General features: G+C 39.8%; 29 protein-coding genes and 1 long non-coding RNA gene across 65 annotated transcripts in view; 7 read left to right on the forward strand and 23 right to left on the reverse strand.

Moving 5' to 3' along the window:
* LOC144031804 (uncharacterized) overlaps nucleotides 1–7,213 on the reverse strand; it is a 10,800-nt gene extending 3,587 nt beyond the window's left edge. Inside the window, exons 1-5 of the mRNA XM_077539230.1 lie at nucleotides 7,096–7,213; nucleotides 6,527–7,017; nucleotides 5,741–5,747; nucleotides 5,231–5,644; nucleotides 3,324–3,596 (exon numbers count right to left, since the gene is read on the reverse strand). Of these exons, the coding sequence (XP_077395356.1) occupies nucleotides 3,324–3,596; nucleotides 5,231–5,644; nucleotides 5,741–5,747; nucleotides 6,527–7,017; nucleotides 7,096–7,138 (1,228 nt within the window). The 5' untranslated portion in view covers nucleotides 7,139–7,213. The remainder of the gene's footprint in view (nucleotides 1–3,323; nucleotides 3,597–5,230; nucleotides 5,645–5,740; nucleotides 5,748–6,526; nucleotides 7,018–7,095) is intronic.
* A 1,423-nt stretch (nucleotides 7,214–8,636) lies between these two features.
* slc2a1c (solute carrier family 2 member 1c) lies at nucleotides 8,637–25,783 on the reverse strand. Of its 4 annotated transcripts, none has more exons than XM_077539103.1 (11): nucleotides 25,062–25,783; nucleotides 23,833–23,901; nucleotides 22,730–22,828; nucleotides 22,502–22,662; nucleotides 22,188–22,428; nucleotides 21,948–22,110; nucleotides 20,009–20,193; nucleotides 19,613–19,714; nucleotides 19,424–19,525; nucleotides 9,467–9,670; nucleotides 8,637–9,370 (listed from the first exon to the last, which is right to left on the reverse strand). In XM_077539103.1, exons 2-11 carry the CDS (start codon nucleotides 23,845–23,847, stop codon nucleotides 9,191–9,193), a joined length of 1,452 nt encoding a protein of 483 aa, XP_077395229.1. In that variant the 5' UTR covers nucleotides 23,848–23,901; nucleotides 25,062–25,783; the 3' UTR covers nucleotides 8,637–9,190. The 4 variants fall into 4 exon arrangements, with proteins under 4 accessions (XP_077395229.1, XP_077395230.1, XP_077395228.1 ...); XM_077539104.1 differs by having other exon boundaries at nucleotides 23,833–23,904; XM_077539102.1 differs by lacking the exon at nucleotides 25,062–25,783 and adding an exon at nucleotides 24,020–24,986.
* Nucleotides 25,784–29,242: 3,459 nt separating this feature from the next.
* On the reverse strand, nucleotides 29,243–60,053 carry smoc1 (SPARC related modular calcium binding 1). 7 transcript variants are annotated; one of them, XM_077538475.1, is made up of 15 exons: nucleotides 59,733–60,053; nucleotides 52,019–52,184; nucleotides 51,537–51,623; nucleotides 49,289–49,401; nucleotides 49,108–49,207; nucleotides 46,805–46,855; nucleotides 45,509–45,556; nucleotides 44,063–44,119; nucleotides 43,669–43,749; nucleotides 40,605–40,797; nucleotides 39,900–39,982; nucleotides 38,602–38,707; nucleotides 37,608–37,852; nucleotides 36,686–36,719; nucleotides 29,243–32,186 (listed from the first exon to the last, which is right to left on the reverse strand). In XM_077538475.1, exons 1-15 carry the CDS (start codon nucleotides 59,853–59,855, stop codon nucleotides 32,063–32,065), a joined length of 1,611 nt encoding a protein of 536 aa, XP_077394601.1. In that variant the 5' UTR covers nucleotides 59,856–60,053; the 3' UTR covers nucleotides 29,243–32,062. The 7 variants fall into 7 exon arrangements, with proteins under 7 accessions (XP_077394601.1, XP_077394606.1, XP_077394600.1 ...); XM_077538480.1 differs by having other exon boundaries at nucleotides 36,666–36,719; XM_077538474.1 differs by having other exon boundaries at nucleotides 44,063–44,152.
* An 8,534-nt stretch (nucleotides 60,054–68,587) lies between these two features.
* ccdc177 (coiled-coil domain containing 177) lies at nucleotides 68,588–76,123 on the forward strand. Its single transcript, XM_077538890.1, has 4 exons — nucleotides 68,588–69,080; nucleotides 70,536–72,533; nucleotides 73,342–73,943; nucleotides 75,837–76,123. Exons 2-3 carry the CDS (start codon nucleotides 70,542–70,544, stop codon nucleotides 73,669–73,671), a joined length of 2,322 nt encoding a protein of 773 aa, XP_077395016.1. The 5' UTR covers nucleotides 68,588–69,080; nucleotides 70,536–70,541; the 3' UTR covers nucleotides 73,672–73,943; nucleotides 75,837–76,123.
* Nucleotides 76,124–76,228: 105 nt separating this feature from the next.
* Nucleotides 76,229–85,200, reverse strand: plekhd1 (pleckstrin homology domain containing, family D (with coiled-coil domains) member 1). The gene is made up of 13 exons (XM_077538891.1): nucleotides 84,834–85,200; nucleotides 84,195–84,288; nucleotides 84,029–84,118; nucleotides 82,557–82,633; nucleotides 81,761–81,852; nucleotides 81,646–81,698; nucleotides 81,015–81,109; nucleotides 80,568–80,661; nucleotides 80,246–80,448; nucleotides 78,730–78,862; nucleotides 78,505–78,649; nucleotides 78,284–78,427; nucleotides 76,229–76,772 (listed from the first exon to the last, which is right to left on the reverse strand). Exons 1-13 carry the CDS (start codon nucleotides 84,986–84,988, stop codon nucleotides 76,603–76,605), a joined length of 1,545 nt encoding a protein of 514 aa, XP_077395017.1. The 5' UTR covers nucleotides 84,989–85,200; the 3' UTR covers nucleotides 76,229–76,602.
* Nucleotides 85,201–87,191: 1,991 nt separating this feature from the next.
* slc39a9 (solute carrier family 39 member 9) lies at nucleotides 87,192–94,055 on the reverse strand. Its single transcript, XM_077539775.1, has 7 exons — nucleotides 93,558–94,055; nucleotides 92,951–93,059; nucleotides 91,436–91,654; nucleotides 91,190–91,258; nucleotides 89,995–90,080; nucleotides 89,077–89,211; nucleotides 87,192–87,774 (listed from the first exon to the last, which is right to left on the reverse strand). Exons 1-7 carry the CDS (start codon nucleotides 93,651–93,653, stop codon nucleotides 87,538–87,540), a joined length of 951 nt encoding a protein of 316 aa, XP_077395901.1. The 5' UTR covers nucleotides 93,654–94,055; the 3' UTR covers nucleotides 87,192–87,537.
* A 1,761-nt stretch (nucleotides 94,056–95,816) lies between these two features.
* On the reverse strand, nucleotides 95,817–107,643 carry rbm25a (RNA binding motif protein 25a). 2 transcript variants are annotated; one of them, XM_077539198.1, is made up of 18 exons: nucleotides 107,447–107,643; nucleotides 107,060–107,183; nucleotides 105,852–105,901; nucleotides 105,593–105,751; nucleotides 103,546–103,603; nucleotides 103,256–103,416; nucleotides 102,979–103,164; nucleotides 102,802–102,885; nucleotides 101,988–102,268; nucleotides 101,464–101,575; nucleotides 100,775–100,864; nucleotides 100,616–100,689; nucleotides 100,365–100,515; nucleotides 98,542–99,244; nucleotides 96,927–97,234; nucleotides 96,749–96,847; nucleotides 96,304–96,351; nucleotides 95,817–96,218 (listed from the first exon to the last, which is right to left on the reverse strand). In XM_077539198.1, exons 2-18 carry the CDS (start codon nucleotides 107,163–107,165, stop codon nucleotides 96,126–96,128), a joined length of 2,763 nt encoding a protein of 920 aa, XP_077395324.1. In that variant the 5' UTR covers nucleotides 107,166–107,183; nucleotides 107,447–107,643; the 3' UTR covers nucleotides 95,817–96,125. The 2 variants fall into 2 exon arrangements, with proteins under 2 accessions (XP_077395324.1, XP_077395326.1); XM_077539200.1 differs by lacking the exons at nucleotides 105,852–105,901; nucleotides 107,447–107,643 and having other exon boundaries at nucleotides 105,593–105,718.
* Nucleotides 107,644–109,297: 1,654 nt separating this feature from the next.
* On the forward strand, nucleotides 109,298–116,262 carry arg2 (arginase 2). The gene is made up of 8 exons (XM_077538554.1): nucleotides 109,298–109,683; nucleotides 109,777–109,849; nucleotides 113,331–113,505; nucleotides 113,579–113,738; nucleotides 113,824–113,918; nucleotides 113,986–114,090; nucleotides 114,158–114,294; nucleotides 115,497–116,262. Exons 1-8 carry the CDS (start codon nucleotides 109,570–109,572, stop codon nucleotides 115,691–115,693), a joined length of 1,056 nt encoding a protein of 351 aa, XP_077394680.1. The 5' UTR covers nucleotides 109,298–109,569; the 3' UTR covers nucleotides 115,694–116,262.
* A 589-nt stretch (nucleotides 116,263–116,851) lies between these two features.
* vti1b (vesicle transport through interaction with t-SNAREs 1B) lies at nucleotides 116,852–126,070 on the reverse strand. Its single transcript, XM_077538555.1, has 6 exons — nucleotides 124,994–126,070; nucleotides 124,852–124,910; nucleotides 123,113–123,292; nucleotides 120,575–120,748; nucleotides 118,975–119,036; nucleotides 116,852–117,941 (listed from the first exon to the last, which is right to left on the reverse strand). Exons 1-6 carry the CDS (start codon nucleotides 125,088–125,090, stop codon nucleotides 117,848–117,850), a joined length of 666 nt encoding a protein of 221 aa, XP_077394681.1. The 5' UTR covers nucleotides 125,091–126,070; the 3' UTR covers nucleotides 116,852–117,847.
* Nucleotides 126,071–126,381: 311 nt separating this feature from the next.
* Nucleotides 126,382–131,592, forward strand: rdh12 (retinol dehydrogenase 12). 2 transcript variants are annotated; one of them, XM_077539321.1, is made up of 7 exons: nucleotides 126,382–126,550; nucleotides 127,848–127,966; nucleotides 128,091–128,246; nucleotides 128,321–128,425; nucleotides 128,489–128,698; nucleotides 129,830–130,019; nucleotides 130,985–131,592. In XM_077539321.1, exons 1-7 carry the CDS (start codon nucleotides 126,477–126,479, stop codon nucleotides 131,085–131,087), a joined length of 957 nt encoding a protein of 318 aa, XP_077395447.1. In that variant the 5' UTR covers nucleotides 126,382–126,476; the 3' UTR covers nucleotides 131,088–131,592. The 2 variants fall into 2 exon arrangements, with proteins under 2 accessions (XP_077395447.1, XP_077395448.1); XM_077539322.1 differs by having other exon boundaries at nucleotides 126,389–126,550; nucleotides 127,851–127,966.
* A 926-nt stretch (nucleotides 131,593–132,518) lies between these two features.
* zfyve26 (zinc finger, FYVE domain containing 26) lies at nucleotides 132,519–165,875 on the reverse strand. Its single transcript, XM_077538994.1, has 41 exons — nucleotides 165,764–165,875; nucleotides 164,774–165,059; nucleotides 164,618–164,693; nucleotides 163,294–163,380; nucleotides 163,079–163,207; nucleotides 161,550–161,883; nucleotides 161,349–161,473; nucleotides 159,231–159,395; nucleotides 159,055–159,143; nucleotides 158,475–158,623; nucleotides 158,195–158,389; nucleotides 156,526–157,053; nucleotides 156,153–156,277; nucleotides 155,837–156,077; nucleotides 154,211–154,474; nucleotides 152,862–152,984; nucleotides 152,621–152,794; nucleotides 152,111–152,350; nucleotides 151,938–152,043; nucleotides 150,298–151,115; nucleotides 148,934–149,136; nucleotides 148,760–148,864; nucleotides 148,551–148,673; nucleotides 146,544–146,964; nucleotides 145,425–145,526; nucleotides 145,166–145,341; nucleotides 143,765–143,901; nucleotides 143,008–143,036; nucleotides 142,726–142,862; nucleotides 142,413–142,633; nucleotides 142,079–142,226; nucleotides 140,586–140,795; nucleotides 140,194–140,388; nucleotides 138,948–139,145; nucleotides 138,665–138,745; nucleotides 138,464–138,594; nucleotides 138,195–138,330; nucleotides 137,532–137,591; nucleotides 136,074–136,256; nucleotides 135,949–135,999; nucleotides 132,519–134,634 (listed from the first exon to the last, which is right to left on the reverse strand). Exons 2-41 carry the CDS (start codon nucleotides 164,977–164,979, stop codon nucleotides 134,407–134,409), a joined length of 7,449 nt encoding a protein of 2,482 aa, XP_077395120.1. The 5' UTR covers nucleotides 164,980–165,059; nucleotides 165,764–165,875; the 3' UTR covers nucleotides 132,519–134,406.
* Nucleotides 165,876–166,470: 595 nt separating this feature from the next.
* Nucleotides 166,471–170,548, forward strand: LOC144031463 (galectin-related protein B). Its single transcript, XM_077538640.1, has 4 exons — nucleotides 166,471–166,774; nucleotides 166,910–166,995; nucleotides 168,164–168,377; nucleotides 169,587–170,548. Exons 1-4 carry the CDS (start codon nucleotides 166,679–166,681, stop codon nucleotides 169,728–169,730), a joined length of 540 nt encoding a protein of 179 aa, XP_077394766.1. The 5' UTR covers nucleotides 166,471–166,678; the 3' UTR covers nucleotides 169,731–170,548.
* Nucleotides 170,549–170,601: 53 nt separating this feature from the next.
* plek2 (pleckstrin 2) lies at nucleotides 170,602–178,048 on the reverse strand. Its single transcript, XM_077538641.1, has 9 exons — nucleotides 176,776–178,048; nucleotides 176,540–176,704; nucleotides 175,130–175,329; nucleotides 174,839–174,930; nucleotides 173,649–173,836; nucleotides 173,195–173,296; nucleotides 173,030–173,113; nucleotides 172,848–172,926; nucleotides 170,602–172,027 (listed from the first exon to the last, which is right to left on the reverse strand). Exons 1-9 carry the CDS (start codon nucleotides 176,956–176,958, stop codon nucleotides 171,900–171,902), a joined length of 1,221 nt encoding a protein of 406 aa, XP_077394767.1. The 5' UTR covers nucleotides 176,959–178,048; the 3' UTR covers nucleotides 170,602–171,899.
* Nucleotides 178,049–178,364: 316 nt separating this feature from the next.
* On the reverse strand, nucleotides 178,365–183,081 carry LOC144031465 (uncharacterized). Its single transcript, XM_077538642.1, has 9 exons — nucleotides 182,886–183,081; nucleotides 181,956–182,101; nucleotides 181,715–181,824; nucleotides 181,265–181,421; nucleotides 180,590–180,682; nucleotides 180,415–180,498; nucleotides 180,009–180,103; nucleotides 179,855–179,942; nucleotides 178,365–179,710 (listed from the first exon to the last, which is right to left on the reverse strand). Exons 1-9 carry the CDS (start codon nucleotides 182,944–182,946, stop codon nucleotides 179,564–179,566), a joined length of 981 nt encoding a protein of 326 aa, XP_077394768.1. The 5' UTR covers nucleotides 182,947–183,081; the 3' UTR covers nucleotides 178,365–179,563.
* Nucleotides 183,082–183,957: 876 nt separating this feature from the next.
* Nucleotides 183,958–186,632, forward strand: oip5 (opa interacting protein 5). The gene is made up of 5 exons (XM_077538643.1): nucleotides 183,958–184,336; nucleotides 184,408–184,474; nucleotides 185,153–185,275; nucleotides 185,350–185,431; nucleotides 186,451–186,632. The coding sequence occupies exons 1-5, from the start codon at nucleotides 184,150–184,152 to the stop codon at nucleotides 186,526–186,528; spliced, it is 537 nt and encodes a 178-aa protein (XP_077394769.1). The 5' UTR covers nucleotides 183,958–184,149; the 3' UTR covers nucleotides 186,529–186,632.
* A 616-nt stretch (nucleotides 186,633–187,248) lies between these two features.
* LOC144031918 (uncharacterized) lies at nucleotides 187,249–191,653 on the reverse strand. Its single transcript, XR_013287628.1, has 2 exons — nucleotides 191,075–191,653; nucleotides 187,249–190,712 (listed from the first exon to the last, which is right to left on the reverse strand). It is a non-coding gene; the product is annotated as an uncharacterized LOC144031918 (long non-coding RNA).
* Nucleotides 191,654–191,995: 342 nt separating this feature from the next.
* On the reverse strand, nucleotides 191,996–198,114 carry chp1 (calcineurin-like EF-hand protein 1). Its single transcript, XM_077539568.1, has 7 exons — nucleotides 197,682–198,114; nucleotides 197,172–197,244; nucleotides 196,615–196,695; nucleotides 195,431–195,558; nucleotides 195,291–195,352; nucleotides 193,705–193,827; nucleotides 191,996–193,059 (listed from the first exon to the last, which is right to left on the reverse strand). The coding sequence occupies exons 1-7, from the start codon at nucleotides 197,746–197,748 to the stop codon at nucleotides 193,006–193,008; spliced, it is 588 nt and encodes a 195-aa protein (XP_077395694.1). The 5' UTR covers nucleotides 197,749–198,114; the 3' UTR covers nucleotides 191,996–193,005.
* A 767-nt stretch (nucleotides 198,115–198,881) lies between these two features.
* lgmn (legumain) lies at nucleotides 198,882–207,283 on the reverse strand. The gene is made up of 14 exons (XM_077538337.1): nucleotides 207,128–207,283; nucleotides 206,729–206,880; nucleotides 205,107–205,204; nucleotides 203,598–203,679; nucleotides 203,451–203,533; nucleotides 203,276–203,351; nucleotides 201,961–202,023; nucleotides 201,824–201,890; nucleotides 201,638–201,756; nucleotides 201,337–201,426; nucleotides 201,049–201,252; nucleotides 200,805–200,975; nucleotides 199,273–199,340; nucleotides 198,882–199,194 (listed from the first exon to the last, which is right to left on the reverse strand). Exons 2-14 carry the CDS (start codon nucleotides 206,870–206,872, stop codon nucleotides 199,155–199,157), a joined length of 1,305 nt encoding a protein of 434 aa, XP_077394463.1. The 5' UTR covers nucleotides 206,873–206,880; nucleotides 207,128–207,283; the 3' UTR covers nucleotides 198,882–199,154.
* A 590-nt stretch (nucleotides 207,284–207,873) lies between these two features.
* Nucleotides 207,874–247,920, reverse strand: pcnx1 (pecanex 1). 4 transcript variants are annotated; one of them, XM_077538334.1, is made up of 35 exons: nucleotides 247,549–247,920; nucleotides 245,213–245,427; nucleotides 243,126–243,225; nucleotides 240,786–240,822; nucleotides 239,551–239,613; nucleotides 235,864–237,429; nucleotides 233,387–233,516; nucleotides 232,081–232,277; nucleotides 231,528–231,621; nucleotides 230,018–230,075; nucleotides 228,197–228,411; nucleotides 227,966–228,119; nucleotides 227,861–227,893; nucleotides 225,014–225,185; nucleotides 223,868–223,978; nucleotides 223,628–223,719; nucleotides 223,414–223,523; nucleotides 222,381–222,486; nucleotides 221,626–221,718; nucleotides 221,396–221,546; nucleotides 220,057–220,198; nucleotides 219,800–219,977; nucleotides 218,741–218,849; nucleotides 218,406–218,535; nucleotides 218,276–218,334; nucleotides 217,990–218,205; nucleotides 217,507–217,760; nucleotides 216,105–216,335; nucleotides 215,749–215,849; nucleotides 215,256–215,637; nucleotides 213,494–213,768; nucleotides 213,233–213,411; nucleotides 211,570–212,051; nucleotides 210,384–210,524; nucleotides 207,874–209,958 (listed from the first exon to the last, which is right to left on the reverse strand). In XM_077538334.1, exons 1-35 carry the CDS (start codon nucleotides 247,699–247,701, stop codon nucleotides 209,818–209,820), a joined length of 6,870 nt encoding a protein of 2,289 aa, XP_077394460.1. In that variant the 5' UTR covers nucleotides 247,702–247,920; the 3' UTR covers nucleotides 207,874–209,817. The 4 variants fall into 4 exon arrangements, with proteins under 4 accessions (XP_077394460.1, XP_077394459.1, XP_077394461.1 ...); XM_077538333.1 differs by having other exon boundaries at nucleotides 228,197–228,426; XM_077538335.1 differs by lacking the exons at nucleotides 207,874–209,958; nucleotides 210,384–210,524; nucleotides 211,570–212,051; nucleotides 213,233–213,411 and having other exon boundaries at nucleotides 213,652–214,803; nucleotides 228,197–228,426.
* Nucleotides 247,921–248,726: 806 nt separating this feature from the next.
* On the reverse strand, nucleotides 248,727–251,793 carry med6 (mediator complex subunit 6). 2 transcript variants are annotated; one of them, XM_077538844.1, is made up of 8 exons: nucleotides 251,682–251,793; nucleotides 251,056–251,215; nucleotides 250,756–250,847; nucleotides 250,535–250,617; nucleotides 249,834–249,942; nucleotides 249,631–249,746; nucleotides 249,487–249,514; nucleotides 248,727–249,202 (listed from the first exon to the last, which is right to left on the reverse strand). In XM_077538844.1, exons 1-8 carry the CDS (start codon nucleotides 251,701–251,703, stop codon nucleotides 249,069–249,071), a joined length of 744 nt encoding a protein of 247 aa, XP_077394970.1. In that variant the 5' UTR covers nucleotides 251,704–251,793; the 3' UTR covers nucleotides 248,727–249,068. The 2 variants fall into 2 exon arrangements, with proteins under 2 accessions (XP_077394970.1, XP_077394971.1); XM_077538845.1 differs by lacking the exon at nucleotides 251,682–251,793 and adding an exon at nucleotides 251,477–251,661.
* A 2,533-nt stretch (nucleotides 251,794–254,326) lies between these two features.
* Nucleotides 254,327–259,328, forward strand: ttc9 (tetratricopeptide repeat domain 9). The gene is made up of 3 exons (XM_077538685.1): nucleotides 254,327–254,989; nucleotides 256,110–256,292; nucleotides 257,305–259,328. The coding sequence occupies exons 1-3, from the start codon at nucleotides 254,470–254,472 to the stop codon at nucleotides 257,385–257,387; spliced, it is 786 nt and encodes a 261-aa protein (XP_077394811.1). The 5' UTR covers nucleotides 254,327–254,469; the 3' UTR covers nucleotides 257,388–259,328.
* On the reverse strand, nucleotides 258,209–273,252 carry map3k9 (mitogen-activated protein kinase kinase kinase 9). The gene is made up of 11 exons (XM_077538684.1): nucleotides 272,590–273,252; nucleotides 270,670–271,083; nucleotides 267,837–268,017; nucleotides 267,456–267,604; nucleotides 265,794–265,969; nucleotides 265,474–265,714; nucleotides 264,973–265,095; nucleotides 263,745–263,877; nucleotides 263,378–263,490; nucleotides 261,427–262,044; nucleotides 258,209–260,048 (listed from the first exon to the last, which is right to left on the reverse strand). Exons 1-11 carry the CDS (start codon nucleotides 272,975–272,977, stop codon nucleotides 259,678–259,680), a joined length of 2,907 nt encoding a protein of 968 aa, XP_077394810.1. The 5' UTR covers nucleotides 272,978–273,252; the 3' UTR covers nucleotides 258,209–259,677.
* A 362-nt stretch (nucleotides 273,253–273,614) lies between these two features.
* On the reverse strand, nucleotides 273,615–324,512 carry slc8a3 (solute carrier family 8 member 3). Of its 6 annotated transcripts, none has more exons than XM_077538470.1 (8): nucleotides 323,999–324,512; nucleotides 317,613–318,252; nucleotides 316,405–317,501; nucleotides 290,497–290,603; nucleotides 280,981–281,105; nucleotides 280,629–280,728; nucleotides 277,986–278,255; nucleotides 273,615–276,392 (listed from the first exon to the last, which is right to left on the reverse strand). In XM_077538470.1, the coding sequence occupies exons 2-8, from the start codon at nucleotides 318,183–318,185 to the stop codon at nucleotides 276,016–276,018; spliced, it is 2,649 nt and encodes an 882-aa protein (XP_077394596.1). In that variant the 5' UTR covers nucleotides 318,186–318,252; nucleotides 323,999–324,512; the 3' UTR covers nucleotides 273,615–276,015. The 6 variants fall into 6 exon arrangements, with proteins under 6 accessions (XP_077394596.1, XP_077394595.1, XP_077394594.1 ...); XM_077538469.1 differs by adding an exon at nucleotides 319,376–319,489 and having other exon boundaries at nucleotides 316,405–318,252; XM_077538468.1 differs by having other exon boundaries at nucleotides 316,405–318,252.
* A 5,064-nt stretch (nucleotides 324,513–329,576) lies between these two features.
* Nucleotides 329,577–333,247, reverse strand: cox16 (cytochrome c oxidase assembly factor COX16). Its single transcript, XM_077539902.1, has 4 exons — nucleotides 332,713–333,247; nucleotides 331,766–331,843; nucleotides 331,370–331,438; nucleotides 329,577–330,893 (listed from the first exon to the last, which is right to left on the reverse strand). Exons 1-4 carry the CDS (start codon nucleotides 332,770–332,772, stop codon nucleotides 330,780–330,782), a joined length of 321 nt encoding a protein of 106 aa, XP_077396028.1. The 5' UTR covers nucleotides 332,773–333,247; the 3' UTR covers nucleotides 329,577–330,779.
* Nucleotides 333,248–334,161: 914 nt separating this feature from the next.
* On the reverse strand, nucleotides 334,162–374,845 carry actn1 (actinin, alpha 1). 5 transcript variants are annotated; one of them, XM_077538298.1, is made up of 22 exons: nucleotides 374,406–374,845; nucleotides 353,844–353,958; nucleotides 353,465–353,584; nucleotides 351,515–351,601; nucleotides 351,273–351,360; nucleotides 348,752–348,830; nucleotides 348,522–348,603; nucleotides 345,776–345,861; nucleotides 343,515–343,607; nucleotides 342,844–343,074; nucleotides 342,551–342,698; nucleotides 341,311–341,461; nucleotides 340,868–340,976; nucleotides 339,287–339,427; nucleotides 339,020–339,202; nucleotides 337,537–337,671; nucleotides 337,273–337,452; nucleotides 336,378–336,524; nucleotides 335,865–335,945; nucleotides 335,643–335,708; nucleotides 334,696–334,854; nucleotides 334,162–334,606 (listed from the first exon to the last, which is right to left on the reverse strand). In XM_077538298.1, exons 1-22 carry the CDS (start codon nucleotides 374,502–374,504, stop codon nucleotides 334,448–334,450), a joined length of 2,739 nt encoding a protein of 912 aa, XP_077394424.1. In that variant the 5' UTR covers nucleotides 374,505–374,845; the 3' UTR covers nucleotides 334,162–334,447. The 5 variants fall into 5 exon arrangements, with proteins under 5 accessions (XP_077394424.1, XP_077394423.1, XP_077394428.1 ...); XM_077538297.1 differs by lacking the exon at nucleotides 345,776–345,861 and adding an exon at nucleotides 347,786–347,871; XM_077538302.1 differs by lacking the exon at nucleotides 335,865–335,945.
* Nucleotides 374,846–380,261: 5,416 nt separating this feature from the next.
* Nucleotides 380,262–389,726, reverse strand: dcaf5 (ddb1 and cul4 associated factor 5). The gene is made up of 10 exons (XM_077539179.1): nucleotides 389,654–389,726; nucleotides 388,948–389,361; nucleotides 388,081–388,224; nucleotides 387,788–387,824; nucleotides 387,572–387,711; nucleotides 387,358–387,487; nucleotides 385,934–386,147; nucleotides 383,343–383,409; nucleotides 383,144–383,265; nucleotides 380,262–382,107 (listed from the first exon to the last, which is right to left on the reverse strand). The coding sequence occupies exons 2-10, from the start codon at nucleotides 389,153–389,155 to the stop codon at nucleotides 381,031–381,033; spliced, it is 2,139 nt and encodes a 712-aa protein (XP_077395305.1). The 5' UTR covers nucleotides 389,156–389,361; nucleotides 389,654–389,726; the 3' UTR covers nucleotides 380,262–381,030.
* A 744-nt stretch (nucleotides 389,727–390,470) lies between these two features.
* pacs2 (phosphofurin acidic cluster sorting protein 2) lies at nucleotides 390,471–432,756 on the reverse strand. Of its 5 annotated transcripts, none has more exons than XM_077537870.1 (25): nucleotides 432,369–432,756; nucleotides 407,109–407,286; nucleotides 406,567–406,692; nucleotides 406,217–406,379; nucleotides 404,988–405,061; nucleotides 404,815–404,895; nucleotides 404,237–404,293; nucleotides 404,007–404,161; nucleotides 402,835–402,925; nucleotides 402,701–402,760; nucleotides 402,506–402,630; nucleotides 402,240–402,372; nucleotides 401,032–401,136; nucleotides 400,833–400,939; nucleotides 399,968–400,122; nucleotides 399,611–399,721; nucleotides 398,012–398,120; nucleotides 397,477–397,509; nucleotides 396,122–396,166; nucleotides 394,604–394,646; nucleotides 394,469–394,511; nucleotides 393,703–393,838; nucleotides 393,009–393,241; nucleotides 392,738–392,851; nucleotides 390,471–391,452 (listed from the first exon to the last, which is right to left on the reverse strand). In XM_077537870.1, exons 1-25 carry the CDS (start codon nucleotides 432,485–432,487, stop codon nucleotides 391,334–391,336), a joined length of 2,715 nt encoding a protein of 904 aa, XP_077393996.1. In that variant the 5' UTR covers nucleotides 432,488–432,756; the 3' UTR covers nucleotides 390,471–391,333. The 5 variants fall into 5 exon arrangements, with proteins under 5 accessions (XP_077393996.1, XP_077393995.1, XP_077393997.1 ...); XM_077537869.1 differs by having other exon boundaries at nucleotides 404,237–404,296; XM_077537871.1 differs by lacking the exon at nucleotides 397,477–397,509 and having other exon boundaries at nucleotides 404,237–404,296.
* An 896-nt stretch (nucleotides 432,757–433,652) lies between these two features.
* On the reverse strand, nucleotides 433,653–441,098 carry srsf5a (serine and arginine rich splicing factor 5a). The gene is made up of 8 exons (XM_077537874.1): nucleotides 440,953–441,098; nucleotides 439,291–439,419; nucleotides 439,037–439,107; nucleotides 438,829–438,948; nucleotides 437,221–437,290; nucleotides 434,770–434,843; nucleotides 434,532–434,636; nucleotides 433,653–434,430 (listed from the first exon to the last, which is right to left on the reverse strand). Exons 2-8 carry the CDS (start codon nucleotides 439,414–439,416, stop codon nucleotides 434,085–434,087), a joined length of 912 nt encoding a protein of 303 aa, XP_077394000.1. The 5' UTR covers nucleotides 439,417–439,419; nucleotides 440,953–441,098; the 3' UTR covers nucleotides 433,653–434,084.
* A 4,145-nt stretch (nucleotides 441,099–445,243) lies between these two features.
* LOC144031272 (phospholipid phosphatase 2-like) lies at nucleotides 445,244–467,191 on the reverse strand. 3 transcript variants are annotated; one of them, XM_077538238.1, is made up of 8 exons: nucleotides 467,025–467,165; nucleotides 462,426–462,591; nucleotides 462,271–462,352; nucleotides 449,698–449,849; nucleotides 448,114–448,376; nucleotides 447,061–447,118; nucleotides 446,805–446,981; nucleotides 445,244–445,751 (listed from the first exon to the last, which is right to left on the reverse strand). In XM_077538238.1, exons 3-8 carry the CDS (start codon nucleotides 462,329–462,331, stop codon nucleotides 445,614–445,616), a joined length of 849 nt encoding a protein of 282 aa, XP_077394364.1. In that variant the 5' UTR covers nucleotides 462,332–462,352; nucleotides 462,426–462,591; nucleotides 467,025–467,165; the 3' UTR covers nucleotides 445,244–445,613. The 3 variants fall into 3 exon arrangements, with proteins under 3 accessions (XP_077394364.1, XP_077394365.1, XP_077394363.1); XM_077538239.1 differs by having other exon boundaries at nucleotides 448,168–448,376; nucleotides 462,271–462,591; nucleotides 467,025–467,191; XM_077538237.1 differs by having other exon boundaries at nucleotides 462,271–462,591.
* Nucleotides 466,676–485,000, forward strand: part of stxbp5b (syntaxin binding protein 5b (tomosyn)) — a 34,250-nt gene continuing 15,925 nt past the window's right edge. For all 6 annotated transcript variants that reach the window (XM_077538231.1, XM_077538233.1, XM_077538234.1 and 3 more), the window contains exons 1-17: nucleotides 466,676–467,218; nucleotides 467,965–468,062; nucleotides 472,625–472,706; nucleotides 473,050–473,150; nucleotides 473,822–473,956; nucleotides 475,374–475,437; nucleotides 475,761–475,844; nucleotides 477,797–477,920; nucleotides 478,010–478,088; nucleotides 479,177–479,331; nucleotides 479,428–479,648; nucleotides 479,718–479,785; nucleotides 479,863–479,903; nucleotides 481,024–481,244; nucleotides 481,542–481,747; nucleotides 482,784–482,909; nucleotides 483,060–483,202. In XM_077538231.1, coding sequence (XP_077394357.1) covers nucleotides 467,081–467,218; nucleotides 467,965–468,062; nucleotides 472,625–472,706; nucleotides 473,050–473,150; nucleotides 473,822–473,956; nucleotides 475,374–475,437; nucleotides 475,761–475,844; nucleotides 477,797–477,920; nucleotides 478,010–478,088; nucleotides 479,177–479,331; nucleotides 479,428–479,648; nucleotides 479,718–479,785; nucleotides 479,863–479,903; nucleotides 481,024–481,244; nucleotides 481,542–481,747; nucleotides 482,784–482,909; nucleotides 483,060–483,202 — 2,086 coding nt within the window. In that variant the 5' untranslated portion in view covers nucleotides 466,676–467,080. The remainder of the gene's footprint in view (nucleotides 467,219–467,964; nucleotides 468,063–472,624; nucleotides 472,707–473,049; nucleotides 473,151–473,821; nucleotides 473,957–475,373; nucleotides 475,438–475,760; nucleotides 475,845–477,796; nucleotides 477,921–478,009; nucleotides 478,089–479,176; nucleotides 479,332–479,427; nucleotides 479,649–479,717; nucleotides 479,786–479,862; nucleotides 479,904–481,023; nucleotides 481,245–481,541; nucleotides 481,748–482,783; nucleotides 482,910–483,059; nucleotides 483,203–485,000) is intronic.

Raw genomic sequence — 485,000 nt, forward strand, 5'->3', positions numbered from 1 at the left:
ATGCGTCAATAATCATGCCCAAAGATTAACCAACAAATTGCTTTATGTGTAGAATTGAAGAAGATGAATAATCTTTAACATAACTAGGCTGGGCTGAAACATTTCTGATTTTCACTCTTCTTTTTTTAAGTCAAATTTGGTGTCAAACAAAATAGCTTACCACCAACTACTGCACAAAACTTTTTGAGCTCCGCAAGTTCAGAGAAACTGAATTGGCTCCAATTTTAATGACACATTGTGAAAACAACCGATTCCCCTTTTTCAGAATATATATTTCCCCCTCACTTTAAGCTTATTTTCATATTAGTAGTATGTCGGAAGCAAAACAGACTTTTTGTACAATCAGGTTTGCATTTGATACAGTGGATTTTCTTGAGTGTTGATAAAAATAAAAAATAAAAACAAATAAAAAAATAGAATTGTGTCCTCTTTTCAATTTTGGGTTCTGATCCATCCATTGATTTTTAAAGAGGATTTCTGTTGATTTACACCAATAGTCCATCCTAATGAAATTTATTTTGCTAGTACTTCAAATGTATTATTTAAGTGTGTTCATTTTAAGTTAACAACACTTGTAACATGGCTCACAATAGTGACCAACACTAAAAAGAAGACTGGATTTACATTGCTATCACATCAAATTGATCGACTACATCACATTATTTCTTTAACAATCCTATCATGATGAATGTTGTTTTAATTCTAAGCTCACTGCGTAATGTTTTAAGCTAATTCCACAGCATATTAATGGCAAACATGTAGAATGTTTTGCTCAAGAACAGTGCACAAACTAACTCAGCAGTAACTGTTGGGAAGAGCGTTGCATTCATCATGTCTATAAAATGAATGCACACTCGAAATGAGAAACATTTTTAATTGTGACGTTTTCTTCTTACCTAAGACGGTCAATTTAGTTCCTGGTCCAAAGTATGTATTGCTGTATTGCACGTTGACGTTACCCCACGACTAAAACTCTTCCCCATGTTAAACGAAGACTAATGACATAATTATTTTTTTTAAATCATCTTTACATTACTACAACTTATTCACATTTATTATTCTATTGATTTTCCATGCCTAGATTTTTTTGGAATATGCTCATATTTTCTAGATTTAGCTCCTGAAGGCAGCCAAACACAATCATTACGTGACATAAAAAAATAATAGTAATAATAAAAAAAATTCTTACCTAGCACACTTAGCATTGCTCCACTGTCAAAGCAAAGCTCTGAAGCTTTGGTGGCACAGTGCACGTGTTCTTTGCGCCAAACCATCCAGGATGCAATTCTGCACTGAATTTTACATGCAGTATGCTGTACTCAATTTCAACTACTGTACTGGGATGATACTGATGTAAGATCATGTTTTGTGCCCTGTTCAGAGAACCTTCTAAAGCTGACTTTCCAGTTTCCTCACCCAAAACGTCCTTTTTGACACTTGAGCCTGACACTAAAAGTATTATGACAATATACGACACTATCGACGTACTCACCTAAAACTGTAAGTCTGGTCCCAGGTCCAAAGTAAACTCGCTGGCCATAGCTCGCACGGTGCTCCCGCTTGAGGCTGAATGGTTCCTTCGCTTTTCCCACTGAGACTTTTAAGTTTGGCCTCTCGTCACAATTTTACCTCTTAAAGCTAGTTTTGCTTAGCAAGCTGTAATTTGGTATACCAATCTATCATGATTAAACTGACAGAATGACTCAAAAAGCCACGCCATTACGTTTCGACATATATATGTAACTGAAACCTTGCTGCTGTTGTTACACTAATCCGAAACTCAAAAAAAAAAAAAAAAGTCTCCAGGTTTAAAAAATAAAAAAAATAAAAACTATGCAGAGGATGAAGATGCTTTAAAAAGGTCCAAAAGTAGCCTCAAAAGGTCCTTGTTTTTTCCCTTCATGAGAGTAGAACAAAAATCCACATTATGTACTAACAAAAGTGTGAGGCAAGTAAAAAGTAGACATTTGTCACACCGAGGCAAGGCAGGGAGGTTTTTGTACAGCCCCTCTACGAGCTTGTACCACCGTGTGACCCTGTTCCCACAGTGTTAGCGCTTTGTTCAAAAACACTGCACGGTTTTTGCATGTATCTGCGGCCACGAAACAGATCGTATCTTGGCGGCTCATCTGGAGAAACGTGAGAGCGACGAGTTGGGTGACGCCACCTGTGTCGAAGCTAAGAGACCATCGGGGAAGTCGGTGAGAGGGTGATGCGTCTGATGACTTTAGAACAGGGGTGTCCAAACTTTTTCCTCTGAGGGCCACATACAGAAAAATAGAAAGCTGCAAGGGCCACTGTGATTTTTTTTTGAAAGTTATTTATTAACACATTCATTGCCAGACCAGCAAAAAAAAATGCATCATTTGACGTCTTTTTCCGTCAATGGCAGTGAATGAGTTAAACATGGTAAAAATTAATGAAGCATTTCTAAATTGTTGATATAATGTACAGTTACTTATTGAAAACTGCTAACAGTCACAAGGCAAATAGTGACCCCTGTGTGGCACTATCATAGATACGCCTCTCCACTGAGCAGCAGCTGAATCCCAACTTGACATTCTGAACCACAACAAGAACAATCTGTAGTAAACAGACCACACTTAAGAACCATTAATTTAATGTGATGTTTTCACAAATTGGACCTTGACACTAAGCAACAAGTGGATGAAACTATTTTTTATTTCTGAAACTGAATTATTAGCTGCAAGGTTGTCTTTACGTAGCTAGAAATGTTTAATCCACCCTCTTTTTTTTTTTTTTTTTTTTTTAAACAGCATTGAAAAATTATTTTTAGTATTTGCCAGGGGCCGCCAAAAAATGTATGGCGGGCCGCAAATGGCCCCCGGGCCGTAGTTTGGATAGTAGATTGGTAGTTTAGAAGATGTCTCCTCGGACAAAACATTTGTAGCGAGGGGGGGAAGGGGGGAAGTGACGTAGGCCGTGAAGCACTCCATATTTGTAGTTTTTTGTGTGGCAGGGTTCCCGCCACACCCCCCCAAAGTTGCCTAGTGCCAGTAAAAGTGATACAGACCCCCTCAAACCATGACAACGGTTCCATTCAACTAGTAGTCAGTTGATCAGAAGAGTTCTGAAGATATTTTCGGAAGGCTAAAAAGTTTCATTTCAATTCTATTTAATTTAGTGTAAATTTTACAAGCGTTTCTAGAATCAAAGTGGCACCACCTGTGTTGATCATCCTCCATGAACCAAGAAGCGCTCCCGAGCGGTTAGCCCTGCTGCATTTGTTGCCTAGCAAGGCTTTTGAGAGCGCCTTGCCGTCTTAGCATGTCACCGTGTGCTAGTTGCGCAGAAGTACACACCTGTGTCTGACGCGTTGACAGTGTGAATGCTGAGAGAGCCTCTCTGCGTGTCCACACGGCTTATTTCTACGCGAGGGTCGTGCCGCTGGTACTCAGGCTCGTTGCCCACGTGGCTGAACCCGACCAGCTGAATGGGTCGGCGACCTTTGCCCTGGTGGTACCACAGCATGACGTACTGCCCGCCGTCGTCATGGCTGCACTGGAAGTCCACCCGAGATGCCGCGTGGACTATTTTGGATCCAGGTTGTTTAAAGCGTATGCCCGTGACTTGACCTGTGGGCCGAACATAGTGTGTCAACAATTATTGACAATTCAGATGTCTTTGAGAATGTTATTACTTGGAAGCAAGATGAGAAATCCAATCAGGGTGGTTGACATCGTTGTGCTGATTCAGTCGAGTCACAGTCTGAAACCGTCTCATAAGAACACAGGACAACACTTCAGCAGTCACACTGACCTTGAGAATTCGGAGCGAATCCGTCGCTGCCAGGTGCTTCGTCGCCCTCTGTTGGTTGAGGCCAATCAATAATACGGTGAAACCTCAATATTTATGGAGGTTAGGGACCAAGACCTGTTGCGAATAGCAAAAATTTCACAGCGGAAATTTGTGAGCACAGCGGCTCCTTGAGATTTAGTTTAATTTGTTCTGTGACAATGGCCGTAACTTGAATCTCAAATCATCATTTCCCATTGACAATGTTGATCCTTGATTGAAATGATGGGAATGCCAAGACTGGCAACCGGTCCAGGGTGTACCCCGCCTACTGCCCAATGCCAGCTGAGATAGGCTCCAGCACCTCCCGCGACTCTTGTGAGGAATAAGCGGTCAAGAAAATGGATGGATGGAATGCCAAGATCTTGTTTGTACCAGAGGATCGTTGTGTGGCAGTGTGAATTCAAACCTCCAAAAAAAATACAATTTTGCAATGTTTAAAAATGAACAATTACACAAACAGAATTTTGTTACACTTTGTCATTCAATTCAATGCACCATATGTTGCTCATTCTGGCGTGCAGTTTGACCACCAGGGGCAGTATTAAGGCTAATTCCTACTGAGTTCACACCTGCCTGGATGCATCAGCCAATCTTATTGCAGTGGGGCGTGACCTGCCTAGAAGTTGAGTAGGGTTCATGCAGTCGTTATCCATCCATCCATTTTCTTGACCGCTTATTCCTCATAAGAGTCGCGGGGGGTGCTGGAGCTCAGCTGGCTTTGGGCAGTGGGCGGGGTACACCCTGAACTGGTTGCCAGCCAATCAGACGAACAACCATCCACACTCACAAGCACACATTCGGAGCGCCCAATTAACCTGTCATGCATGTCTTTGGAATGTGGGAGGAGACCGGAGTACCCGGAGAAGACCCACGCAGGCACGGGGAGAACATGCAAACTCCACCCAGGAAGGCCGGAGCCTGGACTCGAACCCGAGTCCTCAGTGCAGTTGTTATTTGCAGAGAATAAAGAATACACTCCAGTATATGATGGAGTACTGTTATATTGCTTGTTTAAAGGGTGATAGCACAGCCACATACAGTAGAAGTTAATCGCCGATGTTAGCATTAGCCTTAATATAGCGGCGAGTAGGTGCTTTAAAACATGTTCTCTTTGTCTTATATACTGTATATAAACAACCTTCACACCTAAGGATAATTTAAAGTCCTCAAGAACTGAAGTGCTGAAACTCTTTTGGAATGTGGGAGGAAACTGGAGTAGCTTGAGTAAACCCACGCTAGCATGGGGAGAACAGACTTTAATCAGGAACGACAAAGACCAGATTTGAACCCCAAACCTCAGATTTGTGAGATAGAGGCGCTGACCACTCTTCCACTGTGCCACTTATAACAAATAAGACTAAAAACAAACTATACCAGTGGTATTTTGTCAACATTTTGGAAGACGTTTTGCCTTGTGAGACGATGGAGCCGGTGGCAACAGGTGTTGATTTTGATATTAAATCCAGATAAGCGAGGGTTGCCTGTTTTTTGACGGCTGAGGGGCCAATACGCAGCACCGTGCTAGCTGCGCAGAAATACACCGCAGTGTCGTTTAAGGACAGGTTGGCGATGGCCAGTTCGGACCGCTGGCGGCCATCTCCGCTGATGTTGATCTTCCCTGCCAAGTGGTCCTCGGGCTCAGGGAACTTCTGATTGAGATAACCAAGAAACTCCATCGTGCTGCCCCGACCTTGTTTGTACCAGAGGATGACGTCGTAATCTGTAATGCTGTGAGAGCAGCTAAGTTCATTGGCGGTACGTTCCCCGACTCTTTTTATTATGAACGCCGGCGTTTGGTGCACCGTTACGGCGTCTTCTGTTGCTGCTGTGGGAAGGAACACACGAAGTGTTAACTAAGCAATGCCATGTGTGTGTTTTGTTTTTTGTTTTTAAATCCTGGATGATGTTGCTGGTTCCTCACCTTCAGTCTGCAACAGGATAAGGACGAGCAAAGCGATCATGTTAGTTGCTCCACTTTGATTACCAGAAGAGGTCTGACCGATTTCTATTTATCAACAGAAACAGTACCCAAAATGCTCCTTGACTTTTGAGCTGATGTTTGGGGGTGGGCCTGTTGAGGTTAGGTGATTCTCAAAGTGTGGCATGCAGGCTCCCTCTAGTGGTATGTGAAAGAATCCCTGCCCACGTTGTGTTTGGTTGTCATTGAACTTTTACATTTCATATTTAAAGTGGAAGGTCAATCTTAAACGTTTTTTGACAATAATATATGTGACCTCACTAGTCTAAACATGACAAGCTGATTGATATTACATTTGTGGAATATGAGTTATGGAGCAAAATCCAGCCTTTTTTATCCATCTCATGGGGCAGCCATTTTGCCACTTGCTGTCGACTAAAGATGACATCACAGTTGCTCAGGGCAACAACCAATCAGAGCTCCCCTCTTTTCTGAAGCTGTGCTGTGATTGGTTGTTACCTGAGACCTGAGCAACTGTGATGTCATTTTCAGTGGACAAGTGGCAAAATGGCCACCCGCTAAGATGGATAAAAATGGCTGGATTTTGCTGCATAACTCATATTCCACTAATGCAATATTAACCAGATTACTATATTTAGTGGGGCTGCATACAACATATTGTCAAAAAAGAATATTTAGGGTTGACACATTATGTGCAATTTTCATTTAACGCATGTGCATGTGAAATCGTAGACATGCTTGAAGTGTTGTATTTGTGGGCGTGGCCTAGTGGGTGATGTCAGGAACATGGCCGATTAGCGTTGTGCCGACATTTGGGTGTTGTTCTTTTGCCAAACGTGAGAATTCGCAACGCCAGCGTTGGAGGCAGCTGCCGCAGGTGTTTGGTTGTGATATTAAACCCAGATAAGCGAGCGTTGCCAGTTTTGTGACGATTCGCGTGCCAGCCTGCAGCACCGTGCTAGCCCCGCACAAGTACACCGCGCTGTCGTTTAAGATCAGGTTGGCGATGTTCAGGTCACAATATTGGCTGGCGTCTCCGCTCAAGGTGACTTTCCCTGTCAAGTGCTCCTCGAGCAACGAGAACGTCGCACTGAGGTGCCCCAGGTACTCCATCGTTCCATCTCGGTCTTGTTTGTACCAGAGGATCACGTTGTAATCCTTGATGCTGTGCGAGCATCTTATTTCCTCGGTGTTATCCCCGAGTCTTTTTATGATGGATGTCGGTGTTTGGTGCACCATTACGGCGTTCGATGCTGCAGCTGTGGACAAGAACACACCGAGTATTAAATGATGCCACGTGTTTGTTTTTTTTCTCCGAGATGTTCCTGCTTCCTCACCTTTGGTCTGCAGTAGGATAAGTAGTAGCGTTGTCGCTATCATATTTATTAAAATTTACGAGCTTCACTTTACGGAGAGCTCAGACGCAGTCTGATTTTTCAGGAGCGGAGACACAGATTCCCTTTTATGGACAGAAAACAGTACCCAGAATGCACCTCGATTTTCGAGCTATTTGGCACCGCCCGATGCTGATTCTCAAAGTGTGCAATGGCTCCCTCCAATGGTAGGCAAAAGAATCAAATGTCAATTTCCAAGTATAATTCAGTTCTGTAGAACGGTTTGGTTTTAAACATTTAATTAGATACAATGTTTACAAAAGCTTTATGATCAATGTTGTGAGATAATATTTCAGCAGCTGTTAATTACTATGTCCACCATTATCTAATACGAGGCTTAACAGTTTAGTGCTTATATGTTGGCACTAACTTATGTTCCATATTTCAGTTTAATAGTGCTCTGCTTCTTTGACTTTAAAGCTGCACTCTTTAACAATTTGCCCCAAATATCTTTACAATGGCCATTTTATTTTTTACATTTATGACTGACTGAAACATTTTTAATTAGTAGATTAACACGTTAGTTGTTCATAACCCCTGCAAGCCTGTGGCCAATAGTTTTCAGACTGGAATCGGGTTCAAGTTTTTTTGTTTTTTTTAAATCACTCATTCACACACAAGCTCACTTCATGTAAGCCACATGGATCTCCCAGACGGAGGAGCGAACCCACGCCAACCGGCACCAAAGGCAAGTGGTGCCGGTTCCACTCCTCCCCCCCTCTGTCTGCGGGTGTGACGTCATGTGCGTGTTGTGTATGTGAAGAAGGGCGTGTGCAGTTTCACTTTTCATCAAAAGGTGGTAGTAGTAATTCAAAACAGAATTTTCTGCATTCTGTATCTTTAAGTTCCTTATTTCATTTTTCTTAAAAGACTACCTTCTCTCTTTTTGTTCGACTGTGTGCTTCCATTGCTTTTATTGTTACTGTGATTAGAGTATCTTCTTTCATGGAAAAAAAAAGAAGTATATTTCTATCTGTTTCTGTTTTGCAGCAATTAGCATTAGAATATAGCTAAGTTTCATCATTATTCACAAATCTTAGAATTGTGGGCAATTTTTTTTCATCCATTCTCTACAGTTGGGAGGCTGCATCAAAGCCTTCTGTATGCTCTAGCATAAAATAACAATAATAATAATAATTTAAAAAATGTATAACTATATCTTTGGGACACTTAATACATTTAAAATAGAACATATTTATACGTTTTTGGGAGGAAATTAGTTTTAATGGTACCATACTTTGTGTGTTATATCTATTTCTGTAACGATCAGGATCTACATTGTACATGAACATAAATTATTTTCATGTACATTATAGAGCCTGTGTATATGATATTGTTTACGGATTATTGATATATCATCATTATCATTTAGTCTATAACACATCAGCTGATTTGTTTCATTTTTTAAATGTTTTTTTTAGCCCCAAATATACTTGCACAAGTACGTAGGTATCGGCATGAGCACAAAAATTCCATATTAGTCCTTGTGACACTTCAGTGTGTCTCTTTATTTGGTTGCCTCGTTTGTTGTGTCTCTTCGTTTCCTTCTTTTACATTTTGTCATCGACACGGTAAACACCGGTCGTCGCTCGTCTTCGTCACTTCTAAGCACCTCAACGCTTCTTCTTGCCACCTCACTATGTCAAGTCACCTTGCAATTACACTGCAATTGTCATATATATATATATATATATATATATATATATATATTTATTTATTTATGATCAATGCTTTGCACTTACTAATTGATTTAGTTTGGAGCAAACCAGGCTCTTGTCTGCTCCAAAAATATTTCAAAACTATCAACTGAATCTTGCATGGTGTTTTCAAACTCTTACTTCCATCCACTAGGTGGCAATATTCCCACATGCTATTGAGACAAAGGGTACTGAAATTCAGTCTTTGGTTCCTCTGTGCAACTTCCCAGCTTCTGGTACGTCCAGTGGAATGCGGTGACATTTTTTGGATGCTTGTCAAAAAACAATTGGGCTCACCCACTTTTTTGTAACCATACGGAGACGTCCACCAAATATTCTGTCTAGGTGAAGGTGTTGAATCCGTTCTTAGTGTGCAAAGGGAGGTTTTCTGCCCCTCGGAAATGCTCTGCGATCTCGTCGAACGTCCGACCTTTGGTCTCGGGAACTCGAAACCATGTAAAGATGAAGCCAATCACAGCCAGGATCATGAAGAGGAGGTAAGAGTAGCCGCCAATGACTTTCTACGTGCGAGAGAGAGACGCAAAAGTGGTTTAAAAAAAAAAAAAAAAAAAAAACGTACAAGAAATCCTCCCCAAGATGTAGGAGTGGACACTCACCAGTAGGGGAGGAAAGAGCAGCGCCAGGAGGAACTTCCCCCCCCAGTTGAGCATACTGGCGAAGGCCATGGCGATGGACCTGCTGGGCTGGTCGAACAACTCGCCGGCGATGAACCAGGAAATGGGGCCCGGCCCGAGCTCGTACGCCGAGATCAGGCAGAACACCAGCAGGACTTGCAAGCTCCGCAGCGCAGGCACCATTTGCTGCACGACGGCAGACGCAAAAGAAAACTTTTTCAAAACAAAAAAAGATGATTTGATATGGAATGATATAAAACATTTTCTTGAGTTAGAATGCATCATGGCGTATTATCGTCAGAGCGGGATGTTTGGATGGGGTGTCCCGGCTCCCTTCTACGTGGAGAGACAAACTAGTAGGGATGTCACGATAAGGGCAATATCGTGCTATTAAAACTGTCACAATATCGTCGTCGTCATGTTCACAATATTTAAAAGGAACACATCTATTACAAAACTCAGGTTGATTTCCATTTGTGCAGATCTAGCACCCTCTAGTGGCTATTTTATTATTGCAATCTAATTTTCATTAGGGATGTTTTGGCCTTCTATGTTTAAAATCTATGCTAATTGTCAGATGAAGGGGAACCAAATTTTTTTTTGTGAAGCGATCAATGTGTGCTTGCAATACCAAGTAAGTGCCTCAATATTGTTATTAGAGATTGTAGGTGGACATTTCCCATCGCGAGATGCTGTGACTATCGCGTGACCGGTAGCGAGACTGGGAAAATCTAACATGGCGGCGCTCTGCTGCTAAAATAGAATTAGCTTTATATTTCTAATTAAACCCGAATTTAATGATTAGATAAATTCGATTTTTTTCTTTTCTAAGAAAGATCGGAAATATTATCCAGTGTGGACGACCTCGAACGTTTTATTGACGATCATTTTTATAGCTGCGCGATGGATGAGCCGGCGGCCAGTCGGGATAATCCTTCGAAAAAAAAAAGGAAAAATGACTCGTCAACAGACACGGACGATTTAGCAACCGCCGACGTATCGGTGAGTATGCTGGATTCCATAAATAAAAAACTTGACGTCCTCTGTCTTATCCGCGAGGACGTCAAAGAATTAAAGGCAAGTTTGGAATTCGTTAGCCAACAGGTAAGCGATCTCCAATGCGATAACTCCGAGCTACGCTCCTCTCTCGTCGCTGTCACAGCCGAGTTGGAGACGATTAAAAAGGAAAATAAAATGCTAAAGGAAACGGTCTTAGATGTTCAATCCCGTAGTATGCGGGAAAATCTAATATTCTCAGGTATATCCGAAAATTCTCCAGATAATCCAGAGGGTGAGATAAAAAAATTCATGACATCATCGCTAAAGATCCCACAGGAGACGGTAAATAATATCTCTTTTCACCGTGTACACCGGCTCGGAGCTCGTAAGGGCAATAAGCCCCGTCCTATTATTGCTAAGTTCGAACATTTTAAACATAAAGAATTGGTAAAAAGTAAAGGACGGGAGCTCAAAGGGACATCTTTCGGGATGAATGATCAATTCCCAAGAGAGATAAACGAGCGGCGAAAAGTACTGTTTCCTATCATGAAACAAAATAGACAGGAGGGTAAACGGACTTCGATGGTCGTTGATAAATTATATATCGACGGCCAGCTATTCCGAAACCCAACCTCGACCCCTTGGCTGTTCTAACTGACAATTGGTAGAGCCGAGCATTGTGTGATTATTTGACGTAGGTATATGTATATGTATGTGTATGTATATGTGTATATATGTATATATATGTATATGTATATGTATGTATATGTATGGATAATGGGTTACGAAATAGAATATGAATTTATATTATGCATAGGCTATAAAGTAATAATAATAATAATAATAATAATATAGAAATATATTCTTAAAAAAATAAATTAATAATAATAATAATAATCTCGCTTAGGTCACCATTTACTGGTGTATTGTTATGTTGAATCCCCCACAGATTTCCTTCACACTCACTTCCCCCCACGTTTCTTCACTATTATACTTATCTACTTGCTATCTCTCTCTTTATATAAATTATATAAATTGCCTAATTACTCTTTTGCTATCCTACAATATGTTAATATTAATAAGCAGCTTATATAGATGTATACATAAGACTGAGTCTATATTGCTTGTATGCAGAAATTAGCTCTGGTCTCCTGGAATGTGTGTGGCGCTCGCTCCCAGGCAAAAAGAATAAAAATTTTAGACCATCTCTCAAAATTTAAGGCAGATATTTGTCTCCTACAAGAAACCCACTTACAAAAATCAGAAGAAAAATTATTTATAGATAAAAATTTTAGTCAAGTTTACTCTGCCTCCTATAATAGTAGACAAAGAGGTGTCTCTATACTTATACATAAGAATTTATTCTTTACTCTAAATAATATAGTAACAGATTTAGAGGGCCGATATATTATTATCCAGGTAACTATATTTAATAAAGTATATACAATTGGTAATTTATATGCCCCAAATAATGATGACCCTGATTTTTTCCATGAATTTTTCTCTCGGTTACTCGATTTAGCAACAAATTCTACTATTATTATTGGAGGTGATTTTAACACGGTCTTGAACCCGTTAATAGATCGTTCTAATAATACGATATATACAAGGCGATTACGATCCGCTAAAGTAATAGATGAGTATATGGAGGATTTTGGCCTCAGCGATGGCTGGAGACTTCAAAACCCAACTAAGAAGGAATTTACTTTCTTCTCTGCTGTGCACCGATCATTCTCAAGAATTGATTTTTTCCTTACAAATAATTCTATTGTTGATAAAACTGCTATAAAAATACATTCTATAATTATAAGTGATCATGCACCAGTCTCCCTCACTCTACAAATTGACTCTACCTTTAAACCTCCCCCGATATGGCGTTTTAACATCTCATTACTGAAAGACGTAGAGTTTGATAAAATTATTAGAAGGGAGTGGGCAGATTTTTTGGAAATAAATGACTCTCCAAATATATCTCCATCTCTTCTCTGGGAAGCAGGGAAAGCGGTAATTAGAGGGAAAATTATATCATATTCAACTTATAAAAAGAAACAGGATCAAAAATTAGAAAAATACCTGGAAGATAAAATTAAACAACTAACGGATGAATATGTATTAAACCCAAATAATCAAATATGGATAGAACTACAGAATATAAAAATACAGTTAGATAACATGTTATCTAAAAAGACAGAGTTTATAATACAACAGTTGAGATATAATAATTTTGAACATAATAATAAATCAGGTAAATTCCTGGCAAATCAACTTCAACGGAATCGGGAAAAATCTCTTATAACGGCTATTAAAGATATAAATGGTGAATGCACACAATCACCAGAAGAAATTAACCATATTTTTTATAACTATTATCGAAATCTATACACAGAAATTAATAGACCTAACCCTGAATATATTGAGGAATTCCTAAACAGCTTAAATATACCTCAGTTATCTATTGAACATAAAGATATTCTCGATACCCCGCTTACTATAGATGAGTTGTATCGTGCTTTAGACAGTATGCCTAATGGCAGAGCACCTGGTCCAGACGGCTTTCCGGCTATATTTTTTAAACATTTCTGGTTAATGTTTGCTCCATTATTTCTAAGAGTAGTAACTGAAATTAAAAGTAAAGGTGATATACGTCAAGATATGAATATAGCAGCAATTAAACTTTTATTAAAGCCAGAAAAAGACCCTACCCTCCCGTCAAGTTACCGACCGATATCACTAATTAATACCGATATTAAAATTATCGCTAAGGCCTTGGCATCTCGATTAGAGACGGTAATCTCGACAATTATTCATAGTGATCAAACAGGTTTTATTAAAGGTCGTCATTCTACTAATAATATTAGGAGACTCTTTAACTTGATTAGTATGTCACAGCGGCATGATAAAAAGGCAGTTGTTATTTCGCTGGATGCAGAAAAAGCATTCGATAAAGTTAACTGGTCCTTCCTCTTTGCTGTCTTAAATAAATTCGGCTTCGGGGAGTCATTCATTCAATGGGTCTCAATATTATATGATTCTCCTAAAGCTACAGTTACTACTAATGGGATTACATCACAGAGTTTTACTTTACAAAGGGGAACAAGACAAGGGTGCCCAATTTCTCCTTTATTATTTGCTATATTTATTGAGCCGCTTGCATTAGCTATACGTCAGGATAGACGGATCCAAGGAATCCACTCCGGGACAATAGAACATAAAATTAATCTATATGCCGATGATATATTACTCTATTTAGAAGAACCTGCTATTTCGCTAGGGGAAGCATTTAAATTAATAACTAAATTCTCTCACTTATCAGATTACTCTATTAACTGGACAAAATCAACATTATTACCTATTACAGAAAATTCATGGAATCCTACAAGTCAGGATCCACACTACTCCTTTCCTACAGGTAATTTAAAATACTTAGGTGTTAAAATTTCACCTAAGTTAACTGAATTAACTTCTTTAAATTTTTCACCATTATTGGATAGTATCCGTAGTGACCTGGAACGCTGGAATAATCTTCCGATCTCTTTAATAGGACGGATAGCTACTATAAAAATGAAAGTTTTACCAAAGATTAATTATTTATTTTCAATGATTCCATTTAAACCTACGTCTAACTGGTTCCAATCGCTGGACTCTGCTATCATAAAATTCTATTGGAATAAAAAAAAAGCCAAAATTAGTCTATCTACTCTTCAGGAAAGTAAATCTAAAGGAGGTTTAGAGGCACCAAACTTTATGTACTATTATCTAGCTAATCAACTACAATATCTTGTGCTATGGACACAACCCAACAGAGATACTAACTGTTGGTTGGAATTGGAGCAGAAGGATTGTAATAATCTTAGACTGTCAGATTTACTCTTTATTACAAAATCAATAAGACGACATAATTGTTTTAAAAACCCAATGATAGCCGCCACCCTGACTGCCTGGTGGAAGGCATTAGAAATTACAAACTCCCAATTGGCGCCCTGTGGGCTCTCTCCCATTTGGCATAACCCCGACTTTCAACTTAATAATCAGTCGTTCCATTTAAGCCTATGGGAGCAGAAAGGAATTACACACCTTCATCATCTTTTCTCAGATAATAAGTTTATATCATATACAAACTTGGTCCAGAAATATGAAATAAAAAAGGGAAATTTCTTACATTATCTGCAAGTTAAAAATATGGTTAAGAAACAAATCCCAACACTTCAAGATACGCTCCAACTGCCTGTCTTAGCTAAAGATATTATAAAGCTTTCTCCAACAACAATAAAGAAAATATCAAAAATATATAAGTTATTTTTATACACAAATAAAACGTATTTACCGACTTTAAAATGGGAAAAAGACTTGTCTATAGTTCCGGAACCAGACTTTTGGACCCAAATCTGTGAAAATGTATTTAAAATGACCAAACAGACAAATTTGCAACTTATCCAATATAAGATACTTCATAGAACATATATTACACAATATATGATGAAAAAAATGGGACTCTCTGACTCCGACATTTGTCTCCAGTGCTCACAAAACACTGCCGATACTTATCTTCATGCTTTATGGTCATGTACTCCAGTGCTGCATTTCTGGACTAAAATCTTGGAAAAGCTCGCTGATATATTAAACTGTAGGCTTCCTTTATCTCCAAGACTGTGTTTACTAGGTGACTTAACAATAACTGAGCGACCATGTAAACAATCTCAATCTATATTTATAGCCCTTACTATTGCTAAAAAAATAATCCTTGTCAATTGGAAAAATAAACAATCTCTAAATATCGACCACTGGTTAAACTTACTAATAAATTATATCTCAATGGAAAAAATCTCTGCCTTAAATAAAAATCAAGTATCAAGATTTAAACAAATATGGTCTATGTACATAGAATATTTTAATCTCAATTTGGCAACTTAATCCTGCCAAGATTCTGCCTGTTAACGAGAGCCACCACATCGTTACAACTTCTGTTTTCGCTGCTCCTGTATTTGGTATTTTGTATCTGATTGTTTTTATTTTTATATAGTCAGGAACCTAGTTGCTGCTAGTGGGCTCGAGCATACCACACTATACGACACTATACTCAATAACTCCTTAAGATCTATTTCTAGTGGGCACTAAGCATCAACACTTGGTGTTACTGCATGCTAATTAGTCAATTTTCTTGACGCCGTCCCCTGTGGTCGGGCGGGGGTGGTTCTGCCCCCCCCCCCCCCCCCCCCCGTTGTCTGCTCGGTGGCGGTTGCGTCTTGGCCGCTCCCTGGGCCCCCTGTGGGGTGCGGTGTTGGGGTGCTTCCCCTGGTGCCCGGGGCGGTGCCGTCCCGGCGCGGTCCGCTGCTCCGTGCCCGGCGGCGCGGTTCGGGGTGGGTGGGCCTCCGGTGTGCCCCGTGGTTCCCTCTCCCCTCCCCCTTCCTCCCCCCCGTCGCCTCTCCCTCCTCGCCTCCTCCCGCCCATCCTCCTCTGCCTCCCGGTCCCTTTTCCCTTGTCGCCCTCCCTCCTCCTCTCCCCCCCCGCCTCCTGCCCTGCAGCCGCCCTTTCGCCTTCTTGTCGTCTTCTCCCCGCTTCCCCCGCCCCCCCCCCCCCCCTTCCCTGTCTGCCCTGCGGCCCCTCCCCCTCCCTCTCCCTGGGCCTGGGGCTCCCTCCCCGGCCCGGGCGTCGGGCTCCGGGGGCCGGGCGAGGGTTTGGGGCCTGCCCCGCTCCGGTATAACTCCTGGTGCCCCGGGCGGGCCCCGGTGGCTGGTGGGCTGTCCGGTAGCCCTGCTGCGCTGGCTGTCCGCCCATTGTGGTGCCGGGTGGATGAGGTGGGGGGCGGCGGGGGGTGGGGGTGCTGGGGGGCGGGCGTGCCACCTACACCCGCCGGGTTGGGTGAGGCCCCGCTGGTCGCTCCTCTTACTCACTTCACTAGCTTGCACTATACACTTTGTAAATATACACATAGGGCACACAACACATTTCTTGGTGGGGTGGGGAAGGGTGGAAACACCGTCTTCACCCTTCAACTCCCCTCCAATTTTAATGCACCTCACGTCCAAGGGGAGGGGTGAGTTGGGGCGGGGAGCCATCAGAGGGGATGGACTGCAGTGCCTGGCAGCGCTGTGGTCCCCCCCATTTGTGTCCCTGCCCCACCACTTTGTCCCTCCATTCCCTTTTTTAATGCACCACACATATACATATTCATTTTTTGGGGGGGGATACGGGTGTGTCGGAGTAGGGGAAATTTTTTCCCTCTGCTCCGACTCACCTGCTCCCAATTTTAATGCACCACACGCACACACTTGTATATACACTGGGTGGGGCCACATTCACGGTGTAAGGGTAGAGCTCGCCAGTCGGCGAGCTGGCGGACTCAGTAACAGGGTTAGGTGTCACTTGTACTCTGGCGTGACGACCGGGGCCTCTCCCCACCGGGCTCGGTGTTCTGGTGTCCCGCCTTCTCCCCTGGTGCTTCCTCCTCTGCTTCCCCCCTCCCGCCGCGGTGCAAATCTCGCGCGGCTGGAGGTGGGGTGGGCACATCTTCCCTCTCTGCGCTGCTGCCCGGTGCCGGTTTCCGGGGGGGGGTGGGGGGTTCTCGCGGGGGGCCGGGTTCGCGGGGGGGGGGGGTGGCGGCCGTCGGGGGGGGGCGGCTTGTTTGGGGGGGGGGTGGAGGTATGGGTGGGTGGGGGGTTGGGTGCTGGGGGTCGGGGTGTGTTCGGGGGTTTGGGGGTCGGGGGTGGTGGGGCCTGGGTCGTGGTGGATGGCGGGTTTGGGTGGGGTGCGGGGGGGTCGTGGGGGGATGGGGGCTGGGGACCGGTGGGGCGCTGTGGGGGCCCGCTGGGCCTCGTTCTGCGGCCTTGGGCTCGGGGGTGTGGGCCGGGGCTGGGGCGGGGGTGTTCCGGGTATCTGGGTCGGCTCGCTGACCGGTGTCCGCTCGGGTGGCTTGGGGGTGGCCTTGGTGCTGCCGCGGCCTGGGGATTTCGGGGGGGGTGGGGGGGGGGGGGGTGCTCGCTTTGCTGGACCGCGGTTGACGGCTTCTCTCTTTGGTGGTGGTCCTTATGCATGCCAGATCCGTCGCACCAGCATCTACTGAAACTCAACAGAAGTACCCTCTCCCTCCCACAGCCCCTTGAATCAGTTGGTGCTGGTGTCTGTGGTTCTCACTTTTCTTTATCTATCCTTCCCTCCTTCCTCTCTTTAGTTTTTCCTCTGGTCACTTGAGATCTTAATTTATTAGAAGTATGAGGTTTCTGGGGTTGGCATAAGACTCCGGTTTTGTAACCACGCAGGAGGGGTCTTGTTGGTGCTGGACTTCACTTTGATGGATTGGATGTACTGGCTTCTATTGATCTCACTCTGCCTTATCGATCCTTCCCTCCTTCCTCTCTTTAGTTTTTCCTCTGGGCTCTTGAGATCTCGCTAAATTTGCTGGAATTTAGAGGCTTCCGGGGTTGGCGTAAGACTTTGATTTTGTAATCATGGGGAAGGCAGGAAGTGTTTGGTCGGTGCTGGATGTCACTTTGATTTACCTTTCTTTTCTCTTTATTTCTTTTTTTTCTGACCTTTTCTCTGGTCTCCTGACCATTTAAATCTCACGACTCTGGCAAGATTCTGAAGTACCTGGTTAAGGCGAAGGGTAATGGGATATTTATAAGGTTTTAGGTGAATGAATGAGTATAAATTTATACGTATTTGCACGCACGCACGCAAACGCACGCAAACGCACACACGCAAACGCACGCACGCACGCAAACGCACGCACGCAAACGCACGCACACATACACACACACAAAAAAAAAAAAAAAAAAAGAAAAAAAAAAAAAAAAAAAAAAAAAAAAAGGAAAAGAGCAATGATGACAAGACGTTGAATCGGTAAGACTACCGAATGAACAATTCTGAGCTCTTCAAAAAAAAAAAAAAAAAAAAAAAAAAAAAAAAAAAAAAAAAAAAAAAAAGAGATTGTAGGTGGTTTATATGGATTGCTGTTATGTACAAAACCACAATATTGTAAATATTTTTTGTAAATATCGCCAACGCCCCCACAATATTGTGATAATTATCGTATCGTGACCATCATATCGTGATAATATCATATCGTGATGTTTGGATATCGTTACATCCCTACAAACTAGCTTAGCGCTAGCTAGGACGAGGCTACGTAACGGGGATCGGTTTAAAATGCACAGTAAATTTTGCTCAAAACAGTCTTGTTTGGTCCCACTCTAAACAGAGTCAAATTTACAATTGGAAGAGAGTAAAACATTCAGTTTAAAGTATATTTACTGTGTATGAGAAAATTTGCCGATACCATGACAACAAGTACTAGTAATTTTTCTCCACTCAGAAATTTTAAGTACATTTTTTTTTAGTTTATTAAAAATAAAAAATAAAAAAAAGGATTGAGGAACAAACTCATGACCTTCAGCTTGAGAGACTGCCACTCTACCACCTGAGCCATGCCACTCCTACTGTTTGCTAATATCCAAAAACGAGACCAAAAATGACTTGGAGCTACAAAGATTCCAACTGACTAACACACAGTAGGTGCGGCACGGCTCAGGGAGTAGATTGGCTGTCTCACAACCTGAAGTGGTGGGTTTGTGCCTCAACCCTTGAGTGACTTGATTTTTATTTTTGCTTTTTTTAATTATATAAACTAGTAAAATTTAGTCTAAATCTCTCCTGGCAACATTTACTTAAAATACTGAGTGAAAAATATTTAACAGATTTTTTTTTTCCATGGGATAGTCAAATTTTCTCATACACAGTAAAAATACATTGAGTAAAATGTACTCTGAATATTTTACTCTTATAAGTGTAAATTTTACTCTGCGAGTGGAACAAAATTGACTGTGTGCGACCAAAGATAAAACAACATTCGAGAGTTCTGTCATCGGCGCACGATCCTTGTGGTTAAAGTTATTGGTTCTAGATTACCGTCCAAAAAGAACAATTCCAAAAACTGAAGCTCACCACCACCAAATCCACGACGGTCATCAGGAGGTTGCACACGGCGATGATGACGAAGCCGATCAGGAGCAGTCGCCTCCTTCCGGCCTTTTCCATCAGGAAGAACTGAAGATGGAAAAAAAGGAGAAGGTGACAAAGCGACTGGAAAAGCACTTGAAGTGTTTGTGGCGATTTGAAGCGACGTGGACTCACCGCCACCAAAGTGAAGATCACGTTGACGGCCCCCACGCCTAAAGTCAGATACTTGGCCTCCTCGAAATTAGCCTGGAACATGCTGGTGGAATAATTGATGATCTGCAAAGACGGCGGAGATTCAAGTTAGGATCTCAAGCTGGGGTTTGGGTTTCAAAGGAGGCTTTCAGTTCGCATTTCAAACGTGTATTTTTTTTAAAATATATATATATATATTTTTTATTCTTTTTTATTTTATTATTGCATTTTATTTTTATATTATTATATATATTTATTATTATTTTTGTATTATTATTATAATATTTTAAACTACAGTTTAGGTTTGAAATTGTGGCTTCAAGACGGGAATGGGGTTCAAAACAAAGGTTTCGGTGTGAAATGGACGTCAATCGTTACCGCGTTGAATCCTGACAGCTGGCTGCTCAGGGTGACAAAGAGGACGATGACGATTGGCTGCTTGTAGCTTCGCTTCTGGAAAAATGCCAAGACGCCGACGGACGCTTGAGTGTGAGCGGCCTCGCTTTTCATCTCCTCCAGCTCGGCCAGCACCCCCTCGGGACTCCCTCGCAGCCTGAGCAGGGCTGCGGGACGCTCGCAATGGCATTAGTTAGACTGTCAGTGTGGTCACTATAGAATATTTCTAGAATCGATTAATCGATTGATTATTCAATCGATTAATCTGATTCATTTTAATTTTACATTAAAGTGTATTACAAGAGAATTTTCCCCCCTGATGGTGGTTGTGGTTATTTCATACTTCATATTTGTGTAGCGATAAAAAAAATAAAAAAATAAAAAAAAGGAGATTGTTGTTGTACTGTGTTGTTTTCCAAAGTAAATTTGCAAATGTCTTATTTTGATTTAACACAGATGATACATCTTCTTTCATGAAGGACTACAGAAATCAGTGAACGAGATGTGCAATTTCTGGAGAAATTGCGTGGGAATGCTGAAAGCTGAACGCTAAGATTTGAATGCATGTGGAATGCTTATGAAGTAAATGGAGAGATAAATTATGAAATTATGACCTCCTGGTTACTGGGCAATGCACTTCACCAACTGTGCCACTCAGCAGTGTCAGACACCTGATAATAAGTTATATGTATGGAAGTGGACGTGGACAGTGATACTTAGAAAGAGCCTATCCCATTGAAAATGAATGGGGAAAAGTTGATATTAAACGTTTAAAATTGTGCAAATACTGTAAGTAAATGTGGAATCAGGCGATTATATACCCCGGGAGGCGTCAATTTTTGAAGGTAGTTGAAATTTGAACAGTGTAAATTGGAAGTATTATGTGGGAGTTGTTACGCGGGAAAAATGTGTGGAAAATACAAATCACGATAACATATGTGGGAATGCTTCAGCATTCCCACAATTACTGTTGATATGCTAAAGTCAGAGAATTTGGACTAGTTGAAATAAAAAAAATGTCTCCAAATTATTACTCGATTATTAAAATAGATGTCAATTAATTTGATAACTGATTACTTGTCAATTGATCAATTAATTTTGACAGCTCTACTGTCAGAAAAAAAGGGGTCAGGTACGATTTTGTTCGACACTTTTGGTGATGTACACGACAGGGATCACAATATATGTCCTGGGTACAGATAAGTAATATTTGTGATTAGATAAGATATGTAAGGTAATGTTCCAAAGTGACAAAGGGGCCATGACGGTACCTTTTTGTTATATAAGGAATCAAACAAGTGCTACAGACTTCAAACGAACTGTCAACAATTATTGTGAGAGGGGAAAAAAACAATATTGCTGCTGTGTGTGTATTTTTCGGCCATTCTTTGGTTCCCAGAATGCAGTCCAAATGATTTCAAACTTTCAAACTAGGGTTACGGTTTCAAATTAGAATTGCAAGACTGGGATAGGGTTTAAATGATTCAAGCTAGGGAAAGGGTTTTAAGTAGGGGGTTACAAATATGAGTTGGTGTTTCAAGCAAAGGTTAGAGATTCAAACTAGGATTTTGGTTTCAAAATATGGTTTCAAATCTGGGTCAGGGTTTCAAATTGGGGTACTGTTTTAAATTGAGAGGTTCAAGCAAATGTTAGGGTTTTTTGAGATTCAAATTATGGATAAGGGTTAGGGTTTCACACTAGTGTCATGGTTTTAAATTATGCTCCAAGTCACAATTAGGGTTTCAAATTAAGTATTAAAAGCAGAGTTAGGATTTAGTAGATAAATTAAAGCTAACCCTTAGACTATAAAGTTAGGGTTTCAAACTATGCTCATGATTTTCAAATGAAGGTTTCAAGTCTGTAAGTTTTCTGGTCTGAAGTTGGGTTAAGGTTTTGGACTTTCAAGTTAGGGTTTCCCCACCAGCGTCGGCCATGCCCTCTTGCCCTTTGTTAATGAGCAGGTATCGAGGGCTCTCAGGGCAGAAAGGCAGGAAGAGGTACTGCACCAGCGCCGGGATCAGGGACAGGGACAGCATTATGGGCCACAGCTCCTCCGTGCCCAGCATGGTCTCCAGTCCCGACACCTGCAACGAGCCTGGTAAAAACCCTTCATCTTGTCTCGTCTCTATGGCAACGGCGCCGCCGGCTTCGTCCTCCTCACCATCCCCAGCAGGATCCCCGAGGCAAAGGCCACCTGGTTGAGGGTGGCGAAGGCGCCCCTCAGCACGGTGGGCGACACCTCCTGGATGTAGAGCGGATTGAGGCTCATCACCAGGCCGCAGAAGAGACCGAACAGCAGCCTGCCCAGGATCAGAGTCTCAAACGACCGGATGAATTTGGACACCACCATCAGGGACGCGCCCGCCACCGACAGGAAGTTGACGAACAGGATGGAGTTACGACTGGAGAGGGCGAGATGAAGATTTAATTGACGTGTATCGGAGACTTAACGGAACAAGTTATTTTCATCCTCACCGTCCATAAGAGTCTGCCAGGTATTTGACCCCCAGGCAGCCCAGCAGGGCCCCAAAGTCCTTGATGCTGACTGAGAGGGACCACAGCAGGGTGAGGCTGTCGTCCGGCATGCTTTCGTTGTATCGGTCCCTCCAGGTCTGGTTGAAGAACCCTTCGATGATCTGAAACCCGGACACGCTGCGATTGGTCCGGGAAAGCCGTTTTCTAGTTTGGTGGGGTCTGTCTTACCTTAGCGGGCGCATTGACGTTCCCCGTGTGGTAGCCCACCTGCAGCGAGCCCAGAATGGCCGCCAACACCGAGGTCAGGAGCAAGAACGTCAGGTGGCACTGGAACAGATGGCGAAAAGCATGACGGGGAAGTTGTCAGTCAGTTTTGAATGTTGTCAAGCAAAAGGTAAGTGTCTTAAGAGTAGGGTTTTAAAACAGGGTTAGGGTTTCAAATTGGTGTTTGCAGGATTGGTTATTTTCAAATTAGACTGTCAAGCCTAAAGTTTCAGGATTTCAAGGCAATATTAGGGTTTCAAGTTAGGATTAGGGTTTTAAGTTCAGGTTTTGAGCCAGTGTTATGGTTTCAAGTGCCAGTTGGGAGCTCAAGTTTGGGTTTCAAGCAACGGTTTGGGTGTAAAATTAAAGTTTCGAAAGAGCGAACTTAAAATCAGGCTTTCAAGCCTGGGTTGGGGTTTTAAAGCCAGAATTGGGCTTTCACGTCAGGGTTAGGCTTCCATATTACGGTTTTAAGATTGGGTTAAGGCTTTTCAATTAAGGTTTCAAGACTGGGTTAGAGTTTTTAATTGTGGTTTAAAGGCAGCGTTAGGGTTTCAAGAAAAGGTTAGAGTTTAAAAACGGGGATTCAAAGCTGGGTTATGGTTTCAAGGCCACGTTCAGATTTCAAACAATAAAATTATGGTGTGAATCCAAAGTTAGGGATTCATATTAGGGCTTTGAGCCAGTGATAGCATTTCAAATTAGGGTCTCAAGCCTGGGTTTGGGATTCTGAAATATGGCTTCAATGCAGGTTTAAAGGACTAGTTAGGCTTTGTTATCAAGGTTTCAATACCCAAGTTAGGGTTTCAAATCAGAGTTTCAAGGGGGTTTAGGATTTCAAAATATAGTTGGAAGCTAATGTTGGGATTCCAAGCCGGAGTTGGGGTTTAAAATGACGATGCTTGGTATGCACATAGTAGCAGAGGACAGTACAGTACAGGTTAAAGGTGCTGTCAAGTATTTTCACACAGTGTTAACATGTTGACTTCGTATTTACATCAAGCAAGTGTTAGTGTTCAGCTCTGGCGTGTTTGGAGGGTGAAGAAGAAGAAGAAGAAGACACAAACCTCCAGTATGGCCATTTGTCAGCTTCAGATTAGCTTCGTCTCGCTCCGGGTGATCGATGCATTTATTTACTGCTGAGGAACAAACACAACATCACAATTGCCATTCAAAGACCTCCACCAAGGAACAATCCTTGGGTCCCCATACTGTCATGGTCTGGGTTGGGTTTTGGTTAGTTTTTTATTTTACTTTTGTGCCGGTTCAGGTTTAGTTTGGGTTTCGTCTTTTTGAAGTTTCAGTCATGATCTGTGTTTTGTTTTGTTGTCCTGGTGTGCCTCCCAAGTCTTGTCAAGTATTGTCATGTCCACCTGTGTTTGCCTTCCCTTCCTCATGTGTCAACCAATCAGCATCCTCTCCCACTTGTGTCTCGCCCAGCTGTGTCTAATTGTCAATTAGTATGTGTGTGTGTATTTAGTATCTTGTCTCCCCTCTGTCCGCGTCGATTCATTGTTGTTTTCACCCAGTCATACTGCTGTTTTTTTGCCTTGTTGTTTTGGGTTTCGCTTTGGTTTTGGTTTAATTAAATTCCCTTCTGACGTCACCTCTGCCCCCTCGCCCCGCTTCTCTGCGTTTGGGTCCACAACCTCACCTAAAACTTGTCACGTGCGAAGTGGACTGTATCGGCCAACCATAGCCCTGGTTTGAAACCTTAACCCAAAGCTGAAACCCAAAACAAGCCTTCAAAAGTGAACTTGAAATGCCAACTTGCTCTTGAAACTTTTAACTCTGGCTTGAAACATTAACTTCAAACCCTCACACAGGTCTCAAACCCAATTTGAAATCCTAACCCAGTTTTGAAATCATAATTTAAAAAAAAAAAAAAAAAAAAAAGCCCACCGTCAAAACTAACAAGTCTTGAAAACTCAACCCAAACTTCCAAACTTTGAAACCTTAAATAAACTAACTAACTTGAAACCCTCATTTAAAACCGTAACATAGGTCGCAACCCTTAAGTTGAAGCTTTAACGCTGTCTTTAAACCTTAATATAAAACCCCAAACCATGACAGGTGTAAAAAGTACAACTTGAACCCAAACCGAGTTTTGAAATCCTAATTTTAAGCAATCGCTAACCCTGACTTGAAACCCTAATTTGCAGTCTTAACCCTGACCTGTAACTCTAGCTTAGTCTTAAATACCTAACCCAGAAAAGGGGTTAACCCTTAACCCAAGAAAAACGACTCAATCACTCAACTAGACAAAAACAAATATACGAAAAAAGTGACTACTCACCTGTACTGCCAGGTAAAGCTTGTCCAAGGCAATCACAATGGAAAGTAAGTATACACCTCTTCTTATTTACCATCCCCGACCCGTTGCCATCCTGATCCCGTGCGATTCAAGTGCAAGTGTGCACTCCACCCCTGAAACCATCCGCGTGCACAAATAGAGCAAAAACACACAGAAACACACCTCCCGGACCAGTTAGTCCACTGACGAAGTCGCACGCAGCCGCTGAATTTGCGGCCGTCCTGATAAAAATAACAGCCGCGGGCCTCCCGGGACGCTTTCCCATGTAACGGCTGAGCCCAAACATGGTTTCAGGGGCTGACCCGGGATCAGTCAACTTGTTCTGCTGCCGCTTTGGTGTTCCGTTTGCAGCCGATTCCAAGACTTTTTGGCGATGAGCCATACAAGACACGCGCTCGATTGTTTGCGTAGATGCGGACGATGTTGATCATATGAAGATTTTATTGACGACTTGCATCTTTCTAGGAAATGAAACTGCTGACGTTAGAATGAGTGGGCTGAACACGTTAGCGGCTAATGCTAATTATATTAACACGAGCCCGTCTGCTAAAATACTCGATCGCGTCGGTCGTTCGCGTCTTCATCCGTAACGATTTAGTCAAGCCGTTTCAAAGTGTAAAAAAAAAAAACTTGCCGATGCGTGTCTGGAACATGAACTTCGACCTCGCCCAAGCCGGGGTAACTCTGTGACCCCTGCGCAGGTTCTCACCGACCCTGACCCCCCCCCCCCCCCCCCCCCCCCCCCCCAGGCGGTGTTAATGGCCCTTTACAATTACTCCTCACGGCGCGTCATGTGGTTTTAAGTGTTTCAATGCACACAACCAGCGTAGCGTATCCCAGCTGCCTTTGGGCGGCAGTAGAGAAAAAAAAATTATCAACCATTTTGGACAAAAGGGTAGAAGTCATTGTTGATATTACAAAAATATAAAATAATACCAAATGTTACACAGAAAAGATAAAAATATTAGCAGAAAAATAGAAAAAAAATGTGAACATTGTTTTATTTATTACATCACGAATGGCTCTAATTTTGGAAAATCAATTCTTCTTAACTCTACAAACATAAAATAAATTTTGTAGGCAGTAAATGATTTAGTTTATTAATGAAAGTAAAACGTGTTGTAATATTTTAACGGGATACGTCACTTATTTAGCCCATTATAGCAATAAAAAGTTAATATTTTGTCTATAATTAATTTGATACTTTCATTATTTTTCACGTACAATTAGTACCTTTAAAAACACATTTTGCAACTTGCTGTTTTCTAGGTTTGGTCATGTGACATTCACAAGCTGAGCTGTGATTGGTTACCTGAGCCCTTGTGATGTCATTTTCAGTCGACGGCAAGTTGCACAATGTGTTTTTAAAAGGTACTAATTGTACATAAAAAATAATGAAAATATCAAATTTATTAGAGGCAAAATATTGATGTTTGACTGACAAAAAATAAGTAAAGTATCCCTTTAAGTGTGACACAAACAATTGACATGAACAAAGACGAGATGAAAATAATTCCATAATTCTAAATTCAATAATCTTAAATGTAAATTAAAAAGATTCTGCAATAAGTCAGGTCTTTCATAAATGAAAGATAATACTTGTGAATTCATGTGAACAGTAAATTTCAAGAAAACTGTAAGATACAAAAAAAAAAGGTCTTTAAAATTCTATTTTCTTATGAATTTATGGGAAAAGAGATATTAAAATAATCAATTCAAACCAGTCCTACCTAAGACATTTGAAAGGGAGTTAATTAAACCTCTGTAACCCAAAATCGTCCACTTTTGTAAAACTTAACTTTAAACATTTTTTTGTTGGGTCAGGGGGTCAATGCGAGCATAGATTTTGACATGAGCAATTTTGAAATTGGTGTTTTTGTTGTTGTTGTTGTTTTTTTTTAGCTTATTAATTCAGCAATTGAACAGGATTTTGGGGTTGTTTTGATGTTGGTGCACAACTGTAAATGCGTTGAACACGTGTCCATGACCTCTTCGCCTTTCCAGTGACAACTTGAATGAATGCATTTTTTTTTTTTTGCATTTCCTGAATACTGCTCTACTTTGGAGATGTTAAGAATTTGCTGAACAGCGACGATAAAATACACAATGAGCAAGTTCACCACGTAAAGTGCCTCGGAACTTCTGTCGCGATTTGGCGCTAGATAAATAAAACCGACTTGACGTTAGGTCACGAGCCCCCAATTCCAGTCGCCACCTGTGAAATCCACACGGCGTGTGGATGTGTCATCACAGAACTCTTTTGAACTCCACACCGCGAGTCCAATGTGCCACATGTGTCCGTGGATGAGCCAGATGCACTGCAGCTGCCTCATAGGCTCCAATTTCATCAGCGATATGAAGCTCAAACCAGACCACGCCCACCTGCGCCGACCACATCGGCGCTTTTTGAAGTCTCATCTGTGCATCGCAACGAAAACAGAGCGTGTCTTTGTCAAGTTTTTTTTATTTTTTTTATTTTTTGAGGGGCTACTCCGCGCATGGAAGCTATTAACATTGATTGTGAGTGCACCTTTTTAATTGCATGTCAGCGTCAAACAAAGGCACCTGGTACCGCCACGTTCACGCATGCAATAAGTAAGCGAAGATTCGAGTTCTCTGCGGTCAGGGCTCCGAAGTCGAATATACGTGGTTCAAATTGGGTAGCAATCGGTCAAACGTTTCTTGGAGGAGTTTGAGTTGGGGGAGCTTACCGAGGAGAAGTGGCCTCTTGTGAGGAATCTTGGCTTCAGACTGACAGTCGTCTTTTGGGCCTGCTTCTTCGCGGATCACCAATCGCGCCATTAGCGGTGATTGCTTTCGTCTTTACGGTGTCTGGAAGCACTTGAGCATACACACACACACACACTTACTTCAGGGTTCAAACCCAAGGATGGACACATTCCCAATCTGTCCCGTTCAAATTAGACCCTGAAGATTTGAGGAAAAGTAATCACCTAAAGCTCAACATTCTGTGACAATTTTTGGACAGGTTTTGTGGAATGTAGTGCAACGGTTCAGGGCCGGAGGAGTCGTTCACTGGTGCCAGTTAGTTCATGCAACGCAGATGTGAAGCAGTACAATGGAATTGAACAAGTAAACATGACTTCAAGATTGCTCAAATAAAATCTTTTGACATTTAGTGTTGTCGGTTGGTAACAATTGGATAACACCTGGCAAAAAAGTTTTATTGTACCAACTAACTTTCTATCATTTTATTTGTTCAATTTTTAATATGTTTATTTTTTATTTTACTTATTGTATTTTATTGACTTTTTAATAATTTTATAGTTGGTTTTACAAGATTTTATTTATATAATAGAGTGTTGATCTCAACGTGCAGCACTTTGGAAACGCTTGTTTATAAAATGTGCTATAGAAACTAGACAACGTGCAATTTCTGGAGAAATTGCGTGGGAATGCTGAAAGCGGAATGCTAATAGCTGAATGCTAAGCTGAATGCTTATGAAGGACCATTTTCTGAACCGCCTGCTCCTCACAAGGGTCACAGTGGGGTGCTGGAGCCTATCTCAGCTGGCTATTGGCAGCAGGCGGGGTACACCCATCTTATTGGGCATAATTGGAGACTTTTTTTTTTTTTTTTTTGTTAAGTGAGTCTGCCCATCATAATGAAGTTCCATGTTCTGTAGGGAAACCGATTTCAAGGGCTGAATTTATGTTTCTAAAAATTACAGCTAGCTGCTAGAGTCAATTTCATACGTTTTTTTTTTATTATTTATTTATTTTTTGTCTTCTGAATAACAAGGAATTTCAAAAGGTTCCTAATTATACAGTAACTGTTATTCTAAGCAATCATATGCAATACTATAGATAATCTCACATCTGAACACAAAAAACACCAAAAACAATCAACGTGTTGACTTTAGATATTTATCAGGAGACTCAAATATTTATTTTATGGATTGTGGTTTGCATAACGTCACAGGTTGTGTACAAAAAGCAGGATTAACCAGAGCAGGACGGGCCAATATTAATGGACCGAGGCATGTAAACACAGTATTCCATTTTACTGCTCGTGTTTAGTCACCGTTATTTCCTGGCATTGCGAAATCTTTAACAGTTGAGTGGATTGTGCGGGTGGCGAGCCGATACAGTTGAAACATTTGTGCTAGTTTGTATTTAAAAACTCACAAAAAAACGTTGCGTTAGGTTTTAATCGTTTTTATTTATTACCTTTAGTCGGCACGAACTCGAAAATTGACATAAAAAGTTAGCAAAAAAAAAAACATTGATCTTTCAAGCATCGTGTGCAGACAAAATGCTGGCAAATGTTGGGTTGCACTTCAGGGGCGAAGTAGCACAGACTAAACGTCATCCGCCACTTGCTTATGCCTGATGTTAGCGACAGTTACATTTACGTTTCATACAAAGATAAATTGGGCATTAACTGGGAGAATGGATTTCATTTTGCCTTTTATGTCTTAATATAACTTGTAATGTATTATTTCGCAAAAATGATGATACATCACGACCGCGACTTTTCATCGTCAGAAACTACTATCAAAGTAAAAGGAAACAAAACTAAAAACTCCTTTTTAAAAAATACGTCACTGCATTTTGGATTTTTTTTTTTTAATAACAATTTTTGTACAACATAACAGGCAAGCGAAGTGAATCGTGAGTCTGTGCTAACTCCCCCCCGCCACAATGCAAGTCAGATAACAAACTTTCAAAAACCGCTAATGTTTCTACAAAGGCTGCTTACAGTTAGGGTTGCAAAACTCCGGGAATTTTCAATGTTGGAAACTTTCCGTGGGAATTAAAGGTGAATTCATGAGAATCAAACAGAAAAGAAAAAAACAAAACAAAAACTGGATCTTACAGACATTGTTGCTGCAATTGTAGCAATGAAATAATTTTATTGGTTGGTGGGAATCCGAAGAATTGATTTTGAGGTAAATGAATGTAATATTTTGAGTTAACACTACTATAAGCTACTGACTTTTTGGAAGGATTTACTGTACATACACAAACATGTACTAAATATTTACATGAGCGTCTTGAGGATGATAAATTAGAACAAAAAATAGAAAGCTGTAATCTTATGTGATGTAATTATGCTCAAATGTGCTTAGTTAGGACCCTTCTCTATAATACTGTACTTAACAGTTTTATATTATCTGTTTAAAAGTGTATCGATGCTAGCTAAACTAACTGTTAGCATGTTAGCTTCAAGCTAGGCGGACTTTTTCAGAAGGCAAAGCTACGTTGCTTGAAACACGCAAGTTCTCGTTTTCTTTGCTTTATTTTTAGTGTCACAGTAAATGTAAACAGCTTGAAGTTTTTTTTGTTTGTTTGTTTTTATGAATCATACAATATTAGCCATATTGAGTACAGTGAGTCGAGTTTGTGATCGTAAGTTGGGTTACTCGTATCTTAACAAAAGAAAATGTGTATCGTTAGTTACACTTGATAGTGATACCTCCCATCAATTCCCAATAATTCCCATGAAAAGCGTCAATAAAATTTACTGGAATGTTTCTGTAAATTTACTGGAAAATGTTCCATCCCTTTGCAACCCTATTTACAGTGCAAGGGGATCCATACAGCTAAAATTCCGTGCTGATGAATTCAACTTGGGTCACAGTTTAATTCTAATGACATGCAACGTTCATATGTACAACAAACATTCCTTCGCCGTTGCTAGTAGGGATGGGCAAGCCACAGCATTTCTCGGGAGAAAATTACAGTCACAATGCTCTGAACTCATGTTGCGACAACCTTGGCTGGTGTTATGTTTTTTTGTCTTTTTTTTTTTGTAAAAGAATGGGAGAATCTCTCTGTATGTTCTGAACTCCCATTTTCAAACACATTGATGACATCACGTTGTCCGTTAGCCAGCGAGCTCGTAGTGCAGTCCGTTTTTTTTTCTCAGTCACTTTGAGACACGAATCCACGCAATCGTCACATTACGAACATGTAGGCAGATTCCTACTCTGAATGTTCTATACTCCCGTTTCAATGCCAAATACGAGTATTGAGTGTCACCGATACATACCAAGTACAAATACTACTAGTATTTACTATAAACATGATGGATAATTGACCTTTGTGTCTTTCCGACGCACATGATGATTAACCAATGTGTCAAGATTTATTTAACTCATTTGCTCCCAAAAACGTATAAATACGTTCTATTTTAAATGTTTTAAGTGTCCCAAAGACGTATTCATACGTGTTTTATGTTTTTTTTTGGGGGGGGGGGGGGGGGGGGGGTTATGCTAGAGCATACAGAAGGCTTTGATGCAGCCTCTCAACTGTAAAGAATGGTTGAAGAAATGGTAGTTATTACACAAATGGCCAGCAGGTGGAAGCAAAGTAAAGGAGCTCAACCAGGGCCATGTTGGAAAAGAAGCTCAATTACTCACAATTCTAAATAGATTTGTGAATAATGATGAAACTGCTATATTCTAATGCTAATTGCTGCAAAACGGAAACCAATAGAAATACACTTTTTCTGGATGAAAGAAGAGATTCTAATCTTTCTTTTGATAGGTTCCATGTTTTTAGAGCGATAGAACAGAATATTCTGTGGGCCTTGCAAAATCAGTCAAAATCCAGTAAAACAGCCGGAATGAAGGGGGTTGCTTCTGTGAAAATGGCCAGGAGTAAATGAGTTAATGTCAGATTTTTATCCCCTTCTTAAGTATCAGTGGCTAGTATCAACATCCTTCATGAGTACCCGATTGGTATCGGAACTCGCCCATCCCTAGTTGAGAGCAATGTGCAGTTTAGCCTGCTAACTGCTAACTTTGTGCACATACTACACAACTTTTACATATAAATCCTCGCGCGCCTTTTCACTCACTTCAAAAGCACATACAACCCAAAATACAAACATAACGTCAAAAAACACAGGGAGGAGAAAGTGCAAATATTTTGGCGCTGCTTGGTTTTCTTCTGTTTTTGTGTACGTGCGTGTACTGTATGTGCGTGCGTGTGTCCGTATGAAACAAGTCAGGAAGTTATTTTCCCTCCGATCTGTCTGTCTTTTTTTCACCGTCAAGCGAGCGTGCCGATGCCTTCCTTCTGTGCCCTCTGCTCTCGTCTCGGCTCCTGGAACGTTCTCCTCTCACACCAGACGACCTACTGCAATCACAACAGCATGGAAAGACGCCGTTACGGTAAGCGTGACACGCGCTAATGCTAGCATATAGGATGGGGGTATCCAAACTAGGGACTGGGGGTCTTTTGCGGCCTGCCATCCATTTTTTTCAGTGGCCCGTGTCAAAGGTCATTTTTATGACATTTGACAAGTAGTGTCAAAAAAATAAAAGGGTGGATGTCGAGGAAAATAAAAACAGGTGCCACTACTACTAATACTACCACGTAGCTCTACCATTGATGATTATTGGTTCAGTTTGATCTCTATATTGTAAATGGATGAATGGGCTGGTCCTTCTAAATTGTGGGCCGGTCTCTCCAGGTGAAATGGAGGCAAAGAATAATTGAATAGCATCACATCGCCCCTAAAGGACACTGGCCCACCGGGCATCTGCCCTGTATGCTAGATGGCCAGTCCAGCCCTGCTAATAAATTAGCAGGCTGCAGAGCTTTTGTAGATACGCAAAGATCCAAATAAAACTTCTCTTCAAAACAATGGTGACTAAAGATAAATAAATTTTACAAGCAAAAATGGTTTCTTCTACTTTCTGCTATCACATTAACAATCCTCCAGTAAGTTTTTTGGGGAGTGAATCTAGCCTAGTGGGATACAGAGCTTAAAATCTTGACAAAACCCAAAACTATTTGCCTTATTATTGTTAACACAAAACTGCTATGTAGTCATTTACCAAAAATAAATGGAAAATATAAACAATAAAGATCTATAATTGCTTACTTGATTGATTGATTTATTGTGTTTAATAAATTAAAGTTGAATTTTTATTTAAAGTGGACAAACCCATATTTGTAGGAACCCTGCAAAAATTATGATAAAATGGCCGCTTCCTGTGTCTGATGTTTTTTGTGGACCTGCTTATGATGAATGTCTATAACATTTTGGGTGCTGAAATGTAATAAATAAATAAGTCAAATCAGACCCAAAAATGCCTGTTTTAAAACACAGTGGCATAACTCATCTCATTTTTATGGGCTTGGGTTGTTTAAAAACTTTTTTGTGGGTCTTCTCCGGACTAGCAAATTGCGTGGGCCTACAGAATACACCATAAAATGTCCGCTTCAAGCAACAATGGGCTGACTTCAAATATATATAATTATTTTTTTCCCCTTTAGACATGGCTTCTGGAGAATTTTTTTGTGGGTCTCCTCTCGACAGACTCGGGGATAATGGCTTAGGGGAGTGAATTTTCAAAAAATGTTTTATGGCCAGTCAAGGCCTAAAATGTCTCTTGAAACCACAATGGCTGACTTCCTGTTTCTTTTCAGACATGGGTTATTGAGACTTTTTTTTGTGGGTTTCCTCATGACAGACAAGCTAATCAAATTCAAGGTGCCCACGGGATACTCGCTTTGAGGGATGATTTATTTTTTTATTTTATTTTTTTTTTAAATCATGTTTTATGGCTGGTCAGACCTTAAAATCTCTGTGAAATCTTTTTTTTGGGGGGTTCACCCATGATACCAAATGTACATTTTCAACACACTTGCAACATTTTGTGAGTTTTTGAATTGATTTGGACTAAGAATAACAAAAAAATTTTCAAGAAGGCCTTAACAAAATTAAGTACCTCATTAAGGACAGCTGGAATTCAGCTTTTTTTTTTTTTTTTTTTTTTTTTAATGGACATATGGAGGCCTGGGAGAAAAGGAGATGAGCTTTGATTGCTCACAGATGGCCACATTATAGTTCCGCTGTGTGCGCATGTGTGCGTGCGTGTGCATGTGTGTGTGTTACATGTTAGGGAACATAGTGTGCACGTCAGTCTGTGGAAATTTATATTTGTAGACGACATTTTGAACGCAGGTGCTCTCTTCGTAGCTCCTGGATTTAGCGTTCAACGTCTCTCGGCGGGGTCATAAATCTTCACACGCGCGGCACATCGGAGTACACTTTTACGCACATGAAAATAAAATATCACGGCCAACTATTTACGACGAACGCTGGTTTTCGGACATTCGATACGTTAAATATGGTTTTTGTTTGCCAAAAAGAATAAGACGACTTATGACTAACAACCCAGAACTTTGGCTTGGATCGACATACACCGCAGGTTAAGTACCCAATTCCCCATTTAGTGCCGATATAGAGTTTTATTTGACTATCGACTATAAATAATAGTAGTTATTTGACTATAATTATAATTTACATGGATTTTCAAGTCGTCCATACCCAATAAGACTGTTTTTACTGTGTAAATGTGTTTTTTAGTGTGTGTAAAATGTGGACTTTGGCATTCATGACATGCAGGGGTGGGCCGTCATTCCCGACATGTACATTATATATATATATATATATATATATATTTTTGCCATGTCAGTCTAATCTGCCCAGGGCCTTCATGCTGATGTAACCTAACCTATATTAGTAATGGGACTGTCTCTTTAATCAATCAAATTTCATATGTAGTACGCTTTTGCTTTAAGTGTGTTGTCTTTTCCTGTCTTGTGATGCTCAAAAAAAAAAAAAAAGAACAGAACTGGGCTCACGAGAGGACAATTATGATACGTTTGCACGGAAACAGGTTTGTGTTTAATTTAGTTTTTTGGGTTTTTTTAGAGCGGCTTACTGGTGTGTAAATAAAACATTTTAGAAAAGCAGCGACTCTTGTCAAAAAAAAAAAAAAAAAAAAAGCATGGCATGCAGTTAAGCGAGGTCAAAATGTGCAAAAAAAAAACAAAAAACGTACATGGACCAGTCCTACCGGAACGGTATGTAAATAACCTGAAGGTTTATTGCTAAAATGATATTAATAAATGCACAAGCATTTCCGCGTGATCCACAGCCTTTAGCTACTGTTGCCAATCTTAGCTCGTAAGATGGCGAGGATAGGAGCTGGGCCATGCCTTTATAGTGTAGCGTTAGTATTTTCAACTAATATTTAAAGTGGTAGCAAACCGGTTAAGTGTGGCCACTAAATCGCGACCTACTTTTAGAGAAGTTATGAACAGTAAAGAAAATGTACTCTTCAGAATTAGCATGTGAAATTATTCTTTACTGTATGTAAAGTGTTTTCCCCCCCATAAAGCTACAAATCCTTTGCACCCTTGCTATAAAAGCAGATTTCTAATACTATTTATGAATATACAAACACTTCAGTGTTGGTTAAAAATTGTATTTTGCTCCTCCATGTGTCTTAAAATAGCAGTCTGAAGCCGCAGAATAATCATAACATCTACTCTGTATATAGTTCACCGAAATAATGATATTCTTGTATAAATGACAGTCAGGATACAATAAACAGGTTAGTTTATGCAGTTAAGAAAATGAATGAATGGTGAATTGTACCTCCTGCCATCTAGTGGAAGAGCATTTAATTGTTCTGTCAATATGTCGCTGGTTAGAGAAAGATGAAGAACGATACATTATTCCTTGTAAATTATGATTTTTGGCCCAATTAAGTGAAATTTTCTACATCACACCTGAAGTACGTTGATCAATTTCTATTTATTTATTTATTTTTAAATAAATTCCTCTTTTAATTATTCTCTTGGTGGTAGTTTGCCATGTTTACCAGCAGGAACTTTACAATGTTAAGCAAATTAAGTCATTTTACCGCACACTAATGTCACAATGGTTGGGAATCGCTGCTTAGCCAACAGCCTGTTGCGAAAGGACCAAATCTCCCGACTACATAAAAATGTGGTCATGTTCATTTGCGGGACCGAGCGAACCGTATTACCAGCACGCCTGCTGACTTGGCGGGAGGCTGTGCGGCGAAAACGGCCTCCTTGGGACCTCTCATCAAAATGAAAAGAAAAAAAAAAAAAAAAAAAACGCCACAACTTCAGCACTTCAAGACTTTGCAGGGTTCTACAACCCCCCACCCCCCCACCCCCCCCTTTACTCGGATATGTTGCGTTTCGCCACCACATGCTCTTAATAAGCCTGCTCAATAAAACAGCAACCCAACATTGCGACATGTAGTGCAAAGTCACGGTGACTTAAAAGGATGCGGGCCGTTTACAATTATTGAGGCATGTCTGAACACAATGGGCCTCGTTAACTAATAAATGCGTAGAAATGCAAAGTGCAGGATCACTGTTGGATTGACGACACGTGCACGCCGGCCAATTTTCTTCTCACCGCCGTGTGGATGTTTGTGAATCAGGATTCATTCTAAAGGCCTTTTCACACTGCACTTTGCAACACATAATTTATACATTATGTGCTGCGAGGGCGCTGAGATGGAATGATAAAAAAAATAAAAATAAATAAGTGCAGTGTGAAAAGGTTTGGTGGTGGAGGACTACATTTTAAAACCTACCACGAGGTGCTACTGAGATAATTTTGAGTCAAAAATGGCACCTGAAGAACACGCTTGGCCTCAAAATATGAATGACTTTTGTGATTAATGTGCATATTAATTGTGTTAAAACATAAACTATTGATTTTGACACTATTGACAGAGACATATTAGTAAAAGTAGTCGTATTAGTTGCGCTTACTGAACACATTTGTCCCTTGCCTTGTCCCGTAGCTGCTGCTTGCTGTTGAACCACCTGCAAAAGTCATAAATAAATAACAATACTATATTAAAGCGGAAGTTGGCAACATTATGTTTTATGTGACCTCACTTGTCTAACATGACATTCTGATTAATATTACATTTTTGGAAAATGAGTTCTGAATCAAAATCCAACCGGTTTTTAATCCATCTCAAGGGGCGGCCATTTTGCCACTTGCTGTCGACTGAAGATGACATAAAAGTTGCTCAGGTATCGAACAATCAACGCTCACCTGTTTTCTGAAGCTGCTCTGTGATTGGTTGTTACCCGAGACCTGAGCAACTTTGATGTCATCTTCAGTTGACAGCAAGTGACAAAATGGCCGCCCCATGAGATGGATAAAAATGGCTGGATTTTGCTGCTTAAAGTCATATTCTACTAACGCAACATATAATATATATTTATAATATAAGATATTGAAAAAAAAAATGGGGTTAACTTACCATTTAACATGACCATTTTAGGTTAACAAAACTAATCCCTTAAACCAGAACATTGCAATAGGATAATTTAAGGAGCATCACTTGATGAATCGTTGGTGCATTCTGGCAACAAGCATGTTACCTTACGCTACCGTTTTTTTTTTTTTTTCTCACCCACTTTGGAAATTTGAGTGCGATGACCCGATAAGAGCCAAATCCTCCTTCCAGGTTGATGTTTACACATTTTTGCCTATCCGCCTTTATACGTTTCTCACAAAGAAGCTCTTAAAAACTTTATGAGATGGTCAGCAGCTTGAGAAGCTCATAGTGAAACCCCTCAAGTCCAATACAGGAAATAATCTGTATAAGGCAGGACTGGGCAAGGCATTAACTTCCATCAACTTCCACGGATATACTATGATTTTCCTCGGGGGAAAAAAAAAAAAAAAAGTATCCTTACCGTCCTTGCCGACTCCGAGGCAGCCCTTGAGCTCGTGCAGCGAGATGGCCTTGTCCTTGTTTAGGTCGCAGTAGTCAGTGAACTTGCGGGCGCACTTCTTGGGCTTGGCCTTCTTCTTCAGGTACCTCTTGAAGGGCTTCAGCTCCTTCTTGCCGACGTCCTGGCTGCCGTTTGCGTCCAGCTGGGCAAAGTACCAGTGAACCACCCGCTCCTCCAACGTGTGGCTGGGATCCGGCTCCACGAACCTGTGTGGCGGTCATTGTTAAAGTGAAGGACAGAAATAATGTTTTGTTTGTCTGTAATCTACAATAAAAGATTGGCATCTTCAACCCAAATGTCTTTCGATGACCATCTGAAATCGTGCATATGTGTGAGAGTGTGAAATGAAAACCATGAGCCACTTCCTGGAAACGCTTGAGTTTCAAGGAAAGCAATATGACAGCTCGGAAGAAGGGGATTTGCGTTGCAAAGTAATGGATTGTGATCAAGGGGGACATTAGCCATGAAATATGGATTTTAACGGAAATGCTTTTAAAAAACAAAAAACAAAAAGTAACTGAAACTGCATCTTACATTTATGAAACTAAAAAAATGTCTAGTTTTGAAATCGTCTGTCAATATATCATACAGGACATGAACTTTCAGGGTTCATTAAAAATAATAATATTTTTTGGGGCTATTGCTATACAGAAAAAGGAAGGTCAAATAGATTTTCAAGAATATTCCCAATACTTGTTTATTTATTTATTCATTTATTTATATATTGTGCACTTGACAAATAGCCCATATAATTAAAAAAAACAAAACCTCAAAACTAAACATTTTCGAAAAAATAGTCTAAAATGTTTTTTCCCATATTTTATATATGTATGACCATTCTATAACTCATGTGAAACACCTTGTGAGTCCGATCTGTGAAAAGTATTACTGTATGTGCTTACAAAACTTCCTAATGTACCATAATGTATTCAGTATTTTAGTTGTTGTTGCCTACCTCCCGCCACCAGAGGGGGCTGGTGAGTTTATGGCTTGAACCATGTCTGTGGTCAGGGCATCTAACAGGCTCGTAATGAATTCCACTTTTTTCCCCTCGGGGCAACCTGGAAAAAAACAAAACAGTAATGTCTAGCATGACGAGGAAAGGAGACGTTGCCAAAGCTTCACACAGACTATAGGTAAATGTTTTGTTTTTTCCCCAGAGGCAACACACACCCGTAAATATTTTTTATGACACGATTCCATACACCTGGGATAGCTCCGACATGTATGACACTCACAGTGAACTAAAGTAAAGTCCATTTTGTCAACTTTAGACAAATACTTTTGCACACACCCTTCCAAATTCCCCAAGACCAACAGGTGCTTGTTTCCGAAGGGGGCGGCCATTTTGCCACTTGCTGTCGACTGAAAATGACATCACAGTTGCTTCGGCAACGACCAATCACAGCTCACCCGTTTTCTGAAGCTGAGCTGTTATTGCTTGTTACCTGTGTTCTGAGCAACTGTGATGTCAGCTTTAAGAGGCAAAATGGCCGTCCCCTGAGATGAATAAAAATGGCTGGATTTTTGCTGCATAACTCATAGTCCGCAAATGTAAAATAAATAAATAAAAAAAATAAAAAAAATAAAAATAAAATAAAAAAATACAAATTTGTTTTTGTTGTGGGTACAGTGAGTTGGCAATTTTGTAGTGCTGTTTGAACATGTAAGCCTACTGTGTTTTAAAGTGGAAGTAAACCAAAAATGTTATTAATAACACACTAGTCTAAACATGGCTAATTAATAGTGTTTGTGGAATATGCACTAAGCAGCAAAATCCACCCATTTTTTCATCCACCTCAGGAGGCGGCCATTTTGCCACTTGCTGTCAAATGAGAATGCTGAAAATTGCATCACAGTTGCTCGGGTAATGACCAATCACGGCTCACCAGTTTTCTGAGTTTGGTCATGTGATGCTAGCAAGCTGAGCTGATTGGTTGTTCCCTGAGTCCAGAGCAACTGTGATGTTATTTTCAATCGATAGTTTCAGGCATAATTAGATAAACAAATGTAGTTTATTGGTAATAAATGAATAATCGTTTTCAGACCAGATTACAGCCCTGAGATGCTGGCTATATGTTAGTCTTACTAACCAACGTCCCAAACGTGGACGTCGCACATAAAGAATCTCTGGAACGTGACAGTGACAACACAATCACATTCTCGCTTTGAACGTGGCTCATTGTAAGGCCATCAAGAGTTTAACTTTGACTGTGGGAGCAAAAAAAAAAAAAAAAAAAGTGAAGGAAAAACCTATCAGGTCTCGGCCCTGGAACAGATCTTCGATGTCAGAGCTGCGAGAACGTGCGGTGCTGTCACATTCTGGCGTCTGGTACCTGTTGGGACGAGATACACAAGAAGGAAGCTGGATGAAAAGGGAAGACGTCAGCCGTCTGTGGAAAGTGGGGAAAACCTGCAATGATTAAATCAATAAGCTGGCTTCCAATCTTCGAGTCTGCTGGACTCCCAACTTCTTAGAAGCTCCAAAAAAATGTAGCAGGTACAACGCTAACAAAAGTGACTGCAGTCGGGAGAAAAAAATGTACAAATACTTTATTAGTATAACAGCCATTAAGCCTATTGCCATCAGGGTTTTTCCGCCCCCCCCAGACTTAAGTAAACATTTCACCTATTTACAGATTTTTTGGGGGAACCTATCTTCTGTTATTGTCTGAAAAACTAATTTTTAAGGAAGCCCAAGGAACTTTGTGGCTCTGATGATGAGATTTACTTAAGTACAAGAGTTGAATCAGTACTTTTACTTTTGCCAGAGCCTGTTTTTACCCAAGTACTGCATCTGAACTTCTGCTTAAATACAGAATGAATATTTTTTTCCAGCCCATATATATGTCATGACTGTTTTCTCTGCTCCAATTGAATGGAAAGTTATAATTTGCTCTCTACAGTCCTAAACCGCATTTCTAGCATGGCACTGCCCACAAAGGCGACGTTTATTACCTGGTGGAGGTTCCCGGAATGGGTCGTCCGGTGTCGACCAGCACGCACCAGCAGTAGCCGGTGGACTGGTGACATTGGACGGCCTTGTATAGGCCGCCGGGCCCGCAGTCGGGGATGAAGACGGCCTCGCGGGGGTTCTGCCGGGCCTCGTCCAGCGCGCTCTGTCGCTCCTGATCGCAAGAGGGAACTTTCTCTAGAAGCATGACAAAAGAAACTCACAAAGTGCTCTGGAAATAGGAGATGAACTTAGCCCCTGAAGCAAAAGCCACGCAAAAAAAAATAGTCATAATATAAATATATATTGAAAAAAATAATAAAAATCTAAAAAAAAAAAGAATAAAATATAATAATAATAAAATATATATATTAAATACATAAATAAATATTTGGAGAAAGTGTCCAATGAAGCCAGTATGCATGTTTTTGGACTGTTGAAGGAATCCTGTCTATCCTGTAATTCTGTGCTTTTCCCGCAGGTGTTACGGTGTTTCTCCGAAACCAAACTTTGTCATCATGAATGACACTTTAACAAACACCGTTATAAAATATGATCATATTAGTGTCCAGGGCTCTTGAAATGCTTCTGCGACATCTCGTCACTGTCACGCAGTATTTACGCTTGCATCCATTTGGACCGTTTCTCACTGAAGACGACGAGCACAGCAACGTGCCATGGCGTGCTCCTGGTCCATTTTGGCCCGAACAAACGTGAGATGTGAGGCCTTAAGCTGCAACTATTTAGAGCATTTCCATTTCAAGATGGTGGCAATATGGCGTTGGTAACAAAAATATGGAGCTGATTATTCCAACTGCAGCGCCGGTGGTCTCCGCGTGCAATTAAAGGAGAATTAGGACAAACGTTTTGCTTCTTTTCCTTGAAGATGTCATAACAGCGAAGCAGCTTCATGTTTTCTTCTCTTGTTTTTTTTTTCCATTGAGTCACATGTCGCACCTTCAAAGCTTCATGTTTTTGGCATTCGGACGAAACCTTGTGTTCTTCATCAGAGCGTTTCTAGTCACGTCCATCGGCTTCAACAAACAAAAATGTGTTTTCGCCAAGGTCAAAAATAAAAGTGGCGTCAAAATGTTGTCTCGTGCCAGTGAGACTGAGAAAAAGCAATTGAAGGCCCTTGACAAGGTTTGAAATGATGAGCTGGGATTGTAAATAAACAGTAAAGGAGATATTTGTCCAATATCAGAGCATAGGGACATCTTTGTCAATAAGTCAGTAATTTCCTGCTTTCCTTCCACTTTGATAATTGTGTCACATTTTGTATCATGGGGTTCAGACATACATCAAGGCGTATGGTTACCCCGGGCTTCCTGTGATTGTGTGATTATTTCCAGTATTTCCATCTTATAAAATAAGCCAAGATGTCTGTGTGTGTGTGTGTGTGTGTCACCTGGCTAAAGTTGTGTTAAATATAACGACATTACACTGGCGCCAAGCAATTAGGATTCCCTGAAGAAAATTTTCGCGCAAAAGACGGGAGTGTAATTCAATCCAGCGTTGTACTGATTTCTATTTAGTACTTCTTTGATTGTATTACTTGTGTTCCTTCTCTTCCCTTGACAGGAATAGAACAGCCCGACACCCGAGACCCACAAAGGCATTTTAAGTGTGGAACAATTTTGCTGCTTCTTGATGGCGTAGAGAAAAGATGACGTGCTGAGAACAGACTTGCTCTATTTTATGCTTTTCACTCCTCCAGGCGCCGAGCCAAGTAAATTTTTAAACCCCGGTCCGTATCCTCATTCAGGCCTAACCTTTCCTCCTCCTCCTCCTCCGTCGTCGTCTGATTCCCTTCATCCTCAAAGCCTCCTTGCCGGAGTTAACCCCCACCCAGCCCTCTCCTGTCCGCCCGCCTCACCAATGGTTTTCAGCTGTGCCATAATCACTACAAAATTCTCTCAAAGCAAGCAGTTAAATTAGGGGAAATGTTGCATGTTGGTCTAGATGCGCGTTCACATTTATACAGACAAAATGGTTATCCTGTAAAATGAAACTACATCGCGTTTCTATTTGAAGCACCTCGTACACAAAATTGTGGGGCAAACAGTCTACTGGAACATACAACTTTGTGGAGCGGCCATGTCAACCTACTGGAAAAAACTAACGCATGCAACATTATAGAGCATCCATACATCAGAGTTTACTGAAATATAAACATGGGTGCGCATGACATTGTGGAGTGGCCATGTCAGAATCTACTGGACAATAAACATTGATGCACACAACATTGTGGCACATTCTTATGTCAGTCTACTAGAACAAACATTGATGCATGCAACGTTCTGGGGTGTCTACTTGGGAGTCGACGAGACACCACAACATTGTGGAGCAACAACACCAGTCTACTAGAACATAAACACGGATGTGCACAACATTGTGGAGTGGACATACATCAGAATATACTGGAAAATAAATATGGACACTCACAACATTGTGGAGCAACATAATCAGTCTCCTGTAGCATAAGCAAGGATGTGCACAACATTGTGACACGTTCACGTCAGTCTACTGGAACGTTCACATGCAACATAGCCAGCATCCACAAAATCAAGTGGATTACAAACAAGGATGCAAACAAGGCTGTGGAGTGGCCACATGTCAGCATCTACTGCACACAACATTTCGGAGCATTCACATGTCACTCTACTAGAAGAAACATATGTCGACTGGAACATAAACATGGATTTGCAAAACATTGTGGAGCAACCACGTCAGTCTACTAGAACATAAACATGGATGTGCACAACATTGTGGGTGGCCTCAAATCAGAATCTATCGGGACATAAACATGGACACTCACAACATTGTGGCACGACCACATGTCAATCTATTGGAACGTTCACATGCAACAGTCAACATCCACAGAGTCTAGTGGAATACAAACAAGGATGCAAGCAAGGCTGTGTAGTGGCCAGATATCAGAATCCACTGGAAAAATAATTATGGACATGCACAACATTGTGGAGCTACCAGACATCAGTCTACTTGGACGCCCGCAACAATGTGGAGTGTCAGTGTCTACTTAAAATGATTTATTTTTCTCCATCTCACCTTGCTTCCTGGACGTGGAGCTGTTCTGCTTGTTCTCCTTATAAACCAACTGTTTGATCCACAGCGTGGGGGCGGTTATCTCTGCAATGACAGATGGACGTCATGTTACTGACGGCAACATGACTCACAATGAACACTACCAACCATTACAGCAGGACCAATTATTCAGGACAACTCATCACTGATTCAGAAAGCATTCACAGACCCAAATTTATATGTAAAGATTAAAAAAATAAAACAAACTGTCTTTGCAGTATCCTGACTTTAGATATCAAAAGCGATTTAGGTCTCCGTTAAGGATCCGGAACACCTGCCTCAAATATTCCTTTTAACCGTCAGACCCCCTGAGGTTGAGTGAGCACTTGTGGAAATTCCGACACTTGAGGACCCTTACCGTCGCCTTCGGCGGGCACGAGGGTCTCCATGGTGGTCGTAGGCTTGGAGCCGTCGTCTGGATTGAGGGTGAGAAAGAAACGGAAAGAGACTACCATTATTGAGGTTAATACAATCTACTCTCCACAAGTGTTGAATGGTTGGGATTTGCACATGGCCCGGGCCAAGGTGGACACAAAAACGAAACACGCACGCACGCACGCAGGCACAAGAAGAGCGGAACAAAGCATGACCACCCACGTGTTGTAGATGTCCCTCGCACTCACACACATCATTAAACAGCTCTCACAACAACATCAAACAACTTCACAGTTCACATTAACACCATTTTTCTTTTTGTGAAGTACAAGACGCTCACACACACCAACTTACATCAGAAGACCCCCACACCCCCCCCATCAAGGGGCAGGACGTGTCAGTGAAGACCACCCACTCTTAATAAAAGTGTGCAATATTAAACTATTTTAATCATTCCTAAAAGAAGACTCATCTTTTGTGTATCAAAATAATACATTTGCAAACATCTGTTTTTCTTTGTAAAACAATGACCGAACCAGTAACGTAGAACATCATCAACCCTCCATTTTTGTTTTTTTAACCACTATACGAATATGATGCACGAAATAAACACCAATCACTGGTTTATAAACAAAATAATCAAAATCAAAATAAAGTAATTAGGGTAACAATGCTTTTGTAATACACTTTAATGTAAAATTCAAATGAATTTGATTAGTTGAAGTCTAATGGTGATCTAGTGGAATAGATCCACCACATCTCCAAAGTCATTTCCTCTATAAAATGTATATTTTAACAATATTGGTCTGTTTTTTACATTTTTTTTTTTTTATGTGGGCCAAGGAAATAGAGTGCCATTCATAAAGGCGTCATTTGCATTAAATGTGTCTGATATAACAAAAAATAAAGTAAAATACAGTAGCTGTAACTTTTAACTAAAAAAAAAATTAAATAAACCGTAAATAAAGGTGTCAATTACAATAAATTGAGCATGGCTTAAATTGTGGCAACGATACATTTTTTTTGTTTTGAGGGATTCACTGGAATTTGAGCTTTAAAAAAAATAAAAATAAATCAAGGTCATGAAATGAAAGTGACGGGGTGCGTCTTACGTAACGTTGAACGCCCCCCGGAAAATACTCACCCACATGCTGCTTTGGAGCATCTGGAACATTCCTTTAGGAAGCAATTGAGTCAAAAGCAAAAACACAGACAACCTGCATTGGATTTAGTTGATACATTCTAGATTTTTGGGGGAGAAAAACGTAAAGTCGTAGAATCAACTGTGATATCAAAACACTGCCACGCTGCTTACAGAGCAGATCTCAGACCAGTAGACATTCAGTGAGGAAAAAGTTATCACTTTCCTTTTGGTTATTTTTCCACAACTGAAGATAAAGAAATGAAACAATTCTCGAGCTCAACTCACCTTTTCGACCGGTGTTTGCCTGCCCAGGCGGTCTGTCGGTCACGGACCCTGCGGAGCGAAAACACAAAACGTGTGCAAAGCAGAAAACGTCACAGACGACGACTACGTTCTTGTAAATAAACGCGAGTATTTGGAGTCCTTTCGTGATGGAATCGATCCTGAGCTCAAACGGGCCACAAGCAAACGAAACAACCTGAATGGTTACGAGAACATTCTGCGAGTACTGTGCGGTAAAGTTTCGGATAGTAGTGTAACGGTACATGTATTCAGATTTTTCAGTACGGCACATACAGTGGAACCCTTGATTTAACAAAATAATTGGGGGAAGGGGTCATCTGTGTAAGTAACTTTTTGTGGCCTAAAAACACCTAATAAATTATGCTTTTGTACCTTTTTTCATAGCCTGAAAATGCCGAATACAGTACAAAATATTTGTATAGAAATATTTTTTATCAACTATATTGCATATCGTGTATTTTTCTAATATCATGCAGCCCTAATCCATAGCTTACCTTGTTGTTGTTTGGGGGGGAAGATCATGGCGTGCGTACATGAGCCACAATGTTAGCATTTCCTTTTTTACCTCCATCCCGAATAGATGCCATCAATAAGGGCTTTACTAAAAAAAAAAACAACTAACTGTGTACTGTACAAAAAATAGCACCATCGAGAGACGTGTACACTATTTATGCTGGTAAAAACAACAGCAAAATATACGGGTATATAAATAAGTTGAAACAAGATGCTCCTTTTGACTAGCCGCGTGCCAAGATGCTAAGCTAACGTCAATGCTCCGTTACTGGTACATTTGAAGGGCCGCTCTCCCCTGCAAACATGGCCGCCACGTCTGTCCATACTTTGTTTTGATGGGAAAGTCGCCCCTTCCAACATGGCCGCCACATTAACGCACACTTGATTTCAAATTGAGGCTGGCCTGACCTATTCTTAGTGCGCAAAAGTACGGTGACTGACTTGAACTGGAGCATATGATTTAATTTCCAGTCACACCGGCGCACCACTAATGCGCACCCCTCGTTATAAACCCTACCGAGGGTTCTTCTGTATGAACCACGCCGTGATTTCTGCCTCAGCGATATACCCCAAGCCTTGAGGGATTATCCCATCATAACGCTGCCGAATGGGTAAACCCAAAATTGTGACGCACTGAAAATCAAGTCGAGTTCGTGGTCCCGGTCATGCAGGGGGTGACATGCTTTGTGGATGCAAAAAGCAGGACAAAAAGAAGAAGAAAAAAAAAGGCAGAAAAACGATGAGCATTCGCGGAAGATGTACTACCTGTCAATGCGCTCGTCCCGGTGTGACTTCCCAAAAACTCATGGAAGTTTCCTGCAAACGTATACGGCACATGATTGATGCCTGTCACATGTCGGTGAATGTCAATCGCTGGCTGGGAGGAAAACACGAAAGAACGGTCGCCACGAAAGTTTTGTTTCTACTGTTCTAGAGTGTCTTATTACGGCAATGATTTTGGACATCATAGCATTGAGCACCGCATATTTCATAGCATTGGCAATTTCTTTTTTATATTACTGATTATTTTAGCCTGCAACAATCATAAAAAATGCCTGTGAAATTCGTAATATTTAGAGAAAAAGTGTTTGAGTAACAAAAAAAAATGCAACTTTTATTGCTACTTTTAGAAAAATTGCCGCAAAATCAGGCATTTGAGCCCGCAACAAACATAAAAATGCCTGCAAAATTCTTAAAATTTGTAGAAAGTGCTTGATAAAAAAAAAAAAAAATTACAACTTTTATCACAACTTTTAGAAAAAATGGCTGCGAAATCAGGCATTTTAGCCAGCAACAATCATAAAAAATGCCCGCAAAATTCTTAAAATTTGCAGAAAAAGTGTTTGAGGAACAAACAAAAAAAATCTCAACTTTTATCGCAACAATTAGAAAAATTGGATGCGAAATAATGCGTTTTAGCCTTCAACAATAATTAAAAAATGCCCGCGAAATCCTGGAGGGACTGGTATAGGACAACAGTCTCCCATATACTTCAAGAAACACACTGGAGACACTCCCTCCAAAATGCATGAAAAGACGAGAGAGAAAAAAACCATTCCATAGGCTGCTAATAAAACTATTGGCTACATCCTACATGGGACAACAATCTCTCATGTTCTTCTTGGAATTCGTTGAGGACAGTCTCCCTATAATAGAAAGCTGGTGAGAGAGGCTACTAACTGAGACTGACAGCAACATTAAGTAAGTGATGGAAATTTCTGGCAAGTACTGGCTGGGTCCTCCTACACGTGACAACAATCGCCCATATTCGTCACAGAACACAGTCCCTTTAAGACAGATGAATATACTGGTCAATGACGCTGGTAACATTAATGGGCCTTTGGTAATTTCTTACTAGTACTAGCTGTTTCCTCCATTGGACAACAATCGCCCTCTTCACACAAGCTGGTCATTGAGGTTACTATCAGCAATCTCCAGTATTCTTCATGGAACACAAGAAGTGTATTCCCTTTAAAATCAACTGGTCAAAGAGGCTGCATAAATGGCCTACAGCGACAGTAATGGTGCTGCCATAATTTCTTGCAAGTCCTTGGTGTCCTACATGTGACAACAATTTGCCAGTATTCTTCATGGAAGGCCGTCCCTCTCAAACAGATGAAAAGATGAGAAGTAAACTAATCAGGGAGGCTTCTGAAGGAGGCTAAGAGTGATATTTAAGGAGCTTTAGTAACTTTGGGCAAGTATTGTCCTAAATGTGACAACAATCTCCCTTATTTTACATAGAACACAGTCAAGACTGTCCCATCAAAATAGATGAAAAGGCGACAGAACAAACAGTCAGAAGGGCTGCAAAAATGAGGCCAAAAGCAGCATTAAGGAGGACAGCTGGAATTTCTGGTAAGTACTGTCTGTGTCCTACATGTGACAACAATCTCCCATATTCTTTCCGTGTGTCCTGACAATGGGATAGGATAGGGAAGCCTTTTAAACTTCCAGATCAGTGTACATTTATCCGCAAAATACATGCGTGGAGATTTTGCAGCCAGCCAAGAGTAGATTGCGCACCAAAAGCCATTTGGTAACAACAGTTTACAGCGATGCAAAAGACTTCAGATATGTTGGCGGTGACAAGAATGAGTTTTTGTCGTCGAATGTGGGCAGAGCGAGGCAGCCAGGTTAGTAATTTTGTGGTTGTGCAGCCTGGGAATTTGGGGGAAATTCAAATTCAACATCCGTGCCATTCATTAAGTGTGCAGTAAGGAGTTCTCCAATTTTATTTACCAGTAATTGGTCTGAAAATGATGTTTTATTGACTAAAATAGAGTTGAAAAATTCTGGGAATTTTTAAAGCTGGAAACATGGGGATTTGTGATTTATTCTAATTCAGTGCTACAATCCAACTCATTGTGCTGCTCCTTCTGGTGTGCCCACCTTGACCACCAGGAGGCAGTATAATATTGTGCAGACACAAACAAAAACAAATAGTGCTTCTTCTTCTACAGTACTACAAAGTGACTCTGCTGTAATATTAGTCAGTTTTTTTTAAGAGGATAAAGAAGTACACAAACGAGTCCCTCTAACCCCCGCCAACTAATTGCCGGCAGTACCTGAACACACCGGAGTCCTGTTGTGCACCGAGGAGCCGCTCACCGGCTTTCCGTCGGTGGTGACGCACCAGCAGTATCCTGTCAGAGTGTGACACTGCACCTGTGTAACCAGCCAACACTTACAATACGACTAATTAAACCATTCTTTCATTTTCGACGTTGTCGCGTCATCACCGCACACCTGCGCAAACGAGCCGTCCTCGTTGCATTCCGGAACGAACATGGACTCTTGCGGCCTCCGGGCTTGCTCCAAAGCCTGGCTCCGCTCCACGCGACACTTGGACTGACCCTCATCTGGAACCAAATACCATCTTAAATCATTTCAAAGTCATTTCAGCCGTCTACCACAAAGAAAAAGAAAGACCAAGATTAGGGCTGCACGAAATGCTGAATATAGCGATATCAATATTATTGCGATATTTAACATGTACCTCAAGAAATGACATTTTTATTAGCTAACGAAAGAATTAAAAAAAAATTTCATGTGGCAAAATAATCAAACTCTACCTCTCGATAATGTTCAACTATTGGATGGCAGTGCACATTTTCGTTAAGTACACTGTGTTCCAACTATGTTTTGCATTTGCATTATTAGGGTTGGAACATCCATGTAACTAGGGGCGTGGAAAACAAATAAAAAGAGAGGGTGAGGAGGGGATTTTTTTCAGAGTGCAGTCGTGAATTGTTTCAGTCAGTTCCTCTCCTTGCGAGCTTTGAACAGAGTGTCTTCTCTACTTTTTTGTCATGTTTAATAAATGTCAAACAGGTAAACCTGACGGTCTGACTGGTCAAATTCAGATAAAAGCATAAAATTCCATATCAAACTTATTGCATGTCTTTGCGATATGCATACTGCATAAGCCAATATCGCAATATCGATATTTTTTCGATATATTGTGCAGCCCTAACCGAGATCCACAAAACCCTTTTGACGTCTAAAGTGAGAAAGAAAAAAAAAAAACAGCACCTTGGCGAACGCTGGTTTTATTTTGGGTTTCTACTTCCTGTTTACCAAATCAAATCCGTCATCTTTTTGGTATTGTTTTCCACTTGCAGTTTGGTGTTCCTTTGTGTTTAAAATGTCCAGGCAGCGAAGTCCAGCGAGGAGCGTGAGCTGCCGGCTCCAATCGAAGCTGCTACAAAGCAGAGCCGTGGCATCTGCGGCAACGTGTGATCTTTGCCCAGCTTTCCTTCACGCACGCATGATTTTATGGAACAAAACTGCCTATTACCGTCGGGAAAGACGACACCGCTTTACCAAAAATGGATCTGGTGCAAGGTGCTGTTTCCCTAAAGGTCACAGGTGGGGGGGTGTGGGTAAAGGAGAGCGGCGGGTAAGCAGATGCCAAGCTCCGACCTTTTTTACTCCACACCGTTCAATCTGTGCAGTGAAGCGAGTGAGTGATGGAGGTCTGTGAAAAATTACACGCCAGCTAAGACGTGGAAAATGAAAGACATCTTCTCATTCACTTCCCTTTTTTCTTTTTGCCCAAGCTAACGAGATCGTAAAAGGTTCATTTGGATTGAACGTCTGTTTCTTGAATCTCTAAGGGAGAACTTTTATTTGGAAAAGTAACGGTCTTTTGTCTTTGGCCATGTCCATAACCAACAAGGTTTATTTTAATATGTCCTGCTGATTTTTATAAAAGCCTTTTGTTTTACAGTATTTTTACTTTTTTTTTTTTTTGTAAGGAATGATTAAAATAAAGCAAACATGTATATTGATCAAAAAATTTTTATTTTTTTTTTTACCAAAAAATGAAAAGATATTTCCCCCAAATTACAAAATGCATTTTATATTTATTCATTTTAATGCATTCAATATTTTTGAAGGTGTTTATTTGTATGTGCATTTATTTTCTAAGGCATTTTGTTCTAAGGCATTTTTTAATAAATATATTTTTCACCATGTTTTGGCCCATTTCTAATGGTTAAAATTTGTTTTAAAAAATACTAACTAGAGAGAGCTTTTTCAGGGTATTTAAAATGTGTATGACTTACTTTTGTTACTTTTGCAATTAAAAATATATATTTTAATTAATTAGCTTATTTTAAAAGAATAAAGAAATGCATATTTCTCAAGGAATTGTTGCCTTTTGTCTATATTGCTTTTGACATTTCATATTTTATTTTAAATAAATAATATTCATAAATAATAAATAAAGTTTATTCTTCAACCAGTTTTGGTACGTTTGTAATTGCTGTGTTAAATTTTTATTTTTACTAAGAAAAATATTCTAAACGCAAAAAAAATTTCCCTATGTGTTTTGCTTTTTGCCTTATTTTTGTATTTATTTATGTAACCTATATTTCTAAAGGCATTAGAAACATTTTATTAAATAAATCCATTCACCAGTTGTGCCTTTTCCAGAAATTATTTTCTTCTGAAATGTGATTGGTTGAAATATTCTCATGGGCACAGTGCTTACCTGTTTGCACAGAGTCTCTACCCACAGATGGGGGCGTCGGTGGAAGTGCCGCCACCGCCGACTGCTCAACTTTCGTCCAGTTCCTTCCTGAAAGCCAAAACGTGAAACTTAGCACATGACTGCCCCCCAGTGGCCAGGAGGCCTTGAACTGGCACATTTCAGTATATGCGTTTAAGGTTTTGCATTGTGTAAATGTTTTGAATCAAACTTTAGAAAAATCTCCTCGAACACTACCAAAAACAGAACCCACATGTAATTGACACCCACCATAATACTATTATTCTGATATCTGAATAGCAACAAGCGGACGAACAAATTAATTTTATTCCGAGTTGAAAAACAAGATGAGCGTTTATCCTTGTCTAAACTATAAAACCCAAACATGTATGTATGACAAAACAATCACAATGAAATTATTTTTCAAAACCATTCCGTTTGGTGTTTGGGAACCACTGGTGTCATTTCGTTTGCGGTGCATTCACCTCGACAGCGGCCGCGGTGCGCCAGCGTCAGCGTCTTGTCTTTGCAGCGCGCCCTCTGCAGCTCGCATCCGTTCTCGTAGCTCCGTCCGTCCGAGCCGCACACCGGCTTGGCCTGCGGTCGCGTGCAGGCTCCGCCGCAGTGGTTGTCTCTGTCGCCAATCAGCCACTGAAAACCACACACCAATTCAAATGAAAACATTTTGGTTATTATGTCACAATTTAAAAGAAATTCACAGAGGTCTTAATAACTTGTCTGTGATATGGTAGTGGGAAAAAAATAAGGATCAAGAGTTAATCACATATTTTTACATTCTATTTCTTGCCACACTAATAAACCAACTATGCAGACGACCACATAGCTTTACCCAGAGGCCCGCAAACTCTGAATTCAATGAGGCGTCGTCAGGAAATTACCAGACCTCTGCTCTGCACTATTAGTGACGGGTGTATGTATCCTAGCAAGCAACATTGTTCACATTCACGTAGACAAGTGACAATTGAAGAACTGCACTTTAAATTATTTTTTTTTGTATACACCTGCTCCGTGTCCTCTCACGCAAACCACAACTGCCAAGTCTCTCGGGCAACGTCCATGCTATAAGACCACAAGATTTTAGACCGAAAGGTTGAAAAACCACAAACCAAAGCAGAAACAACTCCTGGGAAAGACGTGGAGCGAAAATGTGAGTGGAGTGGACAGAAGTTATAGACTGCCTGGCAATGCAAACAAAGCGGGAGTCGTCTGCTGCCACAGGAGCGTTTGTATAAATTAACCCGTGCAGAAAAAAATGCCAGAAAGTGACAAATGTTTGGAGCAAAGGTGCTACATGAGAGCAATTTGCATGTCGGTTTTGGCATGCGGCTCAATGTGGCATTTGTTCAATAAAACTGGGAAATGATGAGGAAAGACACGACTGAAGCCAGAAATAAAACCGGAATAGCGCTCCCTACTGTACAGCAGTTAATTTACAGTTACGTCGTGTCAGTCTACAAAATCAGGTTGCCTTAAAAACGTTAAAGCAGTACTGTCAAACAGTTACTTTTCTTTTTTAAGATATTTCCAATAGCGTCCCACAGGATAAATGACGAAGGCTTTGCAAAAACTCTACTTAAAAATAAATAAATAAATAAATACATAAATAAATACATAAATAAATAATAATTATAATAATAACAATAATAAAAACATTCGCGAAATCTAATCAAATCCTGCGATGAAATTTCAAAAAGTCGTATTAAATCCTTTTCTTTTTAGGAAAACGCAAACTCAAAAGTGTTGAACAATTAAAACATCCATAATACAAAAAAAAGAAAAGGCCATCCCCCCCCGCGCCCCCAAATATCCCCATGATCATACCCACAGACACACAGGCAAACCACAACATGGCGGGGCACAGAAGAACCCTGTGAGGAAAAGAACTCAGGAAGAGTTCATCCACACTGAGAGGGATCATTTACAGTATCTTCTTTTCAGAAAAACAAAGGGTGCAGATAAGTGTAACAGAAACCGTGTGAGTAGGCAGTAATGTATAAAAAAATAAAATAATGTGTACAGTAAATAAAAACATATAGTATGTACTTAAATATATAACCGCTAATTTTTTATTTATTTTTTTAAGTGCAACACAAATTTTGTCTTTTTCAAGGAGAGGACAGAGTGCGGCAGGAGCAGCAAAATATAATGGTCTTAAACCTGTTTCTTTATTGGTGTAGCCTACTAGCATCAATTGTTTGTCTTTCTTCAGAACGTTAACAGTAACAGCAGAAATAATACAGAACAGCTCAAATATTTTCTTTTTAGGAAAGTGCAATCTCAGCGTCTTCTTATTAGCAAGCAAACTATGCAGACAAGTGTGACAGTAACGCAACTCAACTATATTTATGGAGAACTTTAATTAAAACTCATTTGCTCCCAAAAACGTAAAAATATGTTTTATTTTAAATGTTGTAAGTGTCCCAATTACGTATTTATACGTGTTTTATGTTTATAAGGCTTTGATGTAGTCTCTCAACCGCAAAGAACACAAACGGTCAGCAGGTGGCAGCAGAGCAAAGGACATCAACCAAGGCCATGCTGAAAAAAGCTCAATTACTCACATTTCTAAATAGTTTTGTGAATAATGATGAAACTTAGCTAATGCTAATTGCTGCGAAAAGGACAAAATATATATACTTTTTTTTGCCTGATGAAAGAAGAGACTTTAATCATGATGGTGTTCTAGATCCTGAGTCCCAGTTTCTCCTGATGCTGCATCATCAGCCGATGAATCAGAATATTAAAGCACTTTTTTTGTTAAGATGGAAAAGCGCTGTGCAAGTGAAAACCCAGTTACCGTTAACTCACGAGCCACAAAGTCTGGCCTCTGCCCACACACCGACTGAGCTGTCCCACCTTCCCCAACGCCTGACTCAGCGCCTTAATGGACGCAGCCTTTCTTCTACCTACGCCAGGATAAAAAAATAATAATAAAAAAAAACATTTAATCTCACATCAGATTTTTGAGACGCCATTAAATGGAAATAGCGTTTCAGCTTAGTCATACGTTTCCGCCACCCACGGAACTGACCTGAATCTCATGAGGATGAAAGAAACAAAAAGGAAAGAAGACACTTTCTCATTTTGGGTGAATATTTAAAGAAAGGTTTCAAGGTTGGGTGTCAGTCAGTGAAATACACGTGACTTGCCCGCAGGTCTGCTCGACTTAACACACTGAATATAGACCCATGAGTCACTCAAGTTCCACAGAGAATGTACCAAAATCATGCATCTTTAAAGGGCTTTTCCATAATAAAAAAAAATGAATTGCGAAGGTGTGATGGTCCTGGTAAAAACTTTACATAGAGCAGGCACCACCAGAATTGAAAAACATAAATAAATAAACTAATTAATTAATGAATTAAAACCATGAAAAACACAAACTTTGTTGGACATGTCTATCATGTGTAGACCCACAAAAAAAAATTTAAAAAAAGTCTCAAGAAACCATGTCTAAAAAGACACAGGAAGTGTCTTCTCTTTTGTCTTTGAAGGAAAAAAAAAATGTAACAAAGATGAATTTTGGTCGGCAAGTCTATCATGAGTAGACCCACAAAAAGTCTCAAGAAGCCATGCTTATAAAGACAGGGGAAGTCTGTCATTTTTGGTTTGAAGCAGCCATTTTGGCTTGACAACACCCCCGCAATTCTGTTTAAAAAAAATCCAGCTCAAAATTTATCAAATATAATTTGAAGGACAATTGTTATCATGGCTAGACCCCATTGCACCCACAAAAAAAAAAAAAAAAACGTATAAAGAAACCGATCCTAGAAAGACAAAGACTTGAGAAATTTGCCATTTTAGTTTGAAGCGGCCATTTTAGGGTATTTTCGTTTTCCAGGTGACCTTCAAATACAAACTTGTCCTACATATTTTATCTCATTGCTCCCAAATTTGAGTGTTGCGTCCACTGAATATGCTGAACTGTCAAATGTCTATCAAATGCCACTACTAAGAATCGAAAAACGGGTGTGACTATATGTACACCCATGCTAGGCTAGCTAGGCTTTCCGCGCTAGCCACCAGCTAGCTTGCAAGCTAACATGCTTCGGCCTAGTTTATAGTAACTCGCAGTTGCGCCGGATAACCACTAATGTTCTTAAATGCCAAAGCGCATCGCTAGGCACTGTTTTAGCCGCGCCGTAAAAATAAAAATGAAAAAATGAATCTGGTAAATTTAAATGAATTAATATAGCTCCATAATCGAGTACTCCATACCTCTCAGTGTTTGCACCTTTTCAGAAATAATCAAACAAGTATTTATAAAAAAAAAAAAAACATTGAATAGAACACTGAATTTACTTTAAATGATCTTTAAACATATTTGTAAAGTAATGCTCAACATGAGTACCAGTCATGAAACGAGCAGAGCCCGGAGAAGCTTCCATGCAGCGCCAGCAGAGGCAAATGTCAGATCTGGCTTTCATTATCCTGATTGGAACGGCAGACAATTGAGCATGAAAAAGGCATTTTCCGAGGGTGAACTCATGTGTGATTGGTCGCCGATGGAGTCGGCGTCCAGGACATCTGTCAATGGCCCGTAAAAGCCCCCCCCTCCCAAAAAAAAAGTGGAGCCCCGGCATTCCTAATGAGAGGTTTTGGCTCATAAAAGGCGCGTATGTGTGTGCTTTGGAGCGCACGCCTCCACCAGGATAAAAATGATCCGCTGGCATGTCACGGAATTTGGACATTATGATTTGTACGTCTTTGAGTATTTCCGCCTCGACCGCGTTTTTCGCCTCGCCGCTTTTATTCTTTCCCTGAAATGGCTTTTCTAGACACCTAATAGGATCTATGTGGGTGTAAAAAAAAAAAAAAAAAAAAAAACTCTTTGAAAAATGCTGTGCCAAAGTATTTGACTGAGTTACACTAAGGTGCTGATGACGCCGCTACTTAAAGTGGTACTTCATCACGTTTATGACACAATTGGATCTGTTTTTTAGTAGGGGTGTCAAAATGAGTACGTTAATTCTGAGTTAAAGTTTCTTTAACGCCACTAAAAAATAAAAAATTATGAGTGATTAATGAGCGCCCCTTATTTGGAAAGCATGTACTGAGGGAATTCAAGTCGCAACACAGCAGACACGTCCGCATCAAAATTTAGCACTATTAAATGTAATAATAATGCATATATTTGTGGAGACAGGCGTCAAGTTGTATTTTACAATTTTAAAAGTGTGCAGAATATCACAAGTTACTTCATGTTAAAGATTAGATAGCTCTTATTAATATGACAAGAAAAATGCACTTAGCTGTCACCATCTTACAAATACAATTATGCCATCTAGTGGCAGAGAATATGACCTGAACACAAATTAATATCACACTCGTTTTTAACTTTAATTCATCCATCCATCCATCCATTTTCTTGACCGCTTATTCCTCACAAGGGTCGCGGGGGCTGCTGGCGCCTATCTCAGCTGGCTCTGGGCAGTAGGCGGGGGACACCCTGGACCGGTTGCCAACCAATCACAGGGCACACAGAGACGAACAACCATCCACACTCACGCGCACACCGAGGGACAATTCGGAGCGCCCAATTAACCTGCCATGCATGTCTTTGGAATGTGGGAGGAGACCGGAGTACCCGGAGAAGACCCACGCGGGCACGGGGAGAACATGCAAACTCCACCCAGGAAGGTCCGAGCCTGGACTCGAACCGGAGACCTCAGAACTGGGAAGCGGACGTGCTAACCACTCGACTTCGATCGTGAGTTAAATTTTGAAGTCATGCGATTAATTACGATGAAAAAATGTAATCTAGTTTTTAAGGCAATGAGGATGACTATTCCTACTGCGATTTCGAGGTCATTTTGTTTTAAAGTGGAACAATTTGATTTGGTTTGATTCATTGGGATGATGATTCGATTCCGTAGGAATCAGTTTGACAACAAACAAACAAAAGACGATTAAATATATTCTCGGTATTTTAAATCGATTTCCTGATTCAAATCATTTTGTTAGACTACTAATATATATCTGTAGCATATATTTACCAATATTAAAAAAAGATGCGTGACATGAGCCACATCTGACTCATGAACTAACTGCACATTTGTCCATAAAGTCTTTATTGCTTTTTTCTTTTCTTTTTACTATAAACAGCTGTTGACTAATTTTTACACTAGTATTTACACTTAATGTTAAAATTGTCTGTGGTTTTATGACACCGATAATTTGACCCTGGGAGAGCTCGTTTGTGTTTATATCATTTCCTATGAGGAGAAAAAAAAAATGTCATCAGTAAACCGGTGTTGTCATCCTTCCTCTTCAAAATGCCGATATGCTGTAACATCCCGCATAAACAGACTTTCCCTCAAGGCGTACCTGCATCCACACACCTGCTGCCATTTACCTCATGCCAATAAAACATCGGCCCTGTTACACTTTTTCCCCGAAAAATGAGGGAATGCGCTTGTTTGTTTGCACTTTGTTTTGTGTTGTTCTGTCACGTTTACGGCACCGTCTATTAGCCGGTCACTCGGCAACTTGCAAGTAATAAACCATGTAAGGCTTTCTTAAACTTCCCGTTATCCCGCTTCAGGGGGGAAATTCCGGGCACCGATTGCATCACAGGAGAGGAGTGTTGCCTTTCACTTTTATTTGGGAATCGTCCAAGAGGCAAATGATGCATTCAAGTGCCCTTGAATAGCTTTTCCTTTCATTCTCCAGACTGACCGCCAACCGCAACTTAATCAGCCAAACTTGTACTATTATTATCGTATTATCGTTATTATGATGCTTGGAGGCCGGCAGATCAATGAAACCGTTACACAAGTGCTACGTGCACCACAAGCGACTCTTCTTTTTTCGGGGTTTTTTTTTAACATGTATTGCGAAATTCCTCCAGTGTGCGACAAGTATGATAGTTGACGAATCATCGCAATAAAGCACTTATGATTATTCAGCAAAATGATTCAGCAACCATCCAAAAGAAAAGAGTAGGACTCAGCAAGTAGCAAAAAATTTGTGAAGCCACGTTTTTCTCTCCGGCCAGCCTCATCTTGCGTTCCATAGCGTAGCGTCTTGCAAAATGGGAGGTCGTAGCCAGGCTCCCAAAATAATTAGCATTTCTTAACTTTTTTTCTTTATTTGAGGATTATGCTACATGTTTTTAGCATACATACGGTCATATTCTCGTACTGCAGCAAGTGTTTACAACTCGTAAAATGTAAAGCAAGCATCTTATTCGAATTGTTCGGCATCGGTTGAACTTGAGAGAACACTTAAAAAAAATACTGGTAGTGAAATGAAATTGTACTGAAAAGATGTGGTATTGTATAATGTAGTGCTGTCACTATCGAATATTTTTAGATTAGATTAATCGATTACTCACACAATTAATCGACTAATCGGATTCATTTTGACTTTGCATCAAAATTCATTACAAAAGCATTTTTTTCCTTATTACAGTTTATTAACCGGTGATTGGTGTTTATTTTGTAAAAAAAAAAAAAGGGGGGGGGATTGATGTTGTACTATGATGGTGGTTTTATTTTTGTTTCTCAAAGTAAAAATGTTTGCAAATGTCTCATTTTGATTAAACACAGAAGATAATCAGTCTTCTTGCATTAAGGACTACAGAAATCAGTGAAGAATTACTGATTGACATGATGAAATCAGAGGATTTGGACTATTTTTTTATTAAAAAATGGCTCCAAACGATTCCTAAAATAGTTATCGATTAATTTGATAATTAATTACTCGATTAATTTTGACAGCTCTAGTATCGCATCTCTTTTAATGGTGAAGTATCACGGTACTTTTACTGGTGCCAATTTCCCCACTGCAAGAAATATGCCGTGAAAATATTTCCAGAATTCTTGATGGTTTGGGTGCTTCTGGCAAAATCTTGACTTAATCTGTTGTTAAGACACCTGATAACTGTTTTGATGTGTAGAAAAAAAAGCAGCTTGTCTCTTTTATTCTTTCATATTTTGACCAGTCAAAAATATCCTCACAATAATTAGGCCCCTATCTATCAAATTATGAACTTACAAATTTGCCTGTCTAACATTATTAGGTGAAAACGGTTCATCTTTGACCGATATGTAGTTTTTCTGTTTTACAACCACTTGTTTATGGATTAAAAACATTTAAAGGTTAAATAATGAGATTTCAGATATATATATTTTTTTATGGTGTCAAATATCAACAATTGGAGCAGGTCGGACTCACCCTGTTGGCAGGCTTGTTGTGACCGGCGTGGACGTGGGGCAGGTACCACAGGAGCAGCAGGGGCACCATCAGGTGACAACAGGTCGCCGCGACAAATACAACAACAATGCGCGAAGACAACATGGCAGCAGCGGTCTCAAATACGTTCGTCGTCTTCTTCTTCTTCTTCTTCTTCCTCGCGTCAGCAGTCACATAATAGTGGCACGCGCGGACGACCGTGGCCGCCACAGCTCGTGTGTGTCCGAGTCCCGAGCGCTTGTGTCCCCACAGGTTGATGTTTCTCTCCCCACCGCCCACCTTGCCGCTGAAGAAAGAGAAAGAAAAAAAAAGAGAAAAAAGAGAGAGCCCGGCGAGTGATTGACGTTCCCGTTCGACCAATGAACGGCCGCGTGTTTGGGTCGAAGCCACGCCCCACTCAATATTTCAGTCTGTAACTTAATGAACAGCCATTTTGAGTAAAAACGTTGATGCATTGTGTTAACTTTTTGGTTAATGTTTAGGTTTAGCCAGTACCAGAACTTTCAACGAGATACATAATTTATAATATAATAAATTTCTTATCAAAACATAAATTAGTGCCAGTGGTCAGTCAGAACAAGTTGACAGCAGAATTACTGTTGGCATCAATTTTAGCATTTGGCAAGATTGTAGCAAGCAACAAGGTTCGGCTGGCTACAGCTGTGGCTAAACATGTCACTCCAACAATCACTCCAAAGTCAGTCATCGTTGCCTCCATGGTGGCTAAATAAGCTTCATTTCTGACAAGTATTAGTCTGACAAAGGGAGAAGACATGCTAATTGCTAAGCTAACCTAAGATTGACATGGCTAGCACGTTTAAAAATTAAGTGCTTTTTCTATAAGCAAAGGGCTGGGGGGTCCATTGAAATTTAAAATGTGATTTTTGTGGGGTGGCACTATGTTGAAGATTTGTTTTATATAACTGAAAACAATACAGTTGTTCAATTTGGTGCTGATCCAGCTAGTCGCGCCTTGGCGGAGGTCCGATCCGAGTGTCTCTGTTGCGGTTGAAGAGCAAACACGTCAGCGTCGACCATCAAGGACATTTTTAACTGATTGTTGTTTAAACGTCGGCTATCGTGTGACATAAACACAGAGAAGCTCCACGCGGCCCGCGGGAAAGGCAGCAGTGCAGTGCAGGTTTTCTTTTTTTTTCTTTTTTTTAAATACATATAAATAAATAACAGAGACATTAAAATAGCACTGTTTATTTGGCTCGAAAGCTTAAAAAGTATTTTGGATCGCACGCAGGTACTTTATTATTTTTTTGGGTGGGAGCGAGGGCTCAATACATCGCATAGCCAAAGAACTGTCACAGATGCTAGACTTCTTTGTGGACTGTTTTTTTAACCCTAATACATTGAATAACTATAAGTCTTTTAAGTTTCTGGCCAAGTAACTCTTTAGTGAGCTGCCTATTTCCTCGAACGTATCTGTAACATCATAATTTGGCTCATTTGCATATTACCGCCCCCACACCAAGTTTCTCAGGCTACAACTTGATAGCTAGGCGGGGGAAAGAGACGCTATTTTTAAGTGAAACCTGGTTAAGTGGCACATACTCGAATGTTCAACAAAATTCTTTGTGGTAGTCCTTTTTGGCGATATGACCGCTGTATGCGCCTCGTACACAGATCAGAACTAAGAGAATGAAAGTACTTAAAGCTACTGAACACAGAAAATTGAATGTCAAACCGCTACTGCCACCTGTGGCCAAAAAATGAAACTGTATTGAAAAATGAAATTCTCTTAGCCACCATTCTTTGTTAGTTATATGCCGTATTTGTAATGTAAAGTACTGTATGGGAAACACTGTTTTCTGAAAGAGCGTAGACGCCAAGATGGCACCCAGCATCGTAGTGTGGACCTGACTGGTCCTGTGAAGAACGAGACCTCTGCTTGCCCCCAGTTCACATTTCCAGCTTTGCTTTGCCAACAGAAAGCTTTGCTGGACACTTTCAACAAATCCCCCCCCTTTTGACCCTTTCTTCAAACACCAACAAACCCCTCCCTCACTCAACTCCCTCTTTTTACCCTCCCTGGCGGTCCCATGCCGAGACGGAGCTGTTAATTCAATCAGCCGAGCACTACGCTCAATTGGGCATCCACAAGGGCCCGGGATGGGCGGCGGGGGGCCCTGCGGAGGGTCGGGTGCCCTCGTCCTCGTTGATAATTACGGTTGACAGTGTGTAAACATGGTGGTGAATAGCGCGGCGCAGGTGCAGGCCCGTGTGCTGACGCCGGCTGGTGCAATAGTTCACACCCGCGCCTCCCACTACCCCTTCCAATGCCGCACTTTGTTTTTAGCCTCGAGTGGTGCTTTGCCTACAACAGCTTTACACCCGACAAACTTCGATATCTGTGGGGGCCGCTCGGCGGACTGTGGGGGGGATCACTTAAGGTGATCTCGTTAACATTCCTTCAGACACTCCTGTTGGCCCACACTCATCCTCACGTCCCAGAACGCCTCTACACTCCAAGCCTGTCACCAAATAGGCGCTGGGTGGCATAGTAGGGGTTCGGACTGAGGAACGGGAATATCCCTCAACTAAGGATTCTTGTCTTAATTGTAACAACCACAAATCCACATGCTTTGTCTTCAAGTCATCGAAAATCCTCCACACACCATCTATTTTATCACTGGAACCAGAGGGTGATTCCAGTTGAGGAATGGTGGTAGTCTTTAGTCTATGGATCCACCCCATCCAGGAACCAGTTGAGGAATGGTAGTATCCCTAGACCTAGGGATATTACCATTCCTCAACCGGAATCACCCACGCCCTCTCAGTGCCTCTCAGTCTATAGACTGAGGATTCTTGTCCTTGTCTTGCCAACCAAGAATGAAGCACCATACGCTTTTTGGTTTACAATTTAAGGATCTCAAAACTCTCTGCTCCACTTCTCTTGGTCTCCTTCTCGATCACGGGTAGGCAACTCCGGTCCTGCAGAAAACATCTCAAATATGAAAGATAGTGGCTCTCGGGGACTGCAGTTAGCCACCACTGTTTGAGGTCCTGCCAACACATGGTGGGGAATGGTTGGAATGGTTGTGGTTCAAACTGAGGTAGGAGAGCATACCTTCAATACGGATTCTTGTTTTTACTGTCTGAGAATAAAATAAATCTAGATGATTTTCCAAACTCCAAACTGTCCCTCAACCCCTTAGCTAGTCCTCTCCTGGTTCATGGAAGGGGTGGACCATAGACTAAAGATCCTTAGTCAACTCGGTTTGGGTTTAAGTAAAGGCTGTCTAACAACCTAAAATCTAGATGATTTTGGTTCTTGGGTTCATCAATAAAACTTCAAACTGTCCTGCAACCCCTTACTTGGTCTCACCTTGGATCCTTCTGGCACGGGTGGTTTGAACTGAGGAGGGGGAGCATCCCAAGACTAAATCTTGTCTTAACCATATTGCACACAAGAATATTGAAGATGCTTTGTCTTCACACTGTCCGGCCCGCACTCTAAACCGACGAAGGTTAGTATCCCAGGACTAAGGTTTTTTCTTTTTACCAGCCTACAACCAAGAACCCTGATGATTTTCTGGTTTCACTTTATTAAAAGGTCTCCAAAGTGTCTAGCCCCTCTGCTTTCCTTCTGAAATCTGCTGGCACCAAGTGGGGACTGGGTGGCATAGTCGAGGTTCGGCTTGAAGGGGAGCCTCCATAGACTACAGGATTCTTGTCTTTACCGTTCCACAGCCAAAAATCCAGATGGTTTTCTTTTTTTCACCTCATTAAAGGATCTCCAGACTGTCTTCCCCCCGTAGTTCTGACTGCCACACCGACCTCCCCTTGCCGCTGCTTGCAATCATTCATGCTGACCCTAATTGTGCCAATTCCAGCAGCTCAATAGCTCTAATTACGAGGCCTCGGCCGAGGCTTTCCACAAGCTGCTGAACCGTCACGGCCAACAAGTAGAAAACATCTACAGGGACAAAGAGAGTGTGGGTCGAGCGGGGGGTACTGAAAGGCGTGAGGGGTGGGCGGTGGGGTAAATAAAGGTTGACCCGTTGGCCCTTTTCAGTGCTTAAAAGCTGCATTTGTGAAGCTGAACACCTGCACTCAGAATTGAGTGGCTATTCTGTAACTGAAAACGGACACAAGCAGCGCTCGCTTTAAGGTAAAATGGAGGAGGGCGTAATTGAGTATACATCGCAGTTCCTTTCAAATAAAATTCCTCTTCCAAATGACACTTTTCTAGTAATTAATGAGTACACTGCTTTCAAGAAAATTCTTACAAAAATGTCATCTGAGCAGACTGTCCAAAGATGATTATCTATGTTGTAATTCTTGACAGTGACACTGCCACCTATTGGCCTGGCATGCACATTACACTGTTTTAAACCAGGTTTTTGTTTTGTTTTTGTTTGTTTGTATGACAAGTATTATAGAAAAGTAACCAAATATTCATGTTGGCTGTCGTCCTAAAAAGAACAGATTTTTACAATTTGAAAATCCACCATTTTTTTTCAAATGTGTGTACAGTATTACTGCAAATTTGGAATGACATAACATTTGGTGGACATGTTGGTCATAACAGGACACACAAAAAGGTTTCAATGACTCGTGCCTGAAATGGAACAGGAAGTCATCCATTTTGGTTTGTGGCAGCCATTTTGCGAGAATTCCAGAGCTTGTACTCACAGAGTTTGATCATGATGAAGATTTGCGAAATAGGGGGTGTGGAAAATGAGAAAAAATAGCCACCCCACACCAGTTTCATCAAGCAACAAAAAAATTGGTGGACTTGAAGGACACAAGAAAGACAGAAAAAAGTCTCAAGGACCCATATATGAAATGGAACAGGAAGTCGGCCATTTTGGTTTAAAGTAGCCATTTTGTCCTTGTACCAAAATAATAAAATAAGTGAAATTACTTGGAGAAAGCTGCTTTCATTATTTTTTTTCTTGATCAAATGCTCTGTATTTTTGATCAATAAAAAAAAATATGAAAAGAGGCTTTTCATTTGACAATGACAATATAATAAACCTTGTGAAAATCAGTTGAGAAAAAAGCTAATTTTGATTTATTTTCAAATGTACTTGCATTGCCTTTGTTGGGAACGTCGCCCCCACCAAGGTGGCCGCCACGCAAGCACATCGGTTACACTCAAAGTAACTGTGGTCGCTCCACTAACTACCCTGTATGAATGCTACTCGCTACGCTAACTTTTGAGTTCACCTCTACGTGAACCCGCCAGTCCAGGCTTCCAAAAACAACAACAATAACAACACAAAACTTGACCTGACCGCCACTCAGCCTTGGTAACAAGCCAACCACCACCTTCGTTGTTGCTGATAAAATTTAATTAAAGTGGCACTGTTCCCCTCGGTTTGTCACAAAGTTTAGTGGGTCACCATGAAGGGCTCAATAGAGAACACAAAGCGGATTTACGACTATTGCTATGTTTATTGTTTATTTATTTACTTTGGACATATATGACAATCAGAAGTATTTAACTCAATAAATATAGGATAGATAGATCGATAGATAGATCGATAGATAGATAGATAGATAGATAGATAGATAGATAGATAGATAGATAGATAGATAGATAGATAGATAGATAGATAGATAGAGCTATGCATAATCTGAAAACAATGCAAATGTACACTTAACTCATTCACTCCCAGCCATTTTCACTGAAGCCAACCCCTTTCGCTCGCTGTTGTTTTTGCTGGATTTTGATAAGATTCATCAGGGAAGAAAATGTACATTTCTATCTATCAGTTTCTATAGCTCAGACTATAGCTCAGTTTCAACATTATTCACAAATCTGTTTAAAACTGGCGAAAAGAGCTTGTTGCAACATAGCCCCGGTTGATCTCTTATACTCTGCTGCCACTTGCTGGCCGTTTTTGTAATAACTACCATTGCTTCAAACGTTATCTTCAGTTCAGAGGCTGCATCAAAGCCTTCTGTGTGCTCTTGCATAAGAAAAAAAACAAACATATAAATATGTCTTTGGTACACTGGTAATATTTAAAATAGAACGTATTTATACGTCTTTGGGAGCAAATGAGTTAACTGCAACATCACTGGCATTCATAATGCAAACAATCAAATACCCATATGAAATGAAAAGCACTACACAAACGCATGTCTCACATTAAAGGGGGGAAAAAAAGGAATTCACAAGCGATGCTTTTCTGAGAACTGTAGCTGTAGATGTATAAGGAATCCAGAAATGTGTACTCTGCTACGACTTCCGACCTCAAATGAGGACGCTATAAATTTAAGAAAAGGTCAAGGACCTTTTGTGACAAGTCAAATCCACATAAATGGTTCACATTGTCCAATTTGAGAGCTATTAATGTTTAACTGCATGATTTCCTGTATTGCCAATTCGAGGGAAAAAAAAAATTTTCACAGGCATAAATGAACATTTTTGTTTCCTAGTAGACAGAACACCTGTTTTATGAAGCTGAGCCATGATTGGTTATTACCTGAGCAACTGTCATTTTCAGTCGACAGCAAGTGGCAAAATGGCCGACCCCTGACATGGAGAAAAATGTGTAGATTTTGCTTCTAAACTCATATTACACGAATACAATATTAATCACAATACCGTGTTTAGAATTAGAACTAGTGGGTCTGTTAGTATGAAACATATTGTGAAGAAAGGTTTTGGGGTGACTTCCCCTTAAACCAATATTTATCAATTTTTTTCTGGCTCCCATAGTATTTTTTTTTATAGTTTTTTTGCAGCCATTTTGAGAGTTTAAGTTCAATGTTATCATCGCTGCCTCTGGCAGCCGCTTATTTGAACTGTCAGTGCAGAAAAACACACAATTGGACATTAATATTGCTCAAATTGGACAATGTTAGCCGTTTATGTGAATTTGACATCACAAAATGTATTTGACCTTTTCATACTTTGGGTCATTTGAGGTTGGTTGGATGCATATAAAAGTATACAATTTGAATTCAGTGAGACAAGACGAATAATTTTATATGCTTAATGACACAATTGGGGCCTTTTACAAAAATAACCCCCATTTGACCTTTGAAGGCCCCTCCCGAATATGCCCGTTTTGCTAATGTTCAGAGATGGGCACAGGTAGAGATTTCCACATTAATTTTGGTGACAATTAGTTTTCTGACATCAGCTGATTAATAAAAACAGGAAAATGAAATTGTAAACATATTTACAGATTTTTTTTTTTAAGAGAATGGACAATTTGAAACCAATTTAAGAAAAACCCTTCACAAAAACATTTTTCAAAACAATATATTGATTTTCAACACTTGGTTATAATATCAAACCCCAATTTTGCCATTTTTGGCCAAAACAAAACCACTCTGTTATGTATACCATGTAATATAAAGTTAGCAAAAATTACAAAGCACTATACAACATCCATGTAAGCACACAAAATAAATACTGCTCAGGTCAGCAATACACGTCATGGCCCGATTAAGTATTTTTAAGAAAAGTGGAGCTGACTTTGGCAAGGAAAAAAAAAAATGCTGAATACTGTCATCTAGTGTTCAAATGAACATATGACAGACATATGAGATTGGATTAAATTTCATCAATTTTTCAAAGTACAGGAACATTACTAATAGTAAAAACATTGTTAGATTAACGAGGCATGCACATGATAACACTTGTCCACTTCACTTTTTGTTACCGTTTTATTTTGATTTCTTGTACTCAGCGTAAATGTAATAGAATATTCTTTTTGACATTGAATCGCTTTAAAAGTCACAACTGATAATTTATCTACTAACTAAAATTAACAACAATAAACGCCCAAGTACAAAACACAAATATTGCTTGCTTGTCTCAAAAGTTCTGCCATCCGACTCTGGTCAGTGAACAATATGAAACACTGCCCCTTAGTGGTTGGAGGTATAATGAACAAATGAAACAGGGGGGCTGACAACAATTATGATTCAGTTCCTGGTTTGGTCCGTAAGATGTCAGAAAACAAGCACAAATGTTGATCTTTGTTTTCCATAGCATTAATTTTTTTGATTCAATACAAAGATAACCAGTTCACTTTCGCAGATGACAACAGACATTGGAGAATATTTATTGCTGAGAAGCTAAAATTGCTAGCTTTTGGACAATTGTAAATAAATTAAAAAAAGTAAGCAATTCACTGGTTATCAAGAATACTATATTAACTTGATAACTGACTAATCGTTGCACATCTAGTCTATACATTGTAATCTCACAGAGGTAGAAGCAGAGAAGTTTGAGGGAGAGAGAACACTGACCTTTGACCTCAAATCAGTGCAAATCATGCGAAGATCAAATACCATTGTTAACACACAAAAGTACAAAATATAAATTATCTATAAGACATTTCACCAATTTAAAACCACAAAATTCATACAGGATTGCTTGCAAATTAAACATGAATTTACACGTTCCATTCGCAGATTAGCTGGCAGCTAAACTACGATACATGCTAGCCAAACACACCAAACATCTAACCTAATCCCACATTATTGCATTACAGAGGGGATAATTAAATAATAATAATGAGAGAAAGGACCTCGACGTACCTGTCCGTGTGCAAGAAGTGCGTTAAAGTGCAGCAAAAATGCAACTAAAACCGTATTAGGAGTGCAAACTAGAGAATGCAATTTCTGGAGAAATAGCGTGTGGAGTCTGTGAGGCCGAATGAAAAACTGTGGAATGATTTGAAATGAAATGATGTTGAAGGATATTGAATGACATGACGCTGAATTTTAACACTGGAAATTATAGTGTTCTACTTCCCTCTCGTGGCCATCGGGTGTATTACATTATCGTTGTTTTTCTTCCGCGGTCGATGACAGCTGCTACCTTTCAGTATCATTTACATCCACTCATATCACGCGAGCATTTGAAAATTGCATTCAAATGCTCTACTAAGATGAATTGTTCTCACTTTTAAGGTAAATATACGCAAGATAGTACAGTGTCAAGCTCGCGAAGAAGAAGCCGCACACTCATTGGTCCATATTGCCGTCACTATTTGTGAGCATATTGGGTTGAGAGTAGGCGGGGCCAACTCGGAGGCTGAGGCGAAGAGGGGATGTTGCAGCACGAACGACGATTCTGGACTTTATCGTAAGAAAAAGCAGATATTTTGCTGGATTATTATTATTATTATTTTTGCTATTTTTTGGAACATCTCTTGGTTCTACCCATCCGATCCGTCGCCACCTGCGAGTCCGGGTGTCGTGATGCTGAGGCGGCGTGAGGCTGCGCGGAGGTGGGGGAGAGGAGGGCCGTGTGCCAGCTGATGTTATAATGCGGGGAACGAGGCCCGCTGGACGGATTAAAGAGGAACAAAGCACCGCTTCAAGCGACGTCTTGTGCGCTGGCAGGTCAGCATATATTTTGAATTCAGAATCATTTGGAATATGAAAATGGACTGTACGCTTTCCTCATCTTTAGTCAGTGGGGGTGTGGGTGGGGGTCGGAGGCCTTCATTTTGTTGTAGCAGGTTCTAGTAACGTATGCTAGGCCTCTCTAATGTGACATATTCCGGTCGAGTTTGGGAATTTTCTGTAGCATTATGAATTCGCTGTGGAGTTTTAGTCAGACATAAGTAGTGCTTTGCCGTCACTGACAATTACAAACCTTTTGGGTGTGTCAAACCCTATGTCCCTTCTAATAGATCATTCCCCAAAATGCATACGTGATCGCCAGGATTGCTGATGAAGTGCTGCTTCCACCAGTGAAAATACAATCCATGTTTGGACTATCAATTTGGGAGCGCCTTTTTTTCCCCTTCAAATCTTGATACTAGTAGAAGCCACTTGTGTAGTTAACACCTTAAGTCTGCGGCCCGTCATGGCAAAGAAAGTCATACTTGGCATTGACCCCGCAATAGAGGGAAGCAGGGTGAGCCGAGGTTCAATTGCCTGTAACAGGGGCATCCCGTCAAAACAGGTTAATTTCAGGTAAAAATAAAATCTCTTTCTTTCTGTATTTTTGATCAATTGGGTTGAAAATAACCCAAATTGGGTGACAAAGGGACGAACCAAACAGAGTTATTCATTTAACCCAAAATGTAGGTCAATGAATAATCCACAAAATACCAAAAAATTGGGTCAGTTTTGTATATAAAAACCCACAAAATTAGGTTGTTTTGTGGGTTATTCATTTGATACAACTTTTTTATTATTATTATTTAATCCAATTTAGGCAATTTTTGACACAACTAACTAAGAGCAGTTGGGCCAAAAAAATGGACCGATCCACAACTTGGGTCAGTTTGGCACACATTTTTGGGCTGTTATGGAAAAAATTGATTGTTTTATACAAAACAACCCAACAAAATGATCAAATTGACCCAAGTAGTCGATCGGTCTGGTTTTCACCCAAATTGGGTTATTTTGGACGCAACTGTATTGAACCCATTAAAACTCATTTTGACCAAAATAAATTTTTGGTTTGAATTATTAAAATTGGGTTGGCAGTTTTTTTTTTTTTTTACCCAAATAAGGTTATTTTTTGGCTGTTTTTAGACATGGTACACTGGTACTGAGACCTCTTGGTGCCGTTTTAGATTGTGAAGCGAAAAAAACAAAACGGCTAGCATGTCTCATTTCTAGTAGAGTGAACAACATTTTTTCAGAATTCACTTGACCTAGTAACTCTGCCCAAAATAGAGCTTCTGTTACAGGATGGAGGCTTGTGTGTGACATCATTTCCCTGGAGGCAGAAAGTCTCATCTGCTGTAAAAGAATCACTTGGTGCAAATGTGCACGCATGCATGCAACCCTCCCCCCACTGACCACCTAATTGAACCCTCTTCCTGTTTCTCCATCGTATAGCCAAACATGGTGGACCCCTCAGAGGCTGAGGAGCAGACCGTCAAGTCCGTCGCCCCGCAAATGGGTGCCTCCGCCGTGCAGGTCCCCGGAGACCAACAACGCTTGCCGGACCAGGCGGACGGCGCCATCGCAGAGGAGGAAGGTGACGTCGGCGACTTCCAGACGCCGCCCATCGGCAGCTCCGAGCCCAGCCCCTGCCACACCTCCTCTCCGGCGGTCCCGTCGCCGCTGCCGCCGCCGTCTCCGGAACCCGATGGCGACCTGGGACCCAAGCTGCACCTGGATTTGTACAACTTCGACTCACCGGCGGCCGAGGGCAGCCGTTACGTGTTGACCAGCCCGCGCTCGCTGGAGGCCTGCGCCCGCTGCGGCGTCAAGCCCGTGGAGCTGCTCTCCCGACCCCTCTCCGACTTCGCCCGCGAGGCGCCCGGTCGCTCCATGCGGGTGGCGACGGGTCTGTTCGAGGTCTACGAGCGGGAGCGTCACGCCAAGTTGCGCCACTGCAGGGAAGAGCGGGAGCGGATCGTCAGGGAGGAGAAGCGGCGGGTGATGCAGGCGGCGGTCAACAGTTGTGCGGCGGCGGCGACGGAGCAGCACAAAGTCACCGCTCAGACCTCCGGCTCTGCTCCTGATTCGGTTTCAGCTTCCAAACCGTCTTCGCAATCTAAACCAACCAAAGTCGGTTCCACAGGTCCCAAGCAGTCCTTTGGTAAAACCTCGCGGCCAGTATCCTGTGGTCCTCCACCGGTAGTCTCTAAGTCTACTGAACGCAAACCCTCTAGTACGTTCCCCAGACCCGCACCGAAAGCACCGGTTTTCGTCAGAGCCAAAACCACCTTGGCGCCGCCGGTGTCGAAACCGCCAAACGGTTTGTTTACGCAGCACAACGGACACTTTCACCCCAAGGTACGAGCGAAAAGCCACTCCTTGGAGTCCCTGCAGAGGAAGACCGAGCCCGTCTGCTCCTCGTCCAACACCACCACTACCACTTGCACCTCCTCAGAGTCCGGAGCCTCGTCCTACAGCTGGGACGGGCCTCGGGACCGCTGGGCCAAAGTGTCGAGCCCCCGCGCTCGCACCCTGGCCGCGTTCAACTCCCTGATGGGCCGCAGCCTCAGTCTGGGCGACCTGAGCCACTCGCCGCAAACCACGCAGAAGGTGGAGCGCATCGTCAAGGAGGTGAAGCGGCGGGGCCTGAACGCAGTGTCGGAGCGCGACCGCAAGATCGCGGCGCTGATGCTGGCCCGCTACCAGGAGGAGGACATCATGAGCCAGACGCGCTACGTGGCCCACCTGCAGTGGGACAGCGAGCGGCGGACGGAGGAGCTCCGGCGGGAACAGGACGAGCGCGACAAGCGGCGGGCGGTGCAGCACGGCCAGCGGCTGTGGCAGACGCAGGTGTCGACGCGGCAACGGCGCCTCAGCCGGGAGGAGCGCCGCTCGGCCGCCGCCAAGATGCGGCAGGCCGAGGAGAGCGAGAGGCAGTGGCGCGAGCTGGCGGAGCGGCAGGAGCGCCACCGCCTGCGCAAGCTGCAGCAGGCGGCGCGCGAGGAGAAGCACAAGAAGTCTCTGCAGGAGCAGAACCTCAAAGCGCTGGAGGAGGAACGGGCGGCCGTGCTGGAGCAGGAGCGCCTCCTGCTGAAGGAGAAACTCACCATGGCCGAGCTCAAGCGGCAGGAGAAGGAGCACCAGGCGCAGGAGGAGCGGCGGGGCCTGAACAAGGCCGAGCGGCGCCGCCACGCCGCCCTCGTCCAGGAGATCACCCGGCGCGAGCAGGAGGAGTGCGAGGAGGCCAATCGGGCGGCGCGCGAGAAGCTCAGCCGCTCCCTGGAGAACTACGAGCACATCGTGGAGCGACGGGGCCAGGAGCTGCGCGAGAAGGCCAAGCGCGAGGAGGAGCAGATCCAGCGAGCCCGCCGGGCCGCCGAGAACCGCGAGCGGCAGCAGCAGAGGCAGCTGGAGGCTCGCGCCCGCCAGGCCGACGAGCGGGCCCGGCAGGTAGTGTTCATTTGATCCGCCATTTTAAATTTAGTCTGTTTGACCCTGCCTTCACGTGCTATGGGAAAGATGGACGTTACCACTCGGAAAGTCTTAATTACGACCGAGTTCTGTTCATGTGATTTTGTTGTTATAGCAAAATTGTGCATGCTACGTAATTGTGTAGATTCCAAAACAGCTTGTTGTGCTAGCGGACGTTAACGCCCTTATAAGTGTTAATATTTTAGATTTTAGTCCATCCATCCATTTTCTTGACTGCTTATTCCTCACAAGGGTCGCGGGGGGTGCTGGTGCCTATCTCAGCTGGCTCTGGGGAGTAGGCGGGGGACACCCTGGACTGGTTGCCAGCCAATCGCAGGGCACACAGAGACGAACAACCATCCACACTCACACGCACACCTAGGGACAATTGGGAGCGCCCAATTAACCTGCCAAGCATGTCTTTGGAATGTGGGAGGAGACCGGAGTACCCGGAGAAGACCCACGCGGGCACGGGGAGAACATGCAAACTCCACCCAGGAAGGCCGGAGCCTGGACTCGAACCGGAGTCCTCAGAACTGGGAGGCGGACGTGCTAACCACTCGACCACCGTGACGCCCTAGATTTTCGTCCATTTTTGAAATTTAAACTAGGTATATTTTTGCCTCGTCTTCATTAGTCTATGAAAACGCATACTGATTTAGTCCCAGATATTGTTTAGTAACGAGGGTTTTAGTCTAGTCTCGTCTAGTTTTAGTCCGGTGAAAAATGTGTTTTGACGAAATGATTTTTGTTTACTTTCCGTTGACGAAATTAACTCTACCGGCAGGCGGCGCTGGTGGCCGAGGAGCGCGCCAAGGAGAAGGCCCAGCGCGCCGTGCAGAGCCGGCGGGAGAAGGAGCGGCTGCAGCGGCTCAACCGGCAGCGCGTGGAGGAGGAGGAGCGGCAGCGGCGGCGCGAGCTGCTGCAGTCCATCGAGCGCAAGCTGGAGAAGAGCGAGCAGATCTTCAAGGAGAAGCGCGCCGTGCTGGAGAGCGCTCGCTCGGTGGCGCTCGCCTCCTTCCACGTGCGGGACAAAGTGCGCGAGGAGACTAACGTGCGCACGTTTGATAAGATGGCGCTGGAGGCTCAGCTCAAAGCCGGCCTGGATGACAAATAGGAGCACTTCTTCTAAGCTTTAACTCCCCCCTCGCCCCTCCAAAAAAAAAAAAAAAAAAATGTTTTGTTTACTTCCATATCATCAGAAACTGCATCCATCCCTCTTTTGATGACAGGCTCTTAAAGAACTCTCTCAGGCAACGGCGCAGCATTAAAGGACAGCCCATAAAAAAAGGAGGAATTCATCTGGAAAATAACGCTCCAGGCCGGATGATGAATCACCAGACGCCCTCATTCACGCTCTTTTGGCCATGCACAAGCTAAGGGCTACAGGTAAGTAAGCACTTTGACCAGGAAGTGCTGAGAAGCTCTTCCTTAGCGACAAGATTTAGGCTAAAACAATAATTTTGGTTTCTGAAAGAAACAGATCATGAAAAGGATGTGAACCATTTTCTGAGAGCACATTGACTGAATGGTACTCTAGCTGACCTCTGATGCTAATGAGCTCTCAGCGAAGTGATTAGCTTAGTGTTACATTTAACTCTTTTACTGCCACACGTTATACACAATTTCATCAGATTTCATCATGTTTCATTGTAATTTCATACGCAATGAGCCCATTTAAAAGAGATACAATGCTGCCATCTACTGGCCATAGATAGTGAGTGTTTTTGATTCCACAACTCATTGACCAGGCAGCGCATGCCGCACTTAGACGGTGAACTGCCAATTGTTAAAAAACAAAACAACAACAACAACAAAACATTTGACATCATTTAACGTTTATGGCGGCATACATTGTGATTTTACTAATCGTTATGAACGTTTTTGGCAGGCAAAGAGTTAAAGTGTATCTAAGTTATTTTATATTTGCTAAAATGCTTCACACTCCGATGAACTTTAAGTGAACTGCTTTCTTCAGATGAACTGTACCAGACAGTGTGGCTGTGTTTAAAATGAGTCACACCGTCTGGACAGAGGCGAAAACGTTGCTAATCCATCATTGCTAATGGATAATCACATGCTTATTTGCAACACACTTTTTCAAAGATAATGCAGCGTTGCACTATTGCACTATCCCCACCCCTTAGTAGTGCAACTCTATTTTTTGTAACCGTCCCAATAAAAACAGAAGACGCAAGAGAATTGCCAGAGCATCTTTGACAGCTTGTACCTGGCAACTCTGCTCTTCTCGCTTACGAATAAAAACGATTAAGTCTTGTCTTCTCGTCCTTGTGTTGTCATTCTCATATGTTTTGGTGTATAAACCTAACATAAATTTGGTCCTTCGAGGAGAATTCCAAGGATCCCAGTTTCGGAGTCGAATTCCAGGAAGTCCGTGCATGGCAACACAGACCCGTTGAGGGCTGGTCTTCGATCTCTCTAGCTGGGATCTGACGGTTGATGGAAATCAGAGGGACGAGAAGACAAGACTTATTCGTTTTTACTTGACTCATTTTAAAGAGCCACACTGTCTGGTAAAGTTCATCTGAAGAAAACAGTTCACTTAAAGTTCATATGAGTGTGAAGCATTTGAGCAAATATATAATAACTTAGATACACTTTAAATGTAACACTTAGCTTAGCCATTAGCTTCATCAACCCCCATAAAATATTCTTGCCAATAATTACATGCCCCCACTATTTTTCTGATAACTGTATTTCGTTTATAGAATATGAATAAAGCAGCAAAATCCACCTGTTTTTATCCATTTTAGGGGGGGGCGGCCATTTTGTCACTAATGTCAACTGAAAATGACATCACAGTTGCTCAGGGCTCAGTTCACAACTAATCACAGACTCAGTTTGAGATCATCACATGACCAAACTCAGAAAACAGGTGAGCCGTGATTGGGCTGTTACGCCGAGCAACTGTGATGCCATTTTCAGTTGACAGCAAGTGACAACAGGTGGCAAAATGGCCGCCCCGTGAGATGGGTGAAAAGGGGAGGCTTAATTCATATTCCACTAACGCAATATGAATTGCTGCATTTAGAATAGTTATGGACTGGTGCACAGAACATTGTAAAGAATATTTTTGGGTCGACTTCCCGTTACATTTCACATCTTTGCACCCTGCACTGTGACGTTTTTTATTTTTTTATTTTGACCCGTTAAGTGTAAGCCGCACAGCTATTCCTTGCTTATCACGTATGATGAAGACATTGTTGACAGCTAGCGGATACTAGCATTAGCTGCTAACAGTGTTCCCCTGTGTCGTTTCAGGTCCAAGAGATGATGAACCAAGTCGTCCCGGGGAAAGAAGAGCTTTCAAACCGCACAAACGCAAATGAAACAAGTTTTATCCTTTTTTTTTTTTTTCTTTTGGGGTGCAAGGTTCAAAGAGAACTTTATTAGCATAAAGGCAGTTCTTTTTTCTGTCCCCGACCCAACAACTGTCCTCCATTCCTGTGTACACATGTTCAGTTCAAGTGTGGCTACAATTCAAAACAAAACCGGTTGTGGCAAGAAAACAATCAAAACCAGAATAAAACGATTTCTTTCTCTGATAATGGATTTACCTCATGTCAATTTACCACCGCCATTTTGGACCCTAAACATCCTCTCTCTACCTCAAACACATCAGACCCCATAGTGTATTGTTCTTAGCTTACAACTTCTTTTTTTTTTACATTTTGGTTTACATTTAATTAAAACTGTACGATTTTTAAACAACTCGCCTTTTGTTACTATGGTGACAAAGCTTCAAATTAAGGGTTCATATCACCACACTAAAAAAACGCTAGGCTGTTTTCCGAACCAACTCGCTGGGTAGTTGAGTATTTTGAGCAGATAGGTATAACTCTCCAAGGGTCCTCGCACCCCAAAGTTCTACTAGAATAGACTTAACTACTAGAATAATCCGCTACAATGCTAACGTCGGCCATGTTTGTTGTTTAAGTCCCGAGCTAACATGGCGTTGTTTTCCCTGATCTGAACACAAACGTGGCCACGTCTACCTCTGCGTGGGGAAAGTAATCCACCCCCGGCGTCAGTCTTGGTCAAAGCTGGTGGCGGCGTCCTTGCGCGCTATGATCTTGTAGACGCTCTCCCGGAAGCTGCTGTCGGCGGTGAGTCGGCGCGCCGTCTCCCTCAGCTCCTCCATGCTGCTGCCCACGCCGCCGTCCAGGCTCGCCGTGGCAAACGACTTGGAGTGTTTCACTGTGAAGAAAGGGAGTAGCATAGTCACGTTGGCGCACCTCCAGTGGACCACATTTATTTATTTGAGAAGGAAGTAGCATTAATATACCATGTTAATCGGCTGACAAAGCTGACACACCTCCAGTGTACCGTATTTATTTATTTTAATGTCAGACGCACCTGGAGTGTGACAAATTAAACATTTGACAGATCTTCAGCGTACCATATTATTTAAACATTTTGGGCTCCATTTTCGTGACCGACACAAATTTGGCGCACCGCATTGCGTTAACCATGTTGGTATATCGAAAAAAGAAAGAAAGGGAAAAAAAAAAAAAGGGTCGGCATATATGAATGGTGTGCACCAACTACAAAAATAGAGCACTTCATTTCTGGACCAAATTTAACAGTTCTATTTTCATAACCGTCACAAATCCGGTGCACCACATAGTGTTAACAATGTCAGTATATCAGGGGAAAAAAAAAAAAAGAGGTCGGCATATTGGGGGGGGAAAAAAATGATGGTGTGCACCAGCTACAAAAATAGAGCACTTAATTTCAGGACCAAATTTAACAGTCGGTGCACCTCCAGTATGCGAAATTAAACATCCGACACATCTTCAGCGTACCATATTATTTACACATTTAGGGCTCTATTTTCATAACTGGCACAAATCCGTTGCACCACATTGGATTAACTATGTCGGTATATCGAAAAAAGAAAAAAGAAAGTCAGAATATTGGAGGGAAAAAAGCAGGGCACCATGTTTAACCATGTTGGCATATTGAGAGAAAGAGAGAGAGAGAGGAAAAAAAAAAGAAAAAAAAAGGGGGGTAGTTTGCATCATCTACGAAAATAGAGCACTTAATTTCTGGACCAAATTTAACAGCTGGTGCACCTCTAATGTGCCCAATTTAACATCCGACTTACCACCAGTGCACCATATTTATCAGTTGAATGGACCAAATTTAACGTCTGGCATCTCCAGAATACGATATTTACATGTTTAACGTCTGAAGCACCTCCAGGGTATCAAAGTTAAATATTTAAATGTCCAACGCACCATATTTAATGGCTGACGCACCTCTAGTTTGCCAAATTTAGCAATTGACACACCATTGGTGTACTTTATTTACAAATTTAACGTCCACCACAGTTCAGTGGACTACATTATCAGGCGACACACCGCCAATATCCTGTATTGACAAATTGGCTCCTCCAATGCAACAAATTTAAAAGTTGACACACTTATGTGCCAAATGTAACGACCGATGCACCTTGAATGTACCAAATTTTGCATCTCCAATGTAACTTTCTGACATACCTTCAATAGAGTATTTAGCACCAACGCACCTCCAACTTATCATATTTACATAATATTGAAAGCAGTATATTTCCAATGTATCATATTTACATCATATTTATGGCGGTACATTTCCAATGTACCATGATTTACACAATATTTATTTGCGCCGTGCACCTTCAATCTTTCACTGTACTTTAGTAACATGTAGTGAATATTGTTACTTACACCAGTGTCGTCTTGAAGCTCTCCTCTGGACGCGGCAGCTCTTGATCCTGCGCGCCGCCGCCTTGTGGAGGTAGACGGCGTTCTTCATGATGGCCGGCAGCTTGGCCTCGATCTCGGCCGCGCAGATGCACTCCTCGAAGAAGCCTGGCCGACACGGCGACAGACGTCAAGGCGACGTTCAAAGCGCGCGACGTCGACGTACGTACGCCAGCTCGACTCACGCCTCAGCTGAGTGACGTCGCCCCTCATCCGCTGGTCTCGCTCGCTGGTGCGATCCAGAGAGTCCAGGCCTTTCTCCAGGTCTTGCAGAGCCTCCTCGGCCTGCTTCAGCCTCTTCTCCAGCTCCATGCGGGACTCCATCTCCGCCTGGCAGCGAGGAGATTTTACAGACCAAACCGTTTAAAAGCAGCAAGACATGAATGCACCACACCGTGTGTGTTTGTCACCTGCAGCTCGGCTTCCGTCTGCTGCTTGTCTGCGGTGAGCTGAGAGAGCGACTGCTGCAGCGTATTGGCCTGCGACGAGTAAAACTCTCGCTCCTGTTGCAGGACTTCAGCCCGCTGTTGGTTCTCACGCAGCCTGAAACAATAAAACTCGGATTGTGAGATTAAAAGCCACCAAGATAGTACGATCAGATAATTACATTACAATTTTAGTCAAATTTACATTAACATCCGACGCACCTCCAGCATATCAAATTTAATGTACAAGTCACCTCCAATGACATATTTATGACCAACGCACATCCCACAGTACAGTACTGCCACTCTCCTAAAATAACGGGCTAAGTCATTTTTCATTAATTCACTTTATTTCTGAAATCATAAAAACCCAAACCAAATATTGATTAGATTAATAATTTCATTTCAGGGATAGAATTGAATGATGTGTTTAAGGATGTGCAGATTTTAGCTGGGGTGGCCAGCATCCGAGGGTGCCATAGCTATCTTGAAAAATTACCTTAGTTACTTTACTGATTACGTGATTTTAAAAGTAACCAAGTTAGAGTTGAAGTTACTTTATATAAATTACTACTTACCCAAGAAAGTGGCCATTTTTGAGTAATGCGTTACCTCCAACTTATGTAATTGGAAGTCTGATGTATGATGAAAGGGGGCCATTAGTGAACAGTAGCCTAAAGATTAGGTGGACTTCTGGTTCCACCTACTGGCGGATCTACAAACCTGCACGCGTAACGACCAAAACAACAACAACACGATGAGGCCATCCCAGTCGATATAAACCTGCCTGGAAGCTGACACTCGATGCTTGCGCTTCAGTAGTGATCAATGCACTTTTTTTTTTTCCACCTGCATTAGCGGCTTGTGTTGTAGATTTTGAGCAGGGGTGGACGAACGTTTCAGTTGAAGGACATTTCATTTTTAGGACAGATAGATGGGCAAGATCAATCATAGAATAAATAAATAAATAAATAATAAAGTTAAAATTAATTACAATATTTTCTTATTTATGCTAAAAATAATTTATTTATAAAATATTTACCATTTATACATTTTTTTAATCATTTAAGCTCTGGAAAAAATAAATAAAAATAAGACCATAACTCACTGGAATTTATTTGTAATTTTGGAGTTATGTTCTCAGTACTTTATAGAATTAATTTTAAAAAATCATTTTATTAAAAAAAAATAAAATACCTACAAACAATCAAATCTGATCATTTTGCAGTGGCCTCAATACGCAAAACGTTTTTATTATTTATGTTATTGTTTACAATAAATCAATTTACCCAGTCGAAATTGAGATAAATTTTCAAAAACATGGCTAAATGAATGCAATCAATTAAATTGTTTTCGCATCATAACTCATGCTTATAATTTATCACTTATGAACCATTTACTTCATACAATATAGAATTATTTGATAATTATTATGTACAATAAATCAATCCAAAAAAATAGTTACTAAATAAAACCAAAATAACACCGAATTAACTCTTACTTCTCATCCGCCTGCTCTTTCTCCTTCAGCAGCAGCTTCATCTGCTCCTCGATGTGGTGCAGATCTTGTAGGAGGTCCACATTTCCCAGCTCCTTCCTGTTCTCCACCACCACCTCCTCCTCATCGTCCACCTTCTCCTCCTCTTCCGCCTCCTCCTTGGCCTCCAGCAGCTCCAGAGTTCTCCGCTTCTCCTGGGAGAGTTGCTGCCAAAACACTCGAGAGGTTCGGAACCCTTTTGCCACCGTTCTCATTGATCCTGAACGTCGATGTTTGTTGGCTAACGCGTTATATGACAGTGCTGTCGATAAAAGTTGGCACCTACCTCGATGGACTTCTGCAGCATGACGGTCAGGCCGCTCAGCTCCTCCTTCTCGCTCTCCACACCTCGCAGGGACTGAGTCGTGCCGTCCAGGTCGCTGTCAGAACCAAAAGCAAATGGGCAGGTATAGCTTACGTTTATAGAACTACCTAAAATCAACTATAATTTTGTTTTCATCAATGCCAAGAGTTTTTGGGATTCATTTCCAGTGTATCTTGGTCTAATTTGTTTGCCAGCCAACCTAACTTGTTTGTAGGAAACACATAAGCAGAGATTAAAAATAAAAAATAAATTGCAATGAACTAGCATCCATCATATGCAGATTTTCAATATTTGGGGTTCCCTCTTCACCGGTAATATATAATCGGGTCCACTTCTAATGTATATACAGTAAAAACAAATCTGTTTCACTTTACAAGGTCATTAAATCTGCCAATGTTACATCCTTACAATTTAATTTGCTCCTGCTCGGCCTTGAGTTCCATCACTACTTCCTCGTACTTCATCTTTTCCTCTTCTAGAACTTGATTGAGACGCTCCAGCTCCTGTTAGATAAAAAAATAAATAAATATGGCTGCACGAAAGAAGAATGGTTGTTAACTCATTTGCTCCCCAAAACGTATAAAATCCGTTCTAGTTTAAATGTTTTAAGTGTCCCAAAGATGTATTTCTAAGGTTCTTTTTTATGTTAAAGCACACAGAAGGCTTTGATGCAGACTCTTAACTGCAAAGAACGGTTGAAGAAATAGTAGTTATTACACAAACGTCCAGCAGGTGGCAGCAGAGCAAAGGAGATCAACTCGGGCCATGTTGAAAAAAAACTCAATTACTCACAATTCTAAATAGATTTGTGAATAATGATGAAACTTAGCTATATTCTAATGCAAATTGCTGCAAAACGGAAACAGTTTGAAATATATTTTTTTTTTCCCCTGATGAAAGAAGAGACTTTAATCTTTCTTTTCCATGTTTTTAGCGCAATAGAACAATATTCTGTGGGCCTTGCAAAATTACTCAAAATCCAGTAAAACAGGCTGGGAGTGAATAAGTTAACAAAAAATAAAAAATAAATAAATCTTACTTCTCTTTGCGCTCGCTGGTGGGTGAGCTCCTCCGTCTCCTCCATCAGCTTGTCTGCAGGTGGAACACACTGGATCGCTACATGCTTCGAAAAAGACTTACAACGCACAAATTACCCAAGTATTCCTGCTTCTCCTTGGCCAACTGAAGACCCTGAGCCTCCAGACTTTCGATCATGGCTTCCCCCAGCTGAGCGTTCTTCCACGTGCTGTGGACAAAAAAAAAACACAGAAAATAACAAAATCATGTACCTGACTTTACCTTAAGGTCTTGTTAGCATATGGAGTAACACACGACAACATGTGACTATAATTAAGTCAAACGTGTACCTCTCATCAATTAAAAGTTTCAATTTCATGAAATAAAAATTGGCATTACTCAAAATAGAAGTCAGCAATTATCTCAAAATATAGAAACTAATTGCATAATTCCACGCCAAAATCAGGAGCAGCAAAATGTCCAATGATTGAAGTAAAAAACAAAAACAGAAAAAAAGTCACAAAAACTGCTGAATTCTTTACATTAAAGAATTTTAAAATAAAAAATAAATAAATGGTTAGGGAAAGAAAGTATTGCTATTTCCTTTCATTTCAACGGGGAAATGTAATTTGAGAAGTGAGTGTTTTGTGTTACAAGAGTGGTCACAAAGCAAATTAAAATTGTATCTCAAGGCATCATTGTAAGGGGTATATGCCACGGAAGAGGCGGGACGTGATTTTGCACATCAGTTTGGTCCCGGTCCGGGTTGCGAACACGCAACCGAGGGGCACAAAGTCGGAAGCACAAGTATTTTGACGCAGCCCAAACGTCGCAAACCGAACCGGAACCAAACTGATGTGTAAAAACAGTCCCGCCTCTTCCGTGGCAATATACCCCATACTGTATATGAATTAACGTAAAGGAGTTTCTTACACTTTGCCCGACTCCTGCAGCATCTCCATCCAGTGCAGCTGCTCGTCCTCAGACTCAGCAGCCACCACGATGGTGCCCTGCTTGCCACAACGATGTTGCACATCATTTAGAAAGAAATCTTACAAATTTATTCCATCACTATTAATCATTTTCGAGCACGCTTGTTTTTATTTATTTTTTCCAAGTAAATTTCATTTCTTTTTTTTTAAATTAGTTTTAGTCTCTTTTTTTTTATATATATATATTTGTCAAGTGCAACATTCAAATATTAAATACCTCCATATTCAGAATGTTAAAATTGCAACTGTTTTATTTTCAACTGATTTTATTTATATTTTTAATAAGAGTGCAATTCAGAACTGTAAATTTCAAATTCATAATTTCATTCCCTTGGAAAAAAAACCCCAAAACAAAACAAAACAAAATACCACATAACACATTTTACAGTGACTATGTGATGATTTTGCACCTGAAAGGGATACTTGACTCATTGAGCCATTTTCAGCAGTAAGAAGTCAATATTTTGTCTATCACTAATGTGGTAACTTCATTATTTTTCACGTACAATTACCTTTAAAAAGTATTTTTTCCCACTTGCTATCAACTGATGATGACGTCACCTGTGCTGAGGAAGTAGGTCATGGCCAATGATGGCTCATCTGTTTTCTGGGTTTGGTCAGTAAAATGAGCCTTGATTGGCCGTTACCTACTTCCTCCGCACAAGTGATGTCATCATCAGTCGACAGCAAGTAGAAAAATTACTTTTTTAAAGGTATTAATTGTACATGAAAAATAAGCAATCAAATTCATTCTGGACAAAATATTCACTTTTCACTGCTGAAAAATGCATCAAGTATCCCTTTAGCTAAGAAAATAATTCTTTAAAAAAAAAAAAAATTACGTTTAAAGCAGTGCTTGCTTCTCAATTGTTTTATGTTAAGTTGCCCCAGGAAGAAAAAAACATTTGCACCCCCAACTCTCTATGCCTCGACTATAAATAGTATCATTTGTCGATAAAATTGCTATATGTACACCTCAGCATTTCTTTTATCCTTATTAACGTTAACTAAAACCAAAAGGAAATATAAGATTTGAAGTGCCTCAATTTGCGTGAAATTAAAATAAATAAGAGCATCACTGACACCTACAGTAGGGGATGGGCAATTACACTTTATTCTTGTATTGGGAAGGAGGGTGGAAGCATGTTCCCCAGGTCACATGCCATAGGCCCCACTATTTGAGAACTTCTTTAAAGAAATCTGACTAATTAAAACATAAAAAATAAAATAAAAATCTGACTATTCTAAAACAATAAAATTAACACGTTCAGCCATAAGCCTTCAAATGAATACAAAATATACTATCGGAATGATGCATTCAAAAGCAGCATGGATTTTGAATTTTCGTTACTATTTAGAATCAGTCCTTGCCAAATCGTTAGCATAAGACTATGACATAGTTAAAGTGCTCACCGAGAAGTCTTCCAGGCTGATCATGAGGCCAAAGGGCATGCCCATGTCCTCTGTGGCCGTCACCACGCATCCTCCCAGAGGAATCACTCCCTGAAGCAACAGAAACACACACGCAGTGAGTGAACACGTCATACCAGTAGGAGGCCTCAGGGCGACAGAAGTTGACCTTTGGGTGGATGTTGAAGATCCTGCTGCTCTCAAAGCTCCTCTTTTCACTTTCAGCGTAGTACAGCAGAAAGCTGTCTTTGATCACGAAGAACCTTTGCAAGACAGAAAGTAACTGTCACTCAAGTAGCAAGTTAATAATAATAATAATAATAATAAAATGTTTTTTAAAAAGAAGCAATTTTTATGGTCGACAAATCAAATAGTTTGAAACCAAATTGTTTTTTTATTCCATGCTTTTTAACTTTTTTTCCACTCAACTAAATTAATTAAATATGTGGTACATGACCTTCGACCATGTGCTGGTCTGCACAACACAAATTGACAAAATATAAATACAAGCTGTGACCTTCACCACCGGCACAAAACGATCGCAGAGCGTGTTGCATGCAAATTGACTTAGCTGTGACGCCTAAACGGTTACGTCACCAGGAAGCCGCGTTTACATCATCAACACTCTCAGCACCATATTCACAATTAAGACATAAACTCGGCCATTTGCTTGAAGAGTATCCCTCAAACTCGTCAATAATTGATACCAAAGTCATCACAAACCCTAGAGAGAGCAGTTTCTAGCGTTTTGAAGCTCTTAAGTACAACCACGCACACACAAAAAATAATAATTGTGGAAGGTTCTGACCTGCGAGACCACTTGGCCGAGGGCCGTCCGAAGGGTCTCTTCCAAAGGACGCCATGCAGCTGCACCTTGGCGCTGATGTCCAACGCTTCCGAGTCCGACTGCTCCATGGACGACCAGGGAGAGAACGCCGAGCTTCTGGAAGAGGATGGAAACATCCTGCCCTGCTAGAAAGAGGAGGAGGACGAGAAGGGGGGGGCTGGAAACTGAATCAGATTCGTGAATCCATTTGAAAGAGAAAACAGTCGATAACAATTAACCCGCTGCACACGAGCATGCTAACAAATCCTCAATAAGTCACTGAGGCAGAAGGATGCAGATGCCAATACGCTCATCAGCTAGAGGCAGGAAGGGAGGGAGGGAGGGAGTGAGGATCGAGGAGGGGTTGGGAGGGGTGAGCGTGGACGCTGGAAAGTCAATTGCGCTCCAGCCAGTAAAAGCTGCGCTTCAGATTACTGCACGGGAGCAGTTTTAAGAGCAGCATTATGACTGCGCTGAGGCTCAACACATGCAGTGTCAGATTAATGCTCACAACGTAGACGAGATGTCAGAACACGGGTCAGAAAAAGTGTCTTTTTGTACCAAAACATATTTGAACATGTGGAACAACATAGCAAAACATGGGCCGGAACTCATCAGACCGCGGATGCTAATGTGTTAATGAATATGGGCCAGAACATATTTGACCATGTGGCGGAAACAAATCAAAGCTGAGCCAGAAAAGGGGTTATAATATATGATGTGGCATGTTATATCAAAACACAGGTCACAAATCAGAATGTTTTATATTGAGAACAGAACAGAACGTGTCGACGAATATAAACGTGTTAGAAATTTAGATTACGCTAGAATATATCAGAATAGATGTGTCAAGACCAAGAAATTAACATGCTAGAATATCTGAACACATGGATCAGAACATATTTGAACATGTGGTGGTTCATATCAAAACATGAGACAGTGTTAACAGGTTGAAACATGGGCCAGAACAGATTGGAATATTTGTCAAACAGCGGTTATTGTTTGTTAGAATATTTTAAAATATGGATGGGAACAAGGGTTATAATCAGGGCTGGACTGGCCATCTGGCATACAGGACAGATGCCCGGTGGGATGCCGTCTTTTGGGGCCGATTCAGTGCTTTTTAGTTATTTTTTCCCTCCATTTTACCCCAAGAGACTGGCCCACAATTTAGAAGGACTAGTCCATTAATCAATTTTAAATATAGACAGCAAACTGGACCAATACCAGTCAAAATATCAGTGGCAGAACTATGTGTTAGACAGGTATGGTCAAGAGTCGTGCCGGCCCAGTAGTATTAAGACAAAATACCAGGGCCGATTTTTTTGTACCAGTCCAGCCCAGGTTATAATGGTTTTGGATTTTTCATTATAGTCCCCACCCCCTCACCCCCCTTTTGACCTTTGCGCTTTAAACTCAGTAATTCATTTTATAGAGGTTTGTTCGTTTTTATTTTCCCGAAAAGGCTTCATTTCAGATTGTTTTAATTAGTTAAAAAAAGAAAGAAAAAAAAAGTCAGTTACTATTGCATAATAAACTTCAAATGCAAAATGACTGATTGACCTTCCTTCTTCAGTGTAGACATAGAGCAATACAGATAAACATTTAAAATTAACCCCCTAAGTTCATCTATGATAATTGACAGATGAAGAGCAATGTTGAAACATGTGAGAACATCGGTTGGAACCAAGAGTTGCAATGCGGGTCAGGAAGTACAAAAACATGGTTCAGAATTCAGTGATTCCCAACTTCACATCAGTCCATTCTGAAAATGACCACAACTGTATCTTTGTTCATCTAAACTAAATAATAGCGAAAGCCAGCGCAATTGATTGCTCTTCCATTAGATGGCGGAAGATGACAAGAAACGGAACCCTCTCCAGCAACTCACGGCAGCAATTGAAAAGCTCTGTTGGTGAAGCGTAAAGGTTTTTTTTTTTCTCACCCTTGCTTTTGTCATCACTCGCCAAGTGGCCAAATTTGGTCAATTTAAATTTTTCCACACAGGTCTTTTTGTTTTTTCATACAAAATTGACCAACCTCAGCTGAAAGTGACAACACACTCCACTCAGGCTGTATTTCCCTAACATGTGCTACCTCTGAACACTTTTCACGACACCTTATTTGTGACGATAAGAGATGAAGGGATGGACACGACGGGCGAGCCTATTAAATGAAGTGAGGAGTGACACTTTTGTTGCACCAGTTTAAAAAAAAAAAAAAAGACATTTAATTTAGTCATAAAACATGTCGCTTTACAACCCACTTTGCACCATCAAACATGAGGCAGACTCACTGTGGAATGACAAAAAAAATATATGTACACAACACCGCCTTAAATGTTTGGAAAGGTCCTTAATCCCAATTGGGAAAACGTCACAATTTTATTTTACAGATTAAAGTGAACTCATCCAATCAAAGTCCAGAAATAGGCATGATCTATTGTACTTGCGTCTACGGAATATCCTTGCAAGGGGACCCAAAGAAACCTTGTTAATCGTGAAATTACCCCTTAAAGAAAAATGTACGTTTCCCGGAAACAGGAAGTAGCTGAATTCCAGCTACTATGGCACTGAATGTCACTTTAAATCTGCATCTAAGAGATCTGTACAGTTTAAAAAAAAAAAAAAAAAAGTTGTGACCATAACAGTTCCACGTTTGCAAGTCTTTAGGTGTCGCCGTCCCCCTAATGGTGATGGCCGACCGACAGCAGCAGCGGGATGAGGCAGCCTAGCACCAGCGCGCCCACCTCTACCTTACTCAGGCCCTTTCCGCCATTGGCGCCCGGCGCCCCGTGGCTGTGGCCCGCCACGCCGCCCACCTCGGGCAGCACGTGCACGGTCGCCACGTACAGGAAGGTGCCGGCCGAGAAGAGCATGGCCACGCCGGTGGCGTTGATGTCGGACAGAGCCTCCTTGCTGCTCTGTGGACGGGGAGGAGAGAGACTGTCATTTATTTATTTTTAGTTTTTTTTAAATTGCGTTATCAGGCTAGGACATACTGAAAAAATAGTTTAACTCATTAACTCCCAGCCATTTTCACCGAAGAACCCACTTCGCCCTGTTTTACTGGATTTTGACTGATTTTGCAAGGCCCACAGAATATTGTGTTCTATTGCTAAAAACATGGACCTACCAAAACAAAGATTAGAGTCTCTTCATTCACCAGGAAGGAAAAGTATATTTGTATCTGTTTCTGTTTTGTATCAATTAGCATTAGAATATAGCAAAGTTTCATCAATATTCACATTCCTGGTGAAAACACTGACAACAAGAGCTTGTTGCTTCATGGCCCTGGCTGATCTATTATACTCTGCTGTCACCTGCTGGCCGTTTTTCTTTTAATAACTACCATTGCTTTAAGCCACCTCTTCATGTCAGAAGCTGCATCAAAGCCTTCTGTGTGCTCTTGTATTCAAAAACAAACAACCGTGTAAACACGTTTTTGGGACAGAAGGACAAAGTATTAAAAACCTTTTTACATGTTTTTGGATTGAATGAGTTAATAAAAACAGGTAACAACCAATCATGGCTCAGTTTGCTGACCAAACCTAGAAAGCAAGTGATTGGCCGTTACCTATTTCCTCAGCATGCGTGATGTCGTCGTCAGTCAACAGCAAGTGGAAAAGGGAAGTCAACCCCCCACCCCGAAATTTTTTTTGGACAATAATTAGTTGTATGCAGCCCCACTAAGTCCAAATATGGCATTGTGGTTAATATTGCATTAGTGGAATACGAGTTAAGCAGCAAAATCCAGGCATTTTTATCAATTATCAATAGCTGTCGACTGAAGATGACATCACAGTTGCTCAGGTCTCAGGTAACGACCAATCACAGCGCAGCTTCAGAAAACAGGTGGGCTCTGATTGGTTGTTACCTGAGCCCTGCGCAACACTGATGTCATCTTTAGTCGACAGCAAGTGGCAAAATGGCCGTCCCCTATGATGAATAGCGGCTGGATTGTGCTTCATAACTTGTATTGCACAAATGTAATATTTATCAGAATGTCATGTTATATGTGGCCTCACTAGTCTAAACATATTATTGTCAAGAAATGTTTAAGGTTGACTTTCACTTTAAAGGTGTTACTTGCACATGAAAAATAATGAAGTTATCAAATGAATTCTGAGCAAAATATTTTCTTCTTACTGCAGAAAATAGCAAAATTAGTTAAGTATGAAGCTGACCGGAAAGAGCCGCCGCCTCACAACGTCATGCCGTCATACCTGGCTGAGTCCGAGGAAGGTGAGCATGGCCAAGACGGGCGCCGCCAGGGCGAAGACTAGCAGGTGCTTGCGGATCCGATTCCTCTCCAGTCCGGCGTGCATGAGGAAGGACACCAGGCCAAACGCGGCGGGGGCCTGTGGAAGAGATGCAGTCACATTTTCCATAAAAGTTTACACCAAAGCGGCAGACAGACTAGGGCTGAACAATTTTGAAATTTTTTCCCCCCTTAAAACTCATTCACTGCCAGTCATTATAGAAAATTTTTACATTTCCAATACTCACGTGATATTCCATTCAATAATTATATATAAACCGAATCTACCAAATAACAGAATAGACTCCCTACTTTTTGTCCCGTCCCGTTCTTTTATAATTGACAGCAGAAAAATGTAGGTTTGCCAAAATACAGCCATTTCTCCCATGGACTCTGAAACTGTGTTTATTTCCTATAAAATGGGGCTATGATGTCATCTACCGGTGGTTGGGCATCAGTAAAGTTGTTTCCAAGTTTGATATTTACAGTGGAGCATGCTCAGATTCGCCCCCATTTAGCACCGCTCTAAAAAATACAATTGACAAGTATACTTGTCAAAGGCAGTGAATGAGTTAATAGACTGATGATGATTTAATATGTGATTTTTTTTTTGTTCAAGATCCACGTCCCATGTATTTTTTAACAAACCAATAAATTAATCTGTATCAAAATACCAGTTTCATTTCATATATTTTGGTCTCATGGGTTGATTTTACACAAAAATAAAGACAAAATGTTTATCTATTTCAAAACAAAAACGACCAAGCAAAATTGAGTTTTTTTTCTTCTTGCAAAATTGCATTCTACTACATTGTGACGTTAAATTGAATTAGATCAACTGTTCAGCCCTGGTCCAGATGCTGACCAATCATGCTTGGTTTACCTTGTGTAGCATGATAGCGACAAAGACGATGAGCTGGACGCTGGTTTGAGAGGTGGAGGCGGCAGCCCCGAGGGCCACGCCGTCAGCTGGAAGCGACACACCGTCATGATTAACATCTCAAAAACAGATGCGCTCACTGCCCATATTAGCTATGCCTCAATATTAAAATGGGATATAATATCAATAAATAAACACCGTATCATGACTCAATGAACAATTTTCAGCAGTGAAAAGCTATTTTGTCCAGAATGATTTTGATAACTTCATTATTTGTCATGTAAAATTAATACCTTCAAAAAGTAAATTTTTCTACTTGCTGTCGACTGATGATGACATCACCTGTGCTGAGGAAGTAGGTAACAACCAATCATGGCTCACCCGTTTTCTGGGTTTGGTCAGTAAACTGAGCCGTGATTGGTCATAACCTACTTCCTCAGCACAGGTGATGTCATCATCAGTCGACAGCAAGTAGAAAAAATACTTTTTAAAAAGGTATTAATTGGACATAAAAAATAATTAACTTACCACATTAATTAGAGACAAAATATTAACTTTTTACTGCTGAAAATAGCTCAATGAGTCAAGTATCCCTTTAAAGTTACAACTCTAAAATGACTTTTTTTTTTTTTTAATATTTGGGTAAATAAAAAAAAATTTTCCCCATTGAACACAATTTGTTTTATTTTTAAACTAAATATAAAATACTTGGTACAGAATAAATGTTTAACATTTTAATATTCAATAAATAAAAATAAGTTAACAGTCTATTTTAATTCTTCTTAGTAAGTCACAGTGCCCCATCACTGGTGAACTATTTTTAGAACCTGGGCTACTCAGGTGATCCTTGGGGCAAACAAGTACCCACTGACACCATTTTTCTTTTTCTTTTCTTTTTTTTTTAACAACATTGAGAGTAAAAGGCGTCTGCAGTGTCTTTCTCACTCCCCCCCAAAAAAAGTTAATTGGAGGCAATTAACTTCAGAGGTGATTCGTTAACTAAACTCTGTAAGCAGCCAATCATAGTGTGCCCTGCTTGGAAGGCCCCTCAAAAAAGAAAAGTGCTCATACTGGTGACAGCAGTTATTGAAAACTTGACGTTTGAAAACATGGTAAACTGTTAAACCGTTAATTGGCCCATGCTTTGCCCACCCATGGGATAGTTAGTTGGAAGGTGAAGAACCACAAGTTGACTTACCAGCAGCATGCACCACTAGACCCAGGGTGGTGGTAATTTTGGAGGCCCCACCTCTGGCCGATTCTGCATCTGTTTCACACACACGAATATGCAAAACAACAACAAAAACAACAACAAATTGTGCTTGAAAAATTGTGCTTGTGTTATTCCATTCGTCGTTGCCGCCCGACATCTCACAATACATCAACAAAAACAAACCCTTGGCATTATTTTTTATTTATGTATTTATTTATTTTTGCATCTTACCCTCAGCGCTGTGCACATGCGACGAGCCGATCTGGTCAACCAGCAGCATGAAGACGAAACCCAGCACCAGCGAAACGCCGATGCAGGCGTGCAGCTGCTCGTGGCCGTGCTCGTGGTGGCCGTCCGCGCCGAGCACCGCCTCCGCCGCCGCCACCTCCACCTTGGCCTCCGACGCCTCGGCGACAACACCCACTTGGCTGGTGCTGTGGTGCCCGCCCCCTGCGCGTAAATAGTAGGAAACTCTTGCTCCGCATGTTTGACATCAAAGACATTATTAACGGGGCAATAGGAGTTGCTTTTGAAAAATGGTGATTTTCTTCTAATTTCAGGTAACGACATCGTTATCATAAAACCAATATTTGCGTTTCACAAATGTTACTCAACTTTATTTACTTTGGGAGAAAAAAAAACAAAAAAAAACACACCTGTAACAAAGTGCTCTACATGACAAACACAATACAGATGGAATATTTAACTCCATACACAGTAAATACAAATAACATCAGGCAATGAGACTCTAAACGATGCTCCCGCTATTTCTTCAAACACGTTTTTATCCCCCAGGCAGTCAATACATTCCGTTTGACTGAATGCGCTTCATGTCTACAAACTGCTTTAAATTGCAAAATGAACGAAACACATGACAAATACAAAACTAATATACTGTGTATAAAAACCACGTTTAAAATGAAGTTTAAAAAAATTGGTAAATTGGCACTTAATATTGTTTTTAGCCCCAATTTTTTTTTTCCCCCAAAAAAATTTGTCATAAACCTCCAATATAATGTTAATCGCAAATAACTGGCTTTCCCAAAAATATTGAGTAGGCGAGGTGAATCTCGCCAAATCGCGAGTGTGGGGGGGTCCTCTGTACAAAATAGAAAATGATTCATAATGGAAAACAAAAACAAAAAAAGAACTAAAGAGGAGACCCCACACAACCCTTTTGTAAGTGAATTTGGACACTGACTTCAAACTGTTTCTCTTTACTGCAATTGCTACAATTTTCCATTTAAGAAAAAATACTGGTTTTCAACTATCACAAGTCTTATTTCAAAGATATATATTTGTGAATACTGTATATTTTTAAAAAAACTGGCATTCATGTAAATTAAAAAAAATAAAAAAGTGCAAATGAATAAAATGTTTGCATTAATTTTAATCAAATTAATGGATGGATGAATGGATATAGTTGCATAAAAAGTAGGCAATTAAAAAAAAAAAAAAGTGTTCAAGGTACAACAACAAAAAGGAATTTTTCTGAGTTCAAACTATTGTAGAGTTCTGAAGGGAACTGCCACTGGTTCTTTTATTTAATGTTCGCTATACTAACAACACCGAGGGCAACTCTTCTAGCCCATGTGACAATGTGTGACTCGAAAACACAACAAACACTTGCATGCATCATTGCGGTTGAAGCAGCACTTTTGAGCAGGTGTGGCATCTCCCCCCACTAGCAAACCTCTTCTCAATGAAGCTCTAACTGTGTTTATACTATTTTTTTGTTGAAGTTACCTTCCAGGATCTCCTCGTAAAGTGCGTGAACGCCTTCGGGAATGATGACAGCGAGGGCTGTGCCGCACAGGAGTCCCGCTCCCAACACTGTGACCAGCTTCAGCTTCTCCTGATTGGATGCATTACAACAAAAATTAGGAGAAGAAAAAATTGAAGGCAGTGCATCCATCCACCAGTTGCCACTCATACAACAGAAAAATTGCTTAGCATTAGGGTTGAATGAATTAGAAAAATAATGTAATTGTTTTTTTTCCCCCCCTCCATGACATGATTGCAATATAATATGCAATTATTTTTTCAAGAGTTTCTTCCCATATTTTTTTTTAAAAACATAACAAATGTAAATCAGATTAAGGCTGCAACTAATTATTAATCAATTAATCTGTTATTTTCTCAATTCATCAGACAAGACATGTTTTAATGCCCATCCCTTTATTCAAAAACATTTCAAATTGACAGTGCAGAAAATGTGCAAGCAATCATGTTTGGCCTGTAACATGTCGGAAAATAGGCAAAAATGTTTATCAAATAAATAGAACATGGAAAAAAAATAAGCAAACCACCTGACGGAAATGAAGCTGTTGACACACCTGTAGTGAAAGCTTACCTCTGAGAAGTTAACTGCCAAGGGAATGGTTCCTGCCACATAGCAGCCCACCAGCATGGCAAGAGACAGCAAGCTGATGGAGCCGAAGTCGTCCATGGCTGCAGTAAATCGAATCTCCCCAAGATAGATGAAAACTTTTGGAGGCAAAAGACACACCCAAAACTCTCACCTCCGGTCTTCACAAACGAGTTTAGCAAGCAGCCCGCAAAAAAAATGACGACGTGTAATTTAATTGCTGGCCTCCTCGCTAAGCTAACTAGCTTCTGGAAACTATTGTCCGGCCCACGGTGGCGTTTCACGGGTAAGGCGACTCGACGTGTCGACGTCCAAGTAGGCCACGCCGGGCTTCATGTCCTCCACATGGGTCCCGTCCCAAAATTTAAAATTTATTGTGTGTTTCGCCCACCGGAGACGCGTCTAAGGGGACCAAACAAACATGCTAATTAGCTCGGCCACTCAGACAGCAGTGAGACAGTACTTCCGGGTCACGTGTTGTTTTACTGCCACGTCACTGCTGCAGGTGGCAGCTGGCTGTGGCGAAGAAGCTGAATTTTTTTGGTTTTGATGGGGGAAATAACATAGCGAAAGTACTATGTGATATGTTCAATTAATCTGCTGTGCTAATAGTGGCTATATTTCATAGACATCAAAGTAAGTTTGTAATATGGAACGACAGTCACGACTTACGTTTCAATTTGGTTTTATATTCATTGACCAAAGGTGTTTTTTCCCCCTCACAAACATTTACTGTAAATATATTTTACGTTGAATTAACTTACATTGATTAACATTTTATATTTTTTGGCATAACCATAACTGCAGCAGCAATCCATGACTTAACCAGACTTATACTTTTTTTTTTTTTTTCCAGGCCTCTACTGCAGCCTCTTTCACTTCCTGTTTGTTTCTCGGGTTTCTCCTTTGACTTCTCCTCTTCAGATTAAAATGCATGCACGATTGGGTTATGGTGCAATAATTGACTTGGCAATTTAAGGCCTTCCACTAGTTAACATATTACACAACAGAAGGCTTATGAGAGAGCAGGAAATGGAAACGACTAAAGAACAATAAAGCGTTGTTGCGATATTGTTCCATGATGCTGTTCACAGCATTCAAGACACATGATTGTAAACTGAGCTAAAGTGTATCTGCAGGTTGCCCATTGTTCAATGTCGGGGTGTCAATCAAATAAGCCATTTCCCAGCATGCTTTGCTGTCAAAATTATTACCTTGCCCCAATGCTAATGCCCCTTGATTGTGTCATTTTGTATAGACTCTGCATATCAGTTAAAATGGTGGTTATGGTATGAACTAGTTAACTCATTCACTGCCAATGACAACTATAGACGTAAAAAATCCAAGCAAACGGCCAGTGTTAATTTGGGGAAAAAAAAAAAAAAATTTAAATTAAAATTTTAATAAAAAAAGAAAGAAATTTCAATTTTGTTTTAGTTATAGTCTTCTGACTAAATTTAATTAAAGCCTTAGTCATAACTTAGTCTCCTAATTGTATTTGAGTTTTAATCCAACTTTAGTTGACAAAAATAAGGAGCAATTGACTTCTGGAGGTCGAGACCCAGTTTGTGGTCTCAGTAAGACCAAGACCAATCACTATGCACGATGGTAGCACTTCGCAATGAAATTGTTGTCATCGTTATTAATAACTGAGGATTAATAACTATGAATGAAAAAAATGAATAACTAAAACTAAATTCAAGTTTCTTGTCAAAATTTGCACTGGCTGATTGCTTGGATTTTTGACGTCTATAGTCGTCATTGGCAGTGAATGAGTTAAACTGGTGGTGGCGAATTACACACTGGACACTCGCATCATAGTGCGAGTCACGTGTGTTAATGTTAGATAAAAAGGATGATGTCGCTTCTGTTAAAACTAAATACATTTCGATAGAAACATTAAGTAGACAGATTTGATTTACTTTAGTAGGCCACATAAAATGATTTGGCAGGCCTGACCTGGCCCCGCACGCCTTGAGTTTACCACCTGTGACCCAAGGCAAGTCCTCCCTTCTGTTTTTCATGTTTTTAAATTTAATCTGCTGTAATGGAGTGTCGCACAGACCTGGTAATTAATATCAGAAATTTGTTCTTGACCAGTGAGCATACTGCGCTAGCAGAGTTTAGCAATACACTACGGCATGTTCCGACTTTTTCGGATGACAAAAATTTGACAATCTTGGATTATAACAAAAAGGACATTACATCCTTAAACCGAGGACTCCATTTACAACAGAGAGCATGTCCTTAAAAAAAAGCTGACAGTATTTATTAGGTAACACAGTTGAGCAGTGCTTCACCATGAATGATTTACTGGAGAACAAATGGGGAAAACACAGTTTTGTCTTTTTTTTGTGTTTTTTTTTGTTTTGTTTTTTTTTGTTTTGGGGGGAGGGTGGGTTTTCTGTTTTTTTTCCTAAACCTCAACAAAAATACAACGTAAGGTTTCTTCATGCAATATCGTGATGTAGTCATTTCTTTCCATGTTCGCAGCTCCCGTCTTCCGGGGGCTGGCAAGCTGGAACTGTGAGCTAAGCGGTTCAGAGAGAACGTTTATTTTGCTAGTCCGATCTTCTTGAATTCCGTTTCAAATATTAACAACCGCCACATTTTGACTATGAACACTTCTGCTTCCTCGTCGAGAACCTAAAAAGACAAACAAACAAAAACAAAAACAACTTTGGTCGGTGGTCTTGTAAAATGAAATAAAGTTGTAAAGCGTCTGACTTACCATGGCGACATCATCGAGAATTCCCTGAGGAGTGCTGTGGGCCATCACCTATATGGGGGTGAAAAATCATTAGAGGAAACATGCATTTTTCCCGACAACCCTGTGGAAATCAGACAATGCTCACTCCGCCCCTCAACAATGAGGAGGACAGCTTTGTGCTATCATGGGCTGCCAACAAAAAGGTGCAAAAAAAATATGTTGGAAGACATAAGTTGTGACGTTACAGTTGGCCTTACTCCCATCCCGCCTTGTAGTCATTGTGTTCCTTCCTTCCTTCCTTCCATCCTGTACTATTTTCTACTCATCACTTCCCATTCACATAGTAAAATAGTTCCATACTGCTGTCTTGTTCCACCCTAGGTCTGACCAATGAATAGGCATCCCGTTTTCAACCACACATTTCGTCACAACGAGACCCGCCACACAGCACAAGACAATTTCGAACCTTTGAACAGACGAAATCGACCAGCGTTGCTTCCTCCTCGCCAATGTATTCAATGATTTTCTTGTTGATCCACGGTTTAATGCGACGATCCATCAGTGTCTGCCGTGACGACAAGTTTCAAGCGGTTAGTCAATGTTCCTAACTAAATATTTACTACAAACATTTATGTTTATTATACCGAATCGACCATGGACCAGTCCAGCGGGTAGGTGAAGAGCTCGGGCCGGGCGGTGGGAATCTTCTCGATGAGGCTGCGGATGTTCTTGCGCTTCTCCTCAGTGTTGACGCTGCCTTTGGCGCCCGACATGTCGGCGCCGTCCAGGCCCAAACTCTTGTCGTCGTCGCCGTAGTCCAGGGGCACTAGCTTCCTCTTGCGCGGCTGCTCATCGGCCTCCTCTTCGTCGTTGAACTTGTTGAAGATGCTATCTGCCGCTGACAACTTTTTGCGCTTGGCAGCGTGCAGCTGGCTGGGACTGTTTGTAGCACCTGGAGGAGAAGACGTAGTGGCTTAAATGTGTAATATGTCACATATGCAAGTCATAAGTCCCAAGTCTTAACCTGCGCCAAATTACTGTGGCTAAAATCAAGTCAAGTCCTTATGAGATTTTAAAAGGGAAGTCAACCCCAATTTTTTTTTGACAATATGTTCTCTGCAGCCCCACTAGTCTAAATACGGTATTCTGGTTAATATTGCGTTAGTGGAATATGAGTTAAGCAGCAAAATCCAGCCATTTTTATCCATCTCTAAAAACCAATCACAGCGCAGCTTCAGAAAATTGGTGAGCTCTAATTGGTTGTGGCTTGAGCCCTGAGCAACATCTTCAGTCGACAGCAAGTGGCAAAATGGCCGCCCCTGAGATGGATAATAACGGCTGGATTTTGCTTAATAACTAGCGATGTAACGATATCCAAACATCACAATACAATATCACGATATGAAGGTCACAATACGATAATTATCACAATATTGGGGGTCAGCGATCTTTAAAAAAAGGTCACAATATTGTTTAAAAAAAAAAAAAAAAAAAAAAAGCTCAGTCTTGTGCTTTTGTACTTAACAGCAATGCATATACACCCTCTACAATCTCTAATAACAATATTGAGGCACTTACTTATTAATGCACGCACACATTGAGTTCCTCCACATATAGACTCGCTTCACCAAGTACATTACGTTCCCCTTCACCTGACAATTATTGTAGATTTTAAACATAGAAGGGCCAAAACATCCCTAATGAAAATTAAATTGCACTAATAAACTAGCCACCAGAGGGTCCTAGAACTGCACAAATGGAAATCAACCTGATGTTTTTAACAGATGTGTCCCCTTTAAATATTGTGAACATGACGATATTGTGGCAGTTTTAATATCACGACATTGCCCTTATCGTTACATCCTTCATAACTCATATTCTAAACATGTAATATTAATCAGAATGTCATGTTTAAAATAGTGAGGTCCCATATTATTGCTAAGGAATGTTTAAGGTTGACTTCCACTTTAAGTAAATTGAGGCAAATAATTGCACGATTAACTGTTCAGCACATCCTAAGTCAAGTCATACACTCACAAAAATTTAAGGATATTGAGCTCATGGGTTAATTTTAACAATGAATCGTTTCAGTATATTTTGTACAAGTTGGCTGTTTTCTACACTTAATTCTAAACAACAAAATGAGCAGTCAAGTCAAATCACCAGATTTAGCCAAGCAAGTTGCAAATCCTAAAATCGGTCTGACTCGAGCCCCCCACCTCTTACAAAAGGGCGGCTTTGGTTCGACGGATTACCCACCCAGCTTGAGACTGAGGCCAATCTTGGGCCGGTGCTCCTCGAGAGGCTGCACCTCAGGCGTTTGCTCGCCTGGAACGCCACCGCCGCGAGGGGAGTCGTTGCCAGGCGTGTTGGGCGTGGCATTCCCGCTGGCAGAGGACACAGAGGGAGCGGTGTTGATTGGTCGCATGAGGGCTTTGAGGTGCAGCCCAGCCTCAGGTGAATCCCCACCATTGTGGGCCACATGCTGTTGCTGCAGTTGCTGCTGCTGCTCTTGTTGTTGTTGCTGTTGTTGTTGCTGTTCGTATTCCTGCTCCATCTCTTCCTCCACCCGCCTCCACCGTCGCTGCCGCTCCTCCATCTCGTCCTCTTCGTCCTCTTCCGAATGTGGCGGAGGGTCTCGAGGCGTGGGCTCAGCGGGCTTTGCTGATGCCCTCTTCTCCCGATCCCGGTGGGACTCTCTGTGGGACTCTCTATGAGACTCTCTATGCGACTCTCTGTGGGACTCTCTGTGGGAATCCCTTTGGGAATCCCTTTGGGAATCCCTTTGGGAATCCCTTTGGGAATCCCTTTGGGAATCCCTTTGGGAATCTCTTTGGGACTCTCTGTGGGACTCTCTGTGGGACTCTCTATGGGATTCTCGATCCTTTTTCTCCTGCTTCACTTTCTCCTCGTTTTCCAGCTTTAAAGGCGGCTTCCGTCTTCGCTCGGCCTCTTCCTCCATCTGCACAGAGCGAAACACTTAAAGGTTAGGAACTTTTTACGAGGAGCTTTCCTTTCAAGGCACAGCTCGGAGATGAATCCCTTTTTTCTTGCTGTTTTTTGTACGGTAGTTTATAGCGAGTTACATTTTCAACATGGCTGCGAACAAGGTGGAGGTATCTTACAAAACCGCTGCCAGTTTTACCAATTACGGTGGTGACCTTGCCTTCTTGTACAACTCTACATGAAAGATAGTAAGAGAGCTAGAGCGATGAAAAATGGTATTGTTCGATACATACAATTCAACGTCCCTTTTTTTTTGTTAAATTGTTCAACATTTAAAATGGTAATTAAAGACCCTGACTTTTTTTTAACAATGCATTATAAGACAATACAAAGATATTGACACACATTCGGCCCACCCCCCAATTTTTAATTTTTATTTTTTTAAAGTTTAACAAATACTAAAGGACAAAACACTGAAAAATAGTCAAATGTTCAGCTTGAAATTCTTATGTTGTAATCGTTAAGTGGCCAAAAAATACGATATTTTATACACTCTACCGCCCTGTATATAATTTTTTTTTTTAATTAACCCACAAATTTTTGTGAGAGTGGGAAAAAGAATATTGTATTTTAAATAGTGTTAACTAATTAATTAATCACAAAAAATACTGCATTAATCATATAGCAACACAGCTTAATCACACTATTAATTTTGATGATCCTTTAGCTAACAGCTGATGGTTACGGTTAAAGGTAGCACAGGTTGTGTTTGAGCAATAAACATAACTACATGCATTAAACTAAAGCATTTAATAAATAAATGTTTGCGTATGACATTCAGGATATTTGTTCATGTCAAACTATTGGGGTCATTTTTTTTCTCTTTTAAATCATGCAAGTAATTAACTGATTAGAAAAACAGGAGGATGAAAAAATTTGAAGACGTTCTCATATTAAATGTTGAAAAAATAAACAGGTGCTCCTTAAATTTGGCGGGAAAATAATGTGGCTAAAACAATTAATCGTGATTAATCAAAATTGTAAGATGTGATTGATCTGATTTTAAAAAAAAATATCGTTTGACAGCTCGAATTTTAAAGCCATATATGCCCGCTCAACTTCTGGGATAGACTCACCCTTTGCATTTCGGCGTCTGGGTCAGGGTGACCCTCGGCCAGGAGCCTTTGTCGGATCTCCTCCAGTTCCTCCTTCTCCCTCTTGCGGTCTCGCTCGTCCATCTCCATCTCCTTTTCTCGGTCGCGGAGGCGCTTCTGCAGAGCACTGCCCCTGCAGGGAGGACATTGATTAGACAAATGAGAAGAAGACAAAGCCCATCATGTTAATAATAAAAAAAAAAATTAAAAAAAAGTTATCGAAAGGCACCAACCTGTAGTATTTGGGATCATCCCGGTCATCGTCATAGTCTTCAAGGAATTCTTTTAGTCTTTTGGCCTCTTTCATCTGACGGTGACAAACAATAAATTCCTTTAGATTAAACAATCAACCAGTGAAATAATAAAATAAAAATACTATGAGTTTGTCTTACAGTTTCGCGGCTCCGCTCGTCCTCCCGCTCCATTTCCTTGCTGTAGTCGCGGGACTTCTTCCTCTCACGCAGTTCCCAGTTTTTCAGCCGCTTCCCGAGGGGAAACAAAGACTTGTTAATCAAGAGAAACACACTGACGAGGTGCACTATTTGGAGTCGCCACGTTGATTGTTGTGCAAAGAGGTTGTTAACAGGAATAATTGGCGGGAGGCATGAAGGCACAGTCTTACTGGATTCAGCCTTGGACTGAGTTTATTCCTATTGTGCAAAAAGCATGTGTGTGTGGTGCGGAGGGGTCACATAGAATAATTTGAATTTGGCACTATGTAGCACATGTCAATTTTCAAAACTTATTGAATGTGTTTTATGTAAATCTGCAAGGTTTTTTGTAGTTATCATGACTTTCTGAAGATGTTTTATGTAGACTATGTCCATTTAAAGGAGTTTTACAAGGAAAAATACCCGTTTTAAAGACTTGAAGGCAAATTTGAGAAGGCACATTATGTTGAATTATGTACATTTTAAAGAATAGTTAAAGGAATTTTATGTAGAATGTCAATCTAAGAGTTAGAAGGAATGTCAACAGTGAAAAAATTTCAAGTGGTATGTCCATCTTCCAAAGAATGTTACTTTAAGACTAAGCTCTTTTCATGTAGAATAGCTCCATTTTTTTTTTTTTTTTTTATTACCTCCTGATAGGCGGCCTCCTTATCTCGGAGTCTCCTCTCCAATCTCCTGCGCTCATATACGTCGTCCTCATCTTCATCGCGGTCCCGTTTTTTGTCATCTCTAGTCCTCTCTCTGCGTACAATAAACAGAATACAACAACACAAAATGACAAAAATTGATTTTTAATGTCAACAATTTAAGACCAGGAGTGTACAAATGTATGGCCTGCACTGAGAAGTCCATCTCCCCACGCTCACTGAAAGCATGCAAGAGCGTGCGTGGCGTCACCATTGCTACAATATACTTCATATAGCATATTTTGTGTGGCTTGTCGGCGCAAGTCTGAACATTCAATCAAATCTCACTGGCTCTCAGCCCAGAAATGTATTTTTAGTGTGCCTGTGCGAGTGGGTGAGATCATTAGGCTGATGTGCGTACGCTGCTGCGTTCAGATGCGGCATGGAAAAATCACCAACTTAACAACAAAAAGATGCGCTTCGGATGCGAAACATGGTACCGTTGTGTTTGGATGCAACAAACTAACCTGGAGCGGCTGCGGGCTTCGCTGATGTCTCGACTCTTCTCCCTCTCGCGCTCCCTCGTCCTCTCCCGCTCCCGTTCACGGTCCCGTTCGCGCTCCCGCTCCCTGTCCCGGTCCCGCTCGCGTTCCCGATCTCGCTCGCGCTCCTTGTCCCGCTCGCGTTCCTTCTCTTTCTCCCTGTCGCGGCGCTCCCTTTCGCGCTCACGCTCCTTGTCCTTCTCTCGCCGCTCTTTCTCCAGGTCCTGTCGCTCCTTGTCCTTCTTGCCTTTCTCCTCTTCCAATTTCTTAGGTAGAGCAGAAAACCCGATGGTATTAGGTACATTGAAGTTCATATCATCAAGGCTGATGTGGTAAACAAGTGGCTAAGAAGTAACAAGTAGTAATCTATGTTGACCACCTCTATTTCTAAAAATTTCTCAATTTTCAATTATGTAGATTTAACATATTTCATACTTCTTGAAGATATTTTACATGGAATATGCCAATATTTACATTTTATGGAGACACTTTTTGGAGGAATTTTATGCTGAATACCTCAAAAACAATTTCAGGGAATGTTGAATGTCCGTCCATTATCAGATGTTCAAAAATCACTTGTTTAATTTATTCTTACAACCGCACCAATAACTTCTCATTTAAATTTACTTTTAATATTAATGCAACATTAAATAAAGCCTGCATTTTGTGTTAATTATATTCAATGTATGAAAATATCTCAAAACTAATTCAATGATATCATGAAAACCAATTAATTGAACATTAATTTCATTTTTATATAAATACAGTAACTAAATAATAAACAACTATGAAAGTTCACCTTGTGTGTGTCACGGAATTTGCTGATCTCTCTGGAAATCAAGTCCCTCTTGTCGTCCTCAATCTCCATGGCGTTGATGTCATCCTGACAATTCACACAAAAAAAAAAATACACTCACAAACACTTATTACATGACGAGCAAGGGCCTATGAATTGTTGCCCCATTGTGGCCAATACCTCATTTAACTTGTCTTTTCTCTTCTTGCGAAGTTGTCCGTTGCCGTCCGCAGAATTGGCGTTGAGTTCACTGGAATACTCCCGGATGAGAACTTCAATGGCGCCCTTTGCCGCCTGGTCTCGACGCAGCGTTTCTTCATCCAGCACCTCGTCCTCATCCTCGTTCTTACTATCGCCACTTTCTCCCTGTGGAGAAAAAAAAACAAAAAAAAAAACGGGTCATTTTTAAATTGAATAGCATTGAAGTATCCTTGACATGGGAGGTTGCTGCGCGTACGCCATTAGCGCTCTTTTTCTTGGCCTTCCACTCGTCGAGCTGCGCCTTGGTCTTAGCGTCTACTTTGACTAGCAGCTTCTTGTCACCCAGCATCAGCTCATGCAGTAATCGCAGTGATCGCAGCGTCGATTCGGGCTCCTTGTACTCGCAGAAGCCAAACGCTTGTGGAAATAGGGAGGAAAAACAAGTTCAACACACCGAATGTATCCTCGTGAGTGAAGACAGTCATTTTGTACACACTGAAATGAGCTCACTGAGCTTTGTTTAGTTTTTTTTTTTTTTTTTTTTACCTTGAAGTTTCCCAGAGGCGCCTTGGACTCGCTTCCAGCTTAGAACGATACCACATTTCTTAAAGAAGAGACAACACAGTGACAATTAACATTAGTATGACTGAATCTTCACAGTTATTGGGCATGCGCAAAAAAAAAAAATCTAATTTATCTAATTTTTATTTTATTTTTTTATTTTTTTAAGAGTTTAGATTGTAAACATTATCTTTCATACTGTGAATAGGCACCACACTTGAGTTCCACCGAGAGACCATTTAATATGTGTATGTATATGTGTATGTATGTATTGTTTAGAAATGTAGCTGAAATGGTCAAACGTAAGAAAAAAAAATGCGTCTATCTACTGAGATGATTATTCCTACTTGCTTTTCCTGAGGGGATAAGGGAAGCGTCAATTTGAGGGAGTTGATTAGCTTGTATTAATTGAGGGCATGGCACTATTTGGGGAAGTACTGCACTCGTATTCGGCATAAAAGATTGTGGAGCGACCACACATCTAGTGGAACATTAGTCGTTACTAAAGACGCTGACTCGACAAGCAGTTTCTGTAATGTGATTAACTGCCATGTTAATTGATTTCAGAACGTTAAGGTGCTACTGTTTTGGTTAGCAACAACGTTCAAATGAGGAGTTGGGGCACTCATTTGTCTTAATAAAGGCACAACCACAATTTGGTCAAATACTACATGCCTATTAGAATGCTAATAATAGTCATCATCATCTGCATATATAACCTGAACGATTGTTTAGATGCTGCTTGAGTTAGTCATGGCTTTTAAACAGGCTAACGTCCATGTGTGAACAACAGTGTCATGGGAAAAGAGGAATCTACGTGAGGGCAGTGTTGAAGACGATGTCGCACACAGCGACTAAGATCATAAGCCATTTAAAGCAGTGATTCTCAAAGTGTAAGAGAACCAATAGTGTTACGGGGGCTCCCTCTAATGGTACGCGAAACAAAACGTTAAATGTTCAAACTGCATAATGGACACATTGTCCAGTAATTTTATTTTTTTCCAATCCATTTGTATTTAAAAACACAGTAAGGAGGAAGGGGTTCCCAATCACCAGGCCGCTCAATGCAAAAATGCCCTGAAGTTGCGAATCAGAAGTGCAAATGATCAGGATAAATTTTGGACCATTCCTCTTGACAAAATGGCTGCATTTTAGTAGAATTCCTGAGATGTCTGGTGTGAATAGTATCTTGACATCATGCTACAGCATGTTACAGCATTTCAAATCAGGGTGAGGTCAGGACTTTAGATATACACTTTTGCATAAAGCTGGAAAAGGTAATACGTGTCGATCAATAAAGGACTCTTGATGTTATTGTTAGACAAATTGTAAATGCAGTAAGTTCTTCACTGTTCTTCACTTCTTCTAAAGGAGTAACTGTCCCGTGAAGATGACAAAGTACAGCGTATAATGCTCAATGACATAAAAAAAGAAAACCCTAGAGTGCTGGCTCAACATTTACAGTTAGAAAATGCCAACATGTTGACAAATTTACCACATGTAAGGCATAATTAAACTAGATTGAGGTTCATGGGAGAAAAAGGAAAAATACGCTGCTGTCTAAACCTAACATTGCTGCACGTTTGACGTTTGCTAAAGAGCACTTGGATGTTCCACATAACTACTGGCAAAATGTGTTATGACAGAAGAAACCATGTGTGGAGCAAAAATGTCGAAGTACACCAACATCAGAACCTTATCCCAACTGTGACGCATGGTGGAGGGAGTATAATGGAATGAGTGTGCTTTGCTACCTCAGGCCCTGAACAACTTGCTATCATCAATGGAAAAATGAATTAACAAGTTTAACAAGATATTTTGCAGAAGAATTTGGTGCCACCTGACAATTGAAAAAAAGGATGAGTGTTGCAACTTGACACTGATCCAAAACACAGAAGCAAATCAACCCCAGAATGGCTTCAGAGGAAGAATATGCAGACACTAAACTTTTATGTGAGTACCTCTTTTTTTCAAGGCAAATGTTGCCATATATAGCTTTAGTAAGGTTTGCATGTTTCTGTTCCAAACTCACTGCCAGCAGCTGCCTGACCAGCATGTCGGACGCCTTCTCGGAAATGTTGCCCACAAACACGATGGTGGTGGGGCCGTCCTCGGGTTCCTTGGCACGGAAGGCGATCTTGTTTGGAAGCATCGGCTTCTGCGCAACAGAAACTGTGGTTGGGACAAGAACCTGCCCGAAACAAACAAAATGTAAACAGAAAGCCAAACAACAACTGCAGGTCATCTCATTTACAATAGGTAAAAGGTATAATAGGTCTGCTGTTACTCACTGAGGGAGAGGGGGTCACGACACCCATGTGAACTGGTATCATGGGAGTACCTGAAATTGGGAGGGGGGAAAGTATATATTAAGGCCTAGATACACCAATCCGACGGCATGCGTCATCTGATCAGTGTATAAATTACTTATAACGGATCGAGTTGGAATAAGTCTGGGGCATTTCCAGCAAATTCGACATGTTAAATCGGCGTCGGTGCATTTGATCACGGAGATCGGCTATTATCTAGCGAATTAGTGCACGGGGCAAGAAGAGTAAGTGACGAACGCGGACAGACCGTACTCAACTCAACGTTATGGTTTTTCAGGACAGCACACATGAATATTAAAGTCCCCCATAAAGCGGATATGATCATATTTTAGTATGATTTCGGCAAGATATGCAAAGTTTGAATAAAAAGTCCTTATTGCATTTTGGAGGTCGGTAAATGACACAGCACAGTGACAGTTTGGCCGACGTCAAAGAAGGTGGCATCAAAGCTGTTGATGGACGTGGTAAACAGACAGTTTACAATTAAATTAAGCACAGCCAAGCGGTAGTAATTTGGATTAATGTTACGTTATAACTATAATTTACTTCTTTTTTTTTTTTTTACTTTTACCATGAATCCAGCACCTGTCTGTCCCATGTGTTTGTGCATGTTGCACTCGCTAGTTGCAGATTTGCTTTTTTTTTTTTCATGAACTAAAACATCCATAAATTTTAGTCCAGTTTTTATTAACTGATGTACATTTTCGTCTCATCTTCATTAGTCGACGAAAATGCATACTGATTTAGTCCCAGTTATTGTTTATTATTAAGGGTTTTAGTTCGGTGGAAAAAAAGTGTCGGCAAAATTATTTTTGTTTAGTTTTTATTGACGAAATAAACACGAGCGGGTGGTACAATAAAACCGGTGCCATCCAAGCAACAGAATACGTCTTTCCTGCAACAACATTGTCTCTCTATTCAATTAAATAGGTCCAGATTTTACACTCAATGGGTTCATTTGTAAGTAATTTGCAACAAGACCATCATTACTTTAATATTCAGACTTTTTGTGACATTTTTGATTGATGATTGGTTTGCCTTGAATGTTTCCTCATCTAAAATGGGTGCCTCGGGTCACCTTAAGGTTAGGAAACACCAGCATGAGGCACTGACAGTTTCAAGGGTGTCTATCGGTCCAAAGGTGTCTCGCGAAGTTCCTAATTGGATACCTGGTGGGACGGGCGGGCCGAATGTGCCAAACTGGGGCGGGGGGAGGCCAGGGGGCAGCTGGGGGATGCTCAACGGCTGGCGGTTAAGCGAAGGTGGGAACGACATCGTGAGGGAAACAGGAACCTGTGACGAAAAGACGACATTCCAGCTCAACGCCAACTCGTTCACAAATACACCTCAACTACTTGTTTTAGTGTCAATACAGTAAGGGACCAAGTTATTGTGGAACAAGGCAGCTCCTCTGTCCAAAAAGAAGAAGAAAAAAAACCCGCGGCCTGCCATGTTACAAGTGTGCTAGTTAGCTTTAGCACAGATAGCTCGTGTTAGCTCCGTGGCCTTGCTAGGTTACGTTAGCGAGAGGGAAGATAATGTTCCGAGTTACTCACCTATAAAAGGAGGTTTAAAAGGGACGAACCGGCAACAGTGCGCGTTCGCCCGAACCCAAGCCCATTAAATGTACACCACGAAAAAAAGTGTATTGCAAGTGCGACTTCGGCGTTTGCAATGACACCGGTACTCTTCAGAACACAAGAAAATAGAGGGACCCTTTTTCTTCTCGAAGAGGATCATGGGAAAACGGTGACTACTAGGGAGCAGTGATGCTCTCACAGTCGTCTCGCAGGCGGAAGTCCGAAACCTTTTACTGAAATAAGTTAGCACGGTGGCTGAGGTTATAAACAAACAGAAAAGGAGATACAATTTTAGATATGTATATATAAATATATAAATTATTCTTCTTTTTTTTTTTTTACATACATTTACAAGAGTTTTTTTTTTTAATTTATATAAACAAAACAAAAAAAACGTACAGTTGAAGAAACCGACAATATACGAAATATGTAACTTTAATAATCTAGTATTTCATTATTTTTTTTTAAATTGAGTACTTAAAATATGTCATGAACATGTAACAAAAAGAAATAGGAAAAAAGGGCACTGAATCAGAAAAATAGTACTGTATAATACTGCACTTTATTAAACTTGTAGTAATGGCATAATTAAGTACAATGTAAAGAAACTTTATTACAGTTTTGTTTTTTTGCTTCAATTCAGTAAACATTGTGCTGCTCCTTCTGGTCGGTGCACATCTTGGCCACCTGGGGGCAGTATAATACAGACATACAGATACAATATACAGTGCATGGAGACGCTCACTCCTCAGTAAGCAGAAGTAATTGTCGTTTTATGCAGAAGACATTTATTATCTGTATATGTGTTTGTTGTGAAGTGAGTTCAGTTGAGTTCACTGCTACCAAGAGCATAACTTTATCTCACTTTAGAGGACCTTCCCCTCTAAAAGGGCCTCATGTTCTGGCATGTCTGCATGCATGCTGTTGCTGTAACAAAAATGACGTGTACGTTTGGTATGTGAATATATTATTATTATTATTATTATTATTATTATTTTAAAGGCCAGTCTTCAAAGTGTACATTCATTCATCGTTGTCTAATCCACAGTTCACGTTCATGTTGTGACATGTATGCTTATTCACACTTATTAGGGGGACTAATATGTAACATGGGGTACATGTATATGTTTTTACTTTTTCATACTCCTTTTTGAATATTTGTATTAAGAAAAATACCAATGTATAATATTATGCTTTATAAAAACATACAGTAATGACAATTATGAGTCAATATGTGTAGGAATTCAATGTGAGCTTTAGCACGTAAGTGCCTCAACATTATATATATATATATATTTCTGATGTCAAATATTTGTTTTGGCTAAATAACGGTTGTCATATAGGCCCTCAGTGGGAAAATCGGATAGCACCCAAGTTATAAATAATCAGTCAGTGAAGGGATAGCACCTTCACAGCGCATGGATAATAACTAGTGGTGGAAAAAAATATTTTCCTGTGTAACTCGACATAATATAATGTAAACATTATGCTGCTGTGGTTGTCTGTGGCTGTGTGCGAGATAGAGCAGCGCGAATCAACAGGTGAGGTGTTTGCGTGTTTTATGTTCATGTGATCCTCTGTTTTCGACCAGCACGTTAAGCTGCGTTCGAAACGGATGTCACAATGTAAACAATCCAATCAATCCACGCTCGGTTGCGTCCGTCCGTGGAAATTTCCACTCTAATCTCCACTCTCACGCAGTTTCCTCCCCTTCAGCTTCCGAACAGACCACGCCCACAACCCCAACCCTCGTAATTTGCCGCGTCTCATTGGCTGACGTGAAGGTGTGTCACGGGCTGACGTCACGGCAGTGGAACGCGCACAGCATATGGACATAAGTAACGGCAGCGGGCACATTTTACGACGCACGACCGTGAAGCATCCAGCAAATGCGATTGAACAAAACAAATAATTCAGGACGGCCCTGAATTTCTCCCGCCTGTTCATCTCATGAATATTAAGTAGCTGGTGGAGGCTTCCTTCATACCGGAACTTGTGACGGGACGGGGCACGTTTGACGTCCAAACAAGAAGCAACATCCCGCCGGTATTTCGTCAGACAGACTGCGGTGACTCAGTCAAAGAGAGGCGAGGAGAATCATGGCTCTCAGAGGACATCTGCTAAGACTTGCCCGCACTCGGACGCTCGCAGGCGGCCAACCTAGCCGAGCCCAGTCGGTGGCCGTGCTTGGGGCGCCTTTTTCACGAGGGCAGGTAAAAAAACGATCAATTTGATATTTTGAAGACATCAAAGCAAACACTGTGTTACATTTATTAATATTTGTTAATATGCTTTATTTTGTCCAGAGAAGGAGAGGCGTGGAACACGGGCCTAAAGTCATCAGGGATGCGGGGCTCATCGAGCGGCTCTCCGGTTTAGGTGAAACACCGGCGTTACGTAACCAGATTTGAAACGTTACCTCACCGCGGTATTTATACACACGCGTATATATTTTCCGCGTACAGGCCGTCAGGACTGTCGCTCTCTTTACAATATATAATTTCGGCTAGATTGTAATTCGCTTTAATTTTAAATAAACTGCAATGGCGTCTCATCCGCACGTGTTTGCTCTGCGCATGCTCAGAAACTGCAGACAATGAAAGTGCACACTTCTTCCTATTCCGCAGTCTGCAAGAGGACAATGTGTGCATTTTTTTCCGTTGAAACTTCAGCTAATTAAATGCATACATCCTACTGTATATATAATACATACTGTATGTATAATACATCCCACTCACGCGTCGTAAAGGGGATTTATGGCTTGGGGCCCAAAAAAAGCATTTAACAGCTATGGATATGCGGTAGAGAAAAATTAATTGTTCTCTGTAATTCAGTGATGCCTAGTCCAAAAAGACAATATCAGATATCCGTAACTTGTTCATATCCAGTTAGAAATTACAAAATTTGCCAAATCCCATTGAGTTGAGAATTTGAAAACTACCCATGCTGATGCAACCAATGTTTTGTAATGTTTTGCATCAGTGTAGAAAATCCAGATATCCAGCTAGTGGTTTGGAAAACCCAAAACATTTTTTTTCATTGTGTAATAACTAGTGAAGGAACTTCAAATATTCCCTGTTTCTTATAAACAGTCAATCTCTATAGGGCAAAAAGCAACTTAGTAGTATCGTAGTAATATGCTTGTAAGTTAACTGTTAAATTGAGTATGGTCGAATCATATGCTTGCAGGCCTTGTGGTACTTTAGATTTGAGTTATGTAATACAGAACAAGCAAGTGCGGTTGCTATAATTACCCTCAAAATGGAATGTGGCTGGCTAAAGGCCATACTCGACTCTCGTGTGTACGTGCTTGCACTGTTCATCCGCCAACATTAAGGTTGTGGTTTTGATCCTCAGCCCTTGTAACGCTGTCGAAGTGTCCATGAGCAAGATACTGAACTCCTAGTTGCTCAGGTGAATGATGACACCGTGTTAAAGTGCTTTGAGTGCCTTGTAGTATAAAAGCGCCATATACTAGTGAAAGCCCATGTAATTTTTCTAAAGATTTTGTTTGCTAATATATTAACTCATTAGCTCCCAAAAACGTATAAATACGTCATATTTTAAATGTTTTAAGTGTCCCAAAGACGTATTTATGCGTTTTTTTGTTGTTTTTTTATGCCAGAGCATAGAGAAGGCTTTTATGCAGTCTCTCAACTGCAGAAAATGGTTGAGTGGCAGCAGAGTATAAGAGATCAACCAGGCCATGTTAAAACTCCCACAGTTGTCCCACAGTTCTAAGCAGAATTGTGAAAAACGATGAAACTTAGCCATTTTCTTTTGCTAATTGCTGCACAGTGGAAACGGATAGGAATATACTTTTTTTCCCTGATAATAGAAGAGACTCTAATCTCTCTTTTGGTATGTTCCATATTTTTATAGCTATAGAACATAATATTTCACGGGCCTTGAAAAATCAATCAAAATCCAGGAAAACACTTAGGTGAAAATGGTTGGGAGTGAATGAGTTAATAAGAGGTAGCGAATAGAGAGTATAATAGAAAATTTTGCAACTGATTGGGCATCTACAGGTTAGTTTTTTCTAGTGGTCCATTAGTTATTGTTTATAATTGTACAAGCATATAGATGTGTTATGTTCAATACTTTATTCAACTCGTTTCCAAGGCAATGCTTGAAATGTTTATCATTTGTTTGCGTAACATCATCTCTGCAGATGCCACATTTTTTTCTCTATGTGGCACATCGCGATGGTCTCAGTGATAATGTCGCAGCTAACTCGTGGCGCACCATTTATCGAGGGCGCGGTGTCCATTAAAAACTCTCAGGGCCACCGCGTCAGCACTATTTACAATGGCAACCTTGTGTATTAAAAGGAACACTTGAGAATTGTCCTTCACCGTTTATTCCTGTCGTGTCTACAAAAAAAGCATTACCTCGACATCCGTCAGGTCGGAGAATGCGCTGCTTTGACATTCACCGCAAGATGCTTTCGACTGAAATCCAAGATGGAGAGTGGGTCAGTGGTGCTGCGTAAGAAATGCTGGCACAGAATGACTCATCAGAATGGAAGCTACGCATGTAGATGTTGCATCAATGGGTTTATGGCATCGGTGCACTGAAAAGGGCTGGAAGAATACGATTGTTTAGTATACGTGGTTCAAATTTGGTCACAATTGTACAGAATCTCTAGTTGCTGGCTACTAACCAAAATGGCAGACGGGTATGTATTTTGACTCATTCACCTACTGAGGCAAAATTGGGGGCTCAGTGGCTTGCTCAAGGACACTTCGACATGGTCACAAGGGATTGAACTCACAAACTGCGGGGTGGGAGACGACCACTCTACTACCTGAGCCATGCCGCACCATATGTTGGCCATGGTGAGCAATATCATGTTAAGGATTTGGGAGTAGAGTTAAATTTAGAGGGTGAAATCAAACCAAAAATAACACCCAAGAAAAAAAAAATGTTATTTTTTAGGCAAGACTGAGATTTTTGTTGTTTTTGTGGATACTTACCAAATTTGATATAAACTAAAACGGGCTTCAGGATCTAAATTCTCAAAAATTTGTAATACCGAAACCAAATGAAAAAAAAAATCCCCAGGATAAATATCTGAAAAAAATTGGTGGGTACGTTAAATACCTCAAAATAAAATGGAGCATATGTGACATAATGCCTAAAAGCTAGATGGAAGTGAAAGTAGTATCATTTAGTTAAGTTAGAGCCTTGCTAATAGAAAAACAGCTTAGGCACACCATTTTGTGGCTTCAATTACTTTTTTTTTGTTTAGTGGCAATTATTCACTGTATATTATTAGGCTGTCTCGGAAGAACTTTTAAAGTGGAAGTCAACCTTAATCATTTGACAATAATATGTTATATGTGACCTCACTAGTCTAAACATGACATTCTGATCAATATTACGTTTGTGGAATATCGAGCTATTTGTCTCCATCTCGTGCGGCGGCCATTTTGCCACTTGCTGTCGACTGAAGATGACATCAAGGTTGCTCAGGGCAACAACCAATCACAGCTCACCTGTTTTCTGTAGCTCAGCTGTGATTAATGGTTACCTAAGCAACCTACCAGTGATGTCATCTTCAGTTGACAGCAAATGTAAAAAATGGCTGCCCCCTGAGATGGATTAAAAACGACTGGATTTTACTGCTCAACTCATATTCCACTAACGCAATATGAACCAAAATACCATATTTAGACGAGTGGGGCTGCATAGAACATAATATTATTGTCAAAAAAATATATATAAAAATTGGGGTTGACTTCCCCTTTTAGTGGAAATAATGAATCCGTGTGGCATGTTTGTCCTTCCATGTAACTTGCACTGGAAACATGGTGGAAGGCGACCTAATTCACATCCGTTTTTCCCTTGGTCTCAGATTACGCCGTGCACGACTTTGGTGACCTCAACTTCCACTACCCGGAGATGGACGAGCCCTACATGAACGTGAAGTTCCCTCGCACAGTGGGCGCCGCTACAAAGAAGCTTTCGGGCGCTGTGAGTAGAGCGGTGGGCGCCGGCCACACCCTGGTCATGCTAGGCGGAGACCACAGGTAACCCACCAAAAACTACTTAGGTGTCCTCCAGCTACCGTGTTTTATAAGTCACTTTGTTTTCCCCGCAAAGCCTTGGTATTGGATCCGTGGCGGGCCACGCCCAACAGTGTCCTGACCTGTGCGTCATCTGGGTTGACGCTCACGCCGACGTGAACACGCCCGTGACGTCGCCGTCGGGGAACCTCCACGGACAGCCGGTGGCATTCATGCTCAAAGAGCTGCAAGACAAGGTATGACGCAGTCAAGAATTTAGATTAAGATGACTCATCTAAGACCGTCCCAAGTCAACTTCACCTGTTTCGACATGTCTACAAGGTGCCGGATCTCCCGGGGTTCTCTTGGGTGAAGCCGTTCCTTTCCTGCAGGGACCTGGTGTACATCGGACTTCGGGATGTGGACCCCGGCGAGTAGTAAGTATTGGTTGATAACAGCTTGACTTTACCCTGTGTTGTTTGTGACATTTTGTGCGCTACACAGCCACATCCTCAAGAACTTGGGGATCCAGTACTTCACAATGAGAGACATCGACAGACTCGGCATCCAGAGGGTCACGGAAGTCGCTCTCGATCATGTGCTGGCAAGGTAACACTCACACTTAAATAATCCATCCAAGTTGGTTCTTTAAAACTCTTCTCACCTTCCCCAACAGAAAACAAAGGCCCATCCACTTGAGTTTCGACATTGACGCATTCGACCCGTCTCTGGCACCTGCGACGGGAACGGCGGTGAACGGAGGGTTAACCTACAGGGAGGGCATCTACATCACAGAGGAAGTTCACAACACAGGTGTGTACGTATACTTATCAATACCCCTCACGTATGATCAGCAACTCTGGGTCATTCTGTATGTAATGGACGAGATCAGGATACACGTGTGTCTGGACTCATTCAAGCGTATCAGACTCAGAGCAGCCAGAATAAGTTGAGGTATCTTTGGCCATCTCTGGAAATGGATGTTTTCACTCCCTACTTTAGTAGCAGTACTTAACTAGTGATGGACTTATGGTAATTTTCTGCCTCTCTTCTTCTTTTGGACATTTTATGGCTATTTATTTTTTGATATTAATTTTCAAATTACCTTTTTTTTTAATGAATTTTGTGGACATTTAAATGGTAATTTTCAGGATTTCTTCTTTTTTTGGACATTTTATGGCATTTGTATTAATTTATTTGAGCAATTTTGTGGACATTAAAGTTATTTTCATCATTTCTTTTGTTTGTTTGGACATTTTATGGTTATTTTTGAACATTTTATTTCCTGCCTTTTATTAAATTAATATTCTGACTTTTTGGTGGCAATTTTCTGTGCACCTGTGGTAATTTTCGGGATTTCTTCTTTTGATTTTGGATATTTTATAGTTACTTTTTAAAGGTTTTGTGGCTTTTTTTTTTTTTTTAATCAATTTTCTGACTTTTTTTTGGGGCAATTACAAAGACATTTTACAGTAATTTTCTGCCTTTTGATTTTGGACATTTTATGGTTACTTTTTGAACGTTTTCTTTTCTTTTTTTATTATTCGGTCTTCTAACATTTTTGACAATTTCATGTACATTTTATGATAAGTTATTGCTTTTCGTCTTCCTTTTCAGAGATTTTAAAGTCATTTTTTGGCATTTTTAGATAAGTTTTATTTTTTTTTCATCCATCTCGTCTCTTTTCTGAAAACTTAAAAATTTGGACTGACATTAAAAAACCCCATTTAATTTATTTATTGAAATCAATTAATCTGAAGAATATTTTTAGCTGAAACAAAAAATAAATGTAAAAAATATATATTTTTTTAGAGAAGGGCAGACAGGACCAGCTGAGGTGGCACAGGGATGAAGAGGGATATAAGTAATGTCTGATAACTAACATGAGAATGCAGCGGTTTTCTTTTCTGAGTAGAAAAAGAGAAAAGTCAGGGCATATCAAACACTTTGCACTTGAGGGACAGGGCTGACATCCTAGCACCCAAATTTCCTAACTTGTGGTTGTCAACGCGCAGGTCTGCTGTCGGTCATGGACTTGGTGGAAGTGAATCCAATGGTGGGGACGACCCGGGCAGCCGTGGAGGCCACCGCCTCGCTGGCCGTCGACGTCATTGCGTCATCCCTGGGGCAGACGAGAGAGGGCGCCCACGGGGTCATTGACGAGATCCCCTCAACAAAGGAAGACGACGACACAGAACAACTTTGCCTTTGAGAGGTCAAAGCAAACAGCCGCAGACTTTTTTTCCACCACCCCTCAAGCATTCCAGTGTTGCGTCAAAGACTACAAAAAAAAAAAAAAAAAAAACTCCAAAATAGCTGGCGTGTTCTATTTTTTTTTGGTCCACTTTGTTCTTTGTGCTGTATTTCACTGTGAAAAGTATTTGTCTTTTGTCTTGAAAGGTTTGCCATGTAAAGCTTAGACAGCAAAGCCGGGTAATTTATTTTGCTATTTTATGTAAGAAGGTATAGATGCCTGCTATTTATTTTTTGTTTGGTTTACAAGCAAAGGAGCCTGCCTCAAAGGTCTGATTAGAACCAAAAGTGTTTTTGTTTCCGTGGTTAGAAATAGAAATTCAATTAAGTATGCACTTTTGGACCAGCTGTGGTCACTGGTTACTGTACTTTCCTGATGGTTTATTTTTATCATTTACAAATGCATGTGTGGGTACAACTATTAACAAGTTTGAATTCAAAGGCTTTAAGCTACAATTTCATATTGCACGATAACCACTAAACTGACAGGCATTTGCGTTCTTGTATTAAAGAGTTTATTTTCTGGTCTTCCATCTGAATGATTTGTTGTCTGCAGGGTGCCATGTTTTGGGCGTGTCAAGGCCAGTTTTCCCTCCAAGGTTCAATATTAGAACCATCACTTTTTAAAAATAGAAAGATATTCATCACAAAGCTTGAGCATGTTATTAACAAGAGTTTCGCAAGGCTGATTTTGAAACAACTTCCACAAAATTCATCCTTAACTCATTCACTCGCAGCCATTTTCACTGAAGCAACCCCTTTCACTCCCGGCTGATTTACTGGATTTTGACTGATTTTGCAAGGCCCACAGAATATTGTGTTCTATTGCTAGAAAAACATGGAACCTACCAAAAGAAAGATTAGAGTCTCTTTTTTCATCAGTTTGTATCTGTAGCAATTAGCATTAGAATATAGCTAGGTTTCATCATGATTCACAAATCTGCTTAGAATTGTGGGGAAACAGCTTTTTGCAACATGGCCCTGTTTGATTTCTTATACTCTGCTGCCACCAGCTGGCCGTTTTTGTAACAACCACCATTGCTTCAAACATTCTCTTCGGTTCAGAGGCTGCCTTGTGTATGTTCGAGCATACAAAAACATAGAAAATGTATAAATATGGAGCATGGTAATATTTAAACTAGCACGTATTTATACGTTTTTTTGGAGCAAATGACTTAAGGTTAAAAAAAAAAATACATACATTCATCAACAAATTATAGTTTAAAGATATCTGCAATGTTCAACCTAAGAACCACCACGTCACAAAAAAAATGTTATACATTCAACAAAAGAGAAAACAGGTACTTGGTTGGAAGATTAGTTATTTTGGGAAACAATAACATTTCACAGTAATCTGATTGAATAATTCCACAGGGGGAAAAAACAAAACAAAACAACAACAACTCTGCCAACCATTTCTGGTTAGGTACGTGTGTTCGCTCTTGCAAGAAGCTCAGTTGGGCTGCGCACTTCCAAATACCAGTTTGGCTTCATACCTAGAAGGTAGCCATACCAATGCCAAACCCATACGTTTGGCCCCAGTGTCGCGTGAGCTTCAAAAGACAACGGCTCTAGCTCGGAACTGGAACTAGCGCAGTGTGAAAGGGATAACTAGAGAGATCAGTGCAGTGAAAATAAATGGCAAAACTTTTTGTTTACCAAAAAAAAAGAAAAAGAAAAAAAAAGCTGATAAAGATTAGCCAATGCTAAGGAGATCGTTAGCATGGACACGTTAAAAAAAAAAAAAAAAAAAAATCTGTACAGTGATCAAAGTGTAATAAGTAACCTGAGCAATAAAAAGCAAAGTTAAGACAGACATTGTGCTATCTTTTTATAGTGACTATTGCTAAATGAAGTACCTCATTTTAACACACTTGTCATGTTCTGAGTCCAGTACTGCCTTCAAATGAACATCCTCTCTGGTCCACAGACGCCCACATCTTCCTTTCAGGAGGATTTCTCTGCATTAAGAGTCTGATCAAATCGTGCACATATGATTCTGTGGTTCATGTGGTGAGTAAATCCTCATCTAAAAGCTGAAACTTCGGGAACACGTTGGACCCCCATGGATCCGAAAGCAGGTTCCGGACTTCAAGGTTTGTTTTCACCACCCTCATCGGTGAAAGAACTTGAGGTAAACGACAGCACCCAGAATGGCCAGTTCCATGAGAATGATGACGGCGAGCAGCAGCTTGTTTGTCATGAGCCTGACGGGGAAGTCAGCAAGATGTCAAGATAATAATATTTGGGTCACTGAACATAACAGCGGAATGTCAGAAATCGAGCGCTCTAGCCGGAACTGGTCTGAAATGTTCTGGGTTTACCATACAGTGCTTAACGTTTCTTTATATTTATAGTTATGCTCATAAGTTTACACACCCAAGCAGAATTTATGAAATATTGCCTTTTTTTCTTTTCTTTTTTTCTCCATGATCACCACACATTATTTAGATCTATGAGCACAATTGTATATATAGACAATTAATAGGGGTGTTAAAAAAAATCGATTCGGCAATATATCGCGATACTACATCGCGCAATTCTCGAATCGATTCAATAGGCGGCTGAATCGATTTTGTTTTTGTTTTTTTTTGTTTTTTTTAAAAGAGCCCAGAATTGTTCATTCGGTAGTCTTACCGATTCAACGTCTTGTCATCATTGCCTTTTTTTTTTGTGTGTGTGTGTGTGTGTGTGTATCGATTTTTAAACTTCCATTTTTAATGGAAAAATATTCAACAAAACGTCTGACTTCGGGTTAGGATTCACACCTTGAGCACGGAAGAATGTTATATGAACGGAACATTAAGCCTTAATATTTTATTTTAATGCTGTTCAAACATGAAACAGATTACAACCTCTATAAGACTGAAATTTCAGATAAATAAATAATACATTTTCATATAAATCTTACACTCTACAAGCTTACTGATTAGTATTTTCTAAATTTGAATGAAAAAAAATCGCAACAATCGACTTATAAATTCGTATCGGGATTAATCGGTATCGAATCGAATCGTGACCTGTGAATCGTGATACGAATCGAATCGTCAGGTACTAGGCAATTCACACCCCTAACAATTAAACCATCACTTTGGAGTTAACTACAGGTTTAAGGAAATCAAATCTAAGGCTTTTTAGAGACTCAATTAAGAATGAATTCAAGTGATCTGTCCTAAAAAGCCATTGCGCTCAACTTGGGAGGTTCCACTGTGACCACATCAACTCTGAGCTCACACTTACCGTCGAGACATAGAACGAAGGATTTTCCGCGAGCGACTCAGGTTCTCTCCCGTATTTACCAACTGCAAAGAAAAAAAAACAAACATACTCTGATCAGAAATGGAATTCAAAGTGTCTCGTGCTCTCTTGACACATCTAATCTGTAAAGAAACACAGAGCATCTCAGTATCTGCCAGCGGACATGGTGGCTTGCGGCATGCTTTTGGCAGTATTTGTTCAAGGATAAGTCACCCTCAAACATTTGCCCGCAAGTGGCAAAATGGCCATCTTCTGCTGTTGGATTTTGCTGCTTAACTCATAATCCACTAACAATATTAACTAAGATATTGTATTTAGACTAATGGGGCTGCATAGAACATATTATTGTCAAGATTATTTTTTTTTTGTTAACTCCCGTTTTAATTCCATCTATCAGTTCAGCATGAATAAAATAAAATAAAATAAAATAGTAGCTGGGTGCAAACAATCTACTGCAGCTTTTCACTCATTCACTCGCAGCCATTTTCACTGAGGCAAACCCCTTCAATCCTGGCTGTTTTACTGGATTTTGATTGATTTTGCAAGGCCCACAGAATATTATGTTCTATTGCTATAAAAACATGGAACCTACCAAAAGCAAGATTTGAATCTTTTCTTTCATCAGGGAAAAAAAGTATATTTCTATCCGTTTCAGTTTTGCAGCAATTAGAATTAGAATATAGCTAGGTTTCATCATTATTCACAAATCTGTTTAAAACTATGGGGAAAACAGCTTGTTTCAACATGACCCTGGTTGATCTCTTATACTCTGCTGCCAACTGCTGGCCGTTTTTGTAATAACTACCATTGCTTCAACTGTTCTCGTCAGTTCAGAGGCTGCATCAAAGCCTTCCGTATGCGCCATCTAAGTATAAATACGTCTTTGGGACACTCGTAAATTTAAAATAGAACATATTTATATGTTTTTGGGGGCAAATGAGTTAATGACTCAAATTCCTTTTTTCTTTAAGACTTTTTTTTTTTTTTTCTTCCCACCCCTAGATGTTGAACTGGTGCACATCCCTAAAAACAATACTTGGTGTTGTACTTTCCTTAAAGGGATACTTGACTCATTGAGCTATTTTCAGCAGTAAAAAGTTAATATTTTGTCTATAATTAATGTGGTAACTTAATTATTTTTCATGTACAATTAATACCTTTAAAGCGTAATTTTTTCTACTTGCTGTCGACTGATGATGACATCACCTGTGCTGAGGAAGAAGGTAACGACCAATCATGGCTCAGTTTGCTGACCAAACCCAGAAAACAGGTGAACCATGTCATGATTGGTCGTTACCTACTTCCTCAGCACACATGATGTCATCATCAGTCGACAACAAGTAGAAAAATTACATTTTAAAAGGTATTAATTGTACATAAAAAATAATGAAGTTATCAAATTCATTATGGACAAATTATGAACTTTCCACTGCTGAACATTGTTCAATAACTCAAGTTTCCCTTTAAAAGAAAAAATTTAAGATGTCATGTATTACAACTACTGTTACTGTTTCAATTGAATTTTTTTTTGCAGAATTTACTTCAAGCATTCCCCAATTTCCGCATTGCAGACTCCACTCACTCTGTCCCTGGTCCGATCCAGCTGCTCCCGCTGCCCGCCGAGCTCCTCGATGATGTCGGTGCCGATGTGCTCCGTCTCGGCGGCGAGGCGCTGGCTTCGTTCGATGCTCTGGCTGGCGTTGTTCAGCGACTCGGTGCCCTGCAGGAGCAAGGCCCGCTGCGACTGCACACGTGTCTGGACAAAGGGAGCCGAAGAACCAGTTGGAAGTCATTTTGATCATGAGCCCCTCTTGCTGTGCGATCACAATCAACAAGGTGTCGATTGTCAGATACATTTTCATGATTCTGTGTTGCGGGTGTGTTGAAAGGGATTTTCCTCCCCAATCTACTAGGAAAACGATCGTGGTCATCAATTGTAAATGTTAAGTCAACCCACTTATATATAGTTTACAGTTTACATCTGAGAAATCCTTTTTTTGGAGGTCAGCGAATGCATCTCATCCACAGCCAAAACTGTTTTTAAAGATGGTGTAGTCTACTTTGGCGCAACAAATATATCACGTGTATTCCCTCAGATTAATATTTGTATGTTAGTTGCAAAAAGTGAGTTTAATTACTGTACTTGGAAATGTTTGTGTAAAGTACATGGGTGCAGCCGGGTATTTTTCAGTGGCAAGGTGACAGAACATTTCACTGTGGCGTTGCCAGAAGAGCGCGCACGTGTATGCACACATTTGCATGCATATTCATATTATGTAACAACCAGAGTTTCATTAAATAAAATGCGCACAAATCCAGAACCTTGCTCAACACACTCAATAATCAAGTCGAAATAAAAAGTTATGTTTTGCGGAGCTTTATTTATGAGATGATGCTTATTTTATTCGCACAGCCCTCCAGCTCCATTTTAAAGGCAGGTAACATCGACATACATGGCTGCCTGTCTACCGATATGTGGAAAACACCTGCGGCATGGCTCTTTCAGCGTGTGCGAGAGGGCGGAGGAAGATGTCTTTACGCACTGAACACTGAAGTGCTGGCTGGCCGTGCACTCCTCGTTGAGGAACATGACTCACTAATTGAGTGTCATATGCAACTGTTTTTTCTTACACCTGGCTAACAGGTGTTGTGCAAAAATACTTACCCCGTAAAAGAATTGTATCCGCAAGCGCGCACGCAGAGTGGCCACGCGAAAGCACTGCCTACCTACGCATGTTTTCAATAAACACATGAAGAACACACGTGTGGTTTTCGATTTTCAGTTTTAGAAACGTTTTGTAACAAGAGAAAATGTTTCTCACGGAGAAGCAGAAGACAAAGCAACAATCACTCCTGCCGTGGACTCAAGTTGTGTTCAATGAACAGGCACACAGTAGGAAATCACAGTTATGCATAGATAAAGTTCAGACGACTGTGACGCATTTTTAACACTTCCCTTAAAAAATAAACCGAGTGTGAATTATGTTGTTCCGAGCTTGTAGTATTTGATTACGCATTCGTCTAGTTGGGAGGGGAATGGAGAAGAGCAGAGACATGCATTGCACGCACACTCAAGCAATGTTACTTTGAGTTATTGGAGTTACACTGTATTACCAATATTTAAAACGGATGACATCAAATGCAGTCAAATACAGTACTTCAGGAATATGGCATGCAATAAAGCGCAGACAGTATAAACATACATATATACAGTATGTACATAAATTAACATGTATACAGCCCAATATTTTGAATAAAAAAAAAAAAATAATAATTTGAAGTTCTTTTTATTTAATATCGCTGCTTTTGCTGCTGTTTTAGATTTTTGTCGCGGTACCGTTTCAAGGTATTTTATGCAAGTATAGTATCGAAGTCAAAATTTTGGTATCGTGACAACATTATGTTACCGGTTCGGTCATTGTTGCCCAAAGTAAAAACAGGTGTTTGCAAATGTATTATTTTGATTAAACACAGAAGATAATCAATCTTCTTTCATGAAAGACTACATAAATCAGTGAACAATTACTGTTGAATGATATGTTGAAATCAGAGGATTTGGACAATTTTGAATAAAAAAAAAAAAATGGCTCAAAACGAGCACTAGATAGATTATTAAAATAGTTGTCGATTAATTTGATAATCGATTACTCGATTAATTTTGACAGCTGTAGTCTACCATCTCATGCACTGATTTGCGAGCTAACAGCCAATCAGTGATCACTTGTCACCACTGGCCGACACCATTTTGCACACTGCGATCGATGGCCTTCATTCAAATCATATCTAAAAACCACAATGGCACAAAAATTCCTTAAATCTTGTTGCTTTTGACTAATGTTGGTTCCTGCTTGTATTGACAAATGTGCTGGGAAATGTGCTAATTTTATTTCATGACACCATGAGTGTGGTTTGTATGATAAACAATGACTTTGCAGCCTTAATTATCCGCGGGCGTTCACTGTCTATGATTTTCAGAGTTGAATTGCTTCTCTGAGAAACAAACAACAACGTGGCCTACAACGACAATTGTTTTGACTACTTTTTAAATCAAGTTTTGTGACAGTCCGTCAAGACCAACATGCCAATCTGGCGTGTCCACATTCTTTCTCCCCACACTTACACTTTGTTGATTTTGTGATGAATAGATGCTGCCGTGACTCCCGTCCGACAGCGGCATGGTCGAGTTCTTGGCGTCCCGCTGCAGCTTGGCGAGGTCGCGCTGGTACAGACGCAGCTTGGTTCTCATGGTATTCCGGAAGGAGGGCGGAGCGTCACGCAGCTCCTCTTCCATGCCCTGCAGCTAAGGTGAAACGAGGACAGAGAAGTACATTATTTTTGCATGCCAATCGCCGAGGGGAGATAACGGCTCTAAAGGGGAGATAACTGCGGGGTTAGATAGCATTCCTGTGGTGTTCTGACAACAGATTTACAAGCCATGACACATCACTTCTTTTGAATTGTGATGTGCAAACTTGGGGCTGTTAACCTTCTTTCGGAACTGAATTTTCGTTATGAGCAACTAACTATGAGCCACTCAGTTCGACAAACTCACATAAAATTGGGTGGATGATGAGTATACAGTATGTCTATATTTAGACTAAACAGGACACAAAAATATTAACATTAACCTGTATTACAATAATATCAAATTTATTATACATATGTTTTGGTCTTGACCTTATTGAAGATAAGCGGTACAGAAAATGGATGGATGGATTTACATGATTATTTTTTTTTTTCCTGTCTTATAGTTAGGGTTAAAATAAAAGGTAAACGAACCTTGAATTAATATGAAAGACAGTTTATGTCAATTAGTCTGGCAGTTTTTCAAGTGTTCACTACAAGAACAAAATTCTGCCAAACAGGTGTGGCGTAAAAATAATGCCAACAAACCTGTGGCTTTATCACGTCAACTTATATATATCGTATTACATATTGATCTGTTATGAAATGAAGCAATTTGTCCCCCTTCCTTTCCAAACTGTAGCCTTTGCGATTTGAAATTTGCATTCTACTATACTTGCAATGTTAAATTTGATTGATTGTTCCGCCATCTGAAAACTCATCACTATTTGCAAGATAATGTATCCTGCTAAAAATTGATGCATTTAAAGTCTCCAACAAAAGGCACCCAAATATCACTCAGCGGCACCCAGTTTCACCGATTAAGCGTAGTTGACTGGACTCATCCAAGGTCACAAGATGCACAAAAAAAACAAAAGTCTCTGACGCATGTCCAGATAATGAACAGAAAGTGGGCCATTATGGTTAGAATTAGAAGTAGGCTAGAAAGAGGAGGGGGGTGTCAGTGACAACCCAAGTTTGAAGTGGACACTTTGGGAGAATTCCATGGCTTGTACTTGTCAGGTGATATAGCCTGACAGGTAGTTAAAAAATTAAGCCCACAAGGGGAAGGAAGAGGGGGAGAAAAAAAAAAAAAAAAAAAAACGAGCTATAAAATCAACGTCTTTAGTGATCTTTATCCAAAATGATAAGAGGCCAAATGACGAAACAGAAGACCAAGAATAATATATATTTTTTCAATACAAAATGACAAATTAAATATTTTTCCAAAAACAGTAACAATTGATGGGGGAACAATAACAATTAACTTTTTGTTGTTATTGGGAAAAAACAAACAAACAGCCAAAACAAAACCCTATTATCAATAGTCCATTTTTCAAAAATATTTGTGTGTAAATAAATGTCCTCCAATTCAGGAATGAACCAATTATTTTGCAGTGGTGTCCGGTAAATTTCACAATACATTTTCAAATATATTGATGTTTTTCTCTCTTTTTGCTACAAACATGATGGCTTGTTAGCTAACGTTTCCAAAAACAAATCAGGGTGGCTCACAATTTCCTCCGCTTCCCCTTTCCTCTCCTCGAAGGCCCTCAACAAGCTCTTTTTCTCCTCTGCGGGGAAACAAAAACACAAAGATTGTCAATATTGCCAATGTGTTGTTGAGATAGAGAAGTCTACATTTGTTGTTTTATACCTCCATGACTTCTCAACAGCCTCTCCGGCATTAGCTTTAGCTCCTCGTATAGAGACCTGTAGATTTCGTGCAACTTCTCAAACTCCTCCGACGACATCGTGATTGACCTTAGACTCAATTATCTCTTTTTGGGGGTTTAATAAGGATTCGAAGGAGCCAAATAAAGAAGTTGGGTCAAGCGGTGACAAGAAAAATTATTTCCGCATGATGGTCCTCATGATCGAGTGGTGGGAAAAAAAGAATCCTCCAGATTAAAAATCAAACAAAGTGACTTGAAATGCCTTTTAAAAATGAAAATGATACGTTTTGTATACATTTAGGGTTTCGTATGTTTAATAATACTTGAAACATATTCTCTATTTTAGTCCAGCGTCAAAATTAGGGAACTAAAGACTATTATATGCAGGCGCATTTTGGACAACCATTAGTAGTGTTTTGTGGGTAATGTAGTACCAAGTAGTGACTGTCGTGTTAAAACGGGCTACATTACATTCATCATATGTCCGTGTGTATTAAACACCTGTATACATTTATGGCCATATTTAAAACAAAACATGACTTACCTTGTTATGCCTGTTCATATAATCTTATTTTGCCCACAGTGATGATGATGTAAAAATGTGTCATTAAATCACAGCAAGTTAAATTGGAAGTTTAGTAGAAATTAGAATAAAGTTGGAAAATCTCCTTTGAAAATTAGAGATGTTATTTTCCTAATTAACGACTTTTATGGTTTAGTTTTATAATTGTTAATTTAATATTAATCCTTTGTAGAATAAATCAGCAATTTAGCAACATAAACATAATAAAATTCCTTTTACATTTTCAGTGTGCCACTAATACTGTCGTAGAATAAAGTGTTACTTCATATATTTTTATTCCCGCTGTAATTTTCCATGTCCATAATAGTCCTAATCCTCTTCACAATAAAGTCGTAATCTTTTGATACGTGGGGTCCCTCTAGTGGTACGCAAGAGAATCACTGACTAAATTGTAAATGTTCAAATACACGAGGGTCTTATTTTTTAATTCAATACAGTACATTTGAGTATAGCTCAGTTGTATTATACTTTAAAGTATGATATATATATATATATATATATATATATATATATATATATATATATATATATATATATATATATATATATATATATTACATTTAGTCTTTTTGAACGGTTTGTTCAAACATTTATGCACTACTTTAACTTTTATGTGCAATACATTTGAATTGAATAATTAATAACAAGTGTTAATGTGCAAACTATGGATAACAGCGTGGATTTTAATTTTAATTTTTTACTTATTTTTTTAATCGGCACTAAACGTTTGATAACATGCTCGAAATACTGTCATGAGTTGGTTTGTAGCTGTTAGTACTACATATCCCGTAATGCCATTCGCGCGGCAACCCCCCCTTCGTTAAATACATCAGCTGTTGTGCTCGCAAGCGCCTACGACAGCATCCCTCCGTGCTGCAACGATGTGGCTCTTCTTACTCCTCGCCGGTCTCGCCGTGGTGACATTCCTGGTGGTTTTATTCACTCCTCACATACGGTAAGAAGCCATCTTTTGACTCTTGGGCATGGAGTCGCGTATTCCGCCTCTTTGACATATATGGCAAGTGATATTCGTGGCGCAACAAAATAAATCCCAATTGAACGTTACGTTGTTTGTTTTCGCTCGAATTTCTCTCGGTATTGGTCCCCGATTGAAAATCAATGAGATCGACTATAACGGGTTTGCACTGTTTGGGCCAATCGGAAGGCTGCGCGTGGGCGGGAACATTATCTGTATGCGCGTGGCCAGCTGCGCCATTGGCCGCGAGCCTGGCGCGCTCCATGGCGTGCTCGTACCTCCTGACGTAGTACCACGCCGTGCGCGTGAATAATTAAGCCAACCATATTTTGCACATTTTTTATTTTATTTTTTTTTAACGAAGTTTAAGCCGAAATATGATAATAATGGCATCATTTTACACACGGACAGGCACGCACACACAACTTTTGTCTCCTACGTTTTACAAATTTCTTAGCGTAGTTTTACATTTTTATTGTGGCCTAATAATTGTACAAAAATTGGGAGTTACAATTAGAAACAAAACAAAACAAAACAAAAAAAAACAACCAGCAATTTATATTTAACCGTACAGTAGTGTTTTTTTTTTTTTGTGGGGGGCATTTTCAGCACGGCCCTTATTTTATTTTTATTTTAAATGTAAAGTAGTGGTATATTTTCCAAGAATTAAAAATATACTACTTCTCAGAATGTCTTTTTTTCCCCATAAATTTACCATGTCCTTAATATTTTTCCCGAAAATAAAGGGAAAAAAAATTACAAGAAAAAGTTACTTTTGTTCCTGTAATTTGAAAATATTTTCTTACATTTCACTTCCTCTATAAAACTTGTTATACTTGTATATTTGCTTATTTTATTGAATGAATTTTCATTAATGTGTTGCTCATACCTTTTCATAGTTAGCATAAAGCCCTATTATTTTTTTTTTTTTGTTATAAGGGAAAAAAAAAAAAGATTCCATAAGTCCAGAGCCTGGATTTGAAAATACAACCTCATAATTGTGAAGCGGACATGCTAACCACGTGTCCACTATTCCACCTATTTAATTAAAGTTACACTACAGCTTCAAATTATTTTGCTTGAGGAGCGCCACCTCCAGGATCCACGAAGCATTGACCCACAGTTAGAAAGCTAGCTGACCAGCTACTTTAGTCATATCTAACAAAATATAAATGCTAAATGGACTGTTTTTTCCAGGAACATAATTGCAGCATGTTGACAAATTTTCCACGAGGGTTATCAATTTGATACTATGCCGTATGGATGTTTTCCACAGAAGATATGCGGCAGGAGGCGTATGCATGTCGTCTGCTCGTCTAGACGGGAAGACGGTCCTCATTACTGGGGCAAACACCGGCATCGGGAAGGAGACCGCCTTGGACCTGGCCACTCGAGGTTTTATTGTTTACTGAATGGGGAAATATGAAGGAAATTCACTGCTTATATACACAAAGGTTTTTTTTTTTTCTATACTGTGCTGCAGAGCTGAAAATTGTTTTCAATTATTTTGACGTGTCAGGAGCTCGGGTGGTGATGGCGTGCCGGGACGTGGACAAAGGCGAGGGGGCGGCGGCCAGCATCCGAGCTGCGTATCCTGAAGCACAGGTGGAGGTTCGGGAGCTGGACTTGGCCGACACTTACTCCATACGATCCTTCGCGCAACAATTCCTTCGAGGTAAAAAGTCTGTCAAAAGTTGTTCCATTCTTGACGCTTGTGTTCTATGACCGACGTTTGTCGTCATTCTTCAGACTTCACCCATCTCCACATCCTCATCAACAATGCGGGGGTGATGATGTGTCCCTACACCAAAACCAACGACGGCTTCGAGATGCACATTGGTGTCAACCACTTGGGTAAGACGCGGACTGCGAGCGTCACCGGATGCTTCTGGTTGACTGTTTCCCGCCCTTGACAAGGTCATTTCCTATTGACGTCACTGCTGATGGGCCTGCTGAAGCGCAGCGCTCCGGCGCGCATCGTGGTGGTGTCGTCGCTGGCGCACAACTTTGGCTGGATCCGTTTCCACGATCTGCACAGCCAGGGAAGCTACAACAGCGGACTTGCGTACTGCCAGAGCAAGCTGGCCAACGTGCTCTTTGCTCGAGAGCTGGCGAGACGTCTTAAAGGTACAAAATGCCTTTTTTTTTTTTTTTTTAATTATTTTACCCGCCACTCTCAAGCAATCATCAATTTAGCAAAGAAATGCCTCCCTCAAATAGTCAACTCAATGCAAATAGAGGCCTCCCTTAAGAAATCATCAATTTAAACGCCTCTACAAGCAATCATCTATTTAAGACAAATTAATACAGCCCTCAAACAGCAATAGTTTTGGAAATGAAGAAACAAACACCTCCCTCAAATAATCAGAAACTTACGATCACCTCCCCTCAAATAACCTTCAGAGTTTAAAATAAAAAAGTATCTCTTAAGCAATAAGCAGCTTAAATGCCTCTGCAAGTAATCACCAACTTAAGACAAACACCTCCCTCAAATAATTGGGTACTTAGAAAAGAAAACAAACGCCTCTCTCACATAATCAACCAATCGAGGCCTCCCTCAAGTAATCATGCACTAATATGCCTTCCAGAAGCAATTAACGCAAGACAAAAAAATACCTCCCTCACTCACCTTACAACAAATAAACGTCTCCCTTAAACAATCACCAAATAACACCTCTCTTAAACAACTATCTACTCAAGACAAATACAAGCCTCCTCAAACAACCACAAACTTAAGTTTTAAACACCTCCCGAAATTAACCATCAACTTATGAAAAATGCCTCCCTCAAATAATCAACTTAAGTCAAATAAATACCACAAATAATCAGCAATTTAAGACACAAATACCACCCTCAAAGAATCCGTAAACTTAGAACTCAAGACAAGCCCTTTAAGCAGCATCAACTTGAGACAAATTCCTACCTGAAGCAATCATCAAATTAACACCTCCCTCAATTAACCATCAACTTGAGACAAAAATAAACTCCTCCCTCAAAAAAAAAAAAGAATCAAGTAACTCTTCGTTTTTTTACCATCAAGTATTAAAAAATAAATAAATAAATAAATAAATAAATAAATAAAACAAGACACACAATGAACAGCCTCAGTTCACACATGGACATGAAAAAGTGAACCAAAATGGCAGCAGCGCCTACAAAGGCCCATGAATAATAAGGCACATAAATAAGTCACGCTCTCTCTCTCTCTCACATACAAGTAAATAAGAGTGGCGTTTACCTGTGTGATGATTTTTCTAGGCAGCGACGTGACTGTGAACTCGGTACACCCCGGCACGGTGAACTCGGACCTGACCCGTCACTCTACCCTGATGATGATCTTCTTCACCGTCTTGTCCGTCTTCCTGAAGACGCCCCACGAGGGAGCTCAGACCAGCATCTACTGCGCCGTGGCCGAGGAGCTGCACACCATCTCGGGGAAACACTTCAGGTACTACTACAACAAAAACTCCATTCCAGCCCACTCCTAAAAGTATTGCACACTACGTTAAAGTGCTAGAACTAGCGATGAGAAAACATTTTTTTGTCTGTTTTTTTTTTAAAATCACATTTACAAGCTCTGAAATGTTTACATTTTCCATAATATATAGTTACACGTGTGTGTCTGCATATACATCTATATGTGCATTTTGTGTCAATGTCATTATTTTTTTACATATATATTTAAAACTTGAAATTCAAGATCATGGTCCTTAGTATTTTAAAAATATTTTAAAAATTAATTCAATATTAATAATTATTTAATATTTTTACAATTATTTTATTTAAAATGAATAAGTAAAATAATTTAAAATGAATAAAGTAAGTGCACAATTAAATCATTATGATTAAATTAAAATAAATATATATTTTTAAAATAAACAATACCCAAAAACATGATCTTGAATTTATAGTTTTAAATATATATGTTAAAAAATAGAAATTCCATTAAAATTCCTTATTTTTAATTTTTAAAATTAGAATAAAAATAATTTTCTACACAGTTATACAATTTTTAATTAAAAAAAACATTGAAGTATGAATTGTGAAATTAAATAATTTGAGAAAAAGTAAAAAAAATAAAAATAAAAAAAATTGTAATATAATATTGGAATACGAAAAAACAATTCAGTATTAAATGAAAATATTTATACATTTCTACAAAATTCAATACAGTATTGTAGTTAGACCCATTAAGCCAAAAAATACAATGACTTCAAATTTTGTGTTTTTTTTTTTTTTAAATGAATAATTATATACATTAACAATATATTTCTTAATTAACATGTAAACATATATGAAAAGAAATTGAAAATTGCTTATCAAAAACAACCATGATTATTAAAATATACACCTTTTGAAAAAGTGCAAACGGTCTTTTTTTTTTTTTTTTTTTTTTCTTTCCCCGCATTGCAGCGACTGCGCCCCCGCCTTCGTGGCCCCCCAGGGGAGAAGTGAGGACACTGCCCGGCGTCTGTGGGATGCCAGCTGCGAGCTCCTCGGCATCCAGTGGGACTAATTGAACACTTTTATTTATCATTTCATTAATAATATAGCGTAATATTTTTCAAGCAAAAAAAATAAAAAATCCCAAGAACAACACGTTTTGGTGACCCAAATGTGAAGGCAGGGCATCTGGAATGGATGTATTTGCCATCCTGTGAGCGGTCCAAGCAGGGTAAAACGACCAGCATCTCTTTTAGCCAATTTACCTGATATTTCATCTTATTTTTAAGCATATTTGCAGCTAAAACTGCTTCACGTGTGTGCCAAAATCTTGCAGGGCTTTTTATTTCCAAACAATTAGTAAGCTAAGTGTTATTTTATGATAATGACAGAAAACAATAGAGTACCGGTCGTGTTGGACAAACTACCTTCCTTGTGTGCGTTGACGCTATACGATGCCAAGAGTTTACGTGTGGCTTTTATATACCAGTCAGGTTCGTTTGCCTTTTGAACCACACGTAATGTTCACGTGTAGAGTTGAATGTTTACATTTCATGTAAATAAACCGTTACCGTTTGGCCCTGGTTACTCATTTCAAACAGGTTTTGAAGTCTTTCAAATATTAACACTGCTTAAAAGATATGCAGTGGACCAAGATGAATCATTAAAAAAAATCCATTATTAATGTGACCTATAACCTTTCTGACTCAAAAGTAAGAAAGAATAAATAACTCCGATAAAGTTGCGCAAGTGCGCAGACCCTCACAAGTGGGGATGTGGCTGTATTTGAAATAACTAATCACATTCAAACAACATACCTGCCACCATATAACGTACCCCTAATAAAGCTCAGCTGTTCTAGTAGGCCTTCCCTGACATTTGTGCAATCACATTATTTCAGTTGTTTATTTTAATTTCTCCTTGAAGTTCTGTATTTATTTTATCTTGTTTTTTGTTTTTGTTTTTTTAATATATCATAAAAATCTGGAATTTTCAAAAAGAAGAAATTATACATTGATACAAACTATTTTTATCATCATGTATACAATTAATTACTTAAACAAAAAAAATTACCTGAAAACAATAAAATAGAAATATTTTTTAAAAAGAAATTAAAACATTTAAATAATAAAATGTCATTATTCATTTTAAATAAAACTGTACATATATTAATTATGAATATTGAATTCAAATATTTTGTTTAAAAAATATTTTTAAAATAAACAATACAAAGGTCCATGATCTTGAATTTAGTTTTAAATATATATTTGTAAAAATAAATTAAAAAAAAATACAACTTTCATTCAACATTTAAATAATAAAATAATTAAAAAATAATTAAAATTACTAATTTTCTTGAAAAAGAAAAAACAATTAACTTAATTATAAAAGATTGGTTAGTATATATTATTAAATAGTTGTTGTCATCTTTATTTATATAGTTGTATACAAATGATTATAAAAACATTTACATTATTTTGATTCTAAAAACAAAACAAAACAAAACAATAAAATAATGAAATGAATACATGTCTCCCTTTAAATAGACCCACACGCTGGCTGTCGTTACCTTTACTGTGAATGAGACCACCATGTGACATTGTGAGCCTTAACCACAACACTCACATACAGCCTGTGCTGAAGACATGGCACCTGTAAAGCTGACGTATACAAAAATGTGGGACAAATCATTTATTATTATTCATCGTAATTATCCAGCAAATTAAAAAAAAAAAAACAGAAAAAATTACATGTGCTTGCATTATCATCACCAAAGCAGTCATTTGACCAGCCCTTTGTGTATCCACAGAGGATTGTGATTTTTAATAATGCGATATAAAGTGCATCAGTGAGTAGATGAGAGTGCAAGTATTTCTTGGGTGCATCTCAAAAGTCTATTTTTCTTGACACGGGTAAAAGGCAGCAACAAGAGAGGAAAAAAAATATATCCCTTTTAAAGTGAAATTATTGTTGAGTCAGTCGTTGACGTAACACAAAAATGAATGTCAGCAAAGGAAATAGTACATGATCACAACATGAGAGAAAATAAAAGCAACACAAAGCAAGACAAATCATACAAGCGTGATTTTCTCATTAGAGAGAAAAAACTAGGTTATAGAGAAATAAAATTGATCCACAGCATCATTTTCAAGCGTGTCCCTTCTGCGCCTTGAAGATACACAGAAACACTTTAAAACTCTACATCACCATATGGACAAAAGTAATGGGACACACCTTTTCATAAAGCCATGAATTAATTCAGGAGTCACCAACATGGTGCCCGTGGGCTTGTTCTAAAAATAGCTGACCAGTGCTGGGACAATTGTGATTTACCGGAATGTTGTAGTCAGTGATCATTTGAAAATGTTGCAGAGATTTGCAGAACTAAAATGTTGCAATATTTCCTAATTATAATGAGACCATTATGAGACCACAAGCTCTAGAATTTGCCTAAAATGGCTGCTTTCCAGTTCAATTTCAGGCTTGGGTCGTTTGTTCGTTTTTGTACATTCTGTCATAATAAACATGTACATCCAATTCCGCATTGATTGCTGAAACTGTAATAAAAAAAACAAAAAACATTTTTGAACAAAATGGCTGCTTCAAATCAAAATGGCCAACTTCCTGGACTTTATGTGCGTCCTGTTATAAATACATGTCCAAACAACTTTGTGCTAATCAGTGAAACTTGTGTCAGGGGTTGATTTATTTTTATTTTTTTTCAAAAATTTCAAGCTCTAGAATTTGACCTGAAATGCTTGTAAACCATAATGGACCACTTCATGTTAAACTTCAGATGTGGGTTATTGAGACTTTTTCATTTATTTTATTAGGATAAACATGGCCAGTATTGATAGGTGAAACTCGTTTCAGGGGCTATTTTTTTCTCTAACTTTCGAGCTCTAGAATTTGCCCCAAAATATTTTTGCTGCTTCAAACCAAAGTGGCCGTCGTGTTGTTCCATTTCAGGCATTGGTCTTTCAGACTTTTTTTGTTTATCCTGCTATGAGAAACGTCCAACAAATTTCATACAAATTAGGTGAAACTGGTGTCATGGGCTGATTTATTTTATTTTTTTCCCCCAACTTCCCGTGTGTGCTACTGAGTGACTTTTGGGGATCTTGTATTCACGCTGCACTTCCTGTAGGTGTCCCAATACTTGTGTCCACAAACTGTATTTGTCAAGCGTTTTGTAAGGCAAGTTGAGATGTCATTTTTTTCCCCTTTTTCGTTGAGGTAGAGATTGATTCTGTCACAGGAGTGACTCAAGTGCACCGCAGAAGGCAGTGTTGTTGCGTAACAGTGGTCACATAGTTGGCTATAAAACGATTTGTTTTTATAGCTAATACAGTCGGTACTCTTCAATCCGTGTTAGATTTTTTTTTTTCCCGTTACCTGGCCAGATTGTTGGTTCGTCCCGATCCGGCTCGCTGCTTGCCGTTGCCTTGGTGGTGGTGCTCCTGCAGCCACTGGCGGCAGATGTTCTGCATCACCGAGTCCTGAGCCCCCTCCGCTGCCTGCAAGACCTTCTGCACCAGCGCGCCGGCCACGCTCGCCTCCATTTTGACGGCCAGCAGGTAGGCCGGACGCAGCTTGTTGCACAGCAGGTAGGCTTCGATCTGAGGAGGATGATAGCTACTTTTACTACTTCAGTTATTTATTTATTTATTCATTAAATCATTCATTCATTTTTTTCTTGAGTGCATGAAAATACTTTGGCAGCCTGAAGAGCACATGCCAGGGGAGGCTAAAAATAAATATTTCAACCAATCAGAAGCTAGAATAAGGTAACATACGGACAATTAACTCGTTGACCGCCAAAAACGTTTAATAATGATTACTAAAATCACAATGTAAAGGACTGTCTCAGAAAATTAGAATATTGTGATCAAGTCCATTATTTTCTGTAATGCAATTAAATAAGCAAAAATTCCATCCATTCTGGATTCATTACAAATCAACTGAAATATTGCACGCCTTTTATTGTTTTAATATTGCTGATTATGGCATTTTTTTTTCTACTTGGTCTGAGGAAATATTCTAATATTTTGAGATAGGATATTTGAGTTATCTTAAGTTGTAAGCCATAATCAGCAATATTAAAATAATAAAAAGCTTGCAATATTTCAGTTGATTTGTAATGAATCCAGAATGTATGGCATTGTTGCTTATTTAATTGCATTACAGAAAATAATGGACTTTATCACAATATTCTAATTTTCTGAGACAGTCCTGTATGCCACCATAAACGTTAAATGACGTCAACTACGCATTTTTTTTATTTAATCAATGGGGTAGTGCAACGTCTAAGTGCAGCGCTGCCTGGTCAATGGGTTGTGGAAACAAAAACCCCCACTAACTATGGCCAGCAGATGGCAGTATTGTATCTCTTTTCAATGGGCTGCCAGTATATGGAATTACAATGAAACATGACGGAATTTGATTAAATCTGATGAAACAGAACGTTTTCAGGGATGACGTGAATGATCAAAGCCTTTGTCACATTAAACCTAATTCACAGTGTCACTAAACAAAACATATTAGTGTCCAAGTGGAGAAAATGTATCTTCACGAAAAGCTTGTTTTCTCCTTCTCTTTTCAATTTTCACTCAATTTCATTTAAATTGCCTATTTTTAAATGGTGATTACTAAAGAAAAGAATAAGGTAGAAACATACCTTTTTTTCTAATGAAAGAATGGAATGCGATCTTTCATTTGGTACCCACATTTTATATGTAGTAAAAGCACACAACAGTCTGTGTGTCTTGAAAGACGAGTTAAAATGCTCAAAATCGGCTGGCACTGTAGTAAAAGAGTTAACAAAAGAAGCCAATGTCTTCTACGATTTTACGCTATTTATGGTACATCTTGATTCTTATCCCCGCTCAAACAGTTGTACCATCAAAATGGCGCACACATGCCCAAAAGCCTACCTTAATTTCCGCGCTCTTGGCCTCCAGAATAAGCCTTTCCACTTCTTTGGCCTGACACGAGCACAAGCAAAAACACAAATATCAACACGGCATCTTTTCCGCTATCATCCCAATCTGCGTCTTACGTCGGCCGCTCCCTTATCCGCCGCCTCCACGCAGCTGAGGATCAGCGCGTCGCCGTCGCTCTTAGTGGCCGTGCCCGACTCGCTGACGCACTTGAGCAGCTGGCGCGCCGCTCCGAACTTCCTGTGGCGGACCAGACGCTGTCCGGCGCGCACGTACACCGCCTGTGACTCCAGCTGGAAGTCCTGCACAAAAACAACTTATTAAAGGTGGTACAGCGGTGCTTTGAGATACGAGTGACACAACTTAATGAGATTGGCGAATAGTGAATAAATCATGCCAAAGTGTCAAACTAAAAATAGAACAAAGAGCAAAATAAATAAACTTTAATTAATAATAATTAAAAAAAAAAAGCCAAACAACTGTCTAATGAAAGTCTCCACTAGCTTAATGCTAATGGCAATTCTATGTTGCGATGTTTTAGTTCTTTAGGAAAAACATATAACAAAATTGTTCCTAAAAACATGTAGAAGGACCAAGGTTATTGTAGTTAACGAAAAGAAACAAAATTAATATTGAAAAATCACTCTTGTTGTGAAATAAAACAAAAACAAAATTTTAGTTAATAATAGGGATGTAACGATAAGGGTTCACAATATTTAACACATCTGTTAAAAAAAGTCAGGTTGATTTCCATTTGTGCAGTTCTAGCACCCTCTAGTGGCTAGTTTATTAGTGCAATTCAATTTTCATTCAAATCTATGCTCATTGTCAGATGAAGGGGAACCTAATTTGCTTGTGAAGTGATCAATGTGTGCTTGCATTAGCAAGTAAGTGCCTCAATATTGTTATTAGAGATTGTAGGTGGTTTATATACATATTGTACTTTTATTAGTATGAGCTCTTTTTTTTTTTTTTTTTTTTACAATATTGTGATCTTTTTTAAATATTGCAACCCCCCCCCCCCCCCCCCACAATATCGTAAATTATCGTATCGTGACCTTCATATCGTGATAATTATCGTATCGTGATGTTTGGATCATGACATCCCTAGTTAATACATCTACAAAAAAATTAACTAGAAGCAAAAAATACATTTTGTTTTCTCATACATGCACTTTCAGGGGTTTATTTAAAGTATCTACTTTGGTATTACTGCACAGACGTACAGAAGAAGGAAGATCAAACAGTATTGTACTTTATTATACAATACTTAGTAAGTTTTTTTTTTTTAATGTGGCACTTGGCACATACTCCATATTTAAAAAAAAACCAAAACAGTAATAAAACTGATGATTACAGAAGAATTTTTGAAAAATAAAACTAATTAAAAAAAACAATAAACCTGCTCTAAAAAGAAATTAAAACTGATTAAACTTTAAAAACAAAAATCAAATTGAGATAAAGAACTATAATGAAAAATTCAACTAAAAAAGACAATATAAAAGGTACTCACAACTAGGTTATAAATTATGGAGCTAAAAAAAAAAAAAAATCCTCAAAACATTTATGGCGCTCACCTGTATGACTCGGTACGCAATGCCAAAACCTTCCTCGATGTTTTTACCCCCGAGCATCACCTGCAAACGTACAAACGACAACACTCATGGAGAGTAAAGGTCCGCAAAGATACGGTTTAAAAAAATATATATATATATTGGTCAAAATCAGAATTAAGACATTTTATTTTAAGGCCGTATTGCAGATCACAAGGTAATTTGTGCAATTTCTTGCGAAGATTTGAACGCATGTGCAGGGGTGGCAAACTGGGGTCCTCGAGGGCCGGAGTTCTGCAGGTTTTATAGATTTCCCTACTCGAAGTGCAGCTGATTCCAATTAACAGGCTCGTTAACAGGCTTCTGCAGAGCTTGCTGATGAGCTTATCATGAATCAGATTTGTTTTTATAGAAAGTGATACTTAGAAAAAGTTCAATGTCTGTCCCATTGAAAATGAATGGGGAAAAGTTGATATTACAAGTTAAATTGTGCAAATACTGAAAGTAATGTGTAATCAGATGATATATACCCCGGGAGGTGTAAATTTTTTAAGCTAATTGAAATTTGAACAGTGTAAATTGGAAGTATTATGTGCGAGTTGTTACGGGGCAAAAAAGTGTGGAGAATAAACATCACAATAACATATGTGGAAATGCTTCAGCATTCCCAGAATAATAGCACCTCACCTTACAGGCCACCTCCACCTTCATGGGGCTTCCTCCGAATAAAGTGGGCGGGGGTCCGGACCCAGCAGCAGGCGGCGTCTCGCGACGGTGCAGGAAGCGGGTCACCTCCAGCTGCAGCTCGATGGTGTTCATGTGCCTGAAGACAAAAAGAAAGATAACACAAAGTTACATCCGATGTTTTGTGCAGAGGATAAAGAATACATGCACGCGAAAACAGTTGTCACTTGAGGTAATTGTGACAAAACGTGCAAGTTTTTAAAGGTACAGACCTGGAAATGTCACTTGATGACATCATCTTCCTGAAGGAGCCCCCTTGGGACGACCTTCTCCTGACATGCCCGCGACACTGTTGCTCCTGCAAGTACGTCCTCAGGTGCTCTTTGGCTCGCACCAACCAGCACTGACACACACACACATTTTATTTAAACTTGTTTCGTTCTTTTTTTGTGTGTGTGCGTGTGTATATATACCTGTTGTTCACCCAGCTGCAAATATGATGTGGCTCCGTGAGTGAAGAAGCGGATGCAGGTCATGGCCGCACGCACGTGATCCTAGGGTGAAACTAGGGGTGTCAAGTTTGGCTTTTAAGACAAAGTTCAGTGTTATGGTTTTTAATTTATGGTTTCAAGACTAATGTAGGATTTCAAGTCAAGTTTAGGGTTTCAAGTTAGGCTTTCATATCATAGTTGGGGTTTTAAACAAACTTCATTTTACTCAGCTTCCCTCAACGAAAAACAACAATGAGGGACGCACCATCATGAACTGCTGCATCTGGTAGAGCGTGTGGAAGTAGCTGCGCCGCTGCAGCCACTGGCAGGAGGCGATCAGGTAGCGGCTGCATGCCTCCAGGCCCGGGTCCAGCTTCTCCAGGACGTCCTGGAGCGTCCCCAGGCGGCCTCGCTCCAGGGCCGGCTGCAGCACGCCCTCCAGGAACACCTCCTCCGGGGCATCCTAAAGGGGGAGGCGAGGAAACCAATGAATACGATCAATCCGGCACACTCGTGTCGAGATGGGGCATTTGATTATTCGAGACTGGGTTAGGGTTTCAACTTAAGCAAAAGTTAGGGTTTTAGATTAGGGTTTCAAAAGCTAAGATGAGGATTTAAAATTAGGGGTTGAAGCCGAGGTTCGGGTTTCAAGTTAGGGTTTTCAACAAAGAAGGTTGTTTCAAATTAGCGGTTGAAGCCAAGTTAGGGTTTCAAAATAGTGGTTAAGCTTGGGTTGTGTCTGCAAATCAAGGTTGGGGTTTCAAACCTGGATTGAGGTTTCAGTTTTTTTACAAGTTTCAAGTTAAGGTTTCAAAACATGGTTAGTTTTTCAAATTGGGGTTTCAAGCTTGGGTTAGGATTTCAAATCTGGTTTAAGGGTTTCAAATTAGGGTTTCATGCTTAGGTTAGGCTTTCAAAGGTTAGGCTTTTGAATTTCAAACAGTAAGTGGAGTTTTCAAATTAGGAGCTGAAACCTGGGTTACGGTTTTGACGTCTGGGTTCGGGATTTAAAAATATAGGGTTTTAAATCAAAGTTTGAAATTCTAATTAGTGTTTCAAGTCAGGCTTAGGGTTTCAAACGGAGTTTCATGCTCGGGTTAGGATTTCTAGTCAAAGTTAGAGTTTCAGGTCTGGGTTATGGTTTCAAATTAAAGTTTCAAGGAATGATTGGGGTTTTTAAATTGTGGATTCAGGTTAATCTTAGGGTTTCAAATTAGCTTGCTAGCATGCTAGCTATGCTAGGCTCTCGAAGTAAAGTTCACCATAAGGTTTCAAATCAAGTTTGTAGTTTCAAATTAAGGTTAGGGTTAGGGTTAGGATTTCAAGTCAAGGATGGCAATTCAAATTGAAGCCTGGTTTCGGCTGGCGTTTCAAATTTGGATTTCAAGCAAAGGATCATGTTTCATATTACGATTTTAAGCCAAATTTTGATTTTGAAATTAGGGCTTGAAGCCGAGGTATAGTTTTAAGGTGGGCTTTCAAGCCAGGGTAACAACAAAATGGAAGCTGGCCTTGTTGAAGAGGTACGTGAGCGCCTCCGCCATTGCGTCGTGACGCATGTGGAAGCTGACCATCGCCAGGTGAGTGGCGTAGGCGTTCAGGTAGTAGAGGCACTCCTGGTGGAGGATGCCCCTCGGGCACTCCGACCTCTCGCTGAGGGCCTCTTCCAGCTCATACAGCGACGCCAAGATGTCCTCGTTCAAAGACTTCAGGGAAAAATGTAAATAGAGTCACAATGGATATTTATTCACAATTAAAACAGTTCGATAAGACGCATGAAGGGATGGACGCTTGTTGCTAGGCAGACTTCATTGGCTAATGACTATTACCACTCAGATAATTAAGTCTCATTAGATGGCAACATCTGACCTGGTCGTAAGTCTCACAATACAGATGCATGTACCGTGGTGGTGGCGGGTCTGACGGTGGTCTCCAGGTGTTTGATGATCTCCTGCAGCAGCGTGGGGCCCATGTTCATCTGATTGCGGTCCACGGGGGCCTTCAAGCACCGCGCAAACTTCTCCCGCGCCGCCGTCAGGCTGCCCGCCTTTAACGAGGCCATGGCCCACGCTTGCCACACGGCGCCGGGGTCCAGGCCGCTTTTGGTGGACACCTTCCACAACATCCCACAACACAATGGCACATTGGATTTTTTTTTTTGGGTGCTTATTAATGTTTTTTTCTAACTAAAATGTCCCAAAAAAAAATTGAGTACTGATCAATAGGATAGTCGATTTTAGAAAGATTTGATAGTGACAGCACTACTGTCGTTATTATTGGGCCCATTTCTATCACAAGAGCATGAAGTTAATTTCATGTTAGTTGATAAATGCTATACTAACTACAATTCTAAGCTGCAGACCCCAAGTCATGAAGTTTCTAAAAATGACGAAAGATTAAAAAGGCAAAAAAAAAAGATTTTGTTGAATAACAAAAAAACAAAACAAAAAACAGCTGTTTATTTCTTTACATTCTATTGTTTTATGTTATTATTGTATGTTTTTATTATGGATGTCAGGCAATTAAAACAAAAAAAATAAATAATTGTAATAATCGCATGACTTCAAAGGTTTAACGATTAATCGCAAATTTGATATCTGTTCTAAATGTACAAGATGTTTTTTTTCCAAGTTTTCATACTCTTGTTAAAATAAAAGTGAAAAAATGTTCAACTAATAGAAACATGGCTGCACCTTTTAGTCATTGATGCAGTAATTTTCATAATATTTCATAAAATTGAGTTATAAAAAGTGTTTTATAAAAAGGTTACTAAAAAGATCTACTGCAAAAAACGATTATGATATTGATTTGTCAAGATGGTGACAGCTCAGTGCATTTTTCTTTTCATATTGACTCATTCACTCGCAGCCATTTTCACTGAAACAATCCCCTTCACTCCCGGCTGTTTTACTGATTTTGACTGATTTTGCAAGGCCCACAGAATATTGTCTTCTATTGGTATAAAAACATGGAACCGACCAAAAGAAAGATGAGTCTCTTCTTTCATGAGGACAAAAAAAAGTATATTTGTATCTGTTTCCGTTTTTCAGCAATTAGCATTAGAATATAGCTAAGTTTCATCGTTATTCACAAACCTGTTGAAAACACTGGCAAAAAGAGCATGTTGCAACATCGCCCTGGCTGATCTCTTATACTCTGCTGCCACCTGCTGGCCGTTTTTTAATAACTACCATTGCTTTAAGCAATCTCTTCCTGTCAGAAGCTGTATCAAAGCCTTCCATATGCTCTAGCATGAAAAAACAAAAACAAAAACCGCATAAATATCTTTTTGGAAGTGAAGGACACACCTAGTTTTTATAAACTAAAATTGAGTAGAGTAGCAAAATGTTGGGTGTTTGTCATGTAGTTTTGATGGTGATATAGTGCGTCGCTCACCTCCACTGCCAGCTGGTAATACTCCGCTTCCAAGAGTTGGTTTCGGAGCCGCGTGACAGCCATCGTCTCGAGGATGTCATCCAGGGAGGGAATGTGTTTGTAATTAGCCGCCACGAGGATCTTAAGCACGTCCACTTTGCTGATGTAGCTGCGGAACGACCAACGGGCGAGATGACTAAGAACATCGCCCTGCGTGAGCAGTTTCGCCATTTCTGGCGTTCACACTTGTAATGTTTGGTTGAAAGTCGATCTGAGCAATTTTGAAAAATACTAATAATATATAAAAAGCCTATTGACCAACTGAAATAAAGCGTTGTTATATATTTTCGCTCACCTGTCGCACAAGGCGAGGTCCTGATTGCGTCCCACTTTGACGAACATGAGCTTGGCGCTAAAGAGCAGCTGGCGCATGATATCGGTCAGAAGGCAGGCGTCCACCTCCGGGTTGGTCAGCTTGCGGGAGAGTGTGCGAGTGTGCTCGATGAGCTGGTGGCCGCACGCCGTTTGGTCGCCGTGCAGGGACAAGATGGCCACGCACAGGTGGGCACTGGGTGCCTTGGCAAATAAAGAAATGCTCATTTATTTTGTGATTTGCAATTATTCACAATCCAAAAATCCGACTAATCCTGTGTGATTGCGATGCAAACCTGCTCGTAGTTGAACTCGTTACGCAACTGCTGGTTTTCCACGGGATCTGTGGAGAGCCTGATCTGCTTTGGGGCAATCTCAGGTAGGTGCAGCATGCCTTCGAGGGCGTCCTCCGACAGGGAGGGGCTGCCCGCCACTGCCGGGGAGGAGAGCACACCAAGTGAAAACTTGCCAGTGCGCCGGAAGCGGTATTTTTTTTACATTCCGTGCAATTATGGAACAGTTGTATGAGCCTTTAATTATAAAACAATGCAAAATGAAGACAGTTTATCTTTATTTACCTTCACTTGGTTCCAGCTCATCATCAGAACTGCAGAGGAAAAAGAAATCAAGTTTGACTTCATATTAAATACTAAAATATATCTATAGTTAATAGTTATCCATTTCAAAGTTGAATTAATTTCTTTGTATTCACATACTACATATTAATTTCATATTTATGCTATTTAAAATTAGACAAAGAAAATGGTTTCAAAACCTTTTCCAAGAAACAAAATTGAACAACTGATGAAATGTGGTTGCAAATGTGTTCACACCCTCATATACCTGAGGATGTGGTTGTGTTCAGAATTATTCAATCGCACACAAACTTCAAACAGCAAAGTTCAGCTATTCGAGTAGGCTTTTCCTGACTTTTTTTTTTTGAACTCTCAAGCAGACATTAAAAATGAAATTGTTATGTAAATCATTTGCATTTCTTTATCTAAAGCATTTTAATGTAGTCATGTATAAAAATGTTTGTAACTGTTTCCCTTTGCCCTTTTCCTTCTGACCCTCGCCCCTTTTTCAATTGTCTTTTATAGATTGATCTTAATAATGCACAGTCTCAATGAGTTTTACTATGCATAAAACTAAAATAACGCTGTTATTCAGATGCCAAAGCCACATTAATGACAAATGGATTGAAGAATACATAAACTACACAGAATAATTGACATCCATTAAAATCTTCCCCCCCAAAAAACTAAATAAATACAAAATTAAAAAAAATAAATAAATAAATAAAAGAAGGTGCTCTGAGCATCAACTTATACTCACTCTGGGTGAAAGTAGACATAACACTGGTCACACACTCTGACCTCCTCCCCGGGACATCCCTCTACGGCCATCTTACGCTCCGAGCAAGCTTGACACACCAGACGGCCGCAACGCCGACAGTGATGCCGCCGGTTGAACTGAGGACAGAGACTGTATGTTTATTATTTTCGCAGTTATTAATAGTTTATTATATATTATTTAGGGATGTCAAAATTAGTGTGTTACTTTTGAGCTAGTTCCTTTAACGCCACTATTTATTTATTTTTTTAATGCACGATTAATGACCGCACCCTACTTGGAAAGTCTGTACTAGGATAATTGCAGTCGCAACGAGGAGACTGAGGTCAGTCAAGTTGTATTTTACAATTTTAAAAATGTGCAGAATTTCTCAAGTTACTTCATGTTAAAGATTAGATAACTCTTAATATAAAAAGAAAAATGTCCTGAGCTGTCACCAATGTCTTACTAATGCAATTCTGCCATCTAGTGGCAATGACCTGAACACAAATCAATATCGCACTTTTTTTTTTTTTACAGTACAGGACATCTTTTTAATTTTAACTCAATTTTATGAATTATTATGAAATTACTGTATCAATGACTAAAAGATGCAGCCATATTTATATTAAACATTTTTTCTACTTTTATGTAAACATGAATATGAAAACTTAGGAAAAAAATTCTATTGTACATTTTGAACAGATAAAATTTGAGATTAATCATGAGTTAACTATTGAAGTCATGCGATTAATTCTGATTAAAAAAAATAATAATCACCTGACACCCCTATTGTTATGTAAGAGCAAAACTTTTATGTATAAAAAAAATCTGCTGCTGTTTATTGTAACACATGTTAATTTGTTGCTTGTTTGATCGGCCGGCTGATGTGTCCTGATTTCCTTAATTTTGGAAGATCTGTGATCGGCCGATCCCTTAAAAATAAACCGATCTTTTCCACAAATCTCATCTCTCTCCTCAGAGGTCTGAAAAAGTCAACCACTGTCCTCGTCTGCTTAGATGACTAATAGGATATTCAATTTAATTTAAGAGAACTACTTCATGTGCAGTTAAAACAACTCATTAGTATTATTTCGTCTATATTGTTCACTGTTTTCCAATAAAACCAGATTGGAAGATCGAAGGTATATGCTGCTTGCAATGAAAAAAATCGGTATCAGCAAAAAATCGGGATCGGAAGGTCAGACTTTTTAAAAGATCGGGGATCGGTAATCGGCTGGAAAATTGTGATCGGTGCACACCTAGTTTCTTGTGTTTGTTAAAAAAAATACATGGGCAGAATACTTTGGAAGAATAATCATCTATTAAATCGTAATATCATCATTGAGAAAAAAAAAACTGGAATTACATTATTTTTTATGATCGTTCAGCCCTATCGCTCACCATGGTAAACCTCTCGCGCCGGCACACCATGCACACGTGCTGTTTGGTGTCGGGCACCCAGTCCTTCCGGTCTGGGGGCTGTTCTGGCGGCTGGAATTTGGCGGGCGACGACCTCTTCCTGCCTGCTGAGCCTCTGTCGCCACTGTTAGTGGAAGAGGAGTGCGTGGGCGTGCTGCCTATTGGGGAGATGTCAACCATTGTTAGGCCAGTCAGGGAGTGTGTAAAAAAAAAAAAATCAGCATCAAAAGTGCAGATTTACTCGTGGAGGAGGGCGTTGACGAATCGAGACGACTGGACGATAAGGTGCTGCTGTCCTGAGCGGGACACTGCATCAGGGCGTCCTGCAGGCTGATGACGGAGTCTGGAAAAACAAGAAATTGTCATAAAACTGGCTTTAGGTGTTGAATTTTGTATTTGGACGTGGGTTTCTAGAGGGAATTACTAGCATTGATTTTATCAGCCATTTTTAAATTTAGCTTCCCTTTTCGTCGAATTGAAATAACACTTGTTAGTTTTTATCATAGTTAATCAATCTCATCACATTTTTATTTAGTCACATTTTAGTCGACTATAAGTCATTATTTTAGTCCGCTAATGAAATTTTTTTTATTCCGCTAATGTTAGTCAACAGAAACTGTCAACACTTTGGTCTAGTTTTAGTCAGGAAAATCATTTTTCACCCTTTGACATTTATGTTGTCAGCAGATAATATTGAACATTTCCATCTAATCTAAAACTACTTTGCACAAAATTTTCTGTCATTTTTTTTTATTTAAAACAGCTTCACACACAATTACAGCGACAAGCTAGTAAGTTGGTTAGTATTAGTTAGCGGTCACATTAACATTGTTTGAATGTTAGCCGATATCTGTTGCATCAATGTTACACTGCACTCGCTAGCTGCAGACCTGAAAGGGTTTTAAAAAAAATAAATCATATTTTTCATCTCCTCTTTGTTCGTAAACTAAAATGTCCATAGATTTTAGTCCAGTCTAACACATTTGATCCCAAAAACGTATAAATACGTTCTATTTTAAATGTCTTTGTCCCAAAGACGTATTTAAATGTTTTTATGTTTTGTTTTATGCCAGTCAAAATCCAGTCAAACAGTCGGGAGTGAAGGGGATTGCTTCTGTGAAAAAGGCTGGAAGTGAATGAGATAAGTTAGCTAAATTTTCATCTTGTCTTTATTCGTCGACGAAAATGCATACTGATTTAATCCCAATTATTTTTTTATTAATGGAGTTTTAGTCTAATCTAGTCTAGTTTTCGTCCGGTGAAAAATGTGTGATGACGAAAATATTTGTATTTAGTTTTCATAAACAAAATTAACACTAGGAGCTACTGAGCCTTCGCTTTCGACAGAACCATCACTGACCGGATCTTGACCTCTCTCGCGGCGCACATGTGAAGTCCAAGGCCTTGCGGGCGTACTCCGCCAGAAGCTTGTCGATGGCATCCGGCCCGAAACTCGCCGCCTCCTGGCCAGCCAGCAGGTTCCTCAACGTGCGCACCGTCGCGTCAGCCCAGTCCACCTTCAGGTTCATGAGCATCTGCTCCAGCATCAGCAGGGGCTCCGACAGCAGTGGGAAGTAGTCCTGGCGGGCGGCCGGTGGCAGAGCCAGCAACACCTTGGAGCCCAAATTGAGGGTGTGGATGTGGCGCCGGCGCGCCGGGGACACCTGCCTCTGGAAGTGCAGCGTCATGTAGTCGGCCAAGAAGTGGCAGGCGGCCAAGCCGGGAAGGCGGTCCAGGGCACGCTCGCACACATCCAGGCCGCACGAAAGTCCTTCAAGAAGCTAATTAGGATAAAACAGAACATGCAGGACTTTTTTTTACGGATAAATGTGAAATTCTGGAAGTTAGTCAGGTTCCGTCTTTTCTGTCTGTCCTTTAAGTAAGTACAGGAAAATGCTGTAAGTTTGACTACTTTAAGTGTGAAATAGTTTCTTTTAGGTACAACACCAGCCTAATGTTAGCAGTCAATGGAAAACCCTATTAATTAGCTAGCATAAATTAGCATGAGACGTTACAAGAGGGATTTATCGTCAACTAATGAATATTCACACAAACACTGCAGAAAAACATACATACAGGTAGTATAATAATACTACCTGTAATATACTAGAGTAAATGTTATTCTGAATTCCTAAAAAGCAAGTCACATTAATATAATAACATTTTTTGTTCTCCTTCACTATTGCGTTCCTACGCTAGCGATGTAACGCGAATACCGACTTAAGTCGAATTTTTCCATTAAAGTCTATATATCAAAATAATTTGCATAAAACAATCTAAAATACATTAAAATAGAAAAAATAAGATGCTATACGACTGTCCGACTGAAACCCAAGTCTTTGCCGATGTTCGTTAGTGTCTATCCTTTCTGTGATCTTTTTATGATGTCTGACATCGTTTCCATGGTAATTGATTTTCTTTCGGCTGGACCACCATTGATAGAAGACGTATTTTTCTTCTTTGGGGCCAAGATGTGGATAGAGACGGTGAAAAAGCCAAAGATACTCCCACAAACACAAGCGCGAGCACTAGCTAAGGGGGTTATATGGCGGACGAGGAGCCAAAATGGCGGATGGAGCCAAAATGGGGGACCGGGTGTAACCGTTGTAAAGTCGAAACGCCTTAGGTCGAGTGCGCCTTAACTCGACGAGGACTCCCTGTAGTTTTTATTTCGTTTTGAGTTTGGTTTTCTTTTAAATGTAGTTAGTTTTAATTAGTTTTCAGGACAAGTCTGTTAGTTTTTATTAGTTTTAGTTATTTCAAAACGGTTTAGTTTTCGTTTGTTTGAGCATTAATTTTTATGTTTTAAAAACAGTGTATAACTTGTGTGCAAGATTTAATAAATACCATGGTAAAATGAAAAAAAGCAACGGACTTCTTACCTAGCGTTGCGTTTTGGCTTAATTCAATGAAAAAACAGGCAAGGCGAGCCAAAATTCAAACACGCAAAATTGTCGCCTAGGAGTGATGTCATCTGAAGGTGCTTTTCTATTGGCTGCTGCTTGATGACATCACTTCTGTGCGACACACTGTCAATGTCTGTATATCAAAATAAATATACTTAAATCACATTTAAAATCAACCCCAAATGTGCTAAATTAATTACCAAAGACAAAAACTAAGGACATATTCACTATAAGTTAATTTTCGTTTTTTTTCTTTTTCTTTTTTAAGCAAAGCAAGCAACAAAAATGTTCTTTTGCGTTTTAGTCTGTTATTTCGTTAGTTTTAGTGAACTAAAATAACCTTGGTTTGCACCCTCTCAAATCAACTCCCAGCAAGGTTAGTTATTGTCTATTTCAATTGCTCTTTTTGCTTCCCTATTTCTTATCACTCTGTCCGTCCCCTCCAACCACCAAGTCAGTACCTGGAAGGCTTCATCTGTCTGTTCCTTGTCCAGCAGATACAGCAGATGCTCCGTCTGCAGCTGCAGTCTCGACTGCTCGCTCACGGGGTAAAGCTCGGCCCATTGGGCACACAGGGAAAACTCCTGCAGAAGACATACTTCTTTAGCAACATATGTACTTTCTTGATGTATTTTAATTTTGCATTCATTAAAAGGTGAATGGCACACACCTTGGCCTCCAGCATCCGGGCTAGCATGGATTCAGAGCTAGCCTTTGATTCGTCTCTCAATTCCTGCCAGGTAACCCACGGCAACGGCGGCTGTAAGGCTAACATCTGTCACCAGTGAAAAAAGTTTTCGATGAGCACCAGTTTTATCCCGGAGGCCATTTTGGATTACATTACCCGTCTGTAGATGTCCAGTTCTTTCTTTTTCCTCACGAGGTCGGCTCTAAGCGAGTCCTCCAAGTCATCGTCACTGTCCAGACAGAAGTCGAGAAACTCTGTGCAGGCCGAGAGAGGCCAGCGTTCCATGGCCTGCAAGGCCACGTGAGCACGCAGGTTGGCGTCCTGCACCCGGAATAGGTGGCCGACGCCTTCCTCGTTGTCTTCAAGGGATAAAGCTACATGTCAATGAACATCCATTTTCACCAGAAAAAAAAAAATGTAAAAACATCATTTGACTGAAGTGGTGACATCTATAGTGTTCCCTCATCTTTCAATTGCACAACAATTGCTTACATTATATTAATACTAGAGCTGTCAAATTATTACAGTGTTCCCTCACTATAACATGGTTCACTTTTTGTGGACTCGTTGCATCGCAGATTTTTTTGTGTGTGCAATTTTGTATGCATTATTTATTAATTTTTTTTACAGTAATGTACCTATTTTATCAAATTTAATAAAAATTTAACATTGAAAATGTTTAAACAAGAGAGAAATGTAAATGCCTCGATGAGAAAAGTGTATAAACCGTGTGGTGAGGTGTTTTAGAGCCTAAAAACATTTATAACAAATGTAAAACATATAGCTAACACCTTTGCGAATTTCATTTATTGCGGGTATTTTTTGGAACTAACCCCAGTGGAAAACAACGGAACACTGCACATTTTTTAATCAGATTAATCACATCTTAGAATTTTGATTACCGGTAATAATCACTTAATTTAAAAGGCTTTTTATCAACATGTTTTGCCCGCCAAATTTGAAGAGCACCTGTAATGTGTCAATTCTTTCGACATTTAATGTTATGAGGATGTCTTCCACATTTTTCTCTAATCAGTTAATTACTTGTATAGACAGCACTATATAACTCATTTGCTCCCAAAAACGTATAAATATGTTCTATTTTAAATGTTTGAAGTGTCCCAAAGACGTATTTATAAGTTTTTTTATGCTACAGCATACAGAAGAACTACAAAGAATGGTTGAGGAAATGGTAGTTGTTACACAAACGGCCAGCAGGTGGCAGCAGAGCAAAGGCGATCAACCAAGGCCATGTTGAAAAAAGCTCAATTACTCACAATTCTAAATAGAGATGTGAATAATGATGATGGCTATATTCTAATGCTAATTGCTGCAAAACAGAAACAGATAGAAATATTCCTTTATCTTTCTTTTGGTAGGTTCCATGTTTTTATAGCAAGAGAACACAATATTCTGTGGGCCTTGCAAAAATCAGCCAAAATCCAGTAAAACAGTCGGGAGGCAAGGTGACATTTTCTGTGAAAATGTTTGCAAGTGAATGGGTTAATATTTTAACTCACCCCCTAAGGCAGCCCAGGCAAGCAGGCGATCCCTGAGCTCCCCCTGCTGGCTGCAGTCAGGCCCGTAAAGTTCCAGCACCCGAAGAGCTCGGTCCACATCCTTGGATGCCAGAGCCTGCTGGAAGGCGTCGGCGGCGACCCCGCGGGCGGCTTCCTCCCGAGGCCCGGCTAGCAGGAGGGCAACCAGGGGCTTTCCGCACACCCATGCGCCGAGCCCCTCGCCGTCAGAAAAGGAGGGGCCCAGTACGGGTTCTGCCATGACGCCCAGATACGCTCGGAGCACCGGGAAGGCCTGGAGAAGCATGTTGGCCTCACGGGAGATTTGCTCGCCGTCTAGCAACGCCTCCTTACGCCCACTACGGAAGTATCCCGACCAGCCCGTGGGCTGAGAGCGAGTGCCCTCCCCTTTGGATGCACTCAGACACACCAGAACCGCCGTCAAGGCCGAGCGAGACTTGAGGAACGTCAGGGCTGATGGTGTGAGCAGAAATGATGGGCCGGGGGTGGCTGGCGAGGCAGAGAGGTTGGCGGAGGAGGTGGAGCTGATGGTGGAGGTGTCCTCTGAAGAAATGGACTCGGAGCTGGTGTCACACAGAAGTGCGGCCATCGCGAGCGTGGATGCGTGCTCCCCAGCGTGGTGTTGGAGCAACAAAGTCAAAGCGGACACACTGAACACAGTGTCGTCTTTCTTAGCATGAATGGAATCCTGGTCCTGGTCTGGGAACGTTGTCCCCACATGTAGGACCTTGCAGCATCGCTGGATGATCACCTGCTGGACGTTGAGGCCAAGCCCCGCCTCCCGCAGCAACGATAGCAGCCTAGACAGTCAACAGTTTATTTACAACTTATTTGTGTTGCTTTACAACAATGACAAATTAAGTTGATAATAGTTAAATGCTTTGCAATTAATTCATAAAAGTAAAACATATTTTAATATAGTTTAAAATAATACAGCTTGCTTTTTTTTTCCTGCTTTTTTTTTTTTTGTGTCTTTGCACAGCCGTATCTCTCAACAACCCTATGTCCTACTGGGGACATATGGGCATGTGCGGACACCTTTCCAACCGTGTCTGTCCCGTCGCTCCACATTGCATTCCGGAGATAGAAAATATATACTGTGCCGTATAATAAGTAAATGAAAAGAAAACATACTTTTAATGAAAAAAAATGACTGTAAATGGAAAAAAAAAACAAATGAAGGAAAAAAACATTCATAATAAACTAAAAATCATACAAAATGAAAAATCATGTTATAAGTAATAAGTTTGTATTAAAAAAAATAATGGAAAAAAAAAGGAATGTAAATGAAAAAAAGAACATATGATGAATGAAAAAGCATTTATAATAAAGTAAAAATCATATCAAAATGAAAAAACAAACGAAAAAATGTATATAATTAACTGTTTTTTTTTTTAAACTAAACGCGGATTTCCATTATCGCAGGTATTTTTGTAACGTAACACCCACGATAAGAGGGAACACTGTAACAGAAATTAATAATATAATAATGTTAAAAAATACAAATAGTAAAATAACAAATCTAAAACATCAATATTAAATTAAGAATACAAACAAAAATAGAAACAAGTTCATAGATTTAAATATAAGTAAGTCAACAAGCTTGCTGAGAGCAAGAATACCTGTCAGGAGACACCTGTCGCTCAAACAGCAGATAGGAGAGAAGCTGCGATGGAGCTTGAAGCAACACCAGCAACGGATTCCCCAGCTTCACCTCACTTGTCTGGTCTGAAAGAAGCAAGGAGTAAGAAAAAAAAATAGCTTCTCCTTGGATCACCTTTAATCGACCACAAACCTTCTGATCCGAGGCTGCGCACCAGCACGGCCGCTAGTGTGTCGACGTAGTGCAGAAACGTGCACACAAAGTCGGGCCTGGCCAGGTCTCCATTGGGCTCGAAGGGGCACAACTGGTCCAGGGAGTGGAGGACTTGCTTCATGCCGAAGCGCACCGGGTGAGAGTCCTGCTCGGATGCTTTCAGGCTGGCTTGCTCCGTCAGCAACGCAACGAGGGAGCTTGATGATGCTGCGATGCCCTCTACAAAGAAACAGACATTTTTCTATTCGGTGTCCACCAATCAAGTAACTGCAGTGTCTCAAGCGCTAGCCATTCGATTCTGTGGCATCGCGTTGAATTAAATTGTGCTGTTTGATTGTAGACAAACCTAACTGTACCCTTTGTGACTTTTGACGATGGAAGCACAAAGTGAAGTCGCCAGCTTGTGGTATGTAAAGGCAATTACAAACTATTTCTAGAGAGGCCTCAAGTATTTTTGCCCATTTTCACATGTATCATGACCATACTGACCCGCGACATCGGTGGCAGAGCTGAGGACATGCAGGGTACTCTCTAAACGTTGCATCAGAGCAAGTCGGGCGGAGATGCACTCCTCACTCAACGTCGGGTGGCAGCACAGAAGTACTTCCTGGATGCAGCAGCCAAACGGGCTGGCCAACAACTGCTCCTCTCCAGCAGCACCCTCTAAAAACACCGTCACTATCAAGAGCAATCTTTGGCAGGAAGTAGCCTTATGACACTGTCGACTCACCCGACATCTTGACTGAGTTCTTACTAGTTGTGGGATGGTTCAGAATCTTGCTGATCTGCTGTAAAATCAGAGGAAATCCACTGATGTTCTCGAGATGAGGCTCTCTGGGGTCTGTTCGCATGCCTGGGGAAAGCAGATGTTGATCATAATGCTTTACCCACACATGATGACAAAAAAAAAAAAGACATGACCTTAAACATAGTTGCTTCTTCACTTTCAAATTAAGCACTAGCAGACGTGACGTGCATGCTGTGACCATATCTCTGATCCTTTAAGTCACTCCTTATTTATCTATAACCACTTCAGTCAAAGTATATAGGGATGGAGAAAACATTTTTTTTTTGTTGATTTATTAACTCATTCACTTGCAGCCATTTTCACTGAAGCAATCCCCTTCACTCCTGGCTGTTGTACTGGATTTTGACTGATTTTGCAAGGCCCACAGAATATTCTGTTCTATTGCTCTAAAAACATGGAACCTACCAAAAGAAAGATTAGAGTCTCTTCTTTCATCAGGAAAAAAAGTATATTTCTATCTGTTTCCATTTTGCAGCAATTAGCATTACAATATAGCTAAGTTTCATCATTATTCACAAATCTATTTAGAATTGTGAGTAAATTGCTCTGCTTCCATCTGCTGGCTGTTTGTGCAATAACTACCATTTCTTCAATGGTTCTTTGGATTTGAGAGGCTGCATCAAAGCCTTCTGTATACTCTAGCATAAAAAAAAAACCCCATAAAAAACGTATAAATAGGTCTTTGGGACACTTAAAACAATTAACATAGAACGTATTTATGCATTTTTGGGAGCAAATGAGTTCATGTTTGTATTGTTACATTTTTATTTCACGCGTTCTATAAAGTGCTTTGTTACAGCTACAGCTGTTGTTAAAAGCGCAATAAATTTTGGTTTTATTTTGGTAGTGGTTGTTACCAAACAAAAACGCCTGCTTCAAACAAAAATGGCAGACTTCCTGTGCATTTTCCGGCAAGAATTAGAGAAATTAACAAATAAAAAGGTGCCTGTCTTAACAATTTTTGGAGGATACTGAGGTTGTTGTGAAGTGAAACTGGCTTTGGAAGTTGATTTTTCTTTTTTTTTTAGTGTTTCTCAACCCCAGCCCTCGAGTACCCCTATCCAGCCAGTTTTTCCATGTCTCCTTCAGCCAACACATCTGAGGATCGTTACAGGCTTCATGCACATCTTATTGATTAGCTGATCGTTTGAAACACCTGTGTCGGCTGTTGGAGACATGGAAGACAGGCTGGATAGGGAGGGGTACTCGAGGACCAGGGTTGAGAACCACTGTTCTAAGAGAGCTCTACCAAACTATAGTGGCTTGCGTACCACGAGCCTCCAAGCTGCTGCTAAGGCGACGCTCGGCCGTGTCCAGCAGCTGTCGAGACGTTTTCCAAAGCTGACAGTGGCAGCATGCAAGGTCAAAGGCGGCCATGGCGGGCGGACTGAGCTCCTCCAGTAGTCTGCCCACCAGCCCGGATGACTCCGATGAATACCGGCTGGTCCAGTAGCCCTCCTGCAGCGTTGGGAGAGGGTGGGAAGGCGTGCTGAGGAGGCGATCGGCTATGTCGGAGATGGAGTAAAATGCCACACCTGCGGGGGAGGCCAAGACCAAACATATGAATAAGTCAATATTTGAGTATCAATCTGAACGGGAAACAAGTACACATTGAGGGTAACAAGTTAGCTTGTAACAGTAATGTTGCTTGAACCATTTCAAGATGCACTCAGTGGCCACAACATTAGGTACATCCATCCATCCATCCATCCATTATCTGACTTATGTTGACTGACTCGAACTAAATAACAAAAACCAACTAACCAACTACAATGTTGCCCTGCATATTTGTCATTCGCAGATTCACCTATTATGTGACTTTTTTTTTTCTCACCTTGTCGCTATTTTTTACCTCAGACCAAAGCTCTAAAATAAACATTTTGCTTTCCTGATGTTTTTGTACTAACTTTGGTGAATTTAGCCGGAAAGCATCAAAATAAAAGTATTGCTTTTCTTATGGAGTTTATGGACAATTATAAACCTTTTTTAGGGGGGTGTCAGCTACTCACGGATTTTCGCTATTTGCAGCAAGGCTCAGTTCCTATCAACACTTTAACCAAGAAGAAAATTAATTAAAAGAAATAAGTAAAACAAATTAACAAAACTAACTACTAATGAATCACAAAAACTTACTAAAACAATCTAAAACAACCCCACCAAAAAACAAAAGCTAAAATTACTAAAACTAATTACGGTTCCGATTAAATTTAACTATCAATCCATCCATTGTCTTAACCGCTTGCTCCTCACAAGGGTCGCGGAGGGGTGGCTGGAGCCTATCCCAGCTGGCTTCGGGCAGTAGGTGGGGTACACCCTGAACTGGTTGCCAGCCAATTGCAGTAAATGTAACTATTAGATCTTATTAAACTTTACGAAGCAAAATTTATAAAGGCTAACCCCAAAAAAACTATAACTCATCAAATACAACTAACCAAAACTACTACAAACAAAAACTAACTCATAAACTAAAACTTACTAAGTCAAGCTAAAACAAAGTATAAGAGATCAATTAACACAAGTAAAACTAATCCAAAAAATCTAACATAATTAAAGCTAAGTCAAACTAATTATCAACAAAATAAACTAAACTAAAACAATGCTGACGAAGACTAACTCAAATTAGCCCAACTAAACAACAACAACTAAAACAAACAAAATAACTAATAATAAATAACTTAAACCAGAAGTAACTAACCATCCATTTTCTGTCTCTTTGCAAATGTCTGGAATAAACTAAAACTAACTGAAAGTACAACTTACCAAAACTGACTTAAAACAATCTAAAAGTAAGCCAATGCCAAACATGAACTTACATGTTGTTCAGGTTCCAATTCTAGTCTTGAGATTCACGATATCCACATGTCATCCAACTCCTCAGGTACACCTAAACATCTCACCTGCGGCCGCAGCGCTTCCGATGGCTTGGAGGGTGGAGAGCCCGCTGCTGCCCAGCCGGCTGCGCGCCGTCCCGGCCGCCGAGGGGCCCAAGCCCTCAGAAGATGAAGAGGACGACGACATGGACTGGCTCTCCATCTTCTGCTCCACTCGGCCCAGCTCCACCAACACTTCCTTGTAGCGCTCCATGAAGGCCAGCTCGCCACTGGAGGCCGACGCCTCCAGGTCGAAAACCAGAGATACCTGTGGGTCATTTATTGAATGGGTGAAGCAAGGACCGATTCAGTCGTCGTCAACCGAGCTCGTTGCCATAGTGACCTGATGGGCCTCCATGAAGTTGCCGCGCCGGATGCAGGACATGAGCAGAGACTCCGGAGGAGACAACATGGCGGGGATGAGCCAGCTGGGAACGGACGTAGCGTCTGCATAATCTCCTCCCACCTCTGCAAACAAATGTACATGCAACAAGGTCAAAGAAAAACTTTCGTTTCAATATATTGTACGCCTGTATGTATATTTTATTTACTAATTGTAAAGTGCAGTCCACAAAGCCTAACCTATAAGACCAAAAACATTGATCTATGATCAATCCGATATTGTTTATTGTAATACAAATTAATTTTTGACTTGTGTTTGCTGGGAATCACTGCCGCAGACTACAAAAATACTCAAATTGTATTTCGCATCTCACCGCTTCTGCTGCCTTGATTGCTAGTGATGATCTGCAGCCTCCACTGTGCCTCGGCCGTGCGTTTGGACAACCTCTGCAGGCGGGCGCTGAAGGTCCCAGGCGCCACAGAACAGCCTACGCTCTCCGCCACCTCCGCCTCCCTGGGCAGTGCTCGCCCCGTCTCCTGTCCCTCCTGCTCACCCACCACACACATGCCCTCCAAGCCCTCTTTGAGCAGCTTCAGGAAACCCTCCATGGCCTCCACGTCTGCCAGGAAGCCGTTGCAGCCGCGGACCAGGTGAGACAGATCTGGGTCCGAGTGAGGGACACTTGCGCGGTCCTCCTCGGTTTGAGTCTCGATCGCTTCAGATGAAGACGACGACGGGTTTGTCATGGTCGCATCTTTGGGGCTTTGTGCAGAAAAGTCGGCGCTAGAGAGGAAGAGCAGTGAGAAGATGTTCTCGAGCAGCTCCAGGCGGAACATGGCGGGCATGGCCTCCAAGCACAGTTGGCACTCAGACAGGTAGTGCTGGAACAGTGACTGGCAATCTAAAAGGGGAATAAGGAACAATTGAAGTCATTAATGTGCATTTATTCCACTCAGTGGGAGGAAATGTGCTATTTACGTTATTTGCGTTATTAGGGATGTAACAATATCCAAACATCAGGATATCATATTATATACAATCTACAATCTCTAATAAGACCTACTATTGCGACACTTACTTGTTAATGCACGCACACATTGAGTTCCTCCACATATTAACTCAGTTCACAAGCATATTACGTTCATCTGACCATTAGCATGGATTTTAAACATAGAAGGGCCAAAACATGCCTTGCGAAAATCAAACCACTACAAAACTAGCCATCAGAGGGTGCTAGTACTGCACAAATGGAAATCAACCTGACTTTTATTTAACAGTTGTGCTGCTTTTAATATCGTGACATGAAGACAACGATATATTGTGGCAGTTTTAATATCGCGATATCACGATATTGTATTGTCAAATTAGTGTGTTAATTTTGTGTTAAACGCACATTTAACCTATCCTTTAACCCCACAAAAATTTTTTAATGCACAATTAATGACCGCGCCATACTTGGAAAGCCTCTACTGGGGTCAGTTGCAATGCAGCAGACAAGTCCACATCAAAATTTGGCAGTAAAATATTTAATAGAAATGTATATATTTGCGGAGACTGGGGTTAAGTTGTATTTTATAATTTTAAAAATGTGCAGAATTTCACAGGTTACCGGTACTTCATGTTAAAGACTAGATAGCATTAATATGAAATGAAAAATGCACTGAGCTGTCACCAAAATCTTAAAAATGCAATTATGCCATCTAGTGGCAGAAAAATGAGCTCAACACAAATCAATATCACACACGTTTTTTTACAGTACAGTATAGCTTTGTAATTTAAAATCAATGTGAATTATGAAACTACTGTATCAATGACTAAAAGATGCAGCCATATTTCTATTAGTTACATTGTTTTTTCAATTTTATGTTAAGAATATGAAAAGTTTGAAAAAATATTTTATTGTACATTTACAACAGACATAAAAAGTCATGCAATTAATTACGATTAAAAAATTCAATCGCCTGACACCCCTAGTTAATAATAATGGAAGAAATGCAAACCAACTGCAAGCGAGCAAGCCTTCAACTATTGATGGTGCAAACCTGATGAAGTGGTAGCAAGACTTGGGTCCGTCCCCTCCCAAGCCGCTTTTTGTCTCTTGGCTTGACATTGGCCACATCCTGAGCTCTTGTGTGCGTTGATGCATAGAGCGTAGATGGCGTACTTCATGGCGCAGAAGCCGCGGAACAGAATGACGCTTCTCTGCGCCGCAGGACTCAAGACTGCCTCAACGTCGCCTGCGGGACAAAAGTCAAAACGCGGTAACAAAAAAAAAGACCAAACGCAGGTGACAGGGTGATGAAGAAAGAGCTGCACACTGACTTCCTGCTGGATTTGGGGTTTGCTGGAGCAGATCTAGAATGTGGCGCTCTTCAAAGTGGGCCAGCGGAGTCAAAGAGTGCAGAATGTAGAGGGCCGAGTGATTGTCCAGGCTGTGGAGCTGGCCCAGCAATGCCTCCGAGGAAACACTTCTGCGCCCACCAACATAACAAGTGAGGAAGCAAATGGAGGCATAGGTCAACACAATTTTATAGAACATTAGCCTAATAGCAGATTTGCCCAAGTCGCATTTGATAGCTTTTGGAAATCAGGTAAAAACACAACAAATTCACAAACAAGAATCCAGTTAACTCAATGCAACCTTTTCCGATTACATGAACTCAGACTAAATTTTTTTTTTAGAAATTGTTTGAAGCAACCACATTGGTATTTTTTATTGATATTGTGACAGTAAGTTAATAATTAAGTACGTAAAATTATTTTATTACACATTTTTATTAAGCTAAAGGAAAAGGAAAAATGAGAAAGGTATATATTCGAACAAGAAATAAAATAAAGAAATAAAAAAAACAATAAAAAGCAGCAGACAAACAAAGCAAAATGCATTTTTGAAAATACTTACGGGTTGTTTTTTTTACACCATTCCAGTATTCCAAGCTGGGAGGACAAAACATTGGCAAAGTCGTGCAGGACTGAGTCATGAGCTGACCTCTTAAGAAAACAAAAAAAAAAAAACCCGTTAATTTACTTTTCTTGAAGTTTGCATTTATCACAATTGCGAATTGTCTTTTTTCTGACCTGTTGGTGATGGAGGACGTCGAGCAGCATGTGCGCTGAGCTCAGACTACTACAATGCGTCCATCCCAGCAACAGCAGCAGACGGCACAGAGGCTGGAATTCCGACTGCAACATGTCTTTCAGTTGAGAAAACTCCTCGTGTTTCATCAAGTCCAGCGCCGTCACCTAGTATTAAGTATTAAGGAGTATTAGCTCCTCTGCAGAAGTGTACTTACAACAATTTTATAGACAAATTATACTATTTATAGTTGTGGAGGAGAATTGGGAGGGGTAAAATATGTTCTTCTTCCTGGTGGATGTGTAACAAAAAATAATGAGAAGCACTGTGCTAAGGTCACCTTTCGGCCTTAACACACAATAATACATGTTTGCTAATACAGACAAACTGTAACATTAAAGTAGACTACGCGGTATTAGTATTAGGAGAGTAGTAGAAACATAATTTCACTTTTGACGGCACACAAGGTGCATTCAAGGACTGCCAACAACAGGACATCACATACACAGATAAAATGAGGTAAACATAACATTGAAGGGTTTTTCCTGGCTCAAATTGAGGCAGCGGTGGTATCAACCTGACAATAATGGGTGACTACCGATACCAGGTATCAGTATCGGCACCAATACCAGTCTTATTTTAAGGTATCGGTACTCGCAGCAGTGACCAGTAACATTATGGGCTGCCCTCTTGCAGCCATTTTATGACCAGGGACTAGAAATGTGAAATTATATGAATACAAAGTTGCCATTAATTGTTGTCATTTTTGAAACTACAATCATTAAAAATTCATCCACAAATACATATTAAACTGTAAATATAGTTCAGGGTTGTTGTAAAACACTATCATATTTATTGTATATACTGTGTTTTTATAACTTTGGCGATGGCTGGAGCTCGCCACCTCTGCCTCACAATCAGGAAATGGGCGTGCGCTAGGGTTGCTTCATCATCGGTTTCTTCTTTGGTACATTAAAGAGATACTTGACTCATTGAGCCATTTTCAGCAGTAAAAAGTTAATATTGTGTCTATAATTAATGTGGTAACTGCATTATTTTTTATGTACAATTAATACCTTTTCAAAAGTATTTTTTTTCTACTTTCTGTCGACTGATGATAAATCACCTGTGCTGAGGAAGTAGGTAACGACCAATCGTGGCTCAGTTTACTGACCAAACCCAGAAAACATGTGAGCCATGATTGGTCGTGACCTACTTCCTCAGCACAGGTGACATCATCATCAGTCGACAGCAAGTAGAAAAATTCCTTTGTGAAGGGATACTTGACTCATTGAGCCATTTTCAGCAGTGAAAAGTTAATATTTTGTCCAGAATGAATTTGATGATGTCATCACTTTTCATGCACAATTAATACCTTGAAAAACTATTTTTCCCACTTGCTATCGACTGATGATGACATCACCTGTGCTGAGGAAGTAAGTAACGACCAATCATGGCTCACCTGTTTTCTGGGTTTGGTCAGTAAACTGTGCCATGATAGGTCGTTACCTACTTCCTCAGCACAGGTGATTTATCATCAGTCAACAGCAAGTTGAAAAATTTGTTTTTAAAGGTATTCATTGTACATGAAAAAATAATGAAGTTACCACATTAATTATAGACAAAATATTAACTTTTTACTGCTGAAAATGGATCAATGAGTCAAGTATCGCTTTAAAGTTAAAAAGAAAAAAAAAGGAAAAAAAAGAAAGCTATTTCTTCTTCGGTTGTTGCTTCAGGTGTTTCCAGTGCACTTCTGTTGATATAGCGCCTCCATAATGGCGCAACACTGCAACTGCAGTTAAAATACGTTCATGCCAAGCTCAATCAACACAGCTGGAGTGTTGTGTCGAGCGATATCAGTGGCTGAGGCTGTGGAGGTGGGGAGCAAATTAGGTGGAGGTGGACACCTCTGGATTTTGTACACAGGAAAAAAACAGAGTAATATTTCTATTGATTTGGCCTGAGTGCAAAATCAGCAAATAGCCGATATTTTCAGTGAATAACAGATAATAGGGTTCATCCGCCGACCCAAAAAAAATAACTGTCACTATGCAAATTTGCATATGCAGATTTACTATACTTGCAGATTTTCTCTACCAAACCCTATGATCACCTACCAAGACCTGCTCCAGGAAGTGCTTCCCACTGCTGAGGCACTCAAAGTAGATCATCTTCCACGCGGACGGACGATCGTCATGGCAACACAGACTGAGGGCCAGCTTCTCCGATTCGGGCAGGGGAGCTTTAAGATGACAAACAAAACGCTGTTAGTTTACAAAACTTTTGACGAAATGATTGATGAGTTGGCTTGGCAGCACCTTGCGTGTGGGGCGCGCTCCTCAACAGACGATCCCGTTGCAGCCTCAGTGCGGACGAGCAATAGGCCGAAACGAGCGTGTCGCTCTGCGGCCGAAGCAGCGAGCTCAGGACCCGCTCCTCCTTGAGGGGTCCGCCTCTGGACGCCCAAAGCGTCTCGCACAGCGCCTCCAACTGGCCACTACCTCCACATGGACTCCATGGCATCACAGCCAAGACGGAATAGATCTCCTCAATCCACTCGTCTTGCCACTCGGGATTTGTCTCAGGCTTCCCCAGTTTGCTCAGCAGATGGAGGATGAAAACATGCTGCAGGGATGCGTCGTCAATGCTTGACTGTGGATAAAGAAGATGAGCAGAAAAAAAGGCAAAAATTGAAAAATCCTTTTTTAAAAAGATATTTTTTTTTTCATAAAAAGGACATAAATTGTTTATTTTTTAAACAAAATGTTTATTTTGAGATAAAAAAAATGGGTTTTTTTTAAACTGTCACATTTTATTTGGTTAAGAAATCTGCAAAGTGAAGTCAGATTTGTTTCCAAACACATTGTAAACTAGACTAACTGCAATTTCTGGAGAAATTGCGTGGGAATGCCGAAAGCTGAATGCTAATAGCTGAATGCTAAGATTTGAATGCATGTGGAATGCTTTTGAAGTAAATTGAGAGATAATATGAAATTATGACCTCCTGGTTACTGGACAATGCACTTTACCAACTGTGCCACCGAGCAGTATCAGACACCTGGTCATGACCGTAAGTTATATGTACGGGAGTCGGCATGGAAAGTGATACTCAATGTCTGTACCATTGAAAACGAATGGGGAAAAGTTAATATTAAATGTTATATTGTGCAAATACTGTAAGTAATGTGGAATCAGACGATATACACCCCGGGATGCATGAATTTTTTAAGCTAGTTGAAATGTGAACAGTGTAAATTGTATGTATTATGTGGGAGTTGTTACGTGGCAAAAAAAAGTGGCAAAAAAGTGTGGAGAATAAAAATCACAACATATGTGGGAATGCTTCAGCATTCCCACAATGATTGAAGATAAACACTGAAAACATGCAAAAAGACATAAAGCACGAAACTGTTATTCACCATCTCAGTTAACTCTAATCAGATGTGAAATCAAGTCAAAATTAAGAAGAAAAAAAACATTTAGGAAAAAAAGCATTTTTTTAATGTAAAAAGTTGTATTTTTTTTCCAAAATATTGTGAAAAAATGTCCTAATTATATGTGAATATTGAATTTATTTACAAGATAAAACGTATTTTTAGGTTAAAAAAAAAAAAAAATGTTTTAGGGAAAAAAAAAAAACTTTTTGGGGAGGAAAAAAAGTATATATTTTTTTAATACATTTTTAGGTAAAAAAAAAACATTAAAAAATCCCACTATAATGTGGAAAAATTATACTGCAGATCATTATCAAGTATACATGAATAAAGGTGGATGTTTCCGAGATCAACATTTTATCCTATTAATTCATCCATTCTATAATTTTTTTCTGCTTTTACACAAATTTTACCTGCAAGAAATAAGTGAGCGTCTGTGCGAGTCGGGGCCTTTTCTTCTTCAGTAGCATATGCAGACAACGCTCCACGGCGGCATGTGTTGAAGTTGAAACTTTAGTGCCTGCAAACGCCTCATGCACCTTCTGCTGAAACATAGTCAGAAGATGAACACACCAACACATCCAAAGAGAATTTGAATAACTTCATATGGCAAAGGTACGAGTGTCACCTGGAGAAGAACCTCCTCGATACCCTCGGACCACAGATGTTCCAGCAGCAGCAAAAATTCTAACTCGCTTCTGACACTCGGAGAGACCTGTCATAGAGGATTAAATCAAAATCAGACATGACTCACCATCGTCATCAATTCAGCGAACATAAGTCATATTTGGGATATTTTACCGTATTCAGATCTGTTATAGGAAAAATGTTTTACTTTTCAAACTATAGTGAACATAAAATATAGTATAGTTTGTTTTAATGAAAAGTTTTATTTTTTTTCAGACAAGATTTTTGGCCATTTGAACAGGGGTGTGTGCACTCTATAGCCACCAAAAGTTGAATTTTTTTTTTTTTTTTTTTTTAAACAGCTTTTCTTTGTAATTTTTAAGTCAAACACAGGCAAGTTGAGTAAACAAATACTCCCCTTTTCAATAATTATTTCAACTTCAATGAATAACTTGTATATTGTTGAGGCCACAAACAGTATTTGGGTTGAGTGCATTAAACAAATTACTCAAGGTCATTCAAAAATATTGAAAAGGAACAAAAATATGTCAATTTCACGTGAAAAGGTCAACGAAAAGATTTTTTTTTAATTAATTAATCTATTTTAGATAAAAGGTTGTATTTTTTGCAAGAAAAAAGTAATATTTTAGGGGGGAAAAAAATCTGATTCACTTTTTTTCTAATTTAAGTTTGATTCTCAAAGAAAAACGATTGAAATTTTCAATTTTTTTTAAGTTATAAAAAAAACATTTTGTTTTTCAAAGTAAGTGGCGATTTTTGTCCTTTTTTCTTAATAGAAAGTATTTTTTTTCTAAAAAGATGAGTCTGATTTCCTCAGAAAGGTTATATTTTTCAATAGAAGTTTTAGATGTCACATTTTTCAAGAAAAGGTAAAAAAAAAAAAAAAAATTCAGCAGACTATTTTTGGATAAAAAGTCGCATTATTCAAAAAAGTTGTATATTTCATGATTCATTGAAAGTTTTTTTTTTTTTTAAGAAAAACAGCAGTAATTTTCATGACTTTTTTTATATCTGACTTTTTTTTATGGATAGTCGCTTGTTTTCAACATAAAATTTGAGACTATTTACAGATAAATACTCCAGATAAAAAGTTTGAAAAAAGTCCGTATTTTTTACAGTCAAAAGGCAGGCAAGTTAAACTTGTTTAAATTATTAATGACTACCCAAAAGGCACCGATTATCTTATTGTTGAGGCCACAACGCACGCTAATAGGCAAGAATTCAATGAACTATTTAACTAAAGGTCATTCAAAAAACATTCCAAAAAAACTCTCAGTGGATATGTCAGACGTTCTGTTAGTTACCCGCTCTTCAGTGCGTTGCTCCAAAACTTGCAGCCAAAACCAAGCCAGCTTGTGTGGACTGCCCACAGACTCCCATCTAGAAACATGCCATTTTGTCGTTCAATAAATCCCAAAGACTGCATGAAAATATCAACGCAACACGCCACTTTGACTCACTTAAAATGATAAGGATGGCAGACGGCCGCCTTGATAATCTCCCGCACTTTCTCCGAGATGCCTCCTGTGGATGCGACCAACTGCGGCACGCAGGCGCTGGCCACCTCCCACTCGCCGCACCTCAAGCACCGCTTGAAGTAGTCGAAGAGGTCCCGCAGCGAGGTTTCGGCCTCGCAGCCGAAGGGGTGCGTGGTCACTGGCTCCATTTTGGATTGGCAAGGCGGGCAAGGGGTTAAGAGAGGTCAACTTTCTCGAAGACCACGTCGGACACTGGCACCTTCTTGACCTGAAATAAATACGACACTCACTTAAAAACAATGTGACTAGATAGATGCTTTGCATATTCTTTACAAAGGGGTTTCCAAACAAATAATACCTAAAAAAATACTTAGCTTTCCATTAACGACTATAATGACCAAAATTAAGAACACTTAATTCAGTAATTCTTTCATGTACCACGCTCGGGAGCCCGCATACTACAGACTAGTTCTAATAGAACAAAAATAAAGCTAGTGAAGTGGAATAAATATTTATACATATCCTTACCTAATTAAGATATTTATTTTTGTTTCACTATTATTTATTTTTTGTTTTACTGCATTAATGATTTCTATTCCATGTATATAACATTTTGTATGCAGCAATAGTTGTTGAGTGCTTTATATATAAAGTTGAGATTTGCCTGCAGTGGCATACTTGATTATTCAAGCTACTGCTTTCAGTTTGTACCTTACGATTTTTTTTCCCAACTAAACACTATACTTAGAGCTAAAATTTCTAATAAAACAATTTTAGTGTTAATCAACTGTTCAAATCAAAATGCATTGAGGTTTTCAGTGGTTCCCTGGCAGATGCCCAAATGTCAAGTTAGCGTTAGCATTAGCACTTGCGTTGCCGACCAGTTAAAAGTTCAAGTAAACTCCAGTATCAATAAGGACACTACGCTAACAACACAGTTAGAAGGCAGATAACGTAAATAAAATGACTTACTCATGTCTTTGTGTAGTTTAACCACATAATTTGTTTCCCTTAGCTTAGCTTTCGTCGCCCTGATGCGTTCAGCTACTTCTGCGCCTGTCAATGGGCGGTCACGTGAGCAGATCACCTGACTACGTTGCAGCCAGCTGGTTGGTTAGAGGCGAGCCTCGATGCGACCTTCGAGTACCTCCATCGAAAATAAATCTTTTGATATTTTTACGAAATAGTATTTTTCATAATGGTTTAGAGAGAAATGTTCGGATCTTGTTTGATGTTTTCAACATTTTTGTTTATTAGTATTTTTGTGGATCAAAAATATTGGTTGTCACTGTTGCTTACTCGGTTAACTGAAGGCAACATGTTTTGCTACTAACGAATATGCACAAAACAATTACATTTCGTGACGATTTCAAACAAACACATTCTTTTTAGTTGTTGTCACGTCTTATCAGGTTAAGTTAACTTTTAAAGTTCCATTTAATGCACCATCTCAAGGACAAAAATGTTTTCAATTTGAAAATGTAGGTTACTAGGTTACAAGTTTTCATTACTGTGTGCTGCCTTCGGCTTTTTTTTCGTAAATAGGTACACAATAATTTTGTCAACTATGTGAAAGAAAACATGTTTATTGTAGTCGAACTGTTTTCCTGAACTTGAACACAAAATCAGGGACGTGCGTTTAAAATTATGTAAATTACCATGTTACCTGAAGGCAGCATCGGATTAAAAGATTTTTGTCTGCACAAAAGACAATGATGAAGAACGTCAAAACATAGATAGCAACCTTGAACACGCACAAACACATAGCTTTTTTCCAGACACAACTAATCATCCAAATACGTTTTACATCAATTCCCTCCTGTCTCCAGTCACCTTCTACCGAATGGTGGAGGCTGTCTCTATGGCAACAGGCGGGGTTTGCCGGCGATGATCAGTCCTCCTCACTTGGCATCCCCGCTCCAGACCTCCACAGTACTGCGTCACGCCCTGACTGGAATGGAAGACAAGGACAAGAAAGGAAATGTACGTATGCTCGCTTTTCTTTGCTCCAAACAGCATGCACTAGAGAGATGATCAATGAGGATGAGGGGGGTGGCTTAAATGACATCCGATTGTGCAGAGCGACAGTCAGTCCTGCTAAGCCATTGTCTCACACAGGAGGAGTACATTGGAGAGATAAAAGGCGGCCTTCGGCCTTCGATGAAGCTGGTCGTGATGGGGATTGTTGACAAGAAACCCAAGAGGTCAGTGTTTGGGTGGTCATTAGCAAATCACATGCTGCGGCGGCGTGCACACTGAGACATTGGAGGGATGCAATGGACTTGAACTATAATGAACCATTGCTCCATTTGCTTAATAATTCCATTAGTCCGTGCATGATTGAGAGGCAGTTTATTAAGTTGAATCATTCGATGCATTTGATATGAAAAGATAATGCGACTTTGTTCAAGAAACTGTGATTTTAATCTAAACAACTTTGACGTTAACCCAAAGAGATGTAAAGCACGTAGGAATATTATGATTCCCTCAGAAATTGCGCAAGAATGCGGAAAAATGCCAGAAAAATTAATTGATTCGAGGATGATGACGCATTACAATATAGTGACTTCTTATAATACCAGGCAAAACATTTTTTATTTAAATGTATGTTATCTTGCTTTTTTCAAAATATTTTTTCCAAAATTATTTACAATTACTTTTATTTATTTCAAATTAATTAATTTTGAGAAATTTTGCAGCAAATTTCAAATGCAATAACAACAATTTCAATGTAATTCTTTTTATTTTTATATAATCATATTATCATAGCAATTCAAATCTATTTTAAATGTGTATTACTTTTAATGAAAATGTATTTAAATTGATTGTTTTTGTTGTTATAAAATTTTATATACTGTGCATGAGTGTTTTCTCTCTTAAATTAATTTGAATTATTGTATATTTTATAAATAAATTAATACATATAATTTCCAGATATGAGCCATTTAAATTTTGTTTGAATTTCATTTTTTATTTAGTCTATTTAAATTCTAACCAGCTAAAAATATCAATATCAATTTCCAGGTACAAGGCAAATTAATTAAAAATTATTTTAATAAGTTTTATAGCATAATTTCCACAGTCATCTGTAAACTGATGGTCACATAATATGAATGAAAAATACCAAAGTGCTTGCTAAAAATTGTGTTTCTTTCATTTTGTATGTATAAATTCTCAGTCATCTAAATTATGGTAATCCGAAAAGTCAGTTTGTGGAATTTGATGTGTTCTCCGAAAAAGGTCAAAATACTGTAGCTTAGGCAAGTATGCAATATAGGTTTATGATATACATAAGACAAAAAGCAATCAGCAGACTTTTCCACTGTAAGGAACGTGCGTGATGCCTGTTGTTATACATGTGTGTATGTGTAGCATTGAGGTGGTGGTGTCCAGCGCACCTCAGCAGAAGGAATCTGAGGAGGAGCAGCAGCAGGAGGAGGCGGAGTCAGAAGGCGATGTGGGTCTCCAGTTGAAGGTCAACTTCGTGGACAAAGCGGTCCAACGAAACGCACGGCTGGCAGGAAAGTGGGGTCATGCTGAAAACACACTCTCCTTCTTCCCTTTTGCACCTGGAGAACCTTTTAAGGTACTTTTTTTTAAAAAAATGTCCATGTCATACAATAAAATGCAAATTAGACTTTTTTTATTTATTTTTATTGTCATCTTTCTCATACAGTACTCGTTATTAGTGTCACTATGGTTATCACAATCACGATCACTAATGTTATTGTTGTCATTATCACTATTTTTTTTCACTTGGTTATTGCTGCTATCATTATTGATATGATGATCATTGGTGTGTCCATTGTCGCTATCATTATTGTTAGCATCATCGTTAGCGTTATCGCTATTGTTATTGCTATCATTATCGATATTGCTAATGTGATAGCTATGCTCATCAAAATTGTGTCACGTTCATCATTGTGGGAATGCTGAAGCATTCCCACATAGGTTATTGTGATTTTTATTCTCCACACTTTTTTGCCGCATAACAACTCCCACATAATACTTCCAATTTACATTGTTCAAATTACAACTAGCTTAAAAAATTCACGCCTGATTCCACATTACTTACAGTGTTTGCACAATTTAACATTTAATATTAACTTTTCCCCATTCATTTCAATTGGACAGCCATTGAACTTTTTCTAAGTATCACTTTCCACGCCCACTTCCATACATATAAATTATCATCATTACTAGGTGTCTGATAGTGCTCAGTGGCACAGTCGGTAAAGCGTATAGTCCAGTAACCAGGAGGTTATAATTAGTGTTGTTACGATACGTTTTTTTGGCTCCCGATACCGATACCCAGCTTTGCAGTATCGGCCGATACCGATACCATACCGATACTTTTAATGTTTTTTTTTTTTAAACATGAAAAAGCTGTCCTGCCAAGGGTTCAGAGCATTCAAGGGCCAATAGAATATCTTAGATCGGCATGCAGTGAACATGTCACATATCAGTGAATGTCCTACACGAGCAAGACACAACATGCTGGATCCAAAATCCTATATTAGCTTTGGAATTAATGGTATCGGCATGTTACTTGTGAGTAGTCACCGATACCGATACCACTGTTTTTATGCAGTATCGGCACCTCTGCCGATACCAGTATCGGTATCGGAACAACACTAGTTATAATTTCATAATTTGTCTCTCAATTTGCTTTCAGCATTCCCACGCAATTTCTCCAGAAATTGCACTTAGTCTAGTTGCAATTGCTATTGTTATAGTACAGTTTTTTGTTTTTTTTATTAATCGTATATGATCATTATCCTCTCGTTCTTGCCAGATGGAGATCGTATGCGAGCACCAGCAATTCCGCATCCTGGTGGACGGTCAGCCTCTGTGCGGGTTCACCCACCGCCTCCCGCAGCTTGCCAGCTTGACGGCGTTACGAATCTTCGGGGACGTCCAACTCACCAAGGTGGCTTAACCTGACGCCACTGTCGTAAACAACAGATGTTCGGAGACAGTGTATCTGGTTAGGAGAGATGAAAGATGCGTTTTTTTTTTTTGTCAAACGGTGTCACACTTTGTAGAAGACAAAGTGCCTTCACTAACGTGCTGACTGAATGTAGCGATCGTCAGTGTCTTAAAAAAATTCAACAGAAGAATGTGAATTGAAACCAATGCTGGTCCAAATTGCAATGTTTTCTCCTTTGAGGATTTTTGTGTTAAACGGGAATATTATAAAATGTGTCCAGTGGCTTATTTATTATTAGTTGTTGTTAGAATTTCAAGAAAATAATTTCAAGAAAATAATTTCAAGAAAATAATTTCAAGAAAATATCTTCAAGAAAAGAATTTCAAGACATAGGGCTTAATTCAGTTGCAATTGAGAAAACATGCGCAATTAAGGCCTGAAAACATTAAACGACTACGATAAAGTCGTCATTTCAATATGAATGTCGTTTCCACACAAACATCTATCTCATTAAAACTGTAAATGTACAATAGCCTAATGGCACATTATCATCCAATTTGGTTTGAGTGAATTTACCTTTCCCTAATATTTAAACTTACAACTCCCCCCACCCCAATATTTCAACTTAATTCTCATAAAATTGTAAAATTTTCTTCGCTATATCCAATTCGCTTCTCATATTTCGATTTTTCTCTGACATTTTTTAGGGGGGGATTTCTTGGCTTCATTTTCATAATATTTCATTTTATCCTCAAAATATTTTGTTTTTGTTTTTGTAATATTGTGACTCATTAAACTGCAACTTAATTCTTGTAATATTGATTTAATGTCGCGAAAATTTATTTTATTTTTGTTATTTTGTATTTATTTTCATAGAAATTTGACTTTTTTCCCCGCAATTCTATGACATTATTTTCACAATATTTTAATGTTATTTTCATAATACTTTGGCTTCATTCTTGTTATATTTTGAATTTATTCTTGCAAAATTCTATTATGTGCCATTATATTGTAACTTAAAATTACATTTTTCTTCTGAAATTATGACTTAGTTCTAGTAAAAATATATCAATCTAGTAAAAATGACACATTTTTTTCTCTTTTCTCCTTTTTGTTCTCATAAATATTAGATGTTTTTCCTTTTAATTCCTTTAATATTTAACCTTGAAAAGTCTGACTTTTCTTCTAGTAGTATTCCAGTCATTCTGATTCAATTCTCATAACCAAACTACCTATTCATTTCCCAACTTAATCCACATTCTGTATTAAATACAAAACACACAAAAGCTGCCATAGCTGGACTTGTCTTCATTGTAAAAATACTTGTGATAAAAGTACTGTACTCTCAAACTTTTGACGCCAAGCCTTAAAAAGGTCACACCCATTTACCTTGAATGCTTTTTATCAACACCAAGCACTTTTTTTCCTTTGTATGACTTTACTTCCCTGGAATAAAATCCTCTTGATTGTTATTTGCTCTGTTGACGTTTTTTTTTTATTTGCATTTTTTTATTTTTATGGTGTCATTTTACGACCATAAGAGTCATTGTTGCGAATCATCGCGATGCCAAAGGCCAAACTGGGCTTGTGGGTGCAAGAGCTGCAAGCCTCTTCTCCAAACTCGTCACGCTTTTTTGCTCACAACAAACACAAATAAAGATTAAGTTTAATCTTTAAAGAAATAAACTGGGTGCATGATTAAATCTCTGTAACAATATCAATTTTATTATAGTAATCATCTGACTTGTTCATTGGAAACATTCCAACTTTAGTCTGTAAAAATTACTATTTTTTTCTCATAGTATATTGAGTTTGTTGTAATATTTTGTCTGTATTCGCAACAAAAACATATTGTAAGATCCCCCTGCAATCTCCCCCTTGTAATTCAGATTATTTATTCTTGCCAAATTACATATTACTTATTACCCTTTTCCTTCACAATTCAGATTGACCCCGAAAAGTCTATCACTTTGGAATGATAAATCGCAGTCAATCCCAGTTTCACAATAAATGTAATCTTACAAAAAAACACCCAGAGATAGAATACAAATATACACGTTGAAGTTTTCAAATACTAATCATCTTTTGACATGAGCTACATGACTACACATGACTGTCTGTCGCTATGGGCGGGATATTGTGCAACACCGTTTTTCTCTAACAGTGCTGCACGTTCGGCTACGTGTGCTCCCGGATTGCGTCAATCCACTCCATCTTCTCCCGGTTGGTGGGAGCCTGGATGAAGTAATGCGTGTCCGACTGGGTGATGATCTTGAACAGGTTCCCTTGGATGTTCCCCTTCACTCCTGGCAAGTGAAGACAGAAGACAAAACATTAGGTACATTTAAACAAGCTCACAATTTTTTATGCATCTCTTAGAGAGTTATTGCTAACATGCCGACACTATTAAGGCCCTCTCAATTCATCTGATATTTTATAGAAAACGAATGGACTTCAAAGGCTTCCTAAGGAATGCCATTCAAAATTGGAGTGGACAAAAGCGTATATTTTATAGAAAATGATTGGACCTCAAACACTTGCCTGAGGGACGCCATTTAAAATTGAACTGAAAATATTGGCACGCGCCTAAGGCTACCTCAATTTCATCCAATTTCGTTCAGGCGATATGTTATTTTATTTTATTTATTTATTTATTTATTTATTTTAAAGGACTAAGTACTGGGTCACCTGGCCAAGCTTCTGTTTATTTACAAAAAACAAGTGGACCTCAAAGGCTTCCCTGAGGGACGCCTCTCAAAATTGGAGTGCATAGAAACACTTGGACAGGTGGTCAAGTTGCCTTTGCAGTTGCAACAGCTTCCACTTGAAGAGAGCATACATTTTGTAGAAAATGATCCGAACTCAAACACTTCCCTGAGGCATGCCAACTAAAATTGAAATACTGCCCTGGCACACAGCAACTGAAAATGTTGGGCCACCCCTGTCTATAAAACCATTATAGAAAATGAGTGGACTCCTGACACCTCCCCATGGTACGACATTCAAAACTGCAGTGAGCAGAAATATTGGGACACCTGCCCATTACATAATGTGGCATTTCAAATCAGCTTTGTCTAAGACCATTAATTAACTTTAATGGCGTTTCATTTTATGAGTGAGACCTACCAGAGGGAACGCCGTTATCTTCCAGCGAGGACACCAGCGAGCCTCGGAGTGGGAAACCTCCGACGGGGCTGATATCGTCCTGAAACCAGACAGGAAGTGGCTCACAGACTGACTCAGTGTGTGTTTATGTGTGTTTTGTGTGTTACTAGGCAATAAATAACAGACAGTGTTTCTTTCTGTACCTTGGTGGGGTCGTAGTAGTGGATGAAAGAAGGTTCAGAGCGCAGCACAAACAGTCGAATCTTCCAGTTTTCCCTCCTGTGGCCCTGTGCAAGAACACTTTCACTCAAAACGGGATGAAAATGCACAAAAAATTATCACAGTGATGTTTTTTTTTCTTTGTTTACTTGTTTGAGCAGGTAGCCTCTCTTGATCACATGACCGCTCAGTTCCACTGCAGACAGTGTGGTCTCGGCCTTCACGCAGCCTCGCTTCTTCAAGCTGTCTGACTGACGATTTGAAAAGTATTTGAAAAGGATTCAATAAGAGGGATGTGCAAAACAGTTTCATAAAATAACCATGGTGCTATTTTGTGGTTATGTTTATGGTAAAAAAAAAATAATAATAAAAAAATAAAAAATAAAAAAAATCTGTAAAAATAAAAACATCTCATCTAGACATTTGGTGGGGCGCTCCTTCTAATGTCGAGCATTAAAGGGGGACCTCAAACACTTCCCTGAGGTACACCACTTAAAATTGCAATGGCTATAATGTTAAAAAAAATGTAACTGCAAAAACTATTGTAACCCAATCATCATCAACGTTAGAGGGGAGGCGTCAAGACCTTGACTCGCTACTCACAAAGCTGTAGAGCGCCGTGGAGTCGTCTATGAAGAGCTCGCTGAGGCCGGCAGTGCGCAGTGCCTCCACGCTCCGCAGGCCGATGGTGCGCAGGAAGCCCTCTTCCAGCAGGGCCGATGCTAGCGTCACCGACTCTGCTCGGGTCAGCGCCTGCTGCATGAACACCAGCCAGTCCACCACCGCAGAACCTGCACGGGAATCACACTGCTTTAAATGCTTCGTAGAATAATCCTGATATTTTACTGAGCCTAATTGTATTAAAGGGTCTATATGTAAGAATTGGGATACTGTGTGGTCAATAGAAGAACCAAGTAGCTATAAAATGTCAAAACAATAATCAGTAAAGGGTTTGTAAGTAAGAACTATGCGATTTTAAAGAAACAGTCTGTAAGGTTTGGGCTACTTTAAAGGGTCTGTATGTAAGAATCAAGCTATTTTAAAGAGTCTATGTGTTAGAACCAGGGGCAACTACAAATAAGAATATTTAAAGGGTCTGCAAGTAAGAAGTACTTTAGGCTACTTCGAAGTTTCTATATGTAAGAATTAGCTTGGGTCAATATTTACTCTAATTTCAAATATGTAAGAATCTGGCTCTTTCAAAAGCTGCACACGTAACAATATATTAAAGTGTCTGTCTGGCTAAAATCAGGTTATTTTAAAGGGGAAGTCAAACCTACCAATTTTATTTTGACAATAATATATATGTTCTATGCAGCCCCACTGGTCTAAACATGGTATTCTGGTGAATATTGCGTTAGTGGAATATGAGTCAAGCATCAAAATCCAGCCATTTTTATCTATTTCAGGGGGGTGGCCATTTTCAAACTTGCTGTCAACTGAAGATGACATCACAGTTGCTCACGGCTCAGTCAACGACCAATCACAGTTCACCTGCTTTCTGAAACTGGACTGTGATTGTTTGTTACCTGAGACCTAAACAACTGTGATGTCATCTTGAGTCGACAGCAAGTGGCAAAATGGCCGCCACCTGACATGGTTTAAAATGGCTGGATTTTGCTTCATCTTTATTCCACAAATGTAATTTTAATCACAATGTTGTCAAGAAATGTTTAAAGTTGACTTCCACTTTAACTGTAAGTATGACGGCTACTAAAATGTTCTATATTTCCAAGGAAGAACCAGGCTAATTTAAAGGATCTGTATGTAAGAATTGCGGCTCCCTTTGTGACCTGAGAAGCAGTTTGTGTACATGCGTCCTTGCTCCACGTGGTTGCTCATGTTGATTCCGCTGTGAACGTCATACATGGCCTCCAGTACTTTGCTACAACACAAGAAAACATCACACATTTTATAAAACAAACAAAATGGAGGATGTCGGGTGCTATTTTCAGGCATTTATATATAAGGATCAGTTTGTTTTAAAGGGACATATGTAAAAATGTAGCTCCTGAGAACCTTCAAAGGATGTATATTTACAAATCTTTAAAGGGTCTTGCATACTTTTAAGACACCAAGTTCACCTGAGGTTGATGTTGTGCGGCTGCGATCCAGCTGGTGTGGACGGGCTGACACTGGGCGACCCATCACCGCCGGTGTCCGCTCCTGCCTCCAGTTTGTCCGCCGCTGCCGCAATGTCGCCGGCCCACTCGTCTCGCTCCTCTCGGGAACACGCCTCCAGGAAGTGATCCACGCAGGTCTTGGTCTGAACCCGGAACACCAACTGGAAAAAGTCGCAACAATTACATTGTATGTAGTGGGCGAGGCTGGTCAGTGGTCACTATGTGACTCATAATGCAAAAGAATCATTTGGAATTGTTTACAGTAGTATAACAAAAAATCGAGGAAGCGAGAAAAGCAATGACGCTACGACTTTAATAGTACATGATTCATTATTAATATAAACTCTGATTCAATTGAAGTCTATTAAAATGTAAATAACAAAATACAATAATATGCAAATCCTTTTCAACCTATACTGCATTGAACCCACTACAAAAGACAAGATATTTACAGTTCAAATTAATAAACATATTTTTGGCTAATATTTCCCCATTTTGAAATTGACACATTCTGAAAAAGCTGGATAGGGGCAACAAAAGACTGAGAAAGTTGATGGAAATAGCAAAAGCCATATATAGCTCATCTGACTGACACAAAGTGGGAAAAGTATGTTTCGGTCTGACGAGTCAACATTTCAAATTTGTTTTTAAAGTACTCAAATCGGCTGCCAGCAGTTCAGACCTGTCTCCTATTAAAAATAAGAGGCGCATTATGAAGCAAGTGCCTATATGAAAATGTTTTTAAATAAACTATATGTAAGAGTCAGGCTATTTTAAAGAGTTTCGAAATAAAAAAGGCATTTTAAAGGGAAGGAAACGCCTTTAAATCTTTAATGGGTCTATAAATAAGAATCAAATTATAGAATATCTACATTTTAGAATCAGGCTACATTAAAGGGTCAACATGTAAAAATCAGATGTCTGAATCCAAAACACTTTCTATACATCTAATCTGAGTCACAATACTCATACTCAGAATTTCAAAATATTTCCTGTGACCCGATGAAGTGTGCGCATGAACAACAACCATAAACAATGATGTCATCGGAATGATGTCATCAGAATGACTCCAGCAGACGCTGACTCAACATCGACTCAGCTGGCTCAGCGGAAGGGAAGTGATGATATATCTGGTCACATTGACCGAGAAAAAAAAAAGAAGTAATAATCTGAAAAGCCCTCCTTGTGATCTATTAGGCATAACTCATATGTTGTTTGTCAAAAAACGAAAAACGATATATCATTTTGAGCGAGTGTCAATTTTTGGTTTGCGACAAATCATATTGTGTCATACCTCATATTGAACGCATGGTCCAATGCTTGTCAGATGTGGTAAAACAAACAAACAAAAAAGTCATTGAACAGACTCACGGGTCGATTGTCGTACTCCAGGAAGGGGCACGTAATGACGCAATCCTTCAGCATGATTTTCCCCCGCTGACATGAGTCTCTTTTCCCGCCTTCGTACTTGTAGTAGATCAGCTTGTCTGGCGTCAGTACGAACCAGCGCGCCTTCCAGTTGTGCACAAGATGACCCTGGAGGAGAATAACACTTGAAGAGGACGTTCCACAAGTGACAAATCAACAATTGTTCATTACAAACTTACTCTTTTCACCAGGAACCCCTCTCGGAGTATTGTAACTTTTTGCTGTGTATCCATTGCACCCGTGCCTGTTCCAGCCTGCTGCACTCTTGAATCAACACGCATACTCACTATATATATACACACACGGGCATGTACACACCCACTCACAGTATACACACCCACAAACTGCGTGGGTTTGTCCATCCTGTACTTTCAAACAGTGACGAGTTTTACCACCTCCCAAAAGATTAAGGAACGCTGGTGTTTTGAACGTTTTGTTTACTAAACAGACTAATGCAAGACAAGATAAGAAATGTAAATAACAAAGCAAAAATATTTGAAAGGTTTCAAATTACTAGTATAATAATTTTAAAAAGTGCTTTACAATGTGATTTCTATTACTGATATAATAAATTAATAATAAAATTGAACTATATTAACTCATTCACTCCCAAAAACGTATTTATAAGTTTTTTAGGTTTTTGTTTGCTCGAGTTTTTGTATGAAGGCTTTGATGCAGTTTCTGACCTGAAGTGGTCGCAAGCGATGGTAGTTATTACCAAAAACAAAACAAAAAAAAAACAAAAAAAACGGCCAGCAGGTGGCAGCAAAGTATAAGAGATCAACCAGGTCCATGTTGCAACAAGCTCTTTTTCTAAGTATTTTCAACAGGTTTGTGAATAATGATGAAACTTAGCTAATTCTAACGCTAATTCTAACAAATAAAAAAAATATATACCATACTTTTTTCTTTTTTTTTTCCCCCTGATGAAAGAAGAGACATTTTTCTATTGGTAGGTCCCATGTTTTTATAGCAATAGAACATGAAAATGGCTGGGAGTGAATGAGTTAATAAAAGCTTTAAAAAAAATGTCAGCTCAAAATAGAATTACAAAAATTATGAAAATGAGCAGTCTAACAAAAGTAGAAAAAATCTATTCGTGTTTAATGGTTAAAAAGGAAGTCAACCTCCCAAAAAAAATCTTAATATGTTCTATGCAGCCCCACTAGTCTAAACATGATATTCTGATTAATATTGCGTTAGTGGTATATGAGTTCAAGCAGCAAAATCCAGCAGTTTTTATCAATATCAGAAGGCCGCCATTTTGCCACTTGCTGTCGAGTGAAAATGACATCACAGTTGCTCCGGTAACAATTAACCAAGCACAGCTCAGCTTCAGAAAACAGGTGAGGTGTGATTGTTCGTTGCCTGAGCAACTGTGACGTCATCTTCAGTCGACAGCACGTGGTAAAATGGTCACCCCGAGACGGATAAAAAAAAAAAAAGTTGGATTTTGATTCATAATTTATTTTCCACAATTCTATTAGAATGTCATGTTTAGTGTTATCAAGTGTCATTTAAAACGTTTACAACTGCCTGAGCTAATATGAAGTTTCTTTAAAAAACTGCCGTAGAAAAATTTACTCAATTGATCAGCACCGTCTTTGTCCATTGCCTTTTTGAAAATTCATGTGCCTTGGCTCAGTAACTGTTGAGTAATACCACTTACACAACTTTCATAATGCTATTCATTAGTAAAATAACACATATAAAACAGGATTTTTTTAATGCTCTTTATTGGACTAAAATTGAAATGAAAAAGTGTACATACTTTTTTAATGCTGTTTAATACCACAATAGAGAAAAGTAAAGAAGAAAATTGAAAATGAGGTCAAAATATCTTAAAGGGACAGTGTGGATTTTTTTTGTTTTATTAAAACCCCAGAATTAAAGGCACAGTCTGCCGGATTGACTCAGGAAAATGCACTTTTTAAGTACAGGATGTACACTTTAAATTTCTCTCAGTCTACACATCTGTGTTTATGTTAATCTTTGGTGTTGATTTCATCCTAAAACCCCACCCCCCCAGCCTGTATTTTGCCATTTTGTGTTTGTTTTGTAAACAGCGGGACGTTTCTGTGGAAAGAGTGTTTACACCCCTCCAGCCAATCGCAGAGCGGGGGGGTGGCGTGTCGCAAACGGGGCCGGGCGAACGTGTCGGCTGCGTGACGTCACTCCCGCGGCAATTTCAAAGCACGCACGGATTTTTTTTTCTTCACTCACTCATTCACACACGTAAGCTTCTGTGAGTGAGTGAGTGAGTGAGTGAGTGAGTGAGTGAGTGAGTGAGTGAGTGAGTGAGTGAGTGAGTGAAAAAAAAAATAATCGTGATAGGATCGGGAACGAGTACATCAGAGGGACAGCCGTTAGAGGCTTTGGAGATAAAAGTCGGAGAGGCCAGACTAAGATGGTTTGGACATGTCCAGAGGAGAGATAGTGAGAATATTTGCAGAAGGATGCTGAGTTTCCAAATGCCAAGCAGAAGATCGAGAGGAAGATCAAAGAGGAGGTTTATGGATGTAGTTCAAGAGGATATGAAGGTAGTTGGTGCGAGAGCAGAGGGTGCAGAGGACAGAGTTGATGGAGGCAACTGATTCGCTGTGACGACCACTGAAGGGAAAAGCCGAAAGAAGATGAATTAATTTCAACAATATGCAAAGAAATGTTCTATCCCAAGAACGTACATTTAAAAAAACAAAACGGGGGTCTAATAATCGCTAATTATTAATCGTAGGGCTAGTAATCGCTAATTATTTTACACTGGTCACACCAACATGTTTTGCCACCAAGGAGACAAACTTACCGAACATAAATTACTAAGTGTGGTCTGAAAACTCAAGTTGTTACATTCTATTAGTTCACCACTAGATGGCAAAAATTTCAACACACAGTCCCTTTATGTATGTTTTAAGCATATACACGAAAATCCAAACAGGAAGTTTCACACCCAACGTTGCAATGACGACGTCACATCTGCCTGACGTCTATCAGTTGCAAGTCGCCATACATCGCCACATGCGTGACCGTGTGCAGGCCGACTTTGTATTTGAAGCTCAGTTTCGTGATACCGTCGGTGGACACGTGGAGCTTGTCAGCAGCGCACTGGATGCTCACCTGAACAACAAGAATGCGTTGGGTCTTCAATGCAGCTATCATGCTAACACGATTTTGGGCATGCTGCTTGCTAGCTCTACGTGCTGCCCACCAATATACATTTGATATTGTTGTAATGGAGGTGTGTGTAATGAGTCATGTAACCTCAAAGTTGCGTCCGGGCTTAAGAGGGATTAAGCGAGAGCCCACATACAGCGAGATGCAGCGATCCCCGTACAACTGGACATAAAAACTGCAACACAAAAGCACATATGCTGTCATGATAACAGCCTTGTTTGTGGGGGATGTGGCCTCGTACCCTATCGGGTCGCTGTCAGTGACTCGCCCTCTGATGGTGATGATGCTGCCCACCTTGAGACCTCCAACCAGCTCTCCACTCAGAAAACCATTCATCTGCAACGAGGTTTAAACACTAAAATTCTACCAAACAAATGCGAGATAAAAGTCAAAAACAGTATGTGGCTTTTCACTTTATCTGTTTTTATCCATCTCAGGAGCTGCCATTTTTTCTCTTGCGGTCTCCTTAAAACGACATCACAGTGCCTTGAGGTAACGACCAATCACGGCTAACACCTCTTTTATGGGTTTGGTCATGTGACATTCGCAAGCTGAGCGACTATCATTTTCAATTGACAGCAAGTGGCAAAATGGATGCCGCAAGATGGATAAAATTGGTAGATTTTGTTATCAGAACATCGACTCACCTCATTCCTTTTCATAACCACTGTGCGTGAGCATGTGACATCAGTTAGACTCTGATTGGTCGCAGTCACGTTGACGTCTTGTTTCTGTTTTGGGTGAGGGGGAAAAAAAACAAGACTCTCAGGATCATGACGTCATCCAACTTTTGATTGGTGCCAAGGAAGGCAGGACACTTACAGCCACGACCTTTCCCGAAATGGCCATCTTCCTGACAAGCTCCAGCGCCTGTTGCTCGGTAAAGTTCAACACTTTAGCGTTCTTTGGCACCATCTGAAACCAACAGCGTTTTTCTTCATTAGCTTAGCATCAGCTAGCGCTACGTGTGTTGACTTCATTTGCTTAAAGTATAAGTCAACCCCCAAAATCTTTTTAGCCCTTGGAACATGAAGCAAAATTCAAAAGCCACCCATTTTCATTCTTCTCAATAGGCGGCCATTTTGCCACGTGCTATCAACTGAAAATGACATCACAGTTGCTAATGTAATGACCAATCACGGTTCAGCTTGTGAATGTCATATGACCTAACTCTAGATGGCAAAATGGCTGCCCCCTGAGACGGATAAAAATGAGTGCATTTATATTCCACAAACATAAATCATGTAATAATTCGGATTATAACAATGAAGCAAACATAACATTGACATATAAATAATTAAGTCAACCGACGGATGAAAATGAAGCAATATTCAAAAATTAGGCTTTTGCAGTTTAAAAATTTTGATTAATTTTTCAGCCAGCCTGCTTGCTGAATGGAGACCATCTAACTTTTAGACACAGTATGTTTTCTGTAACTTTTTTTTTTAATGCCATTATCTGGTCACACCTGTTTCCTGCAATAAGAACGCCACTCACAATGTAGTCAAAGTTGCCACTCTTGCAGATGTACTTCTGCGTGGAGTTGTTGCAGTCGTAGTTATCCCAGCTTCCCCCTTTGCTGGCCACCATGGCAACACAATTTGCTCCTTGCTTGCCTTTGCCAACATTGTTCAGCTGATCTTGTCCCCAGTTCCTGCAACAAAAGCCCCTTTCATACAGAGATCCTGACAAATAGCTGCATAAGAGGCGATCCCACCGCAAGCCGCATTTGCCTTCCACATTTCAGGTTTAATGACACCCATAAAATAGCTTTCACCATAACAGTGCAGGAGGGAACGTCATTTACATTCAAGACATCATTTTGCCTGTAAACTTAATTTTGTCCCATTTATCGATCCCTTTGAAATTTACTTATCAACAAATGACCAGGAGGAGGAATATGATTCATTCTGTTTGGTTATTTTAGCACTATCTCATGCCACTCACGAGATGGATGTGTTGAAAGGATTCCCATCAGTCCACCTCCACACACTCTGTGGATCGTCTGTCAGGCCCAGCCAGGCGTTCGCCTGGCCCAATGTTGTATTCAGCCATTTCTACAAGAAATTCACACTGATTAGTGGAGAGATAAGAGCTGCGATACATTAGATGCATTAATAAAATTCAATTGGCTAAGACAAACTAGGTTGAGGTCAAATAAGTACAGCCCGATACACAGCTATCTCACCATCTCATTGATATCCAGAATGCTCGTCAAGTTGCTGTCTTGTGACAAACAGAAGTCATTCGCCTCCTTCCATGTCTTGTTGTCCTTGGAGAAGTAATAACATTTGTCCTTTTTTTCCAGCCATCCGGTCTGACACTCACATTGGACTGGAGAAAAGACAATTAAAAAAAAAATAAAAACTGCTTGACTATAGTATGGGACCTAAAATAAACACGTGTCATGCAATAATGTGGTATTTATGCTTCAATATTATTTTATTCATTTCAATAATTGTTTATTTTATAATTTTATACCATGGAATGACAAATACAATTGTAATAATGACGCACATAATTTCAGTTTGTAAAATAAAATGTATTGGTGAGGTTGTCGCGCCACATATAAGTTATTAAATGCTTTTAAAAAAAATACAGTAATGAATGCTGTTGCTGCTTTGTGTACAGTAGGCCTATATGACGATTGATATAGTACCGCTGTTGTCCACGGGATGGCACTATTTCCACGTGTTTGTTCGCACGATTCCGTCAATGCTGAAATGTATAAATTATTTACGTACACGTTCCTTCATTCGTCAGCATCAAGATTGAGAAAGGAGTAAAAGTTTTTGACTTTTTTTTGTAGAATTAGTTGTGAAGATGTTCACTACTCATAAATTCACTTTTCAAGCATTTTCTCGACCACTGCTAAATTGGTTTAGAAAATTACACGTTAAAATCGCATTACATTTAAAGACAGTTGTATTATGCCATTAAGTGAAGAAATTTCACGTCACGATATTCACATTAAAGAAACTATGCAAACTAAAAGATCTGATGAACATTCTGGAACGTTTACGTCACAGTATTAATTAGTTCTAAAATTTGAAATACATTACTGTACTTTTGTTTTGTTTTTTAGCACGTCTAAATGAACCCTAAGTAAAAATCTCACCTTGACTCAGGAGAGCACTAAACAAAAGGAGGAGTAACTCTTTTGTTTGATTGATGATCATCTTGAAGCCTTGGCCAGGCCTGTAGTCCGCGTTGCGGACAACGTCCCGACTTGGACCGTCAGCTCGAACTCTTCACCGATCGACTGCAGAGTACACCCGACCGGAGTGCTGCGTAACAATGCGATGCAAACGCATTAGGACGAGAAAATCAGCTTCACAAGGCGACGGTGTCACAAAAGACTTTTTAATAACGTAGTAGAGCGTTTATGACAAAGTTAAAAAAACAACAACAAAAAAACACATACACACGAGACATGACCCAATTACAACAATGCACATTGGAAAATCTGCCCTAAAAAATGTAATGTAGAAGCAATTTGTAGTGAACCCTGATCAGACAAATACAAACAAAAAGGTTCACTAAGTTCAAAGGCAATAAACAGGGAATGATTAAGAACAAATTGTTAAAAATTACGTCAGTATTCAACAGCCTGATAGCAGACGAAATAAACCATTTGCAGTGTGAGTTCTGCCTCATAGGGCACACAAGCTAAAAAAAAAAGTTGAAATAAACCACTGCTTATTTTATTTATTGACAAGATATAAAATACAGAAACCAGTAATCCAATTTACATGCACATACATGACCATAAACAACAAAGAATAAAATTAAGAAATTCAAATACAGTAAAATAAAAGGTACGAAAAGATAATAAATACTATTTCACATTTCGAACAAGCATGTCCGTTAGACTCTTAATAATGAATTGCTAAATTTCATTACATCTCACCCAAAAATAATGTAAATAATTGTATTTTGAAAATTACATTAATGAATGTGAAACTTTGACAAAACATACAAATTGACAATAGTGTATTTATTTAATCTTTAGAATGGAAGGCCAGTCAAAAATAAACAAACGAATTGCTTCATTTTCATTTTAGTGGGTGCGTTCGAAAAGTCTCTCCTGCCCGCTCTGCTGCACTCTAGACCGTTCGGAAACGTAGCATTGTTGGAACACTCGCACTAACAGATGTTATGTCCAGAGAGAGACCCAAAAGCAGTCGAAGGGTGCATTTGATTGGCTGTTGGGGTCAAGGATAACGCTTGTCCAATCGCAGTTGTAAACATCCGGAAACCTTCAGCCAATCGGAGAGTACTTTGCATTCCCGGGTTTTTAAACGCGTTGCAGTTGTGGCTTCCTTAAATAGTGTTTGCACTTCACTTTCGTTTCTACTTCTTATGCTTAAAAACACACCAACATGGAATTTAACAAGAACTTTCTCAGGGAGTGTGACGACGACGACGACGACGACGACGACGTTGGTGCCGAACTGTTGAAACGCGGACTGTGGGCGACCCTTCATTGCAAGCAGTGCAACACGGTCCTGGGAGACTCCCTGGCTGTGTGCGGGGAGCTTACATGTTTGGACTCCATCATATGCTGCCGTAAGAGCAAGTTTTATACAAGTCTGTGCCCCCCCCAACTGCTTCACGATATTTGTTGTTTTTGTCAGCAGGAGTCACTAACAACGTGGAAGTGAGTAGCGAAATGGAGTGTGGAAAAAAGGGACAACTGGCTAACTGGTGAGTGATTGGACAATTCTGAGATTACGTCACAAGTAAAAATGGCGGTCTAACTCGGTGAATACAAGATCTCCTCTCATTGAAAAGCGTTGGTATTGGAATCGTGAGGATTATATTTGATGTCAAAATGTGAGGAAATATTATTGACTTGTATAACAATCTGCCTGCAGAGGCAAAAGTGCGAAATGTACAGAAATTGGATATAATTGTTATAACATTACATGAATGTTTTAACAGAGGCAATGAACATCACATAATTAAAAATAATTATCAAAAAGGTCATCTCAATATTGTACAGTAAGCTAATACTATTGAAATGTACAAGTATGAGCTCTGAAAACATGTCAAAAGACTAGCATCTAGCTTGCACGAAGCTGTGTAATAGGTAGAAAATAATGCATTTTATCACACTTAAAAACCCCCCGATTCTTATTACTTCGTAAGTGCTCACTACAAAGCAGTGTGGTCTTTTGGGCTAGCCTTTATACATTCTTTATTCACAGCACTACAACTTATGAGGGTGTGTACACTTGTGCAACCATATCAAAATGTCATTCATTTTTTTTCTTATTTCTTTATCTAGTATTTGAACATGTGTGTGTAGACTTAATATCCACTGTACACAATAGAAAATAAACACTTAACACATTTTTTGAAAACTATTGAAAACCCCCCCAGCATCTTCAGTGCGCTGCTTTGCAGTGATTGCGGTTGCACAGTGGGCAAAGTGGTGCATGCGGCGCCACCGCGAATGGCCGCGGTGCGCTCCCTCTTCCTCCTCTACAAGGCGCACGTCACATGGTCAGTAAAACCGCGCTGACATGTCGCACCGTTTACATGTACACAGCCGCTAAGATGGCCGCTCCCTGTTCCAGTTATGTGCTGGACAGATGCTCCATGGTGAATGCGTCGGCCATGTCCTTTGAGATGGAACCACTCATGAAAAGCATCAATGAGGTAAAATGTCAACAAAAGACTTCCTTTTTCTTTCTTTTTTTTTTCTTTCTTTTTTTAACACGGGCTGTGTTACTCATAGATGTACGTATAATACATTAATGACCAAATTATTCCGTAAAATAAAGATATGCAGTTTAATTTTAGTTTAAATTTTTTTCTTTATTTTTTTTTTTATTGTGCTTATAATTTATTTTGTAAAATAAATTGAACAGTTATTTAATTAAATGAATTAAAGACAAATTAAGTGTTAAGTGCACATAATTTAATGTAAAATTATATATTTTTTTTAGCACTTATAATAAATGAATTAAATTGTGTAAATAAGAGTTAATTTTATATGTAATATTGTGTATTTTACTGATACATTAATTCTTTTATATTTGACAATAAATAAATATTTTTTAGATGCAAAATTGAACATTTTGCATTTTTGCTTATAGCATTTAAAGTAAATTTCACTAAATAAATAAACATGTATATTTCAAATTGTTTATGTATGCATTTTCTTTTTATTAACAATAAATGAGTTATTTAATAAAATGATCGTATAAAACTAAATAAAACAATGTTTAGTGAATTACAAATTACATTTATAAATAAAATTATTTTACTGGTTTTGTTTGCATTAATAAATAAATAAATCTGTTATTTGCTAAAATAAAACAAAAATGCATATCTGGAAAAAGTTAATTTTAAAATTTATCATTTTACAATAATCATAGGCACATTTTTCAAAGAAATAATTGTGAACTCCTTTATTGTATTTTTTTTCAATGCATTTACCAAGTATTTATTAAATGTTAAATGTATGTGTAATTTTGTTGATATTACTATTTTATTATTTTCTTGCTAACAACAAATAAATGCAACAATCATTTTAGAAAAATTACTCTCAACCAAACTTATTTATAGAAGATTGTAAAAACAACCGTCTGTACTCTTGATAAAGTAAATGGTTGGTGGGCCATATTTTGTGCACCCTGTAAATTAATGTACCCTTCAATAATATTGGGTTGCAGGTGAAGCAGCACTTTGAATTGAACTTTGAACACGTGAAAAGCTGCCTGGCGGGCATAAGGGGCAAGTTGGACGAGTGATGCCTCTGTTTATTGTTATTACTATTTTTGTTTTTATGATCATGATGGATGAGTATTATGACCTGTTTTTTTTCCCTCTTTTCATTAAAACAGCTCTTTGGCTAGCAACATCTACTTATTGACTCACACTGTACCTATGGCTGCCCTTTTCAGTTACGGTGGATATAAAAAGTTGGGCTTAACTGATTTAATTGACCGTTATTATTTAATATCAGAAAGAATCGGACAATTTTTTTATTTTTATTTTATGTTTTATAAACACATTCAAAAGTAAGATGATGATATCCAAACAATCTCCCCTAAAATATCACCCCCTCCAAAAAAAAAAAAAAAAAAAAAAAAAAAAATCTGATTTTAGTTGATTTTTCTCCCTGTTGTAAAATTAAACAAATACAAAAAAGACAAATTGAAGTATGTTAGTAGTAGATAATACCTTATCTTATTATAGTCATATCTCTTTAAGCATTAAGGGACCAAAAATGAAGTGCATTTTTTTCCCCCCATCAGAATCTTTGCAATTTTATTCTGCCAAATAAAAAAAATCCGTATTGGTCGGACCCTAATAAAAAAAAAAAAAGTCTACAAATGTGACATGAAAATATGCCGTAAGATGTGACTGCAAAAATCTCACGATAACCAACTAGAACAGCCAACTAAGGGGTTGTGTACACTTATTCGGATATAGGTTAGAGGTCACAATAATGTGCAGACACCAAAACCTTGTCATTGGCACCATGCTGCATTTTATTATCATCATCATTACTATTGCTGAGTTTGAGAAATACAATATTTTTTTTGGTTAGTCATACAAAACCATTGAACAGTAATAATAAGCATGCCCGTTTTCCTCCTCTTAGCTGCGGAGTGCATAGTTTGTACACCTCAATTAACAAACAAACCCTCATTTCCATTTGGGAACGCTACAACATGCTCGCTACCATAAGAACAACAAATCCGCCTTCACTCTCAGTCATTGTAGATTATTGCATGCATTACAATCAGATCTGCTAAAAATCATGCATATTTTTTTTTTTACCTACTGATTTCTAACATAATGTCATAAGTCCCCAAAAGGCATGATTAATGAATCCATAAACACAGGATGGTGGTTGACAAGTGCAAGGCAGAAAAGTGCTTTGAAAACACGTTTGGACATTTTTTTTTTTTTTTAAGTGTGTAAAAATGCTACAAGTATTGTACAGTTAACTATATCTTGTGTATTAATCAATAACCCCGCCAAAAAAAACTAAACAGGAACAATACAACTAACCCTCCTGTTAACTGGCGGGTCAAAATGACCCGTTAAAATGTTAAAAACAAACCATTGAAAACAAGTTGACATTTGTTTTTCGATATGAAAGGTCTTTAAATGTTTATCAGGACTTTCTTTTTGGTTTTGGACACCTTTTGGCTAACGAAACATACCCTGGGTCAAATTGACCCAAGTCAAAGTCAAATAGCAATGAAAAGATAAAGTAGGTTTTTCAGTATGAAATGTCTTAATATTTACTAAGATTTTGGAATTTTCGCTTTGGACACTTTTTGGCTAATGAAACACACACCGGGTCAAACTGACCCGTTAAAGCTAAATAAAAAGTCAATAATAGCATCTGGGATTGTTTCCTTTTTTCTGACACTTGTATAATTCAGTAGGTAGGTTGATTAAATTACACCAATCATGCACCGGGTCAAATAGACCCAAACTTGTTTAAACAACATTTATCTTTATTTTCCTAATTTCCTTTTAGGGTAAGGTTGGACACTAGATTGTTTGCGAACCGGGTCAAACTGACCCCTTTGAAATTCACCAAAATAATTTTTACAAAAAAACAAAACAGTTAATCACATTTAGTTATAAGACATTTTGGGTATGAAACTTGTCAAAATAACGTTTATTGTGATTTGACGCCCTGGATCAAATTGACCCGAACATTGTTTCTGTTCCTGAGAAAAAAAGGTGACGAGCCAGGAGGGTTAGATGCTGCTTGACCAAATCCAATTTGAAAACAGAAAGCTGCAGTAGGCAGTTGTGCCACCTGTCATGCATTTATTGCTGCTAATCTATATAATAATTCTGTACAATTTTTCTGGATTACACATAAAGTATGTACAACACAATGTCACGAAAGGGATGCAAAATCATTTCAATCCCAACACTTATATTAGTTCTATTATTTCAATCCTTTGATGCTGGAGTGCAATAATTAATAATAAACATTTAATCATGCATCTAAAGATGTTATTTTTGTATTCAGGGAGATTATTAATCTGTTGTATTAAAAGCAGGCTTCATGCATTATATGATGAGTTATATGAAGTTCAGTATGAGCGTCTAAATGCAGAAAAAGGAAGTGGATGAGACTATACAAATCTTGAATGGAAGACGTTGGTGATTTTGTTGCTTTTCAAACAACGTGTCACTTGTTTCTTTTTTTTTCTTTTTTTTGTAATATAATACACAGCATCGGTCAACAAGGTGACATGTTTGGATGTAATATTGCACATTGCCCATCAAAGTCGTCCTTGTATATAAAGGACACAATGCTAGATAGTTTTTAAGTATACTAAAATAATACATTTTTATTATACTATATACTCAAATTAGTATTGTAAATAAAATCATATTTATCTTTTGAAAAAAAATTCAGTCATTAAGATAATACGCTATAATATACTACATAAAACATAAAAACAGAAGCAAATTGTTTGGTTTTATTTTATTAAAAAATTAATTACACTAAACTTAATTCAAAATTACAAGCACATTTAGTTTTTTTATTTATTTATATAAACAACTAAAGTTGGTTTAATAAATGTAAAAAATTATATAAATAAAATCATGCTTTAATTTTTATTTATACTAAAATTAATACAACCAGATTTATTTCTTATACCAAAATAAAAATGTCCTTTACTTAATTATCGGATTTTTGATTTTTTATTATTATTATTCTTATTATTATTATTATTTTTACACCGTTTAACGGAATATTTGGAAAATAGGACCAGAGGATTATTTTTCAAGTGAGGACATATTTCGACGCCTTCGCGTATGGGAACGTTTTTATGTGCCCTTTGTGGAAATATTTGATTTAATTTGTGATCAAATACAAAATAAACACAAGGACTTAAAAAGGATGTGAATGATTAAAAAAAAAAAAAGAAAAAAGATTTCCCTCACGAGTCACAACACATATTCATGCACATCGTACGTCTCCCTCCATATACATACACACAAATATATATTAGAGCTGCAACACTTAAATCGATTAACTGACAAATTAATTGATAAATTAATCACAAAGTTTTCTGATAATCACTTAATCATTTTAGATACATTTCTCAACTCAAACGGGTCAAAATTTTCGGAATTTCAGCCTCTCAACAGTAAATAGTTTCCGATTTCTGTAGTCGGCCATGAAAGCAAACATCTGCTTTTACTCTGGAAAACAATGATCAACATTTTTGCTGATTTTCGATATTTTATGGACCGAACTAGTAGCTAATTTATGTTGACCTGACCTGCTGTTTTTTGGTATGTAAACTAACAAATGTCTTTTATTTAATGACTCAAAAAAAATAATGAACAGACTAATCGATTATTAAAATAATTGTTAGTTGCAGCCCTAATATATATACATAATATACACTCATACATATCTCAAAATGAACAACCTGCTGCTCATCCTTCTCTGAGGTAGCAAAAAAGATGAGAATCACCAATTGCTACAGTGTTGCATGTCTTGGACTATGTGCTATCGGGATTTTCATATCGTGGATCACCTTATATAGCGGATTGTGTAGGTAACTAAAACATCTGCACAAAAATCCAAAATCCCTATATTGTGATTAGGGTGTAATCCCTAATCACTATATAGGGATTTTGGATTTTCACTAAAAAGTCGTGATAGTTAATTATGTCATTTATGCCGCAGAATAGTTGTTTAGGATTACATTTTAGCTCCACATCAGTCTACTGGTTCGTTCCAAACCTGGACAGATTTGTCACAAGTGGATGGTAGGGGAGTTGGAGGCAGAGTGACGCCCCCTCCTCCCAAAAATAAAAATCAGGACCTTCATGTAAAATTCTTCTTCTTTATCCCAGTCGAGGGTGCATGTGGTTGTTCAGGAACCCGGCGGTCCACGTAAAGTCCTTCCGCTGTGTGTGCTCCAGCGCAAACATCCTAGAATTGAACATGACCGTTATTATTGTTCTATCTATGGCTGTTATTTACTGTATCTGAAAGTTTTATCCCAGAAGTAGCAGCAGCACAATGTCAATTGAATTAAAACATTTAGTTCATGATGCAAAGACTATTCTGTAGTCTGTAATTTATGTATGTATATATATACACATTTATCACGAGCAAATTTTTTCAAAACTGACCCACTGTGTGCATGGAAAATTATTTAGCTCTGGATAAATTATTAAGTTCATGTGACAATAAGGTCATTTGATGCTTTCGCCTGACACATTAAACAGAATGATTAAATAACAACACAGTGAATTGGTTTGAGGGGGGGGACAACAAAGCGAATGTCTGACCTTGGAGTGTTCCTGGTGATGAGAACGCTGCAGGGATGTCTGCCATTGGAAGCTAAACAATGGCTGGATCACTTCTTCGTATTCTATGATGACACTCGCAGGTCTGTTCGGCCACCTCTCACTTTCTCCACTAAAACATGTCGAAGAGATGTTGATACGGCAGAAAAATGTTCACTCCGCATGGGGGAGGAAAGGTGGGGGACAAAAAAAAAAAAGTGTCCCCATTCCGTCTGGCTGGGTCCAGCCGAGTAAGCTACGCCATTTTCGGTCGAACAAGCATATAGCAGAAGAGCACAATGATTGGCTGAGAAATGTGTCGAAAAGTACCGCCCCGGAAGTGCCCGGTAATCGTTGGGGTGATTTATTTATTTTTTCCCACCAGGGAGAAAACAAACGCTTAGCGAAACAATCACAGAAAAATTGAATTAAAAAAAAAAGTCATGAAGCGATTTTCAAACTAACTAAACTGATATCGCTCTACAACGCTTTGAGACATTACAACCTGGAACAAGCCGTCTACCGCCCCGAAAGTGTTCGGTAATCAAAATTTATTCCACTAGAATGAAAAGAACGCTTAAAAAAAAAACAGCGTCTACCTTGTAGAACCCGGAAGTACTCGGAGACATGCTTGAGTGCAGAGGGTTGCCAATCAAATGCAGCGCAGAAAAGCTGAGATACGATTCGCTGGGAAAAGCATCCATCAAATGATATGGCACCGCCCAGGAAAGGTGTGGCCACTTTCTATCACTGGGGGGCGCCAGAGCGAACGTCAGAAAAAAACGTTTGCTGAACACCACAAAAACTATACAAAAAACGAATTACTTACATTCAGTCATTTTAATACACGACAAACGATAACTGCAGTATTTTCAATACCAAATTTGCTGAATATTAAAGAGCACACAAAAAAAGAACAGTCCAAACATGGCACCTCATTTTATTGGATTCAAATAAATCTATCAGCAGTGAATATTTTTCAAGTCATACTTCCTGCTTCATTTCACCATAAACACCAGCTAAGCTTTGAGCTATTTCACCATTTGTATTACATTAGCCTCTATGAAGGAAAGACACTTGGATTTTAGCATGTGGAATTAGTAGAACAATTAGCATCAACTGCTGTGAATCATCAACATGCATAGTAGTTCTAATACAAAGATTATTTTAATTAAAAATCTATATACTGTAGCATGTTACCCTCGCTTTAGCTGGTCCACATTTATTATCCAGTGAGATCAATAGTAAAATATTCCTTCTTAGCACTGAACCACTGAAACGAGTCATTTGATGTGATTGGCAGTACTCTAGTTCATGTAAGGTAAAACAAAAATGGCTACAGGATTTTTAAAAGAGACATATATAACATTTATTTTTTAATGGTTTGTATATAGTGCCGTGTATACGTATTTATGTTTGGCCATGTCCGACCGCCACCACATCGCAACATTGACACCAGCGATAACGTTGTAAAAATGGCTAGAAATCATAAATTAAATAAAGTTGCACAGACAGATTGGGATTAAATAGTGGGGGAAAAAAATCCATAATATGTCTCCTTTAAAATGATGCAGTAAAAACACTTTTCCACTCCCCCTTTTGTACTTTTGATTGTACCGCATGAAGAGCAGCAGCGACTGTGGTCCTCACAGGAGGAAATTAGGCTGTACCCAACACTGGGAGGAAAATAATTGCATATAATATAAGAAATAAAAACAAACACAAAAAAATAAATCAAGGCACATGCGCATGTGTAGCAGCACAAACACGTTTCCCTAAGGTTTTTGGCATGAGACAGCGACGTTCTACGGGAGGCGAGGACCACAGTCGCCTGCTTACGAGACCGACGGAGGGGGGTTAAGGGGGTGTGGGGGATAGGTAAAAAAAAAAAACGGACGTCTTGGTGAAGATTTCCTTAATAAAAAGTCAAGTCTTCAGTGCAGGAAGCGGATGCTCATTTTCTGCTCTACGTCCACCTTCTCCAGCACCTGACACACAGAAATGCCATTAAAATAAAAACATTGATCAAGTAAAAATGACATGAAATAAAATGGTGAATATCAAATCCAAAGAAATGTTATAAAAACTGATACTAATATGAATTTAATTAAAAAAAATAGACAATTAAAAATGCGGGAAAAAATTCTGTTAAAATTTGAATTGCATAAACAAAATCTTTTAATTACAAATATTCAATAAAATTAAGAAATACATTAAATATTAAATCTAAAATTTCTTTTCAACTGCCTGATTAAAATACAATTGACATTAAATAAATGTATTAAGTATATCTAAGAAATCCATTTAATATTTAAAAGGATTATGAAGTAAACGTAAAAAATTATAGCAATACATAATATGCATCACTAATGAATTATTTGCTTTGCAAAGAAATAATTCACATTTTATTCATGTATAATAATTTAATAGTTATTTAAATACCATATATAACCAATACAGTACATAGCCAAGTTCCTCCTTTCTAATTGAATATATTCCATTATATATTTTCGTTTTGTATGCTACCTGTTAGTGAAAGAAATGTGAGAAAAAACAAGTAAGGAAATTTTTTTTTTTTTAAATCTTGACTTGAAAACAATAGCCATTATTTGTGTCCAGTGTGGCGAACTTGCCTTGATGAACTCGTTGAAGGAAATGGAGCTGTCTCCGTTGGTGTCGGCCTCCTGGATGGTTCGGTCCGCGATGCTCCCCAGCTGCTCGTCAGAGATGTTCACGCCCACCATCATCCTTAACACCTGGCAAAAACACACACACGCGCGTACAAGCATTGTAAAGTGTTTTGCATAAAAACACGGGAGTCAAGAACGTGTCGGCTTCCAGCAAGTCAGCGTCTTGTGAGGAAAGAAAACAAACAAAATGGAGCCCATTGTGGCTACTCATGAACTAAAGGGCAAAGTCGCCTCCTCGCCGCTGTTGCGTCACCGCCATTTAATTTCTCGACTAAACGCAGTGACGATGACGCGAAAAGCAAACGCAAGGAAGAAGCAAGTTAAATCGAACGAGGGTGATTCAACCGTTTTCTCAGGTGTGGCAACTTCCTGCTACCTTTCGGTGAACAGTTACACAAAAACATTTTTGACAAACTTGACGGGACAGAATATGATGACACTTTTGGTATAAACTCTGCGATTTAGAGAAAAAATTTGTAGGATTTTCTAAATAAAAAAAAATCTTAAATTGTATTTTTTTTTTTGCCCCAAAATATTTTTAATAGTACTCTCTATAAAAAATGATATTTTTTCATATTGCTTTATCTATATTGTTGTTTATTCAGTTATGAATAAATACAATTATTTTATCACATTGCATAAATATTTTCAGACAGCTTCATTTCATGTTTTAATTTTTTTTAAATATATCTATTTGTTTAAATGTAATTTTCTTGTTAGTTTTTGTACATTAAATACAAATCTCAAAACATTTCTGTAAAAATATATATTTTTTGTCCCCAAATATTTTTTAATGGTATTCTCTTTGCATTATACTATGAAAAAAAATGTTATTTTTTTTATATTGCTTTATCTATATTCTGTTGTTTATTCAGTTGTGAATAAATAAAATTGTTTATTTTATACCCATTGCATAAATACTTTCGGAGAGCTTCATTTCAAGTTTTAAAAAAATATATATTTTTTTAATAATGTATCTATTTGTTTAAATGTAATTTGCTTGTTATAGTTTTGTACATTTATATAAAAATTAAAATATAAATCTAAAAACATTTCTGTAAAAATATATTTTTGTAAATATTTCTAAATTTATTTTTTCTCAGTCCCCCCCAAAAAAACTAATAGTCAAAATGTTGTAATTCATTTGTTCATTAAAAAAAGTGTTAGAAAAGTAATTTTCTTGAACTTTTTCTTTAAAAAAAAACAAAACAAAAAAAACTTCACTCCCATTAAAAAAAAATAAAATAAAAAAAATCCTAATTGCTAAAAAAAAATTATCAGAAAAACTTTTGTATTGTGTAAAAGGGATTTTAAGGCCCGCCATTCCTTCTCTTCATCAAAAAAAACAAAAAAAAAAACTTTATTCCCCAAGTTCATTTTTTTCTTTAAAAAAAAAAATGAATTTACCAGTAAAAAAAATGTGTATCCCCCCCCCCAAATCATAATTTAATTATGACAATTTTCTATTTTAAAAAAATTACAGTATTTCTCAGCCGCTATGCTGCATATATGTTGCGGTGCACACTCACCTGTAGCAGCTCATCGCGCGAGATCTTGTCGTCTCTGTCCAGGTCGTAAAGACGGAAAGCGACTGCGCAGAAGCGACAAAATGGGTGATGAGTCGCAGTTGTCACATTTTGTGCGAGAAGCAACTCACGCATGCACTCACACAGCAGTTTGTTGGTTCTGCTGTTGAGCGGCTCGCTGGTGCTGGTGTTCTTGTTCTTCTCGCTCTCCTCGATGGGCCGAAAGTGGGCCAGCGTGCGCATGAAGCCTCGGAAGTTCACCTGGTCCTCCCTGAACACATAAAAAAAAAAAAATTGTAATATATATTTTTTTTTTATCTAAAGTTTTACCTATTCTTTATTTTTTGTACCATTACAATTTTTTTTGAAAAATATTTCCTAAAAAGTCAAATAAATCAATACTTTTCCAACATTTTTTTAGACATTTTCCTAAAACTTAAAAATGGCTAGAATATTTTTTATTTAATATATATATATATATATATTTTTTTTTTAATGGAAATGATTTTTTTCCCAACATTTTAGCTAAGTTCTTTCTTTTCTGTATATAGTTGATTTTTTTCTACAAAAAAAATTGTTTTTACTATTAAAAAAAATTCTAGCTTTTTTTTTTAATTGACCTATTTACTCATGCTTAGAGCAAAGCCCTGTTTGATTTTTTTTTTGTAATATTCTTTTTTTTTTTTTACCTTTATCTAAAATTTTACCTATTTTAAAAGTTTTTTTTTATACAAGTTACAATTCTTTGAAAAAATATTTCCAAAAAAAAAGGAAAATAAATCAACACTTTTCCGACATTTTCCTAAAAAAAACTGAAAAATGTCTAGAATATTTTTATTGAATAAAAAAAAAACATTTAATGGAAATGATTTTTTTTTAACAAAATAGTTTTTTCTTTTCTGTTTATGCTTGATTTTTTTTCTCTTTTTTTTTTGCAAAAAATTAAAAAATTGTATTTTCTATTTTTTTTTAAAAATCTAGCTTTTTTTGGTTAAATTGTTTAAAAAAAAAGATTTTTTACATTTTTCTAACATATTTTCTCACATGTTTTTTTTTTTGCCTATTTCTAAATGTAAAAGTATTACTTTGGCACAATTTGATGGCATCTTGCACCTCAACTCACTTCAACATAGTTCATGTCAAAGTAAGTTGAGGAGCTTCTTGTAGTGTTTGCTCTCAATCTCAATAGTAAACGATGGTACAGCAACTAGTCAAAACCAAACGCACAGTTTTTTTACTCAGCTATAATTGACGGCAGCAACAGCAGCAGCATCCGAACAACTTATTTTGTAGGAAGTGGCGGAACCTTTCAAAATAAAAGCCTCACCCTTCTGGGAAGAAGGCGTTGATGATGCGGTCACCCAAAGGATTGATGGCCAACTCTGGAATCCTCTGGAAGTCTTCTCGACTGCGCACAGGTACATCAAATGGATTTGATTATTTTTACATTTACATTTTTACACTTCATTATGACTACAATTCAGATGAGAATGCCAAAATCCCTTAATGGTGCTATTGACCCTCATAATAATACAATGAGGAAGATGACACCAGTCACCTTGACTGAGCAGGAACAAGAACAACCAAAACTTGTTGTGTGTAAACGGCGCAGCCTCACACATAACAGCGGTCACTTCAGGAGCTTACATGTAATCATTAACCACCTGTTCAACTATTAGTTGCTTTTGTCTTGTCTAAAGATTGATGTCTTTCGTTTGTGATTAACTGCGGAAAAATATTCCAATAAGAAATCATGGCAAAGTCGGGCCCGCCCTCGTATTTTCCATTTTAGCCGTCAATTCAAAACCCAGACACTTAGAAATGTGAGACTCAACACTTTCGCACTGCGCTGTCATACTACTTCATTGTCCACAATTGTCTCACCTGAGGGTGCCGTTCTCGCCTTTATCCAGGCTGGTGAAGCGGCTGTACAGACGAGTGATCTGGCTGTGTGAGACTGGGGAAGGACACAACGAACATGAAGTTAACACGTCACGTATAAACATTACTGGAATAAAATGTTTGGCTGGGTTGTCTTTTGAGTAATTTAGTAAAACAACACAAGCACTACATCCATTTCAGTGTCAAAAGAGGATTGAGCCGATCTAAAGAAAAGTGAATCCATTCATACAGTTATCTCAATTGCTCTGCTTTAGTTAAGGTTCTTAATTGTTTTTTTTCTACGATGGAATTTTTGCCACCCGGAAGTACAGTACATGTGACGTAACTGCCATATGACCAATTAAGTCATAAGCCCGGTGTTATGATCCCGTTATAAAAGACTACTGGAAGCCATTAAATGTGGGTTCCTGTCAGGAAATAATGCAATTTCGCTGATTCTATTTATTTCGCCACACTTTTAGCATTGAAAATTCTAACATTCTAATAACTTACAGCCCGTTTCTTTCTTGATTTCCTCAATTTCCTCCTCGCGGAGTAACGTGGAGGCTCGGGATCCCATAATGACGACTACGATGTTGAAGTTCGGAACCAATACACAGAACCAAGCCGGTTGTGGAAACGTGACTTAAGTTACCAAAAAAAAAAAAACATAAAAGAAAATAAAGGGGAAAAAAAACGGCTACCCTTGAGCAGCTAGCTAGACAGCTGTCTAGCTCGCCCGTCCAACCGTAAGGAGGACAAGTAAGACACTCGGAGAAGTTTAGGATCAACTTGAAAGTCCGCTCCGTGTGTAAAACTAGTAAGTCATTTGTTTTTGCAGTTGATTGAAATTGACGCCCTCGGGTGTTTGCGTCTAGCGAAGAGAGGACGAGTTTCGGTGCTTTTATCTTCCGTCTTCATCGAGTGGGCGGGGTTATATTGGTTGAACTGGGTAGCCCTGTGAGTGCCTGATTAAAAATGTGACCATAGGACGCATGATGCATGCCTGGTTAAAAATGGAAAATATCGTTTTCTCGGGTAAAATATGACGAATAGAACGCTACTAATTGTATTCAACTGTGTTAAATGTGAAAATAATTGTAATATTTCGTATACTAAGTAAAAACAATAATGATTTAAAAATAAATACAACACCGTTCGATTTAAAGAAAAAACACGCACACACGACCAAGCAACCTCGCCACCCTCCAAAAACATTGAACTGAATAGTAAAATAATTCAAAGGGGGGGAAAAAAACAAAACAAAACAAAAAAAGAGGAAAAAAAAAAAAAAGTCTTGAAATCATGTAATTGCACCTCTACTGCCCACCGACAGATGGCAGTGCTTCATTGTGATTTTGATGCAACATACATACTGCATTAGGAAAATTGGATGAATTCGTGGACGGGAAAAGGTCAAAGGTCAGCATTATCATCATTGTAAATTCATTGGAGTGTTTGTTACACATAATAAATCCATATATTTTCTCTGATTTCCTCATTGGGTCTCGGTGAGAGCTGGAGTCTGTCGCAGCTAAGTTCAGGTGAAAGATAGCATACATCCTTTAATTAACCATTAACCGGGAAAATAATGAAATTTTTAAGTTCAGAAAATGTCACATTTTTAGAGAAGGATAAAAGGAATTAAAAAAAAAAAAAAGATAAAAACAGCAAAAATAATATCACAAGGTGGTGAGAATGAGATGAAAAATCTAACATGTAGCAGTTTTATTTTTGGTCTGTCACCTTTTTATTGTAGCCTCAGTAAACATTCATCATTGTCACGCCAATAAAGCTGATAGCAAAAACGCATTTACACAACAACATATTCTTAAAAGCACACAATCATTAAAAAAAAAAAAAGTTATTCAGAAACCTTTCAAAAGTGCAATTCATCTTTAAATCAAACACACATTGGAAGAAAAACATAAAAATTGTTAACAGTGTGTTAATAAAAACAATAACGAAGCAGCTTTCATATTTTGTTCACTCGAAGCGGCACACGGAATCCATGGCCATCTGGATGCTGCACACACACAAAAACGACATCATCATTTTTGCTTTATTTTCAACATAAAACACATTTGTAGTCAAACGTGGCTACCTGTCAGCAGTGTAGCCTCTCTCGCACATGTTGACAAGAGCGTACAGATGTCTCAGCGCGTACTCGTACTGAAAACAACAACAACAACAACAAAAAACAGAAAACTTTTTTTTGTTTTGAAGTTTTGAAGCTTGTGTCACATGTTTATAAGTAGATGTTACATAGATGACAAAATTAATCCATAATAAAATTTAGTAGTAAATGTATAATATAAAAATAGCCTTGGAAATAAAAAATAATTTAAAAAAACAAAAACAAAAGTAAAATGTGTCATTTCTATACAAGAGAAAAAAAATCAAGCACTTTTCAAAAATGCTTTTAATTTTAAAACATTTTATTAAATTATTAATATTATGGAATTTATTGTTGACATTTTTTCCTTTAAAATTTGTATTTTATGTCACGTGTCGATAATTATTTTTGACATTTTTTTTCCTTTCTTCCTTTAAATTTTTATTTTATGTCACGATGGCAACGTTAATCCATAATAAACTTAAAATGTAGTAAACTTAAAATGTAGTAATAAATATACAATATAAAAATAGGCTTGGGAATTGTTTCATTAAAAAAAAAAAAAGTGCAACAACAATCTAACAAATTAAATTGTGGCTATTCTATACAAAAAGAAAAAAAGAAAATCAAGCACTTTTCAAAAATGCTTTTCATTCTAAAATATGTTTATATTATTATTATGAAATTTATTAACATTTTACCCTTTAAATTTTTATTTTATGTGACGTGTTGATAATTATTATTGTTGACAATTTTTCCCCTTAGTTCCTTTAAATTTTTATTTTATGTCGCATATTGATAAGTAGATGTTGCATAATTGGCAAAGTTAATCCATAATAAACTTTTAAAATTTAGTAATAAATGTACAATATAAAAATAGGCTTGGGAAATGATTCATTAAAAAAAAAAAAAAAAAAAAGTGCAACAAAAATCTAAAATTAAAATATATCGATTCTATACAAGAAAAAAAAAAATCAAGCACTTTTCAAAAACGATTTTAATTTTAAAATATAATAATAATATGGAATTTATTGTTGACATTTTTCTTTCTTTCTTCCTTTAAATTCTTATTTCATTTTTTATGTCATGTGTTGATAAGTAGATGTTACAGAGATGGCAAAGTTAATTCATAATAAACTTTTAAAATTTAGTAATAAATGTACAATATAAAAACAGGCTTGGGAATTGTTTCATTAAAAAAATAAATAAAAATAAAAAGCGCGCAACAAAAATCTAAAATTAAAATATCAAGTCTATACAAGGAAAAATAAAATAAAATATTTTAAAAGGTTTTATTATATATTATATAATTATGGAATTTATTGTTAAAATTTTTTTTCTCTTTCTTCCTTTAAATTTCTTTTTTATTTCATCTGGGTTTTTTTTTTATACTTGTAATGTGTTTAGGTTTATATGTTCAAAACCAATAAACCAAACCAACCAAAATAAGATCATATAAAAAAATAGAGCTAAAAATAAAATTCAATGTTATGGATAACTTTCCACTGTTGCTGTCTCACCTCGGTTTTGTTCCAGTTGAAGCAGTTGTGTTTGTAGTAGTCCACGGCGCTTCGGTAGCACCGGTGCTGCGTCAGGTCCCGCCTTTCGTTCACCACATCCTCCGCCTCCCAACTGTTGCCCGTCACCCTCTCGGCGATCTGACGCATGGTCGCCGCCAGCATCTCCCTGACCTACACAACCACAAATGAAAAAACACGCACACACTGTGAGTTTGTCTTCGTCAAACGGCGTTTGATCGCCGACCTTGAAGTGTGCGTCGATTTCCGCCAGGAGCGCGCGGGCCACGGTGATGTCGTTGGAGGCCATCAGCTTCCTCTTGAGGATGGCCAGGGGAACGTCGGGACTGGGCGTCAGGTCCAGCTCGCCGACGGGAGGCAGCAGGCCGGGGGCGACGTCGCCGCTCTTGCGCGTCCCCTGGAAGGCGGCCACCTTCATGTGGGCCAGAGTCTGACGACACGCCGGCAGAAGCGTACGTCAATAAGATGCAAAATATTCAACGAGGGCGTGTTTTGTTTTGTGTGCGGCCTTGACCTTGTTTCCAAACTGCTGCACGTGGCTGGTGTTGGTGTGACTCCGAACGATCCGGAACTGTTTGATCAGCGTTTCCTTGGACAGGTCTTCCTGCGGCGTCACAGTTTAGTTTTAGTTTCACTTTTAACACGTTCACTGCCAGTCCAGCAAAAAAAATTGACATTGACGTCTTTTTCCGTCAATGGCAGTGAATGAGTTAAGGTTTGTTAAAAGAACAAAAAAAAAATAAATAAAAAAATAAAAAATAAATAAAAAATAAAATAAAAGAAGAAGAAGAAGAAGAAGAAGAGTCATCCCGTACCGCATCAGAATCTTCCATCCAGTTGACGCTGTACCAATCTCCCAGGTAGGTGTCACGTTCTGCGTCGTAGTAACAAGCATACGACGATTCGTGGGAGTTGGCGGCCGTGGTAGCGTAAACTTAAAAAAAAAAAATAATAATTCAAAAATAAATCTTATTTAAAGGTCCTGTTTTTACTCAACTCACCGTCAATGTCGTCAGGCAGATCTGTCATCATCGACCCCGACTCGCATGCTTCGATGTAGAACACCATCTATAAATAACAACAAAGTGCTTGAAAAACTGACCAGCGATGACAAGATGATGATGATGATATTACACACCTTCTTGTACTTCTTGTTTTCGTGCATGTACTGGATGGTCTCCTGGAGGTCTTTGACGTGCAGCTGCAAATAGAGCAAGTAGCATATTTGACAACATCCAGGTCCATACTAAATTTAGTTATGATCAATTAATCTTTTTTTTTTTTCTTCAAAAAACCCAGATTGATTGATAAACAATAAGACATATTATAAATAAGATAATAATAGACTATGAAAAAGGGAAAACTTTTTTGTTTTTAACAAGTAGCATATTTGACCATATCCAGGTCCATACTAAATTTAGTTATGATCAATTAATCTATTTTTTTTCTTCACAAAACTCAGATTGATATATAAAAAAAATAAATAAATATTATAAACAAAATAATAATAAAATACTACATTGAAAAAGGGAAAGCTTTTTTTTGTTTTTGAATTACAAAACAAGTTTTTCTTTTTTTGTTTTCCCTATTTAAAAAAAAATAAAAAAAAATGGCACAGAACCACTGCGATTGGTTGGCAACCAGTCCAGGGTGTCCCCCGCCTACTGCCCAGAGCCAGCTGAAATAGGCTCCAGCACCCCCCGCGACCCTTGTGAGGAATAAGCGGTCAAGAAAATGGATGGGTGGATGGCACAGAACCAAGGGTGATTTCCAAAAATAGGATAATTTTCAAAACATGTTTCTTTAATTTTACAAAATGCCATATTAGAAAAAAAATTCTAAGTATTTTTTTGGGAATTAATTCTTATTTTTTTTACTTAAAAAAAAAAAAAGGTACAAAATCAAGGATGATGTATAAAAGTAAAATTATTTTATTTTGAGCATTTTACAAAATCAATCAATTTTATAAACGAGTATTTTGGCCATTTCCTTAAATCTCAAAAATAGCATTTGTTTTTTTGTGTTTTTTTTTTTTTCCATATGTATCAATATCTCGGGTAGATGGATACAAATATTTTTATTTTTCCCCCCTCTACAAAATAAAAGGTAATTCATAAAATTAAATTATTATTGTTATATTTATTTTTAAAATTTACAAAATCCCATGTTGATGTAATAAATGGAAAAAAAAAAAAAAGTATTTTGGGATTTTTTTTCCACGACAAAAATACATGGCAAAAATGTTATTTAAAAAAATATTTTTCCCCACATTTATACAACCCAGATTAATGTATTTAATAAACAATTAAATACAATGATTTTCTCCCTTCTTTCTTTCACATTTCATTAAAAAAAAAAAAAAAAAACACACACACACACACACAAACTAAATAAAACAAAACACAGCAGCCATATTGATTTTGTGCGTGCGCCGTGAAAACAAGGCAGCCAACCTCTGCGGAGGGGAAGGCCAGAATTCCAGGCGCTCCGTGGTCAGTGAAGTAAACAAAGACGTGATCGTTGGGACCGCTGTGAGGACACAAAGACAAAAGATGTTGACGAGCGATCTGACGAGAAAAACAAACAAACAAAAAAAATATGCAGAGATGTTGCAGAGTCGTCACTGGCCTCTTTAACACTTTCCCGGAGCCTCCTTTCACTTTGGAGGCGTCACCTTTCAGCACGGCCAGGAAGTTTTCTGGATTGACTTCCTGCGCACAACAAGGCGGTCAGTGTCATAATAATAAAAATTAAATTATTTCTTTTGGCACTCACTGCATAAGTGTAATCTTTAGGGACACCCTTGTACACGTCGCTACCGTTGGGCCTGTTGATCAAGATGCCGGGCGTTGGATTCCTTCAGGAGGGAACACATTGTTTACATATATATATATATAAATAAAAAAATAAATAATAATAATAATAATAAAAATCTTTCATCTTTTTATTTATTACAGAATCCAGGTTGATGTAAAATGGAGGACCAAAACTGACAAAATAAATAAATGACTAAAGAAATAAATGACTAAAAGTGAAAATAAACATGGATATAAAAAAAATATATATAATTCCAAAATTATATAAAAAAAAATATATATAAATGGAAATAAAAAGAGCAAAAATTATATATATAAATAAATATAAATATATAAATATATATAAATGTATTTAGATATAATTTTAAATTTAAAAATTAAACACAAATGCATTTATTTATATTATATATATTGCTCTTATTTCCATTTATATATATTTTTTTTTATATAATTTTCGAATTATTTTTTATATAAATTTTTATTTTCACTTGTAGTCATTTATTCATTTTTACTTTTGGCAGTTTTGGTCCTCCAGAGATGAATAAAAATAGCAACAACAACAAAAAAACACAAAACAAAAAGTATTAGTTACTATTAGTTTTATTTTTACAAAAAAACAAAAACAAAAACAAAAAAACAAAAACAATGGAAAAAAAAAAAAAGGGTTTTAAAAATGTTTCAACGCAAGCACTGATTCCTGTTTTCACCTTCCGCATCAAACTGTTTCAGTCGCCGGCAAATCAAGTCAAGATGTAACCCGACCAGTCGCACCAACTGATGATTAGTGTACAATGAGGATAGTTAACATAATTAGTTGCGCGTGACTCCTCTCCAAAAAGTGCATTTTATTTGTAAACATATTTCGCCGACTTGGCTGGAAAGTAAAAACCACGTCGAAAAAGTCTCCAAAAGACTGCCTGGGGCGTTTAATGTTAACAAACCGCTGGCCCACTTTCATTTCTCTTCAAAATATTTCCAAGCGTGTCAGAGGAGATTAGAAAAAAACAAGAGAGGAAGTGTGTGATAAAGAGCAGCTGCAAAGGGCTGACTTGAAAAATATAATCAACTGATCGGCAGATTATTTTCTTTGACGCGTGTTTTTTTGTTGTTGATTTAAGGGGTGTTTACTTTTGCTTCATTATCAGTGTTGACCTTAAAAACAGGAAAGAGATTGCAGGCTGCTGTCAACATCGACAAGGACAAAAAACAAAAAAAAAAAAAACAAAAAAAAAAAAATCGGAAAAAGAAGCTATATTATGAAATATGAAAATTGAAACATTAAAGGAATACAGTCCGAGTATCACAATAATGAAGTTATATATTAAATGTAAAAACACAGATGGGGGGAAAAAAGTCGGAATAATGGAAAAAAAAAAACATGAAAAAAAAATGTACAAAAATATGAATTGTAAAAATATATTTCAGTAAAAATTCTGCAATTTTATGACAATAAAGTGCAAGTTCTCACTCCTCAGCTTGTGCCAAGTCGTCCATCATCATGACGACAATCTGCTCGTCCGGGATGCCGTTCTTGTGCACGATCTGGTAGGCGTGGCACGCGTCCGCCTGGGAAATGGACACAAACATGGGACATTGAAGAAAAAAAAAAAAATAATAATAATACACAATATTAATTTTATGGGAATAAAGTTGAAATATCATGCAAGCTATTTGTACATTAACATGTAAGCAGTTGCATGAGAAAAAAATTGCAAGAAAAACTTGGTTTTACAGGAATAAAGATAAAAGTGTGAAATTTATGCAAAAAATTAAATTGGAGAAAGTTGTTGTCCAACAATACAAGGGGGGTTAAAAAAAAAAAAAAAAAAAAAAAAAAACACGGTTTAGCACTTCTGTGGCGTTATGTAATACGCGTGTTCACGCAACGTTTGAGTGGTTGCTTGACAGCAGTATTAGCAGTGAATGTTTTTTTTTTGTTTTTTTTTATCTTAAACTGTAGACTAGTTTTGGCAGCTTAACGATGCATTCGGATGAATGGCTGACGGAAAGACGAAGTTTCTTTAGCCAAGTATGGCTATTAATTGCGGAGCACAACAAAACACGTCTGCATTTCACCAGCCTTCAGGCTTAACACGGAAATAAAAGAAACAAAGAAGAAAAGTGGCACAAGCACAACATTACACATCAACTGAATACATAAGTACAGTTTAAGATGAAAAGAAGCAGCCATTCGCTGCTGTCAAGCAACCACTCGAACATTGCGCGCGCATGCGTATTACATAACGCCACAGAAGAGCTAAACTGTGGGTACGGTTTACTAAACTGTGGGTACAGTTTGTTAAACTGTGGGTACAGATAAGCAAAAATAAAATACAAATTCAGACCCTGACATCAGAAGGTCAAATAAAAGTTTCAAATAAAAGGGACTACAACTCAAATTGTTTTCATCATTCACAAGTCATCATTTTCAGACAAAGTTTAAATTAAAGAAAATGTTTTTCTAATTTTAACAATATTGAATTGAAACACAGCTGATATAAAGTTGCAAAGTTATAAATTACTGTGGATAAAATAATAATTTCACATGAATAATGTCAAGTAACAGTCAAATGGCGTTGCAAATTAGTGTAAAAAAAAAAGGTCATAATTTTAAGTACAAGAATAAAAGATGTAAACTGACATGAAAAACTTGAAGAAAAAAAATCCTGTTACTCGATCGAATAAAGTCACAACTTTCCAAGAAAAAGTGTCGCAATACAAGGAAAAGAAACGTAATTACTTATAAGAACAAGGTTCCAAATTAACGTGATTTCATTTATAACTGCTTCAAAACAAAGCGTATGTAGGAATGGAGAAATTTTTTGTTGGTTTGTTGTGTTGTGAATGCGCTATTATCGAAATACGAAAATTGTATTATGACCAAACTAAATTTTCAACAATATGAGAAAAAATAATAGCATGAGAATGAAGTTGAAAAATTAAGATAACTAATTCAACCTGGAAAAAAATCAGTAGGAAAAAAAAATAGTTTAAAAAAAATGTTAGCAGATTTGTACTGTGCTTGGTTCCTTCCCCACCACCAAATACCTAAAACCTATTTATTGTTTTTATTTGTGTATAAATGTTTACCTGATGTCTGTAGTTGTACCACGAATACGAGCCAGCGACGATCACCACCCAGTTCTTCCCGTTTTCAGGCTCCTGCCTGGGGAAGGAGTTCACCAGGGCGGCGGAGAGCCCCAGCAGAACCGGGAGTACCAACAAACGACCCATTTCCCTTCCTGTGTTTCGGTTAGCGAGATATGAATAAATTATTTTTTTTTTTAGAAACAATCGTATGCTGAAGTGACTTATTTAGGTGGCTGAAGTGAAGCTTTTCAGGCAAACTCGAACGACGCCACCTGATTCCTGGCTGTCACATGACGACGGTATCCATTCTCTATGCTAGCCAGGCGACTAGCTAACATTCAACCTCACCGGGGAGTTTACTCAATTAATAAAATCCGTAAAAACACACATTTCCATTACCTGTAGTTCGCTTTGTTGCAAGACGTCGAGAGAAGAGGGGATGTGGGTGAGAAGAAAAAAAATAACCAAATGACCCGGTTTATCTCGAATGTGAATGAAACGCGTCGGTGTTATTTATATGGCGAAAAAAAAAAAAAGCTGGAAAGACATTGGAGATCCAGCCAATCAGAGGGTGCAGGAGGAGGAGCTTTCTAGCTATTAAAATAAATTAAAAAAAATCATGTCTTCTCAAACAAGCTTGGACTTGATAGGTGAAAGTCGAAGGATGACGCAGTGATCTCCATGGGTAAACAAGACATGCTATATTCATAATTTGGAAACATTATAGGCAGCCCGATTGGGTTAGAAAAGCAACTTATAGCATTTTTTAATGTGTACGTGAATGCCTGTATTATAAAGTTAGAAAACATTGCAAGAATACATTCCAAATATGGTTGTAAATTTGTATGAAGAAAAAAAAAACAGTATAAAGTATTCATTTTGGAAAGTGCACAAGACACATACAAAAATTGCAGTTGAACATGAAAAATCATGATTTCCCCCCACAGTAAAAAGTTTGAGAATTATGTTCTTAAAAAAAAAAGGTTTTAAATATGAGATAAAGTACAAATACTAAGTGGGAGCAATATTACGAGAATTACATTGAAATATGAGAATGATGTAAAAATATTACAAGAATAAAGTTGCACTTTATCATTACAAAATTAACATTTAATAAGACCAACCAGCCATCACAACAACTCATCTGCAATAAATCATTCTTTTATTTCTCAATATAGAAAAGCAATTAAGTTAAATAGTTAAACAAACCATCAGAAAAAAAATCTGCATCATGTTTTCAACCCCATGGTCCTTTAATACATTAACCTTTTTATCTCAAAAAGCAGAAAGTGTAAATACTATATTCACAGTAATAAATATTTTATACACTCAACATTATACATATATTTGTGTAAATATATATACGGATATACAATAAAAAGCATTTTCAAGTTGGTAAAAGACAAAAGAAGGGTGATTGCATTTTAATCGTCGTTCCAAGGCATCGGTATAACCACGGCCATTCAGAGTCTGTCGTAATAAATAAATCATGTTTTTTTTTTTTTTATTTGTATGTTATGCATGTGTGTGTGTGTGTGTGTGTGCGTGTGTGTGTTTGATTGTAGTGCATCACCATAAATAAAAATTATAGTGCAAGTCAATGTTTTCAAACTAATCCGAGTGGAATGACTACAATAAAACGTCTTCTGTCGTTATGGCAACGGGGCGGTGCGGTGCAGGGGTGGGAGCAGAAATGACATAACCAGGCATTATTTGGCAAATTATTAACAACAACAAAAAATATATCAACACAAAAATGCATAGAAATAAATGAGCTTGACTGTCATGCAGCATTTTTCCTCAGATGATAAAAGCAAGGCAGATTGTGACAAAGAGGAAGTAGGGAGGAAGGTGCTTTAAAAAAAAAAAAAAAAAAAAAAAAAAAAAAAAAAAAAAAAAAAAAAAAAAAAAAGTCTGCCTCGGTTAGCACTTTTTCCCTGTGGTTCGATTCACCCTCAGCTGGGAGATGATACGAGTGTTCGATTGGCAGGGAACTCCCAGTTCCTGTTTTCAAACATGATGCTAGCAGAAGATTATCTGCAACTGAGCCGTTAGCTGCTAACGTTAGCAGTCGACCACATTGTGCGATTTCACAATAAGTTGATAAAGAGCACAACCTAGTTTGAAGTTAGGCGCTACCAATAGCAACACCCTATTGTGTGACGTCGCATGTAAAATAGTTAAAAGGCTCTCGTAATTGAAAATACGCACAACTTTCTTTAACAAGGGATAATAGCCGCTAATGGATATATAGCCATTAGCTTGAGCTTCTCCAACATTAGCCATTAGCGGCCAGTTAGCCATTCGTGACAACGGGCAGACATCATCCATATTGTATTGTCACGTAAAATCGTTATCAGGCTCAAACTTTAATAATATGTGACGTCAGCAGCTACGTACATGGCAATTGGCGGCTAAAGTTAGCCACATATTGGCATGCCACACGCAAAATTGCTAACTTGCTTGTTCTTTAATAATTGATGACAGGTAGTTAGCAGCAAATGTTAGCAGTTAACCCCTTTGTGTGATGTAACGCGTACAGTCTAAACCACACCTTCAATTTAACCGTTAGCTGTTACCTAGCCATTAGCCAAACCGTCGTAAACAGGCAATGGTATGACTAGTTAGCAGTCAATAGCGGTCAACCACACTATGCGATGCCTTCTATACAACCTTCCATTAAAAGGGACAATCTCCCGCTAGTTAGCCATTAGCAGCTAACATTAGCAGTCAAGCACATTGTTCGATGTCACACATACAATCGACACATCCTTATACTCAGCCGTTCTTGGCTAGCTTAACAAGCGACAGTAGCAGCTAGTTAGCGGCTACGTTAGCAGTCAACCACACTGCTCAATATCACGCGTCAAAAGACACACTCAACCTTCAGTAATGAGTGGCTAGTTAGCCGTTAGCAGCTAACATGAGCAGTTATCGACTATGTGTGACATCACACAATGTTTTGGACCGCTAACGTAAGCCGTGTACCCCTCTTTTTTCTCTTTTTTTTTCCTTGCATTTCAATCCAAGCGCTCCCGTTTTCTGTGTAATGACGTTGTTGGTGTGCTTGCTTGCAATTTGGGCTCCCGTTAAACCTCGGCGCCCAGCTCGATGACACCCGTCTCGGCGATGGGCACCAGTTTGTCGTCCACCTGTACCAGCAGGATGGTCTTGTCGATGTGGGAGCGGTTGGCCGGCTCACGGCTACAAGGCACCCACCGGTGAATCACCTGGGGAAAAAAGAAAAAAAAAAAAAAAAAAAAAAAAAAACACAACCATGACAATCTGTTCACATTTATGACACGAGGAGGAAGTAGGTCAGTGTCACATGACGCTAAATAGCAAACAAACAGGATCGTCCATCTAGGGCAAAGTCCCCAAAAATGTGGTTGCGTACGTGATGGTCCAAAAATGAGCGCACAGAATAAATCTTGGAAAAAAATGACCTATTTTAAGGACCAAAGACTTTCTTTCTTATAGTACAATGACTGTCTATTTACCTAGAAAATACGACATTTTATCTTGGAGAAATAGCACTTTTTTTTTCCAACTTTATCCTTATCTGATTAGCCTTTTTCTAATATTAGGATTTTTTTTTTTAGGTGTTATTTGGATGGCATTTTCAGGATGTGGTCCTCGGCCTCTCTCAACTCACATGTCCTTCCATGCCCTCCAGGGGGCTCCAGTCCCTCCAGCAGGTCCGCCCCGCCCGCAGTCTCACCGTCTCGTCGGGCCACTGCAGCTCCTTCCGCTTGGACACGTTGATGTTCTCCAGCACCTGACTCGGGTCCATAATCTGGACAGAACCGCAACGACGACATTGGTGGCAAGCGCAGTGTTACCCACATTCAGGGCTGGACTGGCCATCTGGCATTCAGGGCAGACGCCCGGTGGGCCGGCCTCTTTTGGGGCTGATGCAATGCTTTTTTTAAAATATTTTTTTAAAATTGGGCCAGGTCGACAGGCCTAAGTCAAAATGCCAGGGCCCATCATTTGCGGATTCTTTGGAAAAATAGAAATAATAATAAATCTGCTGGCACACCTGGGGGGGGGAAAAAAAAAAAAAAAAAAAAAAAAAAAAACTGACTTCATTCATATGTTAGGTCTTTTTAACATATTAGAATTGTTTTTTCCTGGGAGAAATACATCCTTTTACGTTAAAAATAAGTTATTCACATATAAATAGGACCTTTATTTCATATTAGGATGATTTCCTCAATAATTAAAAAAAAAAGAAAAAAAAAAAAAAAAAAAAAAACCTAAAATGGAAAATGTTTAAAAATATTTTTTTTTTAAAATGGCATAAAAACTTTTTTTCTTACCAAAAAAATATATAAAATAAAATAAATAGTACTTTTTATTTTATTTTTTTAAATAAAGACTATTCATATATAATAAGGATTTTTTTTTTAATTAATAATAAATTTTTATTTTAATTTTAAAAAGTAAGACTTTTTTTTTTCTTTTGGTGAGTTTTAAAAAGTTTACATTTGCTTAAAGGGATACTTGACTCATGGTTTTCTGGGTTTGGTCAGTAAACTGAGCCATGATTGGTCGTTACCTACTTCCTCAGCACAGGTGATGTCATCATCAATCGACAGGAAGTAGAACAATTCCTTTTTAAACTATTAATTGTACATGAAAAATAATGAAGTTACCACATTAATTATAGACAAAAATATTAACTTTTCACTGCTGAAAATTGTTCAATCAGTCAATTATCCCTTTAAAAGCATGTGGATGGGGGTAAAACTATTGAATAAATGTTTGTCTCTATATTTCAAAGTTTCATTTAAAGCCGATGGGTCTGGAACCCCCCATAAAAAAAAAATCCCACACACCTGCACTCTGTAGGAGATGTCATCCCTGCGCACCGTGGAGACGACGGGGTTATGCTGCTGCGGGTGGTGGTGGTGGTGGTGCGGGTGGTGATGATGAAGATGCTGCTGCTGGTGGTGGTGGTGGTGATGCTGGCCGAGGGGGTCCGTCGTCACCACGCCGCACAGGCCGTCGTTGCCCAGGAGGCCCACCAGCGTGTGGCGCTTGCACGGCGGGATGCTGTGGCTGGAGAGCGACGCCGACGGGCCGGCCGGGTCCGAGCTGGAGCCCAGCCGCAGCTGCAGCGAGGTGGGCAGCGTGCGCAGGGACAGCTGGCTGGTGGAGGAGCGCCGGCACGCCTCCAGACCCGTGGCGGACGTGCGCAGCGACGAGTGGCGGCTGCTGCCGCCGTAGCGGTACGACGACGACTGGCTGGCCATGGAGGCCCGGGCCGGCGAGTGGCGCACCAGGCTGGACTGGACGGACTGGGAACTCTGACTGGAGCCTGGACACCAACAAAGCGCAGCCAAACCACCTTTAGCATTGTAGCAATGTTGTAGATTGCTCACGTTAGCTTTTAATCGTTAAATAACGGCTATTGTTACTTGGTGATCAAAATATTTAGCTGCGAGTTAGCGTAACATCTCAGACATGCCTTTGATAAAAAGTGACAATAGCAGCTAGTTAGCTGCTAATGTTAGAAGTGGTCGTTCTTGAATGTGGTTTTGTCGGTTGTTATCAAAAGTTGAGTGTTCATTTTATACCTGACATCACCCAATGTGGTCATGTACTAATGGTAATTGCTAATGCTAACTAGCTGCTGTATTCACTTTAAATGTTGACTAGTTAATATTAGCGGCTAACATTAGCGGTAAATGCGCGATATTGCACATAAGTAGATATTATTCTCAACTCAACTCAACTTTATTTATAAAGCACTTTAAGAACAGGCATTGCTGTATACAAAGTATGTGTAACGTCACAAAATGTAGTCTAACGCTAACAATAGCAGCTAACCGCTAACTATTGCGTGATTTATCGTGTTGCTAAAGGCAAAATGGTTTTATTCCTTTTCTTCTTTTTTTCAATTAATTAACTTATTTATATATATTTTTTAATTATTGCTTTTATGCACAACATAACACAACAGCTAGATACCGTTAGCAGCAAATGTTAGCAGCGGTCAATTTATGTGTACTGTCACAAAATGTAGTCTACAATAGCAACAATAGAAGCTAACTGCTAACTAGCTGCTATTGTTATCGAAGTTTGAGTGTTCTAGCGACTATGTGACATCACACAGTGCCGACGGAAGCTAACGGCTAACTGGTTTTATGTTTTTTTTTTAAATAATTTATTTACTTATTTTTTTCCCATTTGTTGCTTTTGCCACATCACACAACAGCTAGATACCGTTAGCAGTGGTCAATTTTATGTGTACCATCACAAAATGTAGCCTCCTGCTAACAATAGTAGCTAACCGCTAACTAGCTGCTATTGTTATCAAAGCTTGAGTGTTTTATTGACGGTGTGGCATCACACAGTGTGGCCGACTGCTAACAATTGTTGCTAGTTTAGTTTAATTACTAGTTTGAGCGAACTCAACCAAATGCTTGATGGACTTTATATGTTACACCTGACGTTTACTGCTAATGGTTTACTCGCGCTGTCATTCAATTCCCTCACCCAGAGCGTGCGGCTGGTACGAGTGAGAGCCGCCGGGTCCGGAATTGCCGCCTTGCGAAATGGAGCTCTGTTGCGAGTCGCCCGCCGTCCCGTTCCCGCTGCCGCAGGACATCCCGCCAGCGTCGGAATCCTCGATATTCCCTCCACTGTTACAACCTGCGCCGCAGCCTTTTCGTAGCCTGAGACAATAAAAACGAGTTACAGTGGACCAAGTCCTTCCGCGTATGAAGTAAAAAAAAATAAAATAAAATAATCGCAAACCTGTGCCAAGTGCTGACCACAAAGTTGCGGATGTTGGCGACGCTGATGGGCCCGCCCAGGATGTGTCCCAGCTGCGGGTGCGAGTTGCAATAGGAGGTGGTGAGCGGCGACACGTAGATGGGATAGCCGATGGGCTGGTCGCACGATGAGTTGATCATGTTGCGCAGCGCCTGCTTGGCGTTCTGGATGCTGCCGCGCTCCGGGTTGCGGTTCCGCAGGAACACCAACTCCTGCTGCTGGCCCGCCCACAGGCCACGCACGCACTCCTTGTTTACCTGAAGCACAGCAACATTTCCATTTAGTTGTTTTGTATGTGTTCATAATTAATTTCACAATGAACGATCCATTTATTCCAAGAAGTCATGGTCCCATTATTTTTTTTCTTTAATTGACAGATGACCAAGTGGCATTCGAGTTAAAGGGGAAGTCTAGCTTAAATATTTCTTGACAAAGACATTTTTATAAATATTACACTTGTAGAATATGAGTAAAGCAGCAAAATCCAGCAGTTTTTATCAATATCAGAAAGCGGCCATTTTTCAACTTACTAACGATTGAAAATGACATCACAGTTGCTCAGGTCTCAGGTAACAACCAATCACAGGTCAGGTTAAAAAAACAGGTGAGCTGTAATTGGTCGTTGCTTGAGCCCTGAGCAACATCAAGTGGCAAAAAGGCCGCCTTCTGATATTGACAAAAATGGCTGCTTAACTCAGATTCCACTAATGCAATATTAACCAGAATTATTAACTATTATAATTAATACAATATAATCTAATAATAATAATGTATTATAAGATATGTATGAATTAATTATTAATTATATTAGGTTGATTATTAACCAGAATATTTAGACTAGCGGGGCTGCATAAAACATAGTCCAAACAAAAAAAAAATGGGGGGTTGACTTCCCCTTTTAGGAATAATTTTTATACTGTATGTGTGCTTGTTTTTTTTGTTTTTTTTTAACTTCACTCAAAAACAGCCAAAAAGATTCGGGAAGAACAGCAGGAATTTCTAGCAAGTACTGGCCCTACATCTGACAACAATCTCTCATTTTCTTACTATATTATTCAATAATAGATAATCATTCAAAGAACAACACATTACACTAGAAAAATTTAAGCGGAAACTTTGGAACTGACTGCTGACTCCTGCAAGGTGGGGCGCCGTTTGCCAAATCCTGTTGAAATCAAGTCACTTCCTGTTGAAACCAGGTCAGTTCTGGGTCACTTCCTGTTGAAATCAGGTCACTTCCTGTTTATTTTAGGCCACTTCCGGGTCACTTCCTGTTGAAATCAGGTCATTTCCTGTTGAAATAAGGTCACTTCTGGGTTACTTCCCGTTGAAATCAAGTCACTTCCTGTTGAAATCAGGTCAATTCCTAGGTGCTTGATTTGTGGACCTTACCCCCCCTTCTCCATTCATTCCTATGGGACTTTTTGGCGTTTTTTTTGGGGGGGACTTACGTCGCCATGCCAACTCGGAATTAAAAAAATAATAATTGAGCAGATTGAGCTGCATCTTTTGATACCTCATTTGTGCCGGTACGTTCAACGGGCAGCATTTTGTCTAAAAAAAATCCGGTCAATAAAGACAAAATAATGAAGGCCGTTTTCTAGGATAGTAATATGTGCCTGCTTTGCTTTGCAAGCGGTAGCTCCGCTACTGCTTTGCTCGCAGCAGTCATATAATTATGGAGACTATTCTCTGCATTTTCCAATAACATGCGACACCGATCTCCCAGTCAATGTTAGCGAACCTTGATGACTCTGAAGCTGAGATATCGGCGGTTGAGCATGATGATTTTGTACTCGTTGGTCCCCTCGTCCAGCACGTGGCGCAGAGCGAGGAGCGACTGGGCGTTGGACAGCACGGCGCTGCGCCACGCCGGGTCGCCCTCATGGGCGATGACCAGGTTCTGCTGGTTGGCCGAGATGGCCTCGAAGAGCACGGCGGGCTCCTCGTACTCGTCGGGAGAGGTGAAGTGGTCCTGGTGGAGTTTGAGGGACATCCGGATGCCGGGTACCACCACCTTCCTGAGAAGCTCCATGTCGGCGAAGATCCACTCGTCGCGCACCGAAGAGATGCGGAAATCGCCTTTAAACAGAGCGTGAAGCCCGTACAGGAAAGACTCCAGGTTGCTGTGGGATGGGACAGACTGAGGTTAGGGTTAGGTTCTGTGAATGCATCCTTTGACATCCAGTGTAAAAGGAGCTTGAGGATTTTTGCAGGTTCTAAAATGTCTGCCAAACCTGGACATGTGATGAGCTGCCGTTCCGAGCGCTCTCCTTCCCAGCACGCACAAGCCGAAGCAAAGCAGCACCAGAGGAGAGTCTCTCTCGTTGTTTAGAGGCTACAACACAAAATGTATTTAGGCGTGTCAGGCGATTAATATTTTTAATCGTAATTAATTGCATTACTTCAATAGTTAACTCACAATTAATCGCACATTTTATATCTGTTCTAAATGTACGATAAAATATTTTTTCCAAGTTTTGATACTCTTGTTAATAACATAAAAGTGGGAGGAAAATGTTCAGCTAATAGAAATATAAAATAAATTCAGCTCTAAAAATATTCAATCGTGACATGAAGACCATTTTGGTACCTTGTCCCTGCGAGAGTTGCAGTACTGGATCCAGCCCAGGTAAACGCTGCAAAAACTATCCCTGGAGACGCCGGCCAGCCGGTGGTCGTAGTCCTCGTCGATGTTGGGATTGAAGGTGGGATCCAGGTCCACGTAGTTCCTCTCGCCGCACGCCCGCAGGCCCTCCTTCATGGTCTCGTTGGACAGCCACTCCTCCAGCTTGGGCGAGGCGACCACGTAGTAGATGATACCCTGAAAGAGCACTTGGTATGTTATGCTAGGAAAAAAAAAAAAAGCGTACACATTATCCTTTTGTATCCTACCCCTGGACATGGAATGCCAAAAAATGCTGACACATTGTACTTGGTACTCCAAGGATAGGGTGCAAAGAAAAAAAATGTATGGCATGCCAGAAAAAGCGCCTTGGATACCATTTTACACATCATACCCAAATGCAATGACATGAAGAAGGAGGTCTGACATGCATTTTTGGTACCATGTCAATGAATTTGCTGGTGGTCTGACATGTCAGAAAATGTAAAATGATAAATGGACAACACACCAATGGTCGAATGCTTCCACACAGGGTGCTGCCAGCTTCATAGGCAGCAAATCAGGGTTCAGTGTCTTGCTCAAGGACACTTCACCTGGGTCATCAGGGGTGAGGATCGAACCCGGAACCTCATAGAGGGGAAGACGACCACTCTACCACTGAGCCATGCCGCCCTCTTGCACAGGAAGTAGGCCTACCAAAAAACTGGTATGATATACATCGTGTCTATCCTTTAGGAAACTTTGATATTTCCTAGCAAAAGTATGGCACCAAAAACTGGCTTTATGTGCCAAAAAATGTCTTTCACTGTATAAAAAAAGTGGTCTGACATAACAGAAAATAAACATTACATACCCTACCACAGTATTATGTACCCCAAAAATCAACTCATTTGCTCCCAAAAACGTATAAAAACGTTCTATTTTAAATGTATTCAATGTCCCAAAGACGTATTTATACGTTGTTTTTTATTTATTTTTATGCTAGAGCATACAGAAGGCTTTGATCATGATGCAACCTCTCAAATGCAGAGAATGGGTGGAAAAAAATGGTAGTAATTACAAAAAACGGTCAGCAGGTGGCAACAGAGTATAAGAGCTCAACCAGGGCCATGATGAAAACAAGCTATATTCTCATGCTAATCACTACAAAACGTAATCAGATAGAAATGTACTTTTTTTTTTTTTTTCCTGATGAAAGAAGAGAGACTAATCTTTCCTTTGGTAGGTTCCATGTTTTTATACCAATAGAACACAATATTCTGTGGGCCTTGCAAAATCAGTCAAAAGCCATGAAAACAGCCAGGAGCGAAGGGCGCTGCTTCAGTGAAAATGGCTGGCAGTGAACGAGTTAAGTAGCCCCTCCACTGACCTTGACGTAATAGGTGGTGAGGATGCGTCGCAGGTCGAAAACCTGCAGCATGGAGGCGGCGCTGTTGTCGGTGATGCTGTAGCCCTCCAGCACGTACTTGGTGACCAGCACCTCCCAGGCCAGCCAGCGCTGGCCGAAGGCGGCGTTGAAGGACAGCACGTGCGGAAGGTGGCCCGGCTCGCAGCAGCAGCAGCCCTCGTCCTCCTCCACGCCCTCCGTGATGGCCTCCACCTCCCTCTGCTGGCAGTAGGTGCCTAAGAGACGAAAGATGCCGAGGGGTTAGCTTGAGGGACTTGCACAATGCATTTATAGTACGCTATATACGCCCATATATGGTCAGCAACTGCCCAAAAGTACATCACTTGTAAATTTTCAAACAAGTTTACATTCACAATTTGTATTATTCTTTCCAAAACTATTCGTTTTTGTGCCCTGCCTCGTGAGGAGCAAAGCGGTACTACAGGATGAAGCAGTGTCGCTCACCTCGGAATTCCAGTCCTCGGAGCTGGAAGGTGACCAGGCCGTTGCCGATCTCCACCAGGTGAACCAGGGCGTTGAGGTAGTCCGAGGCCAGGATGAAGCAATCGCCTGTGCTGAAGTTGCCCCAGCGGCCCAGCAGCAGGTCGCCGCACAGGCTGTGCTGCAGCGAGCGCGTCAGGTGCTCGTAAAAGATGGAGTTGAGGTTGTTGTCGTCTGAGCCTGTCGGGAGGAAACAGCTAGTAAGAGCCTGTAAGTCACATACAAGAATGATTGACAAGTTGCCAATTACCTGGATTTCTGTCCAGCTGCGAGGCCAGCCTGGTGTTGGAGTGATCCACTCTTTTGGTGCTGTGTGGAGAAAATGAAGCAAATTCAGATGGGAGTATGGATGTGAAATGTATTTACAGTACAAGTCCTACTTGTAATCGCGCTCCCAAAATTTGACAGGCCGGACATAAGATGTGATGAAGATGGCGCTGCCAAGGAAAGGGTTGAGGGGGGTGGAGAAGATTGCTGATACCAGGGCCTGCACGAAGAGCATTGCTGAGTCTGCAGCAAACAAGGAGGTCAAGGACCACGAGGGGAAAACAGGTATAAACACAAAAACATGTCGACAATCTAACTGTGACCTCAATTAAATTCGCTGAGTAAACGTTTTCCAAAAGGGAGAATTTACAGCCGAACCTGTGACTCGAGTGCGTGACCACAGTCATAAAAATATATATCAAAAGAAGCGATGATGTGGAAAGGATACGAGGCACAGCGAAGGGCTGAGCGAAGGCGTGGAAGGCCGAGCCCCATGTGATCTGCCAGGGCGCGATGTAGGTGTAGACAAAGTGCAGCTTGTAGAACAGCTCCCACAACTGTGAACCAAAATAGCAAAGGTTAAAGTTAGCCTGAGAAAAAATAAAATTGAGACAAGATCCATTTTGTAGGTAAACAAAGCAGGTGAGTGCTTCTTCTTTTACACTTTACACCAACAAGTGGCAACACTTGAAATAAAAAAAACAACCTTTTCTTTTAATATTTTTATAATGAAATTTTATTTTAATGCTGAGCAACATACTTTGTCATGGTCAGCATAAAGTCATCATCGACAGCATTTAGCTCATTACTGCCATCTGAGGAGCAAAGAGGTACTGCAGGACAAACTGCCACCCTCAGCCTAAGCTTGATAATTTCTACTAAAAGAAGAAAAAAAAAGAAAAAAAAGTCTTTTGTCATAAAATTCTTCATTTTGCTAAGTAGCAATATATATTATATTATGAAAAATTATTTTATATGATAATTTATATTTTTCATACACATTTCTTTTTTGAAAAACTCATCACAACATACTTTCTCAAGGTCAGCATAACTTATCATCTACAGCATTTAGCTCATTACTGCCATCTGAGGACCAAAGAGGTACTGCAAGACAAACTGCCACCCTCAGCCTAAGCTTGCTAATTTCTGCTTAAAAAAAAAAAAAAAAAAAAAAAAAAAAAAGATCTTGTCACGAAATTCTTCATTTTGCTAAGCAGCAATATATATTATATTATGAAAATTATTCTAAATTATAATTTATATATTGTCATTCATACACATTTCTTTTTTGAAAAACTCATCACAACATAATTACACAACATTTAATTTATTCACATTTCATTATATTTCTTGCATGTATATAAATATTTATTTATACTTTTTTTTTTTTTTTAAATATTTAAGTATTGTGGCAGCCTACAGAGCAGGTGGAGCCTCCTTCCCCTGCATCCAAACATTTCCACTCTCCACAAACTTACTTTCCACCTACAAACGGGCGTCCACGCACCTTGCTGAAGACGATAGACATGAGGAAGAGATCCAGCAGCAGAGTCTCCGACATGTGCCGATAGTCGAAGGTGAAGAAGAGCACGGTGAAGAGGACGGTGATATACTGGTAGGTGGGGCTGCTGTAGCACGAGCGCAGCAGCTTCAGGCCGGCCACGGTGATCATCAGCGCGCCCACCCTGGACAAGAGAACGTTGTCAAAAATAAATAAAACAAAACGCCACTCAGACAAAAACGGAGTGTGGCTGTTTATCTCACTCTGTATCCAGTCGTTTGGGGCTGGCGAGCTCCCGGGCGCTGCCGCTCAGCTCGTTGAGGATGACGAGCGGGTAGAGGATGTTCCTCTCCACGAAGAGCAGCCACACGTGGAGCTTCTCGAACCACATCACGTGAGCCGCGTCTGACGCCACAGAAGACAACAAATGAGATTCTGCGCCACTTTTTCAGTTCTATATTTTTAGTTCTCCCTTTAAAACCCTTTTTACTCCCACACGTTATAAAAAAAAAAAAAAACAGACAAAAAAAAACAAAAAAAAAACAACCCCCACAGTGCCAGCCGATTTCCAGCATGTTAACTCATCTTTCAAGGCAAACAGAATATTGTGTACTTTTACTACATTTACAACGTGGGTACCAAATGAAAGATCACATTCCATTCTTTCATTAGAAAAAAAAAGTATGTTTCTACCTTATTCCGTTCTTTAGTAATCACCATTTGAAAATAGGTGATTTGAGTGACAATCAAGCGAAAATTGAAAAGATAAGGAGAAAACATGCTTTTTGTGAAAAAGATAAATTTTGACAATATTTTTTGTTCAGCGACGCCCTGTGAATGAATTAGGTTTAAAGTGATATTTAATTTGATCATTCACGTCAACCTTCAAAACGTTCCATTTAATCTGATTTCATCAGATTCCGTCATGTTTCATAATAATTCCATACACCGGCAGCCCACTGAAAAGAGACACAATGCTGCCATCTGCTGGCCATAGTTAGTGGGTGTTTTTGATTCTACAACCCACTGACCAGGCAGCGCTGCACTTAGACGTTGCACATTGATTAAAAACAAACAAACAAACAAACAAAAACAAAAAAACGTAGTTGACGTCATTTAACGTTTATGGAGGCATACATTGTGATTTTACTAATCGTTATTAAACGTTTTTGGCGGTCAGAGAGTTAAAGATATTAAAAAACAAAACAAAAAAAACACGAGTTGTACAGGTCATAATTAATGGTGGAAAAAAAGTTGTTAAATTATGTACTGTCTGATTTTTTTAAATAAAGAAAACCTAAAAAATGTTATATCAACTGAACTGAATTATAGATAATTATTTTACTTAAAAATGTGATTTATTCTCTTGCATTCAGTTTCACTTTAGTGCCAACTGGGGAAATTGAAAAAATAAATAAATAAATCCCCTTCGGTAGTTTCACGAATTTATATGAAAGTGGGTGGGCATTTCTATCACAACAGCACGTGAGAACATGTCTCATATGAATGGAAAGTCGAAAATTTGGGCTTGAAGCAGCCATTTTGGGAAAATTCCAGACCTACCAGACAGACACGATGACGTCGCCATTGTCGCGTACTCACCCCGGACTTCAAACTGGTAATACTCCTTGGTCTTGAGCAGCGGGTGCGAGAAGCAGTACCAGGGCAGCTGTTTGCGCACCTGGGGTAGCAGGTAGTGCGTGAGCAGCCCCACCGTGCCCAGCAGCGCATACAGCACGTAGCTCAGGAAGGGCTGTGGTGGGCGTGAAGGAGACGACGATGCCGTTGAGACTTTTCAAAGCTTTGTACGAACGGCGAGTGTTCGCACGTACCTGCAGGGCGATGAAGACGGTGCTGACGTGGATGGCAAAGTAGAGCACGGCGATGACCACGCAGACGATCAAGTCGGACTGCAGACGCTCGTTCTTCAAAAAAGTAATTAGAATCCTTAATAAGCAGCTTTAAGTCATTAAAGCCAGGCAATTAAAGGTTAATAATAATACAGCTGCAAATAATGATTATTTTCATAATATATTAAATTGATGATTTTGTTTTCATTAACTGATGATCACTCAGATTCTGGATTTCTGTGAGATAATTGGCAAAAGTGCTGGTCATTATTTCCAAAGTAAAAGCGAACGTCTTGTCAAAAAGTCTGCTTTCATGAGTAAGCATAATAAGCTTGTTTGTTTTCACTTTCAGACATGTATATTGTGATTTGTGAGTAAATGGAAATTATGAAATTATGCTTGACTAAATTAATAAACTGAAACGGAAGGACTACAGAAATCAGAATATTTAATATTGAATGGCTGAACTCAGAGGAATTAAGACCGTGTTATGTTAAACAAGGTCTCTAGATGATTAATTGATTATCAATATAGTTTGACTAATTTGATCATCTCCACTCTCATTTGCTGACTCCCACGTCACGCAACAGGCCATGCCCTACACTTTCAAGCCACACACATTCAAAGCCATAGGTACAGTCACCACCAAAATATTAAACCCCAAAAATTGTTAAAAAAAATTTAAATAAAATAACGCTGATAAACACTCAATATATGTTTCCGCTTCTGAAACTCACCACTGAGGCCCTCAGCTTCTCGGGCAGAGGGTCCTGCACTTCCGACAGGGGGTCCTCCGGGTTGCTGTCTCTCAGGTTGGGCAAAATCTTCGACTGTATCAGTGAGCTAGAAGATGACATGTAAGCAGGGATTTGATGGCGAGTATTGGCACTGTTGATACACTCAAAGGACTATAATATTGTGAGATCACTATAATTTATCCTGATTCCTTGTTAAAAATTATTTAATCGATGGGCGGGAAAAGTATGGCCCATGGACCACATACACCATTCTGTGTCGGTCTTTTAACTCATTCACTCCCAAAAACAGGGCCATGTTGCAACAAGCTCTTTTTCCCAGTATTTTCAACAGGTTTGTGAATAATGATGAAACTTAGCTAATTCTAATGCCAATTGCTACAAAACGTAAAAACAGATCAAAAATATACCGTACTTTTTTTTTTTTTCCCCGGGATGAAAGAAGAGACATTTTTCTTTTGGTAGGTTCCATGTTTTTATAGCAATAGAACATGAAAATGGCTGGGAGTGAATGAATTAATATTTATTGCATTAATTGAGCCGATTTGAACTAACATTGGTTAAAGTTTTCATTGATTTATTATTTTTAATTTAAAGAAAACAATTTCATACATACTTTTACCAAAAATAGTATTCATTGTATTAAATGCTTACTTAATTATACAATATTCTTCCATCTGTTCACTACTCACAACTTCATATATTTGCAGATTAATTATGGAACCTATGCTTTGTTATTTACTGAAAACCTTGGCGAGTCACTGTGGCACCACCTTGTGGCATCTACAAGCAATTATAAACTCACAGGTGTCACTACTGGCGGAATGGCTGGGTCAAAAGGACCTTGAGCAAAGTGCACACAATTTTGGCCACCGCTGACTTGATTGATTAAACGAACGAAAGTCTTTCAAACAGAGTTGAAATTTTTGCAGACAACTTCAGATTTTCTTCATTTCCTCTCAGAGAAAAGGTCACCTGTCCCTAAACTTGAGCGACTGCGGTCACGCGTGCTCACATGAGTACAGACGGGTCGCTGCTTTGCCGGCTCAGGTGGTAAGACACGGCCACCAGCAGGCCGCAGAAGACGGAGAAGAGCACGGGGATGTGATGAGGCTCCCAGTTCTCCTGAAAGAGCCGAAATGCAGCGCCCATGTCACGTCGGAATTGGAACGAATATAACGAGTGACCGTCCCAACAACAGTGCGCAACTTTCGTGCGACTTCGCTCACCTTGAGGGCGCCGTAGCAGAAACCGTACAGCAGAGCGACCGTGAGCACGCTACGGAGGACGCTGTAGAGCGACGACAGCAGGCTGGTGGAGGCTGCAGGCAGAAAAGGATTGTTAACTTATTCATCCGCATTTAGGGGGAAGGCATCTGTATTTCACGTACAGTAAAGCCAAATAAAAAGGACTATTTCTTGAGAAATTCCCTGCCGCAGAACACAACCATAGAGGCACACCTCACTCACCATTGCCCCCAAAGACGTGGATGTCCAATTGCTCAAAGAGATACATGACGAATGTGTTGACTTGTGGCAGCAGGCCCATGAAGAAGATGATGGGGAAACACAGAGTAAACACTGAAACACACACAGGAGAACATTACTAGTATTACAACTAGCATCACTACCCACTGATAGTCAGTGCTCTATTAGCTCCGTCAAATTTTCAAAACATAAATCAAGTACCTATGACATTACTTGACTAACTTTTTGGAAAAAGTGTACTTAACTGCATAGTTTTAATGAAACCGTTATTCTATACGAGGGTATCAATTTTAATTTCCTCAATCGATATGATATCAATTCACAAGAGTTCAGTTCGATTTGATTTCGACTTTTTCTGACTCGATTCACTTCAATTCAATCCTATATCGCTTAATTATAAAACATCAATTGTTCTTAAATGTAAAGGACATGACAAAAACCACAAATATTAAATTCCGAAGTAAATTTTGCAGAGGCAGTAACTGGTCAAATGATTTTGTTAATTAATGAAAGTAGCGCGTGTTATAATCACTTAAGTATTACACAAACATTAACAGGATGAGATGGAAATATTTTCATAATTCTAATTCAATAATTGTAAATATTAATTAAAAAGATTCTGAATTGTCTTTCAGTGCAATAAGTCAGGTTTAATATAAATGGAAGAAAATACTAATGTTGACAGTAAATTTCAAGAAAATATTAAGACAAAAAAAAAATCGTTTTTCAAAATTCCATTCTCTTAAGAATTTATGGGAAAAAGATTAACAATTGATTAATGGATTTATGAATCAATATAGGGCTCAAAAAGGAACATCGCTTCGATATTGATTATTCGGTTTTCTAAACACAGCCCGACTCTAAAAATTACATTTCTTGCTCGACACTTGGCAAATTTGACACTGATTTAAAAAAATGAAATTGTTCACAAGTTCTTCAGTATTTCAGTGTTTTTTTCCACTGAGTACTTACTTATTCACTCTTACTCAAATAATTATTTGGTGGACTACCTTTTACTTTTATTTGAGCCATGTTTTTTGTTCAAGTGACAGTACTAAAATACTAATTTTGGCTACCGACAACCAAGACCATCACCATCATCGCTACAACTACCACCTACTTACTCACCTATGACGAGGTCCCTGGCGGAGGCGAGGATGAGCGAGCTGGTGAGAGCGACGCCGTACAGCGTGACGCGGGAGGAGCTGGTCCTCAAGCTGGTGTAGTGCAGCAGCCAGATGAGAGCGCAGCACAGGCAGAAGTACACGGGCCGGCTGTACGCGATGATGCGATTGTGGCCCTGGAGGTGGCGACAGAGTTGATACAGTCACGTTGAGGACAGTATAAAAGTCTATACTATAAAAGTCAAGAATAGCATCTACATTTTTTTTACATTGAGCATCTTACAAGTATGCTTGACAAATGTATTAGAGACTTCTAGCATCATGAAGAGCTTTTATGCAGACTCTAATTTCAACATTTCGCCATTTTGAACAAGAACGGTAAATTTTTAACTAAATTAACCTATTTGCGCCCAAATTTCATAAATCCTAAGTGAATAAAACATCACTAATTACATTTCCTGTTTTAGTTTACCCAATGGAAAACTTTGTGGATAATGATTTCAATACCATTCAAAATATCTTGTGGACTTAATGTGTCTTAACCATTGCAGATATGTAAAAGACTATTTTAGTCATGAACAATTTTTAAAAAGAGTCAGGTTGATTTTAATTTGTGCAGTTGTAGCACCCTCTGGTGGCTAGTTTTTTTTAGTGCAGTTTAATTTTCACAAGGCATGTTTTGGCCCTTCTTTATTTAAAATCCACGCTAATGGTCAGATGAAGAGGAACAGATTATGCTTGTGAACCGAGTCAAGATGCCTCAATATATTATATTTATATATTTTTATATATAATATTCATAAGCTTTTTACATGTTTTCATTGCTGTATTGTACAAAAGCACAGTATTGTATTTTTTTTTTTTAATATGAGTTCTTTATTTTTATTTTATTTTTTCAATATTGTGACTTTTTAATCTCGCCAACCTCCCCACAATATCGTGATAATTATCGTATCGTGGCCTTCATATCGTGACATCTTATCGTGATGTTTGGATATCGTTACATCCCTAATAAATAATATATATCCTGTGCAAAAATAAAATAAACCCAAATGTTACTTAAAACAATTGTTAAACCACTGAAATATTCCTTTAGATTACTACCTAAGGGGAAAATGAACGTGAAATATGAGGTAAAATCCAAAGTTGACCAGCCTGTCATATCAGGTGTCAAAAGAGGTCAACATCTGACAAAAGATCAATTTTGCTGGGGGGTATTTTCTTCAGTTTTCATATAAGATGAGCATTCCCGGGCCCTATTTGGTAATTTAATGCATACAAATTCCGGGTACTGTTGTCGAGTGTTCTGCTCTTTAGGGGAAATTGCTGCACTTTGGGACGCTTATGCATAATTACGACAATAAATGACAGTGTAACCCAGCAAAATAAAAACTGGCTGCCGATTTGCTCTTTGCTCCAATAGCTTCCCAAAATTGTGTCAGCAATGTTATGAAAAGCCCGAGCGTGTGTGGATGTGTGTGCGCGCTCTAAACTCAGGGCAGAGGCTATTTAAAGCCACGATGCCTGCGGCCACGTGGGAGCGACATTAATAAAAGACGCGAACGCGGACGCAGACGCAGAGAAGCGATGTCGCTTTAATTGAACCAACATGAAAAGTACCGAATAATAAAGATGTATTTCATGTGGATTAAAGGAGATTATGCATTTTTATTTTGATAATTTAAAACTCAAATGTCATAATAGTGGAATGCAGTCTGTTTTGAGGAAGTTCTGTCAAATGCATAAGTCCTGTTGGGTCACCATGAGCCATGTTGTGGTGCCCTGAATATTCATGATGTGATAAATTGAAATAATTATTTCATATTTAGCATTCTTATCATTTTTATTAAAGCCTTTAAGAAAACATTATTTTTGTATAGCTGCATTTTTTATGTTGTGTGTGTTTTGTTTTTGTTTTTTTTAAGTATAAAATATAACTGAATATTTTACATTTGCCATTTGGGGTTTATATCTCATTACATTCATGATGAAAGGATTTAACCTGACATGCAAAAAAAAAATAAAAAAAAAATCAATGACGATTGATCAGTTTAAGTGGATAAAACTGAAAATATTGAATATTTAATGTTTTTTAAAAAAATACAAGAAAGCAAGGATTTCATCGCATTTATTCATGAAATCAGTGAGCTTCAGGTGGCCCAACATCCTGTTGAGTACCTGAACCATTCCCACTACCTATAAAGGTCAAAATCCACAATATGGAAAGACCCCCACCACCCCCCTAATACCTAGAAAAATATGTACCTTTAACTCATTTGCTCCCACAAACTTATAAATTTGTTTTTAAAAAATGTTTTAAGTATCCCAAAGATGTATTTATACGTTGTTTTGTTTTTTGTCTTTTTTATGCTAGAGCATACAGAAGGGCTTTGATGCAGCCTCTCAACTGCAAAAAACGGTTGCAGAAGTTATTGCACATACAGCCAGCAGGTGGCAGTAGAGCAAAGGAGATCAACCAGGGCCATGTTGAAAAAAGCTCAATTACTCACAATTCTAAATAGATTTGTGAAAATTGATTAAACTTAGCTCTATTCTAATGATAATTGCTGCAAAACGGAGCAATTTATTTTTTCTCCTGATGAAAGAAGAGACTTTAATCTTTCTTTTGATAGGTTCCATGTTTTTATAGCAATAGAACACAATATTCTGTGGGCCTTGTAAAATCAGTCAAAATCCAGTAGAACAACCGGATTGCGTCTGTGAAAATGTCTGAATGAGTTAAGAGGCGGGGCCTGGTGTGTGTGTGTGTGTGTGTGTGTGTTTGTGCGTAACCTGTGGTCAACTACAGCTGTAAAAAAATCAAATAAAAATCCGGTGAGCACCGACTTACATGACGTGGGGAGGACGAATCTGGTTGAACGCTCTGCCAATAAAAAGAATCACGTCAAGTGACAAAACGGTAAAATCAAGTCTTTAAACCCATCATATTCTTCACCTTGAGCAAAGAATACTGGCAGCTGGCGATGACGAGGCAGAACTGAAAGACCCAGATGTCGGTGAAGAAACCGTGCACCAGAAGCACCGAGCCCAGGAAGGCCACGAGGACGGCCAGCACCACAGCCAGCACGTTCTCCAGAACTTCCCGGTTCCTGGGACAAAAAGTGGCAAAACATTCAGAATGGTTGTCAATGTTGATAAAGAGGACCACAATGCCGTTGCGGCTCACCGGTCAAACAGCGCCAGCAGAGTGAGGCGGTCAAAGTGCAGCCCCACCCACAGGTACGGCATGAGCCACAGTCGGTAGTACTGCTTGGCCTTGCCGGCAGCGGCTGCCGCCGGGTCGTCGGGTCCCAGTGGGACGGCGTGGAGGTCCGGGCTCAGGTCGGCGTCCTGCTGCTCCAGCAGCTCCGGGTCCATGGTGAGCAGGCGGTTCAGGCGGATCTGCGGGAAGGAGAGCTGCCTCGCCGTCAGAGTATACTCGTACCTTGATGTCCACTTTACAATAATGCAAACAAATCTGTGGCTTTATCACATCAACTTTTCATATATTATTATTTTACTTACAATGAAATTAATTCAACACAATATTAATAAATATACAATTAAAAAAAAGAGAGCCCACCAAACCACCTGTGCATTCTGACGTCTCAGCTCATCGCGAGGATAAAGAATGTGTAAATGAGTAGGGCTGTACAATTGAAATTCAATTACAATTAATAAACTACACAATTACAAAATCAGCATAATCATAAAAAAATATTATTAATACTAATTTTTTTAGTTGTTTTAATTTATACATTTGCACCTTTTTGAAATTTGAAAATAACTAATTTAATAAATTTTGTTTCACCAAAAAGAAACTTGCATAATTAGTGTTTCAAAGATTTGTATTATATACTATGTATCTTTTTTATTAGTTTTTTACATTGAAACATTTTCTTGTATTGTACCACAAACATAAATGATCGTCCCATTGCACAGCGAACATGCTGCATTCCAACTTCAAGTTTTTGACAACATAAATAAATAAATAAATACACATTATTCTAAATATATATTTTTATAAATTCTGTTTGGTCCAAAAAGAACTTACATAATTATGGTGTTTCTATTTTTTTTTTTATTGGTCTTAATATTTTTTAAAGGGTAAACATTTTCTGTTTTGTACCAAAAAAAAAATGATCGTCCTACTTCAAGTTTTTGCCAACATAAATAAACAATACAGATAAATATAAATTATTATAAATTCTGTTTGATCCAAAAGGAACTTATGTAGTTATAAGTGTTTCTATCATTTTTTTCAATTGGTCTTAATATTTTTAAATGCTTAAACATTTCCTTGTTTTGTACCAAAAAAATAAATAAATAAATAAAAAAAATTTAAAACAAAAACAATCGTTTGAATAATCGTGATTATTATTTTTGCCATAATCGAGCAGCCCTATAAATGAGTCATATTGACTGCCTAAAAGTGATGCTACATCATTTCTGTTCAAATATCAATTGCTTCAAGATGTTAAACATGCTTTTCCCATTTTTGTTAGCATGAGCATTAAGCTAGCAGACTAAAGGTTTTAAACTAAAATTTTAAAACTAGTGCTGTCAAAGTTAAAGTGTTAACTAATTGATCACAAAAAATGATCACAATAATCATGTATTATTATATGTTTGCCTATGACAATCAGAATATTTGTTCATGTCAAAACTATTGGGGTCAATTTTTTCCCCATTTTATATTACACAAGTAATTAACTGATTAGAAAAAGAGGAGGATGAGCGTGTGCAGTGGCTCAAAAAATATTGAAGACATCCTCATAACATTAAATATCAAAAGAATGAACACATAACAGGTGCTTATTAAAATTCTAAAATGTGATTAATCTCATGAAATAATTTAATCGTTTGACAGCTCTATTTAAAACATGACAATCTTTGACTGGGAAGGGCAGTAAAAAGCTTGAAACTTTTTATGAAGAATTGTTCAATATTTGCCATAATGCTGCTTTAATGTGAAATGACACTTTGAAACAAAACAAATTCTACTCACCAGGTCATGAGGGTAGAAACGAACTGAGGTAGAACTGGAGAGGTGGGAGTCTGTGTCCCTGCACAACACATTCAATAACCTCATTATCTGTAAGAGGAGGAGCCTGCCGTATCCAATGAGCATCCCATTGGCCAAACACTCTAGTTCCCACACGGAACATATTACTGGATGAGATATGGGACAGGTCATGTGACCGCCTTACATTCTAGCCACGTACACAATGTTGGTTCCCCTCTAGCTATCGGCCATAATGGCTAGCAATAGCTGTTTGTTTTTGGTGGTATGCCAAACATGTAAGGAGAAAAAAATAATAAACAATAGCGTGATGCTTGCTAATGCAACTTTCATGTAATTGGTGTTAGGGGAACCCCAAAAATCCGATCAGTTCAAATATTTAATGTGGGACTTGTCTATATTGTTAATTCCTGAAAAAGAAGACAAACGACTGATGTTGCACTTGACCGGAAAGGGAAAAAAATAAAAAAAATTAAAAAAGCTGTCATATATTATTACTGCTGTGCTGTTGCACTTCAACCATTTACTAATAAATGACAAACAGCATTTATAAATGTTCACTACTGTCACTGTCTGCTGTTTAGTAATTTCCGAAACTGAAAAGCTCTAAGATGCTTACTATGGTACTGCTGCACATCTGTAATATTGTGAAAACAATCGGGGTACTAAAGATGTTGCACTTCCCTAAATCATCAGCTGCTAAATAGTTTTACTACTGTTATTGTTGCATTTTCATTTCCAAAAAAGATGACACATTGTTGCACTTTCCTAGAGTGAAAACTTATAAGCTGCTATATATATGTCATTCATTACTGTTAATGTTGCACTTCAATCGTTTCCTGAAAAGAAGACTGGTTCTGTTACACTATCCGAAAAAGAAACGATTTAAGCAGTTATATGTTTTTACTATTCTTAACAGTTACACTCAAAAAATGTTTCCTAAAAAGAAGACAAACCATTTGATGAAGCACTTTTTAAAAACAAGATTTAAACCTTTGACAATCTTTCATTCATGGGAAAATTGACAATGAGCCATTTTAATATTGTTTCATTTCAAAGTGTAATTAAATCTGTTTCTGTTTACACTAAATAAAAGCACAGGACTGTCTCATAAAAATAGAATATTGTGATAGTTTTTTATTTTCTGTAATGCAATTTAAAAAAAAAAAGTCATACATTCTGGATTCTTTACAAATCAACTGAAATATTGCAAGCCTTTTATTATTTTTAATATTGTTGATGATGGCTTACAGCTTAAGAAAACTCAAGTATCCTTTCTCAAAATATTCCTCAGACCACGTAAAAATAAAATAAAATACCATAATCAGCAACATTAAAACAATAAAAGGCTTGCAATATTTCAGTTTATTTGTAATGAATCCAGAATGTATGACTTTTAAAAAAAAAAAATTGCATTACAGAAAATAAAGGACTTTTTCACAATATAAAAATTTTCTGAGAAAGTCCTGTATATGGTTTTGTGTGTGCTGCTCACCAAATGTTATTGGAGGCTCGTCTGGTGGCAGGCTCAAAGTTGACCAGGGACATGTCGCACCCGACAGCCTCATACAAGGAGGGTGTGAGTTTTCCTTAAAACAAAACAAAAAACAGAATTGTTAAAATAAAACAATTAAATTGTATTATTACAAGCATGAACACAAAATTGAGATTTGCTCTACGTACAAGTATTTCTCAAAACATCCTAATAATACACGTTTGGTTTGCATAGAACGACGTAGACACAGAAAGATCTTTTGTAAACTGGAGTCATTCACAGTCACCATCAATTGCTATCATGCTAATAATCCGAGAGGAGGCTGCAGACGCTCCATCAACAAACGTAGCTAACTGGAGCATGGATAATGTGCACTCCACTTCAGGATCTGATCACATCAGTCGGATAAACGCGGTCGTCTGATTAACTGCAACGACCCCAACAGAAGGGCATAACAGTGATCCCCCCCAGCGCGATAGCACGGTTCATCATTTGCGCCTCTGCTTTATCAAGCATATTTAAAATTATAAATGGGGGTTCGTTGTTCCCCTACCGAGATCATCCTGCAAGCTGCTGGCGCCGACCGTCGAGGCCTTGTCCTGAGAGCCCTCCAGGTGTGCGCTGCCGTTCCTGGCCAGCAGGGAGGCGCTGGTGCTCAGCACCGTCACCTGGGAGGCGGTGCGAGACGGCTGAGTGGACTTGGCCTGGCAGGCGAGAGGTTGGGTGGCCTGGCTGAGTGCCTCCTGGAGACTGCGGGAGAGATGCAGCGGGGAGGAACGTGAGAAGCCACGGAAGATGGGAAGGTGAACGGTCTCAGGTTGGGGCGATTGGCAAAACAATGTTTAAATTTTGCAGCAGCATCTCCAAATCGCTTTGGGAGCAACAGGGAAAAAAAACAAGCAAATAGATGCGATACAGCTGTACCGGCAAATCATGTGCACTTTTGAGGAGATTGATTAGGCAGGCCTGGAAAAGTTGAAAGGATTCCATTCTTTGCTTGGCCACCCAAAATGTCATTAAATAGATGACACGGCACTATAACAGCAGGAGAAAAGGATGAAAGGGATCACATGCTGAGAAAGACACAACACATGATGATCGTGTTATTTGGGGCTTGAACAATTTTGAAAAATTATCCCATTGCAATTTTTTCCCCATCAATAATGCATATTATTTTGAGATTACTTTTTCAAGGTTGTCTTCCCATGTTTTTTTTTTGTTTGTTTTTTTAAATAAACGCAAGCAATACATATTTGGTATCATTGGAAAGCTTTGAATGTCCTTGATAGAGCACAAAAGGAGTTAATTCAATCGTATACACTGGGTGGGAGATATTCGGGTTTAAAAAGGTCCACTACAGAGGACAAATTTGAATTGCTGGTAGCCATAAGGATATAAGTTAAGCTTGTGCTAAAATACAGGACTGTCTCATAAAATTAGAATATTGTGATAAAGTTATTTATTTTCTATAATGCAATTAAATAAGCAAAAATGCCATACATTCTGCATTCAATACAAATCAATTGAAATATTGCAAGCCTTTTATTATTTTAATATTGCTGATTATGGCTTACAGCTTAAGAAAACTCAAAATATCCTATCTCAAAACATTAGAATATTTCCTCAGACCAAGGGGGAAAAAAAGCCATAATCAGCAATATTAAAACACTAAAAGACTTGCAATATTTCAGTTGATTTGTAAAGAATCGAGAATGTGTGGCATTTTTGCTTATTTAATTGCATTACAGAAAATAATGGACTTTATCACAATATTCTAATTTTCTGAGAAACTCCTGTAAAGGCAAATGAACCATGAGTTAATATGAAAGACACGTGCACAGGTAGACCCTTCGCCGTACCTGAGGGGAGATCCAATGAGGGAGGATGGCGGCGTGGGGTTACTGCCAGCGTTGTGCCGCCGCCGTACCGCCTGCCGGCGAAACGTGCTCCGCTCGCGACGGAATACCACCGTCTCCTCGCTGCCAGGGGCTGTGATTGAGAAAAAACTGGGTTTTATGGCAAAAGTGATTCTCTGCAGGCTTGAGGCAGTTATTGCAGGTAAAGATTAGGTCACCAAATATTAAATGTTATTCTTAATTTGTTTGTTCCAATACTTTTGCTCACTTGAAAAGTGTTTGGGTTCAAAGAAAAGGTGCTCTGTCCTACTTGTTTGACACGTACAGATGTAAATACCATGAAATAAAAGCTGCAATTGTTAACTTTAGTCTCATTCATCTTTTGATTTGAAATCCAAATGTCTTCAGCATACAACAACACAAAAAAAAAAGGAATTGAATTTGCCATTCGAGTACTTTTGGAGGGGACTGTATGCAATCAGGCTAACAAAAAATTGTTTTTGTCACATGCGGAGAAAAGTTTCTTAAAATCTTTTTTAAAATTTGTTTTGTTTTGGAAAAAAGTTTGCTGAAATAAATTTTTGTAAAAAAAATATATATATTTTTTAATTTGCACATTTTTCTCCTCAACCTTTTTCTTTTTTATATATTTTTATTTCCACATTTTTTCCCAGTAAAATGTACATTTTTTTTTCTTAAACAAATGCTTCCTTTTTGGTGTAAATTAATTTTGCCCAAAAATATTTTTTTATAAAATTATTTTTCACCCAAAATATTTTTTCGCCACGTTTTTGTTCTTTTACAACTGCTTGCCCCACCCACAAATTTGAAAAAAAAAAAAAAAGGAAAATAAAAATCAGAAATGTGTTTTTTCAAATGAAACAGTACCTCTCCACAGAAAAGCCTCATAATACTTAAAAAAAAAAAAAAAAAAGGAAAAAAAAAAAGAAGTCATATAACAAGAATAACGAGACAAGTGGGGGGAAGTTATTTAAAAAAAAAAAAAAAAAAAAAAAAAAAAAAAAACCCTATTGAGAAAGCATTTCTTTACCAATAACTAATACACACTGCAGCATATACCAAATACCCATAAAACTTTGGGACACATGACATTAAGTGAAAATGAAAGAAAACATGGCGTGTCTCGTTTACAGACTCCATTCTTGTTCATCCTAAAAATGTTCTTTCACACCAAATTTCAACCAAGCATGCCTTTAAAGATCATGTTTTGTGAGCCGGGGACAGAAAAGGACCTTCTCCAAAATGCTCTGGTAAATTCAGACGTTCCAAAAAGCATCCACAATGTCTTGAAAACATAAGCTATTAAAATGCAAGTCTCACAAGAACCCAAAAGCAACAAGCTTAAGATATCTGCTTTCAGATCTGCAGAATGTGGGGTGAGGGGGTAGCCCATTAGAGTGCGCGTGTGTCACAAATAACTAAGAGAGCAGCTGTTTGTCTAACCTCAACACAAAAGCACGTGCTGTGGTGTCATAAAATACACGGGGGAATGTCAGACTCATGGAAACTCGCTACGACAACATCCCTGATGTGGACGAAAAGCAACAATACATTAGGTGGGAGTCGTGGGACCAAAAAAAAGTTTTTTTCTTGAAATTATTATTTTTTTTCTTTCTTCAGAACATTTTGTTCACTCCAAAAATATTAAAAATATACATTATTCCTTAAAAAAAATCGGTCAAATTTCCTTGAAGAAAAACATTTCTTCTCTCTCTCTCGAAAAAAAAATAAATATATATAAATATATATATATATATATATATATATATATATATATATATATATATATATATATATATATATATATAAATAAAAATACTGTTAAAAAAAATCTAGAAAAATTGTAAATACCAATTTTTTTTTTTTCAACTGTAAATTAGATTGGAATATTGTTAATATAGTTGACCCCTCACTATTCTATTGAAATGCACTGGAAGAGAAATAAACAATAATAACCCAAAAATTCTTTCAAGGACACCGATAACCTCCAAAATGCCACTTCCATGAAAAACTGGAGTTGCTTCATCTTCATCTCAACTTTTTTTTTTAAATATTAAAAAATATCAACAAATAGATGAATTTTCAAGTGTTAAACTGCAACTGTGCAGTCCACTGTATTTCTCAAAAATTATTTTCAAAATGTTTTTCATCTCTCAAAAAATATTTTACTCGTTTTGTGAAAATACACTTTTAAAAAAAACTGTTCTTCATGAAAAAAAACAACTTTTTTCACAGATTTTTTTCATGGTTACAACTTTTTTCCTGAAAAAAACAGTGATTTAACAACAATAACGTCATTTTAAACACCTGAATGAAATTAAAAAAAAAAAAGCACTGCCTAAAGGTTTTAGTGCACCAACACCATATCATCATATGCTGGGTTTACGCAGCACCTCTGACCCATTTGAAACATAAACCGGCGATAATGTAGAGAGACGGGTCAGCATTTCACTACCTACCCCGAAGGCAAGCGGCGGCGGCGTCCTGAATCTCCGAGAACACGGCCTGGCTGGGCAGACTGTTCCTGGAGCGCGTCACCGACTCCAGCTGGGAGGCGCGACCCAGCAGAGAGGCGGCATCCAGGACCTCCCCTTCTTTGGCTTCCAGGTCAGATTTGGAGGTGGTGAGGGGCCGCGGGCCGGCGGGAGCGCCGAGACGCGTGGGGTCATTAAGGCAAGCGGCGGTGCCACTGTCCAAGCTCAACACCCGGGCGTGCGTTTTGGCGCTGCCCGTGCTGGGCGTACGCCGGGAGGCGCGTCGCCTCCCTCCCCGTGCTCCCGCCTCTGACGCCGCGTTGGCATGCTTGGCTTTGAGGGCCCGGTAGCGCCCCTCGGGGGAGTGGCAGGAGCGCGAGTTGGCACTGGAGGAGCTGTCCGTGCTGAGGTGGCGGGCGGAGGGGAGGCTCGAGGCGCAGCTCAGCTCGCTGTGGTCACTGGAGTCCTCCTCTCCGCCGGCCCCGGGGAACACGGCGCTGCATGGCTTGGCCAGCCCGCGCGTGGACATGTAGTCCCGGTGGCGGCTCGCGTCGAAACTGCTCGCCCGTTTCTTGCCCGTCCGCCGCCGCCCGCTGCGGCCGGTGGACAGGGAGCAAGTCCTCTGCACGAGGTTGCTCGACCCAACGGCATCCGCGGCGACCACTTCGACGGAGCCGTCGCCGGCGGTCCTGGCGTCGGGCTCCTCCGGACTCCCGCTGCCCTCGGCGGTCCCCGGCCGGTTCGCCGTCAGCTCGTTTGCGTGCGGGTTCTTGTTGGCCTCCCTTGAAGGGAGGCCGCCGACATCCCGGGAACCCGTCCGGCTGTCGGCGCGGGCCGAGGCGGCCTCTGCCCGGTCCGACAGCGACTGCAGGCTCTCCACGTGCGTGGAGCTGGTCTGCTCGCTGTGAAAGCTGCTGACGGTGCTGTTGGTGTCGCGGTCGGTGCCGCTGCAGTAGCTCTCGGTGGAGCCGCTGCTGCGCGTGCTCAGGCTGCGCAGGCTCTCGGCGCTGCGCTCGCCTCGCCGCGATTTCCTCCCGACGTTGGGGTCCTTCCCGCTGCCGCCCGCGTCCGCTTGGTACAAACCTGAGCCTCCCTCTCCGGCTTCCCTGGAGACGGAGCGGGGTACCCTGTGTGGGTCTTTGTGCCTGTAACATCCCAGCCCCGAGGTGGCGGCCACCGCTTGGTCCTGCTGGTAGAGTCCCTCGCCGGCCTCCCGCTGCGGCCTGGCCGCCTCCAGCTCGCTCACGGGATCCAGGCCGCCCCTCCTAGGTGGCGGGTAGAGCGCGAAGTCCGGCAAGCCCGGGTCAGGGAAGGCGGAACCTGCCGAGCTGGAGGTCCGAGGCAGGCCCCGCGCACGGGGCTCCTTCCGAAAGGTCTGCTGCGACTGCGAGGGCACGTGGGGGGCGGCCTCCTCGTGCGACAGGCTACTGTTGTTGCAGAGCTCGGCGGGTTCTCGGGACAGCTCGGATGGACACAAGGAGGTGGAGGGCTGCATGGAGGCGAAGGAGTCGTTGGGAACCAGGCAGTACATCTTTGTGTCTGAGAGTAGATCTAAAAACACGGAAAAGAAGGAGACACATATTTATGAATTGACATCTTGTGCAAAAGGAACTTCGTAATAGTTTGTATACAAATACAGGGAGTCCTTGAGTTACGTCGGAGTTCCGGTCCTACACTCGCGATGTAAAACAAATTTTCCATTAAAGACAATATTTAGATCCAAATAATTTACATAAAAAATCTAAAACACATTAAAAAAAAATAAAAAATAAAATAAGATGCTGTGACTGTCCGACTGAAGCCCAAGTCTTTGCCAATGTTCATCGGTGTGTGATGTCTAGCTTCGTTTCCATGGTAATTGCTTTTCTTTTGGTTGGACCAACATTGATAGAAGACATACCTCTCTTCTTTGGGGCCATGATATGGAGAGGGGGAAGAAAAAAAAAAAAAAAAAAAAAAGGGCGAAAAAGCCAAAGATACTCCCACAAGTGCACAAGCGCTAGCACTAGCTAAGGGCTAAGGGCTAAATAGCAGACGAGGGGAAAACAGTACGGGCTATATGGCGGACGAGGAGTCAAATTGGCGGACCGGTCGTAACCGTTGTAAAGTCAAAACGCCTTAGGTCGAGTGCACCTTAACTCGAGGTCTCCTTGTAGTTGGACTGCTTTTCATCTATTAATTGTGAAATAAAACAACCATTTGTAGACATATACATAACAGGCCTGGGTCACATCTTTAAAAAAAAATGTGCTGGCTGTTTGCTGATTGGTAAAACTGGTGCAGAAGTACAAAACGGCTCGCCTACAGACACATTTTCAACAACTGCCAGATGTCTTAAGATTTACTTGGTTGGGTTAGGGGTTGGGTGCTGGGGGTCGGGGTGTGTTCGGGGGTTTGGGGGTCGGGGGTGGTGGGGCCTGGGTCGTGGTGGATGGCGGGTTTGGGTGGGGTGCGGGGGGGTCGTGGGGGGATGGGGGCTGGGGACCGGTGGGGCGCTGTGGGGGCCCGCTGGGCCTCGTTCTGCGGCCTTGGGCTCGGGGGTGTGGGCCGGGGCTGGGGCGGGGGTGTTCCGGGTGTCTGGGTCGGCTCGCCGACCGGTGTCCGCTCGGGTGGCTTGGGGGTGGCCTTGGTGCTGCCGCGGCCTGGGGATTCCGGGGGGGGGGGGGGGGGGGGGGGGGGGGGGGTGCTCGCTTTGCTGGACCGCGGTTGACGGCTTCTTTCTTTGGTGGTGGTCCTTATGCATGCCAGATCCGTCGCACCAGCATCTACTGAAACTCAACAGAAGTACCCTCTCCCTCCCACAGCCCCTTGAATCAGTTGGTGCTGGTGTCTGTGGTTCTCACTTTGCTTTATCTATCCTTCCCTCCTTCCTCTCTTTAGTTTTTCCTCTGGTCACTTGAGATCTTAATTTATTAGAAGTATGAGGTTTCTGGGGTTGGCATAAGACTCTGGTTTTGTAACCACGCAGGAGGGGTCTTGTTGGTGCTGGACTTCACTTTGATGGATTGGATGTACTGGCTTCTATGGATCTCACTCTGCCTTATCGATCCTTCCCTCCTTCCTCTCTTTAGTTTTTCCTCTGGGCTCTTGAGATCTCGCTAAATTTGCTGGAATTTAGAGGCTTCCGGGGTTGGCGTAAGACTTTGATTTTGTAATCATGGGGAAGGCAGGAAGTGTTTGGTCGGTGCTGGATTTCACTTTGATTTACCTTTCTTTTCTCTTTATTTCTTTTTTTTTCTGACCTTTTCTCTGGTCTCCTGACCATTTAAACCTCACGACTCTGGCAAGATTCTGAAGTACCTGGTTAAGGCGAAGGGTAATGGGATATTTATAAGGTTTTAGGTGAATGAATGAGTATAAATTTATACGTATTTGCACGCACGCACACGCACGCACGCGCACGCACGCAAACGCACACACGCAAACGCACGCACGCACACATACACACACAAAAAAAAAAAAAAAAAGAGCAATGATGACAAGACGTTGAATCGGTAAGACTACCGAATGAACAATTCTGAGAAAAAAAAAAAAAAAAAAAAAAAAAAGATTTACTTGGTTGTTTAATTTCCCAGCGGACTCCCAACTATTTGCAGACAAACATGAAAATTACATTTTGCTTAATACGTTCCCTTTAAATGGACTTGCGCGCGTGCGTGCGTGCGTGCGTACCGTGATCGTGACTGCAGCTCTCCACCAGAGTCAAGCTGATGTCGTCTGACGTCTTTCCCACATCTGCAAAGAAAGGAGGGAAGCAATTAGGAGACGACAGCTTCAATCAATTATTAATGTACTCGGCGAGGTGCCGTTGTTGCCCTTCCTGTTTGACTGCCACCGTCTTTTGTTTCTCTGCGCAATCTACCTTTAGGTGACCTAAGTAACAGACAGTTCCGAGCACTTTTCCCAGAAACACCCCAAATGAGGCAACGCTAATTCCGGAATGTTCTCTTGTCCGTCCCAACGGTGTTTTAAGAAAAATCCTTGATCAAAATCGGCATTTCTCAATAACAGTACTCATTTGCCAGAGTGGCTTGCTTGCTCTGTGAAAAACACTTCAGCAGACAATGGACCCAGTGGGAACCTGTAGTTTTATTACCTCCACTAGCACAAAAGTGAAAGTCATGAAGTTGTGTTTAGATAGAAGTTTTTTTTGTTAGTCAAGCAGAATACGGTTTCCAACAATTATTCCCGAGGGGTGGCAACAAAACCCATTATCCATTAATAGCGCCACCAATCTGGTAGGAAGTGTGGAATTTTCAGCTCACAGTCAGTGATCCAGTCAACTTGCACTAGGGCCAAGCAGGGCAGGCACCCACCAAAAGCGGAAGATGGCGGCGCACTGGGGGTGAAAAAAAGTTTGCGTTGTGTGGATGGTTACATTTACATTGCAACTGACATTACTGCCAACTACAGAACAGGAGTGGAACAGCATTGCCCAGCACATCGAAATTTTTGCCTTCAGTTTGGTGTATGTGCAGCTGGGGTAATTTAATGATATTTTCTGCTGTTAAACTCCACCTGCATTGGGGCCAAGTTGAGCAGTACCCTACCAAAAACTTGCTGCGTGTGGCAGGTTAAACATACTTTGCAAACACTTACTGCCCCCTACATACTGCATTGGAACAACATTTACAAAATACGTTATTGCCACCTGCAGGACAGGAGTAAAACAACAAGGCCCAAGCATTCAATGATCCCCCCCCACCCCCCCCCACCCCCACCCACAACTGTCATGCCTTGGCAGATGTCTGCACACTACACGCAATCCCACTGAGCTTGTGTTGACTCTGTGGCTTTATCTAACGAGCGCCTCATCCCGTGACTGTGCCGCGAGTCAGACGGACACGTTAGCCGAGCGTGACTTAGCATGTGAGGGAGGGCGGAGGTCGCCACCACCGTTCCGTTACCTTTGGCTCCCGTTGCTCTCCCGAGGGTGGACGGCGTCTGGAATGGGAATGCAAAAGATGATAAATTGGAAGCTGTATCCTAGGAAGAGCAAAAATGTTCACGCAAGGTCAACTGACAAGGCGCGTGATCTTAATGAAGTGGAACATCCGTTCCTGTGCTGGCGGAAGCACACCGCTTTAAACATTAAAGGCACGGTCTTCCGTTTTCACTCAGGAAAATGCACTATGTACAGTAAATACAGGATTTATACACCTGAACTACTTCACAATCTACACCTCTGGGCTTCTGTTAATGTGTGGTGGTGATTTTTTCCTAAACTCACTCACTCACTCGAGTGAGTGAGTGAGTGAGTGAGTGAGTGAAAAATAAATAAATAAATAAATAAATAAATAAATAATCCGTGTGTGCTGTTAAGTTGCTGTGGGAGTGACATCTTGGAGCTGACAAATTCGTCTGGCCCGGTCTGTGAAACGACCCCCCCCCCCCCCCTCCCCGCGATAGGCTGGAGGGGTAAACAACTGTCTGTCCACAGAAACGTCCCGCTGTTGACAGAACAAACACAAAATGGCAAAATATAAGCGGGGGTTTGGGGGTTGGGGATTGGGGGGGGTTAGGAAAAAAAAATCAAATCACCACCACACATTAACAGAAACCCAGAGGTGTAGATTGTGAAGAAGTTCAAGGGTATAAATCTTGTATTTATAAAGTGCATTTTCCTGAGTGAAAACGGAAGACCGTGACTTTAAGCCAAATGACAAATGACAGGGAGGCCAAATCGAGATCAAGAAAGTCTAAAAAGATACAGTGGTACATTAAATTACGAGTTTAATTCCTTGCTTGACCACACTCTTAACTTATTTACTCTTATGTTTACGGTAATTCATTTTATCTGTTTCAGCCCCGGTGGCGAGTGGTTAGCACGTCCGCCTCCCAGTTCTGAGGACTCCGGTTCGAGTCCAGGCTCCGGCCTTCCTGGGTGGAGTTTGCATGTTCTCCCCGTACCCGCGTGGGTCTTCTCCGGGCACTCCGGTCTCCTCCCACGTTCCAAAGACATGCATGGCAGGTTAATTGGGCGCTCGAAATTGTCCCTAGGTGTGCTTGTGAGTGTGGATGGTTGTTCGTCTCTGTGTGCCCTGCGATTGGCTGGCAACTAGTTCAGGGTGTACCCCTCCTGCTGCCCAGAGCCACCTGAGATAGGCGCCAGCACCCCCCGCGACCCTTGTGAGGAATAAGCGGTCAAGAAAATGGATGGATGTATGTATGGATGGATGGGATGGATGTTTCAGCCCCATCAAAAATATAGGATTTTTCAAAATAAAGACAAATATTTCGTATAAATATATATATATATATATATATATATATATATATATATATATATATATATATGGTATATTTAAGGCATAAGAGCATATAATTAAATAAACAAGCTTAATGAAGATCTTACATATGTAGAAGATGTATAGATAGTTGTGTAGGTGTATTTAAAAAAAAAAAACAACTTGGGTCAAAGTATTGATTCAATTTCAAAAATAAAAGTTTAAAAAAATGAGAGACTAAGTGAAAAATGGAAAAAGAGTACTGTATATCCATTTAGATAAACTTCTCTGCACACAAAAAAAAATGTTTCCCTCTATTGTTCACTTGCAGAGCGATTGTACTGGGAAGAAGGAAAAAAAAACTGGGCACGCTGTTAAAATCTGTTCCTTATAGCTTTGCTGATGTGAAGAAGCATGTAACAAAAAAAGCTTAACTAGCTAATGCCTAGCTAACAACTGGAGAAAAAAAACACACACACACCAAACGTATTCATTTGTTCAGGTTTGACTGGGGGAAAAAAAAAAAAAATCATTTTTAAAAAAAGATATTGGAAGCTGCCGGTTTTTACGATAGCACAAGACAAACAATTTGCCACAAATCATTCTTGTAGCCAATACATTTAAAAAAAAAATATATATATATATATATATATCCAAAAATGAGGCTATGTATGGGGACTATTTTGTTTATCCGTATCTGTTGCATCATCGTTGTTAATGCTGGTTCAGGGTCCTCCACGTCGCTCCTTGTTTATTTTCTACCTTATAAGAGTCCAAGATTTTAATTACCGCCAATCAATTACTTTCCCGTTCTTTATTTGCGTCTTTGTTTATGTCACGCTAAAAAAAAAAAAGTAACAAGCTTATTTTGACAAAGTACGGAGTAGAAAGTAAGAAAGAAAATAAATACGCAAGTGTAGTCCACATACAGGAAAATCTATTTACAGTAATTACAGCAATAAGATATGTGTTTGTTTTTGTTGGGGTTTTTTTTAACTTCCCAGCACTACAATAAATTACCTGCTGCTCCATCCCAATGTAGGAGTTCCGCGAGCTGCAGTCCACTGGCGGCGTCTCTTGCCTGATAAAGTCGGCCATCTCGATCCCCCCTCCAGGGTCTCTGTGTACCCACACACACAAGCACACACTTGTGTTACTCACAGTCCGGGTGTGTCATTCATCACGCTAATGCTCGGTGCAACTGTCAACCGGCGTTACGCGTCATTCATCTCCATCCTTTCAATCAGTCAAGCTGATTGAATGAAGGGTCGGAGAGGTTACGCAACTCCAAAAAGGGTTTGTCTCTCACAGCCCGGATGAGTGAAATAAAGGACAGTTAATGAGATTTCAAGTGATGTAAAGTAGCCCCGGGGTCTATATTTAGCCCAGATGTGCTTTTTCAACCGGGCTGTGATGACCGAAAAACAAACCGCCTGTCAGGGATCGTCTATAAATCATTTCCATGCGCCGGGGAAGTTTTGTAACCGGGGTCAAGCGGCAAAGATAAACATCCTGGGAAACGGTCACATGGAGCGTGCAAAAAAACAACAACACCTTGAGTCAACAACAATGTTTGTCAAACAACTTGGGCTCCAGATGTGAGGCAAACAAACGATGGGTAAAGTGGGGAGCGCAAATTGTTGTGCTTCTCCAAAAGGGTCCAGCTAAAGACCGCCACTCTGGAATGTCGATGAGTCACTCAGCCCGGTTTAGGGCAATAAAAGTGCAACCTCATTGGTTTTTCGTCTTTCTGCCAGAGCTTTTGAACTTACCAGAAAAATATTAACAGGGATGCATTATGAAAAACTGTATTTTTTAATGTTTACAATGCAAAAATGAAAATACAGCAGTACCTTGACTTAGAAGCCACCTGACTTATTTCAACATACTTGTAAACCTTTTTTTTTTTTTTTTGTCTTGACTTGCGAGTAAAAATTTTAATCGTGGCATCACACTTCACAACAACCAAGTGTTTGCGTCATGATTTTTATTGCCAATCCCAGAGATTAAACATAAAACAAATAATTTGTGTAACACCAACTAGCTTAATGCTAACACACAATGCAATATGCCATTGACAGGCTAACAAAAAATAGCAGATGGTACAATATAACCTTCAAGCAATAGATAATTGAATGCCACAAATAATACTGAAAAGCGACTAACATCACTGTTTTGTTGTGAAACTCTTCTTTATTTATGATATGCGTTTTGTATTACACTGCCCTCTGGTGGGCGCACAAAGCAGAAGGAACCTAATGTAAATTGGCAAATCATGATAGACAAACTGTGTAATACTTTACATTTTGTTATTATACTTATCACTTAACATTGTATGCATTCATTAATGAAAAACAATATTGAGAGGGATTATTATGTTATTATAAAGGGCACGAAGGGGAAAGATTTGAGATACGCGTGTTTTGAGTGTGCATCAAACTTGGGAGAATTGACTGTTAACATTTTTTTTTTAATTAAGAAAAACACTAACATTTTGTTCCCAAATGTGAAGCAAACAGTGACTATAAACAAAGTACGTACGGGGCCGCAATGTTTTTTGGCGACGAGTTAATACCCCTGGGATGTTTCATTCCCCATCATCCATTATCCCTGCAAGAAAGGAACTATTGTTCTTTCTGATTGTGACCATATGCAATTTGTAGGAATTTAGAAGCCAAGTATCCCTTGTGTGGGCCATTTGAGTCTCTGGAATTTAACACCAGTGACTCTGTGGACGTTTTCCAAACCTTTTCTTCCTGAGGCCCATGGGGTCAACCGAGCTGGAAATATCTCATTCTTAAGCAAGACAGGCTTCACATGCTGCCAAAAAAACACTGAAAACATTACTTGGAAAATGCAATTTGGCAGCTTGGTGATGAAGTGTTGCCTCCGCTGGTGAAAATACTAATGTTGACTTTACTCTAAGAGAAACACTATCTTGTCCAACCCAAAAGCTATGTAGTGTTGTTGAGCTTTGAGTTACCAATAAAACAAACATAACAAACAGATTAAAAGGTCTCTCCTGTAAAGGGTCCCTAGCCCCCCCCCCCCCCCCCCCCAAAATTGCTAGCCCCTACCCTATAGACGCCAAAAAAAAAAAAACCTACCCTGGGCCATTGCTGTCCTGGCGTCGGGTGGTGCCGCAGTCGCGCGTCGCCTCGGCGCCACCTCGACCGCCCTGCGTCTTCTTGGCCTGCAGTTCCACCACCTCGCCCTCGTCCAGGGCGTGGTGCAACCGGTAGTTGACCGTCTTGAGCAGCAGGAACATGGCGGCGATCACGCCGCAGTAGATGCCCACGATGACCATGGTGGACGGCAGCGCCTGCCACGGGATGCAGACATTTGGCTGGTTAAGTGTGTCGGTAGGTGCTGCTGTTTTGGTTAGCAAAAAAGCTCCAATAGCCAAAGTTGTTAGCTGTGTTGTTGACCGTGTGTTTCCAACAGTGAGACCCTTTTGTGTCGTGAAACAACCAAAATAATAGCACCTTGAGATTTGGACTGTTTCCTATTACTGTAGCTGCTGCTGTTTTGGTTAGCAACAGAACGAACCAAGCAGAAGATAGCGAGTGTAGGTGAGCCACTTGTATCTCTATGACGCGTCAACCACGCCAACATCCAGCATCCACGTCTTCTGCCACTGCACGTGGAAAACCATCTGCATCCGTTCGGGCTGCTATTCGCTGTGGCTCAGGTTCTAAACCACCGAGCTGACCGGTGGATTTTCACTCTCGGAATAGAAGGCGAGCCACAAACACACCCTCAATATAGAAGTTAAGATGGCCGGGAAACTGACACTGGGGTGGCGCTAATAGAAATCTCAGTGCAATACTTTTCTCTTATGATTATATATATATATATATATATATATATATATATATATATATATATATATATATATATATATATATATATATATAGTACCTGACGATTCGATTCGTATCACGATTCACAGGTCACGATTCGATTCGATACCGATTAATCCCGATACGAATTTATAAGTCGATTGTTGCGATTTTTTTTTCATTCAAATTTAGAAAATACTAATCAGTAAGCTTGTAGAGTGTAAGATTTATATGAAAATGTATTATTTATCTGAAATTTCAGTCTTATTGAGGTTGTAATCTGTTTCATGTTTGAACAGCATTAAAATAAAATATTAAGGCTTAATGTTCCGTTCATATAACATTCTTCCATGCTCAAGGTGTGAATCCTTAAAAAAAAAATTGATTCTGCCGATTATTGAATCGATTCGAGAATCGCGCGATGTAGTATCGCGATATATCGCAGAATCTATTTTTTTTTAATATATATATATATATATATATATATATATATATATATATATATATATATATATATATATATATATAAAATTTTGAACAATTAGTCATTGAACTCGGACAAAGATTACAAATATTTTTTTATATTTCTCATTCTATTATTTTGAGTCTAACAGTTTCTATAGATTTAATTCAACATTTTTGCATTTTTTTTCCTAATATAGAATTAGTGCATTTTTTTTGTCTGTGTTTGTCTTTCCATTATTTTGTATTACCTTTCATTAAATGTATTTATTATTTTTTGTTTATTTCCCAACATTTTGTCTAATATTGGTATATTCTCTTAAAGTAGCTTATATGAACATAATATATCTATATTTTAATGTAATGTTTTGAACTAATAGTTTGTTTTTTTCGTTTGTTTTTCAAAAACAATGAACAGTAGTTCTAGTATGTTTATTTTTCTAAAACATTTTTCCCTAATATTTGTCATATCCTAATATAATGGCAAATATATCAATATGAAAAGGTAGGAAGCGCTACTTTGAAGAATTTAACTTTAAATTAGCTCAAAACAAGACATTTTTATATTTTTCATGCATTTTTTTCTTTGGGGGGGTCAGTAGTTTAAAATTATTAATACTTTTCTCATACTATATCATTTTTTTTAAATATACTTTCATATTATGCTGATTTTGTTCTTTGATATTACTCATAATGTTTCATTTCCATCTATTATTTTTGTATCACTGCAAATGTTTTTTTTTTTTTTATTCCCGATATTGTTTTATAAAATCGGTGTGTGGAGGGGCAGTCTTAAAAAAAAAAAAAAGTAACTCAAGGCCATTCGGCTCCAGTGTAAATTAGACGGTGTTAAAAATGAGGAGTTATTTTTAACATTTTGTTCAATAAACATAAATATTAAAAACAATGGTCTATTCAGAGGCATAAAGGAGCGTTTCGTGGTAGTGTTGTACTTTGGTGGCACATTACATTGTGTACGCTCCAGATAATAGACCAGGGAGGCTGCTATGTCGTGTCTCAGTGGCCGCTAAACTGGACCGACAGCCGGGGGGAAGGCGAGCGAGCTCCCGTGTTTGTCGAATAAAATGGCGGGGTTAAAAAAACACAACAACAAGAACAAAAAAAATAGAGGAACTCACCATATACAGCGTGAATGGGAAGCATAGCAAGAAGAGCCAGATGTAGAGATGCAGCGCGTTGACGAACGTATTCTGGTCGGGGTCGTAGTACCAACCGCCGGTGATTGAAGCCCAGACCCCCTGCCTGAGGATCTGGAGGGTCTGCGAGCCCATGGCTTGTTTTAGCGGACCGACGACGGGAACTACCGCGGCCGGCGAGGGCGACACGCACGCCGCCGCCGCCAACTAATGGACGAACGGCGCCGTGTAGTTGGTCGGAGACGCTGGCCTAGGCATCTTCTACCTCCGCTAGCTATAGCCTCAGTCAGCCAAGCCAACCCAAGCCGGGGAGCTTGGCTGCTGCTTTGAGTACTCCACTGGAGGACCGTGCTATCCCACCACGCCCAGCGAGGACGCTCTTCTTCGTGGCTTCCGACGCTAATCACGCGAAGAAGAGGATGAGGAACGCGTGTAACTTCTTCTACAAAAAGGCGTCATAATGTGGATTATTATTATTATTTTTTTATTATTTTTTATTTTATTTTTTTTTTCATTCAAATTACAAACAATTAAGGCACACTTTGTCACAAACTATACACTTCGCAGTTGAACAACAAACAAACAAAACAGAGGGCATAGTGTGGATTATAGCATGTGTACATCTACTTGAGGAAACAAGTAATAGTTTAAAAAAAAAGTTGTTACAAGTTAATAAACATAAACAGCTTTCTTGAGTTTAGCCCAAAAGTGACAAATGCCGACATCTAGTGTTACTTTTGTTTATTACGGGTGAATACTGGCGTCGGACTTTTGTGTAATTTTGACTATTTTATTTAAGTTCTACAGATATTTTTATATAGTAATAAATACATACAATTTCAAAACACATTGATTTCATACCAAGACATATTTTATAGTATTTTTTTTTTCTAATATTTTTCATGCAACTTTTTTTTCTTTTCTACTTCAAATTACCTCCTAACGAGAAACACATCATTTTTTTCTCCCATGACTCTTTAGGGGCTTCATAATTTCCCAATAATTTTGTCTGAAAATTTTTATATTTCTTCTTCTGTATATGAAGTGTAACAATCATAACAGAGGCATTTCCTGCTGAATTTGTCATTCTTCAATTAAAAAATAAATGACAAGAATGTGCAATAACAACAATATATAAACGTAATAAAAATTAACGGTGATATAATAACATATTACATTTATTACACAAAACAGACACTAAAGCGCAGTGTATGAAATACAGTTGAGGAATCTTGGGTTCCCGCAGGAGCTGACGACGTATCATCATTCCCGCATGTGTTCAAAAAAGATGAGCAGGAATGAAACTGATCCTGACTGCAAAATGCTGATGTCATCAAAAAGATCATCAAACATCCGCTGCCTCATCCCCCACCAGGGTTCATCTTATTATCATTATTCAATAATACTGTGTGTGAGGCATCCAGGCCCGACACAGGAACGACTTCCTCATCCTGATCACATCGGCGACAAGTAGCAGAATAAGTCGGCTGTCGCGATGGTGGTCACTGGAGTCTCGCTCGCTTCTCGGGAGGCGGCTTGCTGGCCGGCGCGGCGGAGGCGGAGGATTTGGTCGCCGGCTCCCTTTCTTCTTGTTTGACCGTTTCCGTGGGAGGTTCGGGCTCTTTTTTCACCTCCACTGAAACACACATTTTAAAATATATTAGTAATGTGTTAATTAGTCATAAAAAATCCAATTGTGAATTGCGTCATCTTACAGATGTGATTTACTTAGATTTGTTCCTGGTTGTGTTACGAGTTTGCTTGTGTGCTTTTTATTTCATGAAACCATGACTTTTTTTTTCCAAATCAGGTTGTGCAATTCTAAAATTGCATTCTACTTATATCGCAATGTTAGTTTGATTTTGATGAATCGTTCAGCCCAGGTAGTTAACCGATATGTCAATATAATTGAAATCCTACCTGGAATCGGCTTTTCTCCAGGCTTTGGCTGAAATTGCAGAAAGAACACATGGTAAACACACACTTTTTTTTTTCAAAAACGAGTGGTACAGAGAATGATGTCACCCGAATATGTCAACAAGTGTCTGAAGTCAGACAAAGTACCTGGTAGAAGGTTGGCGGGAACTTTGACCTAAGGTCCAAAAGCAGAGTGTCCACACGATGTCTCTGGAAGAGTGAACCCGGCTCTTCTTTCTTCTTGGACTTTGGCTTGTTTTTTTCTGTCAAAGCGTCATGCATTCATTCATTCATTTGGCGTGTTCTTGTGACATATTTGTGTGAAGTCCATGTGAGTGAATATGCTTCACCTCTCTCCTCCTGGTCTTTGAAGTGCCACCAGTATCCTTTGGAGGGATGGTAGCGACAGTAGGACATGGCTTCGTCAAACGCAGACTGGATGCCGTGAACTGCAGAAAGCTGAAAAGGGAAAAAAAAAAAAAAAAACTTTTTGTCATCGTGGAATCATGCTGTATTTGTATTTTTCTGCAATAATTTTTGAAGAATGTACGGTTGCCTGAAAAGCATTTACAATTTGAATTTTGAATATTTTTTTGTCTATGATTTGCTTATTTTTTTGTATTTTTGTCTAATATTTTTAAATATAAAAAACTATTTTATTTTTTTTATTTTTTTATTACATTTTATTATATGACTTTGTAGTATTTTGTTTTGGGGGGGGTATTCTCTCTAATATGTGTGGTTTTCCAGTCTTGGTCGGAGGTTGTTGTTGTTAGTTGTTTTTATATATGCTGATTTCTATATGAAGTTGAAATAAGTTGAGGACTTTCATTTAGAAAATAATAGTAATTTGCCTCCAACTTGTAGCATCTTATTGTCAATGAACTATGTTGAAGTGAGATGAGGAGTTTCACTTACAAGTAATGCTACCCTGGCATGAATAGGCAATTAGAAAAAAAATAATAATAATAAATTATGGGGTGCACGTCAATTACAAGCCGATTTATGCTATTCGCTCCAGGGTTCAATAATTCACTGTACCGGTCCTCACCGCTCTGGAGCTGATGACCGTGCTGAGGTCCGGGGCCTGATAGACAACTCCTATGATGATGTAATAGTCAGCCAAGGGAATCACTGGTTGATGCAAAATGAGATGAGAAGACGTTGGTCAAGTGTAAACAATACATCCTTTACTGATCCTCAACAGTGAAAATTCAGGTGTTAGCATAAAAAATATATATGTATGTTTTTTTTGGGCCACACGATGCTCACCTTGCGTGGGTGACTGCCTCTGTTGCTTCCGGATGATGTAGAGAATGGGCTCTTGCGCATGGAGAAGGATGTACTCTACTCCCACCATCTGACTGTAAAGCAAAGTAATGCGGTACAGTCACATAATCACACATTTTTCTTTCCAAAACAAAAACAAATGGAACATTATTCATGAAAAGTGCAGAGGGAGAAGGTCGTGCACTTAAGTAATCCATTGCTTTTTCTTTTGTGTGCTTTCTATAAATATTTTCCAGGCATTTGAAGCACTCGTTCCACGTATTGATAGCGAGATGAACATACTTGAGATGATCCAGGCTGAGCCGCTGCATTTTCACCACCTCGTTATTACAAGTGCGGTCATAGAAGGGGTTACTCCTCTCCGAGAAGTAGTCGAGTACATTTCCGGGGTTGAGGATGGGCACCAAGCCGCTGTCCACCCAGGAAATACCCAACAGGTTGTCTGCAAAGTAAATCAAAATACATTTAGTAAGATGCAATCTACACATCATGAAGTGTTCAAATATCATCACACGCTAGATGAATGGAAAGTGACTTAGATGGAAGTCAGGTTATCAGTTTAAAAGTGCCGACAGCCTCATTTTATAATAAAGTAAATAAAATAATGCTCCAGTGGTTACTTTACGTTCAAAGTCGATGTTATTAGAGAGCATAAATAGCATTCTCGATTAAGATTCAAAGGTAAGCTGGAGAGAACCCCCACCTTCCATTCCATCAATGAAATAAACGCGCTGCTAATGCTAGCTGCTAACACTAAAAGCTAAACAACAACAACCGAACGACAACAATACATTGATTCTTCATATCATAATAAACCTAATGTTTAACTCATTCGCCAGTCTTCTATGGCCAAACATAAATTAGTGTCTATATGATTTAAATGACAATGAAACCATTGTTTTCGCTACCTCTGAAATCCACCGACGCCATGACGGAAATAAACAGTCGCACAAAGATGGCGTGCCGAAGTCAGGTTTGTCGTGTCGCTCTATGATGACGTCAGAGATTTTTCCAGGCGCGTGTAACGCGAAAGAAGTGCATCAAGGGACCTTTTCAAGTTACATAGTCTTCATTTTAAAATAAATACAAAATATCAGATGATTTGTTCTCAAAGTTAGTATATGGCAAAATATGCAATGTAATCTCACTGCCCTTGATTCAATTATTTAAGTTTTTTTTTTAGGTACAACAAGGCTTCACTGTCTATTGGCAAATATAGAATGTATCCTGTCTGACAAAAAATGTAATAAAACGTTCTAATAAAGTCTTTAAATCCAAAGCAGTTCATGAATCATGATAGAGGGAAGGTTTAGCAGGGTTCTGTTGTAGCAAATCCAATCAATCAACATAAATAAAGCATTTACAAAATATACAAAATGGCCCGTTTGCCTAAAGTCAAACAAACACATTTTAAAATCATAATCTAGGCCTATCCTGTAGAAGAATTTCTGAAGAAAATATATAAATTTGAGGTTGATAACTGCTCCTTCTGCCATAATGATGATGTAACTGCAAGCATATGTAATTTCCAATGCAAGTGTGATAAAAAAAAAAAAAAAAAAACACCTAAAGAAATCTATGCAACTCACTGGTATATATTTTTTAAGAGTTAGGTGAGCTATTTTTAGAACAGGCTTCTGTGTTTCTTATGTGGTCCTTCAGATTTACCTGGTGAGTCCATGTTAGTGACCCCTGATTTATGAAGTGCAGCTCCTTCTGCTGATTTAGCAATAGACGAAAAATGGTGAGACAATGCTGAGAAAATGTATTTTAAAAATAAAAATACATATTTTAGGTTGTTGTTGCACATTGATTAGAAAAAATGGAAGATGAATTGATTAATTATACTAATAACAAGAACTGATGTTATTTAAATAGCAAAAAAATAAAAAATAATCTTACATTGACAGACTGTTTCTGGCCATGAACAAGATGAAAGAATAGTAAAATCCACCAAGCCTGAGGGTCAACAATAGCTACATTTGTACTTCAAAATGTCAAAGAAACTCAAAGTGTATTCCTCCGCCTCCCAAATTATGTTTGCTTGACAACAGCCAACTATTTAAAGCCACGGTATCATACGGAGACATGAAAACAGGCTTTATATAACCGCCGGCTCTATATGCACTCACACTTAACAACCCTCCCAGGCCTTAAAATGTGGTCAGGAGGGACTGTGGAATTTGAGTGACACGCCCAAAACACAGCTGAGCTCACCAGCACTGTCAGTGTGTGACACAGCAGCACACATGCAAAAAAAAAAAAGTGATTCTCAACTGGTGGGTCACGACTGCAGCTCGTAAAAAAAGACCAAAATACCACGGGCGTAGATCTGAGGGGGTGCTGACATGGGAAGGCTCAACAGAGACGGAAGTGGGGCCCAGATATTAGCAGGTTCTAAAACTTTTCTTTGCATCCCACCACACGCAAACAATGACATCATGCTCCACAAATAATGACATCATAGGCTGTCGGGCGACGGATGGAGCTTCTGGTCGCGAGTCTCTTTGATTGCAAGATGACTGTGCGGCAGTTGGGGCAAGAGAGGACAAGCCGCGAGGAGATGTTTATCTGGTTCAGCACGCAAAGGCTAAAAACAACATGAAGGGGGGTTATTGTTTGCTTCTGACATGGCTATTTTCTCATGAACTAGCAGTTGAAGAATTATGCTATCATCTGAGCATGCAAAACAAAAAAACAAAAAAAAAAAACTAGAAGAACATACAAATACACAAACATCACTTGTTAAATGTTTGACATATACTTTGCTCATATTTTACATTTTACAGCTATTAGAGAGAGGGTGGGGAGGAAGCTTTTTACACGTAATTAAAAGGCAATACATTTCTGTATAAAAAGGAGGAAAAGAAAGAATTAATACAAATAAGAAATCAGTAATAACTGTTCTATAGAGGCATGGGGAAAGTGTACAAAAATAAAATAAAATATAGATTCAAAATAGTTGAATTCACAAATACAGCTGGCCAGATGTAACAAATGTACATGCAAAAAAAAAACATACATACAAATGTGTCATAAATTAATAAATCTATCCAGAATATAAGACTGTCAAAAATAAAATAAAAAAACATAAAGAAAAATAGTTTTTAAAAAAGTGCACCAAAAAGGCAGAAGAGAAAACTTCAAAATTTAGACAGTATAATAAAACATACCCTATTTTACATTATTAAAAATGAATACATTTTGTTAATCCAGGTGAATAATCTACAGCATAAACATGTATAATAATTAAGTAGAAAATTCTTCCACAAATCATTAATTATAATTAATTATACAATATAAAACATTGTAAATAAAATTTTCGTTCACATATTATTTTAATGTATTTATCTTCATATTAGCATAATTAAAATATGAAAACATATCTTAAAATAGTATTGTATTATTTTCGTATTATAAAGTAATTGTTCAACTACAGATTAGTCATTTTATGATGAAACGTGATCACTTGGCTCCTTATTTACCAACCAATGGGCTCGTCGAGCATCACAGCGACGCTCGCGCGCGCAAATGCGCACGCGCACATTCAGAGTGCGCATCATCCAGCAGCTTTGCGCCAGAAGAGGACGCACCATCTGAGGCATCGAAGAGGAGGAGGAGGGAGGGAGGCTCAGGATGCAGTGAAAAGTCGAAGGGAGGAAGGACGATTTTTTTTTTTTTTTTTTTTTAAGATCCATGTCGAAAATGAGCTTGATCCAAGCCGGGCACGACGTGGTGGTCGGCGGCGGCGGCCCCGCCCGGGTGGAGGCGAGCAAAGGCGGCCTCGCGGCTGACCACGGCGGCGGGCCCCCGAGGCACCAGGCGGGCGCGCAGCCTCCTCCCGGCGGCGGCGGCCGGAGCAAAGATGCCCGCCCCCACCAGCGGCACCACCACAACCACCACCACGGGGGGGCCTCCAGCGGCACCTCCATGGTGAAGCAGCCGTCGCACAACGAGCCCGCCGACGCCGTGCGGCGGGCGCTGGACTTCAAGTGCCAGGGCACGCAGTGCTACAAGGACAAGAAATACCGCGAGGCCATCGGCAAGTACCACCGCGCGCTGCTGGAGATGAAGGGGCTGTGCCGGGTGCTCGGCGACCCGGACGGCGGAGGCTCCAAGTCGCTGCTGGCCGCCATCGGCAAGTCCAGCCCGCTGACGGAGGAGCAGAAGGGGGCCATGGAGAACGCCGAACTGGAGTGCTACAACAGCCTTGCAGGTACATTACTACATTTCATTACATTACGTCACGCTGCTTCACTGCGTTGTTCCACTATATTACACTAAACTACAGTAAATCAAACGACCTTATACTACCTTACATTCACATTACACTATAATTACGATAAAACTACTCAAGACATAAACTGATGTTTTTTTTCCACCAAGATGGTTTATTTTTGTACCATCAAGGAAACCAAATTTTAAACTGGTGTCTTCTTCACAGTGAGTACTTTAATTAGTATATTTTATTTTTGTTAACAAATACAAATGTCTTCTTAACAGAGACCACTTTCTGTGAATAAACTTGACTTTCTTAAATGCAACATGTCAGTCACATAGTCAATTGTTTAATTTCATATACTGGCAATTTTTTGGTGTAGCATTGCAAAAATAAAATACATAAAATTACTTAATTAAATCCAATTAAATGAATGTTCCTTAGAAATTGTGTTCTTCAAAAAGTCAAAACAAAATGTGTTTTAAAATGTTAAAATTGAAGATATAATACAGATGTTTCAGTTTTTCAGCTTACACAAGTAAAAGTAAGCTGATGAGTCTTCTGCGCCTGAACACTTGCGTACATTTCCCCGCCACTCTTATGAGGCGCTCCCCCTAGTGGGACGCCAAGTAATTGCTCAATAAGCAATGAACAATGGGGAGCCGTTATAGTGGCTACAAATATCACGATACTTATGTAGGCGTATCGATAATCTATCGGGAGACAAAGTTTCATGATTTATCGCAATATCGATATATCGTCACTCCTAATATAGATACTTTTGAAGTGTTAAATTTAACTCCGTAGGTGTTGAATGAACACTGCTAATTTTATAGCGCACTTAAAAATGTCTTTTAGTCATTCATGAATCAACACCAATTTAGTCGTAAGTGAAACCTAACATTATATTTTTATAAACAAGACGATAATCTTTCTCACAATAAAAACAACACAGAATTGAGTCCAGAACATTCTTGTTGTGAGCCATCAAACCCACCAAAAATCCACTTCGCTACATACTGCTGTTGCCAAAATACGGGAACGGTCCAGCGAGTCCTGAACTGCAGAACGAGTCGTGGAGGTCACTAACTTTCCTTCTCCACTCCACGTCACCCAGCCTGCCTTCTCCAGATGGAGCTGGTCAACTACGAGCGTGTGAAGGAGTACTGCCTCAAGGTGCTGCACAAGGAGGGCAAGAACTTTAAGGCCCTGTACCGCTCGGGTGTGGCCTACTACCACCTGGGTGACTTCCAGAAGGCCCTCTACTACCTGAAGGAGTCGCACAAACAGGAGCCTTCAGGTGAGCAACACGCACTGGGGAAAAAAAAGGATGTAAAATATATAAGAATATATTAAAAAATATTAAAAGAAAAACAGCATGGACAAATTTAATAGTGCATAATGTACATCAAATATAAAATTTAAAATAACAAAATTAGAATAAATACAACAAATTATGATCATATATATATATATATATATATTTTTTTTTTTATTTATTTTTTTTTTTATTTTTTTCATGTAAAATGTTAAACATTTTAGGAGCCCAAATGTGAAAAATATAAATGTAGAAATGATTTCAATATATAAATAAAACAGAAAATAGAATTCAAATCGTAAATTCTAAACCTAAAAAATAAATAAAATACAAAATATATTTACAAAAAACAAATTCATAAAATGTAACAAAAATAAAAGGGGAATTTGAAAAAAAAAACACGTATAAAATACAAAAATAAAACTGAAAATAGATTATATAAAAAATCAAATCAAAATTCTAAAGCTACAAAATAAAATACAAAATATATTTACAAAAAAATACATAAAATGTAACAAAAAATAAAAAGGGAATTTGAAAAAAATGTATAAAATACAAAAATAAAACTGAAAATAGATTATAAAACAAAAGAAAAAATCAAATCATAAATTCTAAAGCTAAAAAATAAATAAAATAGCAAATATATTTACAAAAAAAAAAAAAATACGTAAAATGTAACAAAAATAAAAAGGGAATTTGGAAAAAATATGTCTAAAATACAAAAATAAAACTGAAAATAGATTATAAAAATGTCTTAACTACACCGTAACATTAAAAAAAAAGGGATTTCTAAGAGGTCAAAGGGTAATTTACATCTAAAAAAAAACAACTGGATAAGATAAAACAGAAAAGAATCAATAAAACAAGCATGAAATCCAATAAAATACAAGTAAATTTGTTTTTTAAAAACAAATAAGTAAACAAAAAAACATTTGACATCTTAAAAAAATAAAACTTGAAATTTTGAGGTCTCTGTTCTGCGCTTACATTGCAGACACCAACGCCATTCGCTACATCCAGCTAACCGAGATGAAGATCCGTCGCAGCGCTCAGAGGGAGAAGAAAGACGCCACATAAAAAAAAAAAAAAAAAAAAAAAAAAAAAAAAGACCACGAACGACTTTTCCAACTCATCGCCACTTCCTGTCCCGCCCCTCACTGTGTTCCGCCCGGACTTGTCATTGTATAGCAGTAAGGAATGTTCCCATCCAACTGCCTGTGCACTTCAAAGGTTTAAGGGTACACTACAGATCTTTTTTTTTTTTTCACAAATCACTGCCAGTGCAAAACATAGCTTATGCTGGGGAGGAAGCACAGCGAACCACAAAAAAAGCGCACAGGCGTTTGTATTGTCGAGTCTCTGGTTTGAATTCCAGCTGGCTTCCCTCGCACAACACATCGTCTCAAAATGGAGGCGATGAGTAACAGCCAACCGCAAACTATTGTTACTTCGTCTGGTGCTTTCAAGGAAAATGCATGTACAGTACTTTGTATTGGCAGACTAGTACACACACACACAAAAAAGCACACCATTGCCACTACAAATTAAAAATATACATATCAATCACAGAAAAGTGTAAATACATAGAAAAATCATAGAAATGGGGGGGGAAACATTTCTTTGGTGATGCACACCTAAAACAAAGCACTTGGATTATATCACAATATTTAATGAGTACACACTGTATGTATTGTATTTATGTTGTGCTTGTTTGTATTGATGGTTGTTGTGATGATGTTGCAGCGGTGAGAGTGGATCATCTCACTGTTGCTATTATTTTTCTGGTTATACTTTCAAGTGAATACAAATGCTGATGAGAGCAATCGTGTAAATAATAAAAAACAAAAAAAAACACGTCAACCAAATACTTTCGGAGTGGAAAAGAAGAGACAGTGAAATGAGTTGAATTGTGTTTTAATGGTGTCACGCTCCACCTTCTCTTGGCACCCTTTTTTTTTTTTTCCCCACTTCTTTTTACGTCCGGCATTCATACAGAGAAACTCAGTACATCAGACACGCACGTACGTAGTGAGTCACATAGCAGCAAGTGGATCTCATGTTGACTTGGCGTTACACGCTATAGCAGGCTTTGTATGGGGTATTCAAGTCACAAAAAAAACAAAAAAAAAAAACAAAAAACCATAAATGTGGGGGGGAACAAACGGTGAAGTGACGACAACAAAAACGGAAGATTAGAAACTTTTTTTTTTTTTTGCTTACTTGTAATAAACTTGATATATAGCTTTAATTGTGTTCATTGCAAATGATAAAACACTTAAAATATTTAGAATTATAGTTATAAAAAGTCCACAATTTTTAAAATTGTTATATTTGATGTATTTTGTTTTAAATTAACTTATAGAATAAACATAAATAAACAAATAAATAAAGAGGTTGTAATGGTCATTACATGACTTTTTTTTTTTTTAGCCTCAGTCTTTCCTGGTTATTTCCTTAATTTGACAAAAAAACAAACAAACAAAAAAAAAAAAACATTTCCGCTTTTTTATACATTCTGGTGAGCGCGATATTTATATATTTATTCATATTTTTAAATCAAAATCTTTGATGCTTATTTTGCTAAACATGAGCCCCAAACTCATCCTCAAACTATTTATGAACTGAGGATCTTTGATGCGCAATTTTTTAAAACAGTTCGGCCATTTTTTTTTTTTTTTATTTAAATTAAAAACACCCATGCTCGTAATTTTTTTTGTGAGCCTCAATTTTTGTAAAACATTTGCATTTTTATATCATATTTAAAATTTTCAAGTTTGACGGCCTTTGATGATTATTTTTGTGAGCCTTAATTTTATTTTTTAATTGTGGTTCTTTGATGCTTATGTGAGCATTTTTGCAACCCGACACTGCAATTTATTTTGATAATCTTTTTGCGATTGAAGGTATTTTCATTGGTATAAAATAAATAAATAAATAAATAAATAAATAAAATAAATAAATAATAATAAAATAAATAATAAAATAATAAATAAAAAGGTTAAAAAAACCCAAAAAACATTACTGTTCAGATTGCAGTGAATCGGGTCACAAATGAAGGCAAATAAATAAACATACCAATAAATAATCTTAAACGAGCCCCACATGCATTTGAACGCTCCTCACATCTCCGCTTATGATGCACATTAAAATACATAATGGACGTTCCCTTTAAGTTGGATGCAAACTAGCTGCTGCTGCTTTAGTGTAAGTGGTGCATTTCGTGAAGTGTCAATCTACTAAAACATGGAAGCGTGTGCAGTACATTCATAATGCTTTTTTTTTTTTTTTGCGGGGGTGGGGGGGAGGGAGGTAGTGCTTATCGTGATTTTGGTATGAGGGAATGAGTGAAAGATTTGGGGGGAAAAAGTCAGTCAAAGTACCCCGCCGGGTCTTTGCTGCGAAGCGGCACGGTGCCGTCGCGGCACTGACCCTCGTCCTGCGCGTCTAGCAGGTTGCTGCGCCCCCTGCGGGGGGAGTAAGGCGTGGGCGCCTCCTCCACGGTGGGCGGCGTTCCCGTGCTGGAGGCGAGCGCCGCCGGAGAGTTGCCGCGGCCGCGCGCTTCGGGGCGGAAGGCGTCGCCACGGGGTCGCGCCGATGGGCGCGGCCGCGCCAGGATGTCCAAGGTTTTGGGGCGCTCGGGGGCGCAGCGGCGGCGAGGGGTGGGCGGGAACACCACATTGGGGTCCGGTAGGCGCGGGACGGCCGAGGAGTTGTCGGTGAAAGCTCGAAAGGCGCCCCCTAGGGGAGTGGAATGAGAAGACTGCTGAAGATGACTGGATTTAATTTAAGGGGATTTTTCTATTGTTGTGTGCTATTTAAATAAACTTGACTTGACTAGAAAATAAAGACTGCCGCTTTGTAACTGACTCAGAAGCAGGCCAAGCTCAGACATACCTGTACCTGAAAAAGCCATTTGTCACTGGTTTAGCAAAAATGGAAAAAAAATGGAAAAAACATTAATCATTGACTGTCTTTCAAAATAAAAGCAAATGTTTTATTTTGTTTAATTTCCTTTCAACCTAACTATAACCAGTCTGATTTCTTCGAAGACAACCAAATTCTGAGTGTTTACAGACTTAGTGCTGTCACTATTAAATATTTTTAGAATCGATTAATCTATTGATTAAATTGAATAATCTGATTTATTTTAAGTTTGCATTAAAGTGTATTACTAAAGGATTTTCCCCCTGATTACTGCTTATTAACCAGTGATTGGTGTTTATTTCATACTTATTCATATAGAGATTTTAAAAAAAGGGTGCATTGATGTTGTACTATGTTACCATCATTGTTTTCCAAAGTAAAAAGTCTTCTTTCATGAAGGACTACAGAAATCAGTGAACACATTACTGTTGATATGTTTAAATCAGAGAAATTGGACAATTTTAAGTAAAAAAAAAAAAAAAAAGAGGTTCCAAACAATTACTCGGTTATTAAATTAGTTGTTGATTAATTTTATAATTGATTACTCAATTAATTTTGATAGCTCATTTTACGGTTGAGAAGTTGAAATAAACTCATTCAACCCCAAAAACATGTAAAAACGTATTTTTATACATTGTCCTTCCCTCCCAAAAACGGTTTTACACGTTTTTTTTTTTTTTTTTTTAATGCAAGAGCATACAGAAGGCTTTGATGCAGCTTCTGACATGAGGAGGTGGCTTAAAGCAATGGCAGCTATTTAATATATTTATTAAAATAAAAAAACAAAAAACAAAAAAACGGCCAGCAAGTGGCAGCAGAGTATGAGATCAGCCATGGCCATGTTGCAACAAGCTCTTTTTCGCAATGTTTTCACCAGGAATGTGAATATTGATGAAACTTAGCAATGTTCTAATGTTAATTGCTGCAAAATAGAAGCAGGTAGAAATATACTTTTCATTCCTGATGAAAGAAGAGACTCTAATCTTTCTTTTGGTAGGTTCCATGTTTTTATAGCAATAGAAGACAATATTAATATACTGTGGGCTTTGCAAAATCAGTCAAAATCCAATAAAACAGCCGGGAGTGAAAATGGCTACGAGTGAATGAATTAAACAAGGTCTCAAAATGATTAATCAATTATCAAAATAATTATCCATTATGTTGATTATAACAAGCTGAATGTTGCTCCTACCTGTGCTCTCCAAGATGGTTTGCTCCGGCAAAGGTTCCAGGTTGTTTGGCGGGCAACTCTTCCTGATGGCGCCATCGGACGGCGTGCGACGCAGGCTGGCGGCGGCGCTCGGCACGCAGGGTACGTGCGTGGGAGTAAGCGACTGGCGCGGGTTGCGCTTGAAGCTCTCCAGGTGGGTGTTGACCAGAGCGTTGCCATGGCGACGCGCGGGCGGCGCCGCTGGGGCTTCGTCGCTATCGGAGCGCAGCAGCGAGCGCGTGGACGAGTCGCGGTCCGACGAGGACGGCAGGATCCTCAGCGGGCTGTCCCGGCGGAAGAGTCTGTGAGCGTGGAAGAAGGCGTCCCAGCGCGATCTGACGCCCTCCTCCGGCCGCGCCAGCGTCAACAGGTTGTAACCGAGACCGGCCGCCGCCAGCAGAGCGCCGCAGCCCAGGAGCACCAGGTCGGTGCGACGACCTCCGCCGGGGCTCTTGCGGCTCGGCGTCGCAGGCGGAATGTGGACGTCCGGGAAAGGATCCCCGCCGGTTGCCGATTGGTCGTCTCCTTGGCTGGGCGGGCGCAGGTACGTCTGAGTTTGGCCTGCTTCTGAGTCGCTCACGAAGCAGCAGTCTTCATTTTCTATCACGACGAAAATCAATGATGACATTCATTCGAAAATCTTGTTAACTACACAAAACTTACAAACATTCAGAGCAGTCATTAAAAATAATTAATAGATAAAAAAAAATGAAGAAAAATTATTTTAAAATTAGTGCTGTCCAAGTTAGAGTTCCTTAACTCATTGGCTCCCAAAAACAAATAAATATGTTCTATTTTAAATAAGTGTCCCAAAGACATATTTATAAGTTTGTTTGTTTTTTGGGGGGGGGGTTTATATATTTTTTTTTATGCTAGAGCATACGGAAGGCTTTGATGTAGCCTCTGAACTGAAGAGAACGGCTGAAGCAATTGTAGTTATTACAAAAACGGCAGGCAGGTGGCAGCAGAGTATGATAACCAGGACCATGTTGCAAACAAGTTGATTTCCCCACAGTTCTAAACAGATTTGTTAATCATGATGAAACTTAGCTATATTCCAATGCTAAGTGCTGCAGAATGGAAACATATATACTTTTTTTTTTCTTGAGGAAAGAAGAGATTGTAATCTTTCTTTTGGTAGGTTCCATGTTTTTATAGCAATAGAATACAATATTCTGTGGGCCTTGCAAAATCTGTCAAAATCCAGTCAAACAGCCAGGAGTAAAGGGGCTTGCTTCAGTGAAAATAGCTGGGAGCGAATGAGTTAAATTAATCACAAAAAAGTTTGCATTAATTATGTATTAATGTAGATTAATCACACTATTTATTTTGACCGCAGATGATCCTTTAGCTGACAGTGGATGGTTACGTTAAAGGCAGCACAGGTTGTGTTAGAGCAATAAACTACAGGCATTAAAGTAAAGAATTTAATAAAATGTTTAATCAAAATATTGGAGTCATTTTTTCCCCATTTAAAATTATGAAAGTAATTAGATGATTAAAAAAAGAGGAGGATGAGCGTGGGCAGTGGATCAAAAAATGTTGAAGACGTCCTCATAACAGGTGCTCTTCAAATTTTGCGGGCAAAAAATTTCCATTAAGCAATTAAGCATCATTAATCAAAATTCTAAAATGTGATGAATCTGATAAAAAAAAAAAAAAATGTAATCATTTGACAGCTCTATTTCAAATATTTTAAATAAATTTAAAGATACAAAAACATTTTTTAAATCAATTATTCTTAATATAAAGAGCAATTTTTAATATAAAAAACTGACAAAAAAAATAAATAAAAAGAAATGGCAGAAAAAAAGAATAGCAATCGCATTAATTATCCTAAAAATAGAAACATTTTTTCAAAAAACATAAAAAAAATAATAAATACTTCAAACATGGCCTGTGCTGTTAAAACTGTCATGGGAGCAGAATTTACCACTTTCCAGGAGGCTGGGCACTCCCGGCACGGCGGGACTGTGTCTGGGGGAGCGGCGCAGGTTGGGGGCGCTGCAGGAACGCTGCCGGCTGCCCTCGGCGGCGGGCCTCGCGCTGTCGGCAGTCAGTCACGTTAGCATTAGCATAGTGCAAAAAACGACCACATGACGACAAGACAATCTGATTGGAGGAACATGCCAGTGGGTGTGGCCAGTGCAGCATTGGTTGGCAGGGTAAGTTAGAATGCAAAAGCATGTTCAATGATTTGACAACTGAAAAAAATAAAATATATGAACGACATCATTGATTAACCGACCTGACGACCACCATCTCACCATCGACGACAAAATCTGAGCGAGTGTAGTTACCCGGAGTCAGCGCTGTGCTCGCGGTACGGTCCGCACACTCGCGTCCTGCCCTTCTTCCTGGAGCCCCTCCTTTCAACTTCCTCCTCGCCTGCGCTGCAAGCCCAGCCGCCGCAGCAACCCTCCCGCGGCGTCACTGAGTAGAAGAAGAAAGATACGGTTGTACTTCATGAATTTGTTTGGTTTTACACTAAACTACGACTGGGGTGTCATTTAAAAGTTTAAAGTAGTGGCCCCCCAATGTGACATTCACCATCTGTCTTCAAATATTAGTTAAAGGGTTATAATTACCGGTACTGTGAAAGCAATGCTAGATTTGTTAGCCCATTTATTGCACTTCCAATTATAAATCTGTATTAAAATAATGGACTTGAGTAAAACAAAGTTATGTGGTTTGGTAAAACGAATTCTCTGTTTTATGTTGAGTTTTACATTAAACTTTAACTGGGAGCGGCAGTACACAACTTGAAGCTTTTTTTTTTTTTTTTTTTTTAAAGAAGTGTTCGCATTAAATTTGGTCAAAATACTTGTGCATTATTATTATTAGGGTGTCAAAATTTTTAGTTAAAGTTCCTTTAACGCCACAATTTTTTTTAACGCACGATTAATGACCGCCCCACTTACTTACTTGGAAAGCCTGTACTGGCGGAATTACAATTTAAATTTAATTAAATACATTTAATAATATTGCATATATTTGTGGCGACTGGGGTCAAGTGCTATTTTACAATTTTAAAAGTGTTTTAAAAGAATTTCACAAGTGTCTTCATGTTAAAGATTACATAGCTCTTAACATGAAAACAAAAATGCATTGAGCTGTCACCGTCTTACAAATGCAATTATGCCATCTTGTGGCAGAAATATGACCAACACAAATCTATATCACACATTTTTACATTACAGTCCAGCTTTTTAAATTTTAACAAAATTTTATGATTATGAAATTACTGTATCAATGACTAAAAGATACAGCCATATTTTGACTATCAATTTTTCCCCACTTTTGTTAACAAGAATATGAAAACAGAAAAAAATATTTTATTGTACATTTACCACATGAAAAAATATAAAAATCGAGACATAAAAATTGTGATTAATCGCGAGTTAACTATTTTAGTCATGCGATTAATTACGATTAACAATTTTGATTACCTGACTCCTCTATTTATAATTGTATTTTCTATTTATTTATTTATTTTTAATGAGGATGGTTTGTGTACGTTAAGCGTACGCTGGATGGCTCGGAGGCGAGGGAGCAGCGGCGGGCTAGTGGGAGGGCTGGAGCCGCTGCTGAGCAAACTTCTGCGACGATCGTGTGACGGTGATGCCTGCACTGTGATCTTGTGCTGAAAATCTGAGAAGATAAAAAAAGAAAAAAGTACAAGTAATTGGTTTTACTTCCATAAGTGTGCACCATCTGTCCCTTCAAATTTGGTAGCATCAAATCTGTTTGAGCCGCTTATCTTTAAAAGGACACTTGGAAATGGCTGAAATTAGCCTAAAATGGCCACTTGGAACCAAAATGGCAGACTTCCTGTCTGTGTGTTTTTAAGCATTTTTGTGTGTCTCTGTCTACTCATGACAAACGTACCAACCAAATTTCACAGTCAAACTAGCTTTGGGGGCTGATTTTTATTTAAAACAAAACCAAAAAAATCAAACAACATCAAACCAAAATGGCAACCTGCGGATCTACTCATGATACCAACGACATGTGGTGCTGCTAAATTACCGAGCGGCAGGCTAATCCTGTTGCCGTCCTTGACTTTAAGACGGTGGCGCCGGAACTTTCCCTGGCGCCGCTCCACGTGCGGCTTGTCGCGGTACAACTGGTGGATGATGATGTTGAGCTCGCGCTCCAGGATGTGGATCTCCCGCTCGGCCAGCTCCCGCTCGCGCCGCCGCAGCGCCTCCTCCTGGCACTTCTGCTGCAGCGCCGCACGCGTCAGCTCCTCCTCCCACGAACGCAGCTCCTGTCGACGCCAAAAAGAAATGAGGTCTTTTAAATCACGCAGGACTTTTTCATGAGGTACAACCAGACACCTCCTTTACCTTCTCTTTGGTCCGCAGCTGGTCAAACATCTCTTGTATCTCCAGCTTCCAGTCGTCCTGCAGCGAGCAAAAGGACTCGGCCGGCATCTCGAAAAATCCCGACTCCTCAATGGTGGTGAGCTGCTCCAGAATGTTGGCGAAGGGCGGCCGGGAGTGAGGGTCCGAGCTCCAGCAACCTCCGATTGTAACGATGACACCATAGTATAAACAATACAACCAGGTTGGTTCGGTGTTACCCGAAGCTGCTGAGCCAAAATGGCCTCTTCAAAACAAAATGGCTGACTCTGTGTGTCTCTAATTGTGTCATGGAAGTGAAAATGGCTTTTGGGGCTAGGATTTCTTTTGAATTGTAGAGGATGGTATTGGGCCAAAATGGCTGCTTCACACATCTTTAGACTTTTTTGTGGGTTTGCTCATGATAGACAAGCCTACAAAAATTTCATATTGGGAAGTAAAACTGGCATTGAGGGCGAATTTTCTTTTTTAATTCTGGAGGATGGCTACAAATCCACACGGACCACTTCAAACCAAAATGGCCTGTTTCTTTTTGGGCATGGCTTCTTGAGCCTTTTTTATGTCTACTCATAATAGGCATGCCAACCAAATTTCATAGTTCTACGTGAAACTGGCATTGGGGCAGAATTTTATTTTTTAATTTGAGAGGAGCGCTCCCAAGCCGAAGTGTCTCCCCCAGGGGTCTCCAAGTTCGGTCCTCGAGAGCCTCTATCAGCCTGTTTTCCATGTTTCTCTCCACTAACACATCTGATTCATGATCGGGATCGTTATCAGGCTTCTGCAAAGCTTGCTGATTAGCTGATCATTAGATTTAGCTGTGCTGAAGGACATGGAAAACAGGCTGGATAGGGGCTCTCGAGGATCGAATTTGGAGACCCCTGGTCTACACCAAGCCAAAATGGCAGATTTCCTGTGTCTTTTGGAGGCATGTTGTGCTTAAGTTTTTTTTGTTTTTGTTTTTTTGGTGGATCTTCTCATTGAGATTTTTTTTTTGCGGGTCCCCTCTGTGTTTTTTTTTTTTTTTTTTTTGCGGGTCTTCTTATTTATATTTGTTTGCGGGCCTTCTCATTGAGATTTTTTGTGGCTTTTATTGAGATTTTTTTTGCGGGTCTTCTCATTGAGATGTTTTTTTTGGGGGGGTCTTCTCTGCGATTTTTTTGCGGCTTTTATTGAGATTTTTTTTGGGGGGGGGGTCTTTGCGTGTCTTCTCATGGAGATTTTTTGCGTGTCTTCTCATTGAGATTTTTTTGTGGTTCTTCTCATTGCGATTTTTTTCTGCGAGTCTTCTCATTGAGATTTTTTTTGTAGGTCTTCTCATTGAGATGTTTTTTGTGAGTACTCAGTGAGATTTTTTTGTGGGTATTAGTGATTTTTTTTGTGGATCTTCTCATTGAGATTTTTTTTGCTGGTCTTCTCATTGAAATCTTCTCATTTAGAGTTTTTTTGTGGGTCTTCTCATTGAGATTTTCTTGCGAGTCTTCTCATTTAGATTTTTTTTTGCAGGTCTTCTCATTTAAATTTTTTGTGGATCTTCTCGTTTAGTTTTTTTGTGTCTTCTCATTGAGATTTTTTTTGTGGGTCTTCTCATGACAGACACAAAAGTCATGTGGTCTCAGTCAAAATTGGCTTAGTTTGAGCATGTCTTACCCTCCATGAGGCGTGCAAAAGGTTCAGGACACGTGGAGGGGATGGGCAACGCCAGCTTGTTCATGGCCACGCCGTAAGCCACCGCCAGCCCGTCGATTCCCCGGAATGGCACTTCGCCCGTCAGCAACTCCCACAGCAGCACGCCGTAACTGGAAGAGCAAATACACAAGCACATTTCATGATAAGGAGTTCGGGAAAGTCATATTGTAGGTTTCAAGGTGAGCTAATCAAAGGCGTCTCTCAGTGATGCCTCTCAAATGACTGCTATTCGCTAAGGCAACTTGCATCCCAAGCGGAACTTTTTTTTTTTCTTTTTTTTTTCTTTTTAACTTCTGTGGACATTTTCTGATGTGCCGCAAAGCCCTGCAGCTGCTTGCCCACCTCCAAACGTCGCTACCCTTGGAGAAGGTGGAGGAGCGGATGACCTCGGGCGCCATCCAGGCGTAGGTGCCCGCCGCACTCATCTTGGTGGTGCGCTGCCATTCGCGTGCCAGCCCAAAGTCTGTGATCTTCAGCGTCTTGTTGCTCAGGTCATCCCGCTCGAGTCTCTCCAGGATGAGGACTGGAGGGGGGCGCGTGGGGTGGGAGAGGTATGACGAGGTGGGAGGGGGTTTGGATGTTGGGTGGGTTTGCGCATGTCGGCGAAAGCAATGAGCATTCCGATTAAAAAAATAAATAAAATTGTAAAGTGAAGACAAATGCAGGAGCACAAAAATGGAGGAAGAAACGTGGGTTAAAAAAAAAAAAGAAAAAGAAAAGAAAAAAGGTTTTGTTGGAGGAGATGAGAGGTTGGAATAGAAGAAGAGAACAAACAAGAAGTTGTGAGACAGAGTAATTTGTCGTCCCTCTCTGTACCAACGCTCACTTGTTGTGGCTTCATTGCATTATAGATTGTCAGACTGTAACCTAATTTGGGTGGAATTGCTAACCCAGTACTGTTTCCCCTTAAAAGAAATTAACTAAAACGCATTGGTTTAACTTCACAACTCATTCACTCCCACCCCTTTTCACAGAAGCAATCCACTTCACTCGCAGCATTTATACTTGATTTTGACTGATTTTGCAAGGCCCACAGAATATTCTGTTCTATTGCTATAAAAACATGGAACCTACCAAAAGAAAGATTAAAGTCTCTTCTTTCTTCAGGAAAAAATATATTTCTATCTGTTTCCGTTTTGCAGCAATGAGCATTAGAATATAGCTAAGTTTCCTCATTTTTCTCCAAATCTATTTAGAATTGTGAGTAATTGAGCCTTTTTTCAACATGGCCTTGGTTGATTGATCTGCTGCCACCTGCTGGCCATTTGTGTAATAACTACCATTTCTGCAACTGTTCTTTGCAGTTGAGAGGCTGTATCAAAGCCTTCTGTATGCTCTAGCATAAAAAAACCCCCAAAACAAAACAAAACAAAAAAAACGTATAAATATGCCTTTGTGATAATTAAAACATTTACAATAGAACCTATTTATACGTTTTTGGGAGCAAATGAGTTAATGGTGGGAAAAAAAAAATCATTTTTTTTATCATTACAAAATATGGTATTTTAACGGTGTGTGGAGACTTTTTATAATACAGGTCATAACTTACACATTAGAACAGAACTACAAAATGGAAAACTCACTAGTGGTTAGGGAGGGATTTTCAACACACAGCCACATACACGAGGAAGTAAACAGAATGAAACACATGCTAATTGATCTCGCTGCATTAGCAGACTTCTATTTAAGTGCAGTGGTTCTCTTGTAAAACCGCAATTCGCTCACTCCTCCTCCACCGTTCATCCAGGCCATCTGCCCCGGCGGGGAAGAGCTCGCCTTCATGTGGCGTGATTTCAAATGTGCTTTCAAAGGGAGGTCCTGCCACTCTAAAAACCAGCTGGGCTCAATGTTGTCCATTTGTGTCTACAATTTTTTTTTTAGCCAGTTTAGCTGCGATAAATTCGGGCCTAAGGATTTTTTGAGGCCGATGCCAATCAGGGTTATTATAGTTTGGCAATTTTTCATTTTAGTTAGTTATTTCATTTTGAGTCTTGTTTTTTTAAATTTAGTTGGTTTTAATTACCCGGTAGTTTTTATGGTGGTTCTGTTAGTTTTTATTAGTTTTAGTTATTTAATAAATGCTAGGTTGTAGGCTTTTTTTAAAAAAATGTGTATTGTTCGCAGTATTCAAAAAACACTATGGGAGCGACATAATCTGAAGGTGCTTTTCTATTGGCTGCTGCTAGATGATGTCACTTCTGTGTGACACACTTTCAAGCGTCCTTATTGCGGTTAATATCAGAATAAATCTACTTAAAATTACATTTAAAATCATCCTCAAGGCTCATGCATGAAATTAATGACCAAAGATGAAAATGAACGACATTTTTGATGTAATTATAGTTTTAGTTTTGTAAACATAAAATGTAATTTCAGTTAGTTTTCGGTTTTTAAAAAGCATTTTCGGTTTTTATTTTATTGCGTTAACGAAGTTGTTTCTTGAATTTTAGTTTATTCCTTCGTTTCAGTTAACTAAAATAACCTTGATGCCAATTCCAATATTTGGCAGAATAAAATTTGGATAACTGATTACTTTAAAAAAAAAAAACTTGCATTTAAAAGAACGTGTTTTATGGTCCCTTAACAATGACATTTAATTGTTTTACAATAATTTGTATGTATTTGCTAATTTCTTTGGGGGAAGGTTTGAATGTAGAGCCGGATACTACTTTAACGTTGGTTTAACGTTTTGTATATTGTACCAAAAATACATTTGAACCTCTTTAAATGTACCTACAGCACATGTGATGACAGCCTGCAACTGTTGTGTTAATTTTGTATGAAGCGATTAATTGACACATCCCTCAGTAATTTGGTGTCATCCCCCCCCTGCGGTGACTTAACACTCAAAGTCGGCCAATAGGAAGCTGCCAGCAAAGGCTGGTCGCCGGCCAATGTTGTCATGTGTGTGCGTGTGCGCACGTGAGGAAAATCCTCACTAATACGTTTTGGGATTTAAAAGGTTACAGACATCCGCACAGACAACTTTTTCTTTTTGATCTCGTGTGTGAAACTACAATAAATGACAAAATGTGTGCATTATAAATGATGACTCATCAACTTTTTGATAATCAATGGATCATTTCGAGAATATGTTTAGCATAAAATTGTACAGATCATTTGGTCATATCAGGAAAAAAAAATAAAAAATCATAAAAATTCGTTAGTGACCTACCGTTACTGGACTTGAGGTCTCTGTGAATGATTGTGACGATGGCCTGGTCGTGCAGGTAGCGCATTCCCCGGGCGACCTGCACCGCCCAATCCACCAGGGCGCAGGGCGGCACGCGCTTGCCCGCCAGGACCCGGTTGAGGGAGCCGCCGCGGGCATACTCCATCACCAGGCACAGATTGGGCTGGCGAAGGCACGCGCCCAGCAGCGCCATCACGTTGCCGTGATCCAGCATGGCGAAGAGCTTGGCCTCCTGACGCACGCTGGCCAGCGTCTGCTCGGCGTCCTCGTCGGGGTCCCGCCGCGCCGCCTTCACCGCCACCTCGGCGCCGCGCCAAACCGCCCGGTACACCTTGCCGAAGCCGCCGACGCCGATGATCTCCTCCAGGGTAAGCTCAGAGAAGTTGATTTCCAGGACTGAGGACGGAGGAAATCGATAATTGTTACCAAAACAGGAATTATAAATACAGTGGGTAACACTTCAGAGTTGGAAAAGGGGTGTAAAATTCCCAGTAAATTTCTGGTAAGTTTTTGGTAAACTGCCATGGTCGAGTTATGCTGTAGAATTTTCACAGTCAAGCATAAACTTAAACATTTTATTTTGTCATAAATAGACATCCATGCAAAGTAGCGAGCTCTTCAGCTCTGTTCAGTAAATTAACTGTGCCATTTTTGTCACAAGCACTCAAAAATGACATTTTGTAAATTTGTGTTTATTTTATTGAGATTGATTCCCATAAATCCTCCCTAATGGCCATGGAAAGTTTCCAACCCTAGTTACATTCCCAGTGGGACTCCCTCCTCCTTGAGCAGACCCTCATGAATATTTCAGGTGGTGCATGAAAGTAGGCCAGCGGAGGAGGAACAGCCCAGCCCAAACAAGCCAGGCTCACATCACAGACTTGTTGTTGTCTTGGCAATTCTGCCGCATTTGTACAAAATCAAATGATCTGTAAGTCATGTAATTTTAAGGGTAGTGTTGTAAGATAAATTTATAGTGCTATTAAAGTGTTTGGGGATGCTTTGGGTAAGGTACATTTCAGGTTTAAAGTTAATAAACATGATTATACATGTTTTTAGAGTGAAGGCTCTACTATTCCCATATTTGTCGCTTATTTGAGACGCGACTCTGGTCCTCCCACACAAATACCTTGATTTATGAGTCCCTCATTTGAGATACGAGTGCTGTATGGTGGCAGTGAACCCAATTAAAGTCACTTCACAATAAGCAGCACTTTGACAAATAGTGTACAATTCAGCAAAATAAGATGCTTTAAGCTGTTTAATGCTACTCAAAGTTGAAGTTTGTGGTCAAATTAATATAAAAATAAGACAATTCTGCATTTAAATCAAGCACATAACATAGTCTTTAGCCCAATAACTTAAATAACGTAATGCTAATGCTAACACATAATGGAAAGTTGTGTAACCCTTACAAAATTGATATTTGAACACAAATAGCGCAACAACACATTTAGAAATTCAATATAACAGTACTCAGTCAGTCTTTATCCTCTGCAAAGAGCTGATACATCTTTATTGTACAGATGTCTACATACGTACATTTGTCTTATGTGCCCATGACGGTAAGCAGCGTGATGGCATTTTTATTTTTTTTCAAATTCTATCTAGTCACGCCATTACTATAATTTGTGATAAAGTGCAATATCATGGAGTGCCATGTTCTCATTAAATAAACTTTTTTTTTTTTTGGAATGGATTACAGGGTTTTCTATTCATTTCAATGGGGAAAGATGATTTGGAATACAGCATTCAAATTAAAATCATACCTCAGGACACCACTGCAACAGCACGAGGGAAACTTGTAAAAATAATATTTCATTAAAGTCTTTCTTCCATCAATGTTGACGTGCTGTCGGTGTCAACGTTTGGCTCGAACGCACAGCACAAAGGGGTACTCACGGTGCAAGGTGGGCACTTCCTGCGTCGGGGCGGCCCGCCTCTCCTCCGGCACGCCCCTGCTGACATAGTTGCAGGGGAAAATGCCCACCCGGTCTGCCACCACGCCGGTCCACCAGCCCTCGTCCCCGGACACCAGCGAGTCCTTGGACAGCACCTCCACCAGGTCTCCCCGACGGAGGTTCAGCTCGTCGTCCGCCGTCGCCTCGTAGTCGAACACAGCCGTCCAGCGGCCGGCAGGTGCCGTCTCCGGCAGTGGCTCGGCGCCGTTCTCCCCATCCTCCTCCTCCGGCGTGGGCCAGCGGAAGATATCTGCTTCATCCGAGGAGGGGACGCCCGGCCCGGGGCTCGACGCAAACCCCGCCGAAGCCGCTTTGGAGGGGACATCCATGGAGGCGGTCCATGGGGCGGCCCGGAGCCCAGCGGCAGCGGCAGGCGCATTCACCTGGCGGCTAGCTAGCTAGCCAGCTAGCTTAAGTCGCGGTTAATCCCGCGCGCGCGCTGCAGTTGACGCCGCCGAGCTGCATTCTGGGTAAAACGTGTAGTCATTTTTGTGTCTCCAAACAAACACAAGAAGACACAAAAACTCCCAATCATCGCTCGCGGTGAGACGTCATCGTCTGCATCAACACGCCAATTGCTCCTGGCCTCCTTATTGGTGCGCTTGCGCGTGAGTCAACCACTCAGGGCCTGCCTTGTAATATGACGTCATACACCAGCCCCCAAAACCATACATATCACTATTCAAATTGTTCTTAATTGAAGTATATATAATTTGACATTTTTTTAAATACATATTTTGAGTCTTCAAACAGTAACTAACACAAATTCACAAATTTATAGAGATTTGGTTGTAATTTCAATTTGACGGATCTTAGCCTAACCTACCTCCGGCATTATGCAAATTAGCCAAATTATGGCATTATAGACCAATTTTTAAAATGTCACTTTTACAAAATAGGCCCTCTGGTGACCTCAGTGATGAAAATAATGGGGGGGAGGAAATACAAACAACAATAACAAAAATGTGTGTGTTTCTTGTGAACCAGAAAGCTGATTTTATTCCACAGTAGAGAACAAAAGAAAACACAGTTAGAATCTCAAAAAACACTTTGGAAAATTCATATTTTTTTCCCCATTTTTTCCTTTGAAATTTGACATCTCATGGCAGGCCCGGGACCGGGAAAATTTTAAATTTTTTACCCCCGACCCCAAACAATGTCCGTTTTACAAAAGACCATGAAAGTGAAACACTCACAAAGTCCAGCGAGGTCCCTACAAAGTCACGTGACTGATTTTTAGCTTCTTTTTTTTTGTTTTCTTTACTCCACCACATATCCTGGCACAGATTTAAAAACACAAATAAATAAGTCAAGGCAGAGAAAAACGTCAACATTGTCGGTTTCAGTGACATAGAAAGAGAAACAAATAACGGAAAAAGGTCAAATGTGGCTCAATAAGTGCTTGAAATGTTCCATTTTGTTTCATGTATGTACAGTAGCTTTTCCAGTTGTAAAAGGAAGAGAAGAAGAAACAAAAGACACTGCCTCTGCTGGACAAGCAGTGTCACTGCACTTGTATTGTAACGCGTCTACAGTGGAAACTTGAAAGTCTGGATTTATGTTTTGCTTTTTCATTGGCATTTCTGTGGATTTATTAAAAATAATTTGTTTTATAAATAAAATAACAAAAGTAATATGTGATAAATAATGGCTTCATCGGCATTTAATTTGTTTTTACAAGTGAAGGGAGAGCAAGTCAATTAAAATGGGGTTTTGGATTTTGATTAAAAGGATCTTGACTATTATTTTAAGGCCATATTACCCAGAACCAACAAAAGTTGAGTAGTTTTACTTTTATTATACAACATTTGACATTTAAAATGTCACTTAAAAACATCTGGAGAGTTAAGAAATATTTTGTGGACGTCATATGAGAAGCTGGAACCTGGAACGACATTTGACTTTATTGTAATAAAAATAATTTTATTTTTTCCAGTGTTGGACTTTGGGGGTTCCACTGTACAGTGTATTACACTGATCAGTCACTTCTGATCTGAGAAATGCACCAAAGCAACCGAGAAAAACTGTGAACAGTCAGTAGTGCTTTGTAGAAACAGGGAATCAAAATGAGGAGGTACTAGATAAAGTAGTATTATTACAGTAGTGACATGGTCTACATTTTTCATAACAAGAAATTAAATGGTAAGGTATTAGATATGTAGTGGTGTTACAGTAGTGGTGTAAGATGTTATTACAGTAGTGCTGTTACTTTCCAGACTTTTAAAAAATAAAATAAAACATTGAATTTTTATTAAATTAATGGTAAATTACTGATAACAAAATGAGATCAAATTAATGGTAAGCTACTGGCTAAGTGGTGGTTTTATTATAGTAGTGATGTTACTTTCCACACTTTTTTAAATTAAAAATAAAATGAAAATAAATAAATACATAAAGAATGGTATTCGTTTTATATAAGAAAATAAAATAAACGGTTTTTTTTTTTATAAACAATTTTGTTAAAATAGTTATTTTCCCCAAATGTAAATGAAATGATGTTGAAAAGGAAAATATCACTGACGATCTTTTTTTTTTCCAGCTCGTTCGCTGCCCTCAAGTGGCAGAAAAAAGAATGCAGCTTCTCATATTTTCTCCCCCCAAAAGGGGGGGCCAGTTTCACATCAACTGTTCTTGCTTGCAAAGTGCTCCATACATAGAAGTCTACAGCAAAGTGCAATGGAAGGAAAAAAGTAGAAAAATACCTCTTGAATGTATCCACCGTATCTCTGCCACAACACTTCTTTTATTCTTCTTCTTAGTTTTGATTGAAAATTTGTGAGCAGTGAGATATGTTTTCATTCATGACTAAAATAGGTACGTGACTCTCAAAAATGTCAAGACATCGTTCCAGGATGTAGTCGGATCCCCCGTACCTGGCGTGAGCGCACTTAAATACTGAAAATATACAGAAAATAAGGAAATATATCATATTTTCATAGAGATATAGTGTGGAAGTCACGTTCAATAACTGTCTGTGGTTGTGTGATTCCTGCAGCGCGATAAATAAATAAAAATAAACACTGACTTGACTCCATCCTGTATCTGTTTTTGTTGTTTTAATCGCCAAAATACTTTTCTTTAAAAAAAAAAAAAAAAAATGACGTCGCTTCTGGTCAGGTTGTTGAGAAAAATAGACTCCAGTTGTGTAAGACTGCAGTCGTCTCCTTCCAGTGGAATGCTGGACCTCGTTCCTTGGCATCTTCCGGGCAATCCTCTGGAGGTCCGCGCAGGGCGGGCAGCACCGCTTTCCGTGTAAGCCCCAGCGGAAGGGCTTGAGTTGGGGGAGAGTGGCGGGAGAGACAAGGTTGGGGACGTTGGAAGTCGTGCCGTGCCTCTCCTGGTCTCCCTGCAAGAAGTCCCCGTTTATCTAAAAGCCTTCTATATGACAGTAGGCCTCCAGGCTGGAGAAGAGGATGTAGAGGAACCACAGGCTGAAGAAGAAGCCCGACGTGGCCAGTCTGTGGCCGCGGGGCCCGCCCAGCTCGCCGCCGATGTGCGCCCGCCGCCGGTACAGCAGCGCCGTGACGGCCAGGAAGGCGAAGATGGTGAAGAGCGTGATGGAGAAGGCCAGCGAGCCGGCCTCCACCACGAAGGGCTTGCCCTTGTTGTGCCAGTGGATGGCCGCCACCGACCAGGCCAGCCCGATGCCCAGGAACACGTTGACGGCGTTGCTGCCCGTCACGTTGCCGATGGAGGCGTCGGCGTACGTGTCCTGCACCGCCGCCACCTTGCTGGCGAACGTGTCTGTGGATGCACAAGGACCATTTGTTATAAGATGGATGGATGGATGGATGGAGATAGATAGATAGATAGATAGATAGATAGATAGATAGATAGACACTAGTTTTTTGTTGTTTTGTGGCTTTATTCATTATGTACCCAATTTTGGGTTAAAATTTTGACTTTTTTTCACCCATATTGGGTTATTTTTGACCCAACTGGACAGACAGACAGATTTTTTTGTTGTTTTGTGGGTTATGACCCAACTTTTTTTTTTTTTTTTTTTTTTTTTTTTTCCCACCCATATTGGGTTATTTTTGACCCAACTGGACAGACAGATGACAGACAGACAGACAGCTGGGGGGGGGGGGGGGGGGGGGAGTAGGGTTAAAACAAAAATCCAATATAATTTTTGTGGGTTTACTAATTTGTAACCAACTTCTTGGGCTAAATGAAAAACCTCAAAACATTGGGTTGTCCCTTTTTGACCAACGTTGGGTTATTTTATTTATTTATTTTTTTCCAACTAGACAGCCAAATAGACAGAAGGCTGAGGGAAAACAGTTGGGGAGCAAAACAACTTTATGGGTTATACATTTCACCCAAAACGTTGGGTCAAATGAATAACTCAACTTTTTTTTTTTTTTTTTTTTTTGCTGGTTTACTCATTTGGGCCCAATTTCTTGTGCTAAAATGAATGACTAAAAAAAGTTGGGTTGTCCCTTTTTGACCAATATTGGGCTATTTTTGTTCCAACTCAACAGCCAAATGGGCAGAAAGCTGAGGAATAACAGTTGGGTAAAAACATTCAAATATGGGTTAAAAAAAAAAAAAAAAAAGGGAGCAAAAACAACCTTTTGGGTTATTAATTTAACCCAAAACATTGGGTCAAATGAATAACTCATATAATAACTTTTTTTTTTTTTTTTTTTTTTAACTCATTTGGACCCAATTAGCTTAAATGAATAACTCAAAATGCTGGGTTGTCCCTTTTTGACCAATATTGGTTTATTTAATATTTTTGTTCCAACTAGACAGCCAAATAGACAGAAAGCTGAGGAAAAATAGTTGGGTAAAAAATTTGTTCCAACATAGGTCAAAAAGGGATGAAAACAACTTCATGGGTTATTCATTTAACCCAAAATATTGGGTCAAATGAATAACTCACATAATAAACAAATTGTTTGGGGTTGTTTTGTGGGTTTACTCATTTGGACCCAACTTTTCGGGTTCAATGAATAAATCAAAATGTTGACTTAGTCCTTTTTTCACCCATATTGTGTTATTTTTGTTTATTTGTTTTATACCCAAACAAGGCGGACATATACACAGATTTGACAAACAAAGACAAAGATGAGAAAACCAGTATGGTCAAAAATAATCCTATTGGGTCAAAAACCTAGCAACTTTTTTGTGTTATTCGTTGCATCCAAAAAGTTGTGTCAAATTCATAACTCACAAAACGACCTACTTTTTTGGGGATAAATGAATAACTCAAAAAGTTGATTTTGCCACTTTTTTGACATATATTGGATTATTTTGACCCAACTGTTTTTAAGAGTGTAGACAGGTAGACATGCAGATAGATCAAATATATCGTTGGGCACGAATCCTAACCCGGCACGGAGGTCCCAAGCGCCACAAAGACGACGGCGGTGACCGAGTCCTTGAGGCCGATGGTGCAGCCGAAGTGCGACGCCAGGTCGCCGATGACGGCGGTCAGCAGCCCGATGATGACGATGGACACCACGAAGCACGCCCAGCCGTTCAGGTAGTCGGTGGGCGGCACGCAGGCGAACAAAACCTTCCAGAAGACGGTCAGGAAGTGCATGACGTAGTCGAAGCACGACGGCAGACGCTCCTCGCCCGCGTCGTCCTCGTCCTCGTCTTGACGCGGGCGCGGCGAGGAAAGGGTGAGAAGAGAAAAAAGGAAGGTAAGATTGGTAATATCAATATCAGATACATCTCAGTAAAGTTAGCGGCGTCCCAAAACTTTTGCCCCGCCTCACTCCGTGCGAAAAGTGTCACCTCAGGACGTCCTCAGGTGCAAGAAGCCGAGCGAGGAAGCTGAGTGCTTATTCAAAGTGTCAGAGCTGCGTGCGTTCTCCAGCCCGTAGAAAGAAAAAGAAAAAAAAAAAAAATCACGCAGAGCGCCGCTGGATTGAATATTTCATGGCGGGAGTGACGATCCGCCGCCGCCGCCACTGCCGCCTCTATGCATCATCTGATGAATGAATTCTCGCTTCCCCCCCTGCGAGCGTTCTGCTGTCCGACAGCGGGAGGGACAAATGTGGATTTTCTTCTCTCAAATTCTAATGCATACAATTTAAAGCGGAGATGAGATGTTTTGATGCATAAGAATAGTTATCATTTCCCTGTTGGACTAAAAATGTTTGCTGCACCTGCACAAGGTGCAATGCAAGAGTTGTTAAAAAAAAAAAGAAAAAAGATTACATTTAAAAAGGAAATAAAATATTTTAAATGAGCAAAAAAATCTTTAAAGGGATACTTGACTCAGAAAATTTTTCAGCAGTGAAAAGTTAATATTTTGTCCAGGATGAATTTGATAACTTCATTATTTTTCATGTATAATTAATAACTTTAAAAAGTCATGGTTCTACTTGCTGTCGACTGATGATGACATCACCTGTGCTCAGGAAGTTGGTCATGGCCAATCATGGCTCACTTGATTTGTTTGGTCAGTAAACTGAGCCCTGATTGGTCGTTACCTACTTCCTCAGCACAGGTGATGTCATCATCATTAGACAGCAAGTAGAAAAATTACTTTTTAAAGGTATTAATTGCACATAAAAATAATGAAGTTACCACATTAAATATAGACAAAATATTAACTTTTTACTGCTGAAAATGGCTCAATGAGTCAAGTATCCATTTCAAATGTAATAGAATATGTAAAATTAATTACAGATACTATGATTATCACAGTGCCAATGTTTATAAAAATATATATATTCATCTAAAATCTTAAAAGGTTATTTAAAAAAATCCAAAATAGATGTTAAAATAACCAAAACTATTGACAACATAAAATCTACATATTACAAAAATAAGTAAATAATTAAAAACATATATAAAAATGATTTTAAAAATGTAAAACCGAATTTAAAAACAGTCATGAACTTATATTGAAAAAAATAATAATTATTACTAGAAAACCATTTAGAAGATATTTAAAAGATAAAAGCCCAGAAATTACAGACATAAATATATAGATATAAATATTCATATAAATTAAATATATATTTGAAATTAAATTTTAAGTACATAAAATACTTTAAAAGGATTTTAAATATCTTAAAATGATATAAACAATACATAACACATTAAAAAATGTACAATAAATATTTAAAACAAATAAAAAATACTTTTAAAATATGAACTGTATATACTACTTAATACTTACTTAAAACATTAAAAATGCAAAATCACAAATTACAGATCGCGATACTTTGAAATGAAATTTAAATATCAGAACAGATGTTAAAATAACCAAAACTATTTACAACATAAAATCTACAAATTACAAAAATAAGTAAATAATTAAAAAAAAAAAAAGACATAAAAATTATTTAAAAATGTAAAACACAATTTAAAAATAGTCATGAACTTATATTTAATCAAATAATAATTATTACTAGAAAACCATTTAGAACATATTTAAAAGATAAAAGCCCAGAAATTATAGACATATTATATATATATATATATATATATATATATATATATATATATATATATATATATATATATATATATATATATATATATATATATATTTATGTAAATTAAATATATATTTAAAATAAAATTTTAAAGTACATAAAATATTTTAAAAGCATTTTAAATATTTTAAAATGATATAAACAATATATAACATTAAAAAACTTACAATAAATATTTCAAACAAATAAAAAAATACTTTGAAAATATGAACGGTATATACTATATACTACCTAACACCTATTTAAAACATTAAAAAATGCAAAATCACAAATTACAGACAGTGATATTTTGAAATTGTAAGTTAAAAAAAATGAATAAAACCTTTTACATTTCGTAGTTCAAACATTTTGCAAATATTAGAACGTTCAGGGATCATTACAAATATAAAGGGGTCAAAACATTAGGAACATCCCCCGGTACACCAACCTACATACAACATACTTTTGTTTTTACATTTTGAAGCACGCTTTGGTTGAATATATGACCTCTCACATGCCTAAATATGACTTGGAGTACCTGCACTGACGGTGATCGCCTCCATGAACTGTTCTCTCCACGAATTGGTGCCCACCACCAGAGCCAGGTTGGTCTTCTTGATCAGCTTGTCCACCGTGTTCTGTCATAACAGAAATCAATCGAAATGACCACATGGTGGCAGCCTCTCGCCTTAAACTTGCTACTTCAAAGCAGAAGCAGACTACAGTAGCTACAATGTTACCTTGACTTATGAGATTGAATGTGTTCCATGACCAAGCTCGAAACTCAAAATCATTTGCAAGTTATCCTTGCTAAGTTTGCTGCTGCCATCTGGTGTCCCTGACGCTCACTTGTAAGTCAAGATGCCAACTAAGACGCATTCCTTTCTCACCTTAAACTCGTAGGATTCCTCGATGATGACCTCCATCTTGGCGTGCTCGCCCAGAACTGGCTTGCCCATTTCGGCGATGCGCTTGGCTTCCTCCTCGTCCGACGTCAACTTCCTGTCTGGAACGTCTGCACAAATAGAGATTGAGAAATGTCAAGGGAATATATTATGGAAAACTGTTTTTTTTTTTTGTTTTTTTGTTTTTTTTGACCAGCAAGTTTAAATAAAACGATCACTAGGAAATGAGCACGATTTAAAAACAATCAACAAAAAATAAAACATATACGAAATCCGAAGGCCGGTAAAGTTGGTATCTCACTGAGCAGTGAATGCTTGCTAACGTAGCGAAATTTGGGGTTTTCATCAGGATTTGTAAGATGCTCACAGACAGTTTTTACTTGTCGCAAAGACATTTCGAACATATTCAAACAATTTTTCACTATCTGCAAAGTTCTTCTAAAACCTTTAACGAACCCTGACAAAACCCCCAAATTAGTTACATTCGCGTGCGTTTGTCACTCAGTGAGATACAGGGAACTTTACGTTTATGGATTTATTTAAATTTCCACTTTATTAAAAAAAATAAAATAAATGATGCTGACACTGGGAACCCCCTACACGTTTTATTTAAAAGAAAAAAAAAAAAAGACAATTAAGTAATTATGTTGAAACTTTATTTACAGTAGAAAATGTTATTTAACTATTTACTTGCTTAGTTTTGAATTTAGCTTAACACAGCGGCGGGCAAACTTTTGATCTCAAGGGCCACATTTGATTTTCAAAAAGGAACACATGGCTCAGTTCATTTGGCGATGAGGTATAAAAAAAAAATCTGCATGTAAATTTATAATTAAGAAATCAAGATACAATTATTTTAATGTGTTTATATATAAATATATTTTAAATAATTTTATTTAATTAAAAACCCATTTTAATTCATATAATTAACTTAATATTTAATAAAATAAATACAAAAATCTAGTAATATTTTGCACATTTTATTATTTACAAGAAATTCAATAACTATTTAATTCAATGAAAAAATAAAAAAGGTATAAACACCATTCTTATTAACCAATTTTAGGGACTAAATATGACAGGGGTCTTGATACTGAAAATGCTTGGTGGGCTGGGTTAAATAAAGAATGCAGTGGGCCGTATGTGGCCCCCGGGCCATACTTTGTCCACCCCTGGCTTAACACATGCTGATGACCATGGAAGCTCCCTGCAAATTTTGTTAGAATTTTTAAATAAAACTGTCAATTCTTTATATGCTTAAAATTATTATTTTTATTTATTTTTAATTTTTTAATTTTGACGCTAATATTTTCTATTGTACGGCAAATGAATATCGGCTTGAAATATCTGTTAAAATTGGTATCGGTCTTAAGAAAAAAAATACATAAATAAAAAAAAATAACAATAAAAAATAAAAACAATAAAAACATTGGTCTATCACTTAGAAGTATTTTCCCCGGAATCTTCCTTAGTGCCAAAATGTATATGAAAAAAAAAAAAAAAAAGCCTTGCGGTGGTGCTGAGGCGCCAAAGCGTGAATGTGTGGATGTGGAGGCGGCTCACGGGCTCACAAAAGAAAGGGAGCACGGACGGCGCCTGTGTGTGAGAGGTTCCCAGGATGCACTGCGTGTGACCGAGCCGCCTGCCCAGGCACCTTGTCATCATGCCGCTCTTTGCTGACAACACGCCTCTCGGCATCAAATATTAACAACAGCACCATTAAAGATCACAGCCGAGTGCTCCTCTCTGCACGCACGCGCACACATACACATACACACATGCATATAAATCAATTAGACAGCGTGCACGGTCGCGTCTTGTTTAAAATTCATGATCATCCAGCATCACTTGAGCTTTGCGTTCATCACTACAGCCTGCTCTCGTGGCAATTTAGTTACTTCATTTTGCCAATAATCAGATTTTCTGACTTGATCTTTGCATTTTTTTTTTCAACACGCACACACATAAATCAATTACAGAGTGTGCATGGCCAAGTTTTGTTTAAAATTCATGTATCCCTTTGGCTTGGCGTTCATCACTCCAGCCGCCCTCGTGGCAATTTTAGCAGCATTTTGCACAAAAAAACAACATTAGTAGCAATCTCTACATTCTACGTTAGCTTGTTTTGGCAGATGAGATTTTGCATGATGCGTGATGGGAACTTACCGTCGGCCAGCAGCATGGCTGCCGAGGACGAGGAGGTGAAGATGAGGGGAGGAGGAAAGTGAGAATCGAATGAGTGAAGGACATATGAAGGCAAACGTTGAAGCAAAAGAACCGAGAGGAAGAGGAAGAGGAGAGGAATGTACGATAATTTACGATTTGGCTTTCAAAATCAATAACATTCTTGATATAGCTATGATAAATAATTCCTGAAGGCTGGATAAATTATTTAAAAAGAAAAAAGATGAATAGAACAGTGCAAATGAACATGCATTGATTTAAGCTTCTGTGGAATTTGGAAAAATCATATATATTATAGAGCAACTAACTAACTAACTAACTAACTAACTAACCCGAAAATAATTAATGCCTAATACCTTGAACCACTTAAAAGCAACAAAAGTTTGTCAATTTCTTCTGAGGCAACTTTTTTCAACTGTGGTGTCTTACTTTGAACACTGGGTGGCACCCACGTAATGATGTACATGAATTAGAAGAAGAAGACCTACATCATGTGCTGTGTGACTTGTGACCAACTACATAGGTACATACAACGTACACTGTCAATACGACTGGCGGCCATCTTACGTTGCCATTCACTAATGTCTCCTAACTTGAATACATTGATTTCTCTGCAGCATTTTCACCTTGTTTTCTGTAACTATGGAGAAAATTCCACCGTGTACGACCGATAGTTGTACCATAAAGTCTGGGTGCTACGCAAAGGTTCGTCTGCATCATGTTATCAGAGCCATCAACAACAAGCCCATCGAGGGAAACAAATTGATGCGAAATGTAAACCTAACATCTGTTAGTCCCAGTTCCCAATATTAAAATAATATACTCTGAATGCTCGATGCTAACAGTGAAGTCAGCTCTTTGCTAGCCTCTCAACGCCATGCAGGAATCCTAGCATAAAACACTCACTGATAACTGTGTGTGCCAAGCTGTCAATAAAGTCAATTAAAAATAAAATCAAATAAATGAATAAATTCATGGTATCTATCTGGCTATTCAATACTTCACTATCATTGTGTTTTACCTCAACTAGCGTCTGCCAGTTTGGTTGCTTAGCTTTTTTGCCACTATGTTGAGCAGTTAAACGTGAAAGGATAATTGTTTGCTCACAAAAGTTGTCTTACTCCTGAGCAACTTCTGAAATGATGACTACGCCCTTGGCTGTCAGGACCGAGGCCCATTCCTCTCCTCCTTTCTGCCAGACAAACTAGCCTTGCTCGAGGCTAACGCTAGCACTGGCGTACGTACGTGCTCGCAGCATCATGTTTGCATGAAGGCCATAGATAACATTGCTGCCATTTTATGTGCACAAAGATGTCAGAATCACACACCTGCTTTGCATTTGGGGAAGCTTTGAGAAGGTCATCGGTGACAGCCACATAATGAGATCCAGTATGGAAAGGTTGGTTGCCCCCCGCCCACCCCCCCCCCCCCCCCACTTACTGCCCCCCTGTGGCCCCTCCCTGCTCAGTGGTGGTACTAGAAGAGACGAGCATAATATCACTCGTCGGCAACTTCCTCTTTTCCACTCCTGTCTCCTTTCATTTGAATGTACCTCAGCACCTCGCTGACTGACTGACTGCTGCTGTCGCCATAGCAACAGTTACTAGACGACAACTCGCGGCAACTCTTCAGCCAGGGCGGCGGCGGAAAGTGGGGTGACGCACTCCTGTCGCTTCCTAAGAGTCTGCTACTTGGGATTGTGAATCTCATTCTTGTTGTTCTTGTATGCTCCTCGTTACTCCCTTACTCAGTTACTCAGGTTTAATTCCTCCATCTGATAATAGCTTCAAGTCGCTTAAATGTTTTAGAAAAGTTCACTAGGGGTGGATAGAACCCTGCAGCTTTCAAAGTTCCCCCCCAAGTTCTTCCAGTCCCGGCACCTCATTCCATACGTGCCGCCCTCCAGCCTTTTCTGTCACTCTGACAGGCATTAAGGCTCAAAGATGGCGGCGATGCCACACTCCAACATGCGTGGCGCAAATGTCACGACTCAAAGGCCATCCGGTTGCCGCGGCACCGCGCAGGAATCACTTGGGAATCACTCTGGAATCACGGATGGCTAGATTTAATTCAAACGGCTGTCGGGACTACTCAAGCATGTACACGCCGCTGACTTCATTAAAACTGCGGCGTCTTTTCCGGGGATGTCAAAATTCGACACCCTCATGAAGGTTATAAAAAGCAACTTTTGTATATTAGTGGACTCATTTAAATCTCAGGCTATACGCATTCTTTGTAGAAATATTCTCCATCAATACGGGGGAGAAAATCTAGATTATCTATCAGGCTTTGGAGGTAGTATGAGGGGTGAAAGGCAAAAGCAGAAAACTGCAACTGGGGTGCGGCAATGCTGTTCTGTGTGAAAGTACTGCTAAGAAAAAGGGCTACAGAGGCGATCCAGTAGTATTTTGGGGGTAACGTCTTCGTCCTATCAGAGGTGCGATAGTGTCTGTGCGAAAAGGAATAGCAGCAAGATAGAATTGGTGGTAGAGTTTGCGAAGCTGATGTCACTGTTCCGAGTGAAAGGTACTGGCATGGAATGGGAGGGACGAATGTGAACCAGTAATTTTCTGGCTTTGGCAGTCATTTCAGAGACAAACGGCACTCGTGTGAAACAGAAGATTGGAAAAGACGGAATAGCGGAAAGCCGGAACAAAGGTGTGTGGTTGCTGTTCTGTGTTAAAGGTCGACAATGGAATTGGGGGAGATGAATGTAAACTGGTAAATATCAGAGGTGGGAGGGTAAAAAAAAAAGAAAAAAAAAGGGTGTGAAGTTGCTGTTCTGAGTGTACTGACAAGGAATGGGGCAAACGCAATGCGGCAAGTTCCCGGCTTTGGAGGCAGAATCAAGAGGATGGACCACAGTTAGAGAATCCCTGCCCTCGTGGGGCGTTTGTTATTAAAAGAATAATAAACCCTTGAATCCTTCTTGTATTAAGGGTGAGAGTGTTAAATAGATGTCACAGCAGTCAATACTTTCCCAGAGTCTCTGGACATATTAATGCCATCCCCCTAAGACTTCAATCATAATTGTGTCATCTGTATTCAAGGAGCCCTGCTGTAGCCTGGGAATGAAGCCAGACACCAGAAAGAAGGTTGATAGTTTTTTTTTTAGACCAGGAACGATAGCTGCTCAAATGTACCCACCACTACTGCAATGAAAACAAGAGTTTATTTGTGATGTAACCTTATGAAAATTGTAAACTTACACGTCACAGCATTGGGTATTGGCGCCAACTTCTTGCAGGGTTTACACTAACTTACTAGGAGGTCCACTGGGAGCCGCCCCACGCCTGGTCCCCTTGCCATCTGTAACGGCTGCAGGGTCCGCTGATAAAGAAATGAGTCGTTATCTTGCACCAATTAGACGGCTAAATGATTCCATAGTGCTCGTTCCGATTTCCAAAGGGCATCCGTTGAACACCGCAGAACTCGAAAGAGACCTGACCCACACAGTCCTATCCAGAAAATTCTAATCCTGATGGTTCTGATCCAGCCTCATCCAAATACACCTGAGAGACACAGGTCTGATCCAAACAGAGCTGATACACACAGACCTGAACCAAACAGACTGAATACACTCAGACCTGAACTAGACAAACCTGATCGAAACAGACCAGATAAACACAAACCTGATCCAAAAAGTCCTGATCTAGATATCCTGACCCAAAACAATATCTCGCCTATACAGTCCTGATCCAAAACAAACCAGATACACACAGACCTTATCATGTCCCATGTATTTTGTACAATGTGTACTACAGTGCTCCGTTTTGGTCTTCAAATCCAGCATTTGCAGCGCCAGAGAACAAAGGTAAAAACACAATTGTATCTTCGATGCACAAAACTCAACATTCCAAAAGTTGCATTGAGCACCATTAGCCTTACTTATAAGGCAACACAAAGAGCGTCTTCTTCTTCTTCCTCCTCCTCCGAATGCTTGCAACATCAGGATTAATGCAGCTCCTGACCCCGCCTAGCAAAAGCGACGGAATAAGCTCAAGGTTCCGTCCGGCCGAGGGATTCAAGCCGCGATGAATCGGGAGAACTGACAGCCGGTTGGCTCACGTGAAAGCTCAAGTGGGGAAAGCAAACCTCGGAGTGATGCTGCTCAAATATTGAATCCATATTTGATACGGAAATAGTGAGGACTACCATGCAAAGTCTTTGGAAACGACCTTCGTCTAATAATAATGTCACTTTATGTTATACGACCGATGTTCCCAGGCAGGAAGAATTAGCGCAGAAACCTAAGACAAATAAACGCCTCCCTCAAATTATGATCAACTTAAGACAACACCTTCCTCAAGCAATCATCACCTAATACAAGTAACTGTCACCCTCAAACCACCACAACAATGCACAAATAAATGCCGCTCTTTAAATAATCATCAACTTTAAACAAATAAGATCCTCCCTCAAATAATCAACATAGGATCAATAAACTTCTCCCCTCTTATTTTATTAAACTGTCAACTAAAGACAACGCCTCCCTCAAATAATCCACCTAAAGCAATCATCAATTTAAGACAAACAAATACCTCCCTCTAGCAATCATCAAGTTGAGACATATAATGCCACCCTCTAGCAACCATAAACATTAAAAAACACCTTCCTCAAGCAACCATCAACGTAAGAAAAATGAATGATTTCCTGAAGCAACCATCACCTCAAAATAAATTCACACCTCACTCAAGCAACCAAAAACTGTATACAAATGCCCCTCTCAAATAACCACAATTTTAAGACAACTTTTAAGGCAACTTAAGACTAATTAATGCCTCCCTCATATAAAATACAATACCTCTTATAGGCAACTTATGACAAATGAAGTCCTACCACAAGCAATTATCAAGGTAAGACTGAAATGGACAAAATAAATGCCTCCACAAGAAACCATCAAGTTCAGAAAAATAAACACCTCCCTCATGCAACCATCAACAATCTTCAATGTAAGATAAAATACGCACATCCTTTTAAGCGACCAACAAATAAACGGCGCATGCGGACGAGCCACCTGAGCGTCCATGCGCTTCACGTACCGACACTCGTGTCATTGTGACGCTAATGAGCACTTTTAATCTCATACCATGAAAAAGCTTTCATTCCGCTCATCTTTTATGAACGTGCGCCTTATGCTAATTTCCCTGTGTTCATATGTACATTGGAGCTCATAAGAGATGATTGGGTTTGTTTGGGCGCCTTATTAAAGGCCGAGTGCGGAGAGCGTAATGGATGAATATTAAATGAAAAGTCTTTGTTTTGTTTGCTCGCTCTCGTATGCAGCAGCAGCGCTTCTTTCTCCTGCTCTTGCCTTTTTCCTCCATCTACCTTTAAATTACGGCTCTCTATTTAACACTGATTGCGGCGTCAGGCTAACTTTGCAAGGAAAGGGAAGGGACAGCATTCGTTTGACACTGGTATGTGTTTTAGATGTGTTAATATTGCGTTGATGGTTGCTTGAGGGAGGTGTTTATTTTTCTTGGGTTTAAGTGAGGTTCTTGTTTTTCTTAAGCTGATGGATTTTTGAGGGATACATTGTGTATAACTACTTGAGGGAGGTGTTATTTCTCTTAAGTTGATAGTTGCTTGAGGGAGGTATTTATTGGCTTTTAGTTGTTGATGAATTAAGAGAGGTGTTTCATTGTCTTCAGTTGATTATTGTTTGAGGGCGGCATTGTTAGTCTTAAGTTGATGTTTATTTCAGGGAGGCATTAGTTTTGTCTTTGGGAATTGCTTGAGGATGGCGTTTGTGTTAAGTTGATTGTTTCTTGAGAGAAGTGTTTATGTTGATGAATATTTGAGTATTTGATGTAGCTAATGATTTTACTTAAGTTGATGTATGTTTGAGGGAGGTGTTTGTTCATCTGAAGGTGATAATTGGTTGTGGGTGGCATTCGTCTTAAATTGATGGTTACCCGAGGGAGGAGTGTGTCTTATGTTGATGACTATTTGATTACTTGATACAGCCTTTGATGATGACTTGAGGGAGGCCTTTATTCACATTTAGTTGTTTGTGAGTGATTATTTGTATTTAGTTGACGATTACTTGAGAGAGGCCTTTATCTTATGTGTATGATTCCTTCTTTAGCTGATGATTGCTTGAGAGAGACATTCATTTGTCTCACTGTATGTGTATGATTGCTTGATGGAAGGATGTTTGTTTTAAGCTGATAATTGTTTTTTTTGAGGGAGGTATTTATTTGTCTTATGTGCATAAGTGCTCAATAGATGCCTTTATTTGTGCCTGAGGGAGGCATTTATTTATTTGTATTATTTTCTTAACCTGCTGACTGCTTGAGGAAGGTGTTTATTTGTCTTATGTAAGTTGATTAGTCGAAGGAGGTGTTTATTTCTTAAACGCTAGCATGGCTGTGCATATCAAAAGAAATCTCGTCAGGGTCACCGTGCACTGTTCAGACAGCACTGCCACAGCCTATAAGGTAAAGATCCGCAGTGTCCATGTTTTAGCCAACACTAAAGTGTTACTCTCAGCTCCCTCCACACCAGCTTGTCCACCTGGCCTCCAGCGTGGTTAGATAACAACAACGCATTAGATAACGGCAGCCTCATGAAAAGCCCTGATGGACTTTTTGGGTTGGAGTTTTGTTTTCAGCAGACGTTAGCAAGCATAGAAGCTCAGGGTATTAATGACGAAAACACTTTGATTTACCGACATTAGCATTTAACCAGTTTATCAGTCAAAATACAGTCACGGGTAGTCAAAAGAAAGGGCTTTATGTAAAATATGAATTTAACAGATCTAGGTGATAACATATAGTGACAGGTGTTTTTTTTTTTTTTTTTTTTTTTTTTAAATCAAAAACAAAGTTAGAACCCCCTCCCCCACCACCACCACACACACACACACACACACACACACACACACACACACACACACACACACAAAAAGTTTCAAGTGCCAAAGATATTTTCTGGATAATTTTGGGCTGCTCAGTCAACGGAAGCTAACAAGCAATTTTAGCATTAGCATTAGCTAATGCAACAAAACGCAATAACATAAACCTAAGTGTATTAGACCAAACAATATTCTTAGCGCAAGCCTTCAGGATAAAGGATAAACCCTGGTTAACAACGGATTTTTAATTTTTTTTTTTTTTTTTTTTTAGCATTCGCATTAGCATCAGTTTACCCAAAAAGAAATGCTGGTCAAGATGTTCGCTTTGGAGTCAAAATGACAAAGAAATGGATCGTTATTTGGACATGTGTGGCGAAATGAGACTCAAGTGAAAGAAAGAGAGGCGACGAAAAAAGCAGTTGAGGATATGAGAAAGCAAGCATATGAGAGCAGCGCACCTTTCTGGAGACTCATGTCCACCATGCGAGGCTCGGCCAGTTCCAGGAAGAAGTTCTTGTTCTTCTCGTACTCCTCGTCGTCAATGATTTTCACGTGAATGACTTTGCTGCGAGGGCCACGAGAAAGGAGAAGAAGAAGAAAAGGAGAAGAAGAGGAGGTTAATACGTGATGGAAGGACACAGGAAGTGGGATTAATTATCTACATGGAGGAAAGATGAGCAGGTGAGGAGTCGCTAATAATGCAAACCGACAGAAAATGGAATATGCTGACCAATGACTCAAATATAAGTGTATTAAATCAATCAACGACTCCAACAGATGTTATGTTCTGGAGTTGGATCCGAAAAACGCAGGCACAAATAAGATTTTAACTCTATTCGCATAACATCGAGAGGCGTAGAACAAAGTTGACTAGACAAGAAACAACGAGAATGTATCGAGAATCATGAGACGCTAAGCTAACTTGGGCTGTGGAGGTGCACAGAGGAACAGAGATAATAATCCGACAAAAACGCACATTTCTCAGTCAGGTTTATATAGACAGCGAATCAATCTGATTGGCTGTGGCTAGACATGTGGGAAACAGGACTGACATGGAGTTATCTGATTGGCTGTTGACCAGATAAAGAGATAAAAGATTCTTGACATCACATAGATCCTGACATCACATAGCATCTTACCAGTTGAAACTAGATACTGGTTACATTAGTTCAAAATAGACACTTGACCACACGGTAATGACTCAAACATAACCCTTGCACGACCCAAACATAACCCTGTCATTCCCTTGCATGACCCAAACATAACCCTGACATGACCCAGTCATGACAACGGAAATGTACTAGACCGACCAAGACCTAAGTGTATTAGTCCAAGTAATGACTCAAACCAAACCGTATTAAAGCAACCGATGGCGGATTAGATTGACCAAACTGAACCCAAGTGGATTCGACCAACCCAAGACTTCAACTGAAATGTATAGACCGACCAATGACTCAAATATAGAGTAAGTCAAGTAAACTGGATGATTGGCTAAGTGTAATGACTCAAACCCAAGTGTATTTGACCAACCAATGACACAAACCAAAAGGTAATAAATCAACTGACTATTCAAAATGTAAGCGTATTAGATCGACCAACGACCCAAATCTAAGCATATCAGGCCAACCAATGACTCAAACCCAAGTGAATTAAATCAACCAATGGATCGAATCGAAGTGTATTTGACTAGCCAGTGACTTGACCTGAAATGTTTCGACTGACCAATGACTAGGTTTACAGATGACCACAGTCTTGCACCGAAGTGCATCAGATCAACCAGTGACTCAAACTTAAGTGTATGAAACCAACCAATGACTCAAACCGAAATGTTTTAGACTGAAAAATGACTCGAACAACCTACAAGTGGCTTAAATAAACCTAATGTATGAGCTAACCAACGCACATCAGTCATCATCAGACACAAATAACATTTATATAATGTCTCTCAAACAGTTTCTGCCCCATTTTAGGTGACAGGAAGTTCCATAGGGAAAGTATTTTTTGTGTGTGTATTTTTCTGTGTAGCAAACGTTCATGACAGTGCACACTGCCGCTAAGTGAAAGGCACTAATGTGTCAGAATTAGTCACCGTGATTTATCGACGCCTCTGCCACGCATCGCACTCTGGAGTTCAGCGGCAAGTGCAGCTGCGGAATGACACATGCACTCCGCACACATACTGAGAGGGTTCACACCTCTGCCCTCCCCCAAGGAAGCAGCCGACGTGTGCGTGTTACTGCAGAAGTAAACTCTGCACCAAGGTTTCTCATCTTTATCGCAGTGAAACTCATGATATGACAGTATCACGATACTTTCCCAATGAAATCGATACGGTGTAGCTATCAGCGATACTGACCGTGTACAGTAACACACCAGAAGCACTAAAAGGTCATTCAATTTAGATAATTAACGATGAATCCACCTTAGTTACTCAAATACATCAGTTTCGGTGATTTTGGCTTTGTATTTATTTTTGTACTTTAAATACTTTTGTATTTCCGAACGAGACCAAATCTTGCAGCATCACATAGAGCTATCTTCCAAAACATTTATTTGTTGTTTTGGGGTGTGTTGATATTCCAAAGTGGGCCTCGGGCTTTCCACCATGCATTATGCAAAACGTCATCTGCCATCTCTCCCTTTAAAAAGCCAGTCGCAGTCATAACTTTTGCATCTGCTTCTGCGAGTTAGCAAAAGCTGCCAAGTGAGAACTTTGCCTCCACGATGGCGTGCCCACCTCAACCGTGCTGTTTGATTGATGTAATATTGATGTAATATTGATGTGGCAGTCCAGCCGCTCAGTCGCCAGCTCACCAGCGGAGGGATTTTTACTTCCTCGTTATCAAACTTTTAAAGTTGACGCTGGAGTCTTACTGCTTACTTCACGTAACATCCTGTGCAAATCCTTGATCTTCGCCCCTTGTTGAAGCTGATTCTTCTAAAAGCCGTTGAAAGATAAAAAGTAGCAGAGTTAATCCTTTGATGCAAGATAAACTGTCTCATGACAGTGGAACCAACTCTGAAAGTTTTTGCACAACTATTGCAGTATATTTTTCCCCTGAATGTTTTTTTTTTTTTTGGTAGGATTCCCAATCCGACTGCACGGTTGTACAGTATTAGCACAATTCTGATTCTGGCTACACTCATGTCACTGGATGATGAAACGAACTCTGAAGATTTAGCAGGACTTTTGAGGCATATTTATTCCCCAACGTTTGAGTCGAAATCAAAATCCTATCGTATGGTCCCATGATGTTAGCAACAATTAATTAAAACCAAAGAAAAAGCGCATAAAGGAGGTAATGCATTTAATGCTAAACTGGGTTACGCTAACATTTTGTACGAATGCGGAAAGTGTGACATGACTAAGGGTATGCTTTACCCCAGGGGTGTCAAACAAAGGGGTTTAATCCGGTGAGTTGACTTTGTAAAGTCAAAAAAAAAAAAATTGTAATGTCGGACCAATTAATCAGTCTGTCACAATCAAATATATACATTTGTAATTTCACAAGCAGTCCTCAGGTGAGTAATATAACTTGTACACAGAATCGCCCTGGAAGTAATTATTTTACACACAACTTAAAATGATGGTTTGTTAAAAAGAAATGTTTTTAAATCATAGACCAACATAAACGTGTTAAATACGACACAAATTCAATTACTTGTAATACAAATGTATATGACAGGGATTAACGTCCTTATAACTTCATTAACTCTGCCACACAATGCATTCTGGGAAATACATATATAACATGCAAAACAGGTAGATTTAACACGTCTGGAACTCATACAGGCAAAGTGTTGCCGCGTTTCATTTGCATTCGTGTTATTATTATTATTATTTTTTTTAAACAATAGATTACAGTTGAGCTCCGTAATTTAGGGCTGGCCCAAAAAACAAAACAAAAAAACCCCGCAAAAATCTGCATAGAATTGACAGCAATTGTTTTTAAGTTATATACCATTATTTTACCGATTCGGCCCACTTAGTCATATATTTTCCTCCATGCGGCCCCTGAACTGATATGAGTTTTACACCCCTGCTTTACCCTGATCATTTTTGGTAGAGTTTCAAATCGTATCGAATGGCTCCACAGTCCACAGTATTAATATTGCTTTATTAAAGTAAAATAAAAATAAAATTGGAGTATAATCCTGTAATGCTAACTAAACTGAGCTATGCTCATGTGCCAGTGGTAAAAACCGTGAATATATGAGGTATCTGATACCTTACTCCAATTCTTTTGGTAGAAGTTCAAATGGTAAAATGAAATCTCAGCTCTGCGAATTTGTCGTGACATTTCGAAGTATGTGTCACTGTCTCGTCTCTGATTCGAAAAGCAATAATCATCAGTCAAGCAAAATGAAGGTAGTAATCCCTGCACTTGGTGACAATAAGGCAGGCCTGCTTAATTAAGGCTCTGATTTCCCGTGAGGCTTCTGCGTCTTGTTACTTGTCTTTATTGGACTTTCCCAAACTACGAGCTCGTCATAATGTGACAAAACAGCGTCGGGGACCTTCTCGGAATCGGACCATCTCTCTTCTTTATTCTTCTATACTTTTGTGATTTGGGGTGCAAGAAAATAATTATTTTTTAATTGTTCAGCTAATTAAAACTCTTTTACTGCCACACGTTATCAAAACGTTATCATTCACGTCATCCTTGAAAACGTATTTCATCAGATTTCGTCATCTTTCATTGTAATTTGATACACGGGCAGCCCATTGAAGAGATAAAATGCTGCCAGCTGGTGGCCATAGTTAGTGAGTGTTTTTAACACATTCATTGCCAGACTAGCAAAAAAAATGCATCATTTGACGTCTTTTTCCGTCAATGGCAGTGAATGAGTTAATTCCACAACCCATTCACCAGGCAGCGCTGCACTTAATGTTGCACTGCCCATTGATTTAAAAAAAAACAAAAAAAAAACGTAGTTGACGTCATTTAACGTTTATGGTGGGATACATTGTGATTTTATTAATCGGGATTAGTTTTTGGCAGTCAAAGAGTTAGTCAGTACCGCCACGGCCTCAATAAGTAAATAATGCTTATAAAAGTAATAAGAAAATAAAATATGTTTAATTCATTCATTTACTAGTACCATAATTACATCATAGCTTTCCAAACAAATATGTATACAAATTACGTGCATTATTTGAGGGACAAATTTGCAAGGCAAAGGTTTATCCGCCAAGACTTCCTGTCTCGCTCCCTGTGCTCCTTTTGTCAGCCTCCATCAGACGTTTTTATTGCGTCGCGTCCTTGGAGGAGGAAGCTTTTTCTTAATATAAAAAACAAAAGTCAAAGTCCTTTCCTCTCTCCTCCTTTTGTTGCCTTCTCCCTCAGCTGCACTACAGTCAGCATGTTTTTTTTCCCGCCCGCCGACTCATACCCGCCACGCTAGGGAATGTGGTACTCCCAGACGAATCTCTCTCGGGCTTCGTCGAGTCCACCTTCCCATTTGTGCCGTCAGACACTTGATTATTGATGTCGTGTGCCTGCTTGCACAAAGTGTTCAGAGTCGAAGCGGTAGAAAAAAGTATTGAGTAAAGTTCTGAACAAGCGAGCTGGTACCTGAAGAAAAAAAAAACAGCATTTTATTCTATTTTTGATTGAATGATGAAAGTCTCGAGTATGACCAGCAGATAGTTTGGGATGTTCTTTTGGAATGGTATCATCTCTCTCGTTTATTCTTCTATACTATTAGGGGTGTGAATTGCCTAATACCTGACGATTCGATCCGTATCACCATTCATAGGTCACGATTCGATTCGATACCGATTAATTCCGATATGAATTTACAATTTTTTTTTACTCAATTTAGAAAAAAGCATTCAGTGCACATGTACACTGTAAGATTTGTATGAAAATTTATTATTTATTGATCTCAAACTTCAGTTTTATAACTGTGAGCCACTGTATTTAACAAACAGGTTGTAACTTTTTTCATGTTAGAACAGCATTAAAATAAAGTATTAAGGCTCAATGTTCCGTTCATATAACATTCTTCCATGCTTAAGGTGTGAAATTTAGACGTTTTGTTGAATATTTTTCCATTAAACATGGAAGTTTAAAAATCGATTCAGCCGCCTATTGAATCGATTCGAGAATTGCGCGATGTAGTATCGCGATATATTGCCAAATCGATTTTTTTAACACCCCTAATATATATATGTATATGTATATATATATATATATATATATATATATATATTTATATAAATGATTGTCTTGGTCAGGACAGACGTGCTATTACTTTTCTCCTAAATAATTCTTTGTTCTGAAATATGGTACGTATTCTACAAGGAAAAGTGGTGCAGACGTACGAATGTTGAATATACAGTTTGTAAGGAAATAACTTAGGCATACATTTTCATGGACACAAACAATGAACAACAAAATGTTTGTCTTGGTCAGGACTAGTGTGCTACTACTTTTCTCGTGCTAAATAATTCTCTGTTCTGAAATATGGGACATTTTCTACAAGGAAAAATGCAGATGTATGGATGTTGACTATACATTTTGAACGGAATAACATCGGCATGTATATCCATGGATACAAACAATGAATAACAAAACAATTGTCTTGTTCAGGACAGGTGTGCTATTACTTTTCTCATGCAAAAAAAATCTCCGTTCAAAAATAAGATTTTTTTTTTTTCTCCACAAGAAGATCCAAATCGAGATCAATGACATAAAAACAGTATCATCCTTGGTCATGAATATATATGTTAATGTGTATATGCATGTGTGCGTGTTTGTGTGTAGTAGTAGTAGTAGGTACATTAGTCTCGTCGACAGGCATGACTGTTTGAGAAGAGGCAGGCAGAGGAAGATACACTTCTAAAAATAGTCAGGGACATTTCTCTCGAGGGGGAGTGTGTGTATGTGTGTGTTGCCTGTGACATTCAACAGCAACCAAAACACACACACCCAAACACAAATACGTGAAAAAGCAAAATTGTGATCTCTATTCACAGCCTGGGGGGATGCATGCACACACGATGTAGCCTGTATGACACACACACATCCACGCACGCACGCACGATTGTGATGCTGCAGTTCAGTTTAGTTGAAACCTCAGGCATGACAAGAAATGTGATGTCTCCGAAAAGAATTTGGAACTCTACAAAAGCATGTCAAAAGATCACAGAGTGATTCGTATACATTTTTGAAAATATGTATACGAGTCACTCCAGTTAAGATACGATTCACTACAATTTTGCTTAACAGTCCATTTCAATTACCACACTGCACGATTCACTCCAATTACATTACAATGACATTTACCCCAATTACAATAGGAATCACTCCAATTAGGAAACAATTCATTCCAACAATACAATTTATTCCATTTGCTTCACTCCAATTACGATGTGATACAATACAATACGATTCACTCCAGTTACAATACAATCACTTCAATTGCAATACGAGTCACTCAATTTCTAATTATTCGCAGAGGACGACTGTGGTTCACAGACGAAACATTTACCTTTACACTTATTGGGGTCACGGGGAATCCCCGGCCGGGACACAAAGGGGCTGGCAGCCGGCCCACCAACACAAAAGGCTGCTCCGCTAGTGTGCTGGCTGCTAATTTAAGACTCCCACGCTCTACGGCTGGCTGGCGAGGGGCTGCGGCAAGGCCGGCTGTTAATATCGGCTGGCGGACGGGAGCGCAGTGTTAACGGCCGGGTTAACCTTCTTTTAAACTGATCTCGTTTATATTCTTGTCCCGCTACATGCGTGGAGATGCTCGACATCTGTGCGTCGACATGTAGCCACTGTGGCTCTCACTCAGTAGAGTAGCACCACTGGGGAAGTTGAGAAAAAAAAAATCAGCACCTGGTACCTGAAATTGGGTCGATATGTCTAAAACAGGACGCATCAAAAAGCCTTCATTTTTGTTTGAAATGGCCATTTTGGAAGCAGAACGAGCGAATTTGTCCAAATGAGCCGCAGTCAGAAGCAGGTATCCTGGACAGATGCTAAATATCGGTGCTGTTTTGCCTACTCTATCTAAAGTAGGCAGAGCAAGGCGTCAAAGCTTGAAAATCGTTTTGAGGATTCGCAATAGTAACAACGAGAGGCTCTTCATAACGGTGTACTTTCTCCGGTGTTTATTGCATTAAATCTAGAAAATATTGCCAAGTATGATATTTATAAAGTGCCCATTGGAGGACTAATACAATTTTCTGTGTACACTCATGCAGTATATCCAGGCATGTACTACCAGCTGTCTCTCCCCTTGACAGCAGGTCGAGGGTGAGGGAGTACGACGATTGGACCGTGTACGTTCTCTGACGAGATTACGGGCGCGCTCCTCCCCCTCCTCCTGTTCATCGTCTGAAAAAGATGAACCATTGTCTCTGCCAATAATAGCGGGATAAACGGCCCTCGGTCTCGCAGGGGGAGGCGGTGGAGAGGCGGAACGCTAATTCCATCCCTGGGAGCGTGTTGCCACCGTCCGTCATCTGCAATCTTCATCAACATTAGCAAGCGGCGCGGCAGACGACGTAACCGGGACTGACGTTCAAATGGCTGTCCGTCCGTCTGTCCGCAGAGTCTGTTTATAAATCTTGTGATAAAAGCGGCGTGTGAGTCACGCTGCCTGCTGCCAAAAGGAGAGCAGAACCGGACTACGGGTTTCCGTCCCGTTGACCCGGAACGTCCATCATCGTCGTTAAGCCGCAGGCGACGTTCTTCGGCCATTAACTTCCTGTTCTGCACGCCGCTCTCCAAGGTTTTTTGGAGTACTCTCTCCGTACAAACTCTGACACCAAAGAGAATCAGCACAAGAACCTCCTGCGGGGCACCAACGTCATATCGCATCACCTAGAAACTGAGGAAGGAGCTGTCCGAAAGACGGCTGCATGGGTCATTCCAGAATTGGAGGACATTTTCTGACTGTCAGGCCTGATGCCAGCGACATCAAATATAACTGATAAAATAAGTTTGAAATCATTGTGTTTTATCACAGACATATTTTAAAGAGTAGTAATTATGCTCTGAAGTTCGATCACAATATATGCAACCGTTTTAGCCAGCTAGAGGGCAAGACAAAAAGTGAGTTACATGACTCAGCAGAAATAACGTCGACAAAGTAATTGTGCTGACCTTAAGTAGGTCTGCTGTTCTATTTCATGTTATTTTTTTTCAATGTTTTCAGCCGCAATAAATTGTGTGGCTCAAACCAACGCAACCCCGTTACTTATATCAGAAAAAAACACACGTTTTTAATTAAATCATATATAATTTTGTTCCTGACCAACTAGCATAGCAGCTAACAGAACTAGCACAAAAAAACATGTAGTTACTGTTTTTCTTGACCAGCTAGCATAGCAGCTAACATAGCTACCGTGGACAAGTTTCAAGTCGACATGTGCTACGCTGCAACTATCGATGCTATTCATTAGCATTAAGCTAGCAGACATTCCAAAGGAACAATTATGAGGTTTTAAAAGACATAACATGCAGTTCTCTTAATTTTAAATTTTGTTTGACACTAAACTTCAACTGATAGTGGCACCAAACAGCTTTAAGATTAAAAAAATAAATAAATACAAATCTGAGAAAAAGGCGTAATTGACAAAAGCCTAACAACAAATATACGAGGGATTCACAGTATATGAGAATAATCTTGAGTAAGGTGCCACATGCTGCTTCACCGGAGGTTATTACCGGTTGTACATGTTTTTAATCATGGGGAAAAAATGGACGAGCACGCCAACTCCACACGGAAAAGGCCTCCGAGCCGGAGTGGGACCGGAACGACGAGCTAAAGCTTCATCTTTTATGCATGCCCTCTTGTTCTCTCATGCACGGATTGACTGAAGCCGGCCAGCCGAGCGGAGAGAGAGAGAGAGAGACAGCGAGACGGAGAGAGGGAGCGCTCGCTAAAAGCCAAGCTGGTGTGCAAAGCGCCAGCTACCTACCACAGTGCGACACGGTCAGCCGGCCATGCGGAAGGAACATGCCCAGCGCACGGCGGAGGAAGTGAGGGGTGACAAAGTGGTAAAAGAGGTCTCATGCCCGGGAGGACCAGAAGGGAAGTCGTCAGGCAGAGGGGACTCCTGGGCGGGAGAAGTTTTCAGTGTCCTCTAGAGACGGCTCCCCCCTGCAGCCCCATCAAAACGTTCAGGGGCGTTAATGCAGTAAAGCAACATGCAACTTCTAGCACAGGGGTGTCCAAACTTTTTCACTTGAGGGCCACATACAGAAAATCAGAAGGACGCAAGGGCCACATAATGTTATGAAGAGAAATTGTTTAGTCCTAAAATTGTACAAATAATTTATTTGTGCTTTTGCATATTTAGAAAAATGCTACAGTATATAGACCAATTTATTTGTAATTTGGCAGTAGGGTTATTATAGTTTTGAAATTTTTCATTTGAGTTAGTTTTTATTAGTTTTCAGGGTGGTTCTGTTAGTTTTTACTAGTTTAGTTCGTTAGTTAGTTTCAGTATTAGTATTAGTTGTTTGGTTTTTCAAATGTGTATTGTGCGCAATATTTAAAAAACAGCATGGGCGCAACGTCATCTGAAGGTGCTTTTCTATTGACTGCTGCTAGATGACGTCATTTTTGTGTGACATACTTTCAAACGTCATTATTCCGGTTTATATCAAAATAAATCTACTAACAATCACATTTAAAATCATCCCCAAAGGCTCATGCATTAAATTAATTACCAAAGACTAAAACGAAAGACATTTTTGCTATAATTATAGTTAGTTTTAGTTAGTTTTGTAAACATAAAATGTAGTTTCAGTTAGTTTTCGTTTTTTAAAAGCATTTTTGTTTTTATTTTATTTTGGTAACAATATTGTTTTTTGAAATTTAGTTAGTTTTTTCATTAGTTTTAGTTAACTAAAATAACCTTTAATGGCACCTGTTTTTCGATACCCTCCCTTCTTAATTTGACCATCTCCAAACATTTTTGTTTTGTTTATTTTATTTGAACTGAGTCAAATGCCATTTTTAACATATGTCGCAGGCCACTGAAAAATGGATGGCGGGCCGCAAATGGCCCCCGGGCCGTAGTTTGGACACCACTGTTCTAGCAGAATAAATACGAGGGATGTAACGATATCCAAACATCATGATACAATATCATTATGAACTGGTTGCCAGCCAATTGCAGATTATTAATTATTGTTTTATTGTATTCATTTCTTTTGTACTTCATTTCTGATTTTTTGACATGCTCAATTTTTAATTCAATAAAAATAACACAGTTTGTCATCATTCCAATGGAATGGATGGCATGAACTACCCTAACCTAAATAGCGGAAACAGCCTGATGTAAAAAAAACACAATTGGTGAAGAGTGATGTCACACAGTGTCATAACTTACACATGCATTGAATATCCCATTACACAATCCATGTTAACGGAGTCCCACAGGGCGCTGCACTGAGACCATTTGACTAGATTACATCCAGATAGAAAGTGGATGCTTCTCGTCCATCATGTTGATACAAAAAGAGCGCCTCCATATCACAGCATGTGGAAAAAAAATGAGGGCGGCACAGCGGGACGTCTGAACGAGGCGCAGCCTTCCCTCTTTTTCCAAGCTTTTCCGTCTCATTTCTCCCGACGCCATCTCGTCCCGCGATCTCTATTTCCGTACATCTTCTCCCCTCCCGCCCATGTCCTTATTTTCGGCAACCACCGCTGTGTTTACAAGCAAATGTGGGATGTTGACCTGATTTATGAGCCGCAGTCGCCGCCGAGCCGTCATCAACGATGCCGACTTCTTCCTAGATGTTGTTCATTTTCCGAATACACGTAGTGTACCAAGAATATCCTCTAATTTGGTGGTAACACACACACAACTCTCGCCTATCCCTTTATAGGACGTAGACGCTATTTAGCGTTGGCGTTAAGAAAGCTGGCCGGTTATTTTTATTTGCTATCAAATGTCAAAACGGGCCGAATTTGAAACCAAAGGCGTAAGTAAGGTTTAAAAGCCTGGAAGCCCCGTCGACCTCGTCTGACAGGGCCGCATGCAGAGGTGGAGGACGGGAGCCAACGAGGGGGGCGGAACCTGCCAGTCAAGCTAAGATGGATCATAACTTCTGCATATAGGAGGCACTGACCTGCATAGTAAAAAGGAGTGCGGTGTTTTGACTTGCACAGAAGCCTGTTTCGACAGCAAAACTAGATGGGCGTGAATTTATTAACAGACCGTATTATTTCTTGGACATGAAACCGCTCCTGTGCCAAGCTTTGCTTTCTTTCTCATTACTACTAATTATGCAAACTAGTCGGGCCTGTGATAAGATGAAAACATACAACAAAAACTTTCACGTTACTACAGTATTTACTTAGTTGAATAAATTTGAGTTAAAAATGGGCCTTAACAACATGCTGTCAAGTTACTTCCGTCATTCTTGTATCTACTTCCTGTTTTGAGTTTAGGCAGACAACTACATGTGTGTGAATCGACAGTATTACTAAATAGTTACTTTGACGTAAAAACATTCCCGCACCAAACTTTGTTCTCTTTCTGTTTACTTCGCTTGTTTTTACTGCAAACTAGCCAGGCCTGCAATAAGATGAAAACAAACACTCTCAAATGATCAACGTTACTGCAGTCAAAACGATTCTTTCACCAACGTAGCACTCTTCCTAACTTGGGATTTAACCAAATCTCAACAAACAAGTTGGGCCTGAAATAAGATGACAACAAAAACTACAAACCTACTGCAGTATTTACTCACTTGAATTAATTATATTTTAGAATGGGCCTGCACCAAGCGTCATTCTCCCTAATTTTGTTTTTTTTTGTTTTTTTACCTTCAGCCTACTTAGGCAGCAATAGCTGACTATAAATGTTCATACCATAGCCACATTTCAAAGGATACTTAAAAAAAAAAATTGTCTTGTAGCCGGCCCGTTTAAGCAGAAAACAACGTGTGGTTTAAAAAAACAAATCTTATTACTTGTACGTGTACCACCTTTTGTTATCTTCCTGGTTTCCTTTTATCCCAAAACCTATTTAGGCAGCAAACAATTTGGACCTGTAATAAGACGAAAACCAAAAAAAGATCGCGTTATGCAGTATTTGCTTGAATTCATTTTAGTTAACTTAATTCTCCGTATTTACAGCAGGCACCAATCCAATGTGCATGTATTAATTGAAAATCTTTTTACTTTAACATTTTCCTGTGGCTCTTCCTGTTATTTTCCTCGGTCTATTTAGAAAGAAAACTAGTCGGGTCTGAAATAAGAGGAAACAAATCCTCTCCCCAGGTCCTGCAGTGTTTACTTCACTTTATTTGAGCTAAAAATCATCTGTCTCCAAATTTAGCTCTCCTCCCGTATCTACTTCCTGTTGCACAGCAGCCCGTTCAGGCAGCAAATTAGATCATGGAATGGACAATTTCTTATCAGATTGTTGATAACGGGGAAAATTGTTTCCAAAATAGGACAAATTCGCTAACTGTAACATAAAACAGCAGCATGTTAGCACATTAGCACTTCTATTCATCCTTTCTTTCCCCAACATCCTTCCTTATTTCCCTTCAAGCATCCCTCCCTCCCTCCCGTCCTTTCCTACCTCGCTTCTTTAAATAATTTAATTTAAAAAGAGTATGCCAACTTTAGGCCCACCCATTATCATCAGACAGGCGATTGCACACACTCGCACTATATTCCAAATAAGAAAGTGCGTGACACACGAGTTGCCGGCAAATATCAACAAAGTGTGCAACTAGAGCACCGGCGGAAGAACTGTTGACGCTCTAATTATAAGTGCGACCTCGGCGCTAGCAATCGCTTCACGGGCTCCGTTTCGCACTCTCATTCGGCCACTCGGCCCTGCCAGCCGACCGTCGTCTCCATTAAGCATGAACGCGACATGCAGCGCTGGCTATTTATAGCCGCTCGCTCATTTGCTCCTCTTATGTAATTGCTCATTAGCATTAGTGTTAGCGGAGCGTATCTCCAACACCGCCATTAAATGTAATCGATGAGCTAAAGACCTCCCTCCGCCTCCGCGTGTGAGTGCGCGTCTGTGTGTGAGATCACGGCTGTTTTGTTTACTCAACTGCATAGTGACTATGATGGTTTATTAGGGTGGAGGGCTTTATTTTTATGCATTTAATATGATCAAATCCGTACCCATTCTCTGTACATTAAAAAAATGTGAAGTAACTAAATAAAATATATCCTCACTGATTTTAGGATATAAGTGGGGTATACCCTGAAATGAACCAGCCAATCGCAGTACACTTACAAATAAATTGGACTCTTAACAAATAATCTACAAGATTTGTAAACACAACACAACACAACACAAAACACATTTGAAGCTAATGCATATGTTTTAGTAAATAGCAACTATTTTGTCTTTCGACAAACCTAACAAATACATACACATTTTTTTTTGCAAAGTTCAAAGACCAAACTAATAGGCTATGTTGTCATTGTGAACATCAACAAGAAATTACTTCGGCAAGAACCTAAAGTACAAAAATGGGTACAAAAATAAAAATCTTATTTATTTTTTTTTTTTTTAAATCAAGGTTAACAGAGTGTTTCCAAAAACGACCCGAGGCAGAGCGTGTAAAACTATTTCTTCTCGGCGTCGTGGGAACACGGTTTTGTAGGAAAAAACAAAAAAACACTGTAGGGTAGAACATTTTGTTATATTTACGTCCACTTCCTTGTTCAGGTCACTTCTTGATTGGCTACTTTCTGTTCCACATCACAATTCACAAATGATTGATTCAGAAGTTGTCCGCTTAGCGCCCACACGTGAAGATTTTTGGTCGTAAATATTGAACACGTTCAGGATTTAAGATTGCTGGCCTTTGATTATTTTGGAACTCTAGTGAGTCATGAAAGTGGAGTCCATCTTTTTGTAAATTCAAAGACCACTGGAAAGTAAACTGACACGCCAAAGACAAGCCTTTCACAAAATTAATGTACGTTTCTTCAACATCAAACCAATTTGCACACTAGCATCTTCTTTCAGTTCCGCTAAATTGTGACAACTAATGACTTTTTCTGCCATGTTTTGCTTCCTTGTGCAGTTTGATGACATCATACCCTCCTGGCTACCAGCAATTCAAATTTGTCCTCTGTAGTGGACCTTTTTAAACCTGAATATCTCCCACCCAGTGCATACGATTGATTAACTCATTTTGTGCTCTATAGAGGACATTCAGAGCTTTCCAATGATACCAAATGTGTAGGGGTTTGGCTTTACTACCTTTGATTGCATCATAAAAGAAAATGGCTTTCCTCAGTGCAAGCACTTTTTAGGGAAGGGGAAAAGTAAGTGTAACACTTTCTATTGAACAAATTTAGGCTTTAATTGTTGTTAGCATGAGTTCTATAAGACCCTTAAGAACACATTAAAGTACTGTTTGAATTATTTTAACTGAATTTGAGCCTAGCATTTAAGTTTTAAAAAATGTCCTCTGTAGTGGACACATCAAAGCTTAAAAATAAAAACTTCTTTTGCAGTATTTCAGTTACTTCACAAAGTTTGGGCAATATCAAAATAAACATGATTGGACAATATTTTTTTCCTGGTAGTCAAGAGGATATGCCCGCATGCTCCTCACAAGATGGAAGGAAATGGATAAGTAAGCGGAGGTCGATTGTAAGTCGCACAGGTGTTTTCCTTCCTCTGGGATGAATTACGTAGTCAGCACTATAAGTGATGACCAAAGAGACGATGACAAGGTGGCAGATAGGCAGCAACCTAAGCAGAGAAAACCAGACATCTTCTCCCCAGCCACTTCATCCAGCTTACTTGGGAGATCCAAAAACGTTCCCAGAACAGCTATCAGCGTGTCCTGGTCTTCCCCGGGGCCTCCTTACAGAAAGTCATGCCTGGAACTCCCTAAGGCGTCTATGTAACTTCCTAAAGAGATGCCCGAGCCACCTCATCTGTCTTTTCTCAATACGGAGGATCAGCACTTTCTGCCAAGCCAACGTACACAATTTCATAAACATCAAAAACAAAGAAAACGCTGCCTTCAAATTATTTTTGTGAACATCAGTTTTTCGATCTTATTGAAAGCATCAAAGACAACTCGACCGCTTTGATGTATGTGCCCAACACATTTTGTAAACCCTGAAGACTTTTTTTTTTTTTTTTTTTTTTGTATGAAGATCAAACATTCGATTCACAAACACACGTTTTTCTGTATTCATCAAAGACAACGGACAACACAGCATCAATCCTTGGACCAAATGCTGCGAGGCACTTCGCTGAACAACCCTGTCGCCCTCCATAAATAAATAAACCAAGAGGCAGGAAAAGCAGTGGGCAGTGATGAGATTCCTGCTCCTTCCCTCCAGGAAGTCATGCCGCTTCTCCTCTCTGTCTGAGGGAGGCTGCGTTGCCATGGCAACCACAAAGAGTGTGCGTGTGGGTGGGTGCATGGGGCGGGGTGGGGGGTACGCACTGGCACAGCGTTCCCGGCTCGTACTGCAGGCTTTATTTTTAGCACGTGGCGGTTACATAATCAGGGTGACACTGAGGGGGGAATCAAAAGGGAAAACATCCTCTGTGCTTCTCCTCTCTCACATCCTTTTTCATCTTTTTCTTTTTTTCATCCTTCCGTCTGGTCATTACTTATGAGGTCGGGAAGCCGTTTGAGCGGCGAACCCGACAAAGGAATGAGATGAATGCCCGTCACAAGACAAGGAGATGGAAGGGGTCCCAGAAAATCTGCCGTAGTATGACTCAGAGGATCGAAATTGTTGCTTTTTCCACATGTAACACCGTAAAGTCGTAAGAGGTCAAAAAAAGCGAGCCATCTCGTAGAGTGACAAATCAAAGACCCGCAACTTTTGTCCATCTCATACACGTTTTTGCAGGAGAGCTATTGCCGCGAGCGATGTTGTGTGTAAAGTCGTACAAAGTCAAGAAAGTCATCCATCAAAGACACGTGACGTTCCATTCATTTTGTCTCATGCGCATTTTTAATGCGAGAGTTCTATTTCAACTTGTAATGGCATGAAGTTGTTGTACAACTTCAAGCAATAAAGACATCTATTTTGTAGAGCAACGCATCAAAGACACACGTCCCATTCATTTTGGCTCATACATGTTAAAGCGAGAGATCTATTTCGACTTGTAATTCCATGAAGTTGATGTACAACTTCAAGCAATAAAGGCATCTATTTTGTAGAGCAACGCATCAAAGACACATGTCCCATTACTTTTGCACGACTCATACACGCTCTTGAATGTGGGTGGACAATTTCAATGTATAATGCTTTAAATTAGGTCAAAATCAAGACACAAAGTGTATTTCCATATGTAAATTGCAAAAACGTCTAGAAAGTGATTTGTATTGTGAATGGCACTTTAAAAACACACGCCCATCACTTATGTCCCTCTCGTCATGCTCTCGAAAACACTACTTGTACACGCAACGCTTTAAAGTCACTCAAAATCAAGACAGAAAGGAACATTTTCTGAAGTAATGCATCAAAGACACATGTGTCCTATTTAGTCCGACTCGTACCGTAAAGTCGTAAGTCAAGAAAGTGACCATGTTGTGGAGTGACATCAAAAACACGTGTCCCATTACATCTCATACATGCTCTTGAATGTGAGCAAACTACGTCAACGTGCAATGCTTTAAATTAGGTCAGAGTCAAGACACAAAGTGACCCTTCTTGTGGAGTGACACATCAAAGACACGTGTCCCATTACTTTAACATGCTCACACCTTTTTTGACTTGATGTTAACTTTTTACACTTGTACAACTATAGAGAATGTTAAAATGTTACTAATCAGAACCGATCAGAACCGTTACTTCCTTCGGAGTAAAACAAAAAAAAACAAAAAAAAACAAAAAACATGGCTGTCAAATGGAGTGAAGTATACTAGAGGCGAGGCTTTCACGTGTTAGCTGCATTCATCAGTCACCGATAGACATGCCCTGCTCCTCCTCCTCCTCCTCTTTTATTGACATTCTGATGAAGTGTCGGGGCCAAGGAGTTCCATTAAAAGGGCTGCAACCACAAGTTATAGCATGTGCTCCTCTCTCTCTCTCTCTCTCTCTCTCTCTAACACACACACTGAGGCAGGTTAAGCTTGAAACAAGATCAGATTAAAAGCGCCTCCTATATTTCGCCCCCGGATGATGGGCTGATGCGGTCTTGCGGATCACGGTCAAGCTTCACTTTCACTTTCATTTTTCCTTGGCAACAGTTTTGACGCTGACGTTGAAAGCCAATTATGCAATTAGTACAAAGTTTTGTGTTTTCTGGCCCTAGGGTGCAAAACAAGAGCCATAGGGATGAAAAGAGCCGATCATCACTTTCTTGAAGGGTGGAGTGACCTTATGTTACAACACAATTATCTGCACAGAAGATTTGATCGGAGTTCCTCAAGGAAACGTTTTCTCTTCCTGTAATACTTGTTCCCCGATAGTGTACCGTCCCGAAAGACCATTTAGCATCAGGACGTCCCAAAACCCATCACTGGTAACAAGCAAGTCGGACACCATTTTGAGTGGCGTTCCTCAGGGAATCATTTGAGGCCCATGTGGCTTTGATAGTTTGAACCATGTTTTTCTTCGCGTTTTACATCCTGTCATCGTCCAAATACTTTCGTTCCTCAATAGTGCACCATCACAAACCCTATTTTGAAGAAAGTGATCCATCTTGTAGAGTAGTGCATCAAAGACACACAAAATACTTATTTCTCTTTTATTATACTCGAGCGAGGTACTCCCTCGCAGGACACTCAAAGTTGCAAAGTCACGAAAGAAGTGAAAAATCTTGTGGAGAGACATCAGACGCCTGTCAAAATAGCTTTTGTCTTTCTTGTACTATCTAAATATACCACATATAAAAGCTCTAGTCATAAAGTGTTGTGTCTTCTCGAGTGCGACATCAAAGACACGTGGCCTGTCACTTTTTCCCCATCTCATATGCGTTGTTTTATGTGAGAAAGGTATATCACCCCTTAAAGCTTTAATGTCGTCCATAGTCAAGAAAATGATTTCACTTTTCTCCATCTCAAACGTTTTTTTCTTTTTAATTGCGAGCCATGTTTTTGAAACAGCGTAATTTACATCTGTAAAGATTTCAAGTCTTCCAAAGTCAAGAAAGAAAGTGATCTGTCTTGTGAAATGATTTATAGATGGAATGGATGAAAAGACCAGGCAAGAAAAACAACTGGAAAAAAAAAACTCTTGCGCGCTAATGATGCGAGCGCTGAGGATGCGCGCGCTAACGAGGAGAGGACACGCATCTCATGAAGGCATCAAAGACGTTGCGCATGTCATCAAGAAGTCTTGGATGATCTCTAACGAGGAGAACGAGACTAGCGAGACTTTCAAAGAAGTCGTCGCCCACACGCCTCGCAACCGTCCTCCATGGAGGCGACCAGGTTGCTCTTCCTCAACTCTTGTTTCTCGGCCTCTCGTTATCCTCCATCTTCTTTTACTTCCCTCTGGAAACATCCCTTCCGCCCACATCACCCCTCTCCTCTTCCTCCAGTAATTTTCTTCACTTCTTCTCCCCCTATATAGTGCATGTATGATTATTCCCTCATCCTAATATGGTGGATTCAAGGAAGGTCACATGTACTTTTCAATATTGCAACTTTTTACCTTGAGTGTACTTGAAGTTTTCTTGTAATTCTATGATTTTATTCTCATTCTATATTTTCTTTTTCAAAGTGTTTACTCGTGGCTGTAACTCGAGCCGCTGAGGGAAGTCCATGCAAAGTTGGGATGCGGCGCCTAATCCCAAAAAACAAGTGCAGGTTCAAACAAAAGTAGGCCACCATCTTGAGCCAGTGCCCACGGCTTAAAACATATGAAGGAAAAGGAGGGGAGAGTGGAAAATGGTCTTCCCATTTGCTTGGGAGAGATAATTTCCAGAGAAAGCGCTGGAAGGGTGGCAATAGAGCAGGAGAAGCCAAGAACATTGCTTCATGACAGGATTACATAAAAGAGAGAAAAAATGTAGAAGACGGCAGAGCTGATGGAGCTGTTGGAGGGGAACATGAGGTGGAGTGCTGTAAAGAGGAAGAGGGGTCCCGCGGGGCCCCGGCAGAGCTGCGATCCAGCAGTGCAACCTCTTCATCTTTCGCCAGGGAGCGCGATGTGACAGGCAGGGCCGCGTCTCCGGCCCCGGAGGGTTTTGAGTGGGCGTGTTTGTTTGCCAAACTGACGCCCTTCCGCCCCATGTCCACCCTCCTCCAACGATGATCACCGTCCACCTCTATGACCGAGCCCCTAGCCTTGCCTCTGACAACTGGCAGCGCACACACAAAATTCACACAAAAGCATGTTGTCATTTATGCCCAAACCAAAGACTCCAAATGGGACCTGACAAGCACCAAAACACATACAACAGATAAGTGACAGTATCTCACAGGACCAATGGCTCCCCAAGAATACAGCTAACACAGGTAGCCCTAGAGAATCCAGGTGACATGAGTATCTGAGACAATCTAGAGAATGTACAAAAGCCAGGAGTCCAAGAGACCCCCGAATTACCTACAGAACCCTTGTGACAAAGATAACAGAGAATCAAGAGAAGGTACGAAACGCACAAGTCCCAGAGGAAACAAGGAAAGTCAAGTGTCACTGAGAAACCAGTGGACCCATGTACCACAGGGCACCCAGATAACATATAGAACTGTCAGAAACCCAGGACAGAGGACCCCATGAATGACATACAAAGCCAAGGTGACACTGGTATCAAGAGAATCTAGAGACAGGCAAAAAAAAACAAAAAACAGTCCTGCCAGGGAACAAGGGAAACCCAAGTGTTCTGTGGAACGGGAATCAGGTTGACCCAGGTACCCCAGGGCACCTGTATAGCCTAAAGAACTGAGATGACATAGCCACCTGAGAAAATCCAGAAAATACCACAAACCCAGGACTGAGGGTAGCCCAAGAACGACCTACAAAACCCAGGCGACACGGATATCAAGAGGTTATCGAGAAAGTATGAAACTCAAGAACATGGGGAACCATGTCCCGTGAAATACAAGCTCCAATAGGCGGACCCAAATACCCTAGGGCACCCGTATAACCTACAGAACAGAGGTGACATGGGCACTTGAGAGAATCCAGAAAATCTCACAAATCCAGGACCCAGTGCAGTCCAAAAATAACCTACAAAACCTAGGTGATATCAAGAGAATCTACAGAAAGTATGTAACCCAAGAAGATGGGAAATCCAAATGTCCCATTGAACCCGTGTCCCTACCGGGCAACAGGTGAACACCGGGAAAAACTACAGATCCCAGGAGACAGATACAGTATCCGAGTGACTCCAGAGAAGGTATGAAACATGACATTCCCAGAGAACATGGGAAATCCAATATATGTTATCCTTGAGAATCGGATACACCCACGTGTCCAAGGTCAACCGGGAGACGTATGGAGCCCAGAAGGCATAGTTATCAGTGAATATTGGAACGTGGGAAACGAAAGTCCCATCTTAGAGAATCCAGGAAAGGTAGGAATCCCATATGTCTCGGAGAACATTTGAAACCCAATTTGTCCTTGAGAATCCGGTGGAAATAGGCAGACCACAACATGACGTAAGCACCAACGAGTCCAGCCTAGGACTTTGCGCTTCACCCTCAGCTTGTTTCTCGTGTTTGCTGTTAACATGTAGTTGAGATAAGCATCAAAACAACCGATCTGTTTCTTCTTCTCCCGACTGAACCCAGCCAGTATTCCAACACACTGCAAGTGCACGGCTCCACTTCCACTTTTGTCCCGAAGGCATCGAGCGGGAGTCGGGCGAGCGGCCGCCTCGGGGGTCCTCCGACAAGGGTTCTCCTCCGGGGAAGCCATGTCGAGACTGGCCCGGCGGTTATGGGAGATGCACAGCAACAAAGCTTTCGCCTGAATGATTCCACTTTCTCTGCTTACACTGGCGAATCCAGAAGGACACATTTTTGCGTGCCAGAATACGAGGAATTGTTTATACGTGAGCTTCTTTCCCTTGTCTACGGAGATGCAGACATGACAATGGAATTGTTTTTTAATTGTGGCAACAATTAACTGTACTATTTCTGATTTTCAATGACATCAATTTTTTTTATCCTCTCGTTGGTCGACAAGCAAAAGAGGTCTGTAGTGATCTGCATATAATCAGCATCTCTATCATTATGTCATTTAACTGTTCCAGATGATATATATGGCACCGTTGTGCGAGTAGCGATGGTTTCTGTAATTGCGATGTGATAGTAGCGGTGGCATAAGTGGTGGATTAAGTTGGGGTAAATGCCCACTGAAGACCCAGGTACCAAATGCACATTTGTGCCCACAAATGAGCAATTTGTGAGCATGTTATATCTAGATTGCGGCCACAATGATAACAAAAAAAATCTCCATGTCATTGTCTGGGGCGCCGTACTTCTCAGATAGCACAACTTGACAATTTGTAGGAGCCCAAATAACTGATCCCCGGTCAGATTTACACAGTACTCGATGAGGCAGGGAAGGAACCGGTGACACAGCCGGCGCCGGATTGCGTTATAAATAAGCCTTAACTTAATTGCATTCCCCTGACGGAGCGCGCCGAATGCAGGGCCAGCATATTTATTGCCACTCAACCTGTGCGAGTGTGTGTGTGTTTGTGTGACTTTTAAGTGTGTGTCAGTGAGTGTCTGTCTGTGTAGCGTTTAGCGGCTCCGACATGTTTGATCAGATAAGAAAATGTCTCCTGAATTGCCTCCAATGTGTTTTTATCACACAATCTGCGTGATTTCAAAACACTCATTGACACCCGGCTTGCACTACACTGATACAGATTGTGCAAGAATACGCAATTCTGCATGTCTTTCAGTGTGCGTGTATGTATATAGCTAAATTGATAGCCTGGGGCCGGGGGGTATATTCACATCTATATTGAGGATTAGCGTTTACTTGAACGTTGCTACTGAATGTCTCGGTTGCAGTAATCCAAGCAGACAAACAAGTGGTGCGAGTGCTGCAGGGCGGTAAGGTGAAGATGGCGCGTCTATTTCCAGTACGCCTTTGGAAAGTTCGAGCAACAAAAATCTGCACGGTCAGCAGTTTTGCAGTCGTTTCGTGTCAGTCACGACATCGCCGGCCGCCCATTCCGCGCGCATCGCAGCAGGAAGGAGCGTGCAAAAGTTCAAGCTGCGGCGGTTGGTTCTCAAAGTGGATTAGAGGCCAGCAAGATACTTTGTCAGTCATTATTATGGCACATTTCCTTATTATTTGTTTATTTCTTGTACATTTGTAACTACACTTATCTAGTTCTCCATTTATTTTCAATTTTGTTTTTCATTTTTCATCTATTACTAAATAGCAGAACTATTGTACAGTAGTACAGTATTCATAATAATGGTAATACAATGAAATGAAATATTTAAAAAATAAATAGGTAATATATATATATATATATATATATATATATATATATATATATATATATATATATACACACACACACACACATATAAAACAGCCAAACTGCAATGAATACATTTAAAATATAGCTCATAATCGTGGAATTATTAAAAAAAATAAAAAAATAAACAAAGGGGATTTTCGCTCTAATTGTATTTATTATTTTTGTAAATAAAAAATGTTTTCGTAAACACAATAAGTCGTTTAACTTATAGCCATTTTTATTGTTTTCATTTACGTAATTTTAGCTTTCGTGTTACCATTCATTTCTGTTAACTATTAAGAAAACTTGCATAATACTTCTTGAGATTTTTTTTGGTTGATACTTGTAAAACGTCAGACTTTATCCTAATGACATTACAACAGACATAGAAGAAGCGTCTGTTTTCCCCTCTATCATCCGTCCGTCCATCCATCTGTCCGTCCATCCATCCATCCATCCATCGGTGGACCAATGGGTGGGCAGTGACATGTCTAGCTCCGCCCCACACAAAACAAGTGCACTGTAATCTTGTCCTCCAAACAAAAGGCTGCTTGGGAATTTGGCATTTTGGGAACCCTTCCAAGCTTCGGGCCCGCCTGCGCTCTATTCATCATTTGACCAGCCATCACATTGTACACAATGGACGGATCGATACACAACACAACAACGACAACTTTCTGCCCGTAATACAAGCACTCTTCCTTTCTGCGTGGCCCCGCCGGAAAGTCTCTCGCACATAAATCAAAGACAACTTCCCCCCTAGAGAGGCCGGCGCGCCCCCAGGAGCCCTGCTGATCACCCTGACACTCGTCCCTCCTGCTCCCCCGGAGTTGTGACACCAGCAGAAGGTCCTGCTGAGCGGAAGATGTCTGACGTACGGATGTCAATTTGATTCACAGCCTGAGCGCCCTTGTGTGCGAGGAGAACAAGAGAGAGGAAGAAAAATCAATATTTCCAGAGATGCAATTCCGTAGAGTTTACGTGCACGGGACAAAAAAAAGGAGGCACGGTCAGGACACGGTTTAGCTTATTACTTATAAGCCTGCTCCGGTGTGTTCATTCTTCAGGAAAGAACGTGTACGACATTTACATTCGCCATAATTCATAGATGCATTTACAGGAATGGAACCCTGGAATCCTCGCGATCATCAGTCTCTGTTAGTTGTTTTTTCCGAAAAACCCAAAGAGCATTTCACACTATAGCGTCACCTATTTTCAATTGTAAGTATGGCTACTATAAGTATCCTCTGGTTGTTCGTATTGAATTTGGATATTTGTTCTAACGTTTTGATGTTTTTCCTAACATTTGTGTATTTTTCATTTTTTTCCCCCAGTATTTATACACTTTTCCGTTATTTTTTTTGCGTGATATTATTGTATAATTTAAATATTCATTTTCTATTTAAAATTTTTGTCTATAATTTTTTTTAATTTTGTAATTTAGCATCTGTTTGTAGTCGTAGTAGTTAATTGTATTGTGATATTTGTTCTTTATATCTTTGTATTTTTCGTTTTTTTTCCCAAATATTAATGAACTTTCAATCTATTATTTTTGCCCAATATTTTTTATCATTTAAATATTAATATTGTATCTATTTTTTAATGCTATTTTGTAATAATATTTTTTTCTATTTTTACAAAGAATTTTATATATTTTTTTCAAATATTCCTTGATACATTGGTCTAATATTTTCATATATCTTTCCAGATAGTTTTGTACTTTCAATCTAATGATTTTTGTTTTAGGTCTAAAATGTTTTTATTTTGTAATATTACTTTTCTTATAATATTTGTGTTTCTGTCACATAATTTGTATTATATTCAAATATTTCTGTGGTAATATTTTGTAAAAGTTTTAGTTTTTAAAATTAATATTTGTGTGTATGTCACTAAAAAAACAAATACTTCATCTAATATTTGTTTTATTTTTTTCTAAAGATTTTTCATATATCTTCTCAGATATTTGTGCAATTTCAATAAAAAAAATTTTAGGTCTAAAATGTTTGCATTTTTTTAATACTATATTCATTTTCTCATAACATGTATACATGCCTTTTTGTTTTTATTCTCAAATATTTTTGTGGTATTATTTTCATAATATATTTTTTAAATAATACTAATAAAAAATACAAATATTTTTGTATTTTTTCAAATGCTTCTTTAAGTTTTGTTCGGTATTTTTAATATCTTTGTATTTTTCATCCAATATAATTCACTATTTGTTTTTTTGTTTTTTTACTCATATTTGTGTATTTCTTTCCCAACATTGTATACCATTATCGATCAAATATTTTTTTCTAATATTTTTGCAATGTTATGTTGTTGTTTTTTTTTCTTTCTTTTTTTAAATATAATCGGAGGGTTGGTGGATGGCGGGGCTCATTTTGAGTAAGATTACATTGGCACTTTATTGAGCGTGCAAGTGTGTTATCTAGTGTTATGCCACACTATAATTCCCTGATGTTTTTTTTTTTCATTAATATGGTGGTGAACACTGATAACCGTGATCATTTTGCTCATATTAATCATGATATGAAAATACACATCATCTCTAGTCTGTGTGATTGCTTGGCCTCCAAAGCAAAGTGACACACACCGTAAACAATCAAAGTAAAACAAAGAAAAATTGTAAAAAAAATAAATTAATTTAAAAAAATCCACCGGGATTAGAGACACCAGATTAGCTCAGGACTTCCTGTTGCCACAGTTGTTGTATGACAAATCCTCACATTGCACACACGTGTGCACACACAGAAGCACTGGGATTAGAGGGGGAAAAAAACAAGGCTATGAATGCTTGGATGAGACACTAGGCTTTTTAAAAAAAAAAAAAAAAAAAAAAAAAAAGCACCACTGTTGTTTGTACTTAACGGCTATTTAAGCCTTACCATCAGGCCAGTGAGGCCATAAATCGGAAGAATGCCAAACCCTAACCCTAAAAATGAAACCCTAATCCATTATTGTATATGAAAGATAACAGCAGTCTTACCAGGTCTCGTCGTTCTTGAACTCCAGCTCGCCGTACGTGTCCTCGAAATCCTCGCCGCCCCCTTTAGCGAGCCCCTCCACGGTGCGGTAAGGCACAATGACCGTGCCCCGGGCGCCCGAAGTCCTCAGCACCTTCACCTCCATGACGCAGACGCTTTCGCTGATGTGCGTGGCGCCGCTCTCGAAGGTGAAGATGCCGGCGTGGTCGTCGTCGAGGATGGTGACGGTGGCCACGGCGGGGAACCCCAGCGCTGCCTTGGGGTACGGTAGGCTGTTGGCGGACAGCAGCTCCTCCTCCGTCTCCAGCACCCGCAAGTTTCCCAGGCGCACGAAGAAGTGCTCGTCCTCCTCGAAGATGTCGTCGTCGATGATGCCGACGCTGATGTCCTTGAGCGTCTCGCCGGGCTTGAAGACCAGCGTGCCTTCGGTGAACTCGTAGTCGGCGCCCGCGTTGGCGGAGCCGTCCTCCGTCTTGTAGTCCACGCACACTGTCTTGCCCACGTCGCCGCCCCGCCGGGTGACGGTGAGGATGGCGGCGCCGCAGTTCTCCAGGCACTGGTAGGCGGCGGGCTCGAAGGCCACGCGCGACACATACTCCTCGGGCTCGTCGGCGCGCACCTCCGCCATGCTGGCGCACCTCTTGGCCTGCTCCGCCACGTGCTTCTTCAGGATGTTGCCGGCGCCCGTCATCATGCGCGTGGCTTGGATGCGGTAGAAGGCGCGGCTCTTCTGCTGGTGGGACAGCGCGTGGTAGTTGGCCATCTCCACCAGCTGGTCCAGCTCCTTCTCCGGGTGCTTCTGCTTCAGGTCCTTTAGGATGCGGATCATGTCGCGACGGGACTCGTCCGCCTCCCGGCCCTCCGCCGGGCCCGTCATCGGGTTGATGCCACCGTCGGCGAAGTGGGAGTTGACCATCTTCCCGTCCATTTCGATGCCCTTAGAGGAGCGGTCAGGCTCGCTCTCGATGACGACGCCGCGGTGCTTGTCGGCGCGGTACTTTCGGCGCATGAACTTGTAGAAGAGAAGCCGGCGGTCAGCCACCCAGGCCAGCAGGACGCAGATGGGGAAGAAGGCCAGCGTCAGGAGGCCCTCCCACACCTGCACCTCGTTGGGGGAGAACACGGCTAGGATCATGTAGAGCCAAATGTATGCAAAGATGCTCCAGCCAGCCGTGATGAAGAACACCCGCAGGTGCTTGATCTTGCGCACCTCACCCTGGGGGATGACGGACACGCACAGGCCCACGATGACGAACATGTTGAAGGCGGCGCTGCCCACGATGGTGGCCGGCCCCAGCTCGCCCGCTTTGAACTCGTGCCCGCAGACCTCGATGACCGACAGCAGGATCTCTGGGGCCGAAGAGCCCAACGCCATGAGGGTGAGGTTGGACACCGTCTCGTTCCATATGCGGATGGTGGCCGTGGTGGTCTCACCATTCGGCCTCCGGATGACCACCTCCTTCTCCTGGGAGGTGATGACCTCAATGGCTGCCATGAAACGGTCAGCAATGATGGATACGCCCAGGAACATGTAGATCATGGCCACAAAGTACACGATAACCCGCGCGATCTTGTCACCCATGGACGGATCCTCGGGGTACCAGATGGGCAGGATGATACCGGGGGTGCACTTGTAGTTCCCGGGGCAGGTGGCGTTGTCGGAGCCAAGCGGCGGGTTCGGGGTGGTCCGGGCTTCTGTACCGAGGAAGGTCGCGGCTGCCGAGACCAGTCCTAACCAGAGGCAGGCCAACCGCCCCGGACTTACAAGCCTTGAGCCCTCCATGCACCCTCCGTGGTCTCACGGGTCCTTACTGCACTGCGATCCAGCACTGGGCCTTGACTTTGACCACCTGAACACAAGACAGGAAGAGACGCTCAACAACACAAGCAACACAAGCTAGCTTAGCGTCCACCAAGACATATAACCGTATTTTTCAGACTGTAAGTCACACTTTTTTTCATAGTTTCATAGAATCCTGGTCGGTTATTGTGCCTTTTGGTGCTATAAATAGCAAATCCTTGTTGTGGTGGAAGCTGCATGCTAGTTAGTTAGTTTGCTGCCGCCGCGAGTTTGGTTTCAGGTACAACATTTTGGGTACGAGTTCAAGCTCCATAGTTTTTAGATCTTTGTTTTTGTAAACTAAATGAAACAAAAATACAACTTACAGTCCAGTGTGACTTATTTATTTTCTTTTTATGCTTCATGATGCATTTTTTTTTTTTTTTTTTTTACTTACGACTTAGCGATTTACAGTAGACTGTAATCCGAAAAATTTGGTACTTTTATTTTGGTAGGTTTCTACTTCCTGCTTTCCTGCCATTAACCTCAACTCCAGCACTGGGCCGTGACTGTCGGTTATTGCGCCTTTTGGTGCTATAAATAAATGTGGCGGAAGCTGCATGCTAACGAGCTAGCAGGGGAAACGGTCCCTTCATTTGTTGCCGTGAAAGACGTCAATGCCTCGAAAGTATTTGTCAACCTCCAAAAGAAAATAGAAGAAGAAATAGAAGAAGATGAACTAGTTATGGCAACTAAAGGTGTGACGCTATTAGTTAGTTTGCTGCCGCCGCGAGTTTGGTTTAAGGAGCAACATTTTGGGTACGAGTTCAAGCGCCATCGTGTTGAGATCTCTGTTTTTGTAAATTAAATGAAACAAAAAATGCAACTTACAGTCCAGTGTGCATTTTTTTTTTACTTACGACTTAGCAATTTATAGTATAGTCAAAAAAATGTTACATTTATTTTGGTAGGTTTCTACTTCCTGCTTTCCTGGCATGAACCTCAACTTGATACAATATTCAAGTGCTAGCGTTTTGCCAACAAAGGGACACCTGTGCATTTGAGTACATCCATTGACGTTGTTGGACTTCTTTTAATGGAGTGGTTACACAACTTTTCACAGAAAGGAACGGCATGGGAGAGAATTTCCCCCCCAATTTCACGAGTGCACAAATTTAGATGGGGCGACCTACTTTATAAGCAGCATAATCGCGACAAGTTGATTTCCTCCGTGGGAGGCGGGCCGGAAAAAAGTATTAGCCCCCTTGCTCCCTCTCTCTCTCTGAAAATTCATGAGCGTCTCAGGCCTGGGAAGAAGATAGAAGAAAGAAAAAAAATGTAGATAAGGTTTGTTTAATAAAACGCTAGCCTGCGGACTCGTTTGTAATCACGGGAGTTTACTTTGGCTTTTGGATGTGGAGACCAATTACGTCGATTGGAGCCTGATTGTCTTCAATTGTCATGGGAGGAGTGAAAAAGAAAAAAAAACAAAAAAAACCCCACAAACGTCCAGGTTGGGAAGCAAATTAGCTCCCTCAGCAAGAGCTGCAGCCCGACTATGCGGCGTCTAAGATGTCGCATTTGTCAAAAAAACAAAAACAAAAGGCAAACCAGGCGACAAGAGATCATCAAAAGCGACAGAAAGGACGACACAGACGTCTTGGAACATGTTAACCGCAAACCCCAAGTCTTAACGCACCTCCATCGCCTCGACGGGATCCAAGCTGACAACCCGTTTAGCGCTAACGGCTGAGGTCATGCAGAAGCGGACTCCATCTGGTCAGCAGGCTAACATCACAAATACCATGACTCTTGTTTTGTAACATTATGATAAAAATTTGAAAATGAGGGTAAGTTTGGAAAATGGTCACTTATACGGATATCTCATATTGCTGCCAAAAAAAAAAAAAGCAATCTTGTAGGTTATGTTTCTATTCAGGCTCCAGTTTACCCGCGGAAATAAGAGCCGTTGTTTGTGGGCTCTTCTCAAGTTTTTTTTTTTTCTTTTTTTTTTTTTGCAGCCATATGGGGTTTTTGAGTTGTTGTTTTTTTTTTTTTGTTCTTGCCCTCTGGGGAGGGGGGGGGGGGGGGGGTGGATGATGGGATGTTGTTAATATTTGTCAACTGTGGGCTTGTGAAGCCCTTTGAGATGCTTTTTGTGATTAAGGGCCATATAAGCTAGCTGAATAGTGCAAAAGCTAGCAAAAACAACGACAGTATAAACATTTTAAAAAATGTTGACACGCCACATTTTTATCTCTAAGAAAATTTAACACTGAATTATGACACAGATGCAGAATTTTTATCACCTTTTTCAAGCAAAGAAGTCGTTTGTTAGTTATGCTAACGTTAGCATTGCGCCAAAAGCTTAGTGGGGGCGTGGCAGCTCCGGAAGAATTTACATTGAATTTCCTTTGAATAGTTTGTCATATGGAACAATCCACCCCAGAAAACTAAATGGTACGTTCCGAACACGTCCATTTGTAACAGCTTCCGCGTTCTAAAGATTTACAACAATTGATTAAGCACTAAACAATTCAACAGAGCCACGCCTTGTTTGCCAATTAAGTGCGTTAAGACCAATGCATCAACCTTCCCCACAAACTCTGGATTTTATTTTTATTATTGATTTCCTCAACGGCTGTACTTAGTTGTATGTGTGTGTGCGCATGTGTTAGTGACCTCTAAATGAGCAGCAGCACTCCAATAATTTGCATTCTTAATGACTCTCTTTTTGGCCCCATTGGGACTGTCACCGAAGGTTTAGCCAAGATTTTTCTTCCTGCTGCTTTGACCCGAAGGCCTTCACCGTCATCAGAGGGTAATCTGCACATCCACTAAACGCCTCTTTTGGAAACAAAGAACATTACATGAAATTAGTTCAAAAGCTGATGAATGATGAAGCCTGGCAGGAAATGGTGCTGTTGCCGTTTTGTTTTGCATTTGAACTCGCATGAGCTCAATTATTGGGACGCTAAAATTACTTCAAGCTCCATGCATGACGCAAATAAATATCACAATCAAAGTTTTTGTGCTTTTTTTTTTTTTTTTTTTTTGCTTTGAACATTTGAACTCCATCCATCCATTTTCTTGACCGCTTATTCCTCACAAGGGTCGCGGGGGCTGCTGGCGCCTATCTCAGCTGGCTCTGGGCAGTAGGCAGGGGACACCCTGGACTGGTTGCCAACCAATCGCAGGGCACACAGAGACGAACAACCATCCACACTCACACGCACACCTAGGGACAATTCAGAGCACTCAATTAACCTGCCATGCATGTCTTTGGAATGTGGGAGGAGACCGGAGTACCCGGAGAAGACCCACGCGGGCACGGGGAGAACATGCAAACTCCACCCAGGAAGGTCCGAGCCTGGACTCGAACCGGAGACCTCAGAACTGGGAAGCGGACGTGCTAACCACTCGACTACCGTGCCGCCCGAACATTTGAACTCAAATTCTATTAACATGATTGATTAATTGTTGCCGCTCTGAGAAGAAATATTTCATTACAATATTTACTTCTTGCATTTTTATTTCTTTGTCTTGGTATTTGAGTAACCTCAATGAATGCAGCAATTCATCTCTTCTTCCTGCTCCATGAATCAAATTTTACGTAATAACCTCTTTTTTTTTCTTTTTTCTTTTGCTGTTGTTGCCATTTTTGCATTTATTTAAACGCTTTACTTTGCATCTGAACTGACGTGAACACAATTAATGCAATGTTTAATTAGTCTTGTTCATGCTCCACAAAGCAATATTAAATTTCAATATTTTTGGCTTTTAATTTTTTTGTTGCTTTTTTTTTAGGGTGGTTACTTTGCATTTCAATTTGCATGTATGCAACTAAAGCGCATTTAATTTACGTGTCCCTGCCCTGTGAAGATCTTACATGACAATATATTTGTTTTTTTATTTTTTGCTTTGAATTTGAACATGTTGGTGCTATTTTTTATTTTTATTTACATTTGAACTCGTAAACTCAATTAATTCATCGTTTAAGGATTTTTTTTCCTTGCCTAACTGCTACAATACAGTTTTCTGTATTTGAACTACATATTTTGGCTTTGCAGTGGAACTCACATAAAAACGTAATTAATGCGATGCTTAATTCCTGCTCCGTGAGCTAAACGTTACATGACAATATTCAACTTGATTGCTCCAGTGAGTAATTACTTGCATTAATTGGTGTTAAACATTGACGACGAGCAATCAGTCACTGTGCTGACTTACCACTTGTGTTTATATGCGGGGGCTCTTGTGCATATATGAGAGTTATTAAGCGACATGATTTATTCATGGACTCCAGGATATTGTATTCCTGTCAGCGTCAAACGCTGTTCAGCGATCCAATCGCGTGGCTCATTTCAAGTAAGGCTTACAGGGATTCTCCTAAATTGCATTTTGATGGGCAGTCAAATATTAGGCACACCTGCGTCATCTATTTACAGCGACAAAAGAACTGCATTTATGATATTTTTTGTTCACCACTACATCCAAAAAACATAAAGAATAGCTTTTTGACAGTAATAATAAAAATCACTGAGGAAGCGAAACAGAGGCAACGGAATTTACCGCGACATGGGAAAGGACTCAGGATGCTAGTTAACATCAATTACACATGCAAATGTTCACCTAGCAAATGCTAATGTGATTAGCATGTAGCCTATAGCATAACGGCTAATGTCCAGAAAAGTGTGATGATAACCCTACAACAGGAAATGGAACCTACGGCAATAAAAGAACATAAAACATCGCATTCGCACTTGAAATTTAGCAAGCGTATGAATGGCTAATAGCTAACAATTAGCATGGAAGCGACCAGGGAAACTTGAAAGAACTTTTAACCCTGCCCCCAAATAGTGAAAATCTAGTTAATATTGTAATTACCTATAAGAGCCACAAGATGGTGGCAAAAACACTACATGAAGTTCCTCAACTCATTTCAATGTAACTTCTTGGCACCAAAATGCCACAAGATGGTGATAGTGCTATTTTTGTATTTAATACATCGACTGAACAGTTTATAAAGGTTGGTGCTATAGAAACAGCTTGAGAAAGTGGAATAAACAGAAACAGCGATGCTAGGGTGTGACGACAACCTTAGAACAGGAAATGGAAACTACACCATTTCCTGTTTACGTCACACGGTGAATTAAACATCCAATACATAAATTAACCAAACATGAGGTGATAGTGTAAACTGTCTGCGTTACCGCCACATTTGCACAGAAGCCAGCTAGCAAAACATTTTGAAAAGATCTGTCAACTACAATGTGATCTAGACAATTCTTATTGGTATATTCTTGGGCTCAAACATACTGTGTGTGCAACGGAAATAAACAGTATGTACGGGTTAAAACAGTTTAACTCTGTGGGACTGTGCTACTATACGCAACATGTTCAGTATTATTGAGGTGCATAACCGGGGTCACATACATAGCGTGGATGACATGACAGCCTTATTCTATTTTTGGACATGTGCGTGTGCAGGGGGGGGCTACTTTAAAAAAAAAAGGGGGGGGGGGGTCATTTGAGCTGCACACTCAGCAGAGCTTCAGCTGTTGCTGATTAATCATCATTTACTATATACCTGAAGTGGAGGGGCAAGAGAGGATGAGGGGGGATCCCCTATGAAGCCCCCCTTGTCAATTTAAAGGAGACATATGTAACATTGTGCACGCTACGCGTTACTATGAGAACATCAATGGCGCACCCATTAGCGCCTGAGGCAAGCGTACAAGAGTGATAATTTATCCATTCGTCACACATGATGCCATAAATATGCATTATGATGATTATTAAGGGCTGTCACTTACCTGGGTAAGCTCGTGCCGAAGCTGCACCACCACCACCTCCCTCTCCCAAAAAAAATAAAAAAAAATCACGCTGAGACCCACCCCCCACCCCCCTCAAGCCGGCTCGGTTCCCCCGGCAAGAGGCGACTTGGATCGGATCCGCCGGAGGGGCTCGCCTTGGCGCCCGTGGTGGTGGTGCTGGTAATGGTGGTGGTGGGTGATGTCCTCCTACCCCCAGAAGCTCCTCACGTCTGGCGGGACTGAGCGGAGCTGTCAGTGACGAGGGAGGAAGAGGAGGAGGGGTGAGGAAGGAGGGAAGGTGGGAAGGAAAGAGGGAGCGAGGGTGAGTATATTTTAAGGTCCGGCGCCGGTGATGGATGCTCGCAGCGGCTCGCGCTCGGCCGCCGAGCCGTGAATCAGCGGTGGGGAAGGCGCGCGCACGACGTCCCTCCTCCTCCTCCGCCTCCTCTTCCTCCACATTCAGTGACGCTCTCCCGCATCGCTCCGTGAGCGCCTCCTCATCTTCATCTTTTTTTTTTTTTTTTTTTTTTTTTTTTTGGGGGGGGGGGGGGGGGGATTAACATTATTATGATTATTTTTGGTGGCGGCGTCCAATGGTAGCCTCGGCTCCTTCCCGCGCGCGCAGCTGACTACGTCATCGTCCTCATCAGCTGAGAGGAGAAAACCTGCAGCGACTGCCAGCGTGAGGACTGAGCTCGAATTATTAGGCACACCTGCACCGTTGAATCTAATGAAGATTAAATGCATAATAAACGCATCCTTTCAACTGCTTACGTGTGTTACTTGAGATTTTGCTCAAGTATGCATCATGTGATGGCATGGCAACGCATTCCACCAGGTTTCCTAGGGGGGTTTCTAATATTTTGCCAACATTGGAGATGAGTGGAAGGGTGGGAGGAGGAGGCACTCAGTGACTCATTGCAAAATAGAAACAACGCACAACTCAAAGTGAAGCAACGCAAACAGTGTTGTCACCCCAAGAACACAATTGATTTTGCATGGGGACTATCAGAGGAAGGTATCAATGGTTTTTGGAGAGTTAAGATCCAAGATGGCCTGAAGATTATATACATAGTGAGTATGTCGGATGTTGTTCCTGGTACCTGCCGGAACCATCCACCCAACTTGGGGGATATTGCCCCCAGCGCCCCGACCACTAGTCTACTGACACAACTGTTTTTCTCCCGTTCTTCCTCAGTCTTTGGTATTTCTCCAGATTTTCATGTTCCTTTTTTACAGATGTTGCTATCATTCAGGATTATCACGACTGCGCTCTTCCGATGTTTATCCACTTGGTTGGCTATTACTAGTTTGTCAGTCTGGATCTGGAAGTGCAACAAGATCTTGGCCTGGTTCTTGTCAAATATCTTCGGAAGTGTCTGCCCTCTTGATTCTAGGACCTCCAATCCATATTCCAGTACAGATGTGCAGTACAATATTCCTGTAACCCGGTTCCCTTGTTTACCAGAATCTTACACCCTGCTGTGATATGGTAAACCGTCTCTGGGGCTTGTTTGCACAAGCCTGCACTTGGGGTCCTGTCTGATGTGGTAGATTACTGCCTCTGGTGTGTCTCTCAGTCCAGTCTTTACTAGTCTGGTATGTTTTCTTAGTGTCAGACACTTTTTCAATTTGTCGGTGGTAAATGATGCAGGGGCTTGTCTTTCCATGATGGTCCATCTAGCTCCCTCTCCTTCTGTTTTCTGAGGCATTCACCACATAGGTCGTCCCTGGGAGCTGACATCTTTACATATTCCTGGAGGTCTACTGTTTCCTCCTGGATAGTGCCCAAGACGCCAGGACACTCCCTATTCCACGCCCTTCCATTTTGCGTACAGCTTCAGGATGCTGGACTTGGGGTGGAATCCTTCTCTTCCAATGGACAGGGTATTATGCCAGCGGGGTATCTGATTACTGGCAAGGCGTAGGTGTTAAGTGCCTGTATCTTATTCTTGACGTTCAGATGGCTATTGAGGATCTGCCATACCCACTTTAGGCATTTGTCCATGGCCGCCGGTGCCTCCTCGTGGTTGCTATTTCCTTGTGGAATTCCAAGGCATTTGTAGCTGTCCTGCAGCTTTGAGTCGTAGGCTTTCTTGTCAGTTCAGGTAGTGCCCAGGTTGGTGCTTCTGGTTTTACAGTCTGGTGTTTGGCTCCACTGGTGAACTTTTGTGCTCTGATCCATATGCCTAATCATTGTGGCTTCTACGATGCCTGAGCTGAGGTAATCGGCCAGTAGCTTGATGGAGTCGTTCCCTTCTGGGGGTCCTTCATGAAGAGAACTGTCCGACCATCAGATACTCTTCCAGTATTGACATGTCCATGCCTGTCTGTTTCAGTCTTGCTACTTTGCCACGGAGAGTAGACCTTATCTGAGTTGTTGAGGATCATCATGTTTATTCTCCTGGCCTCTATCTCTCTCACATACCTCTTCAGCTGTGAGTCGTTGCTTGGCAATCTGAATTGCCTAATCTGTGGACATTTTGCTGCATTTCTTGGGCAGTTCTTTTTTTAAAGCTTCCCACCTTTGCTTTGCTCTGTTAGGATGCTAACTTCTCTTCTGGTCGCCCTTACTTTTGCCTCGAGCATTCTCTTCTACGGAGGTGGCCTATGCGCCTTACTGTTGTTCGTCTCATAGCCAAGCATCTCTAGGATAACTGATACTGTTGCGTAGATCAACCAGTAGGGACTCAGTAAGGATACATAGCAGTGCTGTGTTGACAGAGTCACGTAGGGATTCTGATGGTACTTTCTTTCTTGAGCCTTGGCAAGCAGGAGGTAGAGTTCCCTCATGACTTCTTATCTTCTCTATCAGGTCAATAGCTCTTGTGTAGAGCTGTTCTGCTCGTGGGGCTTGAAACCTACTCTTTTCTATTTTCGGGGGTGATGATGAAACCACCCCCATAACTGACCTTGTGTCCTGGCACCCCCTTGCCCTAATATCTTTGAACTGTAGACGAGGTACGTAATACCTCAGCTATCTCCAACTGTGATAGCAACTTCCTGTTGCTGATGTCTGAACACTAAGCTCGTAGTGCTCAATGTGTCTGTGGGGTTCCAAAGAATCCACTTCCCTCATTCTCTGCATGTATCCTTTTTCTCACGAGGGTTGCTACCATAGTAGCACTCCATCAGGACCTTGTTTTCCACTTTGCTCAATGAATGCCTTGCTCCTCTTCCAGAAGTCAATTTCTCATCTGACTGTTCTGGTTCCGCAACACCTGATGCAGACCCTGTTGACCCGGGTAAGGTCCGAGGTAGTATCATTATTTGTATGTCAGTCGGGCAGGCAAGCTATTGATTTTCACCCAATCAAAAAGACAAATAAAAACAATTGATTTTGAATGCTAACGGAACAACAAAAGTAGGACGCCTATTGATTTTGATCATAAAGATTAACAAAATAATGAATAATCAAACAAAAAATTATTTTGAATGCTGATCAAGGGAGCATACTTATTGATTTTGAATGTGACCTTATCAAAAGTAAAGAAGCATAATGATAATGAGTGCTACCTGATCCAAAGGGCAAAAAAACCTTATAGTATACATTTTTAATGCAAGCAGCCCGAAAGAGCAAAGAAAGACATTGCTACCTACATGAACCTGATCAAGAGAGCAAAATCATATTGATTTTAAAATGCTAACAGATAAGAAAAGTAGTAAAGAAACCTACTAACTTCAGCTACCTGATCAAAAAAAGCAAAGAATCATTTTGATTCTCACTGCTAACCAATCAAAAACAACTAACTCACAGATGAAAACTGGCCGGTTTCTTGTCCCCTATGTTAATGTTTTATGTCATGTTTGGGTTTGTTTTTTTGTGTTCTGTAAAGCGCTTTGTGACAGTTCAGGCTGTTTGAAAGCGTTATATAAATAAACTTGAGTTGAGTAGTTTGTTTTCCAACCTTAAAAAACTTTCAGGGATTGTTCCTGTGAGTCAGAGCATGTAAAATGAAGTAAAATGAATACTGTGCTCGTCTTTCATTATTACTCCTGTTTAATTAATACTCTGGCTGCAAGCTCTTTCCAACTCATTAAATGGGATCTATAATGAATGCTCGTCAAAGTGCAGTATGAAACCATCTTGTGCTTCAACTTTCAGTTTCAGTCAGCCGTACTAACATTTTTGGGTCAAATGCTTTCTTCTTATGCCCAAAATAAACAATAAAAATGGCTAACTTTTAGTTTATTTGGGAAAATAAACTCAGATCTTAAAATGTAAAATAACCAAATTATTTTTCTATGAAAGTAATTATTTTTTTTAGCTGTTTTCCATTTAATTGGAAATAAAATGTAATATTTTTCTTTTGTTTGAGTTATGTCCAAATCTTGGCACAACATATTTCACCCCCGAAAAGACGGCAACAAAAATGTGGTACTTGTACCGGGGGGGGAAAAAAAAAAAAAAAACTTTTCCAGTGCATTTGGTCCACTTGTCCAAAGTTTTTTTGTTTTTTTTTAAATACCTGAAAAACTACGAAATTTACATCTTCGAAAATGTCAAAAATGTTCAGGATTTGACAAAATAGTTCTTTTCAAATTTTGTTCAATTTTTCATTCAAAAAAATAATTTCAGCAAAAAAATGACAAAAATACTTTTTTTTTTTTTTAAATATCTGGAAAGATTTCTACATTTACATCTTTGTAAGTCAAAATTGGCGATTTTCATCTTACCGTTCCCTCTTTCTTTTAATTAGAAAGGCTTTGTCCAAATTACTTGTGCAAAAACAAAAGATTTGAATGTATGTCAGACTTCTGCGATTTTTCTTGGCTGCGGCCTAAAAACCAATGACCTCGTCATCATCATCAACTCATCTCGTTTGCGACACGTGGTCCGGCCCATTCTTCTTTCGTCCCCCCCGCGGAGTTGTGGGCGTGGCGGCCACGTTTCCGTCCGGCTCATCATGTGCGAGAGTGAAGCGAAAGAGCCGCGGGGGGCATTTGTTCCGCGTGGACTCCCCCTCAGCTGCCAAACGTCAGACTATTTTTAGATGCCGGCGGAGGAAGCGCGTGCGATGCGAAGCGGACCGATGAAACCGGAGCGGTGTCCTCGTTCCTCCTCACCCTCATCATTATCATCATCATCATCATCATTACGGGCTTCCTCCGAGAACAATTAACTCTATCAACTATTATAACGTTATTTTTTGTTTGATAACTGTCCACATCATTTACAGAGCTGTCATTGTTTGGTACTACAGCAGGGCCTATTTTATTTTTAACTGGAAAAAAATGAGAATTGTCTTTTTTCTTTTTGTGCACAAAAACAGAAATAGTTGAACATATATTTCAAATGAAAATTGTTTTCTTACTCGTCGTCATGACAACTGAGATGACGACGACCTTGGTAGCAGTGGAATGATTTCTTTCAGGTACAAAGGCAACACAATAGTTTTTTGTTGTCAGCCGTCTCCGCGGTAAAACACTTAATTTGTCGGCGTGTGTTGTTGTCACGCCTGATGAATATTTGAATGCATTTGATTTTTCCAATTAAAAATGAAGTGACAGGGCTGCTTTTCTACAGATTATTTTTGTATATAAATGTCATTTTTATGCGCTTCAAGATGGACACAAATTGCCAGCAGGTTGAAAGAACATTTATTTATTTTTTTATATGAGTACAGTGACGGAGAAGCATGAGGAGCACAATCCTGCCACCTATTGGCAGATATGCTCATAAATTAACACGGGAGTTTTTTTGTTTTTTTTTAAAGGGATACTTGAGTCTTTATGAGCCATTTTCAGCAGTAAAAAGTTATTTTGTCTATAATTAATGTGGTAACTTATTTATTTTTCATGTTCAATTAATATCTTTAGAAGGTAATTTTTCTACTTGCTGTCGACTGATGATGACATTACCTGTGCTGAGGAAGTAGGTAACGAGTTGACCAATCATGGCTCAGTTTACTGACCAAACCCAGAAAACAGGTGACCCGTGATTGGTCGATACCTACTTCCTTGGCATAGGTGATGTCATCATCAGTTGACAGCAAGTAGAAAAATTACTTTTTGTGCATGAAAGAGTGGAACCGTCCCTTGCCTTTGGTGCCGGTTGTCATGGGTTCACTTCCACGCCTGGGAGACCATGTAAGTTTGTGCGAGTGAGTGAAACAAAAACAAACAAAAAAACAACTTTTTGTACATGAAAAATAATGAAGTTATCAAATTCATTCTGGACAAAATATTAACTTTTCACTGCTGAAAATTGTTCAATGAGTCAAGTATCCCTTTAGCTAAGAAAATAATTCTTTAAAAAAAAAAACAAAAAAAAAAAAACAGTGGTACCTTGACTTACGAGAGCACCCACCTTATGAATTCAGTTCAGAGCCATATTCACGCACAAAAAAAAATTTGCTCTTGAGTTCTGTGCAAAAAAAATTACTTCTGATTGAGCTTCAAGCATTCCGCCACCAGACGGGAATAGCAGACTTTGCATCTTCTGGCTAACTTGCTAGCTTAAACTTGAGATACGTGTGCTGTATGGTGGAAAGGGACAACTCATTTGATAACCAGCAGCAGTTAGCTAGGTATATTTTGTATATATTCTTCATGAAAGACATTTTTTTTTCCTGGAATAACTTAACAGCATTTCCACTCATTCAATGGGAAAAGATTTTTGGAAAAAATAGTGTTTTGACTGGAATATGATCCTGGTTCAAATTAACTCATTCACTGCCATTGACGGAAAAAGACATCAAATGATGCATTTTTGCTGGGCTTGCAGTGAATATCTTAAACTCATATGTCAAGGCAAGACTGTGAATTGAAGGTGTGTGTCCTAGCTCTCCGGGGTCCTCCTCATGCGCTGCTGCTCCTGGTACTCCCGCGAGTTCTCCCCGGGCCGGGGGCCTCGAATGTTCTTCCAGTCGTCCAAATTGACATCTTTCATCTTCTGCTCCGAAGATGTCGGCGGCAGAGGAGGAGCAGAAGCAAACGTTTTTTTTTTTTAGCCATCTTAGTGCAACACAGCAATGCTTCCGTAGTTTAAAGGGTGTTCCTCTGCAGTTACGGATACTCCCCGCCCCAAACCATTACCAAAAAATTTGTTTCTACCCTTTCTATTCTTTAGCAATCAACAGTTACAACACAGATTGGCAGAGGAAAACGGCATGGGTATCGATTAGCAGACTCACATCAGTACCAGTACATTTTGCAACACAAAATTAATAAAATAAGCAAAATATCGGCTAATCTGGCAAAGCTAACCAGATTGCTGTAAAGTGTAATAATTATTACCACATTTTCTTTCTGTTCCTTGACTTTCTAAAGAATATTTTCATTCTCTAATGTTGTATAAAAAATGTGACAATACTTGGTCAAATTAATTATTTGAACACATTCGTGTTTCCCTCCATTTTATCTCCTCACCTCAAACTCTTCCTCCAACATGACTGACTGCTTCTCCATGTTCACTTTGGCCGCCAGTGAGGGATCCAACTGAAACCACACAAAACAACCCCATTAGGTATCAGTACACTTCATTTATTCAAAGTACACTTAATTGACTTGTTGTTTAGCACAGTGATTCTTAAAGTGTGGTACGGATTGTCCCTCTATTAGTACACAAAATAATTACTGAATCAATTTGTGAAATACATTTTAATTGATTGATTATTTAGGTAAACCTTTCCATTGGCTTTGGGAAAAATGACACGAGCGCCTCATCTTTGCTGCTTTTAAAATAAATAATGTGACTTTTGTTGGGCTTTCTGTGAGCATGTGACACACCGGACCGCTGCAGTTAACACTGAAACAGAGGCGCACCTTCTTGTTGAGTTTTTGGGCATCGTAGCGGATCTGCGCAAACTCCCGCAGGCCGAAGGAACTGCCAACCACCAGCAGCTGAAACCATATAAAACCTCAGCAACTAGACTTGACTTTATTATTAACAACAACAACTAAATAACAAAATATCCTCAGTAATACCACATCAATTATATTTTTTGTTGTAAAACATCATTTATGTGAACGTCCATCCATCCGTCCATTTTCTTGACCGCTTATTCCTCACAAGGGTCGCGGGGGGTGCTGGCGCCTATCTCAGCTGGCTCTGGGCAGTAGGCGGGGGACACCCTGGACTGGTTGCCAGCCAATCGCAGGGCACACAGAGACGAACAACCATCCACACTCACAAGCACACCTAGGGACAATTCGGAGCGCCCAATCAACCTACCATGCATGTCTTTGGAATGTGGGAGGAGACCGGAGTTTTATGAGAAAGTTTGACTCAAAATAGTTATGGTAGAAAGAAAAAAAACGAGAACAACCCTTGTTTCTTCAGTTCCTAGGTCAGGTGACATATCTGTTTTTCCCCCCAGTATCAACTGCCACATATTCATTGTTCTATAAGAGGGTATTTTGTTGTTCTGTCTGTTTTATTGTTTCACATGTACTTTTCCATATTCCTTTGCTATATTTTACTAAACTACATTTAACACAAATGGGCTCTTTGCGCAGCTCGACTACTTCGTTTCCTGTTTTTTTAACAAGTGGACAAACTGATTAATCCAGGTGTGTCTGGCCATTGTCGTCGTGGTTACAGAGAACAGGCACACCTGGATTAATCAGCTTGTCCACCCATGAAAGACAGGAAATGAAGAAGTGGTATTGAGTTCAGGAAAAGCACATTACTTCTAATAAGCTAGCTAACATCTTCCAACCACATGGACCAAAAAAAAAAAATACAAATAATCATACATGCGCATACTTACGAGCATAGGCACTCCATATCTAAAAGTCTTGTTCTTTTGCAGTGCCTTTAGGCTAAGCATGATTCCTTTTCTGATATTTTTGATGTAGTTAAACTTCCATGTTCGTGAAAAACAAACAAGCAGTTTACTGCTGGGGTGCACTTCCAAGTTCCACGTCCGGAGAGCTACGAATATTCCTTTATTTCCTACGTGACCTATTCAAATGTTTTTCTTTTTTCTATCAAAATATATGTAAAATTTGTTAGTAATTATTATAAATTAATATAATTCCCATTGAACCCATTGAAGAAGTCCAAATAACAGGTCAAACAGCTGCGGTTTTGGTCCGACACATTTAAAAAGCCCGGAAGGCTAAAAATGCCGCATAAAAAGGTTCCGCCATACTACCAGGCAGGTTTTCGTCTTTTTCCAGCAAATGAGCAAAAGTTCATTGATAATAAGCAAGAATTAATTGATAATTATTTCACTTTATCTCATTAATTCAGTAAAGAATCCCTAAAATAACCATTTCTCACGTCAATTTCCGAGTAGGCGCTTCCAGCTTTCGTTCCGCATTAAATTGTCCGATGTGAGGCTGCGAAGAAAAACTAAAGGCATGATGAAAAAATGTGTCTTTTCTTATACAGTATTTTGTTTTAACCCCGACTATAATTTCATGCTACTCCACTAAACGTCCAAATTTGTCAGCCACTAACGTGTTGTTGAAGTTCCCAGTTTTAAATTTCCCCATCGTTTTAGTATTTTGCCATTAAGCAATATATTTGATCACCAAAGCCAAATTTACAAACTAAAATTGATTTCCCCCCAAATAATTTACAACATTAGGTCACCATTTATAATGCTTAATATTTGCTTAAACATGACACTTTAGCTATGGTGATTCTTGTTAATTTTTTTCATAGAAAGGCAATAGTATACCATGAAAATGTGAGGTTTTGTATTGGGAAACATTCTTTGCAGAAAGTCTTGTAACGACTCTATTTCTACATCAAAATGCTATTTTCAGTGATACTTTTGGTCACAAAAAGTTGTTTCTTCGGCACAAAAACGACCCACAAAACCTTATACAGTATGTGTTCACAAAAGTGACACGTTTAGGCAGGAATGTGTTAGCTTTTGTTCTATTTCTGCATAAAATATAAAACACATTTTGATTTGGGTGGGAAGGACTTTTAAACATCCCAAGACCCGATTTAAAGCCATCATTACAGTATTATTATTTAAGGTAGCTCATACTCTCAGTTAGAAGCCCGATCTAACCTGGAGTTCCCAGGTAATACATACAATTAAAAGTACTGTTTATCGTTTAAAGCCTTGGAAAGCATTAAAGTCAAAATATCTTAGCACCTTATGCTATGTTATAGAGTGACATTATACAACTGTTTGATAACTGGAACAATGTATTTTATATATCATGATGTTAGGGGAAAAAAACAACAACAAAGAACATGAAAGCAATTTTTTCTTTAATACAACTTCCATCTTGCACTCTCAACCAGGTGAAGAAAAATACCTTGATTTTTTTGTTCAGTATCATAAAATATGTTCACTTTATTCCTTTATGAAGGAGGACAATGACAAGAAAATAAAAATATGACATGATTTTCTCGGTGTAAACTGCTTGGCATGGCAGGGGGCGCAAAGGAACAACAACTTGTGAGGAGGACAAAAAAAGATAAGGCCAGAGACGTACAAAAGAAGCGGGCAGGTGAGGGGCCAGGGCGGCGGAGAGAGTTCAAAGGTCGCTCTCGCCGTAGAGGGCGGTGGAGAAGGACATGTAGTCGAGGGCCCCTGGCACGCCGTCGGGGCCCGTGTACGGGGCCATGCGAGCTATGCAGTACTCCGCCTGGTCGGGGGGCAGCTCTCGCCGCAGCTCGTCCGCCAAGATGTAGTTCTGTTGATGGCCAGACAGATTTGACTGACATAGACTGAACAATTATGATATTTACATATACGCATTTCATTATACACAAACTGATGTACCTTGTCTCCGGCCAGGACCTTGAAGGAGGCCATGACCTGGTCGGCCGTGTCGGTGTCGGCCGTCTCGCGCGACATGAAGTCGATGAAGGCTTGGAAGGTGACCACGCCCATGCGGTTGGGGTCCACAATGCTCATGATGCGGGCAAACTCGCTCTCGCCCTGCGATACGCACGCAAACAGCCACAACAAACAATTACAATAATGTAATTATTCTGCATGCGCAATCACTGGTTTAGGAAGCTCGGTTGCTAGTTGTTTAGTTAGCTAGTGAAATAGTTATCTAGTTAATTCATTATTTACTTAGCTACTTAGTTTGCTAGTATAGTGTAGATTGCTAAATAGTCAACTTACTAGGTAGCTCACAAGTTAGCTAGTTAGTTTGCCTGGTATTAGCTTCTTATTCCTTCATTTCCAGGTAGCGTTATTTAGCTTATAAAATAATTAGAGGTAGTTTATTAATTACTGCTTTGATATCTACTGAAAAAATTATCAATCTGGTTAAGTTAAATTAATTAGATAGCTAGTTCGTCTGATAAATAGCTGGATCATTATTTCACTAGCATGCTTTCTGGGTAGGCTATATACATATTTGTTTTTAAAACTTTATTTCAATAGCAATATAGTCAGTCAGTTCATTAAATGCAGAGCTAGTTAATTTCATTGTTAGATAGCGAGTTCATCCTTTAGTTAATGAAACAGTTGCTAATTTTCTAGGTAGAGAGGTGGTGAGTTGTTTAGTTAGCTAGTTATTTAGGTAGCTCACTAGTTATTTGTAGATTAGTTGCTAACTTGTTTAGCGTAGTTACCTCGCTTTGAGTTACAAGCATGGTCAAAGGACAAATTTAACTCTTATCTCAAGGGACCACCGTAAAAAGGTATGTGCAACACGCACGTTACCTGCTCTCGCGGCCTCTCATACAAAGCAACCCAAAACAGACAAACATTACCAGGTTGTAACCGACGGAGATAAGGCAGGACTTGAAGTCGTCGATGTCCATCACTCCCGTTCTCTTCTACAAAAGGGACGAGCAACGGACGGGAAGGAAAAAAATAAAGAGAGAAAAAGGAGAAGGAAGCAAAAAGGGAAACCGTCGGAAGAGAGGACGAAGGGTGGAAAAGCAGGGAGGAAAGGAAAAAACAAAAAAAGGTGAGATGAGTTAAATGAGTACCTGTGCGTCATTGGCGATATCGAAGCCCAGGCTGATCAGGCAGGCTTTGAACTCCTCGGCCCCCATCGTGCCGGTGTGGTCCTGACGCGTGTGGTGGTGGTGAGGGGTAGTGGCGGGCATCGGGGCCATGCAGCGACACATAACAGGCGTGACAGCCACAGGACGGGACAGTGGGGCGGTGGCATTCGGACAACAGCGCACAAGGTGATTGAAGGTGAGGTGATGTCATGCATTGTGGGGAAGGCATGTGTGCATGTGTTTTGGTGGTGGCGGGAAGGCATGCAGGAGACACACAGAAAACAGAGAAGACATTGCATGTTGGTTAGCATCTGCAGGGTCACACACACACATGCAGACGCGCAAACACACACATATGTGGATTGGCCAGGGCATTCTCAGGCGTTAATGTGCAGTGTGTACGGCAGGCTCTCCCCACCACGTGGTGATCATCATCCATATAATCGGCTCGTCTGCTGGCACTCGCTAAGAACGTACAAAAAAACTGCGACTGACCCTGTCAAAGTGGTTGAATGAGGCCCTGAACTCGTTGAGCTGCTCCTGGCTGATGCCTTTGGCGTCCCGCGTCAGGATCTGGTTCTCGATCTCGTTGATGGTGCGGGCGATGGTGGTCAGGAGCTGCTCCCAGCCCACGCGGATGTGCTGGACACAAACACACGTTCAAATAATCACTTGGGTTTACTAAAATTCACTCCCAGCTGTTTTACTGGATTTTGACTGATTTTGTAAGGTCCACAGAATATTGTGCTCTATTGCTATAAAAACATGAAACCGACCAAAAGAATGCTTACAGTCTCTTATCTAATAGGAAAAAAAAGTGTATTTCTATCTGTTTCTGTTTTGCAGCAATTAGCAATAGAATATAGCTAAGTTTCATCATTATTCACAAATGTGTTTTAAACTGTGGGTAAAACAGCTTGTTTTCAACATAGCCCTGGTTGATCTCTTATACTCTGCTGCCACCTGCTGGCTGTTTTTGTAATAACTACTATTGTTTCAACCGTTCTCTGCAGTTCATAGGCTGCATCAAAGCCTTCTGTATGCTGTAGCATAAAAAAAACAAAAACGTAAAAAACATGTATGAATTCGTCTTTGGGACACTTAAAACATTTAAAATAGAACGTATTTATCCGTTTTTGGGAGAAAATTAGTTAAATTATTTGTAATTTATTTTTTATTTTAGTTATTGTATTTTAGTATTTTACTGACTTATTTTTATAGTTGGTTTTGTTGGTAGAGTTGGTTTGGTTTTAGATTTTAAGTGTACGATAGTGTACGGCTCTCATTGTGCAGCACTTTGGAACCATTTGTTTATAAAAATGTGCTGTAGAAATAAAGTGGATTCGGATTGGACGGAATCCAGCGCTAATATTAGCCGCTTGCCGGCTACCTCCATGGTGTAGTTGGTGTGCTTGTTGTCAAAGATGAGCGCGGCCTGGATGAGCTGGTGGTCTCCCTCCAGCTGCTCAATCTTGGGCATGTAGTTGACGATGGTCTTCTCATATTGCCGCAGGTGTGCCAACTGGTCCTCCAGCGTGCCGTGCAGTTCCATTGAGATGTAGCCGATTTCCTGCACTCCACACACACAAGGGAGCAGAAATATCAGAAGGAGAAGGTGAGGTCGCCCGATAAGCGGGCCGGCTTTCAGACTGACCTCCATCTTGGTCTGGATCCAAGGCCCGATGACGTTGGCCTGGCTGGCGAACTGGCGACGCAGACGCTCGTTGTTCTGCTGCCGGGCGTGCTCCTCGATGAGGGCCTGGTCACGCTGTGGAACCAGCTGTCGTACCTGCAAGGACCACGTCGTTATTAACTAGGGGTGTCAACATTAGTGTGTTAATTCTCAGTTAACTGAAAGTTCCTTTAACGCCATAATGTTTTTAATACGCAATTAATTTATTAAACTTGGAACGCCTGTACTGGGGGAAGGCCAGTTACAACGCACGTCCGGAGTCAAAATTTAGCAGTAATAAATTTCATAATAATAATAATAATAATAATAGCAAGATAGCATGGGTTGTGTTTCAGCAAAAAACAGCTACATGCATTAAGGTAAAGCATACAATAAAATGTTTGTTCATGTAAAAATATTGGGATTCTTTTTTTTTCCCATTTTAAAGCATGAAAGCAATTAACCGATTAGAAAAAGAGAAGGATGAGCATGTGTAGTGGATTAAAAAATGTTGAAGACATCCTCATTGCATTAAATGTTGAAAGAATTAACAATAACTTGTTTGTCAAATTTGGCACGCAAAAAATTTTGATAAAAATAAAATGTACTTAATACAAGATTTTACTGTTCAAAAAAAAGTTTTGACATTTTTTAAAAATAATGTTTTACCGAAAAATTTACATTTAAAAAATGCTATTTCTATGGTAAAATATGGTAATAAAGCACTTTCTTACCTTAAAAAAAAAATAAAATAAAGAAAGAAAAAAGCATTTTTTAATTAAGCGATTAATTGTGATTACCCCTTATTATTCGCTCAATTTTGGCAAAAACGCCGAAAACAAAAAAGGTGCACAAGGTGAAGCATTTAGAGTATCGGCATAGTATTAATATGGCCGCTTGATGCAAAATTCTAAGATGTGATTAATCTTACTAAAAAAAATGTAATCGTTTGACAACTAATAATAATATATTATTAATATATATAAGCATATATTTGTGGAGACTGGGGTCAAGTTGTATTTTACAATTTAAAAAATGTACAGAATTCCACAAGTTACTTCATGTTAAAGATTAGATAGCTCTTAATATGAAAAGAAAAATGCACTTAGCTGTCACCAATGTCTTGCAACTGCAATTATGCCATCTCGGGGGAAGAAAAATGACCTCAACACAAATCAATATCCCACTTGTTTTTTTACAGTACAGTACAGTACATCTTTTGAATCCTTATTCAATTTTATGAATTATTATGAAACTGCTGTATCAATGACTAAAAGATGCCGCCATATTTCTATTAGTGTAACATTTTATTGTACATTTAGAACAGATATAAAATTGTGATTAATCGTGAATTAATTATTGAAAACATGCAATTAATTGCCCGACACCCCTATTACTAACACATTCAATAAGTACCAAGTATTTCAATATCATTGTGAATTAATTCAAATGATCGCGTAGTCACCTTGTCCCACTTGGTGTTGATCTCCTGAGGGTTGATGGTGGTGTAAGGGTTGATGCCGGACATGTTAACGTTATACGTCTGCATGATCTTGGCAATCTCATTGTGGATGCCCAAGATGGCCTGGCGCTCTTTGTCCGCCTCGGGCAGCGTGGCCTTGAACTGCTCGTGGGCCGTGCTGAGTCCCTGTGGCGCAAAATGTGACGGTAACGTGAGAAATGCACAAACCGCAAAACTCCTCAATGACGACTTGCTGTATCGAATTCTCACTTGGATTTCCTCAATGGTGTGGACGATGAAGGAGTCCTGCAGGTCCTCCATGGCGCCCTCCATCCAGTTGTTGAACGGGGCCGCTCTCTTTGCAAACTCCAGGTACAACTGATCGATGGTTTCCAGAAGCTTTTCTGTTTTCTGTTGGTCAGTATTGTTTTTCAACATTTGATCCAAGGAAACAGCCTTACTCTACAGTGGTGTTAATTTCTTCAACAAAAACTAAACAAAAATAATTTAATCAACACACATTTTTCACTGGACTAAAACTAGACAAGACTAGACTAAAACCCTCATTAATAAACAATAAGTGGGACTAAATCAATATGTATTTTCGTCGACTAATGAAGACGAGACGAAAATGTACTTCACTTAATAAAAACTGGATGAAAATATATGGACATTTTAGTTCATGAACAAAATTAAACGAGACAAATATACGATTTTGTAAAATCTTGTTTCTGCTAATCTGTCATGTCTGTGACACTGTCATGTGACACGCAGTGGACCCCCCTCCCCCTTTCAAATCTGCAGCTAGAAAGTGCAACATGCAAAAACATGCATGGGACTGACAGGAGGTGGATTCACAGTGAAGGTTTAAAAAAAAAAAAAGAAGTAAATTAGAGTTCTAACTAAAGCATTAATCCAACGCCTGTAACGGTCCAACAATAATGTTAATGCGAGTGCTAACTAATGCTGGATAACTTATTAGCTCGTAGCATGGAAGCGCAGTAGCCACTGTAATTGTGCGTCAAGTTGTTTTTCATCAAAAAGATCAGAGAAAATTTGCTGTGAAATAGTTTTAGATCCGAAATGTTCAACATAATCTGCTGACAAAAAAGGAAAAAAAATACAGGGGTAAAATTATTGTCCTGACTAAAACCTTGACTTTTTGTTGACTAAAACTAGACGAATAAAATATTTTCTTGGGCTAAAATAAAGACTAAAATGTCACATTTATAGTTGACTAAAAATGGAATAAATAAAAACGGGATGGGGTTGACTAACTGTAATTAAGAACTAACAAACGTGACTGAAATTGGACTAAAACTGAGACTACATTTAAAAATCGGGGATAAAATTAACACTACTCTACAGCTGAAGTGAAACTACTGTGACTTTTTTTGTTTGTTTATTTTTATTAAGTATTTGGGCCATTTCTATTTGGTGTTTATTGGCTAGGATGTTAAGCTGTGGCCACACACACAGACTGGAACAATAAGATCAAAATATTTGAACGGTGTCCACTTTTGAGGGACTCATGGAAATGGACCAAATGACCCTATAATGGCCGCTTCACACCAAAATGGCAGACTTCCTGTGTAGCTCTAGGCTTCGTGAACCTTTTGTGGGTCTACTCTAAATTTCATATTGATAAGTCAAACTGACTTTGGGACGCTGAATGTTTGTAACCAAACCACTTCAAATCAGACTTCCCGTGTTTTTCCAGACGGAAGTAGTCATGACAGATAAAACTGCCAAATTTCATGGTACTCAGTGAATTGGATTCAGGAATGAAATATGGAGAAATTTTGGAGGGACTATACTGCATGTTTGGGACTTCAAATATAATGGCCTCACCTGCAGTGCTTCACTACGTTGCTTGGTCATAACCCCGAGGGCATCCCACTGGTCACAAATTCTCTGGCAGCGATTGTTTACACTTGGCGAGTCGTAGTAATCCAGCTCGCTGGAAAACAACAACAAAAACTTGGGTATACCTTTTGGGATAGATCTTTTCACACTGACATCACACGCACACTTCCTTCCAGGTGGCACTGCTAGTAGACTTCTTTCTATGCCATTTGACCTAAGCAATTGAGGAATTAATGGCACAAGGCAAGCTCTTGAAATGGATAGAGCGCTTTGGCGCTAATGTTAGCCAGCAGGCTAGCCATTATGTTTTGCTTAATTGCCCAAAGACAACAAAATCTTTTATACTGTGCCAAAAAACATTTGAAAGAAACTGAAAAAAAAAAATACAGAAGTCACAATTGTTACCAAGTCGATAATAAGTGTCTTACTTCAATTCCTGCGCGATGGCGGCGATCTGCTCCACGCGGTCCTGATGGGCAGCCAGGTCACTCTCGAAGGCCTCGTGTTTCTTCAGCAGCGCCTTGATCTCGGACAGCGACGCCGTCTCAAAGTCTTTGCGCTGCAGCATCTCCTCCTTGCCTGCACAGGGAGGCAGACAGACAAGAACTGTCACGATCTGACTCACGGCAGTCCTATGAGCGATCCAGCAGAGGGCAGTGTGGTGAAAAAAATAAAGCGTACGTTGGTGATGTGTTCAAGCTCCCTGTACTTTTTATTAACATTTTAAAACTAAAAATGTCAAATCGACGATCAAAAGAAAACAACCTTTAACCCTATAAAGCCAAACGTATCATAGTAAATGCAAGACATTTTGAGCCCTCTATTTAATGAGTATAATTTTTTTCCCTTTAAAACCCCGATGTATATGATCTGACACTTGCATTGCATGGACAATCCATTAGAGGGCAGTATCACCCAGCTGATGGCGACCTTGCAAGATCGCCCCAATTGAGAAAGGAGAGAGACCTATACTTATTAATAGTGGGAAATGTTCCTTCTGATTTTTGGAAATACTAATATGTTTGATATGTCTGATTATTATAATACTTTTGACAGTTGTTAATGTGCGAATTTAAAGCATTGTGACCGGATGTATCAAATATGACACAAATCAAAAGTAATACATAGAAGTTGATTTTCATTTTTTTTTACAGTAAATATATTGAAATATTGTACACAAATTAAATATTGATAAATAAAATTAAATGCATTAAATATTATTTTTTGTTGTAAATATTTGGAAGTCCTACTTCAATTTTTCTTTTGGCTGGGTAGTTTTTATTAGTTTTATTTTTGTAAAGTGTCTTTTTGTCTTCTGAAAAGCGCTATTCAAATAAAATGTATTATTATTAATATTATAAAACATTTAATATAAATATAAATAAGCATAAATAAAAATAAAAAAATCCATCCCAACCACGATACAAAAAAACAAAAACAAAAAAATTCATCACAACCACGATCCCCCCCCCAAAAAAACTACGATTAAAAAAAAAAATCCATCACAACCACGATAAAAAAAAGAATAAATAAATAAAAATAAATAAATAATAAAAATCACAACCACAATCAAAAAATAAATAAATAAATAAATAAATCCATCACCAACATGATCCAAAAAATAAATAAATAAATAAATCTCTTTGTTTCTTCTCCTACTTTCCTTACCTTCTGTCCATCCTTCGTGGATGGCCGCTTTCTGGCGGAACTTTTCGGCCAGGTGGTCCAGTCTCTCCAGGCGGCGGATCTCATTGAGGAGCCACTCCTCGTAGCCCTTTTCGGCACCCTCCAAGTTGCCCCACGCGTTGTTGATGTCCTGCAGGGAAAACGGTTTCAAACTAGCTTTACATTATTTCAATGTTGGTTATTCTATTCTTTTTTTAGATGGTACTTGATGTAAAAAAAGTTTAAGAACGCACTGAGGTATGAACAAAGTATTTATAGAGAGAAACGAAACCCACCGAAACCATCTGGCCCTCGGAGGGCATGAAGGCGGGCCGGTTGCTGAGCCTCAGCTTGGTCTGCAGAGTGTTGAAGTTGATCTCCAGCTGACACTTCTCCTGCACCTTGGGCGGTTTGTGCAGCCGCCGGTAGTCGCGGAAGTCCTCCAGCTTCTGCTGCATGGCCTGCATGGTGTTCTCGGGCACGCGGTTCTCCAGCCACGGGATGGTGCGGCGGATCCACTCCAGCAGCTGAAGCAAAACGGCGTGCGTGCGTGCATGTGGACAGAGAAGGGTTGAGAGGCATGCAAGGAAAATGAAGGATGATGGTGGAATGAGAGGAAGAGGGACAAGTTGGTTTGATGTGTGTGCGTGAAATAAAAAATAAGAAAAATAAGAACAGAGTTACTGCCTGATAATCTTTCTTTTTTTTTTTTTTTTTTTAAATCACCCTCTTTTATCTCCATTCAATCAACAGTGGAACCATTAAAATGGAACTTCAATTCCTGATAATCCAAGAAAATTAATTTTCCATGTTATACTATAAAATTCTAACTTCTAATACACTCGTTTCTACTATGTGGAGCACAAAAACCCCAGGGTGAGTTAGGAGGTGAGGGGTAGCCGGGTTTGATAATGGGGGTGCAAAGAAATGGAAGGGGACAGAGGAAGTGTGTTCGGGGTGCGCTCACATCACTGGCCAGCTTCTCATAGTCCGTCATCAGCTGCTCATTCTCTTGATTGACGGCCAGCACCTTGCAGATCCTGTTGGCCGCCGTCTCCGCCTACGACACCAGACGCCATCATCATTATAGTCGTCATGGTTATCTTTTTTTTTTTTTTAATGCCAGAAAAGGGGGAGAAAAAAAAAAGAAAGGTTCCGTCCTTGAAATTCCAAATAGAGGAGCCAAACAGTGCAGCAAAAGTGGAAGGATAGCTTGCGGATAATGTCATTCCATCAGCCGCGTCATTAGGCACACCTACGCAAGCCAAGGAGAGCAAATACAAGAGCTGCATGGAAAAATAACACTCTGTCTGATTGGTTTTATTGCTTGAGACAAAATTGATGACATATGCGTTATTATAAGGCAGCGGAAGCATTCCAGCAAGGATAATGGCAATAACAAATACAAGTTAGAATTATATCTAATGAAAGGAAAAAGAAAAAAGAAAAAAAAAAGGGGGCTAATTATCAATCATCTTAATCTCTTAAAAAAATCCTCTTTTACTCTATTAATTAAAAAAATAAAAGGATAATGATTTAAAAATTAGAAAACTGAAAAAAGTACTATAAAAAATTATTCTCAGATCAAAATGTTGATTAAAATGTGAATCGGTTATTTTATTTTTCCTAATACTGCACTTTTTCATTTTTAGCAGAACGAGTAGGTGCAAACACTAGAAACACCTCAATAAGATTCACGAACACGGTTGGTTTGAGTGTGCCTATTGTTATAATTCCACACACAAAACTCTGACCAATGGCTAAAACGTCAAGCTCATCTGCCACCTTGAACATGTCCTTTGCATCATGGCGGGAGGAGCGGTCGCCATGACGACAAGGCATCCAGGAGACCAAAAAAAAAAAAACAAATCCTCGAGTGGCGCTCGAGTCAAAGCGACACGCAATGGAACGTACTGCTCTGTATTTATCAATATTTATACACAAGTCACATTTAGACGGGCGCCACGACTCCTTAGAAGGAAAAGCGCCCTTGTTTAGAAAATACCCCGACAGCCGTTAACATCTGCTATGTGTCACTAGTGAACTACATAGTCATCTAACCTGTCTATTCCTACTTCTTAGTAGGGATGTAACGATCCCCAAACATCACAATACAATATTATCACAATATGAAGGCCACGATACGATAATTATCCCGATATTGTGCGGAGGTCGGCTATATAAAAAAAGTCACAATATTGTATTTAAAAATAAAAAATAAAAAAAATAAAGAAATACTAAAAAAATAAAATAAAAAAAACAATATTGTGCTTATACAGCAATGACACATTCTAAAAATATTATAGATAAAAATCTATAAATATATGTATTGAGGCACTTGCTCCACATATTGACTCAGCTCACAAGCATATTACTTTCCACTTCATCTGACCATTATTGTGGCTTTTAAACATACAAAGGCCAAAACATGCCTTGTGAAAATTAAATGGCACTAAAAAAAAATAGCCACGAGAGGATGCTAGAACTGCACAAATGGAAATCAACCTGACTTTTTTTTTTTAACAGATATGCTGCTTTTAATATCGTGACATGACGACGACGATCTATTGTGGAAGATTTAATATCGTGATATCACGATATTGCCGGTATCGTTACATCCCTACTTTTTAGCGAACCATACAGGACTTTTTGAAATAATTATAACACAAAGTGAAACTCATATATTTACAATTTTTTTTTGTAATACATTATTTAAAGTGGAAAATAGCCCTACATTATAGTACTTTATAAAAACATGGCACAATAAATATAATTTAAAGAATTAAACTGTATGTGCATCCTGATTTAATGCTTCAAAACTATAGTTTGGTTATTAGTCTTTTCTCACAGAGGATACGTTGAAGCAAATTATTTATTTTATTATTAATTATTAATTTAATTTTGTATTATTAAATTGCATATTTTTTATTATTAAATTTAAATAATTATAATTTTTAATAATTAATCATATCTAACGCTGATTACAAGATTCAGGGTTCATTTTAATTAATATAAATTTTTAAGTCTTTTCAATATCACTATGTGGACGACTGCATAGCTTGGTCCAGAGCCTGCATTTATGTTTTGTTTGTTTGTTTTTTAGAGTCAAAATACTGCTTCATCCAATGAGAGCATCCCAAAATCTGGGGTTAGTTTCGATTTTTCATTATTTGAAATGAAGCACGGTGACGGCCACATTGGAGTGTTTGGTGTGTTTGAACTGCTCACCTTCTGCTTGCCCGAGAAGGCATGGTAGTAACACGACACGTAAGTCATGACGGCCTTCTCGTCTGGCCTCAAGGTGCTAATGATATCTGCCACAGGAACAGGAACAGGAGCAGGAGGAGGAGGAGGCCGCAGGAACAAGAGGAGCAGCAGGAGAAAGCACAGACAGGAGAGGAGAGAGAGTAAAAGTGTGCAGAGACAAAAAAGGGCCAGCAGGGGGCTTAATCTCAACAATCTCCGGTTTGCCTGCTGTTTTGGTCTTCAGAGGTAGCTCAATACAAATTACTCAATCCTCTAACACCGTTTGGCTTCAGTTTACATGTTAGTGGATAAGATAAATTAAGATTAATCAATTAATTTGGAGAAGATATGTAATGAAAAATTATGCAATACAATGAAACTTATACATTTGAAAACACAGGGACCACCATTTTGGTCTGAGGTGTGCTAAAAGTGAATTTGTTAGAAACGGATTGGACTCTTCATATGGTTATGTATGCTTGCTATGCATTTATTTTGTTGAGCGATTGTTGATCATCGATGGAAGGGCACCAGTGTCCTTGGATTACAATTCGTTCTAAGTGGCAGTAGTAAGCTATATTAAATGAGCTAATGATGTTGATGTTACTGCAAAGTTGTTGACGCTAATTCTGGCTTTGCAGTTAGCAGACACGTTGCACTTTGCCTTCTTTTTGAGTGTGAAATAATCCCAAATTTTCGCCGTTCGTTACTCTGGTTTGCGTTTACTGCTAAACACAGTAAGATTAATCCTTGTGGGGAAAAAATAATCAATGTAAAATTCTGCGATAAAATGAAATCAGATAAGTATAATTTAAAAACTTGTGAGACTGCAATAAGTTATTAGAAGTTACATTGTAAAGTACACGATAAAGTTACGTAATCATAGGGAACTAATAAATTAAAACTCAGTATCTTGTTTTAAATTTGACTCTTCTAGGCACAAAACTGGCATGGAAATAGAAGCCCAGACCATTCGGAAAGAACTTCTCGCACCCTCAAACCAACAACCTATTGAAACATCAACAGTTAATGAATCTAATGACAACGTACATCATGTCATCCGTGCATTGTACATCAGTAAAATGGCGGCCTTCGTGTTTATTTATTTATTTATTTTTTAGGAACAAAATGTAAGATTTGACTAGTTTAGCCTTATATTTATGCATAGAGTGCCTTTTAGGTCTTGCATTTAGCTTAACTTAAGTGAAGTGGTCAAGTCACAATCTTTGTGTAATTTTGTAAGAAGAAGAAGAAAAAAAAACAATTTGCACTTCAAATGCCTCTCAAATCCCTGATGATAGATCAAGTTCTGAGAAAACAATTGTTGACGAAAGTACGTGACCTATTCTACTGCCGACACTGCTCTTCTCATGAATAATGTTAAAAAATTTTTTAGAGCAAGTGACGCAGTTTGAAACATTACAGAAATGTTAAGAAGCACACTTGGGAATTTCAGACCTTTTGATCTTATTTGTGGATATTTTTTGCCTGAAACTTGTCAGCTAATTGAGGAAGGGTCTCTCCGAGTAGCAGACAAAACGAAAGGATTGTTTGTAGCTGTGGACATCGGTACAATGACATCAAAGTTGATGGAAAATGTTGCTTTTGTGAGTAAGTACTGACCAAGTTTGCTTTTCTTATAGTTGGGAATAAAATGTTTATCTTGTTTTTTGTTTTTTTGTTTTTACCAATACAGAAGCTAGATATGTTGATAAATACTGAAATTATACTGTTTTTCTGACCAATGACAGCAAGGCAGACCAGAGCTTTCGAGACAAATCCCATGATCCCGTCATGCATTTTGAAAACATGCAGAGTGAGTGTGACCCCTGCAGGGAAGCTTGTGCACTGCAGAGAGAAAAGTGTTAGGATATAACACCTGAGGGGTAAAAAGACAAGGTGAGAATGTGTGGGTGTGGAGGAGGAGGAGGAACAAGAGGAGGAGGAGGAGGAGGAGGAGGAGGAGGAAGGAGACGCTGCATCCACGGGTACCTTCTGGGCGCCCGAGAAGGCGTGGTAGAAGCTAGACACGTAGGTCATGATGGCCTTCTCGTCCGGACGGGCAGTGCCCACAATGTCTGCGGGGGGGAGGAGGGGGCGGGGGAGAAGAAGGGGGGAAAGAGAGAAGGTGTGGTGGAGGGAGGGGGTGGGGGGGACTCGTCATTGAGGAGGTTGAGCTCAGCATCATCGCCACACATCAACAAGTCCAGATGTGCTTGGAAGGGAGGATTTGATTCGTTAAATTGTCCAAGAAACACAAAGCACACTTGTTTAATTATTTATATATTAAAAAAAACACCTCAAATATATTTTTATGCATTTTTTCCCCCCACAATTTAAATACAACAGTGCATGTAATTAAATCAATTAAGTAATTGTAATGCTGTGTGTCACAAAATGCATGAGCTCAATTTCTAATTCTATTTTATAAATTAATCAAAATAAAAGCTAATCTGTGTACACTGCAGGTCCACTTAGCTTTTGGCTTTGACGTTATAGTCCTTCCATGTAGTCCGCTTGAAAACTGCGGACCTTAGCTCGGCCTAGCTGCCAAATTTTCACACACCGAATTTTCCTCCGGTAAATGTGATATTGCAAATTTTCAATGTAGCACTTATTCCACAATTAGCCGGCTAACGACGACCTTTTGAAGCTACTTGAAATGCTAAGCTCGAATAGGTCCACATTCAGGGATAACGGTTCATTGAAGGAATTTTTTTTTTTTCACCTTCTGCATCCAACATTTTGGGAATATCCAGGTACTTCTCGGCCACGTCGAAGGCTGTGTTCAGGTTGGTCATGGGGTCGTCCTGACGACAGAAAAATACATTGTTGGAATCATCCAAGTTGTGCCCCCCAACCCCACCCCTTGTGGTATACATTGCGTAACAATTTGGCCTTGGCGGAGGTCTGCGCTCTGCTAAAGTGACATTCTAGTTGTGCCGTGCGTCTTCTCACCTTGCGTAGTTTGCCGTAGTCGATAAGCTCTGGACGGTGCCGATGAATGAGCGCACAGAAGCCCAAACCATCTTTCCAGCTGAAGACCAGCGAGAGAAAAGGAAACATCACATTAGAATAAATGTCTGAAATCAAAAGGCTCCTCCAATATGAAGAAGACAACATTTTATTCAACTTTAATACAATGAAAGCGCAATATTTTTGTTCGCAGTTAAAAAAATGGTACGTTTTTGGACCCCCATCCAAATCCAACTGTTCTGTACCAAAATCACCCCGAGATAGCACCAGGGCGATTCTTCGCTTTAAACTCAATTAGTAAAAGATTTCAGAGAAAATCTTCTATTTGGTTTGAGGCTTCATAAACCAAACGACTGAAAACAAGTTGTGTCTTTGATAGAAATGCCTTCAATGCCACAGTCTGGAATATGATCATAGAAAGAGAAATTGCCTTAAGGATTTTTTTTTCATTTTTTATTTTTGGTGCTCTGAATGGAAACGTCAGTGCAACTCAGCTTTCATCTTCTAATCCTTTAACTCATCTTATAAGTGTGCTTCCATTGTCTTATAGTATCTGACGTTTGATCATAATTAATAAAATTAAGTAAAACGCTTTTTAACATTATTTTGGGATGATTTGTGAGTGATTCAAATCACCATGCAAAGTGGCCGCAAAGCTTTTTACAGGTTTTGTTCAGATTTTGGTTGATTTTTGAGGGTTTAAAATAACTATGCAGACATCCGCACATATTCAAAAGATAGTTTTGATTTTTGTCTGTTTTTGATTGACGCAAACGACTATACATGACTGTATAGCTTCATCCAAATCGAACATAAAAAAAAAGAAAAAAGAAAGAAGCTATTGTTTGCTCGTCTGCCTCACATCTCGGATGTCGCAGAGACCACATCAAAAAGGTCTGGTCTGGACCCCCCTCCCATGTCTGACCCCCTCACGCTGATATGACTTCACCCCAAACCTTTCTTCTTCTCGCCTTTCATCCACAGGTATCAATGATTCAACAATCTGGCAAAACAGATATACAGCGCAGTACTCCATATCCTTTTTTTCTCCCCACTTTCCAGCATCATGGTGACACTGCTTATCTATTTGCGTCATCTCATCCCGGGTTTAGTTACAGTTCAACTTCTCATCAATTCAAGCCAAAAAGCATGTTTTGTAAAAACTTGAACCGCACAGACAGCCAAGAGAGAGATAATTAGACGATGAAGTCACTCGCGCTGTCAAATCGTTATGAAATGTTGCCTTTTAGATGGCGTGTGCTTTCAGTTAGTTGAGTTTGTTTGTTTAGCTTAGCCTTAAAGCAGCTAGCAGGTAGCGTTGCCCAAATTAGACATAAAAAGTGACTTTGAAAGCGCGCCGAGAAAATCTACTATTGTATATACTATTATTTTCTTGCTAGAGCAGGCGTTAGCTTAAGCATAACATAGTGCTACTTGTTAGTTTTAAAGTTACAAACCTCAGTTGACTTTTTTTTTTTTTTGCTTTGTGTCCCTGAGCTGCCGCATGCAGTTTGGTAGATATTTGACAGTTCTTCAAAGAAGATGCCAACTGTCCATGCTTCAAGCTGTTTAATGGCACTCACAAGTTTATCTTGCGTAACAAACAAGCCACATACCTTTGCCTTACGAAAGTCTGCTAGACGGGCTAACAAAACTAGCATCTATATCGCGGTCAACATATTCAAAATTTCCTTGCGACAAAAAAACAAACAAACAAACAAAACAAAAAAAACCTAGGGGTGTCAAAATTAGTGCGTTAATTTTGAGTCCATTTGAAGTTCCTTACCACCACTATTTTTTTTAAACACGCAATTAACGGCCACACCTTACTTGGTATGCCTGTACTGGGGGAATTCCAGTTGCAACGCAGCAGACAAATCCATGTCATAATTTAGCAGTAGTAAAGTTAATAATAATGCATATATTTGTGGGGATTGGGGTCAAGTTGTATTTTACAATTTTAAAATGTGCAGAATTTCACAAGTTACTTTATGTTAAAGATTAGATTACGTCATTCATTTTCTGAATTATGAAATTACTGTATCCATGACTAAAATATGCAGCCATATTTCTATTAGTTTATTATTTTTCCACTTTTATGTTAACAAGAGTATGAAAACTTGGGAAAAAAAATACATTTCATTGTACATTTAGAACAGATATACAATGTGTGATTAATCGTGAGGTAACTATTGAAGTCATGCGAATAATTACAATAAAAAATTCGCCTGAAACCCCTAAATCAAACATTTTTCAAACATTGCAACCTTGAACGAACCCTGACGAGAATTCAACTTTCACAAACACTTGGAAATGTTTGCTCCCTCAGTGGGATACGGACTTGATTGTGTTGCTCAAATCAGGTTAACAAACGTTTCGAAAATGTTCAAGTTTTTGTTCAAACCGTTGCCTTTGCCCTGTTATAATAGAAATGTCCACCCAATTATTTAGTGTGGTCAAACATGGAATTAAAGCAAGGAGGATAGAACGTTTGCGCTCTCACCTGATGTGAAAGTTCTGAATGTTGACGTTCTTGTAGGGCGCCGTCTTCCGCTGGCACCATAGTAGGAGACCCTCCTTGGCGGACGTCTCTGAAGTCGGGAAGAAGACAGAGGGATCACTTGGGATGACTCCGCGCTAATACCTACAGGACTGTTTACCTGCAGACTGACTGAAGAGATCAGGTGATTGTTTCCCAATCACTTGACCACTCGCACACATGTGCACCTGCACTCACAACATTACCTTCAACGGAAATGTCTTGAATGGCAAAGCGGAGGATGATGGTCCAGATCATTCCCAGTGTCATCTTGGCATTGCCATCTACGATTTCTGCATGTAAAAAAAAAAAAAAAGTGATTAAAATAAATAAATAAATAAATAAATCGGACAACTTTTAAACATAACATATAATAGTAATAATGGGTTGTGCAATTAATTGAAATTCAATTACTAATTAATTATTACACTCTACAACTCCAAAATCGGTATAATTGTAAACAAAAATAAAAGATTATTAATACCAATTTTGTGTTCTTTGAATTTATGTATTTGTACCTTTTTTATTTTTAAATGACTAATTTAATAAATCTTCAGTTAAGTTTCAAGAAATTTATTTGTCTTAATATTTTTTTAATATTTGTTTAAACATTTTCTTGTTTTGGACGAAAAAAACAAATTATCATCCTAATCTTGATCTCAATTATTACCAAATCAATCGAGATTATCTCATTTGCTCCAAAAAACATATAAATATGTTCTATTGTTAATTTTTTAAAAGCGTCGAATAATGTGAATAATGTATAATGTTTTTTTGTTTTTTTCTATGCTTGAGCATACAACAGGCTCTGTTTGATGCAGCCTCTGAACTGCAGATAACGGTTGCAGCAATGGTAGTTATTACAAAAATGGTCAGCAGGTGTCAGCAGAGTATAAGAGATCAACCAGGGCTATGTTGCAAAAAAAGATGATTTCCCCACAGTTCTAAACAGATTTGTGAAAAATGAAACTTAGCTATATTCTAATGCTAATTGCTGCAAAATGGATAGAAATATACTTGTTTTTCCTGATGAAAGAAGAGACTCTAATCTTTCTATTGGTAGGTTCCATGAGTTAATATTTTCTTCATAATTATGCAGCCCTATTAGTCATACAAAAATGTTTTGTTTTTCAAAGGCAATGGCGGGAAAAATGCTAACAAAACAGTTGAATTATGTACAGCTGTTTGAATATTAGTTTATTCATTTTCAACACATACTGGTTTCCTTTTTTTTTTTTTGCCAGCACAAGTCATTGATAATGACGCCGAGTATTGTGTGAATGGGGCAGTCCTCTCTGCTCCTCTCTCTGTGCTGTGTTATCCGTAATGAAAATCCTTTCCAACAGGTTGGCCGCCTTCAATAAATCGCTGTAATCCAATCAGGATCAGGTGGCTCAGGTGGCTGCTTCCACCGTGATGGACAAACTGCAAGGTGGACGCGTGGATGCAGAATGAGTTGACGGAGAGTTAAAAACGGCCGCCGATTCAAGTTGACACACAATACGACCGATCAATCCTGTTAATGCCATTTGAAAGAGCAACACAAAAAAAAAAAATCCCAACCAGCTCCCTGATGAGATGTATGGATGAGAGATTCCAGGCGCATAATCCGTCTGGAATGTCGGTATGGCGTGGAACCTCCGTAACAAATCTGATCAAATTGTTGCACCAAATGTCTTTCAAGCATAATCAATCAGTCCTGTAATTCACTTCTAATGGAGACTGACTTTGGTTTGGGGTATTAACTGCTTTTGCCCTGTGCAAACACACAGTGATTGATGTTTAATGGAGGAAATGAAGTTTAGCCAATAAAATAGGAGGGTCAATTAGAATGAATGATGTTGTTCATCATATTAGTCAACAATTATGTTAAAACCAACAGACTGACTGGAATGAAGAAAGAGTTTTGGGGGGTTTTCCCCCCCAAATTGAAGCCTTTGTGATTTGCTACTTCTTGTCATTCAGTTTACAACTGATAAATATTTTTTTAGGTGGAACTTAGTGTAAAAAGTTGCAGTGAGGAAGCCTACGGCTTTGAACAGCACAGCAGCCTGTAACCATGGGAACGAGGCTTGGTCGTAAGTGCTGTTATTGGTGGTCTGAAGGCCGGATTCAAATAGATTTTTATAAAGTCTCTGAGGCGCGACGCCACTTACCCTCGGCGCCAATGGACACCAGCTTGACTCCTTTGCTGGCGATGAAGTCCAGGGCTTTGTTCACGTTAGAGATCTTGTGCACTCTCATCTTGCCTCGTTCGGGTTTGGCCAGACGTTCCCCTTGATGGGAGAAAGTAACGACATCTTTGATGGGAAGTAATCAAGTTGTTTTTTTTTTTGTTTTTTTTTTAAATCTGTGCAGTCTGGTACCAAATGACTGAATGACTTACAGTAAGTAAAGGAGATGAATCAAAACTTCTACTTTTAGCAGAGCCTATCTTTTATTTGTAGTATTTGTATACCTCTTCTACAGAAGTATTGTAAACACGTTTGCCACATCAGGCCATCATAAACACAGAGCATTCGGGAGGTTACTTACCCGAGATGACCTCCAGTAGGAGCATGAGTTTCAGACCGTCTCGGAAGTCTTCTTCGATATTCTCTATTTGCGTGCCAGCTTTTCTCAAGTGAGAGTTGCACCAAGCTGTGAATGTCTACGGAAGAAAAGAAAAAAGGAATCCGATATAAATCTGAGTACATATTTTTCAGAAAGTTTCCTTAGTAATGTGCAGTAAAATACACATTTGGTAAAAGAGGAGGGAAAAAAAAAAATCAAACAATGCCACCACAGCCTCTCCTAGGCTCTATAGATGGAACATTAAACCTGTTTTCACAGCATAATAATTCAGATTTCCAACTATTGTAATTGTCTCAATACAGTAAGTCATTTCCTAAAAAGCAGACAAACTGGTATTGACACTTTTTTAGAAGAGATTCAATATTTATTCTCATGTTATTGGATACAGTGAGTGAAAACCCACTTATCTTTGGGGCTAACTAGTACCAGCTGGCACCATTTTTTATTTTATTTTTTTTTAAGGACAATGCACATTAATCAACAGAAAAGGTATCCATATTTGCAGTGTTTATGCCGTAAGAAGAGCTCATTAGCTAGTATTAGTAATTATTGAAACCTTGACTTTTTAAAACCCCGGTAAAACTCAAACCAGCAATCGGCCCATGCCTATTCCCATTGTATGTTTGCATTCAGGTAGTGGAAGTTATGGTTGCCTTAAATTCACAACATATAATTTTCTTTATGTTTAGCTATAAACAGCCTAAATACTGTTTTTTTTTTTTTTGGTTTGTTTTTTGTTTTTTAAAAGAATATCTGGTATTTACATTTTGACAATGCAGTGAGGGAAATCGTTGCATCTTCTCTGTTTGGCATTCCCAAATGTGCGTATTTTTTGGAGGAGAACATGATAAAACATAAACAAACAAACAAACAAACAAAAAAACAAACAAATCAATAAATAAATAGTTACAATTTTCCAACAATTATTATTCTTTCGTTAAAGTAAAAAAAAAAAAAAACTTTTTGCTTTAAGAGTTTCTATTATGACACAAGTAGTGCTTCGCCACCATCTACTGCAGATTTTGGCTATTTGTGGCAGGGCTTTGTCACTATCCACCATAAACAACATTTTACAAAGTACTACACCACTCCCCACTAAGTAGGGTCTTCTATTGAACCCGATAAATTGCCACGGAACTGCGTTCTACTGGAATCACGTAAGTGTTTCTCGTTGGTTTAGTCCTGCAGTACTACCATGCTCTATAAATCTACGGTACACTTTAGTTGTGTATTGTACACACACAGTAGGTGTAGCGATCCAAGGATTTTTCTGGCACTGCAGGCACTCTGAGGGAAAACATCGAGGAACACAGAATAACAGCTGGGGCTGGCACAAGTGTGCAGGCAGGCCCAGCAAACAGACCGGCATGAAAGCCTCTTTATGATCCTCGGGGTTAATTACACCCTGAGAACAAACATCAGGCTTCCGTGTTTCCAACAGAGATGCCGTGGAGAACCCGCAGGAGCCCCGCCAGGCCCGGCCAGTCCGTGTAAGCTGCCTCTGTGCTTCACCCGACCGTCGCCGGACAAAAGTCACCCAAATTGGAATGAAACGGTTTACCGATAAACTGAGATGAAAATTCTGATGGCTGGTATTGCCTTGCCAATTGTAATTATGGTAAACATATTGAGCCTTGATGGGAGTAGTAGCACCAGTGTACGCCCAAGGCAGCCAAGGTGATAATATTTTAAAACTGTATTTTCCTTTATTTATTTATTTTTGTATTTTTTTATTGTGTTCCTAACATTTCTTCTGTACTTTTTTTTTGGCATGTTTTGCGACTTTTTTGCACTAATTTCTAATATTTTTTCATAATATTTTTAAATTAGCCAAACATTGTTCATGGTATTATCTGCGAAGTAATATTTGTCTATTATTTTTGTATGTTGTGTTTGTGTTCTGTTTTTTGAAAATAATTCCCAATAATAAATCCCCAAATTTTTGCATTTATAATGCTTTTGCATATATTTTTATTTTTAATTTGTCCAATAATTAGGGGATATTATATATATCTATATCGATTTTTTTGGTATTTTAATGTAATATTTTTCCCCTAATATTTTCAGGTATTATTGGTGTATATTTTTGTCTAATAGATGTGATTTTTGGCAAAGATTTTCACATTTTTTGAAATCTATTATTTCTTCATATTTGTGTATTTTTTCCATCTATGATTTTTGTAGTTTGAGAGTAATATTTTTGTACTTTTTTGCCTTATATTCGGCATTATTGTACTTCTTTTCTGCGATTGGCTGTGAACCAGTTCAAGGATGTACTGCCCAAAGCCAGCTGGGATAGGCTCCAGCACCGTTGTGACTCTTGTGGGGAGCAAACGGTTAAGAAAATGGATGGATGGATGGATGGATGGATGGATGGATGGATACTTCTTTTCTAAACCTTTAATAATATTTTACGTTTACTTGTCCATAATTGTATTTTTCCAATATTTCTGTCTCATAATTTGCTAACTTTTCTAAAACGTGCATACTGGGTTTCTGTTTGTTGTGTAGCCTATTAATGTATGTATGTATTTGTTGTAATATCTTAAGGATTATTGCTTTGGCTCTTGTTATATTGTGCAATGCTTTGACTTAAATTAAAAATTCATCATGTATTTCTTTTGGCGATAGGAAACTTTCACAGCATTTTTCAAGTCATCTGTTCATCCAAAATGGTAGCATGCACGCTGTTGGCACTCACATCACACGTCATCCCTTAAAAAGGCGGTCATCATCGGTTGACGTTTACGCAACCGCTTGGTTTTCATACATTGGCGTGTGCTGCCCGCTGAAAGGAAGCGAAGCGGAATGGAGGTCGAAAGGAACAGAGGAAAGATTATATGGTGTTTCATCTCCGAGGATAGAAGCGACTGGAAAAGATTTATGGTGGTGGGCACACGCCCTAAAGCATCTTGGATGTTTGCGGCCGCGACAGCAACGGAGATCTTTCAATTAATTCAATGTGGACAGAAATGCCAAAAAGAGTGTCATTCAAAAATCAACACAAAATCAAATTTTGTCTAATATTTTTGCCTTGGTTTGTATAGTATATTGTATTATTTTCTAATACTTTATTTGTGCATTTTTTTTTGCATAAAATTTGTATGTATTTTTTAACTTCAATTTGCACGTTTTTGTACTATTATCTGATATTGTTGTTTTATTTTAAATATTTTTGTCCAATAATTTAAGATTCTTTATCCCCTAACATTTGTTTGTTGAACACTTATTTATTTTCATCTCATAGCGTTCACAAATTTTGTGTATGTATATATATATATATATATATATATATATATATATATATTTTGTATTATTATTATTTATTTATTTTTTTACCTAATAATGTAGTTTTTGTTCCTTAAAGGGATACTTGACTTATTGAGACATTTTCAGCAGTAAAAAGTTAATATTTTCTACTTGCTGTCGACTGATGATGACATCACCTGTGCTGAGGAAGTAGGTAACGACCAATCATGGCTCAGTTTGTTGACCAACCCCAGAAAACAGGTGAGCCATGATTGGTCGTTACTTACTTCCTCAGCACAGGTGATGTCATTATCAGGTGACAGCAAGAGGGAAAAATATAGTTTTTAAAGATAATAATTGTATATGAAAAATAATGAAGTTATCAAATTAATTCTGGACAAAATATGAACTTTTCAACTGCTGAAAATTGTTCAAAGAGTCAAGTATCCCTTTAATTGTGGGAACGCTGAAAGCATTCAGCTTTCAGCATTCCCACGCAATTTCTGCAGAAATTGCACTTAGTTTAGTATTTGTGTATTTTTCATCTAATGCTTGAGGATGTTTTGGTTTAATATTTTTGCACTTGCATTTGCAATTATTTGTGATTTTTTTTTTTTGGCTCAAACCTTTTATTTTTGCCTAATATTTTTGTTTTTATTGCAATAGTTTAAGATTTATTTATTTTTAATCTTGTTTGGTTGGTATTTAGCAAGATACAGCACAGATAGACAAAGTGCTTTCTTTGGATTAACTTTATAAAAATACTCATCTTAAAATGTTCATTAATAGTTATTTCAATGTATTTACTTGTTCAATAGCCTTAAAGTTATGTTGAATGACCAATCAATGGTTTACTGTTCATCAATGACTCAAAACGGCTCCGGCCTCACTTGTTGCGTAATTGCATGAAAAGTGAAAACACAACAACATCTGGCTGGCTCATATGTGAGTCTGCTTTCTCTCTCTGGTCGCCTCCTCCCAAAATGCAAGGCCTGCCAGAAAGTTAAGAGGGGTCAAGAGCATGGCGTAGCATCTGCTCTCCATCCACTTGTGTCAGTGTCACGAACGCCACACAGCGACTTTCCCCCATCGGTAACCCACCCAGGTACTGACTTTTGACGTTTCTGGGTTGAGAGCGCAGCCCAGTGAAAGCACATAACTTGTGAGCAGATTTCAAAATTCCTCCACTCCTCCCTTTCATTAATCATCCTCGCTTAAAATAAATATTTCCTGCCGCACTCTTGCCAGTTGAAGTGTCGGAGCGGTTGAACAGGACTAGGAAAGGAAGTCAGATGTTGCTGGCAAGGGTGACGCACGGGAAGACGTTTGTCAACAGCACGGGCCAATTTGCACTCTTGGTGTGGGGTGTTTTGTATCGTGCCGAAACGGCAAAATAGGCAAATAAATTTGAGATAGAATAGTAGTCAAGCAGGCCGATAATCGATATTTTCAGTAAGAGGGGAAATATTGGCATTAACATTTACAAAAAATATGAACTCACGCATTTTTATTCAACCACTTTTGTTGAAGTTTGTTATCATACTTCAATTTGTTTTAAAATTGGGCGGCACGGTGGTTGACTGGTTAGCACGTCCTCCTTCCAGTTCTGAGGACTCGGATTCGAGTCCAGGCTCCGGCCTTCCTGGGTGGAGTTTGCATGTTCTCCCCGTGCCCGTGTGGGTCTTCTCCGGGTACTCCGGTCTCCTCCCAAAATTCCAAAGACATGCATGGCAGGTTAATTGGGCGCTCCGAATTGTCCCTCGGTGTGCGTGTGAGTGTGGATGGTTGTTCCTGTTCGTCTCTGTGTGCCCTGCGATTGGCTGGCAACCAGTTCAGGGTGTACCCCGACTACTGCCCAAAGCCAGCTGAGATAGGCGCCAGCACCCCCCGCGACCCTTGTGAGGAATAAGCGGTCAAGAAAATGGATGGATGGATGGATGGATGGATGGATTTTTTAAAATTCTAACAAAAAGTCAAAAGGTCATTAGCACGTCTTAAAAAGTTTAAATGAAAACGTAAAAAAGTTATAGTAAGTTTTCCAAAATTTCACAATAACAGAAATGTTAAACTTTCACTTATCATTAAGTTTTAATTTCAAACAAAAACAAAAGATGCCGCGAGTTCCCAGGGTCATCAGCATCTCGTATAAAAATAAAAATGTAAATAAATAATGACCTGACGTTAACAGTTTTAAATTGATCTCGTATTTGGCCGTCACAGATTTTTAAAAAGCCGAATGCGGATATTTGTCAAAATGCCGAACATCGGCGCAAATAAGTGTTCTTGGAAAGACATGTAAACTACACACAGGAAGGCCAGAGCTGGGATTCGAACCCGGAACCTCAGAACTTTGAGGCCGACGTACTGAGCACGGTAAACAGGATGTACAAACAAGTCCAAAAGGTCAAAAGTCAACCATGTTAATTTGAAACAGCCATTTTGGACAAATTCCAGTGTTCGTATTTTGGCGAACTCTTTCTTCGGAATTCGTCCAAAGGAGCCTGAATCGGAAACCGTTATATGCAAGACAGATGGATTTGTTACAGTAGATATCCTAAATTAACTTTTTTTTTTTTTTTCTTTCAAAGATTAGTCCAAAGGAAAAACCTGGTCACATCACGGATGTGGTGCACACATTTGTATTCCGGGATAACGCGATCCACATGTAGCTTCTATAAATAAACGCATCACAAGTGCACCATCTGGTGTCAAACGAATCTCCAGTTCGGCATAAAAACTCCGTCAACGTCAGGTCTTGGATGTGAAAGATTACGCTCAACAGGGGACCCGCCAACAAACGGCTGGAGAAGAATTCTCGAGTTTGACACATGGTCAGCTGCATTGAGGAGGAAAAACGGCGCCAAGAAAATAGAAGCCGAGTGGAGGTCAGAGGGGATGAGTCGGACGGGGCCGTCTGCTTGGCTACGTTTAGTGAGCTGTGGAATAGCTCATTAAAATTGCTCCGGATAACGTGACAAATCAGGCCTTTGGTGACTTTGATGAAAGGAAGAGAAGATCTTGAAATTTGGCCCCAATTGTCGCTCTGTGTTGTCATCCACTTTAGATGCTCAAAATTGAGACTCGTTGAGAACCTCATTGGTGCCTCGTTGGTGCTTAGACACGTATTTTCAGATGCCACGCACCCATGGAGGCACGCGAGGCTTTTGCGGTTGCCGTGACGACCGCCTTTCCATACTGCGCCGCTGCCTTTTTTTTTTTTTCCTTGTTTTTTCAAGCGACGATGGGCTAGCCGTTAGCACGCGTCGATTTGTCACGTTACACGCACGTGTATGGATATGCATTATCGCGACGTGACAGTAAATCTAAGTGATGGCTCACAAAAGCAGCCCTTCTTTGTCAGTCTGTTGGCCCATGCAACACAATTGCACTTCACACACACACAAACGCGCGTAGCGGGAGCCGCAGCCAAGGAGATGTATAAGCCTAATGGCAAGATTGTGCTGATTTGGCACTTTTGCACTCAAAGTGTCTGCGTCAATGGATGCTGCACCTGAGAGACTGACGCACTCCATCACGCTTACGAGCTGCAGGGAAACACACTTCCTCCCGGTTGCCTAGGACACACGTACACACACACGCTGTAAATGCATGTGTGTGTTTGTGTGTCCTCGGGTGAGCTTTCAAAGGAAGGAGACAAGAGAAAGGGATGAATGATGATCCTTTGGTAGCCCGTTTTGGTAGTTGGCCAGAGCTTCCCCTGGCCCTGCCCTTCAGCTATGAGGGCGAGAGGAAGATGTACCGTACACTAGGGATGTAACGATATCCAAACATCACGATACGATATTACGAAATATTGAGGCACTTACTTGCTAACTGAAACACACTGAGTTCTTCCACGTATTGACTCGGTTCACAAGCACATTACGTTCATCTCACCATTACCATGGATTTTAAATATATAAGGGCCAAAACATACCTTGTGAAAATTAAACTGCACTAAAAAAAAAAAAAAACTAGCCACCAGAGGGTGCTAGAACTGCTCAAATGGAAATCAACCCGACTTTAACAGATGTGCTGATTTTAATATTGTGACATGACGGCGACGATACATTGTTGCAGTTTTCATATTGCGATATCACGATATTGCCGTTATCGTTATATCCCTACAGTACACTAGTGCTGTCAGTTTCGAATATATTTTTTAGAATCGATTAATCTATTGATTATTCAGTCGGTTAATCGACTATTCAGATTCATTTTAATTTTGCATTAAAGTGTATTTCAAAAGCATTTTTTACTCCCTGATTACCGTTTATAAACCAGTGACTGATGTACTATGTTAACCTGGCAATAGCCAGATTGATATTGCGCTTGACTCAAGGGAGTTCTCCGTATTATCCATCTGGTAGCTCTCAACGGTAATTTGCTCGAGAAAGGCGGGACATTCTGTACTATAATTCGAGCTGATTGGATGATGCGGCATTGTACATGTTTGTTTTAACCAATCACGGCCACGAGTGAAAATTTCGTCTTCGTTCTTGCCGAAGTGGGGAAACGCACGAACATCTTACCAGCTAGAAATGCACGAAGCGCCTCTCGCTGTTCAACATTCAACAAGGGAACGGTGAGTAATACTGCGAGAACAGAATTAATTGCACCGTCCTTTCGTCCATGTTAGGTTTGTTTGTTAGCTCGGGCTTCCCGGTTTTGTCACAGCTGCATATCCCGCCCCTAAACACAATGTCGCTCTGTGATTGGTTCGAACCACCAGTGGTTCAGATCGGTGAAAATCAACGGGAGCGTTACAAGATGTATTCTCCGTAGTTTGTGAACTCACAAATACCGCGAGAATTCATCTTGCGATTAATCTTGACAGCTCTGCTGTACACTAACTGGACAAAAGTCTAGAGACATGAGCTCTTTATCGGAACAACATATCCATATTTATTAAATAGGCAGTCGACATCCTGTTACAGGACCTCTACTATCTTTCTCTTCATTTTCTACTTTTTTTTCCCCACCTTTAAAAAAAAAATATTATAATTTAAGAGATTTGAACTGTTCCTTCCATATCTATGTCACTTGCCAATGGGCGAACTAACGGCTGTTAGGTAACGGCAGTTGTTTGTTTATATATTAAAATTTAAACTCTGGCAGCCAACGCGACGTCATAACGGAATTACTATTTCCCGGCGCATGATTGCTGCTCATTGGAGACTTCAGCCGTGTTGCTCTCTCACGACTTTACACAACATTTAAAGACAACTGTGGACCTTCCGCTGCGTAAAAGCAGCGAATGTCTGTGTTGTGTCTGAGGTAATGCGAGGACGCTGCAACTCATCACAGTTACAGCCTGGCGTTCTCGAATGTAGTGCAGTAAGTACAGTCAGCGCGCTGAAAGCCTCCTTTGTGGAGGAGCCGCTTGTGGCTGAGTCAGGTGACGGTCAGCAGTGAAGAAAAAAAATGCTTGCACGGGCACAAAGCGGCGAGCGGCAGCTGACTCATGACTACTGAAGCTATGATACTGAGTACTTCCCATCACTGTGTCCGGCGAACGCTTGCGTACTTTGTGTGATGCAACGTATTTGTTCGTAGGTGAAACTTTTTGGCACCAAATGTAGTCAAGCAGGCAAACGGAGTGTGACAGCATAATTATATTTTTCTGCTTGCTTACTGGAACAAATATTACAAATACATGTAACACCTCAGTTGATACCATTTTTTTTTTTTACTGTTACAAAATGGGTCCAGTCGGAAATAAACAATCACAGGCGGGGGTACAGGAGTGTAGACAGACAGTCGGCACAGTTGGCGCTAAAAAAAATAGCCTGCAGGGGGATCCACTCCATCGCCCAGTCTGATCAATAATAGCTGCCGCTGAATGAAATTCACACATTCAATACGAGCTTGGAAAAAAGAACAAATGGCCTCGAGCCATGGAAGCGTCAAAATACACTGGACACCGATAGAAAATGTTTTTTGTTTTTTTTTCTCCACGTTTTTCAAGGTCGTTGCTCTTTAAAAACGGCACTGACGCAGAATTGCGATATGTAGTAGCATCTAACCGAAAGAAAACGGCTAACAGCTAGCATGCAACCGACCCAGAGAAGAAGAGTCCAAATCCAGAGTCATGACAGAGATGGGACATGAACATGAATTCCATAATGTCAATATTACTAGGTTTCAGTTTATCATGGGCTTTTTTTCACCGTGGATTTGATTCTTTTGTGTGTGTGTGTTTTTGGTTTTTTTTTGCCGCAAAGGTTTTACCAGTAAACATTATGATGAGATGATAACCATAAAACAGGAAATACCATAATAAGCACCTGGCTACTGGGCACAATATAAGTAAAAGGTTTAAGGCACACAAATGAAATGAGATGCTGACGTATAGTAAATAGCCAAATGGCTAAGGGCTAGGATGACAGCGACCAGAGGTAAGCTTGTTCACAGACTTGCAGGTGCAAAATGCATTGTATGCGGGATCCAAGTCTGGATTCAAACATGTTTATGTGAATGTGAATGCGTATTTGTCTACTGTATGCAAGGTTATTTTTAGTTAACTAAAACGAACGAAAAAATTAAAATTAAAATTAAAAAAACAATTTCTTTAACGGAATAAAATAAGAACAAAAATACGTTTTAAAAAAACTAAAACTAACCGGGACTACGTTTTATGTTTATAAAACTAAATATAACTAAATATAATTATGGCAAAAATTTAATTTGTTTTATTAGTATTTGATAATTAATTTAATGCATGAGCCTTTTGGGATGATTTTAAATGTGATTTTGAGTAGAATTATTTTGATATTCACCGGAATAAGGTCGTTTGAAAGTGTGTCACACAGAAGTGACGTCATCTAGTAGCAGCCAATAGAAAAGCACCATCAGATGACGTTGCTGCCATGGTTTTTTTTTTGTTTGTTTGTTTTTTTAATATTGCGCACAAGTAATACACATTTTAAAAAACTAAAACTAATACTGAAACTAACTAAAACTAAGCATTTATCAAATAACTAAAACTAATAAAAACTAACAGAACAACCCTAAAAACTAATTAAAACTAACTAAATAAAAAAAAATAAAAATCTAAACGAAATAAAAACTTAACTAAAATGAAAAATTCCAAAACTATAACACTGACTGTATATGAACTGTGCGACTGGCTGAGGACTCTGCCTCTCGCCCAAAGTCTGTTGGGATTGGTTCCACATCACCCGTGACCATAATGGGGACAAGCAATATAGAAAATGAATGGATGAATAGCTTTACGATATTGCATATTGTCGCCATTTTTCCCTCCATGTTTAACAGTCAACAAGTAGTATGAAAATATGACTTAAAACATTGCCTGTGCAGTCAGTAGCATGAGTGCAACCTAGCAGTGGTGTGTTTACTCAGAGAGCAAACAGAGCTGACGCGTCGCTATTCCCGATAAGGCTGCAGGGGCAATTTCGACACGCTCGGGCGAAATGTCAGCAAATAACTTTCCCTCGCGCACCGGCCGACGCCCACTCACTCAGTCGCTCGCTCATTCACTCACTGTTTTTTTGTTTTGTTTTTTCACCCAGAAGAGGAAAGGAGAGACAAAGTGGAAGGAAGTGGATGAGGAAGCTGATGAAGATAAAACTCGATTGTGTTTTAATAATGCTTGTCCTGTCCTTGTAGTCTTCTGAGATTATCTGTCCTTATGCAGGGACATTACATTTGAGCCTTTGGGGAGGGTGAGACTGCCTATATTAGAACCAGGAATAGAGTCATCTTTAACAGCCATGGAGGTATTAAGTTACTGCAGGATGAAGAAGTGAATTCATTACTTTTGAGTATTTCTGTTTAACCAAAACATGAAGGAAAATGCATTTTTGTCTTTTATCCAGATAAAAACAAAAGTTAGAATAAGTTTGTTCTGTCACGATATAAATTTGAACAATAAACACCAAAATAAACAATTTTTAGTTAAAAAATATTTGAGACGTAATTAACGTTATGAACAGTAAAGCGGGGGCCATCAAATATATTTAGAATATATATTTAAATAGAAGGAGATGAGGAAGAATATTCTATCAGCGACTAAAGACGAGTTATCACTCATTTGTCATGTCGCATGCACAGGTGCACACTCATAGCAGGTCATCTGCACACCCTCGCCCGCATGCCACCAATGTAGCCGCGGCTAGCTTAGCTAATGTTGCCTTATTTAAAATGCTCATGCTAGCTTAGTACAGCTTACGGAGTTACAAACACATTTATGAGTCCAACTTTTGGACACCAACTTTACTTTAGCAGTTTTGCCTATTTCAATTCCACAGACAACGCAGATAACTGCAGCGTCAGCAGAAATTTTGCGACAGTTAGGCTGCAGCAGCACAACAAGCGAGCAATTAACTGAACTAAATAGTGTGTGGACAGTCAAGGGATAGCATCTAAGATCAATAATTAACGGTGCGTTGACAGGAAGACAAAAGAAGGGGCCTGAAAAACTGCTCTCTCTCTCTGCCTCCTCTTCCTCTCAGCTCCGCCCATACCAGACACACACTCGCATAACTGCTACTGAATGCAAAAGGTGTGTCGGGCTCGGCTTGCCTGCCTCTTTTCACCTGCGTATCTGTTTACGCGCACCCCAGCTGCCAAGGGAAGGCCCATGACTACAGCCTTCCCGCGTATGGGGGGAATTCCTTGGAAACATGCTGAGTACAGTAGAACGCACTCCTTGGGTCATATGCTGTGGAACACATGTGACTAAGTACATGGTGCGCCCAGACACTTGCTCCGCAGAAAATGCACCAAAACTGCCACTCATACTGACAATTGGACCAAATATGAGGATTTGAGATTAAAGTCAACAAAGTCTCGATTATCGGATGTCTTCAAAAGATAATCCTGAGCAATTATTCTGCGGTGTGGGATGTGGCGAGTGATGTTTACTCCCTGATTTGCTCGGAATACATTCATGGTCGATAATCATAAATGCTAACCCTATTCAACATTTACTACTGCTAATGAAGCAGAGTAAGCACATAACAATCGGGCTAAATTTGCTCATTTTCTCTCCCTTGTGATCAAAGCCAGGAAAGTCCCGATTAGTTGGATGACTGTAAATGATTATTACGAGTGATTAGCCTGTGGTTTCTTGAGGGATTTTTCCCCCCTCCCTAGATCTGCTAGGAAAACGGCAATCTTTAATGTTAAACCTCTTCAATATTTTCGCAAATCTTCAACGCAGTCAATTGTTCTAAGCCACGGACTCCATTATTGTGTAATTTGAAATGGAACAATTAAGTGTGGTACACATATACCAACAATCAGGTTGAATATGAAGTCAGCAAAGACCCGATTATCGGAAGTCTCTAAAAGAATAGGAACGCTTATTACCCTATGGTGTGGGGGGTGCATTAAGGTTGAATTTTGCTTAAACACACCCCAGTCCGTGATCTGTTCTAACAGTCAGGCAGACAATCGTAAATGTTAAAGCCATTCAGTATTTACAATCATGGACTCACAGTCCGTTGTAAAAAATCACTAAAACCAAACCAGAAGCAACCTGAAGCTGCCTAGCTTGTTCTGTTTCTTCTCCTACTGGTTTCTTCTTATGTGCATTTTCTGGATTGTTGATGGAGACATTTTGTGTATGGTGCGCTCTCATAGTTTAAGAATTGGTTAAAATCCCTGTGTGTAGTCCGTTCTAGGGGTTCAAATGTACTGTCTTCAGTTCAATGCAAACAAACGGCAGATGGGGAGTCACCAAGCTATTAAGATTCAAAGCACCCAACTTGTTTTTAATGACCTTTTAATGACGTACGCACTGGGCCAGGAGGTTGCATCTAAATTTGGAGCCAGAGAGAATTTGTATTCAGGCTCTTCTGGAGGAGAGTCATTTACTTGCTGCACACTAAATTCCGGAATTCTTCCAACCTTGACACGGTTTCAGGGATGGAAAGAGCAGCACAAGACCAAGAACCTGGAATCTTGTTATACCCTTGTTTCTGTGGACATTTAAAGTCCCAGTAAAGAACTAAAGCAGCCATTACCTCAAAATAGGCAAAAATCAGTTGAAACATTCTCGTTGCGCAGGTCAGGACAATACACTTTGAAGAGTGATTTTTTTTATTTTTTTTATACAGTGTTTGGATTCCCATGCATGTCCCAACGTGAGCTGCGAATACGAGTATGTTTATCTTGGAATCTTAATGTCTTCGCACACCCAGGTGTTTCGGGGACACATCAGGCAGTCAGTCAGGTTGCCGCTCTTGCATATTTCCATCTAATTGTGTTCCGCAAACAATCGCTCACACACCTTAGCTCGCTCACAACTGCGCCACTTAGACAAACCCCCAAGGCGCTTTGCAGCTTTGCTAGTTCTGGTCCAGGTTTGTCCTTGTAAGGTCGCAATCGCCCATCCCCTCTTTTTTTTTTATAAAATATTTTTTTTAACCTCCGCAAACTTCCTTCACACCACACCCACATTCCCATGCTCACCATGCAAGGCAGCACAGAGATAATATCCATCCCCTGATTTGCTCACTCTGGCATTTGTTGCATCATGTCGCTCCCATTTAAGTGTCGCCATATTTCTCCATTTGGCCTCGGGGAGTAGCAGGCCGTGCAGTGGCATGTCCTCTTGCATGACGGTTACAGGGTTGCGTAAAGCTCGGAATGCAACGTACGAATTAGAAAAAAAATTCCAAACTTCTGTTTTCGTAACTCGGTTTCAGAACTCAAGGATTTGCATATTCGCAGATTTTTCAAAAACATTTTCTCCGTTTTATTTTTTTATTAGCTTCGTTTTTCTTCAAAAAAAAATTGAATGTTTAATCGTTTCTTTTTTGGGGGTAAATTTTTCATGAATTTTTTTTGTTGTTAATGTACGATAACGTAAATAACAGAAAAACGAGCCTTTATCAGATTTATAACCACATATTCAGACTGCTAAAAATCACATTTTTGCAGCAGCTTCCCAACCATGACAAACAAATAGTAGCTTGTTGATAACATGACAATCAAACATCAAAATATATTTTAAGCTTCAGCAAGCATACAATTGACTCTGTTAGGTTTCTCTGCTGTTAAAAAAAAAAAAAAAAAAAAAAAGTGAGAAAAAAAAAAGCTGGTCCGCAAAACGCTCGCCGTCATCACATTCCTGCATTCCCATGATGCACCTTGCGTAGCCTTGCTGCGTGACAAAGAAGCGCGACGGCTAACAAAACAGAGGATGTGAGCGCTACGCTGTGAAAACTAAATAACAAAAATGAAATACTGCAAATCAAATCAAAATACTTGTTCTTTGTCAAGAAACTTTTTTTTAATGCTTTTTGTGTACAAATATTTTACTTATTTAAAAGTATTTTCTAAAAGAACTTGGTATTTACATGTAATTCCTGATTATGATTAGGTTTCGTTTAAAATAAGAAATACCGAAATTTTATCGCTGCAGGAGTAGAACTACACTACTACTGTATTAAAACGTGTGTGTGTGGGTGTGTGTGTGTGGGTGTGTGTTTTAGGTTAACTGCTTTAACTTGTTTTAGGAAATCTGTCCAAGCAAAATGTTCCTGTTCTATTGACAGATAATTGTGCTTATGTTAACTAATTTTCTCCCAAAAACGTATAAATACGTTTTTTTTATGTTTTAAGTGTCCCAGGTACGCATTTATAAGTTTTTCTTTTTTTTTTTCTTCTTTTTTTTAATACTAGAGCATACAGAAGGCTTTGATGCAACCTCTCAACTGCAAAGAACGGTTGCAGAAATGGTAGTTATTACACAAACAGCCAGCAGGTGGCAGCAGAACAAAGGAGATCAACCAGTGCCATGTTGAAAAAAAGCTCAATTACTCAATTCTAAAGAGATTTGTGAAAAATGATTAAACTTAGCTATACTCTAATGCTAATTGCTGCAAAACGGAAACAGATAGAAATATACTTTTTCTCCTGATGAAATAAGAGACTTTAATCTTTCTTTTGATAGGTTCCATGTTTTTATAGCAATAGAGCACAATATTCTGTGGGCCTTGCAAAATCAGTCAAAATCAAGTAAAACAGCCGGGAGTGACAGGGATTGCTTCTGTGAAAATGGCTGGGAGCGAATGAGTTTTAAGTAATATAGTACTCATGCTCATTTTTGCTTTTTTTTTTTTTTTTTTAAGCCGAGATCAAAATTTCGAAATCTATATTACAGTATTTCATAAGGAACAGGTCATTGTCCTAATTCCCAACCTGAATGATGTGATTAATGAGATGGTATTCTAATGTGTTGTTAAGCCTCCAGGACACAAACACTGACAAAACACTTTGCAATGAAACAGTTCAACTTGATTTAAAAGCCTCCTTTATAAAACAAAGTTAAGTTGTTTAACTTGGTAAATATCCTCTGTGTGTTGTTTTTGGACAACTCCCCTGAGTTTAGGAAGCAACGTAGAAGTGATCAAGGTATAACAGGCCACTTGTAGTAACAGTTCATGTTCCAGCATGTTTTTCTTTTCCCGCTCTCCAGCTTACACCTTTACATGTTTTGCTTCACTCTCACATCTCAAGCTGATGTTTTCCTACAGATATCTTGGGTATTTTGAGGCAGGAAAAGCTCAAAACACAGTACGGTGCTTGTTTTGGAAATTGAACTACCATCTCAATGCCAGCAATGACAATTGTATTTAAGTGAAATTATCTGCCTCGGCAAGATATCAAAAAACAATAAACTAACCTCAAAACCTGATACCATATAAAATATAATATAAAAAGTAATAAATGAAAATATAAAGAAAATAATGAAGTGTAATTTGGACAAAAGGCCACATGCTGAACAGTAAATTTGTGTGTTGTGTATCTTTCAGTGGTGCCTTGTAGCTTCTCTCACTGTCTCTCTCCCGCTCATCAGATGTCACATACACTTTCCAGGGTTTCTTTAGCACAATCACTTGCACCTTTCACTTTCTTGGGAGTTTTACTGTGGGTTTATTCGCAGCAAAAACAAACAAATACCGGTATACTATACAGTGGTGCCTTGAGATATTGTGACTATGTTGGTAACTCAAAACACTGTATCGTATATCGAGTCAAAATGTCAATAAAGCATTACAGCTTGTCGTCCAAAACATCTCTTCTTCATTTTTCTGTATTCACATTGTCTCTATTTTCAGTGACTCAATAAGTTGAAGTTTGTTTGTTTTTTTTTGCCCAAAATGCAACTATCAATGCTAGCGATGCTAATCATTGGCTAACATTGAGCTAGCGCAGCCTTTCTTTATTGTTTTAAATACACATCCGGGTGTAATTCTTTGTTTAAAGGGATACTTGACTCATTGAACAATTTTCAGCAGTGAAAAGTTAATATTTTGCCCAGAATGAATTTGATAACTTCATTATTTTTCATGTACAATGAAGACCTTTAATGGGATACTTGACTCATTGAGCCATTTTCAGCAGTAAAAAGTTAATATTTTGTTTTTGTCTATAATTAATGTGGTAACGTCATTATTTTTCAAGTACAATTAGTACCTTTAAAAGGTAATTTTTCTACTTGCAGTCAGTGTCGACTGATGATGACATCACTTGTGCTGAGGAAGTAGGTAACGACCACTCATGGCTCAGTTTGCTGACCAACCCCAGAAAACACGCGAGCCATGATTGGTCGTTACCTACTTCCTCAGCACAGGTAATGTCATCAGCCAACAGCAAGTAGGAAAATTATTTTTTAAAGGTATTAATTGCACATGAAAAATAGTGAAGTTATCAAATTCATTCTGGAAAAAATATTACATTGTCACTGCTGAAAATTGTTCAACGAGTCAGGGTTCCCTTTAAAAAGTAATTTTGCTACTTGCTGTCGATTGATGATGACATCACTTGTGCTGAGGAAGTAGGTAAGGACCAATCATGGCTCAGTTTGCTGACCAACGCCAGAAAACACGCGAGCCATGATTAGTCGTTCCTACTTCCTCAGCACAAGTGATGTCATCATCAATCGACAGCAAGTAGAAAAATGAGTTTTTAAAGGTATTAATTGTACATGAAAAATAATCAAGTTACCACATTAATTACAGACACAATATTAACTTTTTACTGCTGAAAATGGCTCAATGAGTCAAGTATCCCTTTAATGTTTAGTTTGACAATAAACTTTAACTGGGAGTGGCATTAAGCCGCTTGAAGCCTCTTATTTTTGAAGAATTGTTCAGCTGATCAAAGAGTTGCTTAGCATGAAGTGAGTCAATTTCTCTGTCAGCATACAAACAGGACTTGTATCTCAAGTTTGCGCTCGCAAGTCAGAGCTTAATTCCGCCATTTCCACCCCCCAATTTACAGCAGCTAAAATAAATAAATAAATAAATAAATCATTCCAGAACTCATGAGCTGAGGTATTAATGCAGTTGTCGTTCCGCTTCCACGCCCCCACCTTTCCCCAAGCTTCGCAACCATGGACCTCTGAGAAGGTGCACAGCTGCCAGGAGGCTGTAAGTAATAGCCTGTGAGTTCAAGAACATGAATTAAACATTTATGAGGTTACAACTGTGTGGGTCGGCTGCTTTTAAATGAAAAAAAAAAGGAAAAAAAAATCCTGACAATGTCCAGACTGTACTTCACACCTGACAACGTCCCTGAGATATATCGCCGTGCTTCTCCCTAGTAGCACTAGTTGATGACATCATGCCAGCAACCAGAAGCAAGTAAAATATAGACAGAGGGGGTAGGCGAGATTAGGGTATCAAGATCGGGTAAGCGTTCCAAATCAAGGTTAGAGCTTCAAATTAGGTTTTAAAGCTATGGCTTAGTGTTTCAAACCAAGCCTAAAGTTTCAAATTGGGGTTTCAAGCCAGGATTAGGGTTTTAAGAAAAGGTTAGGTTTTCAAATTATTCATAGAAAGAGACACCTGAGGATGTCACTGTGCCGCCGCGGTGCTTCTCCCCCTGTAGCAACAGTGGATGACATCACGCAGGAAACCAGAAGCAAGAAGAAACTGGATGGAGGAGGGGGTGTGGGGGGGGGGTGTTTGAAAAACTTTTTCCAACAGCAGCAGCCGCAGCAGCAAGCAGCGAGAGGGGCGAGATTATTACCATTTTTGGGCACGCTCGCTTCCCAACGCAAGCCCGGCCCAAACCGCAGCGCTTGCTCAGATTCCACACGGCTTTTTTCTTCACCGGTTTTTTTTTTTTTTTTTAAGTGGGAGGAGAGGGTAAAAGGTAGTGTGTGCAGCATGGTAGGTTGGGGGGTAGTGTTCGAGGGGGGGTAAAGTTACAGTCAAGTATAATCCCATCACCCCCACCTGCAAATTAAGTCAAGGATAGAAGGGGTGCTTTTGGTAATCCATGTCTCATCATGCAGTGCATGACAAGCTTTTTGGAAAGGGGGGGTGTCGTCGAAGGGGGGTGGGGGCAATTGTTCACTTAATGAAGCCAAGCACATGGCTGACATCTGTTGCATGGAAAAGGTGCACCAGTCTGAACACCCATTTAGTCCTTGTTTCAGCATCCAACACACACGTCTTGTAATCCACTGTATGCACTATGCACACTTAAATAGGGGAACTTTTTTTTTTAACTACTCAAATGATTAAATTAAAATATATTACACAATCAATGTTAAATAAAAACTGTACCAAAAAAAAAAAAGACATTCTTCAACAGTTCTTAAAGATTAGCTGCAAACGTAAATACATAATTCGTTCATGTGCCACTAGAAGGAGCCCAAGCACCACACTTTAGAGTAACGACATGACAAATGGCTGACATATTTGTCGGATTTTCTTAATGAAACAAAAAACAGTTGTATACTACTAAAGTACAGGGATTGCTCATCCATTTGCAGTATAGTTTTTAGAGCAAATAGCGGTTATTGGTGCGTTAACTTGGAGAACCCATCGGTATTTCGGCCTATATGACCTTAATGGTGGAAATGTTTATTATTATTATTGTTGTTTTAAATTAGTGGGGGTTTTTTGTTTGTTTTTTAAATAATAATAATAATTTTCAGGGAACATAACACAAAATCATTGACCAAAAATCAAATTTCTCTGATACAAAAAAACAAAAACAAAAAACAGCCAATTATCAAAATTTTTGGTAGCCATTAGAACCAAACTCCACATTTTGACAAACTGCCATTTTCAGGAAATCATCTCACACTGCTACCAATCACTGTCGTAATCCATACAAGAACATCAGATGAGAGTTAGAGCTTCAACGAAGGTTTTTGGTTTCAGGTTAGGGTTTGAAATTCAGGTTTCAAGACTGCATGAGGGTTTCAAATTAGGATTTTAAACGTGATTTCGTGTTTATTACAAGGGTTAGAATTGAAAAGTTACTGTTTAAAGTAGAAATGAGCTTCAGAAAGTCATGGTTTTAATAACAGCTCTTTTCTTTTTTTGAAAGGAACAGAAGCAGAGCACAACATAATTGGCGGCTTGCAATGTTGAGTAAAAGAGCCGCCTTTTTCAAGTTAATTGCCTCCAATTAACTTTTTTTTCCCTCCTACTTGCAAAAAAAAGAAAGGAGGGGTGAGGAGGGAGGCAGCAAGCCTTTTTGCAGAGTTGATTAGGTGTCTTTAAAAAAAAAAATTAAATGGTGCCACTGCCAGGGGTTACTGGTTAGCCCCAAGGACGACATGAGTAGCCAAAGGGGGGTCTATTCTAAAAATAGCTCACCAGTGAAGGGACATTGTGACTTACTAGGAAGAATTAAAACAGAAGAAGAATGTTAACATGTATTTATTTTAATACCATAATAAACAGTTGCAAGCCTAGTTTGGTTAATCAAAGAAAGGTTTCAAATTACGGTTGGGGTTGATAACAATGGTTAGGGACTTAAATTAGGGTTTTGAGCCTGGGATTGGGTTTCAAGACAAAGTTAGGCTTGAAAATTAGGAGTCTGAGAGGTTAGGGATTCAATTCAGACAAAGGTTAAGGCATCAACTTGAGGTTTGAACCCAAGAGGTTAAATTATGGCCTGGATAAGGACTTGAAGCCAAGGTTAGGGTTTCAAGTATCGTTTAGGGTTTGAAATTAAATACTTGAAGTCAAAGCTGGGCTTTCAAAGTAGGTTTTAGTAGGGTTTGAAACCATGTTTTGGTTTTCAAATCATGGTTAGGGTTTCAAGAAAGAGTTTTGGGGGTTCAAGCCATGGTTGGGGTTTCAAAACAGCATTAAAGTGTCAAAATTGGTTTCAAGACATGGTTGGGGTATTAAATTAATGTTTCAAGTCTGGGTTATTTAGTAGAAGAAAATAAATAAGTAGGACTAAAAAGAAGAGGATAAAGAAAACGAAGAAGAGTTTGTCGGGGGTGCGTCCATAAACCCGGAAATGAGGGACTTGAGAGCTCCTCACCTTTCGCTGCTGCTTCTCCCAGGCGGGGTCCAGGAGCATGTCCCGGTCCCAGTCGTCCTCCTGCTGCATGTAGACCTGCTCTCCGTCGTAAGGATCCATAACGTGAGGTGAGCGAGCGCCAAACAGCTTCTGTCTGTCTCGGCTTCTCTTCCCTTGTGTGTGTGCGTGTGCGTCCGCCGCCGGCTGCCTCTTCCTCAGCCCGCTGCTGCTTCTTCTCCTCCTCCTCCTCCTCAAGACGGTGAGTGGGGGAGAGATTCGACGGTCCGCCTCCGGCTTCCCCCTCGCTCTTTCTCTCTCTCCCTGGTAGTGCTACACTCTTGTTCCACCTCGGCGCTGTGGTTCCCCCGAGGGAGGCTTCGTTCGGAGGGAGGCAGGTCGGCACAGAGGAAAAAGAGAGAGGGACAGGAGGAAAAAAAAAACTTTGCAACAGACGAATGACATCGATGGCCGAAGCAAAGGAAATCTGATTGGACGCCATGGGGGCTGCAAGCCCGCCCTCGCTTGGCTCTGATTGGCAGACTCCGCTGTCCATCCATCAGGCTTGCGGCAGATTTTCCCGCCCAAGGCTTGACTTCCAAGTGTGATTGACGGGCGACCTGAGGCTAATTAGCCTAAAACAAGTGTGATTTAAATGTAGCAGAAGGTGAGACGGATTTGTAACAGGACACCCACGGCAACTTCGCTCGCTTGGTGAGCTGAAATACGGCAAAAGAATGTTAGTTTGTTAAACTACGGTTTCAAGCTAGAATGTGTCTTTCAAGCCAAGGTTAGGGTTTCAAATTAAAGGTTCAAGCAGAGGTTAGGATTTCAAGGTCAAGGTTGGTGTCTCAAATTAGGGCTTCAAGTTTAGAGTCAAAATAATACTGTAAAATCCTTTTAACAGGCAAATAGAAATAATACTCAATATTACATAATATCCAAAACGAGTTAAAGCGCAATCGCAACTTATTTCTTCTACTCTTTTATCTTCGTGTGTACTTCATGCATGCATGGCACCACACTGCCCCTAAGGGGTAAATGCATGCACAGCAGGAACAGCCGATATAGTTTTTCCTTTATTGCTTTTTTTTTTTTTCTTAAATTAAAGTCAAGTGTGATTATTTTACTTTGCTACTCATTTATTTCCTGGTTTATATTTCGAATTATTTAAAGTTGAGTTTTGGTAGTTGAATAATTGCTAAGTTTTGGAATCAGTCGTGTTTCATTTGTGATTTCAGTAAAAAAAATATATATATTATAAAAATAAGGTGACCGTAACATCTGAAAAAAAATTAAAAACCAAGTTGTACACCTTGCACTCTTTTGATTGTCAATCAAAAGAATGCAAATACACGATTAGCAAATCCCATCATATCAGCTGTGCGTAAAATATTGTGTAGCATTGCTAAAGCATTGGGCGCGGCTCACACTGTGCATTAGCATTTAGCAATAGTCAATTCATCAATGACAAATACATGTACTACTCACTCATTTCAAATACAATTATACTATTATATAATAATGCTTTTGTAGATGAAAACAAGCTCACCTGCTAGTTTAAGATTTTTAACACAGTATATCCCATACTTTACATAAGGTATATCCTGTGTTTATGGTTACCGAACTTCACGCCACTTGTATACATGTGTGAGATTTGGGGCCGACGTGTTAAAATGTGACATCATCAACACACCCAGTCAGGGAATAGATTGTCAAGAATGTTCCAGCCATTACCATTGCGAAACACCTTACTATGTAATTTTATGTTGCTTTGTCACATCCAGGGGTAGGGTTTCGAATTGGGTTTTGAAGTCAAGGTTAGGGTCTTAAATCACGGTTTCAAATCTTAGATAGGGATTCAAACCAGAGTCAGGATTGTAAATTACAAGCCAGGGTTAGCATTTTTAAAAATGTTTGAAACTAAGTTGAGGTTTGAAGTCTGGGTTGGGTTTAGGGTTTCAACCGAGGATTAAGGTTTGAAAATAGCGTTTCAAGCAAGAGTTTGGACTTCAAATTAGAGTTTTAAAACATGGAAGACAAGACAAGTTTTGGTTTCAACTCCATCTGTCATGACTGGGTCATGCCAGAGTTAAGTTTGGGTCATGACTGTGAGGTCAAGTGTCTGTTTTGGACTGATGTAACCATAATCTGGTTTCAACTGGAAAAACGCTATGTGATGTCAGGAGCTATGTGATCCCTTTACTTGGTCAACAGCCAATCAAATAATTCCATGTCAGTCCTGTTACCCACATGTCTAGCCACAGCCAATCCGATCAATTCACTGTCTATTTAAGCCAAACCAAGAAGTGTGTGTTTGTCGGATTATTAGTTCTGTTCCTCTGTGCATCTCCACAGCCCAAGGGAGCTTGGCGTCTCGTGATTCTCGATGCATTCTCATTGTTTCTCGTCTAGTCAAGTTTGTTCTACGCCTCTCGATGTTATGTGAATAAATAGTTAAAATCTTATTTGTGTCTGCGTTTTGGGATCCAAACTCAGAACATACCATCTTAGACTTTCAATTCAAGATTTGGTTTTCGGTACAGGGTTAGGGTTTCAAATTATCTCACGGTTAACATTTGTAGTCAGCGTACAATAGTCAGAGTATCAAACCTGGATTCTGGTAGGATTTCAACTTTCAAGCCACAGTTAGGCTTTGAAATTAGCACTTTGAGCTTTGTTTCCAGCATCGCTGAACAAAATCTTTTTCCATGTACGTTGATAGGATAGTTTGATAGCGCAAACGCACACATAGCCTATAGAAGCCTTGAGAGGCAAAGGTGAGTCAGTGTCAAGTCAGACAGCGTGCAGGTCGCTCAGCCTTGTAAGGTAACTCGTCCTCCTCTTCTTCTTCCTCCTCCTCCTCACTGAGGTGAGGCGGGGAGAGCCCCAGTCTGTCGTAGTCAGAGTCGAAGTGCTCTTCCATATATGGATAAACTTCCAAACGGGATGAGATGAATGTTTGGGAACGTGATGTCACGGATAGACTGTTGCAAGACAGGCCCATTCTTTACGTATACGCAATGTGTGTTTGAAAAGAAAAAAAAAAATACATGAAGAGCACAAATGTTCGAAAATAATACACATTAGTCAAGAAAACACAATCAAACCTTTAGATTAAAAAATGCACAAATGTTTGAAAATTACTACAAAATAAAATATTTTAAAAATGAAATGGAAAATACAATTAGCGACAACAGCGTTTGATGAAAATACAAACTATTTGGACAAAAGTACATTAAAAAAAAAAAAGGTTGGAAAAAAAATATTGCAACAAAAATATCAGAAAGTATTGTGATGTGAAAAATACATAAATATTGAATAAGACTTGAAAAATATGTACTGTAAAAATGTTACAACCAAATTAAAAAAGAATGACAAAGTATCCTACATTAAAACACACACACAAAAAATCATTATTAGAAGTCGTATGACCAATAAACTGAGACCAAATTAGATTAAAAAAAAAAAAAAAATTTAAAAAATACACCATTAGCGGCATTATTATACTAAAATAAAAATACGGACAAAAATATATTATTTTTAAAAGTTATCAGGGAAAATAAGACAAAAATTAGAAAATAAGCAAAATTTAAAAAAAACATTACAGAAATAAAAAAATTAAAAAAAATGGTAAGAAAAAATATCTTTAGTAATATTTGAAAGGAAAAACCAAAAGATAAAATACCAAAATATTTACTTGATTACTTAAGGTGATATTGTAATACAGATAAATTCATTTTTATTTTTTTTATTTTTTAATTATATGAAGACGACCTTGAAAAAAGGAAATCTCATTAAATCACAATTGCAATATTGAATGGGGGGGGATTGCAATTAGATTTTTCGTTCAGTTCTAGTACGCACACATTCTTTATCCTCTGCAAAGAATGACTAGTATTAGTGCTACACAAATAACCTATGAGGACAATGAGGAGCAGCATATATCTGTCTGTCTTATAATGCCTGGCAGGATATTTGCCATTCAAAAAATAGATATTCAAAACAGAAGAGAGAGAATTTTTTTTTTTGTGTAACTTAACCACATCAATCTACTCTTTAGCATCAAGTTCCGCAAATCCGGTTTGGACCCTATGATGCCATCGTCTTTTTCATCTGCAGAATTCTGAGCACATGGACGGCAAAGTTAGGTCATGTGAAGAACCGCCACCGCCGCTGGTGGTGCTGAGGCTCACTGGCAGCTTCCCAAGGTATTCCAGTCATGTTGGGAAGGGGAACGCTTGGCCTTGTATGGGATGATGAGCCCATCGACTTGCACCGCGACGCGTTTGTGGTCAAACGAAGCCAGTCGGATGGTCCTCGTGTAAATAAATGAGTCAAGTGCCAACTAAAGGAAGACTCGCCATGAAAAGAGATGAAATGCTATGAAAGTATCATATCGCATATTAATGTAATGAGCACAATGATCACGGTTGTCAGTGTTAGTAGCATCAAAACAATGTACAAAAACTAAATATATTACACCAAAAAAAATACAAATAACTGAAATAAAAATTACAAAATATTTCAAAAATATGGGAAAAAAACATGAGGAAGTGGTTCAAGTTAAAACAAAATGCAAACCAAATATTAGAACATAATGTATCAATAATAAATACACAGTTGATTTGGGTGAAAACAGGAGCGGAATTGGGGGAAAAATTTTGCTCCATCTATACTAAATGAGCAATGGGTGGAGGCCATGTATTATTGTTATTATTGCTATTATGACTGAATGTTTCACCCAGTGCAATCAAGCCTCATAGTTGTGTGAACGTGGCCAGGCAGAAAGGGCGTTTCCCACCACGACGAGCATGTACAACCAGTTTACCTTTCCTGGATGTATGCCAGTAAAAAAAAAAAAAAAAACTAATGTCAATAAAAACTTTCAAATGTAGGAGGGTGAACTGTTTAATATATAAAAAAAATACAATAAAAAAAAATACGGTGTATAAAAACAATAGTAACAGATATTAGAGAGCGGTGACAAATACTGGGGGAAGAATATATATATTAGCACATAAGAGCTATCAAATTGTTGTCAAGCTCAGTGTAAATAAGCCTCGGGTGCGTGAGCATAAAATGAGTGTCCCAGAGGAGTCATCGAGTTTGAAACCAAGGATGTCCATTTCCTGCAGATAATTCCCCAAATTAGGCTGAGCTTGAAACACTTCTCGTTTTCACTCTTCTTTCAAAATTGATGCCAAACATAATAGTGTGGTGCCATCTAGTGGTGGGCAACTGGAATTACACACAAAATAAACAGGAGGCAGACGAACGTACCGGTAATTAAAATGCCTTTAAAAAATAATACTCATAAAATAAAATAGCAGGACCGCAAACCTCGGAAATGCGATGGTGGGGAAATGGTTTAAATATTGTTCATTTCTGGTAAATATGACATCTATATATTGCCATGTTTGAATGGTTGCGCTGAAGTGCCTTAATTTGAATACCATGAAAAAAAATAAATGTATTTTGATCACTACACATCTTACAAATTATTAGGGTATGTTAACTAGGTATAAAGTTAAAATAAACTTTTTTCGCCTACAGGTCAGGTACTCTGAACAACAAACAATTTCAGTCGAGACAGAGAAAATGGATTTTAAAACATAATTGTTTGGGTTCCCGAAAGAAGCCAAAAAAGTTGATTTAAGCACACAGCAAAGGCAACATAAAATGTGTTACTAAGAGAAGGAACTGTTAAAGGAAAGAAAGTAGGCGGGTGGGAAGGTAAGAAACAAGAAAAACACGTGAAGGAAAAAAAAAAAGCAAAAAAAAATAGGTTGCATGAATAAAAAGCAGGTTGGAAAGAAGGAAAAGGATGGCAAGAAAAGATGATTTTCCTATGATCCAAATGACATCTGAGTCAAAGGAGGAGTTTGGGCTGGAGAATAAGCCTTTTTATTGACAGAAAACATGTCTGACTTGTAACGGTATAAACAAACACTTTTTTTCGGTGCTCAAGACAAAAACAAAAAAAACAAAAAACAACCTAACAGAAAGTGGACGCTTGACGTCAAACACTTTAAAGAAAATGGCAAGTCATTTCATGTCCAAATCAACAACTATACTTCCTGGTACTGAAAACAAAATGACAGTGTTTGGAATCATTCACCCATTCCGTATCCCTAATCACTGCCCAGTTTTGTTTTGTTTTTTAAATAAACAGTGTTTGCAATGAGGCCAAAAAAAGTAAATAATTAAAAAGCATTACATTTGCAGCATCTTGGGGCCAGGAAACTGGAGTTAGGGAGTTCTATTTAGAGGAAAGTAGTGCTTTGCCACCATCTTGTTACATCTGTAGGCAATCACAACCCTTTTTACAATTGCTTACAGATTTTCACTAATCCAAAATTATTGATTGCGCCCCAAAACGTTTTTTTTTTTAAATTGTACTGCAATTAATCTATTAATTAAATTAATTAAATTAAACTATTAAATGGCTACTTGTCCAAATGTAGCTCCTCATCTCATGTCAAATATTGTTTAAAAAAAATTCTACATAACTATTTGTGAATGAGTGAATCATACCAAAAAAAGAACATGTGTTCCAATTCACTTCCTGCTTTTTTTTTCCTTCTTTTTTTTTGTCACATGACCTCCAAACAAAAGGAAATGCCGACTGGAAACAAAAAGCGGGCCACTATGTTTTAAGCTTCTTCTCTGAGGAGCCACACTCACCCTCGTCCGAGCCGGCATGAGTCCGCTTCTGCGTGGAGACTTTTAGCCTCTCTCCCGTCCTCGTGTCCGCCTCCTCTGCAACGTTGGCGGCGTCTCTGCGGCGCCCGTCGGCTCCCGCCTCCTCGTCGTCGTCATCGTCCGAGCCGGCCTCAGTCCTGCAGTGACCTCCCGCAGCCGTCTCGCTCCCGTCCTCCCGAGTCTGCGGTGGCGACATCACCGGGCTGCCGCACACCAACTCCGATAAGCTGAGCCGCCGTTTCCCGGCGCCGCCTTCCTCTGACTCCGCCTCCTCCTCCGAGGACGTCAGGTCATGGACGGAGATGGACGGGTAGCTGCAAGAGTCAACAGCGGAGAACAGCGCCTGCCCGACGGCGGGGTCGGGCCGCTCGGCGGCACGTGAGGCGGCGCGCATGCGCTGCCGCCTGGTGACGTTGCGGCGCCGCACGGCGCTACGCCGCTCCTCGTCCTCGCCGCTGGAGCTGGAGGCGCCGGCCGAGGAGGTGGAGGCGCCGGCGGGCAGCGAGGGCGAGGTGGACGAGGGGATGGACAAGGTGGCGTAGTCGCGTGGGCTCGGCGAGCGAGGGCGCGGCATCGGGTCCAGCCAGAACTCACTGTCCGAATCCGAGTCGTCGTCGGAAAAGCCCGACCGGCTGAGCCGTCTCATCCCGCCCGAGCTGGAATGATCCGAGTCGTCCGCTCCGACTTCGGCGCCGGCCACGCCCTCACTCGCCGCGGCCGCCGCAGTGGCGCGGGTGGTACGTCGGCCGCGGGCGTGCAGCTGCATGATGGCGTCCTCGCTCAGGTCCGAGTCCGAGTCGGAGCTCCAGCCCTCTAACTCGCGACGCACCAGCGAATCGAAGAAGGCCATCATGCGCGGGTCCTCCTGGATGGACTGGCTGACGTAATCGTGCGACAGGCCGCTTCCGCTGTTCAGCACCAAGCTGATGTACTCCTCGTGCGTGTACAGGCTGCGGCACGTGTCCTCCGCGCAGCCGTCCAGGTCGCCCAGGCTGTCGGGCTGCTGGTAGGGACTCCACACCTGGCGCACGCATTCAACAACCGGCACGTGAAAACGCGTCAAAATGACACTTACTACTTTTCTACTACAAGTACAGAAAATGATTATTTTGTTACTTGATGAATTTGTCGCTTGTTTTTTTTTTTTTTTTGTGGAATACAAGTTATGAAAAAAATCCAGCCGTTTTTATCCATCTCAGGTCCATCAATGTTGCTCAGGTCTCAGGTAACAACCAATCACAGCTCAGCTTCAGAAAACAGGTGACACAATCACGACGCACCTGTTTTCTGAAGCTGCGCTCTGATTGGTTCTTACCTGAGACCTGAGCAACTGTGATGTCATCTTCAGTTGACAGCGGGTGGCAAAATTGCTTAGTATGGAGGACCAAAACCGCAAAAATTAAAAATAAATGACAAAATAAATAAATGACAAAAATAAAAACGGATATGAAAAATATAATTCCAAAATTAAATTAAATTTTTTTAAATGGAAATACAAACAACAAAATAAATATATCCCTAAATAAATAGAAGTAAAAATAAATACTGGCAGAGCGTCTGCAGCATGAAATAAATGTGAGAGCAGAGCGTTTTATTTATTGAAATGTAATTCTATTCATATTTATTTTTGTATTTATTTCAACATTTTTTATTATCATTATTTTTTTGGAATCTTTTTTTATTTTTATTTGTATTTATTTATTTGGGGGGGATATTGATATTTTGTTGTTTTTATTTCCATTTATATTTATTTTGTATTAAATTTTTGAATTACATTTTTATATCCATTTTTATTTGAACTTATAGTCATTTATTTAGTCATTTATTTCTTTTTAACTTTAGCATTTTTGGTCCTCCATACCCGAGATGGATAAAAATGGCAGGATTTTGCTGCTTAACTCATACTCTACTAACACAATATCAACCAGAATACCATATTTAGACTAGTAGGGCTGCGTAGAACATATTATTGTCAAATGAATAATAAAAAATTGGGGGGGTGGGGAGGTGACGTCCACTTTTAAGCCATTTTCTGGTTGACAAAAATCTTTACCCACCTTGATGACTTTTTCCACCCCCGAGGAGCAGATCATGTACGTGTGCGGGTTGAAGCGCACCTGGTTGACGATGGAGCGGTGGCCCTTGAGGACCATGAACGCACCGTTCACCACGCGACCTCCTGTACAAATCAAAAAAGGTAGCAGCAAAATACTTTGTTTTCCTGCATACACATATATAAATAAATAAATGACTCACCCGTTTCAGGGTCCTTGGGGATTTTCCACATGTAGAGGTTAAAGTCATCCGAGCCGGAAAGGATGTACTGATGTCACACACAAGGGAAGACGTGTCAGGATAGTTAAGTGCAGGCATATGTACCGTAAATCAACTTAAACATGGTAGTTTTTTTTGTTTTTTTTTTTACGTTTTTACCAGGGGTGTCAAAATTAGTGCATTAATTTTGAGTGAATTTAAAGTTCCTTGAACACTGCTAATGGTTTTAATGACCGCCCCTTACTTGGAAAGCCTGTACTGGGGGAATTCCTGTCCCAACGCAGCAGACATGTCCATGTCAAAATTCAACAATAATACATTTATTCATAATGCATGGGTTTGTGGAAAATCGGATCAAGTTGTATTTTACCATTTAAAAAAAAATGTGCAGAATTTCACAAGTTACTTCATGTTAAAGATTCGATGGCGCTTCATGTGAAAAGAGAAATGTCACCAACATCTTACAAAGGCAATTATGCCATCTGGTGGCAGAAATATGACCTCAACACAAATCAATATCACATGTAGTAGGGCTGCTCGATTATGGAAAAAATAATAATCACAAATATTTTGGCAATAATTGAAATCATGATTATTCAAACTGTTATTTATTTTTGGCACACAGCAACAAAATGTTTAAACATTTAAAAATATTAAGACCAATTTAAAAAAAAATCACTATAATTATGTAACTTCCTTTTTGGACCAAACAGAATTTATAATACTAAATATTTATAATAATTTTTTTATATATTCATTTATTTATGTTGGCAAATACTTGTAGTTGGAGCATGTGCACTGTGCTCCGATGTTGACATGATGCGATTTGACTGGCTTCCCGCGCTGCGTATTAGCCGGACGAAAAGGTTGTCCGCTGTGTTTTGCAAGCACTCGAGGTTTGTTTGTGTGAACGCCGCCAGTAAACACGTGGGCGACGTGATGACTGAAAACCAACGGGAACGATCCATTTCTTTTTCATGCCACGTTTGTCTTTGGGTGAACACAACACAGTGAAGATGTCACCGTTCTGTTATATCTCAATTGACCTCTGCGTCTGATTCTCTGCGCATCGCGCATGAAATGTTCCGCCGCTGCCAAATGTGAAGGTGTCTTATTATTTTCCTCGTGTAAACATTGGCCCTGGCTCTGTGTGGGTGTTTTATTTTTTGTTTTTTTTCTTTTCTGTGTTGTCTCCAAGGAGAGAAGCTGTGCGGTGTATTAAAATGTTAGTCAGGTATGACAGAGCCGGAACCACCGGGGACGCCAACAGGCCGTAGCCTGGCTTCCCGCAGGACACGTCGGGTTGGAATATCAGGTCTTTGCTTTGGGTGAGGTGGGGTTCACTAAAGTTCATTTTTCGTTTGACCCTGAAAACAAGACTTCTGCATGAAAGAAGAAGTAAAAACAGGCCTGATTCATCCATTTTCATGTGAAAATGTCTTTGATCAATTTTGTGACATTTGATGCCTAAACGTGCTTCTGTAGATATTAAGAAATATAAAGATGGAGAACCAAAAGTATTTGGAGAAAAATACGCAATTGGCACAAATACTTCAGGCCCAACTAGTGTGCTGCCTAAACAGGCTGCTGTAGCTATTCTGAAAAAGACAAAAGATTGTGGGACCAAATAAACACGGGAAAAAAATTAATAATTTGACAAATATTTGGGGACAACTGGCAGATGATATAATCAGTTTGGGCCCAAACGGGCTGTTGTAGACATCACAAAAAAATACTAATTTTGTGTTTTAACCATTAAAAAAATAATAATAAAAAAAAAAAAAAAAATAAAAATTAGACCCAACAGCTGTACAATAAAATAAAAATAAAAATAATAATAAAACAATAATAATAATAATAAAATAATAATAAAACATCAATTTTGTTTGGTGTGGAACCAAACAAAATTGAAGTAAAAAAATTAGCAAAATAAACAAACAACTTGGCGTGAAATTAATTTGCTGCAAAAACAGACTACCAGTACTGTACATATCAATTAATGTCAATTCATTTAGGCCCAGCTAGTTGGCAGCCGAAATGGGTTGCGCTCCAGACATCACAAAAAAGATGCAGGACCTAATAAGTAAAATCGAATATTTGTTTATTTTATTTTTATTTTTTTTTACTAAATTGGAAACATTCCGATACAACCAGCAAGAGGCCAATTAATTCAGGCGCCAAACAATGTGCTACCTAAACCCGACGTCTGCTGTAGACAGCACCAAAATAAGGTGGTGGACCAAACAAATTAAATATAAATACAATTGTTAAAAAATTGGAAAATATTTGTCAGCCACGAGCAGAAATGAAAATTAATTCAGGGGGCAAATATACTCAAAACGAGCTATTGTTGACATTAGAAAATTAAAAACAATTTTGGTATAATTGCATTCTAAATGTGTCAAATTAGTATTTATACTTGATTTAAACGAATATACATTTTGATCTAAAAAAAATTAATAATAATAATAATAATAATAATAATAATAATAATAATAATACAACTGAAAATGAACTTCATTTTGTTTTTAGTGACGTATAAAGTGAAGTTCGAACCAAGTGTGCCGACTCACCTGATCGCGGTCGCCGGCGAAGCAGCAGCTTTTCATGGTGCAGTAGTTGAAGTAGCCCTGGTTGTCGAACTGGTAGCTGGGCAGGCGCGAGTGCAGCTCGTAGAGGACGGGCGGCAGGCGGCGGCGCAGCGCCAGCAGCTGCGTGCCCGTGCTGTTGAAGCGCACGCTCATGGCGCTCTGCAGCGACATACTGCCGCCGTAGCGCAGCAGCGTGCTGACAACAGATTAAAATACTACTTCATGGGGATGTAAAGGATTTTTTTTTTTCTTTTTCAGAGTTTGAATATTACGACGGCGTATTATTTTTCTTTAAAAAAAAAATAAAATATATATATATATATATATATATATATATATATATATATATATATAAAACTTTAGAACGTGGCAAATTCACGACTTTTTTTAAAGTGAAAAAAAAATCGGACATTTGCGAGTTTAGAAAGTGGCCTATTTGCGACTTTCTAAACTGGCAGATTTGTAAAAAAAAAAACTCATGAGAAATACACGTAGCATAGCTTTAGTCGGGACATTGTTTATAAAATGGAAAGGCAGGATGGAGACGGATTCGTTCATAATTTCAACTTTACTCGTCATACACGGCAGCTAGAGCAACAACACTTCCTGATCCCCGATCAGCTGACTAGAACTAACCAATCAGAAGCTAGCAATGACTTTAGATAAATGCAAGTGAATGACGGAGAGCACCACCACATCAACTTGGATACTTGTACAAAAAAATAAATAAAATGTATTGATGTGTAAATAATAATAGGGACAATCCGGGCACAACTACATTTTTGTCATGTTTATGTTTAGTGCAAAAATGAATCGCGAAAAGGAATCGCTTTCAGATGTATGTTGAGCTCAATCAAGGTAAATCCACCACATTTTATTGCAGTCAACACTATCTTTAGTAACTACAAAATGACAAAAAAATATCTCACTCTCATTCCCTGAATTTGATGTTTTGTTTTGTTTTTGTTTTTTCCCAAAAAATGTTAAAACATCATCATTATGATGTCAATAGCTACGATAACATCACTCATTTCACACCTTGTTTGCTGGAAAACTGTCAGCTGAAACATGCACCAAATAGAGAGACAGTGCCACCTGGTGGACACTTCATGAGGTACAATTTACTAGCATAGCTTATATACTCAAATAATGATGACCTCATCTCAATTAAACCTACATTTACACGTTTCAACTGTTTGTGAGGACCTGAACGTACTTGTGATTGAAAGGAGGAATTTGCCCAACTGTTTTAAAACAAAACAGACGACTTTCTGTTGAGAGTTTTTAGTGTTATGCTAAATAGCAGTATCTGACGGATTTCGTGTCGGGTGCAACTAATGCAGGAGATGAATGTTTCTAACTTGTAGAGGTGCTACCACATGACTTTTCAGGTATGGCGTTCTAACCTGCGCGGCTTGCGGATGTCCCACAGCCCGACTCCTTCCTTGGAGTTGGCGGTGGCCAGCAGTCGGGGCTCCACTGGGTTGAACATCACGCTGTGAAAGGCTGATGGGTAATTGGCCAGGCAAAACGGGTCTAGAAACGGGAAAGAAATTATATTAAAAAAAATATAAAATACATGTTTCAGGTCCGACTGCAGCAAGAGCGATCCCGCGATACCTCCATGCGGCGGCTCACGTGTGTCCCAGATGAGGACGCGGCCGTCGTCCGACGAGCTGGCAAAGACGTTGTCGTTTACCGGGCTGACCGAGAGGCTGTACACGGCATCGATGTGCAGGAACACGTTGAGCGTCTCCCGCCTGAAACAACAACAGCAATAAACAATTATTTGTTTTCCAGATGAGCTATCCTGAGCTTAATGCTAATGCTACGTACCGCTCCACGTCGTGAAGAATCACCTGCTCGTCATTTCCTGTTCCAAAAGTAAACACAAACGTCATTATTGCTGTAACAGATCAAATGGGATACAAGATTTGAAGCCCTCAAATTAATATTTGCAAAAAAAAAACATTCATCAGTTTGAATGTATTCAATTGAATGTAAGTTGAGAAGAATTTGAAAATAATTGTATTCTGTTTCAATTTAAGTTTTACACAACATCACAACTGCACTGACCTCAGAAGGCAGAAATCCTACAGGACAAGGAAGCAAATGCAGAAAAACATTACCTCCAGAGAAGACCTTCTTGTTGCTGCTGTCAAAGGCAAGGCAGAAGATGTTGGACAAATGTTCTCCCTTTAGCTTGAGTGGCTTGGAGCGAGCATGGAGGGCTTCTTCCATGTGCCACAAGAGCACCCGGCGGTCGTCTCCACCTGTGGACACCAGACAACTCCATGATACCAACGATTTAGACAAGCAAAATAGTTCTTATTCATGAACTTATTGAAAATGATTTGATGTTGTCGGCTTATTTGTAGTGAATGTGTTGCCCAAAATCCATCAACATCTGGCGTTAAGAAATTCTCAGTCTAATATGAAACAACCCATGAGAATGATTTCTATTTTTTCAGTTATGAGCTAATTTTAGCCCAATTCTACTTTGATCGGTGTTTTTACATAAGCTACTTTTGCTGTCGCTCTAAATAAGGTACAAAGTTCAGATTAAACTTTGTCTACTTGTACTTAATACAGGAATCAAACCACCAACTTTGACCATTCTTCATAAGCCAGTAAACAAGGTTCGACGTTTCACAAAAGATGACATGGCTGTCATGTTACCAGGAGGCCCATTACGACTATTTTTAGGCACGTCAAAACAATATTAGCTGGTGGAGATAGAATGGCGGGTGGGCGGCTCCGTGAGCACTCTGGGGCCGCTTCAGGAGCTTCGCCCGGCCGGGCTGACAAAACGGCCAACGTCCGGTGGCTTGTGACGCTAATGCTTTGATGTTAGAAAAGCTAAGCTAGCGAAAACACTTAACAAAGCCGATGGTACTACGCAGCTAGTTAGCTTAGCATGCTAAGCTAACTAGCACTACGAAGCAGCCCGTTTCCTTTCCATGCTAGCAAAGTTAGCTCGGGGGTGGGTTACCCACCGGACACCAGCCACTCGCCACCGTTGTTCGAGAACTCGATGGCGTTGACGCAGCCGAAGTGTCCCAGCATGTCCTTCTTGTACAGGCTGGTGCAGCCGGCCAGCCTGCGCCGCTGGAACTCGTCCTTCATCAGCGGTAGCCCCGTCAACCCGCGGCGGGACAGAAAGCCCACCGACGAGCGCATACCGCAGCCCTTCAGCTCTTTCATGGTGGTGGTGCTGAGTGACTAGCAGGGTCGCAGCTCATCTGCTGGCCGACTCGTCACGAGTCGGCGTCACGCCGGTAGCCCGGCGCGGTAGTCATTGTTGTGGCGGAAGCTGTCGAGGGATGGCAGACCGAGCGAAGGCTTCCTACTCCGGTCACTTGAGTGGAGGAACCCCCCCTCCCCCTGCCTGTCAGCTGAAGCATTATCCACTGTGGGGATGTGAAATAATAAAAGTGAAATCATAAATGTTCATTCATACACACATATATATATATATATATATATATATATATATATATATATATATATATATATATATATATATATATATATATAAAGGGTATTTACTATTATCTTAAAACATATATATTTTCCCTCATTCAATAATTGAAGTTATTTTTCATTCATTTTAATGAAATGTTTTCAATATTTTTTTTTTATTAAATCTTTTTAATTAAAGACTATTAAGTGAATTCAAATAGTTGTTTCCAAATACATTACATATGTTTGAAGATAATTGCTGAAAACGGCCAGGGAGGAGGCGGGACTTCTGACTTCCGGGTTTTCACACATCAGCTTTGATTCCGGTTCCGGTTTGCTACATGTGGGCCACGTCCCAATGGGGTATATGCCACGGAAGAGGCGGGACGTGATTTTGCACATCAGTTTGTTTCCGGTCCGGGTTGCGAACGCGCAAGTATTTTTGACGCAGCCCACACGTCGCAAACCGAACCGGAAACAAACTGATGTGCAAAAACAGTCCAGCCTCTTCCGTGGTATATACCCCATACTCCGACTTTGTGCCCCTTTGGGGGGGGGCTACGAGTGTGGAAAGCGGCCAGCAGTCGCCGGAAACGGCGCTAATGTGTGGAAACCCGGAAGTCCATGGCATCTAACCTAGTCAAATGTGGGGAGCTAGCATTAAACTGTGTCACTTTTTCAGTTTTTCTAATTGTTTTTTTCGTTGTTTTTTGGTGTCCAGTGACGCACTTGGGCAAGCATAAGTCCTGCCTCCCTCACCAACTTGAACCAGGACTTTCCACTATGGTGTACAGTTAGCTATCCATCGATGCCTAAACCTTGTAAATGCATATTTACTGTAGAAACGTGCTGGGACATTATTTAGCGAGAAGGAAATGGGAAAAGCCTGTTAGCTTGTGAGCTAACAGGTAGCTACATTATCTTGTGAACGTTTTCACAGGAAAAGCAATAAATTGACACAGCATCAAGTTTTAGTGTGTGTAGTAGTTTTATTACACAGACGTTTTGGGGATGGCAGCGGTTTCAACGGTAGACCGCATAAACCAAATAAAAGAGCTAAAGTTGAAAAACGGGCTTTATTTAGTGTGTGTATATATATACGTCACATGTACAATCATGCTGTGCATCGTGTTGTTCTTGAAGCACAATCAGCACCAGGATGTTTTGACTGGTAACGATGAAGCAAATGTAGGCACTTATCAAGAATCTGCCGAACAAATACGATAAAATTGCGGACGTGCGGACACGGACACGGTTCATGGCACACATGATGGACCAATATTACAAAGTGGCTAATGCAATACATTTTACCCTTATCTATCTACATAATGCAATCCAATCAACACACACATACTATGTTTCAAAGTGACATCTGGGTGTCAAAGTCGCAGATGAGGAGTCCTAACTTTTAATTCATAGCTCACATTGTGCTATTCAGACTATCTTGCTTTAAAGGAGCCATATGATGCGTTTTTCTTACAATTTTAAACAGTTCCCATGTGTCCTAATATCAGGACTGCGACATCTTTTTACTAAAATACCAGAATAGAAAAAAATATACATATTTTTACTGCATGTTGCCATGGAGAAATTGGCTCATTCGAGGGACAGATCCGTCTCCTTGAGCGTAATCTACTATTGCACGTGTCATCCAACAATTCCCGGCTTAAAAATACTTTCAAAACATCTTTTTTTTTTTTATATATTTATATATATCCCTAATTTGTGTGCGAGGTGTGCTTTCGGTACGACAGCGTCCATTTTAGACGCAAGATTAGCATTTAGTTTAAGTGTTATGTATCTAAAAAGAACAACAACAAAGCTGAGGGGAAGGTGGATTTAAAAAAATAATAATAACACATATGACATGATAATGTCAGTTAAACGGGTTGGCACAAAGAAGAGGAGGGCGCAGGTTCTTTAGTAGGGGCCTTTGGCATGGCCGAAGATGGCGATGGGGAAATGCTTGACGTGCGACGACCACTGCGCCGCCAGCTGGAAAAATTTGACATCGTTCCACTCCACGCCATCAATTGACACTAATCCACAAAAAAAAATGGCACAGTTCATTCCGACACAAATAATGTAGAAATCAGATTCAATTAAAAAATAAAATAAAACTACTTAAAGGGGTACTTCACTCATTTAGCCCATTATCGCAATAAAAAGTAAATATGTTGTCTATAATTAATTTGATACTTTCATTATTATTCATGTACAATTAGTACCTTTAAAAGCACATTTTGCAACTTGCGACTGAAAATGACATCAGAAGGGCTCAGGTAACCAATCACAGCTCACCTGTTTTCTAGGTTTGGTCATGTGACATTCACAAGCTGATCTGTGATTGAGGGCTCAGGTAACCAATCACAGATCATCTTGTGAATGTCACATGACAAAACCTAGAAAACAGGTGAGCTGTGATTGGTTACCTAAGCCCTCGTGATGTCATTTTCAGTCATTTTCGCAAGTTGCAAAATGCGTTTTTAAAGGTACTAATTGTACATGAACAATAATGAAAATATAAAATTTATTATAGGCAAAATATTCATGTTTGACAGCCAAAAATGGCTAAATAAGTAAAGTATCCCTTTAAACTTTGGAATATGTAGAAGTAAAATAAAAACAGGCCAGATAAAGTATACTTAATAAAAAAATAAATACATAAAGCAAAAATAAATTACCTTAAATAAAGTACCTTTCAAATAGAATTAAATAAATCAGGAGAATTAAAGTACGCCTAAAAGATCTAATAAATCTAAATAATATTAAAATTAAAACAATATAACAAGGGACAAATAAAGCAGCCTGAAAGTGGAATAAAATAAAGTAAATTTAAGTACCTTGAAATAAAAACATACTACAAATGTAATTTAAAAAATACATAATATTAAGTTAAATAATATACAGTAGACGGCATTAAAGTAACCATTCAGTGTCGTGTGCAGTCAACGTAATAAAACAAAATGGGGTAGAAAATCTGACATTTAAAGTACACTTTTTTAAAAAATATTGTGAATGTGTAATTGGTAGACTTTAAATTCAATAAAATAATAAAGTACCTTAAAATAAAACAATCAAGTATATTTAAATTTAATATAATAAAAATAAAAATAAAATTAAAAAAAATAAAATCAAGGCAGCATTAAATTAAAAAACAAAAAAAACAAAAAAACATGAATACATAAAATTACAAAAATGTACCAGTAATTGTATTAATATGGGGATAATTACGTAACCTCAAAATAAAATAAGACATTTTAGTAATACCACGACAAAACAGATACGACAGATTAATATGATGCGAGCGAGCGTGATTGTCACCTGTCAACATGTTGTGCTGGTGCTTGGCGGTGCAGATGAGGCGACTGATGCCCTCGATCACCTGACTCTTAGACTCCACCTCCTTGTCTTTGCTCTTCTTTGGCAGGAACATCACTGCAGCAACGCAACACGCTGTTTACTTACCATTTTCATTGAATGTGACCACTGACAATTTTTGCCTTTGCTCTTGACTGAACTCGAAAAAGTTATTGTTTAACACTTAAGACATTTTTCCCTTTCTACGCGACTTGTTTGTTTACGCTGGCCTTACCCTTCTTGTTCTTCTCCTTGGTCACCACCGTCATGGACATGGTGGGCAAGGTGCTGGGCTCGGCGCCCCCCATTGGCAGCCGGCTGACCTGCAGCGAGCGGAAATTGCACTTGAGCGTATTCTTGGCAGCGGACGAGGAGGAGGAGGAGGAGTCGCGCTTCTCCACGTCCTTCTTCCTGTCGGCCACCCAGTAGTCCACCTGAAGGCCCATCAGCTCCGTCTGACCCCCAGAACTGGGAGAGATGAACACACGTGATATTATCACATGCACGTTAAGCTTGATTATACTCATTGGTCGTCAAATTGAGTACAATCTTATGTTGCATAATACAAGCGCTGTGTCCAAAACAGTGGGTGAAATAAAGTGGCCTTTAAATAAAATGAAAGAATAACAGCACATTTAAATGGGGCAAATGACATATATAGCCTTAAAATAAAATTTGGCAAGTGCCCTCAAAATAACACGGAGCCTTTAATGTGTCATTCAAATAAAGTAACATGGAAAAAATAAGACAACAATTGGTAAGGACAAATAAATGTACCCTTAAACTAATAGCTACAATCAAATGGGGAAAAAAAAAAAGTCTCAGTAAAAATAAATAAATACCCTTTAAAAAGACAAAAACAAAAAGTGAAAGTGTCTTAAAATAATTTAAAACAAAATAACAGCACCACATGCGACGCAAACACTCACCTGTACACGCAAAAGCTGGTGTTGACGGACGGCGAGGAGGGCGGTGTGGGCGACGCCTCTTTGAGCGCCGGCGACACTAGAGGCGGCGTGGCGAGCGCGAGCGACGAGCCGGCGGGCGCAGCGTCGTCAGAGTCGCCTTCAGGGGATGAAAACAAACAAGACTCCAATTGCGATTTTTTTTTTTTTTTATCCTCCCCATTATATTGGGATATGTGATGTTTTTTCTAAGTTCCCTTCACGTGCATTTTTTAATATATACAAGCAATAAATTGAACAGTATTATCAACAATAAACAATATCAGATTTATTATACATAAATGTTCTTTGGTAATGCAAACAAATGCTTTTCTTTATCACATGTGGGGGAATATAAAAACATGGAACCTACAAAAAGAAATATTAGTTTCTTCTTTCATCAGAAAAAAAAGTATATTTTTATCTGTTTCCGTTTTGCAGCAATTAGCATTAGAATATAGCTAAGTTTCGTCAACATTCAGAGCTTTGTTGCAGCATGGCCATGACTGATCTCTTATACTCTACTGCCACCTGCTGGCCGTTTTTTTTTTTTTATTTAAATAATTAACATTCCTCTAAGCCACCCCTTCATGTCAGAAGCTGCAATCAAAGCCTTCTGTATGCTCTTGCATAAAAAACAAAAAAAAAAAAATGTATAAACACGTTGTTGGGAGGCGAGGACTAAGCATTTAAAAACGTTTTTACACGTCTTTGGGATTGAATGAGTTAAAAAAATAAAATACAATCTTGCCTGCAGCTGCTGACGTTTGCTCGACTATTCCCACTTTAACCATCTGTAAGATTGAAAGATGACACAGACAGAAAGGCATCATCAACACCTGAATAGACATCGATAAAACGCTACAGGTGACGAGATGTTACTCACGCCAACAAACGGGATGAATTTTTGACACGAGTCCTCATCGGGGCTGCAGTGAAAAAATAAGAATTAAAGCACATAATGACCTTATTTTTCATTTTTTAATCTATTACAAGAAAGAATCACTAAAAGCAAAGGCAAGAGAGGGGAAAAAAAAGCCATCTAAGGTTAGTAACTTCAATTTTACATCCGGGTCATAACATTAGGTACAACTACAGTACACTGACATACCAAATACTGCTACCAAATATTAGGGCTGCTGATTACACTAGATGGATAAAATAAAATAAAATAAAATAAAATACTAAAATAAATCAATAATTTATTCTAGTCATTATATATTTTTTTAAAATAACACAAGTAAAACTTTGAGATTTTTTTTTGTGCTGATTCCAAATCTGCCTGAGATTTTTCTCTGTCTAGACACATTTTTCATAATAAAAATACTAAATATAGTAATATATTTATTATTATTTATGAATGAAGATAATTTCTTTGTGAAACGTTATACAATGCACAATGTTCAAGCTTTTATGGTCAAACTTAAAGAGATACTTTACTTATTTAGCTATTTTTGGCAGTCAAACATTGTTAATATTTTGCTTATAATAAATTTGATATTTTCATTATTTTTCACGTACAATTAGTACCTTTAAAAACATATTTTGCAACTTGCTGTCGACTGGAAATGACATCACAAGGGATCAGGTAACCAATTATAGATCAGCTTGTGAATGTCACATGACCAAACCGAGAAACCAGGTGAGCCGTGATTGGCTAACCTGAACCCTTGTGATGTCATTTTCAGTTGACAACAAGTTGCAAAATTTGTTTTTAAAGGTACTAATTGTACATAAAATAATGAAAGTATCAAATTAATTATAGACAAAATATTAATTTTTTATTGCTATAATGGGCTAAATAAGTGACGTATCCCTTTAAAAAACAAAAACTGAAAATATCTTAAAAATACATTTAGGGACACAAAATTCCATCTCTGATTAAAATTTGCTGTTGACCAGTGTAATTGTCGGCCTAAAAAAAAAAAAATCCATGTCTAATATTTACTTGCACTTTTCAGGAACTTTAAATCAATCTCCTGCAAATTGACAAAAACAGAGTTAGCCCAAATGTAAAAAAAACTGAAGTACAATTGAAAAAATAATAATAATAAAAATGTAACGGTGATAAAAAAAAAAGCCCCTTTCAAATATTGGTCAAGTATTGGATCTTGTTTGACTGTGTTTCTAATATTATGACCCCGAAATTAAACATGCCGATTGGCCGCCAATCAAGGCGGACTCACGTGCCCTCCTCCAAGCACCGCATGCAGCGAACACGAGAGGAGAAAGCGCGGCGAACCTAAATAATAAAAAAATCAAGCAAGAACCTCTCGACTCGACTTATTCTATCACATCTACTGCTATCACGCTATGTGCTATTTTCCCGCCCGGCGAGCGTAAAAAATAGCCGTCACGCAGCATCTAAAAGGGGAAGGATGAGGTGAGAGGATGTTGCTCTTGCCTTGAGGACACCTGCCATCGCCCCCCCAGAGAAGAAACTGACAGGCTACACAAGAGTAAGGGAAAGGGGGGGCACAGAAGAAGAAGAACACAAGCTGAATGTACAGCCCACAGTCGCCTAGCAACAAGATGCACTATGATGCGGTCCATTGGTTAAAGATGCACATGCAAAATGGAAGGTTTGGAATTCAGATGGGGGAAAAAAGAGAATTGTGACGGGTTAACAATTAGAACATGTAAAGATTTTCATTAAAAGTTGTCGTCACGCTCAAATGATATCAAATATTATGAAGGTCTTATTGCAATATTGTTTCAAAACAACCAGAATAAATCTGGAAAAATAGTGGGCCTTATCTCCTCTTAATATTTGCATTTTACCACCATACATTACTTTTGAAATTTTTATGACTTTTTCATCATAATTTAATGCCTCTCAAAATGACATTTTTTTTCTCATATTTCTTTAATTGTTATTTTCTATGGCTTTATTCTCAAAATGACACTATCTTCTTAATATTGCAAGATGATTAATTTGCTGACTTTTTTTTTTCCAAAACTAAAAATTTTATTACCCTAATATTACAACTTTTTTTCCCCTCAAAATGTAACGACCTATCACATTACACGTATTTTCTTCTAACTATTTTCTCTTATAACATATTATAATCTAACTTGTTTCTCATAATGTGAATGGCCTTTCTCTGCAAAATTTTATTATTATAAACATTTCCTTCATACAACTTTATTTCTAAAAAATGACTTTTTTTTTCTTGTAAATACCGTTTTACCCCAGTTTTCCTACTTCTTTTCTTTTTTCTTTTCATTTCCTTTATTTTTTATCTTAAATGATTATAAGAGACTAATCATGTGATATAGGGGAGATTTTGATAAAAGTTAATTTGTGAGAATAAACAAATGTTTCGGATGGGAAAGGGAGGCTGAAAATTACAAGAAAAAAATAAAACAAATATTTAAATAAAAATGTTTTTTTTTTTCCCCCTCAGAATTTTTTCTCCAAAAAACATTTTTTTCTCAAAATCTTGACTTTTTTCTTGTAATATTACGATTATTCTCTTATTAATTTTTGTAATGACTTTTTCTCCCAGAAATATTTTTTCCACATAAGATTTCACCTTCATTCATGTCCAGTTATGACATTATTCTCATTCTCTCCCTAATCTATGGCTGTCTTTTTCCATTTTGGTCGAAATATGCCACTCTTAAAGCAGAAAGAAGTGAGGGCGGAAAATGGCAACACGCACGCACGCGCACGCACACAAACAGATACAGGTGGTGGGGGGGTCAACATGACTGATCAGGCGGCTTGAGAGAGCAACTGAAAATGGCGCACAATACCTGACGGAAAAATCAAAATGAAAGCTCTTTTTCCTTAAAAAAAAAAGACACAAAAGAAAAAAAAAAAGGACAACAAAAAGCACAAGTATGTTATTTGCACACACACACGGGATGAAAAGACACGCACACGTGCAGTCATCTTTAACTATCCTTTTTTTTTTAAACGAGTAAACACTCACCAGACTATTTATTAGGTACACCAGCACAAGCGTTAATGCCGTCCTATTCAAAACAGTGCTGCTTTTATGAAGATAATTGTGGCTAGATGAAATAACCAAGCCATTAGAAACAGTATTTAGTGCTCACTAGATTGTGCAGGTGTACCAAATATTGTGGGTCTGCTTAAAAACAAGTCAACTGGCCATTTGTACAGTTGTGCATTAGAGGGATTTGTTAGCTCAATTCAAACACTGACAACACATGAATGCGGTTGAGGGGACTCATGAAAAGATTTACTAAAACATTTTTATATATAAAAAAAAAATGTGACGGGTGGAATCACTTTTGTGTGATACAGTAGACTAGATATTCGTACCTCTTTTGTTTGTACGTGAGCATGGCCTCGGCGATAGGGAGCTGATGCGCTCCGTTGGCGCCCAGCATGTACTGCGTCACCCTGGACACCACGTCCGGACTCTCCTGGGCTGCACACGTCAGATATACGCAGTACACGACTCACAAAAAAACTTTCACAAGGAAGCTAAAATGCACTATGACCTCAAGTTGACTGTCTGTAGAGTGACGTAGCCCTACACAATAGTAGTAATAGTTTTTTTTTTTGTCTTTTCTTAACCGCTTACTCCTCACAAGGGTCGCGGGGTGCTGGAGCCCATCCCAGCCGGCTTCGGGCAGTAGGCAACCCTGAACTGGTTGCCAGCCAATCGCAGGGCACACAGAGACGAACAACCATCCACACTCACAATCATACCTAAGGACAATTCAGAGTGTTCAATTAACCTGCCATGCATGTCTTTGGAATGTGTGAGGAGACCGGAGTACCCGGAGAAGAGCCACGCAGGCATGGGGAGAACAAACTCCACCCAGGAAGGCCGGAGCCTGGACTCGATCTTGCGTCCTCAGCACTGGGAGGCGGACGTGCTTACCACTCTCACACTGTGCCGCCTGTAATAGTTCATTCTTACAAAATTATTATTATTATTATTTTTAAATAATGCATCTTTTCTCTACAGTGATGCAGCCCAATACAATCGTGAATAATAGTTTATTCTTAAAAAATATTTTTTTATTTTCAAATAATGCAAATTTTCTCGCATAATGTTTTTCTCGGGATAAGACTTCTTATAATACTATTTAATGGGGTTTTTTCACCATGAAATTTTTTAACTTTGTTGTAATCATACATTTTTCTTATAAAATTACAACATATTCTCACGATAGTACAGTTTTTTGTCATAATATTGTGATTTTATTCATTTACATTTTTTATTCAGGTAAATTTAAGACTTTTTTTTTCTCACATGATGATTTTATTCCTTTTTTTTACATTATATTGTAAAAATTTTAACTGTATTTTTTTTTTTACTTTATTCTTTTATGGGGGAAGATTATATTCCGATAATATGTAAACTTCATTATGATATTAATATGACTCCAGTAATTTTACAAATGTATTTTCAGTTGTTTTTTGTTGTTGTTTTTTTTACATTGTTTAAATTTATTCACAAGTATATTAGTATATTTGAACTGTTATTCTCATAAAAAATGGCAACTTTACTCTTATAACATTCCAATTTTGTGGCTTTTTTTTCTAAAATTAAAACATTATTGCTTGACTTTAAAATGGAAAAAAAATAATGCTGGAAAATGTAAAAAAAAATAAAAAAATAAAAATAAAAATAAGAATAAGAATTTTCATTTTTCACTTACTCTTACTTACTTACTCTTTTTTTTTCATAACTCCAATAATTGTAATATTATAACTGTACTGATAATGTTGTGATCTCTTTTTTCAGGGTGGCCCCTTAAAATTGCTATAAAGAAAATAATAGTGTCATTATGTATTTTCTGGGACACCCTGCAAACAATTCTTTGAAAGGCCGACTTTTGTTAGCACCACAGACAAAATCCAATAGCATCTTTAGGAATCCAAACATCGGAATGGAGGTCCCCTTACCGACGACAGGAGCCTCGGGCTTGTGAAAGAGGTCCTTCCAAGCAGCGTCCTGGAACAAAGCGTTGTATCTGTAGTCCACGGTGCCAAGATACTTGGACACGGGGTGTGCACCTGAACACAACCACACTTTTCATCTTAAATATGTGTCACTTCAAAGTTAGCGTTCAAGCATCAGTTGCTTCTAAAACTGCGACTATCAATGCTAACCGTTAGCACGTCAATGGCGTTGTGCATTGTTGTTTAGCATTAAGCTACGCAGACTAGCCTAAGCCAATCCTAAAGTAATTTTGTTTTTGTTTATGTTTAGTTTGATGGTTAACTTAAACTACAAAGCAGAAAGAGGGACGCTGCACGCACCCAGCGGGATGATGAGGAAGCGCATGTATCCCAGCCAGTCGGGGGTCTTGTGGGTCAGGTGATCCACAAAGAAGCGGAGCACGGCGCTGAGGTAGTGTTGCGCGCCGGCCACCGCGATCTTGATGGGGACGGGCGTCTGCGAGTTGCAGTTGCAGCTGTGTGCACACAAGCACACGCATACACGCACAGAATTATTCTCAACAGATAGCTGCTATCTTTTTTTTAAAACCTACATTATGAGTATTTTGTATTTAATACAGAGCAGTGATTCAACCCCTACATATTTCGCCTAGCAACAAGCGTGACGAGACCAACGGAGGAAAATGATTGAAATTAAATTACTTAATATTAAATGAAGTGAAATCAAATTAAATTGAATTAAACAAAAAAATAGCCTAATTGAATTAATTAATAATTATTTAATTAAATAAATATTTAAATTAAATTACTTTATATCCAAACAGCACCGCAAAAAGAATGAAATTAATTAAATTAAAATCATTATTCTCAACAGATAACTGATAGCTTTTTTTTTTTTTTTTTTAAACTACATTGAGTATTTTGTATTAATACAGAGCAGTGATTCAACCCCTACATATTTTGCCTAGCAACAAGCGTGACGAGACCAACGGAGGAAAATGATTGAAATTAAATTACTTAATATTAAATGAAGTTAATTCAAATTAAATTGAATAAAAATAAAAAATACCCTAATTTAATTAATTAATAATTATTTAATTAAATAAATATTAAAATTAAATTACTTTATATCCAAACAGCACCGCAAAAGGAATGAAATAAATTAAATTAAAACATTATTTATATGTTTAAATGATGCGCAAAAAAAAAAAAAAAAAAGCCTCACAATCTCTGTATGCGGGACACGATGGTGTTGAACGCCGCCTGGATGTCTGCCGTGGTGCAGGTGCACACGATGGGCAGGTTGTGGTTCTGTAGCACGTCCGACAGGTACTTGAAAGGTAGAGCAGAACGTACGCTAAAAACAGGAGCTCAAGAAAGAGCGTCCAAAAAAAAAACAACTAAGATTTCGGAGGCCATCTCACCTGTCCCTGCCAATCGGACGTGTTGATGAGGATGATGCTGTCGGGAAGCTGGTTGTCCGATACCAGGATGTGGTTGAGCTGATCGTACACCGTCTTCCTTGGGATCTGCATGTAAATGGCTTTGGAGGACTTAGGATCATTTAGCATGGTCTTTTTTGGATCATTTTTAGCCACCGTCAATTTTATATTAGATTTATAGATCATGTTAAGATATTAAACATTTCATACATTGCATTCAAAAATATTTTTCCCTGATTTGAGTTGCTGAAAGCTTAAAAAGTTTAGCCATAAGTACGCACAAAAATATTTTTTACATCCATTTTTATTTTGACTTTTAGTCATTTATTATTTAGTCATTTATTTACAGATTTATTTATTTAGTCATTTATTTATAATTTGCGACTTTAGTTGCTAGACAACAAGTTGAGATGACAGTGGACAAGATAGTCGTCCATTACTGGAGCTCCATTGCAAGCAGGCGAAACTTCCTTGTTTGCCGAGCTGCTCACTTGACCAATGACAGGCAGTTTGCAATAGTGGAGTCCAACCCAAGACACGCTTAGGACCGCCCCCTCATTTTAATAACATTTCAACTTGGCAGTACGGACCAAAACTGCCAAAATTAAAAATAAATGACTAAATAAATAAATCAATAAATACACGACTGGATAAATAAATCAAGAAATAAATGACTAAATAAATAAATAAATGACTAAAAGTGAAAATAAAAACAGATATAAAAAAATATAATTAAAAAATTAAATACAAATATATTTATTTAAGTATCTAACTTTTTTTTGTTCTTTTTATATTTCCATTTATATTTATTTTTGGATATCATTTTAAAATCATATTTTTTTTATATCTGTTTTTATTTTCACTTTTAGTCATTTATTTATTTATTTAGTCATTTATTTATTTTGAATTATGGCAGTTTTGGTCCTCTATATTTATCACCCTCTCCTGCCCACTTTATTTACAAAGTTGGTAAATATTCCACAACAACAAGCTAAATTTAAGTCCGATCCACTTATCTAATAAGCTAACTTCGAACGTGCTGACTCGCAAAGGCTGTTTTCATCAGTCGCCGGCGTTAGCGGCTAGTGGCTGAGAGGAGAGTGTTTGTTTGAACAATTGCGGTGCAAATGTACAAACTTTGCCTCAGTTTGAGCCAGGAAAAAAAAAAAAATTGTTTAGTGTCCACTTACTTGTAGGTGGCTGCGAGTGTCCAGCGCTCGCTCGTTGTCCAAACTGTTGGCCCGCTCGTTCTGAGGCCTGCTGGGTTGGCGTTCCTTCAGCGACGTGCTGCGACCTCGCCTGCCCGCCATTTTGGGTTCTTGCCTGGGAAAAGTCAAGTGTCAGCTTCATTCATGAGTCAATCAATCATGGGTTGGACTCGATCAGTGGTTCTTAAAAAAAAAAAAGCGCATGTGTAGTGTAGTCAGTTCCACATTTCCCAGTCCCGTTTGTTTACCTGTTGGACGAAATGATGAGCGACTCGGTCTTGGTCATCTTGCCACTTGGGGGAAGTCTGTCCAAGAACGTGTCCATGTTGTCCATCTCCAGCTCCGTGGTCGGCGTCACCGCCTCAGGATGCTCCTGAGAAAAATCGCTTCCATAATATAATATTGACTAGCATCACTGCGTGTCCGTGTGTGTTTGCACTCACATAGGAGATGTTGTCAGACACATTGTCCTCACCGACACATTTGTCTTTGTCGGGTTCAATCTGGCGTAAGTGCACAAACGTATGAATATGAATCCAGTCGCTGGTATTGATAATTGACATATTGCTGCTCTGACCGGGCTGGGGGGCTCGCGGTGGCTGCGGCTGCTGTGGATGCTTCCGATTTCCGTCTGCGAGCTGGACAGGGACAGACCCTCGAAATACGGCCTGGAAAAGTACATGAATAACTTTTTTTTTTTTCCTCCTTTTCAAGTATCTTCAATGACTAAAATGGGATATGGATGAAATGGGTAACATTTTTTATATATATATATATATATTTTTTTTTTCAGAAATAATTTTAAAAATGTATTAATATTTCACAATTTCATGTTTTATTTTATTTTTTTAGATTTTATATATATATATATATATATATATATATATATATATATATATATATATATGTATACACACACACAGTAATTTTCATTAAATTCCATGTATTGCTTTTATACATATATTTAGGTCTAAATATGATTTTACTTTTTGTAAAGATATATTTATTTATTTTTAACAAAATTATATCGCAATATCCTCATTTTTGATGTTACTTCCATTTATTATTCACAGTCAATATATTTCTTAATGCGAATATACATATATTTTTCCTTTTTTTTAAGCTTATAGCACATTCTCAGTTTTTTTCTGCTTTCATTTATGTTGTGATGTGAATATTAGTATAGTATTTAGTATTTAAAAATATATATAGTGTTTTTATTTTTATATAGAAATTGATACTTTTAACAGTGCACATTGATTTTCTCATTATACTTATAACTTATTTGCCTTTCCGTACATCAGAAAAAAAAAATGCATATACTGTACATGTATACATGTTTAACATATTCTATTAATATTTTTGTATCACTTCCTCATTTTTATGTGCTAAAGTATATTTTTTCTAAATCAAAAACAATATATACACATTTATTTATTTAAATTTGTATATGTATATATTTTTAACATTTTCATTTAATTTGGGATTTTATATATTAAGAAAGGCCTATGATATCTAATTAAGAATACGATTTTATTCTATTTTTTTATTTATTTTCTTTTTAAATTATTTTATTCTTTTCTCTGTAACACTTTGAGATCATGCTGATGAAAAGTGCATTACAAATTGAATTTATTATTATTATTATTATTAATATTATTATTATTATTATATTAAACATTATTATATTTTTGGGGGTAAAAAACTAAAACAAAAAAACAATGTCATATCACCGTCACACATTCTCACTTGAGTTTGGGTTTAGGCGTGCTGAGGACGCTGTCGTCGTCGTCCAGCTCGGGTCCGCTATCGCTGGGGTTGTCAAACTCGACACTATCCAGGTCCAGATCTTCCTCCTCCACCTCAGGAGGGACCTCGGCTGGATCCTGCTCCGAGTCCAGAACCTTAGTGCACACACGTGCAGTATTTACCGCCTGCAGGTGCAGTCGTCATCTTCGTTATCGTGAAGTGTCGGTCACCTCGTCAGACACTCTGAATCGCTTCAGAAGAGCCACCACTCTCTGCTTGAAGTTTTGCTGCTAAAAGAGCATAAAATGAACAATTAGTCTGCTTTAGCATTAGTTTTAAGATACATTCACATTTCTCTTTCGTTTCAACTTTAGATTTACATTAATTCTGGTTTAAGATGAAGCTTTATGTTACAGTTCACGTACCCCTTCCCCCTTCATGGTAGCTTTAGCCTTAGCTTGTTTAGCATTTGTTTCAGATAATGCTTTAGCTCCAGATTTAATTTGTCACGCTTTAATTTTAGTTTCAATGTTGTCAATGTCACCTAAAGTTCTAGTTTTAGCTTGTTTAATCTCAGTTGTAGTTTTACTTTGAACTCCAAGCTTATGTTAATGTTTTAGATGACGTTTGTTAGCATTAGCGTTCGTGTTGGCTTTAACTTACCATTAGGTTTAGCCTTGCTTGAAGCTAACTTTAATTTTAGCTTTAGTATTAGTTTCATTTTACAGTTGACTTTCACCTTCACCCTTCCTATAGAATTAGCTTAATTTGAAAAAAAAAAAATCTTTATCAAATGAATTTATTTTACTCTTGTGATGGATGCCGTCCTGACGATGGACCTTCTCTGCTTCTTTGGCTTTCGCACATCATAGTCATCATCTTCCAGATCCTGAAGACCACCAAAATACCCAGAAAAATGCTTTTAACTTCCGTCCTTGTATGTTTGTTGTTGTTTTTTCCCCTCCATTTTGACAATCCCACCTGAGCCTGTGCGGCATCGTCGCTGGCCTCCTGCTCTGAGGAGAAGCTCTCGTACTCCTCCTCTGAATAATTATCTGAACAAGAAGAAAAAGAAGTGTTCAGAATCGGTCAACACTACTCAGGTTCACCGTTAACTACATCATTGATAAACTGGACATTCCGTAATAAATATTAAACAAATATATTGGGTTTTTTTCCACAGAAATTTTGTACTGGCCTGCTCCTTGTTGCAATTCCAAAAACACACATTCGTGAATTATGTATTGTGAGGTTGAATTTGTTGAGCATAACTGCAGGACAGGGAGTCCTTGAGTTAAGGCGCACTCGACCTAAGGCTTCTCGACTTTACAACGGTTACACAAGCTCCGCCATTTTGGCCCCGTCCGCCATTTTGGTTGGCCCCTCGTCCACTATTTAGCCCTTAGCTAGTGCTAGCGCTTGTGCACTTGTGGGAGTATCTTTGGGTTTTTCACCCTCTTTTTCACACATCAAACCCCCCCCCCCCCCCCCCCCCCCTTCTTTTCCATTTACCTCTAAGCAGTAATGGTAAGTATAACATCTTATTTTTTTATTTAAATGTATTTTAGATTTTTTATGCAAATTATTTTGATGTAAATATTGACTTTAATGGAGAAATTCGACTTACGCTAACGTAGGAACGTAACTCCGACGTAACTCGAGGACTCCCTGTATTTTAAACTTTGGTCTCAACACAAAGTTTTAAATTTGTCCAACGGCTGTTGCTAAAATGCTAACAGTTCATATGCTACCGAGTTATCAAACTGTGGAGAAAAGGTCGAGTGATAAGTATATTACACTCTGTGGAGAGGTACTATTCTGAAAGAGTGCAAATGCTAATGTCGGGTATTTGTTACGCTAACATATAGCAAGATTGTAACCTGAAAAGTTGATATGTGAACACACAGCAAAACAGCAGACTGAAAAACTTTACAAGGATTTACATTTCTCTAAGTAAGTGTGTGCTACTTTATGACCAGTGAAAATTGATACAATGCTAACATGCTAACAGTAGATTTGCTAACAGCTACTTCCTGATTTCAGAAAGGCATTCAGTTGAAAATATGGAAGATCCACCACAGTTTCTTAGTGTTTCAAATTTGACGAATGCTACTACATTGTCCACAATATAAAAAATTCCTATTAGGGAGATGGAATGATGAACGACTCCAAACACAGCCTCTATCGGGATGGGACGTTGAAGATGGTACCGGAGCATTTGATCTTGTGTCCGGCCTGCAGACTGCCATCCTCGTGGTCGATGGGCTGGCTGGAGAGCGAGAATATCCAGATCTCGGCCACCTTCCCCAGGAGGTCCTTCTGGTGGCTGCAGAGAGGCAGCACCTGGCCACCCTCCGTCGGATGCTGCATCACCTGGAGGATGACAAAAAAAAAAAAAAAAAGTGTTTGGGATGCGCTTCTTCGTAAAAAAGTAATTAGGCACCGGTCCAAGAAAAATAAACTGGTGGTCATCTGAAAACAGGTGGTATGAGATACCACTAGGATATGAACTGGTTCAAAAAGTTGTTTGTCAACGTTGAAAGCGATTGGTTGCCGGTACCTCGGCCATGTCGATGGAGCCCACGGCCAGCGTCTTGTAACCCAAGATGGTGCGGTTCTTGTAGCGCTTGCGTCTCTGCAGCAGGATCTGAAGCTTGTTGCCCTCACGTTTCAGGAAGTGAGGGTACTGACGACACAAGGGGAACGCCAAACGTCAACTGCAATAAAGTCACTTGGAAATATTTCAAGCGAATGAGTGAGTGAGTGAGTGAGTGAGTTGGTCAGAGAGTGAGCGAATAATGGAATTAGTTGGCTAGTTGTGAGTGAGTGAGTGAGTGAGTGAGTGAGTGAGTGAGTGAATTAGTTCATTATTTGATATGCGTCGTGAGTGGGCTGTGAATTAGATATTTGTGAGTTAGTTTGCTGGTTAATTAACTGAGTTGAGTGCGTGTGTATGATTTTGTTGAGTGAATGAGTGACTTATTTAGTCAGTCAGTGAATTAGTTGGCGAGTCGTGAATGAGTGAGTTTTATTAACACTGGAGTGTGCTAATGCATCGCACATGAATAGCGATTGTACTGGATGATCTTTTTGTCTTTGCACCTGCAGTGAAAAGGTGAGGGCCAGCTCTGTCTCGACGGACCCACTGGGCGGCAGCACGATCTCGTGGGACCTCAGGATGCGCTTGGAGCCCTGAATTTTGACGGCGATGACCACGGAGATGAGCTCCTTGTCCAGTTCTCTGAGCACCACCAGCTTTTTCAGAGTCAGACTGCAAAGCCTGTTGGGAAAAGGCCATTGCAGTACAAAAATGTCTCAATAGAGGGCATTATTCTGCTCTGCCACAACAACACATTCATTAGTTTTTTGTTTCATGATGCAGCAGATAGAACGACAAAAAGTACACATGAATTAAAATAATTTATATCACCTCAAATACTTTCATATGAATTATGTAAACAAAATAAATGCAACACATTTCTAAAAAGTATTCACACAGTCACGTAAATAAAAAGCACGTCGTTCTAGTTTTCCCCGCTTTCGCATGGAGCTCTGCCAACACGACCAAATGGGCACCCCGGAAGGACTGTGGAGGGGGATCCATCCAGGGGGTGGCATTGTGCGAGTGCGAGACAGCGGGTGGGATTTGGGGGGATGTTTTCAGACACTTCCTGCACGAGACAAAAGTTAGTGGGGGAGGAACCCTTTGGTTCTATTGGACTAAATTATTCCAAGAGGCTCACCATGAATCATCTCCTTTTGAGAGCCCCCACGGTGCACTCTGTACCACTGACCTCTCCGATTAAACATTGGCCAGCGAATCGTTTCTCCACTGACAAAAAAGCTGTTTTCTTGCCAACCTGCTGCCTCACACAGTTGAGAAAGGACAGGGTGAACGGCATAAGCAGAACTTATTGTTCAGATTTTTTTTCTTCTCAAGTCACATTGGGAGGCCGACTTGTTGCTAGGTAGATACTTGACGAGGGCCTGACGGATATGGATTTTTGGTGGCCGATTCTGATCTTTGGCAGAATAAAATTCCAATAACCGATTAATTAAAAAATATATACTGTATAATGAATAAAATAAATTCTTTTTGGGGGGTTTTATTGTTTAAAACATATTAATTACAGACAAAACATTTGAGCGTTTTTACATTGTCTGTTTGTATCTGTTTAACTTTACAACAGAGAGAAAAATCGGTATAAACACATTTGAAGAATGCAGAATGGTTAGAGCCAGTCTGCTGAGGCCGGCTTGCTGTTTTCTGTTAAGAAATGATTACAAACTTGACCACACATGTACTCAGCAATCTTCCACTCACATGCACACATACATAGACAAACAAGTACACAGTGTTCCAACTATGTTTTGCATTTGCATTATTAGGGTTGGAACACCCATGTAACTAGGGGCGTGAAAACCAAATAAAAAGAGGGTGAGGAGGCGATTTTTTTCAGAGAGTGCAGTAGTGAATTGTATCAGTCAGTTTCTCTCCTCTCTCCTCATGAGCTTTGAACTGAGTGTCTTCTCTCCTTTTTGTGTTGTGTTTAAGTGATGTCAAACAGGTAAACCTGACAGATTTATTTCAGATTTTAAAACAGCTCATATTAGCCGATTAAATTGCCAAGACAATTAATTGGTCAGACCAAGGTTTGATATCTTTGGCTGAGCTCACTTTTAAGAGGTATAACTTCAGTAGCATTGATGCTAGTTTTGTTAGCGCGTTTATGGTGTTTAGCATTGTGTTTTAGCACTAAGCTAGCAAGACTCGTATGTAAACCACAAATGTTTGGTTATAGACACAAATTGGAAATCTCTTTGTTTTATGTTTAAACTTCAACTTCAAAAATGTTTCAGAATTGTTGTGAAAAACCCATAAGAAAAAAACTCTTAAAACGAAAGCATCTGATCCCCTGTACGCATGAAACGTCAAAAAAGCAAACATTGAGACAAAGCTGGCCGACAATGGGAGGTTTGAGGCAACTTTCAATGGCGACCTTTCTCCCTGCAGGAATCGCGGTACGCGAGCCCCGAGAAGCCCCAGGCACGGCCGCCGCCGGCCCCCGTGAAGGCACGTATTGTCTTCTCTGGCCTGCGTGCGCAATGACAATAGATGCATTCTGTGATGCGGTTCCGAGCGTGGTGCCGGTCGGGATCGGGATGCGGAGGCAGATGGAGCTAAATATCTTCCAGCCGCGTTTGGGCTTGGATGGCGTTCTTTGTTTTGGAATGCACCACAGTGGGTTTAAATTGGCGGAGTGTTTTCTAAGAATTAATCTCCTTTAAAGAACAGCTATTTTTAAGAGAACACCGAGTTATTTCTAAGAGGATCCGTGTTGATGGTGCTGATCCATTTCTACTTGGCAGGCTAACACTTAGGTTACATAGTTATTGACCTGATTTCCATAAAAAAAAATAATAATAATTTTCTTAACCGCTTGCTCCTCACAAAGGTCATGGGGGATGCTGGAGCCTATCCCAGCTGGCTTTGGGCAGTAGGCGGGGTACACCCTGAACTGGTTGCCAGCCAATCGCTGTCATGTTTTGGTTCTGTTTGGGGTAGGTTTTGCTTTGTTTTTGTTGGGTTTTGAGTTTGTCATGTTTATGTTCTGCTTTTCTTGTCTTCCCTAGTCTCGTTAAGCCTTGCCATGTCCACCTGTGTTTGCCTGCCCTTCCTCATGTGTCAACCAATCAGCTCCCCCTTCCACTTGTGTCTTGCCCAGCTGTGTCTCGTCGTGTGTAATTAGTGTGTGTACTTAGTCATCGGTTTTCGTTTCAGTTCTTGTCGGTTCATTTTTCCTGTTTCCCTACGTTCTTGCTTGCCATAGTTAAGTCTACTCTTGTATAGTTTTTCCTGTCGGTATTTTGTTATTCTTTGTCACCAAGCCTGTTTGCCACTTTAGTTTTTTGTTTGATTAAATTGACTCCTTTTGAGCACCTCTGCCTCCCTGACTCGTTCCACCTCCTGCACTTGGGTCCACCACCACGCTTCCGAGCCCTGACAGAATGAACCGACCACGAAAGGACCCAGCAGGGAGCCGGTGCCGACCGGCACGACGTCGGCCAGCTCCCAGACGCCATCAGCCTGTTGACCAACCCCGTTCCCTCTATGTGGGTTCAGCTTTCTCTTCTGGTACTTGTGTCTCCGTGTTCCCCTCACCTGTTAAAACCTATTTATCCAGTTCACCACCTTATGATTCCCATTACAGTTATTTAAGTGATTCTGATTTGGAACTCACAGACACAGAGTTAAACATTTCTGATTTTGACACCAGTTTTTGTTCACCTAGTGAGTCTCCCCGGGCACTTCCTTATGACACGATTTTGTCACCCCACGTTTTTGTTGACCACGATCCCGAGTTTGATTTTGATTCAGAGTTAGAGGATGATTGTGAAGTGAGTGAGCACACCAAGTTTGGTTTGAGTGCGAGTGAAAGCTTTTATAGTTTTTTGTTTGCACGTTCCCCGTCACGTCAAGTAGCACCTGTTTCCGCGTCACCTGGTTCCCCGTTGTCTCGAGTTCCCCGGTCCCTTGGTCAACAGGCTGGTGTGACTACAGCCCCAGCTTCCCGCAGACAGAGGAGGAGGCAGAGGCGACCCAAGCCACAGCCTGTGCCGCTGCCGCCGCAGCCCCTGGCCGCTTCGCCTGTGCCGCCGCAGCCCCTGGCCGCTTCGCCTGTGCCGCTGCCGCCGCAGCCCCTGGCCGCTTCGCCTGTGCCGCTGCCGCCGCAGCCCCTGGCCGCTTCGCCTGTGCCGCTGCCGCCGCAGCCCCTGGCCGCTTCGCCTGTGCCGCTGCCGCCGCAGCCCCTGGCCGCTTCGCCTGTGCCGCTGCCGCCGCAGCCCCTGGCCGCTTCGCCTGTGCCGCTGCCGCCGCAGCCCCTGGCCGCTTCGCCTGTGCCGCTGCCGCCGCAGCCCCTGGCCGCTTCGCCCGGGCCGCCACCTCCTGTTCCTCGTCAGGCGGCGCATGGAATGCGGCCGCCACCTTCTGTTCCTCGTCAGGCGGCGCACGGAATGCGGCCGCCACCCCCTGTTCCTCGTCCGGCGGCGCACGGAATGCGGCCGCCGCCCCCTGTTCCTCGTCCGGCGGCGCACGGAATGCGGCCGCCGCCTCCTGTTCCTCGTCAGGCGGCGCACGGATTGCGGCCGCCGCCTCCTGTTCCTCGTCCGGCGGCGCACGGAATGCGGCCGCCGCCCCCTGTTCCTCGTCCGGCGGCGCACGGAATGCGGCCGCCGCCCCCTGTTCCTCGTCCGGCGGCGCACGGAATGCGGCCGCCGCCTCCTGTTCCTCGTCAGGCGGCGCATGGATTGCGGCCGCCGCCTCCTGTTCCTCGTCCGGCGGCGCATGGATTGCGGCCGCCGCCTCCTGTTCCTCGTCCGGCGGCGCATGGATTGCGGCCGCCGCCTCCTGTTCCTCGTCAGGCGGCGCATGGAATGCGGCCGCCGCCTCCTGTTCCTCGTCCGGCGGCGCATGGATTGCGGCCGCCGCCTCCTGTTCCTCGTCCGGCGGCGCATGGATTGCGGCCGCCGCCTCCTGTTCCTCGTCCGGCGGCGCACGGAATGCGGCCGCCGCCTCCTGTTCCTCGTCAGGCGGCGCATGGAATGCGGCCGCCACCTCCTGTTCCTCGTCCGGCGGCGCATGGATTGCGGCCGCCGCCTCCTGTTCCTCGTCCGGCGGCGCATGGATTGCGGCCGCCGCCTCCTGTTCCTCGTCAGGCGGCGCATGGAATGCGGCCGCCGCCTCCTGTTCCTCGTCCGGCGGCGCATGGATTGCGGCCGCCGCCTCCTGTTCCTCGTCCGGCGGCGCATGGATTGCGGCCGCCGCCTCCTGTTCCTCGTCCGGCGGCGCATGGATTGCGGCCGCCGCCTCCTGTTCCTCGTCCGGCGGCGCATGGATTGCGGCCGCCGCCTCCTGCTCCTCGACCGGCGGCGCCTGGCCAGCGGCCGCCTTCGCTTGCACCAGTTCCGGCGGCGCCCGGCCAGCGGCCGCCTTCGCCTGCACCAGTTCTGGCGGCGCCCGGCCAGCGGCCGCCTTCCTGACCGGCCCCGCCGGGTCCTCCTCGTCGGGCGTCGAGGACGCCCTCCTGACCGGCCCCGCCGGGCCCTCCTCGTCGGGCGTCGAGGACGCCCTCCTGACCGGCCCCGCCGGGTCCTCCTCGTCGGGCGTCGAGGACGCCCTCCTGACCGGCCCCGCCGGGCCCTCCTCGTCGGGCGTCGAGGACGCCCTCCTGACCGGCCCCGCCGGGCCCTCCTCGTCGGGCGTCGAGGACGCCCTCCTGACCGGCCCCGCCGGGCCCTCCTCGTCGGGCGTCGAGGACGCCCTCCTGACCGGCCCCGCCGGGCCCTCCTCGTCGGGCGTCGAGGACGCCCTCCTGACCGGCCCCGCCGGGCCCTCCTCGTCGGGCGTCAGGGACGCCCTCCTGACCGGCCCCGCCGGGTCCTTCTCGTCTGGCGTCCGGGACGCCCACCAGACTGGCCCCTCTGGGCACTCTTCCTTTGGCGTCCGGGACGTCCACCAGACTGGCCCCGCTGGGCACTCCTCGTTTGGCGTCCGGGACGCCCACCTGACTGGCCCCGCTGGGCACTCCTCGTTTGGCGTCCGGGACGTCCACCAGACTGGCCCCGCTGGGCACTCCTCGTCTGGCGTCCGGGACGCCCACCTGACTGGCCCTCTGGGCACTCCTCGTCTGGCCACCTCTAGGCTTTTGGCATTTTGTTTGGTTTTTTTTGGACTGCCCTCGATAGTGGGCCACGCACCCTCCCGCCTGTTTTTGTTGTTTATGGACCTTATGGGACATCTGGGAGCTGTCCCTTGAAGGGGGGGTACTGTCATGTTTTGGTTCTGTTTGGGGTAGGTTTTGCTTTGTTTTTGTTGGGTTTTGAGTTTGTCATGTTTATGTTCTGCTTTTCTTGTCTTCCCTAGTCTCGTTAAGCCTTGCCATGTCCACCTGTGTTTGCCTGCCCTTCCTCATGTGTCAACCAATCAGCTCCCCCTTCCACTTGTGTCTTGCCCAGCTGTGTCTCGTCGTGTGTAATTAGTGTGTGTACTTAGTCATCGGTTTTCGTTTCAGTTCTTGTCGGTTCATTTTTCCTGTTTCCCTACGTTCTTGCTTGCCATAGTTAAGTCTACTCTTGTATAGTTTTTCCTGTCGGTATTTTGTTATTCTTTGTCACCAAGCCTGTTTGCCACTTTAGTTTTTTGTTTGATTAAATTGACTCCTTTTGAGCACCTCTGCCTCCCTGACTCGTTCCACCTCCTGCACTTGGGTCCACCACCACGCTTCCGAGCCCTGACAATCGCAGGGCAAGCAACCATCCACACGCACAAGCACACCTAGGGACAATTCGGAGCGCCCAGTTAACCTGCCATGCATGTCTTTGGAATGTGGGAGGAGACCGGAGTACCCGGAGAAGACCCACGCAGGCACGGGGAGATGTCTTTTATTCATACTTTTAGCACTGATTTCTTTATATTATTTAAAAAAAATAATAAATACAAATGTATGATAATATATCATGCTCTACCTAGAGGTTTTTATATTGTATTTTATTGATATTTAATTATTAAAATAACTTGTTTTTACTAGTGATCTGCATTTAATGCAAAATATATATTAAACGATATATCTCATGTCCGTGCAGGAGAGGACAATCAGATTATTTGAACTCAATTTTTAGAATATTTTAAAAATAATGTATCAATATTATGTTATATATAACGAAGGTTTTATGTAAAATACCTTTAAAATATATTCGTATTTATTTAATAATTTTTTAAATTCTGATCTGCATTCAATTTGTACGATCAACAAGTTAATGTCATTTCAATATTGAATCATTGCTCTGTATTAAATAAAATTTGAAAAAAAAAATAGGTTGGTTTTGTCTGAGCTACTTCCAGGTTTGTTTACGGTGTCCGCCTGTGTAATAAAGTGTTGGCCACCGAAAAACTTGCAAGTGTGTGCAGGGCTGCGCCTTCCATCTGCTCTGTTTATGCTGCGCTACGTTCCGTGTCGCACGCACTTGGCAGCTGCTGATTTTTTCTCTGTCACACGCACACACGCACGCACACTGTCACCCCAAAGGACATGCGGGCTCGCCAGCCTTTGCTGAGGTCAGCGTGGCGCTAGGCTGAAGATTATGCAATCGCTAAGTCACATGATAGACTTGGACGAACAAAAGTTTTGGGACACGAATTCCGGTGAAGGAATAAGACGATCATCACTGCCCAACTGCGACCTGATGCAAGTGGACCGTAACGGCTAAAAGTGAAAATGAATTTCTTGATTCACAGCCAATCTTTTTTCACTATAGCTCCATCTGTTGGAGCTGGTGGGTATTGCCCCATTTTGCCACCATTGGAGCAGACAGTAACGATTAAAGATGGACATAAATTACTGAAAATTCCCTTTTTATCCGGATTTGCAGCATTTTTTTTCCTCCACAGCTCCATCTGCTGCAGTTCAAACAGAACATTTGACAGTAAAGCTGCAAACAACATTTTCTGTGACTTCTTTTTACTTTTTCTTCTTATCCTTTGTGGGGGTTATTTGCCGTTTCAAGGTGAGCAAGTCTATTAAAAGCCCGGACGGAGATTGGAGACATTTAATGAAGCCTTGACATTGCTTTCATGCACTCTCAGCCCTGTTTCTTTTCTTTTCTTTTCTTTTTTTTCTGATGGAAAATTCCATCTATTTTCAAATGCTGCATGAAAAGGATTGAAGCAGTGGAGTGCTGACATGCGATACTCGATTAAGTGACGTCTTCCAGACAATTATGATCATGAGAAGAGCAGCAAGTGCGGAAATGCCATTATGAGCGCCGCCTGCTGTTTGTTGCCTTCATAATGGTTTTCTATGGCATATAAATGTATGAATGTACAGTGTGGCGATGGACTGGCACTGTGTCAGTGATGTAAGACTTTCAAGATTTTTGAGCAAACAAGACAGGATGACACAAAATGTACCAAAGTCGCCCAGGGTCCAATAATAGTAAAAACATAGCGAGATGTTGAAAAGATCCATAAAAAGATGCACTGATAAAAATTATTTTTTTGGCCTTGTAAATATTGCCTTGGTTTCATAATTATATATACTTAATGTTTCTACATTTACTTAAAAACGTTAGGTGTACTTTAATGTGCTACTTGGTTCTTGTGTGTAATGTTTTTACAGCAATTGTTGAAGTAAATTTTAGAACTGCTAGAAATGTGTAAACTTAAATGGTAGTTGAGTTATTCTTTTTAAATAAAATAATAATATGCAAGTAAAATTTACTTGAAAAATTCTCTTCTGAAATTTACTTAGATTTTCTGAGTTAAAAAAATTGTTTTTTTTTTTCACGTAAATATTGCTCACTTTTTTTTTTACAGTGTTGCGGATTATTTACTTTGATTTTATTTTATTATTTTTAAATATTTTTTTATTATTTTATTATTCATTTCATGTATTTTTTTAGAAATATTTTATTATTTATTTTTCTTATTATTTATTTTCATGTATTTATTTTCAGTTACTGTCCAGATGCATTAGTGGACCATGTGGGGACAAAAAAAAAAAAAAGTACATGATGCCGATCAAGGAATGTGTAGTGAACTCAAATGATCATGATATGCTAGCAAACTGGAATTTACGTATAAGCCTTCACTGCTAATTCTTGATATTAGCTTGTTATTGTTCATATGGACAATCACCATTGACTTTGGACATGTTTTAGAAAGAGCTAGAATGTTGCGAAGAGTGTTAGCATAGTTTGGAAACTTATTTTAAACAAATTCAGACAGTTGTAAAGTAGGCAAGTGTTTCACGCTGCATGCTAAGCTACGCTAACTGCGCTAATGCTGTGACTTTATGTCAGATTAGCCTTCGTAGTTTTCTTTTTCTTTTAATTCATCGTCCTTTAGTGAGGTTCTGAGAGTTTCACGTCGTCAGTGCATTTTTAATTTTTTTTTTTTTTTTTAAATCGATTGCAGAGAATCGGGTTTCGAGCGGGCCGACCTTTTGGGTTCGCGAGGAAAGTTGCAGCCAGCGGGATCAGATTCCCGGAAAGGCAACACCCGAGGCAAAGTCACACGAATTAGCTGCCACACTCACGAGTACAGAAAAACAGAAAGGGCGGAGAACGTTTGGGGTTTACTTCACTTAATACGCTGCGTTTTGAATTGACACTATATATTGTATTTGAGCCAGGTGGCCGTTATCATGTTATCTGTCTCATGAGCATAAAAACATACACTAAGTTGACCTGTTGACTTTTCACTCAATAAATATGACGCACCGTCCTCTCGGAGCATCCATGTGACGAGCACACGAGAGTACAGTCGCTCCAAATGCATTTCCACTTTGTCCGTAATGGATGTGCGCTTGTTAACCTACATCAGCAGCACAGGCCCAGAAGAGGAAGACGATTACCATGGCAACGCTGCAACTCCATGTGGAAAAAAAATCAAAAGGTGCACAGAGTTTTGGGAAAATGTCATTTAAATGAGATGCATCGTCTACTAAGTCAGTCACTTGTTGCTGAATGTGGCAGAATTCGTGGAGTGGTAAATCGGCACGTATAACAGGGAAATAATTTCTTCTATTTTTTATTTATACATTTCATTTTTTTATTGATTTAATTATGTTTAAACAGCTGTTTGGAAAAATAGGCAAAGAAAAACAAAACAGATCATGCTATTTTTACATGACATTTTTGCAGCTGTTTGAACAAAGAAAATACCGCATGCTCATTTGAGAAAAATAGTTATATATTCTGCTGCCTATTTTTATGAATTATCAATTACAATTATCCTTAATTTCAGCAACTGTCCAAACAAAGAAGATACAATGTATTTGAGTGTGTGTGTGTGTGTGTGTGTGTGCGTGTGTGTGGGTGTGTGTGTGTGTGTGGGGGGGGGGAATTTTCTGCTGTCTATTTTTACAGCAGATCTGATTATATTTACGTGACAAAAATGAACATCTGTCACACTGAAATATAAATATGTGCGACTAAAATTGTTTTCTGCATTATTTACAGCAGATCAAACTATGAAGTTTTTTTCTTTTATTTCTTTTTTTTTTTTTTTTTTTGCAGCTGGTCGAACAAGGAAAATAAATTATGTTCTGCTGTCTATTTTTACAGCAGATCTGATTATATTTACGCGACAAAAATGAACATCTGTCACACTGAAATATAAATATGTGCGACTAAAATTGTTTTCTGCATTATTTACAGCAGATCAAACTATGAAGTTTTTTTCTTTTTTTTTTCTTTTTGCAGCTGGTCGAACAAGGAAAAGAAATTATGTTCTGCTGTCTATTTTTACAGCAGATCTGATTATATTTAAGTGACAAAAATGAACATCTGTCACACTGAAATATAAATGTGTGACTAAAATTGTTTTCTGCATTATTTACAGCAGATCAAACTATATTTGTAATTTCTTTCTTTTTTTTTTTAGTTTATTTTTTCAGCTGATCGAACAAGGAAAATAAATTACGTTCTGCTGTCTATTTTACAGTGGATCTGATTAGATTTACGCCCCAAAAATGAACATTTTTACAGCTGTCACATTGAAATATAAATATATGTGTGACTAAAATTGTTCTGTGGGCTGTTTTTACATCAGCTCAAACTATGTTTGCAGTTTATTTCTTTTTTTAGTTCATTTTGCAGCTGATCGAACAAGGAAAATAAATTATGTTTTGCTGTCTATTTTTACAGTGGATCTGATTAGATTTACATGAAAAAACATTTTTACAGCTGTCACATTGAAATATAAATGTGACAAAAATAATTTTTATGGCAGCTCATGTTTGCAGTTTATTTCTAAGTTTATTTCTTCCATCTTTATGGTTTATTTTGATTTTTTTATATATATTTTTATATTACAATACAGTGCTATTTTTCTTCATTGTAAAAATATTTGACCAAAAGATTTGTAGTTTTTTTCTGTTTTTGTTTAACATTTCAGCTCATTTCAATGAGCAACACTGACTTGTTTGATTTCGACTCGTATGTCAAGGCACCATGGACGATAATTGCAAATTCTGCCTAGCAACAAGCGTGTCATGCACGGGGGGAGGGAACGCACCGGCTTGGGAAAAGAGTTCAACGAGTACGAATATTTCAACTATTCAAAAAGTCTGCGGGCCAGAGTGCTTTCATGCCAGTGTCGCAATGTGGAATACATAAACACAGTCATGAATATCGGGACACACTTGTCACTGAGCATCGTGCTAAGTCGCTAACGTTTCGTGTTGAGCACAAGATGGTTAAACAAGTGACCGCAGACCACGCGCACACACACACACGTACACACACAGCGTGTACAATCAATCAGCTGTGGCTCGTCCACATTATTCAGACGTCTGCCGTCGGCTCTTGGGCTGCTCATGCAATATTCAGCAGCGGGATTTACGGGCGGGCTCGGGACATGTGTGCGTGTGCGTGCGGGATGGCAGCCCAAAATAGATTTTAAGCCCAACCTGTCAGACCACAGAACAATATGTTATGACAGGACGAGTCTGTGAATGGGCGATGCCGCACTGGAACACAAACAGGATATGGTGGTATGTAAGTAAACAAGCATATATTCTTTATCCTCTATGAGAAACGACCAATATTACGATATTTGGTTCTGTGATTCGATTCAGAATCGATTTTCGATTCAGAAAGATTTTGGATTCAAAATGATTCGATTGACAATGATTTTGGCTTCAATTTATAGATGTGCAAAGTGTCATGATTGGTTCATGCCAGGGTTAAGTTTGGGTCATGCAAGGGTTAAGTTTGGGTCATGACCGTGAGGTCAAGTGTCTGTTTTGAACTGATGTAACCATCATCTGGTTTCAAGTGGAAAAATGCTATGTGATGTCAAGAATCTTTAATCTCTTTCTGGTCAACAGCCAATCAGATAATTCCATGTCAGTCCTGTTACCCACATGTCTAGCCACAGCCAATCCGATAATTTCACTGTCTATTTAAGACAAACCGAGAAGTGTGTCACGCCGCCACCGGTGTGACGGCCATGCTTTTGTTTTGTTATCCATGTTTCCTGTTTTACTTTGAAAAACCTAACTCTCATCTCACCCCAGGTCACTTGCCCTTCCTGCCGCTCCATAATTACCGGTCCCCGCCCTTGATTATCACCACCTGCCACCAATCACCTACAGCAATAAAAGCCACCTGCATTCTCCCCTCAGTGCCGAAGTGTCACCGTCAGTGCATGGAAGCGTCCACAGTCCTTATGTCCTCGTTCATGTTGCCTAGCGTTGTTGCCTTGTTTTTGTGCCTTTTCCTCCCTTTTGGAGCGCCTTTAGTTACCCCTTTTGCCTTGTGCCCTTTTTCCTCCCTAGCGGAGCGCTTTCTGTTGTCCCCAGTACCTTTTGCCTGTTTTTTCCTCCCTAGTGGAGCGCTTTTTGTTCTCCACTTTTTCCCCTCCCTGTTCTCCTCTCAGTTTGAGAGGAGAGCTCTGTTGGCCGGAAATAAACCTGCTGCCTTGGTGGCCTACCTTACGCCTGCGTCTGAGTCCTACTTGACCCCGCCTTGTCAGTACACTTCGGCCAGCATGGACCCAGCAGGCATGGTCGAGGCCGCACTGCAGAGCCAGGAGGCCCGGCTCAACAACCAGGACCGGATCCAACAGACCATGCTGTCCCGGATGGAGGAATTGACCAGCCAGGTCCACGAGCTGGTAGGCTTTTCACGGCGTCGAGCGCCAGCTCCCACTGGACAGATTCCTCACCCTGAGTTCTCTGTACCGACCACGCCATTCACCGGGGTAGGATTGAGACTGGCCTCCCCAGAACGATACTCCGGTGAACCCGGACGCTGTCAGACTTTCCTCACAGAATGTGACATTCATTTTGAACAGTTACCACAGGCATTTCCCACAGCCCGATCCCGAGTGGCCTTCATGTTGTCTCACCTGACGGGACGGGCCAAAACCTGGGCGACCGCGGAATGGGCCAGGGGTTCCTCGGTCTGCCAAAGCGTACAGGACTTTCGAATCGCTTTGCGCCAAGTCTTTGATCCAGAAAACAATGACCGAGAGAAGGCACGAGCACTGAGCCGACTTCAGCAAGGCAACGAATCTGTCAGCGACTATGCAGTTCGCTTTCGAACGTTGGCAACGAGCAGTGGCTGGAACGCCATCGCACTTCACGACCATTTTCTGAAAGGACTCTCACCCGCCATTCAAGGGCTTCTGGTTCCCGTAGATCTCCCCGCGGACTTGGACGCCTTGATTTCCCTCGCCATCCGCACCGATCATCGTCGCCGGGAACTGGCTAAGATCGGCGGACTCCGAAGGAGGGAGGAACCCACCCCCTGGTCACGACCACCGGGGCCCGGAAGGCCGCAACCCATCCTTCCTTCCCGACCTGAACCAGGAGAGGTGGACTTCGCCAGAGAGGAACCCATGCAACTGGGAAGGGCCCGGCTAACGCCCGAGGAGTGACAGCGCCGCCGCCGAGAGGGCCGATGCTTCTATTGTGGTGGTCTTGGCCACCTAGTGGGATCCTGCACCACGAAGAGCGGGTCACCGGTGAGTCCTCCGTCACCCCGACCCGCCAAGAACCACAGGCTCACGCAAATGCAGATAAACCATCACAATGTCACCACAAATCTGTCAGCCCTCATCGATTCCGGTTCCGACGAGAGCCTCATGGACTGGGAGCTCGTGAGGCAACTACGAGTCTCCACCGAACCACTTCTGTCAACCATCCAGGCTCGAGCGCTGAACGGCAAGGAACTTTTCAGAATCACCCACATCACTGAACCTCTGGAAGTGCACATCGGACAGCACCTCGAGACCCTTCGCTTCCATGTGTTCCATTCTGCTTCCTCCACTTTGGTTCTGGGTCACCCTTGGCTGCGTCTACATAATCCCAGAATCGACTGGAACACTGGAGTTGTGCTGAAGTGGGGAATAGACTGCAGCTCTCACAGGTTGGAACAACCCGCACCCCGAAACTCCACAGCCCAGGTTCACCAGGTGACTCTCGTCCCACCGGCTCAAGAAGAGTACCCGAACTTGCACACTGTGCCCTCCTGCTACCACCATCTGCGGGAGGTCTTCAGCAAGACCAAAGCCATGACTCTCCCTCCACACCGCCCATATGACTGCCCGATCGATCTGATTCCCGGCTCAACCATCCCCAAGGGGAGACTGTACTCGGTCTCTGGACCCGAACGCCAAGCCATGAACAGTTACATTGACGAATCCTTGAAAGCCGGCCTCATCCGACCGTCTTCCTCGCCTGCAGGAGCAGGCTTCTTCTTTGTGAGCAAGAAGGATGGATCCCTACGCCCATGCATTGACTACAGCCCCTTGAATGACATCACGGTTAAGAACCGGTACCCACTGCCATTGATGTCCTCTGTGTTTGACCAGTTGCAACAAGCTAGAATCTTCACAAAGCTCGATCTCCGCAACGCCTATCACCTCATCCGGATCCGCGAGGGAGATGAATGGAAAACTGGTTTTAACACACCCCGGGGACATTACGAGTACCTCGTCATGCCTTTCGGACTCACCAATGCACCAGCAGTTTTTCAGGCCATGATAAATGAGGTACTAAAGGACTTTATTGATCACTTCGTGTACGTTTACTTGGACGACATACTAATATACTCTCCTGACCTAACGAGCCATCGAGACCACGTAAGCCGAGTTTTGCAACGCCTCCTGGATCATCAACTGTACGTGAAAGCGGAAAAAAGCTTGTTTCACGTCAACACTATCTCCTTCCTGGGATTTGTCGTTTCACCCGGAAGGGTGGAGATGGACTCAGACAAGGTCAGCGCCGTGCGAGATTGGCCCACGCCGGACTCGCGAAAGAGGGTTCAGCAGTTCCTAGGATTTGCCAACTTTTACCGACGATTCATAAGGAACTTCAGCACCATTGCCGCTCCTCTACACGCCTTGACATCCCCACAGGCCCGATTCATGTGGACCCCGGAAGCCGAAAGAGCATTCAATGACTTGAAAATCCGATTTACCAACGCCCCAATCCTCAAAGTTCCTGACCCCAAACGCCAGTTCGTGGTTGAAGTTGACGCCTCGAATATTGGGATTGGGGCGGTGCTGTCCCAGCGCTGCCAAGAGGACGGCAAGACGCATCCCTGCGCGTTCCTCTCACGGAAACTATCGAAAGCAGAACGCAACTACTGTGTTGGAGATCGGGAGCTGCTAGCAGTGAAAGTAGCTCTCGAAGAATGGAGGCACTGGTTAGAAGGAGCTGAACACCCCTTCGTGATCTGGACTGACCACCGAAACCTGGAGTATTTACGCCAGGCCAAGAGACTCAACCCTCGACAGGCCAGATGGTCTTTGTTTTTTAATCGCTTTTCGTTCTCTCTGACTTACAGGCCAGGCAGTAAAAATGCCAAAGCTGACGCCTTATCAAGAGTCCACGAGTCCGAGCCATTGGAGACTGAACCTGAGACAATTTTGCCCCGTGACTGCATAGTCGGGGCTATGAGATGGCAACTTGAGGACGATGTCAAGGAGGCGCTGCGTAACGTCACTCCCCCCACGTCATGTCCACCACGTCGACTCTTCGTGCCGGAGGAGCTAAGGTCCCAGGTAATACACTGGGCTCACACATCACGGCTATTTTGTCATCCTGGTGTCCGCAGGACCATGTATGCTGTTGCCCGGAGATTCTGGTGGCCGGCAATGGAGGCCACGATAAAGGAATACGTCGCTGCCTGTCCGACTTGTGCCCGCAATAAAACTTCAAATCAGTCCCGGATGGGCCTTCTCCAACCGTTACCGATCCCATCCAGACCATGGGCAGAAATATCATTGGACTTTGTGACTGGACTGCCCCCATCCCATGGTAAAACCACAATCCTCACAGTTGTTGACAGATTCTCCAAAATGGTTCGCTTCATTCCACTATCCAAGCTCCCATCCGCCAAAACTACCGCAGACATCATGATCCACCACATATTCCGGTTTTATGGATTCCCGCTACACATCGTCTCCGACCGTGGACCACAGTTCATCTCCCGTTTCTGGACGCAATTCTGCAAAGCCCTAGGAGCCAAGGCCAACCTGACGTCAGGGTACCACCCGGAGGCCAATGGACAGGCGGAGAGATTAAACCAGCAACTCGAAACGGGCCTCCGATGCCTCGTCTCCCAGAACCCGACTACCTGGAGCACTTACCTGGTTTGGGTTGAGCTCGCACATAACTCTTTACCCACTTCTGCCACAGGTCTCACCCCGTTCAAGTGTGTCCATGGCTACGATCCCCCATTCTTCGCCGAACTGGAAGAGGAGGCAACGGTCCCCTCGGTCAAAGCCATGATCCGTCGGTGCCACAAGGTCTGGTCGGCGGCCCGGACGGCACTTCAACGCCAGGGAGACCGGGTAAAGAGGGCCGCCGACCGGAAGAGGAGACCGGCTCCAGAATACCGCCCAGGCCAGCGAGTTTGGCTGTCTGCCAAACACCTCAGGCTCAAGGTACCATGTCCAAAGTTGGCCCCGCGGTTTGTGGGGCCTTTTCCCGTAACCAAGTCCATAGGGCCTGCCGCCGTTCGACTCCGTCTGCCACGATCCCTCAGAGTCCATCCTACATTCCACGTCAGCCAAGTCAAGCCTGTCCACGAAAGCCCACTGGTGCCCTCCGAACCCAACCCGCCCCCCCCAGAGATGATTGAAGGCGGCCCCGTTTACAAGGTCAGAAAACTTTTAGATGTTCGTAATCGGGGCCGCGGGAGGCAATACCTTGTCGACTGGGAGGGGTACGGCCCGGAGGAAAGACAATGGGTCCCCTCCCGGTTCATCGTTGATCCCTCCCTCATTGACGACTTTTACGCTGAGCACCCTGACATTCCTGGGCCGTCAAGAGCCGGCCGTTGAGGGGGGGGTACTGTCACGCCGCCACCGGTGTGACGGCCATGCTTTTGTTTTGTTATCCATGTTTCCTGTTTTACTTTGAAAAACCTAACTCTCATCTCACCCCAGGTCACTTGCCCTTCCTGCCGCTCCATAATTACCGGTCCCCGCCCTTGATTATCACCACCTGCCACCAATCACCTACAGCAATAAAAGCCACCTGCATTCTCCCCTCAGTGCCGAAGTGTCACCGTCAGTGCATGGAAGCGTCCACAGTCCTTATGTCCTCGTTCATGTTGCCTAGCGTTGTTGCCTTGTTTTTGTGCCTTTTCCTCCCTTTTGGAGCGCCTTTAGTTACCCCTTTTGCCTTGTGCCCTTTTTCCTCCCTAGCGGAGCGCTTTCTGTTGTCCCCAGTACCTTTTGCCTGTTTTTTCCTCCCTAGTGGAGCGCTTTTTGTTCTCCACTTTTTCCCCTCCCTGTTCTCCTCTCAGTTTGAGAGGAGAGCTCTGTTGGCCGGAAATAAACCTGCTGCCTTGGTGGCCTACCTTACGCCTGCGTCTGAGTCCTACTTGACCCCGCCTTGTCAAAGTGTGTGTTTGTCGGATTATTACCTCTGTTCTTCGGTGCATCTCCACAGCCCAAGGGGGCTTGGCGTCTCGTGATTCACGATACATTCTCATTGTTTCTCGTCTCATCAAGTTTTTTCTACGCCTCTCGATGTTATGCGAATAAAGAATTAAAATCTTATATGTGTCTGCGCTTTTGGGATCCAACCTCAGAACCTAACAGTCTTTTTTGGGAATAGGGTCGGGAATATTTGACTTTCTCCCGATTCGATTCCGATGTTTTGTTCTGCGATTCAATTCAGAATTGATTTTCGATTCAGAACGATTTTTGATTTAAAATGATTTGATTGACAATGATTTCTGCTTCAATTTATAGATGCGCAAAGAATCGTGATGATTTACTCCAGTCTGGTTTGCTAGGCAAAGGAGACATTAAAATATCTATAAAAATATTTACATTAAGTTTTGAATTGATTTTGAGTCCAGTTGTACAGAACCTAATAAAGTTTCTTGTTGCTCAGACACCCCCCCCCCCCCCCCCCCCCCCACACACACACACACACAGACACACACACACACAACAATAATAAACAGGTGAGTCAGTGAGGCAAAGTCCTCCTTCCTGGCGTTTGAGTGTCAGTGGATCATTAAAAGCTAAAGCTCGCCTCCTCCACAGCCTCTTTTTTTTTTTTTTTTTTTTTTTTTTTTTTTTTTTAAATGAGGAGGAACACTGGAGAGAGAAGGAGGTGTTTTCTACTTGGCGACGTGGGAATGCCACAACTTGAGAGTTAAAAGGCAAAAAATCCAACACTTTCATCCCGTTTCTCTTTGTAGAAGAGAACACGCGGCTACCTGGGATATATTAATTATGAATGAATATTAATTGGCTTGCACGTGGGAGGTGAGAGAAGCTGCGTGTGAAATATGGACAACAATACAGAGAGAAAAGAATGAATTACATGCTAATGTTCAGTGGTGTGCATCCACAGCAGCCCCCCAGTCGATGGAAAAATTTCAATGATGCATGTCAAACAGAAAAATATAGCAAAAATGGGATTATAATGTCTAATACGGTTTCAATCTAGATCCAAATCGGTTTTAAAGAGTTTATCCTTAAAACAATTGAAATATGATTCTAAGATCATGAATTATGATTTATTTGCAGCAAGTCGAGAAAAAATCTAGTTGATAAATAAATTGTAAAGTCATAGGCCAACAAGGAATCAAATGTTTATTAATAAAATGAAAATATCTATAGTTTGTATTTCACGTGATTTCATATTTTAAATAATGAACTAAACAATATTAAATTACATCGGATTTATCACACTTTTTTGTAAAATCATCGTTTTTAAAGATACAAACCAAATGCTAGCTTGCGCTGGTTAAATAGTAAATTTGTAAGAACACAATGTTTGTTGAAAAAAAATGCAAATGAAATATTGAATGACATTTGATTTATCATTCTATTTTTAATTCATTATTTCAAATGCTGTCATAGGAACAAAAATTTCACGAGAATAATACATTTTACATTTCACATAAATTCCAATTTAAAATATTTAAAAAATGTTCAAACATTTTTTTTTTAATTATTATTAATTGTATTTGTATTTATTTTTTCTAGAATCACGTGCTAACTTGGTTTAATTAACTTGCAAAGTAGGTCTTGTAAAAAAAAAAAAAATACATAATTGACTTTATATTTTGCATTGAGTTCCATTAAAAATACATGAATTAAATTGATGTAAAATGAAAATAAGTGTTTTATTTCTACATCGCGTGTAGCGCCAACAGATGAATTATTCAGGAATTGTTTTTTTATTCTAATGACAAAAGGGAAGAAAGATGAGATGAAAGGCGCGCGGGGGGGGGGAGTCATTAAGATAAGGGCAAGTCATCATCATCATCACCATCTTTTTACTCCTTAAAGACCCTGAGGATACACACCTCATCATCATCCTCATCATCCTCATCTTTTATTGATAGAGGCCACCCAGACCTGGTGTCAGGCTTCTTTTCATCTTGAATATTTTTGGCAGCGGTTTCACTGTGCCGCCTTTTAATTAGCCTCACACATGCACACACAAACACGTAAAAAAATGAATAAATAAATAAACTACACGCGTGCTTATCTGGGGGGGAAAATGATACGATATGGATCGATGCCACAGAGTAGCGAGAATATTCTTCATATTTTCTAAATGAATAAAAGATGAATGAGGAGGAGGGGCCACAAAGAACGGGAACAGGCCAAGGCAGGACGAGGGCAGGAAAAAGGGAACGGGCAGAGGATGGAGAGATGGAAGAAGAGGAGAGGAAGAGAATCATTTCGTTTTTGCAATTTCTAATGTACTTATAGTTGACGTCAATTATATGCGAATTGCGATCGAAATGTACATTTTTATTGTAATGTATTATTGAATTAACTCTAACCCTAAACCTAACCCTTTTTATTTGTGCTACAGTACACACTGTTGTTTTTCATAAAAGCATCTAATCATAACGGAGGTAAAACAGGAAGTGCTACCATCACGGTTCATGAAGAAGACCAGCTGCGCGCTTTTATCCTCCCCCAAGCACCAACAAGCTAAGTTTGGATACATTTTAAAACGTTTCAAACAGTTTCATTTTTTAACAATAATTTGGTTCTGTACTGGACGTTTTTTGGTTAAAAAAAAAAAGTACTTTAATGTAATGGAGGATCCCTTCCCTCAATTAGGCAAATTGCTGCAAATTGGTAAATCGAGGCTCCATTGTACGACACACCTGCCTAACAGTGCCCCATTAAAACTGAATGAACGCATTACAATGCTAAATGAATGCATCACAGATGGATTGTTATTTTGAAGTTTTTTTTTCTCATGATAAATAGTAGAGCAGCCTGCCAAGTGGTGCTCCCATCAATTACTAATGTCTGTTAAGTCAACATTTGGAAACAAATCAGCTTTCATATCGTAAATTATGCAGAGAAAGAGAGCACGACTGCCAAATAATAAATATAACAAATCAACGTGCAAAAATAATAAACATGACAAATTATCATTCTATGAAATGAATCAAAACAGGCGCTGGTGCCAAATGAGAATGTCAACATTTGACAACTACATCATTAGAAAACTTCCCAGATGTGTGACCAAAATGAAAAAAAAAAGTGAAATTCACTTGATGCAGGCCTGCATCATGAGTAATGTAAGCTACATTAGCAGAAAAAAAAAGAAGCTGGGTAAAACAATCGGGTAAAAAGCCGTTTTGGACAATAATGTTCATTAGTGAGAGTCCCCGCTAATCTGCTAACGCGGCCAAGTGGAGATTTGGAAGCGTTCGAATCAACTTTTTTTTTTAATTTCCCAGGCCGCGGAGAGGGAACGTTCATTTGGTGACGAGAAATCGTTGCTATATGTGCTTGTGTGATTATTATGTTGAAATCCTTCTAATGGAAAGCGCAATCAAAGTCCTCAGAGGTTGTGTGTAACGCGCTGTTATTATCGTGTCAATCCATGTTCGCACGCCGATGGTCACTTTTTGAACACATGCAAATCAACAAAGGAAGGAACTAAGACATAAGGATGCATGAATTAGAAGTGTTTCCCTTGGAAGAAAAGCTGCCAAGGAAGGAAGGAAGGAAAAAAGCAGGTCTGAAGTGAAAGAAAGGAGGAAGTAGGGCAGAAAAGTAGATTTGAGCAAATGAAGGAAGGATACAAAAATAAAAAGCAAGTCTGAAGGAAGGGTAGGAGGTAGTGAGGACAGAAATTAGGAAGGAAGGAAGGGAGAACAAAAGCGGGTCTGAAGTGAAAGAAAGGAGGATGTAACTCCAAGGGAAGAGAGGATGAATGTAGAAAGGAAGGCAGGAGGGAAATGATGGCAAGGAACACCTGAAAAATGTAATAAATTGATTTCCTAGCAAATGTAAACCTTTGGCTCACCCTGCATGCTATTTTAGCTATGTTAGCTATATGTGCTATTGTAGCTATTGCATTAGAGCAAATACAGCTGCAATTGAGCAAAGTCAGCCTGTCCGTGCATGTGTGTGTGTGTGTGTGTGTGTGTGTGTGTGTGTGTGTGTGTGTGTGTGTGTGTGTGCATGCGCGTATCCTCCAGGACTTTGCTGTGTCAGCGTGCCGCTCTTACATAATAATTAAGATTCACAAGGAGGACAGGAAGTGTAATGTCAAGTACAAGAAGCATCGACTAGGCCACTTTTTTTTTAGCCAGCATCAAACGATTGACTCAAATTCTTTAATTTGGCTTTTTCGAGAGAATGTGATGAAGATCCAGTGGAGGTTAGCGCAAGGTTAGCGAGCGTTAGCGTGGACGCTCACCCAGACAGCATTAGCATTGAATTACTGGAAACTTTGCTTTAGCATAGCTAGCAACGCTTAGTTTCCAGCTAAGTATAGTACTTCATAATATGTTGTTGTTGGTGGTATTTTTTTGTATAAAGGCAGCGGTCCCCAAACATTTTAGCAACCATTTTCATGTAAAGTTATGTTTGAAAGACCAACATAGAAACAAATGTTTCAAAATGATTAAAAATATCACTCACCATTAGCTGCGCTTCAACAAGACCAATCGTATGCTGTATTCCGACAAATGTTGTGACACTACACTAACAACAAGGTGGCGTAAAATGTCCTAAAACAAAAACATCTGACTTTTTTTTTTTTTTTTTAAATATTAGTCAATTTATTTATTTATTTGTCATCAGTACGGCCCAACCAACCTCTTTTAAAACGGGCATAAATTGTACATTTTTTTCTAATTGTTTTTTTTCGTTGTTTTTTTGTCAAGGGACTAAAAAAAAAATTTTATTCATTGTATATTTTTCAAATTAATCAGTTATCGGAATTTTATTCGGACTCGGTGTCGCCCTAAAAAAAATAAATAATCCATTATCACTTGGGTCTTAATTATTATCATTGATATAATTTCATGAAGTAATGCTGCATTCGAGGATGGTCGGAAGTCAGATATATCCGAGTTGTTTTTTTCTAGGGATGTCACGATAAGGGCTATATCGTGATATTGTGATATTAAAACTGCCACAATATCGTCGTGGTCCTGTTCACAATATTTAAAAGGAACACATCTATTTAAAAAGTCAGGTTGATTTTCATTTGTGCAGTTCCAGCACCCTCTAGTGGCTAGTTTATTAGTGCAATTTAATTTTCATGAGGGATGTTTTGGCCTTCTATGTTTAAAATCTATGTTAATTGTCAGGTGAAGGGGAAGCTAATTTGCTTGTGAAGCGATCAATGTGTGCTTGCATTAGCAAATACGTGCCTCAATATTGTTATTAGAGATTGTAGGTGGTTTATATGCATTGCTGTTATGTATGGTTTTTTTTTGTTTTTTTTTAGTATGAGCTCTCTTTTTTTTTTTTACAATATTGTGATCTTTTTAAAAAATCATTCATCCTTACATCATTACATCCCTAGTTTTTTCCTAGTTCCGACCTGAAAGCGTTCAAGGGGAAAGTAAACAACCAAAATGTCGGATAGTGGTAAATTGTTTTTTATTTTGGTTCAGCAAACTTACCTTCTTGTAATTTTGCTTCATTTATTGTTTTATCTTATTTCACAAGCATTCCATACAGTTCAGTGGTTCACTGTATATTTTCATGCCGGGAGATAGCGGCATACTGTCACGTACGTTGCGTTACGTGAAGTTATATGTCGAATATTTATGAATGAAGAAAGCTATCTGGTTTTATACTCGAGTAAATTGTGTTTTACCATTCACGGTCTGTGTTCCCAAAGGGGTCGTCACTTGTAGTCCGTAGGTGAAGTCGGGGTCCTTCTTTTTTTTCCGACTTCGTAAGTGGAAGTTAATGCTAATGCTAACAAAACAAACTGAACCAAGATGCTAACGTCAGCATTGCTTCCCACGGAGAAGATTCCCTGGATGCAAGAGGAGGAGGAGTCCAACAAAAGTGGGCAGCGTCCAAACAAAGAGACGCTCTGGCCGCCCTCTCCGGCGTCCTACTCGGCATTCCCGCAGCGCGAGCATCCCTTGCGGACAAAAGAGCGAGTGTCCCGAGCGTTGCCGGCCCGACAACCTCCAAAGATGATTGTTCTACCAGAGGCGTGATACTCAATGCTCATTGTAGTTTACAGTATTTCATATAGCAGACTTGATAAAACATACAGAATTTACATCATTTAAAGAGAATTACAAATTATTGAACAGTTTTGCGCACCTTGGCCAAATAACACTGGTGTGAAAGCAGGGCTCTCGACTTCCCGCTTTGCAACAAGTGACCACAAAAACATGAATGAGAGCAATTGTCTGGTTGGAAAGCAAATTGTAGCATTTAACCCAGCGCTGCAATTAAGAATCAAGAAGACTTATTAAGCGTGTGGGCGAACAGCCACATGTGACTTCAAGAAGCTTGGCTGCCTAATAGCTTTGCGCCTCTGAGACACCCCCAACGGAGCCCTCCAGGCATGGCAAGAAATGATGGCGGACACGGATTAGATCGGGAAATAAAAAAAAAAATCACTGCTTCCAATTAAGAACAAAGAAAATCACGAGGGACACTCAAAAGCTGAACCTAAAAACATCACCATTGAAACATGAAACATCACTTCAATAAGATAACAAGGAGTTTATGTTAGCATTAGGGCTTATTTTAGAAGACACATTTTAGAAAAACAAACATAGGATTCAAAGTAGCATGTTTTAGTTTAGCATACTTAGCTAGCCTAGCTATTTTATAGATTGCTAGCATATCCTTGGGTTATTTTAAAGTAATTAGCTAGATATTAGGTTAGCAAATTTATCCCTGATCTTAATTTAGCATACTTAGCTAGTCTAGCTGTAATTTAAACAACGCACTGTAGTAAACCCAGATTAGTTTAGCATAGTTAGTCAAGGAGGTATTAGTTTAATATATGTATCTTAAAACTAAATTAGTGTACTGACCTTACACTGGTGTAGTTTATTAAAGCCAATGTTAATATAAGAAATTTTCAAGTTTATCTTTGCATGCTAAAGTCATTGTAGCGTACCACAATGACAATTTTGGGCTTTGCGTGGCATTTTCAAAACGTATTTCAGAAAGTTCTTGAACCACTTTCAAATACGTTTAATTTAGCGTCACAAAATGAGTTAAGATATTGGAGTATTATGTATCTAAGAGTTCAGTTTAGCATGTTACTAATTTCAAATCATTAGCATACGTTGGATATAGTAGCCAAACCACTTTTGTGTATGCCTTGTTTAGCATAATTAGTCACGCTATTATATCAGAATATTTAAACTCCATTTTAGTTTATCATATTTAGTGTACCTATTTCAAATAATACCATACTGTACATGAGAACGTTGTTGAGCCTCTTTTACGCATACTTAGATGAGCATAATTAGTTAAGATATTAGAGTAAACATATTTTAAATCTTAGTTTAGCATTTTTAGCATAAACATTTAATTTAATTTGTAATTTACCGTGTGTAAGAAAAGTTGTTAAACCACCTTCATATAGAATTAGATTAGCATTAGCATACTATCCTCCAGTTGAGTGTACTTATTTTAATTCTTACTTCAGCAGATGTATTTTTTTTTGTGGGGGAGGGGGGGTCGTTAAACTATTATCTTAGCATATGCATCCTTGAACTTAGTTTAGCATATTTAGTATACTTATTTTGTCTTGTACCCTGTTTTCATATCAACCTGTTATGGTCGTATAAATGCATATTTATGTTTGTTTGAGCTACATCATTTAAAAAAATATATGGATTGGGCGTTTTGGGTTTTTTTGAGCATCCCTCCCTCCATCACAACACATCACTGCACTGACTGCAGGCGGCCCAGGCGCCCCGAGTCTCAAGCCCGGCCCGGGTACCCCCCGCAGCAACCCTGCGTGGCAATTGTGTCGTCGATGCCACCGCCCGGGCAGTGGCTGCATTGGTTAAAGTTTTAAAAGAACGCCGCATGCATGCGGGAGGGCGCAGCGTCGGTCTTACCTCGGGATGCAGTTCGGGGACGAGCCGTCGATTTCCCACGTTGCGAACAAATTCATCGGCACTGGTCTGTTGAGAGCCCCACTGCCGGGGAAGCTCAGCCGGCCACTTCTCTCCGCCATGGTGCCCGGGTCGCGTTCGTGCACGCCGGCTCAAGTGTTGGAAGCGAGGCGTCCCTCGGTCACGCTAGTGCGACGGTCGAGGACGAGCCTCGGTGTCTCTCCGCCCCAGCCCCTCGTCGCTCAGCTCGGCTTGGTGGAGGTGTGGTTGCCGGTGTGGTGGTAAGGGCGGGGTGGGGGTGAGGGAAGCCAAGCCCGCTGAGAAGCGAGTGACCGCGGGGCTTGTTGTGCCCACCACGCTGCTCCTCGTCCCGCATATGAGGGCCGATTAGTGGTGCACATGCAGAGGGGAGGGGCGGAGCTGGAACAGACGTTTATTTTTATTTTTTTATTTTTTTTTTAAGGGAGAAATAAAATAGATGTTATGGATATTATTGTATCTGGAATGGAATGTGACATACATAAAAAAGGGACACACAAATATGGGGGCATCTTAAAATGGATGATTTTCTACCAATTTGCATTGTTGATTGACTTTTAGATTATTTTTAATTCATTTTAATCACATAAACATATGCCCCTTTAAGACAAAACTGAACTCTAAATAATACCACGGGGCCTCTCCAAAGTCAACGAAAACTGATTTTTCACTAATTTATATTGCCTTTTAAAATTATTTCAATTCAATGTTATTCATTGCCTTCGTACTTGTTCCCTGGGCAACATTTGACCCACATTCACTTGTTTACTTATCAGGTTGATAACTCCTTAAGTTGAGCTCAGGTTACTGTGCACGAAGGAAAATAAATGTCCACTTGTTTTCCAGTACAATTTTCAATGTTTTACTCATTAAAATTCACTTTACTCAGCTAATGAAAATGTATATGAAAACAGTGCCCAAAAATCGACGTTACAATGCCCCCAAAAGTGTACATGACAAGTATTAGAATACCAAGAAACTAGATTTTAATTTTTTTTGTTTTTAAACCATACTTGGTTTCTGAAGAGATGAGTCAGTATTTAGCATTAAGGTTACCAGGGAGCGTAGGATGGACTTTTTAGGGATTAACATCACATGGAATCCGCTTAACTTTAAGAATCATTAAAAACAAAGATGGCGCCCATATTTTTGCTTTTTAAAACCATCTTAACCTGCACACAGCATCATGAATCAACTCGGAAGGCATCTGCAGTTGTTTGGAAAAGGTACGATGATCAATCACACGACTCAATTTGTGAAAGGTTTATTTAGACACACAAATAATGTGAGGCAATACACACAAAAAAACGTTGCTCATTTTGCCATCACAAGAAAGTGAGTTTTATTTTGAATGAACAAAATGGCTGATTAGAAATCGTGCATGTAATAACGTCCTGACGATACGTCAAAAAGAGTCCAATGAAATGCATCTTGTTCAAAGATGAGGGCAGTGAATGCAAATCAAACGATGGTGCCTGCACTGCAATAAGCACACTCGCTCTGATGCAAATATTATGGATCAGTTCAAATTATACAAAGGGGCACAAACATATTAGAAAAAAAAAAAATCTTGTGGAAGCACATCCAAAATAACTAAGAATGACAAAAAATAAAAACGCTAAAGAAGCCATCCCATCGTAGAATTCAACAAGGACAATCATGTACACGACTTTTTGCCTCTCAATGCTTGCTCTCCGCAGACGCCGAGCGGGATCGCGAGCGGGACCTGGAGCGGGAGCGCGACTGGTTGTTCTGCGCGGGGGCCGGGGAACGGGATCGGGAGCGGGGGGAGCGGGAGCGGGACTTGGATCGAGACTTGGAGCGGGATTTAGAGCGAGACTTGGAACGGGAGGGGGAGCGGTCGCCAGCTTTGGGGCCGCCGCTGCCGCCGCTTGCCGCCTTCTTTTCCGGGGTGCGGCTGGGCGTGCGCGAGCGGCTGCGGCTCCTGGAACGGTTGCGGCTGCGGGAGCGGCTGCGCGAGTAGCTGCGGCTGCGGGAACGGGAGCGAGAACGGCTCCGGCTGTGTCTGGAGGGGTGAGAAGAAGATCGAGGGATTCAGAGATGGATCCTGATTCCCCACCCAGAATTTTTATTTTTTTTTAAACTAAGCTTCCAGTCTTAACTCACCCGCGACTGTCTTCAAAGATCTTAATCTTGCGTCCGTTCAGCTCGGTGCCGTCCAGCTTGGAGATGGCGTTCTTCATATCGCTTCGGGATGCGAACTCAACAACCCTGCGGACCAACCCCGAGAGAAATGAGTCAGATTTTGTGTTTGACAGGGAGGAGAAAAAAAAAAAAAAAAAAAAAAAAAAAAAAAAAAAAAAAAGGGGGGGGGGGGGGGCTAACCCGGCACCAGACAGCTCACCCTTCGTTTTTGTTGGGCCTGTGTGCGTCAACAAAGGTCACTTCTCCAGCTTTTCTCATCAGGTCTTTGAGGTCCTGCGTGAAAGCACGAGTTAGAACAAGAGCAGTGCAAGGCGGCCCCCTGAGGAACCGGAGTTTTGTTCACACCTAGAGGGGAGAGACATGAGCACACAGCAACAAAAGCAACACACACTCTCACTGGCTAGTCTAGTGTGCACGCTAGTTATGTTGTAGACTAACAAAAAATTAAGTTATAGCTACTTTCGAAATGGAAAGGTCACTATAACAGACCCTTTTCCACCGTGCAGTACCTTCTTGGCACACTGGGGAGGGGAGGGGGGGTTATGATTGCTTGACGAGGCAAGATGGCCGACAAAACACAGCGAGTCGCTCATTGACTGAGCAGCTTTGTCCAGTCATTGGGGGGGTGTTGGGAACACTACACGAGCCCTGTTAACTGGGGCTTCAGTATTGAATATGATAAAGTTGTCTGGTGTGGCATGGATTAATCTTCAGTTTCTCCAGCCAGTACCTCACAGTGGAAATGGGCTGTGTGACTTTTTGGGTGCAAAATATATGGTTGGAATTTAACAAAAAATAAATAAAAAATTAAGCTCTCCGCAGTTTAAAAATAAAATAAAATAGGGAAAATAATAATAATAATACACTTTAAGGGCCTTATTACCCATTAGCTTTAGCCACTGACGATTGAGTGACGCCACAGCTAGTTATTAAGTTTTGGCCTATCATGTGGTGTTGAAGTTTTTCTATAGTGCAGGGGCGGGCAAAAATAATCTAGCCCACTGAGCATTTACATCATCTAGAGCAGGGGTCACCAACATGGTGCCCATGGCCACCAGGTAGTCTAGAGCTGTCAAAAGTTAAATCGACAAGTAATCATTACCAAATTAATCAACAACTGTTTTAATAAGTGAGTAATCATTCTGAGCCATTTTTTTTTTTTTTTACTTAAAATTGTCCAAATCCTGATTTCAGCATATCAACATTAATTGTTCACTGATTTCTGTCATCCTCGATGAAAGAAGACTGATTATCTTCTGTGTTTAATCACAATAAGACATTTGCAAACCCGTTTTATTTTGAAAACAATGACCGAACCGGTAACATAGTAAAGTATCAATCCACCCTTAAAAAATAAATAAAAATAAATAAATAAATAAAAATCACTATATGAATACTAAGTACAAAATAAAAACCTCAAAACACTTTCGTAATACTCTTTAATGCAAAATAATCCGCTGAGTCGATTGAATAATCCATTCTAAAAATATTCGATAGTGACAGCACTAAATTCATTACCATTTAATTCAAGGTCTCACTTTCAAAAAAAAAGGTCGGCGACCCCTGACTTAGAGTCATGTTTGCTGCATCAACGTAGCTGCAGCCTCTTAAAAATCGGTTAGTCAAAACGTATTTACTCATTTCATTATCTCAAGCTACACGGGGGCTGACTGCACCATTATAAAATGTAAGTTTTAACACTTTGCCAAGTCATCTGTACGTTTAAAAAAAAAATAAAAAATCAAATGGGCAAAAATCAATTTGCCCACCCCTGACAATGCTCTGGCTGTACACTGTAAAGAACTTGCATCAGTGGTAACCGCTACAAACAAACAAAAAGATAATAACACAAATCACATGAGTTGTATTGCTACTTACCGTGTCCATTACCAGGAAGACATTAGCATAGCGCCACGTGTCCAAATAGCAAATGGGAACCAATGCAGTGTTAAGCCCTCGAGAAACGACCTCGACCTCCAGGCCTCCACAAGTACGGAACCACCAGAGAGCAAGAAGTAGCAGTGGGAGGGAGGGGGGCACTCAACACCCCGTCACAGCAACAGAAAAACACCCCCCAAAGAGGGGGCGGCTTGTGGCCCTCCGGCAGATTTGAGAGGGCGTTACAGCAGTCGGGGATGCCAGCCCACAGAACCTCCAGACCGGCCTTACGGACCTCCTAAGGCTACCGTATCCTGCGCTAGACCACTTTCGCCCGCTACCGGGGCCCAGCCAAGACTTTAGACCGGCGGCAACTGCGTGTAAGGAGAGGCACCAAATGGACACTATTCAGAAACACAACCAGGAGAGAGGGCACTACACACTTGTGAGCCCTCCGGGGAGGGTGTGCGTTGGCCGCGTTGTTTTTTTTTTTTACACAAGCTTGCATCTATACTAGGCTGTTGATTACACTACTAGACTCAAACAGCAGTTAGCTGCTGCGTTTTTTACTCTTGCTCTCTCTGGGAGAAGAAAAAGGGAAAAAAAGTGCATTGTTTGGCCAATTGGCTAAGGGGACCCATATTGGACCTGGCCCCGTTGCTAAAATGTTGCATCAATTTGGGAAATAAATAATAATCTAGTTGTATAAAATCTAAACGTACTTAAACAATGGAGTGTTTGGAATGAGCACAAAGGCCAAGACTGGTCTTACCTGCCAGCTGATACGTGACGACAGGTTCTCCACTATTAACCGGTGGTCCGTGCGCACCGGAGGTCCATACCTGCACAGACGCACGCGACAAAAAATGAGCATGTTGCTGCCATGACATCTGGTAACACAAAAAAAATAAAATTGACATGCTGCATGTGCTCCTACTAGTCTAAACATAACAGGATAATTTTGCATTTGTGGAATATGAGTTACGCAGCAAGACTTGCCCTTTTTTTAACCATCTCAGGGGGTGGCCATTTTGCCACCAACTCAATAGGACATTATAGTTGCTCGAGGCTCAGGTAACAACCAATCAGAGCTCCGCTTCAGATGAAGCATATTTTTTTTCTTACGGTGTGAACATTCTGCTTTTTAACCATTTCTCGTTGGCTTGCCATCATTGCGCCAACTTACTCCTACACGATGTGGGAAATTGATCCTGCTAAATTTAAAGGCAGCCGTTTTACAGCAAACTTTTTCATAATCAAATTGAGTGCTTGTTTCACAGCTAGGGCTGGGTAATGCATTGCATTAATTCTATTAACCTTCATTTTAAAAATCGAATCGTTGAAAATTTGCTAAATCGCGAAAGAGTTTTGTCTTCTGGATTATTAAAAGTTGTTTTTGTTTAGTTCTAGGGGTGTGAATTGCCTAGTACCTGACGATTCGATTCGTATCACGATTCACAGGTCACGATTCGATACCGATTAATCCCGATACGAATTTATAAGTCGATTGTTGCGATTTTTTTTCATTCAAATTTAGAAAATACTAATCAGTAAGCTTGTAGAGTGTAAGATTTATATGAAAATTTATTTATCTGAAATTTCAGTCTTATAGAGGTTGTAATCTGTTTCATGTTTGAACAGCATTAAAATAAAATATTAAGGCTTAATGTTCCGTTCATATAACATTCTTCCATGCTCAAGGTGTGAATCCTAACCCGAAGTCAGACGTTTTGTTGAATATTTTTCCATTAAAAATGGAAGATTAAAAATCGATTCACACACACACACACACACACAAAAAAAAGGCAATGATGATAAGACGTTGAATCAGTAAGACTACCGAATGAACAATTCTGAGCTCTTTATATATAAAAAAAAAAAAATAATAAAAAAAAATCGATTTTTTTTTTATTGAATCGATTCGAGAATCGCGCGATGTAGTATCGCCGAATCGGTTTTTTTTTAACACCCCTATTTAGTTCTATCCAAATGGGTTTGTGATTTGAAATTTTGCCCAATGCTGAAGACATGTTTACACTAGTTACCAACCACTTGATTGTGGCATTTAAAGCACAAACAATGAATGTTAAGGGTATGTTGAAACCGATTTAGAATCAGTATACATTATTGTTGTCCGAACATTCTGCAGAGAAATTATTTTTGAATGAATTAAACCTTTAATACCTTTAAATTTATTATTTTTTTTATTAAAATCATAATCGTCCTGAATGACTGGGGAGGGGCGAGAGAGAGAGATTGAAATCGCCCATGCCCTAGTTTCAGCCATATTTATATAAAAAAATAAAATAAAAAAAAAACACCTTTCTGTACACTTTCAAATATTTTACGACACTGAATTATTCAAGAAGCCCTCATGTACCTGGAGCCACTACTGCGCGATTGCCGATACCCACTAAAGCCTCCCATTCTGGAGCTGCTGCCTCCGCCACTGCCCATGACCCCCCTTCCTCTCCTGGAGCGAGCGTGCTCGATGGTGACCCTGCAACAAACGAGGGGGGAGGGAAAAGTCCACGTGAGCGGCAAATAAAGCAAACCTGCATGTGAACTTTGGACAGCGAAGACCTCACCTTTCACTACACAGTTCTTTGCCATTTAGTTCGTACACAGCGTCATCTGCATCTCTGTGATCATCAAACTCCTGGGGGAGAGAAAAAATAAATAAAAAGTTAGATTTTTTTTTCCCTCACAAAGATAAGATTTAAAAGCATTTCTCCCCTTCGCTTATAGAAAAATACAACTGCAATGATATTTTGTTTAAAATTTCTCTCCTGGACATAAAAACTTCAAGAAAGTTTTGGCGCAAATGGCCGGCGAGGCTGACCACAAATCCGAATCCATTCTTCAAGTTGATTTCACGGATCCGTCCGAACCCCTTGAAGAACTTCTCCACGTCCCTCTCTCTGGCGTGCGGGCTCAGGCGGCCGATGAAGACTCGACTGCCACTCATGATCTGTTGAAACAATAATAAGACACACAAAAATAAATCAAACCACATTGTGACAATTACAAAACTACCGAGTGAATATAGGTCAGAGGTGGGCAAATTTGTGTTGCGCACCCCGTATTTACGGAAGTTCCAGTTGGATTTGAAACTTCCCCAATTTTTAACCCAATAGATTTTATCAAAACAAACCCAACATTCAATAATGAAAATGCCGTTAGCTGCAGCACTAATATGGAAAAAAATCTGGTCTAACTTAAATATAACTTATATATATATTAGGGGTGTTAAAAAAATCGATTCGGCGATATATCGCGATACTACATCGAGCGATTCTCGAATCGATTCAATAATCGGCAGAATCGATTTTTTTTTTTTTTTTTTTTTTTTAGGATTCACACCTTGAGCATGGAAGAATGTTATATGAACAGAACTTTAAGCCTTAATATTTTATTTTAATGCTGTTCAAACATGAAACAGATTACAACCTCTATAAGACTGAAATTTCAGATAAATAAATGATACATTTTCATATAAATCTTACACTCTACAAGCTTACTGATTAGTATTTTCTAAATTTGAATGAAAAAAAATCGCAACAATCGACTTATAAATTCGTATCGGGATTAATCGAATCGAATCGTGACCTGTGAATCGTGATACGAATCGAATCGTCAGGTACTAGGCAATTCACACCCCTAATAAATATATATATATATATATATATATATATATATATATATATATATATATATATATATATATATATATATATATATATATATATATATATATATGTGTGTGTGTGTGTGTGTGTGTGTGTGTGTGTGTGTGTGTGTGTATATATATATATATATATATATATATATATACACACATTATGAAATATGAATATAAATCTATAAAGAAAAGTCAGACTAGGAAAGCAACTGTGGTCAGAAATGGAACGAAAATCCACGTGATTCTACCAGTTTGACTACACTACTGTCTGTGTTTAGCAACCACTGTGCCGAACATGCATAAATGTTTTAACTGACTGTGGGGCATTCATTACTGAAAATTGAGCAATGGACCATAAACTCCCCTATCAAATGGTGCCGACATCATACACGCAATGCAATACCTAACTTAATCTATATTTCTCAAGTTTTCTTCGACTCAAACGTACAATTCGATGGTACATTCAAAGTCCAACACAACAGAAACCATTCGAGGGCCTGGCTGATCCTTAACTACAACCACATCGGAATGATTCTGCCCAAATAAACGCGGCTGCAGTTGTAATTCATGCCAAAACTACAGCAAGCATTTAACATGTGAACGATTACTGGACTAAAAGGCTAGCGAATATTAACGGTTATATTATTTTTAGTGAAAGAATGGATTGCTAATTTCTAGTTTGCCACGATGTCGGTTAGCCACAGCGAGCTAACAAGCGTTTAGCGAAGGAAACCAATCCATTTGTGGCCAATTTCGGACAACGCATTACATAACTAAGGAGCTCATTTTTATGTCAAACGTGTTTTTGCGCCGGGTTCTCACCTCTGTTTGGCCTGGGAACGTCTGCGGTTGAACTCAAGTCGTTTCAAGGCCTCTGCTGCTTTTCGCTTCTGCCTCACCTTCGTTCGACTGCCTGAAAATGGTCAAAATGGCGGAACGGGAAACTGGCTGGGGGAGTTGATGTTTTGAGTCCCACTCGAATTCTAGGGGGCGGACGCGCCTTACTGAAATATGATTGGCTGCTGTACCGCTCTGCTGGAAAATGATTGGCTGCTGCGTCTATTTAATCACGTACTGCTCTATCCAGGCGGGAAATACTTGAATGTGGAGGCGTTTTTTTTTGTTGTTTTTTTATAAAAAAAAATAAATAAATGCCACTTATTCTAAGCCGAACCAATTTGCTTTGTTTTATTTTGTACAAATGTGATACATATTTGGAATCGCCATTTTCGAAGCCTAGAATTCACGATACTCTATGGCCTGGATCCACCAGCCAATCTATTGCAGTGGGGCGTGTCCGGCCTGGAACTCAGTCAAGATAACGCTACCACTAGAGGGAGCTCACGTACCAATTTTAGGACAGTACGGTTGAGACTGCCAAGATTCCAAAATGAATTGTTTGATTTATAGAGCTTAAAGAGATACTTGACTCAATTAGACTTTTTCAGCAGTAAAAAGGTTAATATTTTGTATATAATTTATGTGGTAACTTCAGGATTTTAGTTTCAGTTTACTGAACAACCCCAGAAGACAGGTGAACCATGATTGGTCGTTACCTACTTCCTCAGCACGGGTGATGTCATCATCAGTCGACAGCAAGAGGAAAAACATTTTTCAAAGGTATTATTAATTGTACATGAGTAATAATGAAGTTAAATTAATTCTGAACAAAATATGAATTTTCACCGCTAAAAACAGTTCAATGAGTCAAGTATCCCTTACACAAAGTTTTTATTTTTTATTTTTAAATTAATGAATGCTACATATATAGACCAATCATATACAAACATATATATATTATACGTGTCATTGATACACATGCAGTGTGTCAGTCAGGAAAAGCCTACTAGAACACCTGAACTTTATTTTTTAATCAATCTGAGGCAGGTGTGTGCTGAATGCCATTAAACAGGAGTTCAAATGTGATTGGTTAACTCTGAACACAGTTCTAAGAGGGTATGAACACTGGTGCAACCATATAATCTCAATTGTTTCTTTTTATTTACCCTCTCTGATATGTTTTCTTCCCCCCAATTGAGTTGTACAGATTTAAGATCATATTAATAATGTATACATTTAATATGTCTTCTTTCACAACAAAAAAAAAAAACGGCGTTTGAAAGTGGTGAGTCACTGTTGAGACATTCAAGCACGAGCAACAGCAGGTCCACACACGAGGACGGCATCACTCCAGAGTCCAGACCGCAACAAAAGAACAAGACTTGCTGTAACGGAAAAACAAAACAAAACAACACTTAAAAAGCACTTGCGCGTAAGAAGGAAAGAAACAATCACAAAAGGTTCCACATGTTCAAAAGGCAGGAAGGAACTGGATTCGTCCGCACAAAAGCGTTCCCGTTAGCGAGGCCCCGAGGGAACCTCTTTAGACGCCATCCAAGGTGTTTCTGAACTGAAGCATCAAATCAAGTCTTTTTTTGTTTTGTTTTGTGTGTTACTCTGCTGACGCAACGTTCGGCCCTGGAAAAGAGACAAATGCAGCTGGGCAAAATATGTCATGTGCTTACCATAATCTGGAACATCACGGCTCTTTACAGGGGAACTGTTCAAGAAAGAATTATAGTAACATCTGATATTTTTGCAGAAGAATTCAACAAAATAATTAATCAGCATGTTGAATCAAAATCAATATGTGTTGCAGAGTGAAGTGACTTTGAAGCTACAGTAGCGAGTTGCCTGCTAAATACGGCACGTCATTTCGAATAAGTACCACCTCAAAGAATTCCACCATCATGAACAACAATAAAATACGGTAGCATAGTTGGCCAAGGTCTTCATCAAAAACAAGTCAAGTTTTACATTTACTCTTATTGTAAGCCACTGTAATAATATGCACCGTTTGAACATCATCACTGTGCTTACCACAAAGTGTCAGACAGGCCCTCTTTGCTCCTGGTATTTAAATCACGTCTATTTACAAACAGCAAACTGGCATGATTCTGTTGATATCATTTTATTTTATGTTATGTGATTTGTAACTATGTTTCCTGTTTTTATGTGCAGCACTTTAGTTTCCCCTGTAGATTTTTCAATGTACTACACAAAGTTGAGTTGATAATTTTCGGAAGAAAAAAAAAAAAAAGAGACTTAAATAATTCTTCAAATAAAACGTACATTAGTTTTACTTTTTTCCCCTTTAAAAAAAATAGACAGTTATTCTCGTAAAATGAAAATGTTTTCCTAAAATGACATATTAATCCTTATTAGCTATATAAAAAAAAAAAAAGAAAAATCCCATAAAATATTTTTTCCCCTCAGAATTAATGTTATCATCATAGGATTACAACTTTTTCCAGCTTGTTTCTTGTAATATTACAACTTCCAGTTGAAATAAGAGTCACATAAAATGATACGTTTTCTTTCTTTTAAAAAGTGGGTCCTTTTCTCACAAAACTACTAAGTTAACTCTATAAACAATATTAATAGTGAATTGTTTATTAATCGATTTTTGTAAAATGACAACTTATCTCTTAATATAAAAAATATGCTCAGCATATATAATCTTTAATGGTGAATGAAAAAAAAAAAATCTAAAATGTTTTTAAAATAAATTGTGCCAAATACATTTTGTTGTGAAATTAATGAGTTGATTCTCTTTATATTTCTTCTTCATTCTGGCACAAATTAATATTTGTTATTTTCAGAAAACTATAATACGTTAATACTAAAATTTAGGGATCCAATCACATGATCAGAAATCGGACTCGATCACGTGGTTGCTGACTCAATCGGTATCGGACATTGTTTCCCGATTAGGACTCGGATAAATATATGAGGTTATCTTTTTTTTTTTTTTTTAACTTTATTTTTAATTAAATCTGGAGTTGGGCGGTGCCACAGAGTGACACTTCATTTTTCCACGCAGTGCGTACGACATGGCGTCACTCTACTACAGTGACACTATTAATGCCATCGAGTGGCGGGGCTAAACAAGGAAATGGCACCGAGGGCTAAACAAGGTAGTTCAAAATACCAAAGTATTTGGAAGTGGAGATACTAAAGTTACCATATTTAATGTGGAAACTTAAGTTATCATCTTTAATGTGGAAAGCGGAGGTAGTGAGACTTGCACTGTGTGCAATGTGTTGCGCCTAGCCTAGCCTAGCCTAGCTTAGCCTAGCCTAGCCGATCTTAACACGAACTCGGAGGTTCGGATGTCCTAGCGGAGTCGCTAAATCCCGCCCGGGCCGGCAGCCTTTTGTTTGTTGTGAAGTTGGATTGTTTCACACCCATATCTACTGTATTTTTTTCTTCCTAAAGTAAAACAACATTAGGTTAGCCCATCAATTTGTGTTAAGTAGCATGCTTTATAATGGCTACAGTAGGCTCTCAAAAATAAAGCTCTTGTGAAAAATTTATACTGTACTGGGTAATAATAGCCTTTAGAGTACGCATAGATATGCCAAAAAAGGGTTTAAAATGGTTTACTTAGTTTAACCACTTTCCACTCACCATATAAAAGATGTTGGGGTAATTCTCCTTAACTCTTTGACTGCCAAACATTATCCAAAAACACCCAACGGTGCCAGCCGATTTGGAGCATTTTCACTCATCTTTCAAAGCAAACAGAATATTGTGCGGTATGATGACATAAATATGGTGGATACCATATGAAAGATTGGATTCCATTCTTTCATGAGAGAAAAAAAAAGTATGTTTCTACCTTGTTCCGTTTTTAGTAATCACCATTTGAAATTAGGTCATTGGAGTGACAAAAGCGAAAACACAAAAATATTAAGAGAAAAACAAGCTTTTTGTGAAAAAATACATTTTTTTGCACAACAGTGACTTTGACACTAATATTTTTTGTTTCGTGACAAGGCAGCGCATCACAAGACCATTGAGAGAAAAAAAAAATGTAATAAACGTAAATTAACGTTTTTGGCAGCATTTGTTTAGGATTTTAGAATACGTCATTAAACGTTTTTGGCGGTCAAAGAGTTAATAAAATACCGAGGTATCGGATCGGGAATCGGACGATCTCAAAATGAGGTGACTCGGACTCGGGTCCAAACAAGTTTGATCGGGATATCTCTACTAAAATGATTACAGCTAATTCATGCATTCTTTATGGCACATGAGCACTACAACATGGTTAAAAATAACAGACCAGTTTATTAGATAAGGCACAGTAGTAATGCACAAAAAACAATACTGTATATAAAAAATGTGTTAGCTCAAGCAGTGAGTGGTCTGCTTGTAAAAGATAAAATTTTAGTGGTGAAGCAGCCTTATCCTAAATAAAAAATAAAAACATTAGAATTTTTCACACGTTTTTCCATCAAGTCACAGCATCAATCCTCCAAACAAACCGTAACAAAATCTTTGTGTCATTGCACATATTGAGACAACACATGTACATTTCACTTTACATTTCGAGCTATACAAATGTGTTGGCGGAGGGGATTTGAAGAGTTCCAGCTAGTGGTTACCGACATGAAATGACGTAGGTGTGTGTAGGCGTGTCATACGGGTGGCGAGTAGTTGTAGTGGTTGGTGCGCTGTGGGCTGGGTTTGCGTTCCAGACGCTCGCCGTCGACCGCGTCCGTCTGCTTGCACGCCGGCTCGCCACGCTGCTTGAAGAAGTCCGAGACGTATTTCACCTGAACAAGTCAGATTTTGTTTTTCAGTGGTACATTCGGCTTAATAACAGGTCCTTTAACATCTAATTGTATTTTTCAGCATTTGGTCTTTCGGTTAGAGCAGAGTATGTTGTTGTTATGCCGAATTCCATCCTAAGAGGGCGACAGTAGACAGCAACACAAGTTACATACAATTGCTTTTGTCAAACTATTTTAAAGTGGAAGTCAACCTTAAACATTTCTTGACAATAATATGTTATAATGTGACCTCAGTATTCTAAACATGACATTCTGATTATTATTACATTTTTGGAATATGAGTTATGAAGTAAAATCTATCCATTTTTATCCATCTTAGGGGGTGGCCATTTTACCACTTGCTCTTGACCAAAGATGACATCATAATCAGGGTTCAGGCAACAATCACCCGTTTTCTGACGTTGCCCTGTGATTGGTTGTGACCTGAGCAACACTGAAGTCATCTTCAGTCGACAGCAAGTGGCAAAATGGCCGCCTTCGGATACAGTTTTGTGCTCAACTCATATTCCACTAACACATACCATACTTAGACGGATATTATCGTTAAAAAAAAAAAAAAAAGAAAAAAAAATCATTTTTTTGGGTTGACTTCCTCTTTAACATTGTCTTAGTCCACTAGCTTAATGCTATCACACAATGAAAAATGCCATAGATGGGCTAATGTAACTAGCATCAATGTAGCGGTACTTGGCTACTGATTCATGCAGAGACTGATTAATACTTGCAATATAAATTTCTGCCAAAGTTTACATTTCCAATTTCCAATAATCACTTCTGTAACATCCCTAGAAAATCACAATGTCCTATCACTGGTGAGCTATTTTTAGAAAAGGCCCACGGGCTACTCATGTGGTGCTTTGGGCTACCAAGTGCCCGTGGGCACCACATTGGTGACCCCTGATGTACAGTATAAATGCATTCATTAAATATGATCCATTTGATGAACAGTTGACAAAAATTTCAGTGATAGTACTGCATTTGTTTTTGTTTTTTTTTGTTTTTTTTTTAAATCTCCGATGTTAAAGCTGTACTCACAGTGAGAACTGCGATGAGAGCCCCCTGCAGGAGACCCACCAGCACGTCGCTCCAGTGGTGCTTGTAGTCGGAGACGCGCGTGTATCCCACGTACAAGGAGAAGGCCACCAGGAAAAACTGGATGGTGGGACGCACCAGACGCGTCCACTTGCCTTGCATGCGGGCCTGCACATAGAGCTACGCAGGACCATCATGCAGTCAGTGTGTGTGTGTGTTTGTGTGCAAGTTTGTGCGTGTGTTGGTAGTGTCAACTCACGGAGAGGAAGAGCATGCAGTACATCCCGAATGACGAGTGGCCTGAGTAGAATGACAACCTGACAAATGGGGAAAAAAAGCAAATATTCTTCGTAGTTACTGGTTCTTTATTTCTACTCATTGGTCTTTTTTTTTTGTCATAAAATTTGTGCTTTAATTTATATTTTTCTTTTAAACATATAGTGTGAATTTTTATTTTATCATAATTACTTTTATTTCCAAGTATGGCTGCTCGATTATGGACAAAAATAATTACGATTATTTTGCCAATAATTGAAATCGAGATTATTCAAGCAATTATTATTTTTTTTTTTAGTACAAAACAAGAAAATGTTGCATTTAAAAATATTAGGGCCAATTAAAAAAAAACAAAAAACAGAAACACTATTATTATGTAAGTTCCTTTTGGACCAAACATAATTAATACTAATATATATATCAATAATAATACATATTTAATTATTTATGTTTGCAAAAACTTTGCAATAGGACAATCATTTATTTTTTGGTACAAAACGAGAAAATCTTTAAACATTTAAAAATATTTAGATCAATTAATACAAATAGAAACACTATAATGATGTAAGTTTCTTTTGGACCAAGCAATTTCTAATAATATTTTTATAACATATATTTATTTATTCATGTTGGCAAAAGCTGGAGTGCAGCATGTGCACTTTTTGGTACAAAACAAGAAAATGTTTAAACGTAAAAAACAAATTAAAAAAAATATATAATAAGACAAATGAAATTATTTGAAACACTAATTATGCAAGTCACTTTTGGATGAAACAAAATGCATTAAATTAGATAATTTAACATTTAAAAAAAATGTGCAAATGTACAAAATTAAAACAAAAAAAATAGTATTCATAATCTTTTTTATGATTATGCTGATTTTGTAATTGTGGAGTGTAATAATTGAAATTGTAATTGAATTTCAATTAACACAGCCCTATTTCCAATCACCAATTTCAGTACAAAGTACCGAATTGGAGCTATGATTTCAAATTTTTCGGATAAGTACTCTACACGTAATTTCCTGGCAACCCACCTGGACTCGGTGACGTTACGCAGGTTGCCGGTGCAGTTGATGTGCAGCTCGTACCCGTTGCAGCTGGCGGGGGCGCACACGTGCAAGAAGTTGGGTCTGGGCCGCCCGATGGTGAACTTGGCCAGGTCGGTGAGCGACTGGCTGACGGCCGCCCCGAACAGGAAGGTGCCCACCACCTTGTAGAGCGCCGACAGGTACTGATTGAACTGGGAGTTGGAGTGCAGACGCTTGGTGTGCACCAGGTAGGCCTCGCCGGTCGTGATCTGCGCAGCAGGATCACATCGTTAGTGAAAGTCAACCTTAAACATTTCTTGGCAACCTCACTAGTCTGAACATGACATTCTGATTAATATTACATTTGTGGACTACGAAGCAAAATCCAGCCGTTTTTATCCATCTCAGGGGGCGGCCATTTTGCCCCTTGCTGTCAACTGAAGATGACATCACAGTTTCTCAGGTAACAATCAATCAGATCTCACCTTTTTTCTGAAGCTGCGCTGTGATTGGTGGTTACCTGAGACCTGAGCAACACTGACGTAATCTTCAGTTGAGTGGCAAAATGGCCACCTTGTGATATTGATAAAAACTGATGGATTTTGCTGCTTAACATATTCCAAAACACAAACCATATTTAGACTAATATTTGTGAAGTTTTGAGGTATGGGATGTGGTTGTGGACCGAAAACCAGAGAAAAAGGACGAGGAGGCAGACATGACGTAAAAAGGGAATTTAATTAAACCAAAACAAAAACGAACTCCAAAGCAAGACATTGGGGAAACCACAAGGCAAAAAAAAAAACAGCAGAATGACAGGATGAAAACAACAATGAATCGACACAGACCGACGGGAGACAAGAAACTAAATATACATACACTAATTGACACAACAAGACACATCTGTGCAAGACACAAGTGGCAGAGGGTTCTGATAGGTTGACACACGAGGAAGTCAGGCAAACATAGGTGGGCAGGACAATGATTGACAAGACAAACTTAAAAAGACAAGACAAGAGAAACTTAAAGGAACATGATGACAAACTAAAAACTAGAACACCGACAAAAACAAAAAAACAAACCAAAACCCAACCCTGATCATGACAGAGATTACTGTCAAAAAAAACATTTTTTGGGTTGACTTCCCTTTTTAACATTGTCTTAGTCTACTAGCTTAATACTATCACACAATGAAAAATGCCATGTTGCTCAGGTCTCAGGTAACCACCAATCACAGCCCAGCTTCAGAAAACGGTGAGCTCTGATTGGTTGTTACCTGAGAAACTGTGATGTCATCTTCAGTCGACAGCAAGTGGCAAAATGGATAAAAGCGGCTGGATTTTGCTGCATAATTCATATTCTACTAACACAATATTAAACAGAATAACATATTTAGACCAGTGAGGTCACATGCACCATATTATTGTAAAAAATAAAATAAAATGTGATGACTTCCTCTTAAAGCCGGTGATAATCACCCATGCCCCTGTGTTTTGGTTGTCATCATTTTATGGCTAATTATGAAAAGAAGACACAGAAAAATGACAGAAACTATTCCAAGGTTGATGATGAAGACTGGTATCGACTCACAATGACTATGGAGCTGGTGATGGTGACGGCGGCCATGGCTCCATGGGAGATGGTGTCCCTCCTGTAAGGGTAGTTTATGCTCTCGTCGTCGCAGTAGATGCCTCTCTGGTACGGTCTGAACATCAACGTCAGGATGGCTGAGGGCAGGGCCGCTGGGGGGGGGAAGAAGATCACGATTGGTTTATGGATTTAGTTGCACGAAACTGGAGGAAACTGAATGTTCGGAAACAGGCCAGTGGTTGTGAGAAATAAGACAAAAAGTGTTTGTATGTAGTGGTAAGAACATTATTAAGAACACTGGTAATAGGAATAGCTAAAACCAGATCATATGAAAGTAAAACAAAACCATTTTCTAGTCCTAGATAATACCAAGCCCAAATGATCCAAAGACTAATTCAATATTGGGCTAGAAAAGATAACAAAAAACATAGGTACCTATAGGGGCGTGGAAACCAAATAAAAAGAGGGTGAGGAGGGGATTTTTTTTCAGAGTGCAGTAGTGAATTGTATCAGTCAGTTCCTCTCCTCTCTCCTCGCGACCCTTGAACTGTCTTCTCGCCTTTTTGTGTCTAATGTGTGTTTAATAGATGCCAAACAGGTAAACCTGACATATACTAAAGACCACATAACGCTAAGATAATAGAGAGCAAGACTTGATGCGCTCGTTTGGGAATTTGGTTCATCTCTCGGCGCCATGCTGGACGTTCCGGTGTACCGAGCGCATTTCCTTTGACATGCGTCCGGCCATTTGGTTGCTGAAAGCAGACCTGCTGGATCCACGTCTAAGTATTGGCGCAGGTAGTGTAACATGATTTTGGTGACTTTGATGGAGGTGGGGCACAGATAAGCAAAAAACAAGAAAAGTACGAAAGAAGAAAAAATCAGATTGGCTGAATAAATAGGTTGGTTTCCAACCATTTTTGGCTGGTTGATCCCCAAAACTTTTTGTCATATCATACCGTGAGTACCCACTCACTCATACGTGCTGATGATGTTAAACATAAAAATTTTTTTTTAAATAATATTTAAAAAAAACAAAACACAAATCAAAATAAAGAATAAACCTGCCATTGCTATACTGAATATAACACTTAACATTTTCCACAAAAACCTTTGACTAAGTCCCCTTTTAAACAGAAATGTAAACTTGAAATATCAGGAACAAAACACTGAACAACAAGCATAATATTCAGACCCAATCTCGCAGTTTTACATCCGTTTCAGTCATCTGAGCTTTAACGGGTCACCTGAGTTGAGTTGTTGTGCCTCAGGTTATTGAGTTGGGAAATAAATTTTTCAACACTTCAATGGACAATGTGCTCACGTACCCCTGATTGGGAAACATCGGCTTAGCATAATTCACAAGTAAAATATTGTTACAATGTTTTTTTTTTAACTGTTAAGCCAAACATAACACACCTCGGATGTTAAACATTTCTTGACAATAATGTTTTATGTGACCTCACGAGTCTAAACACGACCTTCTGATTAACATTACATTTGTGAGTTATGCAGCAAAAGCCAGCCATTTTTTATCCATCTCAGGGGGCGGCCATTTTGCCACTTGCTGTCGATTGAAGATGACATCACAGTTCACGTTTTCTGAAGCTGAGCTGTGATTGGTTATTACTTGAACAACTGTGTCATTTTCACGTGACAGCAAGTGGCAAAATGGCCGCCTTCTGATAGTGAACAAACTGCTGGATTTGGCTGCTTAAGTCATATTCCACTAACGCAATATTAACCACAATACCATATTTAGACGAGTGGGGCTACATAGAACATATAATTGTCAAGATATTTTTTTTTATCTATAACATTTGCAAGCGCATACGGGTCATGACACGGTTGTTCAGTGGTATCATTTGGACCCGTGTCGTGTTGGGAAGGTGGTTAGGGTGACTGCACGACACAATGAGCCGATGATCAGGAAACAGCTAAAACTACACGGTATAAACATTCGACTCGGCCGCTCCAATGAAACGTGTCGTAGGCGTCACCGTGGAGACACGACCGAGGCCAACCTTTGACAGTGCCTTGTCATGGCCCTCAACAAGCTTCGTCAACACGAACAAAAAAAGTCAAATAATGACATGCTTTGTGACTAAAAGGACTCCAAGTGCAAGTCGAATTAAAGAGCGGAGGATATATTGCTGTCTCTTAAATCTGAGCAGAACAATAGTCCACAATTCAAATGACTTTTTCCTGTTTTCCTGAACTCGTCATTCCACTGCCAAAGCTAATAGCGGGGAAGAATGGATGGTTTTCTTAGGCTTGGGTTTATGGAGTATGAGAGAGAGAAAGAGTTCTCCGTTAACACATTGCTTCCTTCCTCCACAGTGTGGGACCGGCTCGCTGAAAGAATACGCAAGCAAATATGCATGATGACATGGTGCAAATAGCCAAAAGCATAGAAATGCCATCCTCCATGTTTATCACTTCCTATATAAATATTTGCACCTTTTACTTATTTATTTTTTATTTATTTATATTGATTTTTTTTTTTTACTTTTTTTTTACCTATACATACCACAAAAACGTCAAATTCCCGAAAATTTTTATATAATTTTGAATAGGGCTGCATAATACGTATATCGACATTCTCTGAAAAAAAAAAATCCCCTCCTCACCTTCTCTTTTTATTTGGTTTCCACGCCCCTAGTTCCATGGGTGTTCCAACCCAAATAATGCAAATGCAAAACATAGTTGGAACACAGTGCACTTCACAAAAATGTATTATTATTATTATTATTATTATTATTATTATGTTTTATTATTATGTTATTACCATTATGTTATGTTGTTAATGCACGCACACTGGCTTCCTCCACATTTTGCCACAGGTCACAGGCATATTACGTACCCCTTCATCTAACAATTAGCATGGATTTTAAACATAGAAGGGCCAAAAGATCCCTAATGAAAATTAAATTGCACTAAAAAACTAGCCACAAGAGGGTGCTATAACTACACAAATGGAAATCAACCCGACTTTTGTGTTGCTTTTAAATATTGTGAACATGACGATGACGATATTGTGGCAGTTTTAATATCACGATATCACGATATTACCGTTATTACATCCCTAGTCAAAATGTAGGACTTCAGCATATTTACTACTTTCCTATTAAGCAGGGCTTTGGTCAACATGCAAGCTGCTTAGAAAAAAATACAATTATAAAAACACTTGCACAAAAACTGGAAACTACCATCATACCAAAAAAGCATTTTCTCTTTTTAGTGCTGGAAAAAAACACGTCAATTCGCAATTTTCCCTCATTCGAGATAAGTTTAGATGAAAGGAAACCAGGAAACGCTCACGTCCATTATTTTGGCTGGTCGAGCGTGCGCTGCGCCCCTCTTTGAAGGGCGCCACGGCTACTGTTTACTCTGCAGGGTGCAAGCATAACATTTTGATAAGCGGGTGTTTGTGCGACAGATGTCTGGCTGCCAGTGCGGCCGCACGGTTGGCCGCAGTTGTGCAACGGCCTGCCTTCAAAACAAACACGCCGCCGGCACAGTAAAAAAACAGCATCCAGCTCTTTTCCACGGCACAATCAGCCAGGAAGTAGATTCCTTTTAAACTTCTTGGATTGTAGCAGTGGTGGGATATAATTAAGTACTGTACTTAAAAGTTGTTTTTCTTGTATCCCCTATATTTGAATACAAATGTCTACAATTTGTGATCCATACTTTGTCCAAATAGACTTTTGTGAATCAGTTTGTGACTTTAGCAAAGCTATGGGAATACAACTAGAAAATGGATCATGATGTGTTCGTATTATTTGGAGAAATTACAACTGTCAAGTCTTTCCTTTAGAAAGGTAAAATGCATACACTGTAAAGTTTAAGTCTGGAGATTGACTTGACCAGTCTGCAACCTTCCACTTTTTCCCCCACCGATGATTTTTTGTTTGTTTTGGCAGTATGTTTTGAGTTATTGTCAGGGTTAAAGCAGAAAATCCACTTGAAAACAAGATTAAGAACACAGACTGAGTCAAACATTTCTTTGATTCTACGGATAGACCGATTATCCCCCATTACCCTTCACCTTAACCGGATACTTCAGAGTGTCGCCAGAGTCGTGAAGTTCAGAAGGTCAGGAGACCAGAGGAAAGGTCAAATGAAAGAAAGATGGATCAAAGTGAAATCCAGCGCCAACTAAACACCACCTGCCACCCACATGGTTACAAAACCAGAATCTTACGCCAACCCCAGAAACCTCTATCAGATTAGGGAGATCTCGAGAGACCAGAGGAAAAACTAAAGAGAGGAAGGAGGGAAGGATAGATGAAGCAGAGTGAGATCCACAGACACCAGCATCCACTGATTCAGCGAGCAGTGGGAGGGAGAAGTGAATTCTGTTTGAATTTCAGTAGATGCTGGTGTGATGGATCTGGCATGCATAAGAAATAAAGGAAAACTTTAGTTACTTTAAAAAACTCAGTTTACAATGGAGGTCTATTCCTCCTATTGGCGATGTAACCAAAATTGCACACAAGTCCAAATTACTATCCCACTCTAAGGCAGTAGTAAAGCCAGAATTGTAGTAAATATTTGTATGAAAATCACTTTTGGCCAGCAAGTATGTCACTAAATGAGCATGCTTTACAAGTTAATTCATTTGCTCCCAAAAACATACAAATATGTTCTATTTTAAATGTTTTGTGTCTCAAAGACATATTTATGTTTTTTTTGTTTTTTTTTGTTTTTTTAATGCTAGAGCATACAGAAAGCTTTGATGCAGCCTCACAACTGCAAAGAACGCTTGCAGAAATGGTAGTTATTACACAACCGGCCAGCAGGTGGCAGCAGAGTAAAGGAGATCAACCAGGACCATGTTGAAAAAAAAACCTCAATTACTCACAATTCGAAATAGATTTGTGAATAATGATGAAACTTTGCTATATTCTTATGCTAACTGCTGCAAAACGGAAACTGATAGAAATGTACTTTTTTTTTGATGAAAGAAGAGACTAATCTTTCTTTTGGTAGGTTCCATGTTGTTATAGAACACAATATTCTGTGAGCCTTACAAAATCAGTCAAAATACAGTAAAACAGCCGGGAGGGAAAGGGTTGCTTCAGTGAAAATGGCTGCGAGTGAATGAGTTAATTGCGCATCATATGAACCTCAAAACCTCTTATTGTCATGACTAGGGTCATGCAAGGATGTCTAGGGTCATGCAAGGGTTATGCATTGCTTACTGTCGTGACTAGGGTCATGCAAGGGTTATGTTTGGGTCAAGTATGTGTTTTGAACTGATGTAATCGGCATCTGGTTTCAACTGGTGGTGCGCTATGTGTCAGGAATCTTTAATCTCTTTATCTAGTCAACAGCCAATCAGATAATTTCATGTCAGTCCTGTTACCCACATGTCTAGCCACAACCAATCAGACTGATTCACTGTCTATTAAAGCTGTCTGAGAAATGTGTGTTTTTGTCGGATTATTACCTCTGTTCCTCTGTGCACCTCCACATCCCAAGTTAGCTTAGCGTCTCGTGATTCTCGATACATTCTCGTTGTTTCTCGTCAAGTTTGTTCTACGCCTCTCGATGTTATGCGGATAAAGAGTTAAAATCTTATTTGTGTCTGCGGTTTTGAGATCCAATTCCAGAACATAACACTTATATTGATACCGCCGTAAACCGAGGACCCACTGTCGCTATTTGTTTTATTTGTGTCAACTGACTAGTGATTACACAGAAGATTAAGACCCGCATGAGATGATAGTTTCCCCGAGTAGAATTTTTTAAAAGAAGCGAGGGAAACGACGGTTTCAAGCTTTCCCAATCCCCCACCGATACCACGCTGGAAAAATAAACAAGATGGAATTTGGGATCAGACACAAGTACAACTTCCTCTTGACCCTCCGCACCAGCAGGAAGTGGAAAGTGTTCCTGTTTTTCAGGGCCTCGGACGATCAGCATCCCGAGGACCGGCGTGAGGCTGGAGAAGATGGGAGCAGGTAAGAGTTTAGAGGTGAACGCTTTGCTCGAATCCGCACGCAACTGGCATTTTGCTGCAGTTAGTTGGGGTGATTCACGTTCGTTTGCTGAGTCCACATCACAGTGGAGTGGTACAACACGGACAACAAGTCACCTCTCTCACAGAATTTCTACGGGGGGGAAAAAACAACTACTTTTTTTTTATGGCCACAATGGTGATTACTGCTTTCTTTCTTTCACAAAAAAATAAATAATACACTTCTATTTCAGCATACAACAGACATATGAAACAAGACTGAACTGAAAAGCATGATGGGAAGTTGGAACTCAACAGAAACATGCACACTTTCTTTCAACTTCTCACTTTCATTTTCACACGGGAATGTGAAGCAGCAAGAGTCAAGAGTTCCCACTTTTACTCTGACACAGATTTGGCAGATACTCAGAACGCGTGCACGCGCGCGCGTGAGTGACATTAAAACATTTTCCACAAATCGCCACATTAAAGCAGCAATATGGAAGATTTAAAATCTCAAATCGCTACTGCCACCTGTGGCCGAAAACAAACTGCACGCTCGTACCCGCTGCGCGCACTCGTACGTGCGCAACCTCATTACTATCCAATTAACTATGTTTACATATGTATTTTCAGTAGTGTTATTCCGATACCGTTTTTTGGCTCCCGATACCGATACCCAGCTTTGCAATATCGGCCGATACCATACCGATACTTACGGGGGTTTTTTCCTCAACATGAAAAAGCTGTCCTGCCATTGATTCAGAGCATTCAAGGGCCAATAGGAAATCTTAGATCGGCATGCAGTGAACATGTCATATATCAGTAAATGTTGTGCACGAGCAAGACACAAGATGCTGCATCCAAAATCCTATATTAGCGTTGGAATTAATGGTATCGGCATGTTACTTGTGAGTTGTCACCGATACCGATACCACTGTTTTTATGCAGTATCGACACCTCTGCCGATACCAGTATTGGTATCGGAACAACACTAATTTTCAGAGGTAAGAAGTTTTATAAAGTTATACAAAGCTGGACACTTCTGTCAATCATCAATTCACGGAATGAGACTCTCCCCACTAAACAATTGACGTCCACGGGACGAAGCAGATCATATTGCATTGGTCGGTCGAAGACCAGTTCTGTGCAAATTACGTTAATTAATTTGACCTCATTCCGACGTCAATATGCAGTTATATATTGTAGTCACCCCGCTCGATGGACGTGGACCTGATTCAAGTCATTATTAGTTTGTCCCCCCCAGGCTAGTGCCATTGTGCATTAGCCGAAAGGTGGGCCGTCATTTGAGGAAATTGACGATTGAGAAAAACATATCGACCCATTCACTGCTTAGTGTGATACTATCTGCATTTAGCTCAACTCAACTTTATTTATAAAACGCTTTAAGAACCGACATTGCTGTATACAAAGTGCTGTAAACATCTTCTAATTGGCAGATTAACAACTTAGCTGTTCACAATGGGTTCTCCTGAAAGCATCTGGCTAATACTTGACAGACCTCCAATTAATACGACCACATAGGTCGTTTTGAAATATGCCAAATTACGACCAAGTGTTACGTATTGTAGTTTAGCGACCCCTATGGGCCATGTGCATAGCAAAAAATAGTAAACTGAACCATAACAGCAGTTACTGGGATTCGAACACAGGTTGTCTGGTCCGAAGATGAGCATCTATCTGGTTTTCAGACTGGATTCAGTTTGGATTTTCCTGCCCTCTCTCTGCGGATGTGGCGTCACGTACGTGTTGCGTATGCGGAGAAGGGTATGTGAAGTTTCACTTTTTGTCAACAGGTGGCAGTAGCGATTCAAAATTGAATATTCTAGGTTAAGTAGCTTTAAATAGGGCTGTGCAATTAATCGAAATTCAATTACAATTTCAATTATTACACTCCACAATTACAAAATCAGCATAATCGTAAAAAAATAATAAAATTTTTTTAGTTGTTTAAATGTATACATTTGCACCTTTTTGAAATTTTAAAGTAACTAATTAATTTTTTTAAATTAGTTTTTCAAAGAATTTTATGTGTCTTAATATTTTTGTTTTTTAATATTTAAACATTTTCTTGTTTTGTACAAAAAAAATAAATGATCGTCCTACTCCAGAGTGCATGTTGCATTCCAACTTCAAGTTTTTGCCAAAATAAATAAATAAATAAATAAATATTATTATAAATATATATTAATATATATTCTGTTTAGTTCATAAGTTATATAATTATAGTGTTTCTATTTTTTTAATTGGTCTTAATATTTTAAAATGCTTTGTTCCTGTTTTGTATCAAAAAATAATTGCTTAAATGTAATCGTGATTATATTATTATTATTGCCAAAATAATCATATTATATATATATTTTTTTTTATCTCAATGTGACATATCCTCATTAAAGGTGAAATTTAAAAAAAAAGTATGACAGGACAACAGAAGTGATACTTAATTAAATCATTGCTTAATTCTCGTTTACATGACGGGCGGCGGCACAACTTTGTGACAGGAACTAATGCATCATTTGCAGTGAGCTTAAAGTATTGTCAAACTGTCACCTCCTTTCTAGAAGGTATATGTAACGCTAGTGAAGCACTATTGGTGTGATGTATGGATTTATCCAGAACTACTTCTACTTTGTATCACCCCAATTCTGCATTAGTGCTGCTTATACAGAACAAATGCCACAGATAAAAAGCAAGAAAATGGGCAGCTTCTACACGCTGTATGCAAGGGGCTTGTTGCCGTGACTACAGGCGGTCAACGACTGAGGAGTAACACAAAGTGACAGGATGGACATTTGACCACGGAGGGGAAGGGTGCGAAATAAAAGCACACGGATCGAGAGTTTAGCTCCAATGTGGGCATTCAGCACATTCCAGCTCCATCTGTCTCACACATACACAGACTCACAAACATGCACGCACACTTTTGGCAGGCGGGGCTTTTCGAATGATCGTCCCCGATCCGTTTTCCGTCAGGGACCGGTTCATGGTAGGACAGATACAGATGTATTTCACGGACCGGCAATTATTTGTTGACGGGGAATGTCGTATATTCCCAATTGGGACATATATTCCCTTGTACATAAAAAAACAAACAAACAAAACCTACACACTGATATTGACTTACACACAAAGATGAAGTCATGCCATCACAACTCAAAAAGCGCACCAAAATGACTCGCTGATCCTCATACTCAATCAAGCGGACATTTTAAACTGACAAGGACAAAGACGGGACTATGCGTTCATAAAAAAAGGACGACTGGAGTGTTCATCATTGTTGTTGTTTCATTTATTTTATTTTTTTATAAAAAGGCAAAGAATAGTTATTATCATTCCTGCCTGTCAGTCACCAGGTGGCCCGTAGGGCAAAGAACAACCTGCAGTGTCCTTAAAGTTGTACTTAAAAAGTAGTTTTAATGCAACCTACTTTTTTACTTTAACTTTAATATTTATGTTAAGTAAAAACTATACTTTTACTCCGCTACATTGAGCTAGATTCTGCTAGCTTCTTTTATACACCGATCGATAATTACTTGTTGCTTAGGTGCTAAGCTAACCGTTTGTGAAATTTGACTTCATTTCACTCATCAAATGGCATCAGGCAGTCACATGACCGCACGTTTTCGCAGCAAGTGTCAAAGTGACTCGTAAATGGAGGACTAAGCGGCGGGACTTGTGTGCACACCAGAAAAAGCAGCATAATGTGCATTGAAGGACAAAGTGTGCTAAAAAAAAAGGTTTAATTATTTTTAATTGTATTTAATTATTCCATTACAGTACTGTATATTAGGGATGTAACGATAATGGCAATATCGTGATATCAAAACTGCCACAATATATCGTCGTCATGTCACGATATTAAAAAAGTCGGGTTGATTTCCACTTGTGCAGCTCTAGCACCCTCTGGTGGCTAGTTATTTTTTTAGTGCAGTTTAATTTTCACAAGGCATGTTTTGGCCCTTCTGTGATTAAAATCCACGATTAATGGTCAGATGAAGGGGAACATAATATACTTGTGAACAGAGTCAATATATGGAGGAACTCAATTTATTGTATTTATTAATTTCTTATTTAATGTAATTAATTATTAATGAATTTATTTATTTATTAATAATAAAAAATGTATCAATTTATTGTAATGCTTGTATTAGTGCCTCAATATATATATATTATATTATATTATATTATATTATATTATATTATACTATATATTTTTATATATAATATTTTTATATTTGTCATTGCTGTAATGTACAAAAACACAATATTGTGTGTGTGTGTGTGTGTGTGTGTGTGTGTGTGTGTGTGTGTGTGTGTGTGTGTGTGTGTGTGGTGGGGGGGGTTCCATTGTATGAGCTCATTTTTTTTACAATATTGTGACCTTCTTTTGTATCGCCACAATATCGTGATAATTATCGGATCGTGACCTTCATATCGTGATAATATCGTATAGTGATGTTTGGATATCGTTACATCCCTACTGTTTATGTTACTAAGTATGGAGTAAGAGTAAGCCAGTGGTGAGCGCAACGAGACGACGGCTGAATTAGACTTCCTCCTTGACGGAGATGAGAAAACCGATGAACTGAGGAAGACGAAGTTTTTGGGTCACCAAAAATTTTGTATGATCCTGCAGAAAAGGAAGCAGAAGGACAACCTGGACGGTCCTTCTCACGTTCTCATCTGTGACTATTCAGAGGGTGAAACTTTCCGTCTGAAATCTCTTGAAACCTGAGCTTTGCACCACAGACGGGCCTAACGCGCTGATAGACTTGCAACAACCATCTATTTTTAGTCTCATTTCCAATCAGTAATCCTTAGTGGAAGGGTGGGGAGGCTTAAAGGTCATGAAGATTCTCAGTGGACGGGATCATGAACTGGTGGACTGGAGAAACTCTTTGAAAACGTCATCAAAATTCAAGGCAAACTTAAACTTAATTCAGTTGTGTTTGAAATCCTCTCAGCTTTTGCACAATTTACGAGCGCACCCTTTCACCTCAACAGACACCCTCTGAAAAAAATTATAATAGCCACTAAAGGAATTATAGCTAATAATTCGGCTAACATTCCAGTTTACAGGAGCATAGAGCTCCTGGTATCTTCTTCTCACGTACAACCTCCTGCTTTGACGATGATGTGACACCAACAACACCTGGAGGACGTCAATTCTGACAAGTTCTGGTGTCATCGTGAAGACCCGGGCAAGTTGTGACAAGTCATTTTGTTTGCCGCACACACACTTGCTTGACTGTTTGTGTAACTTACAGACTTGAAAAATTCTAAAACTCTCAAACAACACGTACACAAACAAACACGTACGCGTGATTAACCATTCTCGGAGTTGTCAAAATTTTGAAGCATAATTTTATATACTTGCCGATATTTTTAACCATTCAGATCTGCCAGCGTTGTTAACAACACTGCTCTCTGGTTTGATAAATTTAGAAGACATTATTTTCACTTTATAGGGACTTTAAAATCATGCATTGTTTTGTTATTGCTCGTTTTTATCTCTTAACAGTTAAAGACTTTTTGGCTCAGGTAACGGCGCAGCTCACCAGTTTTCTGGGTTTGATCATGTGACAGGCACTCTAATGTCATTTTCAGCAAGTGGCAAAATGGCCCCCGCAACCCTTTCTGCTTAATTTACATTCCACAAATACAATATTAATCAGATTGCCGCATTAAATTAGCAGAGGTGCATAGTACATATTTTTGTAAACTAAACTTTCCCTTTAAATTTGAAAAAAATATGAATGAATACAATTCAATTGACAAATATTAGGAAATTAAGCCAAAAATTATAACATGAAAATAAATGACTTTATCCTAAACTCTTCATGTTTTTGTTTTCTTACAGCAATACTACCGGTACACATGATCAATTATGTCAAACCTGTTCTGATTGATCAATAACAAAAACTTGGTGCATTATTACAAATCTAACAACCCGACACGAAGTAAACAGTCCTAAATAATTCTACACAGCACTTTTGTGCAAACGTGTGTGCGCAACAGGAGACCCTGCAGCATTCTTTAAAGTGAGTGTGTTGGGAAACACACAATAAAACTGTGGCCTGTTTGAACAAGATAGACAGAGAACAACTTTCAGTGCTGGTACGCTAACCCAGTGAACTCCAAACCTTTACATGTATGTGTCATGACAAATCATCAAGTTTGTCATAAGAAATGATCCAAAATGATCATTTATTTACAACAAATAATCAAATTGTATCTTTGCCAGCGACTTGAAGTGACAAACAGAACAATTAATGTTCTACAGTCATTATTTGAGTAGTGAGATGTTTTTCCCTATGAAAAATATGTGCCTTGGCTCAATAAAGGTTGGGAAACAGTCTGCACTAAACCACCTTCTATGATCAACCACTGCGTGTTTTGCAGTCTCGTCTGCATGGTGCAACTTGTTGTGTGGCCAACGATAGGATGATAAATGGATAAACCATGTGCTTGTGTTGAGCAATCTCATGCGTCAGTCTGCCTTTTTTTGCACCATTTAAACTCAACTATGCTTGAACTAATAAAGGTAAATAAAAAAAAAATAGTCCACGTAAAGAAACAAAACTCACCGATGAAGACGCAGAGAACATCCACCACTACAAAGATCACCTTCTTCCCTAGCTCAGTCATGTTTGCCACCGTGTTGTCGTCCTAAAACAACCACAAACTTGATGTTAAGTGGTGCCGCGTCTCCCGGCCCGGTCTTCCGCCCACCTCGGCGTACCTGTCGTGGTGTGGCGGGCTACAGAAACTTCCAAAAGGTGGGTGGGCAGTGGCAGCGTGGAGGACTCGACGACCGCCCTACGTACCGGGGGCGGGCGCGTCAGGAGGAGCTGAGATCGAGTCAGGCGGAACTGGGATGGGGGGGTTGGCCGGCCCCCCACCACCACCTGGAGGAGAGAGAGGGTAGATTTGGTGAAAGACTTCAGGTGCCAGTGATTAACACACCTTTCTTACCTTCCCGCCCACATTAGCGAGACAATCTTTGTAGTTAATTATATGACGTAACCCCCCGCGACCCTTGTGAGGAATAAGCGGTCAAGAAAATGGATGGATGGATATGACGTAACCATAATTTTTAATTGTTGTGTCCACCATCTATATCAAAGTCAAGGTACTAACGAAATTGTTTTTTTTTTTTTCCGGGACCACAATTGTGACGTCATGACCGCGCACCTGCTTCCGATGTTACTTCCGGGTTAACTACGTTTGTTTTTTCGTCTTAAAGTATAATCAAAATGTGTCTGATGTAAATACATGTATGAAGATGTATATACAAGTTTAACTTTGGTGATTTAGGTTTTAAAACATTAAAAAAAAAACTCAGTTAATGCAATTATATATATATATATTTTATATATATGTGTGGCCCATTCTTCATGCAGTTGTTTATACACAAAGCTATGAAACTTACTAGACAAGGAGACGCTATAATTTGATTGAAAGGGCTAATAACTTGACCGAGGACACAGCGACAGTAGTTATGCTGTCAACGTGGACTTTGTCTCCCTCTAGCGAGCTACAGACAAATCCACCACAGGCCAACAACAACTCAAGCAGCAATCCATCGTGTTGTTGGTAAAGAAATATGTTAAGCATCCATCCATCCATCCATCCATCCATCCATTTTCTTGACCGCTTATTCCTCACAAGGGTCGCGGGGGGTGCTGGAGCCTAGCTCAGCTGGCTCTGGGCAGTAGGCGGGGTACACCCTGGACTGGTTGCCAGCCAATCGCAGGGCACACAGAGACGAACAGGAACAACCATCCACACTCACACGCACACCGAGGGACAATTCGGAGCGCCCAATTAACCTGCCATGCATGTCTTTGGAATGTGGGAGGAGACCGGAGTGCCCGGAGAAAACCCACGCAGGCATGGGGAGAACATGCAAACTCCACCCAGGAAGACCAGAGCCTGGACTCGAACCCGAGTCCTCAGAACTGGGAGGCGGACGTGCTAATATGCTAAGCATTTATATATTATTGTTTTGTATGCTGAGGTTCACGGTCCAGTAGGCTACAATTGATGAATTGATGACATATTCAAGGGCAAAATGCATCTTGTTTTTTTTTTAATGCGGCTGGATGATTCAAATTCGGATTTTCAGTTCATAAATGCGAGGAGGACTCAAGTAAACATTATTGCTGTGTATTGTGTTTGAAATAAGTTAAGCTTCAACCCAATGTCTTATCCTTATACTTTTTTTTGCATGCAGATGATGCAGAAAAAAAGGACAGTAAAACAATCTTCATTTTAGATGCCAAAAGGGTTTTGTGGCTCCCATATTTTCTTCTGTGTAAAAAACGTGTTCAAATGTCTCTGAGTTGCCGATACCTGCCTTAACGCCAATGATTACATTTTAATGTGTCACCCCTCGTTTGTTTTAGCGTGTGAGCGTGTCTACTGCTATGAATTAAATACTGTTGATAACATCCTACAACAAGCTATTACACAGTGCACACAAAAAACTTACAGATTCATTTTGAAAAATGTGTGGCATGAGACCTTTAATAAATGCAATGTTGTGTATTAAAAAAAATGTTTCAATGTTACATAATTACACAATGCACAATTTAAACGTGATTCTTAGCATCCCACCAGAGGGAGCCAATGATTCTCCTGATGTTTGTACTGGGTTAAAGATAGCACAGACGTTTCAGTTGTGCATATGAGAGGTTTCGGTAATGTGTATAAGGTCCTTTCATTACTGTTTATGTGAGCGGTGTACTAGTTTCAGTCATGTAAATGAGTGTTTCAGTAGTAGTCGAAGTGTGAGAGAGAGCGAGGTAATCCTGCATTACAGCATGTCCCTAAAGGCCCCTCATACACAGTTGTGCCTTCACAAGTTGCTCAGCTAAATACTGGACTTTTCTACTACAGTAATCTGGCAGGGTCTCTGCGTGAAAGGTGAAGGCAGATAACTGCTGTTCCTTTTATTAGTACTGATGCGGCAATCTCATGGGATCCCTGTGAGAAAGCGTGAGATTGTTAACCCCTTTTATGCTGCCTTTAAATCCCAGCCAGAAAAACGCTGGCTTTGTTGTTATGCTGGCATTTTTTTGCAGTATGTCTACCACTGCATAAAACAGCACAGATATGTCCTCCAGAGCTGAGTAGGATTATCATCAAATTCCAACTTTACCAAAGTCATTGAATAAGAATGTCTAATTATGTCTCGATGTCCCAGATAGGAGAGACCTCAATTTCAAATTCAGCTCCAGTACACAATGGCAACAACATATGCAGTTCAATAAAAGAAAATAGAAAATAAAACAATTTTAAAGAATAGAAGTAAAAATACCTGAGATAACTTGGTTGCACAAGTGTCTAGTTTACTAGAACAACTAAACTTTATTCGGGGTTAATAATTTTGAATGTTGGTTCATTCTGAAGCCCCACGGCCACACGGGGATGCATACTTGTGCAACCACATTATTTTAGTTAGTTTTATTTCCCCTCTTGAAAAGATTTCAGATTATATAAGGTGTTGCCTTCAAAATCTGAATACGCTAAGAATTGACAAATGTAGGTTATCTCAAAAGGACACCCTATTTAAGCAGCCATTCATCTGACTAGATTTTCCTGTTATGGAAGTAAAACGGCCTGCTTTGAGTCCAAGGAGGAAATGCGGCCTATTTTCACACACTGCTATCAAAAGACGTATCCCTTGTGTCAAATTTCACCTGAAAAGAGACATGTGCGATAATACACTAAAGTACAATATAGAGTGGGCTCAATTGAACTGTTGTGATGTTGTGTTACTCATAAGTTGTCCCAAGTATGGAGCATTGGTCCACACTAATGCATTATTGTGCTTCTTGCAGGAAGTTTTACACTTGCCACCAAATTAGTTCCTCTATTGACATTTGGCATGTATTAACATGTTCAACTTCCTGATAACTTGGAAGCCTCCATGCCACGGTGCTTCCACTCAAAACATGGCCATGATCTAAAATTAGATGCCTTTCTTGTTCTATTGAAACCAATTACAAGACCACATCAATAAACGTATCATTATAAAAATAATCAAAGTACTGTAATGTTTTTTGGGGGGTGTTGTGGTGAACAGTCTGTTAAGAAACCTTTAAGTGCAATCCAGTTTCAGTACAGTTCTACACTGTGAACCACAATAATAATCATGCACAGCATCATCAGTATTACTTGTATTATCCTAGTTATTATTATTACAATTATTATCAACTCAACTTTATTTAATTAATGTCCATTTTTATTAATAAAAATCATTATTATTTATTTTTCTGATTATATTACTGCCACTAGGGGTGTGCCAAAAAATCGATTCATAAAAGAATCATTTGTTAATCGAATCGAATCGATATTTAATATCAAAAAATCAATTTTATTTAAATTAGAAATGAAGAAGGGGAAAAGGCAGTTGTAGCCCACATGATGTTTTTGTGGAAAAAAGGCACTTACAATACAAAATTAATAAATGTTTAAACAAAAAAAACAAAAAAAGACACTTTAATGTCTATTTGTCATTTTGTATTACATACATAATACATATTGTATTGTCAATTTTGAATCTAAAATCGTCTGCATCGAGAATCGAAAATCGATTCTGAATCGAATCGTAGACCCAAAAATCGTAATCGAATCGAATCATGAGACGGTCAAAGATTCCCAGCCCTAACTGCCACCCTTACTTTATTTTTAGTTTTTCAATGTTATCACCTCTAACATATTTTTATTACAAATATTTGTTTTATAATTTAATAATTATTCATGTGTGACAATATTACAAACCAATAATATTATGAGCAATTTATATTATTATTGGTTTACTTTTTATTGTTTATTATTATTACTAGTTATACCACTATTAATATTAATTTATTTATGTATTTATTGTTAACTTTATTTATTTTTTTATTTTTTTAAATCAACATTATGATTGGCCCTTTCACATTACGGCTCTTGCACATCCGGGTCCTCGCCGCAGTCCTCCGCGTTTCCGTAGCCTGTTAGCAGCTCTAGCAGCTAGCTTCCTTCCTTATTTTCCTTCCGCTCGCCGCTTTGCGGGAGGCGGGGCAGAGAAACGGGCTGACCACAGCTCGTCTAGTCGACTCTCGCTCGAGCACCAATAATGTACGACGCGTAAATGCCGGATTGACGCTGGGCCACCTTCCAGTCGATGCCGTTCGGCGACACCCTCCGCAGCCCGCGAGATGGACACGGAACGGCGTTGAAAAGTGTGCGTTAGTCAAGCTAACCAGCTAGCGGCTAACCCCCGAGCTCCCTGTCTCGCTCAACCCTCCCCTCCCTCGGCTACTCGCCAGTTGACGGCAACTCGGCTCACCTCGCTCGGTGCAGCGCGTCTGCCAGTCACCTCATCCTCCACCACCACCAAAGAAAATGAAGAAGTTCAACATTCGTAAGGTGCTGGACGGCTTGACGGCGTCATCGTCGTCGTCGGCCGCGCAGACTGGGGCCGCCAAGGAGAATGACGCCGTCCCGGAGAGCCTGCAGTCGGAGCATTTCCAGCTTTGCAAGGTGCCGTATTTCTCCTTCATTCTGCCGGAGTGACAGTTCGTATCCTGCGAGTGGAGTGCATTTGGACTCTCAAATGAACTAAAGTCTCTCCCAAACGTTCGCGTCGGGTTTTGTGTGTGATGGCCGGCTGCCAAACAGCGTGTTTGCGTCGCACTGACTTGTCGCCCCCGGCTCACTTTTTTTTTTTTTTTCAGCCCGGTTCAGCTTGGCGGTCTCCTCGGCTCGTTCAGCCGAGCTCTGGTGCTTCATGTTCCCATGGTTGAAAGTCGACTTGACGGTTGACCATGTGGTGGTCATGTGAGTCGTGGAGGCAGAAAGAATAATGGGCGTCTATTTACATCACCCCATGACATCACATGCTATTTATTTGTATTGTCGATTGTTATTTTATTTTGGATATAATTGATTAATTGGCTTTTCAGTAGTACAGTGACCAAGTGTTAATCTGCGGGGATAACCTCATTCACACACTTTCAAGCTTTCGGGAATGGACGGATATGTTTTGCGGGGGGACCGGGAGTTTATTCCTTTCGTCTCCTTTAGCAGGTGAAATGCATTCTCTGTAGAGTTTAAGTCAGGGTATTAATGCAACAAGCAGAGGTGGGCAGTCCATTGGGACTGTTTCTAAATGGTGATTTTTAATTTAAGACAATATCGCATGGCCCTTTACTTATGTAATATTTATCATGCAGCAGATGACTGTGCTTGCTGGCTCTGATTAGAATTGTGCTTTGTCTTTCTCCTAGACTGTGCGTCATGGTTTCCCGCATCAGCCGTCCTCCATGGCCTTCGACCCCGTGCAGAAGATCTTGGCTGTCGGGACGCTGAATGGCGCTCTGAGGCTGTATCCTTTTTATTTTTAACCTGCATAGAGATGACAAGACTCAGTCAAGGAAAGTGATTCAGCAGTTTTAACCGCTGCATATTATTGAACTAAAATAAAGTAAAACACACCCTTTGAAGAATCCTCACAAAAAAATGTGACATAGTTTGGTGTATTAATATTTTTGGAATATGTTGAAGTTCGAATGATGTCAATCGGATGAATTATGTGAAAGTAGATGCATGACAAAATAATGGGTGGAAGAAAGAGGAATAATGTAAAATATAGTAACAAGCTATTGTTGGTGACATTGTTAGCTATTGCTGATCTGTGGTGACATTGCAGCTCTGCTTACCTTTTGGCTTTGACACCATCTCAAGTGGTTCTTTGCCTCTGGATCTCTGACCAACCTAGCTACAAGGTATTATGTAATTAAGCCCCACTGTTGCATCACAGTGAGGCAGAAAGGCTCACTTACAAACACATTTTCAGAACTGAGCCAATAACTAAAGATTTCCTTATTTTAGTGTCACAGTGTGTGTGTGGAAAGGCACTGGAGGGACCCCCAACTATTTTATGCCGACGTTAAAAACTCAAAAGTTTCATAAATTGTCCCCTTTAAGGCCCTCAAGTCCCGTCTCTTGGCGCACCGGGGCTTGTTAGTGCCGTCCCTGCACTCGCATGAACAGCGTGCGCCTCCCAAACCCCCTTTACCATATGGCCAGGAACCACCCCTCAACGAGTGCCCCACTGTAAACAACCTGCTGTTTGTTTGTATGCACGTAAGCCTGTACAGCAACACTCAACCCTGCTTTGCTACTTACTTAAAAACTCGGTGGTATCCAATGGCTTGTCAATGGGGTGTATGTAGCTTGGAAATAATACATACTTGTACCCTTGTAGATCAGGGAAAGACCTCGGAACTTGTGCTAAATCCTTCTTGGAAGTAAAGTCGGTCCTATTTCAGGTCACGTTGCAAAGGCGAAGTAACCGAGTTGTTTGGTTTGGAGGTGGTCTGCTGCTGTCATTTCGACGCATCTCCACCCACGTTCCCTGATTAAGAGACTGTTGTGTTTACATGGAGATTCTAGCTTCCGTGCGAGCCGATGGGATTACTGTCGCTCAGGCAATTGGTCCATTTATCATAAGACAAGCCGCATAGATTGCCCCCCCCTCGTCGCCCCCGGAGTTCGGAAAAGGCCGTCGCCACTCGGCGGGCGTCAGCTCGATGAGGTGCTGACAAGCAATAAATGGAGACTTGCGTAAGATGTGTGCTCTGCTACATGATTAGAAAAAAATGTGCCTATTAGTGTGGAAGTGACTTATCATGCCGATAGGCGCCATCTTTAATGTTGACGTTTTAGAGCAGGTGGACCTCAATTTCCAAAGGCATGCATGGCAGGTTGATTGGGCGCTCTGAATTGTCCTTAGGTGTGCTTGTGAGTGAGAGTGGTTATTCGTCTCTGTGTGCCCTGCGATTGGCTGTTGACCAGTCCAGGGTGTCCCCCTCCTACTGCGCATAGCCAGCTGGGATAGGCTCCGGCACCCCTGCGACCCTTGTGAGGAGCAAGCGGTTCAGAAAATGGATGGATGGATGGATGGACCTCAATTTCAATATGATTTGAGTAACAGGAGAGCTTGATGCTGGTGGGATAGGGGGTGTAACGATTCACAGAAACTTAGTTTAGTATGTTTTGTTCTTCTTCGGCTCCAGCACCCCCCGCGACCCTTGTGAGGAATAAGCGGTCAAGAAAATGGATGGATGGATAATAAAAGCATTCTTGTTTTTACTTTATTTCATGAATGATTTTTTTCTTTTTCTTTTTTAGTTAGATTGTCTAAGTTAACTATAATAATCCCGGCTGTTTCAAATTGAGTTACAAAAAAAAAAAAAAAATTAAAAAGCTGAACTTTGAAAAAATTTTAACCAATTTTTACTCAGCAATACAACACATATAGAACAATATAAAATAACAGAGTGAACTAGTTTACATTCTTGAGTGTAATAAGCAGGCATGCAAGACCCAAAAATAAACTTGCTCCACATTGCTTTCGATAGTGCCACACAGCTGGCGGTGAGTAACTTATCTTGTCAAAGTTGCTAAATCTTTGGTGGATCGGAGGATAATGCCAAGTCATGGCTGACATCTGTTTAACTGCCCGGTCATTCCTTGTTGACTTCCTACTTTTACTTTGTGTTTACTTCTTCGATTTGCAGAAAAAGATTGACCTTGACCCTGCAACTCCAAAAACATGAGGGTTTTGCCTGAAGCATTTCAACATCAGCAACTTTGCATGTGACAGTCATGTCTACAAGAAGTTAAAAACGCTAACCAGGAAGTGGGGGGGGGGGGGGGGGGGAGAAAAAAAATTGTCATAAGCAACAACAACAAAGAAAATAGACGATAATAATTAACCAGCACATGATCTTCATGGGCTGCAGCCTCTTGGTCAAGTGACTCTTGCAAAAGAGAGAGTAAATCTCAATGTTTTTTTTTTTTTTTTTTTTTTTTGGCGGGACGTTGTATCGCTATGTGAAAGAGCAGCTGGACAATAGCGGCAATTTCCCCCTTTGCTGGGTTCTGTAAAAAAAAGCTAAAGGCAAACAAAAGTATGGAGGACCAAAACTGCCAAAATTAAAAACAAATAAATTACTAAATAAATAAATGACTAAACGTGAAAATAAAAATGGATATAAAAAATATTATTTGAAATATTTATATAAAAAAAATATTTAAATGGAAACAAAAAGAGCAAAAAAAAATCTATAAATAAATACATTTGTATTTCATTTTTGAATTATGTTTTTTATATCCGTTTTTATTTTTCACTTTTAGCCATTTTTTGTTTATCTATTTATTTATTTAGTCATTTATTTATTTTTATTTTTGGCAGTTTTGTGTTCTACTGCCAAGTCGAAATGTTATTCATTTTGGTCCTAAGCCTGTCATTGGTCGAGTGAGCAGCTCGGAGAACGAGGAAGTTTTGCCGGCTTGCAATCGTGTCCACAGTCATCTTGAGTTGCTCGACAAATGTGAGCAAACAGTGGACAAGATAGTCGTCCATTGCTGGAGGTACCCAAATTCCTCTTCTGTTCGGGCAGTTTTTCAGGTATTTCTGTGTGACAGGCTACTATGCAGTCTTTTAAAGAACCCCACCTCAGTTTAAACTTTTGTTTGACACTGGCCCGCCAAGTAACATGGAGATGTTTTGAAAGGCGGGATGACGGAGACGCGGATGCGTCTGGTTCCTTCAGGAGAAGCAGCTTGTTTGTAATGAAGCGTCTCCTCCTTTGCTGTGTTTGCAGAGGGTGTTTTTATTTTCTCTTCTTTGCTGCGACCTAATGAGTGAGTCCAGGTGTCCACGCCACCGCCTTCTCCTCCTCCTCCGCCTGCTTTTTTTTTTTTTTCCATTTCATCTCTGTGTCCAAAGCAGGCACACGACACGGGAACGGGTCGAGCGAGCAGATGGCCGTTGTCGGGACCGAGTTGAGCGAGAGTTATAGCGTAAATCACGGCGGTAAACAAGACAGACGGGGGCCCCCCCTGCTCGTTTTATTTATAGCGCAATCGCTCAATTTGTTTGCATAGCCGACACTTTTTGCTTAGTGATCAAAGTGAGATGATATGCTGCAGTGAAAGTCAGAAGTTTTGCTTTGATAAAAATAATAATGGTCACTTTTTGATTGACACTAAGGCTAAACTTTTTTTGAACAACTTTTATTCAATTGTGATTTTCTATCCTCAGTTTTGATTGCTTTTTAATGTGATTCTTCTTTTAAAGATCTTCTTTTACATATGTATTTTCACATACCAGCAATAAATTAATCTGTATTACAATAAACAATATTGGATTTATTGTACATAAATGTTTTGGTCTTCTAATTTAGGCTTTTGCTAAAATAAAAACAAAAGGAGCCATGAATTAACCCAACAGTTGTGTTTTTTTTTTTAATTTTTTTTTTTTTTTTTTTTATCTAACATTTTTTTCCCCAGACCTGTTTTGGGGATTCATCCTTTTAAGGGACAGCTTTAGTATTTAAATTGAGCCTTTATTACAAAATCACAGCGTAGGGGCTTTACTGTTGATTTAAGTCTTGGATATGCCAAATATTAGCAGCAAAAATTGATTTGACTGCATTTGCATGTGTTTATTATTATTATTATTATTATTATTATTATTATTATTATGGTCAACATTTTTCATGTTTTCCATCACATCCAATTATGTTTCAATTATGGATATAATGTAATCCAATCAAGTGTGTTGCTAATCTTTGAAATATTTGTGACTCTAGAAGAATAATTTTGTTTGAGTAATTTTTCCCCCCCAAAGTTTTTAATTTATTTATTTTTCCCAAGAAAAATGTTAAATTCATTCACTTAAGGGTTAAAATAAAAATAATTTATAGGTAATGTTTTCAGAGCAGTTTGCAGTTGTACATGTACTTCATACCACAAATGTGTCTAAAAATGCAGGAAATTTGTGGTAATTATAAGTTAAGAAAAAATAAAGTTTCAGTCTTAGCGCGTATCCCTGTTGTCTGTCCAAGGATTTATTTCCTTAACCGAGCCATCCTGCAGTTTCGGCCGTGCAGGTGTGGAGTGTTATTGCCAACATGAAAGTGGCGCCAGTGTCATCCAGCTCCAGTTTCTCATCAATGAGGTTTGGATTTTGTTTTATAACGCCTATGTACTGTTCTAGTCAAATTTGACTTGCTAAATGTTCTTTTACGGTGAAAATTGATAACTTTTGTCTACTTTAAAGGGTAGTACGTAATATTGTGCCACTTGAAACTGAAACCGTCCATTCCGTCATTGTGTGTGTTTTATTTTATTTTATTTTTTTTAATGCGACACTAGTAACACTGTTCAAGAGTACTGTTTGTTTTCCCACCGTGTTTGCACAGACAGGTTCCCGCAGTTACATGCACCTGCATTTTGTCTTGGAAAGTTTATGGGAGAATCTCGAAACATCATCGTGATGTAATGTGGTTTTCTTCTCTCAGGGGGCGCTAGTGAGTGCCTTAGCTGATGACAGCATCCACCTGTGGAACCTGAGGCAAAAGATCCCCGCCATTTTGCATTCACTCAAATTTAACAGGGAGAGGTACAGTAACACTTGTAGTATTGATGCCCATGTAACCTGTCCATCACTGGTCTATATATAGTCCGCTTCATTAGTGTGAACTGCAGCGAGGCCTTTGTAATTCAATCTTGGCCAGTTTGTGTCGTTTACAGTTCAACTGTTACCAACAGTAACAGTTATCTCTTGTGTCCGCCCTTTTGTAACTATAGAAAAACCTTTACTTGTTTGAATTTTATTAGCTTAACTTCTAAAATAAGCTTTTTGCCAAGAAGCTCTAGCATTAATCCATATACAAACAAACAAGGTCATAATACCTGTGATATTTTGGACCTTTTCACTACTAGAAGTAAATAACTGGAGAGCCTATTTCTCCTCCACAGTTCGTTAGTATGTCTCGTTCTGGCAGATGTTTGGTTTTCAGTTTCCTGCAGTGCTATTTGGTGTTGAAAAAGTGACTTGTACTAAGCAGCGGAAACGCAAAAGGCAGTCCCCATCTGAATTTCTCAACTTGCCATTAAACTCAACTCTATAAAGCACTTTTAAAACAACCACCGCTGTTTCCTTAAGATTGGAACCCAGTGATGAGCAGAGGTGAAAATGAAAACAGCAGAGGCCCTAGAATTGAACCCTGTGGCACACCATAAGGGATACTGTATTTACTACCAGGTCTTCACCCCAATGTCCTCCCGCAGAATCACGTACTGCCACCTGCCCTTCCAGAGCAAGTGGCTTTACATCGGAACGGAAAGAGGCAACATCCACATCGTCAACGTGGAATCCTTCACCCTCTCAGGCTACGTCATCATGTGGAACAAAGCCATCGAACTGTGAGTCTCCCACGCCGAGCATTGCTTCTCCCACCTCCCTGGCCGGTGATATTTGAGCATAAATTGCCATGACAATGCAAAATGAAGTTCTCTTTCTTTTCATTATTATAAAACCAAAATAAAGATAAGCTATTCACCCTTTGAAGACATCTCACAAGAATTAAAAGGATAGAGGACAACAATAGGCTGGTCATTTCCCTAAGTATTATCTAATTGTGTTTTTGTCTACGTGCTACGTACGTAAGCATCTGCTTGGAGAAATTCATTTGTGTACTTTACTCGTATTCAAAGGAAAAGCCAGAAATTTTTCACTTGGGGGGCCAGGGTGACACGACTCAGTGTTGGCCATAAGATGTGTGCACAGACACTTGGACCCTACATCTCAGAGATTTTGAGAGTGAAGTTATTGCTTATTGGCCCATAGTCAGGGTTTCATGAAATGAAATGCACATTGCACCCACATGACCAAATTTGCCCAATATACTCATAATCCAAGCAGGAACAAATCTAAGTCAAAAGTAACATTTTGTCACTGCCCTGTGAAAAACATGTCCATTTTTGTCTTTTTTTTTTTTTTGACATTTTTTGCCTTTATGGGATGAAACTGGATGCAGACATCATTGTCACCGACGGGTAACGCCATTTTGCATACTGCTGATCGATAGCTTATTCATTACAATTATATCTAAGAAACACAATGACACAAAAATCTTTCAATTCTTCACAATTCTAAATATTGCTTTCTTACTGAGATTTGTTCCAGCTTTTATTATGAGTATGTTGGCCAAGGTTGGTAATTCAGTAAAACTTAAGAAGAAGAAAAAAAAAAAGTCTATTGAAGATTTTCACCTATCACGGTTCCATCTGGAATTTCCGATTAAGCAAGTTGACTATTTGTATTTATTTGAAATGTATGGTATGGTGTGTCTCATTGTGATGATTACTGAGTGGAGTTGCTGTTGGACATCCTTTGCTTTGCCCCACCCCCACACACCTCCTCCTCCTCACTGCTGCTGCTGCTGTATCGACTCATCAGCAGCAATGAGATCATTAGCCAACCGAGCCAGACCACCGCACTCGCAGTCGGCGACACTTTTCTCTTAGGCCAGACGCACACTTCTTTCCGCTCTCTGTTTCCACGGTGATGCAGTCTCCGCACTCCTCTCTAATCTCTGTTGGACCCTCATGTGACCCCGTGCTCTCACTCCCTCCTTCTCTTCTTTCTCTGTGGCGCTCTTCCTTCCCAAATGAGACTAAAAATTGTTTCTTTCCCCCCGAGAGTAACAACACTAACCATGGAATGTGAATGCTGTACTCCTTTTTTAATGTTGTGTTAGCTGCATGCAAATGAGGAGAATGCAACGGCGGCTAATTGTAGACACCTGTTTTTCTTTCCTCCCTTTTAACCGCCGCACAGATCCACCAAGACACACCCAGGGCCTGTAGTGCACATCAGTGATAACCCCATGGATGAAGGAAAGGTAACTCCTGTTCACCTGACATGCTAAGGCCACAAATGATGTATAATATGGCGTCGCGTCATTCTCCATATACTTTAAATGTAAACTCCATATTTGTCCCATAGTATGAATACTTTTGGCCAAGTCTAGCTGATATTTCTGGACCTCAAACTGCTCATGAGGATGAAAACAAACAGATGACATCAAAGCAGGACGTCGCCTTTCCCCTCTTAATTAATCCCAGATTGCATCAAAGTTGTAGGATGCAAATTAGTAACCGGTTGTGCCAAATTGAATCGTCACGAGTGGTATGACGCAAGTTTTGTGTGTTCTTGTCACCAAAGCTCCTCATTGGATTTGAGTGCGGCGTGGTGGTGTTGTGGGACCTGAAGTCCAAAAAAGCTGACTACCGCTACAATTATGACGAGGTAAGTGCCCTGTTATGTTCCTCCACGCTCACTTGTTCAACTTCCGCCTTGGCAGTTTTGGATAATGGCTCAGTCAAACCAGAAATACAAGACAACGCTTGATGTGATGAAGATTGTCAGTGTCACTTTTGGAGACACTTTTTAAGTGGATTAGCCAGGCAAGAGCAGCTTTGATTAAGCCTGGCAGATGTGAGTGCCAAAAAAAGTAAAGTTAAAGACAAATGACAGCACTCATTCACATGTTTGAAATTTCTCCAAAATGTTTTTTTTTTCTTTTTGCCATTAATATCAGCTTTCTGACTGGCTAGTAGGGCTGCACAATATTGGAACAAACATGCAATATAGTTGCTGAATATAGCGATATCTATTATTGCAATATTTAACATGTACCTAAAGAAATAACATTTTTATCTAATGAAAGTGACATTTTTTCAGGCGGCAAAATAAATAAACTCAATGTATTGTTAGTTAATTACTGGTAATTGTAAACACATCTCGATAATGTTCAACTATTGGATGGCGCTGCACATTTTAGTTGAAGTCTGACTGGTCAAATTCATATAAAAGCATATAATTCCATATGAAACTTATTGCCTGTCTTTGCGATATGCATATTGCATGGGCCAATATCACGATATCGATATTTTTTCGATATATTGTGCAGCCATACTGGCTAGTTGATTTGCACCCAAAATGTGGTTGGTCGGTATCCCCCCTATACTGTTATGACACTGATTTATTTATTTTTTTTAAGTTAGAATATCACATATTTGATGTGCTTAAGTATAATAATCTGTAATTCTTATGTAGTGTTACTAGGGCTGCAACTAACAATTATGGTTTAATTTCCATCTCCCTATTAAAAAAAAAGACATTATTTCAAATTGACAGTGCAGTTCTTAGTATGGTCCATAACTTGTCAGAAAATTGGCAAAAATATTGATAATTGTTTTCCGGAAAAAAAAATCAATCGGCCTTCATGGAGAACTACAGAAATATACACTGTTCAAAGGCGTGAATTTTGAGGATTTGGACGATTTTAAATTAACACAAAACTCTGTACAATTAATCAGTGATCAAAATCTTAATCAATTAATTTGATAATCGATTAGTTGTTGATGAATCATTACACCTCTAAATGCCACTCCTACAGTCATATGCAGCAATTGTGGACCTCCAATTTCCCCAGTTGAAATAGAAATAATGAGTTCTGGGTTCAAACCGACGCAATCATAAGATCTTTTCACAATTGTAAAAGTCAGAACACACAACGTATAGTACCTTCATCAGCTTCATTTGTAGTTTGTAGAAATTAGCCTTACCACATCTAATTTTGGAATAGGGGAGATGATCTGACGCAAGTAATATTTGTTCATAATCATTCATATCCAACCACCAATAACATCCCAAATGTTATTTACGCTTTGTTAGTGTGATTGTGACAACACCAAGCAATAGCACAACTCCACTGCCTGCGCTTGTGTCGTGTGAATTTTCAATTATGTTATGTAAGTTGCATTCATATTGGCACACACACTAGCTTTTGATTACAATTGGCAAGCATATGGCGGCTATCGCGAAACAAAAGAAGCAGGAAAGGTTGCATTTTTTCCCCCTCTCAATATTGTGATTACGATTTAATATGCGTTAATTTTTTTCAAGGTCCTCTTCCCATGTATTTTTTTTTTCAACAGTGTTTTTTTTGTCTAACCAGTCACAGATGATCCCAATCAGAATCCCTTACTCACAAAAAGCACACACTTAGCTTTTAATTTCCAGCGGCTAACTTAAGATGCTAACGTCGCAGTCTACCTCTACACTGCTGCTCCTGTGGTCAAACAGCACAAATGCATCACACTGGCCACCATATGGTGTAATTTGTCAATAAAGGCTGAGCGTCGTACCGAGGAGGATCCCACTGTGTGCTCTTTACGCTTTGGTGTCTCTCCCAGGCCATCCACTCGGTCGCATGGCACCACGAGGGTAAACAGTTCGTCTGTAGCCACTCGGACGGCACTCTGACCACTTGGAACATACGAACCCCCGCCAAGCCGACACAGATCATCACGCCGCATGGTAGGAGCTGTCCCGCGCGCACGCACGTGTACACACAAACACGGATTCCCCAACCCTGAATTTATTCCTGCATCTCCATTTGACACCAGGAAAGCAGCCCAAGGATGGCAAGAAGCCCGAGCCATGCAAGCCCATCCTGAAGGTGGAGTACAAAACCACACGGGCAGGGTAAGTGCCACCAAACACGCCCATCCTGTCTTACCCACGACCTGACTTCCACATCCTGTTCCGAAAGAAGCCTTTCCTGTTATTCTGTCAGAACAGCTCGTGTGTGCCAGCACATAATGGAAGCTGCTGAGAAGCTGTTAAAAGTATCTCTCATGTACCAAAAATTGTCTTTATAGCTCGAGACAAATGATTGATTGTAAGAGCCAATTTTTGGAGTCTGCGATGGGCCATTTGGCGAGGCGCATGAGTTGGCGAGCCTGATAGGACAATCCAATAAATGCCTCCCTCAAGCAATCTTTGTAATAATGTCTTGTAAGTTTGACAAGAATAGCGTTGTTAACAAGCCTTCCTAATTTTAGTGAATTAAAAGAATTTCCAAGTATATAAAGATGGACACAAAAAAAAAAAGTCGACAGCAGGTTGCGAAATGTGTTTTTATTAATTAAAGGTACTAATTGTACATAAAAAATAATGAAAGTATCAAATTTATTATAGGCAAAATATTGATGTTTGAATGCCAAAAAATGGCTAAATAAGTAAAGTATCCCTTTTAAGATACGAGGTATCAGGCAAGACCCAAAAGTTTTTTATTGTATGGAAGCCGATTTTAGAACAATTGAAATTATGGTAGACTCCTACTCCTCTCCATCTGTCATCATTTGATATACTTTACTTGTATACATGGACTTTGGTTTAAAAAAAAAAAAAAAAAAAGATAGGAAAGGTGTGTTTTTGTTTGTATGTATTGTAATTTGTATAGTGCACATTTTTGGGAAATGTACACGTGGAGTATAGAAATGTATAGTTTGATATTCAGTTCTTCTTGGTATGATTTTTTTTTTTGTATGTGTGTATATCTTGTCTCCTGTGTGTGACACTTATTGGAAAGCCAACAATTAACAGAAATGAATAGTCACTGTATGTTGTTCATTGAAAACGTGGTAAAAAAAAATAAAATTCTTCAAACAAGCTCAGTCATTAAAGAATTGACTCAAGACAAACGCCTCCCTCAATCAATCATCTACTTCAACAAGACAAACTAAAAGAGATTTTCATCCTTTCATCCCCCTCCGCTTCCCAACATCCAGAGACCCATTTATGATTCTGTCCGGCGGTCTGTCCTACGACACGGTGGGTCGGAGAGCCTGCCTGACTGTGATGCACGGGAAGAGCACCGCCGTCCTGGAGATGGACTTCCCGATCGTGGATTTCCTCACACTGTGCGAGACGCCGTATCCAAACGGTGAGCCTCAAGTCACTCACCATGAAATAGTGTCACTCAAATGGCCTGTGGTCAGTTCTATTTCCGGTTATTTGATACTTATTTCTATTTCTTTAGATTTTCAGGAGCCGTACGCCGTGGTGGTCCTCCTGGAGCGGGATTTAGTCGTCATCGACCTCGGACAGATTGGGTACCCGATATTCGAGAACCCCTATCCTCTAAGCATCCACGAATCCCCGGTGACCTGCTGCGAGTACTTTGCCGACTGCCCGGCCGAACTCATTCCGGCACTTTACTCGGTTGGCACCCGGCAGAAGAGGCAAGGCTACAGCAAGAAGGTGGGCCCTCAGTCGTGACTTGTCCTCACATAAAAGTGCATATACTCATGATAAATTGAATGTGTCCAGGATTGGCCCATCAGTGGGGGAAACTGGGGCCAAGGCACACAAAGTTACCCCGAGATTATCATCACTGGGTGAGTGATTACTGATAAATTTTTAGATACAAGCATGAAGTTCTTCATTAATATTTGTGCTTTACCTCCAAAAATAGCCATGCCGACGGCTCCATCAAATTCTGGGACGCTTCTGCACGTAAGTAGGCAAACGCCTCCCTCAAGCAAAAATACAATTCAGACAGATAAATGCAACTCTCAAGAAAATGTAAGCATCCATTGACTCATTCCTGAAGCAATCATCAATTTAAGACTAAACGCCTCCTTTAAACCACCACCACCATCATAATAAGACAAATAAATGCCTTGCACGTCATTCCGAAACTCATCCTTCAACAAATCATTAACTCATTTACTCCCAAAAACTTATAAATACATTCTACTTTTAATATTACCATAGTTCCAAAAACGTATTTATACGTTTTTTTAAATTTTAATTTTTTTATTTTTTTATTTTTTTTTATGCTAGAGTATACAGAAGGCTTTGATGCAGCCTTTGAACTGAAGAGAACACTTGAAGCAATGGCAGTTATTTAAAACACGGGCAGTAGGTGGCAGAGGAGTATAAGAGATAAGCTAGGGCCATGTTGCAAAAAGCTCTTTTCCCCACTGTTTTAAACATAATTGTGAATAATGAAGAAACTTAGCTATATTCTAATGCTCATTGCTGCACAACTGAACCGGATATAAATATGCTTTTTTTTTTCATGATAAAAGACGAGACTAATCTTTCTTTTAGTAGCTTCCATGTTTTATAGCAATAGAACACAATAATCTATGGGCCTTGGAAAATCAGTCACAATCCAGGAAAAGAGCCGGGAACGAAGGGGGTTGCTTAGACTTAGACTTAGACTTGACTTTTTGATCCCTTTGGGATGGCTCCCTCTGGGAAATTTACATTTCCAGCAGCAATAAGAACTGGTAATAAAATAAAAAATAATTCGATCAATCAATAATTAAGGTTATTACACCAGAGATTGAATTAATAATATTAATAATAAAAATATTCTATGAAAATGGCTGGAAGAGAGTGAGTTAACTTTAAGACATACATGAACGCCTCCCTCAAGTAATCTTCAACTTAAGACCTACTCCTCTTTCACATGACTATAAACTTTCAACAAACTAATGCCTCCCTCAAGCAGTCATTAACTTTGAACAAACACCTACCTCAAGTAGTCATCTGTCTAAGACACACGCCATTACATTCTGTGATTGTTCCCATGGCAACCCATCAATTTATCTATTCCCACTTACAGTGATGCTCCAAGTGCTGTATAAGCTGAAGACGGCCAAGGTGTTCGAGAGGGCCCGCGGCAAGGAAGAGAAGGCCAACACGGACATCGTGGACGAGGATCCCTTCGCCATCCAGACGCTGTGCTGGTGCCCCGAGAGCAGGATGCTGTGCGTGGCCGGCGTGTCGGCGCACGTCATCGTCTACCGCTTCAGCAAACAGGAAGTGACCAATTCCAATGTGCAGGTGAGTGTTTGTGTGTGGAATAGGAAAAATAGTTTTCTTCACATTGTCTTATTAGTGGTTGCACAACTGTGGAACATTTCGGTAATACTGTATACTGTAATGTAACTTTTTTTTCTGTAGTTGTTAATCTATTATGGATTTATTTATTTTGTTATCTGTCGCTTTTGTTCCCTATCAATATATGATGTGTTGGAATTGGTTTGTGTTTTTGTTAGATTTGTAATCATCCTACAGAAGCAAAACAAAATAATAAATGATAATCACGTCTCTGCTTTGTATTTTCTTCTTATCTTGTAGCTCTTGGAGGTACGCATGCAGTGCGAACTGAATGACGTGGATTCGCCCGACGCCGCCGGGGAGCAGACCCCCACGCAAACTTCCCCAGTGCCCCCCAGCCCCCAGGAGGGCGAGCCCCCTGCCACAGCCGCCACTCAGCCCTCCGCCGGCGGAAACAATGGCAATTCTTCGTCGGACGGCCCTCGAGACAACTTACCCTGCCTGCAGTAAGGAGAATATACACGTGACAAAAATATAAATGCAACACTTTTGTTTTTGCGCCAATTTTTTTATGAGATGAACTCAAAGATCTAAAAACTTCATCCACATACACAGTATCACCATTTCGCACAAATATTGTTCACAAACCAGTAGGGATGTAACGATGTCCAAAGATCATGATACAATAAATCTCACGATATGAACCTCACAGTACGATAATTATCACAATGTTGTGGGGAGGTTGGCAATATTTTAAAACAATTTAAATAAAAAAATGCTAACGATGCTCTATATAATCTCATGAATCGTGTTTTTATACATAACAGCAATGCCAAAGAAATCGGCCAGTGGCCAAAACATTCCTAGTTAAAATTAAACTGCACTATTAAACTAACCACCAGAGGGTGCTAGGACTTGTCAAATGGAATACAACCTTGCCTTTTTAACAGATGTGCTTGCTTTTAATATTGTGACATGACGATGACATTGTGGCAATTTAATATTGCGATATCACAATATTGCCGATATTGTTACATCCCTACAAACCAGTCTAAATTTGTGCTAGTGAGCACTTCTCCTTTGCAGAGATAATCCATCCCACCTCACAGGTGTGACATGTCAAGACGCTGATTAGACGCCATTATTAGTGCACAGGTGTGCCTTCGGCTGCGCACAATAAAAGGCTACTCTGAAAGGTGCAGTTTTAATTCAGTTCTGACTGGTTTTCTGGGATGGATTATCTCGGCAAAGTGCTCACTATTACAGATATTACAGATTTAGACTGGTATGTGAACAATATTTGAGCGAAATGGTGATATTGTGCATGTGGAAGGTTTAAATCAGTTCATTTCATAAAAAATGGAAACAAAAACAAAAGTGTTGCGTTTATATTTTTGTTGAGTATATTTATTGGGAACATGAATGATGATTTTCAGTGCTGTTATTTGTCCAACAGCTCGCAAGATCCAAATCAGAAGTCCATTATTGACAAAAACTTGAAATGTTAAATGGTTGGGCCTGCCGTGTTGTGTTTACATTCAGGGTGCGCAGCTCCCCTCTGAAGCAGTCACCGGGCTACCAGGTGGAGCTGGTGGTGCAGCTGGTTTGGGTGAGCGGGGAGCCACCTCAACAGATCACTAGCTTGGCCATAAATTCCTCGTACGGACTGTGAGTATCTATGGTGTCTACCACATGTTTTTGTTTTTCTAGATTATATACACTCTTAACAAAAAGTTATAGATGCCAGCTGTTCACCATTTCAGCACTGTTTGCATTGTCTCTAGCTCTGATGACATCTTGAATCTGTGCTGTTTTTAGGGTGGTGTTTGGTAACAGCAATGGCCTGGCGGTGGTGGACTACCTCCAGAAAACGCTGCTGCTCAACTTGGGCACGTCAGAGCTGTGCAGCCCGTCGGAGAGGCAGCCTTGCTCCCCGCGCAAAACCCGTCAGCCCTCTGGAGGTCAGACATCTTGTCTCACACCGTTGCGCTACCTCCCAGCCGCCAATAAAAAATGTATATACATTATAAATTGTTAATTTTTTTACGTGGCAGCGGTCGTCATCATCATTCGTCCAAGATCTCCTCGTCCTGTCATGATCATGACACAAAAGAAAATTAAAGCATCTGTAAATAATATCTACATATTCTGTCTATTGAAAATCTGTGTTGAACTTAAAGTCCTGCATCGCTGCCATCTACTTAGCAACTTTCATCTGTACATTTTTTTTGCAAGCTTGAAATTCACAGACGAGGATTGTTGGACCCTCCCCGTTGAAAAGCGTAATTGACGTGTTATGACGTCAATGGCAGTGAATGAATGGATATATATAACTTAGTTAAAAAATAAAAAAAAATAAAAAAGTACTACTGCCCATTAAAAGATGTGTTGAACTTAAAAAAAATAGGGCTGCTCAATTTATGAAGACAATATTAATCACGATTATTTTGGTAATAATTTAAATTACGATTAGGACCGTCATCTATTTTATGGTACAAAACCAAAAAAATGGGTAAATGTAAGAATTTGTAAGAAATATAATTCACAAGTTCCTTTCGGATGAAACAAAATTTATTAATTTAGTTATTTTAAAATTTAAAAAGGTGCAAATACATACATTTAAGCAACTCAAAATTAGTATTAATACTGGTAATCTTTTTTTTTTTTTTTTGGACGATTATGTTGATTTTGTAATTGTGGAGTGTAATTGAATTTGTAATTGAATCCCCCCCCCCCCCCCCCAAAAAAATAAAAATAAATAAAAAATCTAGAAAAAACAATCACTATTCCGCTATAGCGACAGACAAGTAGATAAGTTCCACCTAAGTTGGTGAACTGCAATATACCGGGCTTGTTAGCGGCACCCCTGTCTTCACTTGTGTGTTTGTGTTTGGTCTCTTTCTATATGATTTGGTTAAGATGTCCCCACGGCAGCGATGTCTTTCATGTCCAGAGTTTCTCTCATGTATTGTGAGTCTGTGAAAAAGCTGCGCTCATCTCACTTCAGTAAGTCAAGACTATCAGTCGGGAATTCCTGCTCCCGCTTATGTAGATGTACAATAGATGTAGCACCCTAAAGACCACGTCTAGCTCAATTCTATAGTCACTCCTAACTAGTAAAAGTGAACAGTAAGAGTAGAGATAATATGTTAGAATTGTTCATCATTACTGGTTGTCTTGTATCAGTGAGCACAATTTAACGAGAACTTTCTCCAAGCCTAATGTTGGACTCCAATTTCTGATATGTTTTATTCCCCTCTCCACCTTTCCACAAAGATTGTTTAAAGTGAATTGAGGAGTTTCACTGAGACAAAAGTGTGCTTTGCCGCTAACAGCTTACACTTTGCCAGTTCATTTTTTCTGTTGTCATCACAGGAAAAACACGAAGAAGCCACGACAAAATTCGGGATTTAAAAAAAGCTATTTAACGAATTCCATTGCTCATCTTGCAGCCCGGCCATTTCCTTTTTATTTCCCGTTGTATTTGTCGTCACACTTTGACATCACTCTATATGTCGTCCCTTTTGTTTCCATTTAAAACGGGATTTATAATCAGTGTCGCCGGAAGTTCCAGTTTCTGCTGTATGGCTGTCATCACGTTCCTTATTTGCTGCCAACACTAGTACCCTTCTGTGGTGGTATCATTGGGTGCGGGAATATTTGTTTATAAGAAAAAAAGCATGATGGGTAACATGTTATGTTAACTTATTTCCTCCCAAAAACATATAAATAAGTTTTATTTTAAATATATGAAGTGTC

This window comes from Festucalex cinctus, chromosome 12, assembly GCF_051991245.1.
Source record: "Festucalex cinctus isolate MCC-2025b chromosome 12, RoL_Fcin_1.0, whole genome shotgun sequence".
Taxonomy (NCBI): Eukaryota; Metazoa; Chordata; class Actinopteri; order Syngnathiformes; family Syngnathidae; genus Festucalex; species Festucalex cinctus.

What these genes read in the sequence shown, in the direction of transcription:
- pcnx1 (XM_077538333.1), bottom strand. Translation starts at nt 247,701, where the DNA reads ATGGGCTCGCAGACCCTCCAGATCCTCAGGCAGGGGGTCTGGGCTTCA. An exon ending in CAGCTTGCAGGATGATCTCG is followed by an intron (nt 231,622 to 232,080) that starts GTAGGGGAACAA and finishes TTTTGTTTTAAG; the next exon opens with GAAAACTCACACCCTCCTTG. An exon ending in TGTCTATCGTCTTCAGCAAG is followed by an intron (nt 218,850 to 219,799) that starts GTGCGTGGACGC and finishes TTTGGTTCACAG; the next exon opens with TTGTGGGAGCTGTTCTACAA.
- arg2 (XM_077538554.1), top strand. Translation starts at nt 109,570, where the DNA reads ATGGCTCTCAGAGGACATCTGCTAAGACTTGCCCGCACTCGGACGCTC. An exon ending in CGAGCGGCTCTCCGGTTTAG is followed by an intron (nt 109,850 to 113,330) that starts GTGAAACACCGG and finishes CCTTGGTCTCAG; the next exon opens with ATTACGCCGTGCACGACTTT. An exon ending in AGAGGAAGTTCACAACACAG is followed by an intron (nt 114,295 to 115,496) that starts GTGTGTACGTAT and finishes GTCAACGCGCAG; the next exon opens with GTCTGCTGTCGGTCATGGAC.
- chp1 (XM_077539568.1), bottom strand. Translation starts at nt 197,748, where the DNA reads ATGGGATCCCGAGCCTCCACGTTACTCCGCGAGGAGGAAATTGAGGAA. An exon ending in AATCAAGAAAGAAACGGGCT is followed by an intron (nt 197,245 to 197,681) that starts GTAAGTTATTAG and finishes GTCCTTCCCCAG; the next exon opens with TCTCACACAGCCAGATCACT. An exon ending in CCTTCAACGAGTTCATCAAG is followed by an intron (nt 193,060 to 193,704) that starts GCAAGTTCGCCA and finishes TCTGTGTGTCAG; the next exon opens with GTGCTGGAGAAGGTGGACGT.
- plek2 (XM_077538641.1), bottom strand. Translation starts at nt 176,958, where the DNA reads ATGGACAAACCCACGCAGTTTGTGGGTGTGTATACTGTGAGTGGGTGT. An exon ending in TGGAGTACGACAATCGACCC is followed by an intron (nt 175,330 to 176,539) that starts GTGAGTCTGTTC and finishes GACTTTTTCCAG; the next exon opens with TTGGTGTTCCGGGTTCAGAC. An exon ending in AGATAACGGCGTTCCCTCTG is followed by an intron (nt 172,028 to 172,847) that starts GTAGGTCTCACT and finishes TTCACTTGCCAG; the next exon opens with GAGTGAAGGGGAACATCCAA.
- slc8a3 (XM_077538468.1), bottom strand. Translation starts at nt 318,185, where the DNA reads ATGGAGGGCTCAAGGCTTGTAAGTCCGGGGCGGTTGGCCTGCCTCTGG. An exon ending in GGACATGAGTCTCCAGAAAG is followed by an intron (nt 281,106 to 290,496) that starts GTGCGCTGCTCT and finishes CTATTTGTGCAG; the next exon opens with ACGTTCCAGACAGGAAGTTG. An exon ending in GGCGATCACCGTCAGTGCAG is followed by an intron (nt 278,256 to 280,628) that starts GTACTCCAAGTC and finishes GCCCGCGTCAAG; the next exon opens with ACGAGGACGAGGACGACGCG.
- LOC144031272 (XM_077538238.1), bottom strand. Translation starts at nt 462,331, where the DNA reads ATGACTGAGCTAGGGAAGAAGGTGATCTTTGTAGTGGTGGATGTTCTC. An exon ending in TGTTCTCTGCGTCTTCATCG is followed by an intron (nt 449,850 to 462,270) that starts GTGAGTTTTGTT and finishes TCCCCCCCCCAG; the next exon opens with CGGCCCTGCCCTCAGCCATC. An exon ending in CGTAACGTCACCGAGTCCAG is followed by an intron (nt 447,119 to 448,113) that starts GTGGGTTGCCAG and finishes CCCATTTGTCAG; the next exon opens with GTTGTCATTCTACTCAGGCC.
- plekhd1 (XM_077538891.1), bottom strand. Translation starts at nt 84,988, where the DNA reads ATGTTTCCATCCTCTTCCAGAAGCTCGGCGTTCTCTCCCTGGTCGTCC. An exon ending in TCGGCCAAGTGGTCTCGCAG is followed by an intron (nt 84,289 to 84,833) that starts GTCAGAACCTTC and finishes TGTCTTGCAAAG; the next exon opens with GTTCTTCGTGATCAAAGACA. An exon ending in TCAGCCTGGAAGACTTCTCG is followed by an intron (nt 82,634 to 84,028) that starts GTGAGCACTTTA and finishes TGTGGCAAGCAG; the next exon opens with GGCACCATCGTGGTGGCTGC.
- pacs2 (XM_077537869.1), bottom strand. Translation starts at nt 432,487, where the DNA reads ATGGCGGAGAGAAGTGGCCGGCTGAGCTTCCCCGGCAGTGGGGCTCTC. An exon ending in GATTCAGAGTGTCTGACGAG is followed by an intron (nt 404,162 to 404,236) that starts GTGACCGACACT and finishes GTGTGCACTAAG; the next exon opens with GTTCTGGACTCGGAGCAGGA. An exon ending in ACACTCGCAGCCACCTACAA is followed by an intron (nt 401,137 to 402,239) that starts GTAAGTGGACAC and finishes ATTTACATGCAG; the next exon opens with ATCCCAAGGAAGACGGTGTA.
- slc39a9 (XM_077539775.1), bottom strand. Translation starts at nt 93,653, where the DNA reads ATGGACGACTTCGGCTCCATCAGCTTGCTGTCTCTTGCCATGCTGGTG. An exon ending in TGGCAGTTAACTTCTCAGAG is followed by an intron (nt 93,060 to 93,557) that starts GTAAGCTTTCAC and finishes GCATCCAATCAG; the next exon opens with GAGAAGCTGAAGCTGGTCAC. An exon ending in TCGCTATCATGCTACACAAG is followed by an intron (nt 89,212 to 89,994) that starts GTAAACCAAGCA and finishes TCTCTTCCACAG; the next exon opens with GCCCCCGCCGCGTTTGGCCT.
- rdh12 (XM_077539321.1), top strand. Translation starts at nt 126,477, where the DNA reads ATGTGGCTCTTCTTACTCCTCGCCGGTCTCGCCGTGGTGACATTCCTG. An exon ending in CGCGCAACAATTCCTTCGAG is followed by an intron (nt 128,247 to 128,320) that starts GTAAAAAGTCTG and finishes GTCATTCTTCAG; the next exon opens with ACTTCACCCATCTCCACATC. An exon ending in GCTGGCGAGACGTCTTAAAG is followed by an intron (nt 128,699 to 129,829) that starts GTACAAAATGCC and finishes TGATTTTTCTAG; the next exon opens with GCAGCGACGTGACTGTGAAC.
- srsf5a (XM_077537874.1), bottom strand. Translation starts at nt 439,416, where the DNA reads ATGAGTGGCAGTCGAGTCTTCATCGGCCGCCTGAGCCCGCACGCCAGA. An exon ending in AGAATGGATTCGGATTTGTG is followed by an intron (nt 439,108 to 439,290) that starts GTCAGCCTCGCC and finishes TCTCTCCCCCAG; the next exon opens with GAGTTTGATGATCACAGAGA. An exon ending in TCGCGCAGTAGTGGCTCCAG is followed by an intron (nt 437,291 to 438,828) that starts GTACATGAGGGC and finishes GCGTCTGTGCAG; the next exon opens with GTATGGACCTCCGGTGCGCA.
- zfyve26 (XM_077538994.1), bottom strand. Translation starts at nt 164,979, where the DNA reads ATGGAGCCAGTGACCACGCACCCCTTCGGCTGCGAGGCCGAAACCTCG. An exon ending in TGCCATCCTTATCATTTTAA is followed by an intron (nt 164,694 to 164,773) that starts GTGAGTCAAAGT and finishes GCATGTTTCTAG; the next exon opens with ATGGGAGTCTGTGGGCAGTC. An exon ending in TGCCTGGGCTGCCTTAGGGG is followed by an intron (nt 149,137 to 150,297) that starts GTGAGTTAAAAT and finishes TATCCCTTGAAG; the next exon opens with ACAACGAGGAAGGCGTCGGC.
- rbm25a (XM_077539198.1), bottom strand. Translation starts at nt 107,165, where the DNA reads ATGTCGTTCCCACCTTCGCTTAACCGCCAGCCGTTGAGCATCCCCCAG. An exon ending in GAAAAGACAAGTTAAATGAG is followed by an intron (nt 102,886 to 102,978) that starts GTATTGGCCACA and finishes GTGAATTGTCAG; the next exon opens with GATGACATCAACGCCATGGA. An exon ending in AATTCCGTGACACACACAAG is followed by an intron (nt 102,269 to 102,801) that starts GTGAACTTTCAT and finishes GCTCTACCTAAG; the next exon opens with AAATTGGAAGAGGAGAAAGG.
- smoc1 (XM_077538474.1), bottom strand. Translation starts at nt 59,855, where the DNA reads ATGTTGTCTTCGCGCATTGTTGTTGTATTTGTCGCGGCGACCTGTTGT. An exon ending in GCCCCCTCTGGTGGCGGGAG is followed by an intron (nt 37,853 to 38,601) that starts GTAGGCAACAAC and finishes ACCGCCACACAG; the next exon opens with GTTCGTGGAGCCGGATCCCA. An exon ending in CCTCGGAGTCGGCAAGGACG is followed by an intron (nt 36,720 to 37,607) that starts GTAAGGATACTT and finishes TGACTTTTGCAG; the next exon opens with GTGGTTCAACAGCAAGCAGC.
- ccdc177 (XM_077538890.1), top strand. Translation starts at nt 70,542, where the DNA reads ATGGTGGACCCCTCAGAGGCTGAGGAGCAGACCGTCAAGTCCGTCGCC. An exon ending in CCGACGAGCGGGCCCGGCAG is followed by an intron (nt 72,534 to 73,341) that starts GTAGTGTTCATT and finishes CTCTACCGGCAG; the next exon opens with GCGGCGCTGGTGGCCGAGGA.
- LOC144031465 (XM_077538642.1), bottom strand. Translation starts at nt 182,946, where the DNA reads ATGATCATCAATCAAACAAAAGAGTTACTCCTCCTTTTGTTTAGTGCT. An exon ending in TAGTGCTCTCCTGAGTCAAG is followed by an intron (nt 182,102 to 182,885) that starts GTGAGATTTTTA and finishes TCTTTTCTCCAG; the next exon opens with TCCAATGTGAGTGTCAGACC. An exon ending in TTTCGGGAAAGGTCGTGGCT is followed by an intron (nt 180,499 to 180,589) that starts GTAAGTGTCCTG and finishes CACCCAAAACAG; the next exon opens with AAACAAGACGTCAACGTGAC.
- vti1b (XM_077538555.1), bottom strand. Translation starts at nt 125,090, where the DNA reads ATGTCGTCGGAGGAGTTTGAGAAGTTGCACGAAATCTACAGGTCTCTA. An exon ending in GCTGTTGAGAAGTCATGGAG is followed by an intron (nt 124,911 to 124,993) that starts GTATAAAACAAC and finishes GTTTCCCCGCAG; the next exon opens with AGGAGAAAAAGAGCTTGTTG. An exon ending in TGGATCGGACCAGGGACAGA is followed by an intron (nt 119,037 to 120,574) that starts GTGAGTGGAGTC and finishes TTTTCTTTGCAG; the next exon opens with TTGGTAAATACGGGAGAGAA.
- med6 (XM_077538844.1), bottom strand. Translation starts at nt 251,703, where the DNA reads ATGGCGTCGGTGGATTTCAGAG. An exon ending in CTCAGCCTGGATCATCTCAA is followed by an intron (nt 250,848 to 251,055) that starts GTATGTTCATCT and finishes TTTGCTTTACAG; the next exon opens with TCAGATGGTGGGAGTAGAGT. An exon ending in CGGTCATCAGCTCCAGAGCG is followed by an intron (nt 249,943 to 250,534) that starts GTGAGGACCGGT and finishes TTCCCTTTTCAG; the next exon opens with CTTTCTGCAGTTCACGGCAT.
- slc2a1c (XM_077539103.1), bottom strand. An exon ending in AGAGGGCATGGCCGACGCTG is followed by an intron (nt 20,194 to 21,947) that starts GTGGGGAAACCC and finishes AGCGTCCCGCAG; the next exon opens with CCCTGCTCAGGCTGCGAGGG. An exon ending in TGATCTTCACTTTGGTGGCG is followed by an intron (nt 19,526 to 19,612) that starts GTGAGTCCACGT and finishes TTCCATCTTCAG; the next exon opens with TTCTTCCTGATGGAAAAGGC.
- LOC144031463 (XM_077538640.1), top strand. Translation starts at nt 166,679, where the DNA reads ATGATCAGTCCTCCTCACTTGGCATCCCCGCTCCAGACCTCCACAGTA. An exon ending in ACAAGGACAAGAAAGGAAAT is followed by an intron (nt 166,775 to 166,909) that starts GTACGTATGCTC and finishes TGTCTCACACAG; the next exon opens with GAGGAGTACATTGGAGAGAT. An exon ending in GTTGACAAGAAACCCAAGAG is followed by an intron (nt 166,996 to 168,163) that starts GTCAGTGTTTGG and finishes GTGTATGTGTAG; the next exon opens with CATTGAGGTGGTGGTGTCCA.
- ttc9 (XM_077538685.1), top strand. Translation starts at nt 254,470, where the DNA reads ATGTCGAAAATGAGCTTGATCCAAGCCGGGCACGACGTGGTGGTCGGC. An exon ending in GTGCTACAACAGCCTTGCAG is followed by an intron (nt 254,990 to 256,109) that starts GTACATTACTAC and finishes CACGTCACCCAG; the next exon opens with CCTGCCTTCTCCAGATGGAG. An exon ending in GCACAAACAGGAGCCTTCAG is followed by an intron (nt 256,293 to 257,304) that starts GTGAGCAACACG and finishes CTTACATTGCAG; the next exon opens with ACACCAACGCCATTCGCTAC.
- actn1 (XM_077538298.1), bottom strand. Translation starts at nt 374,504, where the DNA reads ATGGATCCTTACGACGGAGAGCAGGTCTACATGCAGCAGGAGGACGAC. An exon ending in TCAACACCAAGTGGGACAAG is followed by an intron (nt 337,672 to 339,019) that starts GTGACTACGCGA and finishes TGGTCCTTGCAG; the next exon opens with GTACGACAGCTGGTTCCACA. An exon ending in AGGTCCTGGCCGGAGACAAG is followed by an intron (nt 334,607 to 334,695) that starts GTACATCAGTTT and finishes GGCCATCAACAG; the next exon opens with AACTACATCTTGGCGGACGA.
- oip5 (XM_077538643.1), top strand. Translation starts at nt 184,150, where the DNA reads ATGGAATTTAACAAGAACTTTCTCAGGGAGTGTGACGACGACGACGAC. An exon ending in GGACTCCATCATATGCTGCC is followed by an intron (nt 184,337 to 184,407) that starts GTAAGAGCAAGT and finishes TTTTGTCAGCAG; the next exon opens with GAGTCACTAACAACGTGGAA. An exon ending in AAGGGACAACTGGCTAACTG is followed by an intron (nt 184,475 to 185,152) that starts GTGAGTGATTGG and finishes AAACCCCCCCAG; the next exon opens with CATCTTCAGTGCGCTGCTTT.
- map3k9 (XM_077538684.1), bottom strand. Translation starts at nt 272,977, where the DNA reads ATGGATGTCCCCTCCAAAGCGGCTTCGGCGGGGTTTGCGTCGAGCCCC. An exon ending in AGACCTCAAGTCCAGTAACG is followed by an intron (nt 268,018 to 270,669) that starts GTAGGTCACTAA and finishes GCCCCCCTCCAG; the next exon opens with TCCTCATCCTGGAGAGACTC. An exon ending in AAGGGTAGCGACGTTTGGAG is followed by an intron (nt 267,605 to 267,836) that starts GTGGGCAAGCAG and finishes TTGCTCTTCCAG; the next exon opens with TTACGGCGTGCTGCTGTGGG.
- dcaf5 (XM_077539179.1), bottom strand. Translation starts at nt 389,155, where the DNA reads ATGAAAGAGCTGAAGGGCTGCGGTATGCGCTCGTCGGTGGGCTTTCTG. An exon ending in CAAGAAGGTCTTCTCTGGAG is followed by an intron (nt 387,825 to 388,080) that starts GTAATGTTTTTC and finishes CTTTTGGAACAG; the next exon opens with GAAATGACGAGCAGGTGATT. An exon ending in GGGTGGAAAAAGTCATCAAG is followed by an intron (nt 382,108 to 383,143) that starts GTGGGTAAAGAT and finishes TGCGTGCGCCAG; the next exon opens with GTGTGGAGTCCCTACCAGCA.
- lgmn (XM_077538337.1), bottom strand. Translation starts at nt 206,872, where the DNA reads ATGGGTCGTTTGTTGGTACTCCCGGTTCTGCTGGGGCTCTCCGCCGCC. An exon ending in GGTACAACTACAGACATCAG is followed by an intron (nt 205,205 to 206,728) that starts GTAAACATTTAT and finishes TCCATTTCCCAG; the next exon opens with GCGGACGCGTGCCACGCCTA. An exon ending in AGAGGCTACACTGCTGACAG is followed by an intron (nt 199,195 to 199,272) that starts GTAGCCACGTTT and finishes GTGTGTGTGCAG; the next exon opens with CATCCAGATGGCCATGGATT.
- cox16 (XM_077539902.1), bottom strand. Translation starts at nt 332,772, where the DNA reads ATGCTTAGCCTAAAGGCACTGCAAAAGAACAAGACTTTTAGATATGGA. An exon ending in CCCAAAAACTCAACAAGAAG is followed by an intron (nt 331,439 to 331,765) that starts GTGCGCCTCTGT and finishes GTGTGGTTTCAG; the next exon opens with TTGGATCCCTCACTGGCGGC. An exon ending in TGTTGGAGGAAGAGTTTGAG is followed by an intron (nt 330,894 to 331,369) that starts GTGAGGAGATAA and finishes TCTTCGGAGCAG; the next exon opens with AAGATGAAAGATGTCAATTT.